Source organism: Pezoporus occidentalis, unplaced genomic scaffold, assembly GCF_034315485.1.
Source record: "Pezoporus occidentalis ecotype Australia unplaced genomic scaffold, CSIRO_AGI_Poc_V1 ctg47, whole genome shotgun sequence".
NCBI lineage: Eukaryota > Metazoa > Chordata > Aves > Psittaciformes > Psittacidae > Pezoporus > Pezoporus occidentalis.
In genome coordinates this window covers 3703853-4280568 of record NW_026915802.1, presented here as the reverse complement: position 1 = coordinate 4280568, position 576716 = coordinate 3703853, and the positions used below count along the sequence as shown (strand labels likewise).

The 576716-nt window shown below is 37.5% G+C and overlaps 1 long non-coding RNA gene across 1 annotated transcript; it reads right to left on the bottom strand.

Annotated features, from left to right (window-relative positions):
- Window positions 1–175347: 175347 nt before the first annotated feature.
- LOC134172727 (uncharacterized) lies at window positions 175348–545705 on the bottom strand. Its single transcript, XR_009967985.1, has 3 exons — window positions 545490–545705; window positions 258648–259083; window positions 175348–175449 (listed from the first exon to the last, which is right to left on the bottom strand). It is a non-coding gene; the product is annotated as an uncharacterized LOC134172727 (long non-coding RNA).
- Between the last annotated feature and the right edge of the window lie 31011 nt (window positions 545706–576716).

Below are 576716 nucleotides of genomic sequence, written 5' to 3'. Positions count from 1 at the left end.
AAGACTTATTTAACATAAAACCCAAACAAACAAAAATCAAACTTAAAATTATAAGCATAGTTTTGTTTAGGCAATTCTGTGTCAATTATTTCTAATTAAGAGGAATTACTCTTTCCCAAGTAAATAGCTTTTTGTTTACATGCCTATGAACTTAAACAGAATTAATTATCAACATGGGCACTTATACAGAAACAGAGGTTAGATGCCATCTCAAATTACTTGTTACATTTCATCTTTTTGTCATAGTCTAATTAGGAATGGGTCAGCTTCATAAAACAGGCTACATTCACAACCTAAACACTGGATACTTACCTACATTTTCTGCCCACCTCCACTTCTGAAAATGGACTTAATCATAAGGTATCTGCTGCTTTACCACTTCTAATGGCTTAAGGAGAAAACTGCTTTCCCTATAACTTTTCAGGAGCAAAGCAAAAGATAAATTGAGTTGAATAAAATATATCAAATCCACTTACATTAATCAGTTATGCTGGACTCCTTTTTTGTTTGCTTCCTGAGTTTCTGATAAAGGGATCAGTTTTAGAAAAAAAAAAACAAACAACAAAAACAAACAAAAAAAGTAAATAATTATTTTAAAAAGGAGTTAATCGCATTAAGTGTACATGCTTTATTACTACATTTTTCTAAATGTTATATATTTTATGGGAATATGTCTCATACTCTTATTTCTGTGTGGTCTGAGTCTGGAGTCATTGCATTCTTACATATCCGTAGAAAGTATATGTTGAGAATGAAGCTCAGTGTCACATTGTCACTCATGAGATAGGTGGTGGATAAATTTTCTCAAGAACACTTAGGGTTTTTTTCAGGTTATATCTGGAAATGACTGGTGAGTCGAGGATCACAGTGTCAGTGTGCTGCATGTACATATGTCATGCAGCTGATCTGCAGGTACACAGAAAGTCCAACACCTGAAAGCTATTCTGCACTTGTAGAGTGACTTTATGTTACATTCACTGTGAAATCAGATATACCAGAGCTGTTTTGCCCAAGTCTTTTTGCAGTCCCCAGGGGGCTTGTAAAGCTGCATTGTGCAAATGACACAGACATGTGGCGCATTGGAATTATCAGAAAATTCTTCAGAAAATCCAGTTGAACTTAAAACTTTAGAATAATTTTGCAGTCTATAATCATAGGATTGCCAAGGATAGAACTGAATTCTTTTTCTTAGGAATGGTGTGTATATATAGAAACTTTGGGCTTAAACATGTGTGTCTGGAAAATTATTTTTTTCTTCAAGTTTGCAAAAACACTGTGAAGCTTAACCTGTGAAATTTTCATACTTGCTGTTTTCCACCATGAATGTATACTGCTGCAATTCTACTGATGCACTTTAGTTCTGAAGTTCAGCACACTGTTATTTTACAGTATTCCCTCTATTTGAAGCAAGAATTGCCAATACGCTGTGGTATTTTTCTAATATGAACTAAGGATTAAATTGAGGTATTCAGTTATGAGATAAAATGGGCTTTAAATCTAGTTCTTTGGGCTACTTCACTAAGCCATTGTTCCATTTACCTCCCTTCAGTAGGAACAAATATTTCTCTAAAATAAACCCTTTCTGTTAAATGTCTATGACAGTCTGCTTGGCAGCTGTAGACACAATTTGGGTCACTGTGTTGGAATTTGAGCATATATGTATATATTCTGTGCCACCTCTGACACTATTATGTCATGAATTGAATGCACAAGTGAATAGATGATGACGGTGATTTATTCTAATAAAAGAGACAGAGTGACCTGAAGGTAATTCTTTACACTAAGGAGACTATATATAATTAAGAACATTTATGAGCTTAGGATCTTTTCTTACACTGCTTTCTGTATTTTCTCAAAACTCTACCCTTAATGACCTCTCTCCTGAGAAAATCAAAAGTCCCCATAGATACTGGTTAATCTAACTCCCCAGTGCAGAAGATATACAGACAGCATAAAACAGAAAGAGAATGGGATTACTGTGCAACAGTTTTGGTATAAATCGGTGTTACTATGATGATTTATACCATCAGAGAATTTGAACCAGCATTATTTATATAAACAGCATGGTTGTTAAAGCTGATAGAGCTTTATGTCTCAATACACTGTTTTCATAAATTCCATTAATTGTAACTCTTTTCAACTTTCTATGTAATAATGGTAAATATAATTTTACACAGCTAAAATTAGAAGGACTAAAGGAATAGTGTTACACTAGCAGCTAGATCTTGGATCATTTGAAGGACATTTTGTTATTTCAGAGTGGTTCTCGAGTATCTTGCTCCCTTCTGGCACCACCAGTGTGGCAAGGTGTTCTGAGTCCAAAACCAGTGCAATGAGCCTGCTGAAAGGAGATTAAGCTAAGTGGATGGCATGCTGGAATAAGGATGATCTGGAGATGGACCATGACATATTTCATTAAAGGCCCACGGCAACTTGGACTGTAAAGTGCAATATAGATAAACACTCATTTTTCTTTATTCTTCCCTTGTCCACAGAAATTCTATCTTTATAACTAGGACTACCTTGTCCATAACCAATTCATTTGATTTAGGTAGCATTGTCAAAACAATTGTTGAGCTTGCATAGACTTATGGGAAAATCACACACTAAGGGTCACATATACTCCTATAGTACTTGGATTCCTGCTACACCTTATTGTGTCTGTCCTTCACCTTTTTTTGACACTAGACTAACAGTGCTTACAGCTTCTCTGGGAAAAATCATAAAATGCAAATCTTTTTGCACAATGAAACCCCCAAGAGGAAATGTCCGTGTCAGAACTAAATTCTTTCTTAATTTCAGGCATAGACAATGTCTTGTTTAGCCATTGACATTACCTGATCCAGTGAAATGACAGGGCGGGATTGGACTAGATGATCTTTGAAAAATTCCTTCTTGACCAACTCAGGTTTGAGAGGCTTTTAATAACCAGATCTCTCATGTTTTGAGATTTTGATGGTCCTTTTTCAGATGTATATTTTGCTAGTACTATTCTAGGGTCTAATAAGAAAAAATTGTTCACAGGAAATTAAATTAAACTATTGTGTTCTTGAAAGTCAATTGCTAGTAGAAAATCTAAACACAGTATCAAGGGCTTCCATTTCTTTTCTGTTTCCAAAAGATATAGATTATAAATTCATGAACAGTTTTTAATTCATCAGGCTGGATGACTTTTTAACTCTGAGAAAGATAAAGATAAAATGCAGATTTCCTCCTCTGGCCTTTTACAACCTATCACTGAACTTGTGTAAACTGCTCTGGGGCAAAAGGACAGAACAGAGTTCATGTAGGGCCTCGTTTGATGAAAGGCAGAAGATTGCGATCAAGAGCATATGGTATTGGAGGAGAGGTTGACAGTTTTATGGAATAATGATGATTAGTAAAACTGGGCTTTTCAAAGTTGTCTACGAACAGCTCTGTAGCTAAGGCTTCTTGCTGTTCATGGATTTACAATCTATGGACAGAAAAAGAGCAGGAACTTTCATCACTAAGGTATCTCATTTCAAGAAAACTTTGCCAAGCAGTTGAGAAACCTGAACATCCTGAGAGCAGAAATGAAAGAGGCTTTACAGTCGATTTTAGTCTTATGCAGTTCCCTGAAGAACCTGAAGGCTCAGGTGGTCACATATTAGAAGAACAACTACAATAGCAAAATAATATCTATAATTTATTCAGACAATACAAGAAGAAACCCCAAAATTGACCAGATATTGGAGGAAACAAACGTCCGTACATTTTTATTTCATCATGATTCTTACAGTGCATTTCTATGACTTGCTGTTGCAGAATTAGAAATACTCAGAGAATTGCATCAAACTCTGAAGCTAAAAGCACTGACAATCCATTTAAAAAGGCTTTCCCAAAAGCTACACAAAGTAATTTATAGACTGAAGAAACTAGGTAAGACTCTATACTGGAACCTTTCTCTGAAATTTCTTTATCAAATGTACAATTTAAAGGAAAAAGAAAATAATCTCAGCCTTTGACTGAAGAAAATTACATGTCCACATTAACAATAAGAGGACAGTGTATGGAACCAGAGCTGAGAACCCCGTATGTCAGTGCCATAAACTGAGTATTTGTAGCTGGAATGAAATACATGCACCCCTAGTTCACGTCTTCTAGGAATCCAGTTCCCTGAGTCTGGGATCATTCCACTGTGTGAACCAAAGACAAGTAGTGGCAAGAACTGTGAGATTTACTTTGAAAGTGCACTTCTAAGGACATTAATGCACATACACTGTATGTACACTACATATTAATTGAAATTTGCCCATACAGATGGCTGCACCTACTGAAAAAGAGGAAAGCTGAAGAGAGGAAGAACATGAGTGATAACTGAACGGAAATGTGGCAGTAAAGCTGAAATGGCTAAACTGAAAGGAAAACAAATTACAGAGATATAGTCTGGAATCTAATGGGATCATTTTAGAGTGATTGTAGTCAGAGACTTTTTTATTGATTTTTTTTTTAATCAATTAAAAAGTGCAAATATACACAAACACACACATATATATGTACATATGTGACTCCTTTATGGTCAGACAAATGCTTTGTCTTGGATTCCTACACTGTATGGTCTAGGATGAATTTCCTTTTTGCATACCTCTTTCATGCATGTTCCTTTCTTCTACTCCTTTCTACACAGTACCCAATATACAGTTACTCTATCATGATCCAAGCTGTTTTTTTTTGATTCAAAGTGGCTCAGCAGCTGAATCTGAAATATTCTCCAATCCAGATTTGTTTATTAAACCCTGCTTTTAAACAAGCAAAATCCATACTGGGAGTATTGCAGGAGAGATGATGATTGTTCTGGGGGAGTGTCTATTAGTGACTTTTTAAGACAGTTGTTTGTAACACATTCCAAGAATATTTTTCATTAGTGATGTTTATCACTTTCCTACTCAGTTCTCAGGAAAATGTGCTGGCATTGGTTTTAACAAGCAGTGTCAACATTTCTGAGTTTATGACAAAATGCCATATAAGCCTCTCCCTTCCTTCTGCTTTATTCTTATCTCACTTCCAAAGAATAATCTTATAGGAGGACCTTAGAGACTAAATCATTGTTCAGCATCTAAAACACAAGGCAGAGCAATGAGGATAATGATATGCATTTGGACAGGACAGACCAGTTCAGAAGGTTTCAATTCTTTATGGAGGCTTCCCACACATCGTCATACAATGTTATGTAGTTATTTTACCGATTTGGTGACCTTGTTTATTATCACTGCAGTGACACCATTTCTATTTGAATCTCCTTCACTGTCTTAGCATACTAAATTCTTTCACCAACACTCTGTAATGCTGATATTGACACCTGGTAGGAAAAGAAAAACACTAAGGAACCTCCATATCTATGCTAATGATGTTAAAGAACCAAGGCATGATTTCATTTTGCATTATGACTTTTCTTTTGTAAACCCTTAAAAGTTACAGAGGATCACTGAAAAGATGGTCTTTTGAAAGCCTGAATTCTGGTGTAATGTTTACTGTCTGACTTTGGTACTTGAGAGTTCTTTTTTTACCACAGTCTAGCTGTATTAAATGTCTTTCCTTCCCATTGTACTCACTAAGTGGGAAAGTGCTGTTGTATGCACTTTACAAGCAAGAAGCAAAGGCACGAGAAGGGTATGACTACAGAGGATTTAGGTGCCCTAATTGTGAAATATCAGTGTTCAGTTTATTTACAGCTGTCTATAAATATAATCCACTGGCTGGGCTCCCTCTGCCTTGAATGGATTGACAAAATGGTGGAAAATGTAGAAATCAAGGTTCTAAAAGGCAACAAAGGAAAACCAGCAAATAGGAAACATAAGGAAACATAGGAGACAGCTTTGGATATGTATATGGTCCATTCCTGTCTGCCCAAAAGGTTTTCCTTTCAAGACAGCTCTAATGTATTTTGGTACTCGGAGAAAGTAGAGATAACAGAAGTATCCATTTCTAGACTGTTTCTACAGCAGTTAAGTCTAGGATATTAGTTTTCTTGAATTTGGATTTGTTAACTTTTCTCACAGACAAGAAGTTCATTTTCCTAAACCTACGCCTTTCAGTTCCTCTCCCAACATCAACTTCCAGAAAGTTTTATGACACAGATGTAGGGGACCCACGTCCCTTATGATCTACTTCTAGATGCCTAAAATAGTAACTGTCATTCCCAAATTCTATTGTCCTAACTGATAGACCTGAATTAATTAGAAATGGACTTGGATTTGTAATTTGATTTCCTAAGACCTAGCTCTACCTGCAGAACAATCCTTTCTTTCATTGTTTAAAAAAAAAAAAAAAAGGAAAAGTATATACTAATTCCTGATGAACAAAATTTCCTTGAAACCTGGTTTATTGCAAAGATTTCATAATATATGTTGCCCTATAAATTCCTCTTACACTTTTCTGATTGTTGCCTTTTCTATCTTCATTCTTATACTGAGTATTGACACTTGATGTTTTGTGCTTTAGACTGATCACGACTGCACTGGACAAACACACTCAATCTTCCTCTCCTTATCATTTCCAGAAGCTGAAATAAGTGAAAAGACAGAAAATATGGACAACTGAGCAGATTCACGTAAAAACAGAATAAAATTAGCTTTAGCACAAAGGCTATAATAACACACTGCTGATGCCCTCTCTTTTTCTCATGGCAGTCCATCCTTGTCACTGTCTTATTAGACAATAGCTACTGCCTATCACACACCCTGTATGAGTACAGTTTTAAGCCATCACCCCCCTCCCAATCTTTTATTTATCTGATATTATATAACTGTGGTCACTTTATCTTAATACTAAAAGTAATGTTCTGCTTGGGAGCCAACACTGCTGCATTTTTATATGTCAAAAGACTGAAGTTCAAAATTGATTCTGCCATTGAGTCAGCACTTGAGCGTGGCATTGTAATTTGCTCTCCTTTACCTTGAAGTGCTTATCTGGTCAGCAGGCAATGGGTGTAAAACTGTGACATGAGTGGAAAGCAGTATTATTTACTGTCTGTGACAAGGGGATAACAGATGTGTGTGTAAAGCATTTACATATCATGAGTCAGAAATTGCTATGTATGTATAAATAGTACTAGCAACTTCCTATCTAGTAGCATTTTAAGGACCCTGACTGTCAGGAGCACACATTCATTAAGACTTTCTGTAGGCATACTGGGTAAGTAAAAGAACACCAGTTAATTATAAATAGTAATCTCTTTTTTTAATTTTTTTTTTTTAATTTATTTTTTAAGATGACCTTTTGGATCACTCCTGCTATTTTAATACTTGTGACACATATATGTATTAATTCAAGTGAATAGTAACTTCCTTAAGATTGATATGTAAACCACAAATCTTCTTTCTTTGGTATCTCAATCTAGCCATTAAAGTTTAATCAAATCTTAAAAAGGAAGATGGACTAAGAAGTTTATCTTCTTAATAAAAGAGCATGAAAAATATAAGAAAATATATATACACATGGAAATAGTAAACTGAAAAAATATATCGAAATAAATGTTGTGGAATAGAATATACATGGGAAATTAATTTCAAATTTTCATTTACAATTTGTGCAAACAGATTGCATAAACATGCTTTGTGACATGTGCATGCATTTATAGACTTCTTTCTTGAAACTCTATTTTGGATGAAACATTTATGGAAGCATTTATAGCAAGTTTTTGGGAAGCGACGTGTTCTGAGACAATGTGTAGGCAGAAAAGAAAAGTATATAAATAGATTATTTGCTTCTATTAGTTTTTTGAAATCCAGTCTTAGATTATTGTAACTGTCATAATGACATTTAACAAGACAGGATGTATCTTCTCATGACATAAGAATAATAAATTGTTTGTTTCCCTTTCTTCCAATTAGCCTAAAAGAAAGTTTCTTGAATGCCAAAAAAAAAAAACAAACCCAAACCTTCTGTTTTTTTAAGTATGATTTTCCATCTGTTTTCAGATAGAGCTAAAAAAGAGTTATATTATTCCTATATATTTAACAGCCTGACCTTTTCAAATTTTGTCAGAGGTACTGCCATAATTTTTTTGACAGCATAGCGAAGAAAAGATACTGGTGCTCCAGAGGCAATGCTGTGTATACATGCTTTCCAGTACCATGTGCAATCAAACACGTGAGGAATGTGTAGAAGCAAATGGAATTTTCACCTATTTTTCTTAAGAAAAACAGTCAGTCTGGTTTTTACTTTTTAAACAGAATGCTTTTATGACCTTAAAAGACAAGAATGTAAGAAAAACTGCATCAAAGGGGAACAAATCTTATTTTTACTCTTTAAAAATGTGATGAAAAAATAATAGAATATTGCCTAACACTGTCAAGAGACAACAAAATCATTCTGTATTTAGTTTTCAAGCAATTCAGGTGTAAAATGAAGTATTTTTAAAAGGGGGAAAATACTGTTAATAACATATACTCTTAACTATCCATTGCATTGTAAAAAAAAGGAATGTTAATTTTTTTTCTTTCAATAGCAGGAAAGTCTTAATTTTATCTACCCTGAAAGTATGTCCAGACCACAAGTATCTGAAATCCAGGGAACACCTGCAAGTCAAGCAAGCATAAAACAGAGAATGTGAAAAGCTGTAATTTTTCTTATGTGGTTCTTTGCTGTGAAATACATCAGGGGTATTATCAGATCATTCACTGACACCAAAAAGGCGTACTCACAGATCTGTCTGTCACAAACATAGTTCATAATCCCAAATCTACTGTGGCCAAGAGAAAAAGCCTCATTTACTTGAGTAGCAAATTATTTGAGGGCTAAAAATGTTATTAAACTCACTATAGTTATATAAGTGTGTTCAAACAAAAAAAAAAAATTTTATTAACATAAAAAAGCACAATAATGTGAACTTTAATGTATTTACACCTGCCTATTTTATTTAATGGCAAGTTTTAAGCACTGCATTTTGTCAGCTTCAGAAGAAAACTCCATAACTGTGCTCTTTAGAACTATTATCAAAATTACTACTGTCAGGAAGTAATTTTTTTTTAAATACAGAAACCCAACTGGTTTGCAATTTAAGTTTCTGCTGCTTTATTTTTTCATTGCATCCATTCAGAAATGATTACATTCAGTGTGATAACATAAATTTCATACACTTTCTAATTGAAAAATTTAAGTGAAAACCAGGGGTTCAATGACTTCTGCTGATCTGGATGAAAGAATGGAGTTTGATCAATCTACCTCTGTTTCACTGATGCTGAAAATACTCTGTCCAGGTGTAATCATGTTGACTTGCCAGGGATGTAATTAAACTAATGCAAGTATGATGTTTCTATATCTCTCTATAGTTGGATAAATTAAACACAGGGAAAGTAAGTTTTTATGCTTGGTTTGTTGTTTGTTTTTTGTTTGTTTGGTTGGTTTGTTGTTTTTTTTTTGTATGGTCATGATTTATGCTACACAGGGCTCAATTTTCAATCTGCCTAACACTGCACAGGGGGCACAAGCATGTGATTTACTCATGCTGGAATTTTCAGCAGGACAGTCATGATTGGCAGTTAATTTTTCAGTAAATTCCATAAATTAGACACTTAAGGACCTTCATATTTTTCTCACTTTGTACTTGCAAGTTTGAAGGAACAGATATCTTTATCTTAGATTTCACAGAGTGCAATATCTCAGCAACATATTTTTTTGATCTTAATAAATATATCTGGAATGTGGGAAAACTGAAGTTATTTTCAAAACTAGGCTAAAAAGAGGAAATTATGTGGATACCCAGAAAGTCACTTTAGTCTGGAAAACCTGTTTTTATTAGATGTCTTCAGTTAATTGCTGAGGTGAGTAGCTCGAGAGAGGACGCCTTCAGCACCGGAGCGGGGTGGAGATCAGCGTCCAGAAGCCTCAACTCAGAGCGACGAGAGCCACCGAGGGAGCCTCAAGTCCTCGACAGGACCTGCCCAGGAGCCGGCAGCTCAGCTGACGAGAGCGAGCAGCTGACTCACAGGGGGCGGAGCCAGGAGCAACGGCGGCACCAGCCCTGAGTGGGTAAAAACCTGACCCAGGGAGGGCGAGCAATCGGATCGAGGCAGTTTGCGTGGGCAGGGGAGCGGGGTGGTGAGCACTCGCCGTATGAGCAGGGCCCGGTCCGGGAGCTCTGTTCTGGTTGCCCCGGCGGTGGCCAGCGTAGGCGCCCAGACAGAGCCGATGAGAGGGGAGGCTGCAGTGCAGAGCTCGGGGTGTAGAGAGTGCCTGCACTGGTCTGGTGAGGGGAGGGTGCTCAATGGGCAGGGCTGTACCCGGTGCTCCCTGGTGGAGGTCCTCCTGCAGCAGGGGCTGAGCTGCGGGATGCTGTTAATAGGCTGCGAGATGTCAGGGAAGCTGAGAGGAAGCAGGAATGCTTGCTCCCGGCCCAAACTGTGCAGGGGCCTCGAGCTTCACCTCTCCCTCATGAAGGAAAGAAGGAGGCCGTTAACCTGGGAAGCTGGGAATTAATGACAAAAAAAAAAAAAAAAACAACAAAAAAAAAAGAAGGAAAAGGACAACCAAAAGCAAGGGGCTTCCCCCTAAATCCCCTGTCCCACGCAGAACCACTTTGCTGTCCTGCAGGGGGCTAATGAGGAAGCACACTCGAGCCAGAAACAGCCGGCTGATGCACTGGTAAAGAAGATCTCTACTGGTGCTGCTAGGAAAAAGTGGCAGGTCGTAGTAGTAGGGGACTCTACACTGAAAGGGGCAGAAGCACTCGTCTGCCGGCCAGACCCCGTCTCAAGGGAGGTGTGTTGCCTACAGGGGGCACGGATCAGGGATGTGGCAGAGAGGCTGCCTGCTCTAGTAAGTCCCACGGGCTATTAGCCACTCCTGGTGATCCATGTGGGTGCTAGGGATATAGATAGTAGTAACCTGAGGAACATAAAGAAGGACTACAGAACCCTGGGGGAGGTGGTTAGGGGCTCTGGAGCTCAGGTGGTCTTTTCATCAATTCTCCAGGGTACAGGGGAGGACCTAAAAAAAGCTAGGAGGATTAGCCAGGTTAATAACTGGTTAAAAGGGTGGTGTCATAGTCAGGGGTTTGGGTGTCTTGAACACAGGACCCAAGCTTGTAGGCCAGGTCTAGTGGGGGCTGGTGGAGCTGGTCTGATAAAGAAGGGAAAGAGCAGTTTTGGTAGGGGCTTGCCAGACTGCTCAAGGAGGCTTTAAACTAGATGTGTTGGGGGAGGGGAGGATCATTCCATCCCAACACACCCAGTCAGTTGCCAGCACCTATAATAAATGCTTGGAGCAATGTAGAGATATCCCAGCCACTCCAGCCAATGAGCCGGCTTCAGTTGGAGCTCAGCTCAGATGCCTCTGTACAAATGCCTGTAGCATGGGGAACAAACAAGAGGAATTAGAGATGTGTGCACGTCTACAGGGATATGATACAATAGGCATTGCAGAAACATGGTGGGATGGCTCCTACGACTGGAGTGTTGGAATGGAAGGTTACAGGCTTTTTAAAAAAGACAGGCCTGGCAGGCAGGGAGGGGGAGTTGCCCTTTATGTTAAGGATAGGCTGGAGAGTATGGAATTCTGTCTGGGGACAGGTGAGCAGTCAACAGAGAGTTTGTGGGTCAGGGTTAGAGGGAATATAGTTATGGGAGACATTACTGTGGGGATCAGTAACAGACCGCCTGATCAAGGAGAACCTGTGGATGAAGCACTCCATAAACAGATAGGAAAAGCCTCACGCTCACAGGCCCTTGTTCTCATGGAGGACTTCAACCACCCTGACATCTGTTGGAAGGACGATACGGCCCGGCCCAAGCAATCCAGGAAGTTCCTCGATTGTGTAGAAGACAACTTCCTTCTGCATGTATAGAGGAGCTGACAAGGAAAAGTGCCGTGCTTGACCGCGTGCTCACTGACAGGGAAGGGCTCGTTGGAAATGTGACGCTCCAGGGCAGCCTTGGATGCAGCGATCACGAGATGGTCGAATTTGAGATCCTCAGGACAGTGAGAAGAGCGTGCAGCAAGCTCACTGCCCTGGACTTCAAGAGAGCAGACTTTGGCCTCTTCAGGAATCTGCTTAGTAAGGTTCCAGCCCTAGAGGGCAGAGGGGCCCAAGGCTGTTGGTTGATATTCAAGGATCACCTGCTGCAAGCTCAGGAGTGTTGCATCCTAACCAGAAGGAAGTGCAGCAGGAGGGCCAGGAGACCTCCTTGGATGGATAAGGAGCTCCTGAGGAAAATTCAAATGAAAAAAGAGGCTTATAATAAGTGGAAGCAAGGACAGGAGGCCTGGGAAGAGTACAGGGATGTTGTCCGAGAAGCTAGTGACCAGGTTAGGAAAGCCAAGGCCCAGTTAGAATTAAACTTAGCTAGAGGTATTAAAGATAACAGGAAGGGATTCTACAGGTACATAGCAAATAAAAAACAGACTAGGGAGAATGTAGGCCCCCTCAGGAAGCTCTCGGGAGAACTGGCTACATGGGATTTGGAGAAGGCTGAGGTTCTGAATGACTTCTTTGCCTCAGTCTTCACTGGCAAATGCTCTGACCAAACCACCCAAGTCTTGGAAGGCAGATGCAGGGACTGTGAGAATGAAGACCTTGGGCCCACTGTAGGAGAGGAACTGGTTTGAGACCATCTTAAAAATCTGAATGTGCACAAGTCCATGGGTCCTGATTAGATCCATTCGCGGGTCCTGAAGGAGCTGGCAAATGAAGTTGCTAAGCCCCTGGCCATCATATTTGATAAATCATGGCAGTCAGGTGAAGTTCCCGATGACTGGAAAAAGGGAAATATAACCCCCATTTTCAAGAAGGGGAAAATGGATGACCAGGGGAATTACAGACCAGTCATTCTCACCTCTGTGCCTGGCAAAATCTTGGAGCAGATTCTCCTGGATGGCATGCTAAGGCACATGAAAATCAACCAAGTGCTTGGTGACAGCCAGCATGACTTCACTAAGGGGAAATCCTGCCTGACCAATTTGGTGGCCTTCTATGATGGGGCTACAGAACTGATGGACAGGGTAGTGCAATTAATGTCATCTACCTGGACTTGTGTAAAGTGTTCGACACTGTCCCACACGACGTCCTTGTCTCTATATTGGAGAGACGTCAATTTGATGGATGGACCACTCGGTGGATAAAGAACTGGCTGGATGGCCGCACGGAAAGAGTTGTCATCAATGGCTAAATATCCGGCTGGAGACCAGTAACAAGTGGTGTCTGTCGGGATCGGTGTTGGGACCGGTCTTGTTTAACATCTTTGTTGCTGACATGGACAGTGGGATTGAGTGCGCCCTCAGCAAGTTTGCCAGTGACACCAAGCTGTGTGGTTTGATTGATATGCTGGAGGGAAGGAATGCCATCCAGAGGGACCTTGACACGCTTGTGACGTGGGCTGATATCAACCTCATGAAGTTTAACCATGCCAAGTACAAGGTCCTATACCTGGGTTGGAGCAATCCCAGGCACAGCTACAGGTTGGGCAGAGAAGAGATTCAGAGCAGCCCTGTGGAGAAGGACTTGGGGGTGTTGGTTGATGAGAAAATGAACATGAGCTGGCAGTGTGCGCTTGCAGCCCAGACAGCCAACCGCATCCTGGGCTGCATCAAAAGGAGCGTGACCAGCAGGTCGAAGGAGGTGATTCTGCCTCTCTACTTTGCTCTTGTGAGACCTCACCTGGAGTATTGTGTGCAGTTCTGGTGTCTTCAACATAAAAAGGACATGGAACTGTTGGAACAAGTCCAGAGGAGGGCCACGAGGATGATCAGGGGACTGGAGCACCTCCCGGTTGAAGACAGGCTGAGAAAGTTGGGGCTGTTGAGTCTGAAGAAGAGAAGGCTGTGTGGAGACCTCATAGCAGCCTTCCAGTATCTGAAGGGGGCCTATAGGGATGCTGGAGAGGGACTCTTCATTAGAGACTGTAATGATAGGACAAGGGGTAATGGGTTAAAACTTAAACAGGGGAAGTTTAGGTTGGATATAAGGAGGAAATTCTTTCCTGTTAGGGTGGTGAGGCACTGGAATAGGTTGTCCAGGGAAGTTGTGAATGCTCCATCCCTGGCAGTGTTCAAGACCAGGTTGGACAATTCCTTGGGTGATATGATTTAGCGTAAGGTGTCCCTGCCCAGAACAGGTGTGTTGGAACTAGATGATTTTAAGGTCCTTTCCAACCCTAACGATTCTGTGATTCTATGATTCTATGAATGGAGGAAAAAATGTTCTGTCAGGAATATTCAGAATATCCAAGTCTATATTGTGAAGCATCTTGTAGAGCTGCCTCTCTGTTTCTGTAGAAACAGCTAGAAATTAGCAATCCACAGTCGCAGCTGACCTTCCTAAATTATTACTTTCCTTACTGATTTGCCAGGATGTTACACTGAAAATCTGAAGCTAAAATCCAAATTGCATATGAGATATATTACATTATTTGTATGAGTAAAATATAATAACATGAATATGATACGATAACACAAGATAATATATGTCACACTGTATTATATATTATGTTATACATAAATTGTATATTATAGTATAGCAATAGAAAATTAAGTTATATTTACCTGTATGTCCTCATTTCATGACAATATATATATGCAACTGTCCTGGGTTCAGCAGTAGCTGTCATGTTTCTCCTTCTTGGTAGCTGGTGCAGTGCAGTGTTTTGACTTTCGGCCTGGGAACAGAGCTGATAGTGATGCTTTGGTTTGGCCCAGGACTTTGTGAGCCTCATGCTCTGCCAGGGAGGAAGGGAAGCCAGGAGGAAGCAGAGACAGGACACCTGACCCAAGTTAGCCAGAGAGGTATTCCATACCACAGCACGTCATGCCCAGGATGTAACTGGGAGTTAGCCGGAAGGGCTGGGTGACTGCAGGGTTGGAGGAGGTATCGGTCAGTGCTTGGTCGGGCTGGGGGGGGCGAGTTATCGGTTGGCTGGTGGTGAGGTGTTGTATTCTCTTCCCTTGTTATTTCCTTTATCATTGTTATTATTGGTGGTAGCAGTAGTGATCTGTGTTATACCTTAGTTACTAAACTGTTCTTATCTCAACCCGTGGGAGTTGCATTCTTTTCGATTCTCCTCTCCGTCCCTCCGGGAGTAGGGGGAGGGAAAGAAGGGGGGGGAGTGAGTGAATGAGTTGTCTGGCTTGGTTTAAACCACGACAGCAACAGATTTATATTAAATATTTTAATGTTTATATTTATATTTGAGTGCTTTATATTTGAGTGCTGCATATTTATTTTAATTATTTTAATATTTAAATATTAATAAATTTTAATATTTTAATTATTTTAATATTTATATTAAAATATTTTAGAATGCTGTTTATATATATGTGTGTGTATATATATATACTCTCACAACAAACATTTTATCCAGAATTTATGAGTTAGATATAGTGGCAATTAATAGAAGTCAGTAATCACATAGTCTAGCGTGCTGTGATATTTATTCACAACAAGCAAGGTCCAGTTTGTTAAGAAGGCCCATCTTGATAGCACTGAGAAGAGGCAATTAACTTGGAAGTATGCCTTAGGCAATTTCCAGCCTTTACAGTAATTTATTTTTTTTATTAGGTTCATCAGCCTAGAATGACAGAAAGCATCCAATAGGGATCAGGTATGCTTTACATACACGCACACACACACACACGAATATGTGTGCACACAATGTGTGGACATGTGCACAAATAGAGAATGGGATTCCTTCAAAGAGATAAGGCACAAACAAACAGGAACTAAGTTGAACTATTTTACTAACATGAAAACTCCAAAAGGGTGGAAACTTGAGAGAATTCTAGTGAGACACAGAAATAAATTTCAGCTGAAAGTTTACAAAGGTGCACATCAGTGGGAAAGAGTGATGTGATTTTCATAACGCAATGCAAGGAGAATTAGCTAAGGCAACCCATGACCAATAACAAGGGTGACAGCTTTTGCCAGGTATCTGTGATTTACTTTTGTCTGAAGTGTGATTAAGCCTGGCTCCTCCATTACCAAACCATGCTGATACATTCTGTTTCTTTGAAAATCTGGGAGAACTGACTACAGGTATTTTATGAGGTGCTTCATTTCTCAGAGTAATTAATGCTAAAGAAAAAACTAATCTTTGGTGAATCTCATATGGAGTGGTCTCTTTAAGCAAAAATAGTGACTTCAGTGATATTCTAGTAGCAAAAGAGATTTATGTATTTACTTATTTACTCTGGGCAAAATTCCACTTTTTTTGATGTTTACTTTCTTGGCCTACTGAAGACTTCTCTAATGGAGGGAAAATTCTGTCTGTCGGGGGATCTTTCTGCAGTGACAGTATTATCATTTTTCATCCATTAGGGTTGACAGTGATGATTTCTTCATTGTAGCATAGAATTTCTTTCCCCTTTTCTTTTCCTGAGTGTAGGCTAACATGGAAACAGACCTATATGAAAAATAGGCAGTGTTATATGTTCCTGTGTTTTTCAGTCATGATCATCTACTCCATGTGCTTTTCCACAGATCTGGATGACTGCATGCAGACTGCAGCAAGGGTCACATGCCATTCTGTGTGTTTCAGCAAGTCCTGCTCAGCAGAAGTTGCACCCTTGTGAGGGGGTTTCAGATACTTCTTGACTGCATTACAGGCATTTTCTTAAGCTACATAAGTGGCTTTTTTTATTCTGTTCCATGCTAAGTTTCTCATAACTGTTGAGTATAGTGCTCAGAAATAATATTCCTAACCGTTCAGCATTAACTACATTTTTATACTGAAAATGTTAAAATCAGCATTACAAAGGATGTTGAAACAGTACAAGTATAGCAAACACAATATAATCTCTTTGTTGAAGAACTTTGTGATTACTGTGCTAATAAAGGAGCACCTTAACCTCCTGCCATCCGCATACTCTATTTTGTAGAGTGTGCCTAGATCATATTGTACAGTTTCCTAATGCTCCTGCTGTGGGAGTTTTGACATGAGAAGCCATGCGTGGGAGATGTGCTTTTCAGAGAGACACCTTTTGAGATGCTCTTTATTTGAAACCAACTGTCTTGTCATTTGTATTTGGTGTAGACCTATGCTGTTTTGAAGAAGCAAGCAAGGAATCTTTGTTATCTGTCTAGTATTATGCTCCAGGGCTGTGATTCTTTAGATGAAGTTGCAGTTGTGCTGATTACATCTGTGCTGAATTCAGTTCTAGCCTCTGAGAATAGAGGAATGAGGGTGACAAATGTCTTAGATCTGGAAAGAGGTTTCTAAGGCTATCAGCTCTCCTCATAATCTGAATGATATGAAAATCATAAAAATCCTCCTCTCTTGTGATAACCCGATCTTGTAGCACTGCCTAAGGTACACATGTATCTAGATAAATCTATGATTTACAGACCACTGGAAGTTTTATGTTAGCTGTGCAGAACTGGTGCTTTCTGAAAAAGCAATCACTGAATTACCCAAACATGATTTACCTTAGCAATTAGTGATGTTTTCAGAATTGCCTTTTTTTTTTTTTTTTAATTGTCTGATCAGAATAGGTGCATGTGCTGATGTTGGCTGGGGTAGAGGGGGTAGAGTTAATTTTCTTCATAGTAGTTAGTTTGGGATTATTATTTGGAATTGTCCTGGAAACAGTGACGATAACACAGGGATGGTTTTGTAATTGCAGAGCCGTGCTTACACAGAGTCAAGGCCTTTTCTGCTCTTCAAACAACCCCAGCAGCATGCAGACTAGGGGTGCCCAAGAAGCTGAGAGGGAACACAGCTGGGACAGGTGACTCCAACTGACCAAAGGGGTATCCCACACTATATGGCTTCATGCTCAGCATCTCAAACTGGGGGAAGAAGAAGGACGGGGGGGTGTCGGGAGTGATGGCATTTTTATCCCCAGGTAACCATTATATGTGGTGTAGCTCTGCTGTCCTGGAGATGGCTGAACACCTGCCTGCCAAAGGGAAGTAGTGAATTAATTCCTTGTTTTGCTTTGCTTGTAAGTAGCTTTTGCTTTACCTATTAAACTGTCTTGATCTCAGCCTGTGAGTTTTCTCACCTTTACCTTTCCAGTTCTCTCCTCCATCCCACTAGCGGGGGAGCAAGTGAATGGCTGTGTGGGGCTTAGTTGCTGACTGGGGATAAACAACGACAGAGCATAAATGCTCTTCAGAAAGAGCTACCTACTATCTGTCGTTCAAGGGCATGCACAAGTTTGTCAAGGACTTACTGGTTTCCAAAGTTTTTTTTCCTAGCTTCAACAAAAGTATTTTAATGTATCCCTGGCTGGATTTGTGATATTCCTCAAAAGTTTACCAATCCAGAAATAAAGTGGATTCATCACTGGTTTAATATGTAAAGGACTCTTGCTGGCTTAAAGGATTGTTCTTTTTTCAAATATGCTAGTAGTGTTGTCATCAGAGATTTTTCACAGTATTTGTGTCTAGGTTTTAAGGTATATTATATGCACACATATGTATTTGAATACAATCACAGTTTTGCACACTAAGGCAGAACTAGCAGGATGTGGGGGCTTGGTGAAAAAGGTAATGTTTGAAGCATATTTTTCTTTTCTCTTCTCTAGGCACGTGTGAGTCATGACACAAACTGGCATTAGCTCTCTTCCCATGAGAATCAAATGCTGTGCCTTATATGCTCAGGTGGTATAAATAGCATAAGTCAATATAGCAGTGCCAGTTTACATAAATTTCTACATAGAATTTGGTTAAATGACAACTCATAAGGATATGATGACATTCTGCAGGTATTTGAAGGCCATAAACACTAAGCAGGGGGAGAAATGATTTAGGGTGGAGTAAGGAGACATAATTAGGAGCAATGGGAGGAAATTAAGGCAGTGAAAAAAATTAGGCTGAATATCAGAAACAGTTTTCTGACAGTGAGATGTATTAGACTGTGGAAAATAAGTCTCCCAAAGGACATTCCATCACTCAACATATTTAGACTGGACAAAGTACTAATACATGTACAAAGGGAACTAATTTTGCCATGTCTGTTGCATAGACTAGAAACCAGAGACATTTAACGGAGTAAAAAGAATTCTGCATTAAGAAAAACAAACAAATAAAATTCCTTTTTTTATCACTTTCACTAAATTCATGGTTACGTCTATATCTTTCATGTATGTGTAATTATATATGCATACATATGTATATAGACATTATTTTTCTTTTATTTCTGAAAATTCAAAAGTGGTTTCTTTGAAAAATCTAATTTTCTTTAAAAAGTATAATTTCAATTTGGCAATAGTGGCAAATTTATTTTCGTCATCTAGCCATTAAATGTGAAAGTGCTACATCTGTTAGGTTTTTGGTTTTTTTTCCAAACTCAGATTCACACTTTTTGTTAACTCAGGGAAAAAAAATCATGCAACTTTTTTTTTTTTTTTAATTATTGAAAGGTTTCATTTTCCTGTCTGCTACAGAGCTAGGTAGACTTTTGGAACTTTATGGATATTTACGTGGAAGCTGACTTAGGTATATTTCTGATTCTAAAAATAGATGAAAAAGGTTCTCAGTCATTAAAATGTCACATTAAAAAAAAAAAAAAAAAAAAAAAACAGAATGGTTGAGATAAGTTATTGTTCTTCCTGCATTTAACCAATGTTTAATCTCTGGAAGAAAATTTTTCAAGCTGAATGTTCACAAGAGTGCTTACTGAAAAGCATTTCAAAACCTACTTTTCCATGTGTATTTATTTTTTTAATACAAATCAGGAATGAAGACCGGGATATTTATTATATTACCTTAGACTGATGTCAGCTGAGTAAATAAAATGTGCTTTCAGAGCAGCTTCTTTCTTTTTTTTTTACTGGAAATGAACAGTACGCTCTGAAAGCTGAGACACTGTATTTGGTTGCTGAGTTTCTACAATGAAAACTACAAAAACAAAAATATGTAAACCAGCTACATGTAACAAAGAAATCTCTGAGATGTCATTAAGTAAAAAACTCAAGGACCACAGATATATACAGTTTGTTTTTCTGAGTCCTGTATCAATGCAAGTGACAGAAAAGAGGAATTTTCATGGATTGATCTCATAAAAGAGGAATGAAATTTCCTGAGTCAGAAAGGTGTAAAACTATAGAAAAGGTGTTGGTAATACTCTGGTAACAATTTCTTCATCTTTTTAATGAGGAGCACATATAACCATTAGTACCTTCAAAGATGTCAATCACCTGTTTTTTATTATATACGTGTTTCCAAATATATTTCCTTGGCAAATCCTGCTACACATATTCAGATTTTCAAACCATTTCAGTAGCTGAAATGAATTTATTTTTGATCATTTTTCAGCATTCTTCTAGACTGAACATAGACCTATATAGCTGACATGCCAATTCAACATATGGAGAACATATAGTCTTTTTAGCCACTTGCATTCTCTATGACTGCTGCAGTTTTTCTGCAAAAAAAAAAACTGTTAAAAAATATAGGTAATATTATTTACAGTATAAAAAGATCAGTCCACACATTGTAACAGTCCTAATTTCAACAAAATCCACCATCATTAAAGTTATAAGTACCTGAATAACTACAGGAAATTTGCAGTTGGGAATTGCTATAGTGATCAGTCTGAATTCTTGAGATGCAGATGCAACAACTAGCTAACTTCCAAAGGAAATGAAATTGATGTTTAATGCTTTTCAACAGCATTTTGATAACGCTGTGGAGAGTTTAGATCTTTGTGGATTTGCCTGAGTGACTTGAAATGGTCAAGCTGTCATTACTAGGCATTAGTAGAAACAAAAAATATTATGCCTCAAGTATTGTAACATGAATCTGATTTTACATCATTGGAATGATAGACATTCTTGGTTATGTTAGCACTAGTTCTCAAATGATGACAACTTCAAGTTTATATCTTGTAATCTTTATTTTGGTAAGTCAAATAACTATACTGAGAAAAGAGAGGATCATACCCATACTTTTGTTATTTTAACACTACTTAGGGTTGAAAGCTCTGTGTTTTTTTATAGTATAATTACTTTCCTAGGTAGAAATACTATTTATTTACATTTAGAGGACACTCAATATAGAGTGGATAAAAAATCCTGGGTTTAATTAGAATCCAGCTAGAGAAACATGACTTTTACTAGTGTGACACAACATAAATGATCAGGTCTCACACCTGTTAAAGTTTTCTCTAAATTTTGTCAATTTAAAACCAAATTTATTATTTTACTCTCTTTAGTGCTTACTATCCGCCAAAAAAAAAAAAGAGTAAAAAATTATAAATATATTTCTGGATAAGAGTGTGGTACAGATATCATTTCAACTGTGTGTTCCATTAAGAGATGGCCAAAACTAGTTTTTCACTGACCAGGTGAACTGTCTTCAACTTCCTGCTTCAAAAATCTTCTGTTAAAAAGACCGTTGGTCTTTGAAGATATCTCAATGTCTGTCATGCAGGATATATTTTACAGGTTGTTTACACAGATTCTTCTTAAAATTAGTCTCTTGAGTATTGCATTTTCCCTGATTTTTCTGGCATTACCTCAGGAAATTAACATAATTTAAAAAAATATTTTAAACCGGTAAAGAATGTTTAAAAATAAAATCAGATTTTTGTCTCTTCCCATGCTACCTTGTAACTTTCTATTTTTAAAAATTGATACTTATTATTTACTAATTAAAGCACTTTAAATAAAATTAAGACTTTTTTAGTTATCCTTTGATTTGATTTCTTGAAGTATATAATTTGAAACAAATGAAAAAGGTTTGGATGACAGCTAGTAAACAACAGACCTTCACTGTATTCAGAATCCACTGATGGGATATATGATATAAATCCATATTGTCATATTGTCATGGTTGATGTGACGCAACCTGATTAACCAAAACCAGCCTTTTTATATATTTTGTCTAGAGCAAATTGATGTACTTTCTCCAGTTTAATTTCTGACCTTGTTCAGACCTTAGTGATTAACTAAGGACACTTTCTGGTGACAACACATGACTTTAAGGATTGTAAGATTCCCTTACCCTTGATAACTGTAGGCTGACAAAATCATTGGTCTGGCATGGGCTTTCAGTCATCACAAGAAGAGTCTCAGTAGCCATTTGTGGCATTCCTACAGTAAGGACTGCTGTATGCTGTTGATTTCCATTTCCACAGATGAACCTCCTGGATCTATGGTCCTCCTCCAAAATGTGTTCAGTAGAGACAAAGTGGACAAAATTTCTTCACCCAGAAAAGGTACATTCTTGACTTAGATGTGCTTGCCTGAGATAATTTTAAGTTAACACAGCAGTAAACCTAGCAATTTTAATTGCTGCAGCTGAGCTATGGACTCTCTTTGAACCTAAACGGGTGGAGCAAGTAAGCTGCTTCACAGGCATCCATCACATTGAGTACTGTTCATTTTGTCATTGCAGGTGTTAGAGAGATTCAAGAGTTTAGCCCAATCAACAGCTGAGATAACTTGTTTGACTGCAACATCAGACTGAGTTTATTTATTTGGATTAACGAGGCTGATTTAGAAACACACTCTCTTTTTTCCCTACAGATGCCCTTTCTCCATTTTCCTAAGTGGAGCTATTTTCAAAGGTTTATGGAGTTCAGAAAAAAGTTTGACTGTGCAAACAACAAAGCCTTTTAAAAAAGACAGTGAAAAATAAAATCCTATAACTGCTGCAGTGCAGGATATTATAAATCTAATGAGCCTGAATGTTTTTTTTCTTGAAAAGATGTAGTCTATCATGCAGTTTTTCAGGCACACCTGGTGACTGACATTTTGGCAGAACTTTAGCTGTGGTTCAGTGAGAGCAAATGTTTTGTCTTAATAACCAAATGACAATGAAAATCTCTGGATTTTCCTTTCATTATTATTTTGACATGTCTCATAAGGAGTTTCTGAAGAATAAGTTCTATAATCAAGCTCAACTTCTCAGAGAACATTCAATTAACATCATATAATATCAATTTAGTACTGAAAATATCCTATATATATGCTACAAAGGATCAAGGGTTTGGAATCTTTTTATGTTGAGACAGTATTTGTAGAGAAGGTGCTGCATACAGGTACTGTGAATTTTATGGTTTCAAACATAATACAGCACACAATAACTAAAGAACTCATACATACTTTGCCATGGATAAAAGCAGTTATATTACCTAATCTCTTCTTTCACTTCTACTGTGAATTTTAGGATGCTGTGCATTCTTGAGCTGTTGTAGAATTTTCTGCAGAAGTTATACCTTCAAGTAAAATTGCTATACAGCACTTGTAATTTTGGGTTGTTTTTTTTTTTTTTTTTCTATGCACCTTTTTTTTTCTGATGATTTTTTTTTTTACTTTTTCACTTTTTCTTTCCTTTCTCCATTGACACTAAAACTCATGGACCCAGTGTGAGGGAGTGTAATCATTCTGAATTTCCAGACAGGCTGTAAGAATAGTTTTAAGAGACATGACTTTCCAAGATCATGTCACTCAAAATGCCACAAACTGTAATACCATGCTTACAGAATTTGGCATCTTTCCAATGTGTTATAGAATTCAACACTTTAAAGAGGGAAATAACTGTTCTGCAGCAGCAAAGTGTCTCACACTGTATGTTTTCCTTGTCTACTGAGAGATTCCTGTAGATGTTTTTCTCTTTACATATGCTTATATTATCGACAAGGAAGTGGCAGTTACAAATGTTGTAGTATCCCACTGGGGGAGACAAGAAATTTTTATCTTAACAGCACACACTACTGGAACAATCAAATGCCTCCCTGTGTGATTTGAAATAGTTGTACCTGCCAACTCATGGTGGGGTTGCTTCTCCCAAGGGCACACACAACCCTGGGATATACTGCTGTCATCTTAGTGGAGACTCTGAAAGAGGGGTAGCAGTCTGTCTTGTGCCTGACTGAATTTACTAAGCCTAGACTTTGTTATCATATCCAGCTTGCATTCCATAAATCTCAAAAATTACAGATGATGCTGACCTGTGTTTTTCTACAAGGTTTTCTCCTATTTGCTCTTTCAATATAACATCTTTACTGCAGAGACCTAGTTTTTAACTTTAATCTTTTAGATATTTCCTTCTTTATCTTTCTTCTGGAGATATCTAGGGCAACCTATGAATTATTAAACTTTATATGTTTTTTCCTCTTGAGCTCTTGATGAGCTCTGTACTTCCTACAAACCAACACAGAGTGAGAACTTGTAATATTTATTTTCCCCAGGATTCTTTTTCAAAGACAAAGGGGCAGACTTTAATACCTTTCTCTCTCTTTTCTGCTGAACTGAAATAAACTTGGTGGCAGAGGTGAGGAAGGCAAGTGAGTTAATGAAATTAACCTCTGTTTATTTCTGGGTTACTAGAAGTGTTAATTTATTAGTTATTAATTCTGTATGAATTTGGAAAAACTTCATATACCATAACTAATGGAGCTGAATTATTATTAAAAGAAGCCTTAAATGCTTTCACCCTGTCTAATTTGTACAATGAATAATCTCTTACTGTTCATAGATATTACAGGTCAGTTTCATTGCACCTTTCCTAACACACAAAAATTATGACAATGTCTTCCTTGTACTACTTCTTTAGTCAGAGGATAGACACCAGAGCTCATGATTGTACTTGAGTTCACTTAAGATCTTTACTGACACCCTGGAGCTGCCTGTCTTTTTCCATGTATGGTGCCAAAGTAACATGATTAATAATATCCCATTTTGTTGTATATGTATCCTTTTTATTCCTGTTGTTATCAAACTTTTATATGTGTGCACAGAGCAGCTGAGGGCTGTGACTCATATGTGAATGCACTTAGATTAGCCAAGGGTCTAGAGTTTCTTCTGCCCTTGCCATGAATGATGGTACATCTTTGCACCTCTACTCTGTCACTTTTCATGTTGCAGCCCATGGCATAGCTCTATAGCTACACATCTGAAACAGAGGATATTTTGCTTTCAGTGTTAGGTTGAAATCTTGAAACCTTATGATTTTTTTTAGGTGAGTTTAAGTTATTGAGGATTTGTCCAAATGTAGTCAAACTCAGATTCAGGGATATAAAATCGTGGGGGGGGGGGGGTGGAGGGTGGAGAGGAGGAAGGAGGGGAAACAAGGATGTGAACTACTGAATTCTATGTCTTCTATGTCTTAAAAGGAAAAAAAAAATGATAGCATAGTTTACTGTAGAAAGAAGGTCATTAGGAACTGGTAAAAACATCTTTGATATGTAAAATGATGTGGTTACCTGTGATATAAGAATACTAAATTCAGATCTCGGCATTCTTTACTTCGGTTCCACTCTTCATATATTTGCTGTAACTAGAAGAGTTAAACGTAGTAAAAGATACATTCTCCAGTATTAAAAGGTCTCCATTTTTTTTGGAAACTGAGAAACTTGAAAGGTGGGAAGGCCAAAAATCTGTAAATTTCCCTGCTCACAATGTTGCAAAACAATGCAGTAATACTTCATTCGGTTAATTTACTAGGCACATAGAAAATCTCCTTTTTATTTTTTTAATTTTTAGATTTTGAAAGGGCATATGATCTTTTCTTAGTTTCCTTATCTGCAGATCTAGGCTCTTTATGTTAATCAATTTGAATGAAATTGACCGGAAAGGGGTGAAAACAGGGCACTGAAACTTGAGAAGGCCTCAGCCACTGAAGTATATGACTCTTACTTCTATAAGAAAAAACAATTTTTATAATTCTACTGTACCCAATTATTCCATATCCAAGCAACAGAGGATGGTTATGGCCGCAATGAAAAAAAAGAGCCTTTTGATCTATTGACAGCTGGCAAGATAAGTAGCACTGAGACAAATAAACACAAGGAGCTAATATTTTACCTTCTAAGGAACTAATATTCTTCATTTATTATTAATTTAATTCAGCATAAATAAATAAATTATTTGCATTTCTCATTGTACTATGTAGTCTAATGTTTAAAAGGAGCGTACGCAGTGCTGAGGCACTTTTGGGTTTGTGAATGTTATATTCTTTTCTATAAAGCTAACAAAGTTTGATATTCAACGCATTCAAACTGATTTAGGCATGCATCCTTCATTTTTAATATAATATTTTATAATATAAAATAAATTATTTTTTTTTTAAGTTGGGTGCAACAAAAAACCTCCAGAAGACTAAGAAGTGATTTCAGATTCGAAATATATATGTGCATTTTCATACGTAGTACTGGGCTTGAAATATGAATAATTTTATTTTCCCTACAGGGCTTTGACCTGTGAGGCCTTGTCTACTTCTTATTTTGTAGCAGTCTTTGATGCTCTTTTCAAGGTTCATGGCTTTTTGAGTGAATAATTTGTAAAAGTATGATTCTGTTTGCTTCATCTACAGTGAAAAGATACCATAAAATCCCGGAACTTTCTGGGACATATCAGTTGCTTGCAAATGAAATATACAGTATATTAAAAATGCTGATTCAGCTTTCTGTTTCATTTGAATAGGATGTTACCTATCAATTTGCAGTGCAGTGTTTTTGAAAGCACTCAAACCAGAAAGAAACTGTGCAAGTTCCATATTCATTTAAAGGAGGAATATTTCCAATGTCTGAATTTTTCTCTAGGCGCCTGCTAGGCTTGTGTAAATTAAGGAATTATATATATTTACAGAAGTGGAATCAAATTTATGTACTTCCTTTTATAATAAAGGCAACACATATCAGGGCACTTAAAACTCATTAGATAAATGCAACTTTTAAAGGACTGTACTAGTCTCTTCATTCTATACAAAACATTTAATCTCTTCTAATTGGCCTCCCATTCTCAGTAAATATGAATTCATTAGCCTGAATTGTTTACTCAAATTTCTTCCCTAATCACTGAAAGTAGATGGTGACAGACATAGGAATACAGGATTTGCCAGCCCCAGGCTGTAATGGAATTCATCTTCATAACTGGTAATTCCAGCAAGACTACTTAACGCTATTAGAAATTGTGCTCCAGCACCACTGAGTTATGAAACAAGTGGAAAAGTTCTGGTGTATATGTGCACACAAACTTTTCTTACCAATACAGTGATATTTATTTCTTTATTTTTGTGCTACTGTCTGGCAGGTAGTGTTCCAGTGCAGCAGAGGTTTCCATTATGTTAAATTCTGCACAAAGGCAGAAGAATAATCTCCTCCCACATAAGGGAGATCAGAAGGAACAAATGGAATATTAGAAAGCAGAATGCCTTTGGTTAGCAGGAAATGTACTGCCCTCCATGAAGCAGCTCATTAATTTTGTTTAAAGCATCACAGCAGCAAAACTTCTAGAGATTTGAAGAAGTAGCCTTTTCAGAGTGTTTGTAGCATGAGAGATAGCGCAATACATGTTTTCTTGGTAAGTATCCTGCTTTGACCTAGAAGTAGCCTGGATAATCCAGTAAATCTTTTTTCTTCTAATGTTCTTTTGCATTTTTATTGTGCTAAATGACTTTCTAGCAGAATGCTGATGAGACATTTTGAACAATTTAATTAACAGTAATAAAGTAATGTTACCACAATTAATATATTTTTATAATTTAGTTCAGTCCTCCACATATTTTGAAATGTACAAAGATTTAATTTCTTGATTTTTTTCCAGAATGTTAGCAGAACCTAAGTAAAATCACACCCCACAAGATATGAAGGGGAAAACAAAAGCCTAAACATATAGTGAGCCCTGTAAGCCATGGAGAGATGTCATTATTGACACTCGTGTACTGAGTACACATATTGACATTCATATACTGAGATTTTATTTGCTAGCCTTAATTCATTTTTAAGAAAATAAAATGTGAAACTTCAGTAGTTTCTTGTAGACGAGGTCTGTTTGTTTGAGAACAGTACTGATGAACTATGCTTTTGCTTAATGAAGGATAAGAAATTTAAACCAGGCATACAACAACATTCTTCTGTTTTTTATCAAGGTGGGTGTTCGTGGCTCTTTGAACTTTGAGCTTTCAGAAATAACAATACCAGGAAGGCAGTTGTAATGTGCAGCTCTTTGTGAGATTTCATTTCTGATTTCTGTAAATTTATCAAGAAAAAAGCAGTAAAAAAGTTTAAAAACCAAACAAAGCTCTAATGTTAGAATACCTGCTATTTATTATCTCCCTTGTATACAAAGACATAGAACAGGCTTTCTTGCAGTGTAAAAACACAAATACTAGCCTGTTAGGTCTTGAAATTGCTGATGAAGCAGATGCTTCACTCACAGCAGTGTATCAAATCACATGAGCAGAATTTCATTAGCAGTTGATAACAATTTGACATTTTTGATCTGCTTTGGGTTCTGAGTCTCCATGAATGAAGTGGATACGGGTGATATATTAGTGACACAATTAGAAACATACAGCCTTTTCCTCAGCCTCAGCTCTTGTTTTAAACTGGAACCAAATGTGATTTGAACTCATCTTGGAAGCTGTTGGTTATTTTGAAATGATCTGTTTCATTTTTTTTAGGATAAGAGCTCAACCTGTGAATAGGAGTAGAAATTCCGTTAAAAATATAATTATCAGGGATGTGTGCTCCAAGTTTGAAGACACGGAAGAAATTAATGTGCATCTAAAACAGATTAGAATGCTTTCTCCCTTTAAACTTATTCACTGCTAATATGAATTAGGTTTTATTTCCCATGATTACTCCTGGGCAAAGATAACTGGGAAAGATGGATAAAAATACTTATCTCTTAAGTTCAAAAATCTATTTCTAATAAAGACTAATTTCAGCAGCCATAATCTGTGGTCCAAGAAACCTTGAAATAAAAGACAGTGAAATCACTAGCCCTTAAGAAAATCTTTCCTTCATGTAACTAATTAAAGATTAGCTTTTTATGATTTTTTCCAAACTTTTGCTGTTCAACATTTTGCCATAACTTCACTGTTGGATTGACAATAACTTTTTTAGATTAAAAAGGTAAAGAACACAGAACTTTGTATTGTAAGCCACTTTGCAATTTTTTGCTCCATGACCTGGTGTTCAAGGCCAGGTTGGACAGAGCCTTGGGGGGCATGGTTTAGTGGGAGGTGTCCCTGCCCATGGCAGGGGGGGTTGGAACTAGACGATCTTAAGGTCCTTTCCAACCCTAACTATTCTATGATTCTATGACATATTTCACATGTGAAGGTAGTGACAATAAGTTCATCTTTCTGATAGATAATGTTCGCATCTGAAAAAAACCCTGCAAAAATCTTCTGAGATGATACATTGTTTGGCAAAGTATTCCATTTCATGACAATTTTGCTAAACATCAGTAAATTTTGCAGGCAAAATCTTTTATTATTTGCCCAAATATAGATATTTACTGGGCAGTTATCCAACTGGCAGAGTCGTCACTGACTCCTTAATCAACTGTAGTTTAGTTTTAAGGAGATAATTCATAGAATTCAAATCGACTTTTTTTTTTTTTAGCATTAGTATAATAATTTTTTATCAGAAATAAAGGTTTACGAGGAAATACGGTATATAAGGTCTATCTTTTTTATCAAAACTTTATTACATTTTTTTCTTAGAGAAGTGTGTGGTAAATTCCCCTGTCTTAACAATTTTAACTTCTCATTTGTACATGCATATTTTTCTTCAACTTGTTTCTATTTCCCTCACAATGAACTCTTGAAATAAAGCTATTTTGTAAGACTGACCCTAGGCCTTGGGATCCCTGACCAATCTATATTTTCCATACTAATAAGACTTGGCTTTCTTGCTTTGGTTCTGACTATAAACAAGCATGTCAGTTAATCAAGGTTCCAGTCAAAAGTTCATTAAAAGTCTGCTGTAACTATATCAAGGAAAATAGTGATTTTGGGGAAAGTTTAGGCATGGATGTAAAATATTCCTAAACTAATACAGTGCAAGCCAAGAGTAAAACATGTCACAAATAGATCTGTAGTTTTGTGCATAGGAATAGGCTGAAGTTGAAAATTAAACAAAAGAAAATAAAATTCCAAATTTATTTTTCATTGATATCAGGACTTTGTATTGATAAGTTTTAGGACCAGATCTGCAAAAGTGAAAACCTATTGAATTAACCTTCTACACAATCTGTGCAAATCATTTGTGATGCCTGCATTTTTCCCTTCAAATGAGAAATGTCATAGGAGGCATTTCAGTCCACATCTTCTCTGCTGGTTCAAATTAGCTTTGAATCATCCAAGCAATGTTTTTTGTGTAAACTGAAGATCTGATATTAGCTTTTAGCTCCTGAACTGAACACAAATTTGACATGTGCAGATGAACATGAAAGATAAAAAAGGGAACATTTTCTTGCTTCCAGTCTTCCACTGTATTGCTATGGTGCACAAATGAAAATAGAATTTTCTTTCATTTAAAGTTCAACTTCAATAATTGAATTGCAAAGAAAAGTCACAAAAAAGCCCAAGCCTCTGAGATATCACTCTCATGAATGGCTTTAAAAAAAACACCAAAAACCCATGAAAGCTTCTTGCAGCGCTACAGACCTATCCTTTTTTTGTATATATATGACAATGTAATTATATGTTTTTTATGGTTTCCTGGTTGTTTTTTTTGTTGTTGTTGTTGTTTGTTTGGGTTTATGAGTTTTGGTTGGTTGGTTGGTTGGTTTGTTTTTTTTCGGTTTATTTGATTTTTTTGTTTGTTTGTTTTCCTCAGTCTGGACCAAGAGGACCAAATGACAGTTTATTTTCTTTAGCTGCAGAAGCTATTTTTTTTTAAATGCCACATATGAAACTATAGGGTAATCACATAGTCACCTTGGTGACAAGTACTCAGCAATGTACAATTAATTCCTTCTTGTTTTCCTTTTACTTTGGAGTTTGAAAAAAACCCAAAACTAGTTACAAGGATTCATTTAAAAAAGGAACTCTAATACTCCCTGTCACACATTTCTGATTCCTTCCAGGTAAAATGGAGTTATCAAAGACAAAGATCAGCCTCTACTTAATCTTTCTCAACCATTTCTATTCCTTGATATTTTCTAGGCAATTAGAATGACCAGAGTGTCTGCACAAAAGGATCTGCAGTTCAGATTGGCCAGAACCACATGATTCATGTTTGTTCATGTCAATGTCTTCTCTATTGTCATATCCTTCAGGTTCAAATGAATTACTGGATTTATGCCAAAAAAAATTGAGGTCCACATTAACTTATTGAACAATTTTTTACCCATCAAAGATTGGAGACATCCAGTAATCAAAAGAATGCAATCAAGCAAGCAAGCAAACACACTTATTACTGATCAGGCTTATATTAAAAAAAAAAAAAAAAAAAAAGGAATTATGTGTTACAGGAAAAACAGTAATTCACAGCAATTCACAATAATTCAGAGGTGTGCAACTGAGAGAAGAACATGGGCTACTCCAGGTCTTATAATTAATAATGCTTACTAGGAAAGCACATAAAGACAAAAGAAGAATGGAACTACATTATACTAGGCAAGAGAAAATAAGTTGTTTTCAAACAGTATTTATTGCAAATTAACAAGAAGATAATTTGGGACAGCATGCAGGACATTTTTAATAGCATTAAAATAAAAAAATGCCAGAAAGAAAGACGTATTCTCTGGTTTTGTTAGTTTGTTTGTGTTTGCTTATTTTGTTTTTTTAAGATGTACTTGTTAATGAAATCTAAAGTTCATCAAAAGAGGAGGGGAGGTGAAGAGTTTGAGAAGGCTGTGGGTATGAAAAAGATAAAAAGGAGGTCCAGTGGAGTAAAAGAGAAATTAAGAGACTGTAGATAGAGAATTCGTATGAATCAGCTCCAATGCCTTTCAGAACTGCAGAGTCAGGGAGTTCTCTGACTACCCAGCCAGCATTAAAGTTGCTCCTTATGCAGCAGCTCCTCACGCAGGCCTAAGATGAGCCCGTACCAACATCCACAGTAACAAAATAGTGCTGAAAAATGTCAGCTATGTGAAGTGATATCATAGGTGTATTCGTGGCTTTCAAAAGAACCAAGCTGTATCAGTAAATAACATGTCATTTATATCCTTTATGCTGGTTAGGCACTTTCAGGTTTGGGGTTGTTTTATTCTTTTAATTTGTTTTGGTTTTTGTTGTTTGTGGTGTTTTTTTTTGTTGTTGTTTGTTTTTTTTCCCTTGACATTTTAATGCACCAATGCTATTTTGCCACAGAACTATCCCATCTAAGGTGGTGTATGTATAGTTATGTATATGAATAAATGAAAGCAAGAAAAGTGTCACTATAGTTTTTCACTTTTCTTAGAAAAGCTCCTTGTCTCTTGCACATCTGAGTTTATGAGGAAAAAGTCTCCTCCTGTTTTGTATGTAAGAAGAACAAAAAAAAAAAAAAACAAACCCAAAACAGTACACTTCTATTCAGCTCCAAGAGATAATCATTTAATCTTTCTTCAAGAACATTCTCCTTTCTTTTTCTTTCTTATTACTATCTTAAAACTATGTCTTCATTTGTGTTTCTCTGCTACATAACACTAGAAATGAAATCAAATTGAGGATTCAATTAAAGTAATCCCACAAGTAAAATCTTTAAATCAGGCTTTAAGTTTATAAAGTCTGGTATAATTCAGGAAATCTTTGAGATAAGTTTTATGTAATAGAGACTGTTTTCAAGGTTCAGTTGTTTTCTCTTTTTAGAAAGAAAAAGAATGTTGGAATTACTGTATCATGGTACAGGATTTAAAACTGAGTATTATGTGCTGAATTCATACAATGTTTTCTCTAATAAATACAGATTAGAAGTAGACAGTAGCAAATCTAATAAAACACCTGAACAGCATCACCACTGACACAACTTAGCATTATTATGTGTAATTGGCTAATGGTGTATTTATTCTTGTGCTATTGGATCACCCTCTTGAATAATTCCAGCAAGTTTTGAATATCCAGAAGGATTTCTTTGCATTATATTTTAAAGAACACCAACTAATTGCTTTTATTTAAATTCATTTTTAACGCAGTCAGTCTGTGTCGAAGTTTCACTGCATTTTCAAGAAGTGATGAATTTGATGCTCTTTGATGCCTTGAATTTACCCCTTGAGCAAAGAAAGGTGATGAGAAAAGGAAACGAACCCCCAAAATACAGAGCTCATGAAACATGCAGTATTAAAAACATATGTGGCATATACAAAGAGGATCTCAGCCAGTGCCCTCTGGTTGTGCATGAGTTTATATGACTAAAATTCTTGTTCTTAGGGAAAAGAATTAACATACTCAAAGCACAGAAAACTTCTCTGTAAGTGTGGTAGATAGTAGATACTGGGATTCTATTGCCTGACATAGTGATTCTCAGAAAGAGTACGGAAGCAGAGTAAACATATAACCTCCTAGCACATCTTGTAACAAGCTAAACAGTTCAGTACATACTCCAAAGGGTATTTTCTTCTCACTCTCCAAACAGCTCTGTGTTTTACCTATGGATTTGCAAATGTGCCTTTAAATATATATTTTCCTCATTGCTTATCCAAAATTTCTGAATTTTCTAAAAGGATTTGATCTAATTGATCAACTTGGCAATTTATGAACTCATGTTTACTGGACAATAGACAAACAATCAACAAAAACAGCAACAACAAAAAAAAACAAAACAAACCTTTTTTTATTTTAAAGCAAAAAGAAAAGAAAATAGTTCAATACCTTTTGAAGACATTTCACAAAAGTAGTTGCTCCAGAATTAATCTGTGTTTAGTTTCAAAGCAATGATTAATAAGATAGAAGAAAAGATCTTTAGAAGCAATATTTAGGAAAAAAAATAAATCTTTAAGACCATGACATTAAGCTCCAGAATTACTGATTTCTTTTAATTAACCTCCTTCAGTTGCTGGCTTCAGAGTGTTGCATTGGAAATGTGTGATTTTTAATTAAGACATGATGCTTTTCTGTAGAATTTATTTGTAGGTAAACAGCAAAATTCTTAGTAAGTGGACCACATATTCTAAATTGATTTGAGAATCTCTTTACCATTGAAAGTTATTTTCCTTCTTCTTCATAAAGGTTAACAAATTCATCTTGGAATTAAATGAACATGAAAAGGAAATGTCATAAAATAAGCTGCTGTAATTTTGTTGCCATAAAAAATTTATTCAATAATGTATGGGGTTTATTCTAAAAAGCCTATTGCTTCCTGTTCAGTTCCACATGGACAAGATTCCACCTTCTCCATCTTGTCTCTGTCTTTTCAGGTAGTTTGAACAGTGTGATGTAAAAGCCTGGGTTATTGAAATGTCACTTATCTTCAGTGGAGTTGGCAGATCTTTTGTTTATGGGTTTTCGTGTGAGGGTTGGAATGTAACAATAAACTAGAGAAATATTAAATGGAAAAGCTAAAATAGCATGTTCCATTTTCTGGAATAAAAAGACAAGTAAGCAAGGTACAATTATGAACAAAAATCTTCCAGCTTAGGTTGCAAAGATGAAACAAAGCCCTTACCATTTGAAAGAAGAAAAGTTTCTATGTGACCTGGAAAATAAGGCTGATGAGAACAAGACTGGAATTAGTTTTTTTTAAAAGGTACTGCTCTTTGGACTTTATAAGGTGAACAGTGTGATTATTAGATACCATACAAAAGGGTCAAGGTGTTCAATGCAACAGAAAAAGTACTTACCATGAATTTCTCTGAATCCTCCTTGATAGTAAGTTCATGAAACAATATTTTATAACAATAGTTTTGGAATCTTTAAATTATTGGCATTTAGAGAATTAAGTTGGCAAAAATTAAACATATACACCAGCATGTAGTCCTCAAGTTCTAACCACCTTCCTCAGTAACAGTGCTTGATGACTGCAGGGCTAGATAAAGAAGAACTAATTATTGATAATAATGTTGAGCCCACATGTTGTCTTGAGAAAGTTATGCTAGTAGAGAGTTTGGCCCATCAATTTGGTTTTGCTGTTGTTGATGTGTGGAATTATCCTGTTTCTGAAATATCTCTTTGTGACTCCCACAGTGCTAGACTTTTGATACTCTGTTTTCAGCAGGCTGAAAATTTGATAATCTATGGTGGCAACTGGCTTTTTTAAAACTGAAAGGAGCTGGCTGCTTATTTAAAGCCAGTGGTACTTGGACAAATGCTTTTCTTAGGCTTCTATTGTCATGCAATGAAATGCTGTGTCAAGATTCCTTATGTCATCTGATTCAAGGACAGATTTATGTTAGATTAATATATCAACTGGACTGGGATGATGGCAATTAATGGAACTGCACTTTCACTGTTGTAGTCATCTTACATGCCACTTCATCAGATGCCGCTAGGACAAGTTTACAGAGCTGTTGATAACTTTGCCTTATGGCATTAAGCCTTCTCTGCTAATTGACATTTTGAATAATTCATCTATGTTTTTGAGTAATACTACATATTATAATATATGGATGGATTCAGAACTGTTTTGAAGATGATTCCAGAAATTAAAAGTACAGTGAGGAAGCAACTGATACACTGCAGTTTGGTTGGGATAGAAAACTTCAAATACCATGAAGTTCTTTTAGCCCAGCCTTAAGGGAAATCCCTATTCCTTGGAAAAATTTTGATTTTAAAAAAAAGGTCCAAAAGAAGTACATTTCAGTAGTTTGTTAGGGTTTTCTTTTTCTTTTTCTTTTTTTTTTTTTTCCCATCTTTGTTGATAGGAATTTCTGACTTTTTCCTATGTTGGATAGAACAGCCTTGTCTGTTGGAGGATCAGATAACTGCAGTGTATAAAGTATATTTCTACACAAACTAGTAAAGATATTTGAACCTTTATTAGTACATTAAGAGCAGCAAAAATATTCCAGGCTAATTACTGCTGTTCTACCCTATATATCTTTAGATTTTTGTTCACCTTAGTAATGCAGAACTGTAGAGGTGAATTCTTATTCTGCTATACCTTACAACTTGCCTCTGCAACTAGAGAAAAGTAACTGAAGACTGTCTAATGTAAAATCACTGTACATTTTAACTATCTAACTCTCATACCTAGGAACTAAGGAAATCATCACTGAAAGCAGCCTTCAACAAATGTGACATGATAGAGAAGATCTACATATTTGAAACACTTCTTTTATTCTTTCTTTATAGTCTTCCTTGAACACACTAGAACAAAATTAATGCAATATATCTTAAGTGTCTAAATAACTTTTTCTATTTCCAATGTATATCCCTGCAGTACCAACTACCAAACAAAAGATTAGAAGCATGATTCACTCATTTGTAGGTGATCTATAATGCAATTTATAAGTCTTTACAATTTTTTTTTTTAATAAACACTGTAAACAACTGAATTTTCTTAATAAACTTCACAAATAATATATTCAGGTTTGATTTATTCTATAAACATTTACAGAAGCAAAACATGCTTAGGGGTAGTAGTAACAGGAGGAACCAAAGAAGTTTAAGACTCTTGAGAGGGAAAAGAAAAGGAAAAGGGAAAGGTGAAGTGGAAGGTGAAGGGAAGACAGAAGGGGAAAGGGAAAGGGAAGGGAAAAGGAATGATGGTAAGTTCACAAAGTCATATCTGGAATGACTGAGAGATAATAAGCACTGAAAATATCAAGTGCATTTTTTTTTCAGTCCTAGTCTGATTTACACTGAATTCAGTGATATCAGATGCTAGACAGATGCACTTGTCTGTTTGGCTATAAAGTTGTAATCAATGTACAGACTGAGATTCTTCTTATTCTCTCTTTTAAACATTGTCTTCAAGTTTTCCAAGCCCAAATGTGCTGTGTAATTCTACTAAGCATAGAAAGAAGACATTTGTAAGAGGGCAGCTTGTAAATTCCCAAGGAATTGATAGGAATCATAATATTATCAGGGAATTAGTGTAAGTTCACTTTGGCAGCCAATCAGATGCTTTTTACTTTGAGAGCTGGCTTCATATGAGCCTTAGGGAATCACAAACATCGGGACTGTGCTACAGTATATCTTTCTGGCCTTCCCAAACATTGTCCTGTGTTAATCTGTCTCACATCTGGTAACTTTCAGAAGCAGAAGCTTTTGAAAACAGGAGTAAAAAGGCAATTCTATGTAGGAAAAAGTGTGAGAAAGAAATTCAGAAGCACCACCTTTCTTTTTATAGACAGAGAAAATTACTAGAGCACAGTTGGTATTTTTCATTATTGAGAACAGCAGCTTAGTTTCACTGAGGCTAATTGATTTCCACAGCTGGTGTATGAAAGGCTAGAGATGATATGGAACTTGAAAAGGACCCTTGTCTAGCCCCTGAAGCTTTTGTATCTGTGGACCCAACAGAAAATCATTGGATCTGGACATACTAATTCATCCAAGAATAACTTCAGGTCACTGGGATGATTAAAACACTTATTGATCTGCCCATGTTACAGGTAGTTAGAAGAAACCACAACCTTTCTCTTAAGAGAATTTGACATATATCCATCTCATACATTTACTTTCCTTGTGATACCAAACAGGTGAATAGGTTTGTGTCACATGCAGCATAATTGTCTACAAAATGCAATGTCTTAGGGAATATGCATGGTTTTTTTCTTCGTCACAGCAAAACCAGATCATATAGCTGAGACAAGTCTGCTATAGATGATCCATAATCAACAAGTCTTAAAAACAGAAGACCTTTCCACTGTGGAAGGGATTAATCAAGAGCTGCTATAAATTCATTCTTTCATGGCGCTTAATCCTGTTCAGTATATCAGATTTCTTCATGTGTGGTCAAACTTTCTTACCACTGATAAATCACTGGAATACACACATTAAGACTGTTGGGATTTAATCATATACCTCAATCTCCTAGTGAATACTAAAGAGGGCTTTTTATTTCCCTTACTTACTTAAAATCAATTCTCTCTGGATCCATGTGGTATTAACTTTCCATTTGATATACATATAATGGGAATAAAGATTTTTTACCTGTACATTTATAAAAAAGAAAGGGTACATCTCAAACTTGCGCTATGTCTCCAACTTGTAGCTATGCAATGGCTTTGCACGAAGAATACACATACTTCATGCAAATATCTAAGTTAAGTAAGGGCATATAGGTGTGACAAGCAGCTTACAGGAAACCAAGCATAATGGTAATCAGTGATTTTTTGGTGGCAATAGATTTTGAAAGACTGGTTAAGAAGACTTTTCTCTGAAATACACTGCTATACTAGTATGAAAAAAAAAAAAATGTACCAGCACCATATGTTTATTTTCAAAGGCCATGAGAGTGCTATATTTTGGATTTTTGCATTTTGAAATATCAGAGGTGCAAGCTATCCTGTGAGTCTAGGAGCAGCTTAGAATACAAAATGCTTAAAAACCCAAACTATAATGGATTAAGTAAATGAGATCTGAAAAAAAAAATCACATTTTGACACACAATGAATCCCTACCAAGAGATAAACTACAGGAAGGATGTCAACATTTAGACAGCAGTTTGTAAAGCATCCAGTAGTCAAAATGTACCAGTTATTTTGTCATAGAAATATAGTATGAATTTGCCATATGTGCTGATCATCTATCCAGATGTTTTCCTTAAGAGAGGCATAAATTCAGATGCTCCTTTACCAGCCACTGTTGTTTGTTGAGGTTTTTTTTTCACACTGTAGGCAAATATGTCTGAACCTCTACTGCAAGGCTCTCCATGGCTGGCTTCTTTTTCTCTCAGATAGAAAAATCAGGTGTAGTCTGATGGTGTCCGTGTCATGAATTTTGAGCAAAACATAAAAATTTAGCCTGGATTACACCTCCAGGGACACAGCCTGAGTGTGTGTGAGATTAGGAGCTCTGTGCCACTTGGGAAGCCAGTAAAGGGTGTTCCAGATGAAATCAAGAAGGCTAATGGTAATACCTAAGTTACAATTTACAATAAAAATGGCTTGAGGTAATTTGAGCTGATCTTTTAGTTGGCACCTTTGTAATAATGAATTGTGTATTCAGTTAGTGCTGCCCCAAGTTCACCTCACATAAAGTTTGATCTCTAGCAAAGACCAGTAACATACTGATTGTGTCATATCATGGATCACAAAAATTTTGTATCCTGTTGCTATGGGAGATGAGAGGAAAGTCTTAGTAACTCATGTAGATTAAAGGGAAGAGAATGGAGAGGGAGGAATCTCGTTACTAGGGATATAGTTTTTGTACTGGCAAATAACTGAAAGGGTTTCCTTTTTCTCTGAGGTAGTGTCAGGGAGAGAGGCTGGGAAAACATCAGTATGCAAAACAGCAGTGAAGTAACATTATTTTCAAAAAGGTTGAATTGGGTGGGAAAGGAGAATCTGAGACTGCAAACATTTTGAGACTGTAAGGCTTAAAATAATAAATGACTGACTTCCTCTTCTCAACGAAGCCATGCTTTTCTCTCATGCTCCATTTCCTTGCAACTAATAAACTCTAACGAAATACCAGTGCCTTTCTATTTCTCTGTTATACAGATGTCATTTCTCACTTTTATTCCTCTTGTGGCTAATTTGTCTCTCTGATTATATGATTACAGGAACCTTACACTTACAATTGTTTCATCACTTTCATTTCTCCATTCCTCTCTGTCTATGATGAGAACATGTTTTTTGACACCTAAGAAAAAATATCTCAGACAATATGAAAGAGGGTCAGAGGGTTTAGACTTTATCTCAATTAAAATGTCAGACAGACAAGTTAATTGCAAGTACACAAAATAACAGACTATTGACCCTATGAGGCCTAATAAATAGTTTCACAATTTTATTCTTTCCTTCCTCCCTCTTTCTCCTAAAATGTCTGCAGTTCAAGGCAGTTCCTTGAAAGCAGATGATGACTGTGTAATGAGACAATTTCTCCTGTTAGGCTAATATATGTATACCAAGTAGATACAGAAGGATAATAAAGCCTGCTAAAAGAAAAATCCATTCAGCATAATTTTAAAATATGGAGAAAATACCTTCCATCATTAGAGTCAATACTGCCAATACTGACAATCTTGCAGCTACTGTAGGGCAGCTGATTTTGGCTATACATAATCTCAAATGCATGTAAACATCTATGTAGAAATGTGGATGTTGATAACTCACTTCAAAGGTGTTTGGGTAGAAGACCACTGACCATCATCAGTACAACTGAGACCTCTTTGACACTATGAACCTGAAATGCACTGCTTTGTGAATGATCTTAGCACAAGTTGTACGTATTGAGCAACATGGCCTAGTGGAAGTTGTCCCTGCCCACGGCAGATGGGGTGGAACTAGATGACCTTTAAAGTCCCTTCCAACCCAAATCATTCTATGATTCCATGGTTCGATGATTCTCTACAGGAAGGCTAAAGGTTGGTCTGAGTGTATCATGAAACCTACACTGACAGACCCAAATGGAAAACAGTGTAAAGATATTTGGATGCAAATTTAATTCTGAATACATGTGGATAATTTTCATTTTAAGCCATTCTTACTTGACTTGGAATCATAATTCCATAATTAAGTCATTATGGAAGAGGTTTTCAAGTGAAAAAATAAAACAAACAAAAAAGGAATAGTCATTTTGTGGACCAAATATGGCAGATATGGCAAAGTAAGGAGTGAAGTAGCCAAGTTCCTATGACACATTTTCTAAACTGGGGATTAGTGCTTCTTGAATCTTTTACTGTGTTTAAGAACACAGAATATGCTGATAATGAAGATAAAAAAAAAACATTAGAAATAGGAAGCTTTACCTCACTTCCAAAGGGAGTGAAATTATTAAAACATGCCTTCTTCAACCTCACATATGCTAAATGATATGTAAGTACTTCTTTTCACCTAGTGATCTGGCTGGTCAGTGGAATGATGAATCTTCACTAAATCCAAGCCACCTATTTTTCATGAAAGGAAGTGAGGTGTTATTGATCTCATATACCTGTAACTCACATGTAGACATCCATATAGTAGATTTCCAGTCACCCTAATGCCTCTTTATAAGTGTAGAAAATCTGGAGACAAGGTGACGTCTTAGGGGATACCACCCATATGAATTACATACCAAAAGTGCAAAATCCTGCTATGGATTACAGGAGTGGTCTTGATGCTTCATTCAAATGTTAAAACTGTGTTTCTCTGCAGTTCATTTTCTTCTTTCACCAGTGACCTGGGCATACTAAACATCCTCAGTTGTTCTTTCACAGTTTAATCTACAGATCATTCAGTAACTCAGATGGACTAGGAAGTCAAAGAAAACAGCTTAATTCACAGTTTCAAAAGTATTCTATATCTCCCCTATATGCCATGTGTTTAAAACAGAGTTCAGGACAGTAAAGATTCTCAGGTTTACCATTTATTAGGGAAGGAAGAGAATCACCTCCATTCTGGTGTGCATTTATGCAAGAAATAAAAATTTAGACTTCCTTAAAAACTGTATCTGAATTTGGATTGATCTAACAGAATCTAATGTGATATAATTTATACACTGAAGGAGTAGGTAAGAAGACTACAGCAAGCAAAGCAAACAGCATAAGAGCAAAAAGAGAGCTAATCCCTGCTGCTATAATTAAGATAGTGATATATTATAATCATAAACATGTCTTTAAACGGTTATGTCAGGTAATTAAGAGAGCACCTGAGTTTGTTGCAACATGCCCTCAGAAAGCAGATGGGACTCTCTCATTTTGGCAATAGCCCAATGAAATCTGCTGGTAGGCATTATTGTAGCCTCTGTGTTACTACTCTTAGTTCACCTTCATCTACAAAGATAGCATGAGACAAATGGAAATTAATTTTGGACAGGTCAAAAGGAATTACTGTGAAAAGAAAGGAGAAGTGGTCTGAACATCAGAGCTGCTGGTTTAAGCTTCTCAGTGCCACTGAATTGTAGGAGGGAGAAGTCACTAAATACATATATGCCTTTGTTTAGCAATATATAACTCGATGTGATACAACCCACCTTGCAGCTCTGTACTCTCACAGTACCAATAACTGCAGATACACTAATAGTCCCCTTTGTTAAAGATAATGCTTTGAAATTTTTGAAATGTAAATATTTTTTTTCTTAGAAAATATACTACTTAATACTTGAGGGTTGTTTTTTTTTAAACCTTTTAGGGTTTGCTTTATCTCTAATTTAGTTTTAAAGCTTATCTAAACTTCTTCCTGAAGCCTACTGTTCTGCATATCTCCTTATGACAATATCTTTCACTATAGCTATCACTGGAACAATGGGAAATGGACCAGATATGTCAGCTATGAACCTTAAGTGTCAGCATCTTTTGATTATAAAACAAAGAAGTTTTCTTACCTTCTTGCTGACATCTAGCCAACCCACTTATTTGACCATCACTTTTAAATAGTAAGATAAGATTTTATATAACTACATGTGAGCTTACATTTAAGGAAAAAAAATACCAAAGTGCATCTTCCAGATGGTGCATCTAAAGTAATTTCCATTTTTTTTTTACTAATATGTGTCTATTGACCTAGTACAAATAATTACTCAAAGTGTCACCCTACTTCTCAGTTCTTCATTAAATAACCTCCTTTTTGCAATCAGATGCATTCTTGGATTGCAGCAGAAAATTAAGTAGGGATATATGAGGATAAAACCTTTTTAGTATGGTTTTATCCTCATAAATATGTTAGCTAATGCTTTTATTGGCAAATAAAATCACAGAAGGCTTAGAAAACAGAACCTAAGGAGAAGACCTAAAGTGAATTGAAAAACTCCTCTTACCTACCTTCTTGCTAAATAGATGTCTGACTTACACATGTCATTAGACAAGACAAAACATATTTGTGCAACTCTCTGATCTATAGATTACCAGGTTGTCACTCTCTTAGTCACTTGGAGCACCTCTGGAGCATGGTAGTGAATTGCTTCTTGAAGCTTTGTCTTTTTGAAAAAGAATCCTTTAGTCTGCATTCAAAACCTTACATCCTGATACCCTAAAATGACTCAGCAAGACACACAGGCAACTGTCTGTGCTTATGGTCCTTTTTTAGGCTTAAAACGTCAAGTTTTTATTAGCAGATTTTCTGTTCTGTTTTCTGTCAGGGCTTTGTTTGTTTGTTTGCTAATTTTCTGATTTCCCTCCAAATACACATCAAATTCTATTAGTGCAATGACTAACTAAAAAAATGCCTCAGAATGTATAAATACACCATTTTATGTCATACTGATTTTGCCACAGAGAAAATAAATTGAGAAGGGAAACCCTGCGGGGAAAAGAATAAAATTACAAAACAGGTACCAAGCACTAAGAAAAAATAAGTAAATAAATACAACATAAAGAAAGTAATAAAGAAAGTGAAATAATGGAAAATTTTGGGAAAGAAAAAATATTTAATTGTATTCATGCACAATACATTACTGGAGATCTGTGGATTCAAATTTCATTCTTCTGAATGAAAAAACAAACACCTCTGAAAAATCTCTTTAAAAATAAAACAAATCCCTACTCACATCAAAGTCTTACAGGTTTTAGAAGAAAAATTTACCTAATTGTCAAAAGAAAAAAGTTATCTGAAAACAGTTCCAGTGAAAATGAAAGGGTTTTTTTTAAGAATTTGGCAAATAATCTCCATCAAATCCATGAATCACCATATATAAAAAGCCAAATTACCGGTAAAAGAGAAGTCAATTCCATCATGTTCTGTCACAAATCATAAGCAAGTTTGTCCCAGTCTATATTGTCTCAACTGAAACTAGCTTCTTGACAAGTAAATTTAAAAATGTGCTGGTTCATTTTGAATAGAGCAGTAGAAAATAGTGCTATAAAAGGTGTAATCAGACCATTATCCATAAAAGCCAGCTGATGCTTTCTCTAACACATTTTTGATGGAGTATTAAGCATACATTTTTTGACAGCTATGAGGATGTCTATTTATCTGATCTTCTGAAACATTTCTGTCTAAAATCTGAGGTGAATATTTCAAGTAATTACATGCCAACATTTTTTTTTATTTTTTTTTTACTTGTGGACTCAGTTATGAAACAGACTAAGAGAGAGATCAAAACTGAAAAATTGTTTACAAATGTCAGAAAAAAAGCTCTGCACAAAATTTTGAAATTTAATTGCTATAAGAGACTGGCAGATTACAAACTTAGATGGTTGCTCAAGAAGGAATTTGATATACCCAAAGAACAAAAGTAATATTCATAAACCATTCCTGACAGTCTTAAGTATCAAGACTAAAAAAAATTCCACAGCATCCTTTAAACAATTTAATATCAGTTCTTTTCCATCCTCTTTGTTTTAAAAATCGGGTAGGTTTTTTTTTCTTTTTTATTTTTCTGATCTTGCTCCCTCTCAACAATGGACCTTGAAACATCTGACAACAAAATTATATGAAAAATATCCTACAGATTTATGTCCTTCATGTATTTTCAATAATTTCTAATGAAAGTTCATGGCACTGTGATTACAATTAAGCTTTTCCTGATGCCATGTAGAAGCAGAGTTCCCACAAGCATCTGCAAGAAAAGAAGGAAGAAAATAAAATTGATTAGTATTCTTGGGAAATGAGCAGATCAGAAGTAAAGAAAGTTTCTGTCTTCAAAATGGATCTGGAAAAATCAAGGACTTTTTCTTAGAACAAAATTTAATTTTGTTGTAATGTACAGATATGTTTTACGTAGACATATGTATGTATCTAGACATTTGTAGGGAGTCACATTTTCTTCTCGGATCAAGATTCATTCTGTTCAAAGCTCCTCTCTTTTCATTCTTACTCATCTTTCACAATAGAGGTCAGCAAAGCAGGTTTGACAGCTTCAGTTACTATTCTATTATCTTTATTTTTATAATTTTAACCTGAATATGAAACTTACCTTTATAAAAATGATTGAAGATTGCTACAGCTGTTAGAGATAAGAATATATTTTAGCCTTGTTCTCTCTAATCCTGAAAATAACTCTAAAACTGTCACAACCTTTGTTCTTTTACTACTAAACACAAACTCGACACCATAATTCAGTTCTTTGCTGATGTGGCAAGATCTGCTGTTCCAGCTTTTTAGCTCTTACAATCTTTGTCGACACTCCTTAATCCTGACCTCAGACATTCTATTCCACTTATTGCACTCTTTTGATCAGAAAACAGTAATCGCAGCAAATTGCCTGCTATCTTTACAGTACTAACAACTTTCCAAAAGATAAGAACAGGATCATCAAATTACTACAGTTTATAATTTTCACTAAGACTTGAACTTTGAAATGGAACATACATGGGTTTTTGCTTAATGTGGGAAGTTTATCTATCCAGTTGTGTTGTCTCTGTGGGACACAAAAAAGTTTATTCTCAACAGGAGTTATTCACAATGTCACATTTTACTGAAGGCTAGGCAAAATTCTTCCATGATTCATATGCTCAGTTAAAGACCACAGGGAAGTTTTCAATTGTTTTTTTACGTGTTCACATGTTTGCACTGAAGATTATAAACTGCTTTGGCTGCACTGGGATTTTATTTAAAGATAACTAACTCAAGAATATACATTTTTGTAAGCATTAGCAATGCTTTTGATGCTATGAAGTACAAGAAAGTAAGTGTTGCAAATGGTTCCAACAAGAAGGTAGTTTTCAGAGTATGGTCTTTGGCACACCAATAGTCCATAAAGCCACAATAAAAGTTCTGCAGGTAGATCACGGAGTTATATTCACATAGCAAAACATAGACCATTTTCAATTACAGTTATACACTCATTCATGAAATTATAAGATAAAACAATGGACTCATCTGGCATTGCAATTTCTAATAGAAGTCTTTATGGAGAACATATGCATATGATGGATAGGTGAAAGAAGAATCCTTGAAATTGTATTGTTCTATTAGTATGGGACTAGACTGATCAGGTCTAAAGATAATACTACTACTTATTTAGACAAATAAAAGCCTAATTTGAAGCTAGTTGGTAAAAAAGGAAAGCAAGTTAGAGAAGAAAAACTCAGATCAGAGTAGACAAGAATGTAATTTCAAAATTTAATTAATTAGAACATCATATTACTTGAAGTCACACAGGCTATATGACCAAATGCATGACTGTTAACAGCAGGCATGCAGACTAGCTTTGACACAGACTTGTGGGGTTAGCCAGACTACAAAACTTCAAATCCCAGCAAAGCTGTGCATTTAAGGCATAGAAAAAAGCCCTTCTTCCCTTGAGAGACCAACTTTTGGCCCTCTGGCAAGAATGGTGAAAGTTTGACGAGTTCATCTGTAACAACTGTGAGACAACAGTGATCATAATTGGCAGTTTGAAGGGGGAACATTTCAGTTATTTCAACTGTTAGCAGTATTTCAAGCAAATTACAACAGGCTGCTTTAGATAAACAGAGCAAACCGCTCAGGAAAAATAGGAGTCTCTTCCTACTCCCTCCACTGTTCCTGAAACAACTATATATCTTTCCTACCGCTTCACAAAGTCATATAATGAAAAATAAAACCAAAAACACTCTCAGTAATCCATATGTATCCTTTTCTGACAACAAGCTGAACCTTTTTATATTACCAAGGAATGCTACATAATAGCTGTTGGCTGTTCAATGGGAATTTAAATTGGTATCTATCAAATTATAATTTATCCTTCAAGGCTTGATCAGAGAAAAAAAAATGTGCTATTTCTGAGCACTATTAAGTTTCCCATTGCTTAAGTATGTTCAGCAACATATGTTCATGCTAGATGTATTAAGACATGATAAAGCCATCCAAAATTACACTGTAGTCCCAGTTTCTCATTCACTTTCTGAATATACTTGAGCGGTTGCATTTAAGAGGCTACATCTAAAAAAGTCATATTTAGACTTACACATGAAACCAATTTCTGTTACATTATTCAATACTGCACTAGCACATGGGAATTTCAGATAAATTTCACGTTATGGGATCTTACGAGGTCTCCATCCAGTGAACATTTTGCTCACAATGAGAATAAATAGAATTATTCTTCATCTGTGTGTGTAAGAATAGTGAGTTGCAGAGATATTAAAAGACCTGTCTGAGATCAATGTGCATGTGATACTCACCAGATGATTTAGTAATGTAATTTATCTTCCTTTTCACAAAGCAGAGAGAAAAAGCATATTTATCCAGTATAGAGATGAGATAAAGGGAAGATGTAGGACAGACTGTGTCTATGGACTAAACTGTAGCTCAGCTGAGTGGTCTTGCATATATGTATTTATACGTATTTCAATCATCAAACTTGGGTTTAGGAAGACATTTTCTCTAAGCTGAATGGTTTACATTATTGTTTCTTCTTTAGTTTTCATACTTAAGATCAAAATCATCTAGCAATTTCCCGAAATAAAATTAGGCAATTTTATTCATAAGCAATTTGATTCCTCAAATGAAATTACCTATGCTGGAATTTAGGAATGACATTATAATGTTAGTTAACAAATTATAAAAGACCTTTATTTCTTCATAATTTCATAACAACATAGTAATGGGATTTTATATTTTATGATCTATATGAAGTTCTTAAAAGGGTTCTGGATAATGTATTCTTTTGCATGTGATGCGTAGTGACATGAAATACATGTCATGTAGACTTCTGCATTAACTCATTATTACAGCTATGGGAAACAGGACAGACTGATGTTGGTTGTCCCATAGAGAATTGTATTCCTGATTTGATCTGTGTTTTATGTCAGTGAACTCATCTGTTCCGCACATTTATTTATTTATTTCAAGTCATAAAAGCTGTGCTTCTTCATTTCCATTTTGTACCATATTCTTCTATAAAAATAGCATAACATTAATGGCATATACATCTCAACATGTGTGAAGAGATCAAACTGTCATCAAGGTTTTCCTTGTAAGTACTGTCACTGCCTAGTACAACAGTGAGCCTGAATGTGGTGCTTCCAAGAGTGCCTGTGACATTTTTGGAAGAGAATTATGACGTCAGTATATGAGCGTGTTCAAACTAAGAAACCATGGAGGAATCAAAAGAGACAAGTCTTTATTGTTCTGGGGAATTAGAGCACTGTATGCAGCATTTTGCTGCAGCTTAGCATGAGCCAGCAGGTTTCTTTGCGTGCTGTCAGCAGTATTTTCCATTCAGATGTTTCTTTGTAGAAGCTACTGTGGAGAGGATAAAACTAGTTTCTTTTATTTCTGTAAGCTCTCTGTCTTCCTACTCTTTCTTGAATCCACTTTCCTTTCTTTCTTGCTTAACTGTTCTTGAAATAGCTTCCACAAAGTATTTGTCAAGACCCGTTTATTAAGAGCCATCAAGTCAGAAGTCCATTAAGGTGTATCTGAAACTTGTAGTACAATTATAGTGAGGCAGAGCTGGAATCATGGGTCAGCAGGAGAGGATGGTTCTGCTGATGAGATATTATGAGAGCCCAAGTGATAAAATTGATAGAAGAATTTTTGATATAAGCAAGACTGATCATATCCGATTAAAGTAGCAGAAAAAGAAAAAAAAAGATTGCACCTATCAATTTTTTCTGGTTTGTTTTTTTCTGCTTCTGAGTTTTACTTTTGCCCTGCAGAACACCTGAAACTGACTTCAACATGTTTGCTCTTAGAACTTACTTTTGCAAATGTACTTCTGAGTAGAAATGTGTATCTTTCAAGTGAGAATGTTCCTACAGTTAAACTTCAGACACTGAATGGAAGTTGTTTAGGCATTTGTGCACCATCAATTTGAAAAGCACATCTGAAGAACAAGATGGGGTAAAATTGGGGGCATTTTGGGTACTGCTCTTGAATCAATGCATTATTAGCTAGTCTGATATTTTACTGCTAAACTATCTATGCTCTTTAACAGGCATTATTCAGAGTTCCGGATTTATGCTCCCCATTTAAATACACTGAACTACAGTAAAATCCAGTTAATAGGTTAAGTCATGAAAATATTCAAATACACATAATTTTGCTTGTGCAGCAGGGATGGAAGAATAAAGTGAGTCAAATCACCTCAGCATTTCTCAGATGCAATGCTCCCACCAAAGCTATAGAGATTCTATGAGGGTTCCCTTCCCAAAGAGAAAAGGCAACAGCTTTCAAATAACAAAGGAAGCCATCAAAGTTCAAGACATTGCATCATATTTCACCAAAAAGAGATGCCATGATCTGTAGTCAGTTCTCCACTTTTTGAGCTGAACCTCTTTTACAATCTGAAAGCATGAAATAGTCATAGGATTAGTCCTCCCCTCCCCCAACCAACAATCAAATCTATGAATTTTCCAAACTGAAGAATACCTATTAAGTAAATGTGGCCTCAATTATATAAGAAAATTGCCTTATGGTGGAGTCTATTAGATTGTGGAATATTTTCTCAAGGGAAACTGTGGAATCCTAATAGCTGGAGATAGTTTAAGCTGTGGGGAAGGAAACTTTCACTGGTTAATAAGTCTAGAAAATGAGTTTAATCATTGTTTTTGGACTAATTTATATGTAGTAAGGAGGGGGAGATTCTCTGTACTGCAGCTGTGACAAATTGCCTTGTACACTTCAAAATTCATTGGGCAAAAAAAATGAGTAAACAGCAGTAAAGGCAGATCTGAATCTTTTATAGCGTGTATTTGTTTAATGCAAATATTTAATAGAAGATAGCTAGAAAAAGACACAAAAATGAGATTTTATTTTGGGTAAAACACTAAGGGTGCAAATCTTCTGAAGCAGAACAACAGTAATGATCTTTAGCTGACAAGCCTACTCCATTTAACAAAACAGTCAGTGTTCTTGTCTTTCTCCTTCTCCCCTTTTCCCCCTCCTTTATATTCCCTGGATATTTAACGTCTTACATAGTGGCCTGGTAAGCATATGTTCTTGGTTAGGGACCATTGTTTATGAAATTGTTACAGGTTTCAGATTTCTATGTGGCAAGCAGAACACCCAGGCCCCTGGCTGGTAGCAATTGGAGCCATTCAGAGGTATGTAAACATTAGAGTGAGGAATTTATGAGTCTACAGTTCAGCTGCATGGAACATTTCTCAACTTGAATTTTTTTCTTTTTTTTTTTTTTGTATGTGTGAATAGATTGTTTGACTTCAAACACAGCTGAGCAGTACCTGGGTGTAGACAGAAAGGAACAACATCTGGAAACAATAACTGCTTAGCCATTAGTCTAATGCCTGTAGTAAGGGCTAAAAGAATATTCAAGTTTAAATTGAGAAAGTTGTTCTGTCTGAATTATCCAGATGATCTCGGCCTAAATAAACAACTAGGATAAAAGGTGGAAGGAGATATCATTACGGGACTGCAGCAGGGCATTCCAGTTACTGACTGACTATGTAAAAAGGAAAGAAGATGAAGATTTCTGATCAGTGAAAAATTCACTGGAAATTAAGACTGGAAGTTGGAATTATTTTAAAATGAAAAAAAATGACACAGAAGAAATATCTTTTCTTTTTCATGCAGTGTATCCTCTAGTATTGCAAAAGAATGTGGGGAATTTTTTCCATGACACCAAGGTCTTTGTCATTAATTTCTGAAAAATATCTTACTCTTGATGATGGTGAAAAAATGCACATGTTCTAAGTTCCTTTCAGCCTCCCTTATCACTTTCCCCTTCCTGAATGTACTGTACATTTTAAAGTTTATTCAACTGGCTTAAGGAGACAGAAAAATAGGACTAGCTTTTGTGAGCATGCATAAGTATGGGCTAGCATCATCATCATCACTCAGTGAAAAATAATTCTCAAAGCTGCATAAACCAATGGTGACTCGAAAGGATGATTAAATCAGCTTCATCAGTGATGATAAGAAGAGGTAAATTATAAAAAAGGATCCATCACTAATTTCATGACTTTAGTCTCAATACTAAAAGTACACAGCAGTACTTTGAGTCATATGTGTTTGGATCCTTAGAATTTAGTTATAACATTTAGGCATAGCTCTGGGTTAAAGAAGGTATCCATTGCATTTAAAAGAGATCTCAGCAGAGTTTTCATCTGGAAAGCTCTTGTATGCTATTTTATTTAGTGTGCTTATTGCTGCCATTCTTTGCATCCTACTCTTTCCTGTAGGCCAAATACTTTTCTGTTCTTCAATTTGTTTCCTGGAATGTATACTGAGAAATGGAAAGAAAAAAAAAAATAAAAAGCACTGTCTGTACTTACTGCATATTCCTCAGTGTCACTGAGGAATATGTCCAAGGTGTTATCATATGTTGCATGTGTAATGCATGTGAAAAAGCCAAAATATCTGGTTATTTTCTTAATATCTCCCTGCTGACTGGGATATTAATAATGATAATAAATGATTTCAGTGACTTTATTCACTAACAATGTTAATAATAATGGAATAATGGAATTTCATAGTGGAAATAATTGTATTTGTGCATGAAAAAGACATAAGGCAAACATCTGCTTTAGTGCAAAAATTGATCCAAAGTTTTTAATTCTAAGGAATTAAAGGAAAGGAATTCTAAGGAATTAAAGGAATTTTTTTTTTTGTCAAAATGTAGATTTTTTTTCAGAGCAACATTTCAGGATAGTCTAAAATCAGTCCTAAATAATTTACAGTGCCCATCTACAATTCAAACAAATAGTGGGTTGCTTGTGAGGATTCATTCTAGCCATACTTCAAAGAAAGCATGAATAGAAAAAGAAAAAAACAAAACATACTTTCAAAGGAGATTTGCAGTTCTGAAAAAAAAAAAAGGATAAACATCCAGTTCCATATGTGATGGCACAATATGTATGAAATGTCTGTTTGCTAGTAGCAGGTCAGCTGTAAATTTGAACTGTGACAATATTCATCGATGCTGAATTTGCAAAATTGACTAAAGATCTCTGTTCATTTCTAAGGCAGGTTTTTGTGGAATTTTGTTGAGGTGTCTGCATTTCTGCTATAGCATTTTTTCAGCAGAAAAACTTACAAAATGTCACCCTCCATTAATTTAGAGCAAATTTAGACCCAACTACAGTAATGATATGGTGAAAAGTCTGTCTATGTGTTTCTATTCCATCTAAGATTGCAACATGTTAATTTGCTCTAGGCTAAAATTTGGCATGGGATTTAAGATGCAGTTTTCTTTTTTCTCAAGTTTTGAAAAGCCCTTTGTTTCTGTTGACATTTCTCTTTTTCCTTTCTATCCTCTAAGCAAAGAAACAAAAAAAAGCAAACAAAAAAACCCTCCAAACAGCTCTCTGCACGCCCCCAAGCTAAAAAGTAAATTGCTCCAGATGTTAGTGGGGGCAGTTTGCACCCACAAAACCCTTTCTGTCTTGTTTTTTGGTTTTGTTTGTTTTTTTTGTTTGTTTGGGTTTTTTGTTTGGTCTTTGAGTTTTGGTTTGTTTTTTTTTTGTCCTTGCAAAATGGTTGAAGAATATGAGATACATGGATAAAGTTCTGTTTATATTTATCTTCCATATTAACTAGAAATTTACTGAGAGAGAAGTCTATACAGGAGACCATGAAAAAGACACACCTTAGCTCAACGTACAGCAGAACCATATGTAGTATTCAGGCAATACTTCCCAACCTGTAGCCAGAGACTCATTTGAAATGTCTGTATTTTAGCCCCTGAATGTGGACAAGTTATATCTAAGTACTAATTAGTCCTCTGTTGTCTGGGCCATTCTCAAGAACTGATAACATACTCTTTAACATCTTGTGGTCATGCACAATTAAAGTATTTAAAGCCTCACTGACTGCATATTCTTTTGAAACTCTTTTGTGAGTGTATTTTGACAAAATATTGTATTTATTTACCTGTGTATAGTCTGAGAAGTGTGTAAAACACAACACACAGAAATAATCACTACTTTAGCTTCTATTCTGCAAAAAAGGCATACAAGCTCTTGGACTTTACATCTGGGAAAATATTCCTCATTCAGAAATGTATCATCCAAGCACAATGGAATTTTTACAACAAATGCAAGAATGCACAGTATCAGAAGCTTCAGTATCAATTCAACAGGGAAAAAACTTCATTCTACTTTGTTTCTTAGATGGCCTGTCTTACTGTAGTACACAGAAATACTCCATAAATTTACGGAAGAACATGAATAGTGATGTATGCCAAACATGTATGTATCAGGGAAGTACTACTAATATTTCTGAAACTGAGCTCTGTAAAAACATTTAGAAACAAATATAGAAGCCAATTCATTTGTGTTTATTTGGGGCTGGAGAAGGAGGAATTGCTATGCTACTCATAGGTGATGAAAAGAAGATAATCAAACTATGACAAAAGAATGGCCATGATTCAAAAATTCCTATTATTTCAAAAGCAGTATTATCAACCTTTCTGTTTTTTTCAGGAAAACTGAGGAAGCAATATATGCTATTTAATTCTAATGTTTCTTGTTGCCTCCAAACTAAGACTAACAGTACATTAAATACAAATATGATATTGACATCGCATATCCCTGAAAAGAGTAAATTATATTTGTCTCAATTAAATAAGGAGAAATTATTTAATTGTCCCGATTTGTAAATGGAAATGAGAACTGAAATGGCATTTCTTTGTAACTACAGACTGATGTCCACTTACGTGTGCCTTTATAGGTCCCCAAGGTATAATTATTGTAAGTTTATTGCCTGTCTTTATGAACAGCTAAGAGATCAAAGTACTAGTGACTTCCCTCTTCTCAAAACTTCAAACTAATGGACCAGAAAAGTACCTGACCTAAAGTGCTATCTATTGGGCATATCCTTTCTTTCTGAGGCTGCCCCTGAGCTCTTAAGGCCAAAGCAAAAGCTCCCTGTTGCATTTTCCTTTGCCCCTTATGCAGAGACAACTTTCGTTTACTTTAATGGGAGTTTTGCTTGATCTGATTCCCCAACACTTATGTGATGCAGAGGAGTACATTGCAGAGGAGGTGTTAGTAATGGCCTTTAAAGGTGTCAAGATCCCAAAAGACAGTGATGTTATAACAGGAAAAGCTTTTGTGCAGGAGTCATTTTAGCGTTCTGTGTCTGTGAGTGTGTGAGCTCTCTCCAGTACAAGAGAGAAACTCCTCAGTATGGTCTGTATTCCTCCCTTCTGCTGTGGTGTATTCATCTGTGTTCCCACTTTGTATTTCTGTTCATGACAGAAGACAAAGAGATGTTGTTGTCAAATGATTCAAAATGCCTCACTACAGCAGTATCCTTTGTGCTAGATTGTACAACTAGCCTGTCATCCTTAAGTGGGGATCTTTTCTCATGCAGTCCCATAACGCTGACCATGCACTCAGCTTACAATTCAGTGGAAAATAATGTTCAAAGCTATTCAATGATTACAATTATTCTTGCCCTCAAGCACTAATTATAAAGTCAAATCAAAGGACAAACACACTCCTATGACAAACCATGGCATAGAAAACATAGTGTCACTCCAGAAAATCACTGCAGCACAGTTAACAAACTGTTAGCAATTTATTCTGAAGACAGACAAATCTACAATGGCTAAATGACCAAATAACCTACTGAAGATCTAATATATTCTGTAAAGTCTTCAAAAGGAATGAATATTGTGTATGCTAGTGTACTATTCATGTTTCCAGGTACTTGCTCTGTATGATAACCATTTGAACCCTTCAGCAATTTACGTTTTTCACAGTCAACAACATACAGCCCAATCAGAGCCTCTGTCTAATGAAATGTACTGATTTTTAATGAAATCTTTCTTGAAAACACAACTTGCACCCCTAAATCTCCACCCAAAGCTGAACAAAAAAAGCCATCCTATAACAAAACATGACAAGAGAAACAAATTTAAATTCTTCTCCTCTTCACAAATTATCTGGCTTGTTGTTTTTTTTTTCCCTAATATTTAGCCTGAAAGAACTGAAATTCATTGGTGGGGACTTTTCCATCCAAATTTTGATACATGTGGTGTATGAGGCATGGACTCCAGACATGGTACAACTAGAGACATTTATTGAGTGAGCTTACAGGCTTTCATAGTATTTTGCCTAGTGGTTATTAGTGGTTAGTGCCTTAGGTACTTCTCCATCATGAAACATTCCTTCTTCACGCACACGCCATGCGCTTCCCCAGCCAAAGGTTTTACTGATCACTTGCCTTTTCAACCAATCATACTACTGTTCGTGAGGTTTTGCTTAAGTAATTGTTTTTCCAGATAAGGCAGGTGCCTGCATAAACATGCTCTACATAAGGCAAGAGTTTGAACAAACATGTTCTTTCTGCAGCTACAAACACTGTTACTTCTCATTTTCCTTGACCTACTAACCATTCTCCTTGGCCACACATTATTGTCCCCTCGGTCCACAGATATGATGGCAAAGAAAATAACTGAAATAGTGGAAAAAGTATAGCATTTTATTTCAGTGTTTAACATAACCTAATGGAAATTGGGAATGCTGAAGAATGCATGAAGGTAATTTCTGAAATCTCTATTGTTTTGTTCAATAGCAAACTAAATAAAGCCACAACATTTCTTCTGCTACAAAAGAGAAGCTGCATGATCTTTTCCCATATATATTATGTATGGTTCTGTGATGTTAGTCTGCATATAGTTCTTGGACATTAATGCACAATTACACCTTGCCAACCAGTTTTCCTGGACTACCAGGAATGTGGAAGACAAAGAAGCTGTAAGTTATGGATGAAATCTGATCCTTGCCTTCAAACTTCTCAGCTTTTTCAACTTGGTCCTAAACCTCAGAATCTTTTAAATTTACTGTTTTGATTGGTATGTCAAATCATAGATAGCCAATGTTGCACTTCTAAATGTGACTGTAATTTTATCATGGAGTTCTGGTGACAATGCCAAACCTTGCAGGCTTCACTTTTGAAGCTGATGGAGTCAGGAAAGCCTTGAGATAAGATTACTGCTTTCCAGTGTAAACTTCAGGTTTAAGTGTTGTCATAATACATGAAGGAAACATTTCAAAGGAGGGGAAACTCAGCAATCTTATTTCTTTTGGCTTCTGCCACACAACTTTTCAGAGACAGCACTCTATAATCAAACTCTACTGGAGACTAGAATAGCATTGCAAAGAGAATATATTTGGACAGAAATTTTATTGTGACATTAGATCAATGAATTTCAATATTTTTAGCATATGACATTACTGAATCAAAAATTTTGTGATTTTTCTTCATTGTTTTTAAATTAAATTATGTCTATAAACTCAAGGACTTGCTATATATGACAGAATTTACTGAAAACCTCAAAATTTTGTCCCAATTGCCTTCAGTAGTAATTGACATTATCGAAATGTGGTGCAATTGCAGAATGATGTCAAATGATGAAATCCACCATTTCACAGCAAATGCCAAACTTTAGAATATTTTGAACTAAGTAGAAATAGCAACACATACGGACAGGGATTTTTAAAGTTTCTAAGGTATTCTGCAGCTTTATGAACTGATTTACAAATTACATTGTTGGTAAAATTCAAAATGTATAGGTAATAAGTCATTAAAAGCTAAGTCAAAACCACAAGAAATTGTTTTTGTGTAGATATTTTTCAACCTTTCTATAGACACAGGCATATCTGGCATGATATATAAATGCCAAAAAATCTATGCATTTGGTTTTCAATTGTTATACCCAGGCCTCATCAAATCTACTTTCTCCTATAAAATTGGATCAGATGAAGTTGAAGGAGTTTGGAATTTTCTGTGATTCCTGGACTACTGTCATCCTAATTAAAGCTACTTTTCTACGTGTTTTAGCAGGCTTCAGAAAGCCTGGACAAGGGTGTATTGTTTCCTCAGTAAATGTACATTAAATTCATGCTTCCTGGAAACGTCAATCTCACTTGCAAATACAAGGCAAAACATAGCCATGTAGTATTTTGCAAGAAATCACAAAGAGAAAAATAGAAATCCTATCAGTAGTCAAGAGCTTCAAAATGTTTAGAGGTTTGATTTCTAGCAGCATTTGATTCCTGAAACTATTTTAGATACCTGGGATTATGAAATTAGGACATAGAAAAATGTATTCAGTCATTCAGTTTCCTTGTGTTGATGCAAGATTGCTATCTATGGCTTTTTTCTCTTTTTTTTTTTTTTTTTTTTTTGCTGGCGGAGGGTGGGTATGGGTTTAGCCACACTAGTTTGAACTTCTTGGTGCTGAAAAACTATGCTGTCTAGTGCTTCCATACCTCTTTGCATCTAGGCTTTCTGAGAGGATTTATTTGTTGATGGAAGTAAAAAGCAGATGTAGCAATGAGCACAGAAGAGATAAAGATAGAAGCCAGCAGGTGCACAAAAGAATCATTTGGAGATTTTGTTGAGTATACTAAAAGACCAACACCTTCTGTACTTTATAGACTCTCTGTGGTTTCTAAGACTTTTGTTCTAGAAATAAACCATTCATCATAGCAAAATAATATTCCATTTCATCCCATTCAAGTACTTATCCGATTTCTAGATAGGAAATCAGTATCTCTCACCCTTAGTACTTCTCCCAGATTTGGAACTTCTTTTGACTCATTATTTCCTGATCAGTACCATTGCTCTGATAACAGCGTTGTTCCATGCTAGTCCAACATTTTTATTAATAAAATGACCTTTCCATCCAAATGTAATAATGCTTTTCCTTTTTTATCATCACTTTAGTGTTAAGCTTCATATCACCCTTCATACGGAATGCTAGTCTAGCATTTCTATGAAGCTGGAAGCCTGACACCAGCATCCCATGACTTATCCTCCTTCTACCAAGTCTCTGAGGTACCTGAGATGTCATGGTTGTTGTTTTGATTCCAAACATTGTAATAATTTCACATCTCAGTTTCCACGCTCCCAGCATAGGTAAGGAAGCACTAATAAATTCTGTACCCATTTCACCTATTGATGTTGCATGTTCTATGTATAAAATATTATGCTTACATTGTTAATTTCTTTCCTCTGAGGGGCACAGTTAGCATAAGCTTTAATATCACTTTTGCAGATTGTGTCAGGGTATCTGTTCTTGTGCAAGGGCTCTCTTTAAGTTCTGATTTTAATAATATTTTAGGAGCTTTTTAGATTTGGTTTAGCTTTTTACCATTATGAGTAAGGTGCAACTTGTTTCTTTCCACTCCTTTCTGTACTAAAAGTTCTACAGTTCCTAACAAATCTAAAAACCTACTGTTTACTCAAGTCTCCTGTTGACTCCTCCACACATCAAAATTCTAGACCTTCATCTGTATGTAGAACTGAATAGAATTTCAGAGTTCAAGAAGACCTTTCCAGCTAAAAAAAAAGCATGGAAAAAGAATGAAAACAGTTGAGATTAAGAGTGGACAAAGCAAAAGATTGTCATCTTAGGAAAACTGGAATTTTCTTGAGGCATTGAACTCTCAGAGTGACCTTCGATGCAGTACACATCAGTCAGAGAAATACCCATGACAAGCTGATGTTATACCTAGCATGGCAGACCTAACTAGATTATTATAAACCCAGGAGTCTTAAGAATATTTAGCATGAGAACAGTGGTTATATATCTTTTCAATAGACAATTCTTTTTTCTTTTCTGTTTCTTTTTTTTCAGAAAGCATTCCTTTGAAGCCCATGTTTACAGTCTTTGTTTAGCAGTGCCCTCATTTCTCAAACTATGCAATGTAGAAAACATTCTTCTGAAAATGTCAAAAACTGTTCTTCAAAATTCCTGCCTTTTACAGTCATCAGTACATTTTCTTTTTTTTTTTTTTTCTCCCAGTTTGGTTGAACAAGTTTACTTCAAACCATTCACTGTTTCAAAACTGATTTTTAAGAGCCATATTAAGTAGTAGGTTAAAAAACAACAGATGAAAGCCATAAAGAGGACTCATTTGTTCTGTGGAAAGATGAAAAGGCAGCCAACTTCTCAATATTGCATGGGCGAAGGAAGGAAGGGGAGTAAAAATGTATTTTTAAACATGGGAATGATTTTATTTGATTGACATGCAAAATACGGTCTAAGTTCCAAAGAGCTTAATAGGCTACAAGTACAAGCAGAAATTCAATAAATTTCTGTGTTCTGTCACATATCTAGCAAAAAAATCATATGTTCCTTCTTATATAAGCAGGAAGCTGAAGAAAGCACTTGTCTAAGGAAGTTGGAAAAAATTGTTACAGCTTAGTTTATTGTTGTTATTAGTAGTAGTAAGTACAAAGAGAACTCATCATCACACTGTCCCCATATTAAAGTGCATGTAGCAGTTGCTCTTGACACAGTTAATATAAATATTACAGGTATTTATCAGCCCCCTCTGAAACTGGGTCAATGCACTTCTACTTTCTGAGTTACTACTAGTTGCAAATTTGCAGTTTATTTCTTCTCTTTCAAGAAAAAAAAAAATTAATGTACTACAAATTTTATAGGACCACACATTCTGCTAACTATTTTGTATGCCTAGATTAAGCATTGATCCTCTTTGTGCTTGTTTCTTTTGAGCCGTCTTTGTCCAGCTTACCTCAGGGGAAATACTAGGTTCCTAAGTAGTAAAATAGAACATGTTTTAATGCCATATGACTTCTTAAAATTGTCAGTATGTTATTTTTAATGAGACAGTCAATAGAGCTGCTCCCACAATCATTTCAGTCCTGTTCAGTAAAGCAATCATCACTGCAATATTTGCAATTTTCAGTGAAAGCAGTGAATTTTGCATACTTGGATACACCATTAAGTAAGTCATCATATCTATCCAAATTGCAGTGATAGAGGCCAAAATTTAAAACCTATTAATATGAAGATGATGGTATTTCTCTGGCTTTCTCTGACTTTAAATGGTTTCATACCGTGAACCAAACTGAACCTGAAATCTTATATGAAGATTGAACTGTTCAGGAAAGGTTTCCTTTGTTTTCAAGATAGCATCACAGTGGAAAGTATATCAGATTAAAAGCCAATATAGTCCTGTCTAAACACTCTGGTTTGCTGGCTGGATTTCAGAATGATAAACAGAGTAAGCTTAATAGGGTATAATTCTATGCTGGTGACTATGAATGGTGGCCCAGACAAGATCTTCTGTCACTGATATCAACTTTTTACTTTTGCAGGCATTTTGGACTGGCTGTTCTGATGCAGAAAACTGCCATGTTAACTATATTCACCTACTCTTGGACATTTTGAAACTATTGATTTTTTGACCAACTAAATCAGCGTGTATGCATCAAAAATTAATTGGCTCTCTTTAACATTATAAATACTGATTTAGTTTAGGGTAATGCTCATTACACTATGCTGTTGCCACCCTGGACTGTGAAAGATTCATGGCAGTTCTCACAGTAGCACTCAAAGGCCTTAGTAAGTCCTATCAGCCCAATTGAGATGAGCTACAAAAATATGTAGATGCATATTGAACCATGGCTGAGAAGTCTGAAGAGAAGCCACATTTCATTTATGAAATCTACATTTAGTGGAGTTACTTACTTGAAAAGTACTGAGATCAAAATTCAAGACAGTAACATTTAGGGAAAGAGATTTGGATTTCACTTAGTTTTTAAAGCTGAGTTTTACGGGGCAACACAAGATTACTCACAACCTTGCTCCAATGGTCTGTCCTCTTTAGAACTGCTGGGAGCTGGAAGCATTGAAGAAGATACTATCTCCTTCCAGGTCATCCAGGTGAGTGAGAAAGAACATGAATGAGACATGTACAGTGACCCACTGATGCAACTCCCATTGGATATTCTCAGTGCTTTCAATCTACTTCCTTGTCAGACAGCAGGGATGCTGAGAAGGTGTTAAGTGGTCTCCTGATAATGACTCCAGATTCTCCCACATGTGTTCAGGATAATCAGTATTTTATTATGAGTAATATGATTGTTAATTAACAGGGCAATTCGGAGACAACAATCCACTGATTTCATAGAATCATAGAATAGTTAGGGTTGGAAAGGACCTTAAGATCATCTAGTTCCAACCCCCCTGGTTTAACTCATATTCACATAACTTAATTTCCAGTTCTGACAGGTTGCAAGCTGGGACCAATGCATCTGCATGTCACTCAGGTGTAAAGAAAGCTAATCAAAGTGCCATTATTATTAATATTAATAATAATAATATTAGTCAAAAAAAAAGGCATTGCAGAGACTCAAACAAGCGCTGACTGAATGCTCCCATGATTCATTCTCCTTGAGGAATAAAGGTAAAAAAGATTTGATTTCATGGTGTCCTTATTTTGCAGGGTGGTGTGTCCAAATTCTTCAATTTGTTTATTCAGATGCTGTTTCCTTGGAAACAGCAGCCCACATACTTCACACATTTTAATGACTGATCTACCAATTGAAAAAAAAATTAACATGCATTATTTAATAATTCATTACCATTTAAATATATTGAGTAGTTTTTTCTTATTTCTGTCCCATAATCTTTATGTTGAGGAAATATTTAAAAGAAAAGTATCAAAGAAGTGATATAATCACAAATCAGGCCAGCTAGATTTGTTTGCAGAAAATGTACCCATGAAATCAGTATTACAAGATTCAAATTTACTGCTGAGATCCCCAAGATTGTTTAACATTGAGCAATTCTGTGGGAGTTCAGGGAACATGAGATGAAGAGAAGTTTCAGAGCTGTTATACATTACTTTGCTCCTAGAAGAGAATTTTTGTCCCAGATCGCTTGTATTTAATTTAACTCTTAAACCAACATCTAGGTCACTCTACATGTTGTCGATGTCACAAAATAGGTACAAGTAGTAAGAACACCAAAATATATTTTATCTTTTATTGTCAGGCAAACATCAACTATGCCGTTGGATATTTTAGTGTTTCTTTCTTTTTTTTTTTTTTTTTTCTGCACAAGAAATTTTAAAAAGTACATGAACATTAACAATAAATATTTATTCACTCTGATATTTCTACTGCATTGAGAAGATTCAACATTTTTTTTTCTTACTGGTCTGCTACACAACCATTTCAACCAGGTTTTATGTTTTATTAATTGATTGAACAAGGCCTTAGACTTAATCTGAAGCATTTTAATTTGCCTAGTCATATGAAACAAATGACAGATTTGGTAGCAGGGATAAAGACAGGTAATAGTTATGGAAGAAAGCACTGAGAATAAATGGAACCCTTGACAGTGGAAAGGTGAATAAAAGATACCTAGGGTCCTTACGATGAGAAGATGACAGTGGAAAGAGGAATTAAAATATAGTTCCATAAGGGGCACAGGTCTTTAGGTATGGGTTTATCTTCTCGTTCCTTAAGGTCATTCTCACATGTCTATTTGGTTTGGGTCATGTCAGTGTGTGTTGTTCCCCCCAGCTTTTTCTTGTCTTTCTTTCCCCCCAGATTTTATTATTTTCAAGAACAAAAAACATTTATGCTTTCTTTCCCAAAGCTGGTTCCCCAGACAACAAAGCCCAACTATAAAAACAACACCATAGCTTGTGATTAGAAGTCTGAATCCAGATGTGGAGGGGCAATTCTACATCACACACAAAACGTGTCTGGACTAAGCGAACAAAAGGTAGATTTGCTTTATATTTATAAAGGGTGTTTGATCAATACACAAGATTTCTTAGTATAATATCAAACTTTTTCCTATTATTTATAGAGCCCTTCTCTCATATGTCTTATTCTGCCTACCCTGAATACTTCTTATAGCTTTTGGAGTAGAACTGTATTACCACCTTACCAAAAGTAGCCTGGTAAAAAAAAACTGGTGACAATGAAAACATCCTCTCCCAAATCCTAAATTGAAACAAGGAAAGACAACACAAATCCCTTGAGTATTTACATAAATTCTATTTATTTCTTTTTTTTTTTTTTCAAAATTAAGGTTATCTTATCTTTCCTCTAACACTAGACAGTGTCAATCCAGCAGTAAAACAGACTCTCAGGAATCGTGCTGTAAATTTTAGAAATTTGGTGACAGCTAAAAAAGGAGGGTTGGAGTAAAGATAAAAGTAACTCGCCCTGGTAACAATAGAATATAGAGCTTTTTATTACTTATCACAGGTGACTGTCCCACTTTCAGTCCAGGGTAATAGTGACCTCAGACTGCTGCTTTCCTACAGCTGTTTAATGATCTGTGTTAAATGAGCTGCTAAGATCACTGCATTTTTCAGTTCCCAAGTATATGAATATACACTTTGATATAATCTGACATCATTCTGACAAGTCTTACCTTAGAAACCGAGAAATGAGCGTGACAATCTTGACCTAAGAATGTGTCTTCCAGATTAGGGCTGAGGTAAATAGGCGGAGAAGCTTGAATTAGGGGACCCCATATAGATTTTGTTCAGTGATGACTTTACTCTCTAGAACTCTGGATATCAAATTTTTGACCAACTTTAATTTAATTTAAAAGTCATTTTCAGAAACTGATTTTTTTCTTGGTAAGAGATTTAAATTTATTGGTTTTGAAGAGGGAAGGATGGAGTGGGAGATACTGTTAGTTGTCTTTTAAAACAGAGACTTCTGTCCAGGTGAGCGATCGGGCACCCAGATTATACCTATTTTTACAGGATGAAAATTAATTATTAGCCAGAAACAAAAAGCAGAATTTTTCTGCACCTTCAACTCTCAAAACTGAAAATCCCTTTTTAAGTAGAGATTTTGCCTTTCACACCTTTTTGCAAAGGTAGTCAAAAATCGAGCAAGTCAGCCAGAGAGGTTATGGAATCTCTGTCCACAGAAATATTAAAAATCCAAGGGAATATGGCTCTGAACAGTGTTTTATTTCTGACCCTTCTTTGAGTAGGTTGGGTTTGACTAGACAATCTCCAGGGAATCACAAACTTCAGTTTGTGGTTCTGTGAATTTTTGTGTGGGATTTCTAATCACTGCATTAATATACTAAAGCAATAAAAGAAGGAAAGGGAAAGTATTGTTTTTTTCCAGGAGTGGTAAATGCAATTATTCTGTAGAAATTGATGTTCTGTGAATTGGTTAGCCTTGCTTTAGCCTTGCCTCACATGTCAAAAAACCTAATTTGACCATATTGAGGTCTGAGTTTGGGAAGTACCCTGGTTCTGTTCCAAAGGAGGCACTTACTTACTCATAAAAACTAAAGTGCTTTAGACACCTGGGTAGATTCTGTCAAAAACTAGATATCCATAGGCTTAGAGTTAGTATGTGCATATGTGAAAGGGAGCTCAGAATCCTGCTAAATCCTGCTGTTATGTTGCTAATGTATAAGCATTAAAATTCTGCCTATTTTCTCAGTTCTTTTAGGAATCTGATCTTAAGTTACTTGAACCCACGCTACTTTCAATGCTTTGACCATTGGGTGTACCTCATCTACATGCTCACTGTTCTTGTGGATAGCTGTAAAGAAAGGCTTTGGCTAGTTGTGTGTCATACTAAATGGGTAGTTCCTATGCAGAAGACCAATCCCAGCTCCTATTATCCTGCTCAAACGCATAAGTAAAAGCTCATAATCTTGCCCTAACTATAGTACATACATGGTGTGACATCAAAACTGTGCTTGAATATATGCATATATACATGTGCACAGTGCAAATTTAGAATAGCTGTAGTAGTTGCAGGACAAAAAAAAAAAAAATCTTGTGTAGGTGTGTGCATGCAAATGTAATTTCTGTCACATTTGATAGCAGGTTTATATGCCCAGAAAAAAAAACAAACAAGGGGGGGAGGACAAGATTATATTATTTCCTCACAGTCCTTCCAAGGTTGACACTGCAGGAATGCTCTCACATTTTATGAACATCGGTTCTGCTATTGTTAGGTGTGACAAACCTTTAGATGGTGGCCTAACTTAAATGCAAATATTTTCATTTTTCCTTTTTTCATCCTCTGCCCTTTTTCAGCTCTGCTCTCATATCTGAAGTCTGAGCAGGTACACAAAGAGTAACCTGCTAATGGTCTGCCCAGAATTTTGGATTAGTTTTTTTATTTGGTTGCTTAGTTTTGAAAGACAAAAAACAACAACAAAAAGGGGGAAAAAAAAGTAAAAAAAGAAGCAAAATATCTTTTTAGAAACATTACTCAGAAAGAAAAAGAATGAATGATCAAAAGGATAGGGGAAGAAATCTCCCAATGGTGCCATTCGTGGCCTAATGGCAAATGTCTTTAAATTGCAGTATTTCTATATGAAATTGCCAGCTAGAATCTCCGAAGAGAAGTGAAAGCTGTGGCAAGCTGACAGACACATAGGAAGGGGACACACTGATTTGCCTTTTGGAAACAAAATATAAAAACCAAAACAACCAGGAGGGAGATCGTTTTGATATTTTGTCCTTAAAAAAAAAAAAAAAAAAGAGGATATGAACATTTCAAAAAAATGACATGGCTGCCACAAATATAATGTCATCAACCTCTTTCAGTTATAGGATAATGAAAAGTACTGGATCAGGGACAGGGGAGGAAAGAATAGCTGAAATCAACCATGCCTTTACAAGAAAATATTTTGATCTGTAATTAGTGGCAGTATATTCTCAAAAGTGTGGGGGTTTTTTCTTCTTTTTTGACTTTTCTGCTGCCTCTGAATACTCAGAAACTTGCATGCCACCCATATGGCAATCACAAACTGCTGAAGTATCTGAAGAAAGACCAGTGCTAAGCTTACAGGAATGATGCAGTTTCAGTTTGGTTTCAGATTCTATCAATCCATCTGTAAGAAGCTGGAGAAAATAATTAAAGCACCTCCCGTTGGACTATCTAAACAGTTCACAGAAAACCACTTGTCGATAATATGATAGTGTCCAGCCTAATTCAGGTGAAGAGCTGGTGACACTAACAAGTCCCTAATAGTCCTTTCTACCTCATCTCTTATTTCACTCTTCTTTTCACAATTGTTTGCTGGGGCAAACTCAGGAAATCACTTTGAATCCAGGCTTTGTTATTTGAAAGCTAATTTTCACCATATTTAGGGGTTTAAAGGTATGTTGTTCAAACATGCAGATTATACTAACAAGTGTGTTTTGCCAGTCTGTGTTTCCAGCAGAAGCGATGAACATTACTGCTGATATTCATTTATTTTGATGTAATTTGAAGTGTCTGCCACTGGCTCCAGCCATTTGCAAAGTAATTAAAATGTGCAATCATAAACATGGAAATGCACACAAAATGCAGAGACAGTCAAAGCTATCCAGTTAAAATAAACTGACTGTTTCTGCATATTGATACTTCCTATTTGAACATTTAAGACACTCACTGCCGCATAACCTGCCTAATTTTTATGGGAAATAAAAGTATCCAAGTGATTTCACAAGGCTTTGACTTGGATTCCACATTAGTGTGTAAAAATGACTTTTATGTGTCCTGCAATACAATATAAACATCCTGGGATGAATAAGACCAAGAGGAGAACTGAAAGCAGTAGTTACAATATGCACCATTAAAGCTGCTTAATTTTAACCTTGGTGGTTTTTATTCGAAACATTTCAAGGGATGATAGCTGCATTTGTGTTACACACAGATGCTGATTTACAGAACTTTGTCCCAAGATTTTAGAAGTTTATATATTGAAACAATGTTGTTCTTCAGAAGATGAATGATTATAGCTGTGTGATGAACCTCCCCTAATTTTTTTTCAAATTTTTCAAAAGCTGCTGTGTTGCAGGAACCTGTGTGTTGTGAGGGTGTTTGAACAGGTTGCTCTTGTAAGCACAATGGTCTTGATTTAATTGCACATTTGTTATCATTTAAGTGGTATCTCAGATGCCTCAGGATCTGTAAGATATATATATATATATATATTTATCAGTCACACTTAGTGTCCCAAGGTTTTCCCTGGTGGCAGCTGGGGTTTGGGCAGGATACTCCTCAAATTATGCCCAATAGAGCTCAGTAACTGGATGTCCAGGAAATTCATTTGGACTGAATTAAGCCCAAATTATGAATAGAGAGTTTATCTAGACTGTATTTACATAACTTAAGTGTGATTTGAACTTTCTCTGACCTGAGATTACAAAGTGACCATGCTGAGCTAGTATGAATTCTATTATCTACTCTCACACCTCAGAAAAGGGCAGAAATATGCAAACTGTCTGTTGGGAATGGCTAACATCCAGAGTATGTCTGGGACAGTGATAGCTGCCTTGGGCCAAAACTTTGAGCCAAAATGATTCACAGGTATAATCAGCTGACTTCCAGTGTCTGAGTTTACTGCCTTGGCCTCTTCAAAATTGCCAACCTCATGAAGTTAAGCCAGGCCAAGTGCAAGTCAGGGGAAATCCCAGGCACAGCTACAGGTTGGGCAGAGAAGAGATTCAGAGCAGCCCTGTGGAGAAGGACTTGGGGGTGTTGGTTGATGAGAAAATGAACATGAGCTGGCAGTGTACGCTTGCAGCCCAGAAAGCCAACTGTATCCTGGGCTGCATCAAAAGGAGTGTGACCAGCAGGTCGAAGGAGGTGATCCTGCCCTTCTACTCTGCCCTTGTGAGACCTCACCTGGAGTATTGTGTGCAGTTCTGGTGTCCTCAACATAAAAAGGACATGGAACTGTTGGAACAAGTCCAGAGGAGGGCCATGAGGATGCTCAGGGGAGTGGAGCACCTCCCATATGAAGACAGGCTGAGAAAGTTGGGGCTGTTCAGCCTGGAGAAGAGAAGGCTGCGTGGAGACCTCATAGCAGCCTTCCAGTATCTGAAGGGGGGCCTACAAGGATGCCAGAGGGGGACTTTCCATCAGGGAATGTAGCGATAGGACAAGGGGTAATGGGATTAAAACTTAAACAGGGGAAGTTTAGATCGGATATATACTGTGAAGGTGGTGAGTCAGTGAAATGGGCTCCCCAAGGAAGTTGTGAATGCTTCATCCCTCGCAGTGTTCAAGGCCAGGCTGGGCAAAGCCTCGGGCAACATGGTCAAGTGTGAGGCATTGCTTCCCATGGCAGGGAGGTTGGAACTAGATGATCTTAAGGTCCTTTCCAACCCAAACTGATTTATGATTCTGTGAATTCTCTCACAGATGTTGACCAAGTGTTCAGAACATTGCTAGGGCACTGCAAATGTCAGCTGCTTTCTCTGGGCCTCCATAGAGTTTCCCCCTGAAGTGGCAGGGCAGGGACTGGTAGCCAGGGTCCATCCCACTTCCCCAGCTAGGATCAGGGCAGCTGAAAACACTGAAGGCAGCCCCAGCCCTAAGCATCAGGCACCTCTCTGGGGACAGAAATGGCCCAGGGCCAGATGGGTTGTTAGCTTGTGGGTGGGCCTGGCTTGGTAGGGACCACAACAGGGCTGTTGGGAGGTGGAGACCAGCCCTCTACAGTGTTGCTGGAACAGGGACTGATGGCCCTGAGAAGCTGACATGTGCTGTGGGCTCGGGCTGTGGGCTGGGTGGCGAAGCCCTAGGAGAGCTCAGGCAGGGGCAGCCAGACCTACCAGGGCCCTGAAAGCAACCTCGTCATATTTACAGACTTTAATATGGAGTCCTCATACAGAGGATACTGACTTCACAGGAACAGTACCAGTTCTTAGCTGTGGGAGACTGCTGAACAGCTCCTAATAAAGAGGAATAGTAAGTTTATCTAGAGCAAATGGGAGTACATAAAGTCAAGTCTTTAAAATAAATGGGTCTGTTAGAGGGTCTCTACAAGGGTATTATATGAGCAGTTAAATGGTTGAGAATGAGAAAATTGAGAATTAAGGTGATCTGACTTCATGGCAGAGGCCAGAGCTCAGGACTCGACACTACTGGAGGTGAGTTCTGATGGCAATCAGCAGAGCCCTTTTAACATCCCCAAATTTGTACGCAACCTTGCCTTTATACAGTTAGCACTAATTTGCTACCATTGTCAAAGCCAAAAAGATCTGATATCCTAATATTAAAAAAAAACATTCCACCACACCAGAAAATCATTTGCTTTCAGGGCTAACACTGACAAATTTACTGTGAAATGTACACAGAGCATAGCGTAGTGCGCAGTACAGTATGTTGCCTGGTTTCCAAAGGCCTGGCTAACGGGGAAGGGTGCCCCATCTTGCTACACCCAGCTGCACAGAGGCAGAAATCTAAAATTAAAAATAACCTTTCATCTGATTCCTTGCATAATTGCTATCTTGTTTTGTTAATACTGCAGCTTAATTATAACTTGCTGAAGCCCTGGAGATTTGCATGCGGGTGTATCAGCCTGAATTTGCATTGACATGCTTTTCAGTCAAGTGAGTAACTAAACCCTGTGGCCTCGAGTAAGCCTGGCAGTATTTGAATAGGAAATCACAGGAAGATTAGGGAGAATGACTATATGTTGTCTCCATAAATAGATTTAATTATGAAAATTTTGTACTTCTCAAAATACTACTGTATTCCACAGACTGACTGTGGCTGACATACCAACAATGCTTTGAAAAACCAGTGCAATAAATATAAGTGCAAGGCAGCCACATCTCTACTAAAATACTAGGCAGCCTTTCATCCTGGTTCTCAGAAATGCCCATGTCTCACTTGACTAGCATACATGAAGAAACATGAATAGACTAAACCAGCCACTTCACCTGAAATGTTGCTCATCATTTCCCATTCACACCTCAATGAAATTATAACTTTACATTACTGTGAAGTAGATCTTTACATAAGAGTAAACTCCTCCATTTCCCCAAGCTGTGGAGTTCTCTACTTTATTGTTTTACCTTCAAGAGAACGGTTAAATTTGTAAAGGTTTCATCCTGTTTATCACAAAGTCTGATGCTGCCAAAATATCCTGCTAAGTTTTTTCTCCTGGCTATTATGAAAGATTGAGAAAAGCTTCAAGTTAAGAATGTATTTATTAATTTCATTGTTAACAATCTTCTGAATAAGGCTTGTCATCACTAGACAGAAAAGGACATGTTCCATACATTTCGGCCAGTATTAGAAGCCTTAAAAGAACCTGGAAGAAACCTCATAAAGAAGAACTACTGAATTAGTCACTGTTAAGGTAAGTATCTGGTGACAGTTTTAGTTTTTTTTTCCTTACTCTCCAATCCATCAGGTGTTATTGAATCCCTAATTTTGCTTAATGTAACTGAGGATATTTTGAAGTCTGAGCATCAGTTAAGTAAGTTATATCCATAAATCTGAAACTCCACAGTGAATAAGAATATTGTCCTCGGAGCCCCTTGAGTGCTTTTACAAGGATATTTCTGCTCTAGTATAAGCCCTGATTAAAACAACTTTTCATGCTCCTTGAGATTCTGAAAGCTTTTCTGACTTGACAGCAGAGTAGGAGCAGATGGGTTTCATTAGATGTCCCAAGACTTTATCTTTTAATCACCTGCCTCACCCAATCTGAATTGGAAAGGGGCAGACATATGAGAAATCTCCTCCTTTCTGTTTCTCTCTCTTGCCAGTTCTCTGCAAAGCATCTTCTAAGACCCCATTCATCACTGTGAAAGCTGCGAATGGATAGCTATGTAATACTCCAAGGTCTTGTCTGCTGTGGTGGTGTAGTGCCTAACCTCTCCCCTGTAAAAGGAAAGGCTACATGTACTTTTGTCAACCTGTCAGCAAGCACTTCTCTCTCTGTTTGCTCAACCTTCACCCCCCATCCCAACAATGTCAGCTTTCTGAAAATGTTTCATGCTGAAGGAAGCCCTAGATGTAGTTCTCATAAGCATGTAGTCTTTATTTTAGTCCTCAGTGCACAGTTATACGTGGAATATATATTTGTGTGCATGTGTGTTGGTGTGTACATATCTGTGTGTCTCAAAAGTGGGAAAAAGTAGTGGATCTTTTGTGTCCTTTGGGTATGAAAGATACCAGCAATGGACACTGAATTTATTTTTTGACCACAGGTTTAAGTGAGTCTGCAGTAAAACCTTCCTTCTCTGTTTTTGCTTCAATCAGAAGTAGTTCACAGAATTGTCCTTGTGCTGCTGAAGAGTGGCAAGTTAATTCTTTTCAGAAGAGTCTTCCCATATTCTATTACTGTTTCCTGCTGAATGTTACTTTAGGATTCTCATACTAACTCACATTTAACATTAATCATAGTTTTCTAGGCAAAAAAACACCAAGACCAATGGCTGATTAAAATAAATGTCTGGAAGTTTCTTTGGGTTCAGACCAAATATATTACAGCTCCCTTACTTTTTAGCCATTTTCTAACCAGAAGATTTTCTGTTTTTTTTTTAAAATTCTGCTGAAGCCAGCAGTATTCTCACCAGAATTCAGACCAACTGCGAGAGAATCAAATCATGCAAATTTTCAATACTTCCACGAAGAATATTATAAGTAAAAAACAATTTATATATACATATAATGTGGTCAACTTTTGTGAGATCAAACAGTAATTTGAATATAAATAGCATGTAAGAATAAATAACTGACCTAAACAGTGCTTAAGCTTTGCTCAGATGTCTAGTTGTATTGGCTGTAAAGATTATATTCAACTTCCACTGAAATTACATAAAGACATGTGTTCTGTCTTTTAAAAGATTTTACATAAAAAATAGCAAGGAGATATCTAAAATAAATCCCAAATGGTTCTTAATTTCATGGAAAAATGTGTACTGAAACTGTGAATCAAATTTTCTCTGTGTGTTGTACTGACTTGTTCCAGAATTAGTCAAAGGGTCAGTAAACTTGGGGAGAACACTTAAATACACTTTTTTTCCTCCCTGAAATACTTGGAATGTCTTTAAAGGGAAGAAAGTAGTGTGAATGCATGACAAAAAGATGTTTAATAGCAAAGGGGTACATGTAATAACTGATTCATACTATGAGAAAGGATACTTGCCTTCAAGATGCAGTTTACTCCTCAAGCTATTAATGAGCCATGATTTATGATATAGCTGCCAGACCAGCTCATCTTCACAATCTCTTTCTAGACATGATCACAAAATGACATGTTTGTATGCCACAGGTATTGCTGGTGATATATATTAATACACAGAAGAGATTCAAAGTTTTTTATTAAGAACTTCACTAAACTTTTCATAGCCCACAGTGGCTGTGATACCTTGACTGGCAGCCAAGAAGAAAAGAACCGTGAAGCCAAAGTGGAAAGTGCAGACATGTAAAAGAGAAGGCAATTTGATAGTTACATAAAATTAAATGGAACAGATTTTTTTTTTTTTTAAGATATAGTAATTAGTCATCTTATATAGCCTTTGAAAAGTGTGAAGAAATTTGATGTTAGCTAGGTGAAGCAAACTATCTCTAATAGACATTTAATTTCTGTTTAATAAGACAGTTGTTGCATATTAAATAAAACTGGAAGATTATATAAACCCCAGAAATAATAGTTATGTATGGGCTACCTGACAGATTTTCTACAAAGCAAAATTTCATTAAATATTTCTTTTTTTACTATTAGCTTAGCATCAACATCTAATTACAGGAACATAAGGCTATATATTTAGTCAGACAGGCTTGACAAATACGAGCCAATCTATTTGCTAGAATACCTAGTAATATTTTATTGGTACACAGTCATGCATAGTAAGCGAAGACTATTTGTCATTAATTTCAATATACTGAAAAGGGAATATGTATAGCCATATTGTACTCCTTGTGTTATCTGGACCACTCTACCTCATGGTCTCTTTATTGAGATTATTTCTGACAGTTCAGATGGTAGAATGCCTTCAAAACATCTTGGCAAAGATCTCCATTTCTTCTCTTTCCAGTCTTATAAAATTTTTGACAAAAGTGAATTCCTTTATTTTAAACTCAATCTAATTCTTTAGCTGTCCACGGTACATATTTTGCTGGTTTTGAGAAAGTTGTGACAAAAGCTCAAGACAGTTCTCCTCTGAACCAAAGAACTACCTGGTCAGAGTTCAATGAACTGAATGTAAATCCTTTATCTCTGTAGTTCAGCATGTTTGCTGCCCTTGTTGGCTGATTTAAAGTCTATTAAAAGACATATTATTCATTGACCTTATGGACCAAGTTTATCTGGTAGAAATTTAAGAAGTGAGAGCTCAGAGCTGTGGATGTAACTGTGTAAGGGTTGTCAGAATACAAAGTTAATCCTTACCTATTATGACCCTCTAAGGTGCTTGCATATTGTACTTCAGTTACTTTCCATATAGAAAATGCAAGGGTAATATCTCCCAGATGAAGGAGCAAACTAGCAAAATATTCTCTAGAATGCAGAGTCACTGCATATACTTTCCTCATTACCCTCCCTTTGAAGGTATTGAACTTTGATTTAAAACTCTTTTCTGCCTCTACTGAAAACAACCCCCACGTGCCCCCAGTTCTGTCCTCAGAACACTTGTGTTTCTGTAATGATTTTCCTTTTACAAGAATTGTATTTTCAAGATACGGTGCAAGATGAATACTTTGAAATAAACTCTGGGGTTTGCTTCTGAGTGTCCTGTGCACTCTGTTCAAACACCTATCAATGCTTAACACAATTGATGAAAAGGATGGTCAAATTGTTGAGAAGAAGTTGAACTACAAGGTTGAAGAGGTGATGAAAATATAATCAGTCAAATTTGGGGGTTTCAAATGATTTAGCAATATTTTGAAGGAAGAAGGGGAAAATAACATGCTTTTATTTTATTATAAAGTTAGTAACTATTTTTCATGGTTTTTTTTTAAAGATTTATACTTAATTATAGTATCTCCAAGAAAAAAAAATAAAGAATATACTTTGCCAAAACTTAGCTTTACACAATACCCATCTTCACTTGTTCTTCATTGAATTGATGAGAAATGTGATCTAAATTTACACAAGCATAAAATCCTTAAGAGGCTGTATAGATAAGGAATAGTGTTAGCTGTTTCAACTTCTGATGGGTAGTACCAATAAACAGACAAGAAGATGCACCAAAGATCATTATGCAGGGGAAAGTAAGCATATGTCAGACATTTTTTTTGCAATTTTGTATTCTAACTTACAAGTGGAAGTGTGACAGCATCCACCCTATATAGGATAGCTAGACAGCAGTCACTACTAAGGTAATAGTACTGCCATGCAGTTGCATCTTCCCAAACTTAGGCAGACAGATGGCCCTATGTTTACCTTTTGTATGAGACATCAGATCTCCACCTACTCAAAATTGTATTTCTGATAATGTACGGAATGACTGGGGTGTATCTAAACTCTGAGCTGCTTTCTGGAAAGCTAGATTTTTCCCACGAGCAAGTTTCTCAGCTTTCATTCAGCAGGATGGCTCACAAAGAATGCTGCATTCTGGATTTGAGCTGTAGTGACAGAATCCAACTTTTGCTCATACACATCTGCAGGGTTGTATGCAAACAGGACTTTTACCATTTACATACAGATCTCATCTTTGACAAATAGATTTTGTACTTTGCAGCTAACCTGACTTCTGTGCTTTTCCAGAGCACTGAGAAATATACAGTCTTGTAAATGCAAATGAATATTGCTGCCTATTTCACATCCTCCCTAATTCAAGACAAGAAAAGCAGTGTTGAAAATGACAATACAAATGCTGTGACTGCATGAATTTTCAACAGCCTGTGCTTAATTCTACATAATTGGTACCTGCTTAAGATAGAAGCTTGCAAGTATTCTTTATGAGACACAGAAGCAGATAAAGAGCTAGTGTAAGAAACAGAAAGCAGATAATGCTAGTAAGAGAAACCATGTTCACTCTAGGGGAAGCATTAAGTGTGTCCCACATGGATTAAGACAGATCTCTACTGCCTTTTATCCAGATAACTGATCTGGACAGCAGGATGAAGTTTAAGTGGTTACATTTGCTGATGCTGATTGGAGAGCAGCAAACGTAGATAGCTGCCAGACATACTCAGGAGGTAGAAAAGTGCTTTAGCTCTGGGCTACAGACAGACATGCTCTATTCACTTCTTTCAAACAACCTTATGCTGGAATCACTCTCATTTTACTTTGATAAAATGCCACATACTCATCAGAATCACTTCTAAATTAGCGACATCTTCTTCTAATATGGACAAGAAAGGCTTGCAAGTTTAGCATGAATTTTCATTTTTGTGGAAGAGAGGGAGAAAGACAAATAGACTTTCAAATCAAAAATTTACAATCTAGTTTATAGTTCAGCAAAGTTAAGAATGCCTTAACTGGGTCTCAAAGAAAGAGTAATACGTAAAACTGAAAAAATGTGCTGCCATGCTTTTATTTCCCTATTTCCGCCATATCTATCCAGTCACAGGATCACTAAGTCTCAAGAGAGCAATAGCTTAAGATATTATCAGGTGCCCCCTGATAAATTGTAACACCAAGTATGACCTCTGCATATATACGGTATCTTATACTTAGGCATGGAGATCAAAATAAAATAGAAAAAGTAGTAGAGCTGGCTATTTTGGTGACCCTTGACACTAAATTCCCCCAGTCTGTATGCTGTGGAGAGATTTCCAAACCTGTTATGCCACTGGAGCTCCAGAAACAAAATCAATTGCATCAGGACATTAAAAAAAAAAAAAAAAAAAAAAAGGAAAAAGATTCCCAAAGGAACCCCCCCCCAAAACCAAAAAAACACCCCAAACCAAACAGCTCAATTATAAATAGTTTTTTTGCAATGGTAGTTATACCAAAATTTAATTAATCTCAAAGTAGGCACAGTACTTACAAGAGTTAGTGTTTATAATACTGGAAGTTTCAGAACAGCAGTTAAATTGAGATTTTTGAGGTGTCATGGAACAGGAAAGTTTTCAAGAGATGTGAAAAAGAAATAACATTTAGGGTTTGAAAAGTACTTCTCCTCAGTAATGGATGTTGAGTAACTTCCCTAATCTTCCTAAAAAGAAAAAAAAAAAAGGAAATTAGCAGATTACTATTAATTCATTCTCTGATAAACCATATAATTATGTGCATTTCATCAGTACTCTATAGACTAGCAGAGAACAACAGTTATCATTATAAATCTAGGCTGACACTTCTTTGGCTTACTTAAAAATTGCAGTTGTGACAAAATATCAAGAAAGACTTTCACCAGAAAAAAAATAAAAACCAAAACCAAATTGAATATTAATATAGAAATTAAATAAATTAATATCAATAAATAATACGTATATTAATACCACTACTACTACTAATAATAATAATAATGAAGCAGCAGCACTTTACAGGAATAATTATGACACACCAAATGAAAAAAAAAAAGACAAACCTTAACAATCTACATTTTTATTCTGATGTGTGCAGGTTAGACAATCTAAAATAGCAATTTTGTTTTTCTACTGAGATGAGTAACTCTCTGTAAAGTATGTCTGTAACCATAATTAAGTTCATGAAGACTTTGAACTAAACAAGCTTTTTCTAGATAGCTAGTTATATTGAATGAGGACTTTTTCCACAATATTATTACCTGCTTTGTAAATTTTCTCTTAATTTTTCAATGAAGTGGTTATTTCATATTACATTAATACGGATTTTTTCCTGGTTTTTTTTGTTTGTTTGTTTTGTTGTTGTTGTTTGAAATTGTTAATTTAACTTTTTTTGAGTTTCTTTAAATTTTAAAGTATATATAAGAATATATGTCTCAGACCTGGATAGTGTATCATCTTGTCATGTGTGAGACTCAAAACAAATTAGTTAATATTCTTGCTTTGATCACTTGATTTATACGATACTGAGGTTTGTGTTTTTGCCCTTTTCCATATCACACGTCTGTGTCATTACCATGAAGCTATTACTTTATCTAATGGGCAATGCACAATATTGCTTTATTAAAATAGAATTTCTTGCTTCAATGGTCAAGGTTCAAGTTCTGAAACCCCCTCAATCTCTTTAAACATAACTACATACATTGCTTTGTTTTAACTCTTCCACATGGTTTTCTGGTAAAAATGTCTCCAAAGAATTTTACCAGTTGATTTCTTCAAGTTGTTTATTTCCAATGCTAAACCTATAGATAGAGTGTTCTTTCCTATTGCAAACCTTATGCCCTGATCCAAAATACCCCAAAGCCCCCCACCTGGGTCTAAACTGGTCTAAAAAATTCTAGATATGCCTTTAGATAAGATAGCAAATTCATCACTTTCACATAAAAATTTTACATTTCCTTAATTAGTTGCCTTTTCTTAGTAAATAAGCTTTGGGGAAGGAACTTTTTTTTTTTTTTCCTAAGACTTTATAAATCTACTTGGTTTTATAATCATAGTAGATCACTGTTGATTTTCTTGTCCCTGTTTGAGCAATTACATTCAGGTGGCTTACTAGCCTTTATGCACTTTGCCCTGCTCAGTTTCAAATTTGTGAGGACCTAAGGGAAATTTGCAGTGTTGATTGCTCTAGTAGTAAACTGGTTATATTTCAGTGAAATGTGTAGTGGATCTATATATAACTCTCCTAGGCTTGATTCCAGAGTCTCTGTAGGAAATGTGCTTATAAGTAGTCATGGATAACTTCCATGCAATAATGCTGCCACTACAGCCTTCTCAGACCTCTTAGACTACAGTAATAACTTTATGTTCATATAGAAAAAGTGTTTGCATACATAACTAATCACAACTGTGATTTTAAAGTTTTTTAAATAAACAGATTTTAAATTTGAAGCCAAATCATTTAGTCTTCTGTTCACTGTTGATGGGTGACTTTTAAAAACTTAAGGGGTTTTGGTTTTTTTTTTTGAGAAGATTTTGCATACTGGAAGTTGATCTAGAATTAGGTCATTCTGTGCTGCTAAAATTATTTATAATATAGAAATGCACTAAATATTTTGTTATTTGCTTGATTTGGAAGTAAAAATAATTGTGATCATTTCCACTGAGAGGAAAATTTCTTTTTCTTTTCTGAGACATGAATGTGCATCTTTCTTGGGAACATAATTCTCTCGAAGATTAATGCATTCTTTGGTTATCTGATTCACAGACACCAAAGACAAGACAAGGGGGGAAATTTCTCTGCTACCCTGAATAAAATAAATTGTGAGTTACATACATAACAGTTTCATAAGTATATGACAGAGAAGCAATTATTGGCTAAAAAAATAAAAACTTTTTTTTTATGGCCTCAGTGGAAAGGAAAACAGTAAACTTACATATATATATAACATAGCAAGTATGTCAAGGGGAGTTAGTTTACCACATTCTTATAGTCAATTTACAGCAAACCTAACAGTGAAAGTGAACTGTAAACAGATGAGAACTTTCCCACTGCCAGCTGCAGTGATCACACCACAGGAAAGGGGTGTCATGCCACATCTGTCACTCACTTGAACTGTAGCCTGATGCAGACAATGAATAATTTCTGTGTTTCCTTAGAAGGTTTCTTTATTCCCTGATTACTACTTTATCTACAGCAGAAGTGGAACACAGCTCTAGTTTTAGTGTTTGTACTTCTTTTCCTAACTGAAAGAAAAGTGAAAATCTTCTACTTCTTTTTAACCCTCTAAGCAGGGAAGAAATAAGTCTTTACGCAAACAGTTTAACGGTTTGGTGTCTAAAAAGGAATGAAGAACACCAGAGAACATGGTAGTCAGGGCATGCATTATGCCATATATACTCCATTGGAAAGTACCACTGCATTATGCACTTGAAAAGTCTGATTTATTTTCACAGTTGGTTATGAAAACTGTCACTCAGTATTATTACTAGTTTTGCATTTGTTGCCTTTGGGAGTACTATACCCTATTAAGAGCAGGAAAATATGACTTAGAAAATAAAAGTCTCCTGCTATTTATATCAGGAAAACATAAAATAATGGAATGAGTATGCTAAACAATTACAAGCCCATCAGAAACCAAGTTATTTGACTCAATTATCATAAAATGGTTAGGATTTGAAGAGAGATCACCTAATTCCATCCCCCAGCCACGGGCAGGGACACCTCCCACTAGACCAGGTTGCTCAAAGCCCCACCCAGCCTAGCCTTGAACACTTTCAGTGGTGGGGCAGTCACAGGTTCTCTGGGAAACCTGTGCCAATGTCTCACCACCCTCACAGCAAAGAATTTCTTCCTAATGTCTAACATAAATCCACCCTCTTTCAGTTTAAAACCATTTCCCCTTGTCCTTTCACTACATGCCCTTGTAAGAGGTCTCTCTCCAGATTTCTCATGGCCCCCTTTTATGTACTGGAAGGCTGCTATAGGGTCCTCTGAAGCCTTCTCTTCTCCAGGCTCAACAAGCACAACTCTCTCAGTATGTCTTCATAGAAGAGATGCTTCAGCCCTCTGGTCATCTTTCTGTCCCTCGAGACTCACTCAAGCAGGTAAATGTCCTTCTTGTGATGGGGGCTGCAGAGCTGAGCATTGTACTTCAGGTGGGGTCTCACCAAAGCAGAGTAGAGGGGAAGAATCACCTCAATCAACCAGCTGGTCATGCTTCTTTTGATGCAGCCCAGCATACAGTTGGCCTTCTGTGATGCAAGTGCTCAAATCACTGGGTCATGTTGAGCTTCTTGCCAACAAACACCCCTAAGTCCTGCTATCAATGCATTCTCCTCTCAGCCTGTATTTGTGCTTGGGATTGCCCCAACCCACGTGCAGGCCCTTGCACTTGGTCTTGCATTATTCTCCCCAAGAGAGAAGAAATTATCAAGTTTATATGATTTTCCACTATTTTACATTTTCCCTCATTAAATTTTCCATATTATATTTCCTTATTATATTTTTTTGTGTTATATTACCCAGGAGAAATGCCTCAATGTAGACTACAAGAAGACTTCCGTGTTGGAAGGCTGGCAGAGAATATATACACACATACATACCCGTATGACTCTGGAGGTTCAAACATCTTGTCATACCAGACTAATACACTCTGACCTGTCTCTGTGATTCTGTAGTCTGTCCAGCAATGTACCACAAAAAAAAAAACAATAACAAACAAACAAAAAATATTTGTTATCATCTAGTACGCTCAATTTTCAAAAATAAGTATTTTATTTTCATGAGGGCAGAAGGTATTTAGCTGTTCTGTTGGATTCTTTTGTTGGATTCTTTTCTTGCCATGTTGCAATTGCTAGTCAAACTGGTACATTGCATTTGGCCACAGAAGTGCTTTTTTGGTCACAGAGCCATGTTGAACAATGCACTTTAATGAAAGTATGTAATTATATGTGTTTGACCCACAGAGGGTAAGGACAAGATTCTGTTTTCATCTCAATAGCTCATTTGTACTGATTGGGCTTGCCTTTAGAGGAGGGGTAGGTATCACTGACCTTGTTTCTGAAGAAAATATATTTCTGGATTGGAATTAGGTCTTTCCGATTTTACTTAGCACTCTAACAGATTTTAAAGGGAGTTCTGAGCCACATATTCTAGTGTGCTCAAAAGCCACAGCTGGCTTCAAAAGATCAGTTTCCATTCATTTATATAATGGTAACTATAGTTTCAAAAGTATACAGTCCTCAGAGGCTGCTATCAGGAACAGGCTAGGTGAGACCATGTACCATGTAGAGTTCTTTTGAAAATCTGTTTACGGGCGAGATTAATTTTGAAAATAACCAAGCTCTATATGCTTTGGTTTTCTGCCACTTGTGACTACAAATAAACTGACATTGCTTACCTAAGTTGCAAAAGTTGTGTTTAGAAATATTTGTAAAGTGGTTTTCGATGTTATGATCAGATGATACTATAAATACCAAATGTTATTATTTTGCTGGCCAAGAAGAAGCAGACACGATCATGTAGAATCTATTAAACGAATATGAATTTCCTTTAAACTTCTTTAGAAAGTCGAGCATATTTAGACATACAAAACAATAGAATAGACCATCACATTACTGGAGAACAGAGAATCTATTTTTAAAACAAAATTCATAATCAAAGCATTTTCAACTTCGAAAACAAGCTGACACAACTCCTTTTTCAGATCTACTACTGAATTTGACTTGTTTGAAAATCTTTAGAATCTTGTATTGTGTTCACAGGAGGATCCTTGCTATAAGATATAGCTTTGCTTTTCCCTCATTTTAACTTGAAATTAAATGTAAAAATCTATTTCAAATGCTTGCCTTATGGAAAAGGATGGAAAATTTTAAAAATATATTTATAATTTGAGAACTATTACAGAGTTTTCAAGATTTTATTCAAATAAGTAACAGAATAAGTAAGAGAAGGAAAATATCAAAGTTTTGTAAGTTCTAAAAATGAGGGGGCAGAAGAGGTTATACATAAAGTTACATATAAAAAGGCCAGTGGTAAGGCAGGTTGCCCAAAGAAGTGGCAAATGCTCCATCCTTGGTGGTGTTCAAGGCTGGGTAGGACAGAGCTTTGGGTGACGTGGTTTAGTGGCAGGTGTCCCTGGCCATTGCAGGGGTTTGGAACTAGATGATCTTGAGGTCCTTTCCAGCCCTAACTACTCTATGTTTCTATGATTCTATGCTCCTTGAACTCTGACAGACTTGGTGCTGTGACTAATTCCCTAGGAAGCTGTTCCAGTAACTGACTGAGAAGGCTCAGCGAAGAGCCTTCTGAGCCAATCTGAATCTTCTGTCCAACCTGAACTTCTCCATCCCTGGCGGTGTTCAGGGCCAGGCCGGACAGAGCCTTGGGTAACATGACCTAGTGTGAGGTGTCCCTGCCCATGGTGGGAGGGCTGGAACTAGATGATCTTGGGGTCCTTTTCAACTCTAACTATTCTATGATTCTATGACACAGTTGGCCCTTTTGGCTGCCAGGGCACACTGTTAACTCATATTCAATTAATCATTAACCCAGTTTACTGTGAAGTAGTTCATTCTGTCACAGTTACACTGGGTATAGCCTCAAACAGGAAGAAAAAAAAATGTTAAGATGAAAGAAAGATATTTATGCATCCTATGAAGAAATAAGTGATGTGGCTAGGCTAATGGAAGAATAAGGGTTTACCTTACACCCCTCTTGTTCTGTAGAGAGACAAAAACAACATGTGACAATATTTCAAAGCAACTATGCTCCAATTTCCATTTTCTGTGGGGGTGTGTGATTTGCAGCCTAAAGCACATTTTAACTCTATACAGGAAAAACTGAGTAGTCTTTGTTTTACAGAAGGTCAAATCAGATGATCCATGTTGAATTTCTGATGGGACATTCATACATACATGTTGTTATGCATATGTTTGTTATTCACGAAAATCAGGGAAGCAAATATTACTGAAATATACTGAACTGGAACCTAGCAAGTCAACCTTAAATAAAATTAACTTTCCTAAATCCTCTATCAGCTGGGCTCTTCTACTTCCCTTCTGAAAATGTTCAAAACCCAGCTGCAGAATGTGATCTCTGAGCTTTGCATCTAACCAGTAGTCAGGGAGGTGGGTGGAAGAACGGTCAGTAAAAGTTCAGACAAAAATTGTGACAGATTTTGTTCCACCATTTGTTCAAAAAAGTCTATAAATGCTCCTTTCTGTTATATAATTATATAAATGATTCTCTCAGCTAATTCACAGTGTATTAGTTATTAATTTTTAAATTCAGATACACCATCCATAGAAAGGGAGAGGCAGGAAGAGAAAAGAAAAGAAGGGGAAAGGAGGAGATGAGAGGAGGAGAGGAGAGGAGAGGGTAGGAGAGGAGAGGAGAGGAGAGGAGAGGAGAGGAGAGGAGAGGAGAGGAGAGGAGAGGAGAGGAGAGGAGAGGAGAGGAGAGGAGAGGAGATGGAAGAGGGGAGGGAAGGGGAGGAGAGGAGAGGAGATGGAAGAGGGGAGGGAAGGGGAGGGGAAAGGAATCTACTTTAATGAAAACAATTTTTGGTTTTCTCTATTTGAGTCCACTCTTGAGAAAAGACCCCAAACTAACTTTTAAAGATAACCCTAGAAACAAGCTTACTTCTTTTTCTTATTATTGCTGTTAATGTTTACATTGCCCCATTTTGTATCCTTAAGAACATTGTTTTCCTCAATACAGTATGGTTCAAGTTAATTTTCTGATTTTTTTCATAGAAAAAAAGAACAGGGGAAAAAAATCAAAATTATAGAATCACAGAACATAGAATCACGGAATGGTTAGTGCCGGAAAGGACCTTGAGATCAGCTAGTTCCAATCCCCCTGCCATGGGCAGGAACACCTCACACTAGACCATGTCACCCAAGGCTCTGTCCAGCCTGGCCTTAAACACTGATTGGGATGGAGCATTTACCACTTCTTTGGGCAACTTGTTTGTCCTGGGTTCAGCAGTAGCAGTCATTTTTCCCCTTCTTGGTAGCTGGTGCAGTGCAATGTTTTGACTTTCAGCTCGGGAACAGAGCTGATAACAAGCGATGTTTTGGTTTGGCCAAGGACTTTGTGAGCCTCATGCTCTGCCAGGGAGGAGGGGAAGCCAGAGGAAGCAGAGACAGGACACCTGACCCAAACTGACCAAAGAAGTATTCCATACCACAGCACGTCATGCCCAGGATGTAACTGGGAGTTAGCCGGAAGGGCTGGGAGACTGCAGGGTTGGAGGAGGTATCGGTCAGAGCTTGGTCGGGCTGGGGGGGCGAGTTATCGGTCGGCTGGTGGTGAGATGATGTATTCTCTTCCCTTGTTATTTCCTGTAGCATTATTATCATTGGTGGTAGCAGTAGTGATCTGTGTTATACTTTAGTTACTAAACTGTTCTTATCTCAACCCGTGGGAGTTGCATTCTTTTCGATTCTCCTCTCCGTCTCTCCGAGAGCAGGGGGAGGGCAAGAAAGGGGGGGAAGTGAGCGAACGAATTACCTGACTGGGTTTAAACCACGACAGTTCTTTTTGAATTGTAGGAAATACTGTTTTCTTAGTCCAGCATTTTCAGAAAAGGCTTGTTGTTAGTATGCTTTACAGGTTTGCAAGAATTACATGACCTCCAACATTTTCCAGCACAGGACAGAAATGGGGAGCGTTCTCCCGAGAAAATTTGCCTTCTCAGTCACCGAAATCACAGTCCTGCTCCTTCAATGTGAAAGATCAAGAGAAACAAGAGAAACAACTCTGAGAGCCAATAAATCAGCATTGTGACGAGTGACTATTAATCCAGTCAGATCTGTCGTTATCTCAACCCTTCGTGCCCCACGTTGGGCGCCAAAAGAACTGTCGTGGTTTAAACCCAGTCAGGTAATTCGTTCGCTCACTTCCCCCCCTTTCTTGCCCTCCCCCTGCTCTCGGAGAGACGGAGAGGAGAATCGAAAAGAATGCAACTCCCACGGGTTGAGATAAGAACAGTTTAGTAACTAAAGTATAACACAGATCACTACTGCTACCACCAATGATAATAATGCTACAGGAAATAACAAGGGAAGAGAATACATCATCTCACCACCAGCCGACCGATAACTCGCCCCCCCAGCCCGACCAAGCTCTGACCGATACCTCCTCCAACCCTGCAGTCTCCCAGCCCTTCCGGCTAACTCCCAGTTACATCCTGGGCATGACGTGCTGTGGTATGGAATACCTCTTTGGTCAGTTTGGGTCAGGTGTCCTGTCTCTGCTTCCTCCTGGCTTCCCCTCCTCCCTGGCAGAGCATGAGGCTCACAAAGTCCTTGGCCAAACCAAAACATCGCTTGTTATCAGCTCTGTTCCCAAGCTGAAAGTCAAAACATTGCACTGCACCAGCTACCAAGAAGGGGAAAAATGACTGCTACTGCTGAACCCAGGACATTATTCCAGTGCCTTACCACCCTCACAGTAAAGAATTTCTTCCTTATATCTAATCTGAACTTCCCCTGTTTAAGTTTGAACCCATAACTCTTTGCCCTATCGCTACGGTTCCTGATGAAGAGTTCCTCTCTGGAACCCTTGCAAGGCCTCCTTCAGATACAGAAAGGCTGCTATGAGGTCTCCACGCAGCCTTCTCTTCTCTTTACTGAAGTGTCAAAGTGTTGACAGTACAAAATTTTGACTTCACTTGACTTCATTTTTAATATTTCTAAATGGATTTTTTTCCTGGAGTTTTATTTGTTTGTTTTGACTTATTTCCTTTTCTTCCAGAAAGACATTGGGTATCCCCATATATACAAAATGTAAAAATTTTCCAAATGATCAAATTCCATTTTCTAAACAGCTTAGTTTCAATTATGAACCACATGATTAAAAGGTCAACTTCAGTGTATTATGCTGGAAACGCAGAATACTCCCATGTTATAGAAACTATTTCCAGGATATCAAAATACAAACCTTTAAAGTGGTGCTGGTTTTATCCATTGAAAAGTCCTTATGCTGTTTTTTGCTTGTTTTAGTTTGTTTTGTTTTGTTGTGTTTTTTTTCTTGAACCACAATCTGATGTAATTTGGGCAATAATTCTATCCACATTAAAGGAGAATTTTGGTACAGAATCTCTAAATGTATCAGTCCCGGGTTGCAAAAATTTAGTGTATTAAAGAACACCTCACATAAGCTTTCTGTGAACAGATTAGCAAGAAAAGGGTATCATTACACACATATACAATATATGATTTGCCTGAATTTACTACAAATCAGGCTGCCCTAGGACCCTAAAGGAGTGAGTATAGGTATTCATATATAATGAGTATAGGTGCTCTTATCTGTGTTTGCAGACTGCCCTATGAAAAGTCTTGCATAATTCTGGCATTGTATACCATAAACAAGCAAACAGACTAAAAGAAGTTATTCCTTTTTAAACAAAGGTGAAAGACAAATCTTAGAGGGATCTCCAAGGAAAAAAGGAACCCTGAGTATTGAAATAATGTGAATCGTGTGAGCTCGAAGGCAAGGGAAGAAAAGCCACTATTGCCATTTAAGCAATGGCATATTGGGGCTCTAAAAGGAATATGAGAAGTCAGAATTAGTCTGGAGAGCCAGACAAATCTCAGTGGTGGGTGCTGTGCAGAGGTTCCAGACAAGAAGTCAAGAAACTGTGAGACTGAAAAACTGAATTCTGACCAAACTAAATGGCTAAAGTGCCTGGGGATATGGTGGCTGGAACATCTGACAGCACCCTGGTGAAAGGCCAAGGGGGCATTAGGCCAGATGCTAAGTTCACCACCTAAGGAGCCAGAAATTGTTCCCTGACTGTCATAAGAGAACTGCATCTCTTTCTCCAAATGTTATACAAAACCTTATGTGCATAGCAGGAACCTCTGCCTCAGAAGCTGGATGCAGCATGAGGGAATTGAGGAGAACAAGCTGTCCCCAAGGAGCAGACCTAGCCATATAGGCACAGAGACAGCACATATGATTGACAGGATCAGTTCCATCTGGAGAAAGGATTTAGCTGAGAGTGCTTTTCAGTTGTTGTTTTAATGTTCTTTATTCCTAAATATTTTTATGTTTGACTTCAGTCGCATCAGGATTTTCTTTCAATCTGATCTATGCCCTGGCCAGGGTGTGTCTAAGCAGAGTCAAGAAAGTGGATGAACAAGCATGGGTAAGTCCTTTCCTATCTCATTTAGAAAAAATGTATACTGGCTTTCAAAGACACTGTTTAACACAAACAAACCCCTCAAGAAAAGGTGAAAATAACCCAAACGAGCCAACAAACACACTCACAAAAATACCCCCAAATTTCCTAATTTCTTTGTGGGGCAGGACGTGAAATTAAGGTAAATTATGTACCCTTCATTCCAATGACAATGCCATCTGTGTTTCTCAACCACTGATGTAAGGCTGCCTTGCTTAAGTATAGGAATGATGAGTATAAATAGCTCTCCCTATCTTGGAGAATGACTAATCACTAGTCATTTTGCCCAGAATGAAGCTATGAAGCTGTTCCCAACTTTCTTGGGAATATCTACAGTGAAGATACTAATCAGCAGTCCATGCTGATGATGACTCATTTCCCCATCACTTCCGAACTGTTCCCTTCCTCTGAGAAAGCATTCACTCTTAAAACCCAGTGGTGTATAACTGAATTTGTCTGGATTATCAAATCAATGTCATGACTAATATATTCAATATAGCCAGGGAAAAGAGAAGCACATGACCTTGAACCTAGTTAACCTATAGATAGCCACACCTCACATTATATAACATTTTCACATTGCTCTGTGTTATTAAGTGTGCAGCCAAACCCTAGTGTGATTCACTAATCATTTATTTACATCAAATATTCTAAAATGGAAAAATTTAAATTAAAAGTTCCCACTATTTTAGATTGCTTTCTATGGCTGTAGATGCATTTCACATTGGAGGGACAGACAGGTCTTAAAAATGTCTGAAAGTAATTCAGTGTCTGTTATTTGAAACCCATGCAACCTTACCATACTTTGGGTGGTATGGGCTGATTATACACATGCCATTGATCCTCAGCATGTAAGCAGGCATACTGAGCCACAAAACCATGTTAGATCAAGTAAATAATTTAATTTTAACTACAGGACTTTTTTTTTTTCTTTCCTCATCTGTTAGAACATCTTATAGATGCTTCTGCAGTTTGCAGAATTTCAAGTTTTCTATGCATAAACATCCTACATTTAAAACAATCTTTGTGTACTTTAGATTTTTCCAGAATTCAACTATTTAATGAAGTGGGGTTTTTTGTCACTTTGAGCTTAAACAGTATTTATAGCCTTTTAGATTTTCTCAATACATATTTTAATGTAACATTATTATTTAATGTACTTGAACAAAATGCTCTCTATAGCCTCACTCCCTATCTCCAAAAAGCACATTGTTATATTCAAATCTTTATAAAGCATTTTGAAAGTCCTAAATGAAAAGAGGTATACATATGCATAGTTTTAGCAAGGTATTACATTAAAAAAATAATAATTAAAAAAACCTTTTCAAAATAACAACTAGTAACAATCTATCTTTGAGCATAGGATTGTATCTGGTTTCCTTTTTATCACTTTGTTACCCCATAAACAGAATCCTGTGTATCCTTTTGTCTCTCCTAATTGGCTTGACTAGATAATACCTTGAATAAGTGAAGAAAAGTCTGTCTTGGGACTGCAGAAAAAGTAATTTTCTTGTGCACAGATGAAACATTTCATTCTTGTAATGTGAGAAAACATTTTATTCTTACTAGGCACTGGGTATATGTTCATACTGTCTTTGCATATTTTTATTGCAGCTAAACAGCAGCAAAACAAACCTGACAATATTTATTAGATCATACCCTAGTACAAGATGTCAGAACCTTTCCCAGGCAGACCCCAGGTTTTTGTAATATGTAATAAATGTGCAATGTGGGAAAAAATAAAAAAGTCAGATCATGCCTGATTTTTGGCAGCATACTACCTGCACAACAAAAACTCCTAACACTCAACCAGTGCTTTGCTGGACATGAATCTGGTAAACATCAACACAACTCTTGTCTATGGGAAACATAAATGCTTTGATCATCATCAGGGATTTAAAAAGTTTTCAAAATACCTGTGTGCAAGAGCGAATACACAGTTCCACTGAAAAAGCTGCTTTCTTCAACACTGAGGTTTGCTGGATCCTGCACTGTTTAACTGTGTGTCATACCAGAACAACCAAATAATTCTGTCAATGTGTGGGGATCCACAGCTTGATAATACTCTTATTTCTCACAACAAGGATGCATCAGATTGCAGTGGTGATTATGGTACTTCCCACTTATAAACAGCAAGCAAACTCCACCACCCTAAATGGAATGAGTGGGTTGCCTTATTTGGGTACTTGAAATTTCATATGAAAGATACCTTTAGTCATGAACGAAACCAAGTGGGTGTTAATGGGAGAGGCTGGTAGCACAGAGAATATGCCTTGCAAGAAGCACAAGGACTAATTCCTTGTTTTAATTTATTTCATGGAAAAAAAATAAAAGAAATGTAACCAGTCAGAAATCAAATTAGATAGGAGTAAGTTTGACACCTAATGTCTAAAAACCGCTTATATCCCAAAAATATGATGTCTTTTATGTTCATGCAAGGTACTCTGTTTTAGTATGCTATATCCTCATGTAATATTGTGCAAGAACTTACAATTTTCCTGCAGTTTTAGTATGGAGCATTCAGTATTCAATATACATAAAGAAAATTGATTTGGAAGTTCTGAGTGTTTAAAGATTGTAGTAAAAATATTTTCCTCTAGGTTTCTAAATCATCTTAAATTGGGCTGATTTTATTTAACTATAGAGCATACAGATTACAGCAATAATATCAATGGACTGGAAATCAGGTGCAATTTACAATTGCATGTGAATAAATGCTAACTGAAATTCTAGGAACTTCAGCATTCAAAATTTTGAAAGGAAACTGGGTACTTTCACTTCTTTGAACTGCTGGCAGATGCATTTATGGACATTATTTTCACTTGATAATGTTACTGTACCTTGGTGTGTTAAAAGATTGTACTTAGAAAGGTAAATAATTAGCCTGAGCAGGCCACATTGTGTCATTGACTTTGAACATCCTTGTGAATTTCACAGAAAGTTATGCTTTCAGTAATGTTCACGGGGTTTGTGTCATTTAAAATAGCATATGGATGCACAAATACACAGACACACACAAGCATTCTTTTTGAATCTCCTGTTTTTTTCAGTCATTTATTTTTATTTATTATCTCTGTGATGCTAGAAAAACAAATAATATGAATGAATTATATAACAGTACTTTGGTAAAGACTACAGGAGCATAAAAGGAAGCTATAAAGAAAAATGAGATTAATTATACTTCATTGTCAAGGAAGACAGAACAAGGAATAATTGCCTCAAGCTTCAGTGGGAAAAACGTAGGACAAATATTAGGACAAAAGATTTACTGTTCAAAGAATAGTTAAACAATAGAATAAGCTGTCAGGGAAAGTTTTGTAACAGCCATAATTCAGTTTATTAATGGCTAGAACAGATGCCCAACTAGAAAAGATAACAATATCCAGTTCTGTCGTGATGTAGACAGATCTTAGTGTCTAGTGAATAGATTGTGCAGCTCATATATTTGCCGTCACTGAGTGAAGCAGTTCTCTTCTATCGAAGAGGTTTCTGAAATTGTTAAATTTCACCCAGAACAGCTCAATACCTGAATAAAAGAATGAATCAGCTGGTTAAAGGTCTGTTAGCCCAAGGTCCTGACAATCCTCTCTAAATAGCAAAAATTCCTTTATTAAGTGATGCATAGTTGTACCATTTTCCTGAGATATTCTTTATCTATATGGCAATAAATATATCTATCAAAATTTTATATCAAATATATCATGCTTGTTGTGAAAACTTATGAGAGTTAATGACGATTCTGTAGCCATTCAACATAACACAAAATGTCTCTATAAAGTGTACGGACTCAGCCCAAATAATTTTATTCCATTTGTACTGCAAATTTTTTTTTTTTTTTTGATTTATAGGAAAATCAAAGAATCATAGAATCAAATTGGTTGGAAAAGACCTTAAGATCATCAAGCTCAACCATTAAAAGAATGAGACAAGATGCTTAAAGCATTTTTCAAAATGTTTGTATTTTTGGGTCTTTTTACAAAATCTTTGGAAACAAAACCTAAGTCAAGAATTTGCTGGTTAAAGCTTCAGGAATTCATTTTACATTTTTTATGTCCTGCAGAATAGTATGAAGGAATATATTAATTGCACTGAATTTATTAGAAAATTGTTTACAGGCACAGAACACCAATTGTAATATCAAATCACCAATTACATGTTCAAAACATTGTCAGCAATGTCATTTAATTGCATGCTGGGGTATTAAATTTAATACAAATGGTAAAATGTGCATTTGATGTTGATTATTATATAAATGCATTAGCTGGTTACAGCTGGTCAGTTGCTGAGGCGAGCAGCTCGAGAGAGGACGCCTTCAACACCGGAGCGGGTGGAGATCAGCGTCCAGGAGCCTCGACTCGGAGGGAAGAGAGCCACCGAGGGAGCCTCAAGTCCTCGACAGGACCTGCCCAGGAGCCGGCAGCTCAGCTGACGAGAGCGAGCAGCTGACTCACAGGGGGCGGAGCCAGGAGCAACGGCGGCACCAGCCCTGGCTGGGTGAAAACCTGACCCGGGGCGGGCGAGCAATCGGATCGAGGCAGTTTGTGCCGGCAGGGGAGCGGGGTGGTGAGCACTCGCCGTATGAGCAGGGCCCGGTCTGGGAGCCCCAGCGGTGGCCAGCGTAGGCACCCAGACAGAGCCGATGAGAGGGGAGGCTGCAGTGCAGAGCTCAGGGTGTAGAGAGTGCCTGCACTGGTCTGGTGAGGGGAGGGTGCGCAATGGGCAGGGCTGCACTCGGTGCTCCCTGGTGAAGGTCCTCCTGCAGCCGGGGCTGAGCTGCGAGATGCTGTTAATAGGCTGCGAGATGTCAGGGAAGCTGAGAGGAAGCAGGAATGCTTGCTCCCGGCCCAAACTGTGCAGGGGCCTCAACCTTCCCCTCTCCCTCATGAAGGAAAGAAGGAGGCCGTTAACCCGGGAAGCTGGGAATTAATGACAAAAAAACACAACAACACAAAAAAAAAAAAAAACAAACAAAAAAGCCCAAAAACAATAAAAAGAAGGAAAAGGACAATTAAAAGCAAGGGGCTTCCTCCTAAATCTGTTGTCCCCACCCAGAACCGCTTTGCTGTCCTGCAGTGGACTAATGAGGAAGCACACTCGAGCCAGAAACAGCCGGCTGATACACTGGTAAAGATCTCTACTGGTGCTGCCAGGAAAAAGTGGCAGGTCGTAGTAGTAGGGGACTCTACACTGAAAGGGGCAGAAGCACTCGTATGTCGGCCTGACCCCGTCTCAAGGGAGATGTGCTGCCTAGCAGGGCCACGGATCAGGGATGTGGCAGAGAGGCTGCCTGCTCTAGTAAGTCCCACAGCCTATTACCCACTCCTGGTGATCCATGTGGGTGCTAGGGATATAGATAGTAGTAACCTGGGGAACATAAAGAAGGACTACAGAGCCCTGGGAGAGGTGGTTAGTGGCTCTGGAGCTCAGATAGTGTTTTTGTCAATTCTCCAGGGTACAGGGGAGGACCTAAAAAAAAGCTAGGAGGATTAGCCAGGTTAATAACTGGTTAAAAGGGTGGTGTCATAGTCAGGGGTTTGGATGTCTTGAACACGGGACCCAAGCTTGTAGGCCATGTCTAGTGAGGGCTGGTGGAGCTGGTCTGATAAAGAAAGGAAAGAGCAGTTTTGGTAGGAGGCTTGCCAGACTGGTCAAGGAGGCTTTAAACTAGATGTGTTGGGGGAGGGGGGCATCATTCCATCCCAACACACCCAGTCAGTTGCCAGCACCTATAATAAATGCTTGGAGCAATGTAGAGATATCCCAGCCACTCCAGCCAATGAGCCGGCTTCAGTTGGAGCTCAGCTCAGATGCCTCTATACAAATGCCCGTAGCATGGGGAACAAACAAGAGGAATTAGAGATGTGTGCACGTCTACAGGGATATGATATAATAGGCATTGCAGAAACATGGTGGGATGGCTCCTACGACTGGAGTGTTGGAATGGAAGGTTACAGGCTTTTTAGAAAAGACAGGCCTGGCAGGCAGGGAGGGGGAGTTGCCCTTTATGTTAGGGATAGGCTGGAGAGTATGGAACTCTGTCTGGGGACAAGTGAGCAGTTAACAGAGAGTTTGTGGATCAGCGTTAAAGGGAAAATAGCTATGGGAGACATTACTGTGGGGATCTGTTACAGACAGCCTGATCAAGGAGAACCTGTGCATGAAGCACTCTATAGACAGATAGGAAAAGCCTCATGCTCATAGGCCCTTTTTCTCATGGGTGACTTCAACCACCCTGACATCTCTTGGAAGGACGGTACGGCTCGGCACAAGCAATCCAGGAGGTTCCTCGATTGTATGGAAGACAACTTCCTTCTGCAAGTAATAGAAGAGCCGACAAGGAGAGGTGCCATGCTTGACCTCGTGCTCACCAACAGGGAAGGGCTCGTTGGAAATGTGACGCTCCAGGGCACCCTTGGATGCAGCGATCATGAGATGGTCGAATTTGAGATCCTCAGGACAGTGAGAAGAGCGTGCAGCAAGCTCACTGCCCTGGAGTTCAAGAGAGCAGACTTTGGCCGCTTCAGGAACCTGCTTAGTAAGGTTCCATGGGATATAGCCCTAGAGGGCAGGGGGGGCCAAGACTCTTGGTTGATATTCAAGGATCACCTCCTACAAGCACAGAAGTTGCTAAGCCACTGGCCATCACATTTGAGAAATCATGGCAGTCAGGTAAAGTCCCCAGTGACTGGAAAAAGGGAAATATAACCCCCATTTTCAAGAAGGGGAAAATGGATGACCCAGGGGAATTACAGACCAGTCAGTCTCACCTCTGTGCCTGGCAAAATCTTGGAGCAGATTCTCCTGGAAGGCATGCTAAGGCACAGGAAAATCAGCAAGGTGCTTGGTGACAGCCAGCATGGCTTCACTAAGGAGAAATCCTGCCTGACCAATTTGGTGGCCTTCTATGATGGGGCTACAGAACTGATGGACAGGAGTAGAGCAGTTGATGTCATCTACCTGGACTTGTGCAAAACATTTGACACTGTCCCATATGACATCCTTGTCTCTAAATTGAAGAGACATCAATTTGATAGGTAGACCACTCAATGGATAAAGAACTGCCTGGATGGCCACACGCAAAGAGTGGTGGTCAATGGTTCAATATCCATCTGGAGATCAGTAATGAGTGGTGTCCCTCAGGTATCTGTGTTGGGACTGGTCTTATTCAACATCTTCGTTGCTGACATGGACATGGGATTGAGTGCGCCCTCAGCAAGTTTGCCGATGACACCAAGCTGTGTGGTTTGGTTGATACGCTGGAGGGAAGGAATGCCATCCAGAGGGACCTTGACACGCTTGTGAGTTGGGCTGATGCCATCCTCATGAAGTTTAACCATGCCAAGTGCAAGGTCCTACACCTGGGTCGGAGCAATCCCAGGCACATCTATCAGTTGGGCAGAGAAGAGATTCAGAGCAGCCTAGCGGGGAAGGACCTGGGGGTGTTGGTCGATGAGAAAATGAACGTGAGCCAGCAGTGTGCGCTTTTAGCCCAGAAAGCCAACCTTATCCTGGGCTGCATCAAAAGGAGTGTGACCAGCAGGTCAAAGGAGGTGATCCTGCCCCTTTACTCTGCTCTTGTGAGACCTCACCTAGAGTATTGTGTGCAGTTCTGGACACAAGGCGTGGAACTGTTGGAACAAGTCCAGAGAAGGGCCACGAGAATAATCAGGGGATTGGAGCACCTCCCGTATGAAGAGAGGCTGAGAAAGTTGGGGCTGTTGAGTCTGGAGAAGAGAAGGCTGAGTGGAGACCTCATAGCAGCCTTCCAGTATCTGAAGGGGGCCTATAGGGATGCTGGGGAGTGACACTTCGTTAGGGACTGTAGTGATAGGACAAAGGGGTAACGGGTTCAAACTGAAGCAGGGGAAGTTTAGATTGGATATAAGGAGGAAATCCTTTCCTGTTAGGGTGGTGAGGCACTGGAATAGGTTGCCCTGGGAGGTTGTGAATGCTCCATCCCTGGCAGTGTTCAAGACCAGGTTGGATGAAGCCTTGGGTGATATGGTTTAGTGTGAGGTGTCCCTGCCCATGTCAGGGGGATTGGAACTTGATGATCTTAAGGTCCTTTCCAACCCTGACTATTCTATGATTTGCAAGGTTTCAGTTCAGTGCAGGAAATTGCTGTTAATCCCAGCACTTGTCTCTATTCCCAACTATTCTATGATTTTGTGATTCTATTCTACAGTTACATAAAATACACTGCATGCATTGCAACTGGAAAAAAATAATTAATTGATCTTCTTCTGAAATTCTACCCACAATTCTCCAGAGGAGAATTATATGATGTTTCATGAAGAAAAAATTTTGCCCTTTGTTTTAGAGCACAAAAGCATGCTGGGAACTCAGAAAGCTCATAATTTGTAGCCCTGCTTTTTTTCCTAAGAGAACTTAATTTTTTCCTGAAGAACTTAAGTAGAACTGTGAATTTTCGGTGCCCACCTTGAAAAATATCTTGATAAAAGCCCTGTTTGGTATACATTTCCTCTTGGAAAGTAGTTGAATGCTATAGGCTTTCTATTTTAAGTTTCCAAGGTGTTTGTTGCTGTGTATTTCAGCATATATGAAAGCACTTCTGATTTGACAGACTGAGCAAACTCTACTTAAATTATGGCTCAGACTGATCGAGATAGAGAAACCAGGCACAGTTTTAGTAGAGATTCTGTAATCTGGTGGATCTTAGCATATGTTCTTAGTGTCAGGCTCTCCATAAATTGACCATGCTATCTGGTATTTCTTCTTAAAACATGACTGAGCTAACTGCTGGTGCTTGTGCACACATTTTAATGAAATAGTTTAGGTGTTTGAAGAAATTCTCTGAAGTTCAGAAGTCTGTGATCTCCTCAGCCTGATTTGATCGAATTTCAGCCCAAGGAGACGTAAAAAAGGAAATAGGAGATGCTCTGCAAACTAGCAATCGTTTACCATGATGAAGACTTTCATTTTTCATGCCTATTCCTAGATCTCTGTTGTTGTTATTGTTGTATATTCAGCAATCACTTACAAGAAATATGCTCTGCTACCAATTAATTGTTTTTCTGGAATCGTATTTTAAGAAACAGGAATGAACTTCCGTTCGATCTTTAAAAATTGAGATAGATCTTTACCTTTTGGAGAGGATTCTGGAACTCAAATAGGATGGAAAATTAAGATTCACAATGTTTCAGGTGTACTTTTGTCTTCACTCTGTTATTATATTTTTAAATAGCTTCTTGCTCACCATCAAGTTTTAGATCCTATTTGAGGTGCCAAACACTCCCACATACTTTCTAGTGCATGTATTGTTCTCTGTTCCTCTTTGGATGTCAAATGCATTATATCAACTGATATTTGAACATCAAAATTCTTTTTAAATGCTTAACTAATTAATTTAACCCAGCACTTTGAACTGATTTTAGATCCCAAAACAGTTTTTCAGTGGAGGTAAGGATAGACTTCTTTGGCAATTTCACTTACGTACATTGATAGAGGAAATAGCTGAACTTCACTGTTTTAGGTGGTTTCCAAAATTCCTCTTAACATGTTAGAGCATGTTAGTGCTCTGCTCTAACAACAAATTCCTGTTGTCCATGGACTACAGGCATTCACTGACCACATTACAAATGTGTTGACATTAGTCACTCAAAATAAAATTATGGCATCCCCACTTCCTATTTGTTTCCTGATGTACACCTTGTCATTCTGCTAGATGTATGAACACTTACAATAGCAAGAAAAATTTCTGGAAATATCTTTGGCAAATAGGCAGCTACTAATAATCCTACAATTCTCCTGGCATTTATTTACCTTGTCATTCTCATATCAAACAGATAAAAACGCAGACTTAGTTTACCCATACCAGACTGAGTTTACCCTGACAATCTTCACCTTCCATGGTGAAAAATGGAGACAATATCCTATTAAAGAACAAAGGCATTAAGGACATTTTTACGGAAGAAAGAACAGACCTAAGAATACAGGCATCTCTGAAAACCTACCGCACATATACAAGCATAGTAGCTACTTCCCTGATGCTCAGCTGCTTGTGGAACATTACTATCAATCAGAAGTGCCTTGAATAAATGCTTGAAAATCCAAAGGAAGATACTGGATCAGTTGCCATTTGAGCTGGTTGGGATTTCTTTTTAAGATTTAAGAAGTCAGACAAAAAGACCTAGACAAGAGCTGTTTATTCATTTTGGAAGAAGAACTAATTTGAAAACTAACCCTAAGAAGAGACCTCACCTGGAGTATTGTGTACAGTTCTGGTGTCCTCAACATAAAAAGAACATGGAACTGTTGGAACAAGTCCAGAGGAGGGCCACGAGGATGATCAGGAGGCTGGAGCACCTCCCGTATGAAGATAGTCTGAGAAAGTTGGGGCTGTTCAGCCTGGAGAAGAGAAGGTTGCGTGGAGACCTCATAGCAGCCTTCCAGTATCTGAAGGGGGCCTATAGGGATGCTGGGGAGTGACACGTTATTAAGGACTGTAGTGATAGGACAAGGGGTAACGGGTTCAAACTTACACAGGGGAAGTTTAGATTTGATATAAGGAAAAATTCTTTCTTGTTACAGTGGTGAGGCACTGGAATGGGTTGCCCTGGGAGGTTGTGAATGCTCCCTTCCTGGTGGTGTTCAAGACCAAGTTGGATGGAGCCTTGGGTGATATGGTTTAGTGTGAGGTGTCCCTGCCCATGTCAGGGGGGTTGGAACTAGATGATCTTAAGGTCCTTTCCAACCCTAACGATTCTATGATTGTGTGATTCTAAGAAGTAATCATTTAAGATCTAAGCCAGCTGGTCTAATTTCCTTTACCTATGAATATTCCATAAAATGAATCCCTGGAATATTTTGGGAAATGTATTCTTGGAATGAATGCTGCAGAGTAATAAAAAAGAAATTTGGATTAATTTAGACCATTGTCAGTGCAAGTATTTGTCAACAACCTGTTCCAGCAGTCCTACTCATTTAAACAAAGGCCAAGAGATAATAACATATATCTTATTCTGCTACTATAGTAGTTTTAATATTAAATACCTGTATATCTCAAAGCAAAGATCTGGTTTAAAAGTATCTTTAGAAAGAAAGATATAAAAATAATGTAATTTTTGTTTTAATTCCTGGAAAGCCTTTCCAGTGCTTTACCTTCTTCAGTTTTGGGGAAAAAGACAGGGATCTAACAGCTCAATCTCAACTTTAGTATGGTGAAGACTGGGTTAACAGTCAATATATACAATTAAATATCTAAATATGCAATCTATAATTAAAATCTCTTTTTCCATCAAAATGCATTTCAGTTCTAAATCCCAGTAAAATTTCCTACTTTGCACAAACATCCGAATCTTCCAAAATTAACTGAAAATCACCATTAATGCCAAGTTCTTCTTGGGTGGAAGTTATAAAGACCTGCTGATTTAAGATCAGTACAGAAGTCAATGTAGACTTGCTCCATTTTTTACTGTAAAGCTATACAAGAATTAATACTCATCATAAGGATAGGAATACATCCTTCCAAACACAGAATAATAACTCAATAAATATTTAGTTCTTAGGACTGATAATAGTTGCATTATTTCCAACTGGTATGTGACTAAAATAATCATAGGAATCTTTGGTTTGTTTTGTGATTTTAAGCTGATTTTGAAATTACCTCAACTCTGCTGATCATGTATAGAATCACAGACAGGCTGAGGTTGGCAGGGGCTTCCTGGGACTATCCAGTTCAACTTTCTTGCTCAAAGCAGGGTCAGTTACAGCCAGTTGCTCACAGCTGCATCAAGTTTTAAATATCACACAGATAGATACCCCAAAAACATTCCAGGTAACTGGTTCAGTGTTTGACTGTGCTCACAGTAAAAAGAAAGAAAAGAAAATTTCTCACATTTCCTGCCTTTTGTCACTCAATGACATTGAGAAGAGTCTGGCTCTATAGTCTTACTTCTGTGGTCTTACTCTACCCCGCATCAGTTATTCACACATACCTTTGCTGATGTTTTATTACTTACCTTATCTACAGTCTCCAGCATTCAATCCGTGCATTTCTTTATTAACTGTTGTCAGGTCTCACTGCCTTCTGTTACTCTGTGTGTTTGTGTCTGTCTGTATCTGTGTTATGACTACATGTAAATGTGTCTAGTGCTCTGCTCTAACCTAGATGAGATTTTATCACTTCTTTTCTTCTTTTCTCTATTCATCCCTCCAAGTGCAACAAGGCAGTCTGTGTGTGTCTTTATGTGTGTTTTGCCAATAACGAGATAGTGGCTTCTTGATCACCTACATAAAACATGTTTGTGTTCCTCTTAGCCTTTCTATATTTAAAACATTTCTCCAATGATTTGTTTGTTTTTTCATATTGCTTTCAGCACCTGACTTTGGCTCTTCTAAAACATGTAACTAAAAACATTCCACACTTCATACTAGTGTCCTATGCGATAGTATTTTTTGCTGTTCATCAATCAATACCATTTGGTTAGCATTTGCAACTGATATGAACACACCTGGTTAGCCTTAAGAAAATCTGCTCTGACCTTGGACTTGTTAGGAATTTTAAACTCTCTTTGAATGATAAGGATCAAACAATTCGGAGATTAAAATATTCCCTAAATACTTTTGGTGAGGTCGATTTTTAAACATCCTTAAATCACCCTGATCTCTTGTGGCTTTTTTTGTGTGCCTTTTTTTGGTTTGGTTTGGTTTAGTTTGTTTTTTCTGTTTTAATGTTTTGTTGTTGTTGTTGGGCCTTTCACAATCACCATAGGTAGTTTAGAAGAGAAGAGGAGCAATTCTAGGAGATGATGAAAAGGATGACTAAGTTTATAACAGGATGCAAAAATTGAAAGCCAAGCCACAGTAGCATTAAATCAGTAAAAAAGGAGGTTAGAATAAAGAATCCTATAGAGTATATCAATTTTACAGCCTCAGTTTAGGTAAATAAATGAGAGACTTCTTTCTAAACTGTGGAAGCCGTGGATATTTTAAATAAACACATGAATTTAATGCTGTTAAGGAGAAGGAGAGGCAGTTTGCCAAGAAAATGAAAAGTTTAAACTACTCACTGTACAAAAGCAATGTGGGTTTTAATTTCTTCATTTTTGAATTAAGAAAGACATATGTTGTCCCTTGTAACTCACACTATACCTGTTGAAGGCATTCTTTATCTGGCTGCTTTTTCAAGTGCTATGTGGTCTTGGACAACCTCTAATTGTACTTTTACAGCACAAGAAAGCATTATAGATAGCCAAAAAAAACAAATCCCCAAGAGTTTATTTTAGTCTCTGTTGAAATTTGTTTGGTGCTATTCAAGCTGAATAGTTCGTTATGCTGAAATTAATCCCACTGGAATCCCAGGGTGAAATCTTGCCTTCTTTGAAATCAGTGATAAAACTCTGCTGAATTTTAATAGAAACTGAATTCCATGAGCATAAGCTATTTGGAGAAAAAAAAAAAAAAGGCTTAAATGATAATGAATAATGTTTGTTTCATGCGAAGTCAAGTGAACTTTTGATTGCTAGCTTTTCAGTCTGCCCAATCATTTTGCATTTTAAAATGTTATTTTTAAAATTTATACCCTTGCATTTTTAGACAGATAATATCTTAAGGATTCTCAGCTGCATGATTAAAAATGGCATCGGTAGAGGCAAAATATGATGCCTATTTCTGCTAATGTTTCCGTAACCTATTGCAACCTGTGCTGACTTCAACTTTGAACATTTACCAAGATACATCTCCAGTGTGACCCTAACATCTTTTCTTACTATTTTCTGCATAAAGCACAGAGGGATAAATAAGAGGAATTCTACATTTGTAGTGAAACAGCAATACTTTCTCTAAAGGAAGCATGCTCTCTAGACACTTCTTACAGCAGGGGAAATTATCTTCCAAAGACAGTAGAAGAAAGCTTGGTTTTTTTCTTTGTTGTTTTTTTTTTTTTCTTTGAGGTTTTTTTTTTTTTCTTTTTTGAATTAGAAAATGTTCCACACAACAGGTCTAAGATTGTGAATTGCATCCAGATGATTTCAGCTTCTTGCCAGGAAGGAAATTTCTTTTAGGGAAAACAGTGACAGTTGAACTCTGTTTTTATGTGGCTGTTCACACATGGTGAAATAGCGTGGCTCACCCTGTCCCCATTATGAAATTGAACGTGGTTTACCACAATAGTCAGGTTTAGCAAATTAAACCAATGAACTTTTGTCTGTATTCTTAGCAAATGCTGAGGTATCATTAGAACAAAGTAGATCTGGAATGTTGTTTACATAAACAGGTTTCTCCAAATTTGAACTGTTCTTGAAGGAAAACAGGCTGTGCCAAGACAGCTTCCTCAGAACAATGTATTTAACTATTATTTCAGAAACCCTCAACAGTAAGACACTGGAGCATGGTAAAGACAGAATTGGCTTATTTGAGATCTTAAGTATTGCAGAATGAGTAGTGTGTCTTTGCTTCTATAGTTTAGCTCTACAGAAGTATTTGAATTGAGGCATCTTTCACAAAAGCCTTCTGGACTCAAATATAGAAGTAAGACTGCAGATAATCAACATAAAGTATTCATACTTTCCAAATACAAAACCAATTGGAGAGAAAACATAAACAAAGAAAGAACAGTGTGAAGTGTGGAGAGAGTAATTATATATTTACTTTATCATTAGTTCTGGTTAAAGACTAGAATAACATCTTGTTTTCACATAAGAAATTAAACCATCAGTTTACAGTTCTGTAAACATCCAGCACATAATTTTCTAGTAAAAATTGAACTTAAACTAGAGTTGTACAGGACAGAGTATGTCACAGAACTCATTTAGCTCTAGTCCTCTTTGCTGAACCAGCAGGTAATTGTGTTATCAGAAGCAAGCAGTAAGTTTCTGTTCCCAGAGCCATAAAAGTAAAGCAGGGTATTTAATAAGAAACAAATATTATTACATCTACATTTGAGATCATGATAGTAAGGAAGAACTTGAGACACACGATGTAGAAAGGTGTCAGTTGTATCAGGGTTGCCCATAAAAAAATATTTTTAAAAAGTGTATTTCTTTGGTCTGTCTGGTCATGTTCCCATTAAGATAGCAGGAAGATCCTTCTTAATTCAAGTAAATTATGATGCAACAATAATATCTGTCTTCAGAAAACTAGTAGAATCCATGCAGCTGCAAAACAAAATCCCCAAGTGTCAGTGGAGTTAGTGGATTATAATTACCCCAAAGTATTCTTTTTTTTAATTGGGGTGTAAAAGACTTAAAATACAATCATCTTTGAAATACCATGTCTGAGCATCTAGTGTCATACAATCTATGTTCCATTAGCTTCCTTCTTCAGTCTCCTCCTACGTATGGAATCTTAAGTCATGGTGCAGTGATGTAACATATTAGTTGTAAAGTCAAGAATCACTAATTGTGATAATGTATGTATAGACACAATAGCATAGTATCTCAAGTTATATCATCAAAAGCTTGGCTTCTAATACTATATATGTGTATTACAGTAGATATGTTATATACTTAAGTACTTTAGTACTTAAATATGTTCAATAACTTCTAAATAACACTTCATGAGTTCACACTTCAATCTAGAGATAATAAATATGAATGAATGAATAAATAAATAAACCAGTATAAAATCATCATTCCAAACAGTGATCTGATGGTAAAGCCAACTAAGATTTGTATTCTTAATGGTAGAAATTTTCTGTAGCCTAAATCACATATCTATATGTTGCTTTCTATGGAGATAAGAAAGTGCTATAACACACAGCCCAAAGGATTTCTAAGTTTTACAGGATAGGCTTATGTACACTCAGGGTTCCTTTCACTTCAGAGATGGTTTAAAATATATGCTACTTTGTAATGTATCTCAACAATCCATTTAAAACAGACAGCAAAGTAATGATCATCAACACATCAACACCATAGCCTAATAGCTTAGTCATGACTAGCGATAGCTTAATTGTGACATTGCTATGACTATATATTGGAATTTTCTATGAGAAAACTTTGTTCATTAAAAAAAACCAAACCTATAACATCATAGAAAGATAAAAATGAAATACTTCCATACCAAAAACATGTATTTGCCAGGCTAGGTAAAATCTATTTACTATTTTTTATATTAGCAACTTAGATGCTATCTTAACCATGTTTACCATGCATTGACAGGAAGAGGGATTCAGATATTTGTTTCCAATTAGATAAACTCTGTGTTTTAGAAACATGGGCATCCTCATCTTAGCAAATTCTGTAATAACAGGAATATCCATTCTGAATGGATATAATCTGTACACACAAGCTTTTGCTGAGCTTTTCTTTGACTTTACTGGTGTTCTAGCATGTCAGTAACAGGACAAAAAATAGTCTCTAACTAAAGGAATTTCTGTTCCTTTCTGCTATAGCACCACTTCAGATCAGCTTTAGCCTTTCTTCATATCAGCCTCATTAGATAGAATCATTATCTGTTTTCAGAATCCTGGAAGCAGAACATTTAATGACCCAAATAAACCAAAAAAAAAAATTACATACATTTGCACTAGGGAACCAGGTGGTGCTAAAGAGCAGTCTGATGAGCTAGAGGAAATAATTTTTGAAATATAATACTGTTTTCCCAGGCTCCTGTTAAATGACTATCATCTTGCACCACACAGAATATGCTTTCCTGAGGTAAAGTCAATGAACTCAGTGGACCAGGATGGAGTCCACTTCTCACTGTCTGTCTACCTTTACCTTATTCCCCTTCACTTTAAAGGAAAGTCCCACCACAACACAAATAAAGATTAATGTAGTGTAATGCTATAGAAATGACTACACAAATCTATAAATTCTGAAATTAATAGGATGTCCTGGGTTCAGCAGTAGCAGACATTTTTCTCCTTAGTAGCTTGTGCAGCACTGTGTTTTTGACTTCCATCCTGGGAACAGCGCTGATAGCACTGTTTATAGTTGCTGCTCAGTAATGTTTACTCTGACCAAGGACTTTGTGAGCCTCATGCTCTGCCAGAGAGGAGGGGAAGCTGGGAGGAAGCAGAGACAGGACACCTGACCCAAACTAGCCAAAGAGGTATTCCATACCACAGCCCATCATGCCCAGTATATAAACTGGGGGCAGTTACCCGGGAGGGCTAGATCACTGCTCAGTCAGGCTGGGTACTGGTCAGCGGATGGTGAGCAGTTGTATTCTGTTCCCTTGTTATTTCCCTTATCATTATTATAATTGGTGGTAGCAGCAGTGGTTTGTGTTATACCTTAGTTACTGGACTGTTCTTATCTCAGCCCATGGGAGTTACATTCTTTCAATTCTCCTCCCCATCCCTCTGGGAGCCAGGGGAGGAAAAAGAGGGGCAGTGAACGAGCGGCTGTGTGTTTTCTGGTTTGCTGGCTGGGCCTAAACCACGACAGTTCTTTTTGGTGCCCAACATGGGGCACGAAAGCTTGAGATAACGGCAGATCTGACCAGAGCATGTCTAATTGTATTTGTGATAAGCATTCGTTGTTTCGGATTAATAGTCACTCGTCACAATGCTGATTTATTGGCTCTCAAAGTTGTTGCTCTTGATCTCACAGTTTCAGCATATCGTACCTTACTTACAGCCGGTATTTGCTGTCTTAACGTTTATTGGCTGGGGGCCTTGGGCTAAGGTTCTTGTTTCATTGTACTTTGTGGTAATGACTTGTAATGCAATAAACTCATTGATCATGAAACTGATCTGGCTTGCATTCCCAGTGTGGTCAGTGGGAAGCAAGATGAAGAAACAATGTACTCACTATCAACAGCATCTGACCAGGAGTTATTAATATGTGAAGCAGAGGAAGAAGAAGAGGTGACTTCTTGACTTCAGACCTCAACTGAGCTACGGAATATGCAAAAAGATTTTACCCATCAACCGGGAGCAAATCGTCACCCTTTGCTCTGATGCTGGGACAATGGTGCCGACAGTCAAGAACTAGAAGGTAGAGAAGCCAAACATCTGGGATCACTTGCTAGAGAAGGGGGAATTGACAAAGCAATTGCAAAACAGAAACAGTTCCTCAGCCTTTGGAGGCGGCTCTTGGCAGCTGTGAAAGAAAGGTTTCCATACAAGGATGATGTTATGAGTCGTTCGGCCAAGTGGACTACTATAGACAAAGGCATCCAGTCTCTGAGGGAATCAGCCATCGTGGAGATGATCTATCACATCAAGCCGAATAACGGGGATATATCCATAGATCCAGATGAAGTCGAATGTACACAACCCATGTGGCAGAAATTTACACAGAATACACCGTCATCATATGCTGTCATGGTTTATACCCTAGCCAGACAGCTTGTTCACTCACTCCCAGTGAGTGGTGCCGGGCTGAAAGCGATCGGGGCCCCCCACAGGGCTCTCCCCTTCCCCACTCCCGTGAGGGATGGGGAGAAGGATCAAATGAGTGCAACTCCCACGGGTTGAGACAAGAACAGTCCAGCAACTAATGTACAACACAAATCACCACTGCTGCCACCAACGACAACAATGATAAGAGAAAATAACAAGGGAAGAGAATACAATACCACTCACCAAGAAACAAGTCCGACCCTGAAGCCCCTGTCCTTCCGGGTAACTCCCAGTTACCCCGCACCCTGGGCATGACGTGCTGTGGTATGGAATACCTCTTTGGCTAGCCTCATCAGGCGCCCCGTCTCTGCTTCCTCCCGGCTTCTCCTCCTCCCTGGCAGAGCATGAGCCTCACAAAGTCCTTGGTCAGGGTAAACATCACTTAGCAACAACTGAAAACATCGGCTTCACCAACACTGTTCCCAGGCTGGAAGTGAAAACACAACACTGCACCAGCTACCAAGAAGGAGAAAAATGACTGATACTGCAAAACCCAGGACATATGCCCACTCTTTGGCAGCGATAACCTGGACTGGTATGGCACCACCAACAGTGGATGAAATGGTTCATCAGCTCCGAGAGTTCGAAGACAATCTTACCCCTTCCATCATCTCAGCTGTGGAAAAACTGTCCCAGGACCTCAAACAATTGAGAGATGATCTAGCTGATCTATTCAGTTCACCACATGTACCAACCCATGTCTCAGCTATTAACAAAAGGCGTCCTATTGTTCAGGAGAGAAGATATGGGAGGTATATGCCACAGGCTATCCTATGGTTTTACCTGTGGGATCATGGAGAAGACATGAGGAAATGGGATGGAAAACCTACCTCAGCTTTGGAGGAACAGGTGCATGAGTTGAAAAGGAGAGCAAAGGTCAAGGCTGATCATCCCATGAAAGCTTCAGCGTCAGTCTCTGGTGAGCAGTTTCCCAGATGGAGTGGAAGAGCTGGTTTTAGTCCAGCTCCTGTGATAATGAAGAATAATCCCTTTCACCATGACTTAAGTGTCCAATGCTGTGATGACCATTAGAGGGGCCCTGCCTCCAGCCAGGTGGAGGTAGGGGACAATCGGATTTACTGGACTGTGTGGATCAGATGGCCTGGCATATCAGTCCCACAGAAGTATAAGGCTCTAGTAGATACCAATGCAAAGTGTACCCTGATGCCATCAAGCTGTCAAGGGGTGGAACCCATCTATATTTCTGGAGTGACAGGAGGATCCCAAGAGTTGACTGTGCTGGAGCCTGAAACCAGCCTGACTGGGAGGAAGTGACGAAAGCATCCCATTGTGACTGGTCCAGAGGCTCCATGCATCCTTGGGATAGACTACCTCAAGAGAGGGTGCTTCAAAGTCCCAAAAGGGTACCTATGGGCTTTTGGTATTGCTGCTCTGGAGAGAGAGGAAATTGAGCAGCTGTCCACCTTGCCTGGTCTCTCAGAAGATCCCTCTGCTGTGGGGTTGCTGAAAGTTGAAGAACAACAAGTGCCAATTGCGACCACAACAGTGCATCGGCGGCAATATCGCACCAACCGAGACTCCCTGATTCCCATCCATCAGCTGATCCGTAGACTGGAGAGCCAAGGAGTGATCAGTGGGACCCACTCACCCTTTAATAGCCCCATATGGCCAGTGCGAAAGTCTAATGGAGAATGGAGACTAACAGTAGACTATTGCGGCCTGAATGAAGTCACACCACCATTGAGTGCTGCTGTACTGGACATGCTAGAACTTCAATATGAACTGGAGTCAAAGGCAGCCAAGTGGTATGCCACAACTGATATTGCCAATGCATTTTTCTCAGTTGCTTTGGCAGCAGAGTGCAGGCCACAGTTTGCTTTTCCTTGGAGGGGTGTCCAGTTCACTTGGAACTGACTGCCCCAGGGGTGGAAACACAGCCCTAGCATTTGCCATGGACTGATCCAGACTGCACTGGAACATGGGCAAGCTCCAGAACACCTGCAGTACATTAATGACATTATCGTGTGGCGTGATACAGCAGCAGAAGTCTTTGAGAAAGGGAGGAAAATAATCCAAATCCTGCTGAAAGCCGGTTTTGACATAAAATGGAGTAAGGTCAAGGGACATGCACAGGAGATTCAGTTTTGGGGAATAAAATGGCAAGATGGACATAGGCAGATCCCCACAGATGTGATCAACAAGATAACAGCAATGTCTCCACCAATTAATAAGAAAGAAACACAAGCTTTCTTGGGTGCTGTGGGGTTCTGGAGAATGCACATCCCAAATTACAGTTCGATTGTAAGCCCTCTCTATCATGTGACCTGGAAGAAGAATGATTTTAGATGGGGCCCTGAGTAACAACAAGCCTTTGAGCAAATTAAACGCGATATAGTTAATGCTGTAGCCCTTGGACCTGCCCGGACCAGGCCAGATGTAAAAAATGTACTGTACACTGCAGCTGGGGAGAACGGTCCTACCTGGAGCCTCTGACAGAAAGCTCCAGGGGAGACTCGAGGTCGACCCCTCGGCTTTTGGAGTCGGGGATATAAAGGATCTGAGGCCAGCTATACCCCAACTGAGAAAGAGATACTGGCAGCCTATGAAGGGGTTCGAGCTGCTTCGGAAGTGATTGGCACTGAAGCACAGCTCCTCCTGGCACCCTGGTTGCCCGTGCTGGGCTGGATGTTCAAAGGCAGGCTCTCCTCTACACATCATGCAACTGATGCTATATGGAGTAAATGGGCTGCACTAATTACACAACAAACTCGAACAGAAAATCCCAGTCATCCAGGGATTCTAGAAGTCATCATGGACTGGCCAGAGGGCAAAGATTTCGGAATGTCACCAGAGGAGGAGGTGATGCATGCTGAAGAGGCCCCACCATATAATAAACTGTCAGAAAGTGAAAAACAATATGCCTTGTTCACTGATGGGTGCTGCCGTATTGTGGGAAAGCATCGGAGATGGAAGGCAGCTGTATAGTCCCCCACAACAAGCTGCAGAAACTGCTGGAGGAGAGGCTGAATTGAGTCAGTTTGCAGAGGTGAAAGCCATCCAGCTGGCCTTGGACATTGCTGAATGAGAAAAGTGGCCAGTACTTTATATCTCTACTGACTCATGGCTGGTGGCAAATGCCCTGTGGGGGTGGTTGAAGCAATGGAAGCAGAGAAACTGGCAACACAGACGGAAACCCATCTGGGCTGCTGCACTGTGGAAAGATATTGCTGCTTGGGTGCAGAACCTGGTGGTGAAGGTACGCCACATAGATGCTCATGTGCCCAAGAGTCGGGCCACTGAGGATCACCAGAACAACCAACAAGTGGATAAAGCTGCTAAGATTGAAGTGGCTCAGATGGACTCAGATTGGCAACATAAAGGTGAATTATTTTTGGCCTGGTGGGCCCATGACACTTCAGGCCATCAGGGCAGAGATGCAATATACAGATGGGCTTGTGATTGAGAGGTGGATTTAACAATGGACACTATTGCCCAGGTTATTCGCTGTGAAACATGTGCTGCAATTAAGCAAGCTACACGGTTAAAGCCTCTTTGGTATGGAGGAGGATGGCTGAAGTACAAATATGGGGAGGCCTGGCAGATTGACTATATCATGCTCCCACCAACTCGCCAAGGCAAGCACCACGTGCTTACCATGGTGGAGGCAACCACTGGGTGGCTGGAAACATACGCTGTGCCCCACACCACTGCCCACTATTCTGGGCCTTGAAAAACAGATTTTGTGGCGACACGGTACCCCAGAGAGAATTGAGTCAGACAATAGGATTCATTTCTGGAACAGCCTTATGGACATTTGGGCCAAAGAGCATGGCATTGAGTGGGTATATCACATCCCCTACCATGCACCAGCCTCTGGGAAAATTGAACGGTACAATGGGCTGTTAAAAACTTCACTGAGAGCAATGGATGGTGGGACTTTCAAGCATTGGGATACACACTTACCAAAGGCCACCAGGTTGGTCAACACCAAAGGATCTGCCAACAGGGCTGGCCCAGCCCAGTCAGAACTTTTACATATTGTAGAGGGGGACAAGGTTCCTGTGGTGCACATAAAGAATTTGCTGGGGAAGACAGTCTGGGTTGTTCCTGCATCAGGGAAAGGCAAACCCAGTCTTGGCATTGCTTTTGTTCAGGACCCGGAAATACTTGGGTAATGCGGGAAGATGGGGAAGTCCAATGTGTACCTCAAGGGGATTTGATTTGGGGGAAACACCCAATGAACTCAATTGTATGCTATTGCCTGTTATGTAGCACTTTTATAGCCCACCAACTAGATGTCTTCAGGTCACCAGTGATTGGCCCTGACTTCCCTCCAACCATCACTCCAACAAAGAATGAACTTTGATTAAACCAGACAAGTTCTGCGATATCATCAGCAGGCAACAATTCAACACTGCACACAGCCTCTCCTGCTCTGAAAGACTATGACAAGAGACGGAGCCCAACATCATGGGCCAGATGGACTCAGCAGCTTTATAGCGATTGGTCCATGCACTAAGGAAGGATTTCTCTCTCTCTCTCTCTCTGTATGCATGTATATATATGTATATATATGAGATAATAGTGATGGTATATTGAAAATGTGGGATCTGAGCAGAATGTGAAAGGTATGGAATAAGGAGTGGATACTGTCCTGGGTTCAGCAGTAGCAGTCATTTTTCTCCTTAGTAGCTTGTGCAGCACTGTGTTTTTGACTTCCATCCTGGGAACAGCGCTGATAGCACTGATGTTTTTAGTTGCTGCTCAGTAATGTTTACTCTGACCAAGGACTTTGTGAGCCTCATGCTCTGCCAGAGAGGAGGGGAAGCTGGGAGGAAGCAGAGACAGGACACCTGACCCAAAGTAGCCAAAGAGGTATTCCATACCACAGCCCATCATGCCCAGTATATAAACTGGGGGCAGTTACCCAGAACGGCTAGATCACTGTTCGGTTGGGCTGGGTCTCAGTCGGCAGGTTGTGAGCAGTTGTATTCTGTTCCCTTGTTATTTCCCTTATTATTATTGGTGGTAGCAGTAGTGGTTTGTGTTATACCTTAGTTACTGGACTGTTCTTATCTCAACCCATGGGAGTTACGTTCTTTCGATTCTCCTCCCCATCCCTCCAGGAGTGGAGGGAGGAAGGGGAGGGAGGGAGCGAGTGTTTGCATGGTTTCTGGGTTGCTGGCTGGGCTTAAAACATGACCTAGGAAAACAGATTTTATTCTCTAAATTTTTACATTCCCAACATATTTTGTAACACTGTAAAGGGAGTATTGTTTGTTTGTTTATTTAAATGTTGTAAAATTATCTCCAGAGCTTCTGTGAAAGAGAGTATTGGTAAGGGTTGGAGGCAGGACAACAGATAGTACTACAAAAATTGGAAACCTTCCACTTGACATTAGTCTCTGCTATGCTTCCAGAGATAAATGGATATTGGACAGTGAGTGAGCTATCTTCAGTTCCTTTACTGTTACTACCACAAGGGACAGTGGAGTGGATGTTTCTTTTTTGCTTATCTAATGAAGCTTCCCTGGAAGAATTAAAAGGACAACAGTCTATCTGGGAGCTAAATGACCTCTGTGAGTTTTTGAGATAAGCCTTTGAGAAACAGATGAAAATATAACAAAACAAAAAAAACTCAAGCAAAAACATTTCCCAGATGATTAAAAAAATGAACATAGCTACCACATTGATGGTGTTATGAGAAAAAGCATCTAGATATAAAGAAGACAGATGGGCCTGAAACATGGAATAAGAAACAGATGGAGATAAAGATTTGCACATGTAAGTGAAGGAGACTTTTCTTTCTTTAATATTTAGTCAGAATAAAGGTCTCAGTTTCAGAAATCTTTTATGGGGTGAGAGAACAGAGATTAAAAAAAAAAAAAAAGTAGTGAGAAAGAGAATGTCCAGTTCTGTGTCTCTTACTGACATAAACCACAGTGTCTTAAGTTAATGTCTTTCTGATGTTTGTTTCCTATAATCAGTGAACTCAGAGATGGGAACTGATAGTCTCAGATATCTCAGATAATGAAACCTTTTATTCAGACTCTGAAGAAAGGGTGGGTGAAGACAGTGTGGGTATCCACTGACTTTTGCTGTGAGTTTTTACCAGTCCTGACAGGAAATGTAGTCCTAAAACAATGAGTGGGGATTTGTTTTTTCATGGTCCAGAGGCTCTCTTAGGAAATTTTTAGATGGTTCCCATTATGCAGGTAATCTTTAAGATCCAAGCACTGCCTTATACCTGTCTTCTAAACACTGGCATTGAGCTATATGACAGAATTACTATCACAGTAGCTATTGGCAGGGCTGAAGACTCAGATACATTTAAGTAAGTGATGTGTTTACAGAAGATACCTCAGATGACAGTTTGTTTCCTAACTCAAGCATGTCCTTCCACAGGCCTTCCTCTCACTGAACCTCCCTGCAGATCTTAATGGAGCTTTGCTGCTTGATTACTACCCCACACTGATTGTTAACTGTTTCTGATAGGCAAATCAGGATGGTTAACAGCTGATTTTTTTTTTTATTATTTTTTTCCCCTCTCCTTTTTTGCTTTTTTGGTTTAATCACATTATGAGGTCAAAATAGGCTGGAGATTTTCAGGGTCCTCACTTCTGAATGTTGGTTTGCTCTCCCTAAGGAGCCTTTCAGCGTGCCTTAATACAGGCGTGGACCCTGCCAGGTGACCCTAGCTGACAGTCATAGCCAGACACACTGTCCCACATCAAAGACAACTAACAAAATCTATCATTAAGTTGGAAATTTAAGCAGCTCTCTTAATATCTCGTGTATTTTACTGGATTCCATAATGCAAAGACAAAAATAGAGATGACTAAAATAGCACTTGTTCAGATTATTATCTGAGATGTTAATAAATGGAGGGCTAACACTAAGGGATACATTCTGCTTTTGGGTCCCTGGAATCCCGCAGTGGTATCTGAACTTTTATTCTGCACTTGCTTCCAACTCACTTCAAAAATTTTCTTCAAATAAGGGAATGTAGGCAATTTAACAAAGGAATAATGATAGCCCCTCAGATATTTGTCATCATTTCCAGGGGTAAATTTAAAGTTTAGGACATATTTTTCAATTGTGAGAAGTCAGTCCTGAGTGCAGTTTTTGGATGCTGTTGAATGCGAAAGCACATCGACATTCTCCAACACTTGACTGAAAATCAAGATAGTACTGTAAGTCTCGTTTTGCAAACAAAAGAAGATATAAAAACTTGTTTGTCAGCTTTATCCACGTGATAGTTGTGAACAGTAGCTATCTGAAATTGCAAATACCACACTGGCTCACCACTAGGAGGTAGAGGATAGCTACTGGTGACACCAAGCCTGCAACAGGCACTGATATGATGAAGCCATAGCACTTGATCCTTCCCGCTGGGCTCCCCTAGCAGGCAAGAAAAGCTCCCCAATCTTCAAGAGCATGGAAGAAGGCTTGATTTGTGTTGCATGATCAGAACAGAAGGTTTGTTTTATTGCCCTCATCCTGGATGCTTAACCTCAAACCAAGAGCAGCCTGGTTCATTTGTCTACAGTCCTAGAAGTTTCTAACGGTTTTATTCCTATTTCTTACATATCAAGAACATGGAGCATAGGATTAATAAAACACATCCCACCACCATGCACTAAAGACATGTTTTATTTGTGTGTCATGTCTTTACTTTTGCTCAATTTTCTTAGTTCTGCTACAGGGTTTGAACTTACCCAGCATGGCAAGGTGAAACTCCATTTAATGCAATCTTCAGCCGCAGGCATACCTTTTAATAAAATCTAAATGAATATAAAATAGATAGTAGAAATATAAATATAAATAATATAATATAAATATAAATAATACCTTTACCAATAGGGATTGACAATCCCACGGGTACAGATTAAGCAATAGAAAGGAATCACTGGACCTAGCCTTGCTATGGCTGCCACTTCTGGGAGAAGTTATAACTCATGTTTCAAATTAGAAACAGAGAACATAATTTCAATTGCTCATAAAAGAATTATGTTACTTATGATAAATTAGTAACACTGGAATTTTAGCAGGATCACTGTGACTGGCTCTTTATCTCACACACAAAAAAAAGGCTGTTATGATTAGCACAATGGAATGAATATAGTGGATTGCCTTGAATTGGAAATATTCTTCAAAAAAAGTCTATAAACAACTTCAGAAATCTTTGACAATCAACTTGTTAGGAACTCATGAAATCAATGACAAGGATAGGCCAGCTAAGAAAGACAAGTGCAAGAAGACCAGTCCAATAGATGTAACACAGACAGTGGTACATATCAAAACACTTATCCCAACATTGTTGAAATGCTGATGATCTGAATGCAACTGGCTCAGTGCAGGGTTCATAAGCTCTCAGAGACACTGGTATTGCTTATGCTGAATTTCATGTAGTAAAAGATTTTCTTATGCAAAAGAATGAACATATAACCATGTTCTACAACACATAGTAAAAGAATCCTGTTTTAAGCTTCTGAGGTTTCCAGATGGTTGATCACTTCTAAACAGGCTTTTGAAAATCTAAATTTCTTTGGAAATCATAAATATATTCCTATTTTTATAAAACAAAAATGATGATGTATGCTTGCAGTAGCAAGAATAAGTGTATTATCGTAGCTAAGAAAAGCTAGTAGATTAATATACTATTTACAGACACTTTTGAATGAGTTAACATACCTATTACTGGGGTAATCAAAGGAGATTTTTGTTGATGCCTCTAGGTACAATGGCCTTCTGGCTGCTATTTCAGAATGTGCAGGATTCCAGAGGCATATCTACCACTTCTAAAACTAAACCTTGGCATGCCATGCCAAATAAAACAGACATACATGCAAATGTTTAAGCAACAGAATAACCTCTCAACATCACAGGATTTCAGTGGCCCTAATCTGGAGTTTATGTTAAGTTTCAGAAAACATATGGGGATGCACACTACCCTCATTGTACCTTCTGCAGTGTATGATTTTCAAGTCATCATAGTAAAAAAATATGATCTTGTCATTTGTATCTTCATCTTATCAAGTGATGATAAACGAAAAAAACACCAGAACAACAGACACCGGTATGAAGATCAATATAATTCTTTTCAAAATTATTAGAATACACCCTTTCAAATTGCAGATACAATTCTTCATAAAGAATTTATGCCGACAAAAAAATTTGTGAGAACAAATTTCATTTTCTCATTAGTCTTGTACTAATCTGGCATGCAAAAATCTTTGATTTTAAAGTTAAGAATGTTGAGAAGGCAAACTTTTGTATTACATTTGCACGTAACGGGATTGGGGTATGTGATTATTTTACAATAATATTTACAGAATTTTAGTTGCCTGTATGCTCAGTTACATTTGAAGATAGCTAAATAACCTTTTGGTGCATGAAAGACAACCAGTGATGATGATGATGGTGATTAGCGTGTGTTACTGCTATGAAACATTTTCAATCCTAGACGTTAAAAAGGCCTTAGGTATTTTGTGTTGCAACTCTTAAGGATCAGGAGGAAAAACATAAACTGATATATATATTTGTATGTACAAAGAAGACTGTTCCTGACACAGAAGAAATGTCTGGTCTAAAGGATTAACGGTTTATTTCATCTTCAGTACAGCTTCTTTATTGCAACTTTTTCCATAGAAACTTTCTGAGTTCAAACCAAATCTTTGCATAGGAGATGGTATGCCTGCTAATCTTGATGCGAAGTATATTCAAAGGAGAGAATAGTGTTTCTATGTGGCATTTCACAACACAGACTCAAGTTAATGAAGACTCAAATCCTCGTTTATTGTTACAAAGCCTTTTTTATCCCCTTGTTTGGTGCTTTCCAACCTGCACATACATACCACGTTCAATCTCATTGGCCCCTGTGAAACCCTCCAGGTAAACAGACCAATCACAGTGTTGCAGACCCTCTCACAACCCCCACATCCTCTAGCCTCCCTCTGAGATTCCTGCCACAACTACATCCAGGCCCATCCTCCCAAGGCTTGCTCTCGACCTTTGCTGTCCTTCAGCAGCCCAGCTCATGGCCCCAGGGCTTGTTAAGCACTAAGGCCTCAGAGCTCACTCCCAAACTGTTCACCTTCACTCCCCACATTTCTGCATTCAAAATAAGTGCTTGCATTAAAAAATTCACATAGAAGAGGGTCTTCAGTGATAAGATCAAACTATCAAGAGATAAGATAAAAGAGAGGATCAATGAATAGGGACACAGATGCATACACACATTGAAGGAAACATGGATGAAGTTTTTATCTTCCCAAAGACATCACTCAAGGTAGGAAAAAAAAAACAACTTAGTTTCTAAAACTGGACTATATAAAAGAGTATGTTAGAATGTAGCATTTTCTTTTTCATTCTTTTTCATTACTTAGGAGCTTTTACAGAACCCAGGGAAAATTAAGTCTTCAGCTCCCACACGATACTGTGAAATCATACCAGTATACAATTAAACACTGCAGAGGATTTTACTGGACTTATTCCAGCAGATACTTCTTTAAGCACACCTCAGTATAGCCAACTGACTATTTGTATTCATTGTGATTTTTCTTTATATGGTAAGTTAGTGATCATAACATGCAAATAACAAGCAAAACCAAAGTTTGACTCCAGGAGTTAAAGTTACAAAATAAATGGAATCATCAGTTAATTTTCTTAGGAAGGCAGCAAAACAACTGGACATTTCTTTTGAAACAAACAAACAAAAAAAAAACAACAAAAAAATCTCACCATTTTGTCTTGCAGAGTGATAGACTTTCAAACAGTCTTCATGCCATTTTGAAGGGAAAAAAAAATCATATTTCTCGAAAAATAAAAAAAAAAACAACCAAACAAAAAAACCCCAACAACCTGGATTCCTTCTGTCAGAAAAAGACTGTTAATTTTCTAGCACATAATGATGTCATTTCAGTTCTCATACTGTTTTTTCAATTTCAACAAAAAAAGAAAGATACAGCATGATCATTTGAATATATGTTTATAGTCATGACAAGGGAAAAAGAATCAGTGTTGCCTCTAGTACCCGCACCTTCCTACCCTGACAAAAGACAATACATACCAAGGGCAAGCAATGACAGAATCAGGCAAACAGAATACGCTCAGAAGAAAAGGATACAGTTTTTGATGTAAACATTACGAAGCATAAATTCATAAATGAAATAGGCAATACTTAACATTTTTATACATGAAGATCATTTTTTATTTTCCAACTCTGAGAGAGGGTGGCTAAAGTGATCATCACACCTCAAAAAAAGACTATTAACTTTGTAACATACAGTAATTTAATTCCTTCCAATTATTTTCATACCTAGAAAATTAAGATTTATTTTGAGATCACCTTCAGATAACAAGCCTTATAAACTACCTTTCCCCATCTACATTGCTAATTGGTAGCCAAAATAAAAACCATAAATATGTGATACTAGAAGACCTGGTTCTCTAACATTTCGTGAAGTTGTAAATCCTTAGAAATCGGCTTAAGAATAGTGGGGCACTGTCAGTGAATTTATTTGTCTAAGGTACAGCATAAAAAAAAATTGCAGAAATAGTGTGTGAGTGTCAAAGAATATCTTCTAAGCCTAAAGTCAATTATTTCAAGAGGCTTGTATTTAGGACATTGTTACATACTTGAGTTTTATAATATTAAGGTCAATCTAATCATAGATAAAGTCAAAATGTTTCAGAATCAAACTGCTTTCAGCATTTGGAAGCATCAATTACAGTATTTCCTCATTCCCATCACATACTGAGAAGCTGAGAATCCTTCAGGAAGCTCTATTACTGGTATACATCATTACTTCTGCAAAGAAAAGGACCATCAGGTAAGCCACTGAGACATCAACCATAGAAGATGTTACAGATTTATTATTTACAGTTACTACATTTGCTCTGATTTCAGAAGTAGAGAGGACTCTTCTAATTACAGAGATTATTGGTTACTGGAGATTGATTGTTTTTTATATACATATGATAAATACATAGAATAAAGAGCAAATACAATGGAGGAAACCACCCATTCCTCTGAAAGTAATGCAGAAGGTTTTATTGTGTGAAAAAGCCACAGAAGTTGTGCTAGGGTGAGGGTCTGTATTTCTTTTTATTCTTTCTTTCAACAAAAATTCATTATTCTGTTGGATATGGACTTAGCCTCTAAGGAATTACTTCATAAACTTAATTAAACACATTAATCCTTTAAAAGACAAATGAATGTTCTAAGTGACTGGTACAGCCAAGAGAGTTGAACTATAAATTCTGCTAAGCAGGTGTATTCCATCTCTTTTCCTTCCCCCCCCCCCCCCCTTTCTTTTTTCTCCTTTTTTAATTATCTTGCTTTGATTCATGTTTTCTATATAATTTAAAATACCAGAAATGTTGATAAATTGGCAAAACTAGCTTTGATTATAGTTTCTTGGATTTAAAAAAAACACAAAACCAACCAACCTTGGGGGGGGGGGGGGGGGGGGGGGGGGGCAATTATCCAATTTGAAATATTAGTTGCTTAGTTTAGTCATCTTTTTATTACAAAATGGGATAAACAGTCAAAAGTTCAGAATATTTTCATTTTAAGAATGTGTCTCAAAAATATCAGATGGGATTCAGTTTTATTCTATCTTTAAAAAGAGTGAGAAAGAGAGAAGGGAAGAGAGAGGAGAAGGAGCAAAGGAAGGAAGAAAAAGAAAGAAAAGAAAGCAAGCAAGCTGAAGAAAGCAGGAAAGCAAGCAAGCAAACAAGAAAAAAAACAGAAAGTTCTGTAGAAAACTATATAACAGATCTATGTCAATCAGGAAGAATAATTTGGGAAAGCATTGATGCACAGTTTTATGGCATTACAAGAAATTAAGATGTCCAGAAGGATTGCATGTTTAGATGAGTATGTATCTTTTAGTTCTAAACATCCTTTACAGTTATGCCTACCTTAATCAAATTGATTTTATTTTTCAAGATCAAATTCAGCCAGTTAAGCACTAAAAATATTACATAAAAATCTACAGACTGAAAAGATTTTGAAGTATTGCCTTCCTCCTTTGGGAGACTAAATCAAAAGTTGCTGTTGGCTGCAACAGCATGCTCCATTATCTGTTTAGCCTGATGAGCCACCTGGGATTACTGAAATTCCATTACTATATGTGACATTCAATTTCAGCTATTTTTCTGTATGGATTTAAACATTTTTTCAGCTAATAAGGAGAGAATAATTTGAATATTTTTATCAACTACAGGTTTTTTTTTACATAACATGTAGCAGCAGATAATCTGCTTTTGTCCTAATCAAAATTGGCACAATTGTTGAGAAGTATGGTATTTTGGGGGGAACAGATGATTATCAAAGTATATGAATCTGTGTTAGTGCAGGCCACATAATAAAAGGTAATTATATTGCAATTTTTTTATAACCTTTTAACGTCAGCTGAAATTTCTAAAATATATTATTTAATATTATAGAAAATTTTAAAAATGTGAGGAGGAGGAGGAGGATTAAAAGAATTATTTTTCATTTGTAGTTAATTTCCAAATTCAAACACTAAAAAAAAAAACAAAAGGAAGCAGGCCTTGAAAATTTTGATAGTAAACAATAGCATATAGATTAAAAATTGTTACATTTTTCTCCTCAGGTAAATGCTTCAGGATATCCTTTTTCTTTTTTTTTTTTTTTTCATCTGAAACCATGGAGAATATAAACTAGCATTTAAAAGCAAAGAGTCTGAAAGTTTCTCAGATTCTTTGCATCTACCTGGAACATGCCACACTCATTTAGCAAACATTGGTAGAAAGAAAAATGGAAGATTATGTCACTCATTTTTTATATCCTGGACTAGTGGTCAGAGTACTGATTCAGATTTTGAGACTTCTGTCATCTTATATCTCCTTGGAGTAGCCTAAATGAAAGGCTGAGGGGAACCTCCCACTCCTTTTGAAAGGTTTACAGTAGTTGAGATTCATACAACTGAAGTGAGAATAAAAGGAAACACAATTCTGTAACTATCTAGTGAATCTGCTCCACAGAAAATAGCAGGTATGAAATTTTATCTTATTAACCACTTTTCATGCCTATTTCTGGCAATTTATATGCATAAAAATACACATGCCTATGTAATGTGGAAGTTCATACTTCTACAGCTTTAGATGGAGAAAGGCCAGTAAAAAAACTTAAAAAAATCCCCAAACTGTCTTTGAAAATATTATAGTGCTTGTAAGATACTTCCATTTTCTATGAAGGCATAGATTTAAGGAAGTTTGCCTTTGTCCCTTAGCCTCCATCAATAAACGTAGTACAAATGCTTTAACATCTTAATAATTGCCAGGCTAAATTAACAGGCTGATAGTGTTTTGATTTATGATTTGGAGGCCCCTTCTCTGTGCTGGCCTTCATGAAGATTGAGCTGTCTCCCATGTTCCCTGAAAGTGAGTCAATGACTGTTTATTCATTCCGTTGATTAGAAGTCTGCCCTGAAGCCAAACACAAGAGGCTGCTGTAATAAATGCAAGACTCATATGCTTTGTTTTGCTTTCTGGATTTAGTGCTAAACATTAAAAGGAATTGGAGATTGATTTTTGTGCAGGGAGCAGTGCCAGATAAAACAACAAGCAAATGAACGGCCTTCTTCATAGAAACAAGGTCTGTTAGTACGAGATGCCAGAGACATAGCTGAGGTTTAACATTGCTGCTATTGAGCAGCTTGGAGAGTTTTTTTTTAAATGTCTCATCAGCTGTTGGGTTGACACCTAAGATCTTTTTTTATTTTACTCATAGAGTAGTCATTTTGGTACAAAATAATGAGTGGTAAACCTTTCTGCAGATAATAATCACAGTCACTTTTTTAAACTCTGAGGGAAGAATACTTAACCATCCACTCGTATTTGGCTCCTCTGGCACTAGGGCTAAAAGGACACACAAGCACACATACACACACAAGTGGGTGGGAGAATGAAAGATAATTAACTTTTTAATGCATTAATTAATTAATATTCCTTTCTTCCTGTTCCTTTCTTCTTTCATAACCTAATGATGTAGAGGTACATCACTAACTATTTTTCACAGCTTACCTTCTTCCTTCACTCCTGTTGTGGGATGCTTTTTTCATCTGGCAGAGCAAGCAAGTGGTTTCAATAGGAACTGACAAATTGGCCAATAATGTGGGTAATAAATGCAGTCAGTAGTAATTTCTCTATGCTGCAATTTACATGTCAATCTTGAAAAGATCTTTCTCCTGTGTTCTGGGACTTAGAAGCACATCAAGTAACATTTGCTAATGGAGTCTTTGAAGCCAAAAATGGATAGATTGATAAGTGAAACTATTGTCGTCCAGATATTAGTTTGAAGTGGATGTTTATAGGTTTTGAACCTGGATAAACGAATTGTTTGTAATAATAAAGGACTGGACCTATACTCATGAGAGCTTATTCTGCTAATGTGACTAGGGTACCTGTAAGCTTAGTGACAGTGGCTTTGAGACTTAGAAGCCTCCAAAACTTGCAAAATAAGGACAGATACTAGCCACAGCTAAAAAGATTTAAAAATAATTAAAAAAGCCAAACAAGCAAACAAAAAAAAACATCAAAAAACAACAAACAAACCAACAAACAATTAATGAAAGACAATTTATGGAATGTCAGTGCTTTTGCTTTGAGGAAGAGAAAAGCAGTACTGACTTTCACTGAGCTTTAAAAAGTAAGCATGTGTCTTTTGTGAACTGCCAGTATATAGGTACAAATCAGGACTGTATTCCCTATATAGCTATATGCATGTAGAGATCCTAACCAGGCCTCGGCATCTACATGGTAAGCAGAGAGAAACTGGGTATAACTCATCTGTTTGATCAGTCCTCTAGCAAGACATAAAGCATTCTGAAGTCAGTTTTCCCCAACTGTATTTATTATTTTACTTATTGATAAGGCAGTGTTTGAAGGAGCTGTTGACTGCTTTCTTTGAACATTCCTCATTCAACAAGAAAGCTTTCCCAGACTCTTCCTTTCTCAGATTTTCCAGCTTGAACAGCCTTTTCATTTATTTATTTTTAAATGTATATACACTAGTTGTCATTGATGGAAAGATGGCATTTAGTACAAAATCTTAGAAGATTATTTCAAACATACTAAGGCTTGCTGTCCTTTTTTCTTTCTTCTTTGACTGTAAGCACAGCATTTCTTACAAAATAATGGATCTAAAAGGAACTCATCAGATCCATTGTATCATGTCTACAGAAATTCTAGAAATAAGGAATTTGAATTAATATTTTACAAAACTCATTCTAATGGAGGATTTGAGGAAATATATTTCCATATCTGACTATAAAAATATATCCCCTTTCAAAGAAACATTTATAAAATTAAAGATTTTCTATGCACCACGAAACCAACCAGTGCAAATTATGATTGTATGCAATGAAGGCTATTAGGTTTTTCATTGAAGCTAATTTCCTATGTTTAGACAGAGAGATCCACCAGTTTTGATCATGTTTTCTTTAACACTATGCTTGCTTTCTTTAACTCCAAAATTTCTTTAAAGTCCTTCCCTATTACAGAAAAACTGTGAACCATGTTGGAGGCAATGAAATTATCACCACTCTTTTTAAGAAAAGCAACTTCCAATTTCATGAGATATTGCTGATGAGTCTGCTGTTTCATTGAGCTCTTGGCCTCTAAGTGAAAAATAGCACTAACAATTAAAAAAAAATTATGATTTATTTTCAGCACTAATATCTTTCCCACAAGCACAAACACTGTATTGCAGCAAAGGAAAGGAATTTAATTGTTTTCCACTTAAACAAGAGTAACTTTAGAAAACACCAAACCCCAAAGAATATATCATACATGTATACTGGTGTTGTCAGAAAGACTTCAGAGATTCTTTTTTCCTGACTCCATAGTAAATTGATGATAAAATTAAGCTGCATAAATTGAGCAGTATCAGATGATTCTTTTTTTGCCTTTTTCCATTAATGAATGGAAGAGACTTTGTTCCCAAGGTTGATTTAACACCCTTCATGCTCATTAAATACAACTGTATATTCAGGAATTCATCATTATCTTCACCACTATTAAATGCAAGCTGATAATAAAACTGCACAAGACTTTTGCTATCTTTTCAAACCCATCTTCAAGAAGATACCATCTCATAATACTTCTTGTTGATTCTTTCAAAGGAAATAAACATGTTTTCGTGGCTTTGTTTAAACAGCTGCTGCTAACAAGATAAAATTCTGGTAAGTTGCTAAAGAGAGTGGAAAAGGAAATATGAGTCAAAGCCTTTGACCCTTAGGATGCTGCTTCAAATTCAGCCTCAGATAGTACTGACTGAAAGTCATTATCTCCTAAAGGCTGCTTGGCTTATGTAAACTTGGTTGTATACATCTCAGTTTAAGTTTCTGGTAAGTAAACACCCACAGCAGAATTAAGCCCCAATGTATCTTCTAGAAAGATCAAATGCATAACAAATCATGGAGATAAAAACCCAGTCTCAGCCATAAAAAACACTTTTTTTAGGCAATAATTTGGAGCAATGATGAAGAAAATAGGGTAAAACTGCACAGGAAGGATAAAACATGGCTTGTAGTAAAACAGGCTGTAGTAAAAGCAACACTGTAGTAATTCAGTGACCAGATTGCCAGTGCAGTTATCTTACATTAAGATAATTAAGTTTTATATATTTGAAAGCATTAATGAGTTATTTAACTCAGCTTCTTTTCTCTCTGTTTGCATGAGCATAATCACTCTGTATATATTATGTATGATGTGACTGTTTTTTCAAGCGTATTACTAAATAATGTCCAAAATACTCTCCCGGATCTCTGACAGAACTTTTTTTTAACCTATTTCTTTCCTGTTCAGGAAAAGACAGCTTTTCTCATTAAGTTAATGTGGGTCATCATTCCCACTAAAATCGGAGTAGCCCCCTCTTAGCAAACGCTTAATCATTGTATTCAAACCATGTGATGACAAATAAGAAATTTCAGATGGATATATCTTTTAAAAAAATCAAGCTGTTCACTCGAGAGGGACCAACTCCCTAGTAATATCCCTGTGTTTATGAACTGTACATCTGGACTTGAGAACCACAAACAACTATTTGGCTGTCTGAAGAAATTTCAAGGTAACCATTATACAGCCGAAAGGCTGATGTTCTGTTTTCTCCTGCAATTAAGTGTTTATTGTTCTATTTGTATCTAAAAAATATGCTGAACAGTGGGGAAGATATCCGTAAACTCATTCATGCTAAATCTCACAATTCTTCCCCAAACCCAAAGTGCAAATCCTAGTCCTGCACATTAAAAACTCTGCATAGTAAATATCTTTTCCATTTTTGATGATCACCAGTGAAAGCTACTGCACAATTTCCTGAATATTCTTTCCTTTCTTTTCTTTTTTACCTTAATGATTATTCGCAACTATTGTCAAGGTGCATCTTAACTTAGCTACTATGTTATTTTCTGGGAAGGAGATTATTTTTTAATTATTTTTGGGGTTTATTTTTTCCTTGCTTTTTTTTGGGGGGGAGGTTTTTTTTACTATATAGTGTTAGAGAATAATACCCTGAGAAATATCTCCCAGCCATAGGAAATTGAATTTTACAAGAAGCAAGGGAGATGAGGGGAGCAGTATATGGCTGTTGGCATTACAGTCTAGTCTGTTAAATGCAAAGTGATGTTCTGAAATTCAGAACTAAAATGACTTCATGCTCTTATAGCATCTTTCCTTCTGGAACTTTAGTTATTCAAGAAACCCACTAGCAGGGTGTATTAAGTCCATTGCACACAGGTAAATGGAAAGAAACAATAACTTTTTTTTTTTAAATTAATTGATGAATCAATGTGGACACAAGAACAGCTCTGAAACCCTGACTGAACACCTTGTTCTAGCTTTTAGATTGCACTATTTCCCACTTACAATCAAAGATCAAGTCGTTGTAAAGTACTGTCATTCATATAATGAATTCAGTTTAAGTTGCTGATGCTTACTACCCCTAGGACTTAGCTTATCTGTACAGACACATTTTAGAAAGGCATGTAGTGATAGGACAAGAGTAATGGCTTTAAACTGAAAGAGGGTAGATTTAGATTAGATATTTGGAATAAATTATTTACTGTGAAGGTGGTGAGACATTAGAATGGGTTGCCCAGAGAAGCTGTGGATGCCCTGTCCCTGGAAGCGTTCAAGGCCAAGTTCGATGGGGCTTTGAGGAAGCTGGTCTACGGGAACATGTACCACTCTGTGGCAGGGGCAGGTGGAACTAGATGATTTTTTCCAAACCAAACTATTTTATGATTCTATTCTATGACTGATCGTACTGCGGACATTTCAACTGTTTCATCAATATTCCACGATACTTCTCTCTCCCCTAAATACTCACATATTGCTTGCTCTTGGTTGTTCCCTACCTCCTTTCTGCATCCTTTGGAAATAACTGTTAATACATATGAAAGATTTTCTTTTTTTTTTCCATAGGGTATCACACTGTCTTCTTAAGCATCTGTGCTATGGATGACATAAGTTAAGAAAAATTATGAGATGAACTAACACTGTGTCATGGTTTAACCCCAGCCTGTAACTCAGAACCACATAGCCGCTTCCTCACTGCTGCCCTTTTTCCTCCCCCCGCTCCCAGAGGGATGGGGAGGAAAATCAAAAGAATGTAACTCCCACAGGTTGAGATAAGAACAGTACAGTAACTAAGGTATAACACAAAACCACTGCTGCTACGACCAATAATAATAATGATAAGGGAAATAACAAGGGAACAGAATACAACTGCTCACCACCCACCGATACCCAGCCCGACTCGAGAAGTGATCTAGCCCTTCCAGGTAACTCCCCACATTTTCTGCACTGGCCATGATGTGCTGTGGTATGAAATACCCCTTTGGCTAGTTTGGGTCAGGTGTCCTTTCTCTGCTTCCTCCTGGCTTCCCCTCCTCCCTGGCAGAGCATAAGACTCAGAAAGTCCTTGGTTAGACTAAACATTACTTAGCAACAACCAAAACCATTGGTGTTATCAGTGCTGTTCTGAGGCTGAAAGTCAAAACCACAGCACTGCACCAGCTACTAAGAAGGAGAAAAATGACTGCTACTGCTGAACCCAGGACACACTGCTGTCCCTAGATTTCCTTTTGATATTAATAAAAATGCTGGTGAGTTCAGGAATACAGGACTCAAGGATCTCTGCTGAATGTCAGGAAGGAAAACACAGGAGAGAGAGGTGCTGGCTAAGCAGTTAGACCTTCAGAAACAGAAAAAAAAAAAAGGTTTACGATTTGGAATCAGTTGGTCAAAGCCAGAAGGTGGTTGACACCAGAATTCATTTCAGGGATTAATACCAGGGATATCAGGGATAAATATCAAGGCTGTTTTTGTGTCCTTGCGCTATTTTTTTCCACAAAACATATATTTTACAAATAAAAATATGTTCAGAACTGTTACAAACAGTTCATGAGACAAGAAGCTGTTTGATGATGATCAGTAGGAAAATGAGATCTGACACATTGAAGAAAGGAGGCAAAAGCTGGATTTGGAAGAGTAAAAAGTTCTTTCTCTTGCAGAATTCTGTGTTTCTGGTTTCTATTACATTTTTATTATTACAATTTTTACGTGATTGTAGCTGGACCTCCCATAACCTTCACATTTTGAAAGCTGAAGGAAAAGTTGCTGGCTGCAGTGAGACAGGAAACCTTCTACTCCCAAGCTCAACAATGCCTCATAAAAATATCAGGTCACAGATTAAACCAGAATGACTTGAAAGCTCAAAAATAATAAGTCTTCCCTCAGTATGTCTGCAAGTAAAAACAGCTCTTAATCCATTAAAGATGTAATGGAGAGACACCAAGATAATATTATTCCTACTCTCAAGTTCTCCTTCTCTTTTTGATCTGAAGTGGAAAATTGACTTAAGTATTTATTAAAGACAATCACTCTGTGTCCAATGGACCTTTGTGGCTAGCCATACTAATTTGTAATAATTTCTACATGAATGACGAAAAGTCCACAGAGTAATTCACAATTTAGTTCTAATTGGTGACATATTCAATAGTTCTCATTTTGTCATCTGATGCTAGTCTACCTCCTCACAAATTCAAGATGCAATCTCGTATCTCCAACCAAGTCTCCAGCTAGGCTGCACTCGAAAAAGGTTTACAAGAATACTTTGGGGATGTGCATGTGGTTGAACACAGACTGCAACTTTTACAGAAACAAGAAACATAATTTTCATGGAAAAAGCCATCCTGAAACAAACCCAAGTTCAGATTTTTAACTGAAAATTTTTACCTAGTTGAGCAGGTGAAACACTGACACATTAAATATAGTTCCAATATATTTAATATCCCTTTTCAGACTGCCCATTTTCACAAATGTGTCCATGGATCAAGGATGTTTCCTATAATCCCCCTTTCAAGTTGCAACAGTTACAGCACAGAATCTGAGCACTGTAACTTGCCCTCACAGTCTTATGCTCTATTTTTGGATTCTTGATGCAAAAGAGATAGCCTTCCCACCTAAAACCAGATTTTATTCTATTACAAGAATATACTTCATGGAATCTTTATTTTCTGAGATAGATTTTTATTGTTGTTGTAGTGTATGAATACAAAGCAGATGTAGCTCCAGCGGAATCTGAGCACTGAGGCACCCACCCTTCTCTTTTTGTCTTCATTCCTGCACATGTCAAAGATGTAGGGTAGTCCCATAAACCCTAATATCTAAGTAACATGATAGTCACCTAAACTATTGCTAGTACTTTGTCCCTAAGTATAGGATATGACAAAGGTGTATTCTTGCTTTCATCTTCTCTTGTCTCAAAAAGTGGGGTCTTTTTTCTCCCACTATTAATTTTCAGTGCACCTACACTACTGCTAAAACTACTCAGTGCCCCAGTGCAACTCCATGATACTTCTAAAAAGATCAGAAAACGATTATGAGTCTGCAATAAGATCCTGAGAGTTGCTAGTGCTACAACACATTGTAGAGACCCTTTGAACTTCCATCATGCCCAATGTAAGAGTGTGGCTTTGTTCATCTGACCTATCAGTTCGATAGGACTGAAAACACATCTGGTTGAAAACTCATTTCAAAATCTCCCAAACAATGAGACCTTAACCCTGACTCTTCTTCCTGTTGCTGAATGCTATCAGCACAGATATATATTTCATGTACTGGAAAAATAAATATTTCAGATAACCAACAGAAATTCCAGTTCCCTCTTATGCTGAAGAACTGCTGGATATACTGCTTTCAAATGGTTGAGGGAGGGAGACAGAATTTCAGTTATTCATTCTAGGTAGTGCATGATATGTACAGTGACAAGGACACATTAAGTAGGAGACAATTCTTACAAATGTGTCACTCCAAAGAGGTGACTCAGAGACTCAAAGTTTGGCTCTGTAACTGCCTTGCTAAACCGCAGTCTAAAATCACAGCATGCACAGTTACAATCTTTTAACCTTTGCATAATGACATAATCCTGACAGCTTCCTTTTTGAAGAGTTTAACATCTTTTCCACCCCCCAGTACAAAAGTTATAATGGGAAAGAGACAAAAAGAATACAGAAATATGAGAAACTTCACTTGGGTAAGACTATCGGCTACATCAAATTTTCTCAATCGAAAAACATACATGTTTTTCACAGGAAATTGAATTTCTCATTTTGTTCAAATACTGATTACTCTATCTGCCTTGCTCCATAAATTAATTTTTTGTCAAAAAGAACTGCCTTCAGTAAGAACTAGTTTATTTTTATCTTAAAAAGGGAAAAGTATATTGACCCGGGGAGTTACAGACCAGTCACTCTCACCTCTGTGCCTGTCAAAATCTTGGAGCAGATTCTCCTGGAAGGCATGCTAAGGCACAAGAAAGACAACAAGGTGCTTGGTGACAGCCAGCATGGCTTCACTAAGGGGAAATCCTGCCTGACCAATTTGGTGGCCTTCTATGATGGGGCTACAGAACTGATGGACAGGAGTAGAGCAGTTGATGTCATCTACCTAGGCTTGTGTAAAGCATTTGACACTGTCCCATAGAACATCCTTGCCTCTAAATTGAAGAGACATCAATTTGGTAGGTAGACCACTCAATGGATAAAGAACTGGCTGGATGGCCGCACGCAAAGAGTGGTGGTCGATGGCTCAATATCCAGCTGGAGATCAGTAATGAGTGGCATCCCTCAGGGATCTTTGTTGGGACCGGTCTTGTTCAACATCTTCATCACTGACATCATTCAAATGTTGGTGCCCTGACAGCTTCCCTGGGGAGCCTCTTCCAGTGACTGACCACCCTCTCAGTGAAGAACCTTCTCCTAATGTCCCATCTAAACTTCCCCTGCCACGACTCCATTCCATTCCCTCTTGTCCTATTGCTGGACACCAGAGAGAGGAGACCAGCACTTCCCTCTCCGCTGCCCCTCTTAAGGAAGTTGTAGACTGCCATGAGGTCAATCCTCAGCCTGCTCTTCTCCACAAATAATTGACCTCAGCTGCTCCTTGTAAATCGTGCCCTCCATGCTTTTCACCATCTTGATTGCTCTCTTCTGGACACACTCTAACAGTTTGATATCCTTACACTGAGGCACTCGAAACTGAATACAGCATTTGAGGTGCCGCTGCACCAGTGCAGTGCAGGGTGGGACAATCAGCTCCCTCGACCTCGGCTAACAATGCTATGTTTGATGCACCACAAAACACAGCTGGCCCTTTTGGCTGCCAGGGCACACCACTGACTCATATTCAACTTGCCATCAATCCAAACCTCCAGATCTTTTTCTGCAGGGCCACACTCTCCAGCCTTTTGTTCCCAGTTTGCATGTATAAACCTGATTACCCCATCCCAGGTGCAGAATATGGCTAAATTACATATGTTTGGTGATGGCCCAGCTCTCTAGTCTTTCCATATCTCTCTGTAAGGGCTCTCTACCCTTATGGGAGTCCACAGCTTGTCCTAATTTAGTATCATCAATCAGTAAAGCTTACTTCTAAATCCCCTCAACTAAGCCCTCCCTACTCCTTGTTATTAGAAGATATTTTGCAGTTGCAGTCCACCTGTCCATAAAATGTTAAAAAAAAAAGAAAAAGGTATTGCAGTCCAACTGCTCCATCTCTTGCTATATTGATGAAATGGACAACTAATGAGTATTTAGTAAAATTGTATTTCCATTACTAACACTAATCTTCCTCACCCTTTCTAGTAGAATAGAAGGATTTAGTATAATATGCTGAATCACTCACTGCTGTAAAATTTTATTTCAGCAACAGAACTCAGAATGCTTGCTCTCCATTATTTATGAGCCTTAATAAACATGCTTGACAACATGTCATGAGGCAGGAACATAACCCTTACATCACAGGCTATGTTACCTTCTATTTTAGCTTGATCACAGCTTTCATTTCAGTACTGTAGGAGATGCAACACAGTTATGCATCCTACCACCACGCCCTGTCTTTGACCTGTAAATCAAGGTACATCTCTGAACAGAACTTAAAAACCTTAGCATAGCACAGGTTCTTCTGTAGCACAGAGAAATGTACAGGATCTGACCCTCAAAGCACTGTGCTTCCATTTCCCTTTCTTGTAAAATACACCCAAAGTAGATGGTTGCAGTGAATCTGAAGTTTTTAAGTATCTCTAGCATGCTTTAAATCTGGGAAAGTTTTTACACTGTTATTTATTTATTATCCTTGCCAGCCACCAGCGTGCTGTTTTCTGGTAGCCATGCCTATATGCTCTTTGTAGACACATGCAGAGGAAAGAGAAAAGAGCTGTGCTTCATCCACTTGGAAACACCTTGATGGAGAAATCGGCAGTAAGATCCCTGTAATGAACCTTCTTCTATTTCTCTGCCAGTGGGAATTCAAGGTTTACTTGGGAGAGGAATGACATTTGTCTTTCATGTATACAGAACATGCTTATTTATCTTCTGTAAATCAAATAACTCCCCTTTTAACCTTAAACATTCCCTGGTCCTGACCCAGATAGTCTTGCAAAATAGGCCAGTCAATCATGTTCTCCTTCTTATTGCATAGGGTGGTAGTGGAGGAATAGAAAAACCTTCTGTCATTAAATCCTTTCCACCCACAGGCAAAAAATCTTCACCCAATTAACTAACACCAGGTGCACCCTTGAATGCATCTGTGGTATGTGGTATACTTACTGGCTCTGCTCCTAACTTTGCAGACAGACATGAAACCTGCCCTTGATTAGCCTGTTTTGCTGGAGCTGCAGTGATGGGTGTCGCCCTTCTCAAGAAAAAATCCTAGGTGTTTCTGTGTAAATAATGAGTGCCGTGACCATGCAAGACCCAGGAGTCTGTGCATTAAAATACTATCCTTTTTATGAACCAATTTGTCAAGATGGACAAGGGGCAGCAGTTCACTGCAAAACAAAAAAATATTATCAATACCTGACCAGTGTTTTGTGCAAATCTAGAGCATCACATACTTTCTCCATAGTGGAGTTCATACTTTTAAGTGTAAGGATACTTAAGACCCTGTGGTTCCCTCCAAGTTTGCCTTCTCCCATTTATATTTTTGCTCTGCCACTTTAGATAGCAGAAAAAATATTTTTAAATGTCTGTGGCCAAAATCAGTCCAGATACATACAAATTTCAACCTCTGAATACAACAAAAGTGGCTTACAGGGAGACTGAACCTACATCCGTTCCATTTTTGAGAGGATTTCAAAGCACCAAGCATCCCTGAAAATAAGATGGTATCATTTGTAAACTTAGTTTGAGCACAAAAAAAAACTCAGACAGCCAGGATTAGCAAGAAAACGTCAAATATTTTTTCTCTGAATGGTCTTGTTCTGTGTTAATATTCCATAAATGAGGTGAAAACTGACAAAATTCATGAAGTTGTGGCCTCATCTGCGTGATGGGCAAATTCTTTTAAGCAAGTCTATTGGTTTATTTTCCTGTAGCAAAGCAACTTAACCTATTAGCGATCACGAGATGGTTGAATTCAAGATCCTCAGGACAGTAAGAAGAGCGTGTAGCAAGCTCACTGCCCTGGACTTTAAAAGAGCAGACTTCAGCCTCTTCAGGAACCTGCTTAGTAAGGTTCCATACGATACAGCCCTAGAGGGCAGGGGAGCCCAAGACTGTTGCTTGATATTCAAGGATCACCTGCTGCAAGCTCAGGAGTGTTGCATCCCTACTAAAAGGAAGTTCAGCAGGAGGGCCAGGAGACCTCCTTGGATGGATAAGGAGCTGCTGAGGAAAATTCAAATGAAAAAAGAGGCTTATAAAAAGTGGAAGCAAGAACATGCAGCCTGGGAAGAGTACAGGGATGTTGTCCGAGAAGCTAGGGACCAGGTTAGGAAAGCTAAGGCCCAGCTAGAATTAAACTTGGCTAGGGATATAAAGGATAACAGGAAGGGATTCTACAGGTACATAGCAAATAAAAGAGTAGGGACAATGTAGGCCCCCTCTGGGAGCTCTCGGGAGAACTGGCTACACAGGATTTGGAGAAGGCTGAGATTCTGACTGACTTCTTTGTCTCAGTCTTCATTGGAAAAGGCTCTGACTGCACCACCCAAGTCTTGGAAGGTAGAAGCAGGGACTGTGAGAATGAAGACCTTGTGCCCACTGTAGGAGAGGATCTGGTTCAAGACCATCTTAAGAACCTGAACATGCACAAGTCCATGGGACCTGATGAAATCCATCCGTGGATCCTGAAGGAACTGGCAAATGAAGTTGCTAAGCCACTGTCCATCACATTTGAGAAATCATGGCAGTCAGGTGAAGTTCCCGATGACTGGAAAAAGGGAAATATAACCCCCATTTTCAAGAAGGGGAAAATGGATGACCCAGGAGAATTACAGACCAGTCAGTCTCACCTCTGTGCCTGGCAAAATCTTGGAGCAGATTCTCCTGGAAGGCATGCTAAGGCACATGAAAATCAACAAGCTGTTTGGTGACAGCCAGCATGGCTTCACTAAGGGGAAATCCTGCCTGACCAATTTGGTGGCCTTCTATGATGTGGCTACAGAACTGATGGACAGGGGTAGAGCAGTTGATGTCATCTACCTGGACTTGTGTAAAGTGTTTGACACTGTCCCACATGACATCCTTGTCTCTAAATTGGAGAGATATCGATTTGATAGGTAGACCACTTGGTGGATAAAGAACTGGCTGGATGGCCGCACGCAAAGAGTGGTGGTCAATGGCTCAATGTCCAGCTCGAGATCAGTAATGAGTGGTGTCCCTCAGGGATCTTTGTTGGGACCGGTCTTGTTCAACATCTTCATCACTGACATGGACAGTGGCACTGAGTGCTCCTTCAGCAAGTTTGCCAATGACACCAAGCTGTGTGGTTTGTTTGATATGCTGGAGGGAAGGAATGCCATCCAGAGGGACCTTGACACGCTTGTGAGTTGAGCTGATGCCAACCTCATGAAGTTTAACCATGCCAAGTGCAAGGTCCTACACGTGGGTCGGAGCAATCCCAGGCACATCTACCAGTTGGGCAGAGCAGGGATCCAGAGCAGCCCTAAGGAGAAGGACTTGGGGGCATTGGTCAATGAGAAGAAGAACATGAGCCAGCAGTGTGCACTTGCAGCCCAGAAAGCCAACCATATCCTGGGCTGCATCAAAAGGAGTGTGACCAGCAGGTCGAAGGAGATGATCCTGCCCCTCTACTCTGCTCTCGTGAGACCTCACTTGGAGTATTGTGTGCAGTTCTGGTGTCCTCAACATAAAAAGGACATGGAACTGTTGGAACAAGTCCAGAGAAGGGCCACGAGGATGATCAGGGGACTGGAGCACCTCCTGTATGAAGACAGGCTGAGAAAGTTGGGGCTGTTCAGCCTGGAGAAGAGAAGGCTGCGTGGAGACCTCATAGCAGCCTTCCGGTATCTGAAGGGGGCCTATAGAGATGATGGGGAGGGACTCTTCATTAGGGACTGTAGTGATAGGCCAAGGGGTCATGGGTTCAAACTTAAACAGGGGAAGTTTAGATTGGATATAAGGAGGAAATCCTTTCCTGTTAGGGTGGTGAGGCACTGGAATAGGTTGCCCAGGGAGGTTGTGAATGCTCCATCCCTGGCAGTGTTCAGGACCAGGTTTGTTTAGTGTGAGGTGTCCCTGCCCATGGGAGGGGGGTTGGAACTAGATGATTTTAAGGTCCTTTCCAACCCGAAGTATTCTATGATTCTATCATTCTATGATTCTATAACTGCTGCAAGAAGCCGTATTCAAAACTTTACGGTTCCTAATTATGACTAACCCTCTTAAACAGCTAAAATTTTGTAATTCAGGATTTCTACCTAATATTGGTGACATGCACTTTCTCATTCTTTAAGGTACCTATTGAACATAGATGATCAATACATAGGCTAGACAATAGCTACTGAATATAGCTAACAGAATCAGATTATGTGATAAAATTGTAACAGCTGTGAAAGTTGCACTAAATTATGCCATTACATTTTAAAAAAGTTATTAAGTTAGTAAGTTATTCTTGGAACTGTTTTCTCTAGTACTTTATGATACCTCAGGATATCTAAGCCAAAACACAAGTTAAAATCCTTGTTCTTGGATTTGGCTACTTGAGAGGGATATGAATCTGTACTTGCAGATAACTTGAACTTGGCCTTCCTACATATCTATCACTTCCCTTAAATCATCAGCTTCTCCTTTTTTCTCTCTAACTAAGATATTGTGGAATGTGTTTTAAAATCTGAGATACTGAGATACTTAATTTTACATTTAACCACCTTTTAAAAAAAAAATGTGTTGTTTAGACAAATTGAGTCTGGTATAATCTAGTCTACTGTGACGTCTGAAATTAAAATAAAGAAAAACATTGCATGTATATACATCCCCCTGACGATTATCCTAAAGAGCAGGAATTCAAATTTTGGTCTGTAGAAGAACAGGAAAGCACAGGATCAGAGCAAAGATCCATTCCGCCTAAAACACCATTATCCACTGGAGCTAGGCAAGCAGCCATGAGAAAGATATAAGTAGGGTAAATATAGAGTAATCCTTCCTTGATGTTGTGGTTTGACAGGGTAAACGTGAGGTAAACTCCCACTCTGTAGAGATAATCATTTTAGAGTGTTGCTGTATAGAAAAGGTGCAACAGCCTCATTCTATTTGATATAACCAAAGCTGTGTCTCTTTATCATTAATTTACCCTTTCATTTTATTTTTTTTTCCTGGACTATAAGAAATCCACAATATTCTCATAATGAGTTCTACAGTTTAGTTATATATTTATGTGAAGAAAACCTCTTCGTTTTACCTTATACTTTCTGTCATACAATACCAGTTTGTGCACCCTGCTTTTCTTATTGTAAGAGTGAATAATTTCCCTTGATTATCTTATCTACACCTTCCTCTTTTTATGTGTCTCTATCACATCATTCTTCATCTTCTATTCCAGGGTAATAAAACTTAATGAGTTTAGTCTCCTTGTCTTTAGTGTTGCCCTTGGTGCTGTTCACTTGTTGCCTTGTTGCTTGTTGCCGTTCACTGTGTCTTTACTAAGTCTTCCATAACAATTTTAGCTGAATTTGGCTTATTTTCTTGAGAAATAAACAGGCAAATATATAATGTCATATGTACTAATCTTTTTGTTCATCAACTAGAATGTTTCCAGGCATTAAGAGAGTTGCAGGTATTGCCTGCCTAGGACAGACATAAGCACTCCTGCACAGCCACAGACTATGTAACTTTTAATGTCACCACAGTGTTCACCAAGACTGAGACATTTAAGTGACATATTCCCTGCTTCTTAGTATTTGGAAGTGTAACTGTTCCTTTTATCTATCTTCCCTACCCTAATCCTATATTAGGGTTTGTCCCAGTATTAATATGCAATTTTGGCCTACAATCAATATTTGAATCACCACTGGTCATTTCTAAAAATTTTCACTAATGTCAGACTTTCTAATATGTGTCTTCTTATTTTGCGTAAAAAAAAAAGGATTGTTATGGGTAACTAGTTGTAACCTATGAATAGAGGTTAGGAAAATCCAGAGAACACATTTTTCCTGAGGTACAGTTGTCATAATTTCTGTCTTAATATCAACATTCTGCAATTTTCTAGTTTTTTCTTTTCAGTGACAGGCTAAGAGCCATTAACACCACTAAGGGCAATAAGCAAGTGCAGAGAATGAATGCTCTGATTCAGTTTATGATCCAGGGCAGCAAGAACTATATTCCTCAGTAATGACTTAAGAACTTTACACGAGGATTAGTTATTCAGGAGCTGAAGAACACGTCACAAAATAAAAGCCACCCTACAGTTATTTTTGGTGGTGGATGAAACGATCACACAGATCAGACAAATACCAAGTGAATCACAGAATAGTTAGGGTTGTAAAGGACCTTAAGATCATTTAGTTCCAACCCCTCTGCCATGGACAGGGACACCTCACACTAAACCATGCCACCCAAGGCTCTGTCCAACCTGGCCTTGAAAACTGCCAGGGGTGGAGCATTCACAACCTCCTTGGGCAACCCATTCCAGTGCCTCATCAGCCTAACAGGAAAGAACTTCTTCCTTATATCCAGTCTAAACTTCCCTTGTTTAAGTTTTAACCCATTACCTCTTGTCCTGTCACTACAGTCCCTAATGAAGAGTCCATCAACAGTATCCCTATAGGCCCCCTTCAGATACTGGAAAGCTGCTATGAGGTCTCCATGCAGCCTTCTCTTTTCCAGGCTGAGCAGCCCCAACTTTCTCAGCCTGTCTTCATACGGGAGGTGCTCCAGTCCCCTGATCATCCTCGTGGCCCTCCTCTGGACTTGTTCCAACAGTTCCATGTCCTTTTTATGTTGAGGACACCAGAACTGCACACAATACTCCAAGTGAGGTCTAACAAGAGCAGAGTGAAAGGGCAGGATCACCTCCTTCTACCTGCTGGTCACTCTCCTTTTGATGCAGCCCAGGAGAACTGCCAGCTCATGTTCATTTTCTCATCGACCAGCAGCCCCAGGTTCTTCTCCGCAGGGCTGCTCTGAGTCTCTTCTTTGCCCAACCTGTAGCTGTGCCTGGATTGCTCCAACCCCCCCAAAAAAAATTAAAAAAGAAAGAGTAATTAAATTTTGGGCCACATAACTACTGGTACACATAGTCCAATTTCAGTAGATCCAGGCTAGTTTATACTGAGAGCTATTAGGAATTCAAATGGATACCAAATCCCTCCACCTCCCCTTACAATAACATCCATATAGCTTTCTACATACTGTTGCAAATTCAAATCACTGATGAATTCCATGGACTGCTTTTATCCTCTCACCTAACAAATCATTTATAAAGCTAAGTACCCTTCATATGGTGTTTGTATTAAGGGGTCATCTACTGTTTTCACAGACAGCTATTTGTTATTGGCATGTTTAGGTTCTGTGTATAAATAGCACAGATTTATAATCAAATATTTTTTTGCAAAGTCAAAACATTTAGAGGAACTGGATGAAAAAGTGACTGGAGGCAAGTTTTTGCCATCTACTTTCCCACTTCTCCCTGGCCTCTTCTTAATGGTAGCAGGTCATTTATAGATTTCTAGGAATTAAATACACATCTCTCCTGCCCACAGGGCAGTTAAATCAGAGTTTATGTAGTGTTGTTTGAGGATTTTTTTATATGCTTATTAGTAGAGGTAGAGGGAACAGAGTGGGAGGGAAGGGATAAATGCCTGCTGACTCTGATGGTTCCATTCCGTCAGTTCAAGCAGTTTGCATGACCTGCTACCCCATCTCCTCCACCACTACATGGCAAAGATGACATCTTTGCAGTAGTTAAGAATACTTTTTTTTTTCTGTGTCTTGTAAAAAAACAGGGCAGATGAATGAATGAACTGGTCAGGGAAAAGGTAATTCTAGATCTGTCTCTTAAAATGAACAATAGGAGACATTTTGTAAGACAAAGAGGACAAGCATATACTAGTATTTCCTACAGTGCTACACCAGATGCCAGCAATCTGTGATTCAAGGAAGGACTCTCAGAGCAAGATATTATTTCATTTTTGATCCAGTTGCTCTTCTTTGAATTCTATCACTTTAACCAATGATGTTTAAGACCCTTATAAACCTTTCCCCCAAAACCTCCTAAGGCATGATGCCCCACTTTTAACCATATGTTGTATGAAGGAATATCTCCTTTGGCTATTTTCTAAGTAGGAACCAGGAAACACATATGAACAGAGCAAAGAGCAGATTTATCACTTAAAGACCAAACCTCTTGAATATTCAAATGCTTATTTTCTTTGGAAAACTAGAGGAAGTAACTTCTGAAATGGCCTTCAGAGTCTGGGGGGTCATTGTATGCTGTTTATTTCAAATCAATGGCAGTGCTAACAATTATTTCAGTGAAAGATCAGTCAGCTTTTAATTTCACCCTATTACCTCTAACAGTTCTTTCTTTTCCACTATGCAAGCTGCATCAAAGCATTGAAGCAAAGATATTAAACTTGTTCAGCAGCTTTCTTTGATTTTATTTCCCTGGACAACATTATGACTTAAACCTCATCATTAAGGGTCACAGGAAATGAAGAGAGCTAGAAAGGCTTCACATACAGATTTGGAGCCATTTCATGTAATTGTAATCTGTTTGCAAGGCTGAGCTTTTCTTCTTTGCTTATGCAGCATACCAGCTTTCTTGTGAAAGCATTGAAGACAGCACATCAAAAGTGTGTTTTGCAAAGTGCTTCTCATTAAAAAAATTGTACTATTGCTTACATAACTCAACAGCTATAAGTAGTAAAAAGGGAGGAAGGTCTTGGCTGAAGAGGGAATTAATTCACCTTTTTCTGATGAGTGCAGAAGTTGGCAGAATAGATCTGCCCTGGGAATCTGGAGGTCAGCGAGGATGTTCTGCACTGTCAGTAATGTCTGAGTGCAGGGCTCTGACCAGACTCCTTTAGATATTCCACATATGGGAGGGCTAATGTGTAATACAGGATTTACTTATTTCAAGTTATTTTAAGTTACATAAGATTTTGATTTAGCAGAGAGATGCAGAAATGCGTTAGAATCACAGTGCAAGTACAAAGTCCCTTAGAAGGGCACAGCAATTGCACTATTCAGTTGAATCACAGTATAAACAAGAACTTCCTTACTGACCTTTATAATATCTTATATTATAGAAGCATATAAAGCATACATGGATTGAAACCAGTTCAAGTCCATTGTTCTGCTCAAAGGTCTTTTGTTTGTTGCGCAGTTTGGATTCTCTATGTGACACATTTTTTTTGCATTTTATTGGTTAACTAAGGGATGAACAGTTAGTTACCGACCAGCTTGTATAACTGTTCATACAAAGCAAAAGCTTCCCCTGGTCCCCTTTGCCATGAGTTCAGCATCCTTCACAACAGCCACATTCAGTCACTTGGCACGTTCTTCCCCAAGCTTCGTAATCACATCTTCCTTGGCCATCTCCTCTGAGCCTTCCATTGTAAGGGCTCACTGATCAGTTACAAGTGTCCATTTCAGAGAATGATAAAGAAAAAAGGCAGATATTTAGTTAGCAAGAAATACAGAAATGAAAACAAAAAGTGTTAAATTCTACCATGTAATTGCAATCAAAGTCTAGTTAACCACAATATAATATAAATGAGGATGAGAAGAAAAGGTCAGAGGAGATTCAGCAGTTTTTCATGCAATTATGTATGCATAGATGTATGAAATTTCCCAAAGGCTTTGGATGGTTTGGTTTATCTGTCAGCTCGATCTTCCTGTGAGAAAACATCCTTCTTTCTGTGAGTCCTACTTTTCTGTTAAACCCCAGTAAGTGAATAAGAAATCTCTGTTATTCTCATACAGCTCAATAATTTCAAAAATCATCAGAAGTTTTTGCTCAGTTTAAGTTAAATCTTTTTTTTTTAGAACTTTACCTAGTGTCTCAGACTTAGACAAATGTGCTCATATTTTTATGAGAGTAGAAGGAAATGAAAGAGAAGTGATTTTGTTTTCCACCCCCATCTCTAAAACGATTAATTTGATATCTGGACTACATAGTGGAGTTCATAGTGGAGCAAGGTGAACATGAGGGGCTATTGTTATATGCAGACTGATTTCCCCATTTCAGCTTAACAGCATTTTTAAATCTTTGCCATTTGCCCAACAGCTGTGTTATCTCATAAACGCAAAAATTTTCACTAACGGGTGTCAGCCTCAGTGAAACTATTGCAAACAATTTAAAGACAAAGTCTGATTAGCTGCATAAAAGAGGGATCTGCACAACTTACATACCTATCCTAAAAAGCCTTCGTCTTTTGTAAGCCTTAGACAGTTGTTCACACCCAGTGATTGCCTACTTCTTATTTACAGAAAGGAAGTATTATGATTGCCAGGTTTTTTTTTAATGTGAACTCCTACACTTAAGACACTTTAAATAATTAGGGAAAATGATGGTATAAAACTCATCACGATATACTGCTGATCCATTCACACACTATCATCACTGATTGGCCCAGGTGCACTACGGCCTCGAATTTGTTGTTTGCTCTTGTTTTGTTTTGCATTTCTCGCTTCTTCTTCCTCTCCTACCTGTGGTTAAGTTTTATATCATTTGAAAAACTAATCTGTAAATGACAGCATGTCAAAGCAGTTCTAAATAAACATGGTTTCAATTTAGGGTAAATGTTTTGTATGAGAGATAAGAGAGACAGCCTGGTTTAGTGGCCAAGACATTGTTAGGGTAATTACAAGAGGCTAATTCCATGTTTAGCTTTCTCATTTATCTTTCCAAAGTTCTATACTATGCTTCCTTATAATGCCTATTTGCACTATAAGACCAAAGAAATTGACTAGATGTTATTCATGTACAATGGCTAGTACAATGGTATCCTGAATTCAGAGCTTCGATGTGCTATCATAATGAAAATAAGCTTCCTATCGCTTATGCTGCCGAAAAGCAACTTGTGGATTGTATACCTAATTTGAATGCTTACTGTAATGGGAGGGAGGGAGGAAAGAAAGTAAAAGAAGGAAAGTGAAAGGAAGGAAAGCAAGGAAAGTGAAAGGAAGGAAAGGAAGAGGAAGGAAGGAGGGAGGGGAGGAAGGGAGGAAGGGAGGAAGGGAGGAAGGAATATGTTTATCACATCTTTTGTCTTATTATGAATAGAATCAAACTCTCCACTGTGCAAACAACTCTCAAAGTAACTTTTACCATCTTTGGAACTCTAATGTCACAGAACAGAGTTTTCTCAACCCAATATTGCATCATATACCCAGGCAGCTTCCCAGCGACTTTTATCCAACAATGAAAGCACTCAGAAACCCCCAAAACACCTTCACACCTCTACAAATTTCCAGTAACTCACAATCCAGGTGAGCTATAAGGGAAGAAATATTTTATGATCACCCTGAAGAGAAAGACAAATCCACCCAAAAGTGCACTAGTGAAAATTTAAAAAGATTTCAAGCAACATTACGATTATCAGTACTAGAAGCAAGACTTTTTTTTTTTTTTGGTATTTTAGTGCAACTAGTCTGTACTTAAGTATAATATCAATGAGACCAGCCTAAGCATTTAAATATTACTGTGTTGTAAAATATTTAGATAGCAACATTTTCATAGCTTGTTAAGATATATGCATTTTCCCTCTTCCCTAGGGGTAACACTTGATGACATCCGATGTAAGTAGTAAGCATGCAAAGTCTTTTCCAAGTAAGAAAAAAGTATACATTTAGAAGTTTCTAAACTAATCATTAAAGTATAGGAACACTTGTCAAAGAATCTCATCTAAACCTTCTCTCTTCATTAACCCAAAGAGCTCAAAAGCAACATATGATTCATAATTACCAAAGTCATTCAGTGAAGCACTGTTTCACTATTTCTTTCTTATTTAAGAACACGGCCCAAATTCTTTCCAATACATTTTATGAACAAAAATAATCTCAGACCTTTCCGAGAAAAAGCCACTGAAGAAAGATAAACAAAACTGAAAACACCATACTTTCAGAATGCAAATGAAGACTGTTTTCACAGCATTCAGTCAGCAAGATACTGATTTATGAAGTGTATCTAAATTTCTTCATCATTGTCGATTACCAATCTGTCAGTTTAACACTTTTTTTTTTTTTTTTGAGACATCTGAAGAGGCTATGCAGTCTCCAGAGGGAATCTGATCAAAACCTTTTACATGTACTAAAAATACTAAGGTGGGATGAAAATGAAACCTACCATCAGTCATCCAAAGGTGTTATATGGCATCTAGCAAAAGAACCCATCTATACAAAACCAAGTGCTTTCCTTTTTTTTTTTTTTGCAGCCATTTATAGCTATAGGATGAGAAATGAAAATCTGAACCATGTTTGGAAACAATATCCATAAAATCCAGTGGATAAAGGGGAGACACTCTTCTGGTGTTTTGGAACAGAAATCCAGTCCATCCACATGATACTTGGGTCAGCTATGACTGCTTAATTTCTCAATTTGTATAAAAACAGCCAGTAATTAGGATATTAAAGTGGCCATTCTAGGCTTCATGCTGTAATCCCACTTGTACTGTAACAGGTTAGATAAAGGTTATTCAGTGTCACTGTATAAACATATGCTATAAAGCGCTTCATTCTTTGAAGTACAAACTATTTACTCAACACTCACAGCAGAAGAAAGTTATATTATTCCAGAAAAATATCCTATTCCCCTAAATACAAAATATTAAGATGATCCTGAAGGAACTGAAATTTACTGGTTTCCTTTTCAGGATGTGGATACATTTTTAGTTTTTATTTATCTTACTCAGTTTTCTTAAGATATAATTCCCAAGTTGATAAAAGTCAATAGATTCTTTGAACTAACTTTTTTTTCTACACTGATTGAGGTCCTAAATCTTTTCCCCATAAATCATGTCTTCTAGCTTTAACTTGTATTATTTTTGGAATTCCGAAAGGAATTTTCTGCAACAAGCTTTTGCATATCTTCAGCAGAATATCTAACTGATAAAATTACTATGCAGTCTCTTTTTATTTTACATAAATTTCAGCTCCTTTTAAAGATACAGAAGATCATTTCTAATTCAGCTAACTCTGCCTAAGACTTTTCATGCAACTACGAAGGGGACTTTCAGAGACACAAACAGGAGCCAGGCACCTACATTCCACTGATAGCTAATAGGGACCAGGCACCTGTGCCTTTGAGAATCTCTCCCCAGTCAATTATGTTATTATTCATCAATTTTTTCCTAACGTTGCACTCAAAAAAATGCGAGCTGTCACTTTCAAGACTTCCTATACACAAGAGAAGCCAAACACATATCGATCAAAATGACATGTTTGTAGTGCAAAATAAACTGAAACATCTATATAATTTACGGCTTGTTATGTTTGGTGATAAACAGATGCTTTAATTAAGTCTGAGTTTCAGAGCCTTTTAAACCTACTGCCTGAATTTTATCACCTATAAATAAAGAAGCCTTTGAAAACAGGAATAGAGAAACATGAATATTGATTTTGGTTGCAGATGTGGACCTAAGTCCCAGCAGTTCCAGCAAGTAATGTATTGCTTGCCCCTTTAAACTACAGTTACCTGCAGAAAGCAGTCTGCCATGTTCAGCTCAAGAGAACAGAAGCACTGAAAGCTTAGAACAGGGTGTAAAGCAGGGGCGGAAGTTAAGTAACTGCAAAGATACAGGGTTTCCAGACAGCATCTGGATACAACAGTAACCTTTAACCTTGCCATCATGTATGTGTTTTGGTGGCCCTGTTTACTAAAGTTTTGGTAATTATATTCTGAAGAATAGAAATATAAAGTGCAGGTGATATCATTGGGCAGATTCTGAAATAGATGAGCACCTCAGTTCCTCTTTCACAAAGAAAGGCTAAAGGCTTTGGAATTGGTACTGCACTTTTATATTGGCGCTTCCAACTACTTCTGCAGTGAGTGCTGAGCTTGTTTGTGCTTATTTTTGTCTCATTTTAGATGGACGAGAATGGGGGCACTATATACTTATGGGTAGAATTAGTGTCAGACACATAACTTTTGTGTGGCTAATCAATATAAGCTCGCTTTATAGTCAAGGGAGAAATTCAGTCAACTAAACTGAGGATTTCATACTATATATGCGTAGATAAAATATCAGAAAAGTTTCATGAATTGCCTTTAGGGTGCAACCATGTATCTTTACTGACTACAAAGAAAGGCTACTGACTCACTCAGACTAGCAGCTTAATTCCTAAAATTTATTACCTAAAACTTGTTGAGGCAGACTGTAACCCAAAAACTCTTTTTCAGCTCTTACAGTGATTTACTGGCACAGCTGGACCAAGAACTGTACAGTCCCAACTAGGTTTTCTATAACTTTAGTTTACCTTACTGTTTTCCCTTAATAAAGTCTCTAGTGACGTTATTATTTTAAACAGTCTTGTAGGTTTCAGGGGATGAGAAATGTGCAGCATGTTTTTGCTATACTTTGAACAAATCTTAGATTAATATAATGGCTAAGATGAGAGAAAGCTATAAGGATAGAGGATTCGTGATAAATTATTCCAGGGACTTTAATTATTTGTCATAAAACTATCAGCTCTTGAACCATTTTAAGATAGAGGCTGACTTTATTTTTGGCTGTTGGAGATGTCTAGCTTTCAGATTTTGGTTCTTACTCAGGCCTGGAACTTAACATTAGATGGGAAGCTACTAAACTGTCTCCAAGTTTAAAAAGGTTTGTACCAAACAGCATCACCAATAGAAGAGATTTTACACTGTCTTTCTTTCAATTAAGAACTGTAGCTTATAAAATATGCCAAGCTAACTACCTCTGATACAAATAAAATTGGTACTAGACATTGCTGTGCACAGAGAACAAACATTATGAGAAACATTCCAGTAAAGAAAATAGAATTAACGCATCTGTTTGGAAACTGTATATTCACTTTCTACTTGCAAACTTTGCCATCAAGACATAATACCTCCAGCTCAGACACAGGTTATTCTGCCACCATCGAAAACCTGATGATACAGTGTTTTGAAAAAAAATCTCTCCCTCATTCTTTTAGATGATGGAAAAGAAATAACCCTCCCAGAGTTTCTTCAGATCTAACCCAGTGACAAAATTTGGAACTTCTGAAATGTCAATATTTGGAAATATTAATGCACCAAATTTTAACTAATTTATTTCAGTTTTCATGCAACATTTTTTTCTGAGACTAGGGCTGAGCAACTACTTTATCAACCAGCATGAACAGGTTTGTCAAAGCTGATAGCAGAAAGAACTTTAGTTTATTAACTCTAGCCTGTCACGCAAAACATTCAAACATTCATCTTGCTTTTAGGTAATTTTATTATTGCTTTCCAGGTATTGATTAAAAGGTGAACATCTCTCACCATTGTGACAGTCCAAGAAAAAAAAAAATATCAGGTTCATTTTGAGAGTTCAATAAAAATTCTGCTCAGCACATCACACTGGGTTGTAGAGGAAGAACAAAAAGAAGGGATATTAAGGAATAGGGAAAGATTGGAAAATCCTTGATTATTGCTGTTAATTCAGTTAACATGTGGGAGGGCCTTCAATCTAATTAGCATATATTTAATTTTTGTCATATATGGAAAAAAAAAAGGGAGTGGGTGGATTTTAGAGGGTATATTAGGAAAACAATGCAAAATGATCCATGGAAATGATAAATCTTGTTTATTCAAAAGAAGAATTTACTGAGACAGGAAGATGAAGAATCTGTGAAGAACGCAAAGAATATATATAATGCTTCTGGAATAGATGTTGGGTTTCTTTTTTAATGATATTTGCTATTCTTGAAATTACAAAAGCATGGAAATTTAAATTGAAAGCAAAAGGAAACACATTAAAAAAAAAACAACAAAAAAAAACACTAACCACAAATATCAGAAAAACCACAAACAGAAGTGACTTTCAAACAATCAATAACCTGTGACATTCACTTACACATGATACTACACTGACCATAGAACTGATAGCATTAAAAATACATCAGAACCCACAAGCATCCAGTTTACAAGGAATATTTTTTCTCATATCACACTGAAGACATTATGACAATATAAAGAACTGATTCTCAATTTGCAAAAATCAATCCTCTAAAATTTAGAGAAGTCAAACTAGATATAATTTGCCTGAAGATATGTTGCCTGGAAGAACCAAGCAATTATCTATACTAAGAATATGTCCGAAAACATTTTTATGCTGAAGTGGCTAACTCAGAGCTCAGTTGATAGAAGCTTTTCAGCAGCAGAATTCTGTGGGTCAGTTGTGAGATCTGAACTATTCAAGCACTTGCACTGCAGAGGTCAGTGTGAAGGGAAAAATGTTGTTAGTGTGAACAGTTTATTGTTAGCTTTATTCGTAAGTTGACATGTGTCACCTCTGAAACAGTGAGCAATATAGCAGAGTTGAGCCAAAGGTTTTACTATGGCACAAGTCACTGAGTGGTTGAAAATGTCTGTGGAAGTATTTTAGACCTCCCCTACACAACAGCCATTGTGTTTGTATAGATGTGTTCCTCTTTCAGTAATTAAATCCTCAATGTCACTGGGAGAGAGAGAAGAATCTTCATGTTACCTAAATCCACTTAACTACAGAGATAAAGTGAGGTAAAGCTTTGTTAGTTAGTAAGTTTGGTATTTTTGTTGTTGTTGTATTTTGTTTGTTTGTTTTTTTGTAAGGACTGTCATGTAACTAATTAGCACATGTAACACAGGATGCAAGAGGAAGTGATTTTAATAAATATGTGTCTTCTCCATGGGTTATTTAACTAATAACTTCTCAGTAGAAAAAAAGATGAACAATACAGTAAAAAAGCCACAGCAGTGCTCTTTTCTGGCTTTGCAGTACACGCCACATCCTTGTCTGAACTTCATGTAAATATTAACAGCCATGTCACATGTTTAGCTCAGTAACATCTTACCAGTAACATCTCAGTAACTTCCACCTATTTTGGGTGTAAATAATAAATATGGTGAAAAGCAGAAGAGCAATTCCTAGATCTAATTTGCTTGGTATATTAAGAAAAAATATAGACCTCTATTTGGTTTAATTATATATTTCACAGTGAGTTCCAGTTTACACTATTTCTTGCATAATACAACACGAATGTCCTTTGTGATTACTACACTGTCCTCTAAAAAGATACTATAGCTACTTGACTGAATCTTTGCAAAAAATTTAACTCTGTAAAGGAGACTAAGAGTCAAGTTTCAGCATCTACAAGGTTGTTTTCATGATCTATTATTTGATCCAAAAAGGTTAGCATGGTTAATAGTATAAAACCATTTCACAGATACTAAAGCTGTCAAAAGAAAGGGCAAATATTCATTCTTTAACATGTTTTACTTGGTTATCCTTGGATTTTTTGGATGATTAGGATTGCTGTTATTTGCTGATTTAAAAATTTGAGATGACGTATGACAAGGTAAGAAATATTTTCTACTGGATTTGGCAAAAAATGTCTAATATTTTCTCAAAGAAAAGTTATGCTGTATCTCATAGATTTTGTTTCATAGGCAAATGAAGAATTTAAAACAAAGATACCTCTTAAGAATGAGAACACTGGTGAAAGTTGAGCCTTCAATGACGTTCCACATATCCACTTGCGTGACAAATTTGTTCAAAGCCAAGAATAAGTATGTTATTAAAAGTTCATAATGCTTTGAGTTCCTCTTTTTCCCTTATCTTAATGGCATTCAGTTATTTAGAAGCAAAAGCTGCTCAATGATACCAAATTATGTTAAATTGTCCCATTTTTGTGCATATTACAGATACTTACCCCATTATGAATTAAAAAAAAGCAACAAACAAAACCAACCAACCAACCAAAAAAAAAAAACCAAAACCCTTAGGAACTGTATAGTCAAAGCTTGTGGTTAGACTGAATCTCTTAAATGTCAGACTTGGTGAGTCTTTCAAGTCATAAGAATTGTTACAAGGGTTTAAAACTGAAGTCAAGGAATTTATGTGCACTCTTTGCATTAACAATACCAGTTCAAATATGCACATCTATTCTGAACTTATATATACACTTTGGATATATAGTACAGCATAGTATTTTAGTGTGAGGTGTCCCTTCCCATGGCAGGGGGTGTGGAATTAGATAATCTTAAAATCCTTTCCAACCCTAACTATTCTACGATTCTATGATTACACATATCTATTTCAACATACAAAAGAACAGGGTGAGTAACTTAAATGTGATAGGCCTCAACTTTCTAACTGTTTGGAAATGACAGCCCATGCTGGATTAAACACCATCAAAAAATGTAGAAGACAAATGTTAAAATTTGTATTTTGTATTCTTACACAGAGTATTAATGATACATGTATTGATGAATAAAGAGTTTGACTATACTTCAGTTTAGTCTTGAGTGCATTTTAATTATTTAGAATTCATCTTTGGCGGTTGACTGGATATGTTAGTCACAGTTAAGGAAGAGTTCTTCCTTTAGAAAAACTATGCTATGGATTATAAATAAGAAGATAGAAATAACAATGAAAAAGCATTGGAAGAAAACAACAACAACAACAACAACAACAAAAAACAAACAAAACTAAAGCAAACAACAAAGCCATTATTGTGGCTTTGCAGACGCTTTGGGAATTTCACATTCCATAGCAATTAAAGTCCCAAAATGCTCTTGCAAAAGGGAAAGTACTTTAAAATACTGTTGAAACTGAATCATGATGCTCGTTTGTCACCAATTAGTGCAAATGAATCAAAGGAAATTCAACAAGAAGGCAGTCTATAGTAAAAAACTCTCACACACAAGTTTGTTAAAATATACAACAAGCACCAGCTACTTTGTGTTGTACTTCCTGTCTTCTGTCTATCCACACTGTGCAATGAGGAAATCCAGTCTTCAAAACCGAAATTGCAAAGTAGGATATCTGAAAGCAAGATCTAAATTTTAATTTTAAATGCCTTGGTAAATGACATTCCTTTTCCTGGGTGAGAGTGTTAAATTATAGAAAAAAAAAAAAAAAATTCTGTATCTTACAGGACAATAACCTTAGGCTTAAAAAATACAAAACTAAAGCAGTTTACCTTTTAATTACTGATTCTGAGTCAGAATATACAACCTGCTCTGAATTCTAACATGATCTCCATATCACAAAGCCCGGTCACTTATAAATAAAGCATGATCTTGTGGGAAAAGAGTAAAAAAAAAGTTATTCAGAATATTTACCCAGTGCAAATCTATCAACTTCTCTTCAGACAATAGTGTGAAAAATGCAGTTCTGCCTTCCAGAGCTTTCTGTATGCATCCAGGCATACTGATTTGAAGTAGACTTTTCCAGTCCTTTCCTTTTAGGGTTTTATTTTCACAGAAACCAAACTATTTGCTGTCTTAAATAGTAGTGGTCTACTCATCAACTATTACAATTTTCATGTGCAAGTTTGATGAAAAAAAATTTAGTAGTTTTTGTGAATGTAGTAGGAGCAGTCTCTTGTCACATGCAGATCATATGACATGATTTCAAAAGGAAAATAAATTTCCTGCACTGCACATGTGTCTCCGTAAAATCTCCAGTCAGCAATGTACTGTAAGTATTTGAGTGGCTGGATATAAGTGGATTGCTAAAGAAGGGGAGTGAGTGAGAGAAGAAAGAGTGTAAAAGCATCTTTATGAGGAGAGTCAAGCCAAATCAAATGAGGGTGTTTAAGCTTTAGATAATGGCTTTTTTTAACATAAAAGGCAAATAAAGGGATTTTTATGTTTGAGAAGGAAAGGTTCTGCTCTAAAGGGAGTGAAATATTTTAAGAATTGCAAATAGTCTGAATTTTCTTGAACTTTTATAAGCTAAAAACCTGAACAGTGAAATTAAAATTGAATTTAGCTATTTCTTCTAAAGAGACCAACATTTTTACCTTCTCATTTGGAGCTTTATTTTAAATCAAAGACATTCTAACTTCACTAAAAGGAAACTTGTGCCCATTTAAAAAGCACTAAATGCAGCCTGTGTTTTCATGCTGAAATTAAGTATGTTTAGCATGGGCTAGCTAATTCATTTGATAGAATGTATTGATTACAATGGAGTTTTCCTTTGAAGCTTAAAGCCAGTTATCCAGTGAAACTCAGGACATATTTATCAAACTAAGCAGAAAGGAGTCTAGAGCTGCTGAACTGAACATTTTACATTGTTTTATCCTACACTTAAATCAACAACATTTCATGTATTTCTCAGAGGGAAGTATTTTCAAAATAGGGAAAAAGGAAGCTGGAGATCCAGAGTGGGATAAGTACTGGTTTTTTCTCTTGGTCTAGCAGCTAGTATTAGTCAGCCCTGAATGTATTACTGCTCATAATGCCTAACTGCAGATGTGCCAGCTTGATCCTCTAGCATGCCAAAGTTTGATACCTTATTGTAAAGACAGCAAATAGCCTTCGGCACATGAACTGTGCTGTAAACTGGAAGAATGGAGTTCAGAGAAAACTATGCTTTCCCGCCTCCCCCCCCCCCCAAATGCCATGAGCCACTCTTTTGCATCATTAGATAGATTACAGTAGAAACTCAATTAAACTACACATGAATAAGCCTGAAACAGCCAAAAGGCATAAAAAGATTAAGTTTCTAGTCTTCCTGGTTTTGTATACCTCTGGTGTAAATGAAAGATGCATAAATTATTAGCTACACTGAATAATAATATAGCTATACATAAGCAAAGAGTTACAGGAACACTCTATAACATGGTGCTAAAATGAAAGAAAGCATTATATTGGATAAAAAAATCAAATTAAAATAATTTCAAAGCTTTTTGAGGGAATAAACTTGAGGCATCTGAAATAAGTAAGTGTACATCAAATTTAAATAGTTTTCTTTTTTATATCATAAATATTGTTTAGAATTCTATATTCATGATATATCAGTTTTACGTTCTTCCTTGTTTATGAATTGTGGAACAGCTGGTTCATTTAACATCAAAAATTTCTCACAAATTCATCTTCTTGCATGGTCTACCATCTAACTTTAGAAATCACATCTATGTCTACATCAGCATATTAAGCAAAGCTCAAGGGAAAAAATCAAGGTATTAAAAATGAAATCTCATGATCAATAAAGGGTTTAGATCTCTGAAATTAGCTTCCCACTTAACTAAGCAAGTTCAGGTTTGATTAGAATGTTGGTGTTAATTATACAGACTTTCTTCTGTGGGATTTTAGGGAGAAATGAGATTCCTAAAGATGTCTTATATGGGCCTATTTTCTTTATTTCAATATTTATTTAAAGAATGCATTCTAGATTGATGAATACATTACACAAACTACAACTGGACCTGTCAAAGGAGTGACTTGCTTTAAGTTGGATACAAAACTTTCTGTAGCTATCTGAATCATTTGGTCCCTCTATGAACACATGACAGAGCGTACTGAGCCTCCACTGTCCAGCAAGACAACACATAAAAGGAATATTTGCTCTTTCCTCTTGAATGGCTGTCTGCTCATGTCTCTAGTATGTTTTGATATTTTTTTTCTGTAAGTTAGTTACTAAATCTTTTGAAAGGCTTGCATTGTTCTTCCCCAGCGGAATGTGCTGAAGGAAGCAATGTGAGCACTGCACTCTCAACCCGCTCAGTTTCCTGCTGCCCCTAGCTGTCCTGCATATTGTCAGGCTGTGTAAATAACACAGACAAACCAGGCACTAGAAACCCATCTCTTCCCCACTGCCTGATGGATACACTTTGGAAATGGTACTTTTTGCATGGCTGAACAACCTGTTACTTGTATCCCCCTCTTAAACCTCAAGTTGCACAGAGGAAGAGAATAAGAATAATATGCTAGATCATGGCTGGATGCACTTTTAGGTTATTATGGGTGATGAAGCAGAAGGAGCTCACTTCTCTTACATGCAGGAAAAAGAAGAAACAATGGACTGTTCCCAATTCTCATTCCCATCCCCACGCCCTATCCTTGATGACTTTTTACTGTTCTGTAAAATATAACTACTTTGAAACTGTAAATGTGTACCCACTTTTCTCCAGTCCATTTACATATTCCTAATCCATCTGTCAGAACAATCACTAAAAAAATAAAGTCCTCTCTTGATAATATTACCTAGTTTAGTGAGTCTTCTGTGGTTTTTCTGAAAACAAGAATATAGATTTCTAGGACACCAGATCTATATTTGAAAAAGTCAGCCTAGATATAATGGATTTATAACGGTCTAATAAAGATCAGTATCTAATGCACATTTTCACAAACTTCTGATTCTCATTTAGCTGAAAGAAAGACTTTAACATAGGAAAGGCTAAACTGAATGCTACTCATGTGTACTATAAGGCTTACCATTCCTCCTCAGTCCATCAGAAAGCAGTGACAGCACTCTGCACTATGAATTGGCTGTCCATTTTAAAATGTTATCCTGCTTTTTTAAGAGCCATCAAAGAGCCAAGCAAAGTGTTTCTAACAAGGAGAAATGTTTATAATAGATTTAGTGAAACTGGAATCCAATGTAAATGACAAAACAGAGTACAGGATAGAGCCAAACAGAAGTCTTTTGATCATAAATGTATTAGTTCAGGTACAGCACAATAATTTTTAATGGGAATTTATTGAAGTAGCATAATGTGGAACATATTTATAAATTCTCCAATTATACAAATACACAGGATTGATCTAGGCTATTTTACTTTGCCAGCCTGCAATTCCTTGCCATTGTCAGCTTGTCTTTTGTTCTGTTTTTTCTTTCCCCCTCTCTCAAGAGCTGTATACACCAAGCAAGGCAGACAGTAATACAGAACATCACAAATATTGAGAACATATGTTGTCTGCTTTGGGTTGTTTAGCCCAGATTTACAAAACAGAATTTAAACCTCAGTCTCAGGTTCCCTGAGGAATTCTGAAGCCGCTGTTAAAAAATAAATAAATAAGTTTACCTGCAATCAGATGGGTTGACTGGAGAATGCTTCATCATTTTGGCTTAACTTGGTAGATACATAGGATTCGGGTGCTTACTACCTCAGAAAGAAACAGCAAAGCCACAGTGCTTTCCAGCACACTCCTAAACTAGTTGTTTTGTTTTTGTTGTCTGCTTTGTTTGGTTGTGTTTGGGTTTTGTTTCATTGTTTTTTTTAAGGAGGATCAGCAAGCATCTTTCCCTCTGTTGCACCGTGCAGTTCTTAGCACAAGATTTTATCATTTTAATTTATTTTCAAAAATTAAAAAGTTTTGACTACAGTTACATCTTGTTGTTGTTTATCATATAACCAAATAGATATGCAATACATACATACAAGTGCCATCTCAAAATTACACAAATCTCACAGATAATCAAATATTATCCACTTTGTTCTTTATGTATTCTTAAGAAATTATCCAAAGTGAATACAGAATCATGTTTATTACCAAGATGTCTAAACATCAAGCTTTCTGTTAGCACAGCTGTAGCATTGTTTATCAGACTTATGTCCACCGCCAACAAAATAAGTATGGTTTTTATATAGTAGTCTCTTCCTCTTACGGAAAATGAATGCATTTTAAAAACACATTCCTTATCTTGTCCTGTACACAAGGACATGAGATGTACACAAAGATCCATGTAACTGAATACTGTGTGGCAATTTAGGAATATTCAGAAAAAAAAGTGTACACAAGAAAGGATATATCTATGCCTTATATATTTATTCCCCAATATGCTGTTCTACTACCAACTTGCTTTATGGACTTCCTAAAACAGGACACTTAACACTGTATTTAAAAATGCTTCATAATTTTTTCTTCTATGAATTTGTCACCTATTTTTTCAAACTTTTGTTATCTTTCAGTTTAACTTCACATTGATTAGTGAAGTAATACTGTTTTTTTGTTTCAAGCTTGCTTCTTGATGTGTCTCGCACAGTCATTCTCTTTCCACCTCTCCTTTACCTTCATGCTATATAAACTAAACTTGAAGGATGAAACCACACACTATGTAACACAGAGCCTTGAAAATGTCATTCATAAAATACTGCTCATGGCCACATTGATGAAATCCAAATGAACAGATTGATTTAACTTGATTCTACAGTGTATTTTAACACAGTTTGGCCTCTCATTCAGAGAGCTTAACAACAACTTAGTATCTTTTTGTCTGTTGCCAAGGATCATATCCGTCTTGGCTCAGAGAAACTTGACAGAAAAAAAAAAAAAAAACAACCCAGGAAGTAATGAGCTATTACAGTTTTTAGGAGATTTAGGAAGATTTGAACACTTTCTATTGTGTCAAACTCCCATCATTAAAATGGCAAAAATAAATCCTACCTGCAAGGAAGGAGGTGTTTTGGGGAAAATACTGAAACCTGAAAACAACCTTATAACCACACAGTCTTGCTCATACCCATACAAAAGATTTGTTACTTAAATAAATCAGAATTACCTGACAGTTTTTAATTCTTGTTTGACAGGTTTAGTAGTGAAAGTAATTGTCTCTAACTATGGCATTCTTTGGAGCATTACCAATTTTGACCCAATTAGTTGCAACAATTACTCAACCTAAGAATGCCATAACAGAGGCAGTCAACAAGCACTGACAGGGATTAAAATATGGAATCAACATCACCCTGTTTCCTTAAGAAACTAATACTAACAACAACAACAAAAAAAACAAACAAACTGGGAAATGTGAAATATCTGTTTATTGTGGAAGTACAGACTCCATTTGAAGGCAAAGCATGTTCAAGTATAATGCAACAGTGTCTTCTAAGCAAACATTTAACTCATAGTTGATCTCAGATTTATAAAATCTTTATAAACTATATACTATATATAACCTATTTGAAGTCTTTCAGGTTTAACATCTATTAATAATGAATTAGGTTTTCTAAAAGTAAGAAGTAGAAACTAAATGCCACTTTAACAATTTGGTAGGGCAAATGAGGCTTAGGCTGACGAAGAGGGGAGCTTGAAGAGCAGAACAATATTAGAAGGCTTCATATGATCTGGAATAGTTGAAGTTAACTTTTTCTTTTTTTATCTGTTCTCACAGTGGTTATAAAATTACTTCCAGCTCTCTGCATTACTGCCTGTAAAATTTTGTGAAATAATCTTTTCATGCTGATTCTTATCATTTTCACTTATCTTTTGCAAAAAGAGGATGAATCACAGTGTTGAGATTTAATTCAAAAGCACTCTTAGACTCTCACCTTAACAAAAGAAAACTTGTTCCCTTGTCAATTGCTACTTTCACCTACTGGATATCTTTTCAGAAGTTGTATCTATTTTCAAAGAAAATATATTAATGTTCAATTCAATATAAAAGGTCAACACACCCCTATTCACTGACAGAAAACACTTCTGGAACCAGCAGTTAGCAAGATTAAAGTGCACGTTCAGCTGAAAGGCTTCATCAGGATAGTAATGGTCATCTGTGACAACTGTGTGACTTCAGTAGATCGCTGAAGACTTCTAACACAGCTTCTGAAAAGCAATATGACATGCAAGGTTGTTATATCACAAACATGTTTTCTTTCTCTAAGGGACTGTATTACTTTAAATTACCATGATGTTACTTTCCAAATTTAATTTCTAGTGCTAAACTTCAGCTTTAATTCAGATTGTAAAAGATTTTTTAATCTCTGCCAATCTCAACTCTGAAGATATTTCCGTTTCAAGTGTCTGGCAGCCTTTTATGAAGGTTGTGACACCTCTCAGCCTAATCAGGCAAACCACCTGCCAGTATCTCTGCAATCAATGTGCAGATTGCCTAAACCAGCCTGTGTAGTTAAGAAGTGAGCAGAGATGGAAGCATATCAGTGCTCAGCTGCTCCCGTGGCCATCCTTTTAAGAATGGCATAACAACAGCTACTAATTCTGTTATACCAGACATAATAGAATAAATTATCCATTTAGCAAGTGCTGTTGGGACAATATTCATTTACAGACAATATGTTTGTAATGGTATGATTTTCTAAAGGAATTAGTTATGATTTTCTGGAAAAGATCTTTTCAGGCTGCTCTGGGAAGATTATATTTATTATACCAGTCAATGTATCAATGTCTGAGTAAAGATTCGTAAAGCTGTTGTGACTAATGCATGCCTCAAATTATATTCTACACAGGGGTGCCATGACCCAACTTTCAAACAAGTTTGCTTTGATTTGGGGACAGGAAAGGGAGTAAGAGATTAACCGAAAAGTCAAGGTACTTGATCCTTTTTTTCACTGAGATAAAGTATAGGTGTCTATGCTCATTTTCTTTTGTCCTAGGCAATCTCATTAAATCTGGGGAGCTGAGTTCCGGAAAGTTGGAAAGATTTCATTGAAAACGTTAAGAGCAATTTGATATAGTAGGATTTACACCTCTTTAGAAATGCTTATTGTGAGCCTATTAAATCTGTGGAAGGTTGTCTATCCAAGCTGAACTGGGAACTTTTATCATTGTCCTTAATCTTTCAAAGTCTAGCTGAGTGACTATGATTTAAAGACACACAGCACTAGTTTGAACCCTTCATTTCTTTCTCACTAGATGATGAGGAATATAAATGGACACCAGTGTCAATTATAAGTGTTTTATTCTATCATTTTAGAATAAATAACCTGATTTTTAATAATTAGTTTTAATAATCCCGTGTTTCTTTAATAATTAGAATTTAATGAGAGCAATATTTGGAATTTTTTTTTTCCTAAGTTCCGCTCTGTTACTTTCCATTTCAGCAACTCGGTGGTTGCTGAAGGATTTGTTAATCTACCAATCTGAATTCACCTCTGTTAAATGGACATACACTCATATTCACAGACTGATAAAGGAGTTTATACACAGCTACTGTGAATTTTGCACAGAGGGAGGAGTTTGAGCAACGCGACTAGAGAAAGGGGAAAAAAAAAGCTAGATCATGAATCTTAGAGTAAAGCGCTGGTATTTAAAGCCTTCGGTACTCTAACAAGTATTTTTGTGAGTTTATTCCATTTTATTTGTATGGTTCATTCCGTGAAAGTGACAAGGATTTCATAGAATCATACAATAGTTAGGGTTGGAAGGGACCTTAAGATCATCTAGTTCCAACCCCCCTGACATGGGCAGGCACACCTCACACTAAACCATGTCACCCAAGGCTCTGTCCAGCCTGGCCTTGAACACTGCCAGGGGTGGAGCATTCACACCTTCCTTGGCAACCTATTCCAGTGCCTCACCAACCTATCAGGAAAGAATTTCCTCCTTATATCAAATCTCAACTTCCCCTGTTTAAGTTTTAACCCATTACCCCTTGGCCTATCACTACAGTCCCTAATGAAGAGTCCCTCCCCAGCATCCCTATATGCCCCCTTCAGATACTGGAAGGCTGCTATGAGGTCTCCACACAGCCTTCTCTTCTCCAGGCTGAACAGACCCAAATTCCTCAGCCTATCTTCATACAGGAAGTGCTCCAGTTCCCTGATCGTCCTTGTGGTCCTCCTCTGGACTTGTTCCAACAGTTCCATGTCCTTTTTATGTTGAGGACACCAGAACTGCACACAATACTCCAGGTGAGGTCTCACGAGAGCAGAGTAGAGGGGCAGGATCACCTCCTTCGACCTGCTGGTCACGCTCCTTTTGATGCAGCCCAGGATATGGTTGTCTTTCTGGGCTGCAAGCGCACACTGAAGCTGGCTCATGTTCATTTTCTCATTGACCAACACCCCCAAGTCCTTCTCCGCAGGGCTGCTCTGAATCTCTTCTCTGCCCAACCTGTAGCTATGCCTGGGATTGCTCCGACCCAGGCATAGGACCCTGTGCTTGGCGTGGTTAAACTTCATGAGGTTGGCATCAGCCCACCTCACAAGCATGTCAAGGTCCCTCTGGATGGCATTCCTTCCCTCCAGCGTTATCAACCGAACCACACAGCTTGGTGTCATCGGCAAACTTGCTGAGGGAGCACTCAATCCCACTGTTCATGTCAGCGACAAAGATGTTGAACAGAGAAAACTTTGAGAGGACCTACTTCTTACTCCATTGTAAAGAGTTGCTAAATCCAGAAATTTTAGCTGTAATTTTTACCGCTATCGTAACTATTTGTTACATATGTTTACATTTTACACAAAACTTTAATTTCTAGAATTCTAATAGAATTCTTATAAGTATTTCATCTTAATATTTGATTGTCACACATTCAAGCCAACAAAAAACACATTCTACTCTAGTTTTACCATGCTTTTGGCATTTCTTTATATTTTTAAACAAATCTTAACATAAACTATGGCATTTCACTTATATCGTGTAAGTGTTAGGTTCAGGGCTCCAAGTTTTTGACAACTATATAAAAGATACCTATTTATATAAAGTGGAAGAAAGGTAGTAGGGTAGAAGTGTGAAATGCAGAGTCATTCCAGATGACAGATCATTGTCATGTGAGGTTCCCTCTACACATCACTAGATAGAAGTCTCAGCTTCTATCATAATATTTCTTTTTTTTTTCATTTATTTTCTGTTTCTTCACATCTTCTTAATGAAGAACTGAGAAGAACTCAGTGAAGAACTCAGAAGAAGTAGACTGAAATGTTATATTTATCACCTTTTATGGTACAATGAGCACTGACTTTTCTGAAGTAAAGGATCACAGGCCTTTCAGCTAGTTTATGCAACATAGTACAGTATAGGCATAGCATTATGCTAAAGTGGCTATAATATTCAAACAGTGCACAAATATTTCTGTATAACATTATTGGTGCTATGCCTCTTCAGAGCTACTTCAAGGATATCTGCCCAGTGACAGTCACCTTAACTTCACAAAACTTATTAACAATTAAACGTCTTGTAACATCATATTTCACTCTTAGTGAAATAGACATGAATTGTGAAATTTGCACTTGAAATAATTTCATTCACCTTTGCTTCCCATTGCTAGGTATTGACCATATTTGTCATCCCATTGCTATTCCCACATCAGTTTACAGTGGTGTTATGATGACTCCAGTTTGTGCCAGTAATTTCCTAAAAGCCCTGTGTAGTACCATCAGGGGGAAATTAAACTAAAGGTTAATGTCATTTTTTTACAGTTGACTAGTTATTTAAAAACACCAAAGGGAAGGTAGCCTCTGAAGGCTGAAATATTTATTAGTCGGGACCATCAGGAAGTACCAAGTATACCTGTCAAAGCTAAGTTTATCATCTTGTGAGGAGGAATTACATTTGCCTGTTACAGAAGCAGCAAAATCACTGATACTGCTCTCAAGTTAATATTGATGTAACAAAGATGGCAGCAGAAAACTACATACAGAAGTGAGTAAAACATAGAATTGAACTGTAGTATAATTTCCAATCTCACAACTAACCTTTACAGGATTTTTTTTTTTCCTCTAAAAATGCATTACAGGAGAAGGAAAACACATACACTGTGTGTGTGTGCTCACGCACACATGTACCAGTATACGGAAAAAAAAAAAATCTGTGATTTGTATCACATATATCACAGCCATTCTTTGTAAGTCATGATGAATTAATTTACCTCAGTGAAAATTTTAAATTGATAGCTATACAAACTCAGCAATACCATGCTCATAGAGCAGGAAAGTATAATTTATGTAATAATGCCCAGTAATCACCATTCTTCATGTGGAAGGATTATTTTGTTTGTTGGTCATTAATTCATTTTGTATCAAGTGCTTAATCTTTGGTTTTTCCAAAATTAGTCAAATAAAGTGACAACTAGAGATCATGGGTTACAGTGATTGTGGTGTTTGTTTGGTTTTGTTTTAGATCAGGAGGGTGCACTCTAATTATATTACATAACTAAACTGATTAATAAGTTGAGCCAGTAACTACACCCTGATGTCAGGGTACAATTTTCTTCACGTCCCAAAGCACCTTCTGGCCTAAACAGCCTACAATATCTAGCAAGCAGTAACTAGAAGACGGAAAAGTTACCAATAAGAAAATGAGAACACATTATTAAAGCAACTCACCAAAGTTTAATGAGCTAGAACAGCACAGTGAATATACGTTTCCTATGTAGGTCCACAACCAAATTGTCATGAAAATTCATAGACTTTTGCCACTGCTGTATGATGACATGGACCAGATCTGAGCTAGCAGTCACTAAGCATGAAGGATGCCCTACAGGATTATCAACGTTCTGCATACTGCATCAATAGTACCCCAAAATAATTAGCATAAATCCTGGCAGTATTAGATTGCTAAACATGGTATTAAAAAAAAAGAAAGATATAAAAAAGAGTCTTGACAATATCTCTACTGAACTGTGCGTATGTATATACATATTCTATCAGTTATTGCATAAAGTTCATCGACTTGTTTGTGATTTGGATATTTGCTTCTGTAATAAACTGGTGTTTCATGAATTGACCTGATGTATGCAAGGAATATTGGTTGTTGTAGAGATCAGTACCTAGAGAAATGAAATATATTCTCTGTGGACATGTGAGCCATACTATTCTGACATTTAATAAACTACATAGAGCATATGCATATTCGGGTAGTATTTTCATTTGTCAGCCATATGTCTGAATACAGGTATATTTTACTAAATTTGTGTTGCTGATGATCTGTAAAATTCTTTGATGTATGTGGCATTACGAATTCTGTTTACTGGAAACCATAAAAATAACTACATAGTGACCATGTAGGTGGTCTGACTGTTTATCTGATAGATTACATCTATGGAAGCCTGTATCTGTTTTTCTTTGCATCCTTCTACTCTGATATGGAGCACGCTATGTGAAGTCTGTGTAGTAAGTACCACTTATATGTATTTCCTAACTGCTTTTAACATTTCCTATCCAATTTAAGTACTTGTCAAATCCATTGGCCTGAGAATTGCATTTAAGTTCAGGCTTTTTCAATTGCCAGAGCTATGCTGTAGGTGTGTTTTTATTTGCCTTACTGCTCTTGCCTTACTGCCTGGTGAGTGTGGATGTACCTGTGTCCTGGGCTCAGCAGTAGCAGTCATGTTTCTCCTTCGTGGTAGCTGGTGCAGTGCTGTGTTTTGACTTCCAACCTGGGAACAGTGTTGGTGAAACCGATGTTTTCGGTTGTTGTTAAGTGATGTTTACCCTGACCAAGGACTTTGTGAGCCTCATGCTCTGCCAGGGAGGAGGGGAAGCTGTGAGGAAGCAGGGACAGGGCGCCTGACCCGGGCTAGCCAGGGAGGTATTCCATACCACAGCACGTCATGCCCGGGGAGGGGGCGTAACTGGGAGTTACCCGGGTGGAACTCGTTTTCTTGGCCGGTGGTATCGTATTCTCTTCCCTTGTTATTTTCCCTTATCATTGTTGTAGTTGATAGTAGCGGTGGTGATTTGTGTTGTACATTGGTTGCTGGACTGTTCTTGTCTCAACCCGTAGGAGTTGCACTCTTTCGATCCTCCTCCCCGTTCCTCTGGGAGCGGGGAAGGGGAGAGCCCCAGTGGGGGGGGCGGGACGGCCCTCAATTGTTGTCAGCTCGGCACCAGTCACTGGGAGTGAGTGAACAAGTTACCTGACTGGGTTTAAACCACGACAACCTGCCACTTGATGACTAGTTAACTGAACCTGACTGTTATTGCTGGACCTGTTCTGCTCATCTTGCTCATGTACAATGGGCTTCCACCCTTTTTATCTGTTTCTCTGCTGCCTTGCTGTTATTAGTTCCTGGGCTGGCTATTCTTGTACAGCAGTCTGCTCTTGCCACTTCGGATACTTTTCTGTGTCAGGATTAAACCAGGCACTTTCCAGGGTAGCAATGTTGTAAAAATAAGGTATGCTTACAAACTCATTGTATGCGCAAGCACAAGTTTCTTCTGAATCTTTAAATACTTAAGCTTTGTAAGACAAGAAAAAGGTTCTTTTTTCCTCTGTGCAGCCTTTAACCTCACTTCAAAATGAGCCTTTCTGTATAAGTATGAAATTGAATTGTATTGAAGTAACCTGCAAGTGGTGCTTCTTATACTTTTTTTAACTTACTATGTGGGAGCACTTCTGGTTTGAATTACAATTAAAAAAAAAGAAAAAAAGAAAAAGCAGTACTTGCCTTAACCTGGGAGGGCTGCTTTCCTTTTAAGAGAAAGTGGAAGATTGTAAAGCAACCTCTAACTAAACCTAAACCGTATTATTGAGGAAATCAGGTACATACTGCACTGTTGCCCAGCAGAGATAAAGCCATGGTTGTAGCTCCCTTAATTTCATTATTATTAACTCATGCTTTCCAAATGAACATTGAAGTGCAACTGCCTTGCTCTAAGGTGCATTCACTGACTGAAACATGAACTGTGAAGTGGATCAGCAACTGAGTGACTCGGATGAGAAACAGGACAAACTTCAGGAAGCAAAAGCAGTACTGAATCTGTCAATGCACTGGGTGTGCCTGTCATTCTTGGTTTCTTCTTAAATGATGAATAGAGGTGCATTGACAGGTGTGCAGTACTCCAGACCAGTTATCTTACTAATGGGTCAGTGGCAAAAGGATGAGGTGTCAAGCTATATTTAAAATAAAAATACTGGAGTTTAAGAACAAGGTAGAGATAAGTTTCATAGCTAATTTAACACTTCAGAGTCATAGGGGTCAGCTTGTCATCTATGGGAACTAACAAGATATGGTTGAATATTGTTTGTACTTCTTTCTTCCTTTTGTTAAACTTTGTCTGGTGACTGTGTCTGCTTGTTTTTAGTTTGTAAATCATCTATGTCAGAGACCTAGGGCACATAAGGGTAATCTTGCCACATATCATTTTGTAAGCTTGTTCAGTGTCCATCACACTATAAATACAAGATATGGAAAATCCTTAACTTTCAAATCCAAGTTCTTAGCTAGTTTCCTATGTAGATGCTATCTATTTGACTTCATTTGTGCAGTTTAACAAGGCTTAGACATAAAGTTTCACTGCTTGGCCAAGATGTGCTTTTTTAAAAAACCCAACTCTTATAAAGGTTAGCTCTTGTGCAGATCTAAAGAGAAGGAAAAAAAGAACACCATAAATAGCCTCACTCTGCTCCATTATTGTAAGGTCTCAGAGTGCTGTGATTCAGGACACTCAATTACTTACCCTATTAACACTATTAAGCAAATGAATTTGTGTAAACTCAATCCTGTATGATAGACATTAGAGGAAGGTGTTTTTAAGATTTGGTTTTATTTCTTATTACTAATCAAATCAGATTAGGATAATAATTTAAACCAATCTTCCCAAGCCTGTGATGATAGCTGGTGAATGATCTCTCCCTGTCCTTACTTTGACCCATGAGCTTTTATTCTACTTTTTTCTCTCCTGTCCTCCTGAGGAGGGGGAGTGATAGAAGTGGCTTGGTGGGCACCTGCTGTCCAGCCATGGTCAACTAACCACAGTAGAACAGCGGGACACTTGAAGTACTAGGGACAGATACAGGCCTGATTTGAAGGAGAGCTGAGTGACTAGCCTGTGAAGCTCCTTGTCTACAAGAAAATTATGCATACAGCCATATGCAAGCATTAAGATCTGCATGCACGCCATATAGAGCTATTGGAAAGAAGGGTCTGAATCTTTGTCTTCTCTCCAATGATAAATTTCATGCACTTATAAAGCCATTTTTACTCCTTTACTTCTACTCATGCTAACTTAACTTAGTGCCTAAATCATTCTGGTTGGGTGCTTCTAGGTCAGTGCTTCCCATGCTATCTGTAGACTTCAACAAGCCTGTGAACTACCTGTCATCTGACAACTTTGCCTAAGCTTATTCTAACTGAAGAATAACATTCTTTATCCATAAATTTCTGTATGTTAGGGCAGATTCACAGGTTTAAAAATAATTCTCGTTCTTCTGTAAAAATGTTACGGCAGTTAATTGAAGAAGTGTCTGCCTAGGAGCAGTGAGTCAAGGGAAGAATGAATGGTAGATTGAAGGAAACAGATAGTGAGAAGGGAGATAATAGCTGCCATTCTTCTGCTAATTACCCACTCTGTATTCTATCCAGTTATACTAAAACTTCTTGTTTATTATTTGGCTTTTTCATTTATCTAACCGCTAGAGTAGTTTAGATAATTTATGTGTATAGTGAACTATAGTATGTGTCTATATGTGACCTTCATGAAGTTGTTGACATCCAGAAACAATTTCTAATGTATTATGCTATGATAAGAAGATATTCTGCAATTGAGTGTAGCTTTACTACACAGTGGAAGTAACTTCATCTTCTGTAGTAACTCTTATGGGTTAAATGTCTGAGAGTAGAAACTCTTAAGGCTGAGCAACAGCACTACAGTTTCAGTTTTTGGGAGTTTTCTATTGGACAGTTGGATCATTATACATTTTCTTTCTCCTAGTTTTCCTGCTGCAAAGTCTTGGTAAGGAATAAGCCCTTTGCATTGGCATTAGTTTTGCTCCTAAAGTCCGGTGGCTAGTTATGTCCTGGTCCATTCAGACTTCACTAAATTCTGCTAAAGAGGGGTTAAACATTTCATAGAAAGGCAGGAAACCAGCTGCTGAAATGTAGCCTTAAGATTAATTCAGAGCTGGTTCAGGATCTGATTGCTGTTTCCGCTGCACATGCTCCACAATAGCAACATCAAGTGGACAGAGACAGGCTGCCAGCATTGTACCTACCCAAGGCCAGAGGGAGCAATTTGGAGTGGTAAGCTGAGTAAACATACATATATTATAACTTTTGTCCACGCACATTATAAGGTAGGTCAGGCCTACAGAACTGCAGACTAATTAGTTCAATGTAGGACTTGCAGAAAAGTTGTTTTTCCTACGCAGTGTGCTTTCTGTTAGTAGAAGTACAGTCACAAAGACTAACAAACAAACACAGACTTTCTTCAGTTCTATGCAGTGTTTATGCTTAACTTTTTGATTATGAACAGAAAAGACAATTGTAAACAAGAATATTTTTACAAGACTAATGCATTCACCCCTGATGTACAGCAGAATTTTCCACTGAAATGTTGAATCTGTTTAATGTTTACTCCATTTTGGTTTTTTTGACAATTACCTGGATAATGTTTTGATTAATGTTTACTGATGAAATAACTGGCAAAGTTGATCAGTACAAAGACTTTCAAAAGTCTCAGTTTTTAGAAGTTCTGAAACATTTTTGCTACTAACTTTATAACTAAAATCAAAATACTAATAAAACATAAAACATAAAACAAGAGAAGCCAGTTATGAAACATAGTTCAGGAGAATTTCAAACTAACTGTGGATTCACTGCACTTTCCTTTCCACCTGTTGAGAAAAGTCAAAGATGGAGAGGAACTCATAGGCATTGTTAGATTTCTGTTTTTATACCTAAAGAAAATGCTCTAACATTCAGTTTGGGGTAGTGAAAGGAAATATCTTTATTCTTTCTGCAGCAACCTGATTAAATTACTGCAATCTTCAAACTGAATTTATTCTGTTTAAGACCATAATACTTGAAGCTACTATCTAAGAAACTAAGCAAGAACAAAAGAAAATCTCATTCAGTGCCTGCTGCTAAGCAATTCTGGTCTGCCATGGATGTACATTAAAACACATCAGTTATGTTCAGAAATTACCCACATAGCAACAATAGCTAACCACAACTTTCAGACACTGTTTTTATTTGCATGTGTTACATGGATGTAAAAATGTCATTGTCATTAGTATATTGAAAATAAAACTAAGCAGGGACAAAGTGTTTCAACACCATCACAGGATGGTCAGCTGCAAGTGAAAATTATCAGCTACTGAACAAAAACATCTGTCGCTATTGTCCTAAAGCTTCTAAAAAGCAACAGCCACTTTTCATGACACTGGCATGACACATTGTTTGCTGTAATTAGTGTAAAACCTTTGACTGGGTCATGAAACCAGACAATGTCAATTAGTGCTCCTCATGTAATTCAAGTGGATTAAGCCCCAAGGTGGAATGTTGAAGAGATTTAAGGGATGCTTTATTGCATTACAGAACAGCAAAGTATATAAACCAAATAGTGTATGAGGTGTCTCACCAGGCTAAGTTATTTCAAGGTCCTACAGTAAACTGCACCCAAATTTAAGTGCAGTAAAAATGGCAAACAAATGTAAATACCAGAAATGCAAGTGTATAGTTATAGGTGTGTCTGTGTATATAATTACATATTTATACACCATACAATTTCAGCAGCAGGAAATATAAATTTCCCTTTCAATTTAGGCAGCTGGAAATACTTTTGGTTATTCTGATGGGGTTAATTCTGATGGGGACAGAATACAAAGGCTTTGACAAACAAGGATAATACTGAAGTATTAAACAGGAGCATCGAAGCATCCATGTAAACAGATGTTATCACCTCTTCTCATAGTTAAAGCTGGTTGCTTTGCTCAGAATATTTGATTGCTACCAGCACTTAAGATTTTCTTTTCTGTTTCTAGAAAAGAGAAATTGAGCTTTTCCCTTCACAAAATTCATCCAAGTGTCAGATGAGTACTTCCAAGTGAAATCTAGATCTTTTGCTTGCTTTTTCTGTAGTTTCTCAAATGCTTTTGACATGGCTGCTTTTTAAGCACTGCGGAAGGAGTGGTCTGGGTACAGATGCAGCCTCTATGATGATTCAAAGTTGCTGCATAATAGATCAAGAAACATTTTAGCATCTGCATTGCTGCCACTATAAAGTTCTCAAGCACTTCACACCCTAATACTAAGCTTCACAACCATATCCATATTCTACCAGATCCTTTTCCGATAGATGCACTGAAGACAGTGTTGTTTTGTTTGGGTTTTTTTTTGAATCAGCCTGCACAGTGAGGCATAGACAAAGTCAGCAGTACATGGAAGCAGCAATGACTCAGGTAGTTCTTAGACACCTTCTGTAGCATTCAGCAGGAATTACGTTCTATCTCTGACTAATTGGAAGTTGAGCAGCAAATGATGTTTATTCTCCTGTATGCAACTTAATAAAGAATGGGTGGAGCAAGTTACATGTAAATCACTTATGATATTTAATTGCTGTAGTATAGCAGGGAAGATTCACAGGCATTGAATTTCTTTTAAAGAAAGAAATGGTTTGACAATATAATATCTTAAACTGAAAATACAGATGATTTTTTTTTTAGTTGTTTTGTTTTGTTGGGGTTTTTTTGTGGGTTTCAATTTTATGGTTTTTTTTTTCCAAAAATGAAGCATGAATTAGCATCTCTGCTTAAGCACCTGCAAAGACGCTGCCCCAATTCCACCAGTTTGTTTAGAAAAAGCCACTGCAACCACCTTACAGCTGTACGGAAATAGAAGTAAACATGTTCACATGAAAAGGTAAAATATATGAAGCACAAATATTTTTCAGAATGCCTTGGATTCTCTCCATCCCCACTTACATACTTCATCTCCCACAAACACTGCCTCAGAAGAATGTATTCTTCCTCCAACAGAGATGTTACACTTCGAGTTTTATATAAGAAAAAATATTTCTTTAAATTTAAAAAAAAAAACAAACCAAAAACAGCTGTTAAACCTACTATAATAATCCAGAGCTGTAAATAATAATTGATAACATATTACAAGTCATATTTCATACAAAGATCTTGTATGGCCTTGGGCAGATATTTCATATCTAAAACTAGATCAGAAAGCAATAGCGGAAGTATGGCCCCTATAGGAGGGCACACTGTATGTTTTCCTAACTAATTTAAGATGCTGCTTAACAGAACAGTTGCTGTCTTAAGATAGTCTGGAGAAAAATGTCTTTCAGGAAAAACTGAAGCATGTCTTTGTACAGCATAAATGTTTATAAGTGGTTCATTTCTGTGCTTTTTTTTTTTTTTTAATTATTTTCAGTGTGGCTAACTGGACAACCATGATGGGAAATTTGCTTACATGCAAAAGGTGTGTAAATGTGAAAACTGCAATACAACGGAAAACATGTGAAGCTATGATTTGTTTCTCTTGCATTCAGATATTTAGTACTTTGTTTTATGCTGACAGTATAACCAACGCATATATAAAGCTAAAAAGAAGTCCTTTATCTTTGACAAGTTTAAATAAGATGTAATTATCTAAAATATTAAATTACTTCTCAGCTTCATTTTAGACATGGAATAATGTTTCCCCTGAAGAAGACTTCACAAAATGTCCACAATTTCTAGAACACTTTTTCTGTTGTAAAGTACAGGCATACCTGCATAGTTCCCTTCTCTTCAGCAAAACAACTTTTGAGCAGGTCTTCTCAGATCTAAAATAAAAATTTCATTTCTACCCACTATTTTTAGCCACAATTACCTATTCTTTGCTCTGGATTCAGTAAGGACAGACCAGGTAGGTTTAAAATGGGTCAAAGTTGTTTTGAACCCCCTTAAATATGGAACTTGCCTTCTGACAATGGAAGAATTTGAAGTATTACTGCTACTGCAACTGGTTCCTGATAGCTGTTTTCCCCTTTCACAGCAATACTATTCTGTATTTTGAAAGTCATGGAGAATTGATACTTTCATCGTAAAATAATAATAATGTTCTCAAAATATTCAAACAAGTTTGACTTTCTTGCAACTTCTATATCCTGTGCCACTTTCAGACTGGATTGCTAGCTCACTAAATTCTCATGCAAAGTACAGTAACCTAAGAAACAGATCCTAGCCACATATTTTACTGTATTGAATTATTATGAATGCTGAATGTATAAAAACTTAACCAAGAACAACATTCCTTGTTATAGTGTCTCCCTTTATCCCTTTTCTCAATATATCTAAATCTATTTCTGGCAGCTCTAATGAGTTCTTAGATTCTTCATGAATTCAAGCCAAGGGTTTAAAATTTAATACATGCTGGACTTAGAGATATTTCTCTCTTTGGAAGACTAGAAAACCTTAAATGAGATTGAATATTTGAAACTGTTATAAGGAGGAAAAATGGCTAAAGTAAAGAAGCTGTGGTGAGAAAATGCCTAGAACAGGGAGCTAAGCTTTATAATGTGTTTAACTTGCACCAATGCAGGCAAGGTGGGAAGTAAATGCAAGTTACAGGATAGAAATACATATTTTCTGAAGTTACATCATTTAGAGTTTCCATAAGAATTATGTCTGGAAGAAGCTGAATCTTATGTAATGAAACAGCAGCTGGGAGGCTGGAGATTAATTTTATGAGTACCATCACAATTCTGAATTTCATGGGTACTTGTCACAGACATTTTGGCCCACTTGAGACTGAATTTAATTCCAAAGTGTAGAAAGCAACCACAACCTTCTCTGAGAACTGTAAAAATTGCCTGGGAATGAAAGACTTGAAGCACTTTATCTAAAAGAAGACCAAAAGAGGTGATTTGTATTGTGGCCTGTTACTATCTTAACAGTACTTATTTATTAAAATACCAGATACTAAAAGGATCTTTAATTTGAAAAACACGAAAAGAATAAATGGCTCAAAAATGAGTTGGATGAATGCAAGGCCTCGAATAATTGAAAAGGAAAGTAAGAGAGATTTTAGACAATTTGTGGTATCTGTGACTGAGTCTCCTTTTAATTTGGCCACTGGTTTCAATGCCCTTTTTTTTAAGAGAGGCGAGTAAACAAAATCCAGAATGGTGCATACAGCTTGCAGAGAATTATGTCCTCATGTCAGTAGTACTGAGTGAGACTAAAACCCTGCATAAGCAGTGATATATAAGTAAAGTAGTAAATTCTGGAAGTTGGCAAATAAGTAGTTATGAAATAAACTCAGTAAGAATAGTTTGGGGCTCAGGATTAAGTCTGCAATTGAAAAACTGTTTAAATAACCAGGAAGTCTATAAAAAGATGAATTGCATATCTGAGAACAAACATTTTGTGTGAGAAACTGGATAATAGGAGTCTAAATTTACACGGGTGAAGAGAATTGGAAAGACTCCCAGGACAGAAAGGGCCTCTTCTAAACTGTTCCAGAACAACTTTTTATTCTATGTATGAGTTACTAAACTTGCATGTCAGGAAATCTGACAAAAGTCAGGTTATCTTTTTGGTACGTACAATGTATTTTACTTTTTGGTGGCTTGAGGCCATGCAATTCAGTTGAAGTATCTAAACAGAGTTAAGATTTCAGGCTATTATTCATGTATATTTGTATCTTGTGTTTAGATTTTGTCACTGTTTTGGTTTGGGATTTTTTTAAGTACTTTTCTGGCAGGCACAATTCCATTACTCTCTAATCATGTCTGAACTTTTTTATTCCTGTTTTATAGATGGGTTAGATGTTAGTATGTGTGCATACTGAAGCAGCTATAGATGCAAACACATAATTAAACTCAAGTGAGTTTTGTGGTAAAACTTATTTTTAATTATAGGAAGATGTCCCATATGTATGACCAGCAAACTTCAGATATCCATATTAGTTAGCACTGAAGCATACATTCAAACCTGTATGTTTTGGAGGTGTCTGAAGTAAAAGTATAAGCTAATCTGAACTAATCTCCATGCTTTTGCATGCCTTTCTCCTTCTGATCTTGGTTCTTGATTACAGGCTCTCCTAATTTCTAATTTGCTGCTAATAGTTACAAACCAAATTCCTGTTTATTTTGGTAAGGTAACTGAATTGAAAAGTGAGGTTTTCAAAGGTCATATGATGTATGGTAAACACTAGCTCCAGGTTCCAGGTTCATACACTGTCCAGGTTCTTATTAAGTTGGGTACGTTTTGAACTGTGCATCCATATTGCTCCCAAAGAAATCGTCAGTGTATGCTCAGGAGAGATGTAGAACATTTCTCCAGTGTAAATATCTGCACCTCAGAATGCATGTCCCCCACAGTATAGATTTACCTGTTGTCTAATAGCATGTATAATGATCTTTAGATCTATATTAATTTAGATCTATATTAGTTCTATATTCAGAAAATTGAGAGAAAACAGAAGTATTTGTTTCAAGTGCTATTTTAGAATGCACTCAATTTAGGTTCTAAAATCCACTTGTAAGAGTCATTTAGATACCCAATGCTAAATGCTGTGAAGAAGCTAGAAGCCACCAAATACTGCAACGTTTATACTTTGAGATGTGGTATAACATGTAAACCAAAGCAGTTCTAAACAGGATTTAGATTGTAAGACTTTAGAAAGGAAGGAAGCGAAGGGCTGAGCCGCTGGTTCTGATCTGTGGTCCCAGAGCTGATTACACATTTTACAGTAAAGCTGACAGACAACTGGATCCAGTCCTTGGACCACCACAGCGCAGTACCAAACCTTATGTAAAAAACATGAAGCACCAAGCTGAGGAATCGCAGCTCTTCTGTGTTCTCTTCTAAATTATGCATTGCTGTCTGCATAATGGCCAAGGGTCTTGGAAAAGATGATTTTGAAAAATCTTCTGCAAATTCCAAGCCGTTTCCCCAGTGAAAAAGAAATTGTAATTGGAGTCACTGAGGTTATGTAAGGGGTTTCAGACTGTTCTCCCATAGATAAGCATTTTTGCACCTTGTATGACCTTGATTGTCTGACAGCTGAACAGATATTGGGGCAAATTTCTGTTCACTTGAAACAGTTCTGTACAGATGTTTTCATAGGATAAGAAAGCTGATCAGAAGGCACTTGAAATCCAGGAAAAGATAAATATTATATAGGAAATAAACAAAAGCAACTGACACTGCTTAGATCTTTAATTGATGTATTGTGCTGACAGCAATGCTGGACATTAACTTTTACTCAAGATTGTGGAAACTTTAACCCCTGGGAAGCTTGGTCATGGGAATTGCCGCACAGGTTTTCTCATGGTCATTTTTGTTTCAAAACAATATTAAAAATGAGCAGAGTAATTCCAAATAAAAAGTATACTGCCAAGAGCTTTGTCTAGATTTTGATCTGAACCTTCTTTAGGTTCAGACAAGCTGAAACAGTGTTTATAAAAGGTTTTGTCATTTCTGGTCTCTGAAGGAAATGAGATCAGAGTCTGTCTCCTCCTCTGTATCTGTCAACTCTCTCTATATGACACTTTATTGACCAACTGGACTACTTTGACAGAGATAGATGGGCTTCAAATATTTATTTCCCCCAAATTATTGTGAAATAGAAAAACATGGTAAAGACAGACTGCCTTTATTTGCTTTGTGATTAGATAAATATGAATAAAATAGCATAGAATTTAAACTGGGAGACATCACTTCAACTGTTCTAAGCATTGAATAAGCTTCAAATGGAGCTTTTGCTCTATCTATCTGACACAGGTAATGATGCAATCCAAATACAAGATACTAGACTTCAACAATTCTACTGCTTATAGCACTATTTACTGTATTTCTGGTTACTACAGAGATAAGAATTTCCTCGATGACTTCATTTTCATTTAAACTTCTTGCTCACCATTGGGAAAGTGAGATGAAATATTCTCTTCTGCTGTACAGTCTTACTTCTCTAGAAAGTTCTTTCTTCTGTACAAAATATTGTATCCTAGTCTTCAAAGCTTGCTTTGCGATTTTCTTAAGCAACCCCTTGCCATTCCTTTGAGTGTTTATTAAATGTTGCCCATGAAAAATTCTAGACACACAGAGTTTCAAATGTCTCTCATTATTTTGTGGTGTCAACAACTGGAACCATAATGTTTCAAAGAGTTTTGTCAGTCTCTGAAACTGAAAGCTTTCCAGGACATGGTTCCTCCTCAATAGTAGGAAATACTATGCTCTATATTTATACTTTATTCTCAAGCCCAAAAGGCTCTCAGCAAATAAAAAAAAACTAATATTGAACACAAATATATGAGAAGGGCTGTAAATTTGGTGCATGAAAGATATATATATATTTTTAATCTTAATGACATATATCTGGTTCTTTACAAGGCTATTTTTCTTCAAGCTGTAATATATGCAGTCATAAACACTATGGTTTCAAGAAAAAATAATAGCATGCATATATATAATACATATAAAAATATGCATTCTCTGGGAAAATAGAATTTAATTGTACAGAAATCCCACGTGCCAAGTTCAAAATCAACAGTACAAACAAACAGCTGCTTAGATGTTTCCTGAAGGGATACTCTTGATCTGAGGGTTCAGTTCTCTGTGAATAAAATGGCATTTTTATTTCTTCTCTAATTTGGCTTTAGGTCTAAATTTTTGATCTGAACACTCTCTACTTCTTTTATAGCTATGGATTTTAGGAATGGTGGTCACACAGAGTAAGGGAGAAAAACTGATAAAAGACCACTTATGCCCTTTTTTGTTCATACTGATTTCTGCCATTTCCTCCTCAATCAGATCTCTGAAAACTCCAAATAGGGCTAGTTGTGCAGCAGCAACACTCTTGAGTTTGAGCAGATTATACAAAAAGACCTCAGCATAGTTTGCTTAGAAGAAAATAATCCTCTAACCTCCCTTTGTCCCTTTGTAAAGACAACGCAGCTGTTCAAAAGGTACACTATTTTGCATTTCAACATGAACCATTCAACAAAAACACTTCAGAGTACTTTCCAAATAACAATTAAGCTCATTGTGTGCCACAAAAAACTTTCTTAGGGAAACTGAGGCAAGGGAGCCTAACCACATTTTCTCAATATGGAGCCTTTCATTCCATATAAGGGAAATAGAGTTTCTTTCTGTTTCTTCATTTCACTTGCAATTTTCTTTTCTTGTCTGTTCTCAGTTATAATTCATTCTTTAACTTCTGTGCAATTCAGACCTCAGTTTTACCAATTCTTCTTATATCTCTTCACAGAAGAAGCTTCTCTGAATTCCTCTTCCCATTCTAGTCAGCAGATATTCACTTGCTTATATAAGGTCAGGAGACCTCAGGTATTTATAAAGTTTTTCTCCTCTATTTGTCAATGTACACAACTCAGAAGTTTAAATAAAGCATGTTACACCACCAAGAAATGTACAAATGATTTAAAATTGCATTTAAAGCAAATACCAGTAAATTATGACTTGCGTATACAAAAATATTTTACAAATGTTTTAATAAATTTCTCTCGGGTCTATTCCCTCTCTTCTGTTAAGAACTGAAGCAGCTACAAGATCCTTTGAAGTTTAAGAGACATGGTCTGATATTCTGGCCCCCGCTGTCATCAAACCCACTGAAGCAAATGGATGCTTCCTTGCCTGTTAATCAACTTTCATTTTTCCAACCTGAAGTGAAGGAAGAAACAAATGTTTGTCTGCAAGAACAACAAAATAAACCCCAAAACACTTTTCTTGAAAATCTTCAATTATGAAAATTGGTTTTGTGGGATGTTGTTCTGGGTTCAGCAGTAGCAGTCATGTTTCTCCTTCGTGGTAGCTGGTGCAGTGCTGTGTTTTGACTTCCAGCCTGGGAACAGTGCTGGTGAAACCGATGTTTTCAGTTGCTGCTAAGTGATGTTTACCCTGACCAAGGACTTTGTGAGCCTCATGCTCTGCCAGGGAGGAGGGGAAGCTGTGAGGAAGCAGAGACGGGGCGCCTGACCCGGGCTAGCCAGGGAGGTATTCCATACCACAGCACGTCATGCCCGGGGTGGGGGGTAACTGGGAGTTACCCAGAAGGACACGGGCTTCTGGGTGGGACTCGTTTCTTGGCCAGTGGTATCATATTCTCTTCCCTTGTTATTTTCTCTTATCATTGTTGTCGTTGGCAGTAGCGGTGGTGATTTGTGTTGTACATTGGTTGCTGGACTGTTCTTGTCTCAACCCGTAGGAGTTGCACCCTTTCGATCCTCCTCCCCGTTCCTCTGGGAGCGGGGAAGGGGAGAGCCCCAGCTGGGGGGGGGGGGGGGTGCCTCGATTGTTGTCAGCCCGGCACCAGTCACTGGGAGTGAGTGGACAAGTTGCCTGACTGGGTTTAAACCACGACAGATGTATAAATGTTTACAGATACCACTGCGCATATGATTAGTGCAGTAAATTTTGTATGGCATTCAAACATATTAGTGTACTTTAAAGAAAAAAATGAATGTTTTGTGTAAGCAGGACTGATGAAAAATAGTTGACACCAGTCTGACATCAATATAAGAAAAGAAACTGACCTAAAAAGAGTACTTCAGAGATTTAACTGCTTGTCCATCACTAGTTACAGGCATTGCAGTCATGAACTGAAAGGTACTTTGTTGCATCTATTGTTTCAGGCTAGCGAGATGTAAGAAAATATCTATAAAAATCATTAGAGTTTCCTGGTCACGAGGCTTATTTCCTAATCTATTGTCTAAAACTAGCCAGGAAATCACTTGGCATTAGTCACTGAAAAGGCCATCGGTAATTGTGCCAGCTTTATCACTTCCTGAGCTAATGCCTGTAGGAAGCAGACATGAAAACAATAAAATTTTCAGTTAGGTTTCATTTGCTGTTTAAAAATAGAAAACTAACATGAGTTTAACACTTGACTGCTACCTCAGTCTTGAAATCAACCATAAGAAATGGCAATCTGCAACTAGAGCAAATTTTGTTTTGCTGTTTTGTTCAGTATGTTGTATACAACTGAATACCAACTTCAGTAGCTTCTTTAAAATAGAATCGTAGAATCGTTAGGGTTGGAAAGGACCTTAAGATCTAGTTCCAACCCCCCTGCCATGGGCAGGGACACCTTACACTAAATCACATCACACAAGGCCTCATCCAACCTGGCCATGAACACTGCCAGGGATGGAGCATTCACAACCTCCCTGGGCAATACATTCCAGTGCCTCACCACCCTAACAGGAATTTCCTTCTTATATCCAACCTAAACTTCCCCTGTATAAGTTTTAACCCGTTACCCCTTGTCCTGCCACTACAATCTCTAATGAAGAGTCCCTCTCCAGCATCCCTATAGGCCCCCTTCAGATACTGGAAGGCTGCTATGAGGTCTCCACGCAGCCCTCCCTTCTCCAGGCTGAACAGACGCAACTTCCTCAGCCTGTATTCATACGGGAAGTGCTCCAGTCCCCTGATCATCCTCGTGGCCCTCCTCTGGACTTGTTCCAACAGTTCCATGTCCTTTTGATGTTGAAGACACCAGAACTGCACACAATACTCCAAGTGAGGTCTCACAAGAGCAGAGTAGAGGGGCAGGATCACCTCCTTCGACCTGCTGGTCACGCTCCTTTTGATGCAGCCCAGAATGTGGTTGGCTTTCTGGGCTGCAAGCGCACACTGCCAGCTCATGTTCATTTTCTCATTGACCAGCACCCCCAAGTCCTTCTCCGCAGGGCTGCTCTGAATCTCTTCTCTGCCTGACCTGTAGCTGTGCCTGGGACTGCTCTGACCCAGGTGTAGGACCTTGCACTTGGCACGGCTAAACTTCATATGGTTGGCATCAGCCCACCTCACAAGCGTGTCAAGGCCCCTCCGGATGGCATTCCTTCCCTCCAGGGTATCAACCAAACCACACAGCTTGGTGTCATCGGCAAACTTGCTGAAGGAGCACTCAATGGCACTGTCCATGTCAGCGACAAAGATGTTGAACAAGACCGGTCCCAACAACAATCCCTGAGGGACACCACTCGTTACTGGTCTCCAGCCGGACATTGAGCCATTGACGACAACTCTTTGCGTGCAGCCATCCAGCCAGTGCTTTATCCACCGAGTGGTCCATCCATCAAATTGATGTCGCTCCAATTTAGAGACAAGGATGTCATGTGGGACGGTGTTGAATGCTTTGCACAAGTCCAGGTAGATGACATCAACTGCTCTACCCCTGTCCATCAGTTCTGTAGCGCCATCATAGAAGGCCATCAAATTGGTTAGGCAGGATTTCCCCTTAGTGAAGCCATGCTGGCTCTCACCAAGCACCTTGTTGATTTTCATGTACCTTAGCATGCCTTCCAGGAGAATCTGCTCCAAGATTTTGCCAGGCACAGAGGTGAGACTGACTGGTCTGTAATTCCCCAGGTCAGCCATTTTCCCCTTCTTGAAAATGGGGGTTATATTTCCCTTTTTCCAGTCATCGGGAACTTCACCTGACTGCCATGATTTATCAAATATGATGGCCAGTGGATTAGCAACTTCATTTGCCAGCTCCTTCAAGACCCGCGAATGGATCTCATCAGGACCCATGGACTTGTGCACATTCAGATTTTTAAGATGGTCTCGAACCAGTTCCTCTCCTACAGTGGGTGCAAGGTCTTCATTCTCACAGTCGCTGCATCTGCCTTTCAAGACTTGGGTGGTTTGGTCAGAGCATTTGCCAGTGAAGACTGAGGCAAAGAAGTCATTCAGAACCTCAGCCTTCTCCAAATCCCGTGTAGCCAGTTCTCCCGAGAGCTTCCAGAGGGGGTCTACATTCTCCCTAGTCTGTTTTTTATTTGCTATGTACCTGTAGAATCCCTTCCTGTTACCTTTAATATCTCTAGCTAAGTTTAATTCTAACTGAGCCTTAGCTTTCCTAAGCTGGTCCCTAGCTACTCGGACAACATCCCTGTACTCTTCCCAGGCCACCTGTCCTTGCTTCCACTTATTATAAGCCTCTTTTTTCATTTGAATTTTCCTCAGCAGCTCCTTATCCATCCAAGGAGGTCTTCTGGCCCTCCTGCTGCACTTCCTTCTGGATAGGATGCAATACTCCTGAGCTTGCAGCAGGTGATCCTTGAATATCAACCAAGAGTCTTGGGCCCCTCTGCCCTCTAGGGCTATATCCCATGGAACCTTACTAAGCAGGGTCCCGAAGAGGCCAAAGTCTGCTCTCTTGAACTCCAGGGCAGTGAGCTTGCTGCACGCTCTTCTCACTGTCCTGAGGATCTCAAATTCGACCATCTCGTGATCGCTGCATCCATGGCTGCCCTGGAGCGTCACATTTCCAACCAGCCCTTCCCTGTCGGTGAGCACGAGGTCAAGCACGGCACCTCTCCTTGTCAGCTCCTTTATCACTTGCAGAAGGAAGTTGTCTTCTACACAATCGAGGAACCTCCTGGATTGCTTGTGCCGAGCCGTACCGTCCTCCCAAGAGATGTCAGGGTGGTTGAAGTCCCCCATGAGAACAAGGGCCTGCGAGTGTGAGGCTTTTCCTATCTCTCTATGGAGTGCTTCATCCACAGGTTCTCCTTGTTCAGGCTGTCTGTAACAGATCCCCACAGTAACGTCTCCCATAGCTATATTCCCTTTAACCCTGACCCACAAACTCTCTGTGGACTGCTCACCTGTCCCCAGACAGAATTCCATACTCTCCAGCCTATCCCTAACATAAAGGGCAACTCCCCCTCCCTGCCTGCCAGGCCTGTCTTTTCTAAAAAGCCTGTAACCTTCCATTCCAACACTCCAGTCATAGGAGCCATCCCACCATGTTTCTGTGATGCCTATTATATCATACCCCCGTTGACGTGCACACATCTCTAATTCCTCTTGTTTGTTCCCCATGCTACGGGCATTTGTATAGAGGCATCTGAGCTGAGCTCCAACTCAAGCTGGCTCATTGGCTGGAGTGGCTGGGATATCTCTACATTGCTCCAAGCATTTATTATAGGTTCTGGCAACTGACTGGGTGTGTTGGAATGGAATGATGCTCCCCATCCCCCAACACACCTAGTTTAAAGCCTCCTTGACCAGTCTGGCAAGCCTCCTACCAAAACTGCTCTTTCCCTTCTTTATCAGACCAGCTCCACCAGCCCCCACTAGACCTGGCCTACAAGCTTAGGTCCCATGTTCAAGACACCCAAACCCCTGACTATGACACCACCCTTTTAACCAGTTATTAACCTGGCTAATCCTCCTAGCTTTTTTTAGGTCCTCCCCTGTACCCTGGAGAATTGATGAAAAGACCACCTGAGCTCCAGAGCCCCTAACCACCTCCCCCAGGGCTCTGTAGTCCTTTATGTTCCCCAGGCTACTACTATCTATATCCCTAGCACCCACATGGATCACCAGGAGTGGGTAATAGTCCGTGGGACTTACTAGAGCAGGCAGCCTCTCTGCCACATCCCTGACCCGTGCCCCTGCTAGGCAGCACACCTCCCTTGAGACCGGGTCAGGCCGACAGAGGAGTGCTTCTGCCCCTTTCAGTGTAGAGTCCCCTACTACTACGACCCGCCGCTTTTTTCTAGCAGCATCAGTAGAGATCTTCTTTACCAGTGTATCAGCCGGCTGTTTCTGGCTCGAGTGTGCTTCCTCATTAGCCCCCTGCAGGACAGCAAAGTGGTTCTGCGTGGGACAGGGGATTTAGGGGGAAGCCCCTTGCTTTTGGTTGTCCTTTTCCTTCTTTTTTTTTTTTGTTGTTTTTTTTTTTTTTTTGTTACTAGTTCCCAGGTTCCCTGGGTTAACGGCCTCCTTCTTTCCTTCATGAGCTAAAGGTGAAGCTCGAGGCCCCTGCACAGTTTGGGCCAGGAGCAAGCATTCCTGCTTCCTCTCAGCTTCCCTGACATCCTGCAGTCTATTGACAGCATCCCGCAGCTCAGCCCCTGCTGCAGGAGAACCTCCACCAGGGAGCACCGGGTGCAGCTCTGCCCATTGTGCACCATTCCCTCACCAGACCAGTGCAGGCACTCTCTACACTCCAAGCTCTGCACTGCAGCCTCCCCTCTCATCGGCTCTCTGTGGGTGCCTATGCTGGCCGCAGCCGGGGCAACCAGAGCAGAGCTCCCAGACCGGGCCCTGATCATACGACGGGTGCTCACCTGGCCGCTCAAACTAGCTCACCGCACACCTGATCACTCGCCCTCCCTGGGGCAGGTTTTTACCCAGCCAGGGCTGGTGCCGCCGTTGCTCCTGGCTCCGCCCCGTGTGAGTCAGCTGCTCTCTCTCGTCAGCTGAGCTGCCGGCTCCTGGGCAGGTCCTGTCGAGGACTTGAGGCTCCCTCGGTGGCTCTCGTCGCTCTGAGTTGAGGCTCCTGGGTGCTGATCTCCCCCCCCCGGTCCGGTGTTGCGAGGCGTCCTCTCTCGAGCTACTCACCTCAGCAATTGACCCAACTATGTATTCTAATATATTAGGAAAACTTTCATCACTGTTTTTTGTGACAAAGGAACAGATTTCCAGATTACAGCTTCAAATATAATCCAAATATATGTATATACCCATATTCGGAAATAATAATTGCCCATTATATGAAAAAAAAAAATTGAAAACCTATTCTGATCTTTTCCAGATTTCAATATAGCTGAACTATAAATTCAGACATTTTTTTTTTAGCAGCAGCATTTGAAAATTAACATAAGTGTTGAAGATATATGACTTAATATGTCATTTAGAATAACCAATAATCTTTTAGAAGCAAAACAGTTACTTCTTTTGCCTTTTCCAGCTGACATAGGTAAAACTGGATTAGAGCAAAGAATAAAGTTACTCAACAGGAAGCAGTCACTGAAAATTCTTCTGTTTTTTCCATGTTTTTTTTTTACACTCAAAATGTACATGTATGTTTATACTTTGAGGGATTTATGTTACTGACAGGAATCTAGAAACTTTCTGAAGCAGTTTCTTGACAGATTCAGAAGAAAGAACCAATCTCCTGTATGTATCAGGAAGTATGCACTGACAGTTCACTGACAGTGAAGTTAGGCATTTGAAATTCCTTAGGAAGTACAAGAATTGGGCTGCCTTGATGATTTGTTTTCTATTTAATGGTATACCTTCACTTGAGTGGAAAAACTTCCAACCATACAGAAAATGTATTTCTATTTACCATTGTCGAGAATTTCCTATTTTTTTGTTCCCACAGACTTCTGAATTTTTTTAGCATGCATTCTTTTACAAGATGGTCTTTTACTCCAGATATATGGACATGTTTCTGACATCCAAATTAAAGTTGTATCAGTTCTAGACACTAAAAACAGGAATTTACAACACAATTTTATGCAATGAATGACCAGATGCATTAATCAGCATGTAACAATTATATTTTAAAAGGCACAAAAGGATTTAAAAAACTTGTGCTTAGCATTTAATTTGGCATTGAGTGCTCCATGTTATTTATTTGTCTTATGCAAGTGTCTAGTATCTTTCACTGGTTAAAGAATGACCAAGCTACATAATTCTATTAATAGGGAAAACCTGCCCCAAATAGAGCCTGTCTGCTCCTGTTTGTGCCTTACAGAATTAGTACAGGCTTCCCACCAACTCTAAGGACTTGCAAATACCATAGATAAACTCAGTCTGAAAATATTCAACTTTATGAAAAACAGATCTTATACTTAGTCCTGAGTAAAAAGTCTTCTGTTCCTTCTTGTTACTTTCTTTGATGCAGACGAACAATTTTCACACTGATTAGCACAGAATGGGCAGAAAAAACATAATACCTTTGGTTCTGTTACTGAGTTTTTTAATTTTAATTCCTCCGAAAAGACTTTTCAGTTTATGTAATTCTATTCTAGAGGAACTGTGTAATAATGAGAACTGAAGTCTATAAATCAGTTCTAGGCCAAGGGATTAAAGTGAACCTAGGATTTTTTTCATTTAAATTCTGAAAAAGCCTTTTACCTGAACTTAAAACACACTGTTCATCAGATGCACTATGACTGTTGCTATATGCAAGTTTTCAATTTTTTTGAAGATTTTTGCTTTGAGAAACTATCTCTGTTCATGCCTGTGACTCAAAAGATTGGGGAATGTTTAGCAGATCTACTTGAAAATCAGATTAGAGATGCTGCTATGTTATTTGAAAGATATACAGCTGAGAGGGGTTTTATAGCTCTAATAACTACATTTCAATACAAAACATGTGTACAACTGATCTCTACTAATACCTAAATTCTTTCTGCTCTTGTTTTCTGTTTCACACTTGTGATAGCTATATCAACTAACTGATGAAAAAGAAAGACACTATGACTTGCTTCTGTTGTTAGTACAGTCTTAGGTTCCAGATAGAGGGGATTTACAAATAGTAAAGGTCTGTGAGCCAATTCTCCCATGTAATTAATAGAACTGGAGAAAATGCTCTAGTTTCCTTTTAAAAAATATCTAGAAGCAGCAAACTGGATTAAGGATGAAAGATGACAGAGTCAGTGTGGTGATAAAGCAAGTGCTGATACTGGGAAAATCATACAAATGGCCTTTCTTCTACTCTGAGAAGGAGAAGGAAGGACACAACAGAAAGAAGGATATCATGTCACCTTCTTGACCAAAACCACCTTCTTCTGTTCTCTCATTTCACACCAATGCCCCTAATTAGCTGCTAAGCATGCTATGTTATCTTTCCAAAGTTGGTTGGGAGGTTAAGAGTAAGAAGCTGGGAAATAAACAGAGAACTTCTCAATTTGGTCTAAGGTAAGAGTCTAATGCAGTAGGTCTTTACACCACAAGCTTCTTCAAATCCAGACCAAAGCAAATTATTTTTTACTGAAATTAAATCTCTTTCATCTCTAACTCAAAATGTAAGCATATACTAGTATACTTCATAAACAACATACTTTGAGAAGCAAATCTGAACCCTTGCTTTCAGTGAGTAGGAATTTAGCCCATGTAATTCCACAAAATACTGTGCAGAACTTCCTCTCTGTAGTGTTTTATAGACTGAGTAAAGGAGGAAGAGAATATTGTTTGTGATAATTATCACCATCCTTGGGATGCTCTTAAATGCTTACTTAAACATTTGTTTTGAGAATGCAGCAGTATAAAATAGTCTTCCAAATTCATTAAAGAAAATCAGAAAGGAAAACATCCTTGATAAGCCGACAAGAAATAATTTCATTTTACAATGAAGAACAAAAGCTGAAAGCAAATGTTGCAGCCATAGGGGTTCTGCTAAAGCAAAACTGCCATATATGTTAAAAGTAAGCTTCAATAGAAGAGAAAGTAAATTTTCATACTTGCGTGAAATTATGGCTAAGTCTTTTATTGTAAAGCATTTCTGAGTTGAAAGTGTAGAGAAAAATCTTCCAGGTTAATATTGCAGGCTGTCTATTGGTGCTCAGGCTACATTTTGCTGACCGTGTTTGTATAATGCAATTCACTCAAGCTAAAAGGCAGAATGTGGCTGAACTTTAAAATAATACAAAGAAAATGTATGACTTTGTCCATTTTATTTTTTTCCTGCAACACTTGAAATCATTGATAAACTGTAAAAGGGAGGGAAAAAATTCTTTTTGTAATATAAGTTAAAGCTTATTAAAATGCTGATGTGAGTATACTGGTTAGCAAGTTTTCTGAGCATGACCAGCTCATGGACCTGCATGTGTTTTCTTTGTAGTAATCTGCTCTTGTATCTTTGCCCTCAAAGTCCAGCACAAGCCCTACGAAGGACTTCAGAACTTGATCATCCAGGTCACCGCATTATGTTATGAACAGTGATACTATTCTTATCACTAGCCAACAGAATCTTGAAACCATAATCTTGAGCTGCTTTTGATATGTTACCACCACCTAACATTGGTATACTTGAACAGCTGAAAACACTCAGAACCTCAATCCTCTTACTTTCACTCAGGTAAGACTTCTAAGCTCCCAATTAATTGTTTTCCATTATTTTCCTTTCTGAACAAATAGTGTTCTTGTTTTTGTCACTGTCTAACCATCACCAGCCATATTTCTAATTGAAGCTGGTGTGTAAGTGTACACTATTCTTTCACAACTTCATCTGATGCATTTACAATTTGTAAGGAATTTACAACATTTATAGATGGACTTTGTCATAAATCCTGAACTATTAAAATGAATTAAGCCACTTGATAAGTCTGGATTTTTTTTTTCCTTAATAGCTATCTTGGGGATACTTACAATAAATTATAAAATAAACTTCTGTAAACTACTTTGAAATAATTGTTTATAAAAATCGGTCACCAAAGCTGCAGTCCTTGGAGAGGAGCTAAACCGCATTTGTTGTTCCGTTAAACTTCATTGCACTTAGATGAAATAAAAAGAAGGCATACCTGGGATTCAAGCATTTAACATATTTCAGCTAATCGTGTGCTGCTTCATTTGTTTCTCATATAGGTTCGTCAAGAACCAAATCCTTCCCTTCTCTTCCCCACCTCAATTCTCAGTTTTATCAGAAGCTAATTAGGATGATCACAAGAGGAAATTACATGAATTTAAAAAGTGACTTTTTTTTCCTTTTATGAGGGGCTTCAGCTTTCTGTCAGATCAATTAGTTAATTGTACATCAGCCCCCTAACACATCTCACTTACAAAAAAGCCCTCACCTTAAATAAACAGTCGCACGCCTTCTTTTTAGGTTGAGAGCTGGAAGCTCATTATAATTGGGGTCTGCTGCTGTTTCTTTGAGCATGCTTTTATCAGGGTATCAAGCTGCATGTAACACAATCTTATTCCATATGAACAAGAATGTTATCAAAATAAACCTTTTCTGGTGCCCCTCTTCTTCCCTGCTTTCGCTGCTGTAATGCTAACTGAAATAGACTATTAAAAAAAAAAAAAAAAAGGGATGCTAGGGAGTCCTCAATTAGGCTAAGCAAGATTGAAAGGGAATTTTATATTCATATGGTATTTTAACTTCAATGTTGTTATTGAATCCTGCATTCAATTACACTGCAATTGTACTATTAATGTCCCTTATATACAGTATTATACTAGCAGTGAAGTATACAGTGGCTTTTGAGAGGTCACACTGTTTAAAAAAACAGATATGATGTAGCTGAGTGTCTTTTAGAACTGTTCTGCTGTCTAGTTTTACATGCTTTTTCAAATACATTCTGACTTAATCCTTTCCTTTAGTGTCCTATTTCTTTCTGAGTCAAGACTCCCAGCTACAAAAGCCACCTAAAAAAAAACAAGGGCTGAATAATTAAATAACCTAAGGTTTTATGTTGGAGTATTAGTGCAGCTGTAACATGTATACTTCATTTATTTAGAGACAGTACGTATTTTCACATACACGTGTATATTCTTTTTCTGTGTGTATGCTTAGGTCTGTTATGCAAGACTACTTAGTAAGTTGTGAAAATAGCATTTCTCGAAACGTGAACAATGCAAATACATGATGTTATTATGAAACACAAACACTGTACAGGAGAGTGCAATTCCTTTCCGCAGCAATGTGGTTGCTACTAGATGTGTGTCCTAAGTCTGCAGTTGAAAAGATAATAGACACATTAACAGCTGTTCTCATGGAAAGAAACAGCTCATGTCAAAAGTACCTTAAAGCTACAACAAACATTACAGATCAACTGTTTATTATAGGCTTCTGTTTTAAAATTACTATCAAGTTTAACATCTTGGAGTCGGAGGCCTATGAAACACAAAATGAAGAGTTTCCAGTGCTTAGGCATTCATTTTCAAGCTCTTTGTTAATAGTAATGATTGAAAATAGACATTTAGGAATCTTTTCACTCATCACTGAAACAGAGATGTGTCCAAAATTGAATGTGGCAGCTGTTTAGCAGGACATGACAACACTAAACAAACGTTTAAACAAGGAGAAGGAAAAATACAAAAATTTATATTTCAGTAGGTTTTAATTACAGAAGGCAATGCAGGAATAATTGTTTGTAAATGTTTAACATCCTTTCCAGAAATAGGCTTTGGATCCTGAAATACACCAGCATTCCAGTGATTATTAATATGATAGACTTCAGTGTTCTGGTATATTAGTGTAAATAAAACTGCACCCCTAACTTATCAATGCCACACTGAGAAATTTTTCCAAACCAAATATAACCTATAGGTAAGGATGGTCTCCAAAGGTTTTACACCAGTGAGAAATGTTTTCCAGTGTGTTCAGTATATCACGTTTGTCACTGCAGTCAACTGCTGTTTTGCCATTAGTTTAAACAGTAAGCAAAAGTTGTTGTAGTGGTCTGCAGCTGTATCAGCAGTTAAGTTTGTGGGCATCACAGATGATACTTTCGGAAAGTCAAAAAGCATGGATTTAAGACGGAACTGGAACACAATATTTTTTGTTATTGTATTTGTGGTTGTAGATCCCAAGGAATGAAAAAAGAGTGTAAGTAAATGAATTTTGTGCTTTATTGCATAAAAAGATCTATATTAGGGATAAGAAAAGAACATTGCTGATGTTTTTGCACTGACAAGGTATTTTAGGAGTGTTTGTATGGGAAGGATGTCTGTTGTGGCCTAACAATATCTTTAACTGGATATAACTAGGTCTAGATTTGTTCAATAATTCATAATGTTTACTTAATTGCCAATAAAGTATACAGAGTGTTAAAGACATCAATACTATATTGCAAGAGAGACCACAGAAGAATGAAAATGCATTTAAGTCGAGAGCAGTGCATGAGGAAGGCTTTAGTATGATCAGAAAGTGAGAAGTAGAAACCCTAGGGAAGGAATCCGTATGAGCAAACCTCAGCTCACTGCCCTCTTCATGTTTAGTCATGTATGCTTTTCATTTACTTTTGAGAAAGTGAGAAGCTAAGAACAAAGTCAAGACACAGGTGTCAAGAGTCATTTTTTATGGAAGCAAACACAAACAAATGATGAATGAAAATGAAATCAGATGATAACAATTAATTTTAATTAAGATTTTAAGCATTTTAATTGTGTGACAATATGTGATATGATGTTCAAGCAGCCAGAGAAAACCATTAGGGAGGAGTTGGAACAGAAAGCAAGAAGATGGTTCTAGTTATCTGTATGACAAGTAATAGACAGTCTTGGCTAACCTTTTCCCTAAAACTCAAAGGACACTCCTGATGAATGCAAGTTATTTTAGTTTACTGATGTTCCTCATAGCAATTTTTTAAAAATGAAAGAAAGTTTCTAAATTCCTTTTTGAAAAAGATTAAGAAAGAGTCAGTTTCTGCAAGCATTAGTTCCACTGATGAGCACTTAACAGTTGTAAACTCTAGTGTCATGTTGGCCTTACCTGAGATTTCTTGCATGGGTTATGCATACTTTATTATACTATTCCCTAACAGAAACTTTTTTAAGTAATGAAGAATGACCTTTTCGGTCTCAAAGTAGCTGTTTCCTACAGTAAGAAGAAAGACAAATTGTAGTTTGGTTTGAAATAGTAAACAACGTGAAAATTTCCTCGGTGACCTGACTAGACTTTTTCATTACGGCACATTAGAAAAAGTTTGACTTACTTGAAATATGTTTATGTTTTGGTATGATGTTGAGCTGAATGTTAGTGTTGTAAGTTTTGAATCTGAACTGCTTCACAGCCTTTGGATATTTTGGGATGTGTCAGTTTGGCTGAAGTCCAAATATGCCCTACAAGGATTTTTATTTTGCCATACCAAATGCCAGAGCTGTTTCTTTTTTGTTGTTGAGTGCTTTAGGGCAGAAGCATGTGGGCAGGCTAGGGCTCAAGAGAAAGGAGTGACTGGCCACCCTACATACGTATTTTTCTCACAAACTGAATGCAGGTGGTACCATCTGCAGTCAACAGTAAAGGCTTTCAGAAAGGATGAAAAAGTGTCAGGAAGATCATTTTCACAGAGGTGAAAACAATTTTAAGAACAATTTTAACCATGGGTTCAAGAACTAGCTGTGATCTCAACAGCTGATAAGCTGAATAAAATTAACTTAAATTCTAACAAATATCTTGCAAACAGTAACAACTGAGTAACATTCTTAGTGGGTGCCCATTTGGAATACTTGTTTTTCAGCAACTGAAAAATTATTTTGTGGAGTGCTTACACTCTAAATACATTTGCATAGCTAGCTTATCATCCTGATGAAGTGCTGGATGATGACTTTATTGCTGATGAGGACATTTACTTTCCTTTGAAAAAATGGTCAATAACAGGAACACTAATGGGCCCTTGAAAACCCAAATATGGAATAAAAAATTGTCCATAGTGTACAATTAAAAAAAAAATATCTGAAGATGCAAACTGCTGCAAATAGATTTTCTAAGAACTTGAATGACTTGGTCTAACCATTCTAACTTCTGTAGGCTTGCCTAAATAAAGGAAGAGGAAAACTTAAAATCTCAGTTATCTTTAAAAAAAATACAATGGGATCTCCTTACACTTATAAATTCATGGAGAGTGAGATTGAGTGCAACCTCAGCAAGTTTGCCGATGACACCAAGCTGTGTGGTTTGGTTGATATGCCGGAGGGAAGGAATGCCATCCAAAGGGACCTTGACATGCTTGTGAGATGGGCTGATGCCAACCTCATGAAGTTTAACCATGCCAAGTGCAAGGTCCTACACCTGGGTCGGAGCAATCCCAGGCACATCTACCAGTTGGGCAGAGAAGAGATTCAGAGCAGCCCTGCGGAGAAGGACTTGGGGGTGTTGGTCAATGAGAAACTGAGCCTGAGCGAGCAGTGTGAGCTCGCAGCCCAGAAAGCCAACCGTATCCTGGGCTGCATCAAAAGGAACGTGACCAGCAGGTCAAAGGAGGTGATCCTGCCCCTCTACTCTGCTCTTGTGAGACCTCACTTGGAGTATTGTGTGCAGTTCTGGTGTCCTCAACATCAAAAGGACATGGAACTGTTGGAACAAGTCCAGAGGAGGACCAGGAGGATGATCAGGGGACTGGAGCACCTCCTGTATGAAGACAGGCTGCGAAAATTGGGTCTGTTTAGCCTGGAAAAGAGAAGGCTGCGTGGAGGCCTCTTAGCAGCCTTCCAGTATCTGAAGGGCACCTATAAGGATCCTGGGGTTGGACTCTTCATTAGGGACTGTAGTGATAGGACAAGGGGTAATGGGTTCAAACTTAAACAGGAAAAGTTTAGATTGGATATAAGGAAGAAGTTCTTTACTGTAAGGGTGGTGAGGGACTGGAATGGGTTGCCCAAGGAATCTGTGAATGCTCCATCCCTGGTGGTGTTCAAGGCCAGGTTGGACAGAGCCTTGGGTGGAACAGTTTAGTGTGAGGTGTCCCTGCCCATGGTAGGGGGGTTGGAACTAGATGATTTTAAGGTCCTTTCCAACCCAAACTGTTCTGTGATTCTATGTTTCTATTTGCAACTTAAAACACAGCCACTGACTTGTAGCTCCTGTGATGGATCCTTAGTGCTGTCTTGCTGCTCATTCCTGTCATATAACACTTGCCTTTGAACCCTGCTCCTACGCAGTTGAGTCCCTTGCTGGAATTTATGCTGAGTGTTTCTGGATGAGAAAAAGGATGAAATATTCTAAGTCAAGCATAATTTGAAGATTTAGGCTTGAAAGTGAGTTGGATTACTTATGTCATGGCAAAACCACCACATCTTCTGTTCCATTTTCTATAGCACTTGTGCATGTGTATTGACTTACACAAGTTTTAAAAGCATAGCTCTTTATTGGACCCAACTGATTTTCCGTCTCAACAGACTATACTGAACTGACACTTGATCAGTTTCTAAGTAAGAGAGTGAGGTGAAGTCTAGAAAGAACAGCACTGATCAACAAGACAAACACAATATTTTTAAGAATATGAAAACATAAAGACTTTCCATCAGTGACTGAACAAGTTATGAACCTTTTTTTTTGAATCCTCTTATTTATTTTTCTTGTAAATATTGTTTCAGCAAATTGAGTAATGTCACCAAATGATTTTCACAAGCTTAACGTTTTAATGCAATCCTCAATGTTCTTTATCATTTGCAATTTCAGTAAACAGTCTCCTGAGTTTCTAACAGACTACTTTCCAAACCTTTTTATTTGTAACTTACTTGCAAAGAACAGACCTGAGTGCCTATTTTATTTGAGGGATTGCTATAAATTAGTGCAGTCTCATCCAACTGCGGTATCTCAGCAAATTTGTATTTTAAGTCAGTAAAAGAGGCTAGATTGCAAACATGGAGGCTAATCTGCACTCTGCATTTCCAGAAGGCAGTTTTATCAATAACAAAGGTGATAATACATCCTTTATTCTGAGGCACAATGAGCTTAATTCACACCAGCCACCTCTCAGATGAAAAATCTGCTCTAGGATCCATGCTCTGTTCAGTTCTTAGTTTTTCAGAGTAGACTTGGTAAGTTACGTGAATAGTCCTGTGAAAACAGTGAAAGAGAGCTGTATTTTCAACTACTGCAGAAGCATCAGGTCTGCTCATGCCATAGGGAGTGGGATATATGTGTGCTGTATTTCAGAGAACCTGCTTGAAAATCACAAAAGCTAACAGCTCAAATGGGGCAATATGCAGGTTAGAGTTTTCCAGGACTATAAGGGTCTATATCTCTTAGTTTTGTACCTTTTGCTGGAACCAATAGTTTTTATCCTCTGACATCTTGCAGTTTGCCTCCACCTCTTCCTTAAATGAGCATGCTAAAAATGTCAGGATAATCTAAACCAGATTTTACTGTGATACAAAGATGAACAACTTTTAAAGAAGATATGCAGTAATAATGTGTCCAGCAGATATTAAAAAAAAAAAGGAAAAGAAACAGTAGCCAAACACATGACACCCCCCCCCCCAAAAAAAAAGAACAAAACCCAAAAAAATAAACCCTAACAAAACCAAAACCAATGGTTCCCCATGTTTGTTCTTTTCTACAGGGTCATACTCCATTTAGTACACATCACTAGTTTTCTTTACTGTCCACTGTTGTCGGTTGACACCAGCCATTGTCTGAACACCCGGACTTTCTTGCTTACTCCCCTGTCCCACAGGATAAGGGGTAAATACAAGGAAGCTAAAACTTGTAGGCTGAGATGAAGACAATTTAATAGATAAAGCAGAAACTGTGCTTGCAAGCAAAAAGAAAAGAAGGAATTTACTCATTACTTCCCATCAGCCAGCAGATGTTCAGCTATGTCCTGGAAAGTGGGATATCAGCATGTGTAACAGGAGCTTGGCAAAATAAACGCCGTGATCACAAAGGCAACTGCTGTTAAGAGCAATGCCAAGAAAGAGAAACCAGAAATCCTCCCAGCCAAGGGTCACTCTGGAGATCAGATTTCCAACCTAAACATCTCTTCTCCCAATGCAAAAAGTAGCTAACTTTAGCAAAATCAAGGACTACACCTTATTGTTGTTCTTTCTTACTTCTGGATTTCTGAGTAAGGGGATGGCTAGTTTGAGAGTCAACTAGGAAAGATAGCCTGTAGCTAGGCAGTTCTTCATTCAGACTTTTGAAGGACTTATGACTTTTGCCTGGTCTGTAATAAACGTTCAGCTTGAGTGGAGAAAGCAGTGTTGCAAATGTTTACTGATGTTGGCTCCAAGCAGAGGAAGTCTCTGCTGCAAAAGGTGCATTGCTAGGGGAGATTGCAAAGACCTTTATGCTTCTCGAAGAAATGTATTTTGCCTTATCTAGACTTTGCTAGAAGTTCATTCTTTGCACTGCATTGAACAAGGATTATACACAGTTTTAGAAGTATTATATACGGAACTATATCATTAATTCTACCTGTGCTAGACAACTGTATGAACTTGTATCAAAAGTTATGTTTTAAGTAACTATATCACATGTACATTTAGTGTAATTTGACAAGTATTAAAACTGAGGGTGGAAAAAAAGGAATAGGAAGAAGTAATGTAGACTAAGAGCTCTCTGCTATTAGTAGGGTAGCTGAAGTGTCTGCATGGGAGTAATAAAACAATTTCTTTTTGGAGAGATGATCCTGATGAGCACTAAATAATTGCAAATCCATTTATTTTAAAATCTTGGTCTTAGCAAAAGCCAATTTTTGTTATCCTACAAAAAGCAGTATTCCAGTTGTATTCAATATACAGCTGGGCCATAAATACATGTGGAAAGGAAGAAAGGAATTTTTGAAAAATTATGTGTATCATTTATCTCCATATTTCTTTTTCTATGCAAGAAATGTAAAAGAGGTTTCTTAATTTGCAATGGGTACAAGAGCATCTGAAAAAAATTTAACTATTTTGGCTGTCACACTTACAAAGATACTCTAATTTGCAGAATTTGACCTCTGGGGATTCCAGAGATGAGAAAGCAAGAATTGTAATTGATCCTGTTCTGCCATGCCACAACATCAACTGCTGTGGTGTTTTTAGTGAGGAAGCATAAGTATGGTATTTCTGACTTCTGTTTTGTCAATGCCACCTTTGGACCACATAAAAACAACTCATTCTAGCAACTCCCCTTCAAAATATTGCTGAAACCCTTACAAAGTGCATTTAAGCTGTCTTAAAATTTCTCTACCACTTCCAAAAGGTGTAGTATCTCCTCTTATTTTGGTTTTGTTTCCAAGATGAACACTGCTTCTGTGAATGTTCTGAACACCAAGGTATTCAATTACTCAAAGCTCCATGTATCTAGTAAATTCATGACAAATTATTCTGTGACCTGCTTCCAAAAAAGGGAAAACATTCCTACTGTAGAAGACAATTCAACTGCAAAGCTAGCTTGCATAAAAAAATTAGCGCAAAGGAAATTCACATACTATAAGTATTCATTTATTGAAACGATCTTTAAACAAAATTGTAATAGATGCACTATGATTAATTATTCTTACAGTGGACTACTCCTTAAATTTTTTGTAAGGTCATTATCAGTTTAATCAGTTTGCATTGCTAAAGACCACAAAAGATGTTACTTTGTAGAGTAAGTTTGGAAATTAACAATTAGAGCATATGAGCTATTCTAAAATAAGCCTATGTGTATACAGTAATTAGTTTTTTCATCTCATTAAAGATTACAAATATATCCCATATTACTGCAACACTTTAATAAGAATGTTACCATTTTCCATAGAAAAAATTCCAAAGATTTATGCTAACAACAGCAATTATGTATGAAATAAACATATGCCAACAGTATGTAGTCTTTGGGTTCACTGAGACACATGTGAGGAACGCAGTGGTTTTAGGATGAGTTTATAGTGATGTACTGCTCATCAGAAGTTTGACTTCTTTTTTCAAAACTGCTCAGCATATGTGCTTATTTTCCTAGTCGTCTTGAGAAAATTCTGTCCACTGCAAATTATGGTTAAGAATAATTCACTAGGCATGATATACGTACTAGATCTGATAAATGATTGATGCTACTGAATATATACAAATTGTAGTTTCTATCTGGGCCAATGCATGAGGGACCCTTAGAAGACTTTTTTTACTTGAGTGCCTAGACAGAGATAAAGCTATAACTTAACTACCTTGTAATCATAATAGGACATGCAAGTTGTATCTTCTCCATCAGTATAATTCTTGCAACCTTTGCCAGCTAGAAGTGTCATGGTAAGTATGGAGCAAACCACAGGGCAGATAAATTAGTCATTGCCCTTTGGTGTTTGGTTGTTTTTTCTTCAGTTGTCATTTTTCTGTAAGCCTGAATTCTCTCTCCCACCATACAGATATTATTACATGGGCAAAATACACACAGACACTCTAATGTTAGTGAAGTTCATTGTAGTAATTCAGTAGAAGAATGTATGATTGTTAGATTAAATATTCACATTTCCATATGACTGGAGGTGTAATAAAGAGGGAAAAATATGGTTGTAGAAAAGTTTCATGTGTTAAGAGATGGCAGGATTTGTTCTGGTCTCAAAAGTTGGGCAATACTGCTTGCAGTTCAGCCACACAGAGAAACTAAAGTATATATTTGACAGTAGCCTACAAATACAAAGATGCACTTCTTAAGCTAGTTAATAGGACAAATGTAGGCAGCAGATATTTCAGGTGAATCACGGCAGAACATGACTGGTTTACTATCAAAAGAATCATTTACTGCTGTAAGTACCTTGCTGCTTTAAGCAAGACATACCAAAATTGTTAGAGTGTAACAGTCAGTTTACAAATGTTGCTCCCCCACAGGCCATATAGGAAAAGCATGTCATCCAGATTCAAAACATGTGTATCATTAATGAAAATTAACATTAAATTCACTCTTTAATTAACAGGTTGCATTTTATTAATTTATCTTTTAGCTTGAAAAAAAAGATATCAAATCTTCAACAACTCAACAGTAAATACCTATTTCTTCCCTCATCTCCTGACTTTGGTTTTTAGCCGTAGTTGAAATGGCTAGTGTTCATATTTTTCTAACTCCACAGGGCTACTCTGAATCTCTTCTCTGCCCAACTGGTAGATGTGCCTGGGATTGCTCCAACCCAGGTGTAGGACCTTGCACTTGGCATGGTTAAACTTCATGAGGTTGGCATCAGCCCACCTCACAAGCGTGTCAAGGTCCCTCTGGATGGCATTCCTTCCCTCCAGCATATCAACCGAACCACACAGCTTGGTGTCATCGGCAAACTTGCTGAGGGCGCACTCAATCCCACTGTCCATGTCAGCGACAAAGATGTTGAACAAGACCAGTCCCAACACCGATCCCTGAGGGGCACCACTCAAAACTGGTCTCCAGCTGGACATTGCGCCATTGATCACAACTCTTTGCGTGCGGCCATCCAGCCAGTTCTTTATCCATTGAGTGGTCCACCTATCAAATTGATATCTCTCTAATTTAGAGACAAGGATGTCGTGTGGGACAGTGTCGAATGCTTTACAGGAGTCCAGGTAGATGACATCAACTGCTCTACCCCTGTCTATCAGTTCCGTAGCCCCATGATAGAAGGACCACCATAACACCACCATAAGGCAAAAAGCTTTCTACAAAGACTTTGTGATTCTGCAATTTGATTATACTTTCCTCCCCAGACATCGATTGCAGCATTTTTCATTTAAAAAATAGTTTATTAATACATTATGTATTTATACACCCTATGTGTTCTTATGTATGTGTATATAATACTGATCTGTTTGCATAGTTAATTGAAAAAGTGTTCTAATTTCCACCCTTATTGGATATATTTGGGAAATTGCAGTCAGTAATCTTAGAAGTTAGTTTTAATGCAACGATAACCTTACAGACACCTTCTCAGGAAGTCATACCTTCTAGAAAAAAGTTTTATCCAAGAGCGTCAATCCATTCAGCAGGAACTCCACAAACACAATGAAGGAATTATTTTCTTTCTTATCAGTGCTTTTGAAAGTGCTTTGAAATAATTGCTCAGACTTCCAGGAAAATTTCTTCACAAATAACATTTAACCTGGGAGAGCTGTACAGCTATGAGCTGGACAGTAGGTGAAAGAAAAAAGAAAATGTGTCCAGGCTGGACAATATCAAGCTGATAAATTCTGTATTAATCTGTATTAATCTGAAACATTTAAGTCAATATTTTTATATTAGCCTTCGACTACTCCCTGAGTTTGAAATCAGTACAATGAGGAATGTATATAGTGGTTCCCACTGGACCAAACTACATTTATAAACCTTACAATACTTTTCTGTGTAAAGACCTAGGCTATGTAGAATAATTTGGAATTCTGCAGTAATCAAGCTTGAAAGTATAGAGGACCAGACACAGAATATAAAGGGCTGTGACCTATAGATCAGAGTGGCATCACAATGTTTTTTATAACATAGATTTCATGAAAGAAATATGAAAAAAAAAGAATATGATGCTTTTAAAGTGCAGTTCCATTTCATTAAAAAAAAAACAAACAAAAAACAATCATAAAAAACCTATTGCCTTTTCTCTGAAAAAAAGGAAAAAGCTCAATTTAGCTATATAAAGATGAAAAACCCACAGTTATGTAAGAAAGGGACTTAAAGAAAGCACAAGCATAGCAAATAGCCACTACTTTCATGCTGCTCAATGACCAGAGCTCTGACAAGGCTAACAACAGAAGCAGTTTTAAACCTTCAAAGACACTTCTTCCTTCAATATGCTTGTGATGCTGTATCAAGAACCAAGCAACTCATCAGGGTAGCAGATAGTTATTATATCCATGAGTTCCCTTTAAATTTTAGAAATCAGATTTATTTTGGGATAAGGAAAACTCTCAGCTGGAATTGCAAATGATTAAATCACAGTTCTATACCTGGAGTTAAGTCACAACCTGACCACTGGGGGAGAAGGAATGACAAGAACATCCCAGGACATCCCAATGACACAAAACCTTGAATATAGATTTTTTTTTCTGCTACCTTTCCCACTGCCTGGTCTTGCACATTTGTTGCAAGTAATGGTGCACTACTAAATAAAGAGTTCTGTCTGAATTGGTTACTTCTTGAGACAAGAAATTAGTAAATCCTTTGCACAAACCTGCATACTTTATTTTTCCTTTCCCTACAGTCCATACCTTAATAATGTAGAGAATGCCAAATTAAAAAAATCCATATTTAAATTAGTCATGAATGCAAAATATAGCTGGAAAAGAAAATTCCTTGAGAAATTTTTGTGGGTTTATGATAGACACTTCATATTCCTTTTTCTCACACACAGCATTTTTTTACTACAGACCCAATAAGACAAGGTTAAACTGGATTCTACTAGGTTCTTTCATCAACAGAATAGTCATTTGCATTCTAACTGCAAGTACTTTATTATTCATGACCAATCAGAAAAACCACTGACAATTTTCAAAACCTCAATTAAATTTCAAGGCTTACAATGTGAAGGGGATGGGTGGTGTGTTGGGGGGGTAGAACCCCCCTGATTTGTCTCTAAAACCATGAGTAAATTTCATAGTAGAGACAGAAAGAACCCCTACAGGGCCACTTTATGAAACATTTTTCCCCGATTCTTTTGTGCTGCTACTGTCTGGATTAGAAACAGAAATAACCTGATTGCCCTCTACCAGAAATAAATAGAAGATCAAAGCTGAATTAAAACTAAACTTTTAATGACAACTTCAAGAAATGTAATTGCAATCTGTATAGTCTTAGTAGGCATGACTACTTATCAGATATTCCTCATAATTTGCAACACACATCACATATAGGTTGAAATATAGGCATGTGTAAACATTTCTTTGTCTTTGAAGGGAGAAATGTCTAACACATTTTCTCTCTGGGATTTCCATTGGCTGATGTGATACCTTTAGCAGGGGCAAAACTGGTCAATCTGAAAGATTCCTGCTGAACTCAGTCAACAGGCTGAACATGACCTTGGCAGCTGTTTCTGCTTTCAAGGTGACTACAAACGCTATAAACTGTTTTCCTTTCCATCCCTCATAGGATTAAACAGCAATAGATTCAAAAATAACTAACTTAAATATAAGTCTCAAGAGAAAGTAAAAAAAAAAAAAACACCAATAAATACATCCAGTGGGGAGCTATAATGTCCAGGAAAATGTCTGTTTGGGGTCATATTCAAGGACTATGGCTCCTATTTGGCTACAGTGTGCTACACCTCTTGCTTAAGGCAGACTGTTATGCTGCACATTTAGAATCTCTATGCTACCAACCCCTATTTTTCTTTTTGGCAGAACATGCTTCTTATAGAATCATAGAATGGTTAGGGTTGGAAAGGACCTTAAGATCATCAAGTTCCAACCCCCCTGCCATGGGCAGGGACACCTCACACTAAACCATGCCACTCAAGGCTCTGTCCAACACAGCCTTGAACACCACCAGGAATGGAGCATTCACAACTTCCCTGGGCAACCCATTCCAGTGCCTCACCACCCTTACAGTAAAGAACTTCCTCCTTATATCCAATCTAAACTTCCCCTGTTTACGTTTTAACCTGTTAGCCCTTGTCCTATCACTACAGTCCCCAGGATTAAATAAATCAGATAGGAAGAAGGCATTACACTTGAATGTTCTGAATTAGATATGTTCAGCCTGCAGCCTAGAAACTGTGAATTGAGACTGTAAGAAAGAAAGGATTTATTCTTTCCTTCCATTACAAGTTTAGAAACCCCAGTCTGAGCATTCTATAAAGAAATGGTTTTTTGCCCATCACTCATGGAGCACTAGAGGTTGAGTGTAAAAGTTAGAAACTGTAACACAAGTGTACATTTGTCCCTATTCAGAGTTAAAAATATTGGGACTTATTGTTATGAAGCAGCATTTGGCACAGAATCTCTGGGAAGAAGTGAAGCAAAATGTGCGATACCTCCACTTTGCCCACAGCCATTTAGTCTCCTGCACTTGCTGAAAAAGGAGTCACAGCAAGTAAACAGGCAGACATTCAGGACTACCACACAGCAGGGAATCCCTAGTAGCAATTTATGAGAGGTTTCTACTTACTTACGCCATGTGTACAGTTCAAGTAGAGTCAAGCTGCTGAGGGAACCTTTTCCAAGGACCTACTTCTACCCTTGGATTTCAAAACAACATGCTCATGTAAGTAAACATAGACATGCTGACGATTCAGTGTATAACATCATTTAAATATATCCAAGCATTTCTTGACAAACCCTTCCCTCATACTTTTCAAGCTGATAAGATACAGAATGTGTTCCAAGATGCATGGGCATTGGGGTACTGTTTGCATATTTTCTCTTCTTTCCTGGCCCAGTCTCCTCATGGAGAAATGAACAGAAGCATCAAAAAATCTTACAAAGGACCTTTTCTCTTCAAATTGCCAGATCAGTTTTGAAGGATCAATTTTTCCATCTTCCTAACAGAGTAGAAGTGGAAGTGTTGACTTTAGAGTTGCTTTGAACTGCCAGAATGGCCCTAAGCAGTTGTAGCAAGGCTAAGAATCTGGACCAGAAAGTTTGGAATGGTTTCAGAAAATCATCCCAAATTTCCTTTGCTATGCCAACTCATGTTGCCAAAGGAATAACATCCACTGCTTCAGTGCTATGCAGCACAGCTGTGTGACTACTCAAAGCTACATTTGAAAACTGCAAAATCAGCTGGCTTCATTTGCATGCAGTTCTGGATTCTCATATAGGTCTAATTTAGCCAGTATCCCAAAGGAATAGGAAACATGAGCATATCGAGAAAATTCAGGGAAAAAAATGCATGCAGTTATTATGCACACTTATCATTATTTCTCTCACTTATTCCAATTTGTTTCACTTCCTTTTGTCTAACTTCATTTTTCTTATATTTTTTCTTCTACTTCTTAACCTATGAAACAATGGCTTATAAGATACAATTAAAAAAGAACTTGTCAAATCTATTTTGATACAAGAATTATGTATTACTATTGTATTTTGGTGGCATTTAAAATTACACATTAGGATAAAGCCTGTAAGGATTATGAGTCTTCCTATTTAAAAATGATTGTCATCTACTGTTAGGAAGATTTTTTTTCCCTCTATAGAGGACACTGTGTAGCACATTTACGTGAATAAAAGGGATTTCATGCCTCTGTCTGAAACACTGGATAAGGTATTTATTTATTCATTTATTCATCAATTCATTCTATTTCGGTAATACTTCAGGAGCTCAATCAGGGGAGCTATTGTGCTAGGCACTGAACAAATGAAATCCAAAAAGTCCTTGATCCAGAATATTTACAAGAAATGATGCAACTGTAGAATTAAATATTCTATTTCTATTCAGTGTCTTTTTCTATTGAATCAAATCTGAGGGTAAAAAAAAAATAGCAATAGTGTTTTCTATTTTCATTTTTGCCAACAATTTTGTTTTTTCAATAAAAGTAAGAACAATGCAGTAGAATTAGGCTGGAACTCTCACAAACCCTGAGTCCCCTGATCCTCCTAAAGACTGGTAAGATACTCAAAGCAGCAAAGAATTAGAATTACTTTCCTAGTTCTCCCAAGCCACCAACACATCTTCAGCCTGACATGTCCTATTATGGAAACCCATTTCAGGGTATGTCCAAAACAGAAAAATAGACTATTTATATGCTAAACAAGAGTATATTTTTTTTTTTTGCCTAAGTAAGAATCCATCAGGAGCTAACAACATTCTTAAATAGTCTCAAAATGGTCATGTTGTCACCCAAGATCTCTCCAAACTCTGTTCAATCAGGTTCCATGAATGCTTATGTGGTTAAATAAACCCTAAAATATCCATTCACTGCTTAGAAACGTATGACATTTTCCTATGATATGTAGTCAGCATTCTATACATGTGTAATGCCATCCAGTTATTTGATTCATTGCCAACTTGCTTCAGAAAAAATTGCATCACCTAAAGGCTAAAAATCCTTTGTCCTTTTATCAATCACTAATATTAATCAGCAAAGTGTTGAAACCGTGAACATTTGTCATATATCCCACAAATTCAAAGCCAAGTGTTGGTGAGAGGGCAAAAAAGCTGGTTCTCAGTTTTCTGGAGATTTTAGCCACATTTATGCCAAATCCTTCCAAATGTAAAGTTAAGGCCTGGCTGCAATAGTGCAATTTTCAATAATTAGCAAGGTTCTTAAGGTTACTATATGTTCAAGGTAGAAAGACATGCTCAGAATGAAACTCAGAGCACTAAGGAAAGAAACATCTAATCCGCCAAAAATTTAAAAGAAAGTAGAAGTCTATCTGATATCTACCCTTTCTTTGAAATTCAGTTATCTAAAACTACAGTTTTCAGGAAGATTTAGATTTTCAGGTTTTCTCTTTCATGCTTTACTTAAAAAAGACGAAGGGAGGATTTCTGTAAATTGCTCTGCAAGTATGACATGAGTTCTACCAAATTGGTAGTTTATTTACCCCCTTCCCTGTTTTTATTTTGTTCAAACTGGGTCTTTTTCAGCACCAGCTCATAAGCAATTATCATAATACAAACAAATCTGAGAAATACAGTTCTTTTCATAGGAGAAAAATTAAATAAAGCATCAAATATGACATGAGTAAGCAAATGTTAGCTACAGGAAGAGAAAACTGAGATGGCTAATGGAACTACACTGATTTGTACCAGCTGAAATTATCTCAGCATATTCAGTCTAGTGATACCATGAGTCACCGCCATGAGGGTTACTCCTTTGAACTTTAGCATTTTTGAGGACGAACTCTTACTATTAGCAACATCTGTTCCTGAAAGTGTGTCACTTAGCTCTAAATGCCTGAGCCTAGTAACTGAGCCCCACAGGTCATTGAGCAATTTAACCCAAGGGCCCTTGTTTTATACAGATTCTTTCTAATAGTCCTTTGCTGTCTTCATCAGTAGTATCTGTAGATTTTCTCTACCTTTGGAAAACTATTTTAATTCCAATCTTCAATCCTAATTATCAAGCCTGTCTTATGTACCCTTAGTGATTACTATATACTCTTTTTCTAGTCACCCCCCATGTCACATCATTAGCACTTAGAACTATTAACCATTTTCTTCCCTCCCAAAATGTCTGTTTTGCATGAGAGAGAGAGAGACTACCTCAAGTTTAACATCATTAATATGTCTTCAGTTTTTCATTCCCATTATATTGTTCACATTATTTGAGCTAGTATTATTACTTGAAGTATGTTTCTGACTGGAAAATGGCCATATTTCAACCTAGTTGGAATATGTGTTGAGATGTTTTCCAACACATGGGATGTGTTGGATGTTTTAAGCTACATCTTCTTCTCAGTCACAGAAGCACATCTTATTTTTAATGTATTTCATGTATTTAATTTAAAAAGACCTCTCATGTAGCATTCTAGGCTGTTATCTGTTTCATCCTTCTGTAATCATAGTTGTATTAGGATTGTTTTATTAGTTTAGATTAACATAGCTTTTGATATTCAGACCATATGTGGTTTAAAATCAATCTTCGATTTTCCATTTTCATCCCTTTTAAAGTTACATAAATCTTTCTTACAGTAAACAGAATGCCACAGCTATTTAGAAACTCCTCATCTGATTCACTCCTCCCACAGAACATTCTTCTTGTGCTTTCCCTTATGCATTTTCCATCTTTACCAAAGGCATTTATCACACCGGTACTCACTCTAAACTCTAAACAAGTTGCCTCAGCTTTTGAAAATAAACTCACAAACATTTTTGAATTGCAACATACCTGGCTTTTTATTTAAAGTGATCCAAAACCTTTTGGTAAGGCACATCGAGTAATCACTGATACTTTGATCATACTTTGAAAAGGTAAGAAAAAAGTGATTAAAGACTAAAAATTATTTTCAGTACTTTCTATATAATAATAGAACATAATATACAAACTGAAGGAGAATTTGTAAACTGCTTGGTATTTTAAAAACACCACCTAAACCAAAGAAGGAAATATAGAATCATTTAACACTGTTATAGCAACTTCTTCAAGCCAGTGTTCCCAGTAATAGTCATGCGGAACCTTGAGCTTTCAAAGCCCAGAAAAGGAAAAGAAATAACCTTAGATCTAATAAGATTTTTGAAACTTATAAGCTGTTCATGTGTTGGATGTTATTGCAGTCAGAACTGGACATGTCTGAGAATAACCATGTTTATCTCAGCCTATTGGAGAAACTTGCTAAGTTCACTTGCTTCACTGATCTCCTAGAGCTGGTATATGCCTAAATAAGTCTGTCAAAAAAAAAAAAGGCTTTCCAAACTCTTCAGGAGAGCTGTGGGACTTTTAAGCCATTTATTAAAAATTTATCTTAAAGAGGTAATCACACTTTTCATTCTAGCTCATGTACCCATTAAAAGTTTTGAGGGAATATATATAAATAAAAATGTTTAAAATAAAAAAATCTTCCTAACCACATTTATATAACAGCACAAGATTAAAATATATTTTATATAGCAGAGACCGTTCAAATTGAGAAACAATTATTTTCACTGAAAAGAAAATTTTTTAAAAAGAAAGAAAAATCTGCCAAAGAACACATGGTTGATCTAATGTTTTATAGCATACTTAAAAAAGCTCACATCTCAACCCATGATAAACCTTGCAAAGATCTCGACTGCTGTGAAGTGGCTGCTTTTATGTAAAGATGCAGAAAGACTATAGAGACCAGGTATCACCTTCAATTTTATCAATCTCTGGACTACAAAGAACAAACTGCAGAGAAGTACCCTTAAGTTTATAAGGACTCAGGTTTCTGAGGAATGCAGCACTAGAAAAGCCATGTAATTTTAAACCAAAAGATCTCATTTCTTCAATGCAAAGAATCAGCTTCATGACGTTTCAGTGGGGATGCACTTATTTATCTCTATGACTTCAATAGTAACTTGTGAATCCAGAGGTAGATGTATCTGCCTTTTCTTTTTCTCTGTATTTTTTTCATTGAGCTAAGTTGAGAATAGTGGCTCAGGTCCCTGCAGATCAAGTTAAAAAGAAAATATAATACCTGCACTTTTTTAAAGAACTTTCATATCTTTGACAATTTAATGGAGACTCATCCTCCTCTCCCCTCTTCACCAAACAATGGTGTGATAATCACCTAATAGCTGTCTTCAGTCACAGAGTTGTAATTACAATAACCTAATAATACCCAGTAGCTTGCTATTTTTTCTCATCAGTATAAGGTATCTTTCCACATGACTATAGAATAGCTCTAGGTAGTAGTCTTTAAGTTTCAAAACTAGGTTGTGAAAAGAAACTAACATAAATAAAAAAGCATGGTTACCTTTTATTTCTGGGAAATAGCGAAACATTTAGAAGACTGGGGAAAATTTTCACAGAATCACAGAAGGGTTTACGTTGTAAGGGACCTCAAAGATCATCTAGTCCCAAGCCCCCTGTTACGGCCAGAGACACCTTCCACTAGACCAGGTTGCTCAAAGCCCCATCCAACCTGCCTTGAACACTGACAGGGATGGAGCAGACACAGCTTCTCTGAGCAGCTTGTGCCAGTGCCTCCCTGCCCTCTAAGACCAACAATTACATTTCAAGGATGAAACAAAGAGAATAGAATCGATTTTCATTTGGGAGATACTTAAATCGCTCCATCATGCTCCATCCAGAGCTGCTATTTCAAAACATATCTTAAATGACTTTGTCCTGGGTTCAGCAGTAGCAGTCATTTTTCTTCTTAGTAGCTGGTGCAGTGCTGTGGTTTTGACTTTCAGCCTGGGAACAGCACTGATAACACCGATGTTTTTGCTTGCTGCTCAGTAATGTTTACTCTGATCAAGGACTTTCCGATAGAGTCTCATGCTCTGCTAGAAGAGTCTCATGCTCTGCCAGGGAGGAGGGGAAGCCGGGAGGAAGCAGAGACAGGACACCTGACCAAAACTAAACAAAGAGGTATTCCATACACAGCACGTCATGCCCACTATAGAAACTGGGGGCAGTTACCTGGAAGGGTTAGATCACTGCTTGGGTCATGCTGGGTATCAGTCAGCAGGTGGTGAGCGGTTGTATTCTCTTCCCTTGTTATTTCCCTTATCATTATTATGATTGGTGGTAGCAGTAGTGATTTGTGTTATACCTTAGTTACTGGACTGTTCTTATCTCAACCCATGGGAGTTAGATTCTTTCAATTCTCCTCTCTATCCCTCCGGGAGCAGGGGGAAGAAGGGGGGTGAGTGAGCAAGTGACTTCATGATTTTCTGTGTTGCTGGCTGGGCTTAAACCACAACAGACTTATAATTTCATTTTCTTGCCATCTAGTATTCATCTACTTCCAAACTCAGTATGAAACTGATTATAATTCTAACAGGATTCCACCACCGAAAGCTAATATTTAGAAATTCCTAGTCAGCAAGGGTATCTGGCCGCATATTATCCATGTTCTTCAACCAGAGATTTGACTCTAGTCACTGTTTCCAAAAAGAAAGTCTAACTTTAGGCTTTTAGCACTGGCTATTTAAATCATATAGTCCAGGCTGGTTAGGAGCTATGTTTTAGAACTCTGTTCAGATGCTGCTCTCCTGCAAGCACAAGTCAAAGTTTCTTCTTGGCATCAAACATTCCCAGCTAGTGTTGTTTAAGAAAGAGAGAAATGGAATATTCACAGTCCCTCTCCTTGTAAAATAACTTGGAAGTTTTTACACATTTAGTGGGAACATCTGGATCTATGGATAAGAGAACACAGCTGTCTTATATGATTTATAATTCCATTTTCCTGTCAAAGAATGACAATTTCACTCTTTTTTTACTCTCAGCCCCTTACCCCCTGTAACTCATATAGCTTTGTCATTTTTAAAGTATTTTTACATGGTTTAACTTTTTGACTGTTTCAATAAATCCACCTTGAATTCCTTATGCTTATAACAGTATATGTTCAACTAACAGATATATTAGTCTTTGAGCTGAGACATTCCAAGCTGAGGTACTTTTTATTTAAAAAACAAAAACCACAAGAGAACAATGCTTGCAACTGAATACAAATTTCACTTTCTAATTTTATTTTGCTCTTTAATTTATTTAATATTTCTGTTAATTCAGCTGAGTAATGTCAAAAAAAAAAAAAGTTATTTTTTTTGCATCAAAAATATAATTCCTAATGATTCATAACTGCGGTTGGACTTGATGATCTTAAAGGTCTTTTCCAACCTAGAGATTTTATGACAATGTTTATGTAAAAATGATATTTAAGAAAAATAGATATTTAGGTAAAAATTACTTCTCATTTTTCCTTTTTTCTTTATAAAAACATAAACTTATTGTACTCAGATTGGAAATGCTTTACTATGGATTCTTCAACATGTTACTACAAGACTTGGGAAAAATAACTGAGCACAATTTTCTGACATTTTTTGTGTGAGCTCAGGTGCATTAAAAATTGCACTATTTTAATCCTATTTTAATTCTACCTGTGCAACTTTAACAATACAACTTCCCTGTTGTGGTAAATCACAGGCTAGCATACAGCTTTTCTATATGAGGACATTGCAAAGCACTTTAAAATCAATAGAATGCTGTTTACATTAGGAGCTACACCATGGTAACTATATAGGACCTATATATAATACTGAGACAAAAAAAAAGATGTCTGATCTCAAGATCAGACATTGATAATAGGGTAAAGATGGCTTGAATAGCTCCAAGTCTTTGAGCCCTGGGCTTAAATCTAAGCTGTTTTTTGAAAGGTATTATAGGTTATAGCAGCCTCATCTGAGCTCTTCACCATCAAGAGACCTGCACAGGAATCACTCCCTCTGAGGACAGCAGAGCTTTTAAATTCACCAAGACATTTCCATTATTTGCAACATGCATAAGGAGAAATACGTTATGCCCGAATTAATTTGTGCTCACATTATTTTTTAGAACTGTAATAACCGATTTAAGTAAATTAGACTGTTCTTGATCTGTACTGGGGAAAAATTGAATCCAGAAGTGTTTGTTCCAAAACCTGAAAAAGATTTGTTAACTTTTAAAGGCATGCAGTTCTGAGTATATTTATAGGCATTTCCTAGTTTTTACTATGAATATTTATAAATCATTATGTCAATACATCAAAATATCACATAACCTATAGAGTCATGATTTAAAGAAAACAGAAATTGCAAAAATCTTGTGCTAAACTTTTTGAAAAACTGGTTCAAATGCCATTAGTTTTGTTTAATATTGATCTATTAATATTTAAGCGACCAAATCTCAGTCTTTGGAAATAGGACAGCTGGATTTAAACTTCTCATCTTGTAGGACTGGTGAAACTTCTACAGGAAAAAAAGCTTTAAGAATTTGTTTTGTTCTTCCTCCCTATTTTTTTGAGAGAAAACTCAAAATATTTTTAAATTACTATATATATTTTAATAGAACAAGCGACTGTAATATTTTTATCAAATTACTGAAAAAAACCTCTCATGGCCAAAGTGGAGATAGATAAAGGAAGGCAGTGACATGAAGGTAGATTAGATCTCGTTTCACTTAGAAAGGAGAGATTCCTCAGAAAGGCCCCTGTCTGTCCAAATCTTTGAGCATATGAACATGTCATGATTTCCCCGGGTTGTTTGTACAGGACAGTGGTAAGCTTTATTGCAAAGCACAATTTTTTCTAAATCTGCAAGATAAGGTTAAATAAAGTCAATTTCACTGCACAACTAATTACTTTGATTAAGAAAGTCCCAGAAATTATGTACACTTATATTTATATGTAATGATGTCTATTATCAAACTATCACTAAAAGTCCCCTTTTTGGTAAAAATATGAGTCTGAATCAGTCTGACTGTGCTTTAATGTGATCTTAACAAAATTACTGGATGTAAATTGAAGTCAACTGTCTCCAGTAAGTCAATAATGCTGACCTACTTTGTACAAACTGTAAACATGACCTATGCTTGTGGTACTTAATTTTTGTCTTCTTAAAGGGATATATACTACATTAAAGCATCTTCAAATTACAGCTCTATGGTTCAAAACAGAGTGAATAGGTTTCCAAGTAATTAGGGATAGGAAAAGATCTAGCCCTAATGAAACTTGATATGCTTTTAGAAGGTGACATTTACCTTAACTAACCTTCTGCACCAATCAGTGGGAATAGCACTTTAAGGAACTGATTGCAGCTCAGAATATTACCCAGAGGAAGTGGTACAAGTACTCCAAAGCAGTTACTAGAAAAGTTGAAAAGCTGAAGAAGTAAGTCACTCCTTTGAAATCATATAATTTAGACTGTAATATAAGTAAATGCTTTTTTTTTTTTAGGATAAAATCTTTTCAAACTACTTCACATGTCTCCCCCCAACCCCACCCCCTCTTTTAAAATTGCAGAAAGGCCTTACTCTTTCTTTTCACACATTTTTAGTCAAATACTTTACTGATGTAAAGTGTAACAGCCACAGCATTAGAGGTTCTCTTAAAGGAAATTACCTATGTATATGGAGTCTTTTAACAAGAATGATCATTATATAAATAAAAATGTAACAGATCTGCACTAGTTGACTTTCAAAAATATATAATGTCACATATAATATTTTAGGAATGCAACTGAAAAAGATCTGCAAGGTAAGATTGAACTTTGCCTAGAATTCTGTGACACTAGTGTCATCTCAGGTAATCTCTTCACAATAAAGTGGTTTGTTCAAGTCCATCCTTAGTCCTGCTTAGTTCACTAGTAGAGAATATCACATAAGAATTAATGAGAAAATCATTACCTCTTTTGAGTAGCTTAGTTTGCACAGATTATTCAACAACCTATAACCAGTAAAATTCTTGAATTTATTGATTTAAATTTACACAGTAAATGGCATTAAAGTATGTTTTGTCTGAATAGATTCAGTGTATCAGACAGTGGTGCCAATGGTTCATATAGCTACTATACTGTATATAATTATTTAGTGCTTCCTCAATCTTTTTTTAATTTTATCAGCTGTTATTTTAACTTTACCTCCAAGGTAGCTATTAAAAATACTGAATAGAGTCAACCTTACTATTACAGCTTCTATTGCAGCCCTGTTAAAATACCTCTACTCAGTTCTTCTGTGATCTTTCTATGACATCTATGTTTTAAGATCCTTAGCTGAACAGCAGAAATTCTATGAAGTACGTTCTTTATCCTTGCAGATATAGCGGTTAATATGATATGATGTCAAATGCATGTTGAGGTCTATTTTTGCCATCAAAATATAAATATGAAACTTTTATTATCAAATGGTTTATGCTTATTCAGCAAGATGCATTTAAATATTGCACATTGACTAATGATAATTATTTCTCTTATTTCCTAATTATTTAGTGGTAGAATCCTGTGTGAGCTTGATGTCTGTAAAATCAGCTTATAGTTGCTTAGGTCATGTTGACTGCCCATTTGGAAAATTAAGCATTTGTTTAGATTTCCAGAATGTCCTTGGCATTTTAAAACACACTGATAATTATCATCAATGGACTAGACATTTAGGCAGCTATCTGTTCAAAACAAAAATATTTATTCAAAGCTATTTAATTTTTACAAAGAATGTTTTATCTTTTCCATTTGCTTCTGACCAACACTGCTACTACGTTTTATTTCACCTAATACACTTTTAGATGTCCTTCTTCTTTGGCCTTGAGCAATATATTTTATCCTAATAGCCTTGTTTACTTTTAGGAATTTTATTTGCATCATAATGTGTGCTGTGATACTGATTAGCTATTTTATCCATATAGAAACTATTGCTTCTTTAATAGCTGTTTTTGTTTTGCCTTTGAAATGTCACATCAATTTAGTCAAAACTGCCCAACTCCATGAAGAAGAGCTTACTAAGCAGAAAGATATCAGATCATTTCATACTGCACAAAGCGCAGAACAGAAAACTCACTCTACAGGGAAACATTTGTAAGTGTTTATGACAAAACAAAAAGCTTCTGAATTAAGCATGCAAAACACAAAACCTAAGGACACTATTATGCATTTAAGAAGAGATAAAAATAATCATATATTTTGTCACCAGTATGGCTTCAATAACCATGAAATGTCCAAAAATCAGGACTACTTTTTTTTAAGTGCTACTACAGGAAAATATTTTTTTCTTACTAGAGGTGAATCCTGGTTTTAATAACTTAGTGATGAAACTTCTAGGATTCCACCCAGACCATGAGTTTAATTTCTCAAGGGAATTTTGTACTTCATAAGAACTGGGGTGGGGTAGCAGGAAGGGAAATATCAGCTGTCTCATTTTTATCGTAGAGGAAAACTGTATTTGTCTGCTTTCACACCAAAAAAAAAAGGCTTATTTTTGCTTTTATTGTCCCTATATGGAATGACACTTCCTTTTTGAACTCTCCAAAACAGTAGGTACTCAATTCAGACAACATGGTTAATTTTTAATGCATTGCTTACATCCTTTGTCTAACTGCTATAATTTATCTCTCCACTTAAAGACTCTTAGCCTCTTGAAATGCCGAAACGAATTTAAATTATCTTAAAAGTCAGGAAGGCAGCAAATTGTTGTGTTTGTTTGTTTGTTTTTTTTTTTCAGCAAAGTGATTGGGTTGGCTTTATTCATTAACACCTTAAAGTGCACACTGCAATAACCTTTACAGAGCTCTTCCAGAGTTCAGACAGAAGAGTTTATTCTTAACCCTACACAATTTTTCACTTTGATAATTTTACCAAAAAATACTTTGCAAATGTTTTTCATCTGTGTAACAGAAAGGGATTATAAAACTCTCACCGGATTTTAGTTATTTGTAAGTAGGCTTCACCAGAAATGAATCATCCAAGCTGGAGATTCTTAAGGTACAAAAAGGTATATAGAAAGCATGCTCATCCATTGAGCATGCTTTCTCCTTACTTCTTGCATTGTCAAGTAGAATCGTATCTTTGTTTGCTGGCTTTAAATGGGAGGCTTGGAGTTAGCATGGTAATTCAAAACCTTTATTGACAAATAAAAGATCATCTTTTAAAAAACAGTAATTCTGCTTAACAAAGATTTTTCACTTCAACACTGAAAAAGAAATTGTCCCAGACAACTTGTCAATTTACCAGCTTGTTTTGAGCATATACAGCTCAAGAGTATAGTATAATTAATTGCTAAAACAGATCACAAAGGTTTAGGTTCCAGTACTGGTTAACATTATCAATGGCCTGCTATTTTTCATAATGTCAATCCATTCCTTTTTCTTTCTTGAATTGATTGGCAGAAAGACCCAACTGTTATAAACAGTGTTGAATTCAATGCCTTTACCATTTCTTAAAGGGAAGAAGTCAAAATACGGATGGAAAAATCAAGTGGGGTAATGGTGGTTTTGTCATAATTTAGTTTTATACGGAAAAGACTGTTTGTCCAGAAAAAGCAACAGCCTGTCTAGACATTTAGAAAATAACCAAATACGCTCTGTAAAATGTGATTTTTAAAAGTTTTGGGTTTTTTTTGCCTACAAAACTTGGAGAAAATAGATTTGAATTTCTTCTCAGTTTAGCAGGAGGAAAAGAACACATGGTTTTCTTTTCCATGAAATCAGTTGTATGCTACCTAGAAAGAGATAAAATAGAGAGGAGCATATATGGAAGCAATATGCAAATGAAAGAATTTCCTCTGCTTTTAAAGGTACAGAGGAATAATGTGGAAATTGGTTCAGATAAGTCTAAAATCTACTTCTCTCTCTGTACTACAAAGGTCTTCACCATTCACTACCTAAAAAGCTTCACCAAAGGGTAAATCAACATTTTATGAGGTTACAATACACTTACTAAATAAGAATTAAATTATTTTTAAAGTTTTCTTTTTCACAACTTCTCTACTTAGCTCTTATAGAAACAGGAAGCAATAAAATGCAAGCAGAATTATTACAAATATTGTGGAGGCTCTGTCAGATGGGGCCAGTAATCCCAGTAGCAAGTGCAGAGCAGCAGGGTGCTTGCCATATTCTAAAAGGCTCTATTTATACACAAGAGTTGTACTGATATGACTATATCAAAAGACTTATGTAGTGCAATCCCTTAAGTGTGGCTATGGTTGCTGGCATGATGGTATGTAATTGCTTTCACTACTCCAGTTTATTTATTCTTCTCTAGGAACAAGAACTGATATAACTAGCCACATAATTGCACATATCTCAGTTTAAAGGAAAAAAAAAAAAAAAATCTTGGCCAACTACATTCTACCAGTTTAAAAAACTATGTTTAGACCACATTTTCTAACTGCAACAATTTTCATGTGAATTTTCTGTTAAGAAAACAGTATTTTATTTCTGCTCAAACCAGGAACTATAGTAGACAGTATGATTATTTTCATTATTTTTGAAACTACTCAGACTGCTGTTTATATAGTTTAGCTGTGCTTGAGAGGGAGCATTGCTAATTCCCCCGCACTACCAAAACAGGATACAATTCTTACTGTATCAGGGAAGCCCTTTAGCAGTAAGCTCCTGGAAAGAACAAAGTCCTCAAAAACATTGTAGAACAGCTAAGTTGACCCACCCTCACTTCCATCACAATGGACAAATGCTGCTTGAATGGACAAATAAAAAAATGAAGTCTTTGCAGAGAATAATGCTTTATAAAGACATGATCTGGATTACAGGTTAATAACGAGGAGATGCTTTTCTTCCAAGTCTATCATTTATTCAAATAACAGACCTTGGCATGTATCGCTTAGATGATAAAGTCTTTGGATGTTGATCTGACTACTGAAGAAATATTAGGGCATATTTTGTTGTTCTTTACAGCAGAATTTGACTACCCTAGATGCTGCTATTTTAATTCTACCTTACATTATTTAGGTGATTCCTATTACCAGTGAGAAAAAGTGCAAAGAACGTGTTTGCCAGGAAGCTGACACACAAGCTGATGAATTCCTTTACACATTACATGTGTGTTAAATTTGTACATATACTAAAGTGTAAATGACTGTCTTGTGTTCACAAATATATTTATGTTTCTATGAATAGTTTAATATGTTTATACTGAAATAGATACTTGTATGTCTGTTGTGGGGAAAAAGTATGAGCATGTGTTACGAAGTGTTTATAGACATACAACATTAATATATTTTCATTTAATCATTCAATCTCAAAACTAAAATATTTTAGTAGAATTGATTTAACTATTTTGATTTAGCTATTCACACTCAATACTAGGATATTTTAGTAGAAGTGGTTTACTTTCAATGTACTTTTATGCAGCCAATCTTTCAGATACTTATTTCCCTTATTACTTTTGCAGACACTAAGACAGAAAGAGAAAAGCTAAAAACATTGTTGGATTCCTCCTCTTCCCCCTCTTAAAACATCTGTTTTGACACTTTTTTTTTTTTTTTTTAGGATTGTTTTGATTTAGTTCCCGTGCAGAATAAAAACAAATGTCATACACTGAGAGTTTTCATGCACTAAATCGTTATTCTCTAGACAATTACAGCTATAGTGTGTGTGTTAGATGTGTAAAGAAAGCACAAAGGGAATGAGATATTGCTTTAAATGCCTTTGCCTATGCAAAGACTAAAAAAAATAAAAATAAAAATGAACTAACACATCGTGAAAAAAAAAAAAAAAAGAAATAGGAAACTGGATGAGGACACCCACATTTGACATGAAAAGGAAAAAGATACAAACAGCCCCAAGCCTCTGGATTCAGGGAATCAAACCAATGTGGTCTTGCATTTCAGCCATATCTTTTATTGCATATAAAGCATAGAAAACTTACCTCTATAACACGTTGCAGTAAGTGGCTGGTCATTTAGTAATTCTTCTGCTATTCACTGCAGGGTAATAACAAACATGATGACCTAACTGTTTTACATGTGGGATTATTTCCTATTCTGAAAAGGCCTGGACATTGGATTCAGGACTACACAGTAGCATTAGCAGTGTTACATTCTGTGCTAAAACGGTTTTGTGGTAACTCAATCACACAACTGTGCTCTGACTGTTACTTTGCCTTTCAGAAGAACCTTCAGTGGGATACAAACAGGGTTTGGGGTTCAGGGTTTTGTTTCAGTCTGTATGTGATAGATTCAAAATAAAGATTCTAATTTTTTATCTTTAATTTGATGAGGTTTAGCTGCAACTGGGTTCTGTGTACTCTGAAGTGTAGAATCTCAGATCAAAACACTTTTAGTACAAATATTAATTAATTTTGGTGAGGCAGGTTTCTGGCTGAGGCTTTTCAGTAGTAATAAGACATCAAATCACTTCTGTGCCCTCACTGCTTTTTTCTTTTTTTTTTCTTTTTCTTCCCTTCAAGGCTCAAAAATGATAGAATATCACAAAACAGCTACAAACTCTGCTATGATGTGGTCACATAACCCTGAATCATTTTCTCTAGTTTAGACACTATATAGACTACTAAAGCCTGCACTTTCTCCTACTGTGATTGTTAAAAGAAAAATTACAAGCTGAAAGAGTACACAACGAAAGAAACAAAGTTTTAGGTGGAGAAGAATTTATTAATTTATTCTATTTATAACTCACGTCAGTGCTGTGGCAAGAGAGTAAATGAGTTTTAACAGAGGCGTAATTACAGATTACATATTCTCCCAGGATCTTTGGGGTATGGGTCCTGAAGGACCAATACAGATACACAAAAAACTTGAGGTCAGATCCTCACCAACAGCCTGGAAACTGTCATTCCAAATGCTTGATGTCATCATAAGGATTAGTGCTCAATCAACACTTGGGTTTCTTAGTGAAGACTCTCTGATTTACTGTTGTGAAGGGGATCATGTTTTTTTTCCATATACAGTACAATTTTTTTTTGACATACTCAAATTGAGATATTAACATATACATAGTAGCCTCAGTAAACATAGCTGGATCCTGCTGCACTGTGAATGAAAAGCCATAGAACCACATTTTAATAAAGTTTATTTATTTATGAAAGCATTCTGTGACCATGATACAGTCAAACCTCTAGTTACTGCCAAAGCAGTCCAGCAGAGATAAAGTACAAATTCCATAGACATAATCCATCATACTTTGTAGAATGGTTATACAGGTAATACCTTGTTTTACAGTATTGCCAAGACAATTGTATCACAAAATAATCTGCATAATTTAAATGAAAAAATTTAAGGAAATACAAGTTTTTGATCATGGAAACTCTACTGCTTATCTGCTTCAAGTAAGACATGGCACCGTCTACTTTATTCATTAAATACGTCTACAAAAGGCTTAAGAGGTATAAATACTTTGAATAGCTACCAACACTAATTATTGATTATAACTGGCACATAGGTAAATAAGGAAACATTTTCAATGAACACTGGCAGAAGCACTGCTTGTTTCAGCACTGTAACATGCAGTTCAGAAACCCTTACAGGCTTGTAGAGAGTTTTATTTTTAATTCTTTCTACTTTCTTTTTTCTTCTGTGCAAGCAGAGTGGCAATACTTCATTAATTCAAGCAAAAAATAAAGTTTGCCTTCTAGACTCACATAGATAATGATCTGCCTTTGCCTATCAAGAAGTCATTCCCAGGCAACTTTTTTCTCTCTGGTAACAGTAAGCGTACAGAGCAATTAAAGGTTGTTAAGAAGTTAGAGGGAATAATATTTCCCTCTAAACCACATATTTTTATATTAACATTGGCAGGGGTATAGTTGAGTGAATTGGGTAAAGATGAAATGGAAATATGGCAGTTCCACAGAACATCTGCTAGAAGTTTTGTGACAGAACTTTAAAAAAAATACAAATATAGCATAATGGAGAAGATTTCTGAAAATTAGTTCTAGTTAAGTCAAAGAACCTCTATAATTGGTGAAAAGAGATGGTGCAAAACTGGAGGATTTTACTGGGGAATGCGGTTGAGCTGATGACAGTCAATGGCCTCAGTTTCAGTAGCATATGACTTTAGTTTTAAGATCTGTCATAACAGACAAATAAGTGATGTCCCCCTTGTATCTTTTACACAGCAAGCTTTAAAGAAAAAAACTTGCAAGGTGAGGTTAAGTGGTTTCTGTAACATGAAAACAAGCAAAGGTATTGTATTAAATTTGAACCAAACTGAATTTCTAATTTTTTTGTTATCAACACCGAAGCAAATCTCTTATTTATAAATAGACTGACAATATATTAGCCATTAAATTTATATACCAGACAGACTTCCTTTCAATACCTTATCATCTGTTTCTATTACCCTATATTTTGTCAGAAGTGCCTTCTGTGTCTATTTTGCACACTTGTTTTTTAATGTTTCCAATTCAATTTAGACCATACAGGTGGATCTGTATTAAAGAACATGGGTACAGCACTGTTTTAGACAAAAAAAATTCAGGATTCTTTACCATAATCTGTTCAAAGCAAATGTCCATTATAAATACTATTTGATTCCAGTAATCCAGAGAACCCATATTAATAGGTGCTTTTTGTGCTGTTTTGCAGAAAGACTAGGGAGGAGACGAATGCTTACCCAAACTGGCAGACGACAGATGGCTGGAACATTCAGGTATCATGGGTTCTTTTGCCCATTTTATGCCTAACAGCACTGATGTCTAGCCACCACTTCCTAACAGTTACCATGCATTGCTGATGAGCAAATATTGGTAGTGAGCTATTTTCTAGGGTTCAGTGCTAAGGAGAAAAGCTGAACCAAGTGTATTATTAAAATATAACTTTCTAACTGTGCATTATGGATAGAAACGTGCATATGTATACTCCTAAGTCTACACTTTCAGCTTTCAAAAAATTGAGCAGAAGACATACACCGATAATGAGTGGAAATTAGAACATGCTACAAATATTTTACTGTATTATTGAATTATATTTGTACCAGAAAGGGCAGACTAATGGTCTGAAATTCTGGAAAACTTGTGTGGATTTTTAAGTTTTGTTCACACTAATTCTGTACAACATATACATATGTAAAACCTACATATGTTGCATAAAATCACAGAATAGGTCTGAGGAGTGTGCTTCCTTATTATGAAACTGGATCAAAGAACTTGGGACTCTTGAGAACCTTTGTTTATTTATACAATAAGAAAATACACAGATGATGAAGAATGTTCTAAAAACAATAAACAGTTTTATAACTTAATAGTTAACAAAATTACTAGTATTAATAGTCTCAACAGCTCACTAATAAATGGCAAGAGAGCATTTTGAATTACCAACACAAACTTACTGCCATTGTCATCCATTTACTATTAACAACTGACACTACTGGCAGGCTAGGAGGATTGGCCAGGTTAATAAATGATTAGAAGGCTGGTTCCATAGACAGGGGTTTGGGTGTCTTGAGCAAGGGACCCAAGTTAGTAGGCCAGGTCTACTGGGGGCTGGTGGAGCTGGTCTTTTGGTAGGAGGCTTAGTAGGCTGGTCAAGGATGCTTTAAACTAGATGTGTTGGGGAAGGGGGGCATCATTCCATCCCAGCACACCCAGTCAGTTGCCAACACCTATAATAAATGCTTGGAGCAATGTAGAGATATTCCAGCTGCTCCAGCCAATGAGCCGTCTTCATTTGGAGCTCAGCTCAGATGCCTCTATACAAAGGCCCATAGCATGGGGAGCAAACAAGAGGAATTAGAGATGTGTGCACATCAACGGGGGTATAATATAATAGGCATCACAGAAACATGGTGGGATGGCTCCTGTGACTGAAGTGTTGGAATGGAAGGTTACAGGCACTTTAGAAAAGACAGGCTCAGCAGACAGGGAGGGAGAGTTGCTATTAATGTTAGGGATAGGCTGGAGAGCATGGAACTCTGTCTGGGGACAGGTGAGCAGTTAACAGAGAGTTTGTGGGTCAGGGTTAAAGGGAATATAGCTATGGGAGACGTTACTGTGGGGATCTGTTACAGGCAGCCTGACCAAGAGGAATCTGTGGATGAAGAACTCTATAGACAGGTAGGAACAGCCTGAGGCAGGCCCCTGTTCTCATGAGGGACTTCAGCCACCGTGATATCTGTTGGAGTGACGGAATGGCCTGGCACAAGCAATCCAGGAGGTTCCTCGATTGTGTAGAAGACAACTTCCTTCTGCAAGTAATAGAGGAGCTGACAAGGAGAGGTGCCATGCTTGACCTCATGCTCATGAACAGGATAGGGCTCATTGGAAATGTAACGCTCCAGGGCAGCCTTGGATGCAGCGATCATGAGATGGCCGAATTCGAGTTCCTCAAGACAGTGAGAAGGGCATGCAACAAGCTCACTGCCCTGGAGTTCAAGACAGCAGACTTTGGCCTCTTCAGGAACTTGCTTAGGAAGGTTCTATGGGCTATAGCCCTAGAGGGCAGGGGGGCCGAAGACTTGATATTCAAGGATCACCTACTGCAAGATGAGGAGTGTTGCATCCCAACTAGAAGGAAGTGCAGCAGGAGGGCTAAGAGACCTCCTTGGAAGGATAAGGAGCTGCTGAGGAAACTTTGAAGGAAAAAAGAGGCTTATAAAAGGTGGAAGCAAAGACAGGCGGCCTGGAAAGAATACAGGGATGCTGTCTGGGAAGCTAGGGACCAGGTTAGGAAAGCTAAGGCCCAGTTAGAATTAAACGTGGCTAGGGATGTTAAGGATAACAGGAAGGGATTCTACAGGTATGTAGTGAATAAAAGGCAGAGTAGGGACAACATAGGCCCCCTCCAAAACCTATCAGGAGAGCTGGCTACCCTGGATTTGGAGAAGGCTGAGGTTCTTAATGACTTCTTTGCCTTAGTCTTCATTGACACATGCTCTGACCACACTACCCGAGTCTTGGAAGGCAGATGCAAGGACGGTGAGATTAAAAACCTTGGGCCCACTGTAGTACAGGATCTGGTTCGCGACCATCTTAAGAACCTGAACGTACACAAGTCCATGGGACCTGATAAAATTCATCCGCAGGTCCTGAAGGAGTTGGCAAATAAAGTTGCTAAGCCACTGGCCATCATATTTGAAAAATCTTGGCAGTCAGGTGAAGTTCCAATGACTCGATGTTGTGGTTTAAGTCCAGTCAGTAACTCAGAACCATGTAGTCGCTCGCTCACTCCTCTGCTTCCTCCTCCCTGTTCCCAGAGGGATGGGGAGGAGAAACAAAAGAGTGTAACTCCCATGGGATGAGATAAGAACAGTTTCGTAACTAAGGTATAACACAAAACCACTACTGCTACCAACAATAATAATAATGATAAGGGAAACAACAAAGGAAGAGAGCACAACCGCTCACCACCTGCTGACTAATACCCAGCATGACCCGAGTAGAGATCTAGCCCTTCTGAGTAACTGTCCCCAGTTTTTATAGTCGGCATGATGGGCTGTGGTATGGAATACCTCTTTGGTTAGTTTGGGTCATGTGTCCTGTCTTTGCTTCCTCCCAGCTTCCCCTCCTCCCTAACAGAGCATGAGACTCAGAAAGTCCTTGGTCAGAGTAAACATTACTGAGCAGCAAGTAAAAACATCGGTGTTATCAGTGCTGTTCCCAGGCTGAAAGTCAAAAACACAGCTCTGCACCAGCTACTAAGGAGAAAAATGACTGCTACTGCTGAACCCAGGACAATATCCACCTCTTATTCCATACCATTCACGTCATGCTCAGATACCACATTTTCAATATGCCATCACTCTTATATATATATATGTATACATACCTCCACAGAGAGAGAGAGATATCGTTTCTTAGTACGTGGACCAATCCCTATGAAGCTGCTGAGTCCATCCGGGCTCCATCTCTTGTAACGGTCTTTCAGAGCAGGAGAGTGTGATGTAGTCAATCTGCCAGGCCTCCCCATATTTGTACTTCAGCCATTGTCCTCCATACCAAAGAGGAATTAACTTCTTGGCTTGCTTAATTGCAGCACGTTTCACATTTGTGAGTAACCTGGGCAATAGTGTCCGTTGCTAAGTCCACCCCTCGATCATGAGTCCATCTATGTGTTGCTTCTCTGCCCTGATGGCCTGAGGTGTCATGGACCCACTATGTTCAACATAATTCACCCTCCCCTTCAGCAGTTTCTGCAACTAGTTGTTGGGGACTCCATACAGCTGCCTTCCATCTCTGATGCTTTCAAAGCACTGGAGGGGCCCAGTGGATTAGGTACTTGCCCATAGTGTTGCACACACCCTGCCACTCATGACTGTCCAGCCTCAGGGAAAATCTTTGGTTGTTTTATATCGTTGTCTAATCCTAGACAAAACCCAAACCCTACTCCACTTACCTTTCAAGATCAGATGAAATGGTCATGGATAAAACACACTCTGTGTGCCAGCATGCTGATCTCCATCACGATCAGCAGGGAAGTCTCAAGGGTACCCAAAGGCCATTCAAAACCTTCAGAACTCTCAAATGATGCTGCTGTACTTGTCATTGGGGCTGGTGTGGCCGGTGTAGCTGCTGTGCTCGGAGCTGGAATAGCTGCATTGTCTGCTGCAGTTGGAGTTTAAGTAGCTGCTGTACTTTTTGCTGGGGTTTGAGTAGCTGCTCTACTTGTTGCTGGGGTTTGAGTAGTTGCTGTGCTTGGAGTTAGGGTAGCTGCGTTATCTGTTGAGGTCAGAGTTGGAGTAGCTGCTGTACTTGTCAGTAGGGTGTGTGGGAATGTCTCCCTCATAGGCTGACCACCTGCGGAGGGGAAAAAAGATGTGTAATTGCTAAAAACTTCTATTATATACCAAAGTATAGAGGTGGTGGTGACCACACTGGGAATGCAAGCCAGATCACTTTCATGATCAATGATTCTATTGTATTAGATGTCATTACCATAAAGTACAGTGAAACAAGAACCTTAGACAAGGCCCCCGGCCAATAAACAATAAGACAGCAAATACCGGCTGTAAGTAAGGTACGATATGCTAAAACTGTGAGACCAAGAGCAACAATTTTGAGAGCCAAAAAATCAGCATTGTTATGAGTGACTATTAATCCAAAGCAATAAATGCTGATCACAAATACAATTAGACACACTCTTGTCATATATGTCGTTATCTCAACCCTTCGTGCCCCACGCTGAGCGCCAAAAAGAATTGTCGTGGTTTAAATCCAGTCAGCAACTCAGAACCATGTAGTCGCTCGCTCACTCCCCCCCCTTTCCTCCCCCCAGCTCCCAGAGGGATGGGGAGGAGAATTAAAAGAATGTAACTCCCACGGCTTCAGATAAGAACAGTCCAGTAACTAAGGTATAATGCAGACCACTACTCCTATCATCAACAATAATAATGATAAGGGAGATAAAAAGGGAACAGAATACAACAGCTCACCACCTGCTGACTGATACCTAGCCCGACCTGAGCAGTGATCTAGCCCTTCTGGGCAACTGCCCCCAGTTTATATAGTGGGCATGACATGCTGTGGAATGGAATACCTCTTTGTTTAGTTTGGGTCAGGTGTCCTGTCTTTGCTTCCTCCCGGCTTCCCCTCCTCCCTGGCTTAGCATGAGACTCAGAAAGTCCTTGGTCAGAAAAAACATTACTGAGTACCAACCAAAAACAGCAGGGTTATCAGCGCTGTTCCCAGGCTGAAAGTCAAAAACACAGCATGCACCAGCTACTAAGAAGGAGAAAAATGACTGCTACTGCTGAACCCAGGACACTGAAAGAAGGGTAATTGTCCTGGGTTCAGCAGTAGCAGTCATTTTTCTCCTTCTTGGTAGCTGGTGCAGTGCTGTGTTTTGACTTTCGGCCTGGGAACAGAGCTGATAGCGATGTTTTGGTTTGGCCAAGGACTTTGTGAGCCTCATGCTCTGCCAGGGAGGAGGGGAAGCCAGGAGGAAGCAGACAGGACACCTGACCCAAACTGACCAAAGAGGTATTCCATACCACAGCACGTCATGCCCAGGATGTAACTGGGAGTTAGCCGGAAGGGCTGGGAGACTGCAGGGTTGGAGGAGGTATTGGTCGGAGCTTGGTCGGGCTTGGGGTTCGAGTTATCGGTCAGCTGGTGCTGAGGTGTTGTATTCTCTTCCCTTGTTATTTCCTTTATCATTATTATCATTGGTGGTAGCAGTAGTGATCTGTGTTATACCTTAGTTACTAATCTGTTATCTCAACCCCTGGGAGTTGCATTCTTTTCAATTCTCCTCTCTGTCCCTCCAGGGGTAGGGGGAGGGAAAGAGGGGGGGGGGGGGATGATGAGTTAACGAGTTACCTGACTGGGTTTAAACCACAACAGTTCTTTTTGGCGCCCAATGTGGGACACGAAGGGTTGAGATAACGACAGATTTGACAGGATTAATAGTCACTCGTCACAATGCTGATTTATTGGCTCTCAGAGTTGTTCTTGTTGATCTCACAGCTTCAGAATGTTGTAACTTACTTAGAGCCGGTATTTGCTGTGTTAGTGTTTATCAAGTGTGGGGCTTGGGCTAAGGTTCTTGTCTCACTGTGCTTTATGGCAATGGCTTGTAATACGGGCGGGCTCCAGCAGCAGGGCGGGACGGACGTGGCCGTGGACTTGTACCTGGCCGTCCGGCTGCTCTTCACCGTCCTGGCCATCACCCTACTCTCCATCTTCGTGAGGCTGCGGGGAGCTGAGGGGGAGCGGCCCCGGGAGCCGGCGGCAGCCGAAGCGGCTCAGGAGAGCGGCCCCGGGGACCGAGCGGCGGCGGGAGCAGGGCCGGAGGCCGCGAGGGGACGGCTGCCGGTGGAGGAGGTCGGGGCGGTCGAGGAGCAGAAGGAAGGGGCTGCCGAGCAGCGGGAGAAGGCGGCGGAGGAGCCGAGCCCCGCGGAGGAGCCGAGCCCCGCGGTCGAGCCCAGCCCCGCGACGGCCGAGAGCATCCCCCGGAAGCCGCCTGCCGAGCCCCAGGAGGATGCAGGAGACCACGCAGCATTTCCCAGCAAGGCAGAGGAGGAAGAGGTGGACTCAGGAAAAGAGAAGCTGGCGGTGGGAGAGCCGGCAAGCACAGCAGCTACACCAGCCCCAGTGACAAGTACAGCAGCTACACCAGCCCCAGTGACAAGTACAGCAGCATCGTTTGAGAGTTCTGAAGGTTTTGAATGGCCTTTGGGTATCCTTGGGACCTGCCTGCTGATTGTGATGGGGATCAGCATGTTGGCACACACACAGACTGTGTGCTACCCACCACCGTTTTGTCTGATCTCAAAAGTTAAGCAGAGTCGGGTTTGGGTCTTGTCTGAGGTTAGACGACAATGCAGGGGGACCAAGAGATTTTCCCCAAGGCTGGACAGCCAGGAGTGGCAGGGTGTGTGGGACACTATGGGCAAGTATCTAGTCCACTGGGCCCCTCCAGTGCTTTGGAAGCATCGGAGATGGAAGGCAGCTGTATGGAGTCCCCAGCAGCAAGCTGCAGAAACTGCTGAAGGGGACAGTGAATTATTTTAAGCCTGGTGGGCCCATGGCACTTCAGGCCATCAGAGCAGAGATGCAACACAGAGATGGACTCATGATCGAGGGGTGGACTTAGAAATGGACACTATTGCCCAGGTTATTCACGAGTGTGAACACTGCACACAGTCTCTCCTGCTCTGGAAGATTGTTACAAGAGATGGAGCCTGACATCATGGACCAGATGGACGCAGCAGCTTTATAGCTACTGGTCCATGCACTTAGATAAGAGTGATGGTATATTGAAAATGTGGGATCTGAGCATGACGTGAATGGTATGGAATAAGGGGTGGATAATATCCTGGGTTCAGCAGTAGCAGTCATTTTTCTCCTTGGTAGCTGGTGCAGTGCTGTGTTTTGACTTTCGGCCTGGGAACAGAGCTGATAGCGATGTTTTGGTTTGGCCAAGGACTTTGTGAGCCTCATGCTCTGCCAGGGAGGAGGGGAAGCCAGGAGGAAGCAGAGACAGGACACCTGACCCAAACTGACCAAAGAGGTATTCCATACCACAGCATGTCATGCCCAGGATGTAACTGGGAGTTAGCCGGAAGGGCTGGGAGACTGCAGGGTTGGAGGAGGTATTGGTCGGAGCTTGGTCGGGCTTGGGGTTCGAGTTATCGGTCAGCTGGTGCTGAGGTGTTGTATTCTCTTCCCTTGTTATTTCCTTTATCATTATTATCATTGGTGGTAGCAGTAGTGATCTGTGTTATACCTTAGTTACTAAACTGTTCTTATCTCAACCCGTGGGAGTTGCATTCTTTTCGATTCTCCTCTCCGTCCCTCCGGGAGTAGGGGGAGGGAAAGAAGGGGGGGGGTTGAGTTAACGAGTTACCTGACTGGGTTTATACCAGGACAGTAATATAACCCCCATTTTCAAGAAGGGGAAAATAGATGATCCAGGGAATTACAGATCAGTCGGTCTCACCTCTGTGGCTGGCAAAATCTTGGAGCAGATTCTCCTGGAAGGCATGCTAAGGCACAAGAAAGACAAGGTGCTTGGTGACAGCCAGCATGGCTTCACTAAGGGGAAATCCTGCCTGACTAATTTGGTGGCCTTCTATGATGGGGTTGTGGAACTGATGGACAGGGGTAGAGCATGTCATCTACCTGGACACTGTCCCACATGACATCCTTGTCTCTAAATTGGAGAGACATCAATTTGATAGGTGGACCACTCAGTGGATAAAGAACTGGCTGGATGGCCACACACAAAGACTTGTGGTCAATAGCTCAATGTCCAGCTGGAGACAAGTAATGAGTGATGTCCCAGGAATCGGTGTTGGGACCGGTCTTGTTCAACATCTTCGTCACTGACATGAACAGTGGCATTTAGTGCTCCCTCAGCAAGTTTGCTGACGACACCAAGCTGTGTGGTTCAGTTGATATGCCGGAGGGAAGGAATGCCATCCAGAGGGACCTCAACATGCTTGCAAGGAAGGCTGTTGCCAACCGTATGAAATTTAACCATGCCAAGTGCAAGGTCCTACACCTGAGTTGGAGTAATCCCAGGCACAGCTCCAGGTCAGGCAAAGAAGAGATTCAGAACAGCCCTGTGGAGAAGTACATGGGGGCGTTGGTCAATGAGAAACTGAACATGAGTCAGCAGTATGTGCTCGCAGCCCAGAAAGCCAACTGTATACTGGACTGCATCAAAAGGAGTGTGACCAGCAGGTTGAAGGAGGTGATCCTGCCCCTCTACTCTGCTCTCATGAGACCTCACTTGGAGTACTGTGTGCAGTTCTGGTGTTCAAACACATAAAAAGGACATGGAACCGTTAGAACAAGTCCAGAGAAGGCCCACGAGGATGATCAGGGGACTGGAGTACCTCCCTTAGGAAGATAGTCTGAGCAAGTTGGGTCTGTTCAGCGTGGAGAAGAGAAGGATGCATGGAGACCTCATAGCAGCCTTCCAGTATCTGAAGGGGGCCTATAGGGATACTGGGGAGGGACTCTTCATTAGGGTCTATAGTGATAGGATAAGGCGTAACGGGAGAAAAGTTAAAAGGGGGAAGTTTAGATTGGATATAAAGAGGAAGTTCTTTACTGTAAGGGTGGTGAGGCACTGGAGAAGGTCACCCAGGGAGGTTGTGAATGCTCCGTCCCTGGTGGTGTTCAAGGCCAGGTTGGACAGAGCCTTGGGTGGCATGGTTTAGTGTGAGGTGTCCATGCCCATGGCAGGGGGTTTGGAACTAGATGATCTTAAGGTCCTTTCCAACCCTAACTATTCTATGATTCTATGTTGTCCAACAGAACTGGTGCCATTGTTTGGAAGTTAGCAATCTCTTTTACTCCGCAGTATTGCTTTACTCTTCACTAATCTAAACAAGCTGAGTCACAAAAACTATAAATATAATATCTCTAGGTGTGACCTTGAAGAAGTAACCCAATTGACTTGATTTTATATTTATTCAGCCTTGATGCACTTGTGGCATCATTTGTTACATGAGCCTTTCCGGTTTCTCAGCCAACTTAATCCATTTCATTTTAATGCTTTTCTCCTGTCTTTATTTCCATTTGTCTTCATTACCAGCACTCCAGTTCAAGCTGCTGCTGAAAGGTTAAGCAGGAGATATTTATTAAATATAAACCCAAACAAATGCTAGCACAGAGCAGCTACGGGAAGTACAGAGATAAAAGGCCATTTACTAGCCTAATTAAATTAATCAGAAATAACGGACTGTCTTGAGGAATGATATAAACACATATCTCTAATCCCTCAAGCCCAAATACAATAATTTGAGACTCCAAGATTTATTGATTTAATACAGTATTTAGTGATAGAGGAAGGTTTAGATGAGATCAGAATGAGTTCTCTTGCATGATAAAATTTCTAACTCTCTGATTCAAAGTCATACTGTAATGTTTTAAAACAATTCACAATTAGAGTTTCCTTCTGACATTTATATCAGTTAGAAAGGGTTTCGTAATGTGTTCTTAATTGGCTGTTAATAGCAGGACAAGATTAAGGGATTTGTCCTATAATTCAGAGGTGCAGGTAGCTGCTGTTAAGATGAACGAACAGATCTATTCATATTGATCATTGCAGGACATGTTCTTTCACATTCACGCCCATCTTTACATGTGACATTTAGGAAAAACTAACTGCATGGACTGACAGTTATTAACTGGTCAAATTCTCCTTCTAATCTTTCTCATATCTGGTTTTCATTATGTGACTGTACTGGAAATGTATGTCCCCTTTTCCCTTTATTTTGTACCTCAGTTTTCAAATATCTATATTAAAAATAATATAAAATTAAAAAAAAAGTAATTTTGGGTGCTTTTCCTGTTGTTGTGGTTGTGTGGTTTTTTTCTGGGGTTCTTTTTTGGGGGGGAGAGGAAAGCTGTTATGGGTTGGTTTGGGGTGGTGGTTGTTTGTTTTGCGGGGGGGGGGGGGTTGGCTTCTTTTAATTTTTTTTTTAAGAAAAAAAGCCCACCAAACCAAAAAAACAAAACAAAACAAAAATCAACCAAACAAACCAACCCTAAAACAACAACAAAACAAACCTCAAAACAAAGCATCATGCTCTGCTAAAATATTCCTGTCCTAGTCTATCCTTTGTTGAGATATTTGCTCCTATATGTTGAATACATTCTACATGCTTGCAGATATTGTTAGTAAGAAATTTTTAGTTGAACAAATCTTGCAAAACATACTCAGTTCTTAGACTTTATATCAGTATACTTGAAAAAAATAATGACAATTAACTAGATTACTTTTACCTTATTATATGGCTGTGTAAATCCCCTTGGTTCAGAATTAATTCAGTTTATCTTAATTTACCCAGGAAATAGATTATGTTAAATCAGATCTAGGTCACATTAATTTTTAGGGAAAGTATTCACATAATTGTTTATATGGTTGAACTAATGTAATTTAAATTTGCACTTTTAGAACATTTAAATTAATTTTTTCCCATGCCCTCATGCAGATGGACCTCTCTTCTTCAAAGTCTGTTCTTTCAAAACTTCCTGGTGCTTCTTTTATGGCTATAGGGCTGGGTGGAATTCGTCACATTTCTGCTAAGCTATTTTATAAGCCTATCTGTTCCTGTTTGTACCCAGCTGTTATGAAACAAATAATTGATGCAAGTACAGGATCTCTCTTCCTTATGGGTTATTTCTGTTCCTTTATGAAGACTCACTGTTACTAGGGCATTTGTAAGGAACAGTAACAACCTTTAGGATATTACAGGCTGTCAGGTATCATGTTTTGGTCATTTAAGACTCTGAGTCCGTTTAAGATTGTCCAGAAGAAAAATCATTACTGATACTGTAACTTTGTCCTTGATGCTCTTCATAAAATTCTAACAAAAACATTTGCTGATGTGGGTTTACTATGTTTTCTTCATAAATGCAGGTCAGTTCAATGGTATATTGGCTAAACCATGCCCTCTTTAACACAGAATATTGGCAGAAACCTCTCAGAACATCAAGTTCACCCATGGTATCACAGGCATTAAAGTTGGATGAGCTGTTTGTCCCCACTGTTCCTAGTAGGAGGCTCAGAAACTCAGTGCCCTGACAGAGAGATATTTTCTAATACCCTGCCTAAAGATATTGATGAACAGATAATGTGCCTTTTGTACAGTTCTTTGCGGACATCTCTTCATCCTAAGATAATTAATGAAGCATCACCCCTGATTAACCTACATTTTACTGCACTAAACTAGGATCATAAATTTTCCCTTAAGTGAGATTAGGACTGCAATAGCCAGCCTAAGCATATGTACCAGTTTTAATTAATCTTTTCCAATCATTCAAAAAAATGGTTTTCTATTACCTATTAAAAAAAATTGTTACTACCCTGTCTTTACTGATACATAGTATTTGCCTTAATCTAGGATCAAGGTGTCCCCTTTTCTTAGACATCTATGGGCACAAACCTCTTCACAAAAGAAACTAAAACTCATTTTATCTCTTATTCTATAGGCCTGTGGTGGCTTGGTGCTCAATCCAGGCAGAAGTACAAAAGAAATTATGAAACTTCTTTATACTGGTTACTACATAGTTACTGATTAGACACTGACCTTTAATATTTCCTAAATTCAGGTCAGGCATGAAACAATCTCCAAAAATTTGCATATTTCTGAGGTGCAAGATGTAATGCAAAAAGGTAGTCTAGCAATGAAGCAAAGAAATAGGACTAACTAGATCCCTTTTTCTCATGCATTTTTTCATAAAATTCTGGAAAAACAATATGGGGTTTTATCCAAAAAAGAGTTATGGAAAGAATTCACATTAGCTACTTTTGAAATAAGTATTTGTCCTATTAAAAACTTTCCAGGTAATAAAACAGCAGCTGAAAACCCATACTGAAGACAGGCACTTGCAATGTTTTCTATTTCTTAAAGAAACACTGAGAAAGCTAGGAGGTCTAAAATTTTATATAAATGTAGTTGAAAACTTCATTTAAACCACTTAAATACAAACAAAATAATATATGCTAAAGAATAATTCTGATGCTCTTTGAGAGAAAAATAAACAAAACAAATATATAAAATATGAAAGTAATTGCCTCATTCTGCTGTTTCCACCCATATTATTAAAGAAGTTTAGCTTAACCTCTACAAGAAAGACCATAAATAAAAAGCGCATAATGCACCTCTTGAGAATGAAAAAAGATTCATAAGGGACACAAGCTCAGCCCAACATAGGAAAGTCAAATTATGCCTCTGGAAGAGGAAATCCTTTTTATGGCAAACATTCCTATCATACCAGTTCAGGCCCCTGTAACAGCAGAATTCTACAGCAGAAGGTTTTGTTGGCACAAGTGTCAAATCCTTATGGATAACATGATATTATGGCTACTTTGGTTTATATTAGAAATGGGCTTCAGATGAGAAAAAAAACCCAAACCAAACCAAACAAAAAAAAAACAAACAAAAACACACCAACACCCAGAAGCACACACACACACACACACTCAACCCTGTGCTTTATTCATTTTTCTCCATTCAAGTTTAGCTACTCTGGTTTTACATTGAGTTATATAACTTGAAAAAGTGACCATTTTCTGATTCCTGAAATTAATTAATGAAATTAATCCCAGAAAATTATCTGATTTTAAATTACTTTTTGTTGATTAGTATCTACATTGAACTGACTAGCTGGCAATATTTCATTTTTCTTAGATTCATAGCTAAACCCAGAAAAGTCTAAAAATAGCCTATGTTTAACTGTAGCCTACATGACTTCCTTAACTCAAAGGATACATTATGCAAATTAATCATCTTTAAATTCTTGTTAACTGATAAAAATTATCTAAGAGAGGAAAAAAAGAATGGGATTTGATTAGTTTGTGGGTTTTGGTTTTGTGGGCTTTTTTCTTTGGGTAAGTCAAAGCAGCTGATAATATTATTCCTTTCACAGCGCCTTCACATCCTTTCATTTGGCATCTCCGTCTTTAGACCTCCCAAACCAGAGTGACCACAAAAACACTGTGGCTAATATGGAAACATTAGAGTACCCAAAATATGAACAAGACTCATTATTAGAATGTTAATTAAAAAAAAATTCCATGAGAAAGATGGTGATGCTGAAAAGGCTTCTGGAATGATGTTCTGAAACATTCAGTTACAATACACATTGAACTCCTTTCCTACAGAGCAGAAACAAATATATATCCACTCCTGAATATCCCAGGATGTAGTAGTCCAATATCCCTTGCATTGCCTAACAACGTTATGTAGCTCTGAGCAACTATGGGTACTCAATTTTAGCTTTGAACTGTTCTCCTGTCAACTAATAAAAAAGCTTTCCCTTCTTATCCTTTGAGACACAACACACACCTTTTTATTGTCTACACCTTCTTAATGTTCTTGCTCTTAATTAGGTATTATTAAACTCTGTACATTTGCTAAGATTTTTTACAAAATAAGCCTATTTATTGTTATTGCTATATGATATGTTACAAACTCTGTTTTCAGAAACGTTTCTTTTTTCTTCAGAGACCACTTAAATTTCGTAATTTATAATATACACTAGGTATGATGCCTCATTGTCTCTTCAGGAAAAGTCATTTTCCCTGTAAGGATGGCAATTTTATACTGGAACATCCATAATAAAAAAAATATTTCAGTGCTTCAGGAATGCAAGCTGTGTTTTCCTGTGTGTGGTTGGCATTCCTTCTAAAGTGGCAGATCCTTCCTTAGCCAGGTTTTCTTGGAAGATGCGAGTACAGAATAACATGATGTAGAGGATAATAAAGGGGTATAGAGTTTCAGCACCTTTGAGAGACAGAAACCTATAGCAATCTTGCGTCTGGAGAAGCTGTCTTGAGAGAGACATTTAGTGAAAATTCATTGTAATTGTGAGAACAGGAACTGTTCAGCAAAGCTTTATTGCACCTTTCCACTATTTTGGGCTGTCTTCAGTTTTAGCTAGAAGACTGCTCATGGGAATCCCTATGCATCTTGCAAAACGCAAACTGTAAAGTGAATAACCAGGAAAAACAGAAGAATGCTCACCAGTAACATAACTTACAAGTCCAGATAGAAACCGCTCAAACTGATGGGATTAATGCTTGAAACACTGTTGTGAAGAACAAGGGCACCCATTCATACACAAATAATGCAAGTATTACATAAAGGGAAAATATAACTAATGTTGTGTTTCACCCCTCCCATTACACTCCCATAGCTCCTGCCCCCATTTCTTATTATTTCTCAGTTTCAGATTCTCTTTTAAAGCTGAAATCTGTTTCCTATTTTTCACCATACTTTTTCTTTCTTGGGCCCTGCACATATCTGTAAACCCTCCTTTGTTAATGAAAAAAAAATATTATTACCTTCTTAGCATCTACATTATTTTAGAAAGTACCACTAGAATGGAAAGCAGAAAGCAGGACTCAATGTTGAACAGGCAACATTTCCCCTCACGTTGCATCTTCCTTTTTTTCTGTATGTTCCACACTTTAAGCTTAGCTGAAGTAAACCGAATACTGTTGCTAACTGGCTCTAAGAATAAGTAAGAAATAATGGAAAATGCAGCATAGTACTACAGAAACTTCAGGGAAGATGAGCACATACATGCAAAAACATACTATTCAAGTAGGTAACAGAGAGACAAAGCATACTTCCCCTGAGAATGGACATACTCTAGCTGTCTCCAGCTTAATGTAGCTAGAAATTTTACAGAAATTAACATCTGAGTTATTCTGTGTTGAAAGCAGCACTCTGCAAAACTAATTGAATTATTTTTATCCTTACCAGACCTCCAAATTGTACTTGGAGGGAAGAAAAGACCACTTTCAAAATTTCTCAGTTATAATGTTAAAATTTTTAGCTAATTAACCTGTGAGTCACTATGTCTACTCTTTACAAACTACTGGGAACTTGTGGAAAAGCAGTGGAAGTCTCAAGAAATTCACCTTTGCTATAAATCAGAAAAAGGAAGCAATATTTGCATTCAAAAGCTAATTTACAGCCCACTGAATTTGACATAACACTAAAAATTGTTAAAGGATTTGGGGTGTATTTTAACAAAAAGTAGAACTAAATTTGTTCCAGTAGTTTCAAACCACCTTTTACTGAAGATATACAAATGAAAAAGTTGGGTTTGGATCTTGAACATTAAAAAGCCCTCAAACCCTCACAGAAATTGCACATAAAATTGGCTTCATGAGAGTGAGTTTCTACTTTTTTTCTCTCTGACTTTCTTATTTCTTTTTTTTCCCTTCATCTAGTGAATCTATGTATTAACTTACAGGCTTTTTCTGTTTTGAAGCAGGAGAGCCTATCACCCAAGACGTTCAATTCCTTGAGGAAGGATAAAAAAATAACAATTTTTGTTGGATGTCTCCACTGTTCATGGAGATGTGGTCATATGGTAGACTATCCAAGCTCTTCATCAAAATATGGAATATCTCATGTTTCTATCCAAAACACAAATCAGACAGCCAGGCTCAGATTCTCTACTACATTAAGAATGAAACGATCAGTACAATTTAATTTTGTGTTTTGATTAAAGCATAGATGAGATTCTGTTCTACTGAATTCCCTCTTTTCCCCTTACTAAATGGTTTCAGACATAATCTATGCTCTCACCTTCCCTCTATCTTCTAAAACCGAAAAACAGTAACTTCTACCCATATTTGTTCTTCTGTTACTGCTATCTAGTTTATCCACTGATCATAACTGCTGTGATACAATTATGAGAATTCAGCTAATTCTTTACCACAAGAAATAAGCATATTCCCCTTCTCCACTTTCTTATTGTAAATTTTACCAAGCCAAAACAGACAAATCTCCTACTTATGGTGAACTTTCAACTTGTCTACAAGATTATTTGTGGACTGTAGAACTATTCAGTAGGGAATATTGCAAGCTAATATTTCATGTACTGAAGTGAATTCCAAATTTAAATAGAGCTTATAAATAGTTAAAGTGTGAAGTGATACACAAATTAATTTGTAAGACATTCAAATTACAAATGCTTATTAGACTACAATATTTCTGATTCACAGTATGCCAGCTGCTAACATTCATTTTGCAAATTCCTGCTATGCTTTTGAAGGTATTGTATTATCATTTTTGCCAAAGATACGCCTTCTCAGGTTAAGTAAAAGAAAATGAAAAAAACGTTTCTTATTTCAGCTATATCATGAAAAAAATTTGACAAATTTCTAGTTAACAACTCTATGCTCACAAAATTTAAGTTCGCTTATATTATAGCACATTATTTCTAAACAAAAGTGGGAAAGGTTGGAACAGGAAATGTTCCTGAAAACTCAGAAATAAAAATTCTCCCCAAAAGCAGAACAGATAACTTTCAGGGATTTACCCCTGGTTTTTTTTGTTGTTTGTTTTTTTTTTTTTTTTTCATTTATATATTCTCCCTCCACTTCATATTTGTTCAATTTAAGCATCAGAACACCACTGCCACAAAGGATGCATTACTGTTCTTATTAATAAATTGCCTGAGTTCATAACAGGACATTTATGGTGAACTGTAAGATTGAATTTAGAGTAGCATGTGGAGGGGGAGTGGCTAAGAGAGATGTAGCCCTCCCATTGCCCATAGAGCACACAATGAGATGTGCACTCCCTGCCATATGATAGTGGGAAGTCATGGTGCAGCCTCTGCTCTGTGAACATTGCAGATGCACCTCACCTTGGGTCTATGGCAAAATTCCCACTGATGTTAATTACAACATGATAAAGGTTACTGTGAGAGTACAAGATATTTTGTTATGTTTCTGAAGACTGGTAACACGCAATTCTGCATTCTGCTTGTGAGGTACACAGATGAAGTTAGGGCTGAGAATGTCCAGCCCACCCTTACAGCATTTTTATCCTTATGTTTTCTTTCACAGAGATGGTAAGCATGCTGACATTTCATGATCTGTACAAGATGAAAAGGGGAAGAGAGTGACATCATAATGACATAAATCAATAGACTCCTTAAGCACATGTCAAACTTCAAAGCATGAGGAATCTGAGTACTACTGAATCAGCATATATATTTCTTTATTGTGATAACACTCATTTTTTCCTCATGAATAAAGGGTCATGGTCACACATTTCTAAGAGCAGAGAGCTTCTAGTACTCCTTCAATTAAAATAATCAGTGCCTTGTCTGGCTCAGATTTATACAAGCTACTTGCCCAAAAGTCAGAACTATGTATCTGGAGGCAAGCCTAATTTTTGTCAGCCCAATATCTAATCTCAGTCACTACTGACTACAAGGTGCCCAAGAAATGAAAATAACAAAATCCACTACTGAAAGCATTAGTCTAGCAGCTCTTTATCTGAAATTCTTTCATGTATTTCAGCTAAGGCAAGGGAAGTTTAGACACAGAAAAATGATATTTTCTCAGGGAGGATGAGAAGAGATTTATGCTGTATCTGGGCTTGTATAGCAAGGTCTTTGAGAGGGTTGAAAAATTCAGTTTATGCACCAAAAAAAAAAAAAATTCAGTTTTCTAGATGCTTATCTGTAAATTCCAGAGTCACGTTATACTGACCCACATTACCTGCATGAGATGTGCTCACACTTCTTCTGCCTGTTCTGCCTGTATATGCTAGTTTCCTTCACTTGTGATTTTTTATTTATTTGTTTTTTTTAGCTTATAGGCAGAACACCTGTATATAACACTGCTCTTAGGGTGATAAATACCAAAAGACAATATTTATTTTCAGCAGACGCAGAAGTATATGCAAAGTAATACAGTGGGAACTGGACATGCAGAATATTTTTCCATGTCTTGTCAAAAAGGAGGAAATAAAAAGTATTCAAAAGTATTCAAAAGCCAACATCTAAAAACTGTTAGACATAACACTATAAAAAAGATGTGCAAGGGGCTACTATGACTGGAGTGTTGGAATGGAAGGTTACAGGCACTTTAGAAAAGACCGGCTCGGCAGATAGGGAGGGGGAGTTGCTATTTATGTTAGGGATAGGCTGGAGAGTATGGAACCCTGTCTGGGGACAGGTGAGCAGGCAACAGAGAGTTTGTAGGTCACGGTTAAATGGAGAACAGCTGTGGGGGGACATTACCATGGGGAACTTTTACAGACTGCCTGATCAAGAGGAATCCGTGGATGAAGAACTCTATAGACAGGTAGGAACAACCTCATGCTCACAGGCCCTTGTTCTCATGGGGGATTTCAAACACCCCAATATCCGTTGGAGAGACGGTACGGCCCGGCACAAGCAATCCAGGAGGTTCCTCAGTTGTGTGGAAGGCAATTTCTTTCTGCAATCAATAGAGGAGCCGACAAGGACAGGTGCCATGCTTGACCCTGTGCTCATGAACAGGATAAGGTTCATTGGAAATGTGATGCTCCAGGGCAGCCTGGGATGCAGCGATCATGAGATGGTCAAATTCGAGTTCCTCAAGACAGTGAGAAGAGCATGCAACAAGCTCCCTGCCCTGGAGTTCAAGAGAGCAGACTTTGACCTCTTCAGGAACCTGCTTAGGAAGGTTCTATGGGCTATAGCCCTAGAGGGCAGGGGGGCCGAAGACTCTTGGTTGATACTCAAGGATCACCTACTGCAAGCTCAGGAGTGTTGCATCCCAAGCAGAAGGAAGTGCAGCAGGAGGGGCATTAGACCTCCTTGGAAGGATAAGGAGCTGCTGAGGAAACTTTGAAGGAAAAAAGAGACTTATAAAAGGTGGAAGCAAGGCCAGGTGGCCTGGAAAGAGTACAGGGGTGTTGTCTGGGAAGCTAGGGACCAGGTTAGGAAAGCTAAGGCCCAGTTAGAATTAAACTTGGGATGTTAAGGATAACAGGAAGGGATTCTACAGGTACATAGTGAATAAAAGACAGACTAGGGGTAACATAGGCCCCCTCTGAAAGCTATCAGGAGAACTGGCTACCCTGGATTTGGAGAAGGCTGACGTTCTTAATGACTTCTTTGCCTCGGCCTTCACTGGAAAAGGCTCTGACCATACCACACAAGTCTTGGAAGGCAGACACAGGGACTGTGAGAATGATGGACCTAGGCCAGCTGTAGTACAGGGTCTGGTTTGAGACCATCTTAAAAGCCTGAACATACACAAGTCCATGGGAACTGACAAAATCCATCCGTGGTCCTGAAGGAGCTGGCAAATGAAGTTGCTAAGCCGCTGGCCATAATATTTGAAAAATCATGGCAGTCAGGTAAAGTTCCCAACGACTGGAAAAAGGGAAATATAACCCCCATTTTCAAGAAGGGAAAAATGGATGACCCAGGGAATTACAGACCAGTCACTCTCACCTCTGTGCCTGTCAAAATCTTGGAGCAGATTCTCCTGGAAGGCATGCTAAGGTACATGAAAACCAACAAGGTGCTTGGTGACAGCCAGCATGGCTTCACTAAGGGGAAATCCTGCCTAACCAATTTGATGGCCTTCTATGATGGGGCTACAGAACTGATGGACAGGGGTAGAGCAGTTGATATAATCTATGGACATTGTCCCACATGACATCCTTGTCTCTAAATTGGAGAGACATCAATTTGATAGGTGGACCACTCAGTAGATAAAGAACTGGCTGGATGGCCGCACACAAAGACTTGTGGTCAATAGCTCAATGTCCAGCTGGAGATCAGTAATGAGTGGTGTCCCTCAGGGATTGGTGATGAGACCGGTCTTGTTCAACATCTTTGTTACTGACATGGACAGTGGGATTGAGTGCACCCTCAGCAAGTTTGCCGATGACACCAAGCTGTGTGGTTTGGTTGATACGCTGGAGGGAAGGAATGCCATCCAGAGGGACCTTGACATGCTTGTGAGGTGGGCTGTTGCCAACCGTATGAAGTTTAACCATGCCAAGTGCAAGGTCCTATACATGGGTCGGAGCAATCCCAGGCACAGCTACAGGTTGGGCAGAGAGCAGCTCTGTGGAGAAGGACATGGGGGCGTTGGTCAATGAGAAAATGAACATGAGCCAGCAGTGTGCGCTTGCAGCCCAGAAAGCCAACCATATCCTGGGCTGCATCAAAAGGAGAGTGACCAGCAGGTCGAAGGAGGTAATCCTGCCCCTTTACTCTGCTTTAGTGAGACCTCAGCTGGAGTATTGTGTGCAGTTCTGGTGTCCTCAACATATAAAGGACATGGAACTGTTGGAACAAGTCCAGAGGAGGGCCACGAGGATGATCAGGGGACTGGAGTACCTCCTGTATGAAGACAGGGTGAGAAAGTTGTGTCTGTTCACCTTGGAGAAGAGAAAGCTGCATGAAGACCTCATAGCAGCCTTCCAGTATCTGAAGGGGGCCTATAGGGATGCTGGGGAGGGACTCTTCATTAGGGACTGTAGTCACAGGACAAGGGGTAAAGGGTTAAAATTTAAACAGGGGAAGTTTAGATTGGATATAAGGAAGCAATTCTTTACTTTTAGGTTGGTGAGACACTGGAATGGGTTGCCCAAGGAAATTGAATGCTCCATCCCTGGCAGTGTTCAAGGGCAGGTTGGACAAAACCTTGGGTGGCTTGGTTTAGTGGGAGGTATCCCTGCCCATGGCAGGGGTGTTGGAAGTATACGATTTTAAGGTCCTTTCCAACCCTAAGTATTCTATAATTCTATTCTATGATTCTAAGATTTCTCTAGGATTTATTAGCTGTTAAACAAAAGTAGTCTGATGGGATTTGAGGATAAGCAAGTGTGTCTGCAGTAGATATGTGTAGTACAGTGGGATCCTGTACACTGCTCTACTGAACCACTTGCACTAGTTTCTGTGGCAAGAAAAAGCTCCCACAAAATAGTGGTCTTAAATCTGTGGAGATTCGATTACATTTACTAGAAACAGACAGAGAAAAGTACAAACTCTTTTGCACTCCAGTACCCAGATTCACTCCTTAGACAGTGAAAGGAACCAGGTAATGAACTAATTTGCTAGTATAAAACAGCACCAAATGTCTATATTTTTTTTTTTTCCCCTTAGTCCAGAAAGTAATACTACCCAGGGAAGGACATAATTCTTGACTCCTGATGTCCTACAGCTTTTACTAAGATGACACTGCTGATTTACTTCTCTCTTAGACCCAGTCCTGAAGCCACAAAGCAACAATATATTTCCAATTGATCGCATACTGAGGCCTGCATCCTAGTGGAGAGTACACGTTTCTGATACTCCATTAACGCATTTACAGCAAAACAAGAAAGGACTCCAGCTTTTTAAATTATTAAAACATGCACTCCTTGACATTGGCCAACATTTAGACTTGGTATAATTCCTTGCAGTGCCAAATAGTGGTTTGATGCATGCTGACAAGCCTGAGAGCTCTTGATATGGGTGACAGAAAAATAATAAAGATAATCTAAAGTTACAAATAAAAAGGAAAAAAATGCATCAAAGTAAATCAGGTTTGGTAAAGACAGACTGTGTAGAAAGAACTAGGATGGCTAAATTTATACCTACAAGTGCATTTAGACAGGCTTGATGAGGTGACCTAAAGCTGCTGCCAGGAGGGTCTCCTACCTTCAGAACCCACTCCAGCTCCTGGCCACTGATTCCCACCAGCTCGAGAACTCCTCTGGCTTCTCACTGAGCAGACACTCGCTAATTTGGCAGAGAATTAAACCAGCATGAAAAGTTAGTATTTTCTGAGATCTGAATTGACCTGCCAGAGGTCAGATGTGAGGTCTGGGACTGCTCACCCAAGGTTGAGAAAGGATAGTGGGCAAAGCAAAGTGAAGAAAAAATGTATGAGACTGCCTTTCTCAGTGGGAATCCAACAAGCACATCAGCTTAGCTGGTTTATGCAGCCAAACCCCAGTTTGCCTACTGAATTTCCAGGTAGATATGCTTAGAGCAAAGTACTCTTCATTTGAAATCAGAGATCTAATTATGCAGTGGGATTTTGTTGTGTTTTGGTTAATAGGTTTTCCATCAGAGTAGGAAGGTTATTTGATACAGGTTCCTTTTTAGTATCACTAGGAACACTGGCATTAAGGATTCAATCAGTTCATTTAGAGATATTGTTAACACACACAAAAATCAGTGGTTACCTAATATTTCAGTAATGTAACAGTTTCAGTGTTCTTTTATGCTACAGCTTCACACTACACTACAGTTACATTCCCATGTTTGCTGTCACATTGTGCCCTAACATATACTGTTACATCATGGCTTAAACTGCACAACCAACCCCTCAAAAAAAGCAAACAAAAAGTCCCATTAACAACTTTACAAATATTTTAAAATCTTACTTTTCTGTTCCCTGCAAAAATTTAAATAAGGGATTAGACACAAAAAGAGACACATGGACTTCCAAGTCATCCAGAGTCCCAAAGATAAGCACCTACCTGATAGAGCTATCTTTTCTATACTTTATTGTACACAGGATCTGTAAGGTTAGCTGTAATTTAATCCTTTTGGCTTTTCCCACCAGCCTACATTAGAATCTGTATTTTTTCCTCTTACGGTTATCTGCTGGTTTTCTTTCAAACCTAGACACAAAGTCTGAAACAGAAGTAGCTACAGTTGCAATAATTCTCACTCTATAGCAGAGAAAAGGAATAGTGAGATTGAGAGAATTATGGATTATTTTAATGCAAGACTTCTATCTGAAGGTATATAATTGTCAGATGTAGCAGGAAGAGTCTCAGCAGCTACCACTGCTCTTGGTTCCTCAGGCAGTTTTCTCTCAGTTTGGGTATCATTGCACTGAACCTCATAGATCCACATACTGTGTGCACAGCCATTGACAGCTAATGAATTGTGGGGAAAAAAAAAAAAAAAAGAAATAAAGCTGCTTGAACTGATAAAATTTCCAGAACTTTCCAGTCCTTTCAGTTGAGTCTTACTATAAGCCTCAGTCCCCTGAGCCTTTTCAGCTTTGACTGTCACTGACACACATGCAGTGCATTTCATGGTGCTCTTGGAAATAACTTCCAGAAGTAGCTCCTCAAAGTACTAGTCATTATCGTAAATGAAGGAGTCTTGGTTAGTTTACTAGTTTGAAAAATTCTAACATTGACTGTTGCATAAAAAAAAAATTATTTTACTTAAAACTTCAACATAAAAACTAAATATGCACTTTTTTATCAAGATGTCAGAAAAAAGGATTCTTCACTCTATGGGTAATCTTGACACTGTTTAAAAATAAAAATTGTTAATTAAAATTGGAATTCAGAACTTACTGACATCATCTTTTGAGCAGTGAGATTTTATTTGTGACACTGACAGCTTATGGGTCTGAATATGAAAGATGGGAAATCCTGCTGTATGTTGACTTGGAGGGTAAGGTTTGTTAGAAATGTATATACATCCTAATTCATTAATAAAAGTATTAGCGGAAATAGGTGACATACAAAGATCCTTCTACAAATATTTCAGTGTATAAATTATTCATTTAAGAATTTGCCCTTTTTTTGCTTTATTTTTCCACAGCTATTTGTGCAGCCAAGTTCTACTAGCATGAAATATTAAATATTAAAAAGGAATAACTTTCAAATTATGCTGCTTGAGCATCCAAGCTGAAAACCCTAACGTAGTATTCTATAGGATTTATCGAAGAGAATCAGCAGGAGGTAGCTTACATGGCAAAGAGCATATCTGATACTAAAATTCTGATACTGTACTTTTAAACACAAACCTTTGTCAAAATGCCATTATCCCCTATTATCCTCATCCTAAAAATTGTCACAAATTGTTTTATAAAAATTTATACCCTATTAATATTCTCTATGAAACTGACACTGCCTCCTTGTGAGCAATATAAGACAAACTGACTCAGCAGGTCAGTACTTTACATGTGCATAAGCATTTTTTGCCAAGTAAAGGGAGGGCTGAGCAATTTTCTATCCTGCAAGATGGGGCCAGCACCTAAGAAACAAAGGCTGCTCCTTGACCTAATGCAAAGGAATAAATATTAATTATTTAGGTTTGGGCAAAAGAATGGTAGTTTTTACACTGCTCCTTTCTGTCCCTCATGAAGGCTGCACAAGGCACAGTACCTGTATATTTATTCTGCCTGAGGAATGAAAGCCAAGATGTAAACTAAAGTACACATTTCTTCTTACATTCCATACATTCATGTGCCTGGATGTGAACTTCTTTCAGTGCAATGTTGTGAAGCCACACATTTGAAAACAGACACCCAAGTCTTAGAAAGATAGAATTCATACTTGCCCTAGGGGGTATGTGAAGTCAGTGTTCTTTCTGAAAGGCCTGCAGCAACATCTTGTCTTTGAACTTTCCTACATCCTTGCAAGTTCTGGACAACACAGTATATTGGCCCACTCCACATGGGTCACACACTCTATGGTCTTGCCTATTTCTGCTAAAATACTGCTACTGCATGTCCAAATGCTAAACTTGAGGTTTTCTCAAGTGCACAGTCAAAATGCAGTGGTAGCCCATATATCCTGATCTGTAAGGAATAATGCCACAGTATCACTTTGAAACAACATTTTATAGGAATGGAGACTGAGGCACAAAATTACCAATGATTTTCTTAGGTGTGCTGATACCCTGGAGTTTGGTATCAGCATTGTAATGTCAGAATAGCACTTTAAAAAAGGTAAACATATTACCCTCTAATCTCTTTACAAAATTAGCTTTTCCTTCAACTACAAACAAAAGTAAATTGGTCCCTAAATATTTAGATTGTAGATAAATATTCAGTCGTGGCTGAAACGTGCAAACACTCATTAACATTTTGTAACTTAGGCCCCAGACTTTCAAAACACTTGACCTTCCAGTGGGCTCATCCTTCATGGTTAAAACAATGCTGCAGTTTAGTACACCTCTGCATCTTTGATAAGTTATCTGCTTATAAACCTCATCTGAGCTTAATACATACAGAAATTTTTTGGCTTGTATTGCTCATGAAAGCCTACAGAGACATGTTCATCAGAGCTTGCTCCCTGACCTACAGCTGACTACAGCTTTAGTTCCCATTACTTTTTCATGAAAGTTCATACTTAACATTATGTGGATTGAATTAAATGTTTCCTTTAATATTATTTGAAAATGTGTGTTTAACAGGACCCACTGCTCCTGCCTTATTGCATTATATCAGTCAAGAGCAAAGGTCTCAAAGAATCTTTATTGTGTATTTTTCAAGTAGTTAGTAAGGTGTTATTTTATTTTGTTGCCACAGGACACCTCCATCGATTGAAAGACCTCTGTCTCTCTGCCTCCAATCACATCTTGTGTTCTGAGATAAGGCTTTGAAAAACTAAAACTGTGCAACTGGAAAACAGGATCCGCGGAACAGCAGGATCTCTAATTGCTGCTTTCGTTGTGAAAAAAAAACATCTAGCCTTCCCTGTCTGATCAAGGGAAGATGTTCTAATTAACAAATACATTAATTAAGGAAATGCCTGATCTTTCCAGGACTGATGGTGGTTTTTCCTGTGCATCAGAGCAATTGCGTGAGGTTTCATGCAGTTTATAGCTGGGAGATAATATTAAGTCACCCAACTCTCACAAACAGTATTAGGTAAATTTTACAATATAAGTAGGACAAAATTAGACTAAAACATTTTTTTCCCTCAGCATCTGAAATTAGTTCCAGGCCAAAAATCAGGGAGCAAGAGAGACTGTATAACTGAGGAACTTGCAATACTGAGGAAGTGATTAAATGAGAGAGGCTTACATAGTTCAAGCAACTGAACCATAAAGTATTTTGAAGTAGTGGTTGAAAAGGCACCTGTCAATATGACTGGGAAAAGGGGGAAGCAGGTACTATGGAAAAATGCAGGGAACTGCTCTTGGATGATTCAAAACCTGCCTCTTGGCATGATCTCAAGTGAAGAGCATTCTCAGAATACCACTGCATGTTGGTTTCTTTCCAGCATCTGTCTGGGCTCTGCTACTGGACAGCAGACCCAGATAGGTAAGTCAGGTAGCCTTTAATTTTGATCTCAGGAACATTCCTAGAGCATTGAAAAGCAACCTTATAACTTACTACAGATTAATACCAAGTTTTAAGAACAATGCCATTCTTCAAGCATATCCTAACAAATAAAAGTAAACACTCAATAGCATTAGAAGTGAGGAAGTTTAACAGGAGACCACACTGAAAAAAAGGACCTAGTCCAGGTTCTTTTAGTCCTAGAACTAAAATAATTTAAAAATAAAAAATAATCATTCTAGTTAAATACATTATCCTGATGTATAACTGTAGAAGTCAAGCACAAAAATAGCTGTCTGAGTCACTTTTTAATTATTTTAACTTCAACAGACATTTTTGTATGTAGATATTTATAAATCTAAAACATAAACAAAAAATATGTTTTCCTTAAAGGGTATTTCTTTTAATTTACTTCTCAAGAGGAAACCTTTTCTAAGGAGATAGAAAACTGATATTTAAGAAACATGGGGACAGAATAAACACATGCAGGACAGGGTGGAGTAAACTTTTATATGTTTCACTGATATGTCCCTTTTGGTTTGTTTCTTTTTTTGTTTGGGTTTCTGGATTTTGGGGTTTGTTGTGTTTTTTTTTGGGTTGGTTTTGGCTTGGTTTTTGTTTTTTGTTTTTCAATAACATCTGCTAGGCAGGGAAAACTCCTGTTATCTCCATTAACATTAAACTAAGTAACTAAAAATAGGATTTCTGAATTGAGAAAGTGATATCATATTTGGAATTGCTGCTTTTGTTGACAATTGCTGGGAGAGGCAATATTCAGGGTGAGTGGTAGTGATTTGGAATTAGACCAAATGGGCAAGCTTTCTATTACAGCCTGTGAACACTCTTGCTCGGCTTTATCTTTTACTCTAGACTCAGCATGCAAGTAGCTCCTTAAAAACCAGTAAAGGGCTACCCTCTGTGTCCAGATCATCTCTGTGAGGTCACTGTCCCTTCCAGGTCTGGATACTGATTCACTGCTCTCAACGTAGCTCTCTTATATTAGTATGATTGAAGGTGAAACACAGGCAGCTTTGATGAGTAATTTTTTCATTTCAAAGTTCAGCATCTGGGTGCTGTTTCAGAAGCATACTTTTAAACAACTGGAAGTCAGGAATCCACAAGGAATCCTCAGACACTCAATTATTTCTTCATTTATTTTTATCAGAACTTAGAATCATAGAATGGTTAGGATTGGAAAGGACCTTAAGTTCATCTAGTCTCAAACCCCACACCATGGCCAGGGACACCTCACGCTAGACCATGTCACCCAAGGCTCTGTCCAGCTTGGTCTTGAACACTGTCAGGGATGAAGCATTCACAGCTTCTTTGGGCAATCTGTTCCAGTAAAGAACTTCTTCCTTTTATCTAACCTGAACTTACCCTATTGAAGTTTAACCCCTTACCCCTTCTCTTGTTGCTCCAGTCCCTGGTGAAGAGCCCCTCTTCGTCACCCTTGTAGGCCTCCTTCAGATATTGGACGGCTGCTATTAGATCCCCACGCATGATCAATAAGAAACCTTAAGCAAAACAAGATCCATTGGCAGTAAGTCAAAGTGTCATTAAAACTGCTAATTCCATTTGTTTAAATTCAGAAATGCAAGGCAACAAATTCACTCAGAAGTTTGATAATCTTTTTAACTTATTATAAACTTCCTTGCAGTTTTTCCCTCTGTCTCAGTTTTTCATTCCCACTGTCCCCTTCAAATAACATAGGGAATAGAGTGCCATGGCTAGATTCCAGCATCTGTTCAACAAGATGACCAAAGTTTTTCAAGTCTAGGAAGTGTCTGAAGCATTAAAATGTACTGCCACTATTGTTTTAAGATAATTTTACACAGTGCTATTTACTATATGAAGGCAGCCTTACCAGAATCATGTAACTCTAAAAAAAAAATTGTCAGGAGGTCTCTTTGTTCTAATGATTTTTTATTTATACATATAAATGTATATATGTATACACACACACCTTTAAAGGCATCATTTTTGTACTGTGAAGTCACCTAGAGCTGCAAGCATCCCTTTTAAGTACTTCTAGCCAAAGGTCCAGCATCTCATTAGTGGCCATACTGTTTCTGAGATCGCCTAATCCAGGTACCCAGCTGCCCACTGCTGTATTGAGCAATACATTCTAGGAACCAGGAGCACTTCAACAGTCTAGTTTATTTGGGGAAGTGACAATGCCCTTAATTCTAACGACCCATCTCAGTTGGGTGGGAGTCCAGCACTTCTCTAGATTAATTAACAATGCTGCTGAGACAGCCCTGTGACTTTCTTTGCAAATAATGAAAAGGTTTTCAGGTAGAGTCAGGGGAAGTGTATGTATGTGTATGTGCTGTCATTTGGCAGAAAAGTTGATTTCTGGCCTATTAATTTGCACTATTTTAAAGAGTAGAAGCACCTGGTCTTAATTACATACAAGGATGTTTTTCCACCAGGCTGACAGTATAGTTTGCACCAATGATTCTTGATAGCTCAAGTGATGTGAACAAAATCATCATAAATGATCATGAGTATCAAGATGAACTTTTCCACAGACACAACAAAAATAAAGAATAGTATTCTTCTGGTAATAAAAAAATTACCAGGAAACTGGAGACCATACTTGGACTTCATAGTCTCCCTTTGGCTTCAAATAAAACAAAAATTTATGAGCAAAATAAAGATGTGTTTTCGACTATAAAGCCCTGTATTTTAAAAGGAAACAAAAGACCTGAATTATGAAATATCTCAGCAGAATTATTCAGCTGAATTATCTTCATCCCCCCTCCTTCACTTTTAAAATTTTATGAATATTGATAAAAAGTAAAGTGAGTTCTCAAAAACAATATCACTATAAACCATTCTAAAAGTGACAGCTGCATTGTTCTCACACCTCTAGGTGAAAAAGACAGACAAGCTAATTGCCTTTGAATTTTAGACTTTTTCAGTACTGGATCTCATTACTATTTGCTTCCATGACTTAGCTTTTCATAGAAACAGAGATAATTAGGGTTGAAAAGGACCTTAAGATCATGAGGCTGTATGTCTCAGATTATAAACAAATTTACTCAAAATATAACTGTCTGCCAAGACTTTTTTTCTTAGGGCTCTCAACAGGTAACCATAAAGAGTGACCCTGTCTTTTTATTCATGACTCATACCACCAAGTTTCAGGTGGAATGAAGCATTTTGCTCAACTGAAAATTAAGTGTTTTGTTCAGTGCCAGGTTAGTGCATGCTTTTTTTAGCCTCCTTTTTAATTTTGGTCATGTCTGAAATGAAGAGTACAGGTGTGAAAAAAAAAAAGCTGAAATACTGAATTCTAAAACTGCCAAAACAATATTCCTACATCGCCATTTTTTTGCCTTTTTTCCCCTAACTGAAAATATTTGCTAAAAAGCACTCAAATAATGATTTTTCCCTATCAGTAATATTTTTAGTGAAGGTACAACACACCAATTAAGATAACTTTGCTCAATCTAGCAGGATCTTATCTGACAGCATGAGCAGTGGTCCTCCCTTAATTGTGAGGTCTCACGTGTTTGCTCAAAGCAACTTTAGTCCTTCAAAGTGTTACAATTTCTTGGTAGATTAGAAAAAAAAAATAGGAATAGCAGGTGTGTGATTTTTCTACACGTGCCACAGCCTGCCTATCAACCCAGAGTCATTACCTTTCTCAGTGTATTTGACCAAACTGCAAAGCTTTTTTTATCCCAGATGCTCTATCAAAGCAGAGTGGAGTACTTGCTTATCACAGAATCACAGAATCCCAAGGGTTGGAAGGGACCTCAAAAGATCATCTGGTCCAACCCCCCTGCAAGAGCAGGGTAACCTAAAGTACCTCACACAGGAACTTGTCCAGGCGGGCTTTGAATATCTCCAGTGTAGGAGACTCCACAACCCCCCTGGGCAACCTGTTCCAGTGATCTGTCACTCTCACAGTAAAGAAATTTTTCCTGATGTTCACATGGAACCTCCTGTGCTCCAGTTTACACCCATTGCCCCTTGTCCTATCACTGGACATCACTGAAAAAAACCTAGCTCCATCATCCTGACACTCACCCTTTACATATTTGTAAACATTCATGAGGTCACCCCTCAGTCTCCTCTTCTCCAATCTAAAGAGTCCCAGCTCCCTCAGCCTCTCCTCATAAGGGAGATGTTCCACGCCCCTAATCATCTTTGTAGCTCTGTGCTGGACTCTCTCCAGCAGGTCCCTGTCCTTGAACTGAGGGGCCCAGAACTGGACACAATATTCCAGATGCGGCCTCACCAAGGCAGAGTGGAGGGGGAGGAGGACCTCTCTTGACCTACTAACCACACCCTTTCTAATGCACCCTAGGATGCCATTGGCCTTCTTGGCCACAAGGGCACATTGCTGGCTCATGGTCATCCTCCTATCCACCAGGACCCCCACGTCCCTTTCCCCTTCACTACTGTCCAGCAGGTCAGCCCCCAAGCTGTACTAGTACATGGGGTTGTTTTTCCCCAGATGCAAGACTCTACACTTGCCCTTGTTGAATTTCATGAAGTTCCTCTCCACCCAACTCTCCAGCCTGTCCAGGTCTCGCTGAATGGCAACACAGCCCTCTGGTGTCTCAGCCACTCCTCCCAGTTTAGTATCATCAGCAAACTTGCTGAGGGTACATTCAGTTCCCTCATCCAGGTCGCTGATGAAAATATTAAACAGCACTGGTCCCAGCACTGACCCCTGAGGGACTCCACTAGTCACAGACCTCCAGCTAGATTCTCCCCCATTAACCACAACTCTCTGCCTTCTTCCTTTCAGCCAGTTCTTGATCCACCTTATGCTGTGGTCTGCAGCAATACTTGCAGCACTTTAAAGCTATATGAAGCTATACAGCATAATTGAAAAGTAGAAGTAGCAAGGTATCATAGATGAGGCATGGAGGAAAGACTTACAAATCAAAGCAAGCATTATAAAGGGTGAAACATTGACTACTGCTGGAATAGGGTCTTTTCCCCACAAGCCCCTGACAGCACTTTTATATTTAAATTCCTCAGGATGAAAAGTTCAATTTATTGATACATTATCATTTTATACTGTTTCACAAATACAGTAATTACATTCTAAGATACAGCTTTATAGCAAATGCATTTTAGTGGGTGGGAAGGGAGAAAATAGGTGGAGATATCTCTTTTTCCTCTTAAGAGAGAGCATCATGCTAACCATAATCTCATAATAGCCTTAAAAAACATAACACTATCATAAGCCTAATCAGCCACAGCGCACTCAGAAATTTGGTGGAAGAAGCATATGATTTCAAAGTACACCTAGGAGAGAATTGTTCTATATATGCCTTGTTCTCTGACAGCTAATTTTTAGAACAGGATATTGATCAATGGCAACATCTTACATTTTGAGCCTGCTCCTAGTAGGTCAGACTAAGCAGCTAGTGCCGAGGACCCAGTATCTGTACGATATATATTCCAAGTTTTACTATGTATTAATCTGGTCCCAAAGGAGTGAATGCACATTAGTGGCTGGCATGCAATAGGTGCCCTTTCAGTTTAGTTTCACTTTAAGGAATCCTGTGGAAGTTCTTTGAGATCACATTATGGTGTGAATCAAAGCACAGTCAGTAGATTGATTTAAAAATTAACTCCTGATCAGAACTAAAATCTTAACATAGACATGCTTAATTACAGGCAGGATGCTACACCAGACTATCCATCAGGTCCACTAAGGTGTTGCTTATGGCAGTCCTATTTTTTACCATTTCATTTTCAGAAGAATCTCTTGGTTTACATCAAGACGAGTTTATTTTACTTATACTGTAAAAGGACAGCTCATGTTTCTGCAAGATGAAGTTTCGGTTTGTTGATTTAAATACATAATGGAAAACACTGTCATTTGGGGAAGCATTTTTTTTATCTGAATGAGCTAGAAATGTATTTTATAGGATATTTGTTACTTTTGGGTGTTTTTTTTTTTTTGTTAAATGATGGTGGTGAAGAAAGAGTGTGAATATGCTCCCAAGCAAGCTATCAGATAACAACAAACATCTATAAGTTACAGATGTAGAAACCTACATTTATATACCCTTTTTCTGATGGAGTAAGTTTAAAAACAAACATACAGTTTACAAACTCTAGCCTAGCAGCAGAGGATTTTTCTTCTAATCATTTTATTTAATTTTTACAGCCAAAACTCCTGTTTGTCATCATGTACTCCTGGAAAAGGCAATATATCCTCCAGATTATTTTTTTTTAATTTTAAATAAAATAAAAGAACAAACAAATCCAAATGTGTTTGCAGTGCTTGACTCAGTAAACTGCTATTCTTTTCTCCTCATCTGTCTTAGCACCACAGTTCTACTACAACTATTTGTTTGGATAGAATTACAGGAATCTTGAACCACTGATACATCCTAAAAACTTTAGTGAAAGTGACTGAAGACTCTATGCATATTAATATTTTAACATTTTTCAGGATCTTTGAACTGTTTGAAAATATCACTATATTGATTTTTACAGAAGGAACTTTATTTTTCCAGATGAGTACACCAGGCAGCAAAGGAGTAAATATATCTGTTTTGGTTTAAGTAGACATATTCTCTGCACATTTTAGGTGAGATCCTGAGATCCTACTCAACCGAATTGGTTTTAATTTGCAGTTTAGACAGCTGCTACCCACCTTAGTGACAAATAACTATCCAACCCATCTACTAGACCATATTTCTAACTCCCTAGGCAGCTAAAGTCATTCAATATCTCTTTTATATACCATAATATTTCCTTAGACATTTAACCATACTTGTCTTTGTGCACTAAAAGGTGTGAAAGACTCAAATCCTAGAAATAAGGATCTAGATGATCGGTTCTTGTTCCTTGTTAGAAAGCATAAAACTCAGGAAGACAGATACAGATTCTTGTTTACCATCTCTCTGTCCTGTGACACCTACATTTCTAATGGGAGGAATCCATTTCAAGAAAATGGTCTAGAAAATGCCCTCACCTTGGCTTCTTCTTTGTTTCAGGGATATGAAGAATAATTCTAAAAATGAGTAAAATTTATTGCCCTACACTTCTCAGGCAAGTGTGCTAACCACCAGATTGTTGTGTAAACAATCTCTGACTAATTTGACTTATGGATGACTCTTATCCAGAATTTTGAGTGACTTGAGTAAATGAGGGGAGAGATGCAAAATTCAAGTATCTGGTTTCTCTAGTCAGATTGCTTTATCACTTCACGTAGAAACAGATGCTTCTTTGCTTCCAGGTCAGACTTTGCCTAGAAAGATTCAGAAGCAAGTATTTCTTCATTCTTTTGGTTCAGAATGCATTATACAGAATATTTGAAACTTATCTTGCTCTCCACTATACTGAAGAAATAGCAGTTAATGCTAGTTTTAATAATTCTTTTTTAGCAGCCACAGTCGGCACTTGTGATCAGTATAGTGTCATTTCATTTATTTCCTATAAAAGCAGCTAAATACTCATCATCTGAGCCATTTCAAATTGCATTGGCAATACAAAATACATTATAAGGAACAATCATACTCTGATGGGGATGGTTTACACAGTTTATTGGGTCTATTCCATCTATAATTTCCATGATGGCTTGACTTATGCTGCACTAATCTGCTACCCCATAGTAGAAATGGATTTAGAGCAAATCTTTCTCCACAGGTGGCGTTTCCCAGTAATGAATTCTGCCATTCAATTATATAATCAGAGTAATTTCTGCATGTTAAAAAAAAAAAAAAATCCTTCTTGAGTGGCACATAAATTACCGCTGGATTAAATTAGTGCTACTGCCAGGACTTTGAAATTTCTCCACTTGACAGACAGCACACTACTGGTAGCGAAGATGAGAAAACATGTCATCTCAGACGTTTTTCAACTTTATTCTTCCATCTCTTCATGCTACCTTTTTCTGCTTGCCTTTATAATAATGTGTGCCTCAGGTATCTTTCAAACTATTACACCACAGAACCACCACAGGAGACTTTCAGTGCTGTAAACTTCTGGGTAAAAGTGTTCATTTTTGCTGAGGAATGAGCACTTGAGTCAAATAGGAGGAAAAAATACAGAGTAAACGGGGAGAAGGGGGGAAATTTGACACAGATAAGATACTTGCTTTACAGATGATAATAAACTTCTGCTGGATATAACTGTCAGTTTGTTTTATCCTTCTACAAAGCTAGCAGAACATTTATGAATTAAAAAAAAAATAAGAGCTCTCTGATGAGTACAATGGAATATCATATTTTGAATACACAGGCAGCAGTCAGAATACTAACAAGTATTAATTTGTTAGCATCAGTCTTAGTCCCATGGCAAGACCTCAAATAAAATAAATACAAGATGTGTATGACTTGCAGAGTCATCATTGATGAAATCCAGTTAAAACAAAACAAACAAAAAAAAAACAACAACCAAAACAAAATGAAAGCCCCACAAAATAAAACCGGATTCCTTTACTTCCTTAAGTACAGGTGAAAGGAGGAAACATAAAATTCTACAAGTAAGAATAACTAGTTCCAAAGGAGACAAAGGCACAAGTATTAATGGACCCAGAAACCTATTTCATCATTTTCAAAAGCAATTGTGAAGCATGTCTGCTTTCAGACGTTATAGGTTACCAAAGATTTAACCATGCAGACTGGAAGGATGTAGGTCATCTGTAAAAAGTTAAGAAACTTTGTAGTTTTTCCTCCAGAAAGCACCCTAAGCTGTACTAGTCCTGTTGGTAATTGAGTTGCACTATGGTTCTACAGTTCATCCGTTATAAAGTGCCAAGCACACTTTATTGCGACCCAGCCACAGCATGGTGCACCTGTAAGATCCATGTTCTCTTGTCATCAGAAAAACACCACTCTTCTATGCAGTGTATTTCAGACATTCTGTTACCTATTCCACAGTACACACCCCTAAGCTCTGACCTGAATTAAAACACAGCAAGGAAATCTTTCTTTGAGGCATTTTCATCAGGGTTTTCACTTTTAAACAATTACTACAGAGTGGCAGCTGAGTCTTTTGCACATCTGTCCATACACAAAACTATTATAGAGATTCTGCTCCTCTAGTCTTCATTACAGCTACTTAAACCCATTATCTATGTACTTAACCACACAGTGTAGAAAATATCTAAAACGCTGCTCTTCTGCTCTTGGCCCCATAAGATTTTACCAAGATAATTTAGTAAGTCAGAATCTGTTAAGATCCCTTCGAGATTTCTGAGTTGAACAAAGGACAATTCTTTGAGCCGAAATGTTTCTTTTAAGAACATTTTGCACTTGACAGCCTTTTTCAGAATCTAAATGATGTTCCTTGTCCCTAGAGTTAACCCATCAGACAAGTTGTTTGGGGCACCTTTGACTCTAATTCTGGGACATATTCAACAAGAAACTGCCTAGAGACTGGGACATAATGCTTCACAGATCCTCTGTGACCCAAACTTTTACCCTTCAGCACACAACCCTACAAAATCTGCAGTGGCATTGTAGAAAAGCAGTCAGCTTTGAGTCATATCTTTTCTTTAGTAACACCAGATACTGCACAGAAAAACTTGACAACAAAAAGTTGAGAAATAGTTTAGTCAAACAGAAAATTGCTTTCTGCATTTAGGCAGACTGTCCAAGATCATAGGATAGTAAACACAGAGTTACTATGCAACTCTCTATTAAAATGTTAGAAGAGTTCTTTTTGTTGTTGAAAAGAAGAGAGTGATTCTGTGTGTACAATCTTTATTTCCTCACAGGCATTTGGTCCTATGTGGCATATTTTTCCCTTCTAATTTTCTTTTTCCCCAGCCAGCACCAGTCACTTGGGGATGAGCACACATTCAGTAAATTTCTCAAATAGTTCTGTTAGATTTTCTTATTTTACACCTTAGGTAAGAGTTTTCATTAGATTCAAGAAATCTGACATATTCACCCAGACCTCTGAAATATTGCCTTCCATTTGTTGAAATACACAGTGGACAGCAACATTAAAGCAGTTCTTCACTTCAAGTTCTCTTTTTTTTAGCTAACTGCATATATATCTTATTCTAAATAAACATCCAAATGTCAAAATCATGTGAGCACTTGCCAAATGACCTAATAAAACACATATAAACTATGTCAAATAACTGCATACCTCTTCTGCCTATCCACTAGCTGTGCCTTATTTGCTCTATTTATTTTCCTTATCATACTAGCAACTGAAGTTCACATCATATGCAGCGAGTCTGGTCCTTTGAACAGCCTGACTCAGAGAAGGAAAATAAAATTGACAGTTTGGTGTGGAAGTATCTTCATTTAAATAGGAAGCAAAGGGTATGGAGGGAAGGCTGTTGGTGTTTTATTTGTTGTTGTTGTTGTTGGGGCTTGGGGTGTTTTTCCTTGGTTTTGTTTGTTGTTTTCTTTTTAAATATTTTTTTTTTTTTGACACAATGTGTCAGGGAAGGGAACACGTAACAGTACTACAAGCCAGCTTTTCTTACAGCAAAAATGTTTTTAGTTAATTTTGAAGTATGTCGGCTGCATTAATTCAAGATTCTGTGTGACATACGATGCAAAGAAGTCTTGCACTAAATTCTGACACTGTTGGCAGAGTCTTCAAATACCTTTAATACGATAAAGGTAAAGACTGAATAAATCTATAAAAAAATTAGGGTGAAATTTATATGCCAGAACTAAACTAGTGATAAAATTACTAGGAAGAATTAATTTTTGCTCATGCCATCTCAAAATTGTCATGGAATGTTACCTTTATAGACTTCAATCTTCCTACAACATGAAATAGCAATTATTCGGTAGAGACAATAAATATGTAGATAAAGTACAGTAAATTTTAAGAGAGAGGGGGAAAGAATGAACAGCAAATAAAATACAGCACTAGCCGTTGAGGAAATAGCAAGGTAAGAAACCAAGAAAGAGCACTGCTTTTACTCTGAAGAGCAATGGCTTATGAAGCCCAATTCTAGTCAAAACCCTGCCCCCTTTTTCTAATGGAAGTATAATTCTGAACCTAGGCCAGGGTTTTGTTGTACCACTGGCTTGGCTCACAGTTTATACTTTGTTTTCTGTGGAGCCAGAAGAAATTATTTGGATAGATCTAGGGTTGCAATCAGAGTTGAGGATAGCTGGTGATTTAATGCTGGCTTCTACTAAAGTTTTATAGGGGAAAATTCTTATTGCACCTTGCTTGATTTATACTCCGTTATTTGGGGGGGGAAATAAGTGTGAGGATCACATGCTTACTGGCTTCCACATATTTTGTGTTTTTCTTATTGTGGTTCCAACTTCTTTTCAAATAATATTATTTTAAATTGACTTCATACTTCACGTCATGAATTACTACTGATAGGTTACTTTCCCACTAAAAGTATTTTATATTTTAGATTACCACTAAAGCTTCTAGAGAAAATAACAGTGGCAAAAAAAGAAAGTCCCAGAACTTTGGACCACAACTCCACATTCAAGTTTCAGCTACTGCATTTCCTTCATATCTGTCTTCAAAGTACTATTGCAACAGCTCCGATATCATGGTCTGTTTTATTCTCATTCCCACTCAGTGTAAACTAATTAACATAAATTATTAGTTTTATCATTTTTACACATTAACAGAATGATGTCTTACTCCCCTTCACATGAATGAAATACGTTGATCTCCATCATTAAACACTTGGACAAAGTCATCTTCCCTGAACTTCACTGAATACACATGATGTAGACATACTGGATACATTTGAAAACCCTTACTTGTTTTCAACAACACTTAGTCATGCCTCTAGTGACAAACATGTCATCTGACTTAAAAAGATTAACTGTTGCATGTGTGTATGCATACTGCATTTTGCTGATACAGTAGACTCAGGAATGTTTTTTACAGCTTTGCAGACACAACTGCATGTATTTTCCATAAGTATAGGGGGAAGAATGCGAAAAACTTCATGTTTCAAAGAAGCAGTGCATAAAACTATGAGCAGATAGAAGTTTTGGGGTGGCTTTTTTTTTTTTTCCTTCTTAAACTGAAGTAGGTGACATTTCAAATATTCTTGACACTGAATCTAATCCCTTTCTCTGTTAACTGTCATTGCTCTTAGTCTTTCATTTTGCTCGTTTAATAAAAATACCATTACATGGGGAATGTTCCTTGCTTTATATTTTGTTGTTCTTTGTAAGTTTATGAAAATTATTGACTGAAAGAAATCTCTATTCACCTATGTGTGTCTCTCTCACACACATTCCCTCCCATTCCCTCCATTTAAAAGCTTTATTTTGCTTCCACTGAAATCAAGGATGTTATATTCATCATGTTTCTTTCTGTTTACTGGCTTTTAAGATACTGGCCATAAATAACTTCACTAAAATATATATGAATTTTATCTTCAATAACATGACCAAAACAAAAGAATGGCCTATGCCTACCTTCAAACTATTTCTACTTTTTGAACTGAAGAGTCAAGCTTATGAACCACATGAATATGTTGTCCTATTATCTCTTTGCAAATAGGAACCAGCTCATTCCAGAAAATGTGTCTGTGATAGAGGCAGTGTTAATTATGGTTTGAGCTTTGGCTATTTCCCCTCTTTGGTTTTTACTCTTTCTGTAGAAACTAAGCTTTGAATAGACAATAAATTACACAACTTTGTGCACAAACCCAGCCATGTTAATTTCGTTGTCCTGAAGATGGGAAACTTCATGTGAAATTGACAGCACTCACACATAAGCAAATGTTGGAGAGGAAACATTCCTAACTCCCAAATTGCAAGTAAAGTTAGAATTGTTCGTAAATCAAATCACCTGTCCTGTTCCTTTCAGGCTATTGCATACCAAGGACAACTAATCAGCTCACTGATATCACAAAACAAAGTCATAATAAAAGGTTATTCTCTGAAAGCACATCTTTCTGCTTTGCCAAACTATTTTCTCTCTATCTTGGCAATGACTCTTATCTTAAGGAGAAAGAAGATCTCCAGTTCTCTGTGAACGCTGTAAACCCTTCCCATTAATTTCATGGCTTGCTAACTCATGTTCTGTTATCCTTTAGAACTGCATCACACACACACACACCCTCTATGAATCATCCAAGGAAGATCTTCAGGCCTTTCTCACAGAAAGACATGGAGAATCCTACCCAAAGTAGTAAATATAAGGACTACACTTGCAAAGTTTCACAGCCTTCAATTCCATCTTAGGCACAATACTTCAGACAGGTCACTCTAAATAGCTCAGATCTTCAGAGCCACTTGTGTTTTCACAGTCTCTCTTCGCTTTCAGTTATTACATAACTACATTAAACTATTCTTCCTCCTTCTGGATTCCATACAGAATACTTAAAATGCTACAGGAGCAAGTAATTAAGAAGTTTAGATCTTATTCATAGTCAGCTTCCAAACTAATAGGCAAGGAAGCAAATCTGGAATTCTTGCATATTTTAATCCAGACTGAGAAGAGTACATTGTTATATGCCCCTCTCCAGTGGAAACAATTGTCCACACCTAACTCTCTAATTAATGGTTTTAAGTGCATGAAAACGAAGTTTCTGTTGCATGGACTTGTAGACATCTGCACTTGTTTCATTTCTGTGTGACCCTCTATGGCTTAAATTTTAGCTATACATACGGTCCTTCTTTAATGTTTTTACTCTTGGTTTCAGAGACAAAAAGAGCCTCAGGCTTAAAGATGTATAACAATTAATTTGAAATTGGTTGTTCTGGTGGGGTTTTTTGTGAGCGTTTGTTGGTTCTGTTTTTTTTTCGTTGTTGTTCTTAGTTGTTTGTTTTTTAATGAAGAGTATAGAAAGGCAGCTATTCATAAAATTAGACAGCCACAATATGTAAATAGAGCCAACTCCCTTGCCCTCTGTTAATCCACATACTGAGATCTGGATAACACTTGTTTAATATATAAACAATGCTAATACACATATAAATTGCAGTCTATTCAAATAAGTATTATACTAATTATTCTGCTGACAAATGTGTTTTATATACTCTGATTCCGTTAGAGTGGCATTTCTGTATATTATGAATTAGACTCAAATCTGTGTTTCAAAAACAATACTGCTGCTAAGGAAAGCATTTTTTAAGAATTAAAGCAAGAAGTGGAATAAGAATGTGGTTCTTTTAAGGGGACATGAGGCAATGATACAGGGATGCTAAAGATGATAAACGCAAGATTTTGGCAAAAGTTGTATCATGATTTCTCTGCTTCACGTGGAAATACAAGGCTGCCTCTCCTCAATCAGCAGAAAAATTCCCCATTACCTCAGTAGCATAGTGTCAGGTCTGCCAAAACCCACAGTCCTCCTGCACTACATGGCTGTTCAAAGAATATTTCATGGCCTGTAAATCACCATCAGCATTTGTCTGAGAAACAGCTATGTTAACAGATCTCTTCATTATCTAAACAGCAGGAGACCCCTGCAAATTCTCTCAAAAACAGCCCAGGAGTACATCCACACTGTGGAATCAGAGAGCATTTGGAAGAGAAGCTGAGGTATGGATCACTTTAACACAACTGGTGAGGAAATAAGGAAAAATGGAAAATAAAAATTTAAAAAAATGAGGAAAAAAAAAAAAGTACTTTCTTAGAAATAAAATAGCACTCATTATTCCATAGCCTTGACACCCCAAAACTGTGGATAACCACAGCATTTAGCAAGAGGAAATACAGTGCATAGAAAGGAGATTTTTATTATTTTTTTTCTTTTTCATCAGAGGACTTTACTGACTTGGATAGGAAAAGAAATGGTCTACTGCAGTGTACATGTATTTCAACCTTTATAAATCTACAGCCACCCAAAAGACTTCACTGCAGAAGTTACTTCAGATGTGTGGTCATGAACAATCATCAGACCAGAAAACTAGCTTACAAGTAAGTAAAATGAAGTATACCAAGCAAAAGACAGCACAACATTGCACATTATATGGAAGTGAAAAAAAAATGGCCCTTGTATTTATCAGCACATTAAATGACAATCAGAAGATACAGTGAGTGCCTGTATCAGTAGACATTAGAGGTGACTTAGGCATACAAACAAGCCTTGTAAGTACACTATGAAAATCACTGAAAGTTGGCGTAGCCCTGGTGGCTTCCAACACATAGTAGGGAGCAATTCCCCTGGGTGTAACCACGTGACCGGCACACCACGACCCACCCCCGGCCCAGCCAGGGCCTGCTTGTTCCGTCACCACTTCCGGCCCTGCTGAAAACAGCACCACCCCACCTCCCCTGTGGCCTGCGTCAGTGGTAACATTTACTTGCTGTCTTGAAGACACGTACTTCACACACTCACCTTTCCCAGGCCTAAATTTGGGTGCCTGCTGCTAGTTCTCCTCTCAGAGCAGGGCCACCTGCTGCTCTAGACCCACCCGCCCCTTCCCATCCAGCACAGAGGCCTGAGCAAATGTATAAGGAATTAAATCTTTAAAAAAGGAGGAGCTCTCTAAAGGGAATTACAATGAGCAATAATTACTGGGGAAAACTTCAGGCTGAGTGATTGTTTTCTCAAGTAATGATATCTTAAAAGCTGAATCATCTCTTCTATCCACAGTTATACAGGACCCTTCATACTGAAGCCTTTTTCTAAAACATGTGGAAATAAATTTAAAAACAAACACAACAGGTTTCATTGAAAAAAAAAAAAAATCCCTGAGGGAAATGATTACAAAAATCCAGTCTAGTAAACAAATCATTTCAAGGAGAAATCCTTTTAGAGACAGTCATATCAAACGAAGAACTTCTTCTCTGACTCCTGACAAAGGTAATAGATTCTGAATTATTACTATTATTGTTCTTATTGAAGAAGATTGAGGCCTAAAGTGAAAATCGAGTGTCTTTTCATAAAGTGGGTGTCTGTTCAAAATATTTTCTAGTTTGAAAGGAAAAATAAGGTAAACAATGCACAGAAGAAAGGAGATTTTATTATACTCATTTTCAGAGAGAGGAGTAATGCACGAAGAAGTCAAACTTCTTTCTTTACTTGTAAAGGAAGTTTATACTAAGGAACAAATAAATAGAAGTCACCTGACTTAGAGTGGAAGGTCTTTTTCTCTTTACTATAAACAGCATGTTCAGAAAAAAAAGTAAAACTCCTTGTCACATACACCCCCTCAAAACTGTACTGCCTGTATAGCTTTCGCTAGCTGCTGCAACGAAGTAAAATATTCAGAAAATTCATATTTCAAGTCTTCTATTATTTCTTCACTTGTATTTATTTCATTCAGCTAAACTATGACTAAAAAAGTGTTTTCAGAGAACACTTCTCTAAAAAAAGAGGTATGCTTATCTAGCTGCACAGTTTACTCCTGAGGAAAATTTTTCCATTCCATTTCTCAGTATTTTTAAGGGAATCTTCAAAAAGATTCAGCGAAGATTTGCGGGCATAGTATAACTTGCAGACAACTGTATGTATTTCAGAGTCTTGAGTTTATCAGAAGGCCTTGAAAGGCAAATTAGAAGATTAATACCCATTTTGGTTATATGAACAAGCAAATTTATAGCAGTGTGTTCTCCTGCTCCCTGAGTTTCATTGTTAGCGGTGTATGGTGGATGTGCATCCAGTAACAGAAGCTCTGTATCGATAAACACCCCAGGTTTGGACTTATCGCTAATTTACTCAAAATTTTGGTTTGAAATCAGCTTGCACCCTCAAATTAAAGAAGGCTTTGCAACATTTCTCAGTTTTTATTACGGAAAAATAATGAGCGGTCTCATCCTATTTTTGATAATTTTAGTCACGATTCCAGACAAAGATACAAGCAAGGAAAAATGAAGAAATTAAAAATAAAAGGCAAAACAGTGTATTGAGGTTTTTGCGAAAAGCAAAAGAGTTATCTTCACTTTCAGAACATTTGAAAGACTAACCTTATCTTTATTAAACCCATGTTATTAAAGAATCTTTTGGGTTTTTTTGATGTTGTACAATGCTGCAATAGAGAGAATGTTCCATAACTCACTACAAGCAGTATATGATAGAGTTTTGTAATTGGAAATTATCCATAAATAAAATGATATGGTCAAATTAGCCATCTGCAGTATTCGTATTATTTAAAATTACCTGGGTTGTTTTTCAGCACTTTTTAGCAATTCTGAACAATATCAATCACATAAATAAAATAAAACCAGTATTACTATTTCTTGAGAGAAATACCTAATTCTTATTTCAGAAAACATGTTATTTCCCTGAGCTTTCACTATAATCAAGGTATTTACTAGCATGATTTGTTTTGCCTTTCAGCAGCTAAAAGAGCAAAGCTGACAAGCTGGTGACAAGATCATTACTTTATTGTTTCTTCAGCGAAAATACACTTTAAGTGGAGAAATTACACAAATCTGAGGACTTAGGTTTCTTCAGCCAACAGTTATAATTCCAAAATTATTTGGTATTGACATACCTGGACTTTTATAGCCATTCAGGGTCAAAAAGTTTATTTACCAGATGAGGCAAAATGGTTGAGTATCAGTATTCAAAAATTATCAAGCAGATTTGTTTCTGCAGCAGGTTGTTCACTAGTCAGCTCTTTGTCACTGTTACATCTTTATGACTTTAAATCTTTTCATTAGTTGCTGATAACATGGGTAGCTAAAAATGAAACAAAACCCGATATGTTACCATTTATTTATTCTGAGGTACTCATGTGGTATGGATACACAAGGTATCAAATAAAGACTATTTAGCACTCTTAGAACCAGAAATTTTAAGCTGTTGAGATCACAAGTATGAGCCAACTCTTGAGGAATTTGTTTCTTGGACTGACTGGATGACTGTGTTGTCTGGTCCAGCTACAGGATGAAGAGGACTATAGATAATGAGGATAGAGACAGATGGTTCATAAATCAGAATGAGTCAGGTTTCTTAGTAGCATTCATTTTGCCTTTGATTAACAGGATGTAGCTACCATATTTACTCATCATCTGTCTTCAATACAATCAAGTAATCCTAAGAAAAACCAAAAAACACCAACCTCCCCTCCCCTCCCCCCCCCCCTTCCCCCCCCCAACTATGTAAGGTGTCATTGTTTATATTTATTCAAAAAGTCAAAGATCTGTGCATCCTGGGCATTTGGCTGCTGAGGCTCAGGAGCAAGTCAGGTAATGGCACAAGTGTCCAGCTCCAGAGAGACTTGTTTGAGAAAGCTCTGCTAGGAAATCTTATCAGGGTCACCCCAGGTGGCACATACAGGAAATTCCCTCTGAGTGTGTGCTGAACAAAGGATGTGATTGGTTTTACACACAAGCTACAGAAATTAGCACAGTGTCCTGTCGTTATCAGTTTCTTGTCAAATGCCTGCATCATTTGCCTACTTATCCTGTGCCAAAGTAGAGCTTAAACCCAAAGTTTTGGTAATTTTAAATGTAATTTTAGGTGCACAAAGGTTTTCATGGACTTCAACAACAACTGTCATAGGCTTGAAATTGTAAATATGCACAAAGCAACTTGTAGCATTTTAAATCAAATTATTACACTCAAAGGTAATCCCAGGAAATTTTAAAAAATTAAAAACTGTAGGAAGAAAGTTAACCTTTCCTAATTATCAAGTCCAACATGGCAGCTTATCAGCCTTTGAGGAAATCCATCAACCTTCATAAACACTTTTTTTTTACTGGAAGAAATATGCCAAGCTCATGGAAAATTGTCTAAATAGAATTTTATAAACAGAGGGATAAAATATAATAATAACAAGGACTTCCTACCCCTCCTCTATATATTTAAGGTTTAGGGCATTAAAGATATTTAGAAACATCAACAGCAAAACGTTTAGGTAATGTATGCTTACCTATATGTTTATGTGACTGAAAGCATGTGTAATGTATGTTTGGAATTATAGAGTTCTAAAAATGCAGGAAGTAGCAGTCTAATAATAGAAAATATTTTCCTATACCAATATCATTGAACTGTGGCAAAACATAGATGTAGATAAATCCTAAAATTGCAGGCCTGATACAGGGTTCTGCTAAGCTGAGCTGCTGGTCTGGTGGAAGTAGGATAGATGTAATCAGATAACTTCCAGCTTTGCATGGGCTTTCTTTTTCCTTGGGGATATAAACAATCCTTTTGCTCATATGCTGTAGTAGAAACCTGAAGGACTGAAGCAATCTCACTGAGGGAGCAGGCAACTCAGATGAATTTAGCAAATTGAATTGGTTTATAGCAGGATAGTAGCACCTTTTTTAGAGGGTTTCTCCAAGGACAAACAAAGCAATTCATATTTGACTCAATAACAGTCGCTTACATAGCAGGAAAGAATAATTACCCTATTACAGGAATGAGAGGTGAAATTTAATAGCTTAAGTTATTTCGTGGGTCAGATGATCATGGTAGTTCTTTTTGACCTTAAAAATCTATGGATCTGTGCGTTAAGCTGTAGAAGCCCCTCTAGACTTTTTATGTATGGACTAAAAGTTGAACACTGTTTGGAAAGATTAGAAACTTTTTTTTTCCCTTTCCTGGTAAAGACATGGTAGGAGGCAGATGCTGATTTCACCCACCCTTTTTAAAATCTCCAATTTCGTTTCAGACACAGTGTCAACAATTTCTTTATCCCCTCAAAGGCTTCTGTCATCTCTGACTGAACTGTATTTTTAGTAGATTTAAAAGTCACATCTAAAGAATACAAGCATGTATCATTCCTTGATCTTTGCAGCACATAGAGTACGGCAAAAGTAATGAATACAAAGCACTAAACAGTATTTCATAGGTTCACATCAGATTAGTATGATAACAAAGAAATCCTGAATTATGCAATTTGATTGCCTACAAAACTGGGTGAAAGGAATGATTTTCATTTCCCTGACAATACTTCAAGAGCTAATCATAAGTGGTGAAAAGCTGACTGTTGTATTCTTTCACTCCTGTGAAAACACTTAACGTCTCCCAGTTTCTGTGAATAGCAAAGGAAAAAGTAGAGACAATGGCCAGATTGTGTTTATTTTTATGGATTAGTTTTCCAACTCAAACTGTCTGCTGTCTTCCAAAAGGGTGTAATTTGCTAGAAATATTTCCACAGAATAAAAGTATCAAATGCAAAAATAGTGTCACCCAGTGGTCTGGACATACCTTATTTTTATGCTTAAAACAATAAACTCTTTTCCTGGGAAATGTCATACCTCTTTCACCTGGAGTGTGATTCGGAGAAAACTCCAGGAACAAACTTGCCAACAAAGTTTTCAATCTGACAAGCAGGTATTCTTTATTGCGGCACTGGGAGACACGGGGGATAGCTCCTCTTAACCTGTGTCCCCCAGTTGCCACACAAGCCGTCCTTTTATAGCCACTGGGCATACATACATATTCATGAGGCTACATATGGATTGCATCATTTTCCAGAAAGTTCCCCGCATGTGTACAGAATTGTGGTGGTGGTCTCTGAGGGTCGTTTACTTCTTCCAACAATCTTCATCACTTCTGGCCACCTTTGGAACACGCGCAGTAGATGTTTATACCAGCTTAATTGGTTCGTTAGCACCAGAGACATAATAATCCTCCTGTCCTCCTACTTATCAGTTGGTTTAACTGTAGCCCATTGTGGACACCTGCCATTCCCAGATACTCCTTATCACTGTGTCCTGTTCTTCTAGACTGTTTTTTTTTAAAACTATGTCAATGATAATGATTTATCTTGTACAAGAATTCTCAGTATGTTCTCTAGCTGTAGTCTACCTTTTTTCTCTATGTATCATGCACCTCAGTAATTTTCCATTGCTATTGTTATAAAGCCATCAAACTTAACATTACTTAATACTAATTCTAAAGGTTTATATATTCCATTTTGTGATTTTGTGCCCCCTTGTCTCAAGTGTAGTATGTCCTGTTTCAATGAAAGGACTCATCTCTACTCCATCAGCATTTGTCACCATAGTCTTTGTTTTCTCATACACAATATTTTTGCCATTGATTTTAGGACACTGTTTCTGTGAACAAAGTGGTTTTGAGCAAGCAGTGCAAGTTCTTGATTGTCTGTAAGATAATTAATTCCATAGAGGACACATCTGAAGAAAAGTTTGTATATAAAATAAAAACAAAGATTTCCTCTGTTCAAATTCCATGTATTCTTATCCCTGGCTATAATATGATTTTGGAAATTTAGAGAAATCAAATGATTTAGTGGCTTACAATGCTAATGTGTCTTCAATTCAGCTCAGTTTCCTACACAGCTGTTGCCCCAAAATTCCTCTACCTTACCAATGCATATTAATCTATACATATGAAATCTTCACCAAAATCTTGTGATTCTTTTGGTGAAAATTGCTGATACAGCTTGCAGCATATTAGAATCCAAGCATATCCTTTGCCTTAAGTTGCTATCAGCTCTGGGAGAAGACTGACAGTTCTCCAGTGTCTTCCAATGAACTTTTATATAACCGAATAAGCTCTTCCACTATTCACAAAAGTATTATGGAGCAATTGAGCATAGAGGCTTATCAAACCATCCTCCAGTAGTAGCTGGTGAAAACAGCTCACCTGTAGGCGAAATACAGGAATCAAACCTGCTGAGTTTATCAAAAGGAGAGGATCAAACAACAAGAAAATAAAATTTAAAAAAAATAAAGAAAATAGCTTCCTTTTTTTTTTTCTTTTTTCTCTTATTTCACCTATACTAAATATGGTAACAATTATTACCTCCAGTACTATGGTAACAACTACTACTTCACAACATTATCATTATAAACAATCTTGCGTGTAAAAGCCATCAATCAGAATGTTCAGAGGAAGGCCTGGCTCCACAAAAACTGATGTCATGGGAAGATTTATACTTCTTTTTAAAAAAAACTCGGAATTATCCCAGTCAATATTAGCTACATGACATGTACATGACACATCTTTAAGTGAAAACACTATGGCAGTTGTAGATGTTGCGTTTCTCACTTCCTGTTAGTCTAAATATGTCAGATAAATAAATTAATATAATCACAGAACTCCAAATTCAATCAAAAATAATATGTGAAAGCTGAATATATTTCGTACACACTTATTTTCTTGTATAATTAAGAGACCTGCAAATAAAGTAGAAGGAAAGAGAATTATTTAAAGCTCTGTTCAGATTTGGCTTACAAAGCCACAGAAAAATGTGTTACAACAGCTGCATTTTCAACTTCATCAGATCTCAGCACCATTACAACAGTCTCATTCAGTATTTGTACAATACAAATGAAGGCAAATCCAGTATTTGTAGAATAGAAGGAAACTGTCTACAGCTAAAACCTTCTGTCCCATGGGATAACAAACTAACTTCTTACCCTGTTAGACATGATAAATGGCATAATTTTTCAACAATTATAAATGACTGCAAATGCCCTTTGAAGGTCCCTTGCAACCCAAACTGTTCATGGTTCTATGGTACTCTCTCCCCTTGTGTCCCAGAAAACTGAAAAAAAAAACACAATATATTCAGCCTATTTTGAATCAGTACAATAAAGCTTGTTCTATTTTACACTTCTGTAGAATTTAAAGTAGGCTCTGCTTCATTTCATCACCAGTTATGACAGAGGAATCCAAATTTGCTGCTGCAGCTTTAGGGAGAAGAATTAAAACTTATGTGAATCATAGAATAGAATAGAATCATAGAATAGTTAGGGTTGGAAAGAACCTGAAGATCGTCTAGTTCCAACCTCCCTTCCATGGGCAGCGACACCTCACACTAAGCCATATCACCCAAGGCTTCTTCCAACCTGGTCTTGAACACTGCCAGGGATGGAGCATTCACAACCTCCCTGGGCAACCTATTCCAGTGCCTCACCACCTTAACAGGAAAGAATTTACTCCTTATATCCAATCTAAACTTCCCCTGTTTAAGTTTTAACCCTTTACCCCTTGTCCTATGACTACAGGCCCTAAAGAAAAGTCCCTCCCCAGCACCCCTATAGGCCCTCTTCAGATACTGGAAGGCTGCTATGAGGTCTCCATGCAGCCTGCTCTTTTCCAGGCTGAACAGACCCAACTTTCTCAGCCTGTCTTCATATGGGATCTTCATATGGGAGGTGCTCCAGTCCCCTGATCATCCTCGTGGCCCTTCTCTGGACTTGTTCCAACAGTTCCATGTCCTTTTAATGTTGAGGACACCAGAACTGCACACAATACCCCAGGTGAGGTCTCACAAGAGCAGAGTAGAAGGGCAGGATCACCTCCTTCAACCTGCTGGTCACACTCCTTTTGATGCAGCCCAGGATACGGTTGGCTTTCTGGGCTGCAAGCGCACACTGCCGGCCCATGTTCATTTTCTCATCAACCAGCACCACCAAGCCCTTCTCCACAGGGCTGCTCTGAACCTCTTCTCTGCCCAACCTGTAGCTGTGCCTGGGATTGCTCCGAACCAGGTACAGGACCTTGCACTTGTCATGATTAAACTTCATGAGGTTGGCATCAACAAACCAATGATGTAGAATTTCCCTTCACTAAAGCAGGCAGTTGTCTTCTATGCTAATTAATGAACATTCCTCTCATCCAGGGCTACCAGAGGAATTTTATTTAGAGAAAAAAAAAACAAAACAAAACAACAATTTATTGCAGGGTTTTCATCCTCCCTTCTGGCTGCCAGTTCCTCTTCTCAAACATGCTCATCATGTCCCTGATTCACTTTCCTGTCATTGTTCCATGAATATGTTGATGATGGCTTCAAGTGAAGCTTCTTCAGTGTGTTAGAAAGGCTTCTCACAAGGTGAAGTCAGGCAGATAAGAAGTAGTAGGAAGAAACTGAATGGAATCTGTTGGTGCGAAAAATCAGTAAAAGAAGTGGGAATGACAGTTGACTGACGTGAGAAAGAAATCAGGAGCTCAAGGAACCAGGAAGGAAAAAGAGACTATGGTCTGATGCAGTAAAGTGAGTGGGAGAACTCTGAACTTTTATCCTGACTCCAATGACAAATATATTCTAGACAATATAAGAAAGGTTCAGACTTCCATGTAATGTAGACATAGTTATATAGCCATGAAAAATTATTCAATACGTATTTCTTAAACCATTTATCTCTCTTGTATGTGTGCTTATACCATATGAACATAAACATGTATTTAACACTTGAGACCTATTGTTACTCTTCTTAGTACAATTTTTCTTTAAAGGTGACACTTTATAGTGTTTTATGTGTAATGTTCTAGTGTTCTGATCATGTTAAGTCAGAGTAGATTCTGTCCAAATTATTAGAATATGTTAAATTCTTTGACAAAGAAGAAGAATGTGAGAGAAACATACCTCGATTTTTTCACCTGAAAGCTAATTTAAATTTTTGTTCTGAAATCTTGATTTTGTTTTGGAATCAATCTAATCTACAGAAAGATGAAAATCAGTGAAATTTTACCAAAAAAAGGTTTTATTTTTATTATATTTTTGTTTTGAAAAATGAAGAGCAAAGTGCACTATGAGCAGAGGAGAAAATGAAATCTTATTTTCTAAGAATCTGTGTCTTTCAACAAAATTTTCCCTAACTCCAGCAGTCTACTTGACATTTTCTTTGCCTAGAACTATTCCACGGTAATTTCGCTAATTCTTCCTATCACAGCTCCAATCTCCCTTCCAACACACCCAGAGGTATATTCTGCACCATCAAATCATCTGGGAAAGACGTAGGGCATACTGTTGTTGCTTTTCATGCTTTCCAAGCACTTCTGAACTGAGACTGTTATTTTTTTGTCAAAGTTTACCTTATCTACCCATCTAAAAACTTTCATATATAATGAAAAGGAAAGACTATTGATGAGACCGGAACCCTTCCTGTACCTTTTGTTAAGGATTTAATAAGTTTAAAAAGTTATTAATGTGGGACAGATAGATGGAAAAACAGACTCTGGAATTAGTAAAACTGTTTGTCCTGGTTTCAGCTGTAATAGTTATTTTTCTTTCCTTAGTGGAGAGAATAGCTGAGAGTATATGAAAAAAAAAAAACAACAAACAGGGGCCTTCAGTTTCAACTGGCTTATCTATTTTCTCTTGCAGGCAGTGTCAATATATTTATGCTTGAGGACTGTGTTCTGCTGTTTGGGGACAGGTCATTCTTTTTGTGGTAAAACCATCTGACCATCTATAGTTATGTCAGGCATTCACTTTACTCATCTGGTGACTGTTTTCTTGCCTTGTTCAGAGGAGTGAGTTGACCCATTCTGATATGGTTTCAAGGGAATCCATCAGCTTTTTTCTCTATTGTGTTATTAATGGGATTTATAAGTTTTTAACTGAAGAGCTGAGCCTTCACCTGCTAAATAGCTAGACATTCATTGACTTTGCTGTGTACAAGAATGACTACTTTTCACTCTTCTGTGATTAGCTGTATTTTTATGATCCATTCATAATCTTTGTGACATTGACGTAAAATGAGATCATAATGGAGGATTCTGTTACAAAGAAGAAGATTTTTTATTTCTTTAATAAATATCAGTGTGAGTTCTATTTATGACTTCAACTAAAGTAGACCATCTCTGTGTGCTAATTTACTATTTTTACTTGCTTTAAGTTAAAACAAAAAGATTTACAGAAGCTAACATTTGTTACTATTACAGAATTACCTCACATGGTACTGCTATAGGGAAATGTGTGAAAAATGTTTTTAACAAATTTAAATTTTTAAAAATTATTATTTGGATATGGATACTTCTACCTGTAAATACACTGGGCTGAGTCAGTATTTAGCACATTTATGCTGTCACCCATCTGTATCTTTCTACCTACTATCAGTTCATGGTATGAATGAAAAAATACTGATGCTTTGTAAATATGGCTCACCAAAAAGTTAACATTTTCAGTCTGGAGGAATGAAAATTCCGCTTCTTCTTTTTTTTTATTTTTTTTTTAATTATTTATATGGTATTTCCTATTTTGGAGTTTGGTTTCTAGCTTTCAACTTTAAGCAAACTCAGAAGTAGCATGTGAAATTCTGCTCAAATCATCAAGTTTTGCCTCTATAAAAATGAAAATATTAGGCTTACTCTTTTTCATTTAGGGAGAGGACTTATATTATTATGGCATAAACTGATCATGTTTCAGTTCACTGTTGATGCTGAAATGGAAATTTCTACCTAACTCGATCTCAAGCAAGAGAAGTAGATACAGGGTGGAAAACTAGCTTTAGACAAAATCTTGTGTCTGAATTTCACCAATGTGTCACATAATATCTCACACCACATGACTAAATTTAAACACCTAAAACTTGGAAGGAATGTAATTTCACCCCAGCCAAACATTTTGAAATTCTAACTTATTTTAAAACAAAAGTTTGCATCAGGTACTAACAAAATGAATATTGAAGCGTAGCATATATTGCGTGGTTTGTCATTTCTTTTACAAACACTTCTACACAGTCTTACTGGAAGTAAAATCAAATTTTTTCATATGAAGAAGAGAGTACATGAATTTTTCAGCAGTGAAAAGCTGGGAAAGCCACAGGAGAAAGTGTTCTGTCACTTAAAGTGGAGGGAAGCAAAGTGGCCTGCATTAGGTTATTATGTTGTGTGTATGTGGTGTCTAGATTCTCAGTACATATCAAACTCTGTTTTAATAAGAAAACATGAGCCTCTATTCATTGCTCCTTATCACTGTCATTTCACAGATGAATCTTTGGTTCTATGTGTCTACTGACATAATTGACAATTATTCTAGGGGCTGTTGCAAAGACAATTATGCTTGCTTCTTGTTTGAACTGTGTCACACTCTGTTTTCCCTCTCAGCCACTATGTTTTCCACCAGACCAAACACAGACTATTTGTCTTTACTTTTCAAAACACTTAATGATCAGCCCCTGTATCATTTCCCATTCAGTATTTGTTTGATACTGTGTGTTTCTGTTAGGATTCCAGGATCATTATTGAGTAGATTTTAATCCTATATTTTTGCACTTTTACTCCTGATGTTCCATTATATCAGTGTAGGAGTTCCATCATATGAAAAGGCTATTCGTCCAGATAAGAATATCAGCCTATGTGGAATCTCAGCAAAAAGAGGCTTGTGGCCCTCATCATAGCCCATCTAAAATACACTCAGATCTCTTTACAGTATCTGATGATTTTGGATCAGTCTTAGATATTTGCATGCAGGTTCAAATGTAATAATAGGAAACAAATGGCATACGGCTCTTTAGGGGAACCTATGATGTCAAGTAAAACATCAGATAAAGTTTTACAGAACTTGAAAATGAATATTCCAATTGCTTTCACTTACCAACTCTAATGGGAAAAAAAAGTAAGGATATCTCCACAGAATGTTGAAATCCAAATTAGGCAGTCTCAAGCCAGAACAACTTGATCTTAAGAGGAAAATGTGGACAAACTGGAAGTGGTCAAACACACAGAGGAGAAATATGTGGTGATGCTTATGAAAGACAGAAAAAAAACATATAAAAAAAACATTTTTTTGAAGCTTGTTCCTCTTTTTGACAAGCTTTAAGATTCAAGCTTTTTTTTTTTTTTAATTTAAACTGACTTACATAATTGTGAGATTTTTTCCAAAAGTATAATTTTGCAATTTTCTCTTCTATAAACATTATTAGAATGTATAAATTAGTTAAGACAAAGAAAAATCCAAAGAGTGATAATAAAGTAAAATAAAATAAAATCACGTGCCTTCCAAACAGTTTGCACAAGACTAAAAAGGCTGTGAATGTGTGTTTGGCTGATTGCCACAAAATGCTATGTGCATTCTGCCTGGCAACAGAAAGTTTGATGGTGCTTTTGTCTGTCTGGTCTCTTGATTTTTGTCACCAAAATTTTAGATTTGCGTGTACCATTTTGTTGCTAACGGTATCCAGGAACCACAAAGAAAATTATTTTAACTACATAGTCATATAATCATAGCTGTAAATGTCTACATAATTTTTATTCCCAGTGTTATACAAACACACTGCATTTTTAAAAAACACAGCTCTGTTATGCTTTCCATATCAATGAAAAAATAGGATTGTGTTACTTTTTTCCTTTCTCTGCAGCATGCCAAACAAAATGTTTGACAAGAATTTCCCTCCTCATTTTACCAGCATGGTAAATAGACTTCAGAATTGAGTGTACAGAGAGATCAGTAGATGGACATGTCCTTGATTTTTTCCTATACAAAGTGGGATCATCCTGTCATATGTTCTTTCTTCCTTAGCTATTGAGCTTTTGGATTTCAGGTAAACACCTGAGCTACTTAGAGAACTTTAATTTCCAAGACCTGGGCAGCCTGCCTACCTTTTCACACACTTAATAAAATCAGACAGAAAGAATAGAATTACAGATTTAAAAGGGGAAAAGGAAAAAAAAATGCTTATGGAAAAAGTAACAGAATGTTGTTATTCTAAAGAGGGTTCACATTTGTTTCCAATATGAACCTTGAATATAGAATGGAAAGTTGAAATAGTATTTTTCTTTGAGGGCTGCACCAATACAAAAATGACTAAAAAGTGTGATTCAGGACTGCAGAGAATATGCAACATACAGCATTTTCAATATACGTAATATACGTAATTTCTAAGTAATTACTTCTCCTGACTTGGTTTTCATTTTCTTGGGTTAAATAATTGCCTCAGCATTGTTTACCTTTTTTTTTTTCCTTTTTTTTAAAATGGTAGGCCTTTTTTTTCATCCCAGTGTAAAAGGTACTGCCATTTTTGTTTTGTAAACTGCCTGGTTTAAAATGTTACCCAAAGGGTTGGTGCAATAAGTATGTACAGGGGTTAAAGGAGAATATGATTTCTTTAGCTTGGGAACAAAGAGAATTCTCTGAAATGAGCTTTCCAGAGAACTTGTAATTGGCTTATTTGTATTTATTTGTATTCACTCAGATTTCAGGAAGGCACAATAGCATGCAGATTTAAGTATACACCAGATGCAAAGTAGCAACCAAACCCATCCCTGTCAGAAATTGAGATATGGCAGCTTTCTTTAGTTCAGTACTTAACATGCAATGACTTTTGCTTTCTCTTGCATTTCTCATCCTCCATGGGACACTGCAGATGAAAATAGTTCATCCTTTGTGCATTAGCTTGATGCTGCATCCCTTCAATTTGCAAACTCCCTCTAGGCCTCAAGTTTGGCATTTGCTTCTCAAGACTTCCTTGGAAATACTTCAATTATGTTTAATATCCATGATGAGTAATAACATTAGGTAACATCTAAGCCTCAAATGATGTAACTGACAAATTAGACATAAAGGTAAGGATTTCTTTAACAAGCAGTGTAGATAGACAGCAACCTGGATGCAATCATTGTATGCATTTTTAATTTATTTTATGACACTCAAAAGGGAGTTTCAAGGTGATTTTTTCTTTTCCTACTTAAATTCAGCTTCATGCTGTTTTCTAACAAAATAAATTTGGACATTTTGCATGTTCTTGATGGTGAGCACTAAGAAGCTACATCCAGTTCTACTGAAATGACAACACTTCAGCACAGAGGAAATGGCTCCTATCATTACTAGAAGTTCCTACAATGCTCAGTCCTTGTTCAGAGAACTGTTGTAACTGTTGTGTATGGTTCTATGGTAATAGGATATTATGATACACGTATATAACAACTTGTAATGAAATTTCTACAGGTATGTAGCGAATAAAAGACAGACTAGGGACAACATGGGCCCTCTCTGGAAGCTATCAGGAGAACTGGCTACCCCGGATTTGGAGAAGGCTGACGTTCTTAATGACTTCTTTGCCTCGGCCTTCACTGGAGAAGGCTCTGACACACACCACCCAAGTCTCGGAACGCAGACACAGGGACTGTGAGAATGATGGACCTAGGCCAGCTGTAATACAGGATCTGGTTCAAGACCATCTTAAAAACCTGAATGTGCACAAGTCCATGGGACTTGACGAAATCCATCTGCGGGTCCTGAAGGAGCTGGCGAATTAAGTTGCGAAGCCACTGGCCACCATAGTTGATAAATCATGACAGTCAGGTGAAGGTCCCAATGACTGGAAAAAGGGAAATATAACCCCCATTTTCAAGAAGGGAAAAATGGATGACCAGGGGAATTACAGACCAGTCAGTCTCACCTCTGTGCCTGGCAAAATCTTGGAGCAGATTCTCCTGGATGGCATGCTAAGGCACATGAAAGACAACAAGGTGGTTGGTGACAGCCAGCATGGCTTCACTAAGGGGAAATACTGCCTGACCAATTTGGTGGCCTTCTATGATGGGGCTACGGAACTGATGGACAGTGGTAGAGCAGTTGATGTCATCTACCTGGATGTCATCTACATCTTCATCACTGACATGGACAGTGGGATTGAGTATGCGTTCAGCAAGTTTGCCAATGACACCAAGCTGTGTGGTTCAGTTGATACGCTGGAGGGAAGGAATGCCATCCAGAGGGACCTTGACACGCTTGTGAGGTGGGCAGATGCCAACCTCATGAAGTTTAACCATGCCAAGTGAAAGGTCCTACACCTGGGTCGGAGCAATCCCAGGCACAGCTACAGGTTGGGCAGAGAAGAGATTCAGAGCAGCCCTGCGGAGAAGGGCTTGGTGGTGCTGGTTGATGAGAAAATGAACATGGGCCGGCAGTGTGCGCTTGCAGCCCAGAAAGCCAACCGTATCCTGGGCTGCATCAAAAGGAGCATGACCAGCAGGTTGAAGGAGGTGATCCTGCCCTTCTACTCTGCTCTGGAGTATTGTGTGCAGTTCTGGTGTCCTCAACATCAAAAGGACATGGAACTGTTGGAACAAGTCCAGAGGAGGGCCACGAGGATGATCAGGGGACTGGAGCACCTCCCGTATGAAGACAGGCTGAGAAAGTTGGGTCTGTTCAGCCTGGAAAAGAGCAGGCTGCATGGAGACCTCATAGCAGCCTTCCAGTATCTGAAGAGGGCCTATAGGGGTGCTGGGGAGGGACTTTTCTTTAGGGCCTGTAGTCACAGGACAAGGGGTAAAGGGTTAAAACTTAAACAGGGGAAGTTTAGATTGGATATAAGGAGGAAATTCTTTCCTGTTAGGGTGGTGAGGCACTGGAATAGGTTGCCCAGGGAGGTTGTGAATGCTCCATCCCTGGCAGTGTTCAAGACCAGGTTGGAGGAAGCCTTGGGTGATATGATTTAGTGTGAGGTGTCCCTGCCCATGTCAGGGAGGTTGGAACTAGATGATCTTCAGGTCCTTTCCAACCCTAACTATCCTACGATTCTATGATTCTGTCAAAGAGAAAGCACCAAAGACTGTCACTGAACTGCTGAACTGAAGATGACCATTTTAGAACTCTTACCAATCTGCAAAACAGTTTGTCTAGAAAGGTGAAGGACTACTCTTCCACATTAGTGGTAATTTGACTACTTAGAGAATCTAAAACCATAGTGTAAGTCTTACAGAAAAAGAAAATACCTTTAAAAATGTTGATACAGGTGGAAAAGTTGCAGTGTCTTTCTGCTGAAATGTCCTTCCAGCAAGACAGTGATCACTAAAGCTTTTCTACTTTTTCTAAGTGTATCAGTTTATCCACCCAAAAAAAAAAAAAGTCTTTTTCTGCAAATCTCAACTCCTTCCTCATTAAGCCATCACAACTATCATAACACCACAAAGCCAAAAATATGAATATGTGACTTTAAGTCCTCCTTAGTGGATAAAATTTCTTTTTAAATATCCATTCCCATTGCAATAATGAAGGACAGTCCAGGTCATTTCATATTTGAATAAGTCAGAACAAGATTTCTCTCTGTCATAAAACAAAACTGGAAATTTGCTTGCAACAGTATTAGTAATCATGACAGCTTAGTAAGCCATTTTTCTAAACGCTTTTAAATTTATACTTTTTTTATTAGCTAATAACATACAATGTCTTTTACAAATATATTTGTTATTTAAACTATATTGAAGATTACTTTATGAGAATAACTGTGTGTAATTTGTCTGCAAGCAGGTAATGGAACCACTTTTGAATTTCTGCCATGTTGTTTAAGTATTTTCCTTTTTATATATACTGCCTGAAGAGGTACCTCATTTTGCCTCAATTAATTATGTAAGAATCAGACCCCTGAATGGAACCAAAAGTTAGATGCTGAAAACTAAACAATATAAGCAGTACTCTCAGCAACTTTTCAACTTAAAAAGTATAACAATCTGTTCCATGCTAGAACATTATAAATGTTACATAATTATATAATTATATAACATTGTATAATTCTTTTTCTTTGCCAACAACAACAAAAAAGCAGAGAACTAATCACATGTTAACTAACTAAGATCAAGCACTATCCTGGAGAAGAGCTGATTGTATTTTTAACATGTTAGCAAGTTGAGAATAGCCTACTGAAAGCTTCTTTATATCAACCTACTAATTCATCTGTGAGTGGCTTTTGTAATTTTTCTATCTAATCTTTAGATAACATTTTTCTTTTTAGACATACTTTTTTCTTAGTTATAGAACAGTGTCAGGGAAATACTTGCTCATCGTAATGCAGGCTGAGTCATCATGCCCCTGGCAGACTAAAACAAAGTAATCACATTTGTCACAAGTATACAAATCCTGATGTGAGTTTGAATAAGAGATCTGTGTGCTGAATTTATGCTGCTTCTAGTGAAACATGTTCACTAGAATATTCATGGAAAATGAATGCAAAAGAGGAAATAATCTCAGTAAAAGTGAATTTATTTTAAACATGGAGTGTGGATTTTGCTTTGCTTAACCAGCAATACCTGAAGTTCCCTGACCTTCTCCAGGCTTTTCATGTTAATAAAGTTGGCAGAATTTATCCTTAAATTCGTGGTGGTGAATTATAAATAGTATTTAATCTTGTATCATTAAACTAAATTGTAATTTTGCCTCTATATGAAGTGGGTACAGGACAATGTTCATCATATTTTGCTTTCAAAAATATTTCACAGCAGTTTCACATTCACAGCAGTTTAGAAAGTATTTTCTTTAAAATGGCAATGCTTAAACCAAAAAATTATTGTTGTCATCTCTTTCAGACTGAATTTAAACTTCAAACTGGTATTTCCTCCCATTTTTCTCTTTCAAGAGGAAAGCTTATTGGAAACACAGGACCAATGACAGGCTTTTGAGAGTAAGCCAGAGAGTTAGGAGGAGAAGAACCATTCTGAAGTGCTTTAATTGGAGGTCATCCAAGGGGAAAAAAGATTAGGGCCTTATGTCTCTAGTGGGTACTTCAATTCACATCTGACCTACTGGATGCTGGTAAATGTAGGTTATCATTGTTTAGAATGTTGGCCAAGCCCTCTCTAAACAATTGAGGTACCATTAGTGGAATATGATGTTATGAACTGGAAATGATCTTATGAATACCTGCTCTTTGAAGAGGTAAAAGGTTTACCTTTTTTTGTGTTGCCTTTGTATCTTTTCCTTTAAAGCAGTGTTAAAGCTGGATGATATAATTATTGCACTAGTGATATTGCACTGAGAGAAGCCAGCTGACAAATCTTGTGAAAAGATTGCAGAACTGCAGTTTGAAACATAATCTCAAACATTTAAACACTTGAATAAAGTAGCCAGCTAAATGTCAGCAGCTTAAAGCCCTAGATCAGAATCATCCTCCACTTTTTCTAGTACACTACTATTTAGCATTGATTTTGGCCCCTGTGCACAAGGCCTGAAAGACCATTGCTCCAAGAGTGGTACCAGGCAAAAAGAAAGATTCCCTAGATCTCTTTATGACTCAGCTGTTGCAAGCAGTTTCCTAAACACCTTGAAGAAGGAAATACTAGTAGCATCTTCTGTTTTGCAGCCCTCTAGGCTATCTGATGGCATATTGACTATGTAAATTAGGTTTCTCCAGAGATGATACCTCTTTCTAAACATCAGTCCCACCAAATCTAGCTGACATTAATATTATACATTTAGATTACAATGTATTCAATTAGATAAATTTATCTCCAAAATGCTCACAAAACTGAGTTCACCCATGACTGCAGTGCAGCTATTGCATCTGCATTCACTTGGATTCAGAAATGCCCACTGCTACTAACTGAACAGCCAAAGAGCAGTTGGTAACAGTCTGTGATGACAGCCCATTATACTTGGTATAGGAACAATCACTACCCACAGCCTAGTCACAGCAGAGTTAAATACAATGGGTGGCTATACATGTAAATTATAAAATAAAATGTCAAAATAAATCAAAGCCCATTAAAGTTATCTGTGTCACAGTGAGGCCTGATTTGTTCAGTAGCTGCGACACAGCTCTCCACAAACAATTGAAGGAAACTCCAGGAAGCCTGTGCACTGATCCCTTAAGCAAAGCAGTTTCAGGAGTCAAAATCTAGCACAAAAACTTTTCCTATGACTCTCCATCGCTTGAAATGATGCCACCACAGAATGCATGCCAAGTAGTTAGTGAAAACGGTGTGTAAGAAACTTAGTGTACATTGGAAATGTGAATTATGTCCACCGATGTGGTTCTGGTTGGTCTTTTTTCCATGAGGGGTATCTCTTTTGACTCCCTATATCAGAACAAAGTGGACTGGAAAAGAGTTTACAGGAAGATGAAGTTAACAAGTGTCTGGATCTAAAATTCACAGCTGTCCAGGTTCATCTCCTAGACTGAAAAACAAAATAAAAATCCTAAGAGTGTGGAAAAAGTTTGGATTCAGAGTTGTCCATCAAGATCAGGAGTGTATTACCTTATAATTTCTTTAGTGGATGACAATATAGAATGTCTCTTAGGAGACAGAGGTGGTCAAGGTGGTGCTTTCCACATATGTTTTCCAGTTCAGCTAAAAACTTGAACTCTAAACACTTGTTCCCTCCACTCATCCAAATCAAGAAATTTCAGCTGGCATTGCTGTTTTAAGCTAAAAACTTTGAGGATTTTAAATATTTGACTCTAAAGATTCTTATTAAAAGGGGCTATAATGCATTCTGTAGAAAATGGAAACTTTTTTCAAAACAGTTAACAAAGTTGATCATAACCTTAGCTTTATACACTGAGATAGTTCTGGCAGATAATTTTAAATATACCAGAAGGACTGTAGACCTTTAATGAAGCTGTATCTGTTCTTGCAATGTATCTGTATCAGGTCATACAAACTGGACTGGGTAGGCAAGAATGCTGTTATGATGGGGAGTCATTTTTAAGTACTAGAGTCTTGAAGCTGTTGCAGAAATAAAAAAAATAAAAAAATCTTACCTATTAAAGCTATGTGTGTTATGAATTTAAAGAGTATACACAGTCAGAAAGCTGTTTGTTTGGTTGGTTTGGTTGGTTGTTTTCCCTGGGACAAAGATACTTCCAGACTTCCCTAGTCACTATCCTCCTAAACTTAAGATGAAGGTGACTTTCAAGATGTAAATTCTTTATGCAGCAGCTCTAAAACCACCCCTCTGACAGCTGAGAGACTGAACTTTAAGTGACTGCATTTAGAATTGTGCTCAGACAGTCTCCCTACATGTTGCTGTTCTGTAGATTAGTGAATCACTTTATTTTCCCATAGAGCTCCCTCTTTCTGTTAGCACCATTTACTCTGCCAGACTTGAGCTGCATCTGTACTTATTTAAATGCCACTCCTAAGCTTCCAGTGCACACAGCAAGCCTTTCCCTGGAAAAGGCTTAAAATGCCACAGCAATTCCATCTTTGTCTAGGCTAGTCTGAATCAAGCAGCCATGTGACTGGCAACACTCTACAGGAACCAAAGAAGTGCTGACCTATCTTAGGATAGGTCCCCCCCTGGGGTTCTCCCCTTCCCTGCTCCCAGAGGGATGGGGAGGAGGATCAAAAGACTGCAACTCCCATGGGTGGAGACAAGGACAGTCCAGCAACCAATGTACAACACAGATCACCACTGCTACCACCACCACCAACAATGATAAGAGAAAATAACAAGGGGAGAGAATACAATACCACCTGCCAAGAAAAGAGTCCGACCTAGAAGCCCATGTCCTTCTGGGTAACTCCCAGTTACCCCCCCCCCCCCCAGGCATGACATGCTGTGGTATGGAATACCTCTTTGGCTATCTTGGGTCAGGTGTCTGCTTCCTCCCGGCTTCCCCTCCTCCCTGGCAGAGCATGAGGCTCTCAAAGTCCTTGGTCAGGGTAAACATTACTTAGCAACAATTGAAAACATCGGTGTTATCAGCACTGTTCCCAGGCTGGAAGTCAAAACACAGTGCTGCATTAGCTACCAAGAAGGAGAAAAAATTGACTGCTACTGCTAAACCCAGGACAGTATGTTTGCGAGAATATGAGATAAGTCTATGGAAATACAATCCTGCTATTCCAGACTGCCATGGTATGGGAATTCAGTCCAAGCCGCTGTATCATAGGTGTGCATTAGAGGCATGTGCTGTGTACCCTGTACAGTAGCTATGAAATGCAGCTCCTGCTTTGAGCTTACTCAGACAAAAGCACCCTGGAGGACATTAATAATGTGCAGTACATGTTAGCTCCCACATCCGACACAGTCTTTTTGGACTGGAATATGGCATTATTAGCCTTCTCCCCTTCATGTCTCTTTCTGAACTGCCCTGTTGCAGCATTCATAGGAAATCAGTTACTGAGTGGGTATCACAAAAAAATTAATTACTGTATGAAATAATGTTCAAGCTAAATAACAGTTATATATTTGTAGATATGTACCATACTAAAATAAAGAGATCAATTAAAAATGTACCCTAAATTGAAAAGTAATATAGGAAGCATATTTTGTATGTTGCTCCTTTTGTGCAGTGAAATGTAAATACATTTCACACGTCTGTGTGTGTATAAACATATATATTTTTATATATCTGTCTATCAAAGTTCTCATATGCATTCCTTGCTGTGTACTAAATGCTATAAAATCCCACTTCTCCTTGGAGGGAGTGCTGACTGCAGAGAGAGTGTGCAGAGACTGGCAGTGTTTTATAAAACCTGGCAAATATAAGTGTAATAATGATAGATGTGTCAATATCCAAATGTCAACATCCAAAGTTTTCTGGCCAGATGTTTAATCTTTTATGATCTGGAGATACTTACTACCCTTTAAAAGATCCCCCAATGGCTATTAACAGATGCATTGTATTTATACATATTTATTTACCTAGTGTTACAAAAGTGAATTACACCATTTTTAAATAAATACAGTGCAAAGAAGTTCTATTAAATATTGAAAAGAGTGATAAAAGCCAGAGAAACTATCTCTTACATGAAATCTTCCAACAAAATAGAATACTTCTTACACTTGTATTCACTATATAGCTGCATTCCCTCTTCCACAATAGTCTGTAGTAGGACTGAGCCAGTGACATCATTGTCTTATTATGGGCGCTGATTCTGGGCTGAAGTTTATCATCCTGTCAACAGCAAGTGTGACCATTTGTAGGGCAAGGACATGTCAGGACACCTGGGACACATTTGTATATACAGCCTTTTCCTGCTGTCTGTCTGCCTGCCGCCTAAACTCAGTCCCACCCACATCCCATTTAAAGTCTACAGTAGGAGAAGGACAAGAGAAAGGAGGGGAAGGACATGGGGATAGGGAGAAGAGGGAACAGTGTTGATAAGAAAGGACAATGACTGGAATGTATATACTGGGGGGGGGGGGTGGGGAGGGGTGTTTAATGTTTGTTCTGTTGGAGGCTGCTTCTTAGAGGAACGGTCTCAGAGGAACAAAAAATAGCAAATGAAGGCAGGAGGAAGTTCTTAAGAGGAATTAAGAGAGGATTTATGCAGCAGTCCTGATTTTACCTATGATTCTTAGTTATTTCACATTTTAATAATTAAAATATTGCAAATTACATTTTTTCTGTTCTTTATACTGCTATCTCTTTGTATATACATACATATATGTATCTGTATGGACATAGACCAGAGAGCAGTTAGAATTGTTTTCCAGCATCAGCCATGTATCTTCTTTCTTTACCACAACTAAATAAATTCAGTTCAATTGCTCAGGCAAAGTAGGGATACTGACTGTCATTCCTTGTTTGGAATAATCTGTACATATGCACTGTACATTTCATTCCTTGTATGTAGGTGTAACATAGTATTTGACTTTCAGTTTTCATAAACTGTCAGAAGCTTAGATTGATCTCTCGTAAAAGTATATCCAGTGGCACCATCCCTTCAAAACCACACAGTGCAATACCATCTTCAGTATTCATAACACTAATTTGGCATTGCTAATACCAATTCAGCATTACTGACTCTTTCAGATTCAGGGTTTCCTTAAAGTTCCTCTGTCCAAAACTGACCCTGTAACATGCGAATTCTAGTACTTATAAGGTATTTAAAACTGTGCTGTGTGCCGTTAAATAGGAAATCACAAATCAGTCTATGTCAATCTACCCTGGTAGTAAAGAGGGCAGAAAAGAAAATAAAGACCCTGAGTGTGAGTGTGACAAGATTTGGAATATATAATGTAGTGATTCTTAGGAAGAGAGAACATTAGAGCAAAATTTGCAGTAATTCTTTTTATTTATGAATAAGCCACTCATGTAAAATCTACACCCTGTGGAGTAACTGTAGGTTCCTAATTGACTGCCTATAAGCAAACCATTACAACTCTATTACTCCATCAGCTGCAGGGAGGACACAGTGGGAAAAAACAACTTGTAAGTAAATTTTTAACACCCCTGCTTCATGGTGGTGGTGAACTCCTCAGCTGCATTTCACATTCTAAATTCAGAATGTGCTTCTTCTCACAAACTCTCTATCTCTGTGGTACTGGCATAAGCAGCATGCTCTGCTGTGGCAATTGTGCCATGTAATTAGAAACAAATTTAGTCCTGGTATAGGCATGCACACAGTTTTCCCAACAAAACCACTGCCTTTATTAAGAAAAATGTCACAGTAAGAAAGAAGCTCTGTGACACTTATGTAAGTGTGAATGTGTCATCATACAACATCAGCAGATCTCCAGCTCTTCTTGTTTATCTTCGCTTTGGCTCTCTCTAGATGTAGCCTGAGAGTGAAGACTACAACTGAAGGTGGAAAAAATTGGAAAGCAATGGGATGGGAGTGTTTAAATATATAATTTTATTGGTATATTTTTATTGGCAATGAATATTTTGTGAATAGGAAACCATTTCTATATTTTTTTAAAGAAAATATAAAAAAACCCTATAGATAAAATCCTTTTAGCAAAGTCACTGTATTCATTAACATAAAACTTTATACTGCTTCCTTCAGCTTTCCTCAACTTAGCTACTGACTTCTACTTTCAGGCTACAGAAATGGATAATACATAATACAAAAGGAGAACAAAAATTAGTTCATTCCCCTCTTCTAATCTGCTGGATATCTAGGAAGATCTCTAAATTAGAATCAATATAAAGACTGCTGATAATCTGTGCAGAGAGGAGTGCACTCTGAGGAATGTCCCCCTGTGACCCAAGCAGTACTCCACAGACCCAGAGGATCACAGTGGAGATGGTCGGGAAATACAGTGATGGGAGACATTTATGAAAACTTTTTGCAACTTCCTTCTTCTGTTTGGATAAGATATACCAAGAGGAAGGTCAGCTGGAATTCAGAAATGCAAAAATAAAGCGAATATGAATATGTATTTATACATATGCATTTAATTTTATCTGTCTATATAATTTCTTAGTTTAAAAACTCTGTCTTAAAAACTTCAGGAAAAATTGGAACTGGCTTCACTTCAATTTTGAGTAAATTTAAATAAATTCTTGTTTTGTAAGAAGTAATCAAGCTATCCCACCCATTTCTGTAGATTAGCTGATTATATTGCCTGTCATCCAAAAATGAGACCAGACATCAGTAAAGGTGCAAAGAAGAACCACACCTTAAGAAGGGTCAGGATTGATCCTTGTGCTTCTCATGTGCCATGTCACATTAAAAACAGTGAGCAAGGAGGACAGAGCTGCTACTCAGCAGCCTTTTATAACCTTCATGGTTTTGCATACTTAGTATTCTGCTCTCTTATGATGGAAGCAGAAAACTGTAAGTGATACTGCTTGTGCGAACTCATTAAACTGGTGTAACTCAATTGCTTACAATCACATATTCTTGCCCTTATTTGTCTCAGCATCTGCTATATTCTGTCTGCTCGTACCTGTGAGCCAAGGGATCAGCTGGAAGGATTGAGGTCTTTCAGATCTGAGCACGAGATTTCCACATGGTGAATAATTCAAGGTACTGTAACTGTGCTTAATGACATGGCATATCTTCAGTTTAGTCTTCAAATGTAGACAAAAGAAAACCAGGAAAAAAAAATTTAAAAATGGACTGAAACTTTTTATGTTGAATTAAGACGTCCAGCTTGAATCAGTAGCAATTATACTGAGGAAACCAGGCAGTGTAGAGAATTAGTCTTTTCCTGGGAATGAGGTTTACAGGTATGTCTGCCTCTTTTTTTACTAGCCAGGTATCCCTCTTGTTAACCTTTAAGGATTTTCCCTTTGTGCTTATAACCTTCTTAAAAGTTATAAAGATATTAATAAGACCCTCTGGCATTTGTTTCTATGTTTTTCCATACACTATTTTCTTTCTTACAAGCTTCTTTCTTGTCAATATGTTTTCATGATATACCTCAGAACAATACAATTGTACTGTTTGCCTGCTTAGACAGTGACAACCACTAGGAGAATATGTACAGAACCTGAAAGAAAAACAAATAACAAACTACAGACAAACTACAAACCACAAACAAAAAAAAAAAAAAAATACCCAACTAAGATGCGCAGAAACATCTCAAAATTATAGAGGCACAACCATGAGAACTCAAGGTCTAGAAAATGTATGAGGATGTTCCTTATTTTTACTGTATATCTTGTTATTTTGGGTAAAATCTAGGCTTATTTAAATTTTCTATCAGCTTCCAGAACACAAAGCAAAAATAGTTTTCTCAGATCAGGCTTTTTATTGCTTCTCTGTTACACCTGAATGCTAGTTAAAAGCTTGAAAACTAAAATTACCAAAACTCTTATGCAGATGCAATGTCCAGACCAACCCAAGGTGAGATCCAAAACAGCATTTAGGCACCATGCAATTATAGTGAAATTTAAATATATCCAGAAGGGTGATCTAAAAAAACTATGTACTCACATGTCTGGGAGTTCATAGTGTTCTACGTTTTCTAACTTAGTGAGTTACTGCACACATCCAAATATGTCACACTCTCAGCTGAATGAAATATCTAAATGTACATCCTCCCCACTCAGTCCATCTGGGATGCAAAACAGTGTGTCCCTGAGGTACGTCCGCCCGGTGGCCTGGTTCAGTAGGTGTGCTCTGAGCTCACTTCGTGCATAATGACAGCATCAACTTCAGCACATTGCACAGTCCCACAGTCACTTTCTTTCAAAAATGGGTCAGGAGAAGGCGGCAAGTACTTTCATAGCAAAACTGTTATGAAAAATGTGTTTAGTAATATCACCTCCTCCTCCTCCCCCTTCCCACTGGTTGTCTTCTGAAAGAAAAGCAGGAGACAGTTCTCTTTGCTGAAACTTCATATGACTTATATAGAGAAATGCAGGCAAAGCATTTTGGTTGCGAATTTTAGTTCCATATAAGCTAATTTGAACTACAAACGAGTGCCTAAATTCAGGAGAAAGACAAAATTTTAGATGCTTCCCTCTCTGACATTTTCAAATACTCAGCTTAGACACCTACCATCCAAACATATTGGCTGATATGAATCATATTTGAGGGCTGCACAGGAAAGTTTATATGTCCCACGCTGCACCATGAATTCCACTCCTCAGTCTTGTACCTAATTTTGAGGCACTGAGCCAGTGAGCAGTCCTCCAGTACTTTTTATTATTTTTTCTTTTTTAGGCCCTTAACCAGATTTTGAGTCTTATTGAACCTTGCCCCATGGATCTGTGAGCATCCAGTGCCTCTTCTGAGTATCAAAATAAAGAAACTTAGATCCTAGTGTTGTCAAATGAGCACCAAATAACTTGAAGACTGAAGAAACTGAATCCCCACGGTTATTCCAAAGAACTCCTGGTCAGTGTCAGAAATTAAAGGACATTAGTAGCCCCAGAAAAAAAAAAATATTTATAAGGTAAAATGTAAAAATTGAGGATAGGTCCTCTTCTACAGAGATGCAGTGACAAACCAAACCAATAATAGCAATTTTATTTGTACTGATAGTTCAGAAAAGAACAGTTGCATGTACTAAGACAAAATGAAATAGTAAAATTTTCCTTATAGTCAGTGTCTGCATTTTTTCACTTCTTTGTAATCCTACAAGCTTGCAATCAGGTTGCTATTACAGTCTATTGTGGACAGTCATGGTCATGCAGAGGTCTAAACCTGTGCTTTTTAGAATACTGCTTTTGAAATGTAAGGAACTGCAGTATTAGGAAAAGTTTGGAAAGGGACAGATGAATTTAATGTTATCTATGAAATTAATATTCTTCCATCTTTCTCTCTTAGATTTTCCTTGTGAAGTATCTGTCAGATAATTACCACAGCCAAAATTACTGGGCTATGAAGAGAGAGGTTCTAGACCACCCCAATCATCCTATACAGATCCCTTTCAAATATTATATGCTATTTATTTGCCCATTTTAAGAAATGAGATATGCAAGTTCTATGAAACAAAACCCTTATTAAAGATTGATTCACAGCATCTATACGTCAGTTTTGTTAATCTTGTGTTAAGGGTGCTGAAGCAGAGAGGTGGGATAAATAGCCTTATAGTCAGTGAATGAGTTAGCAATTAAATCCAGCATGAATTTTCCTGCTATGGCCATCAGACTATACTGTCTCCCTCCCAAAGCTGGCCCACTTTTCCGAGACCTGTACTTGTGACACTCAAGGGGACAGACTTAACTGCTTCATTTTTAATGAAAAGCTTATGATGTTGTCAGTGGGTATTAATGTTTATCAAGGTCCATGCTAAATGGCTCATTGACAGTGTCAAGGATACAACAAGCATGCTGATCTCCATTTTCATTTTATTTTTGGTTATGCATTTCTAGGTCTGTTCCTGCCCCCTCAAAACATTGTGCAGGGCTCCCTGGAGCTCTTTGTCTAGGTATCACTGTGTGGGTGTGCATATCGTATAAGTGCTGATAAATGGGCCAGGTATATTTTAAATATCTTCAATGTGGAAGGTATCCGTGCACCACTCTTACACACAGTCAGTCACTGTGATTCTTGGCAAAGCAAGATCCATTCCTGAGGAAAGAAAGCTATTTCCATCCAAGTTATTCCAAGTTTCCTGTGATGTTATAAATAATCAGGCAAGCAGCCGGCTTTATTCTCCCTAATTTGATATGGCAGACTTGGAGAGTAGAAAAGTTCAGTCTCCACACAAGCTCTATAGTTGGACTTTGACCAAGATTTCCCCCTTCCCTCTCCTAATGAGATAAAGTTTATCATAAACCATGCTTACCAAGGCAACTGAGACAGGACCCAGGCTTCACATCTATTTCCTAGGAACCCCCTGCTCAAGGCCAGTCCTGCATGCTGCATGCATGAAGTCACAGTGTGCTGGTTTTGCTTTAGGGAGCTGGCAGTTTGGCTGACAGTCTTAGCTAATGCACTTGTCATTTGGGAAAATAAAAAAATGCTTGCAAAACACAGCTTAAATTAATTTGTGAGTAATTGGAAAAGGAAATATAAAGTCACGCTGGTTTATATGCATGTTGGGAAGGCAGTGAGGTGGTGCACTGAGTACCTGGGTTACTGGCAGAGGTCAAGCACCCTCATGACAGGCTGAGATATTTTCAAAATTTTGGGGAAACACAAGAGTCTTCGCAGAACTTTCAAGATTTGCACAATGCAAAGACATGAGGAGGTTGTAGAGCTTACTTTTATGCATGAAAGAATTGAAAGGGCACAATTGAAAGGACACATTCTGTCATCATTTTAAGAGTGACAAAAGGAACTTGAGATTATATTACAACCTGGGAAAAGATTTAAGTCTGCCTTTGCAAATGATGCTTTGCAACGTTTTGAGAAAGTTGTTCAAGCTGTTTGTAATTGTCATTCAATTGTAAAGGAAGTTAAATAAATAACTACCTATGTCTTGGAAATCCAGGAAAAGTTAATTAGATAATGTTACTGAAATAGCTTATAAGCTCTCTATAATACTACTTCAGGCCAAAGCAGTGTGTTGATGCTCATTACTTTCAAATACAAGGGAAAGGGATTTTTTTATTTTTGTTGTCGAAATGCCTCAGGTCATATTTTCAGATCAGCTTCATTTCCAGAATGCAACCCAGATGTATTGTTATGGACTTTAAAATGAAATTGTTGCTTAAAGGTAAAGCATGGTAACAGGAAAATTAGCTTGTTCTGATGAGGCATGACATAAAGTAATTTCCCTTTAACAACAAAACTAAAACCTCACTTTGCTCTCGTAACCCAGTTATAACATATAGGTCTATCATGCTTCCTAAAACACCCTGCATTCCTAAAAAAAAAAAAAGTATTATATGTTAATTAAAGATATTTTCCTAAAGAGGTTTACTCCAATTTTAAATCCTGTATTAAGAAAATTAAGAAACTGTTAGCTGAGTTATACTTTCCTATATTTTTTATGACTTCTTGAGAGAGAGTACCCAAGTGCCTCTTCTGGTCTGCTCTCTCTTCTCTATCTCTCTCTTTCTATTAGTCAGCATCAAAAGAGCTCTCTCAAAGACTGAAAAAGTCTTCCTGGACAGTGACATAATGTTCTCAGGTGGAGTGGAGGTTGGAAAGACATAGAGGGACTGCACAGCTTGTTTGGTAAGTGATCCAACCCTGTTGCCTGGAGCAGAACAGTATTTTCTTCTGCAGCAGCAGGTCTGAGCAACACAACCTGGCTGCTTTCTGGAAACTGTAGACCTGAATCTGATTTCCACAAAAGTTGCTTCACACCACTCAGGTGGTGTGAGATGAGTATAAATCATACTTATACCTATTACAAGGCCTCTTTATATGGATGGCAGTGGAAAGCTGCTTTGGTGTAAGTGCACTCTAGTCCCTCATACTTCTAAGTTGGCATAAAAAAGGAAAAAAAAAATAGAAAGAAAACCCTTTCAATGTCCCAAGTTAAGGCTGGATAATAGCCATACTGTAACATTAGCTAGGATTTCAAAGTTGTCTCAGGAAACAGGTCTCCAGCTCCCATTCACTTTTCAAGGGGGCTGAGTGACTCACTTCCTTAGACCTGTTTGAAACCCTATCCAGAACAATTACTCTGTCTGCATAGGACTAGATTGTTTTCTAATGACTGACTGCAGTCTGACAGACCCATTATCACAAAGAATCTACTTTGGGCAATATTGATCTTTGGTTTCAGCATTGGAAGTCTTGCTTAGCAGTACACATGTTCAAGCTGTAGCTAGCAAAGGTATTGTTTTGTGTATGGTGTCACTATAGTCCCACCTCAGAGGAGCTAATGGGGTAAGGTTTGGCCTGTGCCTGACTGCTTATGTGGTAAGTTTCCAAGCAAAACACCAGGTGTTAGTCATTCTGTAGGTTTCACTACTCTCTTTGAGTCAATAGTGAACAATTGCCCCAGAATTTCAAAAGCAGACAGCAGCAGAATTACCCTGTGACCAGCTGGTGGCTGCAGGGTCAAGGGATTTTGATCCACCCCTACATACATAGTTTGTTTTCCTGAAGTGCCAGGGGCACTTGAAAAAGTTAGTTCCCATTCTGTTAGTAATACACAGATGTATGTGGAGAGACTGCCCATGTTTTCATCCTGAGTAAATAGGCTGAGGAGTTATAAAGTGGCAGCTCAAAACCAAGACTATGGCAAAGAGATTTAAAATTGGAAAAGTTTCTGTGGTAGTTAAGAATTTAGTACAACCTCAGCTAATCTAACTGCAGGTAGCTGTCTGGCTTCTCCTGACAGTCGGTGAAGAGAGAGAGGTGCCTGCAGAAGATAGTCCCTCCCTTCCCTGACATTATAGAAACAGTAAAGATTACTCATAACCTGAAGTTAATTTTTTCTGTCATTGACAAAAGAGGTGTCTGAAAGGATGAATTTATGTTAAACATCTCCTTGGCCTTAGAGTTTTAATTGAAATATAACCAAATATGTAAACTCTAAACAAAGAATAAACTGAATTGTTTACCAACTGAAATTGTGGCATATACCTTTAAGAATCTTAACGATTCGTGATACAGAGAATAAATGGTGAGATACATGTATAGAGAGATAAGAAACACACACACATGCGTATGCATATTGTGTATTCAATCAATATCTGAAACTGTCACCGGTGTCAAAAAGCCAAAGGTCCTTTGTGGAAAGCTGAATGCCAAAAGTACAAAGTGATTAATGATGGATTTTATTGATTTTTATTAGTAAACAAGTCTTCAAACAACTGTTCTATGTTCCATAGAGGCAAAATTCCCAGCACACTGAGCATCTAAGTATTTGCTAAATTATGATGCTTGAAACAAGGTCACTGAATGCATTGTATTTCTTACCCTCAATAAGTAATATTAGAAAATATCTCAAGTCTTAGCACCCGCAGGAGTTTTGGTATAATAAATGTCAAACTCTTGGCATGGCCAGATTGATTTGGAAGATTTAAACTGCAATTCAGCCACTTGATTTTTAATCATTAGTTTGAAACCAGCCCATGATGGTGCTAACTGTACCACACTGAGTGTATAATGTTAATTATCTGCATCTTTATTTAGCCAACATGGTGTTGATTTGGATTTAATGCAGCCTTTGCAAATTACAAACCTGTAATATGAAAGAGTGTTGTGGTTTAAGTCCAGCCGGTAACTCAGAGCCATGCAGCTGCTCTCTTACTCTCCCTCTTCTTCCACTCCCTGCCCGGGCCCCTTTCCCAGAGGGATGGGGAGGATAATTGAAAGAATGTAAACCCCATGGGTTGAGATAAGAACATTCCAGTAACGAAGGTATAACACAAAACCACTACAGCTACCACCAATAACAATAATGAAAAGGGAAATAATAAAGGGAGAGAATAGAGTTTCTCATCACCCGCCGACCAATACTCAGCCTGACCTGAACAGTGATTGTGGCCTTCTGGGTAACTCCCCTGAGTTTATGCACTGAGCATGATGTGCTTTGGTGTGGCATATCCCTTTGGCTAGTTTGGGTCAGGTGTCCTGTCTCTGCTCCCTTTTGGCTTCTTGTGCCCCTCCTCACTGTCAGAGCATGAGAGACTAAAAAAGTCCTTGATCAAAGTAAGCATTATCAAGGACTAAAACATCGGTGTGTTATCAGCATTGTTCTCAGACAAAAGCTGAAACACAGCACTGTACCAGCTACTAAGTAGGAGAAAAATAATTGTTATAGCTGAACTCAGGACAAAGAGACCCAATATAGATATCCAGGGAAGATCTTTTGAAATCTAAGATGCAAATTTTCTTACCTACCTGTAACCACTTACATCTTAAACATCTGGTCTTATCTACATGCTCTGGGTCTCTCTATACTGAAAAAGAGAGACAGCCTCCTGAGGGAAGTGATTAATTTCTGTTAGGTTAGTCAGGATGTTAAGAACAATCAGAATCCGGAGGTGTCTACCTTTATTCAGTGGCTATAGATAGAGTCTTGGTAAATAGCTCATACCTTTAGAGGGCTAAATTTAAGAAAGATTGATCACACTCCTAATGACAATTAATGACTCTTCAGTGAATACCAGTCAAAGAAAAAGTAAATATTTTGTACCTTAGGAGACAAATGCCTAAAGAAGTTGACTTTTCATATATAGAATCGCAGAATCATAGGATATTTTGGGCTGGAAGGAACCTTTAAAGGTCATCTAGTCCAATCTCCCTGCAATGAGACATCTTCAACTAGATCAGGTAGCTTGGAGTCCCATCCAACCTAACTTTTAATGTTTCCAGGGATGGAGTGTCTACCACTACCTCTCTGGGCAATCTATACATGCTTAAGGTATATGGACTCTATATGGTATATAGGTACTCTATTCTTTCTGTGTGAATGCCTTTTAAATCAAACAAACTTATTTTAGGGTAAGCAGTTCTTTCCTGGAAGTTCTCAATCAAAAACATTTTAATGTTCCCAACAGAAAATTCTATTACTTTGGGAATCCTCTCATTTTTTATATTACTGAAATGTAAACTACTGGCACCTCCAAGCACTAAACTTGGTTCTATTTCTGTGGTCATAAACTACCACAGCATTGATGATGCACTACAAAGGAAACCTGACCAGTAATTCCTACCATCCACTGCCTTTCCAGTTATATGCGGTAGCAAAATTGGCAACTAGAAACAGGACTTCATGTGCAAGACAGACTAGAATGGATCTCAATGGTTTGTATCTGCCAGATGAGTAATCTAAAATCCTGAACTCTCCTGATTTTTATCAGGAAATACAAATAAAGCCTGTAAATAAAACTCATGGATAAGTTGCAGCACCGCTTGGTCAGAGTTCTACTTTGTGGGACTCTGCCGTTCTGGCAACATTTGTTTTTTAAAGCTGTCACACCATTAATGAACGACTAAAAACCAAACAAAACAAAAAAAAAGAACAAGCAAAACCTAGCCTAAGGAGTGGACCTAATTACAATACTTGGAGCAGGAACCTTACCCATATTTTTTCAAAATTAGAGTCCTTGGCCTGTGATTTGTGATCAAGTTCCACCTCTGTTAAGAACACAAACCAGAAGATTCTTTTAAAAGTCCCCAGACATAACGTAGACAGCATAGCACTCCTAACAAACAGCCAGGCACGTGGCTCCAGCAGGCAGGTCTAATGAACAAGATTAGTACCTGTTTTATGAATTAAAATTTGAAGTAAAAAAATAGTGTTTCATTTTCTCAGCAACCTCAATCTAATTATTACCAGCAGGTTCAGTTGGCAAATTTCAGTGTTTTTCCTCCTTTCATTTGCAACTGAAAGACTTCAGCCTCTTATTTATTTTCTTTCTCCTCTAATGCTGCTGTAGCTATATGCCAGCTAGTTTTACTGTTTTCTTTTCTACCCTCTTTTATAAGGTTTCATTTTCCAGTAAAATAAATATATAATGTATGAATTGTTATCAGAAGCTCATGCTTTTCTATTTGTTTCTCCCCATTGTTAGCAATCCAAAGTAGCCACAAGTTCACAGCATGTCCTGTCTGGCAAGAACACTCGTTGCTTAATTTCCTACCGCCACCCTCACAATCCTGGCTGGCTTTGGCCAGTCAGATGCATTTGTTTTCCCTAATTGCTTGATGCCATTTTCAGAAAGCCCTTTCACTGAGAAATGAATGAACATGGGAGACTTCCCCAGACATAAGAAAGACTGATAGTCAGCAGGCTGAAAGAGGTCAAAGAGTGTTGCTGCAAGACTGTAATGTATTTGAAGATGTCTTCTTATTATCAACTGTCATTTAAACATCACATTAATTTGGTTTTTTTTCTCCATGAATTCTCAAAGATATTGTTGCTCTTAAAAGTAATACCTGAAGCTCAAAACATCCAATTTTTAGTAGCTTCTGGGATTATTGACTTAGTGAGGGAATAAAGACCAGAAGAGTAAGTCTGCACTCTCATTATTTGGAAGTTGTGATTGCTAGGAGATAGAAAATAGAACACATTTCTGAATTCCATAACTCCAATAATGTAATGAAGCATTACCTACTAAAAACTGATCAAAGAAAATGTCTCCAGGGAAATCCAAAGTATTTTGTAGAATCACAGAATCATTTAGGTTGGAAAAGACCCTTGAGATCATTGAGTCAAACCGTTAACCTAGTGTTATCAAGCCCACCACTACACCTTGTCCCTAAATGTCACATCTACACATCTTTTAAATACCTCCCGGGGATGGTGACTCCACCACTTCCCTCAGCAGCCTGTTCCAATTCTTGACAACCCTTTTTTTGGTGGAGAAATTTTTCCTAATATTCAGTCTAAACCTCCCTGGTGCTACTTGAGGCCTTTATCTCTTGTCTTGTATCTTGTTACAGGGGAGAAGAGACCTACACCCACCCACCTCACTACAGCCTCCTTTCATGAAGCTATAGAGAGCAATAAGCTCTCCCCTCAGCTTCCTTTACTCCAGGTTAAACAACCCCAGTTCCCTCAGCTGTTCCTCATAAGGTGTGTGCTCTAGACACTTAATCATCTTCAATGCCCTTCTTCAGACACACTCCAGAACCTCAATGTCTTACTTATAATGAGTGGCCCAAAACCAAACACAATATTCAAGATGCAGCTTCACCAGTGCCAAGTACAGGGGCACAATTTCCTCTCATTTCATATCATCCCTCCCCACTTTATATGGGAATCTTTATGGGAGAAGGGATTCAATTAATATTACTGTAATGACAGCTGAGAGTTCTTTTTCTAGGCATAGTCTCTCTATATTGTCACCATACAATTTAACATCTGAAGAGCTTAAAGTGAGAACATCCAAGTGCTGTTGATTCAGGGAAGGACACCAGATGCCTCTGTTTACTTCACCTTTAATTTTAACAGCTTAAATAGCTAGGTGGAAGTCTGGTAAAAACTTAGTTCTGTAGGTTCAGTTCTGTTTTGGTACACAGATGCTTTAATTTTGATGTAAGGTTTCATTTGTCTGTCACAGAGTTGTTACATAAGGGAAGATTTGTGCAGCGTAGAGAAGTTGTTGTTTTTTTTTAAGGTGGGCACAAGAAAAGAGAGAATTAAGCACATCCTTTCCAGTGTTGGAATTGTTAAACTGATTTTATCCTGACTTGAAAAAAGCTGTCGTACCCCCCTAGATAAAAACACTGTCCTAGGAATACCAAAAGAGTATAAATTGATATTCTAAGAGTCAGCATCTTGTTTTGCTTATTGCTCTATTTACTGATGGTTACCGAATCTGTGCATAAACTTTATCCTTTTTTTTTTCCCGGCAGCCTTTTTTACTGTGATGAACAGGACGGAGTCAGACCTGAACATATTGTTTTGCATTCCACACATTTTTTGCCCACATCTAAATCTTCTCCCATGAATACTAAAAATATTTCCAGTCAAGAAAAGAAGCAAGAAAACAGCTAATCACTCGTACTATCTCTGCTCAGTAATATTTTTCAAGCAGCATCTAACCTTCATTCTGTAGTTCTTTCTCATGATTTGTGAGTGTTCCTGTTATGCTTTCCTAGCTACGATTCTGTCAGTGGTATGTGAAGCAGGCAATGTACCCCCTGTCTATAATAGGAAAAATTGGGGATATCATGAATATAAAGCGTCCTAAGTGGTTTGATATGAATGAGCTTAGCCTGGAAGAGTGTAAGTACAAAAACCCAACCAAAGAAACAGAAAAAAACCAACACCACCATAAAATATCAAGTTAATTAGTCTAGAAATGCTGTTCCCTAACCATGTGCACTTTATGTTTTCCCTTCTGTTTCTTTTCTACTTGAAATGTTATGAAGTTTTTTTTTTCTCCTGGCGGGTTTCTTTTTAAAATGTGGCCTAAAACTTGGTAATCAAGGTTATTATTACATACTGTTTCTAAAAATAACATGGTTGAGAAATCAAGGATGTTTTATATTCTACTATATCAAGAATATCTACTCTTAATCTATTAAAGCTTTTTACTGCAAGGTGAAACCAAGAAGTATATAACAAAGAGTAAATAAACTTCTAGAGTAGCAATCAGTAAATTTTAAGAATTGTTAAGTGACTATACTTGTGAACACACAATTTAGCTGTTCTCAGACAATAATTATGGTCTTCAGTTCTTGTATGGGCCAAACTCACTATGACTTCAGGAGAAACTTGAAGATACAATGCTTAGAACATTTTGATTTGATGAAAACAACCAAACAGAAAACAGGCTTGAAAGTACTACATGAGATGGCATATAAAACAGGGCTACTAACTACAAAAATGTGAGAGTCAGATGGTACAAGTGTCAATTTCTACTAAAATATACAAGCATAGTATAAATCCAAAATTCAATTTTCAAAAAATTATGGAAAAATAGTGAATATGCAAGACACAGGCCTCCAGAGAGATTGCTATGTATTATGAGACAGAAATTAAGTGTCTGACCAATTCTATCTCTTGGGGTCATAGTATCACTGGCATTGATTCATCTGTGTTGATGTTTTCAGGAATTTAGACAATCCTTTTGAGGAAATCCTTTAAAGATAATGGTTTCAACTAACTAATAATTTTGGCTAAGTGAGAGGATAATCGTAAAGTGTTTGTCATAGAATCATTGAATGGCTAGGGTTGGATAGGACCTTAAGATCATCTAGTTCCAACCGCCTGCCATGGGCAGGAACGCCTCACACTAGACCATGTAGCCAAACCTAGCCTTGAACACTGCCAGGGATGGAGCATTCACCACTTCTTTGGGCAACCTGTTCCAGTACCTCACCACCCTCACAGTAAAGAGCTTCTTCCTTGTGTCTAACCTGAACTTCCCCTGTTTAAATTCAAATGCATTACCCCTTGTCCTATTGCTGCAGTCCCCGATGAAGAGTCCTTGGAATATTGCTATTAGCTCCCTGAGTTAATAAGTTATATAATATAAAGAATTAAAAAATATTTATAATTTTTGTAGTTACTTGTGATTATTTATAATATATATATTATAATATAAATAAAAACTTAAATAATCATAAGCATCCCATAGTTAATCCTTGAGATGTTTGGGTGACATGGTTTAGTGTCAGGTGTCCCTGCCCATGGCAGGGGGCTGGAACTAGATGATCTTTAGGTCCTTTCCAACCCTAACTATTCTGTGAGTCTATGATTCTATGACTCTATATGGAAGGCTTAGTGGCTGGTATTTAGTAAGGGTTCCTCTTGGCTTTCCATTGGTGTTGGATAATCCCTTGGTTAATTTAATGCAATCTCAGGAATTTTAGGTTTAAGATATGTTGAAGGCAAAATTCTCTTCTTCCCATGTGGTCAATCAACTGACAGAGAATATAAAAGCCAGTGCTTGGATTAAAGAGCACATGGTCTACATCCTAGGAGTGAGAATATGGTTTATTTCTGCAAAAAAGGCTCATTCTATATAGCACAGCACTGTGCCAGGAGGCATAGTGTATATAAAGCTTACTTTGGAGAGTAATATTCTTTTGAGTGATATTTTGTCATTTCTTAGTGTATGCCAGGGTTAACCTAAAGGATTAGTTGTTTAACTGCATGATTAATGGATTAACTAATGGATTAGCTGTCTGGAAACACTTCTACAGACTTAACAGACTGTCAGTCGAGGCTGAAAAGGGCATCTCAACCCTTCTTTTGATCTCCTCATCCTCATTCTTATCCCTTTTCTTTTGGTGACTCCAGTATGACTGTGGTACCCTCATATATCACAGGTTGAATCAGATTCAAAATCCAACTGTATATGCTTAAAGCTTTACTCAAATCTGCCTGAATTCAACAAGAATCTTTAATTGAATTTTGTAAGTTTTCCTGACATTTTTTCTTATATAAGGGCTTTTTTTTTTAACCCTAAATAGACACATAAACAATGGTTGCAGATTTTATCCTGAGGTTTTTTTACAGATAAGCAGTTTGCATTTTTTTTTTCTATTAATCATGAGGATGAAAGTGAAATTCATCAAGTTTGGATAGGAACTATGTGAAATCTTAGAGATCAGATGAACCTAACTGCTTCCAGTCACATTTCCTCTGATCAAGCAGCAGGTTCTATAGGAAACTGAGTTTAAAAAAAGGAGGCCTCTAAAAGAGAAATATCATTAGTTCTTCCATTTTGTAGTGACTTGATGTGCAGTCAGCACTAAATTATTTCATTTGTTTCTTAGTTTTACCATCTGTAAAGCTGAGAACAAGTCTCCCTAAATACCTCTTTGTGTTTGTGTAAAGATTTATTGGTTTATAAATAAATCACTCTTCAAAGCATAGATGCTGTGCATTACTTTTTGGTATTTTTTCTGCAGAGAACATGCTTGCCTTTGCAGCAATGTGCCATGAATTTCTGTGTCATGCAGAAACAGTATGTACTTTCCTTTTGACATCCTGTATCAGCACAGCAAATTGTTTCATTAAGTGCCACTTGCTCAATAAGTGTAACAAAATTAAAGCTGAAGAAGATGAATCATCTATGAGGGCAGAGATCAAGGAGCTGTTTATTTCACAAATGTCACTAATAGGCATATTTTTTCTTTAAATCAAGGAAATATTTGCCTCATATCAATGGAAGCATCAGTGTAATAAAAGGGCATCTGTACTTTTCAAGGGTTTGTGTATATAATTGATTTTCAAAGGAAATTTCATCAGTATTTCATTAGTTCTGTACTACAATATTTCTTATTTTCAGTAGTTTGCGACTGTAATTGTCAAGAGTAAGTCAGTAGTTTGCAACTGTAATTGTCAAGAGTAAGATGCATAAACGTGAGTTATTTTAAAGACAAAAAATACAGAAAGTGTCAAGGAACTGCTTTATCTGTGGTTCAAGAACACTTGGTAGGACTGTTTTAAATTACGCAACAAGGTTTATAATCTAAGAAAAGGCTTGCAAGTTAAACTTGAAAAGGCATCAAACAAACCACTAAGTGCTATCTCTTTTATATGGTTATTTGAATTCACAGAATGTTTAGTATAATCATTACTATGTGAATTCACATATACATCATGTGGAAATAAGAACTGCATTCGTAATAACTCTAAATTACCATTTTAATATATTTATGTTCATGTCTATCTTGGTTGATTTAGCAAGTGAGACCAAGTAATGGCTACTGAATCATCTGCTTTGAAAATCATTCTGGCCACTGCCACATACCTCATAGTGTATGGATATATTATATCATAATCTTACACTAGATAAATATTATGCCTGAGGAAGTTGGAAGAAAAAGGAATTTGTATTTTTCTTTAAGTTTTACTCATTGTTTATGCTTGTATCATCACTAGCCATTTATCTTGCAATTTATGTATGTATTTGGCTTCTTTTCCACTAAGCTTTTTCCATATTAGTGCAGGCAGGAATTAATTTCTTAATGTATCAAAAAGTTCTTTGACCATTTTAAAGAATCCTTATTATTTTGCTTTTTAATTAATAAAAGGGCATAGTAGGCACATCTTTACTGGTTTTATAGTAACAGAAAACTCCCTGGAATGTTCCACTTGTAGCAAGGTGCTTCTCCTGGGTGCATATTTTCTGGGTGCACACACTGATTGCGGCTCCACTACGGAGCAGGTGGTTTTCACAAAAAACCCACTCAGCTGGTTGATCACCCAGTTAGTTGCCCATTTGGTGGATCTCCTTGGATTACATTGGAGACTCAGAGCGATTTAGATAGTAAGGGACCTCTTGCTGTAACTGTGGTCCAATTTCTCAAAACAGGAACAACTTGGAAGTAGATTTGCCTTTACAGTTGTATCATGGTCCATCCACACTGCAGCATCTAGGTTCCCTTCCAAAGTAAATCATGATACACGGATGTACACTTAGGTCTCACGCAATATGCACAAATGAATTATGGCTACATGAGTTTACAGGTGTTAGGAGTACAGGGGATGAACTTATCAGTTTTTATCATACATTAATTTTTTGTGCTGCCACTGAACCTTAGTTATATATTACACATCAGAATATGATATATAATAAATGCAATGGCAGTTGCTCAGCAGAAGTGTGTGCTTGGAGATATGAGTGAGAAGAAATAAGGGAGACTTTGTTACTAATTTTAGAGAATTTATTGCACCAAATCTGAAATCCATATCCAATCCATTCCCTATTTATAACAATACAAATAGATGAGCGGAAAGAAAAAGCAAGAGCAATGTAATGGGAAAGGATGAGAAAATTCAAGAGGATGACTAGTCCAACCAATTCTAAGACATGACCTTCCTTCCATTTCACTGCCTCTGTACTACTGAGTAGTTAATATCTATGTGCGGCTCCAATGGACAAGTATTATTTGTTGGTAGCCACAAGAATAGCTGCATTCATAAATAAGAAAAGGGGCATGGATTCTTATTTATAAAAAAAAAAAACAACACCTTGAAATCTTTAAAGAATTATATATTAAACTAAAACACCAAGCACAATCTCTGAACTTTTATACTTACCACTTTGAGAAGGAAATGCTGTAATATATACTTTGCAGAAATAATTCTGTTAATTTTGTGAGATCTCTATGCATGAAAACCAGAACTGATATTGAAAATTCAGGGTATAATGGTTTGATAGTAACAAATGCCTGTCAACTTAAAACCAAGAAAAAAGATCCTTGGAGTTTATCTCTACTCAAGTCCTTCTGGCTTTAAGCAGAGTAGTAACTGACTAAAGTAATATAGATGCTTATAAAAAAACATAATTTCTTCCCTGACTGTTAATCTTCTCTTTCTGCTACCTCAGGATGAAAGCAGCCTTAAGCTTGTTTTTGTAAGGCATAATCTCAGAATGGTGTCAATGGAAAAACTGTAGTTTTGGGGAAGGAAGCAAATAATATCTGCAAAAGATCTTGTTTGCAAGCAGATGTCAGTTCTAAAATCTATGCTGCAAAGACAAGAAGGTCTTACCAAGTTCAAAGTCTTTTTCTAGTTTTTCAGTACAGCTGCATTTCAGGCAGCCATCAGAGCCTATCTGAAAGCCTGAGGTCTGTAGAAGTGATTCACCGCAACACTAACTTCTGCTGTTCAGTTTATTGAAGTTGAAAGTGAAGACCTCTGCTAAAACAAAAAGAACACACACAAAAAAAAAAAAAAAAAAAGAAAAAGAAAAAGAGCAGTAATGAGGAAAATCCAGCACCTCAGGAAAACAGAGTGAACAGGAAGTCAAACAAGAATCTGTTTTACTACTCAGACAGCTGAACAGGCTGCTGAACTCTGGCCCAAGGATGGTGCACATCAGAAACCTGCCGTGCATGTTTCCTGTTTTGTATTGTTTCATGAATACCAACGCAGCTGCTGTGCCACTGAAATCAGGAAAAACCTCACCCAGCTCATTGTTTTGGGACACTATGACAATAAATATTAATGATGTAAAATTAGAATTCCTCATGCCAGGGCCATCAGTCTGTCCCATGGACTTTACCATGGCTGGGAACTTATGCTGAACTTTGACTTCCACCTGACAGCTTTAACCTTTAAGATTCCAGATGGCATTTTGCAGTGTATTTATTTATTATGTTATTATGTTTTATTTTATTATGTAATACAACTTTTTGCAATGTAAAATGTTGCAATAAGAAAAAAAAATCAAGTATAGTCTGAGTTTATATCATCTAAAGGAATATCATGATAGAAATAGAATAATAGAATGGCAATTAATTTCTCAGACAGGAAGCTTTCAAAAAACACTAACCATAGTCCCTGAAAATCCAAAGTCATTAGACAGTTTTAAAAAAATGTAGTTCCTTTTTGTCTTAGTATGATTATGTAGAAATTTTCTTAAACTTTAAGGATCAATGTTTGTAGGCATTTTCCTGTAAAAGCAACTTCAGTCCTACTCAAGACCTGACCCTCTTCTGTCAAATAAGGTAAACATCCCAACTGATCTTAAAATAAGTTGCATTAAACTGGCTTTATTTGAATGAAGTGACTAAAGAGTTTACTGGGATCTTGCATTCATGCTAATTTTTGAGCAAAACCAAAATTCGGACATATGATCCTTTGTTTTCACAGAATCACATATTAGTTGAAATTGGAAGGGATAACTGGGGATCATCTAGCCCAGCTGCCCTGCTTAATGCCAGCTTATCAAAGCAGATTTTAAAGATCAATTACTTATCCCTCCATGTATAAAATGATGTCAGTAGAAAAAGTTCTTTTGAAACAAGATATCTAGAAGCACCCTTTAAAAACTGATGCCATTTAAAGATTTTACCAGTAATGTACAGTACATATCAATTTACAAAAGTGATGTTCTCAGGCATCATTTAGGACAAAATAACTATTTAAATTTGTGTATTTTTATAAATACATACAATCCCCTCTCCTTAAGGAAAATAAATTTATAGTTATTGCAAAAATTTGTCACACTTTGTAAAAATATTTCTTGGCTGGAAAAAAAATCCAAATATTTTCTTTCAATTATTCATCAATTTTGAGACTTCTGCCATTATGAAGTTTGTATTATTATTGTCCTATTGTCAGACTGTCAGGAAGGAGGCAATACTATTAACAAAAGCTAAAACAAAAGATCAAAAGGGAACTAATTCTTTGATAGACTGAGACTGCTATGTTTATAATTAGTTCAAAATCTTTCAGAAGAAGAATTCATACCACTGAAGTACTGGATATCAGATCTTTGAAGGGTGTATGGAAATCATTAAAGGAAGGAGGAAGTAATAAAAAGGGGTGCTGGAAACATAATGTTTCTTCTGAAATAGTGATCAGGTTATCAAAGTACACAGTGTCAAATTTTATAAACATGAACAGAACTGTCAAGGATTCAAGTATCTGTACCTGTTTACTGCTGTAAAGCATTAGAGTTTGCTTTGTAGGCAGTGAGGTACGTAAGGAAAACATCAGTCAGCAAAAGATGTACAAAAGAGAAAATGGAAAGGAGCAAATTTCCTTATTTTTCGGTAGCTAAAAGAAGGACCAAATCATGAGTAAAAGATATCTGCAGATCTTTTGAAGACTTCCTTCAGATATTAATTACAACAAGCAGTGAAAGTTATCCTGGTAATCCTGGTAGATTTTGTTATTCATCCAGCATATTTTTGCCCCTTCTAGAAACTGCCAGTCCACATAAAAATAATATAAACTACAGGACCATTCTTTTAAGTGGTCAGCTCTCTTTTAAGACTTTCAGCATTTCCCAGTGGACCAGGCACCAGATAATGTCTGACTTCTTTCCTGAATTTTCTCTGGATTTTGTATTTTGTATTTTTTATTTTTTTTTACAAATTTCTATTTAAAAAGAAGTGACTTGGATTTTTTTTTGAAGCTGGAAATTGCAAGACAGTCAGGCTGAAATAAAGTACAGAATGCTTAGAGCAGTTATCTTGCAGCTACAGTCCTATGGCTGAGTTAGATATCTTTATGACTTTATGCACAAGGTCAGCCAAAATAATTATTCTGGTCCTTTTATTATTAGGATCTACACTTCTGCTTCACCTATTTTGCTCTTTTATTGCTTTAAAATGAATTTTAAGCCTGATTTTAGAATCCCCATTTCCAAATGCTTCATGGTATCTGACCTGGGTTAGACTCAGACTGCCTTCTAAAGGTGAAAGGCTCTATCCTGAATGCTGGTTTTAAGAGTGGACCTCACTTGTACACCAAGGAAGTAATAGCTTGTTAGATCATTGAACAATATGCAGAAATAACTGAAAGTGCTACAAACCTTTAATTTCATGAGCTTCTGATTTCATGCTCTTCATTATACTTGCTTCCCAGAAGTGCTGTTGAGTCCTTTAAAATCCTAGTGGTTTCATAACATTTCAGTGTTTCCTCTTAGTTTTCTTCTAGCATCTCTTTGTGGCATGGAAAGCCTGCAGCATCATTCCACTCAGCCCCTCTGCATTAAATCTATTCTAATTTGAAGAAAGGGACTAAAATATTTTCTTCCTCAGCTATTGTGGGGAATTTCTCTAAAATTTAAATTCTGTGTAATAAGGCGCATAATTTAATCCTAGATCACACTCTTTAGACCGTTTCAGCAGAACTTGTGAACTGCAGAATAGCTGGGACCAGAGCAATTTCTTTATGTCACAACATTAGGGTACAGAGGTTTTTCAAATTAGCAAGAGGCAAGTCCACAATAAATGTAGCAACTTTACCTAGCAGTCACACTGGCAAAAGTAAGAGGAGAAACTTGCATTACGTACAACACAGTTTCAGTTAAACTCTGAGTTCATGTAAAGTTGAAAATTTGAAAATTTGTGCATTTTGAAAATGTCAAGATGCATCAGACAATGTTGTTATTTTTTTATGAAGGTTTGTGTTTTTGATATATGCAGCTGAACAATAGTCATTTAGAATTCACAGCTTTCCGGTGTAAAAACAACATAGCATTCCATTGCACACCAGGTATCACCGTATTTTAATTATTTTTTGAAAATCAGTGTGTGAGTTTGAGAGGCCCTTCGAAACATAAAAGCAATTGTGGATTGTCTCAAATTGATCCTTCCTTTTTAACTCTCTTCATTCTTTGCAAGTACCAGGAGCACTTCTGTTACCAGTCTGGACCTTTGACCTGTGTTTTAAAATAAAGTGTAAGGCTTTCCGCTAAGGTAGATAAGCAGCTACATGTAAATCAGCCTGCCACATGTTATGCCATTCTGGGAATACTTGAGCAGGCAGCTTTTCCTCCAAGGCAGATAGACATGCGCTTAGAAACGTGACTCAAGGACAAAAGGACAAGGCAAATACGATGAGTCCAAACGTAATCTACCAGCACTCTAAAACCTTTTAATAGTTGGAAGCTGCTACTTGTCCTCAGGCAGTTTTTTCTCTTTTTCTAGTTAGCAAAATCTGTCGATAAGGTAGACAGCTTTGCTGTCAGGATTTCAAACAAACCAAGAAACTTGTAATAAAAGGGAATGTTAAAATATTTTTGTTTTTTTTTTCGATTATGTTACTCTGGTTAATGCATCATGGTGTGTGTCCTTTTTTTCCATCCCCATAGCAAGAAGAAGTAAGTATTCCATTCAGATAGATCACTGATTAATGCTCACAGCTTTCAGCATTTGCTGGCTTCAGGAGTTGTTTATTGAAAATATGTAGCTGAGTCTCAAAGCCAACAACATTCCCCCAGGGTGTCCATTAGGCAGAAGGGCAGTGCAGTTGTAAACAATCTATTTTGTAAAGTCAAAGAATTTGATAGAAAAGACATTTAAGTAATATTTGGTAAATATTTTATATTTTTCAGTGTGTAGCTTGCAGGGACAGAGAAAAATTTGGAGACATAAAGTTTAAAAAAGAGTTACTCAGGAGAAAAAAAATATGTCTGTAATAATAATCTATTAGGAATTTTTTACAAAGTGGATGCTTTACCCTGATGTGGGTGGGTTCCATAGGTTTGGATGGAGAAATAGCTACCAGGATACAACAGGCCAAAAAGAGGAAAAGTGTGTACTGGGAAAGTAGTGTGCGAGACCTTCCTGACAACCGATAAAACTCTGGAAGTGGTTTCTGTGCTGAATACACAAGAATTGATAGCCAGGACATGAAGAACCTGATGCATCTCTATGAGGTCACAAGCACAGACAAGCACCTGCTCTGTCTCTGTACTGTGTGGCCAGTGCCTGCAGTAAACAAATGAAGACTACAGGACAGGACTGATTATGTGCCTGGTGAACAAATTGGCCCCGGAGGGCTGTCTTAACACTTCCCTAGATGCCTCTGGCATATAACAGTCAGCTTCACTGCTTTAGGGGAGTAACCCACTAGGGACAGCCCCACTGGGGCACCTCTTCCTGCTGCTCCTTCAGTCTGGTCGTTATGAATGAGCCTGTGAGGGTGCAAGTGAACTATGAGAGTACGTAAATGTACTTTGTTAAGAGTAACAGCTTAATTCTATTATTAATAACAGTTTAATGGATAAGAGGTGCTCTAAGAAATACTGGCTGTGATCTGTGCCTCCCTTCCCTCCCAGTCACCTATTAGACAGGGGACCAATATGTGCTCAAAAGATATACATCAAGAAGGAAAGAGCAAAATTTGGATATTTATAGATACTACAGGGTCCAAAATACAAATTGTGAGTCTGTAAAAATTAGGCAGACCAAGATGCTGTGAGAAGCAGACGCGGGTAGATGGCTGTGAATTAGTTTGAAGAACAACAGGCTTCCTAAAACTGGTATACTTCTTTCATAAAATGTGTAACTGAAGCCTGATACCTGATCATATCTTTTTCCATCCTTCATATGTCATTCTCTTTGAAAATTCAAAGAGCAGAGAGCTTGTCTTTGTAAGTGCTTGCACAGAATTTATCTCCACAATGTAAAAAAGCTGATTATTAAATTAATTCAACAATAATAGTTTCTGATGGATAAAGATCAAAATTAGAAGTTTTAAACAGGAATGCTTGGGCATCAAGCCTCAATTTTACATCACCTTAAAGGATTATATAAGATTCACGTTTCTTCAGTTAATCACTTTTTGTCATATATAGAGCTCATCAAAGTACACTAAATATTTGTTAAGGAGAATAATTTGTGGTAAACATCTGTAGTTTTAGAAACATCTCTAAGAATAATAAGTATATCTAGAGGTAGAACTTGGTTGTCTCCCTATTTGTTTTAAAAGCCTCAGTAACCAATTCTAATTGGCAAATATATTTTGCCATAATATATATATTTGCCATAATATATAATTTGTCTTAATATATTAGCAAACTTCCAGCTTTTACAGTACTAGTTGTTTCAATGATTAGAGCTAAGTAAAATTCACAAGAAAACACTTAATTTAACATTATTGTTTGCTAAAATGTTGCATGCACTTTCCTTTTACTTTCATGTTTATTTTCAAAGTGTAGAGTCTAAACAGATTCATTTCCTCTTCCTCAAATAGAAAATATCACAAAAAATAGAAACACTTCTGCCCCAATTGGAGCCCAAACTCTGAAAATGTTCTGCAAGTTAATTGTCAAATATATTAAACCCTCACATCATGAGTTTTATTTCAATTTTGGAATTAAAGGTCATTGTACTTTCTCATAGTTTCAAGATTCATTGTGAACTTCTGATTTCTCAAAATGTTAAGTATTGCATATGAAAAAGTGACGATTGTTTTTAGTATTCTATCACACAGTAATAGAATCGTAGAATCATAGAATAGTTAGGGTTGGAAAGGACCTTATGATCATCTAGTTCCAACCCCCCTGCCATGGGCAGGGACACCTCACACTAAACCATGCCACCCAAGGCTCTGCCCGATATGGCCTTGAACGCCACCAGGGATGGAGCATTCACAACCCGTTCCAGTGCCTCACCACCCTTATAGTAAAGAACTTCTTCCTTATATCCAATCTAAATTTCCCCTGTTTTAGTTTGAACCCATTACCCCTTGTCCTGTCACTACAGTCCCTAATGAAGAGTCCATCCCCAGCATCATTATAAGCCCCCTTCAGATACTGGAAGGCTGCTATGAAGTCTCCACACATCTTTCTCTCTTCCAGGCTGAGCAGCCCCAACTTTCTCAGCCTGTCTTCATATGGGAGGTGCTCCAGTCTCCTGATCATCGCTGTGGCCCTCCTCTGGAGTTGTTCCAACAGTTCCATGTCCTTTTCATGTTGAGGACACCAGAACTGCACAAAATAATGTTCTATTTGAAATTTAGATAGAGTTCTTATAGTGTTCATTTTTAATCCAACCTCAGATTTTCACTCCAAGAATATGAGCTAAAACAACAGCATGTAGAGAATTCCTGTGAGGTAAAGAATTATTAATCTCCAGCCAACCAGTACTGGTGGTAAAGTCACTCAAGAAGTACCACAAATTGAGTGAAGGAGCGACAGGAGACCTTTATGTCCCAGTTGTTTACCAAATATTGTCTGGAATTGGTCTCAGATCAGAATTTTCATCCTGTACATGAGACTATATTTTTGCAATCACGATGTGCAGATCTGAGTGTTACTGGATAATCCTAGGCTTCTCTACTCTACTAATCGAAACAAAGGGCCAAGGCCCAGGTTCAGACATTGGCACATATGTCTTGCTGTTTGTCACATGCTCTTTTGTATGTTTTTAGTTCTTGCCAACTATCACAATGCCAGGAAATGCCTGGGCACCAGAAACTGTTCTCACAGAAAGTACAGATGAGGCAAGTGAGTCCAGCAGGCTGCTATCTGTGATATACACTTTCTAGTAATGACAAAAAACAAGCCCTGGAGCATTTTATCTGCTACCAAAGGCACTAGTGATACAAATTGGTCCAGATAATCAGGGCATTTACAGTGAATTAGTAAGAACTCATTGAACAGAATTTAAGCCATATTTCTGATTTTATGCCAGTTTTCTAACAGCTGGGAAAAGACCTAATTCTGTACAAGCTGTAAGAGAAAAATGTCCTTAAAAAATGTTTGAAATGCAATCAATAGAGCCTCTTCACACAGTTAATATTCTGTCACATGGAAATATCACTTCTTATCCAGTACCAAATATCGTAGAACTAGGGGATTGTTTTATTTTGTTAACTCATAGCCTGAAAACTTTTTCTAAGTGTATATTTTTTGTATACATTCTGAGGTACTTTTGGTCTCTTCCAGTTCCATTTTCTAGTTTTATTACGACAATCATTTTAGCCAACTGCAAAAATGTACACAGTAGCAATGACACTGCTTTCTCCTGCAGTACAGAAAAGAGTTTTCAGGCAGGAAAGTTGGACCTGTGATAAATATAATGTCCTATACTTTGTACAGTTAAAACAAAAAAAAATTTAAAAAAATTGTGGCAAACAAGGGAACTAGAAGCATATCTTATAAACTGCATTAAAAAAAAAAAAAGTCTATTCTAAGTGCATCGGTACTCAGAAAACCACTCCATGTCTTATATTGAGAGATCTTTATTATATTTTTTTAATTTCAATTTATCCTTGAATAAATAACCATGCATGAAGGTAGAAGCCTTGAGGATAGACTCCCCACCACTTCAAACCACAATCACCACATCTCTTAGTCTCTAAATATATATTTTATTAGAATATTCAAATAACATCAAAATAAAATAATTCTTTCAGCTGAGAAAAGTCAGGACTTGTTAAGCAAGAGGCACTCAACTCAAGATCTAGTAGCAAAATTCTTTTCTGTTCATTGGCATCTACAAAATAAGTATCCTTTCAACAAACTTAGAAAGTTATCCAGGGTAAGGCAGAATGTTTCTTGAGGATGAAAGTACTGAGTAGGTGGGTTTTCATCTGATGACATATGCATGTTTTCAAGCAAATTCCTAAATAGACCACTTACAAACTACTTTAAAGGTAGCAATATGATAAACAGTTATGAGAAGCATCACATCTTTTGAGTCATTCTTGTTTTATGAATTCATCAGTCTCTATGGTATGACTAATACCCATATGCGAAAAGACCGTAGCTGATAATGTTATGTTTAGAATTTGGCAATACTTTTCCTCAACCTACCTATAAGCAAGTAGAAATATCAAAGAGAAAACACATACCAGATTTCTTACCATAATTATTATTTCAAACTAAGTAATTCAGCTTTCAGTCTATAGTATGGTCTAGGGTGAGGCATCCCACGGCAGGGGTTTGGAACTAGATGATCTTAAGGTCCTTTCTAACTCTAACTATTCTACGATTCTATGATTCTGTGTCTTCACCCAAGACAAAAGATTTTTTTTTGCAAAGACTAAAATCAACACTGTAACAAATAATAATAAATATAATATTTGTGACAGGAAATTAACTTGATCAAATATGACAAAAGACACGTGGGAGTTATTAGAAGACTTGTAGAGGAAGAAGTGTCTACAGAAACTTTATTGCAAGGTGCAGTACAGTTGAGAAACACTTGCCAATACTTTCCAACCTGTGAATGATAGTTGAATAAATCTATGTGCCAATTTGTATAAGACTCTGTTTACTATTTCTGCTGCTTCTGAATTAGTGCAATCAGCATCTTGGGCCTCATCTCCAGTGCTTGTTGACATACAGGTGTCAGTGTTCCGTGAAAAAGTACAGTTGATGTGAAATGTTTATCTTTTGCCTCTTTGTTTTGACGCTTCTACTGACCTGGTGTGTGCTTCATGATGCAATTAGAAATCTGAAATAGCTATCAGACATACATGAATGAGCGGCAATGACAACAAATTACTCTTCTTGCTTCATGTATTCTGAATATGCTTGTTTCCATCAGCAGGTAAAGAAAGCTATGGTTAATTTACCCATCATTTACATCTTGTTCCAATGCATACTCAGGTCAGGTGAAAGACAAAAAAGATGATGATTGCTATTCTACAGACACATTTAAGGTAACAGAATGCCAGATGTATTTGCTGTTTTTATTTTTTTCCATGATGTACAGGCTCCTAGAATCAGGTGATTATTTGGGAAATATCAGTTTTAGTTAAAAACAAAGCCACAAAAAACTCTTTCATGTACATAAAAGAAATTTAAAAAAAAATGACAAATATGTGAAGGAAACCCTAAGGACATTAATTTTAAGCCAATATTTGAAGTTGTTACAAAGAATATATTTAAGAAAACTGAGTCTAAGCTTTTGTCTCTCCTTGGTTTCAAATTTGTAGCATTTAAGTTATGTCAATGAAAGACCAATTTACTCAGTGACAACTGCCTCAGTATCTCCTTTTCAATTAGCTGATCAAAACAGTTTTCTGTCTTTAAAACTTTTAGCTTAATATAATTACCAATTTGTAAAGTGCAATGTTAATGTAAATCTCTACTTCTAAATAAACACTTAGTAAGCTAATTTAGTAACAAATCTAAGATTTCTGCAAGAAAGCAATTTTTTTCAGGATGGTAGTTTCAGGACATAGAGTTTGTTGGAATAAAGATGTATTGTAACGGTCTGTGAAAAATGCTGTTGGAGCCAAGTCCCAAGCATAATGAGATCTGCCAGGCATGTTGTTGGTGATTTCGCAAATCTGAAGGCAGATGTCCAGGACCCCTCAAATGGAAATTTAAGGGATGTGTTACCTCGGCATTTTTGTAAGCATAAATAATTTTTTTTATGCAATCTTGATTCATTCAAGCATATAAACAAAGAACCATTTACATTTTATGACTACTTTAGGACACCCAAATATCCTTTGAGAATAGAACTGAGAGTAACCGGCTGTCAGTAACAGCCAACTGACTGAGGAGCTACTGCCTACTGCATTCCTGCAGGAGCTTTCCTGAGACCTCACAACAGCAAATCACTCTGTTACAGTGCAACATGTTTTTTCTCTGTAGAAAAGGATATCAGGAAATAAATGCATTCATGAATGTTGAGCAATAATGCAAAAACAAATTCGTGTGGTATTTCCTTTCCTAAAAATCTATCAAAATATATAGATTTTTTAATCTGTTTTTAACCTGTGTCCACTTACCATGGTAAGATTTGCAGAGGCGCTAAATTATTAGAAACATTTCCACTGAACCATGCTGAGAATTCTTGAGAATTATTATCTTTAGCTAGGTCTAAATTAAGTCTGTTATCTCTGCTATCTACTTGATATGTTTTTAATAAAGAATAACTATCTCTCAGTGAATTATCCTGGGAAAACTACCTGTGACAAAACAGACTCTATCTTCATACTACTATTAAAGTGCTTTGATCAGGATTACTAGACAGGGGTTGTTTCATCATATCTGTTGAAATTTTTATTTTACTTTATCTTCATAAAGTAAAGGAAGAATATACTTTTTTAAATAAGAATTTGAATTTCTGTACTGCTGTAGGGGGTATTTTAGTGATGTTGTTCATCATATTCACTTTTTATTTGCAATAGAAGTTTACAAATTTACAATTATATATACAATGATTCATAAAATTATATTGAAGCTCGCTTCTAATTATTTTATGTTTACAGTTTATGTAAATTATTGTGAGGCTTAATCTGAAATAATCACCCATACTGCACATTTCTGAAATACATTAAAAAAATTAAAATGTCTAAGGGGAAATTAAAATATTTAGAAGTAAAATTCATATCAATTTTGAGATAATCCCACTTTTTAGAATAAAAGATATAAGTATTTTATTTAGAAACTTTTAAAATGAGAAATTTAAAGGGTTTTTTAATAGTTTATTTATTTGAAAATAAAAAGATAAGTAATTAAATGTAAATTCACAGTTGTGTTCCAACTACAAAATAACTTTCAGTGAAAACTATTTTTACTTGAAAAAAATGCCACTTCTGTCTGCTAGTGATTTATTTTGACATTTTCTGATCTATATAGATATGCTGTATTTTGTAACTAACATTATAAGTAGAATAGGACAATGAACCTAAATTATGTCGTGTACTTTCCATTGTACTTGGCCATATTGGACTGTTACTAGTTCATGTTTCCTGTGAACTTTGACCTTTTTGAAAAATGTTAGAGAGAAAAGAGATGCTGTTATCTCAGTGGGCAACGGAGGACTCAGACTCACTAACAACATAGAGATAATGGTTTTCCATTTTCATGTATCCAGGCAGTGTATGCTGACTGTGGCTTAGATGGTGACACACTGAAAAGTTTCTGAGAAGTAGTATAGCAGGTCAGAGTAAAGACAAAAAGTGCATAATTACTAGCATTTTGTTCAATGATAGAGAGCGGTTTGTGCTGTTACTTAAAGAGGAATGTATTTACTACATATATAGATATTTGCTGTTCTCATTAAACTCCACACTCAATGCAGTCAATGCAATATTAATGAAAGATTTGGCAGTTTGGATTACTTAGTTTCTTCTGGTTTAGTTTAATTTCATTCAAAGGTGTCTTGTTGCATACGTTTCCTTCTAGATTTATTAAGTATGTTAATCATTCATTCTCCCTCTGAAAAAATCCTGCAAAACTACACAGTTCTAAATATGACCAATACGTGCCTTACCTGTGGTTTTAAAGTTTGCAACATCTTAGTGATAAGAAACCATAGAAACATCACTACATACCATTCCCTTAAACGTACAGAGATGTGTTCTCAACATTAGAGGGAAAAAAGAAAAAATTGATTTAATGGGCTGAGAAACCATTAAAACTTGAGTACATTTTAACATTTTATCTCCTGGAAACTGTGGTCAGAGTTGTTAAGAAGTAATGGACTTGAACAGGGATAGACAAAACTAGCTTCTGTGATAAAATAAAGAGCCTCTGAAAACTAAAATGCAGCATAACAAGTCTGAGGAGTTACCTCAGATATTGCTGTTGTTCTGACTGATGCCTCATAGACATATTTCACATCTGGCATGCAACTGTATTTTAACATTGCTTGATTTTGAAATGTAAAAACAGCCACTGAATAATGATTAGGTTGGAGACGTGCTTGGCAAAGGTTTCTACAACTGAAATATCAGGCCCATACAGCACAGATCTGCTTTGTATAGATAAAGTAAATTTATTCCAATAATTTTTGGTTATTTATAATCAGGAGTAACATGCTTAAAAGTGTGTTTGCTTAATAGATGGCTGAATTTCTTTCTATTTTCCTTAAACAAAGTTGGAACAATACTTTTCTTATGAAATAAAACCATCCCTTCTACACTAAATATATTTTGCATAATTATTTTTAGTTGGTAGAAGACAGATTTATGTGTCCTGAGATTAAATTGATTCTCCAGACCTATCATCATATCCCAGATTAAACAATATATATATACACTTAGTTCTTTAAGTTCTAAAGGTACCACCTTAATCTATTTTTATACAAGGCAAAGTAGCACTGTTTATTTTTAAGAAGTTAAAGATACAGATGACGCATTCATATTTGGAAGATAGATTGTGTCTTCTTCTAGGTTTAAGGAAAAGACATGCTTGATGGAAATAAGAACCAACAAGGAAGTTCTGAAATTTCACAGTGTCAGGAGATACCACTCCAAATGGAGCATAATGAACCAGAGTAAGAAGCTGAGTAGACAAAATGATTTATTTTTTAATGGTGAGCTAGTCAACCTAACACCCTGAGGTAAAAATCTGTTGATATGGCAGCTACTATAAAGTATAAATGACCAGGGAATAAGATAAAACCCAAATATAACATCAGCCTGAAGCTTTAAACACAGAAGCTTCACTATGAATACTACGCAGTGAAGGGGAAAAAAGAAAGAGAAAATCCTTTGAGACTGAATATTCAAAACCTGAGAGAAAACAGAAAGAATAATTCTGTTGTCTCTTCTGTGTTTTTATTGACATTTTCTTTAATTTGTATGTAAAGAAAAGAAAATTCTGTAATTGTCATACCTTAAAAATAAGTGAGAGAGTGAAAATAGCTATTCTGTCTAGCATGTTTCCAAGTCCCTTCTTTTCTTCACTTTCTTCTTTACCTTTGCATCATTTAATTACTACCTTGTTCAATATGGCTCACTGGTTTTGTGATTCCACTGTGTTCTCAAAAATGTGTGAAATGACACAAAGGGAAAAAAAATAATGTCCATGAACATGTCATTACATTTCAATGGGAAGGCTGGGTGAGGGAGAAGTATTCTTTTTTTCATTTTTCCTCTGGATATTTGCACTAATAATTGACAGAATCACACTGATTTAATTTTTGATTGTAAAAGTCTGTAAACTGAGTAAGGATTCAAAGATCTAATAAAGTCTCAGCCCCTCAAACAAGCTGGAATAATTTGTTCAATGAGGAACAAATCTGACACTGCTGCTGTGTCAGACAAAAATTCAATCCGTACTGGAAAGCGGTTCGAGACAAAGCCCTTTTTATCTCTGAGGCAGAGGTTTGCCTGCCCCGTAATTTTGCCACCTTATTTTCCTGTATGCTTTGTCTGTGCTAATATTGACCTTAACTCTAACTTATATATCTTGATGCAGTACAGACAGAGCTCAGTCTTATTCTTCTGTTGCATAAACACTAACAAGTAGTTTCTCTCTGGATTTTTGTAGCTGCAACCAAGAATTGCATGAATAGCAGCAGCATGAAGGACACTGATGGTGAGCTGGGGAGAGTTACAAAGATATTTTCCAACTAGTTATATTAATTTCAGTTTAATATTTTGGTTTATTCATCCATAAGGCTGGATGTTTCTGAGTAGAATAGTCTGATCCCTTACAAAACTTTTCCAGATTTAACCCATAACTTCAAGCTTTAAAACACTAAACCTACATGGCTCTTCAGTTATTTTGATACTAAAATGGAAGTGCAGCATCATGCTGGAACTGCAAAGTAAAGATGATGTAGCAATGAGTATCAGCTGCATCATTAGAGAAGTACAACTCCACAGATCACAGGGCAAATGTCACTTCTTTCACTCTAGGCTGGGTTTCCCCATGCCTTTTGTTTTGCTTTTGTTTGTTTTTAGATTTTGGCTTTGCCTGTTGCAAGTGTTTCCCAACACCTGTTCCCCAGGGAACTTGTCATACCTTCATTGCCAGCAGGTGTCACATTGAAGGATGTGAAATACCTTTGCTACCAAGCTCAGGCTGCAGTCCCTGCTCTGGAGATTGCCCAGGAAAGCTCTGCTCCCCCTTCTCCCTGCCAGGGCAAAAGTCAGTGCCAGCACCTTGAGCAACCCCATGTTTGTAGTTTTCTATTTGCACCATCTCTTTCTAGCCAAGAGATGAAAAGCTTCCCCTGCCAGCTGCCCACAGTGCCAGGTTATCAGGCAGCTGGTCTTTTTATGAGCTGCTTCCTGTGTTCTAATCACAAAATTATTTATTGATTAATAGTTGCATACTTCTGTAAAAGAGCAAACATGCCCCTCTGAAAAAGTTTAAATATATAAAAAACACTTCATAAAAATATTTATTGGGTCAAAATGCCCAATGAGCCTGTAAATATTGCCTGTAAAATCTCTGTTAACTGGAATAATTTGAAATATAGTCACTCAGGCTTTTTTCTGCCCTGTCCAGTAAGATTTTAAGATAAGAAATAGAAATGCTACTTGTCTTGTAGCATGGCCTGATTCTCAGCCTTTCTTATGGAGTGAGCTTGAGGTCTGATTGGCAGCAAGAGCAACACCAAGATGATTAGAATGTGCATGTGAAAATACACAGACCTGGAAACAAAAGCAGAAAAAGAATATTAAATTTTTTTCAGGTCAGAACATGAACTGTGAAACCTCAGTAAGCCCATGAAGAATTTAGTGCTAAGAGATGTTTGCAGAAAGTATGAAACTGACGTAGAATGTACAAAAACACACTTGAATTTCACACAGCCTATGTATGCAATATCTGCTGGTATCAATGAAAATGTTGCCAGGGATGTTAATGAGGTAAAGAATCAATCAGCATACTGCAGAATCCAAAATCTGACAGCTCAGATTAAGCCATGTAATTCAACCCCAGAATTATTCAGCCCATATTTCTTTAAATGTTAAAGTATACAAGGCTACATTCTGAAGAAACAGCCTTCATGCTTGGGACATAAAACTTCTACAAATTAAAAAAAAAAAAAGTGTCAGAAAGAAAAAGCTTAACACCAGTTGTTGAGATTTGAAATAAATCAAAGCACTCAACTTTTAACTGGGGAATGTCAGGTAATGATGCTCACAGAAGGGCTGTGTTTCTGAAGGCAACTTCAGAAACAGATTTGTACTCAGAGATATCTTTATCTGGCATCTTGGGGCTGTTCAGCCTGGAGAAGAGAAGGCTGCGTGGAGACCTCATAGCAGCCTTCCAGTATCTGAAGGGGGCCGATAGGGATGTTGGAGAGGGACTCTTCAGTGACAGGACAAGGGGTAACGGGCTAAAACTTAAACAGGGGAAGTTTAGGTTGGATATAAGAAGGAAATTCTTTCCCATTAGGGTGGTGAGGCACTGGAATGCGTTGCCCAGGGAGGTTGTGAATGCTGCATCCGTGGCAGTGTTCAAGACCAGGTTGGACGAGGCCTTGGGTGATATGATTTAGCGTAAGGTGTCCCTGCCCACAGCAGGGGGGTTGGAACTAGATGATCTTAAGGTCCTTTCCAACCCTAACGATTCTATGATTCTATGATTCTATCTTATTAAATATCAGGATTTTTTATTTCAAATAATTTCATATACACAAGATGGAATACAAATTAAAAAAAATAATATTTCTATGAAAAACAGAAGCCAAAAACCTTTCTTCATTTCTTAAAGTAAATTTCAAAAAACACAGGAAAGTAGATATAAAAACCATTTTTTTTTTATTGCAAGCCTGAATGATATCAAGATTCTGAGATCTTAATTACTATAAGAAAATATGTGGCCTTAGGTCTCTAGTTCACAAAAAAATATCTAGTTTCAAAATGTAGATATGTCTGTCAGTAAGTGTGTGTGTGTGTGTGTGTGTGTGTGTGTGTGTGTGTGTGTGTGTGTCAGTACTCTTAGAACTCTCAGAAGTTTCTGGCCAGGAATTCTTTAGAAAAAGTTCAAAATTAATAAAACAAGATAGCACTAGTTCACTGAGGTCAGATAGCTGTCTCTTGGAAAGGACAGCACTGAGTTTTAAAAAGTAGAAGAACAGTTACTACATTAAAAGCCACTTAACTGATTATTCAGAGGTTTCAAATAGAAAAAGCTGTGTCTGCACCTAACCTATAACTGGAATGATAAGAGAACAACCCTACGGAAACCTAGAGACTTTGGCAATATACCGAAGCATGTCTGGATAGCACCAGAAGATTCTGCTGTCAGCTCTTTACCAAGTCTTTCATTGCCAAAGAAACAGTGAAAAAGCGGTAGAACTATGTTTCCATGATTAGTGGAACTCATTTCCGTATAAAGACATGCCTAAAATATCTTGATATTTTCCATGTGATGATCAATATTATGGTCTATAATACAGAATTTGGAGCATAAGGAAAATTTGATATCAAATTAAGAAATGTATGTAAAACAAAACACATGAAAACAGATACACAAACCTTTCCTCAGAAGATAAGCGGCAAAACCCAAATAGACCATAGCATTATTCAAGAGTAAGATAATGGAACACTTTCCAGGTGCTGTACAATCTGAAAGCTACTATCAATAATAAATGCTAACATTTCCTGGCAAGAATAGCTTGCCAGTTTCTAAGTATAGTAATGTGAAATGTGGATAAATGAAAATATATAGAACTGTGTTAAGAAAGCCAAAGCAAACATTGGCTCCCCAACAGCACCCCCAGAAAAAGAAGCAATAAATCTGTTTTAAAGAAAGACGGGAAAAAAAAGTAAAAAGCTGTATGACAAAAGGCAAGAGGGAATATGTGAGTAATAGCACCAAAGAGACAGAAACAGCTGCTGTGAGAAGTGATAGTAAAACACTTTATCAGCTCAACTAGATTCTATGCGGCAAATTTACATTAGCTAAGGGATGCATTAATAAAAACCAGAGAAGACCACAAAGATAGTTTACCATGTCATCCAAGTACCTAATTTTCTAAGCTTCCTCTTCCTTTTCATGTGAAGCCCGAGTTTCTTGTCGTCACTTTCAAAGCTGTGTTCACAGCCTAAATTCCTCTTGTTTCTGGCTTTTCATCTATAGAGTAAATGAGACTCTTCTCTGATATTTCCATGGTCCATCTCTTTTGCCTACGCATGAGGCAATTCACAAAAAAAAATGAAAAAGAACGACTTTGTGCTCAGACCCATTGTTTGCTCAAATAACGAGGAGCTCTGTGTAAGAGCTGTGAAAAAAAAAAATAAATAAAAAATACTCCCTTTCTTATTTTCTCGGATGGGATCAAACTGTATCGACAATATTCTTTAGACACTATGCTATTTTTTCTTAAAGACATTTGATGATGTGGTCTTAACAACAGATAAACGTAATCGGTTCAATGCTTCGTTTAATTTACTAATTTGTGGCACAGGTAGAGAATGCACTATTCATACACTTTTACGTGCTTGAAGATTTTTGTTATTAACTCTTCTTCTTGAAACCAGTGAAAATAATTTTCCAATCTTTCGACAACTTCCATGTTTGCCAGGCTTCTCCATTTCTGCAGTCTGCACCTGTATTAGCTCAAGTTGCTGTGAATCTCACTTGCAACACAGTGCCGGGAAGTGAACATGATAAAAATGTTGCACAAAGTGACTTGTTTCCTGTACATTCCTTGTTATGCAGGGGTTTGCCTTTTTTTTACATTCTAGTGTGCAGTTTACCTTTTTCACAAGAGGGACTTTCCTGTTTCTTCTTCAGTTCATAATCTAGTTCACAACTCAACAAACAGAAGAACTTCTTCCTTCATTTTATAGTTGGCTACTCCTCTCAAACCATTCTCTTGGAATTTTATAATTTTTTTCCAACCATTTCGTTATATATAGATTGAATTCTAATCCCACCCTTTGTTTCTCATACATTCCCTCATGGTTGCTTATCTGAAAAGGCAATAAACCTAGCCTCTATTTCATCATTTAATTCTTCATTGAAAATAGTGAATAAAACTGGACTCAAAACTGACCTTGTAGCACCCCTATGCCTTACCACATTGAAATTAATTTTTTACGCCTTCTGTTTCTTTCCTGTTGCTTTGGTTAATGAACAACAATATAGAGACCATATGGATTATCAACAGTAAACTAATGTATTTATATAATTTTTTCTAACAACAGAGGTCCAAAGAAGAGCTCAGAAAGATAAAGATAAAAACCCTATACAACAGTATGTTTAATAAGACAGAAGGCTGATAATAAAAGAGAAGTCTAACAAAATTTCACAGTTCCAAATTCAAATATTAAATTAGAAAAAAAAAATAAACGTACCACCAAACAGATTTATGAAGTGAGTGAATTCTCACACCAATAACAGACATGCCAGTAGGAATGTACAGAAAGTAGTAAAGTGCAAAAGGGGGAAAGTATACATTAATTAGCTTAAGTAAAATCTGTGTTTCAAAATCATAGAATCATAGAATAATTAGGGTTGGAAAGGACCTTAAGATCATCTAGTTCCAACCCCCCTGCCGTGGGCAGGGACACCTTCCGCTAAATCATATCACCCAAGGCTCCGTCCAACCTGGCCTTGAACACTGCCACGGATGGAGCATTCACAACCTCCCTGGACAACACATTCCAGTGCCTCACCACCCTAACAGGAAAGAATTTCCTTCTTATATCCAACCTAAACTTCCCCTGTTTAAGTTTTAGCCCGTTACCCCTTGTCCTGTCACTGCAGTCTCTAATGAAGAGTGCCTCTCCAACACCCCTATAGGCCCCCTTCAGATACTGGAAGGCTGCTATGAGGTCTCCACACAGCCTTCTCTTCTCCAGGCTCAACAGACCCAAATTCCTCAGCCTGTCTTCACACAGGAGGTGCTCCAGTCCGTCATCATCCCTGTGGCCCTTCTCTGGACTTGTTCCAACAGTTCCATCTCCTTTTTATGTTGAGGACACCAGAACTGCACACAATACTCCAAGTGAGGTCTCACGAGAGCAGAGTAGAGGGGCAGGATCACCTCCTTCGACCTGCTGGCCACGCTCCTTTTGATGCAGCCCAGGATATGGTTGGCTTTCTGGGCTGCAAACGCACACTGAAGCCTGCTCATGTTCATTTTCTCATCAACCAACACCTCCAAGTCCTTCTCTGCAGGGCTGCTTTGAATCTCTTCCCTGCCCAACCTGTAGCTGTACCTGGGATTGCTCCAACCCAGGTGTAGGACCTTTCACTTGGCATGGTTAAACTTCATGAGGTTGGCATCAGCCCACCTCACAAGCGTGTCAAGGTCCCTCTGGATGGCATTCCTTCCCTCCAGTGTATCAACCAAACCACACAGCTTGGTGTCATTGGCAAACTTGCTGGGGGCACACTCAATCCCACTGTCCATGTCAGCGACAAAGATGTTAAAGAAGACCGGTCCCAACACCAATCCCTGAGGGATGCCACTCATTACTGGTCTTCAGCAGGACATTGAGCCATTGACCACAACTCTTTGCGTGCGGCCATCCAGCCAGTTCTTTATCCACCGAGTGGTCCATTCACCAAATTGATGTCTCTCCAATTTAGAGACAAGGATGTCGTGTGGGACAGTGTCGAACACTTTACACAAGTCCAGGTAGATGACATCAACTGCTGTACCCCTGTCCATCAGTTCTGTAGCCACATCATAGAAGGCCACCAAACTGGTCAGGCAGGATTTCCCCTTAGTGAAGCCATGCTGGCTGTCACCAAGCACCTTGTTGATTTTCATGTACCTTAGCATGCCATCCAGGAGAATCTGTTCCAAGATTTTGCCAGCACAGAGGTGAGACTGAAAATAAGAATTTCAAGCTCTTTACCTTTTTTCCTCAAATATTAATTCCACCTTACTGTATATTTCTGAAATATGCAAGTTTACTGAATATAGGTAGACAGATGTCTAAATGACTGTGAAAAGAAATATTAAAGAAAATGAATAAATAGCAGCTGCTAAAATATGTCAAAAAGTTTTGCAATTCTCAACTGTCATCCAGAATAAGAGATGCACATATTTAGATTATGCATTAAGAATAAATTTATGGAATGTGTAATAACAAGTGTAACTTTAAGCAGTAAGTTTGGAACTTTTCACGGAAGAAGCAAAACTGCCATTTTAAAATCTTCTTTATTATAACTCTTTAGTGTGTGTCATAGTGTACAGATATGTTAGCTATACATAGATACAACATACACAGAGTAATTTTGTTGGGAGCAAACGAAACTTTGGAAAGGATGGAAAAAAAAAACAAAAAACCAACCAAGCCTGAAATCTTTACTTCCCAGCAGGATCTTGCTAAGGGGCTGCCTTTGCTCCTCCCATGAACTTTCAGCTCAAGAAGACAATACACTTTTTAGCTCTTTGTGTTTCATGAGGAAAGAAGATGTGAAATTCCTTGCTATGAACAGATGCCATCAGAGAAACACAGAACCTGAGACTAACAGTGAAAGATAAGAACTGTTCTACCTTCTCTTTCAATACTGTATAGCACCCCTCATATTGTGTTACAAGGTTGAACTGAACTAACCGTGACTGCTCTTCCCATTCTGTTGTGGAGTTCTGCTGAAATGAAGTCTGCGTTTTTGCTGAACATCTGTTGCCATGGTTCATCTCTGCTTTGCCCAATAAGATCTCTTTATCATAGCATTGTGTTTTTTCAAGGTTTCTTATCAACAATAGGTTTTCACTCACTGGCCTCAGAAATGTTTTGTCATACATCCTTAGCACCTGGTCAGATTACTTCAGGGAAGTTTTGTTTTTTGTAACCGTGTCTGGATTGCATTGCAAATAGATTCACCATCCAGCTGGGGTTAAATTAGGCATTGATGTAATAGCTGTAAATATGGTATTTATGACTGGCAGTTCACTCCTATAGCACAGCATTTTGAAAAGATTCAGCTTTACTAAAAAAGTATTTCTCTTCATAGAAGTTCTCACCATTGTTGCTGATATCCAATTTCTTAGTTAGAAGTCTCTGGGTCCAAAGACCATATGTATTGATGTTTGTTTTTATTTGTGACCTTCAAAGTAGGATTTGTTTCTATTCTCCATATAATTTATAAAACTGCCTATGAAGTAGGTGCACCTCATTTTTCCTTTCCCATGGTTTCCAGATGTTGTATACTATGTATGGAAACTGGCAAGTGTTCTTTTATTTTTAATTTCCTAAATCTGTTATCTGTTATGTCCTGTGGTCTGGACTTTCTTAATTTAATAATGTGTGCTTTCTCTGAACACTACTTTGACCACTTCTCTGCACATTTCAGCCATGTTTGCCGTTTAAAGATATTTCTGTGGAGCTAGACCTGTCTTGCAACAATCCTTCTTGAAGGTTTGAATCACATGTCCCACAAATGAGCCTGGCCCTAGTTAGCAAGTCTTCTATGATTCCAGTGCTGTGTGTGGATGCCAGGGTTCTCAGCTGTGTAATATTAGTATTGGTTTTGAATGTAAAAATGTGTTATTATATTACAGTTTCATTCATTTGTAGATCATAATCCTAAGGCACCGTCATCTGCTGTTCAATTTTATCATGAAGTATTCTTAGCTACAGTATTTCACTCAGCTACTCATTCTTTCCCTTCTCAATAAGCCATTTAAGGAATTTCTTTTCATTTTCCTTTATCTTTATTTGTTAATGGTCACCTTTCCATATAGGATCAGTTTCTGCTTTGCACTGACAGGTTTTTATTGAGAAGCATGGAAGTCATGGTTTGTGTTTGTGCTGACTGTATTTTTTTTCAGTCGTGCTTTGCATGTGAATTTGGCTCTCCCAACCATAAAACAAACATCCACGATTCCCCAGACCTATCCTGTTGTTTCAGGTGTATTATGGTTTCTCTATCTCTATTTGCATGTTGAGAACCTCCTACTGAGATATTGGACGTTCAGAAATCCTGCACTTACAGCTGTCTGGTAAAAGCCACAGTCTATGTATGCTGTATTGAATGTCTACACACAATAAATTCAATATTATTTTGGGATAAACAGAAGTACCATGCTGTGTGTATTTTCTATGTGCTTTCTGACACCGCTGAAGTAGCTGGTGTACTTCTCCTGCTCTCCTTCTTTCAAGAGCTGTGAAAATTTTCTCCTCAATTCTTCTATACATACAGAACAAATCCTATGTAAAATGGAAGTATTGGTACTGAATACCTGTATGAATGCACAATTACTTGTGTCTTGTAAAAAAAAAAAGTGTCCATTATTTGTAAACAAGTGTTTACAAAGGTATCACACTAAAACTGAATTCAAAGCACTTTGTTTTGCAGCCTTCTCCAAAGTCCTTCCTAGTGCAGACTGGATTTTCTGAAAGGTTTGATTTATATTATTACTTGGAAGGCAGGAGAAGCTGCTAGTTTTACTTCAGCATGTTTAAACTAGTTCTATGTCAAGCAGCTGTACTGTATAAGGATTGATTTATTAAAATTCTTTTTAATCAGCAAACTGCGTTTGGATATACATGTGTGCTAATGGTTCAGAAAGCTTTTCGGTAATCTTAAATCTCAGCAAAATCAGAGCAAAGGAAACTAAAAAGTAAAAACTTTCAGTTAGCTGAGATCTATAAAAGAAATTACTTTCAAGGAAGCATCAGTCAACTATTTAAAACTCAGTGACTCTTTAGACACATCATCTCATTAAGTCTATATGTAAGACAATGTTAGCTTTGAAATGGCCCTTGCTATTCTAGGTGTTGCTGGTGCCTCTGGCTGTTTTCTGCCAGGTTGTCATTTCACAGCCTTGGAACTCTAATACCAGTTAACCAATGAAAGCGAAGATGTCCTAGGAACAAATGCTTACATACGAAAGCCATCTCTTATTTTGGCTGCTTGTTACAAACTGTTGCATCCTACAACACAGCAAATCAGTCCCCCACTCTGTGCTAGAAGGTTTGTTAAAATAAATTTCCCTAAGATGTGAATGTTATTCCAAGCAGAACACACAGATAGATATACATGAAATTACTGACTTAGAGATAAGAAGCTCACTGGGAGGAAATACATGTCTCATCTTAGTCTGATTTCAAGACAGCAGCTCGGTCATTCAGGATTAGATTTGAAGAGGAATTGTGCTCCAAATCTGGGTCCTGATTAAATGATTAGGTGGGAGGTAGGTATAAAACAGTACTGTTCAAGGTCACTAGACTCAGTAGTTTTATTTTTTTCTTAAAACATCTGCAGCGAACACTGAGTTTCACTTTAATAGAAAGCATACAATTTCTCCAGAAGACAAAAAAGAAACAAACAAGAAAAGAAAATAAATACTTTTCTTGGAACAGATGTTGTAAATTTTTGTTTGTTTTCCATGAAGGAATTAATACAAATACAAACAAAATTATGAGCACTGAAATCATGCCAGGCCTTTTTTTTTCTTTTGACATATAGTTATATTCTGCATATGTTATGAAAGGATCTCACTACTTGATTTCAGATAAGAATTTGGACTCAGTCTATGGGTTGCTTATCTTTAAGTACAGTTGTGCCAGCAATGTGAACTCTGAGAAAAATATCAAGAAGAAAGAGAAAGATAGATTTGTTTTCTTCTTGGTAGGGTTACATTTTATTGCAATGAGAGATTACAGTTATATAAAACCTTTCGTTTCTAAGAAACTTTTTGTGCTTGACAAACTGTATGCACATATGAATCATTTCACAGAACTAGAACTATTTTCACTCAACACTGAAATGAAATCAACATGGTAGGTGCTTCAACAATAATTTTGGAAAGGAAGAAGAAAAGAGTGCTAAAATAAAGCTTTACAAAGAAAGAGTGTGATCAGCAGTTCAAATGAGAACATAGAGGCGGTTGACCTGTTTTTGGTTAAACCTTTCCTTGTGAAGAAAGTCATACACAAAGAAATCAAATAATTTTGCTGAAAAGCATCTGATCTATATATTTTAGATCTCCTATCTCCAGTCAGGCTGGTTCTTTTGGCACCTATGACTAAAAGAGGTAATACATATAAAGAGATAAAATTTATAAGCAAATGATAAAAGCAAATGATTGTGAAGCACCCTGTCAGCTATTTGAAATGAGAAACTTGCCAACAGCATTTTAAGCAGAAATACATCTCCTAAGGATTTCTGCATATAGTTCTCATGGTCAAATACTGTGGCATAAATTCTTGACAGCTTGATCAAAATAGATTGTACTTGGCATTTTCCATACCTGAAGCAAAAGAAATACCACAAACATACCTTTCAGTTTATACAGTTTTTCATCATGGTATTCAGTAAGGATGCAGAACATGTCCCTTTGAACTGTCCCGGGGACTCACTGACCCCCAGGGCCTGATCTGCTGCAATGTGGACAGCGGTGGCAAGGCTCCTGCTCTATCTGCACAGGATACCCTCAGGTGCTCAGCACTGCTCCACTTTTGTTAGCCTTGCGTTTGTTACTGAGTGGATAAACATATGATGATCAGCTTATGGAGAAAATATCTTTTGCAAACCTTCATTCTCATGATGCACTTGAGAGTTAAGCAAGCTTTTATTACACTGATTTCACACACAGGCAGCACCTGAGACATAAAGGTGAAATCAGGATGCGGAGTACTTGCCACTGAGAATGAAATCTAGAAATACTGTTGACTTACAATTCCTTGTTGGAGCTAGTAGGCAAATTTCTTTCTTAAAACTACTTAACAGTGAAGTAACTTGACTTTAAAGTTTTCAGGATAATTCTATACCATGAAATATGAAAGGTACTAAAAATGCTAGCTACTAAAAATGAAAGCTACTAAAATATTGCCTTAATTGCAGTCATAGGTCATAGCTTCTGCAAAGTAAGGAGTAAAGTCTGTTAAGAAAAATATGCTGAAATTAGGATCTTGATGTTATTTTGGTTGAAGAAAAAATATTATTTTTTTTTTCTGTTTTCGGTCCTGTAGATTCTTAGTCTTATTTTAGTAGCAGGAGACAATAAAAACAAAAGGTACCATTACCAGAATTTTCATTCTTACTGTTAAAAACTACCTGCCTGAAAATAGACCAGTAAGAGATTGTAACACTGGTCCAGTAACTGAAGATGTGAATTGTTAATATGCATGATCAAGGATCTGAGACACAGAATCATACAATGATTTGGGTTGGAAGGAACCTTCAAAGGTCATGTAGTTCCAGACTCCCTGCAATTAGCAGAGTCATCTTCAATTAGATCAGGTTGTCCAGAACCACGTCCAGCCTGACCTTGAATGTCTTCAGGGATGGCGCATCCACCACCTCCCTGGGCAACCTGTGCCAGTATTTTACCACCCTCACTGTAAAGAATTTTTTCCTCACATTCAGTCTGAATCTCCCCATTTTAGTTTAAAACCACTACCTCTCGTCCTATTGCAACAGGCCCTGCTAAAAAGAATCTTTCTTATAGGCCCCTTAGAAGTATTGAAAGGCTGCAATAAGGTCTCCCCGAAGACTTCTCTTCTCCAGGCTGAACAACCCCAGCCCTCTCACAGCCTTCTTCAGTGTCTGAGTTCAAGTAACAATTTCTGAATAAGCCACCAAGAACCATGAATTTATAAAACCAACTATGTTCTGTGTTATAATTTCTGCTTACATTCAAGAAGCTTAAGTAAAATTCTGGGGTTTACATAAGCCCATTAATTTTAAATGGTTGATCCACACTTTTGATTGTCTATCTTTAAAACTTTGCAAGCAACCAGAATGGCTATGACAGTGACAGAAAACACTGATTTGTTAGGTGTAATGCTCATAAATTGCAATGTCTAATGCCAGTGCACTTCACTTTATTGTTTCAGGTCCATGTCACTGAAGGCCTCAAAATGTCATGAAAAAAGCTGTGGTTTTAACTCTCTGCAAACAAAATGGATGGAATAAAATCATGTTTAAGCAGATACTGTGTTATAATAAGCAGTATTGGATTTTGTACCCTTTTCTTTAAAAAACTATATGTAAAAATATAACTCAGAATCTCATGTTTCTCTAAATATTTAAATGTATAATAAAATTGCACATAACAAGGAGTTCTGTTAGGACATGCCAAATCTGCCTGAAAGCAAACTCACTGTTATCCAGTCAGCCAGTGGACTGTACTCTGGGTTGAGACATTACCCCAGACTATTATCTGAGCCCAGAAAATGAAATGTCATATCAACAGTATCAGCACCTCCCAGGGATATGGGAAGAGCAGGGCCTTGCTGGTACTTCCAGAAAGCTTATGATTGGATTGTCTATTATAAAATGCAGATAGATATCATGCTGTGTGAAAACAAAGATACTTCTTCATTTGAAAGTGTCTTCATACCCAGACACTTCATAGTATGGGGTGATAAGAGCAACTGACAAACTACCGGAAACCAGGACTGTCCTGGTCACTTGCTGAAGATTATTCTTATTTCACAGTTACAGCCACTTCTGAAACAAACTGAAACAGTGATGGCACAGAATAACATGCATCGAGTTTAAGAATGACTTAAGTAAAATATCTAAACCAACTGGAACTTGGGGTCATTCTGGGCAATTAATCAATCTGCTTGCTAAGGAGAATTCTGGTAAGTATTTGTTCAACTCTCTTCACAGCCAGTCTGTCTTCATGACCCATACATTTGAGTTTTCACTCATCAAGATGCTCACAGGAACAGTGATCCACTGCCACTGAAGTCAATGGAAAAAGGCTTTTGCTGATTTCTGTTGGATAAGGCCCAAAACACACACTTCAAGTTTTACACTGTACTCTCACACATGAAGTGTTAAATACTTGCACATGGAAGCAGTTGCACTCAGACCGACTATATTAAATTGCATGGGACATTGCTCAAAACACAGGACTACAGGTGTTTCAGAGCTCCGTTAGAGAAGTCAGGAAACAGAAGGAACATGATGCAATTCATAATACATGGTCATAACTTAACACAGAAATATCAGAATGCCAAATACAGTATTTGCAGTCCCTGAAAACTTGTAACCACCTTGTACATTAAAATAGAAAATTATAATAAAAAATTACTTTTCTCAAACAAAAAAATATGCATCTGTTTTGGTTCACCATAAGAAGGAAAAGAAAATTAACCTGTCAAATAAATTATATGCTATGAATAACTTGCCTGTGTCTCCTTATTAAACCAAAACTTTTATAAAACACATTGTTCTATATGAAAAATGCTTTTTTTTCTTCCCAGATGCATGAAGGTCTCCCTTTCAAAATTTCACTTTATTCTGCTAATTAATTACACATGCCTTTATGGTTCTAACTTTAAAATGTTATTTGAAAGAGAACACGCTTTTGAATCAATATCAATCACATTGCTTTATTTTCTCAAGGGAAAAGATGATGCTCAAAGGAAATTAATCTTGTGTCTACACTAACTTGTTTCCATATAGAATGTGCTTCTAGCCTTTAGAAAGTCTTCAGCGTTGCTCACATAGAAGTATTTTTATAATGAAGTTCCAAAATAGTGTATCTGGGGTTTTATTTGACAGTTTGGTTTCAAGAAAGGTGGAGAGGAGACTGATGTCCTTACAATTACAGGACTGATACTGCGAGTTTACTGTTCATCATCCCTGGCGCATGATTCTTGGTTACCCAAATTGCTCTTAGTAGAACAAGGTGGTACATGTTGGAGTTCTCTAGCATGTGGTGCCAAGTGGTAAAGACTAGCCCTGATGTTTCTGCCTCATATTGTCCTCTCTATGTTGCTGGCAACAAGACAAAAAACTGTACTACAGAAAATTAGTTTTAAAAAGTGAGGTTTAAGTATGCCGCAGAAAGAGGTTTCAAAGTGTACTTGTTAAGGTTTTCTACTGTATAGATGCTGATATTGCTAATTCCCCAAATGTGTTGTTTCTTATCATATTAATTTTTCAAATACCGCAAAATTGCTCAAACATATAAAAATTGTCTTTTTATTTTTCACTCTTCACAAATGGTTCTTATTATTGGGACAGGGCAAAAGCAAGAAAAATAGGCTGATATTTATGCAGTATGTCCAGCTACAGGTAGTATTGATAAGCTGACACCATATTCTAGATTATCTACTACATCCTATTAAAACTATATAACAAACCCAGCATACTATGGTACTGCAGGTCTTATAATTAATTTCTTTTTTAAATACTACATTTAAAAATAAATATTGTTGCAGTTATAAAGAAATCATCAAGCTTAGAAATGTGAAATAATTTGGCCATATAAACAGTAAATCTTTGATAAGTAAAACGGCAAAGTCCAAGCCCAACCTCAGAGTTCTGCTGCTCAACCTAAGATTCCACAGGTAAAGATGCTGCTTCCAAATTTTTTTCTTTCTTATTTCCAATATTAAGCACTATTTTCTATAGACTAAAAATATTTGATGCCAATAAAAGCTATGTATTTCAAAATAAAGCTTCTTAAATAGTATAAAAATTCTATACATCATAGTGTAGGAGTATACTTTTGGTCTTTTGAACTCCAGATTCTTCAAAGCATTGGTCCCCTGAATTCATCAAAACAATGTGCACCACTGATGTGGAAAGGGTCTTATTCTTGATGCAGTTTATTTGGTATCTTTTTGAGCTTTTTGTCTTTTCTCACAGAAATCTTTTATGCTAATTCTAAAGAGAAGGACCTCTTCTATTATTTTTCTGGTTTTATTCACTCCAGACTTTTTTTATGGCTAAAACTATTTCAAGAAAAGAGTCTTAATAGTTGTTTCCTTAGCACTTCCTCTGTTTCTGTGGCTTATTCTTCTCTTGAAGTCACACTCCTGTGTCCCTGTAGCCATCAGTCCTTATGCAATACAGACATGCACCAGGCATCAACTGTAGTTAGACTGTAAATCAAACAAGCAGGGGGAATGCCATAAGTGGAAACATCATCTCTTCAGGCTCAACAACACAAGTCATAATAGGTTGTCAAAAACCAGCATGAAGAGTAAGATTTACACTTGCTTCTAAGATCTTATAGATACATCTATACTAATTATAATACCAATGCTAATGTTACTAATAGTAGCACCAGCAGCATAAAAAATCAGGTAAACTGACAATATACCTTGGAGATTCAGTCACTGCTGACAAGTAGACTTTTGTTTTTTCTTATTCCTTTAGGAGATTCTTGTGTTATTCAGAAACTACTCAAAGCCAGTGACACAGCAGCAGTCTGACTGACCCAGACCCTAAGCCTCAATATTGGCTGTTCAACACCAGTGACTTAGAGGCTATTACAGACAGCCTGTGGGATAACATGCTAAAAGTACAGCTCCGCACATTTCTTTCTCTTACAAATACACCAGCACTAAAAAGTAAATTTATACTAATATATACAATAAATTAGGGTTTAAAATTATTATAGCTAACCCACTATGGAAACAAATCAAGAACATTTAGTTTCTCTTAGACATTTTCTGTGCTGTCAAGGGGACCCACTTGTATCTTTAACACACTAAATTGTAGGTGTTTGACTTCAAAGTCCGTTCATTCTGCCCATATTAATATGATCATTGGAAGACTGCAGACACTAAGGTTTGTGCTTACTAAATTCTCATGGCTCTATTCTTCCCACTTGACAACTTCATTTCTTCAGATTCATTATTAACATTTAAACCATATCTGTGGATCATATTTGAAAGTGTGTATCACAGTTTTGGTGAAATTACTTAATTTTATTTTCTCTAAACCGTTACCAACTACAAAAAGCCTCTGCATTTGATGTTAAACAGATGGATTCATGGTGGTTGTCCTGACAACTGAACTATCTTGCTATATAAACATTTTTCTTAGATGCGCTTCTATTGTTGCTTCTATTGTTAAATTATTATTCACTTTGTGGTTGTTCCCATTCTTTGAGCTTCAGTCATGCTGCTTTGTTGGTTTCCCTTCACCTCTGATCAAATTGCAAATATGAATCCTAGAACTTTCTATGCTGACATAACTTGCTTGTATTTTCCTGAGATCTGGAAGTCAAGAACAACCAAATCTGGGTTAAAGGAAGAATATCTCTGAAAAAGATTTTGAATATGAACACTTATTTTATGTTAGTCACCAGAATCATCACTGATGTTTGAAACACCACCTTTGGTTCAGGAAATTCATTGCCTGCTGAAGGAATATTCAGAGGAAATATCACTATGTATGCTTTTTCCAGCATTTTCTCCAGATATCAACCAATAACTCACAAAAAAATAAAAAAAAGGAATACTAGTATAGAAAGACATTTGAGCTAAAACTTGAGCTAAACTGTATCCATGCCTCACTTGAGCCAGACCATTGATAATATTGACCAAAATATCTCTCCCACCACAGAAGATAAAGATTTCATCTCTCTTCCATTCTAAGAATATCCTAACTAACAAACTGGCTAATAAAGACTAATAGCTAGTCCTAATAAGGACTAGATAACTGTCCTTACTGTCATTATAAGTCAATGGACATTTCTCTAAGCCCATCCTGCTCCCTGTCTACTTCCAGCCTAAAAGATAAACTCTTTCTGGAGCATGATCTGTGAGACAGAGCATTCTTTTCAGCTTTATTCTATGTTCTTTTCACACTTTTAATCTGCTGAAGAGCTTTATCTAAGCCATGTCTGTTGTGCCTTGTGAATACAGTGGGGGCATGACACGGATAAAGTCAAGAACTTGAATTACAGAAATAAACCCTTTGTGTTTTCTTATGTGCTTGCATAGTTAGCTACCATGCTTTCTTTTGAACTTGATGTAGAGAATAAGATTGCCATTATCTGGACTGCAATAACAGATTTAGCTTTCAAAATTTCAAAGAGAGTTCTTCAACCTTAGATATGTCAGTTCCTGTCCTGGGTTCAACAGCAGAAGTCATTTTTTCTCCTTCTTAGTAGCTGGTGCAATGCTGTGGTTTTGACTTTCAGCCTGGGAACAGTGCTGATAACACCAATGTTTTTAGTTGCTGCTCAGTAATGTCTACTCTGACCAAGGACTTTCTGAGTCTCATGCTCTGCCAGGGAGGAGGGGAAACCGGGAGGAAGCAGAGACAGGACACCTGATCCAAACTAAACAAAGAGGTATTCCATACCACAGCACGTCATGCCCAGTATATAAACTGTAGGCAGTTACCCGGAAGGGTTAGATCACTGCTCGGGTCGGGATGAGTATCGGTTGGTGGGTGGTGAGCGGTTGTATTCTGTTCCCTTGTTATTTCCCTTATCATTATTATTATTTGTGGTAGCAGTAGTAGTCTGTGTTATGCCCTAGTTACTGGACTGCTCTTATCTCAGCCTGTGGGAGTTACATTCTATCGATTCTCCTTCCCATCCTTCTCAGAGCAAGGGGAGGAAAAGGGGGGAGTGAGAAAGAGACTGCATGGCTGACTGAGTTTAAACCACAACAGTTCCTTTCTGCATTTCATGCATCTTTTAAAAACAGTTTATTTGTATAGTTATGTTCAGTACAGTACTTTCAAACTTTTGTAATAAAAATTTTTAAACAACTTGTCATGATTGATTTAACAGGAACATTTCCTTGCAGTACTACATGCTGGTCAAAAAATCAGATATCTTACAGACATCTGCTTTGTTCAGTATCTGAGATATATTCAGTCTATGGTTCATAGAATATGCTTTTGTACAGTGCATAGCTAGTGGCTCACAACCACCATAGAAATTATGTGGTTGACCACAGCTCTATCTCAATTACACATACAAAAATCTGGACTAATTTTGCTTAAGTACTTTGATGAGCTGCAAGGTATTCATCTCAACAAAGCATGTTATAAACAAATTGTCTGTATTGAACTTACTTTCCATGCTTGAGACAGGTTTCTTATAAGAAATTCAAACTACTTCTGGCCTGAATCCAGAATATTTAAAAGATTGCTTGCATTAGTTGGAAGAAGACTGAGGCCAACATTTCTGCTATTTTGCCATAATGAAACTCTTCACCAGGAAGACATATTTCATCTGGACAGAAAACAATGTATTCTCTTAGATATATTGAAAACTACATATTGAATCTTCATTATTGTGCATATGCCATGAACTAAGATATTTCACGGAATGAATTGCATGCCAGATAAATGCAAGGCTGAGTTTTGGCTCTATAAATACACCATGAACACCCTACTTCTATACCCCTGCGTCATACACTGACAGGAACAACATGGTTCAGAAATAATTTTTGCCTTAATGATTAGTTTCTAGGATTAATTTGTCCATTACCATGAATTCTCTCAGATACTGAGATATGTTCACTCTTTATTCTCAATATATTCAGAATACCTATAGTTTTCAGGAAGATACAAAAGCTAACTGAACTAGAAAGAATGGGAAGAAATTCTTTGGCTCCACGCTGAGAAACAAACAGTTACTGTTATACAAATGGAAAATATATGTTAGAGACAAAAGGGGCACTGAAGCTAAACCACTAGTTTTATACAGTAGAAAAAAAAATAATAATGTGATTTATACATTTTCATCATGCTAACCATGATGTGCATTTAGGGAAAACTTAAGCTGTGCATCTTGCATCTTGATAGCCAAAATGAATTGGGAATAGCATGACATGCTAGAATGCCAGGCCAGTGATGACATTCACGTTTATAAGCAGACAAAATGAACATCTATAATTTGCATTGCAATGAATCGTGTCTCTGTGTGTCCAGTATTACCAAGTCTCCTTCTCAGAATGTGGTGGAGTTTATAGTCATCTTCTATGATTTTCTTTTCATGCTTAGCTCACTTGAATTTTATTTTTTTCACTTGAGGAAATTAGAACAAAGGCCGGGGTAGCAGAAATTTCTCACTATCTTGTGAGATAAAGGATGAAACTTAGTTCTAAATAATTAATGCAAAGTAAAAGTTGAGACTTGTAATACAAGGAAGGTGTTAACCTAAATATATCTTTGGCCTTGTCAAATATTAGATTTAAACAATTTAACAAGCATGCACTTGATTTGAGTGTATAATTACCATGATTACATATGCTGATAGGTAATTGAATTTACTAGTGACAATTAGCCATTTACACATACAACCATCTAACTAATATGAACAATTTCAAAGAAAAATGGTGTCCTTCACAGCATTTAAAAATAATTTTCTGTATTCTGGAAATTGGGATTAGTAATAGCAGTTTACTGCCCCATATCAGCATTTTTGTAATCAGTTTTTAATCAAATAATCATACTCTTCCACATAGCACATGTTCCTAGCTATAAATAAAATCAGTGTACACTATGTCTTTGCCTCATGAGCTAAAAAAGAGTGAATAGGAAAGTTTTCTGTAGTTTTGCTGGTCAGCTTCTAAGTAAGTGGAATGTTAATCAAACTCAAATAGTAGAATAGAAGAGACAACTGCTAACCACTCTTGCTGTGCTTACACTCATAGTGATCTCTTAAAATTCTCATGAATGCCTGCTTGATTTTGATCAGTGTAAGCTCTAGAAATTTGCTGGTACAATGCAGCTCAGGAGGCATTCTGCATTCAGCAACATCACAATGACTTGCAAGAAAGACAGAAGTAATGATGCACGCAAGCCATCCTCCAAAATAGCTCATCAGTCCCTTCTGGCTGGCATTTTTATTTCCATGCAGCTGATCATAAGATACTAGCCAGATATCTGGAAAATTCACTATTGCAAAGAGTTCCAAGGAGTACAGAAGTCAGCAGAACTGTGAATATGTCGGATAAAAACAGTAAGTGAGATTACTGCATTTCAGTATCACATTTTCTATTACAGTGTTAATCACTTCTTAGTTAAATACAGAGATCACAAGCCACTTTTTCAAAGTAGTAAAAATAAAATAATAGAATATAAACCAGGAGCTTTCACTGTGATCACATCTGGCCTCCCACATAATGCATTCCATTACATTTCACCAAGTCATTCTTATCAATTTCTAATGAAGTCGCAGAGGTGAAGTAGCAGAGGTAAAGTAGCAGAGTCAAAATTTACTTCTTCCATATTACACAGTTAAGTCAGTAGCACTCTTGCAAATATGTCTCAAACTCTCGACTTCCAGAGCTGTTCTTAGACCAAGAACAAATTCTTATGTGATAGAGTAAATGAGTAAGAGAAGGTATTGCACAAAAGATTTTGAGATCAAACTGCATATTAAGTCCAGTGATGAAAGTCTGGTGGTGGTGTGGAAAAATCCACATGTAAACAAAACCAAAAGGAGGGAGAAAGTGAAAGAAAAAGAATGTGCAGCTAGGAAAAACAGTGATGAGGTCTCCACACAAATTTCCTTCTCTGGGTAGAAAGATGACTGAACACTAGAACAAGATGCCTAATGAGGTCATGAAGTTTCCTCATCTGGAGATACTCAAAACCCAACAGGACATGACCCTGAGCAGTCTGCTGTAGCTGATACTGCTTTGGGCAGGAGGCTAAACTAGACAATCTCTAGAGGCCCCTTCTCATCTCAGCTACTCCCTGTTTCAGCTGCAAATACTAGGGCACTGAAGGTACTGCACAACAGATTTTATGTGTTTCAAAGTTATTAGAAAAAATAGCTGCCATTTCACTGTGAATGCAGGTCAGATTAGTCAGTTAAAGACATCTCCTAAAATGAGTTCCAAACCTCGTGTTCATAACACACAGTGGCATAAAAGACCACCACATTGCATGGTACATTGTAATAATAAGGATTCTTACACATGGATCTATGAAAACCCAACATTTTATTTCATTTTTACAAGTCCTGCTACTGCTCCTCTGCCTCTATATCCTGAACTTGAACATGCCACTTATTCATGTTCACGGCTGTTGAATAAGGCTCTGTTGCCACTACTTAATGAAAAATAGCAGCTTAGCTTATAAATAGCACTCATCCCTAATCATAGAAAAGCATCATATATAAGCAATATGACATAATTTATACCTAGGTTCTTAGCTCAGTGGTCAGTTTGAAACGTTTAATTTCTGTGCATGTTAGGGGAAGAAAAAATAGTCATATAGACATAGGACTGTCAATTTAGTAGTAGCTTTAGTTTCTTAACTTGTATCTGGCATAAAACTCCCTTGGGTTAATGTAAAAAAAATCTATGCTACATATAGATAAGTAGCAATCTAAGAATATTAACATTTCCTTATTTCAGAAAGATGCTGTAAAGCTTAAGTCTGTAATATGTGTATGAGTCTTTAAGGTAATAGGAGCACATCGTATTTGTTTTGAGTCACAGTATAAAAAGACATAAGGAAATTTTATTTTTAAGCTTGTTATTTTAGACTACTTGCAAATGTAGGTTGGATTCTGCCAACAGTTGTTCTTCCCCATGTTCTCAGAAAAGATATTGAGGAGACTCAGTTGAGAAAACTGATATATATTCTGCTATCACATGCTATACCAAGGATGACAGCATGCCCTCAGGTTTTAACATTGTATTGGTTTATTCCCCTGCTGGAGTAAATTTGTGCACACTTCTCACTTCTCTGGAGTATGTGCTGTTATCACATTGTGATAAAACATTTTCAAAAATACAACAGCTTATTCTATCCTGATGAGAATGTTTCATTTTAAATATGTAGTTGAACTTTCGCTGGATTCATTAGAAAGTGATTAAAAAGACAAAAGGAGTATTTTACACAAACAATATTGTCTGTAGGGGTTGAAAGTGACCTAAGTGTATTGCATCACCCCAGTAATTAGGATGTGTAATTCAGAAGGACTTTTTCAGATCCCTTACCAGAATCGTGCAGAGAATGGAAGTGAAGATGGATATCACATTTTGCGGGTGAACATCCTGAGCACTACTTGCTATTATGCATGCCTTTAATTCCAAAGCATTCTTTTGAAACTCTTCCACCTCCCATAGGCACTCTGTTCTACAATTTCCTCAGTTTTCATGAGGTGCTACTGTTTGTCTTGAAGCAACATATACGTTTTAAATTCATACCATATAGATGATTAGACTTACAGGCTGATTAAAGGCTATGAGTTCCTTTCAGTTCTTGTTCTCTGAGAATGTATTCTTACTAGGTAATTTTCTTTAGGAAGTTATAGCTCCCTAACACCAGAAACAATCTCATTTCACTGACAAAATACATTCTGAATTATTTTCTTTTGCAGTTATAATCTATGATTTGTGTTAAAAGATAATCGAGAATCATAATCTGGTTTTGTTATTAATCTTACATTATGGAACACACACTACACATAACAGGCCAAACTGAGATACTTCTGTTTCTACTATTCTTTCTTGGAAAATGTCTCAAACCCAACAAATTCAATACCAAGGGACTGAAAATAATTTCTTTATAAACAAAGCATCAGTTAGTTTGTCAATGGCTACCTGCAGCACTCCAATCCTCATAAAAAACAAATGCCCCAAACCTTAGAGGACATGACAGCCCCCCAGGTACAACTTCCTTTTCCTTTCTTTAGAAACACTGCAACATAGGAGAAGCTTGATTTAATTTAATCAGTGGCGCTTCAGTTGAAGTTAGAATGTATACTGTAATTATTCAAAGCACAAATGTTCTTCTCAGAAAACTTTCATTAGCGATCCAGTCATTGCAAAAACCTAGTCATATATGAGTTTTCTCACCACAGTCACTGCGAATATTAGGTGGAGGGCTTTTTTCTGTGAGAATTTTAACTAATTCTGTTTTGCTAATGATTAAGTCCAGCTATGTTGGAATTGTGTGACTGATAGAATAATCATATACTTTACTTATAGTTAATTATGCATTAAATTTACAAATTCATGTAATTATATCATTACAGTTTTTGCAGCTAGTTTTGGCCCAGATCATATTTTCTCTATTATTCCTTCCTGTCCCAATCACAGAATTTCACAGTAATATGTGACTCTTATCTGTGATACTGATTAAATCAGTTAATCACTTATGCTTACCACCCGAAAAAAAAGTCACATTGCATAAATGGTTTATGTAAAGCAATAAGAATAAAAGTACCCATGAAAAGATTTTGCTAAAAGCAAGATTTTTTTAAAGTTATTTCTAAAACCAGGCAAGATAAGTAGGCCAACAACAACATTAAATTAATAATCATTACAGTATTTCACATTTACATAACACTTCTAAATATTTCATAATATACACATGACTAAATTAAACCTCAAATGCTTCCAAGAGAAAAAGGAATAAATCACCTTGGAACAGTATATTCTAAGACAGTGAAATGCTAAATCACTAAGTGAAGCTAATGTTTAAAACAGTGCAGAGGGAATCCCAGATGTCACGCTCTTGAGCCTTGATGAAACTAGTAGTACTCTTAGAACAACACTAAAAAGGTGCAGATTAACAGCCAGGGTTTCTGGTTGATTTTTTTGTAACATCTCTTATTGGAATTGTCTTTAATTTTAGGTCATCCTCCACCTGGTTAAGAAACTCTCCTGGCTACGACTCCCCCTCCCGCCTCAATGTAAAATATACAAATATTGCAAAAACAACTAGGCATAAAGAAGATTTCTTGCTTCGAATCCAGTCAGTTGTGAATCTCATAGAATCACTTTACTGCTTTAGGGTTTCTTTGCTGTTGATTTTTAGTCAAGTAACTAAAAGTGGTTTTCATATTATAAATTACATTGCTATTATTGTTAGCAAGGACTGTAAGCTATGCTGTGCTACATGGAAACAGTCTTGAGTTCAGGTAAAATATATCAACTGAGAATATGATCTCTGTTGTTAATCTGTGTGTACACTTGCAGCTTACAATATGTGTACATCTGTCTCTTTCAGTAATAGACCATAGTTTCATATGCTTTAAGAAGAATTAAATCCTCTTCACATGCTGTTTCTCCTTTGTGCATAGATGCTATCTTAGTTGCAACTAGATTTTGCCCATGCTTTTCAGCCCCCAAAGGATTGCAAAAACTGTGATGGAGATAGCTTTGTAATGTGTGGGTGATCCTAAGGTTTTAGTTACAAATTTCCCATTAAAACCTGGAGTCTCAGTTGTGACCAGAATGTCTTTGACAAGATCTAATATAGCTCTAACAATTAAAGATATCCTGAAAAATTTAGCTTAGTGATCAATGCATGAATAGTGTCTTTGCTGCTTGCTTTTTGATCTCCTTTCTTCAGTCATCAAACATGACATTTCTTCCTCAAGGCAATCAGTAAGACAGTCACTATATTTCATATAGGCTGATTATACCTAGGGAAAGTCATACCTATTCAAAGAAGCAGTTGTGGTAAATACACTTAATCTGAATCACAGGCAAATTAGTGTCCTTGCATGATGTTAATCCCCAGTTGTGGAATGACACTGCCTTGTAAGGCTTATGAGGTAAGGACTAAGTTTCTAGCTACTGATTTTCTAGAAAAGCACACAGCATCTCCACCTGTAAAGCTATAATAGTGGGGGACTTAGATAGGTTAGCTCAGTTGTCCTAGGTTACTGTCATATTCTTCCTATTTTCAAAGCCTCCTATGGCTCACATATTTGAAGCACTCTGCTACACAGTGTTGCCACAAAAATAGTTCTCCAATCACAGATGATATAAGTGAAATAATACTTGTTTCTAAAAAGTGTGTCGGTCTTTGAATGAAAGAAAATTTGTAAGTACCCTCTTCAAATACATTTTGGAGTGCTGGATAAAGAAGGGACATTCTGATATTCCTCCAAACACTTTTGTGCAATCAAACCTTCCTGCACTGCCTAGAGTATCATCACCTTCTAATGACTAGAGATGTATAATCAGACCTCATAAATGATGCTGACTATCTATAATGAAATGTGTTCCTCCAAACTCACCTCATAAGGTTGATGACATGAGCACCTACCTATTACCAGTTTCAATCACTTCCAATGATTGTCAGAAAGAAACAACTCAGGTCTGTGTTACCTGTAGTGCAAGTGATCACCAGATGACATGCAATGCAAATGAAATTGGAATTAAATGCCTTGCCAGTATATATGACTTCAAAGTCCATCAGAGTAAAGACCTACCATATTTAAGACAAAGTTGGACAGAATCTGTAGGCCAGCTGAACTCCAGAACCAAGTTGGCATCCCCAGTCAAACCAAAGCATCACATGTCTTCATGAAGCATTATGTAGTGCTACCTCACAGAAAGCTGAAGTAAGACCAATCAGATGCAGATTTGCAGTATATTATCTCTTAGCTTTTCTGTTCCTTTAGAAGCATGTTGCTCAAATGCATATACTTTTGATGAACAAATACTATAATGTATCAGAAGACTGAGGTGACAAGCACCTGTAATTTTACCATCTTTTCCATAAAAAAAGCTTGTGATCGTCAATGCTGTCCCCTTGTCCCTAAGGTACTAAGTATTTATATAGTATGTTTATGGTTTTCTTCTTTGTAGGTTTCTTTTTTCCTACCTTTGCAGCTTAGTGTTTTATTCTCACGATTTCTATCCGGTCAGTATATTTCTGACTGATTCTTTAAAATTGTGTTTATTGTATTCATCCCCTCCCTCAGTTTCTCCTCTTTGTGCCTAAGAAATAGGTTTTCTGTGGTTATATTATAAAGTTCTTCAGATTTATAACCCCAAGTACAATGTAGTAATACAGAAGCTAAAGACTTTGAAATGACTGACAGATAAATGACCCTGTATGTTAAAAATTTCTGTATCTGTAATGACTTTAATGACTTGCCAGTCATATACTCTCTGTACAGGCAATGTGTGTAATGAATATAGAGCTGTAAAGCTTTTCACATAAGCCTGAAAGAAACATAAACTTGTTCTATGCACAGCTAAGACAATTTCAAACTCATCTTCTAGAAGATAGAAACAACTAAGAACGCACCCAGCAAAATTCAGAAAGTTGACTTCTTTAGCTGTGATGCATATCAAAAACTTTGACTTTGTGAAGAAATGATCTGGGGATCTATAGGTAGTCAACCCCTTCATCTTAATATACAGGATGCTAGCATCTGACAAGGCAACAGTGACTCCATAACCTGCTTAAACTCAATTATCAGATCATGTCCGTCTGTGCCCTAAGAATATGCAGGAGAAAAAAGTATTTAATGTGTTTAATTTGCAGGCAAAACAGAGGTTATAAAGACTGTGCAAAGTCAAAACAAACCTTAGCTGTTTAGAATATTATCAGATTTTATTTTAAAGTAAATAAATAATGTTTTTTATTTTATCTGCGAATTTTATATTTAGAATGATGACATCTGGTTGGTTTCAAGCTTGGTCTTAATATCCAAGTCCTGACTACTGTACATAATTTTAAGATATAACACAGGTAAAAATTAAAATGAGGATCTCTGAAAAGCATCTTTCTCAAAGGATCATAGAATCATAGAACAGTTAGGGTTGGAAAGGACCTTAAGGTCCTCTAGTTCCAAGCCCCCTGCCATGGGCAGGGACACCTCACACTAAACCACATCACCCAAGGCTCTGTCCAACCTGGCCTTGAACCCTGCCAGGGATGGAGCATCCACAACTTCCTGTGCAACCCATTCCAGGGCCCCACCACCTTAACAGGAAAGAATTTCTTCCTTTTATCCAATCTAAACTTCCCCTGTTTAAGTTTGAACCCATTACCCCTTGTCCTATCACTACAGTCCCTAATGAATAGACCATCCTCAGCATCCCTATGGCCCCCCTTCAGATACTGGAAGGCTGCTATGAGGTCTCCACGCAGCCTTCTCTTCTCCAGGCTGAACAGACCCAACTTTCTCAGCCTATCTTCATATAGGAGGTGCTCCAGTCCCCTGATCATCCTCGTGGCCCTCCTCTGGACCTGCTCCAACAGTTCCATGCTACTCTGTCAGGAGCTTATTATTGTATTACCTTTTCTAAGAAATTTTAATTAAAAAAATATACTTGAAACTCAGATTATGTATATTTTTTAGTTTATTCCTACATGGGTTTTTTTCACATTATAAAATTACTTGAAATCCTTTAATATGAAAACATTGGACCATTTAAAGAAAGGTTTAATTTTGCAAAAAATTAAGTAGAAATGACATTTCAACATCTTATCCACTTTTTCTCATGTTTCAAATCACTTTTAAAAATATCTTTTAAGTGTAGAATATTGAATATGAAGCATTGATTTTACGTCACATTTAAGCTTACAACTTACAGTCAAAAAAAAAGCTGTTATGTAGAATAACCTATTATTGCGAGCCTTTCTATTGCTCAAAGAAAATAGTCATTGCATTATGTTGGATATATTCAGGTTTATGTCACTGGAACTGGTCTGGGAATATCACCTGACAAACTGTCAACCATTTAAAAATTGTAAGAAAGAAAGTTTCAGAGCCTTATGAAAAATCCTCAGTAAATGCACCTCATTTCAGTGAGTTATTATGGGATTTACATTTTAAAAGGTCTCTTTCATCAGAGATTATTTATAAATATTTGAAAAGATGTAGGATCTATAAAAACCAAGAGATATCACCTTAACCTTCAGCTTGATAGAATATTTTTACTGGCTTTGATTTGCATCTCACTCTTACTTGATCCATCTGAACTGAAAGCATCTGACTTAAAATCCATGTTTCATCCTCTTCTACTTCACCATTATGGTTAAAAATAAGCAGAAGTGAGGTGCTCATTCTGCATCTTTCTGCTTTGTCTTTAGGGGAACTGTAATAAACAAATGTTGAATATTTCTGTTTCATTACTGAATTAAAAAAAAAAAAGTAAGAGTCTTTAGTTTTCAAGAATTCTTGAGGTTACATTCCAGTGCTGCCCAAATCAAATATCCTTTAATTTCATCTCATGATAGGGATTTTTGCAGAAGTAGCAAATATAAGGGCAGATAGTAGAATAACAGAGGAAAAAATCAATTATGAACAGAGAGGAACTATACAGGGAAAAACAATAATAGAGGTTATTTTTCACTCAGAATTAAAACAGCTTATAGAAATAACTGAATACTGAAATACATATTTTTCTGAGATCAATAAAAGCAGAAAGCATCCTTTCCTTCTCTGTAGTTCATATACTGAGAAATCCCTGGTTATTATTTTGTCAGGAAGCTGTTACATTTCTTATACACATAAGTAAAATGATTACTCATTTCTCCTCCCATCCACAGTTGATGGTTTATGCATTTGCTCCAGACCATTAGAATTGTCTTAAATAGTTAAGCTTCATTCGCTTTGATATCCAAACACAACTAACATATGAAGAATCAATAAAATATTTTAATAGAATTTGGATTAATGTTAATAAAATAGTGCCATTACAACAATGTCTGTGGCTTTACAATTTTTACCCTTTTGTGCTTCTAGTCATGTTTCTTTTATTTACTAATTTAAATTAACAGAAAAAAAATCTGCTGTGGTAAGCCTAAGGATTGTGATTTAATGGCTAGTGGACTATAGTTCAAGTACTAGTTTCCTTTTTTCTGTTTCTAAGTGCTATTTTTACACAATTTCTTATGTTTATAGCAGATTCTAGGACTATAGACTTATCATATGCTTATAGACTTCTTCTAGGGCTACAGGTTATCAAATGAGACAATTTCTGCATTTTTGCAGTTAGGTTTTTGAGTCAGAAAAACAGTGAGGAATGAAGGTCTGATGAATTGTCTTGTACTCTAAGGAAGTGCATATTTGTCCAGATAAAAAGACACAGCATGGTTATAACTGGAAATTTGGATATATCTTATGTCTGGCTTAGGAAAAACAAAACCAAAAAAAATCCCAATTTGCTTCTTAATATCACTGAAGTGAAATTGAAATATAATGAAAATTATGTTTGCAGTGTTGAGGAGGGCAGAGACAGTAGAGACTCCATTAGTCCAATAAAGACACAGAAGGTACAAGTACTCAGGGCAGACCCATAATTTAATACTGGTTCCATTGTACATATTATTTCTAAACTGAACAGTCAAAATAGTAACAAATTGGGAGAGAAAGCAAAAAGGTTTTATAAGAACAAAAGAACTCTAGAAAACAAACACTAAAGAAATTGACATCTTCTGTGGTCCTTTATTGAATTCTTTGTGAAAGTCAAGGTAAATATATGTTTTCCAAGTCAGTATTTTTATTCATGTCGTGTCAAATTCCTCTTTGGCATTCCTTAATTTTCTTCTGATATCGGAATAGACTCCACAACTTGTTAAAGTTGTAAAGTAGGTATGCGCTTATTCAGCTGAAGACGCATGGGGGATTATTCCTCCAAAGGCATGAGCGCCTCAGTGTCGTTTTCCTCTACATTTATCCTCCAAAGTACTACAAATGCATTAGGTTACACAATACGCCTATACATATTTATGTCCTATCCCCGCTTCATATTATAATGAGCTCAAAGGTCTTCTGCTCATGCGCAGTGCCTCCTGGTGGTTGTGGGCAGGGGTCTTTAGATGAATTAAACAAGTCTTCCTGGGGCCTGAACTTTTCACCCTTGGTCTTCACACATTCTCTTTAGGAGCCTGGATGAGTCTGGTCAATGTCCAAATGGTTTTTGCTGAAACTTAAGTAACTGTTTTCCTTATTAGGAGGTTATGTTCTGGTACTGCCTGGTAAAGCACGATAGGTATTTGCTAAGCGATATATCTGTTAAGCAAGCTATGTAACTTAAGCAATACCTCCTTGTACAACCCCCCTGTACAATTTACCTAACCCCCTTGTACAACCCCCTTGTACAATAGTCCACATCACTTCCATTTGTCTACAACAGTGCTAATTCACTGACTCAAATGTGAGAGAATTACAGACCTTCTCCAAACTTGATTAAATACTATATAAATTCTTCACCACACCACACTTGCTTAATGCACTTATGCAGTCAATTGTCTTCACTTGCAATGCAACATTATCACATTAAACTTAGCAAGGAACATATGCTATGCCCGCTCTTTGGAAAAAGCATGCAACAATGATTAGCACATTTTACACCATGCAATGTATCTAGCACATTGTAATTTACTGAGCACAGGGTAAGGAATAAAGAAAAAAATACAACAACTCAGTATTCTCTTTCTGATAGTTTTAGCTCTTGGATGAATTGTGTTTAGACTACGTGCTCTCACATAGCTATGGAACTCGAGCATTATTTCAAATAAATCCATAAAAACACAGTCAGATTCATAATACAGTGACTCCGAGAACTGACAAATATGGAGGATTTATGTCACCTGGCTCAAATTCCACTTAGGCTGGTTGAATGTCATTAGAATCAAGGAGTTGCATGGTCACAAAATGTATGCAATTATTTGTCAATTCATTAGCACAAACTAACACAGATGTGATTAATTCAACAAGCATAAACATTTCGCGCAGGCTTTGAAAATATGACCTGCAGTCAGTGAAAAATCAGACTGAGTGAACTATATATATAGGGTGTCCTGGGTTCAGCAGTAGCAGTCATTTTTCTCCTTCTTACTAGCTGGAGCAGTGCTGTGTTTTTGATTTTCAGCCTGGGAACAGCACTGATAACACCGATGTTTTTAGTTGTTGCTAAGTCATGTTTATGCTGACCAAGGACTTTCTGAGTCTCATGCTCTGCCAGGGAGGAGGGGAAGCTGGGAGGAAGCAGAGACAGGACACCTGACCCAAACTGACCAAAGAGGTATTCCATACCACAGCACATCATGCCCAGGGTGTAGAACCAGGGGCAGTTACTCAGAAGGGCTAGATCACTACTCGGTCAGGCTGGGTGTCTGTCGGCAAGTGGTGAGCAGTTGTATTCTCTTCCCCTGTTATTTTCCTTATCATTATTATTGTTGGTGGTAGCAGTAGTGGTTTTGTGTTATGCCTTAGTTACTGGACTGTTCTTATCTCAGCCTGTGGGAGTTACATTCTTTTGATTATCCTCCCCATCCATCCAGGAGTGGGTGAGGAGGGAAGGGATGGAGTGAGACAGAGACCGCGTGGTTCTGTTTTATGGCCTGGGCTTAAACCACGACAATTCTTTTTGGCTCTCAACGTGGGGCACGAAGAGTTGAGATAATGACAGATCTGACCAGAGTGTGTCTGATCGCATTTGTAATAAGCATTTATTGTTTTGGATTAATAGTCACTCATCACAATGCTGATTAATTTGCTCTCAAAGCTGTTGCTGTTGATCTCACAGTTTCAGCATATTGTACCTTACTTACAGCCAGTGTTTGCTGTTAGTGTTTATTGGCTGGGGTCCTTGGGCTAAGGTTTTTGTTTCATTGTATTTTATGGTAATGACTTGTAATACAATAGAATCATTGATCATGAAACTGATCTGGCTTGTTTTTTCAGTGTGGTCACCACCTCTATACTTTGGGAGGTATAAAATGGAAGTGTTTAACACACATCTTTTTTCTCCTCAGGTGGTCAACCCATGAAGGAGACATTCCCTCACTCTCCCAGGCCCCCCCCCACCAGACCATTTGCAGCATCATTTGAGAGTTCTGAAGGTTTTGAATGGCCCTTAGGTACCCTTGAGACCTGCCTGCTGATTGTGATGGGGATCACCATGCTGGCACGCATATAGAGCGTGTTTTATCCAAGACCATTTTGTCTGATATCAAGAGCTGAGCAGTGTCAGGTTTGGGCCTTGTCTAGGGTTAGACGATGATATAGGGGGACCAGGATATTTTCCCCAAGGCTGGACAGTTATGAGTGGCTTGGTGTGTGGGATAGCATGGGCAAGTATCTAGGCCAGTGGGCCCCTCCAGTGTTTTGGAATCTCATTACTGAACAAGTGCAAAATCCAGAAGAATTAGTAAAACACTTAAATGAGGTGTGTTGTCATCCTGGTCATACCAGAGAGGGAAAAATCACGGCAACGTGCTGGGGCTTGGCCCATGCTTACAAAGCCTTGTTCAACACTATCTAGCACCTTCAAAAGGAAAAAAATGTCCCTGGATCTGATGGCAGCACAGCTACTCCAGCTCCAAGTACAGCAGCTGCACCAACACCAGCAACAAGTACAGCAGCTACTCAAACTTCTACCACAACTGACAGCACAGCTACTCCAACTCCAAGTACAGCAGCTACACCAGCCCCAGCAACAAGTACAGCAGCTACTCAAAACCCAGCAACAAGTACACAAGCTACCCAAACCCTAACAGATACTGCAGCTAAACCAGAGGACCAATTCATGGCAACATCGTTGCTCCTTTAAGCAAGGTGAAAAGCAAAAAAAAAAAAAACAAAAAAACAAGATGAAGGAACAATGGCAATGCACTTTCTACCTGGGACAACATCTGATCAGGAGTCATCACCACATGATGAAGAAGAAGAAGAAGAAGACGTGACTTCTCGACCTTGGACCTCAACTGAGCTACGGAATATGCGAAAAGATTTTACCGGTCAACCAGGGGAGCACATCATCACCTGGTTACTCCGATGCTGGGACAATCAGGCCAATGGTCACGAACTAGAAGGTACAGAAGCCAAGCAGCTGGGATCACTTGCTAGAGAAGGGGGAATTGACAAAGCAATTGCAAGAAAGAAAAAGTCCCTCAGTCTTTGGAGGCGGCTCTTGGCAGCTGTGAAAGAAAGGTTTCCATACAAGGACGATGTTATGAGTCGTTCGGCCAAGTGGACTACTATAGACAAAGGCATCCAGTCTCTGTGGGAATCAGCCATCGTAGAGATGATCTATCACATCAAGATCCAGATGAAGTTGAATGTACACGACCCATGTGGCAGAAATATACACGAAATGCTCCGTCATCATAGGCTCATCGTTGGCAACAGATGAAGTTGAACAGTGAATGAAATTATTCCTATTCTCTCACCCCTTCCATCATCTCAGCTGTGGAAAAACTGTCCCAGGAGTTCAAACAATTGAGAGATGACCTATCTGATCTATCCAGCTCCTCACATGTACCAAACCATGTCTCAGCTATTAACAAAAGGTGTCCTACTGCTCAAGAGAGAAGATATAGAAGGTATACGCCATGGGCCACCCTATAGTTTTAACTGCAGGATCACAGAGAAGACATGATGAAGTGGGATGGAAAACCTACCTCAGCTTTGGAGGAATGGGTGCATGAATTGAAGAGGAAAACAAGGGTCAAGCCTGATCATCCCATGAAAGGTGCAACTTCAGTCTCTGGTGAGCAGTTTCCCAGATGGAGTGGAAGAGCTGATTTTACTTCAGCTCCTGCAATAAAGATTAATCCCTGTCAACAAGACAGTAAGTGACCAATGTGACGACCATTAGAGGGGCCTTGCCTCCAGCCAGGTGGAGGTGAGGGACAGTCTGATTTACTGGACTTTGTAGATCAGATGGCCTGGCACATCAGTCCCACAAAAGATACCCGTGCACTGTGTACCCTGACACCATCAAGCTGTAAAGGGGTGGGACCCATCTATATTTCTGGAGTGACAGGAGGATCCCAAGAGTTGACTGTACTGGAGGTTGAAGTCTATCCTGGGCATTGAGAAACAGATTTTGTGGTGACATGGCACCCCAGACAGAATTGAGTCAGACAATGGGACTCATTTCCGGAATAACCTTATAGATATTTGGGCCAAAGAGCATGGCATTGAGTGGGCATATCATATCCCCTACCATGCACTAGCCTCTGGGAAAATCTAACAGTACAATGGACTGTTAAAAACTACACTGAGAGCAATGGGTAGTGGGACTTTCAAAGATTGGGATACACACTTACCAAAGGCCACCTGGTTGGTCAACACCAGAGGATCTGCCAACAGGGCTGGCCCAGTCAAGTCAGAACTTTTACATATTGTAGAGGGGGACAAAGTTCCTGTGGTGCACATAAAGAATTTTCTGGGGAAGACAGTCTGGGTTATGCCTGTGTCAGGTGAAGGCAAACCCACTCGTGGGATTGCTTTTGCTCAGGGACCTGGATATACTTGGTGGGTAATGCGGGAAGATGGGGAAGTCCAATGTATACCTCAAGGGGATTTGACTTTAGAGGAAAACAGTCAATGAACTCAATTGTATGCTGTTGCTTGCTATGTAGCACTTCTATAGACCACCAACTAGATGTCTTCAGGTCACCAGAAATTGGCCCTGACTTCCCTCCGACCATCATCCCAACAAAGAATGAAATTTGATGAAACCAGACGAGTTCTGCGGTAAAGGAACAATAAGCATCAGCAGGCAATGATCCAACACTGCACACAGCATCTACTGATCTGAAAGACTTTTACAAGAGATGAAGCCCGACATCATGGGCTGAATGGACTCAGCAGATTAATAGGGATTGGTCCATGCACTAAGGAATAAACTCTCTCAATCTCTCTCTCTATGTGGATGAATAAACATATATGTACATATATGAGATAAGAGTGATGGTATATTGAAAATGTGTGATCTGAAGATGACGTGAATGGTATGGAATAAGGGGTGGATACTGTCCTGGGTTCAGCAGTAGAAGTCATTTTTGTCCTTCTTAGTAGTTGGTGCAGTGCTGTTTTGACTTTCAGCCTGGGAACAGCACTGATAACACCAATGTTTTCAGTTGTTGCTAAGTCATGTTTACACTGACCAAGGACTTTCTGAGTCTCATGCTCTGCCAGGGAGGAGGGGAAGCTGGGAGGAAGCAGAGACAGGACACCTGACCCAAACTAGCCAAAGAGGTATTCCATACCACAGCACAGCATGCCCAGGATGTAGAACTGGTGGCAGTTACCTGGAAGGGCTAGATCACTACTCGGTTGAGCTAGGTATCAGTCAGCAGGCGGTGAGCAGTTGTGTTCTCTTCCTTTGTTATTTCCCTTATCATTATTATTATTGGCAGTAGCAGTAGTGACTTGTGTTATACCTTGGTTACTGTACTGTTCTTATCTCAACCCGTGGGAGTTGCATTCTTTCAATTCTCCCCATCCATCCCTTCAGGAGAAAGGGGAGGAGGGAAGGTGGAGAGTGAGACAGAGACTGCGTGGTTCTGATTTACGGCTGGATTTAAACCACGACAAGGGGAAAGAAGACCACTCATGCAAATAGCCCAAGAGCATATGCCACACAATGTGATTAAAAATGTTGCCACAAAATAATCAATTTGATCATCTAAATCTCCTAAATTTCTGTAAGGCCAACACCTTACAAATGGAATATTCCTGGGTTTGCTTTTAAGTAAATGCCAAATGTAGATATAATTGCATATTAACTAGATTTAAAGGTGACTAAGGAAAAAGCAAGGCAAGGCAGAAGTTTCACCCAGCTACTCAAAACATGTTCCATTGTGTCATTGGGTGTCAATCCTAGCTGTGTGTTCAGATGAGTTTACCTACAGGGTGAATGCAAAGCAGTTAAAGTGGTGTCTTAAAAAAAAAAAAAAGTATGCATCATTAAGAATTGTGACAGAAATACCAGAAATTTCAACCAAGAAATAGCAGGAGTAACTGAGACAGTCAGGGAAAATACTGGGAATCTGTTCTGAAAAGAAGAGATAGTAAGCAAACCTTCCAGGTATGAAACACTTTGTGAGAAAAGTCGAGAAACAAATGCACTTTAAAGCCTTGTGCTATTTGATTTGTATTGCACTGAAATTTGACCCATTGTCACAAAACCGTTCCCATTGTGAGATGCTTCAGTCATAAATATAGTCATAAATATGATTTGTGTGTCCAAACAAGCTAAACTCAGTTGTGAACACAAATGTAAATATTTGCATCTGTCTTTTCCCGGAACTCTCTAATGAGCATGGCATTGCTAGAAATACTTTCTGTACAAAGTATTTCAGGATTCTTCAGCTTTCCGAAACAGGTAATGAATTCTATGCAAAGGAGACTACTTTATGATTTCTCATCAATGCTTCAGAACAGGAAAGCACAAAAACAATCCAAATCTAAAATTTGGACAATTTGGATTGTAAACAACTGTTACTAATTTATAATGGAAAATACAAAATACACTCCTTTATGCCAAACCCCCACCCCCCAGTTTTGAATGTTGAAAACTGTATTTCATAGAATCATAGAATAGATAGGGTTGGAAAGGACCTTAAAATCAACTAGCTCCAACCCCCTTGCCAAGGTCAGGGTCAGCTCACACTAAACCATGCCACCCAAGGCTCTGTCCAGCCTGGCCTTGAACACTGCCAGGGATGGAGCATTCACAACTTCCCTGGGCAACCCATTCCAGTGCCTCACCACCCTAACAGGAAAGAATTTGCTCCTTATATCCAACCTAAACTTCCCCCTTTTTAGTTTTAACAAATTACCTTTTGTCCTCTCGCTACAGTCCCTAATGAAGAGTCCCTCCCCAGCATCATTATAAGCCCCCTTCAGATACTGGAAGGCTGCTATGAGGTCTCCACGCAGCCTTCCCTTCTCCAGGCTGAACGGCCTCAGCTTTCTCAGCCTATCTTCATATGGGAGGTGCTCCAGTCCCCTCATCATCCTCATGGCCCTCCTCTGGACTTGTTCCAACAGTTCCATGTCCTTTTTTTGTTGAGGACACCAGAACTGCACACAATACTCCAGGTGAGGTCTCAGGAGAGCAGAGTAGAGGAGCAGGATCACCTCCTTCAGCCTGATGGTCACGCCTCTTTTGATGGAGCCCAGGATATGGTTGGCTTTCTGGGCTGCAAGTGCGCACTGCCGGTTCATGTTCAGTTTCTCATCAACCAACACCCCCAAGTCCTTCTCCACAGGGCTGCTCTGAATCTCTTCTCTGCCCAGAATGTAGCTCTGCTGGGATTGCTCTGACTCAGGTGTAGGACCTTGCACTTGGCATGGTTAAACTTCATGAGGTTGGCATCAGCCCACCTCACAAGCATGTCGAGGTCCCTCTGGATGGCATTCCTTCCCTCCAGCATTTCAACCAAACCACACAGCTTGGCGTTATCAGCAAACTTGCTGAGGGCACACTCAATCCCATTGTCCATGTCAGCAACGAAGATGTCGAACAAGACTGGTCCCAACCCCTACCCCTGAGGAACACCACTCATCACTGGTCTCCAGACAAACATTGAGCCATTGCCCACAACTCTTTACATGTGGCCATCTAGCCAGTTCTTTATCCACTGAGTGGTCCACCTATCAAATTGATGTCTCTCCAATTCAGACACAAGGATGTCATGGGGGACAGTGTCGAACGCTTTGCACAAATCTAGGTAGATGATATCAACTGCTCTACCCCTGTCCATCAGTTCCGTAGCCGCATCATAGAAGGCCACCAAATTGGTCAGGTAGGATTTCCCCTTAGTGAAGCCACGCTGGCTGTCACCAAGCACCTCGCTGCCTTTCATGTGCCTTAGCATGCCTTCCAGGAGAATCTGCTCCAAGATTTTGCCAGGCACAGAGGTGAGACTGACTGGTCTGTAGTTCCCTGGGTCATCCATTTCCCCCTTCTTGAAAATGGGGGTTATATTTCCCTTTTTCCAGTCATTGGGAACTTCACCTGACTGCCATGTTTTTTTCAAATATGATGTCCAGTGGCTTAGCAACTTCAGTATTTGCAGGTATAGATGTCTATTTGCAAAGTTAGTTGAAAATTAAAGAATAATCATTACAATTCAATAATAAGGTTTGAGTTTATTTGGGTTTTATGTTTTTATTACATGGAAGATTTAATTCAGTAAGTTTCATTGCATGAGAAATCAAAAAACAATTGGGAAAACAAATATATGAGGCTTCTAAATGGCAGAATTCAAATAATTTGCACCTGGGGATACTAATTTTTTGTAAAAATAACTTGAAAATATATTTGTGCCTCATTCCTGTCACTCTTTGAAGCATTTCATAATCTTAGTGGTTATTAATGTCTCTCCTTAATCTCAGATAAATTAGAGAGCTGGGATCTTTGAGGCTGAAATCCATTACATATAAAGAGTCTATTATTTACAGCTCCATTATGTTCTCTGGTCATCTCTTACGCAAATCTATTTCTATCATCTGGAAATTACCCATCCATATTGCTAACATTTCTGGGTAAATTAAATCACATCCCACTCATCAGAACCAAATATGAGTCTAGTTTATTTAATTTCTCCTGTTTTTTACTCTCTTTGAGGGGACATGATTTTCAATAGTGGTAGAGGCAAAACTTCTGCATGTGCATGGCAAAAGTAGATTTAAACATTTGCTTTCATCTTGCAAAAGAAGAAGTTATGTCCTCAACAGCCCTATGGGCCTATTCTGTGATGTTATTATGACTCTTAGTATCAATATTTTAAAGAAGAATAACCAATCTAAAATTATTTTGTAGAGGTTGGATAGTTATTCTTTTTATTTTTTGACCCTTCTTGAGCTCAACAGGACATTGAACAAAACATTATCAGAAAAGTCACAAAAGTTCCTTGGAAAAATTACCTTTATTTCAATTACCCAGGGCTATAAAGACACAAGTACTGAGCATCTCTCTTGACCAACCGTTCGACTTTCTTTCATTTTTTCTTCTAGTGGAATTTTATTTTCCAGTTCTTTGAACTTTAGTTTTATATCCTAGCAGCTGCAACTACAATTATCTGTTTTTATAACTATATGAACTTACAGTTTAGAAATATTGGAAAAAAAGTGGAAAGCAGATATGTGTATGTTTTAGACTGATCATCTTGGGAGTGGTGGGGAAAAACAAATTAGCAAATTCTCTTGGTAATTCTTAACCTTGAAATGGGTTTATCTAGCATCAGAAAAAAAACAGATCAAATGAGGAATCTCTTCTGCATAAAAAATGATCATGGGCCTCAAAATACTGGACAAATTTCACGTATACGTTAGCATACAGTATTCACTGCTGAACATAAAATATTATAACTTAATCTTTACATTGTGTCTGCTCTTTGCTTTCTGGCTTCTTCTCATCCTCTGGTTCTTGATCTAACCATCTCTTAAAACATTTATGAAATATATTTTGTCTTAATAATTTAATCTAGTTTCTTCTGAAAGCTCCCTGATCTTTGTAAATTCTGTAGATTTATAATTTATAATGGTACAGTGCCAGCATTGTCTAATATTTATTAAAAAACAAAAACAAACAGCAAAACCCCCAGTATTCATACATTGCCATTTTTGATGAGCGTCTCCTTGTGTGTAATGCCAGTTTTTGCTCTTTAAATAAAAAGAGTTAATTTCAGGGAACAAGCGGAATTATATTACAGGGTCTGAAACCTGTATTTAATTTATGTTGAATTGTTCATGCAGAGAAATGAATTTTACAATGAAATGAGAGATTCCAAACCTTTCAGCTGTTTAATAAACCATATAAATAGAAGAGATGGGTTGGGATTGAACTTCTCAGACCACCTGCCTGCTTGCACAGGTGGCTGAAATACTCTTGGGTAATAGAGAACAACTTCTTTCCCGCTCCTATAAACAAGGACACTCATGAATAGGAATGATAGAAAAGCCAGTCAATCAGGCAAATGAGCAGCGTTGGTGGTGAGATGTTTCAGGAGGCATGTTTTTGGTGAACTTGCCAATTCAAGTAAAAAATTTTCTGAGACTGAACACATGACCTAGAATTTCATATTTATGGATTTTTATTCCTGATTCTGACCATAGTTTTGTATAGACCTACTCCAGTATTTAACCTATATTTGGTCTTACATGAATGGAAAAAAGATACCACACACTGATAAATTTAGGAATTAAATATATATTAGCTACTCCACCATGTCAGTATGCCTTTCCTCTCCTCAACCTGAAAAGGATGGTAAAATGACAAAGCAGAGTTTGGCCCTAGCTATTACAGTTTTCAGCATTTGTATTGTATGGTGAATGCAGCAGCTTCAGCTATCAGATGATTATAATAAATCTTGTCCATTAGTATACAGCCTATTAAACTGCACATTCCTGAAACGAAAGTGTAAACTTAGGTCCCAAACCAGTCATTTGAAAGGATTTACTAATTTACTTTTATCCTTTTCTGGGCTGTTAAATTTTCTCCACAACCTTTTTAACTTTTGTTTTAGAATATTAAACTTACAACATCAGACTCAGTAAAGAGCAGTATTGAAATGTTTATTCTAAACTTTCTCAAGGTACCTGGGATTTTCAGCAATATAACACTGTTTGGAAGTACCCTAAGTGATTGCCTTCTGTGAACATTAAATATCAAAATTGTGAATTATAAAATGATAAATATTATGTTAAAAATATGCATGAAAACATGGGTGAAAATTATTACTATTAACACCCAGTATTCACATTGTTTGTTTGTTAGCAGCAGACTTGATGTTTTCTGATTTCTTCCATTCTCAAGCTAGGGATTTGATGTTGAGAAGAAACTTAAAAAGGGAATTTGCTTAAATTATAGAAACTGCTGATATGGTAGCCACTGGTCTGTCATTATTCTAGAGTTTCATTATAGTGAAGGAGAAAATACACAGTTTCCAAAAAGCAAAAATTACCTCAGTTTGTATGTTCAGAATGTGCTTATTTTTGTAACAGACAGCAAATTTTCAAGGAAAACAGCTTAACTATTTTATGAACTTTAAAGCCACTGAACTCTTCCCTTTTGCTATACTGCTGACTAATCTGAAGCTCACCAACTAGTTTTTCATCTGAAACAAAACCTCTCTTCATTATTTTCCATTATTTAAAATTAATTTTATAATTATAGGATGAACTTTAATTGTTTATACTTGTTTCTCTTGTTTCCAGTTAACAAATCCTACAATGTTGATTAATGCTGCTACAAACAGCAAACTCCAGTCATAATTTAATATTAAGGAAAATGAATTCTAATCGCATATTTTCAAAAAGTGTGATGGAATTTTAAGCTTTAAATTAAAATTATAAAATTTTAATATACATTTCACATATAGATAAAATCATGGCTTGGGAAGACTTTTTGATCTCCTTCATCCAACACTATTAGGGACTTTGGAGAAAAGATGTACAGATATGATTTGGTTTGAAGGTCACAACTTAAATAAGTTCTCGCTGCCTGTTGCCGGGAGCATATCCCTTTAAAAAGGAGGGACTTGCTATGTTAATCATTGGCATTAGCACTGTATTATAGTGATCAGCTGCAGTCAGCTGACCTGAGGAAAGTTACATTTAATGAGAATATTTACAGTTTCATTCTCTCTATCTCTTCATTTCTTACTGTTCATGCAAAACAGCATAAAAAAGTCAGTCCTCCCTGACACAGTTACTGGGCTCTTCTTATAATGTCTGCCTTTTACCACCAAGTAAAGAAAATTGCAGGACCTTAAAAAGATGTCAATAGTACATATCTGTCATTGGTTATTCTAATATTAGTGCTTAGGGTAATTTTTCATAAATAAGAAAACAGGCTAATCAAAAAAAAAAAAAAAAGAGAGAAAGGGGGACTCAGTAACTAAATTGCTTTTTAGTAATATTATACAATATTGTTGAACCTAAAAACTACACTAACCTGATGTTCTTACAAATCAATAGCTTATGTTAAACTTAGGTGAACTCATCATTGTCACTGTCTGGGATGTAATGCCACAAGAATGAGTTGGTGCCTCTCATCTCCCAAGGCTCAGCACAAAATATAGGAGCAAAGAGTTACTTCCTTCTTTAATAGCTGAAGAAGTATCTTGACACCATGAAACACACCCTTTATCTGATAATGACTTAGAATCATGGAATCATAGAATAATAGAATCATAGAATAGTTAGGGTTGGAAAGGTCCTTAAGATCATCTAGTTCCCAGCCCCTTGCCTCCCACTAAACCTTGCCACCCAAAGCTCTGTCCAACCTGGCCTTGAACACCACCCGGAAGGGAGCATTCACAGCCTCCCTGCGCAACCCATTCCAGTGCCTCACCACCCTAACAGGAAAGAATTTCCTCCTTATATTTAACCCAAACTTCCCCTGTTTAAGCTTGAACCCATTACCCCTTGTCCTGTCACTACAGTCCCTAATGAAGAGTCCCTCCCCAGCATCCCTATAGGCCCCCTTCAGATACTGGAAGGCTGCTAGGAGGCCTCCACGCAGCCTTCCCTTCTCCAGGCTGAACAGCCCCAACTTTCTCAGCCTATCTTCATAAGGGAGGTGCTTCAGTCCCCTCACCATCCTTGTGGCCCTCCTCTGGACTTGTTCCAACAGTTCCATGTCCTTTCTATGTTGAGGACACCAGAACTGCACACAATACTCCAAGTGAGGTCTCACAAGAGCAGAGTAGAGGAGCAGGATCACCTCCTTCAGCCTGATGGTCACGTTCCATTTTGATGCAGCCCAGGATACGGTTGGCTTTCTGGGCTGCAAGTGCACACTGCCGGCCCATCTTCATTTTCTCATGAACCAACACCCCCAAGTCCTTCTCTGAAGGGCTGCTCTGAATCTTCTCTGCCCAGCATGTACCTGTGCCTGGGATTGCTCTGACTCAGGTGTAGGACCTTGCACTTTGCATGGTTAAACTTCATAAGGTTGTCATCAGCCCACCTTACAAGCATGTCAAGGTCACTCTGGATAGCATTCCTTCCTTCCAGTCTTTCAACCAAATCACACAGATTGGTGTCATCAGCAAACTTGCTGTGGGCTCACTCAATCCCACACTGGTCCCAACACCGATCCCTGAGGGGCACCACTCGTCACTGGTCTCCAGACAAACATTGACCACAACCCTTTACGTGTAACCAGCCAGCCAGTTCTTTATCCACTGGGTGGTCCACCTATCAAATTGATGTCTCTTCAATTCAGACACAAGGATGTCATGGGGGACAGTGTCAAACGCTTTGCACAAGTCCAGGTAGATAATGTCAACTGCTCTGCCCCTGTCCATCAGTTCCGTAGCCGCATCATAGAAGGCCACCAAATTGGTCAGGCAGGATTTCCCCTTTGTGAAGCCATGCTGGCTGTCACCAAGCACCTTGCTGTCTTTCATGTGCCTTAGCATGCCTTCCAGGAGAATCTGCTCCAAGATTTTGCCAGACACAGAGGTGAGACTGACTGGTCTGTAGTTCCCTGGGTCATCCATTTTCCCCTTCTTGAAAATGGGGGTTATATTTCCCTTTTTCCAGTCATTGGGAACTTCACCTGACTGCCATGATTTATCAAATATGGTGGCCAGTGGCTTAGCAACTTCATTTGCCAGCTCCTTCAGGACCCACAGATGGATTTCTACAACTCCCATGGACTTGTGTATGTTCAGGTTCTTAAGATGGTCTCGAACCAGATCCTCTTCTACAGTGGACCCGAGGTCTTCATTTTCACAGTCCCTGTGTCTGCCTTCCAAGACTTGGGTTGTGTGGTCAGAACATTTTCTGGTGAAGACTGAGGCAAAGAAGTCATTCAGAACCTCAGCCTTCTCCAAATCCAGGGTAACCATTTCTCCTGATAGCTTCTGGAGGGGGCCTACATTGTGCCTAGTCTGTCTTTTATTTGCTACGTGCCTATAGAATCCCTTCCTGTTATCCTTAACATCCCTAGCCAAGTTTAATTCTAACTGGGCCTTAGCTTCCCTACCCGGTCCCTAGCTTCCTGGACAACACCCCTGTACTCTTCCTAGGCCACCTGTTCTTGCTTCCACCTTTTATAAGCCTTTTTTTTCCTTCAAAGTTTCCTCAGCAGCTCCTTATCCATCCAAGGAGGTCTCCTGGCCCTCCTGCTGCACTTCCTTCTGGTTGGGATGCAACACTCCTGAGCTTGTAGCAGGTGATCCTTGAATATCAACCAAGAGTCTTGGGCCCCCTGCCCTCTAGGGCTATATCCCATGGAACCTTACTAAGCAGGTTCCTGGAGAGGCCAAAGTCTGCTCTTTTGAAGTCCAGGGCAGTGAGTTCGCTGCACGCTCTTTTCACTGCCCTGAGGATCTCAAATTCGAGCATCTCATGATCGCTGCATTCAAGGCTGCCCTGGAGTGTCACATTTCCAACAAGCCCTTCCCTGTTGGTGAGCACAAGGTCAAGCATGGCACCTCTCCTTGTCAACTCCTCTATTACTTGCAGAAGGAAGTTGTCTTCCACACAAAGGAAGTTGTCTTCCAGACAAATCTTAAATCTAATGTGACTGATATTTATTATTTCTGTAAAGGACATGTTGAAATCTTATTTTACCATGGATAAAACAGTTTGTACATATAGAATATGTTATCATAATCACAAGTATCAGGTTACTCATTGTTGACGTGGGAGTCACGGACAATGCAGAGACGATCAATGTGATCAAGCAATTGCCAAATTTATTACAAAGCCTTAACTCCTTATATACTATTTCTTACATGCAGTTACAGTGATTTGGCATATTATGATTGGATACATGTCCTGAAGACCCTTACTGGCTAACATATAAGTGGTTAAGCACAGGTGTGAGAACTTGACCTCGAAAGCTTGCCAACAGTCCACAGTTCTCATTAACTCAGTGAATTCCAGCTTCTTCTTCTTATCTTGCTTGCTTAAGCTTCTTTGGGCCTCTCATGGCCTTGCTGTATCTTTCAGGATTATTCAGAGTTTATGTACCAATTATGCATTCTCCCGTGAGAACACTGTCTCCACACCCCATAGTAAAAATAACTTCAGTGTCTATCTTAGAACATCATATTCAGGTTCACCTCAGATTCATCATGTAAGAAACTGAAATACCCAGCAATTAACTAGTTCACCACAACCTTTACTGTAAATGCCCTATTTGAAACCAAAGACAATGAATGTACCTTAAAAGTGAAAACCAGCAGAATGTGTGATTCAGTAACATTGTCCATCCAGGGTACTGTACAAAAGACTCACTGCTAACTATAATAAGTATCATTATCCTCCAGTGAAACCAATACAGATTAGAAAATACCTTATAAAATACTACATAATAATTGATAATATTTGCATATTTGTCACATCACTTCCATGAGAAAGAAGCATCTGACCCTGACTCACTTTGAATAACTAGATAATGAGGAGTATAATAAGAATGTACTTGCTTGAAAAAATGGCTAATTTTGAAGTTGTTATTTCATCAGCCTGTGTTTTGGCATCAGAGAGCTGTTCAGAGATATGGTTTGTTGAGGTTCTTTTTTTTTCTCTTCTTCTTCTAATCCTCCTCTAAAGAGCAATAATTTTAATCTTTGGTATGTGACATTTTAAAAAATGTAGTTATCAGAAAATGTAGATGTTCTTAGTGCTAAAGTCTCTCAAAAATATCAGGCACAATTATTCATTTATTCCCTTTTCCAGGCTGAACAACCCCAGCTCTCCCAGCCTGTATTCACAGGGGAGGTGCTCCAGCCTCCTGAGCATCTTCGTGGCCGTCATCTGGACTTTCACCAAGTCCACGTCCCTCTTGTGCTGGGGGCCCCAAAGCTGAGCACAGTAGTCCACAAGAGGTCTCACAAGAGCAGAGCAGAGGGGCAGAATCACTTTTCGTGACCTGGTGGTCATGCTTCCTTTAATGCAGCAAAACCTGCGGTTGGCTTTCTGGGTTGCAAGTGCACATTGCAGTTATCCAACTGAGAATAAGTAGTAATCTCTGAATTACCAAAGTACAGTTCTAGTAGGATTTTGTCCCATTTCATCATATCTTAGATTTTTTTTTCTTAGGGGGACCTCCTTTTCACTGCATGTTATTCTAGTCTTGTGCTCTCCAAACTATTTCTCAGTAACATTTCATTCCTTTCTTGGGTTTGGCACAGCCACAGTTAATATGATTATACTTTGAAGAATGCTAATTCTAGGGAATAGGTACTTTCGCACCTATTGGAACTGTCCTGATGGTGAGAAGGAGTCCACTTCAAGGAGGGGTGGCACAGAATTAATTTAACACTTATTTTCAAAAGCTCATCTGGTATTTTTGCTACTGCTGCATTTAAATATACCATGTGGTTCAGAAAAAAACTCCCAACACAGGCCACATGTCTCAATGCAGAGGAAATTTTCAGGTACCAAGAACATGTACAGTGTAGCTAAAGAAAAGCTAAGTTCTTGAATATGAACCCAGCTCCTCACAGGTGAACAGGAAGCAAAGTGTTAAATAAAACCCCAACTTTTTTGACTAGAGTTAATATAATGTTCTAAGAAGTTTTTTCTCTTAAAACAATTCTTCATTCTTCAGCACTACATTTGTAGGCTTTTTGCCATTCATAATCAAATGAATGAAAACTGTTTCTCCCGCCAGGCTCCAGTCTTCCAACACTAAAGATGTTTTTAAAGAGGTTCCAAATTTGTTTGATAAGAACTTCCACTACGCAGTGCAAGAACATCCTTTCTATTCAAAGCTTTGATAACATACAAAACTAAGCACCACATGGGAGATATTGAGCACCTCCATCTCCTATAAACTTCAATCAGAAAGGAGGGTACTCATCAACTCAGTAGACCCAAGAAAACCTTTTTGCATAAAAGAGAAATGAATTTTCCAGCACATTTAGTTCCAAGAGTGTCACAATAGCTTTTCCTCCCATGGCATGAATCCTAGTCAAATTATGCAGTGATTATTCTATTTCAGTTCCTGCATTGAATATGAGGTTTAATTGCTCAAAAATAAACACTTTCCTATTGAATGTAAAAAAAAAGAAAGAAAGGAGGATAATTTTTGTCTCATTCTATACTGCTGCTGTGAAGATGTAGGCTACCATTTTAGATGTCCAGCTTAGAGCAAAAAAATTTTGGTTCCTGTCTTGGTTACAACCAGGAGAGATTAAATGCATTGAAGAAATTAAACTTTCCCTCCTATTCTTTTGAGTAAGTGCTTTCTGTCTGTAATATGTTAACTCTTTGGTAGTACCAGTGGTATATATAGAACAACACATTGTCATGGTTTAACCCCACTTGGCAACTAAGCCCAACACACTCACTTGCTCACTCCCCACTGATGAGAAGGAGAGAATAGGAAGGGTGGAAGTTAAAAAAAAAAAGTGGTTTGAGATAAAGACAGATTAATAGGGAAATCAAAACCTGTACATGCAAGCAAAGCAGAATAAGGAATTAATTCATTACAGCAGGTGTTCAGACATCTCCAGGAAAGCAGACCACCATCATGCGTGACGGTTACTTGGAAAGACAAGCACCATCACTCTGAACATCCCCCACTTCCTTCTTCTTCTCCTAGCTTTCTATTCTCAGTATGACTTTATACGGTGTAGAATATTCCTTTGGTCAGCTGGGGTCAGCTATCCTGGCTGTTTCTCCTCCCAGTATTTTGCACGCTTCAGCTTGCTCTCTGGTGCAGATGTATGAGGAGCAGAAAAGATCTTCACTCTGTATAACAACTGCTTAGCAATAACTAAAACATACCTGAATTATCAACACTTTTTTGGGCACAAATCCAAAACAGCCCATGACAGCTATTATGAAGAAAATTAACACTACCCCAGCCAAAACCAGCATACATTTGTAGCCAGAGTGACTCAATCTGGTTAGTATATTCTCTTGTGAATGGAAGGGTGGCAATGATCTGGGACTAAATGAACATCCATTATTCCTTTGCAGTGAACAGAAAAATTTCTATTAATATGTGTCTAAAATAATAAAACACAAGTAGAAACTTAAATCAAGAGCCCTTATTATTACCTAAAGTATGCTGCCAGGAAGGTCTCAGCTGAACACTTGAGATTTCTTTAAACTGGCTTCTACAATATTTTGTTTATTGTGTTCAGAAATGGAAGAAATTACGGCAATGAAAAAGCTTTCTCAACTGTGACCATGTAATTTTTATTATTATTATTGTTTGTAACTGAATAAAACAGAACCTACATGACTGAAACTCCCCAGACTTTTTCACTTGCAAATACCCATATTAATTAAAAAGTACCAACGTCCTCTTTGCATCCGTAGAGTAACTGTAAATAACACTAGTGCCTACAGTGGTGATGATGTTGTATTTCAAGCTATTACTTGGGAATAACCTAGTGTTTTTATATTTGAAATGTCTTCATTTTATTTTGCACTTTACTTGACATTCTCAAGTTGACTCCAGTTGAAATTTAGACACTCAGATCTTCAACTAGCAACTGATGTAGTTAATGGAAGTAAATAAGTATATAATATATACCAAAATGAGCTATTCATTTTTTCTTTAAAGTGCTCCACTTCCTTTGTTTGATCTTCATTGTATGTCAAGGCAAATTCAAAACTAATCCAATTTAACTTCCTCCTCAATTACAAAACTTGTCTCGGGACTAACACGAAGCTGCCCAAAGGACTGTCTGTTTTTCATCTGACTACCCTTTCTGTAAGAACTATATTATTTAGAACCTCAGAAATGCCAGGTTCTAGGCCAATGATTCTTAAAACCTTAGGGCAAAGTCTATTGTCAAACCTCAAACTATATAATTTACTTTCACTGACTATTAGGAAAATATAAATGGATGTTCTATAGCTATATACATTAGATGGTGAGTACAGTCTGGAAAACCTTTTTTGAGGGTTAGAATGGCATATAGAAAATTATTGTCTTTTCAGCTGTTCCATGATATCTTTTCCAAGAGAAACAAAAGTTTCATAGCAAAGCAAGAGAACCAGGAGATGAGACACATGTCAAGCTGAAGGTAAAGGAAGAATTGAGTTAATAAAAAGCAAAAATGATGAAGAAAGTGTCACAGAATATGTCAAACTAAATGCAAATTAGATTGTATATTAAAGACATTGGGAAGCATTCATGAATTTGTCCTTACACAAACTATTAAAACTACAGCCACCAATTTTACATTTATGAATTAAGTATTTCTTTAATTACACGAGTTGTTAATTTATGATGGAAACCTGTTTATTTTTAAAAAAATTCACACTTCTGGGTATATTTATTCTATCTTTTCATCCCTCCAAAAGAAGATAAGCAGTCATTCTGTAAATATTTTTAGGCATTTTTATTCTGTGATTGTAATCAACAACAAAAAAGAAGTTTTTTTTTTTTAAAAAAAGTGTTTGTTTTTTTTTTTTTTGTCCAGATTTACACTGGAGGAAACAAGTGCTGTGGTTCTTAATAAGCATCTTTTCCTTCATTTCATTAAAGGAAATGTAACTGAGATTAGGGTTTTACCATTTGCGCCTTAACTGGAATGAAAATTACACATACTGAGAAAGCTAAACTAACATGTCAGAAATGTAGTGTAAGAGCAGCTCTTAATGCACTGTTTTGAAAATTGTGGGGTCAGTACTGAATAAATAAAAGTTAAAAACAATGCAGTCACAGAATCATAGAATACCAGGTTGGAAGGGACTTGAATGATCATCTGGTCCAACCTTTTTAGACAAAGCATGACATAGACTAGATGCCCCAGCACCTTGTCCAGCTAAATTTTAAAAGTATTCGATGCTGAGGAGCCCACCACTTTGCGGGGGATATTATTCCAATTGTTGAGTGTTCTTACTGTGAAAATTTTTCCTCTTGTGCCTAGTTGGAATCTCCTCAGTACCCCTTGTCTTTTCTATGTGACTCCTTGCACAAAGGGAGCCTCCATCTTCTTTGTAGCCACCTTTTAAATACTAGAACATGATGAGCCTTGCCTTCTCTAGGCTGATCAAATGCAGTTCTCAGCCTTTTGTTATATGGCAGGCTTCCCAGTCCTTTTGTCATCTTTTTTGGCACTTCTCCGAACCATCTCCAGCCTAAGCATAACTTTTAAATATAGCAGGGACCAAAACTGAACCCAGCATTCCAGGCATGGCCTGATGAGCACTGAGTATGAGAATGACATTTTTATCTCTGCTGGTGATGTAACCCAGCATCCTGTTGGCTTTCTTTGCTGCAGTAGCATGCTGTTCACTCATATTGAGCTTGTGTCCACCAGGACCCCCAAGTCCCTTTCCAAAGAGCTGCTGCCCAGCCAAGTAGATCCCAGCCTGCACTGCACTCTTGCTTTGTGATTGTGTTTACTCAGGTGAAAGACCTTTCATTTGTCCTTGTTGAACTTTGTAATATTCTTGTTATCCCACTCTTCCAGCCTACCCAGATCTTCCTCGAGGTGGCTTTCCCTTTCAAAGTGTTCACTTCCCCAGCCAACCGTATCCTGGCTGCATCAAAAGGAGTGTGACCAGCAGGTCAAAGGGAGGTGATCCTGCCCCTCTACTCCGCTCTTGTGAGACCTCACTTGGAGTATTGCGCGCAGTTCTGGTGTCCTCAACATAAAAAGGACATGGAACTGTTGGAACAAGTCCAGAGGAGGGCCACAAGGATGATGAGGGGACTGAAGCACCTCCCTTATGAAGATAGGCTGAGAAAGTTGGGGCTGTTCAGCCTGGAGAAGGGAAGGCTGTATGGAGACCTCCTAGCAGCCTTCCAGTATCTGAAGGGGGCCTATAGGGATGCTGGGGTTGGACTCTTCATTAGGGGCTGTAGTGATAGGATAAGGGTAATGGGTTAAAACTTAAACAGGGGAAGTTTAGATTGGATATAAGGAGGAAATTCTTTCCTGTTAGGGTGGTGAGGCACTGGAAAGGGTTGCGCAGGGAGACTGTGAATGCTCCCTTCCGGGTGGTGTTCAAGGCCAGGTTGGACGGAGCCTTGGGTGATATGATTTAGTATGAGGTGTCCCTGCCCATGGCAGGGGTGTTGGAACTAGATGATCTTAAGGTCCTTTCCAACCCTAACTATTCTATGATTCTATGATTCTATTTGTATAATCGGCAAACTTCATCAGTGTACATTTGATCCCCTCATCCAGCTCACTTATGAAGATATTGAACAATGTTAAACCCAATATCAATCCCTGGGGTTCCCCACTAGTGACAGGTAGCCAGTTTACTAAGGAGCAATATAACCCCTACCACTGGGCACAGCTGGTCAGACAGTTTCCACCCCTTACCCAGGCCACTTCTTAAGACTGTGATGTGTAACAAGTCTGGCTAACTGTAGATGCAATAAAGGTAAATATTGTAAGTGCTACTAAAGTAGATAAATTGCCTTTCTTAATGGAGTAGTATTTGAGCAGTAGAGATTCTGAATGAATTTATTTATTACTGAGAACAATTGTATAAATATCTATTCAAGACAGATTAGTTATTGAATTTATGATTACAGTAAGTGACCTTCATTTTTGCTATCATTCTTTACTTGAAACAAAAGAAAACTTCAAGAGGCATCAGTGTTGGGAGAAAAACATTGATGAATTGTAGTACAAAATCAATTTTTTTTTTTTAAAACTCCTCTTCATTTTCAGAAGTCCTCTCTTTGAATAATAAAATGAGAAGATGGGACTGTGAAGATTGCATTGTATTGGTTCCTAAATTATGCATGATAAATAGCTATGTGTACCCAACACTGAAATCTATTCACAAATGACCAGTTCAAATTGGATGTTAAGTCAAGACTCTGCTGTATGAGTTGAATACAGACAGTGGCAACAAAACTTCTTTACAGACAATGAGGAGGAATGAGGGCTGTCTGGGATTTCATAGAAACTAAGATGATTGTACAGAGCTACTCATGTGCAACACATTCCCTGATGCCTCAAAGCACCAGATGTGCTGTACATGTGCATCACACCTGGTCTATGTCTACGCCTTAAAATTCACTCTCTTCACAGCACACTGAATTCATCACATATGTGATGTACCAGGGTGTTGCACATGTACAAAAATTTACCTGATACTTCCTCAGCTGTCAGGCATGCTGCACAGGCACAAAAAAAACTATGAAGCTTAGGTTTATTAACAACTGCTTCCCAGTTGTAGTATATTCTCGATAAGCAACATAGTGTTAATCCAGTCGTGTTATCAAAAATCGGTCAGGATTTCTGTATGATGTGTGTGGCAGACCTGCTACTCAATAGTCATGACTGGGTTCTTTTGTGATTTCCAAGCAATTGTCAGAAGTCTTTATGAATTTTGTGGATTTCCTTTTTAAATGGAAAAAAAAGGACATGACCAAAAAATAAGAGTTTGAGAATAGTCAGGGAATGACCTTCCCAAACTTCAAATGGAAGATCAGCTAAGTCTAATCAAATTTTCCTGTAATGATTTTTTGCTAATTCGTTATGGAATCAACATTGCAAAGCTGTATGCTGCGTGAACTAAATTGAAACACTTAAATGTTTAAGGAAAGTTTGGGTAGGGTTTTGAGCAAACATAGTTTAGTGGAACGTGCCCCTGCCCATGGCAGGGGAGTTGGAACTGGATCATCCTTAAGTTCCCTTCCAAACAAAACCATTTCATAATTCTACAATAAATTGTCACCCAGGTGTCTTATATTCACCCCAAGCAAATTTTATTCATTATGAATCTGGACTAAAAATTGGAGGGAATAAAATTAAATGCATCTTCGTTCAGTTCACTAATGTGATCGCTGCTTATTCTTAGCAGTATATAGTTAAACATTTTTAAATGTATTTGAATAAAAATCTACATAGATTTATATTTATTTGGGTAAACATATTTCTAGGACTTATTTATGAATTTCAATTAGATTTGCTATGTAGAAAGGGGCTTTTCAATATCTGTTATTAGGCTCCAAAATGCTGAAAACCAGATCCTATCAGAAGAAATAGGTATTTTAGGTTGTTGTGTTCAAACCTCAAAGTAAACAGATACTTCAGATTCCTGACCATGTCTGTCAAGGTCGCTATCCTTACAAGCCTGGTGAATTCCATTTGAGAAGACCAGTTCTCTCCAGTCTTGACCAATTCACCTATGATCTTTCCAATTAAAATAAAATACAATCTGTTTTATGGGTGGCCCATGGAAATTACATTATTTTGTACTTTATAAAGCAAAGATTTTGCTAGTCTTTCAATAAAAATATTTTATGTAAATTCTTCATAAAATACTGGCAAATCGACTCTGTGATATACTTATTAGGAATACTCATGCTGAAAATACTTATTTTGTCATATTTGCGGAATTGCCTATTTTCCTGTAAGTGATGAGACAGGGTGTGTTCTTTGGGTTTTGTTGCTTTTTTGGAGGCATGGGGATTAATATTTCTGTGAAGTCAAGATCATCATTAAACAATCTCATTATCTCTGAATGAAAAAGCAATGGTGCAGGAGCAAGAAATTTCTGTGTACAGGTGGCATGTTAGCTTGTATCCAGTATAATAGTAATCATTGGACTTACTTTTATATAAACTTTGACACTGAACTCACAAATACTGAATTATTTTTTCCTCTCCTGTACTCCATTTCCTTGAGTTTCCTGCCAAAATTCCTCAGAGTTGCCACAGAGATATCAGTGTCCTATAGCAATTCTATTAGGAATGAAGACAACTCATTCAGACCACTGTAACTGAAATAATATTTAATGCTTCCAATCTTCAGCATTCTTTGCTAACATTAACCTACAACATATCAGAAAGCCCCAGAATGATATTATCATTATTCCTGTTCTAAAAAAAATCATAAGCACAAAGGTTAAGGGAGGTACAGGACTTCAAATGGACTTTATCATGTAATGGGCATTGCATAGCAATAACAAAACTTCAAAAAAAATAATGAAAAACAGGGAAATTCTGAAGTTGGCTCCCATTCTCCTCCAAGATCTTAATTAGACACTGCCAGTGGGAATTCCAGTGTAAAAACAATCAGGTGAAGATTGTTTTGATTAATAGATCAACAGTCAAAAAGGCGTGTTAGCTCTGTGCTAATGTGTAAGTTAATAAGTAAGTTAATATTAATGTTGAAGTCACCAGTCATCTAATATAATTAGCAGTTAAAGCAATACCACATGAAAATTAAAATGAAATCATTTTTTCTTCTTAATCAATTTAATAAAAGGCACCATTTACCCCTGAGGAAGAAGATATCTGAGTTGTTGCTCCAAATTGAATTCTGAAAACTAGTCTTGAGCCACAGGTAGGATTACTTTTCTTTCTTATTTTCCTTTTTATAAATGAAGAAGATGCCAAGAACTTAACAGTGAGGAAAATTTTTCCCTCTACAAACAGAAAATTTTGAGGGGGAAGTCCTCCAACTGCTTTCTTCTTCCCTTGTTCTGGACTTCATAGATAAGTCTCTGTTTCAGTTTCAAGAGGGTATTTGAAGTAGAGAAAGCACAAGAAAAATTATGAGGTTTCCAAACCAACCTTTATCACCATCTTAACCCAAAATATAACAGAACAGTATATGCATCACCTAGAATCAAGCACTGGCACTTCTGAAGCATGAAATACTCTATTAGTTCATCAGCATGCCACTTGTACACTAAAGAAAAGTAATGGCAGCTAGGCTGAGTTGGAAATTCCTCTACAATAGTTACAAATAAATAGTTTTAAAAGAAGCATTAGGTAGCATGCTCAGCTTTAGCTGTAAACCCCCATGACACTTAAGATTAGGTGAAATACATCACAGACATAATATTTTTGATACAACTACATAGACATTAATTAATGCAGGAAAAAAATAAGAACAAATATATGCTAATACTTCTTTTATGAAAGCAAAGCTTCAGAACTAAAAGCATGTGCTCACTCAGAACAGTGTAAAAAGTCCCCAAAATCCTGAAAATTTTCAATAGCAAATAAATACTAACCAACTAACCATATCTTCTGCATACATAAGTAATAATGATGAGTCTTATAGTTGGAAAGGACTGCTGACTTAGGAAAAAACCTACTATATATTAATGTTGAAGTCATCAGTCATCTAATATAATTAGGAGTTAAAGCAGTACCACATGAAAACAAAAAAAAAATCATTTTTCCTTCTAAATCAATTTAATAAAAAACATCATTTACCCCTGAGGAAGTAAGTATCTGAGTTTTTGTTCCAAACTGAATTCTGAAAATTAGTCTTGAAGTACAGGTAGGATTACTTTTCTTTCTTATTTTCCTTTTTAATAAATGAGGAAGATGCCAATGACATAATCAGAGATTTCCCACAAGTGAAGTCAGGAACAACCTCACCCAACCCTAATTAGGTTTGTATTCTTTTGAGATTTCCAAACCTGTTTTGGCATTTTGTGAGATTCTCTAGCAAGAAAAATCATCATGACATATATGTAACTTCCACTGGATATGCTTGCAGTGAAAGACTGGTTTTATATGAGTAAACGCTAACATTTCTACCCTAAGAAGAAAATTTATAGTTCAGCATATAACCAGTATATATGTAAATGCCAGACTGTACACCTAAAGTGGAAATGGTTAGATTTTCTGTGTGAATTGAAGGCATTCAATTTACAATTGATAACAAATCTTCATTCTGCATGAATAATGGGCATTGCAGCCTCTTAGCAACAGGGGGCACTTTCAGCCTCATGCGAATGCTCATTAAATGCATTGCGGCAGCTAAAACAGATGGTGTAGGGATGGAAGGGAGTTAATGTATTAGGGAAAGCATTCGTTTTTTGTTGGTTTTTTGTTTGTTTTTTTTTTAATTGAGGAAATGCAGTATTCCTTTTATTTACTTTTTTTTCCAGCTTTTGGGGCCAAGTTGGATGAAATAGAAAGATAAGTCCATCATGTAAAAACCCAAAAAAAGCCTTTTACATTATCCCTGTTGCTATTTTCATGATTTACGGTTCTAAATATAAGCTGGCCAATATTTTCCTACTCAAATGGTAACTCCACAGCCTGTTTGGCGTGGGTACAATTATTCACAGCTGTATGCAAGATGTTAAACGCAGAACAGCATCTCTAGCTGCCTCCTGCATACTGTCGACAAAAAATATTCATCTGATTCCTCTCTTTAAACAATTCCTCTAAATGACAAAAACCTGCTCAGAGGTACTAAGATATAGCAGGAGAAGAAAAAACATATCAAAGGCAAACTAGTCCCATTTTTACTTTAGGATACCAGGAAAATGGTGAATCTATGCTCTAGGTTCATCTACTTCAAAATTCCGCAGTAATCTCATTCTTCACATAGATTCAGGTAAGTGTAATGTAGACAGATTATGCATACTGACATGGTTTTAATAATTGAATTGTTTAGATTAAAAATAATAGTTGGTTACCCAGTCAATTCCCTCCGCACTATCTCTATATCACCACTGGAAGATAATTTACAAAGGTCACTCTACATGCACTCCCCATATAAAAATGAACACCATCCTGAAGGTGTAAGAAGCTGTGTTTAAAAATCACATAAATAAAATGAGAAAGTAGTGTAAACTTAAATTGTCTTGTATACTTACTTTTTTTATTTAAGTATCATTCTAAGCTTGCATTTCAGCACCACTACTTCTTAATGTCTGCATCCAATTGAAATCTATTCCAGATTGAAGGATTCATTTACAGGAACATCAAAACTGTCAAATATTTTTCTAGCTCAGGACTCTGAATATTCTGAAATTTGTATCCCTAATTCATTTCAGAGTGATACACAGGAGTTACTTTTTCTTTAAGGATCTGATATGTTGATGAGGAAAATGAGGACAAGATGTTACATGTACTGTTATATAAAACAGTATGTCCATGAGTTACTGTACCAAAGGAATGCTCTTAATGGACATTTAACAAAGTAAATTTGAAATTGACTTTTATTCTTTTTTTCCCCAAAATGCAGGATATTAGAAAAAAAAAAAAAACAACAACAGACCAAAGACACACACACAAAAAACAAAACAAAACAAAACAAAAACCTACCCCTCTTGTTAGAAAACAATTCTCTTCAAAGGCGTGTGTGGAGTTCGTCGAGATTTTTTCTAAACACCTCTCTCACCTCTCAATGCAAACAACAAAGGCAATAACGTCTATTTCTTGTAGAAGCACATTAAAACTAATGTGTTTTAGTGGGTTTTGGGGAAATACTTTATCAAGCAGAGATCTAGATGGGAAAGATGGGTATTGGCAAACAACAGGGAAGTCTAAACACCATCTGTTAATTTGAGAGCTCAGAATAAAATGGATTAAAAATGTTAAAAAGCTTTCTTTTAAGACAGCACTTGAACTGAAATACTATGAGAATATTAATTTCAGTGACAAGATATGTAGCCTAGCTTTTTTGAAAGCATCTCTTTAAAGTCATACTTACTTAAAATTCTGTTCCTCACTTTCTCAATCCAACACAGATTGCGTCTTTGCAATTGGTAGACTTTTTTTTCCTTTATATGCCAAATATTTTCTTTTGGGGATTTGGCAATTTCAATATTGAAACTGTAGATTCTGCCTAGAAGTTGGGCAAACTTATAAAATGTGGTTAATATAAAATGAGGTATTTCATGTAAAAGTCACAAGGTTTAGCAGGATGCTTCTTTTCTTTATACTGGTTATAGCTATTCCTCAGTTAGCTGTTCATTTATAAGCAAGGAGAGGGTAACTTCTTCAAAAGTAATATCTTCTCCTAAAGAAAATGGTGAAATGGGTGCAGTTTATACCAAGGTAAGAATTTCTGGTAAACACTGAGATGTTTGGCTTCCAGTTTCCTCAAGTCAACTGTGAGTCCAAAAAAAAAATTTTCTTTCAGAAGTTCAAGTTGTCGTGTCAGCCTGAAGAAACTACATTGTATTCAGTGAAGTATTAAATAAAAGAGTTAATTTTCTAAGATAAAAGAAAAAAGGAGTATTCATTATATGTTATTATTTAATGGATCTGCTGTAACTGTACTGGCATTTCTTTAACTAACCCATTGACACCGACAAAGGTTTTTCTGAACATGGGAGCCATGCCCACCTTCACACGACTTTCAAAAAAGTTAAGAGTTTTAGCTGTGGATCTGGCAAATCATACTAACTTAAACCAGCTCTAATTTAAATGCTAACATACTGATTTTTATATTTGGAGCCAATTTTTCAAATGCCTACACCATCAGTTAATTTCAGAAGTACCCATCTTACAATTAGGTATCAGAATTAAAAACTACGTCAAAAATGGTCAGAGCTGAGAAAATGAGACTGGTATTTATATTTCAGAAATGTTTCACTAAAAGTATATTGCATATTCAGAAATCTTAACACAAAGAATGCCAGATGATTGTGCAAATTTATCTATTTCTTCACCACTTATTTTTGAGTGCAATGGTTCTCCATTTTATACCACAAAATATAATACAGTTAATTCATTCCTTGCTAATTCCTTTGTTCTTTTGCTGGTCAACCCCTGGTTGTTAAATTATTATTATCCCCATTGCTAGACCTTCAATAAAAAAAAAAAAAAAGCCTTCTTAATTCATAGGTTTTTGAGTGGGAGGGTTGTTTTGGCTTGTTTTTTTGTTTTGTTTTTGTTTTTTTGTTTTGGTGGTGGTGGTGGTGGTTTTTGGTTTTGTTTTCATTTTCCTCAAAGAAAAAAGAAATAAGACAGTATTTCACAGTGAAACACAATAATATAAACATACAAGTGAATCTTATTTCCATTGCCATAGAAAAGATTTTAAATATGAAGACCATTCTACAGATGGTAAAATTCAGAACACAAATTACCACAGCTCTGTGTAATGCTGTTCCCCACTTCTAAAGTAATTTAGAAGTCTCTAAAAAAAAAATTGGGCACTATATATGATCCCTTTTAGTACAGTTTCTTTACTGGATGCAGCTGGAGAGTAAATTATCGTTTACCAATGGGATGAATAGAACAAAAAATACATTACAACATTTTTTTCACTCAGTCTGTTACTGGAGAGACATAATGGAGCCTGAAGTACCTGGTACATCCTTGATAGAAAGTCAAGAGAAACAGAGCAAAACCATGGCCCTCCCAGACCCCCCCCCCCAAAAAAAAAGAAAATTTTAGTGAAATTCCCACTAAATCTGATAGACTGGATCCAGAAGCCATTGAATTTGAAAGTAACCATAGGGGATATTATTTTTATGCAATTTGTATGCAGAACAGAAAATCTGAAATAACATATTTTTTAATTTTCACAACTCAGAAGTGCCAAGATGTGTATAGCTCTCAGTATTGTGAGAATGTCGACTATGGTTTAATAATTTCTTTACATACTCAACAGAGTCACTCATTTAAGAAAGGGCTTCTAAAGTGACATCACGGAGACTGTGTTAGTAAACTCTTACTCACAATAGTTGTTGAATAGTTTTTAGAGAGATTATTCATCAGCCCCAAAACCAAGATTGTTGTTCTGGCCTGCAACACCTGCTATACTTTGTAGATAGCCATGGTAAGATTTATTTGTATTTATGGGTGGGTTCCATGTGTTTCCACTCATTCTGTACAAAGGAGTTCTATGACATAGATTTCAGATTTTCCCTGCAAGTGCAAATATGGTATACATCCAGTCTCGGTGGTTTTAGGTTAGGAAAGGTACCGATAGTTTGAGAACAAAAATGGAATCTTTATAGTACTGCATATAATAAAGTTTTCTCCTCTAACAATCTGCAGTGATCTCAAAACAATTCTCATCCAAGCAGGTGTATAAGAGATTTAAAATTATAATACTAAGAAAGTTAAGGCAGTTATAAAAGAAAGTGCACTCAAGTATGTATTCAAGGTATGTGAGTCCCATTGCAACTATGAGTTAATGTGTCATCTTTCATTTTTATGTACTCTGGCATCAGTAGAAAATATAACATGGTGTATGCCTTGTTGAACATAATGTAACATTACTTCTTTACACACTAAATCATGTAGAGCTTTTTACATAAAGAGACAGTCTAGCAGAGGCTATGCATACATTGTCATTTAATGCACTGTTAATGGAGGTATCACATTATTTCAATAACTCACCTGATACAAAATTTTCAAAATATGTTCAGTATTATAATAAAAACAATATTAGCAACAGGAAGGTAGTAGATTGACATAGAAATCATGATATAGAACTGGTCCTTAAGACCAGCAAAGACAGAAGTTAGGGTATATAAATAGGAATGATAAAACTATGATTTCCTGAAAGTATTACTTTAACAAAACTGAAACATGTGATGAGAATATATGGATTGCCAAAACATTTTTTCTTTCTTTTTTTTTTTTGTAGACAAGTTTCCAAGTGTTATAGTTTAAGCTCTTATAACTGAAACTCATTTTAGTCTTGACCATGGTGTTTTTTCAAGACATTTTCAAACTCAAAGAATTACTTCCACTCCTAAAATGTTTACCTTTTTCTCTCACTTTATATAAAGGGATTTTTAATTAGCAGATTTTTTCTACAAGCTAGACATTGAAGTTCTAGCTTTTGGTCAATGCTGTTGCTACCCACATCATAACCATTATTTATTCTGCAGTAAAATCTGAAACTTTATATAGTCTGAGATACCTAGCAAGCTCAACACTAAAAGACACAACTCCAAAATGCAAATTTGCTGACATTAAGTATGTAATACCTAAATATCATAAATATGATCTTTAAAATACAGATCAGTTACGGAACTTTTTACTGGGACACTTTGACCAGTACAACAAGTGTAACAGTTTTCCATTACTCTGGTTGGGATTTAATTCTTGAGACCACATTTTGAGTTCTACCATCAAAAGCTGAATCTCAGTGCAATGGCATGGAAGTTTTAATGAAGCAGAAGAGCTGCATTTAACTGAATGTCTGAAGCTGAAAAATAAAACAAAACCCTGGAGCTAGCACTTCACAGATTCACAGGGATATTTGTGCCTTCCCTCTCTCTCCATTCAGTGTTGAACAAAACACACGTGCACAGTCTTGGAAAAACTTGAGTCTCAAAGGAGCTCAGCAGCAGAACATTCAATGCTTGAACTACTGTAGAGCCCTAGTAGTCTCATGGGATTCAAAAGGTAACATTTTCTGAGACATTTAAGAGCCACTCGTGTGTTTTAAGACTATCATGCACTTCCCTAAAGATTCATAGAGCACACATAGTTAACGATCTGGTAAAACACTGAAGTGCTATGACTTCTGTAATTCCCTTCTGTTCCCGTGCCAAGTGCAGTGTAGAGTCCTGTGGAAGCAGCCTGCTCCCTTCAGCTTAGCCAGGCTGTCACTGCTCTCTGTATGCTGTATGTTGCGAGGTTTCCTTACGCAATATACCAAGGAAGTTAAAGCTGAATCCAAACTAACAGGACAGCTGAGGGAATAAATCTTCTAAATACAATTTAGCCAATATCTGATTTATACATATCCAGTCTGGATCTTTGAAGTCCTTTGGAATGAATGTCTGGTGGGAGACATGACAGATTTGTAAGTTTGTTTGGTTTTGGTTTGGAATTATACATATAATTATGCATCATATAGTTCAGGGAAAGGCACAGTTTGTAGACTAAGATGATGAAAAATATTATGAACATCTGTAGACCCAGACCTCCAAATGATAAAAATATAATCATTATGTAACCTGCACAGTAAGACTGATCTTCATATACCTGTCAAAAAACAGGTATACCTGCCATTGCCTGTTTATCTCAGTATCAGCTCGTAAGCACAAATTAATAGCTAATGAAAAAATGCATGACGTACTGAAAGAGGCTTAGTGTATAAGATGATTTTAAATACGAGTAGAGTTATTACATTGTCCATTTGGGATGACAAATTCACAGAAAGGACACAGCTTGTAAGTGGATAGATTAAAATTAATCTAAAATTATAAACATTAAAAAGTCTACACTGTGCTCTACTGGAGGCTTAGCCAAACCTAACTCTTAGCTACAAGGTTGAAGCCTTATTAAAATATATTTTTTGTGAGTTTTTTGAGTTCTCATTAGATTCCAGCTGAGCAGACATAGAAAAGAAATTTTCAATGTCATAGATTTTTCTGGGGGTGTTTGGGATGAGATTTGAAAAAATAAAATCTACCAAAAATTACTTTGTGATGTTTTTTATCCAAACGTCTTACTAATTTTTTCTTGTTACAGCTAATAATAGACCGTAATGAATAGATGAAATCCAGTAAGTGATAAAGAACTCTTGTAGCCCTTATTATATGTTTGTGAGTTAATGAACTATTTTGAAAAGGAGGAAAACATAATGCTGGTTAAATATTTAAAAGTCCCCTCTTAACTATCAGATGAAATGAATCATCTAAATACTCAGTGACTGAACATCTGCAGTATTACTTTTGTTACTGTAGCTCAAGTGCAGCTAAATGCTCTCATATTGTGGATTGGTTTTAATGGTTCTTTGCAAGATATCTGTAAGGTTCAGAACTGATGGTAGAGCCATCAAGGTTCTTGACAACTGAGGGAGAAGATTTCATTAAACATATAAGTATCCTCAATAAGCAACCAAACAATTTTACTGCTGTTTCAGAAAAGAATAAAGGCAAGATACTGAAAGAAAAACTTCTCACAAAACAGAATTTTCAACTTATTTGGGTATGCATCACCAGCTATACAGATTCTTCTAACAAATCTTTGTAATTATGAACTTGCCTCAACATCCCTTGTGCAACAAGTGTTTCACATGCCAGCTGCTAGAGTAGTACCATTACTATGAAAGGCATGTGGTCCAGTATCTGGAGGAATCCAAAGTCTGAGGAGTCAGCTACAGAAGACACCAATGTTGCTTATATGTGTATATTCTACTTATGACATTTATTCCTAATCCTGACCAGCCAAAGATGAAAAGCAGGATTGGGCAATCTGCGTTGACAATGTTTATGTGAGTGCTGTTTTTGCTCATGTGGGACAGGCATTGATCTTCATCTAGGTCGGTCTATGTGGCTGGGTGGCTGGTTGTGAGAACGCCGGGGGTGGGGGGGTGCGGGGTGGGGGGAGTGTGTGTGTGTGCATGCTAGTGTATATGCACAAGCATGTGTGTAGGTGTGTCTCTGTATGTGCACATGTACAGAGCACATTCTCAGTATTGCTGCTGGGCGGACCTGGGGACACAGAACTGAAACAGCTTCCAAGCTGTGTGACTGAAGAGGCATCACTGGGTCTTAGAGTCCACCAAAGTCAGTGAGAGCAGATTGGGAAGGAAAAAATTCTTGTATCCTGAAGTCCACTATCTCCAGCAACCTCTATTTATATTTGTTACAAAAATACTTGTCATCTCCATCATCCAGTCAAAATTTTCTTTACCTATAAAATCCATATTATGGAGCCTACACAAATTATTAAAACAACCTTCCTTGTCATAGGACCGATTAATAATATAATTGCAGCAGTAAATGTGCAAAAGACAACTGACTCAGAATTCTCCTGGCATTAAATGTATGATGGAAATGATTTTGCCATGATGCAGTAAGTTGATGAACTGGATATTCAGCTTCTAACCATGCATATCTAAATCAGTTTTTGGTCAATTTCAACTTTCTGTTGTCTCTCTTAATTTCAGCAAACAGGCAAGAATATTGTAAACATATGCTTTGTGTGCTTCCCAAGCCCATCATTTTTAATTTTTCTTCTGGGAAAGGCAGTCAACGTGAGTGGGTATTATTGGGAATTAGATAGCTAAGCAGGAACTAGGGAGACTCTAGTTTAGTTTGAAAGAGCAATTCAGAAGTGCTGAGCAGCCTCACAGGATTGGGCCCATGCAGGGTAAGCTGCATCGTGAAACAGTAAAATATTGATTGGGTATCATTCCTCAGTGTGTAGCTGTAATATTGTAATTGAATGAAAGCCTAATTGTAAGAAAGCCTATTTAAAGGTCACAAAGCAATGAAATTAACAGTAATTAAAAAAAAAAAAAAATCCTTTGAACAGCATTTTTTTCCCCCATCTGAAGCAACTTCACTATAAAGCATCATACAACCTGTCACATATTGCTACAGTTGAGAGTTCTGTGCTCCAGCAATAGGCCACATTTTTTGGAGAAGAAAGGCAAAGCTCTTTTGTTTTTAAATATGTGACAAGCAACAAGTTATACATTTTCCAATTTTCTAGTTAGCAGAAGGCTAATTATATTTTATAATTAAACATTATTATATCTGATAGTCAATATAACTCTGCTCCCAAAATAATCAAATGATAATGAATCAAATAAGAAAGCAGAAAGAACAAAACATTATGGTGTGTAGAACACTAGTTTCATATGTAATAATAACCATAAAAATCTCCCTCTGGCCATAGTTTTTACACGAGCTAAGCTACTTCCAGTCACCCTTTAAAAAGAAATTAGAAGATGGAACATTTTATAAGTGCTAGTCATAAATTGCTCAGAGCCTGGAAAATAAATCACAACTGGCAGGCTTCATTTATCTCAGTTTCTATGCCCCATATTTTCAAAGCCAAACTTCTTCCCAATGATCCTTTGCTCGTTGTCCCTGCTGTACACCAGACTTACACTGCTATGGGATGAACCTCAATTTAGTTTTAGGTAAAATGCTTGTGTTAATCTCCTGTCTGAAAGCTCATCATTCTTTCTTCTGAGATGTGTGTTGTTTCTTGATCCCTGACCAGGTAAGGATCAGTATCACTGGTATTTTGGCAATAAACAGCTGAAACAGGTAAAGTTGTTATTCAGAAAAAAAAGTGCTCTGACCCTTTTTTGAAGTCTCAAGAGATCTAGCTGGGACCAAAGCTTAGTTCTGTTGCTGCTTGAAAAGCTCCCTAGCATGGTGCAATCAAAAGGTGAGCCATCCATAACTGACACAATAGATGATGTCACGAACTAGTGAAAATTTTATAATGGCTATCTATAAGCTCTTTATAGCTAGAATCTTAGCATGGAATGATATAAATGTGGAAAAGTAGCTGTAGATGCATAGAAGTTGATCCTGTTTACAAATTCCAAAAAAAAGTTTCTTAATACAAACTGCATCCATCCATCAGAGTCTTCAGCTTAGAATAGGAAACTGAAGGAGTCTGCGTTGACATTACAGAATATTGGTCTTAGCTTTTGTGTTTCATTTTATGCAAAAGGAAAATTGATAATATTTTCTACATGCCTATTGAGTAGTTTAAACCTTTGCATTTTGAACAAGTTTTCAGATGAAACGTTAACTGCCAAACAGACTGCCACTACTGCCTTTAATTTTTGATTTCACTTTTTATTGTTCTGTCCAGTATTCTTTTGCTCCAGAAGTTTGGATGGTACTATTTTTCCTTTGTAACCTAGCAGGCTGGAAAAAGCAGGACAACATATAGAGTGATCTACACATGGGAAATTTAGCACTTGAATGTTGTATAAAAATGCTTAACACTTATGTATCCCTCCAGTATTTCAGAATGCTTTATTAATAATATTTAACTGCTTTTACACTCTCCTTAAAAAATATATCACAAGTACACAGTGTTTGGGTCATTTAAACAAAGAAATATTTTTTTTTCTTTTGTCTAAAGAAGTATATATGATGTTTTCAATATTATTTTAGGACCTCATGCTAGGCTTTTATGAAAAATGGGTTTAATAATAAAGTCTTAACAGAAAAATAAACAGTCCCTTGATCTCAGGTGAACTGAAGATTCTTAACTGTATAACTCTTCAAGCAAATGCTGAAGCTTCACAATTCCAAGACCTAAGACAGCTGTGAACACTTGTGGTAGTTTAAGCTCAGTCATAAATCAGCCACGTAGTCCTCACTCACTCCCCCCTCCTCCCCTTTCCACCCCCCTTCTCCTGGAGGGATGGGGAGGAGAATCAAAAGAATGTAACTCTCGTGGGTTGAGATAAGAACAGCCCAGTAACTAAGGTATAACATAAACCACTACTGCTACCACAAATAATAATAACTATAAGGGAAATAACAAGGGGAGAGAACACAATACCACCCACCGATACCCAGCCTGACTGAGCAGTGAACTAGCCCTTCCAGGTAACTCTCAGTTTACATCCTGGGCATGACGTGCTGTGGTATGGAATACCTCTTTGGTTAGTTTGGATCAGGCGTCCTGTCTTTGCTTCCTCCCAGCTTCCCCTCCTCCCTGGCAGAGCATGAGACTCAGAAAGTCCTTGGTCAGACTAAACATTTAAGCAGTAACTAAAAACATTGGTGTTATCAGCAATGTTCCCAGTCTGAAAGTCAGAAACACAGCACTGCACCAGCTACTACTAAGAAGAAAAAATGACTGCTACTGCTGAACCCAGGACAACACGTAGAATATATCAGAAAACTTCAGCATTTGTTATAAAGAGCTCTCTAAGAAATTGGTTTAAATTCTGAGCAGTAGAAGAGGACTTTACCCCTCTCTAAAGAAGAGGATCTTTACCCTAGATAAGGTAGGGTCACTATTGGAATGGATGCTTGAAAACAAAACTATCCCAGGAAAGATACGCTTGTTAGGATCTATTACACTATTACACTCTGGCTAGTAGTACTGTTTGTGTCCTAGGCTCATCCACATGTATTCAAGTAAGATTTGCTTGCTATGGAAACAATACATATAAACCACAACCCACCAGCATCTAGGAAATATCTTTGCTCTTCATTTCAAATTTAGATTGTAGGGAAGTTTCATGTCTTTTGGCAATTACCTCTACTAGATACTCACAGCATTCCTCTAGAGAGCTTTCTACATGTTGATAGGAATCAAAATATGAGGATAACTTGCAGATGGAGCAAAATAATTCCAGCATGTCAATGTTGGAGAGAGATACCATTAAAATTGCGGTTTGCGATTTTTTGATTTGTGATTGGTTATTTAGACCTGGAAACACCATATCTTCTTTTGCTGTTGTGTTCCGGTATTTCCTTGTTCCTGTTGATTTTAATTTCCTTCCACTGTCCCTCTTACTAGCTACTTTGCCTTCCATGAGAAAATCCCTCCCTTAAACTGTTTGAGAATAAAAAGAGTAAGATTTAGTTACAGAATAAAGAAAGAAAGAAAAATTGCATTTCCATCTCTCACTGACTGAAACACTTCTTTTAATAGGGGAAATGGTTTAAATAAAAAAAAAAAAAAGTAATTATTAGAGGGGAACACAATGATATTAAAATTCTCAGAGTGCCTCCTGAAATATTTCAATCAACTAGCTTTATAAAAACTCTGATTTCACATCTTTCTGTTTGAAGCAGTCACGTTCCCTGATTTTCCTCCCTTCTAGTATGACCAAAAAATAGAAGCCTAGTTATCAGCCAAAATAGAAAAAAAAAGTTAATCTAAAATATCAAAAAAATATTAGTAAGAGTCTATTTATATTATCAAGGCAAACAAACAAGGGGGAAAGAGATGTGACTATGCTATTTGTGACTCTGTTTAGATGAAATAAAAGGAAAATTGTTTCACAATCAAACTGTGCTGAAACTAATTGATACCAAAATAAGTCTACTAAAAAGGGACTTTTGCAATAAAAATATGAAAATTCAGGAAAATTTGACTGGATAAGGGAAAAGAGCACTAAGAATCTGTGCTGTTATTTCTTCCCATTAAAGGCAAACATAATATGGTAAAGTAAATAGAAATTAAAAAGATTTGACATAGCTGGAAGGAATTTTGCATTGTGCCTAAATCTGTTCTAGAAAAAAAGAACAATTTTTTAGGACAAAACCACTCTTTACAGTAGGGAGTGTGGAGTACTTTTGAATTTTAGAGAACCGGTAAGAGATAGTAAAATAAGCAGCATATGCTGGTCATGTTTAAATAATCCCAGTGAATTACCAGATTTTGCTCAAACATTTATAATCCTGATTCAGAAGCATATTTAATATCTAGTTACTACTGAAGAAAGTAGCAATTTTCTAGCTTTATTGTTCTTAGCAAACACTGCATTTTGTAAATACATTCTTTATTTACATACATTTATTACATAAAAATCCCATGTTGTAAATCAAGCACTTGAAAATTAGAAAATGTCAAATATGTACATGTATTTCTCCAGCTTCAACATCCACTTTACATATTGGACAAAGGAAGGGCCCAGGAAAAATGAAGTTATATGCTTCTGAAATTAACATGTGCCATGACGGTATGCAGGGAAATAAGAACCACATTAATCTATTTATTCCTATAATTTAATTTTTTGAGTTGTAGATATTATTAGCGTTTTGATGTAATGTTTGAATATAATATTAAGAACTATTTTCAGACGAGTGATGCATAAAATAATAGTTGATTAGGAAATAGGTTTGGTTTTTTTTCTTCTTATTAAACTTTCATGAAGCCCATGATTTTAATTTTAAACTTTCACTGTTTTCTGGTGGAAGGTGGAAGTCACCAAGTCTATAGGTAAGGGCAGAGCTTGCAGATGATAAGTTTTGTGCATTGCCACAATCCTCCCTTCTGCCCAAAGGACTCCCATAGAACACTTTGCTGTTGCTTTTATGATGGTGTAAACCAAATATTTTTATATTTATGCTGTTGTTAGTTTTGCCTCTTACTAAAATATTATCTATTTTATCTGTAGATGGAAAAAAAGTCTTCCACTTTTTTTGTTTGAGCTCCCATATGGTTGGTCATAATGATGAATGAGTGACTAGATTTGAAAGTCACAGAGTATTTGTGATTCATTTTGATGAAATATTTCAGTGCTCAGCACATATGAAAATCATGACATCTAAATGATAGGAAAGTCACTTTGAATATATGATTCTTACATTTTCCTTTTAGAAAGCTGCATGTACTAAAACCCACAGATTTTTTTGCTAACCAGATTAACAGGAAGATATATACATCTATGACAGAAAAAAACAAAAATCATGTAACAGTAGGTGCTTGAAATTTTTCAGGATTTTTTGTTTTCAATATATTTACCACTAGCTGAAGTGCTTTATGCAGTTTTATCTCATTTCTAACACATAGGCTTTACATTCTGAAATAAAGTCTAAATTCTAAAATACTATAATTCCTATTAAAGTACAATTCCAAGGATTTCTCAGTATATTTCCTCTTATGTAACCCTAGATCTCATGCTGCATCTGAATGGGGAGTTCTTTTCCCTTGGCTTCCTCAGTGAGGCTGCTAGGAAAGGTACCAATTAGCACCTTTCCAATGTTCATAAGAGTCACCACAGTTAAGCTGTTTACTGACAGCCTAACACACCCTCATGAGATGGGAATCTGATGTTACTGTTTATAGATCAGAAATCTGTGACTGCTTTAGTGAGCACAGGAATATCTTATCCATATTTCCCAAATTGTGAGATGTAAAATGTAATCTGAAGGAGCTCTAGAACAGGAGGACAGTGCTTGCTGGAAAGTAAATGCTTTCCACTCCTTACATGTTTTGCAGCAATGACTCTGTTGTAAGCAAGATGGATGATACATTGTGAGGAAGGACATGGTGGTATTTGTGGGTGTATCAAGCATTTTGCACATTGGCAGAATGAGCAAGAACACTATTACAGCTAACAGGAAATAGCTAGTGGCATTTTTTTTATGCAGGCATTGACAGTGATGGGTGGATTATTTTGGAACAATTTCACTACTGAGGCAGATATTCTGGCTGCTTCCAGCACTGTTGTATGCCTATCTTAAGCAGTGTTCTTGGATGAAATATGCCCAAACCAGAGCTTCCTTGGAAAAGTAAATACCTAAATCTGCTTGATTTGGAGGTTTAAATGAGCTTGCAATAAGATCTTAACACATTTGAATTTCACCATACAAGCAACCCCCAGACTAAAAGAAACAAAGCACAAACCCAAAATCATTGTTATATCTTTTTCTTTTCAGAATATGACTGTATAGCATCTCTATGTTGCATAAAATTTTACTGTTTCAAGAAAGTTTATCTTTTATCTTTATACAGCTGCCTCAGATTGCTGAAACTGAGACTGCATGTTGGAATTTGTTGCCCTGCTCTTTTAGATGATTGATAAGTACACATGGCCTACAGCCACACACCTAATGTGTGAATATTACAACAAAAATATCCTACCTGAATCTTTTTGTCATTTTTGTTATTGTCCTCCTTTCTGTACATCCAGGAGGTTATAATGTGATTCCCTCTGTGGGGGGGAGTTTCAACAGCAATGACACCTCTCTTACATGTGAGAGGGAAGCACTTGTAGAAGGTGTTACAGAGGTGTCTGCATTGCAGTGATTTATCTGCTGTCTTCACTGGAAAATAAAAACTAAAACTACAGCAGAAGCCATGATTTACCCCACAATATATTCTGGCAAAATAACTTTTGCTTAAAACCACTCCAGATTTTAATCACAAATATTCATGAATGATAAATGTTGGTAGGCTGGATTTCATTATTTCAGATACTAGGCATTGGTTAATTCTAAGAATAAAATATACCCTATAAAACCTAAAAAATACTCATGAAAATGAATTATCTGTGTGTGAGTGCATGCTCATGTATGCATATTATATTTCATGCAAGTAAAGAGTTTTAAAAATATCTTATTTAGGAAATTTTAGTATGGAAAATATTCCAGGACTGGTGCATGTTGTATATAAATGCTATAAAGCCTGAATTAGTGGGTTTGGAAATGTGGATGTATTGTGACAGCCAAATTCTCGACTGTGATGAAAAGTTCTAAATTCTTAGAACTCAATGTCTTGGAAAGATAAGAAAGAGATGTGTTTTATTATAAGCAATGTAGGAAAGTAATCCTCCTATTTTGATACTAGAGTATACAATAAATTAATACTTGCACATTGAATTGTGCATTGATAAAGGAAAATAAAGAGGAATGCCAAATAAGACTTCCATGTCCTTAATCTAAACTGCTGACTAGATCTGTCTCACACTTCCAAGAAAGTTATGTTCTGTCAGGATTGCTCTCTGTAAAGACATCTTCCAGGAATAAAAAGAAGGATTTAACTTTCGATCCTGGAACTAATATGCCTTGTTTCACTTCATTGTTGATAATTCATCTCTAAGATAGCAACAAGACAGCACAGCCTAGGTAGAAAGTTAAATGAGAACAAATATTTTACAGAAGAAATGGAGAAGAAAGAATATTTGAAAGGCATGAAACCTCAGAAATTATTCTAAATGAAGACATGAATGCATGAGGAAAACTATTCTGTAGATTTTATGCATACTTAAATCTTCTATACTATAGGTGCAGGTATAAATTGTCGAGAGTCAGCCAGAATGCCTGAACCAAACTCTCGTAGCTGCTTGACTACCAAGCCATTTCTGTTAACGACAAAGCACAGCCTAAAGAAAGAGTTACGGTAACATTTTGCATGTAAGTTACAACTAGCCTTTAAATCCATATTTCTTTGGCATCTGTCTTTGTTTAACCCCCTTGAGAATTACAGAGTGGGTTCAGAGAAAGTGGCAGATTTTAACGCACTGAAAAAAGAATAGCTGTGGTACTTGGTGTCATTTACAATCATGGTCACAGTTCACACCTGTGTTGCTCTGTAACAGGTTTGAATTCTTTATCACTAGGCAAATGGACCTTTAAGACCAGGTCAACAAAATACACAAAGCATTTCCCACCTAATGCATATAAGTAAGAACTTAGATCTTCAACTCACAGGCATTTTGAAAGTATTATTTCTTATGAAATGAGATGTAGCACTCGAGGTGGTTTTATTGCCGACAAGCCTTGCAAATATCTAAATCCTGGAAAACCTTGGGTAGTCGGCTGTGGGGAAATAAAATACTCCTTGTAAGTAGTTTTTTATTACTGGTCAGAGGTCAAAAAGAATGTCTGTTTAACATCTCAAGTTTTGATCAATTTTATGTTAAGGGAAATGTGGCAACAAGGTGTTGGGATATGGGAAGTAGTGTAACTACAGCTTGTAAGATGTAGGAAGCATCACTTGGCATCACAGTACTTGTGAATTAGGTCCAGATGTTAAGTGGTCTGCTGTACACTGCTTAAAAATCTTAAAGGCAATTAATAAAAGACCTTTATCTGGTTTCTCATTAAAACTGTGGCTTATTATTTCAGTTGAACTTTGAAATATCTGGTATAAGGTGTATATATCATATAATATCTGTGTCCTGGGTTCAGCAGTAGCAGTCATGTTTCTCCTTCATGGTAGCTGGTGCAGTGCTGTCTTTTGATTTCCAGCCTGATACCAATGTTTTCAGTTGTTGCTAAGTGATGTCTACCCTGGCACCATTCACTGGGAGTGAGTGAACAAGCTGTCTGGCTAGAGTTTAAACCACAACAATCTAGTATATGAAACCTGTTTAGATTATAAATTTTGTGTCTTGAATGTTAGAAGTTACACATGCAAAGAATTTCAGACATAGTTTGATTCAGGCTCCTAATTTTGCTGCTCAACTGGGAACAAAATGTTTTAAATTGCAAACATGACTTCTGATGCCTATAATTTGAGACTGTATAAAGACCACTGTCTGAAATTCTGTCCCATTATCAAGAACTCAATGTGCTTATTGAATGGAAGCAACAGGTCTTACTTTAAAGGCTTTAATATTGTATATTTTATTATTATTAATATTGCAAATCAAATTCTTACAAATAAAATGAGTGGTGTTTTAAGGCAGAAAAAATAATAAAACCAGAAAATGCACTTTATGTCCATATATTTCATTAAGCAGATAGGTATTCTGGAGATTCTTAAATTATGGAAAATCTGGAGGTTTTTGGAGATTAACTAAAAAATTGTTCCAAACATTGCCTGTGTCATGATAAAAGATGTAAAATCTGGACTGTGTGAAAGCTGTAAATGAAACAGCCATGAAGAGAAAAATAGAAGATGTAGAAAAGAGGTAGAATGAGGTGGTAGGTGAGCCATGTATATTCATCAGGATGGAACTCCAAAGTATGTTGACAGTATCGTCATTTATCAAGAGAGCTGCAATTCTCATTTGAAATAGAGGAAAGCTCCCTTTGGCAGAGCAGTGATAGCTGCCCCAGTGACTTGCTTAAGAATTGCTAAAATTTGAGGTGGCAGTTTTGGCAAGTACTCTGGGTTCTAGTCACTTCAGAAAGGGACAGCATTATGAAAAACATGTTAATAATGGATGCAGAAGTTAAATGTGAGTCTGTAAGAATATCACCTGTCCAAAGATGCAGCCAATTATAATTCAGTTTCTCATTGGATAATACTGTTGTTAGAGCTGGAATAATAGCATATATTGCTGCTAGTATGTGTCTCATCATATATCTTTAAGACGGTTGCCACAAATATTGAAAGCCCATCTGCATCCAGCTCTGGGGTCCCTCATACAGGAAGAACCTATTGGAGCAGGTCCACAGGAGGGACATGAAAATTATCATAGAGCTGAAATATTTCTCCTATGATGAAATGTTGAGTTGGGATTGTTCATCCTGGAGTAGAGAAAGCTCCAGGGAGATGTTATTGCTGTGTTTCCATATATAAAAGAGGTTTATAAAAATGATTTAGAACAGAGACTTTACCTTACGTTGACAGGAAAAGGAGTAATGGTTCATTCTATAAGGGGATACAAGGAAGAATTTTTTTTCCAGTAACAGTGGTGAAACAGTGGAACAGGTTGCCCATAGAGGTGACAGATGCCTTATTCCTGGAAACATTCGAGGTCAGGTTGCATGGAGCTCTGAGCAGGCTGATGTAGTTGATGTCCCTGCTCATTGCAGGGGAGTTGGAAAAGATTATCTTTAAATGTGCCTCCCAACCCTAACTATTCTATGATTCTACGATTTAGTTTTCAATTTAAGAGTTAATATTTAAAAAAAAAATGAATTAGAGGAATGAAGAAAACATGGTTGCACCCTGCACTGCCAATATAGGCCCAGGCTTCCTCTATCTTTACTTCTAAAAAAGAAGGAAGTTAAAGACAGACAGGTTTCTATGGGATTAATGGCATGCATGAGATGGATGGATATCTGTGACAGGCAGCAGGGCACTAGTTCAATAATCTTTATGATAGCAGGAAAAGTTTAACTGGAAATTTGAAATTTGCACTAACAAGTATAGCCCAAGTAATTTAAAAAAAAAAAAGAAAATGGAAAAAGAAAAAAGAAAGAAAAGGGAACTGGCAATCAGTTGATTGAAAAACTCATAAATATTACCATTACTGAACAGAACTTTAGCTGCAGGGTTGCAGTAATGGTCTGTGTATCCTGGTTAAAAAAAAAAAAAAATGAAGAGCATTATCAGTTCTTCATTTTATGGATAAATGTTGTTGGCATTTGCAGGGCAAATTTTTGAGACAGGAGCTTACAACTCCATTTCTTTGCTTGAGGGTAATAAGGACAGAATGACATTTTAGAATCAAAGGAAGTATCTTTGGCAGGAAAAAAAAAAAAGAGGAAAATTAATCTAGAAAATCTCCATGCTTCTTAACTATTAATGCAATTAATTAACTGAAAAATAACTTCTTTATGATCACAATTTTTGTGAAATAGTAATATTCACTTATGTGTTTATTTTAAGTTGCCATAATTTTCTATTTGAAAAAGTTAATGTTTGCAGTATTTTTGTATTTATAATGACTGTATTCTGTTAACAACAAGAGGTTTAAACAAAAGCAGGTGAAGAACTCTATGTTCATAGGACCCGGATACTCATAGGAATGCTTACTTCATGGTGTGTTGAACTCAGAGTCTAAACTTGAGGGACAGGAACGTGTAATATTCCTATATCAAAGATCATATCCTTAAATTGAATGTAAAAAGGTTTTTGAAGGTCATATAACAAGATATCACATAGCTGACAATTTACATTCAGATCTTCTGAGCCTGAATCCAGTGCCTTAAACTCAATAACATCGTCCTCTTCAGAGCTAGAACAGTTCGAAAATTGTTGATAGCATTATTAATGCACATTAAATAGCCACATTATTCCTGAGTATGGATAAGACCATACCACCTCAAAATTATTGTCTGACTGGATCACCCAAGAAGTTTAAATAGAAATATAAGCAAATGAAAAACAGAGGAAAAAGCACTTGAGTTATGCTAGCATTGGGAAGCAAGCCCACTACAGTCACCTAGGCTACTTTCTTTGTAGAGAGAAAACAGAAATGATTCTCAAAAGGGAAATTCATTCAAGCCTAAAGTATGGGTTGAAATTATCTCGAATCTACTCCAAGACAGACCAGAGTAATTGCCTCTTGGAGACCCACTCAGTTTACTAGAAAGGCACTTACTTGCTGTGGCTAGTTTAGAACAGAAATGTATTTTAAAATTTGCTTTATAAATCCACTTTTAGATTGTTCCTGATGAGAACCCACTGCTACACTGTCCAATTGTATTTCATATATCATTTTAAGTAATTGATTCAAATTACACAATTAAGGAGATCTTCCAGCTGTCGTTAGAATTGGCTTAGCAAGTCTTGCTTTGTTTTTCTCCCAAATTACTATTTATATATTTTTTCCCTCTTAATAAAAAATTGAAAAAGGATGTTTTTATATCTCTAAGGTTTCTACATTTAAATGAAAATAGAATTTTAATGATGATCTGTAGACAAAAAAAAACAGTATGGTTATTCAAATTTGTTTTCTGAAAGTTTCTAACAGTATCAGAACTGCATAGTTTTGCACATTAAAAGAACCAAGAAGCATTTTATTTTTAATCCACAGAATATGGGAACAGGCAGTTATAGTCAGTAATACTCTCAAATTCAATTTCATTCAATTCATTTTCCAATTTCTGTTTCTATAAGAGCCATTTCTATACATTCTTAACTCCAGAAATAATTATTGGACTCTTGAAATCTACAATGCAGATTATTTTTTTATTTTTTTAAGTGAAGCAAATGAAAGCATTCTGATTGGGTATTTTCAATTTCTTGTTATGACATTGAACCACAAAGCCAACAATGTGATAAACTAGTTAATGCATTTGAGACTATTTTCTAGCCTTTACTCAGAGGCTGCTGGAGCCATTGGATGTAGCAGTATAAAATATAAATGAAGTCCTTTATGAACTGCTGTAACTCAAGTCTTGTTCCAGGCCAGTGCTGAAAATGAGACCTAGTCTCGAGTTTTCCTCATATAGGGGGAAACAAATTAAATTGTTTTCTAGCACATGAGCAAAATATTATTAAATTCAATGAGGAAAAAAAAAAGAAAAAAAGAAAAAAAAAAATGAAGCTATTTGTAACAGTTATATTAAACTACAAAATCATCCTGAATGCTTTTCCTTTCAAACAGCCCTTGGCTATTTACAGTAACTGCCTACCACAAAAGTGCAAATTGTGCAATCTCAGAGAAAACAGCTTGAATTTACGTTAGATACCTCATGAATACTATAGAGTATAATGCTGACTTTTGCTCAGAAGGATTTCCACTGAGGTGCAGAACAAAAAGAAGTATATGGACCTTGTTTTTAACCATATGATAAAAAGTAGAAATTCAGAATCATGACATGACTTTTGATGCTATTGTTATGATACGTCCCAGAAAATTACTCATTTCAAGGTGAAACAGAATGGGTCTAAAATTCAGGAAAAGTCTTGCATTCAAAACTATATTTCAGAATAATATTTAACACAGAAGTTTCTGTTTTAGTTTCTATCGAAAATACCATCTTCTTGAACAATTCATATCACTGTAAGACCAAATAATCCTTTGCTTTGGATTTGGTTTGGTTTGGTTTCCTGCATTTTATTTATATTGACCTTAGAGGTGCAGTTATCCTCTGTTATTGCACAGTATATTTACTATTAGCTTGATAGCATAAAATGCTGCTTTTGATAAATTTATCATTATCATCAAAAATCAGTAGGAAAGGGGTATAATCATCTACTATGAACATCACCTTACAGGAAGAATGGGAATGGAAAAAAGTCCTTGAACAATGGAATTGTGGTCTAGTTTAGATCAGACTATTGGAAATCATCCAGTCCATTAGCTGTTCAGAGTAGGACTATCTGCTAAGTTGAATATCCATTTGATGTTAGATCAGGCTGCATGGGGCCTTTTCAAGTAAAGTTGTGAAGACCTCCAAGACCTTCACAGCCAGTCTGAGCAATCTGTTCCAGTGCTTTACCAAAGAAATGAGTCCTTTAATCTAATCTGAATTTCCTTTTTTGCATCATGTGATCATTGCTTCTTGTTATTTTGATGTACACTACCAAGGATAAGCTTTTCTTTATCCTCCAATTTTTCAGGTGAAAACAGACACTAGATCCCCACTTCATATTTTCTTAAGAATGAACAAACTCAGTTTATCAAGTTCTCTAGCCTCCTACCATCTTCATGGCCTTTCATTGACTTATTCCTGTGTCCTGGGTTCCGCAGTAGCAGTCATGTTTTTCCTTTGTGTTAACTGGTACAGTGCTGTGTTTTGACTTCCAGTTTGAGAACAGTGTTGGTGAAGCTGTTCAAGTATGTTTACCCTGACCAAGGACTCTGTGAGGCTCATGCTCTGCCAGGGAGGAGGGGAGGCTGTGAGGAACCTAAGGTAATTTTATACAATTCCGGGTGGAGCTCGTTTTTCTTGGCCGGTGGTATCGTATTCTCTTCCCTTGTTATTTTCCCTTATCATTGTTGTAGCTGATAGTAGCGGTGGTGGTTTGTTGCTGGACTGTTTTTGTCTAGGAGTTGCACTCTCTCATCCTCCTCCCCGTTCCTCCGGGAGCGGGGAAGGGGAGAGCCCCGGTGCGGGGAGGCAGGGGGGGGAGACGGACACGGACCTCGATTGTTGTCAGCTCGGCACCACTCACTGGGAGTGAGTGAACAAGCTACCTGACTGGGTTTAAACCACGACATCCTGTCTGTCGATATTACTCCTACTGACAAACCTAAAATTTTATACAATACTTCAAATTTGGTCTCTATGTTCCAAAGAAAGACAAATAATCACTCCTCTTGACCTGCTGGCTATGTACTCAAGGTTAGCCTTCACTGGCACAAGGATGCATTACTGATCTAAGCATGTTCGTTCACTTTCCTGCCAGTCTACCCCAAGCCTGCACTGTTGTGTAGTGTCCTGGGTTCAGCAGTAGCAGTCATTTTTCCCCTTCTTGGTAGCTGGTGCAGTGCAGTGTTTTGACTTTCAGCTTGGGAACAGAGCTGATAGTGATGTTTAGGTTTGGCCAAGGACTTTGTGAGCCTCATGCTCTGCCAGGGAGGAGGGGAAGCCAGGAGGAAGTAGAGACAGGACACCTGACCCAAACTGACCAAAGAGGTATTCCATACCACAGCACGTCATGCCCAGGATGTAACTGGGAGTGAGCTGGAAGGGCCGGGGGGACTGCAGGGTTGGAGGAGGTATCGGTCAGAGCTTGGTCGGGCTGGGGGGGCGAGTTATCGGTCGGCTGGTGGTGAGATGATGTATTCTCTTCCCTTGTTATTTCCTTTATCATTATTATTATTGGTGGTAGCAGTAGTGATTTGTGTTATACCTTAGTTACTAAACTGTTCTTATCTCAACCTGTGGGAGTTGCATTCTTTTCGATTTTCCTCTCCGTCCCTCCGAGAGCAGGGGGAGGGCAAGAAAAGGGGGGGAAGTGAGCGAACTAATTACCTGACTGCGTTTAAACCACAACATGTAGTTACTCTCTGTCTGGTGCAACAACACATTCATTTTTTCCTGGGCTCTGTGAGTTTTGTGTTAGCCCATTTCTCAAGACTGCCTCCTGAATGGCATTTTTATGTCACCCATGAACTTGCTGAAGATGCAGCCTATCCCACAGTCCAGGCTGCTACTGATGATTTTAAATAGTATTGGTACTACCATCTCCCCTGTGAGAAATGTCCTTGTAACTGGCTGCCTGTCCCAGTATGAACCCTTAGCCCCTGTACATTGAATCTGATGGCCCAAACATTTTCTCCCCAGCTATCCAGGCCACATCTCTTCAGTCTGGGTTCACCTGTGTCTCTTATCCTGTAAGGTCAAATTTGTTTTCTTACCTATGAGAACTCACAGAGGAGGTAGTCTGGGGTTTTATCTGAAAGGATAAGGAATATTTGGTCAGTTACTGAATAAATCTGAATACATCCTTTCTGTAATGCAATCTCCTGAGCACACAATACGAAAAAATGCAGAGCTGTTTAGCATGTGAAAGTAATAGCGTTTTATTTCTTTCTCTGTCCATCCATTTGGTTCTCAAAAGAAAATACATGAGGCATATTTAAAGCAAATGGGCATCATGATTAATAAGGACATCATACTGAGACACATAAAACTGCCCCGTCTCCTTCATCTGTTCTTTTGGTGCAGTGATTAACCTTTGAGTTTATGAGTATTTTTGCACTTGCCTCAGATAAAGTATTTTATGACTTTTTACCTCCCAGGCAACTTGGATTAAACTTATCAGGTCCAGGAAGATAGTGGCCCATAATGACTGTTCCCTCGGAAATCATATCTACCTCTTTACTACATTATTAGAACATTCTTTGCACAAAACAGATGGAAACATCAAGACAAGAGACAAGACAACTTGTTAAGGTCACTTTGCACCTTCCTATATATCATTCATGCTTAATTGATTCCTAACCCCTCCTAGAAACAGATTGCCATACATTATGAGAGCTGAGAATATTAAAAGATCATTTTCTTTTCCCCTTTAATTCCCATTTGGAAAGGCTTCTACTTTTGCTAAAGTTGCTTTGGCAGCCTGCTTACTAATGACTGATCACTGCATTTCAACACAGAAACAGGTCAGAAGCAAGTAGATTTGTCTTTTGGCAAAAGTATCCTTCTCTGACACAGCATTTCAGGTATTCTGCTGTCAGTGTCAAGAGAGTAAAAAAAAAAAAAAAGTAAATGAAAAAGAGAAATCAAAGAAATCCAAAAGAAGCTACAGAACAGATCCCTGGAGACTGAGCAGGTGAGCAGTTTAAAATGTATTTAGAAACTGGCTCATCAATGTTTTAGTAAAGCTGCCTAGCTTCCCCCTCACACCTAACATCTCCTACTACACTTTACAAAGAAGGAGTCAATGATTTTGCTGCATGTCTCCTGAGCAGGGTGGATGAATAATTGAGTATCAATTCTGAACTTGCTGTAGACCTCCTAATCATTTAGGGACACTGAAGTAAAAGAAAAAAAAAAAAAAAAGTAAAAAACAAGCTGTAAGCATTGTTACCAAAGATCTTTCTATCTTCTCTGAATAGGTTTTCCCTTGTTAACTTAAACAAATGCAGTGTACAGGAGTCGCAGTCTGTAAAACTGCTAACACAGTGATAAAGGAATAGCCATATCAGAATGAAATGCTATAATCAGTCTGAACAAAGGATAAAAAGTTATCTTCAAGGAACTTAAAGTGTAAGACTCCTCTGGCTGCAGCATTTCAAAAAATAAATAATAAGCCAAAAATAGCAGGTAGCAGTGTGAGCAGATAATATCTTATTTGGAACCCCTGCCATTATAATAAAACTGCTTGTGTACAATTCTTGGACCTTGAAAACTGGATTCTGGAAGAGAATTATTCACTCCAGTGCTCCTATGCTTAAGCTATGTGAAAAGAAGTAAGTAGAAATCTCTTCTGGTTTTATATTGCTTCAGTTTGCATAAAACACAGAAGAGAGATCTAAAAAGCACTGAAAGTGCTACTGACCTTTAAAATGTTGTTAGATTCTACCCAGTTGAAGTCATTAGTATCCTGAATAAATTAAATTAAAAAAAAAAAAAAAGGAAAGAAGTTCCCACTTGTAAATGCATCCCACTTTACCGTCAAATACACGTTGAATTGCTGGGCTATGAAAAATCATGTTGAACCATCCTCATGTTTTCAACTAGCAAGTTAAAAGTTTGCATCAATGCATAAGAATATGCCAAATATCTTCTTAGATCACACACAAGGATCACTCCCTGTGTTATGCATTTCCTCTTTTAGAATAGAAACCAGATGTTCCATGGTGGGGTAATCTGGAAGTAGAATGAAGTGGAGACAAGAATCTTTTTTTGTAAATGTTACTAACACCTGCTTCATTTCCTTCAGCACTCTCAACAACCTTTCATGTGCACAGAAAACAAGAGGAGAGAAAAAGGAGAAAAAACAGGCTTTATTTGCCCTCTCCATTTCAGAGAGTGGCTTCATGTTTCAGATCATAGAATCATAGAATAGTTAGGGTTGGAAAGGACCTTAGATAATCTAGTTTGAGCCCCCCTGCCATGGGCAGGGACACCTCCCATTAAACTATGTCACCCAAGGCTCTGTCCAACCTGGCCTTGAACACTGCCAGGGATGGAGCATTCACAGCTTCCTTGGGCAACCCATTCCAGTGCCTCACCACCCTAACAGGAAAGAATTTGCTCCTTATATCTAATCTAAACTTCCCCTGTTTAAGTTTTAACCTGTTACCCCTTGTCCTATCATTACAGTCCCTAGTGAAGAGTCCCTCCCCAGCATCCCTATAAGCCCCCTTCAAATACTGGAAGGCTGCTATGAGGTCTCCACTCAGCCTTCTCTTCTCCAGGCTGAACAGCCCCAACTTCCTCAGCCTGTCTTCATACGGAAGGTGCTCCAGCCTCCTGATCATCCTCGTGGCCCTCCTCTGGACTTGTTCCAACAGTTCCATGACCTTTTTATGTTGAGGGCATCAGAACTGCACACAATACTCCAGGTGAGGTCTCATGAGAGCAGAGTAGAGGGGCAGGATCACCTCCTTCGACCTGCTGGTCACGATCTTTTTGATGCAGCCCAGGATATGGTTGGCTTTCTGGGCTGTCAGCTCACACTGCCAGCTAATGTTCATTTTGTCATGAACTAACACCCCCAAGTCCTTCTCCACAGGGCTGCTCTGAATCTCTTCTCTGCCCAGAATGTAGCAGTGCCTGGGATTGCTCCGACCCAGGTGTAGGACCTTGCACTTGGCATGGTTAAACTTCATGAGGTTGGCATCAGCCCACCTCACAAGCATGTCGAGGTCCCTCTGGATGGCATTCCTTCCCTCCAGCATTTCAACCAAACCACACAGCTTGGTGTCATCAGCAAACTTGCTGAGGGCACACTCAATCCCATTGTCCATGTCAGCAACGAAGATGTCGAACAAGACTGGTCCCAACCCCTACCCCTGAGGAACACCACTCATCACTGGTCTCCAGCTGGACATTGAGCCATTGACCACAAGTCTTTGCTTGCGGCCATCCAGCCAGTTCTTTATCTACCGAGTGGTCCACCTATCAAATTGATGTCTCTCCGATTTAGAGACAAGGAAGTCATGTGGGACAGTGTCAAACGCTTTGTACAAATCCAGGTAGATGACATCAACTTCTCTACCCCTGTCCACCAGTTCCATAGCCCCATCATAGAAGGCCACCAAATTGGTCAGGCAGGATTTCCCCTTAGTGAAGCCATGCTGGCTGTCACCAAGCACCTTGTTGTTTTTCACGTGCCTTAGCATGCCTTCCAGGAGAACCTGCTCCAAGATTTTGCCAGGCACAGAGGTGAGACTGACTGGTCTGTAGTTCCCTGGGTCATCCATTTCCCCCTTCTTGAAAATGGGGGTTATATTTCCCTTTTTCCAGTCACTGGGAACTTCACCTGACTGCCATGTTTTTTCAATTTTTTCAGATGCTGAAAAGAGAAGTATCATCTTCGTACTGCTGTTTCTGGCAGAAACATAAAGTATAAGCTGTCAAAAGCCTTCTTTTACTTTCCCTAGAGCACAGCCATTTAGATGTAAACTCTTACAGCTTCATTGCAAGTCATGCTTCATGCAGAGGAACTGTCAGGTCAGAAGAGATAAAAAAAAATGAAAGAGATGAGTTTCCTTTGCAGTTTTCCAGTGGGACAGATCTGCTGAAATGCTAGTCCAGCTCTAGTGGTTTCTGCATCAACAGATGCCAGAAAACATTCCTTGTGTTTGCATTCCATTTGGTAAATCACAGGTCACATCTGGCCTGGCCTCTCTTCTTTCTGAACAGATGGGAGTACATGTTCATTATGGACACAGGGAATGATAGGGAGGAGTGTACATGACAGGAAGGAAGGGGAGAGGGAGTCAGAAAGGGAAAACCAAAGTCTTAAAAAAGAAGAGAACTTAAAATGGCCACTAACAACAAAATAATACCATTGGTGATAACTAAATATGGCTAACTATCAAGATATAAATTGTTATGTTATGAGTATTTGCTTAGAGAATATGATAAAAGTGCATAGGTTAAATGTTTATGTGATCTCCTACCCTAGCTGTTATATGGGAAAATAAATACCTTCTTTCAGTTCTAAATTTTTCTTCACAAAATAAGAATTAAAAATCAGAAAATGCACAGAGAAATGTTATCAGTCACTCTTAATCATAAGCTTTGTTTTAGATAGAGAAAACAAATAAAAAATCTCCTTCTGTAATTCAGTTGTCATCTCATAGAGTATATCAAACCTTTTTAGATATTTTCCAGTTTTCGTCTAGAAAATGTGATTATATTTCTGACTTACGTATATTATCTTTAAGTTGTTCTAAGAAAGTGTGTGAATTTTTCATCTTTTTATTGGTACTTTTAAACATCCATAAAGATGTACAAAATCAAACATTTCTGATGATTTTAAATGAATATTTTGAAGTATTCTTTTCAGTTATAATTTGAATTTTAAAATAAAAGAATAACAAACCCAATTTCAAAATTCTTTTACTTTCAAAAAGTGTAAATAGCATTAAGTTTGAATGTGAATTTTATGCCATAACCTCAAATGTGCACAGCACAAACCTCTAGATAGAGAAAACTCTTCTTGTTATCAGTAAGGAAATGCACACATGCAGCATAAACTTGTAAAGTTAAACACAGAACACAAGCACTCTTGATCTTTGGCCAAGTATAAACATATTTCACACTTGCCAAATACTAGCATACTATAGCACACGTGGTTTTTTTTTTTGCTGTTAGGAAGCAAGGTAGGCTTGAATGACTTAGCACAAAACAATGTCATTCAGAGCTCTCTAATTGAAACTACGCGTGAAGAGCTCTGTCTTCCTGGAATGTAACAAGTTTAATTTAGGTCCTTTCATTTGAACAGGCTGTTTTGACTCTGGCCTCTTTGTGGTTTACATATTTCTACAGTCTTAAGGTATATTTGGACAAGTTGTATTAATCAATCACCTTGTCTAATGCTACCATTATTGTTAATAATATAACCATTTTGAAAATAAATTGTTCAACAATTTTCCTATTTGGCTATTCAGATGGTTCTGTTTTTCTTCAGCTCAAATAAAGTATGGTTTAGGGTGGCTTTATGAAAGATAAGATAGTGTTGAAAAAGCTAGAAGCCATTCAAACTGGACTGGGCTAGAACAGAACAGATATACAAGCAGATTATTTCTCTCTTTTTGTTCCAAGTCAGTGTAAATGTCAGCATGGACATTTGTACCTAGCCATCATTTTAGCAGCAATTCCAAAGAAGGAAAATCTTCTTCTAAGGACAGGACACAGAGTGTTTAACACATACTAGCTCTTTCATCTTAGTATTTCCTGTTGTACAAATCCCAAGGAGAGACAGAAAGTTTATTTTTGTTGTCAGAGTATTCTTTTAAGATCAAACACATTTGTAGATGTGTTTATACAAAAATGTTTATACAAAATCAGAAACAAGCTTTATTATTTTTGGAGATAGCATCACAGTTCCTGACCAGATGATACAATGACTTCAGTGTACCTGTAAGGGTATAAGATTCAACTCAATTCTATCCCAAAGTCAAAGCACACATAAACAGCCCTGTCTTATTTGTGAGTATATCACATCCCCTATCATGCACCAGGTGATCTGCCAACTGGACTGACCTGGCCCAGTCAGAACTTTTACGTACTGAAGAAGGCAATAAAGTTTCTATAGTGTATATACAAAATATATATATATACTGAAAACAGTCTGGGTTACTTCTGCCTCCAGCAAAGGCAAACCCACTCATGGGATTGCTTTTGCTCAAGGACCTGCATGCACTTGGTGGGTAATGTGAGAGGGTGGGAAGTCTGGAAGAAAGTGTGTATACTGTCCTGGTTTTGGCTGGGATAGAGTTAGTTTTCCTCCTAGTGGCTTTTAGAGTGCTGTGTTTTGGATATATTATGAGAATAATGTTTGAAAACACACCAACATTTTAGTTGTTGCTCAGCACTGTTTACCCCAGTCAAGGACTTTTCAGTCTCTCATGCTCTGCCAGTGAGGAGGGGCACAAGAAGCCTAGAGACAGAGACAGGACACCTGACCCAAACTAGCCAAAGGGATATTCCATAATATACAACATCATGAACAATGATACATAATATATGGGAGTCAAGAGAGCTTTTTAAAAAGTGCTGTGATGTGCTGCAAGCAAACCAAAGGCAGAAAATATTATACCAGAGAGGTTATAATACAGTTCTTCTGTTTCCTTCAGCTTATGAACTGACTAGACACACCTCCTATATTAGTCTATGCAACTTGAGTAATAGTGGGGATAGCATGAGAACTAAATTTCAGACTTAAATATCTAATTCAGAGTGTAGAAGACTGGGCAACCTTAAATTGTATTATGAGCCAATAGCACAGTATGCTATTAAGGTTCCTTGGTACTTCCCATTATATATTCTTGAATCTTAAATGTTTGCTGGTACTGGAAGCCAGAGAACATTGTAAACTACCGTAAAGAGGAGATAACTGGAGGCAGAGATAAGACACAGAGAATCCAAAATGGGGATAAAGAAACTATCTATGTATTATCTGGTCTAGGATGTGCAGAAAGGATACAGTTGTATGTAGTGAAGAAGTTTGGAGTCATAACTTAAACTGTTTACTTGTAAACCACTCATATTAAATGAGACTTTATTAGCTATGGGTAACCTTCCAAATATTTGGTACCATTAGCTCAAATTTAGCTAAGCAAAACTCTCATGCTGAAAATAAAATGGGTTTCCACGGAAAACAAAGATTCATACCCACACATCCAAGAACAGGATGCTGTAGGAGCACTGTCCTGTAAGGCCTTCAATTAATTTCTCTGTAATGGTTTACTTGTCTTTTTTTCTGTTCCCTAGTCCACTGGTTGTCCATAACATTAAATAACCCCCAGCTCTCTTATGAATTAATTCAGAATTTTTTCTTCAAATGGCAATAGAGACTTGGGGAAAAAAGGGCAGAATTCAACAGAAAGCCAGAAAAGCCAGAAAACCCAGAAAGTCACAAAGGAGGAAGGACACAGACCTCACAGAGCCTGGCTTTGATTGCTAAATCCACCAGTATCATTCAAGTGGTCCTTGTTCTTTCCAAAATTGTGTACCTGCATTTCTTAGCATTAACATATATATCACGATGGCATCATGAACCGGCATTGCGATGAGACCTGAATACGCACCCAAATATGCACTTGACCCCTCTTATTGCACTCCCCTCAATAGAATCATGTGTTTCCACATGAAGGAAAACTGGGTTGCAAGGTACAGAAGAGTCACAAAGTGTTCACATCCACCACCATTATCAAAACTGAGGAGACCAGAAACAAACTGAGGTGCACACCTGATTCTTAACTTGGAAAGAGTCTGTGGAACAATTATTGATGTATATATAGCTAACTGGCCTTGATATATCCTTACGTAGGTGTTCTTGGAAAACACATGAAAGCTGTATAGGACCTACATTTTAGGCTGCTTATTGGATGAATATGTAGATTTTAACGAAGTAGCAGAGGTTAAGAAGATGAACAGGCATAATGAAAATTGTTTCAATATAAGTATAAACCGCATTTCTTTATGCATTTCAAAGTACTTCAGTCTCTGCTCTCTGCCTAGGCTGATTAATTCTGAGCTGTGCCCAAGCTGTCCTACAAGGCAGCCTTCTATTTAAGAAAGATAAAAGTTACAGAAGCAGGAAGTGTAAAGAGAAAAATAATACTCTTTCTGAGACATAAGACTTTTTTCTCCCTTTTTTTCTCCTACGTTTAAGAGAAGTCTACTAACCTTAAAATAAAAATATTACTTATATATTCCAACCCTTAGAGGGATTTGGCAAGCATTGTAAAAGGGTGTCATGGTTTAAACCCTATCCAGACAGCTTGTTCACTCACTCCCAGTGAGTGGTGCCAGGCTGAGAACAATGGAGCCCCCCCCCTCCCACCCCCCCGGGGCTCTCCCCTTCCCCGCTCCTGGAGGAACGGGGAGGAGGATCGAAAGAGTGCAACTCCCACAGGTGGAGACAAGAACAGTCCAGCAACCAATGTACAACACAAATCACCACTGGTACTACCAACGACAACAATGATAAGAGAAAATAACAAGGGAAGAGAATACGATACCACCGGCCAAGAAATGACTGCCCCCCGGAAGCCCGTGTCCTTCCGGGTAACTCCCAGTTACCCCCCACCCCGGGCATGATGTGCTGTGGTATGGAATACCTCTTTGGCTAGCCTGGGTCAGGTGCCCTGTCTCTGTTTCCTCACGGCTTCCCCTCCTCCCTGGCAGAGCATGAGCCTCACAAAGTCCTTGGTCAGGGTAAATCACTTAGCAACAACCGAAAACATCGGTATCACCAGCACTGTTCCCAGGCTGGAAGTCAAAACACAGCACTGTACCAGCTACCACGAAGGAGAAACATGACTGCTACTGCTGAACCCAGGACAAAAGGTAAACATACATCACCTGACAACCTTCAGAATGAGAATCAAGAATTCTTTGTTCTGCTAGTGATGCTCCTTAGAAATATTGTTATGTACTAGCTAGGACATAGGTATCTAGATGACCTTTTCTAAATTGAGTCATTGCTTTTCAATTGCTCCATAAATCTATATTATCAAGAGCCAGTGGAACATCTAATTTATCCAAGTTTAGAAGCTTTTGTTTTGAGTGCAAGAGAACCCTGGTTTTCTTTTTCTTGCTGTAACAAAGAAAAAAATAATGACAAATTTGGTCTCCACAGCTGCAGGTGTGTTACAGTGCATAGACCTGACGCATGGCAAGAAATAACCTTACATATCTCAATAGACTTGAGATGCAGTTAATCCAAATTCACATTATTTAATTCCTTGAAATGCCAATCTGCAAACATTTTAATTATGTTTTCTGTTTTCCTCATGAAAAACAATGGTAATCTGAATACTCTTTTGTTACTTCTACATTGTAGACAAATGGATAGCATTGTATTTCCCCTGTAACTCTACAAAGGTTTAAAAACTTTCCATAAACTATGCTGGCTCTTAATAAAAATCATTTGTCAAAACCTTCAAATAAAATGGACTATTTGCCAGTGCCCTAATTGGCTGTCACTTGTTTTCCCCATCCATATCATCTTAAATATGCTTTTTTTTCTTTCCTTTAGTTCAAAATTATTCCTGTTAATGCAGGGAATTGCATAAGGGATAAACCCTTCAATCTTCATTCTCTTGTGATTTATCATACCATGGCCTGTATAATGTGTGCTTCTTGGACGCTGATGACAGAAAACAAAATGATCCACACATACTGCAATCACATCTTACTCGCACATGACATTTATTCTATGACATTCTAATTTGAGAGTTACCGGAGGTCCCTGTTCTTGAGATGTGATGAATCTGGTATCCATTAGAAGCCAAAATGAATAAATTCTATTAAAATATGTATCTGTGGTTTCTAAAATAACTGAGAGAAAGCAGACTCAAAATGAAGGTCAACAGCTCTAGCACTGGTGGTTTAGATATTGTCACAGATTTTTGGAATTGGGAAAAACAGCTCATTGCTGATTGTTATGTAGTATGTATTATAGTTTAAATGTATCACACAAATGTGAATAGAAGCATTCAGAAGGAAGAGAACTCTGAGTACTTAAAAAAATCTAGTTTGATCTTTAGAAAAAAGCATAGCACAGATACCTAGGGACTATATACTGTACTTCCCAGGTGTCACATATATGTGTTATTTTATGCAAGTATTGACATGTTTATACTTAATAGCTTTGACTGCAAATCCATGGACATGATTTTCTGAATAAAGTTGTATTTTTTTCTTTTTTCTATCTGAATTAATACTTTGATGTATACTTAAGTTCTTGTTATTTGTAACAGGAATTGCAAACAGGGAATTGACACCTGTAGGTTACTCTTGAACTACAGCATAAGCAAGTCTGTGTGATAAAGAACAGAATATTTCAGACACCCCAGAACTGGAAAGTGAAACAATGAAGATTGATTATATCATCTTATTCTGCTCTTCTTGTAGAATCACAACAAAATTTCTCACTCAAATGCCTAACACTTCCTCTGTGCACAGTGTATACAATCTTTACCTAAATTAAAGCTATTTAGATTGTTGTTGTTGTTATCACCAATTTTTGGTATGAAACCTCATGTATCATTTACTGCACACTATTCAAGCCTTTGCCTATCACAGGCCTCTTAATTTCCTTATCATATTTTCAATGGGGCTATAGCTTCTTTTATAGAACCTTACATTTCCTCACTTTCACCTTATTTATTATTTACATGAAACAGTAGAGAAAAAATGTATATTTTTTTGAAAAATAATTTGATGCACAGAGAGATTGTAGTCAACAAGTGTTTGGGTATAGATATTTAGACATTCCTTGCCTGTGTACTTAACAATTAACAGCATACAAAATGTTCAGAGCACAGTGTTTTTCATCTATGGCACCAACAGCTTGTCACTGCAACAAACCAAACCACCAGTTGCTTTACTGCAGAAATAAGGAACCTGATTCGGGGAAAAAACACCAAGGAAAGGTTCCATTTCAGTGATCCATGCCAAACAAAGACATAGAATACATCTCTTCACGATCCTCTTCAATTTTTCAAATTAAAAATTTTAATTGGATGCTCCTAATTTCATTTTCCTGAAATAATTTCTTGCTTCACTTCCCTCAGTTTTTAACTTCTATAACGAAAGAGCTAGAAAACTGATAGACAAGTCTCTTTTACTGCACAAACTTTTTTGATCTCCAGAACAGGCTTATCTTTTACACTAAATGAGTCAAGGCACCTGTGGAAAATATTATATAACTAGGTAGTTATAGAAATGAAAGTTATATTACAATTAAAATATTTGTGTAAAAAGTGATCTAATTTAAAACAGTTTAGGAAAATATATGGTTAGAATTCTTGCAGGTTCCTTTTGGGACAGAATTTCAGACAACACAAAATTAAATTGATGACTAGATCTTATATTTTGAACTTAGTAGAGATGATGGCATCTGAGGTAGAAAATCTTGATACGTGATAAAACAAGAATTGCAGGTTGATGCATTTTCTGGCTGCAGGCTGGTTTAGGCAGTCTTGGTAAGCAAGAGTTTGACTGACAGCTAGAGTGTTTGAGCTCTACAGGTAGGGTGAGGATTTGCGTAATGGAGGGGTTATATGGAATGTTTGCTTCAGTGGGCATGGTGATTGGCTGGAAATAATTTAAGTGGAGAGTAAAGACAATTTTCCAGAAAAAAAAAAATAATAGAAAGTTTATGACTAGTCTATGTGAAAATGGTAGCAAGAAAACTGTGGAAGAATGGCTCATGATTACCCTATGAACAGTAGGACTTACTAGGCTATCATTAGTATTTAAGTTAGGTTTTGATTCCAGGTTATATATGCTAAAAACCTCTCAAATGATTCAAGTGACTGCTTATGTTTCATAATCAAAGGAAGAAAAATAGCTCTATTCCCCATTCCTGTTCCCATCCATTTGATTTTAGTTAATCTTTTCCTTTGACAAATTCAGTCTCAATTTGCACCCCCAGAAAACCTGCTCTTGTGCTGACTAGAATAACTGCTGGCTCATAATGTGAGATACAACCAAAATCATTATTCTCTTCACTGAGATCAGTGTTAACTGACAGTTTCTTCTCTGTTTCTTTTCTACCTATAATCATCTCCTTAATACCCTGATGGGTTCATACAATGTCTGTTTGTATATTAAATGCTTAAGACACTGAACAGTTTTTCTCTATATTTTTGTTGTTTATAAGAATAACAGCAATACTACTTGAATTTTAAATCATAATACATGTAACAGTCAGGATTTATTTAAACATAGAAATCAGTGTTTTACTTCTGACACTAAAGAATTAACTAGAACTCCTGTCTTGGAAAAAAACAGTTCATTAATGCAAAGGGATGGACAAAACAAATCTGCAAACAGATATACTAGCCACATATGCTAGTATATGATTTTGAAATAGGCAGCAGTCTTTCATTTACAGATGTGCTTCAAATCTGTACCAGTTTAGTATATGAGCTTAGTATCAGTTTATTTGTACCATTATCCGTTCATCACATTAGAGCGCAGTTTGTAGATCAGTGAAGATGACAGACAGCCATCCATGTCTCTTGATGACTTTATCAAACCTCAGACTTCATGGCTCCCATCTTTCACGAGACCATGAATTTTAAGTCATTTGACCTGAGAAGATGGATATGCACCTGCAGACTACTGTTTTAAGCAGAGATTACAGCTTTTAAGAAGACTATTTTATTACATTGCAAATCTCATATACAATTCAGTGATAGAAGGACATGCATTTCTGCATGTCAAAGTAACATGGGATATTAAAGAAAAACCTAGAAGAAGTACAATTAATCAGTCAATAAAACATAATTTTGCAACAACTCAGAATCACAGAATTGTTTGTGTTTAAAGGCCATCTAATGCAACCCCCCTGCAATGAGCAGGGACATCTTCAACTACATTAGGTTGCTCAGAGCCCTTTCCAATCTGTCCTTGAATGTTTCCGGGAATGGGGTGTCTACCACCTCTCTGGGCAACCTCTTCCAGGTCTCACTACCCTCACTGTAAAGACTTTTTCTTACATGTAGTCTGAATCTACACTCTTTGCAGGTAATATTAAATCAAAATCATTGCAGGTAACAGTTAATTATCAAATTTATTGAGCACGTTACCTACCTAGAATCCTGGAATAGCTAGTATCTAGCTATAAGGTAACATCTACCTAGCATAACTACTTGTAAAAGACTTTTTTGTTAATAGCTAAGTAAATAAACTGGGGAGAGAAAAAAATTATGTAACTCTTAAAGGTTTTGAGAAGGTCTAATACAGAACTCAACAGAGAAACATAAATGCAAAGAAATTTTATAGCATAAGTAAAAAGTTAGATACTAGCTCTTCCTTAGTTACTTCACCTATTCAAAAAAAACCCCAAACCTCTCTTTTATCTCAGGAAAATATGCAAACCCTAATCAATATTTGAAGATGGTATGCTATATATAGATAATAAATATTATCCTTCATTCCCTTTTTCCTTTCTGTCATCACTGCACAATTTTCTCCTTGATGGACAATTTATAATTTTCTGCCTGAAACATAAAGTTTGAGAAATATTATTTTGAAAAATATGGGTAAAATTGATAAATAAGCTTAAAGAGTAGATCCTTCTAAATTTGATGTTAAGGTTTTAACATTTCTGTCAGCATTCAGGTCATGCACTTCTTTGTTTACGGTCTCATTAAAAGATGCATCTTTCTCTCCTCCCACAGCTAATATATAATCTAATAAGACTGTGTCCATTTCTGTTCATTATCTTATATATTATCCTCAGGTCAGTAGTTTTGGCTTACTTAGATTCCATTTTCTGTTTGAGATGCCGCAGACTGCTGTAAGTGCTCCAGGTAATGATATACTTACCAGGTTTACATTCATGAATGTTTCCTGATGTAAATCATCCCTTAACTGTACCAAATGAAGCTGCAGTCCACACAAGCACACATCTTCAGAACACATATTAATACTGTTTAGCATGGTTCTTTTACAACAAGTCTACAGTCTGGCTTAGTTCAGAGATCTATTCAAACGGCTTTTAATGAATTTAAAGTCCCAAATCATATAAAGTTCATGTGCAAAATACCCTTTGACAACACTAATGTGTAGTGATCAAGTACACATGCAATTTCATAAGAAAACAAAAATCTACACATGTGTCGTACACGAAAATAGCTTAAATCAGTGTGTAAGAAAATGTGTAAAATATAAACATATAAAAAAGAAATCATGTTTCTTTGGATGGAAACTGCACACATGTGCAGATACATCATCTTATGTATGATGGAGCAGATAGACAATAGGTTAATAGTTTAGGAATAAAATTAGTGAATTAACTATAAAACTGTACTCATATTGCATTACCTTATCTTCCAAGGAAGAACCTGATTTCCTGTGAGTGTAATGTCTTCAGAAGTGTGTCAGTTTGGGTGAGATACAGTGCAGGTGTCCACATGTGAGCTAGGTATCTCGGGACTACTTACGGTGTGGGAATACCTACACAATACAGTCGACAGCACCTACGAAGTGCCTCAGCTCATTCTAAACCAAACATATAGTCTCATTGGTTAACCAAAGGCTCTCCAGGCTCCATTGAATATATTGACTGTAAAAGCAGCTTAGATACTTAAGTCTCCTCTAGACATCTACATTGGGATACCTTAGTCTAGAACTAATTTCCTTCCTTTGTGCAAACAAAAGTCTTACAGAATGTTTGTATCTGCCCAAGAGTTCATGACTGAATACATTCTGATCCTCTATCCAATCACTACTATAAAATAAACAAAAAAGTAATTCTTCTGGCCTCTTACCTAAAAAAAAAAAACAAAAAACAAAAAAATAGAAAACACCTAACAATACTATACTTATTATTTTGACTGCACATGTAGTAGGACTTCAGCTGGAAAATGAGAATAAATATTTTAATATTTGGTGAAACTCCAAAACTTGTATTAGTCTTGGAACAAGAACCAGGAAGGATATTTAAAAAAAAATAAAAAAATTAAAAAATCCAATAATTAAATGCAGGAAGAAAGAAAAGAAACAAACAATTAAGGAAGAAAGAAAAGGAGGAAAATTAATTTCTGGGAAGAGTTTATATAAAAGAAGATGAAAAATGAAGATTTTGAGAGTTGTTCAGAGAAAGCCACTCTGAAGAACAGATTTTCTATGCTCCAGATTTATTCTCACAATCAATTTCTGAAAATCTATGTAGTAAAGGATAATAGACTTCCTTTTTTTGAATATATGTCTGAGTAAGCCACAGAGACATCTGGAGACCTCTTAAAGAGAACTTTGAATCATCAGGTTAGAAGGGAGCTCAGGAGCTCTCTAGTCCTACCTACTGCTCAAAACAGGGTCAGCTAGGAGGCCAGACCAAGTTCTTGAGGGTTTGTCTAGTCAGGTCCTGAAAATCTCTAAGCATGGAGATTGCACAAGATCTTTGAGTAACCTGCTCCACTGCTTGACTATCCTTATAGTGGAAAATATTTTTTCTCCTATCAAGCCAGAACTTCTGTTTTCCTTCATTACTGCTGTTTTGCACCCTCCATCCATACACCACCTGGTGAAAAACCTGACTCATTCTTCCTGATAACATCCATATAAGTTTCAGGTTCCCCCTAGACCGTCTCTTCTCTAGGATGAATAAGCCTCGAGTCCCTCACAGGGTAGGTGCTCCAACCCTACAATCTTGATTTCTCAGCTTCTTTTTTCATACTGCAGGAGCCAAAACTGAACTCAGTGGTCTAATGAATGCTGAGTACAGTATGACAGTCACTTCCTTCAGTGTACTGACTGTGCTCCTGTTCATACAGGCCAGGATGCTGAAACCAGGACACCACCATGGGCACACAAGGCCCTTTCATCAGAGATGGTCACCAGCTGCACCACTCCCAGCCTGTAAGCTGAGGATTTCTCCCAGCAAGGATAGTTATTCTTTCCCATATGGAGGACTTGACATTTTCTCTTGTAGAATTACCCATGCTTTCTGTTAGCCCCGCCTCACACCCCTGCCTAGGTCCCTCTGGATGGCAGCCCTGCCCCTGAGTGTACAGAGTGATGCTTACTCGTTCCTCCACATCTCCCTCTACCACCTCCACCAGTTTGGTGTCATCTGCAAACCTGATGAGAGCACACTCTTTTACTTTGTCCAGGACCTTGATAAAGGTGTTAAAAATACACTATGATAAAGATACTACAAATGCACCAGTGGAAAATTAGGATTTGTAAGCGACCCCGTCCCATCTTCAGTTAAGTTCCCACTTTACAAAAGCATCTCTCTTTGCAAGGACAAGTAAAAGTCAAGCAGAGAGGACAATCTGAATTCTACAGGCTTTCTGAGTGAGAGGAACACTGTACTAGCTCTCTCTGCTTTTATAAGCTTTCCTTGTGATGCCAAGAATGGTTTTCTCTGAGCAGAGAATAAAACATACTGCTGCAAGTTTACATTCCCTTGCTCCTTACCCATCCTGCCTGTCTGTCCTAGTAGTTCCTGTCTCTCCCTGTCACATACTGTCCTGGCATTGTCCTTCAATTCTGGCATATCTGTTACCATACTTACAAGAAAATCCAGAATCTGCATTAGTTCTGATGTTTGCCCCTACCTCATATTCTGTCTGTGCTACCTTTTCCTTAACAGCATGTCATTAATATTCTCTTCTATAATTAATTTCTTACTTTCTTATATTCCACCACCTTATTCACCCTGACTTGCACTCTGAAATGCACTAAGACTTTTTAGGCGGGGTATTTACAGCAGTGAGCAAGCAGGTTTTTTTGAAAGAACTCCCCATGACTTATGAAACTGTGCTTGAGAAATAATTAAATAATTTATAAGCTTATTGCTTTTGAGAGGACCATACAAATAAGTCACAGCTGCTGAAGAAGTCACTCCAGCTTCTTTAAAATGCTTACACAACAGCCTGTTTGAGAAAAATCACTATCATGTCTCCCATAGAATCATAGAATAGTTAGGGTTGGAAAGGACCTTAAGATCATCTAGTTCCAACCCCCCTGCCATGGGCAGGGACACCTCACACTAAATCATATCACCCAAGGCCTCTTTCAACCTGGTCTTGAACGCTGCCAGGGATGGAGCATTCACAACTTCCCTGGGCAACCTATTGCAGTGCCTCACCACCCTAACAGGAAAGAATTTCCTCCTTATATCCAATCTAAACTTCCCCTGTTTAAGTTTTAACCCATTACCCCTTGTCCTATCACTACAGTCCCTAATGAAGGGTCCCTCCCCAGCATCCCTATAGGCCCCCTTCAGATACTGGAAGGCTGCTAAGGGGTCTCCACGCAGCCTTCTCTTCTCCAGGCTAAACAGCCCCAACTTCCTCAGCTTTCTCAGCTGTGTAATCTCTTTCAGAATTTCAGGTGTCTTTAAAACCAAGTGTTTCTTACACTTTAGGGATGGACTTTCCCTTTCTTTTTCTTTTCCATGGATAAAGCTTTCCAGGACAACAGCCTGGCCCTTCAGCCTGTCTCTATGTGGAAGGGAGCACACCGCACTATTGATCATGTTTTACCTACTAGGTGGCTTAATAGAGACTTTTGGTGTCCAAGAGTTCTAATCTAGCAGTTTTCACCAGTGGTGCAGTTTGCTGAGAAAATAACGTGTGTGAAAAACAGAAGTGTTAAAGTTTTCCATGAAGCACTGGTACCTCCTTTGAATACTTGAAAAGAAGCACCGTATGGGGAAATAATTTAAAAATTAGACTGAATTAAAAGCTTTCATGAGCTACATTTCAGAAAATAATTTCCTCCTGCACAGCAGAATTATTGGTTATCAGGTTTGGGGTTGTGCTGCTGCTGCTACTTGTCCAGTTTTCTTGTCAGAAAAGACTCATCAAAATCAAACCAACCCATTCCTTTTAATAAGCAAAATCTAACCTGGTCTGCAATTCATCTGTCTTTTTAAAATATGTTACTTTTATTCTAAACTGAAATAATTTTGCTTTTGTCCCTGTGAGCCTTTGTATTGCTTCTGTATTATCTTCCCACGCCATACCACATTCCATTGTAAGTCTGCCTACAGCACCACAGGCTTCGTCCTGATCATGCTGATAATATGCAAGCTTCCCTCTTGCTAATTCTGATTTCAATTAAGTGATACAGAAGGAGACTCCAGGGCCCCAGACAAAGGTCTCTTAAAAAGAGTTTTTAGAACACAGACTTTATTCCCCAAAGGTATTCTGGTATTTTTGTAACAGGCTCTTCTGGACCCAGTTGCTTTCCATCTTTGTCTTTTCCTTTACCCTCATGAAATTTCTAACAGTTCAATAAGAGGCCAGGGGGGAAAAAAACCTGGAAAAAATAAAAAAGAAAAGAAAAAAAAAAGCCAAGAAAAAAAAAGGGGGGTTATAAATTTGATCGGTTCATATAACAATCAAATTCTGTGAGTACAGATCAAAAGCAGAGTAATCCCATTAGTGTTATGGCTATTAATGATGTTCACATAAACTCAGTTACAAAAAATCACTCTTATATTAAGACATACAATATGATTAAATGAACAATTGGAATATAATGTTTTCTCAACCCAACTCATTGCATCAGACAAAGAGCCAGAGATGAAAAGCCCCAATTTAAAGTAACTTTGTTTCACTGAAATTACCACTGACAAGACCAATACAATTATAAGTAAGTTACACAATTATCCCTAAAGGATCATGAGTACTGATTGCTGATTTGGCATATGACATGATTGTGTCAAGTGCTGATATCCTTCAGCTTTTCAGAGGTTTAATGTTGATAAACTTCATTATCTCTTTTGTTCATATGAATAAACTGATACTTTAAGTATGCAGTAATCCAGAATAACATTCAGACTAAAATTTATGCCTTCTCAACTATTAATTGTAACTTTTGTTTATGGCCTTAGTCTGCCTTCCCTTTATGTTATCTACATTTCCTGCATAACTCAAATACTTAGGTATGCTATAGTGAAGGAACAATGTCTACCATTTTTGGAAGGTTTTTACTTGGAACTTCAAGTATGGTTGGTTTAATCTAAGAAGAATTTAACAGTCATTAAAGAAAATCCTGCTAAGTATCACGTATTTGAGTCAAACTTCCGTTTATGAATAAAGAGACTTGTCTGTACAGTAATTCTACAGTGCTGCTTTGTCATCTGATTACACATACACTCCCTAACACAAAGCTAGAACAGGAATAATTTTCTTACAATTTTCTTGTACATTTTTCTGAAAATACAATTTAATAAATATTTATTGATAGTTTTAACACTTCCCACTGGAGAATGTTAATCATGGCTAAATCAAGTCTTTCCTCCCGCCACCTGCTGAAAGTGAAAAATAAAGTCAAGAAAAACAGAATTCTAATTGCTAATGGAGGGTAGTTTTTTCACTACGATCAATAAGGGAGGTTTCATATAACACTTCCTTACAATGTAAAAACATTTCTTAGGTTTGTCTTTTTTATCCATATTTTTCTTTTACTCTTTTTCGTTTTTTACCTCACATTTGTCTCAATTCTTTGGACCTTAACTGTGTGGACTGATATGGCTCAAACAGATTGCAACAAGTTGATGAACTATGCATCTTTGCATTTATGTTTTAAAAGATGCAATATTAAGAGTTGTTTAAATTTGTCAGTTCTTTGGGTTTTCCTGAGTAGCTTAAAAATCAGCTTTCTGTATTGATAAACTTCCAGTTTGGTGCTTTATATGACTGTGTTTTGTTCCCTTCTTTTCATCAGATCAAGTTACTACTGTTGCAAAAAATGCTGTGGCATTCACTTGAGCTGAATGAGGTTAATTTATGCATATATAATTTTCAACCATAACTGCAGTTTTGAAAATCTGTTTCTTGTACTCGCTGATAATGGCAGTACTTTTAAAACAATTTTCTAACAACATGTCATCGTTTCTTTCCCACTCTCTCTTCTGAGTCCTTTTCTTGAATCATTTTAGAACGGAAGTCAAGAATTTTCAGGGTATTGAAAATATACGTAGAAATACAACTAGTTAAAAATTAAAAAAAAATAACCTCAGCCCACCCTCAGATACTTGGTGGATTAAAACTACCATTATGTATTGTCAGGAGAAGATCTAAACTGGATAAAGGGAAGGAGGAAATATCAAACTAGGTTTGATATTGTTTACACAGACTGGTACTGTAAGCAGGTAGATTAAATATGCTCCTACTTCTGTTTACATAAAAGACAAAACCATTTTTTGTTCTGCAGTTGTGCAGGATCAAGAGCAGAGAAAACAGAAAGGCAGGACTGTGATAAACTATGGAAGCAAATGATAAACTGCATTTAATGATAACTGTATTTACTCTGCACTTGTTGACTATATTCCCTTGCATTCTGCCCACTGATCCACCTCCCTTAAGGCTCTTTTTGACATTACAAGCCATAAGTAACTTCAAATATATTCCAATTTCCTTTTCTAAAGCAACATGTCATGTCTTTTTCCCCCCAGAATTATCCTAACCCAAAACTTAGGGAAAAATGTGATAGTTTCAAGAATCAATATTTTATCACTGGCTTTGGATGACAGCTGTGAATGAATATGTACAAAGCATGCAGTTCTGGAAGTTTAATAGGAATTAGATTAATCATGATTTAAATATTTAAAGGATTTGAAACATCCATTTTTTAGGAATTTAGAAATTTGCCAAAATGCTACTTAAGGTAAAAATAGTAAATACATCAAATAAAGTGTTTTGACAGAGCAAAATGAAAATTTTTTGTTATGTGCTGGAGTGATAAAACTGAAAATAATTCTATAATCAACACATTTTTCTTTTTCCTTGTTGTTACTGAAAAAAAAATATGCTTCAGTTTGTTTTCCTTGTGGAGCAGAAAAAAAAAAAAAGAAATTCTTAATTATGCTGCGATGTTCGTACTTCTATAAAAATGCTTAAAGGAGCTTTACATTAGTTGAAAACTGATATTTTCAACTTTCATATCAGCATATGCACTTGCATTTGGGATTGTGAACTTTTGGGGTAATTGTAGAGCTGGAAATAGCCCTCTGGAAAAAGAATCAGTGATGAGCTCTTGTTCCTTTGTGATATGGTTTGCTTATCTGTTAAAATGTCCAGATAAACAAGATTTTGGAAAGATTTTGTAAATTCCTGTCTGAATTTCATGGGATAATATATCAGCTAATCAAGAGTTCATGCAAAACATTGACAGGTGTGCATTTCAGAGCAACTGTGTGTAGACCTCATGAATGCTTATCAATAAAACTTAATAAAATAGCATGCTATTATTTATTGCTAACATTATGGCATTATAAAGCAATGTTAATGTGGAATTCTAATGCCTCTTCCTACTGGATAAAAGCTGTATGTTAGAAACCTGGTTTGCTCCACAGTGGGTTTAGGTGATTTTAGCTACATAAGCAGCTTTTTAGCTAAGAAATAGGAAGTGTGAATTTTACCTCTGCTGTTGGGATGAACTGAAGGACTTGACCAGCAAATCACAGCTGTGGATTTTCTCTCTTAGCAAAGATATACAACACTATATAACAAACTGCATTCTTTCTTCGTATGGGTGCTACAGTTTCAGGAATGCAGAATGTTTTACAAAGGTGAGTACAGTTTGATTTCATAGAAGTATTTCATTCCCAGTGGTGCTATTACAACAAGTTTATGTCTGTATATTATACTTGTATGTAACAGTGTGCTTCAAATATATCTGTTTTGAAATCTATGCTTTATTTGCTCCTTTTTTTCTCCATCCAGATAAACTGATCTATAAAAAATATCCTCCTTGTACTAAGGAGTTAATGACTCTCCAGAAATAGTAATTCCTAACAGTGGCTATTTCAAGATGACCTGAAAATAAAATTTTAGCCCTCTGATTTCAAACCCCATCAATTTAAGACTGGGATAGTATATCACTCTTCATCCATGACTTTGATGCTCAGATTTTTTCTTAAATTCCTTTCAGGAAGTCTCTGCACTTACACATACAAAAGTCTTTGTTAGCACACCAAAGTTCAACAGAAGCTCATTCTGTGCAATGTTAAAAAAGAATTTCAGTGGCCCAAATTCCTAACATACTAACTAAGCTGTAAGTGATAAACAACTGAACAGCATTTTCTGGAGTTTTATTCAGCTGTACATGAAAAACATGGGAGAAAAGAAAATTGTTCCAACTCTATAGTAATTACCTTATACTTAATTATGTTTAAATTAATGTTCATTTAATGAAACCTAGGTGCTCAGATCTTTTGAACCGGTTTTGCTCTTTTCCGAGTTCCAGCAGATGATAACTGAGAAATGGTTACTGTGTGTTTTCTGCTATAGTAACATTTTAGTGCTCTAGAAGGAGGTGCCATTAAGTCATTTTACATAAGAAAACAAACTCCTGCCAGATGAACTAGTAATCTAGCAAAAGGATGCTTTCCCACTTTGGTAGCTCACTGGTGAATGGGCTAGACTTCTCTTTCTTGACACTGTGCTGATATAAAAACAGTGAACCATGGTAATTGCTTAACAAGGCTTCGTTAAGGACCTAGCGAATTGTTGCTTCTAAAATATGGGTGCATATTTTACCAGCTGTGTCTGTCTGAGGTGATGGGAAAACACAGATTTCCAGTAGCAAGTTCATGCCACAAAACATCATTTGCAGAGCATAAGGCTCAGATATAAAATCAAAGGAGAATTATACATGTAATTAATGTATTTTGTCACTGAGACTACTACCAAATAGTTTTACAGTCTTGAAGGACAGATATACAGAAACTCAATAATTCCCCAATACAAAAAATACAGAGTATACAAACATTATATACAAAGTATACAAAGATACACACAAGCTGTGTTTTGGCTTTAGTTTGAGAATAATGCTGATACCACACCAATAATTTAATTGTTGCTAAGTAGTGCTTACCCTGATCAAGGACTTTTCAGTCTCATGATCTGCCAGTGAGGAAGGGCACAAGAATCCAGGAGGGAGCAGAGACAGGACACCTGACCCAAACTAGCCAAAGGGATATTCCATACCACAGCACATCATGCCTAGTATATACACCCTGGGAGTCACCTGGAAGAGACTGGGATGCTGCTCGGGTTGGTCTAGGTATCAGTAGCTGGTGGTGAGCCATTGCGTTGTTCGTCACTTGGATTTTCAGAACTTTCATTTCTCTGATTTTTCCTCCTATTATTATTATCAGTATTATCAGTATTGGTATTATTTCTATTATAATTATAGTTTATATAATTTCAATTATTAAACTTTTCTTATCTCAACCTGTGGATTTTACATTCTTCCAATTCTCCTTCCCATCTGCCCAGGGTGGAGCAGGGAAGAGGGGGGCTGAGTGAGCAGATGCATGGCACATCATTGCTGGCTGGGTTTAAACCATGACAAAGCATTAAAACAAGTTTGTTGATGTGTTTAATAACCCATATTTCATTTTCATCATGGTTTTTTTCACTATAAGAAATAATCCTCTCATGGTCATGAGTTATAATATGCAGAGTTACAGCATGTAGTGAAGACTTTATTGATCTTTCACAGAGAAATACAGTATTTTCTATATCTGCCTGAACAGTTATTCCTAGAAAGTCAGAATTGTGCATCAAAAGTCCTGAATATGTCCTGCATTGTTGTACAGAGGCAGTGGACAATTCCTGCAGCAAACCAGGGGTCCTGCTCCCAAAGGACAAAGCAAAGCCTAAACCAAGAAGCCATCTCACATATTATCTTCTTCTGCTATCATTCCTGTACCTTCCTCACAATGCTCCTTCCTCGGTGTTCTCTTTTATAGTATCTTTTCTCCAAAGAACAGTTCTTGCTGATCTGGTGCTGTCCGAACAATTAAAGAGTTTAGAAAAAACAAGCAGGACTTGTGAGAAATTAGTAAAATCTATCTTATTCCTAAATACATAAGATTAACTTTCTTTCTTACGCACTTTTTCCAATCCTCACCAGCACCACCAGAAATAAATTTTTGAATGACAGACTACGCCTTAAAATCCTCTAACTAAGCTTACAATCTTCGGCACAAACCATAAATTCAAAGTGTGAAATGGAATTATTTCATTCCCAGAGAATTAGTGTCTATGTTAATAGAGTTCTAAATATATAATCATATAAATGCCGGAAAGAAAAATCTTAAATGGGCTTTCACTGTGCCATTATTTCTAGTGTAGACCCAGAAAATCAGCTAGGTTTGTTCACCTTTGGGAGAAATACTTCAGATTTCTCCATGGTTGGACTTTCTGTCTAATATTCCATGCAGAAAAACAGGCAGGTCATGGGTTTTGTCAAGCTTTGTCAGATCTCTAAAGCATCATGACTTTCTCCTTTTCTGCTTCCCTCTTGGATTTTTATATAGTGTAATGCAGATGCCAAACAGAAGGTCTTCAAGGGGTGTTTAATTTGGAACACACCCAGCTTCAAAAACTTGTTAGGACAATATCTCATCTAGAGAGTAATACACTTCTCTACAGGTAGGGAAAATAAGCTTCAAGATTCTTGGTTTCTTGAACTTAAGCCAGATCTGTCTGTGAATCTCTTATTCAGCAGCAGAGTTTTACTTAGACAATACACTTCATAAAATCACAGACATTGATCTGGATGGGTTTTCTTGTTCTAAGAAGGGCTTGAAACTACTGTTGTCTCTTGAAAGGCGATCTGAGGCCAAAAGTTATCAGCCTATGTGAAGTAGTTAGTTGAGCTCTTTTGAGTTTATTGAATTGCTAATGTGCATTAAACTCTAAACTTGTGTGTTCCAGAATTGTTAAGCTTCTGGTTTCCTCCCTGAAGTGCACCACAGTTCAGACAAAGCTAATATTTTCTCTACTCTTTCTTCTTTTTTGTTATCCCTTATCTCATATGTATATTCATGCATACTCATCTATAGTTATGAATTAAAATCTACATTATGTCCACAGAAAGGAAATCCTAAATTAGTAACTACTAATTACTTGATTCAAATAGTGGGAGAGGAATCCAGACGACATATGTGTCTCAGAGAGAAAGAAAATAGATTTGTCAGCACCTATCATCTGACGTAATACCAGATTTTTTATTTTTATTTGAATTAGTGAATTATGTCTTTGAAATGCAAATATTTTATTGAACATTAAGCAAGTGAAGTGATTTAACTCTTAAGGGAAAAAAACCTTGTAAAATAAAAAGCAAAGTTACACAAACTTCTGATTCAAATTTAGAGCTGAAAAAATATTTCACAGAATTTTCTAGCTAAATTTTCTGAAAATGAGTTATAAGTGTGATTCAGCTTTGTGTCTATTTTATGGCCTTTTTCTGTGTGAATATTTTAACACATATATTGATGGCAGGAAAAACATCAATGAGAAAAACATAAACAAATACTATGTGTGCAAGAAGAAAACTACTAAGTACTTCATTACGAGTATTTGGGGACTACCAGATTTTATGCCTTTATTCCTCCAAAAACATACTGCTTACATTTTTACACAATAAAAATCAATTAACACACAATCTGGATGTAGAAATGTTTGCACATATTTCTAAATGACATCAGTTCAAATGGAATGTTAATTCATTCCTCAATGTATTGCTAAATTGGGTCCATGCTGACCTTTAGAGACTAAATATACATAAGCTTATGAACAAGATACATGTTAAGATTTACATTCAATATAGCCTATGAATACTTTCTCAAGAGCAAACATTTGAAAAAAGCAATTTGATCAGTTCATGAACAGAAAACCAGACCAAGCTAATTAAATAACTATAACCTTAAGAGCTACGGAGCTGAAATTATTTTGCAAGTGGAGAAAATGCAACTACCTGTGTGCAAATATATGTACATATTTACAGGGTTAGGTATTCAGATCATCATTACAATTTGTTCTCTTTATTTTCTATTCAAAACTGTCATAATGTATCTCTTAAAATTGTGCTTAATCTTTGCATTGTCAGACAGTAATGTGCAATAGAGATTTTTTTTTTTTCCACAGTTGGGATCGGTATGCTAGAAAGATTCCCATAGTCTGTTTCCGTGGCTGACTAAAAGTCTGTCACAGCCCCCTTTACACTTCTTCTTCTCACAAAAAAAAAAAAAAAAAAAAAAGGTCCCAGCACAATAATTTAAGTTTAAAGTCCCTATGTGAAGAAAGTTTGCTTGGTAGACTTACTGAAAATTTTACTGATGGAAAGTATTAAACGCCAAGTGTACTGATGGCCAAGACTGCTGGATGATTTGATTCTCATTACATAAATCTTTGGATAGATTCGTTCTTACTGGCTCTGGATCTAGTTCTGTATGCTGGTTTGTGAAAAATGGCTTGCTTTTTGTTTTTCTGTTGCTCTTAAATGGCAAATCTCCCAATTTTTCTGATGTCTTGCAGGTGACCACTCACTGCTATACACAGCAAAACCATCTGATTAACAATAAAATGATACATCTGAGGTTATTCCTTTATAGTAAAGTAAGAAAGCCTGGCAATACCTAAATGCAGTTCCTCTTATCGTAAAAAATATTCCTAAAATACTGCTGAGCAATTACACACTGGAAATGCCTATTTCTCTCCACTGACTAAAAACAAGACTCCAGTATGCACAATCCAGTACTAAAATTGATATGGTGTAATCTAAAGATAATTCTTTACTTGGTTTTAAAATCAAAGAAAGTTTTTTTCAGTTTAAGCACATTTTGGGTAAGTACTTTTTTTATCAGCACAGGCTTAGAATGTCTGGATTCCATTGTCCCATTTTTGATTTAAGATCTGAGATATACTGCTCCCAGCAAAACCAAAATCGGCCTGTAGAATAAATTTTCAGTGAGAAAATACTGAATGCCTTGTATCAAATGTTCTTTTATGTTATAGTCCTCCTATAAGGAAGGTATCATCATTATAGGTTTTCTTTTTCTTTTTTTTTTTTTATTTGACAAATTAAGAGAAAAATATTGCTTTCCAGTCATGGAGAGACTAGCAGTCTTCACCAGCGATTCTAACTCTAACAGACATGACCAAATAGAAGTTAAGAAGCAATCCTGACAAAGTAATTACATTTTTGCAGGTGAAAATCTGGGTCTTTGTCCTAGCAAGCATGTCATTTTGATGAAGATTTAATTTAGAACACATTTCTCAATGGGATCTTTAATTATTCTGAATTCTATTATTAATCAAAACATTAAATGTCAGCATTAAATTTTTTACACATTTTCTGATTCAATCTGCTCCAGAAAATGTCTGTAGTACTTTTCTGAATTCCCAGTTCTCATTAGCTGTTTCTACAACTCATATCTGATTTGTATACTCAACTGAATAAATAGCACTATTTCCCAAAGAATATGGAGCTTATTAAAGCTGTACCTTCTTTTCTTGTGTACAGTAGCACTATGTAGCTTCTTTAAACTATATAATATATTAAAAAAAATAAAATCAAAGAAGGTGGGAATTAGATGTGAAAGCTCATGAAAAGGGAAATCTGAGGTTTCCAAAGCAGTTTTCAGCTCCAAAGTTTTGAAATGCCCCAGTGCCTCTTTAATTCTGACCTCTGGCCTTTACCTATTTGCCGTGTATTAGTCAAACCCTATGTTTTATATTTAGTTAGAAAACGAGATTTTGAGACATATAATTAAAATATTAAGGTTTTATTGTATGCATGGAGTAAAAGGTCCTTTCTGCTCTGTATGTTCTGCAGGGATTATCCTTTTCACAGAGAAGTGTAAAAAGACTGCAAGATTTTAGTAAAAATTGCTTCTTATGGATTTTTCACAAAATAAATTGTGGGGTATTTCATTGACATGAAATCCTGGAAATGGCTATATTAAAGCTGATGGATAAGACAAACCTTATGAACAATAATTATGTCATAATGAGCCACGATAGTGGCAGGACCCTACTCCCAAAAAAGGCTCTCCCTCCCTCTCTCTGGAGACAAGACCTGGAGGTCTTCACTGGAGGAAAACAGTTGGTCTAATTTCATCTTTATGTGTACCCTGTTTTCCTGACCAGAAGCAGAAAGAAGTAACATTGGAAGGTTAACATCAGAATAAATGGTCAATAACAAAATTTCTCTTTGTGTTCCATAGTACCACTTCATTCAGGGACAAATTTCTAGGGTTCAGATCAAAATCTTTCCTGAGCTATTTCACTGTAGTGAGTTATCCCATACTATGCTGTAGAATTTTTAGAAGCAAAACCACAATATGCTATGTCCAAAACTAAACAGCCCTGATAAGAAAACTGAATAGCTGAATATAGTTCTTCATAACTGTCCTCACTAAAAATAAAAACATGTAAAATTTAATTACATAAAATTCACGTTTGTCATGGTTTAAACCCAGTCAGGCAACTTGTTCACTCACACACCCCCCCCCCCTTCTTTCCCTCCCCCTACTCCTGGAGGGATGGAGAGGAGAATCGAAAAGAATGCAACTCCCACGGGTTGAGATAAGAACAGTTTAGTAACTAAGGTATAACACAAATCACTACTGCTACCACCAATGATAATAATGATAAAGGAAATAACAGAGGAAGAGAATACAACACCTCAGCACTAGCTGACCAATAACTTGCCCCCCAAGCCCGACCAAGCTCCGACCTATACCTCCTCCAACCCTGCAGTCCCCCAGCCCTTCCGGCTAACTCTCAGTTACATCCTGGGCATGACGTGCTGTGGTATGGAATACCTCTTTGGTCAGTTTGGGTCAGGTGTCCTGTCTCTGCTTCCTCCTGGCTTCCCCTCCTCCCTGGCAGAGCATGAGGCTCACAAAGTCCTTGGACAAACCAAAACATCGCTATCAGTTCTGTTCCCAGGCCGAAAGTCAAAACACTGCACTGCACCAGCTACCAAGAAGGAGAAACATGACTGCTACTGCTGAAACCAGGACAACGTTCTATTTTGTTTTAGTGAGCTAGATTTGAATAGGATCCTGAAGAAAAAACTCACTCCATACTTGGCAAACTTTAATTTGGATAAAAGCCTCAATAATTTCTTACTCTGTTCATGTATTAGCTGACAATGTTGCAGACTGATACTTCTAAATTATTATCTCTTATTGAAATTTCAGAGCAGATCTGGATTGAGATTTCACAAACCAATTATACTAATGGAACATAGAATCATAGAACCATAGAATAGTTAGGGTTGGAAAGGACCTTAAGATCATCTAGTTCCAACCCCTGGCTATGGGAAGGGACACCTCACACAAAACCATGCCACCCAAGGCTCCGTCCAACCTGGCCTTGAACACTGCTAGGGATGGAGCCTTCACAACTTCCCCGGGCAATCTATTCCAGTGCCTCACCACTCTAACAGGAAAGAATTTCTTCCTTATATCCAATCTAACTTCTGTTTTTTAAGTTTGAACCCATTACCCCTTGTGCTGTGACTACAGTCCCTAATGAAGAGTCCATCCCCAACATCCTTTTAGGCCCCCTTCAGATACTGGAAGGCTGCTATGAGGTCTCCACGCAGCTTTCTCTTCTCCAGGCTGAACAGATCCAACTTTCTCAGCCTATCATCTTCATACAGGAGGTGCTCCAGTCCCCTGATCATCCTCGTGGCCCTCCTCTGGACTTGTTCCAACAGTTCCATGTCCTTTTTATGTTGAGGACACCAGAACTGCACACAATGCTTCAAGTGAGTTCTCACAAGAACAGTGTAGAGAGGCAGGATCACCTCCTTCAACCTGCTGATCATTCTCCTTTTGATGCAGCCCTGGATACGGTTGGCTTTCTGGGCTGCAAGCATACACTGACGGCTCATGTTCATTTTCTCATCAACCAACACCCCAGCATCCGAGTTCCATCACATTTCAGAGGCCAGATGAAGCTGAAGAAACTGAAAAACTGCTGGAGTGTGTAAAAATAGAAATGGAAAATAGATATGTAAATTCTGTATACCAGAATAACCATGCTAGATTAATTACTGCAATATTAAGACCACTTTCAGTGACTTCTCTGGTTCTGAATACCTGCCTTACCTGTGTAGCTACTTCCTAATTTATTTCAAGAAATACTTTAAAGAATTCCTTTAGAGATAAGGAAAGAAAAACAGGGGTATAATGACAACAAAATTATACTATATGGCCCAAGGGAAACCCATTACATTTCAAGCAAATCAATTCCATTTGTTTTCCTTTCTACTGATGTAATAGAGATGTCCTGCACCGTTACAGGTATTAAATGATGGAGAGTGTTCGATGTTACATTTAGCTATGAAAGAAGTCAGATTAAACCAGTCAGAGTGTTCGCAGGCTGAGTGGCAGAGAGCACAGACACAAGGCGTTGGAGCAGAAAGTAAAAAAGAAATCATAAATGCCTTTCCATATGTTTTCTCATTTGCTTTGATCACGGTCTCCTCCAGTGAGTTTAAGAGGTTTGAGAATGGTTGAGATAGCATATCATGCTGAAGGACTGCACTAACAACAAACTAAAAAATATAGATGTGGAAGTATAGAGAATACAAATAAGTGGAGAGGTGTGGAGGAAGGGAAGAAGTTGCAGTTTCAGAGAATAAAGGCTGAAGAAGGCACAAAATATCAGGAAAAAAAGGAAGAAAACATGAGGATGCTGAAAAAGCAACACTCAATATGTGGAGAATATCAAGGATTAGGAAAAGTAAGACTGAGTCAGAAATGGATTTTACACTTTGGTTGCTTTTCATACTAAAATCATGAAGGGACCAAAACCTTACCTGTAATAAATCGTTGATTTGATGGTTGATGGTTGATGGTTGATGGTTGACCTTGATGCAGTTATCGCCAGTCTCCACTAGCAAATATTGTGACCTCAAGGTTTTGGAAGAGAATTATAGATTTGAGGATGCAGCGAATTCGGTTTTTCTCACTGCAACCTTTATTTGCAAAACGTGACACCCATGTATTGTCCATGACTTTGTAGGTGAAAAATCACTCAATGGTTCCACTTTTTAAGAAGACAAAGAATTAATTCCTAACAGGAGAGAGCAAAAGGCATGCCCTTCAAGGACAGACTTCTTTAAAGGTAACTTCTGACTGAGATTTAAGCACAGGAATGAACACACACTTTGCCTCCTATGTCTCACTTTAATTTGTAATATGTTAGTTATCTGAAATGAAAATATAAAGGGCAGCACCCTCTCACTCCCAAAACCTGGTAGGGTTGCTGCACAGTGAAGGGGAAATTCTAATTGTAGCAGCTCTGTAACTTCTCGTACATCAAACCGGAGCAATATCACCATAAACAGCATTATTACACTTGTGCACCAAAGTCAGTCAGAAGAACACAGATGTAAAAAATATCAAGAGTGAACAACCAACCCATAAGGTGGATTTCCTAATGTTTTGTTCAGCCTAGTCTGTTTTGGTTTTGTTTTCTAGGCTTTTTTTTGTTTTTTTTTAAGTGGTGGTGGTTCCTGTCTATCTTGAAAATGATGTTCTTCAATCTCAAGACAATTTTTTGCGTAGAATGTTAGTATGGAAATGTTCAAGCTTAAGAGTGTGTTGCCTACTCATCACTGTAACTCCACATGTGCATACTTGTAGTCTTTCAGTGCTGCACTGCAGAGAAATTACTGGTCTAGTCTGGAGTACAAATAGCCACAGAGAAAGAAATTATTACACTGAAATTCAGTGTAATTCACTGTTTACCAGCTTTCCCACATACAAACCATAAAGCCAAAAGATTTTTCTGGTCAGCTATTGTGCAGCAAATTCGGTGGCATCGAAGATCTTCCCATTATTAAAGCATTGAAATATATTCTTATTAGAACTGCCTTTTTAAAATATGTTAATTCTGATTAACAGTAAGCCACTGGCTTTTTAATTAAAGATGGATGGAATCCATAAAATCTGCAAAGAGGTGACCAGCTATTTTATGGCAAGTTTACTTAAAATAAATACCCAAATAATAGCAACAATAATAATAATAAAGTCTTATATATCTGTAAAACCCTATTCTTTCATTTGAATAACAAGTTCATTTACAAAATCTACTTTTTTACTACATTTTACACCTTCTTACTGAGGTTTTTAAATATGTAGGGTGCCTTGGGGTTTATTTGTGCTTTTTGTTGTGCTTTTCAGACATCAATTTTAACTCATGAATAAAAAAAGAATGAAAAAGAGTTAAATTGTAGAAATTTCCTGTTGTAAAACATTGAATCACATTCTTGGTTCAAGGTTTTTTCATCAGCTGTTTTAAACTTTCATGTGTTTACCTCATTAATGGTGAATCTTCAGAATTTTTTTTTCTGGTCTATAATTTGAAAGTTATCGATGCACAGTGTAAAGCATTTGAATCTGTTCCAAAGCATTGTGTTCAAACTGACAAACCCAGGTGTTTTGATCACATGCTGGCAAAGATATAAGCAGCAATAAATGTATCTTCCATCTACTGCTACTGCCTGCCTACCCAAAAACCATACAAAATTGCAGTATTGTTTACCCTGGCTAATAATATAAGTTAAAGTTCTCATGGAGTAAAAAGTATCATAAATGCCAGACATGGATCCTTTCATCACTTAGATTTTTCAAGGCAGAGTCCTGGATGGAATAAATGAATGATAAAGAAACATGCCTTTTATGGGCTTATGTGACAATAAAAGTTACATAATATGATCTCATATAAAATCTAATCTGACCTCATATAAAATTAAATCTGACTTTATTCAGCTGTGGCTTGCTCTATCCCAAGTTGGATTTTATGCTTGTACACTGAGGAACTATTCAGAATACTTTCACTATGAGGACTTCCAATACAGAAGGATGCTCAAAAAGGTAGTGGAGTCTCAACCTTTGAGGTTTCCAAGACCTGACAGGAAAAAGTCCTGAGCAACCTGCTCTGATTTCATAGCTGACCCTGCTTTGAGTAGGAAGGTGAACTAGAGACCTCCTGTGGTCCCTTCCAACCTGAATTGTTCATCAACTCTGTGAACCTGCGAATTGTTCATAATACAATGCACATATTGGTTGTAACAGCTCTGGATTTAGTTCAAATCACTTGATCCTTGTTTAATCAAACAAGTCAGAATAAGCCAACATTCAGAATCCTGCATGATTGAAAGTATGGTCAAGATTCAGAACTACCTTTAGGATTCAATAAGTAGGCTTACCAGACAGCTACCCTTACTTTTTTTATTTGTTGTGTTATGTTGGTAACATGATACTTTGGATTCTTTCATGAGGTAGAAAGTTAGCAAGCAAACTTAAGACCTAGAGCAGCTAGAAATGGCCAGGTCAAAATTTCCTTTATGAAAGAGAAAATCACTATACACCCATTAAAAGGAAGACTTTGAGTGATTCATACTCAGAAAGCCACTTTTTTAAGCCAGTATAATGTTTACCTTTAGTCCACCTCCCATAGTCAGCTTTAAGTATGGGAAAGAGATTCTGGAAAGATAAATCCTACTTTATTTGTGTGCTTCAACCTTTACTGATTGTTCTGAAATATATGGACTGTATTAAAAAGTCAAACAAAACAGAAACAAACATAAAAAACTATGACTAGTCATACATTGCCTGCAAAATGTCTGGGTTTTCTAAATTTTCCCTTTCTTCAGCAATCATAAATTATAAGGGGAAGAGACCAAGAAAATCCTGAGTACCAATACCAAAACAGTATCTGAGGAAAGCCTTGAGTCACTGTTTATTTTTCTTAAATTTCACCCTCTGTTCATTAATTATTTCCACTTTATAATTAAGATCAGTCCCCAGAAGAGATTTTTCCAGAGAAGGGGAAGTATTTGTCAGTGTACTGGGAGCAATGAAAAGTTTTAAATATTAAGGGCTGACATGATAATATTTTAATTTGACCTAAATCACATAACAGAACAGCATAAAAAGTCCATTCCTTTCTTATATCCACCCTTTATCATAAGTGTGGGAAGAATAAAATCCAGTAGAAAAATCAGAAAATCTTCTCATACAGAGTAGGACTTTTTCCTAATATGTCCCAGAATGTCAATTGAAACAATTCACAGATACTTAATTACATGAACAACTTGCTGTCCTCCTTCTCTTCCATTTCATGGATATTAACTCTTTCAGTGCCTCACTTATCCTGAAATCATATACCATCCCACGGTCAAATGTCTAGTGCTCTGAAACAAGAAAGAAGCTAATAAAAAAGTTCAACAAACAAAACTTCCAAACACATGAAATAATTTGCCGAAAGTGGTAATTTTTCTTCAAGCTGAATGCAACATTCATTCTTATTAGTCTTAAATTAGTCTTAATAGGAACTAATTATTTTTGTTCCCAATTGCTCTTTTTCATTCAGTGGAAAAAATACAGTTGACAATAAAGACTTCCCCCCCACCTCTAGTTGGTAAATCATTTGTATATGCTGTGCATTTGGACGTATTTATTCCAAATAATGTGTCAACAATTCATAAAAAACTTGTACCTTGGACCAGCTAACAACGAAAGGAAAAGAAACTTTATCAAAAACATATTTCATGAGTAAGGCAGAACTTCCAACAAGTGTGAGCGTCTCCTCCACAGAATTTTTTCCTCCCATTTTATCCTTGCAATCCTGTATTTAATACAAAATATTTTAACAAAACACAGTTATTTAGTTGCTTAACCTTCATATGCTTCCTAAAGAAAAGGTTTTAAAAATCATCTTTGAGAATTAGGAATTAGATTAAATCTAAAAACTTTAGATTGGATATAAGGAAGAAATTCTTTACTGTAAGGGTGGTGAGGCACTGGAATAGGTTGCCCAGGGAAGTTGTGAATGCTCCACCCCTGGCAAAGTTCAAGGCCGGGTTGGACAGAGCCTTGGGTGACATGGTTTAGTGGGAGGTGTCCCTGCCCATGGCATGGGGTTGGAACTAGATGATCTTAAGGTCCTTTCTAACCCAAACTATTCTATGATTCTATGATTCTATAAAAAGACAAACATATTGCAGATTTTTGAAAACCAATGATTGAACTGTACAGTTGTTAATGTGCTTCATATTGCCACAGGTTCTTCGGTCATTAGCTACACTACAGAGTGCTGTCATTTATATGGCTTTATCTGAGTGTGGTAGAGTCAGTTAATAAGGGAGAGGAATGTTGGGGTAAACTGGTTTACATATTTCAAACCCTCTGATTCCCCTAGGGAGAGAGTAAAGATCTGTATAATAGTACAAAACTGGGAATAAATACTGAAGCATAGAAGACAATGACAGCTAACAGGAGCATAAGAGTGAAAGCAGTGATCTGAAGCACTTATGGACAGTGACAAAGTGACAATTTACTTAGGCAGAGCATGAAAACCTTATACCAGAATCTACCGCTATTTTACAATTGAGGAATTTTAAGCTTTGTTAGGAAGAACTTTGGAAATATATGTGGGTTTCTGTCTGTTTTCTTGCTACTTCATTTCTTTATATTTGCTGGATTCAGCAAATAGGGGCAAACATCAACCTTTTTTTTTTTTTTCTTTTTTTTTAACTGTTCAAAACAAGTTCAAAAAAAAAAAATCCAATATAATCCACAAAGAACATGCAAGTCATGGCTTAAGCCTAGCTGGTAACTCAGAACTACGCAACTTACTCCCCCCTTGCTGTCAAAATGTTAAGAGCACTGAGTGTTCTCCTAAGACAGAGAAAAATGACTGCTACAGCTGAACCCAGGACAACAAGCAGTTACATATGACTGTACAGGTTTAAGTAGATACATAAATTCTTTACCAACCCTTCCCATGACTCTAGCTTTGGTCTGTCTTTTCCTTCTCTTCACAACCCTCTTTAGTGTCAAGAACATACTTAAGCTATACGGTTTTAGCACCCCTCATCTTGTACACATAATTCAATAATATTCAAGTGATTAGCAGGTACTTACACTTTCAGTTCAACTACTGGACACATTTTATGGCTTTATTTTTTTCCCTAAAAGGTTGGGGAATTTTTGGCATTCAAAAGAGAATTGGAGACAGGATGTCAAGAAAGAAAAATAAATTGAGTAGGTCAGCCTACATCTTGATGTTGTAACTTTGCTTTCTAATTGTTGCAAAGTCCAAACGGCTGGTCCTGGTTCATTGTTAACTTTTATTTAAATGGCATACTCTAACAATCTTATAGTATATTTGTTCACTTGTTCCCTATCAAGAAGAAAATCAGTGGGCATCACACTGAAATATCCTGAAGTGCTTTGCCATGAAATATTCCTGTGGTGTGCAATCAGATGCTTCTATAAATAGGTAGAACTACGAAATCAAGAAATGACACCATACCAATTAAAATTCAGCACATGCTAAGTCTGTTCCCCCTCTGAAGTTTACTTGGTTCAGTGTTTCTACAGCAGACATAGTACTAGATGATTAATACACCAACCTCACAGTATGAAAGTTGGTTCAGTTATGAAATACATGAAAACTATACAAATGTTCCTGACTTAACCTCTTAATTTAACATTTCTCCATATGGCAGATGAGCTACAAAATCTGGTGCAAAGATTCTGAATTACTGATATATTCCATCCCACAAATGGAATTTGTAGCAGTTGTGCTCGAAAGTCAAGGAAATGTGTGGAAAGAAAGTTAAATCTATACTGTACATACTACATAACACCAGTTTCCAGCTCTTATTTTGGAGCAGAGTTCATAAACATCTAGTCAGTCAGTGATCAATAAAATCACAGAAAGAATCCCAAATTAACCTTTAAAAAGGAAAGCTTGTGGACAAAGTACATTATAAAAACATGGCAGTTAATGCATTTTTTCTGAAGAAATCCAAGTGGAGGGAAAACTGGCAGAAAGGCCCCAAGTAATACAGCTTCTGACAATTTTTAGAAAACATTGAAAGATCTCTTCTATACCAGAAAAAAATCTTACCAACTAGATGAGTCTAAAGCTCTCTTCTTTCTTTAATACTGTTCTCGAAATTATGCTGAGATAGGCCAAGTTGAATGGGGCTTTGACCAACCTGGTCTAGCAGAAGGTGTCCCTCCCCATGGCAGGGGGTTGGAACTAGGTGAAGGTACGTTCCAACCCAAACCATTCTGTGATTCTTTGATTCTGTGCTTCTGATAACTTTACCTTCACAGAACAAAATATATTTTAAAGTATTCAAAACACAAAACATATAGAAACAGCTATCATAAAGCTAATTTACAGCTCTCGTTGACATCACACACCAAGATTAACCTTAACAGCTTTTAGAGAAGGTGTTCACAGCACCCAAGTTATGTTCTTGCTCTGATTTGCCCTCTTCAGCAAACTTTTTTCTGATTATTCATGTGCTAGAGCTCCCAGCTGGATGTCTTAAGTGTGCAGCACTTATCATTGCAGCACCCAAAGATAGGCTTGGGTGAGAAAGTGAGTCAGCACTCGTAGCTTCATTATCACTCCAGAACAGTTTGCCACCTTCAAATCTGGTTTCACACAAAGAAAAGTAGTTATATGCATTAATCTTACATATGAATTGTGATTGCCAATATGTACTTTTAGAGTGAAATGTAAGATTCAACACGGTAAGGAGCTTCATGCTGAAGCAACTCTTTTTTATATATTGTAGCAGTCAGCTTTGCCTGAAAAGGCAAGCTGATTGTGTGACAGTCAGTCCTGAAAAAGTAGGCATCTGTGCCTGTCAATCTGCATACAAGAGTCAAAAAGCAGCATAGCAGAGTTGTGAAAACAGGTAATCAAGTTATGAGAAAGCATTGTTTTCATTATGTCTAACCTCCTGCTACCCACCAGTGTCCTAGCTGACCTCCAATAGCTACATTAATGTAGCTTTCACAGTCTCCCTCAGGAGTTTAGCCATTTGCCCCATACAGTTCAAAATCTTTTCTTAATGTCTAGCCCAAACACTTCCTTCCTCAGCCTCAGGTCAGTGATGCTTGTCCTACATCTTCTGAGACTGAATAATTCCCTGCTTTTACTCTCTACTGCTGTATTAAAAGCATGAGTTTGAACAAAAAAAAAAAAGACAAGAAAAAGGTCTCCCCAGTGTAAAAAACCCTTCAGCTCCCCCATAGACTGTAAGTAACAGCAGGATTATCAAGTCTTTCAACTTTCTAGTTTTATCAGAAAGTCATAAAGAAGCCTGACCTGTTGTATATTACTATTAAAGCAGCACTACCCTGGATTAAACAAAAATAATCAATAAACTGTGCTTGTCAAACACTGACAAGAAGCTTTTTCTTCTTTCTCTTTCTGCTTACTGGAGGGGAGCCAACCAGCCCAATATATGTAGCCTAAAAGAGGTTTTAATGAAAAATTCTTGCAATATAAGCTTGAATGCCACTGTTAAGACTAAAAAAAGAGGACAAAGTAGTCTGTTGTAAATTTATGTAAGGCAATTAAAATGCATTTCCACATTGTATTAACAGATGACACACTGTTTCTAAAAATAACAGGGATGAACTGAAGTGTTTAAAGAATTAATCATTTGCATTAAGATACTGAGGGCTATGGAAATCTGAGTCAGATCACAGAGGTAATGAACTGCTAGGCATACTTCATTATTCATAACACCGGACATGCAGTTTGGCAAATACTGCAAAACATAGAACTGTAGCACCTGACTTAGTGTTATCACCCCACCACCACAAAAAAAAAAAAAACCTTAACACAAAAAAATGACACACAACGGACTGCAGTTAATGAATATTGGTCCTTTCCAACCATAACTAGTCTATAATTCTCATGAATACTGGTTATTTACTCAGCATTTTATTTGAAAAGTTTAATCTATTGCAAAACTTTGCCAAATATTTGAAGTAACAAAGAAAATAACCATCCCCAATTTGAAAATAAAATCAAAAGCAACTGAGAAGTACAGAAGAAGAGATTCTATACATATTTTAGACACATCTCACTTATCAGATCGCTTCATAGAAAATTGTGCTTTTGGTGTTCATGAGATGTTTCCTTAGACCATCCCATGTAGCAGCAATGTATCAGTGTACAGTTGTTTTAATTAAAAAAAAGAGGTTTTGGTTTCTTATCTTCAGTGTTTTCTGGTGTCATGATACAAATATATTCTTGTGACACAAATATAGTTCTGTTGCTGTGGCTTATCATGTTAGGCAGCCAATACAGCTGAAAAAGGTATGACACATCAGAACCTGAATTTTAATGAAGTGCAGAGGCACACTTCATGACCAATGTTTACGTTGACATGACAGAGACATAATTTTCCTTCACAAGGATCCTTCGTGCAGGATCCGACTCAGAGACTTCATCTAGAGTTTTCTCACCCATCTGCGGCATAAATTTACTTCAGGCTATTGTTAATCTTGTCAAAGCATTGATAGAATCGTGTGTAGAGAGGTACTCCAGGAGAAAAAGCCCACAGAATTAATTTGGTTCTTCTGATTAGATAGTTGTTTAAAACTACAGTATACTGTATCCTAGATTAACACTTCGACAGCCTGTATTTTAGAGACTGTCTTTCCCCTAGGTATATAGATTATACTGAGCATATGGGAATGTATACTGAATCCAGCTTTCTTCATGCACCTCTGCCCCAAACCAGTATCAGTATAAGACACAGCTGTATGTAGTTTATTGTTGTCTCCAGTGAGAAAGGATGGAAGTAGCATTACTTGAAAATCAGCTTTCTTCTGATTCTTGCAAAAGAGGAAACTTTAAACTGCCATGTGATGTGAAAGCCTGATCACAAGTGAAGTGTTCTCAGAAGTTTCTTTCCCCTCCAGTTACAGCCAGCCTGTAATAGCTGACCACAATGACATCATCAGTAGTCGAAATTGATGAGGCAGCTAACATAACATTCCCTAAATCAGTGTAATCACTGATCGATGTTTCAAAGGATGCATTGCATTTGCTAGCTTAAGATCTGTTTTAATACACAGGCAAGGGTGACCTCTAAAATAACATATTTGCTATTAAAAAAAAAAAAAAGGAAGGAAACTCTTTATAACCTGAATTTATTACCTATAAAATTACTTCCCAGCAAGAACCCTGATTACAATCAAAATAACACAACAAAATAAAAGTTTGCTTGTGATCAGTTTGATGTGGCAGTAAAATCCTAATTACAGGCAAAAACACATTCAAGGTTTGTGGTATTGTTTATAAAAGCTGCATAGAAACTAAAACTCAGTGATGTGTATCACATATGGGTAAGCTAAAGATTATTTTTAAAATTAGGACTTCTACTGACAAAATATAATATTAATAAAAAATATAAAATCAGAAATCTGAGAAGAAGTTATTTATGGGACAGTGAGCGCATGTGCAGCAGTTGGATTCTTCATCGCTAAACAGAAGATAAAATAGACAATTATGCATAGAGTAGTATGCTACAATGATTTTAGCAACTGCACATTCCAATATGTTGACAAGTTCAATATGAGGATTATATTTGTTTTGTATTGGGTGGGTTTTGGCTGATTTAAAAAATAAAATATTTCCAGGTCAGGACATCTAAAAGCCTGAATTTACAAAACTTTGCTCTCTTGATACCTTTTAGGCTAAACTAAAAGCTAAAAGAAGTAAAGAGTCAGACAGCACTCTGTTTAAAGTAGAATTTTATGAATAAATATAATAATAGGATTTTTATAAATAAATTCATGTTAACTTTTATATTAGAGTTCTTTCAGACTTTGGGTTTTCAGCTATGTTTTCCTACTATCTTGCCTTCCTTTCAGATGGCTAGCTTTTTGGAGCATAGACTTAACTTCTGTAAGAAAGCTTCAATCTGAGATACAGCTAGTTGGTTTTTAGTCCAGATATCATGCAAGACCCTAGAGGCTTCTTAACAGTAGGAAGTAGGACACATTGTACAAATCCCGGAATAAAGTGCTAAGCTGCCTTCTAACTGGTCTTTAATTATATTTCTGAAAGATATCTCCTTTTCAGTATTTTAAATTTTATTCAAACATTTTCTCTCTTAAGTCTGTCCAAACCTTTATCAGCTCATTAACAACTGGGGAAGCTTCCAGTAACATTAATTTCATAACAATACAACACAAAAAAGTGAAACATAGCTCCAGTGGTGTTGTAAATTGAACTGGTTTACATTGCCTGTTTCATACTCTACTAGTGCTTGGAAAAGGGTCTCTCAGAATCTACTTGATGCCTGTCACTGAATGGTAGATCTTGAATTTCCTGCAGCAGTTCCATCCCTTTTACGTTACTTGGTGTCCCTATCTCTCTGTAACATAATTTTCTCCCCAGTGTGCTGCTATAGCTTGTAGAAAGGAAAACGAAATTTACTTTGTAAGGAGAGATAAATATGCTTTGGCTTACATCAGCCCACCTCTCAAGCGTGTCAAGGAATGCCACCCAGAGGGACCTTGACACATTTGTGAGATGGCCTGTTGCCAACCTCATGAAGTTTAACCATGCCAAGTGCAAGGTACTACACCTGGGTCAGAGCAATCCCAGGCACAGAAGAGATTCAAAAGCAGCCCTGCGGAGAAGGACTTGGGGGTGTTGGTGGATGAGAAAATGAACATGAGACGGCAGTGCGCACTTGCAGTCCCAGAAAGCCAACCGTATCCTGGGCTCCATCAAAAGGAGAGTGACCAGCAGGTCGAAGGAGATGACCCAGCCCATCTACTCTGTTCTCATGAGACCTCATCTGGAGTATTCTGTGCAGTTCTGGTGTCCTCAACATAAAAAGGACATGGAACTGTTGGAACAAGTCCAGAGGAGGGCCACGAGGATGATCAGAGGACTGGAGCACCTCCCGTATGAAGACAGGCTGAGAAAGTTGGATCAGTTCAGCCTGGAGAAGAGAAAGCTGCATGGAGACCTCATAGCAGCCTTCCAGTATCTGAAGGGGGGTTATAGGGATGCTGGGGAGGGACTCTTCATTAGGGACTGTAGTGATAGGACAAGGGGTAACAGGTTAAAATTCAAACAGGGGAATTTATATTAGATATAAGGAAGAAGTTTTTTACTGTGAGGGCGGTAAGGACCAGAATGGGTTGCCCAGTGTCGTGGTTTAAACCCAGTCAGGTAATTCGTTCGCTCACTTCCCCCCCTTTTCTTGCCCTCCCCCTGCTCTCGGAGGGATGGAGAGGAAAATCGAAAAGAATGCAACTCCCACTGGTTGAGATAAGAACAGTTTAGTAACTAAGGTATAACACAGATCACTACTGCTACCACCAATGATAATAATGATACAGGAAATAACAAGGGAAGAGAATACATCATCTCACCACCAGCCGACCGAGGTCGCCCCCCCAGCCTGACCAAGCTCTGACCGATACCTTCTCCAACCCTGCAGTCTCCCAGCCCTTCCGGCTAACTCCCAGTTACATCCTGGGCATGACGTGCTGTGGTATGGAATACCTCTTTGGTCAGTTTGGGTCAGGTGTCCTGTCTCTGCTTCCTCCTGGCTTCCCCTCCCCCCTGGCAGAGCATGAGGCTCACAAAGTCCTTGGCCAAACCAAAATATCCTTGTTATCAGCTCTGTTCCCGAGCTGAAAGTCAAAACACTGCACTGCACCAGCTACCAAGAAGGGGAAAAATGACTGCTACTGCTGAACCCAGGACATTATCCACCCCTTATTCCATACCATTCACGTCATGCTCAGATCCCACATTTTCAATATACCATCACTCTTATCTCGGTGCATGGACCAGTCCCTATAAAGCTGCTGAGTCCATCTGGTCCATGATGTCAGGCTCCATCTCTTGTAACAGTCTTCCAGAGCAGGAGAGACTGTGTGCAGTGTTCACACTCGTGAATAACCTGGGCAATAGTGTCCATTGCTAAGTCCACCCCTTGAGTCCATCTCTATGTTGCACCTCTGCTCTGATGGCCTGAAGTGCCATGGGCCCACCAGGCTCAAAATAATTCACTGTCCCCTTCAGCAGTTTCTGCAGCTTGTTGCTGGGGACTCCATACAGCTGCCTTCCATCTCCAATGCTTCCAAAGCACTGGAGGGGCCCAGTGGACTAGATACTTGCCCATAGTGTCCCACGCACCCTGCCACTCATGACTGCCCAGCCTTGGGGAAAACCTCTTGGTCCCCCTGTATTGTTGTCTAACCCCAGACAAGACCCAAACCTGACTCTGCTTAACTTTTGAGATCAGACAAAATGGTGGTGGGTAGCACACAGTCTGTGTGTGTGCCAACATGCTGATCCCCATCACAATCAGCAGGCAGGTCCCAAGGATACCCAAAGGCCATTCAAAACCTTCAGAACTCTCAAACGATGCTGCTGTACTTGTCACTGGGGCTGGTGTAGCTGCTGTACTTGTCACTGGGGCTGGTGTAGCTGCTGTACTTGTCACTGGGGCTGGTGTAGCCGCTGTGCTTGCCGGCTCTCCCACCACCAGCTTCTCTTTTCCTGAGTCCAGCTCTTCCTCCTCCGCCTTGCTGGGAAATGCTGCGTGGTCTCCTGCATCCTCCTGGGGCTCGGCGGGCGGCTTCCGGGAATGCTCTCGGCCGTCGCGGGGCTCGGCTCCGCCGCCGCCTTCTCCCGCTGCTCGGCAGCCGCTTCCTTCCTCTCCTCGACCGCCCCGACCTCCTCCACCGGCAGCCGTCCCCTCGCGGCCTCCGGCCCCGCTCCCGCCGCCGCTTGGTCCCCGGGGCCGCTCTCCCGGGCCGGTTCGGCTGCCGCCGGCTCCCGGGGCCGCTCCCCACTCGGCTCCCCGCAGCCTCACAAGATGGAGAGTAGGGTGAGGGCCAGGACGGTGAAGAGCAGCCGGACGGCCAGGTACAAGTGCACGGCCACGTCCGTCCCCCCCTGCTGCTGGAGCCCGCCCGTATTACAAGCCATTGCCATAAAGCACAGTGAGACAAGAACCTTAGCCCAGGCCCTACACTTGATAAACACTAACACAGCAAATACCGGCTCTATGTAAGTTACAACATTCTGAAGCTGTGAGATCAACAAGAACAACTCTGAGAGCCAATAAATCAGCATTGTGACGAATGACTATTAATTCAGTCAGATCTGTTGTTATCTCAACCCTTCGTGCCCCACATTGGGCGCCAAAAAGAACTGTCGTGGTTTAAACCCAGTCAGGTAATTCGTTCGCTCACTTCCCCCCCTTTTCTTGCCCAAAGATGGTGCTGTTTCAGGAGAAGAAGTGGTGTAATGGATCAGGAAGGATGCTGTTGTCAACTCAGGGAGCTGGGGTAACACTCAGATCAACAGTCTGGTTCTGAGACTGGCCACTTCTCTCTCTTTTATCCAGGCTGTGAGCAGTCACAGAAGGAAGCACTTGACCACTTCAATGGTATTTGCTGTGCAGATACGTATTTCTGCCCCAGAGAGGAGGCTGGCTGGAAGCAGCTCATAAAACAGGTCCATAGCCAGAAGTTGAACAAGGTTTTCCTAAATAGCTAGGTATTTATGATATCCAGGATATCCAATAAGGATAACAAAATGGGTGCTGAGTTTGTACAAAGGAAGAGAATTTGCAGATACAGTATGATGTACAGTTGTGTAATTGTCTCTTAAATCCCAAAGCTTCTATTCCCCTCTGCCTCGCTGAAAATCTTTCTTTCTTTCTTCTATTTGTTCTGTATCATGTAAGCTACAGTGCAAAACTGAACTTCTGGACAAACTACTGATAAATGGTGATTTTTCATTGAATGAACTGAGGACCAAGTGAATTTCCTAAAGGAAATAGGTTTGTGGTACATGTCCATATGTGGATTAGAGAAATGGAGAATTTACTTGCTTTGTTTGGTCAGATCAAACATTGCTTTAACAAGCAGCAGCTTAACATTAACAAAAAGACATTTTTCAGGTTTTATAAGGATTACATTCTGATAGTCAATTACTATATTGTACATCACTTGTGGGCAATATGCATAGGTTTTATTTCAGGTTCTAAACTACATTGGGGACTTTCGTAATTTATTAAGACATGAATGAAATGAATCACATTATGTACAGAGATCCCCAGCTGCATTGTTAAATTAATTTCCATTAAAACAAAAGGAATGAAGAAAAACTTAACTTCAACTAAGTAAAAATATATACCAAGTTATTTAGCATTGAAAAAAATTAGTGACAGATTTATATTTACTGTTCATTTCAAACAGTTTGTTTTCATTCTTCATGTTGCTTCCATTTGCTGAACACAATTGCCAAATGTTTCATAATTAATAAGTCTTAAATGAGAGTAATTTATCCCCAATTCTGACCAGATATTAAATTCCTGTGTTTTGTGCTTTTCATACCGCAAATACAACTCTATAGCTATTCAGTGCTCTCAGTGACCATACCCATACAAGAGGGACCTGGATAGCTGTCAGTCACTTCAGATCAGCTCAGGGCCCTTTTAAGTGCAACGTGACTTTGCAGCTAACTCACTAAACTACAGTGCACTTATACACACCTCAGATGTGTAGCTCCTGATAGAAAAAATAGCTTGAAAAACAAGAACCCAAGCTGGAAATGACATCAAACCATGCCCTGTCTGGGATATTGTCCTGGGTTCAGCCAAACAAACATGTTTCATTCCCTACTGTGTTGCTGTTGTATTTTCTAGTTTTCATATGTTGCCAGCCAATATCCTGAATTTCTGTGTGTGATATGGTAACCATATTCCAGATATCTGATATTTCCCAGATCGCCCTACACAGAATCTGCTTCTTTTCACACATACCATGGAAATGTCATTTTCCTTGTTTAGTTCCCATGTTTCCTGGTTTCCATCTCTTTCTGCTTCTAAAATGTAGGTTAGGCTTTTACCTAGACTCCCAGAACTCCTGTTGATGGATTCCATACTCATGTTGATTGATTTCAGGCAGCAGTAAAGACAGCAATAATGTGATCCCGTGGATAAAGGAAGGAGAAACAACTTCAGGCTGGTCTTAGCTATGCAAGGAGACAAAAAGGAAAATATGTTGAATTCCAAAGCAGATATATCTGTCATTCCTGAGGCCAGATTTCCAAAGAACAGGGAATTTAATACATTTCAAAGCAATTGTCAGCCAGTGTGGCTGCCCACTGTGCTTTGTACTCCTCCACACATTTCAAACACAAACTGGTCTTTAGGTTTTCTTGGTATTATGCTTATAGAATATTTTTATTATTAATTACAGTACTGTGTAGCAGCCCTGAGCAAGATCCTGGATTAGCTCTTTATAAGGCAAATTAATATGAATAATAATAATAACAGAAAGGAGATGAGTGAAATAGCAACATGTACCTAGGGGAAGATTGGCTTGACTTCATTTTGATCATGCAGTTCAAATTTATGAAATGAATGGGTATCATTCTGTGAAGTCAGCTATAAAACAGTTAATCTTTATTTCACTTTGAAGGTGCATTTAGGAAAAAAAAAGGGGAATGTTCTCACTTGAAGGAAACTCCTCTGCACTTGAGATTCAAAGGGAGAAAAGAGCTTAATCACCAAGAAAGTATGGTTTTAAAGAATTCGGTTATGCATGCATTATTCACAGAAACAGTCAGTGATTTCATAAGGAACTAGACAATTAAGGGAATTCAACAAAAACTCAATAGGGGCTCTTAACAGAAGCAAAGATTGGATTTCTAAAAAGCTTCTGAGTCACAACTTCCCCAGCTGGTTTCTTCATGGAAAAGAAAGGGAGAGGAAGAGGGAGCGGGAGAAGCTGTTAAGGGAAGAAATTAAGAAAGGGTGGAAGAGAGGGAAGAAGGAAGGATTAATAAAAAAAAAAATATAGCAAAATTTCCTTACTGCAAGTTTTATACTATGGAAACAAAAATATTTTTCTTAATATGAGACTAATTGTGATATTCTTCACCTGTGATTGTACAGGAGAGCAAACTAGAAATTAAATATTTCATAAATCTAAATGACTGACTATCTGCTTGGAAGCAATTCAAATGTTAAAACAAAAGACAAAAGAAAAAAGCACTCATCTTTTCACGTTTTGTGATTTTGTCCTCTTTCTGAAACAAGAAACATCAGAAAGAAATTAATTTGAGGGACATCATTCTTTTATTTCCTCTTGCTCTGACCATGAAAACAATAATAGCATGTGATTGAAGATAGCTTGAAGATTGCTAAATTATAACTGGGAATCAGGGTTGAGGGCTTGTCACAATCCCTTCTGGACTTTTCAGGTTATTGGTTACATGTGTACTTTGAATTTTAAGGACTGCAGTGTAATAGTCCTCTCCTCCTTTGACGTAACTCTAAAGTAACTGGAATTGCTGCGCATGACCTGATGTTGTTAACATCAGCTAGCAGGAATGGAGCCCTGCCTTAGAGATTAGATGACCAGATGTACCAATAAGATAGAAGAATTTAAATGACTGGGATGGGGAAGGGAAACAGATGATCAAAATCTGCAACAGGGAAAAAAAGACTGAGAAAAAAAAAAGATAAAAGGTGCAGTTTGGCAGGTATTGTGGAATATCCCTTTCCTTTCAGACCTTCTGCAGCCTATTATAGTCTATGTAATACCCAATACATGGGGTTTATTTTTCACTTTTAAAAGCCTAATGTCAATGATCTCCTATTATCATGACTGGGGTATCTTATTTTGATGGACAGACCTACATCTTCCACGAGGACTCCTGGACAGTGTTGGGTTTTTTTTAGGATATTCTGCCCACTGTTTAATTGTGCATGACTCCACTGTTCTTTTGCTGGAATGGGTATTCTTAACTCAGAAGCCTACTAGAAAAACTTTTACTTTAGGTGGCTAACACTGAAGGTAGAAACAACTTTAGGTCTGGCTGTGGAATAGAGATCAAGATTAATGGGTTACTAGCTGGATAATATTTCAACTTTTCAGTATTGACTGTCTGTCAGATCTGCTGTTGAAGGGTATTACTCTCCTACCAACATCATTTTGCCTAATGATATCTCTGTCAGGGGAAACTTTGAAACAGTTGTCACAGTAGCTAAAAAGGCACCTCTAAGTCCTCAGCTAGTGTAAATCATGAGAAGCACTACAACACTACAGTGTCACATGTTATAAATGAAAAATAATTATAATCACCATGTCATGATTCCATCTCACAGCTGTGGAAGCCCTTTCTTTTACAGAGAGACACCACCACTATCAAATTCCAGGGCCTCATAAACCAAGCATAAATGGTGGAAAGTCAGCAAGATGTACTCAGTGGTGGGGGGATATAAGAGGAAGAGAGAAGCATTACCATGCAGCCAAGGGAAATGTGCCTCCCTGTCCCTTTCTTTAGCCACAGCTTAATCTACCCTTACTCTGGGATCAACTGCATTGTGGGTATGCTCGTTATGACACCTCACATGCAGATGTCTATAATGTGTTATGATGCTAGGTGCCTTCACATACACAAAGAAGAGCACCGGGCACAGTAGCTCTTTCAAACTAAGGAATTATTTTGTGACTTTCTCTCTGAGTAGATGTGTTCCACAGCTTTTACAAAGTGGTCATTGTTAGTAATCACAACTGCTTGCTGCCATTCATGTAGGCTCAGAAAAATCATGCTACATCATGTTTTCTCCATCACTTCATGGCATCAGGCTGGCACGTGAAACTGCTTAGCTAGCTACCAGTTTTGGTGTCCAGGCTTTTGTCAGTGTTTCTTCACAAATTCATGGAGATGAGATAAACTGGTTAAGGACAATATTCTGGATGTGTTGGAACATTTAAATGTTATATCTCCCTATCGAAAAGCATACCTACCTAGCTCCCTCCTGGGAAACTTATATGTATTCTTTTATATTATATTTGTCACTAAAACCTGGGTAAGACCTGCATATGAAAATGAAATCAAGAAGTTGAAAGTTAAAAACACCTACACTTTGTACTAGGCTTTTAATGAAAGTATGAAAAGCATTGAAGAGCTTTTGTTCAGTGCTCCTTCACAATGACTTTAATGCAGGTTTGATATAACAACTCTTATTACTGTTATTCAGTGGCAAGTAAGGGCACCTTGCTAATGAAAAAAATGGTAAAGAAAAATACCTGCATTACTATGTCTCACAAGGACATATAAGCAAATTCAGGAGAAGCAACTGTCTCCCACAAGCAGGATTTGGTCTCCTTTTGAAGTGCTTACTTACATCTCCCTCCAGAGAAGGTAAATAGTTCACTTTCAGTAATTTTTAAGAGCTGTAGAGATGATAACAAAAAAAAATAAAACCAAGAAAAATCTGAGAATGTCATAAGAATCTGGAACAGTCATCAAAATGGACATCAGCACTCAGCTACAAAGAGCCAGCTTTAAGTGCCAAGCAGTAAAGACAGCTCAGCACACTGTTCATTTTCTCTTATTATATTGGTAGGGCAGGATCTGTCTGAACTATTGGATTATTACTGTATAATGTTACTCATCCATAACTTCTAGGCAACTAGCTACATGAAAGAACAAAAGCTGAATTTATAATGCTAATGGGGGAGGGAAGGACGTGCTCTAAAGCTATGAAGATAAAAATTCAAACATGTAATGCATATTAGATAAAGTAACAGGTATTGGCACATAGTATTGCTCAGAAAGTGTATCAATACACTCAAACACAGGCCAAGTTCACTTATATCAAATAACTGAACTCAGAAATGTATGGTTGCAATATGAAGAAAGCAAATGCCACTCCAATCCTCAAGAAGTGCAAGAAGGACAACCTGTGGAACTACAGGTTGGTCAGCCTAACCTCAGTCTGATGGAGCAACTATCACTGGAAACCATTTCGAGGTACATGAAGGACAAGAAGGTGAACAGGAGTAGTCAGCATGTTTTAACAAAGCGAAAGTCATGTTTAACCAACCAGATAGACTTCTACAATGAGATGAGGACAGTGGAAGATGGTGGGTGAGAGAAGAGCAGCAGATTTTATGAACATCGGTGTTAGTAATGCTTTTGATATTGTTTCCCATAATATGGGCAAGCTGACAAATAATGACATATATAAGAGGTCAACAAGGTTAAGTGAAAACTGGCTAAACAGCCAGGCCCAGACTATTATGGTCATACCAGTGATAAACCCTGGAGTTCAATACTGGGACAAGTACAGTTTAGTGTCTTCAGTAATGATCTGGACTAGAGGGCAAGTTTGCAGATGATAAAAAACTGGGAGGAGTAGCTAAGGGACATGAAGTCCAAGCTATATTTTTTATTAGTTATTATTATTATTATTATTTCTGAAGTAGAAATAAGGCTAAAGCCAAAGTGAATTATTACACTAGAAAGGGTATTTGCAGGTCAACATTTTACATAGGAACACACACACAAACACATACATCATAAATATCAGAATAAAAATATGTATGGTTTGACCAAGAACAGTAAAGAGAAGAACAAGGAATGCAGAACACAATCAAAAGTCTTAAAGCTCATTGATGAAGAATTTAAGACGCAGATGACAAGAAAAACATATTACAGAGCAGCCAAAGACCAGTTCCTGAATGTCCTGTCTCTTTTATCAGTTCTACATACAGAAGGTTAAGAGAAGAAAGTCCTGACTGAGCATCAACTTCAGTTTTTCTGGTATAACATGTAGGTTTTCTGAGAACAGATTTTTATGTTTTCTGTGAAACAAATAAGATTAGATAAATGGGCCAACACATTACTGCTGAGCAGTGCTTACACAGAGCCAAGGCCTTTTCTGCTTCTCACCCCACCAGTGAGCAGGCTAGGGGTGCACAAGAAGCTGGGAGGAAACACAGCTGGGACAGATGACCCCAACTGACCAAAGGGGTATCCCACACCATATGGCATCATGCTCAGCATCTCAAACTGGCAGAATAATGAAGGGGGGGATGTTTGGAGTGATGACATTTGTCTTCCCAAGTAACCATTATGTGTGATGAAGCCCTGTCTTCTTGGAGGTGGCTGCACTGCTGCCTACTGATGGGGAGTGCTGAACGAATTCCTTTTCTTTGCTTGTGTGTGTGCAGCTTTTGCTTTACCTATTAAACTGTCTTGATCTCAGCCCATGAGTTTTCTCACTTTTATCCTTCTGATTCTCCTCCTCATCCCACAGGGGGGCAGTGAGTGGCTGTGTGGGGCTCAGTTGATAGCTGGGGTTAAGTCATGACAGTCTTCAATATCTAAGTTTTTAATAGTTGGAAATTTTTATGAGTCATAAAATCTTTAAGACCCTGTTTTAGCAAGATACTTCCCCATACTCCTACTTCAAACATGTAAGAAGTCCTGTGACATTAACTTTTTAGGAAAATGCTTAAATTATTTCTCATTTAAAGCAATAGCAAGATGAGCGATAACCAAATTATCAGATTTACAAATGCAGATTTTCAACACAATTCCTGAACAATGAAAAAGTGGAATAAAATGTATTCTTCAGCGTAATAACTGTTTGTTGGAGTTTGGAGAAAACAGCTCTGCCTCCACCCTTTCAGAAAACCAGCACAAAATTAGCAGGAAGTCATGTATTTAAATTGTAGACTTCAGTCATAATTTCTGAAAATTAGCAGGGTGCAAAAAAGGTCTAAGTTCTGAAATTTATATGCACTTCAAAAAGATCTTAAAGTATTTTAATACCAAGACTTCCAATATAAAACTCTCATCGCACTTTTAGATAGCAGAGCTTAATACAATAGTTTTGAATCCATTACAGAATAAAATACATATTTGCAATTAATCATCTAGCAGAAATTATCACAGAAAAAGTCTTATTGTGGCAAACTGTTTGATATAAAATTTGTTTAACATTTCTAATGTCAGTATCGTGGGTATTATTCAATCAGGTACAGGCCAAGATGTTAAACTTTAATAAATTACTATTGGAAATTGTACATCTCACATAGCAGAGTTTTTGGAAGAGAAATTAGAATTGGGAAAAATGATGGGAAATAGCACTACATGGGTTCAATTGCTTTTTTCTTTCTTCTAGTCCTCCTGTAACTGTAGACAGCCTCTCAGTTGTTGTAAATTGTACAGTAATATCTGCATCTCTGTAATACTCATCATTAACATTTCCCAGTAAGCTTACAAAGTAAATACATCTTAAAAAAGTAAAATACCAAGTGTAATAGTCATGCTGTACCATAGAAAAACAGCAGAATTTCTCAAGTCCAACATTCAATAGCAGTTTGTTAAACAAGAACAAAAAATTCATCTTCACATGAGACCAACACAGGGCAAAGCAGTATGATCCAATCTCCTTTTATATCTTTAACATGAGCAACTAAAACAGCTGACATCACAATTAATGTCACATATTCAGTGATGAACTAAAGTGTAGTTATAAAATTTACTCCTGAAGCAATTGAACCTTAAAGCACCTTGCCTCTGCTGGCAAGTTTGGAAGACCTTTCAGTTCCAGCTGGTTACAAATCCTCTAATTTCCATTTCTAGATTTATTTGAGTCTCTCACAAACTTTTATTTGATCAGGTATCAGTCCTGTCTTTTAGGTTTAATTAGTTATTTTCACTGCTTCACATCTACCCCTGAAAACATCAGTCTGCATCAAATTTTCTTTTATTTTTTCCTTTTTTTCCTAGTTTAGGCTGAACAAGTCAAGTTCTAAATCTCTCTCACTCACATAAATATTGCATTTACCCCTAATCACCCAAACAGCTATTTTCCACACCTGCTCCTTTATTATGTTCATCTTTCTTGAAAATTTGTGACCAGAATTGTATGCACTATTCTGAACAAGATCTTAGTCAGTGCCTTGTGAAATGAAATTAGTTTTAACCTGGCTCTGATTAAAAAATATTGCTTAATCTTTTTCAGAATTTCATTTTTTTTTTTAGTACTTAAGCAAAGTAACCATTCAATCACTTGGTTGATCCTCAGTTTAAAAAAGTATTTCTTTTTGTCCTTCAATTTATATTGTATGTGAACTCATTGGATTTCTATTAATTCAGTTGCCAGTAGCAAAGAGAATATATTGCAATCTTTCTTCATGTTGATAATATTTCCCTGTGTGGATTTTTACAAATTCCATGAATGTATATCTAATCCTTTTCTCTACTGTGTTCATCCCAAAATGTATTCATGTATTTCTTAAGGATTTCTCTAAATTCTAATAATTGACTTCTCCATATGACTTGTCTTCCTATAGCCAAGTTCTTAACCACTTTGTAAGTCCTGAATTAATTGTCATCACTTCCACCTCACTGTAATTTTTAATGGGACAGAAAGTCTACAACATTTAAGTCTGACTAAACATTTCGTATTATCATTTTAAAAATAAAAATTAAAAAAAAGACATTACAACATTCTTCAGTAGAACTTATGAAGAGTTTGCACATATTCAATGCTTTCTATAATCTTAATTATTCTTTCTGGAAAACCTCAAGATTTTTTTATGTTGTTGAAACCAACAACTATACAGTTTAAGCTTAGTTTGGTAACCTTAATGAGCAGAAATATTGAATTTGCTATTTGCCCAGTCAAAAGGTAATAGTGTTAATGGATCAAGGTTTTACAGATTCATTAAAAATCATAAAACTCTCCTAAACTTCCATTTCTCTAAACAATATCCCAAGATCAGCAGAGCCATCTGTGATTATTATATAGTATATTGGATCATACGCTGAGTATATATATGTAAGCTTCTTCTGTCTCAGCATGAATAAAAATTCCATGAAAGCTACTGTGAGGATTCTTTCCAATTTTGTTATAAATATCCTTTTTTCTGTTCAGTTTTTTTACTTTTTTTTTTTTTTCTAGCAATAACTCAGTTACTATAGGCCTCCCTCAGTTGCTGTGCTTTTCTGATAATCCACCTTAACATGTTTATTTCTCACTAAGTGATCCTGATTTTTTTTCTCTTCCAAGTGATCTTTTGTTCTTGGGCTTTTGACCCAAGTATAGAAGAAATTAATTATTTATTTTATTATTTTTCAATTGCTCACTTTTTCTACATCTAGGTTGGCTTTACTAATGAATCCTATTCTTTTACACATCTTTAGTTCTGGATACAAAGTGCTTGCATCCTTCATGCTCTCTACGAGTACCCACAAATCATTAATTTAACCATCAGTATCAACTCTTCCTCTTTATCCCATCTCCCAAATCCCCTATGAAATGCATTATTGTCATTAATTAATTATTTATTTGGCCCTGAATCTTCACATCTAGGTACACAACTTTCTTTTTTTTTTCATTATATAAGTAACTTGACTCTGATCAACCTATTCCATAATGGCATCTATTCAGTGATTATTCTACACCATCACCTTCATTCCCTTAATCAAATTTGTCATCCCTCTTATTTATCGATTCTATAAAGGGGAGATTGGTATTGAACTATGTCTATAATTTGCCTTATAAACTGATTGCCAGGGCTCAAGTGATTTACTATCAAAACCCAGTAACTAAAGAAGTCTTTCCTTCTAATAATCCTCAGGTATGAACAGATGTGGTCACGGGAGTCGTGGACAACACAGAGACGATCAATGTGATCAAGCAATTGCCATTTATTGAGCATCAGACATGATCTTTTATACACAAATCCATACATTGATTACACGCTGATTGGTTAACATGCCTTGTCAACAAGCTTCTGATTGGGTTTTACACAAAGTTGTTTAATATAAATTACAACAGTTACCTATGTTTAACACTAACCTCAACATTCATACACTGCAGTTTTACATCCTGTTTTTTGTTCTTAACATCGTTAACGTTGCAATCTCATCTCTAGTGTTGCAATTTCATTTCCTCCGCTGCTATCTCTGGCTAACCTCCCCTCTGGACTAGTATTTTTCTACTTACAGAGAAGCTCTACTTATGCTAACTGAAGCTCTACTTATGCTAACTGAGAAGCCCGACTTATGCTATCTGAATTCATACAACAGACAGAGACTGAAATTGGTCCCATAACTTCAGTTGCAAGGACTTTCTCACCCTTCCAAACCACACCTTACAAAAAGTCGGCAGTTGCACTGATTGCACAGGACTATTACAGCCTTGCTTTAGCCAAGAGCTTGACATCAATACACGTGGAGGCTGACTGTAGTGAGCTGTGGCAAAGGTGACAATGTAGGTAACAACTGGGTGTAATTAGCAATGACACAAGAGTACTACCTGAAACTGCTGGAAAGATTTACCAAGATATCATTGTGTGTAGACCTGACTGACAGCTCATTCCAACATCGGGCTACTAACATGCTCAGCAGTAGAGATGAAAGGAACATCACTGTGCTGATGCCCAACCTGGTGTAAAAACATTACATGTTGGACGCAAGATACTGCTGAGAAGCATGACATTAGTAGAGGTCAATGGAAGTATTACTTTCCCCTGGCTCAACTGCACCCTTACTGGCTGGTAAAAAGAGCAGTCTCAGCAGACTGTGTATGCACTTGAGTACGTGGGTGAGTGAGAAGCTTTTCCAAACATAGCCCATTCCTTGCTTCCTCTGCTTAGTAAATTGAGCTTGGCAGTATCCATTCTGGGACATTTTTTTCTCTGTGGCAACTGCCAATGAAACAACAGTGATTCTTAATCACTTCAGTTTGTAGATTTTAAAACACTGATTGATGGCTTTTTGGTTTATTAAAGTTGGTACTGATGGGTTTACAAAAGGAATAAGTTATGCAGGATCTTACATAAGTTCCCTAATATTGATTTGCATAGTTGCCACACAAGCAAATAAAAAATAAAATTTAAGGAGATCATAAGACATTCTTTTCCCACAAGTGGCACATACTTATTCAAGCAAGTTCACCATGTCTGGTACTTGTTTTCATAGTTTATAAAATTATTTACTTCTTTAGAGATACTGCTCCCTTACTCCCCAGTTTCATGGTCATACAAATAGATGAATCTTCAAAATACTGCTATAAAATTGTCCATATTTATGTGATAAACTTCAGAGAACATTCAGCAAAGTGGCAATTTCATGAAGAATTGATTTTAAGTAAAATATTATTCATACTTTTCCCTAAGACTTTATTTTCCCTTAACCATACTATTCTTTCGAAAAGAACTTAAAAGCAAAATTGTCTTTCAAAAGCGAGGAGCTACCATTTGGCATATTTTGAGTCATAACTCAACAAAATTGAAAAAAAAAAAAAGAACCCTCAATCATGGAGCTACTTAGTGAAGATCAAATAGTAAATAGTTGGTTGCATAGATGATTTCTGGATTTAGAAAAATGAAGTTCTGTGTATGTCAGAAACAGCATGCTTCAAATTACATTATAAGAGTCAGGGTCAATGTCTGCTCAATTGCAGTCTTACACACAATCCTGCAGGATCCTGTAATCCTCACTTTCAGAAACTTGTTTCTCTCACCTTGTGGTATATAGAACTTATGCTTGAGTACTAGCAATTGTTTCTTTTCACAAACATTCATGTAGGTGTGTTGATTTTGGCTAGGGTGGAGTTAATTTTCTTTATACTAGATAGTACGGGGTTATGTTTGCATTTGAAATGGAGAAAAAAAAGACAGTAACTCAAGGATGTTTCACTTATTACTGAGCTGCTTACACAGAGTCATGTCCTTTTCTGCTCTTCGTACCACCCAACCAGTGTGCCGGCTGGGGGTGTACAAAACACTGGGAGGAGACACAGCTGGGACAGCTGACTCCACCTGACCAAAGGATACTTCATACCATATAGTGTCATGCTGAGAATATAAAGCTGGAGGAAGAAGAAGGAAGGCGGGGGATGTTCAGAGTTATGGTGCTCTGCCTTCCCAAGTAACTGTTATGCATGATGATTCTCTGCCTTCGTGGAGATGGCAGAACACCTGCCTGATGATGGGAAGTAGCTTATGTGTACAGCTTTTACTTTTCCCATTAATCTGTCTTTATCTCAACCTACAATTTTTTTCACTTTTACCCTTCCAATTTTCTCCCCCACCCCCCTCGCTGAGGTTAGCAAGAGGTTGTGTGAGGCTTAGTCTCTGGCTGGGGCTAAACTGTGGTAGGGGGACTGTTTTGCTCAAAGAATTGTTAATGTATAACACATAAAGAGTCATTTTTTAGTTCACTCATAAGTTACTTGCCTGTAAAATTAGGAAATAAAACCTGTTACTCTGAAAAGATACCAAGGAAATAATATTTTGAAGAGATTACAGTCAGCTTCCTGATGAGCATGTAACTACCACATCCACTCTCACAGAGCAAGATATTTTTCAGAAGAAACAGAGAGTAGGAAAAAAAATTAGTCATCCTCATACTAATAGTCAAATAATAGACTATTCAATATGCCATGCAACTCCTAACATATTCCAAGATTGTCCAGGGGAATTAATAGGAAATTGCTTTGGTAAAACACTTTCTTCAAAATTGTCATATACTATTCACGGAGTGAAAGTAACTCTAATGTATCACATCACTTGTATTAAGTGATCTGAAAGTATATGGACACTTTTCTAGAGATAGGATAACCTTCTTGCTCTGTGAAGTGTTTATGAGTATGAAACGGAACAGCTGCAGGAAGACTGACTATGAAAGGTACTCTGTCTTAAACTGAACACTGCACAGACGTGTCTATGCTTCCCTGAGATTGGAACAAACTGAGAAGTGAAGTGCCCCTTCAGAGATGTGCTCCAAATCCATCAGAGGGAGTTCTTGCAGAGTTTCACATGTTTCATCATGAAACATGTCCCACCTACCATGTCATAGTGCATACCAGACAGGTCTCTTTCTCTGATGCTCTTGTGAGTTACTAATAAACTTTCCATGAATCTGTCTTTAAAGTCATGCCATTCATTCCAGAAAATAAATAAAGAAATAATTTTAAGTTAAAAAATAATAAAACCACTTCTCTACTATTATTAGTACATTTTTCAATTGAATGTTATTATGCTTATGCAACCTTTTTCCCCCTAACAAATAGTTCGTTTTCTGGAATAGTATTTCTTATATTATTGAAAATATATTCACTTTTTAGGTCTAACAGAGTTGCCTTTTGAGACGATATAAGGCATCCAAACCACCAGTACGGAACTTCAAAAAACATCAGTGGCTGAGATCCAGTCCCTCCTAGTTGGGTAGGTGCAGAGAGGAAAGGCAGGGAAGCCTAAGTATGATAAAAGAGGTTGTCCGTATTAAAAGAACAGAACCAACTTTTAGTGCTCTCGACCTTGTTAATTTGTGCCAAATTTTAGCTCCAAATGCCACTCATAGGGGGAGAAAAACAATAAACTGGTTGCAGATTTGTCTAAGGTAAAAACCTGGCATAGTTCAGACTGACCTTAAAGTGACTGCAAATATTGTACTACTTTAGGTTACATATGGATGGCTTCATTGCCTAAGGGTTCTGAATGTTTGTCGAAAGCTGGTGACATCCCAGCAATGACCTTTTTGCCTTCCAGAAACCATGGAAGACAGATAACAGCTTGCACAGCAAGGAAGAGAAGTACAGAAAGGTTACTGTAACAACTTCTGAGCTAGAGTTTCTGTCGGCTTGCTGCTCCACTGAATTACAGGCATGATGCTAATGAGCCAAAGAAGCACACGATACATTAAAACATAGTGTACATTAAAACATGGCAAGATTTGACATCAGAAAACAAGCAGTTACAAAAAAAAAAAAAAAATCCAACTGGTCCAGAATGTTTTCCTTTTTCTTCTCTCAAGTTTCTTTTTCTTTCTCTTTAGACAGAAGGTTTGTTTGCTTGTGGTTGTTTTGTTCTGTGGTTTGTTTTTTTGGTGGGTTTGTGCTTTTTTTGTTTTGTTTTTTTTTTTCCCCTCCTTAAAACCAGATTGTATTGTACAGTCTAGGACCTATAAATCACATACACTTCTATCTTCTCTCACTACCTACTCTTCCTAAGTGATTTGGAAGATGCACATATGTACTGAAAATCTTTCTGTGATATACCAAGAGATCTACATAGGAGATCTACATGTTCTCCAGAAAAAGTGAAAAGCCACAGTGGCAGCTGCTGGATTAGTATTATAGGTGATAGTTCTGGCAATGGCTGTGCTTCGGAATCAGATGTTCTGAATTTCTCATCTCTCCTCTTTCCTCTTTATGCTTACTTTCTTCTATTCTTTTGTTCCATTTCCTTGTATTACTACCATGTTTATTGCTGTCAGTTGGTAAAATATGTCCTTCCCCCCCCCAAAAAAAAAAGAAAATCAGAATTGCTTTTACCATTTTAAAGGGATTTCTGTAAAACAGTCCTCTGAGGAAAAAAATCGCATGGCCTAGAAATGCTCACTAGAAAATTATTCACTTCTGAAAATGTTTTTGAAGCAATAATCTTCTACTTGAGTACCATTTTGCAGATTGAGTGATACATTGATGTCTTAAGTCGCTATTTATAATTAAATAAATGAATGCTTGCATCTATAAATTAAATATACAAACTTTTGATTTTTGGGGGTTTTGTTTGTTTGCTTGTTTGGTTTTGGGTTTGCTTGAGGTAAGAGGATCAGTACTAGAGTTTTAGCTGATTTAGAAATCGATAAAATTATAGGTAGAAGTCTCGTCCATGATTTAAGCCTTTGAAAATTAGGCCCCAGAACTAATTGAATTGTTCACCATCATTTTATATTCAAGGAAGGCTGCTAAGCCTCTCTGCAGTATGACTCCTGTATCCTCAGTCTGTTACTGGATAACACAAAATATCCATATGTGTCTGTGTTTTTTCACTGAATATAGAGAGGATTTAGAACAGATGTGTAAGTATAAACATTCCAAAATTTTGTCAGATTAATGCTTCTTTTTGCTGTTTTCTTTTAAACTTTCCCTGTATTATCAACTACATCTGCAATGATAATGACAAGAAAGGAAAACCCCATGATTTGCAATTGAGTGTTCCAACACTAGCTCTTCCTTGTTTCTGTACAGAGCCAGTAGCACCAGAGTGGTGGTTCTGTCATTGCCTAGCAAAGTTTCTTCTCATATCAGTGCTCCAGATATGGATTCAGTTTGCCTATGTCCTGGGTTCAGCAGTAGCAGTCATGTTTCTCCTTTGTGGTAGCTGGTGCAGTGCTGTGTTTTGACTTCCAGCCTGGGAACAGTGTTGGTGAAACCGATGTTTTCGGTTGTTGCTAAGTGATGTTTACCCTGACCAAGGACTTTGTGAGGCTCATGCTCTGCCAGGGAGGAGGCAAAGCTGTGAGGAAGCAGAGACAGGGTGCCTGACCCAGGCTAGCCAAGGAGGTATTCCATACCACAACACATCATGCCCGGGGTGGGGGGTAACTGGGAGTTACCCGAAAGGACACAGGCTTCCGGGTGGGACTCGTTTCTTGGCCGGTGGTATCGTATGCTCTTCCCTTGTTATTTTCTCTTATCATTGTTGTCGTTGGTAGTAGCAGTGGTGATTTGTGTTGTACATTGGTTGCTGGACTGTTCTTGTCTCAACCCGTAGGAGTTACACCCTTTCAATCCTCCTCCCCGTTCCACCAGGAGCGGGGAAGGGGAGAGCCCCAGTGGGGGTGGGGGGAGGCCCTCGACTGTTGTCAGCCTGACACCACTCACTGGGAGTGAGTGAACAAGTTGCCTGACTGGGTTTAAACCACGACAGTTCTTTTTGGCGCCCAGCGTGGGGCACGAGGGGTTGAGATAACGACAGATCTGACCGGATTAATAGTCACTTGTCACAATGCTGATTTATTGGCTCTCAAGGTTGTTCCTCTTGATCTCACAGTTTCAGTATATCGTATCTTACTTCCATTCAGTATTTGCTGCATTAGTGTTTTTCAAATGTGGGGCTTGGGATAAGGTTTTTATCCCATTGTACTTTATGGTAATGACTTGTAATACAATAGAATCATTGATCATGAAACTGATCTGGCTTATGTTCCCAGTGTGGTCACCACCTTTATACTTTGGGAGGTATATAATAGAAGTGCTTAGCAATTACACATCTTTTTTCTCCTTCTCAGGTGCTCAACCTGTGAAGGAGACATCCTTTTACCCTCCCAGTCATCCCCCCAGACCATTTACATTTGAGAGTTTTGAATTTTTTGAATGGCCTTTTAATGCTGTTGAGACTTGTTTGCTGATCGTGATGGGAATCACCATGCTAGCACGCATATGGAGCGTGCTTTGCCCACGACTGATTTCAAGAGTTAAGCAGAGTCAGGTTTGGGTCTTGTCTGGGGTCAAACGACGATGTAGGAGGACCAAGAGATTTTCCCTGAGGCTGGACAGTCATGAGTGGCAGGGTGTGTGGGATAGTATGGGCAAGTATCTAGGTCAGTGGGCCCCTCCAGTACTTTGGAATTTCACCACCGAACAACTGCAAAATCCAGATGAATTAATAAAACACTTAAATGAGGTGTGTGGTCATTCTGGCCATACTAGAGATGGACAAATCATGGCAATGTCCTGGGGCTTGGTGTATGCTTACAGGGCCTTGTTCAACACTCTCCAGCACCTTCAAAAGGAAAAGAATGTCGGCGGATCTGAGGGCAAAGCAACAGTCAGCACAGCTACTCCAGCTCCAGGCACAGCAGCTTCATCACCCCCAGCGACAAGTACAGTCGCTACTCAAACTTTGGCCTCAATGAACAGCGCAGCTACCCCAGTGGCAAGTACAGCAGCTGCTCAAACTTCGACTGCAACAGACAGCGCGGTTACCCCAGCTCCAAGCACAGCAGCCACACCACCCCCAGCAACAAGTACAGTTGCTATTCAAACCACAGTGATAATCACTGCAGCCAAACCAGAGGACCAATTCGTACCAATATCAGTTGCCTCTGTACGCAAAAGAACAAGCAAAAAGGAGGCAAGAAGGGTGAAGCGAGATGAAGAAACAATGAATTCACCACCCGGTCCAGAATCTGATCAGGAGTCATCATCACATGACGAAGAAGAAGAAGAAGAGGTAACTTCTCAACCTCGGACCTCAACCAAGCTGTGGAATATGTGAAAAGATTTTACCTGTCAACCAGAGGAGCACACCATCATCTGTTTTTTCCAATGCTGGAACAATGGGGCCGATGGTCACGAACTAGAAGGCATAGAAGCCAAGCAGCTGGGATCACTTGCTAGAGAAGGGGGAACTGACAAAGCAATTGCAAGAGAGAAAAAGTCCCTCAGCCTTTGGAGGTGGCTCTTGGCAGCTGTGAAAGAAAGGTTTCCATACAAGGACGATGTTATGAGTTGTTCGGCCAAGTGGACTACTATAGACAAAGGCATCCAGTCTCTGAGGGAATCAGCCATCGTAGAGATGATCTATCACATCAAGCCGAATAACGGGGATACACCCATAGATCCAGATGAAGTTGAATGTACACGACCCATGTGGCGAAAACTTACACGGAATGCACCGTCATCATATGCCCATTCATTGGCAACAGTAACCTGGAATGACATAGTACCACTAACAGTGGATGAAATGGTTCATAAACTCTAAGAGTTTGAAGACAATCTTACCCCTTCCATCATCTCAGCTGTGGAAAAATATTGCTGCCCGGGTGCAGAACCCGGTGGTGAAGGTATGTCATGTAGATGACCATGTACCCAAGAGTCGGGCCACTGAGGAACACCAGAACTACCAACAAGTGGATAAAGCTGCTAAGATTGAAGTGGCTCAGATGGATTTAGATTGGTAACATAAAGGTGAATTATTTTTGGCCTGGTGGGCCCATGACACTTCAGGCCATCAGGGCAGAAATGCAACATATAGACGGGCTCGTGATCGAGGGGTGGACTTAACAATGGACACTATTGCCCAGGTTATTCATGAGTGTGAAACATGTGCTGCAATTAAACAAGCCAAGAGGTTAAAGCATCTTTGGTATGGAGGACGATGGTTGAAGTATAAATATGGGGAGGCCTGGCAGATTGACTATATCACACTGCCACCAACCCACCAAGGCAAGCGCCCTGTGCTTACCATGGTGGAAGCAACCACTGGGTGGCTGGAAACATACGCTGTGCCCCATGCCACTAAGCCCGGAACGCTATCCTGGGCCTTGAGAAACAGATTTTGTGGCGACACGGCACCCCAGAGGGAATTGATTCAGACAATGGGACTAATTTCCGGAATAACCTTATAGATATTTGGGCCAAAGAGCGTGGCATTGAGTGGATATATCACATCCCCTACCATGCACCAGCCTCTGGGAAAATCAAACGGTACAATGGGCTGTTAAAAACTACACTGAGAGCAATGGGTGGGGGAACTTTCAAGCATCGGGATACACACTTACCAAAGGCCTCCTGGTTGGTCAACACCAGAGGATCTGCCAACAGGGTTGGCCCAGCCCAGTCAGAACTTTTACATATTGTAGAGGGGAACAAAGTTCCCGTGGTGCATATGAAGAATTTGCTGGGGAAGACAGTCTGGGTTATTCCTGCTTCAGGTAAAGGCAAACCCACTCGTGGGATTGCTTTTGCTCAGGGACCTGGATATACTTGGTGGGTAATGCAGGAAGATGGGGAAGTCCGATGGATACCTCAAGGGGATTTGATTTTAGGGGAAAACAGCCAGTGAACTCAATTGTATGCTGTTGCCTGCTGTGTAATACTTTTATAGCCCATCAGCTAGATATCTTCAGGTCACCAGCGGCTGGACCTGACTTCCCTCCAACCATCATCCCAACAGAGAATGAACTTTGAACATCATGGACCGAATGGATTCGGCAGGATTATAGGGATTGGTCCATGCACTAAGAAAATGATTTTTTCCTCTTGGTCTGTGTGTATATGGATGTATATATGTGGGAGAGCGATGGTGTATTGAAAGTGTGGGATCTGAGCATGACGTGAATGGTATGGAATAAGGGGTGGGTAATGTCCTGGGTTCAGCAGTAGCAGTCATGTTTCTCCTTCGTGGTAGCTGGTGCAGTGCTGTGTTTTGACTTCCAGCCTGGGAACAGTGCTGGTGAAACCGATGTTTTCGGTTGTTGCTAAGTGATGTTTACCCTGACCAAGGACTTTGTGAGGCTCATGCTCTGCCAGGGAGGAGGCAAAGCTGTGAGGAAGCAGAGACAGGGTGCCTGACCCAGGCTAGCCAAAGAGGTATTCCATACCACTGCACGTTATGCCCAGGGTGTGGGGTAACTGTGAGTTACCCGGAGAGACACGGGCTTCCGGGTAGGACTCGTTTCTTGGCCGGTGGTATCATATTCTCTTCCCTTGTTATTTTCTCTTATCATTGTTGTAGTTGGTAGTAGCAGTGGTGATTTGTGTTGTACATTGGTTGCTGGACTGTTCTTGTCTCCACCTGTGGGAGTTGCACCCTTTCGATCCTCCTCTCCGTTCCTCCAGGAGCGGGGAAGGGGAGAGCCCCAGTGGGGGCGGGGGGGGGCCCTCGATTGTTGTCAGCCCGGCACCACTCACTGGGAGTGAGTGAACAAGTTGCCTGACTGGGTTTAAACCACGACAGCCTAAGAATACTGGTGTTTCTATATATACAAAAATATATATATACAAAAATACATATATACAAAATTTGAGAGGGGGTGGCAGGAAGGTTCATGATTCACGTTTGAGTAGTTCTTTGTCAATAACATGCTGAATAAACACAAAGAGATTTTTCCCCTCTTGCCAGTTATTCCACTGTTGCAACTTTTTTTTTTATTTTTTTTTCGTGCAATGCAGTGTCTTAACAATGCAACAGTGCCAATATACAGGAGCTGGTAATCTGGCCTACTACAGGAATAGCTGCAAAATATTTTTGCATGGCTACAGAGCTGCCATTTTTCACTCCAGGTTTGGCTTCATTCCTACGATAAGAAAGTTTGGTGCTGTCCTTAAATGAAACCTGATATATATTAACTGAGCAAAACCACTAAGATTGACATAGGCTTTCTCCCAGAATATAAACTCCATCTTTAACTGCATTACAGCTTTATTAATTTCATGATGTTTCCAGCATGGCTTTACTAGCATATTTTTGCAAGTCATTAATTGTGCATTCTGCCACTCTAGCTTTAATGGCATTGTAATTTATTCCCAGACTTCTAGAGAAATGAACTGTAAGGTACAGTTTTCATTAAATGGCCTGAAAAAAAAGTAATAAACACACAAGTAAATGCCTACTAATAAATGGATTATTCACAACCATTTCAAGACACTGGAAATATCTCTTGAGAGAAACAAATGAAAAAGATACAAGTGTGAAGTCCAGAATGACATCAAGGGCAAAATAAACCACCATGAATCTTCCCGAAGACTTCCATTAAATTATTTTTATCTTTAGTTTAAAACTACCTTTCCACTAGAAAACTGAATTTCCTTTTATACAGAACTATTTCTTTATAGTACTCCCTGGGTTTACAGACACAAAAAAATATTGAAAATCTTTCATTAATGCTTCTAGGTTATTTTTTTTTCCTCATGACCTCTGCAATGTTAAATGACAGTAATAATAATTGCTACCTTTTCTCTGAGTGTGAAATGTGTCATTCAATAGCAACATTCATAGACAACAGAGGTCTTAAGAATACAAGAACAAATTTTCAATGGGCACGGAATAACCCGAGAAGATCAAACAAGGTACCTAGCAAGACCTACTAAGAATGAAAAAAATGTGCCAACATCACCATCCCCCCAAAAAAAGGAAAAAAAAAAAAAACACCCACCTTTTTGGCCACAATGAAGGCAAATTGAAAATTGGGAGAAATATATTTACATGTAACTAAATGAATCAACATAGTCAAGCATCTGCATGCCACCATTTAACAGAATGAAGAGCATAGGAAAAGAATACTAAAGGACTTCAAACCTTAAAAGGACTTACAATGGAAGTTTTACATCAGAATTTCAGCTGGAATAATGTTTAACTAATTTTCCTGCATGTCATCCTTGTCTCTAACTTGGAGAGACATCAATTTGATAGGTTGACTGCTCGGTGGATGAAGAACTGGATGGATGGCCACACACGAAGAGTTGTGCTCAATGGCTCAATGTCTTGCAGAAGACCAGTAATGAGTGGTGTCCCTCGGGGATCAGTCTTGGGACCGGTCTTGTTCAACACCTTTGTCGGTGACATGGACAGTGGGATTGAGTGCGCCCTCAGCAAGTTTGCTGATGACACCAAGCTGTGTGGTTTGGTTGATATCCTGGAGGGAAGGAATGCCATCCAGAGGGACCTTAACACACTTGTAAGGTGGGCTGATGCCAGCCTTATGAAGTTTAACCATGCCAAGTGCAAGGTCGTACACCTGGGTTGGAGCAATCCCAGGCACAGCTACAGGCTGGACAAAGAAGAGATTCAAAGCAGCCCCGTGGAGAAGGACTTGGGGGTGTTGGTGGATGAGAAAATGAACATGAGCCGGCTTCAGTGTGCTCGCAGCCCAGAAAGCCAACCATATCCTGGGTTGCATCAAAAGAAGAGTGACCAGCAGGTCGAAGGAGTTGATCCTGCCCCTCTACTCTGCTCTCCTGAGACCTCACCTGGAGTATTGTGTGCAGTTCTGGTGTCCTCAACATAAAAAGGACATGGAACTGTTGAAACAAGTCCAGAGGAGGGCCACAAGGATGATCAGGGGACTGGACCATCTCCTGTATGAAGATAGGCTGAGAAAGCTGAGGCTGTTCAGCCTGGAGAAGGGAAGGCTGCGTGGAGACCTCATAGCAGCCTTCCAGTATCTGAAGGGGGCTTATAATGATGCTGGAGAGGGACTCTTCATTCGGGACTGTAGTGACAGGACAAGGGGTAACGGGTTCAAACTTAAACAGGGGAATTTGAGATTGGATATAAGGAGGAAGTTTTTTACTGTAAGGGCGGTGAGGCACTGGAATGGGTTGCCCAGGGAGGTTGTGAATGCTCCATCCCTGGCAGTGTTCAAGGCTGGGTTGGACAGAGCCTTAGGTAACATGGTTTAGTGTGAGGTGTCCCTTCCCATGGCAGGGGTGTTGGAACTAGGTGATCTGAAGGTCCTTTCCAACCCTAACTATTCTATGATTCTATGATTAATTAAGTAACTAATTTATTTTCACTGCCTTCCTGTCATGTTTCCTTTCTTCTTTCCTTTGATAGAACAGTCATTCGGAAATAGCTCCTCTTGGTTTAAAATGTCTCTTTCCAACACTAACTTGTGTCTGAATGAAATCAAACTGGGCAACATTACCGTCATTTTGGTGTCTAAGAAAACTTCATGTAACCAAAGTAACTATACTTGTCAGCAAAGTGAATTTCCAGAGACATTACAAGGCAATTTTGTGGCTCTTTCTTTCTCTGGATACATGTAGTCCTCCACATAAAGGAGGACTCCAAACACCTTCAGAGACAACAAAATACAACTTCCAGGCTTTTAAAAGAGAGCTTTTTTCTCAGTGGAGAAACTGATGGAAAGACTTATGCAGTCCATAGTAGCTTTTTTTTCATGATGACAGGCAGTTCATTTACATCCTTTCCATATACATGGTGGTATTTTTAATGGTTTTCCCTGAAGTCTGCAATTTGCATATATCTCTAGCATTGTAGATTCTCCTAAAGGTCTGTATTTTGTCTGAATATATCATTGGGCTGTAGTGGGTCTGTAGGCTACCCATTATTACACACTTACAAGATTATGTTGATATTGCCTGTTCTGCTTCTGGCAACTACTTCTCAGTGGAAACTAACCCAGAAGAGTTTGCAAAAAGAATGTATTACAAATAAAATACTTACCCCTGCCTTGTTTTGTGAAGTCACCAGCTGCTGTTCTTTTGAATGGAGCTATAAGGAAGTTAGATGTGTCAGGAAAAAAAAAAAAAAAAATTATTAGAAGGATATTTTTAAATCATACTAAAAGCATAAAACACAAAATTAGATAGAAATCCCAAACTTAAATAGATTTCTAACTATTACAAATATGTCATTAATAAAATTGATTATTAAAACATTCAACACTTTGGATAATTTTTTAGAAATTTGTCGAAGAATGAATTACTGAAAGGAATTCTCTATTTGATGAATTGTCTAACAATATACTAACAGAGTTTTTAAAGGAGCTATTTTCTTACCTCTCCTCATTAATTCAGTTGCAGCTGGCTTCCTCCTTTGTACCATCCAAGCTCTAGTATTTTTCCTACAAATTCTGTTTATAGGGATGATTTTATTTTTGTTTTCAGAAACATTTTCTCATTTGTGAGAAGAAAATAGGACATATCTAAGAATTTTCTCATGATTCACAGCACATCATTCTTTCCTTGTTTTATAGTTATTACTTGTGCTTCCAGAAAGTAAGCCATTACCAGATATTTTAGAATTAAACGATCATTTATTTTTTAAGTCATTGCCAAAATGCCTTTCAGTCATCATGTTTTGTCTTCATAAAAGGCTTTCAGGTTTACTGAAAAATTAGGATTTCACAGCATTCACTGAAGTGCTTTTGAGAAGGACAATATCCTGAAGATATAAATCCAATTATTTCATTTCCTTGAAATTAGCATAGTTAAAGTTGTTTTGATTCCTGAGGAAAGCCTTTTCTAAGTTTCTGAAAAAGAAAGGAGAACATGATACAGTAAAACTTACAACAAAGTAAAGGGAAGGTGAATGTCAGACATTTGTGTTCTGGGAAAATTTGCAGCCATGGTCAAAATCTGTCATAGCATCAATTCCTAAAAGGGATCAGACACAAATTCTAGGCCTAAAATTTTGGAAGTTTTCTCATACAGATTGAAACATATGTGCTTTGTTTTTCATCTGGGTTTTGTTGTTTTGTTGTTTTCTGCGTTTTTTTTGAGGCTTTGATTTTTTTTTATTTTTTTTAATAAGACAGAATTTCTGATTGTTCCAAATTTGCAGTTATCTGGTTTTTCATGAGCAATTTTTACTTTCTTGCAACAGATTTATCAATACATAGGATACCAAGCAGACCTGATAAGATATTACTCCAATGGACAATTTTCTAGAAATTAGGGAAAACTAAACAGTAGGCCAGATTGGTCATAAGAGATCAGACAGACTTCTGCTCTAAATAAGTCCTCATTAAGCTCTCCAAGATTCAAACATATATCCAGACTAAACTAGTTCTCTTTCATAAATGTTTTCCTTTCAATTGTATCTGAAAGATCAGACACTGGGCTCCTGTTGAAAGGCATGTGATGCAGAAGACTTTGAAAGGAAAGATTACTAAAAAATCAATACCAAGCTAAATTAATCTCTGAGCCACTTTTAACAAACACCAAAATCCAAGACTTCTTCCAAACTTTAGAAAAGAGTACACAATGTGGGAAGTGAAGACACATCTGGGTTTCATCCTTATGAAGAATACATGAAATTTTTTACAGAAATGCAGACAAAAACCGCAATGATTTAGCTGTAAGGCAGCAACTTAATGTATTTTGAACAAAAATAATTAGATGCAAGATCTTAGAACAAGCAAAATGCTTAATTAATTACACAGAGAATGGGATTAATTTAAAATAATTTCAAATACCTGCAAAGCAAATTTCAACATCTAATCTGGTCATTCTTGTTTCCTGTTAAATTTAATGGAGTGAAATAGGTCTTTCTGGGATTCATTTGATCAGCCACATCTGAGAAATATTTATTGGTGGTTGATACCATACTCCCCACACAGCTGCAGAAATCACTGTAGTCTTTATTTTGAGCTGATATGCTTACCACATGTGCCTATACAAGACTTAACAGATTTTTTTTTTCTGAAGAATGGTGATATTCTTACATACAGATTACTATTGTAACAACCCATTCCTAAAGTTATTTGGACAATGGTCAGGTGTACTGTCTCATACAATAATCATAATCAGCTACCGCATGAACTATAATTGCTTGATCTTATATAATGCATTTAATCTTAAAAAAGATTTCTCAGTTGCCTTTTACAGGTATGCTTTTTATGGGATGATAGAGACTAATATCCATGCACTGAAACTGATCATTTTTGGTTACTTTTTTCTGGTCTGCAAAGGGAAAAACAAACAAGAAAAAAGTGTACTTGTGTGCCATCTCTGAACAACCCAAGAACAGCTTTAGATTAAAGGTGCTTCATTTTTTTTTTTACCTTTTTTTCAACTCAGAACTTAAAATTGTGGCAAAGTAGACAATGGATCTGTATTATCCTGGAAATCACTGACCTTTTTATTATTATGAACACATATTGACCGTTGAGATTATGAAGTTTTAATTTGTGCACTGAAGCTCAGCTTGTTCTTCCCTACAAGTTTATCAAGCTATTAGTCAGTTCTTCAACCACTGCTTTTGAGTTTAGTCCACCTCAGAAAAAAGTACCATATAATTTAAAAGAGTATGATGGATACAGCTGTGTAAATGAGCAGCCTGTACATTACACATTAAGACAGAAATTACTGCCTCCAAGAGGCAACTTTAAACAAAAATGTGTCATCAGAGGAAAGGAGGAAAACCTTCAACTGATCTAAAGGTGTTTAAATTCCAGATCTACAGGTAAAACCATTGAGCAAAGATCAGCACAGATACAAACTTCTCCAAACAGTACATCAATTTAAGTATATATACTGTTAAGTGTAATTTGCTTTTTTTTCTTTTTTTTAGCGATTGGCTTCTTTTTAAGGGGAAAATATTATGATTATGTTTGCACACTTACTGAATCATAGGGATAGATATAACTGCGAATGATGCAAAGGTTTTCAAACAAATTCAGTGCTCTACTTAGGTATAAGATTTAATGGCAATGTTTAAATCAGAATCTATCTTAAATGCCTGTAGAAGGAGCAAGAATTCTAATTCAGTGTTTTATAACAGATAGTATAGCCATATAGAAACTAATAATTTAGGAAGCCAGGAAAGAAATTCTTTTGCTATAGAGTCCATTGTCCTACTTCAAGCATACCATACCACATTCTCCTTTTTGCAGACTAATCAAGATCCATATTTAAACCAGCTTCCCTGGTAGAAGAATGTTTCAATTTCTCACTTTTCTCAGCTAAAAACTTGTAATCAGTTTTCACTAATGAAGTGATTCATGTTCAATCTATTCACCTTCAACCTACGTGCAGACAAAATAAGCAGGTATTTGACCAGTAGATTCTCAGGGGCAATAAAGCGTCAGACACCTCTGCCTATACCAAAACCTTAGAAAGTCTTTTTGCAGTAGTGTTTTTGCTGCTGAAGGAGATGCACACAGAATGAATTATCAAGTTACTTTACACATTTGTGACTCTATAGTAATTTCATAGTCATCTCATACCCTTTGTGTCATTTACAGCCAGACACCAAGACAGCAAGCTATTCCTGCTTCTGAGAAAATGTTAAGCGTAATATTCATGTGTTCTTTTTTGTAGCAATATGTGAATCTTGCTGTGGAAAATACTGCCAGCGTACAAGACAATGCATTTGAGTAGTGGCTATTGAGATTATTATTTATTTTACCATATGATTGTCATATTCAAAAAAAAAAAAAAGGTAACTTTTATTACCTTTCTGTAGTTCACTTCTATGAGTAGTCCACTAATCATGTATCACAAATTACTATTGGCTGTGTGACACCCAATTTTGCGAAGTCAATTGAGACTATTATATCTGCCTTTGTAGTGCTGTTCTGCTTCTTTCCTATATCTCAAAGAACACTTTTTCGAAACTGAGCTCTTGCAACTCCAAAACACCTTATTCCTAATGAAACCATTCTGCAAATTAATAATCTTTCAGAGATAATTGCTGTCTTCATAATTTTTTTCCTTCAAAATAGACAGTTGAAACATATTTCAAAATATTGAGTGTGAGTCTCAGAACATATTACCATATAAATTATTCTGAAAGTTCTGCATCTTAAACTTACTGAGGATAGAACTGGTTCATTACTACGTAACAAGTTAATCAGCTGATAACTTGATGTCAGGGTCTGATTGGAGAAAAACTCCAGTGCCAGACCCTCTTTCAGTTCGTGATCCCAAGGGTGAAATTACGACACAAACGAGGTCAAGTACCATAATTGGACAGTTTGTTTACTACAAATCACAAAGACAGTTACTATATAAAAGGAAAATTATTGTAATAAAGGGGATAGCGATAGGTCAGATTGGAAAAAAAGGTAGAAAATGAAGCAAGAATTCAGGGTGAGAGAGAGAGAGAGAGATAGTCACCACCATGGATCCAGCAGTGTCCCAGGGATCTGTTGTCATTGCCATTGGTGGTTGGAGTCCTTCAGGGTTTGTAGTTGGTATTGAAGCAGAGTGTCCTGCAAGAGTCAGTCAGTGGTGGGTATTGTCGTGGAAGTGTCCTTCTGGAGTCCCCTTGAATGTACCCCATGGAGTCTGTCTCGTGGAGTTGCCCTCACGGCAATGTCTTGTGGAGGGTATCCCCCAGGGTTTGTTGTAGTTGTCAGTGGAGAGTGTTATCATGAAGGTGTCCTTTTGGAGTCATCCTCATGGCAATGGCTCCCTGGCGATGTTCCTCTTGGTCATTACCCTTTCCCACTTTATAATGAGTTAGGGGAAGTACCTCTGTTCTTCATGTCATGTATTACATGTTCTTGGTGAACCAGTTTCCCTGGTCTTGCAGCCAGTTCTTCAATCGCATGTATGTATCTGCACACACAGGTGTCTGCAGCAGTTCTTGGGATAACAGGTAGCAATTCCTCACACCAATCCTCCAGGTAGTGGACGATGGAATTCCAATCCAGCTCCTCACTCCCTTCTCCCAGGCAATGGGTGGAAGGGTCTTATCTCAACTCCTCCCATCCATCTCTGAGACAATGGTTGGCAGAGTCCCGTTTCAATTCCTCAGACCAATCTTTGACACAATGGACAATGGAGTCTGATTTCAGATCAGTTTCTCATATTTGATCAGTTAAAATAATCTTCTTTAGAGAAAGAGTGTCTAAAAGTTCAACGAATTGAATGTATGTTTTGTAAGAGTGAAGGTTAACAACCTGAGGAACTTATGATGGGTTTTAAAACTTGCTATTTGCTTTGGTTTCCCTAATGACCAGGAACTCTGGGCAATAAGAGACAGTTACCCTCTGCTAGATACAGTTTTGTAACACCAGTGTCAGATTAACATCAGAGCTCTTCTGAACCAACTATTCTTAAGGTCAAATCTCAGTCAATATGTAATGAGTTATTTGGAAAAGGGACTTTTTAGAGTGTAAATATCATGCCCATCTGGAGGTTAGGCTGCAAATTATTAAACACAGTACTGATTAAAAGCAGATTTTTTTTTTTTATTTGTTTTGTTGCAACATTGCCTTTCATTTCACTACACAAAGAAATACGGATTCTTACCTTGTGGTGGTCTTTGTAAATTAAATCTACTCCAAAAGAATATTTTCATATTTCGGTCTGTTTTTTTTTCTGCTGTATAATGACCTTCTTACTGACCCTGAGTTTACAGATACATTCATGCCTGGTATGTGAGAACTATCTTGCAAGATTTCTTCCTTTATTTTTTTTTTCCTCTTTTTCCCACTGGCACATTTATTTAGCACTCAGTGTACTGGAGAGAAAATATATTTTCTAATGGAAAATAAATTCATTAAGGTCAGCATTCTTAGCAACTGTAACAATCAGCTGATTATTATCTGCAGTTCTTTTTATGTCCCATGGTGTTATCAGTACGAGCCCATATGGTCCATAATTTAGAACAACTTTTCTTCCATAAAAGATTCTTCGTAATCTTGCATGAAATTAAAGGCAAAACCATAACATATTAATAAGCCAATATTGCAAAACGTAGTACCTATTTCTTCATTAGCAACCTGGTTTCTTACAGAAATGATAGATATTCAACTCAAAGGATATTTTCATACCAAGAACCAGTATGAAAAAGTGCAATCAGAACACTACTTGTGTGCTTCTGTATATAATAATACTTTTCATAGGGGTGGGAAAACAATTTTGCAAAATACCCTCGGGATTTGATTTTTTTTTGCAAATAAAACACAAATGGTCTCAATGGTGCCTCTTAGTGTAGTTCTAGCTGAAAGGCCAATTAGCTAGTATTTTAGAGATGCTTTCAAGATGCTTTGATTTTTTGCTAACTTTGTCAAATGCTCTTTCTGCAAAGCAGCCTGATTTCACTTCCAGCTTAGGTTGATATAGAAGTTTCCTTCAAAATATTTTTGATAGCTAGGGTAAAGCAGAAAACTTTCATATTCATACATATTTCTTGCTGATTTATCACTATATCTAATCACTTATTAATCTGAGGATTAGCCACCTGCAGATGACCAAATTGATTTACCTGTGAGAGCTTTCATTCAGAAGCTTGTGTTCAGTTAACAGAATAGCATGTGTTTCGAAGCTAAAAAACCATAGTATGAATAGCAGCTCTGATAAACCTCATGATTCCTGGATACTAACACATTAGTTATTATCTACAGCCTCTGTCTCTCTGTGGTTTTGTATGCCTTGTACAACTCATACCTTTCTTTTTCTTCACCTAGAGTGCAGAACTTTAATCAGATTGTTGTGTTTTGAAATACAGGGTTTTATTTTGTACAAACAGTCTTGTCAGAAAAGCTAGGGCTGAAGACTCATAAATCTAGTTGTCGTTCCTGCATTTTTTTTGAATCTGGGGAGGGTTGCTTGCTTGTTTATTTATTTCACAGGTTCATGGAATAATTTAGGTTGGAAGTGACTTCAAAAAGTGATTCTCATTTAGCCTTCTCCACTTTGGCCTGAAGCCACCCAGCTGTCTCAGCCCCTCCAAATAAGTTATATACTCCAGGTACTAGTCATCTTGGTGGTCATCTACTGAACTCATTCCTGTCTGTAATGCCTGTTGTGTACTGTAGAATACAAAAATGGACACAGTATTCCAGATGTGGTCTCAAGTGCTGAACAGGGAGGAGTAGTAACTTCATCAACCTGCTTGCTGAACTCTTGCTACTATGCCCTAATATGCAGTTAGCTTTCACCTCTACAAGGGTACATTGCTGACTCATATACAACTTCTTGTCAACTGGGACACTGTGTCCATTATGCAAAGTTGCCTTCCTGCCAGTCTGCCCCCAGCTTCTAACATTGTGTTGAGTTCTTTGCATTTATTGAACTTCATGGGTTTTTTCAACCCATTTCTCCTGTCTGCTGAGCTCCCTTTAATTGGCAGGACTCCGTAGCATATTGACCATTACCACCCAAGTAGGTGTCACCTGTGAACTTGCTGAAATTGCACTCTACTTTGACCCAGTTTAATAACGAATATACGAAACAGCATTGACCTTTGAGGAATGTCATTCAGAACTGACTGCCAGGCACACTTTGAACTTTTGGTCACTACTATTTGACCTTGTATTCATTTTAATATCAAAAAGGGAAACTTTCTGCAATCTCAGAAAGACTGAAAACCTCTTCTGACTTTGCTTTTTTAAAATTCAGTTCTTCCAAAGAACCATTTGCAACAAAAGACATGCCAGATTTACCCCATTTATATATAACAAAAATGCTAGACAGGGAACTTCCACAAAGACTAGGCAAGGCCCACTGACTAATCCGGGTTTCTGCAGACCCTCCATCTTTGGGTGGATTCTACTTTGTGTAATAAAATTAAGCATTCTAGATAATATTACTGATACAAAGTAACAAGTAAGTTCTGAACAAAATCAACTTAGCTGCTGCCTTCCCTCCTTCCTTGAGAACATTCTCTCAGGATAAATTTTAGAGAAGCTCTGACATTAATTGTTTTTCTGAAGGAATAACTCATTTCACTGCTGAGCTTTTTCATGTAGTGTTTATTTTCTACTTAAAGAAAGTATGCCTCCCTAGAAGCCTTGATTAAAAGTGGTCCAACTGCTTGAATGGACAAATGGGACTGAGTAGGAAAAAAAGATTTCCAAACTGGACATCTTTATCTCAGTATGCAGTCTCTGACAACAGAAGACGGCAGGAAAATAACAGGTCTCTGCATAGGTAGATATAGGATAATCTAGCCTAACTACATTTTCTCTTAATATACGATACTCAGGAATGAGCTTACACTTTGTGGCATGAGGCTCAGTTCCTCATTACATGATACAAAACCCTTGGTGGTTGAATGCTCTGCAGTGCAGTCACATAGTACATGAAATATAATTTCTTTCTCTGTTAATATTTGAACTTTCTTATGTTAGCTGAATGCTCCTTTACATGTCTGAAGGTATGAAGTACATACTCCTATAGAACATGTTCTCTTGACCACTCCTTTATGTATTTTAATCAAAACCTTATTTCTAGATGAGGGCTCTAAACTTTTTGCCTTTTTCACTGAAAGTGGTTTTAAATCTTATTTTCTGAACTGTTCACACATTAGATTTCTGAGATGCAAAGGCCAGACTGCACAAATATTGCAGGTAACATTTTAGCTGTTAATTTATTTGAAATCACTATAAAACTTTTGGGATTATTCTTTATCATACTCCCTATGCAATCTAATATCCCTTTGAAGGAGCCTTTTCCTGTTACAGTTGTATTAAGCCTGGCCTCTCTGTGGTTTGTAGCAAACCCCCTTTATTTTTATAACTCTGCCACTTAATAATGGAGAAAATGGAAGTGACTAAAATATTCACCTGATGATAGATTGCTGAATCCTAATCTGGATAAGAAACCAAGTCACTCAAAAGCAATGCTGTTACTGACAAATCAAAACTGAGCACCAAAGTCAAGAAAACCATAAATGTAAATGAGGTGGTAAGCATTCAATAAAGATAGAACTTATTATATATTTTATTTTAGGAGCGTACAATCTCCTCACTTAGACTGTGTCCAGCAAGAGAGGATGTTTTTAACTCTAAGTTAGGAAAAATCCCTTTACTTTTCTCCTTTTTAAATTCAAGAAGAAGGAAAGTAAGCAAAACATATTGGAGTATCCATACTTCAGCTACATATTACAGGGGTTAGGAAAGGAATATGAGTCATTTAAGCAGATTTCTTGGAATGTGACTCTTTCAAGCACATACTCCCTCACATTTCCAGGATAATTTCCTTATGGAAGCTGGTTTTAGTTTTAGAGCAGTTTAACTGTTCTCTTTATTAATCACAAGAGGACATGTAGAACACTTTCTATCCTGTATTTTTTTCCTTACTGAGTATCTGTGCTGCCTTCATTGTGTCACAGTGCCTGTTCACTTGGATTATTGGAAAGGTAAGAATTACTGATAATCAAATGGTTTTATTTTATCCAGGCAAGAATTAAATTTAAGTATAATACTAGGCTATCATTGCATAATTTATCTTCCCTCCACCCTTGATTTAAAGATGGATCTAAATTACATATTTGAATTTAAACTCTTCAACCTCTAAAATGAAATAATATTTCAAGAAATAATAGAACAGTGTTGTAAAACACTCTTTTTGTTACCTGAAGCCTGAGTGAACAAAGTAGCCAGATGGGATGTTAAAGATAGATAAGAAAAAAAAAAATAGAGGAAAAAAAATATATGTGAAGACAGAAAAAGACAAGCAGCACAGCTTTAAGCAATTTTTTTATAATGACTAAAAAACCACAGAACTAAATAGGATGCAGCCAAAGTCAAAACAGTATATTTACTATAGAAAAAGGGTAAAAAACTAACATGGCAAACACACTGAAAGGAACTGTTGTGTTTGGGCAACGCTGAATGGGGTTAGAACTGCCTAATGAATAAAGACTTTCCTGTAAATTACTAGTAAAATCAGGATAAAAGTGTAATCCTGCTATCTTGTAAAGATACATAGCAAAGCCAGACCTTACATAGTGAAGTGACATGGGGTATAAAGTGATGGGACAGGTAAAACCAACTAACCTCTTCATAACACATCAGAACAAGTTAACAGTAGAATTAAGACACAATATGATTCATGAAATAACAAGGGCCTGAGACAAAAAATGCTGCAGCAGAATTCATAAAAATGTATTTCCATTGTTCAGTATATATTCTAATGTTATTTAGTATATATTCATTATATCATTAACGTGGTGATTTTGTAGCTTTATTTCTTTTGATAAAACTGTTCGAAGGGAAAAAAAATAACCAATACAAGCTTTTATAACACACAACATGATCTGTAAATTTCTCAAAGTTCGTTGGTTGATATTTTTTATAAAAGTGATCAAAAATTTGTGCTTTTAATGATTCTCAGTCAGACAGTTACTCAGACATAGGAAGAAAACCTTTCTATCATCTTGCTATTGGTCTTACCCACTCTGACAGCTTAGATCATGAGCTGAATAGGTCTTTGGTCTAACACGGTATGGTTATTCCTAGATGTGTGATGAAACGTTGAAGGCTTGTATGTAAAATATTTGTACAGTTTCTCAGTATATGTGTTTTTCTGACTTCAAATGTAGGAAATTAGGTTCCTTATTTCTTTATAATCTCTTTTTCCACTTTAATTGACCTGATTTTGTCTATAGCTTTTTCCTATTTTTTTTTTTTTAATCTAGCTTTTCCTCTGTTAATCCAATACAGCTAAAATATTGATGGCTATCTTTCTTATTCTTCCTCTGAAATGGAGTCTGACAGAGATCAGTAATGTTCAAGTGAATTACCTATGGTCAGATTAATTTCGAAAGGTTGCAGAACTCTTCTTCAACCCTATCTAAAGAATTAAGACAAAACTCTGATTTATATTAAATGACTGTTTAGTATTCAGACAAGGCCTGCATCAGGAATACCAGAAAGGGAAAACTGGAAAATATTGGTAAGTTTCACAGTCAGAGCTCAACTGAAAAGGATCATTCTCATACACAGCCTTCTTCTGAAATGGCTGCATATGTTTTATTAAATTATTAAATTGCTGCCTCACTTTTTTCAGATTTGTTGCAGCACAGAGTCAGATGCCTAATATATTTCACCTGCAGTAGTAATGGTTGTTCTTTACCAGACCTTTACTTTTCTCAAGGACATTTGTGTCCTACCAAAATGCAAAGAAAGCACTATGGTTACTTTGCTGCCTAAAGGCACTTACAGGATTTTGAGTCACAGCAGTTTGTTGCTCAGTAAATGGCCATAAATGAGCTGATGACACCAAGTTGTGTGGTTCGATTGATACGCCGGAGGGAAGGAATGCCATCCAGAGGGATCTTGACATGCTTGTAAAGTAGGCTGATCCCAGCTTTATGAAGTTTAACCATGCCAAGTGCAAGGTCCTACACCTGGGTCGGAGCAATCCCAGGCACAGCTGCAGGTTGGGCAAAAAAGAGATTCAGAGCAGCCCTGTGGAGAAGGACTTGGGGGTGTTGGTGGATGAGAAAATGAACATGAGCCGTCAGTGTGCGCTTGCAGCCCAGAAAGCCAACCACATCCTGGGCTGCATCAAAAGGAGAGTGACCAGCAGGTCGAAGGAGGTGATCCTGCACCTCTACTCTGCTCTTGTGAGAACTCACTTGAAGTATTGTGTGCAGTTCTGGTGTCTTCAACATAAAAAGGACATGGAACTGTTGGAACAAGTCCAGAGGAGGGCCACAAGGATGGGGTTAGGGCCACAAGGTTTAGGGTTAGAGTCAATCAGGGGGCTGGAGCACCTCCCATATGAAGACAGGCTGAGAAAGTTGGGGCTGTTCAGGCTAGAGAAGAGAAGGCTGCATGGAGACCTCATAGCAGCCTTCCAGTATCTGACGGGGGGCTATAGTGACACTGGGGATTGACATTAGGGACTGTAGTGATAGGACAAGGGGTAATGGGTTCAAACTTAAACAGGGGAAGTTGAGATTGGATATAAGGAAGAAATTCTTTTCTGTTAGGGTGGTGAGGCACTGGAATGGGTTGTTGTGAATGAAATTCTTTTCTGTTAGGGTGGTGAGGCACTGGAATGGGAAGTTGTGAATGCTCCATCCCTGGCAGTGTTCAAGGCTGGGTTGGACAGAGCCTTGGGTGGCATGGTTTAGTGTGAGGTGTCCCTTCCCATGGCAGGGGGGTTGGAACTAGATGATCTTAAGGTCCTTTCCAACCCTAACTATTCTATGATTCTGTGATTCTATGATTCTAATTAAAAGCATTCTGCAGATTTTTTCTGGGGTGTTGGTTGAGGTAGTTTTACATGCCATGATTGACCCCTGTGGAACTGAAAGCATTTTGTTTTCCCATATGCAAAGATTAGCATGAATAGTTATGACACCTGACAACAGTATAGAGTGATAGAAAGATTGGTTCTGAGACACAGGCAGTACCTCAGCTGCCTGTAAAATGCTTTTTCTGGAATTCTTCCCCGAAACTGTAAGCATATAGGCATTTTGATAGTATTGATTGCATTGGCCTGGTTTGAACCAACAGAAGCCTATAACCTAGAAATGAAAGGTGTGTGCCTTCTGTTTTAATCAGCCGCTTTCAGGGGAAGAACTTCCATTTTTTTTCTTCACGTTCCTTTGAACAACATTCCAGCTAAAATTACAATTGTGAAAATGCCAGTGGCCACAGCCTGCAGTCCCCCCTGGTTTCTCTTCTGAAGACTGTAGTAGCTCAAGATTTTTGCAGACAACTTGTAGGGTACCTTTGCCTTTATGACTCTGAACACCTAAAAAATTGGCCATACATTTATTTAATCTGGATGGCACCATTTTCTTCAGATATGTCACTTTTAGAAAGATTGGAAATATTTCCTGAAAACAGAGTATACCCAAGTCACTTAGTCCCTGGACACTTTTGAGGAAGAGAAGTGCTTGAGGATCTTCCATCCTGGACTTCTCAATCTGTGTCCATGGCAGCAAAATGAGGTAAATCCTTATAGGAATCTCACTCATTCAATGCTAAGCCTGTTAATAGCTACCTCTGAGTGGCAAAAGTCTTGTTATTTGAAATAGAACATGTTTTACTTTCAAGATGGTATGCTTTGAATCACTAAAAGAAAGGTGCATCAGTGTATAAAGGAATTAAGATACTCTCTAAAAAGTCACCTTCTCAATCATTATCCCAGGAAACAGGGCATATAGCTTCAAAGAAAAATTAAGAGTAGACAAAGGATAGGGTGTTCTTTCACTCTCTAGGAAGGCATGAGCTCAGAGGCAAGCTTCCATGATCCATATAAGAATGAAAGCTAAGCTAGTTCCATGGAAGTGATCCATTGCTGCCCTACCAAGTAGGATGTGTGACAGGAACTATTAATTCTTTTCCTGTGGTAAAACAGTTAGGTTTTTCTGTGCAAAACTTAACAACCCATTCAGATATAAAACATTGGTTTTGTATCATGAAGCCATAAAGTTTATCTCTGATGAATAATTATACGTGGTCCTTCCTTATGCATTATTTAACATTGATAAAGTCACTTTAAACGTCATACTCCCTTTACCATCACAGTTGTGCCTGTATATATGCTACTACATATATGTTAGAGTGGAAGATGCAATACTGGAAACAAATTAATGTCCACTGTCAAAACAAACAAGTTGGTTGAAATTCACTTAGCTAATAGAGAGAAACTGATAAGCTTCCATAAACCTGCAGGGAACATAAAACCCTTTTGGTTTACATACAAAACCAACAAAATGTGGGCAGATATGCATTAGCCTTTTTGTGATGATTTGGGCCATGGTAGATTATTACGTAATTATACCTAATGCAGGTAAATAGCCAAACATTGGCTGGGAAACAATGCAAAAACAAAGTAAGCAAATTATTAGGATTGGTCACAAATTTCTTTCCTATTCTTGAAGTAAATTGAAACACTTTACCTCTGGATCCATAAGAACAGTAGAAATAATAGGAGAAACAACAGTATAACTTCAGATAAAAAATATTTTTTTAAAAAAGAGTTGAGTTGGAGGTAAGGGGAACGTTTCTGCTACACCAGTTATCCCCATTATATTTATAGCATTCCTTGAAGGTTTAATTCCTAACTTTATTTTAAACTCTAATTTGGGCCCCTGTATCAATTAAAAATTGAACACTTGCATTGGCTGTCCAGAGATATGTCTATAGGGCTCCTTATCAGCAGATCATTGGCAAGTATTCACCACGCAGAGTGTGTGGCCCCAGCCCCAAACCACCGCTTCTTGGTTTTTAACCCTTTCAGATCCTCCTGCAAAGCTGCGAAAGGGTTAAAGGCCCCGTTGCTGGAGGGGAGGGGGATGGGTCGCCTCCCTGTCTTTCTGGGCTGACTGTGCCTCCTAGGAATTCCACCAGTTTCCGGATGTGACCGGTGGGCAGACCGTGCAGCCCCGCTCTGGGTACCCCTTCTAGCAATGTTTTTCACCAAAGATAATTTCTTTCAGAATCTTAAGCCTGTTCCGGCCTGTCTCGGTATGGTTCAGGATCCCGGCGGGGTGGCTGGGCCCGGGTTGTGACCAACCGGCAGGACCTTCCTGCGCCACCTTCCAGATAGGTGCCGCCTGAATATATTGTGTAATAACTCTGCCGAAGTCAAATCGTGCACGGGGGATTCTGAGGGGCTTGCTGGTTGCGCTCAATGGCTGCCTGGACGCTCTCCCTAAGAGACTGAATGAATATTTTCGGGGTGTTTGGTAATCCCCTGAAGGGTCTGAGGTGGCCGGGATCGACTGGAGCTGCCATTGGTACTCTGGACAGCCCTCTCTCATACATCACTTGGGCCCAAGCAGCCGCCGAAAGCTTGGGCAGCCCTTTCACAGTAACCCTGGTAGGCTCTCCTCTCCCTCCAGGCTCTTTCCCCACAGCCCAATAACCCACTCAGGAGGTTATTAACCAATCACCCGTTGGTCCATTGCTCAAGTACACTCCTGAAACCCCAAACCTACTTGCTTCTTCATCACTTAACGTCCCACTTACTATCCAATTGTTAGAAAAGGGTGAAGATTTTCAATAAAATAATCATATGAATTAGTAAAATGATTATATTTGAGAAATTCATAAATCAATAGTGAGGCTTTGCATATTAGAAGACGTTGTAACTTTGCTGTTTTGTATCATAGTTACTCTATAACTAAATGTTACAATGGTAGTCTTGTTAGCAAGAGCTAACATAACTACATATGGTGAGGGGAGTATGGGTGTATTTAGGGAAGTATGTATTGTAAAACTCTACCCAAGCAGAACCTAAGTTTAAGATAGCCAAAAAGGGCATACCAGAAGCATCTTGGTGAAGATAAGAGAATGCTAACGTCCACAAGACGACTGGGACCTAGCCAAGTAGAGAAAAGGTGAAGAGGACAACCTGAGGAAGACTTCTTACTTCATCTGAGGAAGACTCCTTACTCCATCAGGGCGACCACCAGAGGGGGCTGCGCAAGCACAAAAGAGGTTGATGTCATAATAGACTCATGTAGCAATCCTTGATGCATATGTATTAGTCAATGATGTAATCTGTGTTGAATATGTATTAGTTACGAAATTTTTAGTGTATAAATTGCAAACGCGATGTGACGGGAGTTGGAACCAGATTTGGGTGCGTACCCCTGGTTCCTGGAGCCTCAATAAAAGCACCTCATATAACCATCCAGGTGGTTATGTGTTTGTCTTGACGCTAACACAATCTCCCCGTTCAGAGACACTCCACAGATGCCTCAATTGAAGGTCTATGCTTGCAGTCAACTCCTGAATTTGAACAATACTGGAGGCTGTTTTTTGTTTTGTTTTTTTTTTTTACCTTGTACCAGCATAATTTCAATTCTTTGCCAGCATAATTTCAATAAATGTGTTCACTCTCTTTCTAATTCTTCTTTCAAACAGGTCATCTCCAACTGTTTTTCCAGATCATTTCTTGCGAAATAGTTCTGTGCCTGTACCAAGTATGTGCCCAGGATAGGGCACACATGCTAATAAATAACACAGAATAAAGAGAGGCTAAACAAAATTTATTGTTCAAACTCATTTAAGCTCCCCAGCATTACCATGAGATTAAAAATGTCACATGGATTCATCACTACACTGATGATTTTTGAAGTTTATACACAATAATCCAAAATGTTCAATCATTCACCTAGAAAAGGAGGGCTTTCAACCTCAAGGAGTTTCCTTGGACAGTGTCCTGGCCCAAGGGTACAGTCCTGACTGCAGGTCTGCAGCTCCAAGGTGGATGAACTCAAATGGCTCTCTAGCAGGGCTCCTTTTATACCTTAGTTAAATCTGCCTTGGGGTCAAATACAGTCACATAGCCACACTATGGGTTCAAGACCCAATTTCCTTGCCCCTCTTGCTGCTGACCACCACTGTGGATGGGACAAGAACTGGGCACTCAGTGAGATTTCCCTGGCTCTTGCCTATGGAGGAAAGCTTTCATGGGATTTTGTCAGGTCTTTGTTAGGGCTTTTATCAGGGTGGGTGTACCTGCCACAGCTCCAGAGAGGAAATTCTCAGTGGGAACCGCATGCAGCTCTATACTTATGTGGGATTTTCTGTGCACCATCTACAGATGTAGTTACTAAAATAGTACACAGTGTAAGGGAAGTTACTTTTTTAAAGTAATAATGAGTGGTACACACATGTTCAGCTCAGATCCAAACATTTTAAAACACATTATGAATATGAAGAGCAGTTGAAAATGCCTGTCACTGTCTGTTGGCTGCAAAGTAAGAATTCACCTTTTTCTGGGTCAGCTGGCAGTAGCATCATCCCACTGTTTGAAATACTGTTTAAATGGCTGCATGCAATAGTGGTGATTTTGTTCCTCCTTCATTCTGTAGTTTATCCACTAGAACCAAGTAGCAGAGGCAAGGTGCTCTCAAGGAGACAAATGGTTTATCTAAATGTTTTTAGAAAACCTTTTCAGCAGAAATTTCACAGGTGTCAGTTACTGCTTTAGTCAAAAGTGTGCCAAACAGCCCAGATATATCTCTCTAATGCCTTTTATTTATCAAAAGATGTACAAAGTTGTTTGGTTGGGGGGTTTTTAACTGTCATGAGGCTTGCAAAAAGAAAAAATAAGCTCTCTAAAGTGTTGAACTGAAACCCCAGAAATTAATATTACAGTATTTGATGGAAAATTTACGTATCAATCCAGAGCTGCATTTATCAGCAACACTATAGTGGTTTTTACATACTTATCTCAGATGATTTTCATTCTCTCAAGAAGAGTTGCTTAAATAAATTTTGTCTATTCACAAAAATGGGCTACTAGTGATCATTACAATCAAGTCTGTTCTAGTAACAAGCAGATAATTATGGCAAAGCTTGTATAAAAATGCAGAGTAAAAAACAGACTGAGATTAACATATTTCATTGCACAGGACTCTAAATACTAATGTGAATCCACCTCTTTCTCTGCCAGACAGCTACTAAAAGTCCTGGATGCTATTGTGACTTATCTGAAAGCTGTTCTAGTCGTTTCCAAATGTTTCTAATGTGCAGAATAATGAAGTCCAATTAGATTGCTACCTTTTAGAAATATCAAGTTTGAAATAATCCAAACACTCTTTGCTCAATGTGTTACACCCCCATTCCTATTTCTACAAGCAGTATGGCTATGTAATTGTAGTTTCCACTACACATTTGGTTGTTTGTTTTTGTTTTTTTTCCCCATGTAAAGACTCATTTAGCCTTGAAAAATATTGACGTCTTCATATTTTAACAGCTCAAATTACCATATCTTGGAGTTTTTCTTTCCAGTTCTCAGTTTTGTAGTTATTTTTCTATTCATTCTATGTAAACTTTTACAAAGCTTCAGTCACTGAATCAAGTCTACGTTATATGTGTGGCAAGTAGTTTTGACAGTCAGAAGAACAAAAGCAGTAAAAGTTAGGCAAAAAGAAATCTTCATTAAATTGTTGGACCTTTTTTATTTTGAAATTTATTTGAAATGGGTTTATACTCATGTCTCTACATTGCTTTTTCAACTCAAATTTAGAATGATTCTGAAATCTGAAAATAAACCTTTTTAAAAAACTTTCTGCTTTTGCATGGTGTTGCTTCCTGTATGAAGATGAAAAGCTCCTGTGAAACAGTTACAGGTTTTATGACTGGGAAGCTGGAATATGAAAATTCATGAAAGGTTGCTTTTCATCAAAAACATAACATTAGTACATTTTAAAGTTTATTCACAAATCTCTAGCCAAGTTCTGAATTTGTGAACCATGAAACTACCTGTGTTTTTTATAGTTTTGAGTTGCACTATGACCATTTTGATGGTGTTTATTAGTGAAACAAGGAGGCACAAAAGTACAAAATGTGGTGGGCACAGATAAACTAACTGATAAGTAAAAGGACAGGATGATTGCTATGCTTGAGGTGTTAATAAACCCATTAAGCTGGTGTAAGCATCTACTAGGGAGTATCCCGGACTAGCAGGTGTCCAGGATGAGAGCAGTTAAACTAACTGATAAGTAGAAGGCCAGGATGATTGCTATGTGTGTAATGTTAATTAAGCTTGTTGGGAAAAGTAAACGACCCTTAAAGACCACCACATTTTGTATGCATGCCGGAAACTTTTTGGAAATTATGTAATATGCTCAGTGACCATATAAGGATGACCTGTATAGCAATTCGGGGCCACACGTCAGGAGGAGCTATCCCCCGTGTCTCCCGGCGCCGCAATAAAGAATACCTGCTTGTCAACTTGAAACTTTGCTGGCAAGTTTGTTCCTGGAGTTTTCTCCGAATCACTAGGAACAATCACACAAATGCAAAAATGCATCAGGTGCTAAATCTAATTATAATGGTGTTTCCATAACAAATAATTTTCATCTGTCCAACTTTTTTCATTGCTATGTCAATTTAGCATAGTACTCATTATGAATAAGAATCCAGTTTTCTCAAATTTTTTGCTAAATTGGGCAAAAAAATCAATCTCTCTAGTCAATTTATTGTCTCAATATCTTCGGTATTAGCACAGTGGCCACCCAGGAAAGCACTGACCTAAGTCTATTTAACATTAGCAAATCAAGCAAAAAAGAAAACCGAATGAATAATCTTACTCTCATTTTTTTCAACTGTGGCATAGTACATAAATAAAACAACCTTTAGATGGTGATTATTAAATAAAATGTCTACCACCTATGAAAGCCTACTATAAGTATGTTATACTTTAAACATTGACATGTTATAGCCCACAAAAGAATTTCAATAGCAGATAAAAATCCAAGCAATACAACCAGAACTCTTAAGTAAGATAATGTGCTCAGGAAGATCATCTGCAGTCAGGGTTATTTTTTCTCTAAGGAATAAAAGACACATCACTGTCTTTCATGAGTACATGAAACTATTTCATCATCTCCACAGAACAATCGTAAAGAATGTGAAATTACTAAAAATACCATAAATCATTTGAATTTTCACCTAAAACTTAAACCAGACACAAGCCTATTAGTTCAGCCAATGAGGATAAAAAAAAACCTTATTTCAATATTTTCAGCCACTGAAATATAATTTACAATGTTCCAGATAAATCGGAATGTTCTTACCTTTTTCCAGTTTTAAAGACAATATTATCCTAATTAACAACAGACAATTTTCATTTTAATGTAATATTCAGGCAAGATGTTAACTCTTTTCTCCTGTACTCAGGATAAGTGTGGAGTTACTTTCTCTGTTCCCTTTATTTTAAACCACCCTATTTTTAGATTTCCCCCAAACTGGCCACAAACCTTCATCATATATTGAAAGTGCCACACCTAAAAAACAGTTAGTTACACTTAATCTAAAACACCTAACTTCAATTACCAGCCAGTTACCATTAAAATGTCAGCCAAAACAGTCAGCAGATGGAACCCATTACACACTAACATTAGGCATTTAAAAGTTAAGCATTTCCTTAAAGCAGATCCCTATTAATAGAGGTATGGACAGACAAGAAGTCATATTGCTACTGAAGTGGTTATGTATCTCTAGTGATTATGAAGGAAAGCAAATAAGTAAAATTGCTTAGATGAGATGTTTAGCTTTTAATAGGTAATGCTACATAAGAGAAATTATTTTTTCCATTATCATTTCTCCAGAAATTTCTTTCTAAGAAACTTATTGCACTGGATCTGACTTTGTACTTTGTACATGCAGAATTTGCACAAAGATTTTAAAAGGTAATTAGCATTTCTATATAGTCTTCTGCCTACCTACAGCAATCGAGAATGAGTAAAAAGATGCTGGAGCAGCTATTTCCAATGGAGTTACACCTGCTTCAAATATCAAGCTACAGTTTTGTTTTGGGGTTGCTTTGCTTTTTTTTTTTTTTTGCCTTTTTTTTTTTTTTTAACTCATTTGGAAAAATATTAGCCATTTCAGAATAAGCCAAGCAGGATGGTGAAAACTTCACAGAGCCAAACAGGCTAATGCCTAAATTAAGAGTTGTATCGGTCTCTCAGCATGGTACTAATTAGTGTTGCCTAAAGAATTGCCCATGTACACGTATTGTAATTTTGCCTGATGCTACACTGGCTGGCAAGCATTACAGTTCTTTCAGAACCAGTTGAATGAGGTCTGTCTTGCCCGCATTTTGCAGTATAGAAATTCCCACAGGCACATGTAGAATTAAAAAAAAATAAGGAATCTGGATTGAAGGTATGAGAGGGTTGAGTTCAGAAGTTTTCAAAAGAACTGAACAAATCCGTTCTTTGATCTCTGTTGTGAAAGACTGTGCAGTCTTGCTATGCTGTTCTGTCACTTAGGGATCTTTCTGTATGGAAAACACTGTTTACATTTAAGTCATTATTATCCCTTCCAGAGTCTTTCCCAGGCAAAGGTTCTGCAACATTTCAGATGCCCTCAGGGGTCTTCAACTCTTAATTATTTACAGGAGTGAGATTTTAAGACACTAAGAAAGATTTTACATGTCTAAAGGTCTTAAATACAGTACTGAGAGACTTCAAAAGAATTCCCACCAAGTGAGACTTGGTAATGTTAGCTCAGTCATACAAAACTGGAGAAATCTGGAATTCTCACTTTAACTCTGGGTGATCTTGCTTTTGTCTGTTTTGCTTCGATCTTTAATATTATTTGTGTCCTCTGATTTAGTATTTTATTTTTTTTCTAGACTCCAAGTAATGAAAACCATTTGGTCCCGAAATTTTATAAATATGTCCAATAAAATGCTATTAAATTCTGCATATTTTAAATATCTACTTGTTTAAGAGATTTACGTGCTTTGAAATGTTTAAATATGCTTTTGGAGCTTAACCAGATTGTTAGACTACGGAATTATTTTCCCACTGGTCCACCTGTTCTTTCTGTGCAAATCAATGCATTTTGGCTATTATCTATTTATAAAAATTTAATTCTGAAACTTGTCCAAAAAACTAATATTTATTAAGGGTTTTTTTTGGTGATATAGCCATGGTATAAACCATATGTAATTTGACTATACTGTATTTTTATTTCAAGAAATGAAAATCTAGAGGAAATCTGAACAAGCTGAATCCACTGTAAAATCATTTGTTACTAAGGTCAGAGGAATGATAACCACATGTATAAATTCATCTCAACTGAGTGCACTTGTTCTAACTCAGAGTTGGTTACAAAGCAAAATGGAGCTTATCAGTGAAAAAAGCAGTAGTCAAAAATTGACCTAAATATACAGGTAACAATGTATTCAGATTTGATGTATTTGTAAAATGTAAAAATCTTTAAATTAAAATTTTTCAGGGTTCAAACAGAAAACATTTATTTTCAAACTCTCTGTTTTCCAAACCCATCTACCCAGACCTTAACCTTTAATTCAGTTTACTATTCTGGAAAAAAAAAACAACAAAACAACAGTTTCAAAGCTCTGTGAGCCTATATTTGATGTCAACTGTTTTAAACAAATTGTTGATTCTAGCTGACAGCACACAAAATATGTGCATTCAAGTCATTGAGATAACTATCTAGAGATAGCAAAGGTAAAGAAGAGATGCTTGAGAACAGGAAATCACAAGTTATGTTGAACAAGTACATGAATGTAAAAACCTTTGTTAGGACTCTATTTAGAGTCCATGCAGAATTACAATGCTCCCCCTGTAATATCATTCTGGGAATTTTCTAGATAGATAAATGTAGGAGAACAATTTAATGATTAAATCACAGTACTGAGAGATCTAACATGATTTTCTCTAATATGCTGTGCAGGAAATAGAAGTGCTTCTGTTTATTCATCTTAAAATAATATGCATTATTAATTCTTATTCTCAGGGCAGTATTACAAAGGTGATTTAACAATCTTGTCATGCTATGCATCATAACTGTTACCTTACCAAATAATCATATTAAATATAATAGGGAAAAAACAATTAAGTTTCATTTGTGGTCTCATTGTCTCTGCCAAATACTGTTCCAGAAAGATTCTCTATACCTGAGCAGAACGAAATTCCCTGAAATGTGAGTCACAATGGATATTAAGTCAAAACTTTAAAGACCAGTGGTACCCACTAAGTCATTGTCTTTACCCTCATTTATTTAAAGACCCCGCAGATTCATGAAATTACAGGCAAGAGGAGAATCTGCCAGAAAAGAACAGGTTTTGTTGTCTTCTTTCCTCTCCATTGCCTATTGTAGAGGTTACTGTAATTTTTTCAATAAATTTTCCTCTCCTAGTTTGTTAAAGATGCTGTGTCAAATAAGTTGCATTCTGTTCCTTTACACTGGACATAATTTTCCACAATAAGACCTCCGTTCATTACTACATTTAAATATTTTTTGTTTAAGTTGCAAGAGAAAGGGAAGAGGATTCTGTTAATAGAGGGTAATATTGCTACCATATTTACTGGTGGCATTCCCAGGGACATTAAAGCTGGGGAAAGATAACAGAAGCTGAAAAGATTAATTCCTTTCCCATGACACTGATATATCATAGCCATTCACTGGTCAGGAATATTACATATAGGCTTCTATCACAGATCATAACATTTCAAGTTTTATTTAGTCCTGAAATCATGATGATTCATATTTTATTGTATATAATTTTTCTTAGTACTGTGGTATTGTAATTTCTTAAGTCACTTACATGTTCCTTAAAAGAGATCCTATACCTCCAGCATACTTACAATGCCTCTGAACCAGTATTTTCAGTAATTTTGCTCACTTTGTGATTTCTGCATAAAAATGTTTACTTCTATTCTCTTTGTATTTTTAGTAGACACTATATATATATAAGATCAGAGGAGAGAAGGCAGTTTTAATACTGCCCAGGATAATACACCTTTTTGAAAATAGGAGCTATGTAGAGCGTCTCAGTGAACACCATGGCTATATCCACTTCTAATTCTGGTCCTCATCCTCTTGAGTGAACCTTTCAAGTCCTATAGTGACAACAGTATAATGATGTTTTCTACTTCTATTCAGTACTGTTTAAGAAGCAAGCTGGCAAAATTTTAATGTAAGGATGACGTATTTATTTTTCATTGAAGAAAAATCATTCAACACTTTTAAATGTGATGCTAATTCTCTAGCTATGGCACAATGAAATGCCATTCCATAAAGATAAGAATACAGCTTAATCTGACAAAAAGGTTTAGATAACAGGCTTTCCAAGTTCTGTAATCTTACTGCTATGCAATCAAACCTAGCCTTTCAGTCCATAAACTACTTAGGGATTTGTAATGCAGATGAAGTTTTACAAACTTTCTGTAGAACAATTCTTAAGCAAGTGCAAACTGTTTCTCAGTTCTTGTTTTCTCTTCCCAGCAAGCTGAACTTTGAGCACCAATGGAGGAAATTCCAAATTTCTTATAGGCTTTTAGAACATGAGGTAGGTGAAATTGGGATTCACTTTATTAAGTTTTCGCTATCTAAAAGTGAGGTATCTATTCTGACTTTAGTAATATAACCTTCCTTTGCAATGAGTGGAATCCAGTAGACTTTTCCAGGGGCTTATCTATGCTATCCTAAGAAAGAAGTCTGTGAAAGCTCTTGAGTTTCCTGTTATGAAACCATGCCAAAATCTTAGCTCAGATTTGCTTGAAGAATAAATTTATACTTGTGTCCCATCTCTTTAGTTATAGTTAAGTAGCTTCTAGTGGTTATTTATGCTCCTGATTAAGAAATAGCACATTCTTTAGGCAGCTGTTTTTTTCTTAAATTTACATGGTGCATATAGATACACTGATAGTAGTTTCCCAATACGCTGCTGCAACCTGAACAGTAAATATGGATTACAATTCATGTACTTCATTAAAAGTGAACATGAAAATAACTTTATTCCTCTCTTCTGAAAACTGCATTAAATAAAATGTGAATTCTTTTACTTATAATCTATTTCAGAACAGGGTTTTTAGGCCATATTCAAGACACGTGATTCCAGAGGTGCAGATATCTCACTTGCACTAAACCTTCTTTGTGACAACACTGAATAATAGCTACAGGTTTTTGCTAGTGGGTCAAACAATATTAATGAGGTCACTGCCTTTTCTGCATTTAATACAGAAATAACAGCCCTGAGAAGAGAATTAATTTGACTAAGGCTAATCTATTCAGTAACAGAATAAGAACATGTTTTCCCTGAATCCCATTCCAGATCTCTAAGCTAGGCTGTTTCTAATCTAGTGGCTTAGAATCAGAAGAAACATGTAGGACATTCGCAAATGTCCTTAGATTGTATGTCATGTTAAATGTTTCTTTATAAAATAGAGCTCTTTTTTGTTGAAAAGCATCCATAATAGATAATTGTCCGTAATAGGTAATTAACAGTCCAAGATGAAAAAAGTGTGAGTAGCATTTAAAAAAATATGTTTATTTCAGAGTATCCTGTATTTTAAATATTACTAAATAATAATAGTAACTTTATGTGAATGAGGTTTTCCTCATTTGACTAGGTTGGTGAAAACTTTCAAGAGGGCAATAATGCTTGTGTTGACAATAATATAAGAGATTTCAGAATGTGGTGGTTTTTGTTGTTTTTTTTTTTATAGATCAAAATTAACCCTAAATATTTCACTATGTGAAATAGATATGCATAGGTATTCCTGAGTGTATAAGACATTTATGTTCAAAGACTAAAGAGATACAAATCACACCAGAAACTTTCCCTCCAGACCTCTCCACATCAGGTAGAGCTCAGATTTGAAATACCACTGTAGGATCATATATAGGTGGGTTTTCTGCCTCATTCACAAATACAATATTTTATCTAAAAACTCAGATGCAAATCAGATATATTAGATCTCTTAATCTTAAAACCTTGTGCAGTAAATGCATGACTACAAATCTCTTTGTCTAAGGTACATTTAATATTCCATTAAGCATAAACCAGTTCACCCTGTTGTCTGTCCATTTTTTTTCCTACATTTCTTGGAGTTTTCAATTTGTCAGTATCTTCACAATAAAAAGGTTGCAAGACTTGTATATAATGTTCTAGGTGCAAATTCACCAAATATGAATACAGTATTCACTTTGCAGAAAAAGATGGGAAAAGTTTCTCATTACAGCATTCTTCCAGGTTATGCTAGCATAACATATTTTCCATCATTAAAAAGTGACCGTGATTTTTCAATGCTTAAAGACAATCTGGTGTGAAATGTGCTTCTTTGAATAGATTTTTTCGCCACAAATGACAAAAAAGGTACTTCACCTCTTCATTCTAAAGCAAGTCTCTTTTACTCTCACAGTTTTTGTTCTGCTTTTCTTTATTGATTTTACAGCCTGTAGCTCAAGATTGTTTTCATAGATGGCATCTGGTGGAGCCTAAACTGATACTTTCCATGTGTCAGTTTTCTCCACAGTTCTCTCTTTGTTTCTCAAATCCATTCAGTTTGTCATTTATATTATTATATGCTCTTTCACAACCAGATCCTCATGTGTCCCCTATGAGTTTACTACCAAGAGGAGACAGATAGTGTAGCTTTGAGCATCTCATGAGAACGACCTGTTAACAGCAAGGTATACATATATGACTTTAATGATTCTGCTCCCACTGTGACTGTACTCCACCTCATGTTTGTTCACAGCCTTTCATTGTACTCTTTTACAGAAAATATTGCTCAGCCTCCAAGGAAAGGCAGTTGAAGATGGAAGCTAAACCATTCCCTGAGGTTTTGACCTTGATTAAGTCAGGCAGTATTACCGATGTTCATGATCTTTGCTACTGATGATCATGATCTGATTACCAATCCATGAATGAAACTTATACTAACTGAGCTGTCACAAGAAGCTAATTGCTGGAAAACATGAGAAGAAAGCCTGTTAAAACAGTAGTGTACTAGGACTAATATTGAAAACAAGGCATTTAAATAAGGTAATAAGTCCAAAAAGTCCTTCAATTAAAAAATAAAATACAGGCTAGAGCTGCTTGACATATTAATTTAGTAGAATGAAGCAGTTAGACATCTATATCTGTAAGCCATAACATTACATAAAATAGATGTAAAAAGTCCAGAGAAAAGAATTTAAAAAGAAATGAGGAATTCAAACTAATGAAGTAAATACCAGTTCTATAATAAATTATGTTTATTATTGATAAAGTCAATGTTCTTAAAATTGAGATCTAAGTTATGAACAGTCATGACATTTGTTGTGGTTTAACACCAGCTGGCAGATAAGTACAATGCAGCCACTAACTCGCTCTCTCCACCCACCTCCCCAGTGGGATGGGGAGGAGAATTGCTAAAACATACAGATCATTACAGGATCTAAATTGCTATAGAAGTTCACAAATGGACCTTAGTATCACAGTGCACAACTGAGTGAAGATTTCTTCAAATATGTTTGAAGGCAATAAATCAAGCAGGATGCGTAAAGGACAAAGTAAATTAGTGATGAAACTTCCCTAGATTCTATTATTCTATGATGTCATATATATTACCGATTCACCTATTATAAAAATTGCTGAGGTTCAGAGAAGAAAATGAGACTGAGTAGGATCTAAGGAAAATTCATGAATCTGTGTAGGAAGATGATGTTTTCTTATCTTAGAAACAGGAAGATAGTAAGTGATAAAATCATACAACAAAATGTGGGATAGGGGAATGAGGAACTTCTGTTCTTCCTGTTCTGTGATACAAGAAAAAAGTGCCATTAAGTTAAAATGAAAATTGCAAATCGAAAACTGATGAAAAACAAATATTTTTATGTTCATTATGTAATTAATATGTAGGTATCATTGCAACCAGAGTTTAAGCTCTTTCAGAATTTAAAGATTGGAGTTAAAATAGAAAATACTTAAAGAAGAGATTTGAAAGTGACCTGTAACAAAAGGTTTCAGATCTTGAACCTGTATTTTACTAGAAGCAGTCTGTCATGAAAGACAAATCTTTAACCAGTTTGGGCTATTTCACAACCTGAAGCATGTTTTATTTTATTGAGAGAGAGGGTATATGAAATCAAATGGACTGTATGTAAAATTCAGACATCAACTGATGTGTTCTATTTTATATATATATATTATATATATGTTACAAAAACACACTTCTGAGAATTTGAAGAATTGAAAGAAAATTCCTTCTTATACAAGACTACAATAAATATAGCCATAAATCAAACCTAATTTCTACACAGAAAATGTATCTATCAAAATTTCTAAGGAACTGAAAGAATGGTATTCAAAATCAGCTATAGTATGGTGCTGGCCTGAAGCATCAGGAGATGCTGATTCTCTTAACCTCTTAATGAACCTCTTTACCTTTCAGTCCTTGGCCTGTCAATGTGATAAATTGTGTGGGACTGCAACCACCTCTTATTGAGCCTGGTAAAGTGTGCCCCTAATCTTACTCACTTTCAGTTTGTACCGCAAAGAACTTTCTTCTCAACCTCAGGTACTTTTGTAATAGAGGATTCAGTAGTATGTATGACATTCTAGAACAATATAATGTGTTTGTAATATAAAGTATATGAAGTCAATAAATGAACCCACTAAGTTTGGTATCCTGTGTCTTTAATGTGCAGATTATTCTTGCAAACACCTATAATGCAACAAGACATCTAATCGGTACAGTTTATGAGAGGCAAATTAATCAGTATACGTGGTTAGCCTTCGTTTATGAGGATACATACTCATACAGTGAAAAAAAGCAGTCGTAAGAAGCCACTGGGTTACAGTACATTGATTGAAAGAAGAGATAGATAGCAAGAGACTTGGATACATGTAGTAAACTCCTCAATTAGCTTGTTGTAATCAGTCCTACTTCATTCCCAGCTGGCTGGCTAATGCTGCTTTTTTGCCTTCTTATCATATCAAAGTGTTGATAATATTAATAAAATCCTTTCTTGTGATTTCAACTTTCTCAATATATTGAACGTTTCTTTCTACAGTCACCACCTTGAAAACTGAGGTAAACCATTTAGCTCTCCAGACAGAGTTTCTTTGATTATAATATCTAGTGACTCTTAGCAAGAAACGAAATTTTTAGAACCAAAAGGTTGAGGTACGATCTGGATTTTTTTTATTGACCTGAGGGGTGGCTAAGGGAATGGATAACTCTGATGCACAACTCTACCTTTGCTTTAACATACCATCACGATACGACTTTTCTTAATACTGTTAAACTCTTATTAACATTTATATCTCCATCATGCACAATACCCTACTCTTTATCAAAAACAGTGGATATGAATTTTTGAAAATAGGAGTCCACCTCTATAAACCTTCTGCAGCTTGCTTTCAGTAGCAAAGACAGTTTTGTCAATCATATTATGCCTAACACTTTTGTTTCCATTTCTCTCATAACCACAGTCAGTCTACTTGCAGTTTGACATTGCAAATTTTACCTTAGCTTAGGAGGAGTCCAATAATAAGGAAAGAATTTCATTCCCTGTTATGGGAACATAAATAGAGGAAACGCAACATACGGAATATTACAAAATACTGCCAGCTAAAAAATACTGAAGGGCCCTTGCAACTGTACCTAGGAAATTAAGACAAAGATATTCACCTGCAGATAACTCATTTGCAGGAAAAATATCAATTTTTCTAGCACAAAAAAACAACTCCCAACCTAGCAGTATCCATTTATGTAAAAAATTCCCACAAAAAATTACATTTCAAGTACTGAACATGAATTGCAAAAATGACAGCAAAAAAAAAGAGTATTTATGTTCCTGTTCTAAAGGGCAGTTTTAATTATGAGTATAGAAAGACTGAAAAATTGAAAAATTTTAAACTTAACAAGACCAAGGCTCTATGTGGGACTTTTATTAATCACATGAAAACAAAGAGATATGAAGTCACTGAGCTGAGACAAATGTCTGCAACATATGCAAATATATTTCCTGAAACAGTTCCGTGAAGATCAATGGGGTTTATTTTGAAAGTGTCACCTCTTGCCTTAAGAACCGCTGGTACCTCATAGGAAATATTAAGGAAGGAAGGGAAGGAGTTGTGGGAAGAAGGATTCTAATATAATTCTGCTTACATATCTGGGCACTTTTTTTCTTTACTTCTAAGATCTTTTTGGTTTTTAGTATAAAGAACACTTTCCTAATGTTTTGGTTTGTGGGTTGGTTTTGGTTGGTTTTGTTGTGGGGATTTTTTTCATAATAAAGAGCGATCTTTAGAGATTTTTGGTTTGACTTTCAGATTCATTTAACACCTGAAGTTTTATAACCTCATTCTTTCTAGTCTATACTGGTATTATTCTTCTGTAGTTCTGTTCACTGGAATGGTCAGAGGCATAGAATGAGCACTTGGATGATATTCAAAAGGATGACCTTAAGGAGGCTTTCCAAAAGTTTTTCCCATGATTTGTGGCCATCAACATGCTTTACATACAACTGTGAAGAACAGGCTGGGTGTATGGAAACACCAGGCATAAACAAAAAATATAAATGATTATGTAGCCTATGATTGCAATATGATGGAAATGCTCCATAAGCTGACAGGAAATTTCCAAGTTTCCGTTAAACTCATGTGTCCTGATGTTGTGCATTTAAGCTCAAGAATTCTGCAGGTTTCAAGGATTTCCAGCTCCTTCAACTGCGAATGAGCAGAGAAAGCTAATCTTAAAGTTTTAGCTACCAAAGGGGGGATAATGTGCCAGAAAGGTTATACATCTACTCTAAACATACCCTGAAGTTGTTACATTAAGACGAAATAAATCGTAAACCTACCATTAAAGCTAAGCTTTCAGGATGGTATTTAACTGCACTGTAAAAGATCAGCAAGTAGCAAGTAAGCTGCTTAATGGGATATAAGAATGGGACTGAATCAACTTCTCACCCCCACACAGAGAACAGAATAAGGGATATACACCACCACCAATGAGGCTGGTGTTTTCTTGTACCTTTACTGACTAGCACATTGTCTTTAATGGCTGCTGTTGCTGTCACATTCCTCTTTGGGGAAGAAAGGAGAAAAATAAGTAAAGCCACTAGCAAGAGAGATTTTTATTTTTTTGCCATTCTTTCTATATTTTTTTAAATACTTTTTAAAAAATACTAACATGTTTATTATAATTAATAGCTCCAAGACTATCATGAAACTTTTAATGAACTTTAATGAAGCTGCATTTGGCAGGCCCTTGATCATGCCATGCTACTTGAAATAAAGAAAAAGAATAAAGTAAAGAATATGTCATTAAAAATATAACAGTTCTGAGATCAAAATAAGTGTTATCTACTCCTGATAACTTGTGGTTGTTTTGTGGTATAAAAAGAAATTCAGCTTCCTTAAGATGTCTCTCTATTCCTGTTTTCCATTCTTTAAAATGAGTAAATGTCTTTTAAATAAACTTTTGCTCCAAACTAGTTAGGTTTACAATATTTATTAGGGAGACAATTACATCCGTATTGCATAAGATTTACTGTAAAGATTGATATAGATTTTCATCCTAATAGCTTTTTTGTGTTGCCTCAGTTTCATATATAGAAACCTTTCTAGACAAATATCTAATATTATGAATTCTGGAAATAACCTGCTCTGTAAAACTGGCTTAGTGCTTAATCAGTTTAATCTAAGTGAAGTATTTAGTTCCTGACTAGAAAGGACTAGCTGGGCTTTATTATGTCAATTCCCCATATTTTGTACTTACAGAACAGAAAGTTCTGCCTTCATGTACCTCACTGCAGTTCCCATGGAAACTCTGCTGCATTTCTCTGTGTGTCTGGTTTGGCTTTTGATTTGATGCTGTAACAGCTGGTGGTCATCCTGAAAGCTAAATTAAATAAAGAGTTCATTGATTTTGCTGCCCTCGTAGTCTCCTTCTCTCTCAAACACTGACCTCTTTCTCATATATTGGTTAAGAAGCACATCATACTGAAAGACATCTGTGCATCCCATATTTATTCACTTAGGTCAGATGAACAAGATACATAAAAGTACATTAACCTATTGGTGGCACCAAGTAGAAATAAGCTGAGCGTTGCAAGTGGCATTATGTGAGGGACCAATTGGTACCTAAGCAAAATGAACTTCTCATATGTCCAAGCATAGGTAAATCAGTTTGGGTACAATATGAACTTCAACCAACACTCAGATAAAAATTATTTTGGTTTAGAAAATAAAATGAATTAGTTTCCATGGACAATACAGTCTGGATTCCAGGAATATTACCGTATTTAATTTATTGCCAACTAACGCAAATTCTTAGTTACAGTCTCAGATATTAAAAAAATAAAGACAACAGTCAGATAGGAAAAAAGCCACCCTTTTATCTTATTCCCCCAGGTTTTACTCCAGTTCAACACCTCACTTTCTTCTCTTCCTAGTCTCAACTTTCCTTGCTTTTGCAGCACATTCAGTTCTTCCCACACCCTTTTGAGAAGCAATGGGCAGTGCAAGAGGTTAAGGTCAATGCACAGCCATTTCTTCCTGCTGCATTTTGCTTCCTACTCTTTTCCTCTGCTGTTCCTTGTTTCTTAATTATTTCCTGTGCTCCAGCACCTTCATGGGCTGCTGTTCCCTTCTAGCTGTCCCTTCCCTGGCATGTGTCCCTTCATGGACTCTGTCCCTCTGGGGATGTCCCTATCCCAATTTTTCCTCAGGCTGCATTCCCTTAAGGTTGTCCCTGCCCTGTTGTGAGTTTCTCTATGGGCCCCAGTCCCTCAGGGATATCACTGCTCCAGTGTGTGTCATCCATGGGTCAGAGAACCTCCTCTGGCACAGAGCACCTACTTCCAAGTGTGCATTTCTGTCATGTCTCCAGCAATATCCCCTTCCACATGCCTCTTCCATTTCATTTCCCCAGACAGGCCTCTTCACATTTTTCCTCAGACATCCCCTCTTTGTGTCTTCCTGTGTCTTCTCTTCTATGTCTTCTGCTTCCTTCTTTGTGTGGTCTCAAAGTGTCTTCTGTTTCCTTTGTGTGGTCTCAAATGCCCCAGTGTATACCATCCTTTCTTAAACATGTCTGAGCCACAGCACCATGTGCTCATTTGATGGGTTGATATTTTGGCGTCTGGTGGGGCAACCTGTGTCACTGGATCTCACTTGGTTTTTAAATTAATTTTTGGTAATACTGTTGTCCATGTGCAGATGCTTTTTTAAAAATAAGAAACTCAACTGGCAAAGCAGCTGAAGACCTTGGGATCTGCACACCAACAGAAGTCTGGGCATCTCTAATTCATAATCATAACAGATAAAATTACACTCATGTAGTAAATCAACTTCATTTTTTAGACATATGGTCAATGTTGATTCCAGATACCTTCAATAATTACCTCTGGCATCTCTAAAATAATATCTTGCAGTACTCTTTACTCAATCCCTACCCTCATCTTCCCCACTCAAATCAGAGATAGAGCCATGGCACAGATAGAGCAGGCTGCAAAGATTGTGGATTCTTGTTTTGAAGACTTATGAGTCCATTTACTTATGAGCCAGACATTGTGTCTATGTTTTCTGACACGTATCTATGCACATGGATTGGCATGAAGTGTAATGTGACAAGAAATGCCTGCAATAACCTGGTAGAGCTGAAAAATAAATGCTGTGTAGTGCCATTTCAGCAACTGGGGATTTTGCACATCTTCTCCCACACTACAAGAAATGGAAATTTTTCTTTATGCAAAATTATATCAATTTTCACTTACTAATCCCCCACTGAGTTTCTTGCAATCACCCAAATAATGGTTACAGAAACTTTTTTCCTTTTTTTCTTGTTCTAATTATGCTATATTGAATCCCACTGTTAAACATTTCATGCATAATTCAGCACACATCTCTCTCTCTCTTCCCCATCCCCTTCTTTCCTAAGATCAGATCAGCACCTAAGCAGGAAATCTGTAGGAATAAGGAGAGCCAAGAAAGTTCATTAGGTATGTAATAACTTTTTTCTCTACAGGCATTATGATCTACAGGAGAAATGAACTCATGACCTTTTTCTCTGCTTATTAAAGGAACATCTTTATTACTGGCTGTAATATCAGATACTAAAGTGAGGATATAAATTCTTAACAAAGAGATAATATCAGGTCTTATATTCACAGAAGACTAGATAAAGTTGAGGGCGACATTAGTTACACACTGGAGTAAGTCTGAAGATCTTTTAAAGACAAAAAAGGGTACTTTTACTCCCTCACCACTTGCAGGTAACTGAGCCCTGCATGCACATATATTATGGCAGGTGGAAATTACTGATGGCTTTTAATTTGCATGCCTACACTTTATTAGCTAATATGTCTCCGACTTCTTTGAAAATCCAGGTAAATATATTACTAAAATTAGAACTTCACTATAATATTTATTTAATGGCGATGGAATAGCTTTTAGAAAAGGTATGTTTTTTATGTTTGAGAAACAATCAGAAAAAATGCTTTCCTCTTCTCCAAATTTTACTTGGTTTTTAAAGGATTACATGGATTCTGAATATTATGAAAAGGATATTTAATATTAGATATGTAAATTGAAACAAAGCCAAAGTTTCAGCTGTTGCTAAGGACAATTTATTCTTTAAAGCTAATCTTTCTCTTTGAAAAGGCAGTTTTCAAAGCAGTTTGACCCTGTTGGGAAAAATTATGACAACTTGACAAGAAAACAGGCCACACACATGCTAATTGCATAGACCATTGCTACCCTAAAAATCAATCTTTTGTATAAATATTATTTGCATTCCAAAAGTGACATAATTTTTAAATGAATGACTGATTCTCCTATAGACACCTTTGTGATATATTGGACTCGTTGGATTATAAGATCTTTGAAGTTTTAAGGGCAGAGAGCAATAACAAAGATAAAGTTCTGACTTCTCTACCTGAAAACTTTTACTTACTAAACCAGGGAGTTTGTATGCTTATGCCAGTATCAGTGGAGAAATGAAAGACAACATCCAGAGGTTTTTGAAATTTCTGACTGGATAACATTTAAATAAATATATGTGAAAGTAGGGGCACATTACTTGTGTGGAAATGCAGATGACTGCACGCGTTTATAAAATCAAGAATCAACCATGTCAGTATAAAAACCACTGTCCTGGGTTCAGCAGTAGCAGTCATTTTGCTCGTTCTTAGTAGCTGGTGTAGTGTTGTGGTTTTGATTTTCAGCCTGGGAACAATGCTGATAACACCAATGTTTTCAGTTGTTGCTAAGTAATGTTTACCGTGACCAAGGGCCAGCCAAAAAATGACTGCTACTGCTGAACCCAGGGTAGTATCTCATTATTTTCACTCAGCTTCCCTTAGTCTGAAGAAGTCCTTCTGACCCTTTTTGCTTATACTGTCCTGGGTTCAGCAGCAGCAGTCATTTTGCTCTTTCTTAGTAGCTGGTGCAGTGCTGTGGTTTTGACTTTCAGCCTGGGAACAACATCCTTCCTTGGCCTAACTCAGGAAGAGAACTGGCAAAGGAGGGTTAGTTAGCCTGAAGTCTGCATCCCTAGAAGACCCCCTTTGCCTCCTTAGTCAACCTGGTGTGCCCGGCCTTAGCAGGGACGCCTGCTCAACATAGCACACTGCAGCCCAGAACTCCTGGGCTCAAGCAATCCAGCAGGCTCAGCCTCCCAAGTAGCTGGGACTACAGGTGTGCACCACCACGCCCGGCCCTTGATCAGAGTAAACATTACTTAGCAACAACTAAAACCATCAGCAGTGTTATCAGCATTGTTCCCAGGCTGAAAGTCAAAACCACAGCACTGCACCAGCTACTAAGAAGGAGAAAAGTGACTGCTACTGCTGAACCCAGGACAACCACAAAAGCCTTAAACCTATTATTGTCATGGCTTCTTTCCTTGGTATCTAAAGCTATAGGAACCAAACATACTTTTCATTCTGTCGCAATTTTTTCAAGATTATTTTTTCTTCTCTTTCAGTGTTTTATATTTTATCCCCCCCAAAAAAAAATTAATTGAAAAGTACTATAAAAGGAAAATTTCCAACTTATTGTTGGATGTAGTGAAAAGACTATGCCACTCACAAAATATTTAGGATACTGTACTACAGTTCTCTGTGAGGATGTATTGTTGCACTATGGAAAAACTGCTTTATTTCATCGTTTCTCTCCATAATGGTAGATTTCTTCATCAAGATGATTAAAAGACAACTACTGAAGTTACAGATCCAGCAGTCTACTCATGCAAATCATAAAAAATACCAAAGGACTGGGGCTCCAAGTCACTTCAGTTTTCAAACATAGCACTGTGTTTTAGACATCCTCGGTATGGTTTCAGAACTCTTCTTTTTATGGTAACCTAGATAATGTGGTTAGATCAATCGCATGTCCTCTTTGAAACAGGTTGGCATGCTAATTTTCATAGTTACCAGATACTCTTCTAGATGCACAGAAATCCAAGCTGCTAGGTGTCTGTTAAGTAGTTACTAGACACCCACAGATAAACTGGAGATGAACACTTGATTTGTTTGAAATATTTGACTTCCTGCACCTGTGCAGAGAAATTCTACATCACAGCCACTCTGAGCCTGACATTAAAGGCTTGGTATATGCAAGGTGTTGGATATTTTTTAATCTGTTTGACACTGTCCTGGTTCTTCATATTTTAAATATAACAAACTTAGTTGAGTGAAAGGCCCTGTCAGAAAGGAGAGAATTTTCCATGGAGTGTTTTTCTAGCTGTTTTACTCAAAACTCATCCATAAAGTGTTACATATATAAACATACTCTGTCATTTTCAAGTGTGATAAGCTCAAATTCCATATCTGCTTCCATATTTGGCCCTTTTCTTACTACACATTTTTTTCTGGCCTAATTTGGCTTTAAATTCCTTGTCTCCTGAAAGAATCCGTATTTCAAAACATAATTTCTTACTCTGTAAACATTAGTGACGTTAGTGCTTTCGCAGTTCCTCACCCATTCATGAGTACAGCTCAAAAGCATGCCTTGGGTCACCAGCTATTGTATTGCTCTCGCAATGGTGTCAGTGTGGGATTCAGCTGTGTCACCGTGATTCTGTTCACTCTGAGTCTGACAGGGGCTTTTTGTTTCTCTTTAATAGCTGCATCTTTATATCTTGCTCTCACCTTGGTCTATGTGAATATTTTTTCAGATATCTATAACCTGCAGCTGTATAAACTACACGTGGGATGAGCAGCAAGCTTTACAAACACTATGCTATACTCTTCCATGAATACTGCCACTGTGCTCTGAAAATGCCTCAGCCTAAGAGTGATAGATACTGTATATTTATCTTTCTCATTAAAAAAAAAACAACAGTCTAATATTGTAATAGCTGGTTTTGCATCATTTAAAAAGCATGGAGAAGGAAAAAAAGGATTTATCACTGTACCACGGAAAGGTTAAAAAAAAACAAACCAACAAACAAAAGACAAGAAAGAACCCTTTAATAATAAACACAATTATTGTAAATGTCTTATCAGCAATCTAGGTGCTTGTGAATCTCTCTCTTCAAGCACTGGATAAATGAAGTATCTCTTGAGTAGGTATAAGATGATTTGTTCTATCTTTTAATCAAGACAATTATCCATTAATAATAGACAGTTGAAAAAATCTGACTGGGATCAGCCAGTCACATTTTATAGTAAATTTTAAATCGGATTATAAATTGCAAAGGCAGATCATTGCCTAGACATATGAAATTACATACATAGGATGGAAAGACACAATGTTCTTTTTTTTCTCTCTGAAAAAGCTTTTAACTCCATTAAAAAAATTTAAAAAATCTTTATTATACTCTACTTAGAATTTAGTATAAGTATTTTATGAGGCTGTAATGTAATCCACAGATATGAACTTTCAAACACTTCTAGAACTATTAACATCAAGTGATGCCACAAAGATTTGCGGGTTGCAAACCAAGATTGGAGCAATACTTCCCTTTGTAAGATCTATTCCTTTCTGTAAATAAGTTTAACTCAACAAACCCAGGCTATTGTAGATACACAATGCCCACTGCCTGAACTGGCATAAATCTCTGTGGTTCAACTGAAATCAATACATCCACAACAGTACAATCAGTGTTTTACAATGCATTAATTGAAATCCCTACTTCAAACTCTAGAGACTAGGTAACAGTGCTAGAGAAAGTAGTTACTTGGGAGCTAATGATATGGTAAATGAAGTAAGAGAGGAAGCCTGAAAAACTTCAGACAGGATGTGAAAGAAAAGCACAGATTATATGTATATGTATGATTGTTATACGTGGATCGCAAATTTATTTTACAGTTAAAGACAGCAGACTAGAACCTTACAGCCCACGATAAAAGAAAGAGACAGTGGGAATAAACAGACTGCAGGGGGCACACGAATGAATGGAGGAGCATTAGGAAATTAGATAAAATACAGTAAATAACTGTATGTTTTTCATCAGTCACAATCACAAAGTGCTTAATGTGTTTGTCTTTTTTTGTTTTTGCTGTTTTGGGGGATGTTTTTAGATATTATGTGGAACTACCCTTGGGCTATCCAATAAATATTTATTAAGACAGGTTTTGACTTAGATATTGTCTTTTGAATTTATACAGAAAGGACAGGGATTTTTTTTTTTTTTTGCTTGAATTACACTCCTTATTTATGCTGATATGTCTATCCCTTTTATTTCCAAGGTTTTCTGTGTACCCAGGTTAAATAAAACTCGATATAGAAATCTGTCCAGAAGCTAACTCCCTTTTATATATTGGAGCTTTACGTCTTGACCAAACTTTCCCTTTAAATCACTTAATAAGCTTTAATTCCAGATATGAAACTTTTTGTATCCCTAAATCTAGTTATGTTCTTTGAATAATTAGACAGTCATTTACATAATTCACCCAATTACCTAATAAATTCTGTCAAGTGATGTCCTTGCAGTAGTTTTTCTGGTGCTAAACTGTAGACTAAATCTAGCTAGAATAATCTTGCCATGGCTTTTACTGTAGGCATTTGAATCTATATAATATGTTATACCTCAGTTTGTTCTCACAGCTTTTCTGGCAAGATTCCAACTATACCCCATGTAGGGAACCCTTGCTAAACAAACATAATGACACTTTTTTCCCCATATCTAATTAACACGTCATCTATTGCCTAGAAAGAAAATTTCATAATAACTTTAAAAAAATAATACAATGAGCAATAGCATATTAATATCTGGTATTTCAGTGGCATTCAACCCTTGACAGACCTCCTTGGTACTGTACAAATGCAATCTAAAATATGATCCCTCCACTAAAACAATAGAAACCCTTCTAAACAGCTTCCCTCAAAAGCATTTTGAGTAATTTGTGACAGCAGCTTCTGTGGCAAAAAAGTGAATTTATATGTTTAATTTGAGGGTGAAAAAGAAAAATAAAATAAATATTACATATCTAGAAGAATAATAAAACTTGAAACAATACTCTCGGCAGAACACTTAACTACTATTGATTAAGCATTTCTTACGAATGTCAGATCATCTGAATTCCTAGTCAGACAAGCAAAATTTCACCCCACATTTTCAATTTTTTTGTAACCTGCTGTTTGTACAGCAGATGCTGGAATTCATAATTTTGCAGAGACATGTAGGATATACATATTACTAAATAATACTTTCTTCTGACAGTTTACTATATTAAGCCCTACTCACTGCTTGTAAATAGTCGGAAGCACTTTACATGCTATTAATCTTTTTCAGAAATCTTAGCCATGACTGTATTTCTTCAGTACTGCAAAGGTATATAGCAAAAGCAAGAGCATTGGGCTTCTTGATAGACAGCAGTCATCATTCATGTTATAAATGTAGCTGAAATACAGAACCAGGTCTCTTGTAAGACATCTGTATTTTAAGGAAACCGTGTCAGTTAGTCAGAAGATCACACACTTTCCATACTATTTACAAACTTGAGAACAGCACCTTTTCTTTATTTCTTCAGATTGTGTGCACAAGCTCTCTACCTACCTTAGATTTTACAGAAACATCCCACAGAAAATGAAAGAGTGGGAATGGAAATAGAAATGTCGTGGAAGTTGAAGTGCAAGCAGACCAGGTCATTACAGTGAAGTGGAGAAAAGGAAAAGAGCAGGGATGTTTCTGTCATAACCTAGGTGTCTAAAGCTCTTCTAGGGTTAAATGTCTCCATAGCATTCATCATACATACATCTTGTCTACTGTCACTACCCACTCATGCCTTCAAACTGTAGGTGTCTTCATTTAGCTAACAATTGCAGAATGCGTGCAGCACAATCACACAATCCTGGCACTTCAGGCTGCTAAAATACATCTATGTCTCATCATGAAACAGCTCCCACTCCCCAGATGTCTAACTCCCCCTTTCATCAAAGACCTTACTTGTCGTTTGTATCCAGACTCATACTAAGTTTTTTTCTTATTTTGAAAGTAGGGCTCATAAATCAGCAAAGCTACTCTTAGTGACTAACCTCCACTTAGAAATACCTTAAGCAAAATATTCAATCCCTTTATCTTTGTGGACTACATGAATACAGAAAACCAGGAGGTACTGTGAAAGCAGGTTTTTTTGTGATGGGAGATTTCTACCTGGTTTCCTGGGTCTGTTGCATCCCTGTTGCACTGCGTTTGTTTTCTCCTTTCCCTCCTTCCATGCTCCTTTTTTATTCTAGACCGAATTCCATTTAGTTTGATGCTCAGGAAAATCTACCTAGTAGCATAAATATGTATACACATCTTTAGGAAAATAACATTAAGATTTGAAGCTAATTATATATCCTGAGAATAATGAACTCTTTCACTACACAGGAACATGTAAGGAAGCAACTGATTTCTTTCTTCTTACATGTCTTCTAGAACAATAGTGTCTGTGGAAGAAATGAGTCCAAGACTTTGGCTGCATTTTTCATAATAAATAATACTGGGCCTTAATGCTGGCATGAGATTTTGTCTTTGTATACTTTTCTCTCTTCCAGAAAAGTAATAACAGATTCTCATTAATGATTAGTGACAATATCTAGCTCAGCACTGTGAAAAGCCAGGCATATTCAGTCCTTTGTTCTTTTTACCCTAGTTACAAGTCTGTGTGCTCTGATTCACTGAAGAATTTTAATTCCAATGGGGTTATTCCTGTTTGATATTTTCTTCCTGCCTTTCTTGATCTATGAAGTTTTCTCTGGATTCATTTCATTATTCATCATCTCTTCCACAATTTTAGGAAGTTAATTACAAATGAAAGCAAAAAGCTGAGAAACAGCAGTAGAAAGGAGTTCCAGCCAGCAACACACCTCACAAACCCCTTTTATCTCTTCATGTTCTCTTTGTACTTCTGTAATGTGTCATTCTTATGATTTTTTCATTGCAGGCACTGCTTCTTGCAGGTCATTCAGCTGTCCTGTAGCTTATTTCTAAGTTCAGTAATGAAAATATCTACAGGATACTAATTTTTGCTATAGAGGGGTTCCAATGTGTACGCATAGCGCATCATTGCCTTGATTGGTGCACAGCTATGTAGATGGCTTGCTGCCATTTGGAGTCCAACTAGCCTACAGGGTTGGTAACTACAGGTAAGAAACCAGATTGATAGATTTCATTTTCTTTACTGGGGAGATTTTATTTATTATTTTCAGACTTGTCAGAACTGTCTAATTTCCAATAATAAAACTTTCTGTGTTTTCCCTTTTAAAAAATAGCTTAATTGTAAATAGAAGCAGAATGTGGATGAAACAGGCAGATATATCAGAATTTAATTAAAATTAAAGAAGGTAAGGGTTAATGGCTTAAGAACAAAAGTCCAAATTGATATGCTGCTTAGGTTTTTGGGATTGATCCAAGATTTACTGAAAGGTAATACCAGTCCCTAGAACCTCTAGCTGTATATACACCCACAGATATTATTTATATTTAACCCCTAAATCATAATAATAATCAGGACAATTGGGAATCTGCCCAATGGCTCTGCAGTGCATGATGAAACTTTATCAGTTGCAGCAACTTGATCTGAACTGTATCTTAAATATATAAAGTTATTAATTGATATCAGTGAGAACAGACATAATTTCATTGGGCAAATTGTGAAGGACACACTTGGAACTTGTTGGATCCTTTCAGGAATGCTTTGGAGGTAGAAAGCAAGTAATTAAACCTCATTATTTCTTGTTTAATATAGTCTTTTACAAAGCAAAACTTTTCCCTCCCTTCTTGTTCAATAGTTTTCATGTCAACACTAGTTACTTGTCCAAAACTTTCACACAAAATCTTTGGTCATCATACATTCTAGATGATAAATTAGGATGGGCTTTTTATCCTTCCATAGCTGCAATAAAAATGTTGCAGAAAATGACAAATATATACGGAATACAGTTTTTAAAATAGTAGTGGATATTTCTTTAAAAATCAGTCCCTCCAATGAAAAGGATTGCTTGGGTGAAAGCCTGCATATTTCTAAATACTTCAACAGGATTTTTCTCACACTTAAGCTCTGTTACAGCAATTTACTCATATAGTTCTTAGAAAGAGAAAGCAATAAAGGCTTTGAAAGGTGTTTACTCAATATTCCTTTGCAACAGGAATGATTTATGGCTTGTTCACACATCATTGTGAGAAGGCAGATGTGTCAGCTGAACAGGTTATAATCTCACCCACTACCAGCTGCTTGTTACTACCTCCTGCCAGAGGTTACCATGCCCTCAGATCTGCCTGGGCTCTGCTGCTCTTGTTCTTCCCTACTCCACTGCAGTCAGAATAAGACAGCTGCAGTTCACCCTTTAAGCTGCCTATTGTAGCCCATATGGCAGGCTTTTAGTCTGGAAAACGCTGTGCAGTGCGACCTGAATGAAATCACTACTGGGCTTAGACTGTGAGGAGGTGCTTCAGAGTACTAATCAGTTGGGATGAGCAAATGAAACCTGTTCACATAATACCCTAGGGGTCCTTTAGAGCTTGATTTTCTACAATCACGTCATTCTAAGATGCAATGAAACAGAAAAGACTTTGAGAGTTAGGTTGACAAATACAGTGCGTAAAGAAATACTGCTGATGACTTTAAGGAAATAATTATTAACATTGTACTAAATGAATTCTGTCAAATTTTCTATCTGAGAATAACCTGAAAATAAAGTAGGATTTTCTACAATGATTGAAAATTTCTGTAAATAATCATGTATATTTTTCAAACTTTACTGTTGCAGGTAGTACGCAAGTGGGTAGGTTCATGAATATGTACTGTGTTTGCATGTAGGTTGCCACAGTTCTGTGCAATAATGTTACTCTTTATCTGTACTTTGAAAAAATGTAAAAGCACTATGACATAAAAATGTGCTCAACTTCTCAATATATATCTGAAAATAATGAAGCATCCTAACTGCTAGAAAAGCAGACTTTTTCATAAGAAAGGAATGTGGGGTTTTTCTCCTTTTCATTTATATGTAGCATTCTGAACTGCCGCAGAAAATATATGGACTCAGTCAGAGATCAATATGATCAGACAAAAAGCTGTTTATTCCAAAGCCTTAACCCCTTAAATACTATTTCTTACATGCACTTACAGTGATTTGGCATATTATAATTGGATACATGTCTTGAAGACCCTTTGCAACTAGCATATAATTGGTTAAGCACAGGTGTGAGAACTTGACCTCAAAAGCTTGTCAACAGTCCGCAGTTCTCATTACCTCAGTGAAATCCAGCTTCTTCTTATCTTGCTTGCTTAAGCTTCTTCGGCCCTCTCATGGCCTTCCTGTATCTTTCAGGATTTTCAGAGTTTATGCACCAATTATCCATTCTCCTGTGAGAACACTGCACACTGAACTATCCATATTGTGTATTTAAAATTCATATACAATTTTTTTTTTAAGACATAAAAGTGAACAAACTAAGCTAGGAAACATTAAAGCTTGATTAACTGGAATTAATTAATTCATATTAACTGAGATATTCAATTAATTTAGAAGTGAAACTGAAAATTAATCTACATAATTTTCAGATGACAGCAGAAACTTTTGCAAGCACTCTGAGTAATGATATTAGAATTCAAACTGATTCTGATAAATGGAGAAATGATCCAAAATCAACCAAAAGAACTTCAATTAAGAGCAGTACAAAGAACTGCAGCCAGGAAAATCAGATGCATAAATACCAAGCAAAGAACAACTAGAGAGTCAGAGTGCTGCAGACAAAGACGTGGATATTAGAATGAAGAAAGATAAAGCACAGAAAACCAGTGTAGATGGGACAAGCATCTACCTGGAATGCATTAGGAGGATAAAGGACATGAAAAAAAGCATCCTCCTCTGCTCATTAGTGTGGAGACCTCAGTCAGAGCATTGCAGCCCTGTATGACAGAGGCTATTCTGAAATATTTCATTCTGAGCACACAGAAACTCATGCAGGATTTGTAAAATAAGCTGTTGTTCAGTTATCTTTTATGAGAGATTATCCCTTTGGAATTCTACTGTACAGGAAGGGTAGGCAAATTAACACCTTTGTTTATTTATCTTGAATTTGCGATTAAGAAGACTTGAAAACAAATATAAAAAGCTAAAATAATAGCTTAATCTGTAGAATAAAAGACTGAAGGAAAACATAAAAATGTTATTTAAATACTTAAGAAGCTATTATAAAAAAAAATACTGTACTCTCTGCCCAATAAACCAAGAAAAGAATTATCGGGGATTTCTTACAAAAAAAAATAAAATAAAATTAGGATATAGAAAAATTTTACCTAAAAGGGCAAAGAAGTATGGAAATAGACTAACTAGAGAGGTTGAAGAATTTCATTTATGATTTTGATTGCATATTGAAAAGTAACTACCTTAGGCAATCCTAAACCACTTTTGAACAGAAATTAGGCTAGATGATCTTTTGAGTTTCTTCTTCGACTTCTATTTATTTCTTTATGTCTCTATTTATTTATTAAATACAGTAATCTGATGCAGAATAGTGAGATTTAAATAAAGATTCCTGTAGGGACACAAAGATTACCAAAATTTTAATGAGTTTACATGGCTAATACTACAGAATTGCCCTGGGTGTACTTTAGACAGAACTACTTTAGCCTCAGAAACAAAAATTATCAGCGAGGCTCTCAAGTGAAACTTTTAGTGATTTTTGGCTTGAGTAGTGTCCAGAAGAGTAAAGAAAATTAAATAAAAAGAAAAGGTAGGCAAATTCTTTAGGAATTAAACACAAAGGTAACAGGTAGAATCCTAACATAGTTAAAGTCTATGTGTGTTATACAAATGCTTATAAAATAGATGCATTAGTTATAATGTAAGTGTCTGTTAAATAAATCCAGCAGAAAGTCCAAAGGAATGCCAAAATAATGTACGTATTTCATGAAAGCCATGATATATGTATTATGCGTTATAATATAATGCTCTGGAATGATAACACAAACCATACAGTGTCAGAGCAACAAAACCCCTAGACCTTCCATGCTTGCTGTAAACAAGTCCTTGACTCAAACATAAAGGTAATTCAGATGCTGCTGCAAAATGCATGCTGTTAAATTAATTTCTTGCAGATTTTATGCTTTGCGCATACATCCGTCGGCAACAGGGTGTGAGTAGTACGGGAAGTATTTTTCATTCAGTATGTTTAAAAACCTGAATTCAAGTGTTACAGCAAAAGAGTCAATACAGTGGGTTTATCAGGAAGTAAGAGTAAAATAAAAACTAAAGGGGAATCTTTCCAAATTTTTTTTTTCCCAGTTACTTTTTTTTCCCTTACTACCACACAGTATTCAATGGGCACAGAATTTCTAAAGGCTATATTTATTCTTGAAGTTCTTAGGTTCCAATTACTGTTTGCTTGGTTGTATGTATGGCTTCATACAACTGCCTCAGAAAATGCTGATTTTTCTTTCCTCTTGCAGAATTGCTTTTTTGTTGTTTGGCATCAAAAGTTAATATTGGCGTATCTAAATGAAGTGCAAAATTTTCTGAAACGAAAAGCATACAAAGCCAGAGGAGGACAGAATACAAAACTTCTAAAAAGAAGACTGGTGGAGAAAATGCTGTGCAAGGTTTCAAAACTGAGGGTTTTGTCTTTCAACAAAATCCCCATCCCATTCTGCCGTTCAGCTGCAGGTATATACCACATGAGCTGGTAGAAAACGTAGCTGTGAAGGGCTTGGTGATGACACATATATAATTCAGTCATCCTATTTTTTTCAAAGGCCTTTTACCACTTAAAGTACATTAGCTCCCATGTTTTCCCTTAACAGGTAGCAAGCAGATTGGTTAATAAGTCTGGGTGTCTCTAGTCGTTGAATCAAGTTTGCTAGGTGTAATGTTACCTTTTTAAAGACACCTTTTTAACAGCTGTTAGATTTCAAAATCTAGGATTTTATCTCTTCCTAAGATAATGGTACCTAGGTAAGAAATTATTTTTACATTTGCCTTTCTCTTAGTCCCTGTAATTAATAAGATTAAGATCATATATTTTTCTGAGGAAAAAGAATAATAGAGTCAGAGACTGGTTTTAGTTTTTCAAAGAAAAAAGAGAAATGCATTTTTCTTTTGTTCTGAAATACATAGCTTAACAGACCAGAAACACAGCAGTAACTCTAGTAAACAAAACACCTGTCATCTGCTTATACTCATAAGAATTAGCTGTATTTAGATAGAACTCTGTCTTTTGTGTCTTTTAGAACTTTATAGTCAGATTACTAAACTGAACTGGTCACTCTGTGAAAGAACTTTTTCTTTTTTTTCTCAATGAGGACCTAATTTGAGCCAATGCAACATTGAAGACTTATACTATCTGAGAAGTTAACTCATTATCCTTTGATGACTAAAAATCCCAAATGAGATTTTTAGGGGGCTGGGGGAAGCCTAAAAATGATAATTAGTTAATCTATTAATGAAAACTATCCAACTCCAGGATAGACTGTGGTAGCATATAGCAGATCTAGCACTGAAATACAGCTTCTAGATGAAAAATTGGAAAATTAACATAAGCAGGGCAACTTATTGCAAGCTGTAAATGAGGGAGAAGTCCTACAAGGATTCCACACTTTCACAAATCGACTTGCATTATTTATTGATCCATAAATACTGTTACATTTAAATCAAAAAACATCATCTGGCTTGCCTTGTATGCTTGCCTGTGATAGCAGAACTTATTGCATACTTCTGTGTTGTTTCTTTATCCTTTCCTTCATCTCTACCCTGTAGCCAAATGTTTTTCATGATGGGATCTCAGAAACTCAGAATCTTTCCAGAAACAGGTTTATCACTATCTGCAATTTGAATGAAATCACGGTACCTTACTTCTTAAAACTGATACCTTTTATAATTGGAAAAGTTATGAATAGATACAGTGGTAGCTGGTATCTGTATCAGCAGAGTGATGTGGATCAGATGACTAGGTATATATAAACAAAGACGTATGATTTTGTATCCATTAACAAAACAATAATATTAATTACAATAAAGAATATAAATATAAATAGTATTGAAAATCATTATTCACAGAGTTCTGTGGAATGAGTTTGCACTGGTATCTATTTAGTTCCACAGTATCAGAAGTCTGAAATCTATATAGAAGTATGAAAAAATCAAGACCAAAATGTTCATTAACTTTCAATCATAACAAAACCTACAGATGTTATTGAGTAAGCCAATGAAAACTAGACATATTTAATAATTGCAGAGTCCACATTTCTCAACTGAAGCTTTCTAACAGTGGGTGAAAAAGCTGCACAGCATAAAGGATTTTCACTATGTTATTCTGATAAAATTTCATGTACCATGCTTTCGATGGTGTACCATGCTACCAACAAACTCCATGTTGTCTTTGTGATGCTCTTCAAGCATTTGTAACCAGCACAAACAAAATCTTTGCCACTCCATTTGTTACAGAAGTTGTCCTACTAAGGAAAAAAAATGACCCTAAAGGGAAGTCAATACAGCAAGTGTGAAGCACCTGTGTACAGTATGTTTGGTTTATTCTTCATCTTAGAATCCAATTAGATACATAGACAGCATCTTGAAAACATCCGTTTCAGTTCCTTAAAGGAAAAGTGTAAGCAATGAATCAGTAGTATTCTGAACCAGAGAAAGGCTATATTTTGTAACACATTGGAGCATTTCAAAGCATGGAAGATGATTAACAGCATGTTAGGTAATGATGTAAGTACCATAAATTAGTTTACATTCTGCAATGTAAATACTCAGCAGAATTGATGTCTGAACAAAGAAACCAAGATTGCAAATGAGTATTTGGCCCAAATCCAGTGTTCCAATTACTTGTTTTGGTTTGGTTTGTTTTGATGAGTTATCCCAGAATAAATCTTTGCATACATATATATATGTAATATGTAATGAAAAATGTTTGAGTTGTTTTTTTTTCTAATCCAGGTCACTCACTGTCCCTGTAAATTTCTTTTTCTTTTCTGCAGATGAATAAAATTTATAATTATTTTTACCGTTTTCAAAGTGCACGCCTTGAAATCTAAGTCTGTTTAAATTTTACTAGTTTTTTTTACTAGGACTTTTCATTAGGGACTGTAGTGATAGGACAGGGGGTAATGGGTTCAAACTTAAACAGGAGAAGTTCAGATTAGATATAAGGAAGAAGTTCTTCACTGTGAGGGTGGTGAGGCACTGGAACAGGTTGTCCAAAGAAGTGGTAAATGCTGTATCCTTGTTAGGATAGGGCTCTGTCAGGCTGGGCAGAGTCTTGGGAGACAAGGTCTAGTATGAGGCATCCCTGCCCATGGCTTGGAACTAGATGTTCTTAAGGTCCTTTGCAAGCCTAACTATTCTGATTCTATGATGCTTTATGGTTTGGGTAATTAGAAAAGAAAAATCTAAGATATATAAATGTTTTCTGTTAACATATGTTAATAAGTAGTGAATGAAGTCAAAAGGTCAGAAAAAAGATTCTTTAAATATTGCATGGTTAAGCTACTGACCATATTGAAATCAAGGATTTTAGTAAGGATTAGATATTGCAAGGTATAATGAGAACATTCTCAAAAAAATAGCATATAATAAAAAAATGAAAAATTTATGCTCAAAGTTCTATTCATAATTCAAATATTATTTAACAGGTATTAGGAGGAAAATTTCATAACTGTTTACTTTGAGGTTTCTGGAATGGTTTTTTTTTCAGAAGAGTAAGAGTAGAGAACTGTTTGATATTCCATTCATGGCTAGAGGCATTTCTGGTGTGAAACACTGGTGTTATTTCCTCTTCAGATTTAATCTCTTAAATCTGTGCCTCAAAGGGTGACATGTTTTATGTAATGACAGTGTACATAAAGAAAACTCTAGCAGACTTACTAACATGGTACCAGCGTTCAACTGGGGAAATTTCCTAGTTGTGACACTGGCCGATGACACTGGCCGAGAAGGCATTGCATGTCTTCTCAGTTTGTTAGCCTGCAGATTCTTGTCTTGAGCATGTTTTTCAGGAGTAGGAATGAGGGCCACAAGCCTTTTTCAGTCTTATTCATGAGAACTACTGGAAAGGAATAGCTTTTATCTGAGCAGTTCTCAGAGACATCTGTATGAAAGGTCTCCAAACTAATCTGTGTCACTATGTCCCAGAATTTAATGCTAAAAACCTAATTTCGAGATTTGAACAAGGTAACATTCATGAAGGAAGGTTATTCTGCTCTGTCAAAGTTTATATAAACTTATCATTTGCCCCACACTAATGATCCAATATTCTAATCTCTAAATGATCTGCCCCCAGAAATACATAAACTAATTCCACTTCTTTCAAATCCTGATCCTAACCCTGGAACTGTGAATTCTCTTACAAGTAGCAAGATCATAAAATAATGATAATAAGCTACATAAATAATTTCAGTGACTCAGACATTAAAAAATAAAGGTTAGAACTATCTGCAAAACCAAAAGATAGTCTCAGGTATAGGTATTTTCAGTTTCATAATGACACTGGCATTTTTTTTTCTGAACTTGCTGGAATATTTATTTTATTTAAATATACATGTCTTCATTGAAATATGTTGTTTTAGCAAAAACGATCTCTGGTGTTATTTCATATCTTTTATTCTGTCCTCTACATATAGAACAACTTTATTCGTGAAGTTGTTTAAGAAAAAAGTATAAAAATAATTGAGGCAATTCTCCTCAGCATACATTTCCACTCTTTCTTTCAAACACACAAAATATTCACAGATTGTGTTTAATTTCACCAGAAATGTAAGAATAGATTAAGTAAAGGTCATTCAACAAAAATATGACATTCATACTAATAGAAAAAGAGAACTATGACAGCAGAATAAAAAGCATTACAATGCGAAAAACTCAAATGCACAATAAAAAAACATATGTGATAGAAGCCCATCTGGCACATGAGCACAGCAGTTGAATAGATCAGCAATGACCAAAATTACTTAGAAAAATAGAAGCCTGTCCATATATACAAACATGAAAACCGTCAACATAGTAAAAGCACTTCTGCCCAAGTTGAGCTATCAAGAAACTCCACTTGCAAACTGGGTAAGAAAACAGTTATTCCCTCTTTCAGCTTTAATCACCTTCCTGGAGGTTGTTCAGAAGTATATTCAGGCCCCTTTGCTGAGAATCCCTCACCAGGTTAATCGAGAGATTTGATTTCATCAGCTGCTCTGCAGTTCCACATAGGAAAAAGAGGAGCTTTTCAGGAAAATAAAGGTCCCAGGAATGGTTATGTAAACACATTAAAATAATCCTAAAAATCATGTAGATGCAAATAGGAAACCACTTATTCAGAGTAACTGGAGAAATCCAATAGTGTGTTGTTAATAAACTCAAGAAGTGACTTACTGTACACTTCTTGGCGTTTCCAATTGTTATTTTTTCTATTTTTTGGTGTACAAATTAGGGTTGGATTTCTTTTGCTTGTTTGCTTTTTTGTGGAGTTTTTTTTTTTTTTTTGGTCAGAGGACTCTGTAACAGAAATTGATTTTGTTAACACTTACTGAATCAAACTCTCTGTTCTTGTCCTTCTGATAGAATATAAAGATGTCATCCTTAAAAAAATAGAAGAAATTAATAAAGCTTAATATTCAGACTATTTTTTCCTAACAGCCTGTTGCACTGTCATAAGTGGAAAGCTCTGGCTATGACAGTGAAAGAAAGAGAAGATATTAATAAAACATAATAATAAAAACAAAGACTTAGTGTCCTGCCTGGCATATATTTTTTCAGCAATCATAGAATTATAGAATATTTAGGGTTGGAAAGGACCTTTAACATCATCTAGTTCCAAGCCCCCTGACATGGGCAGGGACACCCCACACTAAACCATGTCACCCAAGGCTCTGTCCAACCTGGCCTTGAACACTGCAGGGGTGGAGCATTCACAACTTCCCTGAGCAACCCATTCCAGTGCCTCACCACCCTTACAGTAAAGAACTTCTTCCTTATATCCAATCTCAACTTCCCCTGTTTAAGTTTGAACCCGTTACCCCTTGTCCTATCACTACAGTCCCTAATGAAGAGTCCAACCCCAGCATCCCTATGGCCCTTCTTTCTTGACACGAGAGTCACGGACAACGCAGAGACGATCAATGTGATCCAGCAATTGCCAAATTTATTACAAAGCCTTAACTCCTTATATACTATTTCTTACATGCAGTTACAGTGATTTGGCATATTATGACATGTCTTGAAGACCCTTAGTGACTAATATATAATTGGTTAAGCACAGGTGTGAGAACTTGACCTCGAAAGCTTGCCAACAGTCCACAGTTCTCATTAACTCGGTGAATTCCAGCTTCTTCTTATCTTGCTTGCTTAAGCTTCTTTGGGCCTCTCATGGCCTTGCTGTATCTTTCAGGATTATTCAGAGTTTATGTACCAATTATGCATTCTCCTGTGAGAACACTGTCTCCACACCCCTTCAGATACTGGAAGGCTGCTATGAGGTCTCCATGCAGCCTTCTCTTCTCCAGGCTGAACAGCCCCAACTTCCTCAGCCTGTCTTCATGTGGGAGGTGCTCCAGTCCCCTGATCATCCTCGTGGCCCTCCTCTGGACTTGTTCCAACAGTTCCATGTCCTTTTTTATGTTGAGGACACCAGAACTGCACACAATGCTCCAGGTGAGGTCTCACGAGAGCAGAGTAGAGGGGCAGGATCACCTCCCTTTGACCTGCTGGTCACGTTCCTTTTGATGCAGCCCAGGATAAGGTTGTCTTTCTGGGCTGTGAGCACACACTGCCGGCTCATGTTCATTTTCTCATTGACCAACACCCCCAAGTCCTTAAACAGCATAAAGCTTAAACCTGGGAAAAAGAATAACTGATAAGTAGAATTTTTTTTCAAAGATTCGCTTTTTTACATTTATGGAAGGCTTTATTTATATCCACTTATATCTACTTATAACAAAAGTGTTCTTCTAAGAAGGAATATAGCTGGTAAAATCATCCCTTCTAATTGAGCTTTCATAGCCTCCATCAAAAATTAGCTCTTCTAATTTTGATTTTTCTCTTCCCCATAGTTAGGAAATGTCATGACATGAAATTTCCTTTTACATAGCTTTTACTTACTTTTTATTTTGATATCATAAATACATGATAATAAAGTATTACAAAGACTGCAAATTTTAATGCCATCACATCTGGGGGATAATTCATGTTTGTGCCATTAGCTGCCATGGAAAGTCTGTTTTTTTCCTGGCTTTAGGAGACTTTCGAGTGTTTTATGATGTTTCTGTTTATACAGTACTTTTACAACTGTTGCAAATAGACACAAATGCCATAAATTACAGCAAAACATCATCCCCAGTTCCCTCCAGGCTTAATATGAAACAGTTACAGAAAGGGAAAATGTGCAAGTGTCACTAAAGTCTATTTAATGAATTTCTCATGTAGATTCAAGTTCAGATCTCAATTCATTAGAAAAATATGAAACCTCATGCCCCTCCTTTGTATTTTATTAAATAAACAGAAGACAACTACACTTACGAAAATAACCTCATTATTTAATTTCAATCATAATTTTCTTGGGACACGTTGATACTACCAAAATTCCATGATACATGGGGTAAAAAAAAATCTGATTATTTTGGTCAACATCATTACCTGAAAATTCTTACTTTGGAGTATCACAGTCTGTGACGGAAAAATGAACAGTACTCTTGAGGAACCAAGAGGCCTAGATCATATGCAGGAAGAAACACCTTTTGTATTCACTAAATGTACTTAATACGTTTATGTCCAGGTAAGTGTTTAAACATATAAACACTGGTTTATATATAGTTGAAGAAATAACTAGAGAATAATCAGTGAATGTTGTTGAATTACATTATACTGAGGGGAATAGAGGGCAATGCATCAAAGGACATTAAAATACTGATCTCAGATGAGCACTGCCCAAAAACTACTCAGAAAACAAGAAGAGATGCCTTTGCAGAAGGATTCCATATTTCAAGTAATTCAATTACAGTTTCTTTAAAACTAATAATCACTCAATGTTCATACAAATGGCCTAACAAAGCATATTTTTACAATATGTTTGTAGCATGAATATTTTTCCAAAGTTCCTATATTAGCACAATTTTCCTCCTTATGTTCTTCAATTACTTTTACAGTGTGATTGACAAAAGAGCTCTTGCAAAATGCAAGTTTTTATTTCTAAGATAAAACACCTTGTTGCTATCAAGCTGAGCTGAGCAGCACAGCTGTGATCCATAGGGCAATTCCGAACCAGAAAGTGTTTCCTATTTCAGTTTTTCCTGTTTGATGAAGACAAAAATCTTTAAAATACATTTTTCTGTGGCATGCTTTCTGCCCAGATTTAGTATCTATTAGCACTAAGGTAGTAATACCTTATGCTAGGTATTTGTCCAAAATTATTTAGTCTCAATTCCTATTTCCAGAAATAGATTTTTACCACTTAAATCTGAGAGCTTCATATGCACTTTCATCCTATATTTTTACTAGACATTTGATCACTGCAGCTGTGGGAAGGGAATTAGACATGAAATTATATTCATCTTGTCTCCTTAGTAATCTTACAAGTTTCCATATAATGAGCTCTACTACTCTCCCAAGAGATGCATGTGATCAAACAGATGAGATTGTCCACAGTAGAAATCTGAGTTTAAAGAGTGTTATATAACAGGATATGAATTTAATAGTCATTGACTAAAATAGCCACAAATATATTGAAGAACACTCATCATGAATTCTCATTCATCTCAGAGCAGTCAGCTTTAATGTATTTATGAGTACATCCTTTCTTCCCACTGAAAGAAAACCTTCTTTTCTTTGATCTCTAACCATGGAAGATTTAATTTTACAAAACAGATGCCCAGGTTCAATTCATCAGTTTATTAAAAAAATCATCCATAAAACTATAGATAAAATAAAAAGTTGACTAACACCAAGCTTATCAATAAATTATGTGTATGTATACTTGCTCATCAATCCAAGATGTCTGTAAGTGAAGCCAGTTGGAAAGTGTCATTTTCTGCTTGCTGAGGATGTATTTTATTAGTTTTGGAGCATTCCTGGGCTTTCATATTTTTTGTTTATTGGTCTTCTATAGACATCTCTAATTCCTGTTACACTGTGATAACATAATGCAGAAGACAACTGATTGCAAATTCTCCATCGCTGTTCTAAGATTAAAGAACCTGTCTTAGGTATTTTTATGGTTTGTGCATAGAGGGCACCTTCAGAGAAAACATGCTCAGTCCTTGCAGAAATGTACTGGGGAGACAGTGTTCTCACGGGAGAATGCATAATTGGTACATAAACTCTGAATAATCCTGAAAGATACAGCAAGGCCATGAGAGGCCCAAAGAAGCTTAAGCAAGCAAGATAAGAAGAAGCTGGATTTCACCAAGTTAATGAGAACTGTGGACTGTTGGCAAGCTTTCGAGGTCAAGTTCTCACACCTGTGCTTAACCAATTATATGTTAGTCACTAAGGGTCTTCAAGACAGGTATCCAATCATAATATGCCAAATCACTGTAACTGCATGTAAGAAATAGTATATAAGGAGTTAAGGCTTTGTAATAAATTTGGCAATTGCTGGATCACATTGATCGTCTCTGCGTTGTCCGTGACTCCCACGTCAACAGTGTACCCTAGCACTCACAATTTTAAAGTTTTGACCAGAAAAATACACTAGTAACACAGGAGAGATGCAATGATCTCTTCATTCAAAAGAGACAGTGTTTCCTGAATGTAAAAAAAAAATTAATAATGCTTAAGATTTAATAACAAAAAGTAATGTGTTTTTTTAAAGACAGGTATATATTGGGCCAAGTATATTTCTAGAATAAAAGTAATTAAATTTCACAATACATTAAATATGAGTAAGAAGATGGATGGATTAACTACGAATACAGACTTTTTCACACAGCTTCTAAAGGCCCTAAAACCTCATGCTTTATAACTGAATAATTTGAAGGGCTATTATATTATTGAAGCTTTCACATCATGACTGTCAAGCTCAAGTTTCCACAGAGTGGTAGCTGTTGTAGTGTAGCTATTTGGTGGTTCACTGGCCTAGCATTCCTTGATTCAAGCAAGTTTAGTTTGCTTCTACTTGACAATTACATGTCAGTTTGAAATTTCACTGAACGGGTCTCAAATTTAAATGGCAGCAGAGTGAAAGTTTTCTCTTTCAAGCTATTTATTTATGTCTGAGGATCCTTTACAAGGCACTGTATGAGAGGCTTGTGTTTTTAAAGTCTATGCCAAATATTGGCATTACAGATAGTGGACTGGGAAATACAGGATAAGATTTGGATGCCCGTATTTTAGAAATCTAAAAATCATTCAACTGATTGAAGCCAATGACAACTTCAGCATAGATTAAGGTCTATTATTCACATTCTTGACTATACATACCAGATAAACCAGTATCTGATTCCTGCATCAGTTAGAAAAGTCAAGGAACAAAGAAAATAAATTTGTAACAAATTCTCCATACATCAATGAAGTAAAGTCTGCACGTTACTATGTTTATAGAAACCAAAGTTTTGCCTATAGGTGAATTTCAGTTGTGTCTTTTTTCATTGTATAGTTATGGTTTTTGCTATATCACTGTATGAATTACCGTTATAAACTACTGTCTATTTCATGCTTGCCTTTGGCTATATAGAGGTCTCTACTAATGGAAGGCTGAACAGCATTAGGACCACATTAAAAGTAGCATATTTTATTTAAGGATTATTTTATTTAAGGACTTAACTGGTAACTTACTACCACGCTTCCCTTTGCAATTTGCTTACCTTAACTGTCAAAACATTTCTTTCCCTTCCAAAAATGCAGCTGTTAAAAAAGCCTACAGATGAGGCAGAATGTGCCCTAATAGTAATACAACATGTTAAATATCAACTTATTGATAGTTATTGCAACTTTCTGTTACATGGTCCAATATATTTCTTTGGTCTAAAAAGTTTAGAAATGTCAACTGTATGACAGTATGAGTGGTTAATAAGGCAAGTATTCTGAAACAAACAGAATTCCTTGGATATCTTCATTTCAATATCTGGTGAAGTTCACATGAAAAAGTTACAAGTAAGTAGTTTGAAAACTTAATTTCCTATGTGTTCTACTTCAGACTGAGTTACACAACTGAAGGAAATAATATATTTTCTGAAATTAAAAATATCTTCCTTTTTTAAGACCTGAATATATTTATTTGAGCTCAGAGCCACTATATGTACTACTATCTGACACAATTACTAGGATTAAACATTTATCTTCAGCATACACTGTAATTTAAGTGTATATAGGCCTGAATGCTCTAACTTGCAGTCATAGGAGTGGACTTTATCCATTTTGACAAAATAGTTGACTTAGGTTCTAGTGATCTTTAATCTGACAACCTATAAAAGATAGTTATGACAAGCCTTTAAATTTGAATGCTTGTTGGCAAAAGGTTGGGTATCTACCCGTTGTTAAAAACTTTACTGATGAGTTAATACTACTCTTTATGCAGAATGACTTCTTAAGGGAAAAAAAAAATGCTGGGCTGAACAGCAAGAATATAGTAAGTCTATGAACTCACTGGGGAGGTATATACGCTTTAACACAGCTTGAGATCAATAGCATGATGCAGAAGGATCTCGGGAAGAATTCCTTAAGTAGGGACTATTGACTACTTGAAAATTGCTGAAACTTCCTCTTGGTTAGATGCTTTTAAAATGGATTATACAAATCTTGAGAAACTATATTGTTTGAAACAATGTAGTACACACTAAATGGAAAAAGAAGTCCTTGGTCAAAAAATTTAATAGTCATATGATATTAAAACATCACATAATTTTGCAAGAAATAAAGAAAATCCAAAACCAATCCAAACCAAACAAAAAAAAAACAACAAAAAAACAAAGCACCAAAACCAACCAACTAATCAAACAAACTAACAAAAAAAAACAATCACTCAACAACAACAACAACAAAATTATATGAAGACATATGATCTTCTTTGAAGATTATTGTGTATTTCTCATGGGAAGAAGCAATTGATAAAATTCAAACCCAAAATGCTGTCACCATCATTAAGTCTAGAGGAAGAGTCACAGAATGCCCAGCCATGAGATTTAAATATGATTAAGAAATAGAAAAGATCAAGCATTGTACCATTTTTTTTTTCTCAGAAATTAGTACTTGTCTAAATCCCAACTACTAGTGATGCATATATTGATGTAAAGATAATGCATATCTTCATTTCCTCTCTTGCTTTTAAATTGTACATGAATCTCCCTCCCTGGCCCACATATTACAGTTTGTCAAGAAATAATGCAGAGATATTAATTATACATTCAAAGAATCCTGATTTTTTCACTTACGTTAAATAAAAAAAAAATGGAAATATAAATAAACATTGATTATTTGGGGTATTTTTGTTAAAATATATCATCTTCATTTTTGCCACAACAAATGTAAAACTTTAGTATGCAGTGAAAGTCCAGCACTCTCAGATTATCAGACTGAAATGATCTTGTGCTGGAATATGCTGCTGTGGTACACCTTTAAAATCAATAGCTGCCAGCAAGAGTTTGCTGTGTATTAAGCTAACGATCTACTGGTGTAAACTGCACACTATATACCAGGATCTTCTATCAAAGACAAAATTGAACTCTTACTACAAATACAAGAGTCACTCACTTCTGTAAGGCAAGGACACTTATTCAATTGGCAGTAGGTATAGATTTCTTCCCTCATCTGAAACTTTGTAATAATGATAATATATTGTCTTTTACAACTGTGCCATTTTTAATTCACCACAAAAATGATAATATACCATCTGAATGGAGATATTAGTGTACAACCTGAGGCCACAAAGAAGATGGAGTATTTCCACCAGTTATCTGCTTTGTATTCAAATGCTGGCATATAAATCAGAGAAATAATAAGCTAGGTGATGCTGGTGCTGGGATTTTACAGTAAAGAATATTCTAGGCGCAACTAAGGGTCCTTTCTTCCAGTTTGAGACAAGAACAAAGCCAATGTGGAATCTCATCAGCATAAAGATATGTATTCATATACCTTTCTAAATTAATAAAATGCGTGCTTACAACACTGTTATATGGATATGGGAATTGATTTGCAGCAGAGACACTCTTAAACCTGACATCTTTAAACAGAAATCCCTTGCTGTAAGTGATACGGTAGTCAACTTTGCTGACTGCAGTTCTGTGGAGCTAATGCCCTAGTTAAATATGTCCTGTGCCAATATACAAGTACCTACACAGCTCCTATTCAGCTAACTTGATATTAAAAAAAACAGGAAACCATTTTATCAAAAAAGAAGCTCAAGAACACAGCACCAAGTTGCCTTTATGCCTAGGCTGTCTCAAAGACAAACAGTATGGCCTCAAGCAACAGAACTTGCAAAAAAGGAATCAGAAGCATCAGCAACCCAGGAACAGGTCACCCGCTAAGTGATACCAAGGATTTTGAAAGGGTGCAAGCACAGATTCAACCTCACCTGAAGGGCAGAGATTTGGTTTACATATTCTTGCCTCTGTGCTATCATCTCTGATTACAATGGACTCAGAGTAAATAGGGCCAATACGTCAAAAGTGATTAAAATTTAAAACACTCTTGGAATGGGCAAAAGTTGAGGGAACTAAAACAAGCAAATCTGAAAATTCAGTAGAAATGCTCAAAAATTTTCTACTTTTCTTTCTTGTTAGAAAATACAGATTTGTCAAACAATTCTTTTAAGATGCATCATTTTCAGCTACTGTTTGTCAGATAGAAATAAAAATTAAATATCTATTTAAGGCTGAAAAAAAAAAAATCTGTGATTTTCCTGTGTTTTACTTTCACCATTTCATGGCTTTACAAGAGATTTTGATTTTAAATTTAGTATTTTCTTACTATTTGGAAGAAAATAAATGTAAAGCATTTCCAAAATGAAGAATAAAAAAGATCTGATATAGTGCTATTATCCAAATTTTATTCTTTAAAGGATGTACAGAATAATTTCTTCAATTTCAATTTTAAAGATTTTATCAAGTATCTTATGAAAGTATTTAAAATTCAACTTGTGCTGCTTACAGTTACACAGTGTACTCTTAATAGAATGCAAAATATTTAAACTCCATTTTTAAATTTAAGCTACTTCACATTTATTTACAAATTGCTTCCAGCAGTTTTTCTCCAATAGCTACTATTGCTGGATGTTTTCTTTACTCTTTGGTGTGTAATTTTGATTAGCAAAAATATTGACAATTGTGAAAACAGGAAAGATGTCACTTAAAAAGACTAAGAAATTAAATGAGTCAATGTGATTACTGAGTAACAGGTAGGATTATTTTCCTCATTTAGATGTCTCTTTCTTATTTTGGTTTGTGCTTTACTCAGTAGAAAGTACCTTTGCAGGATTACTTGAAGAATAGCTTACTTCAAAAATATGCTTGTGTAGAAATATATTAATTTATATGCATATAAGAATAAAATAATGGCAATACAGTGTAAGTTTCATGAACAGTCTTGCTTTGAAACTGCAAGTCAAGCCATAAATACACAGATGTTTTGAGTTTTGCATCTCAGAGTCTTGAAAGATAAATGATTTATATATTTTCATTTTATAACCCTCTTTATGATTGCAACAGAGTGAGGTGAAATGTTCTGTAAGTTAATAAGTTATGAGATGTTGAAACATATGTTGAAAAGCTCAGTGTCTTGAATTCCAAACTCAGTTGTTCTGGCTTATTCTTTACAGCTGGGCAGACATAACTTCTGTTTAATATATTTTGCATTACCAAATATTATATTAATCCCTTAAGAAGATGTTCAGAAACAAAAGCTTATACAATTTCTCTGAAAAGACAGAAACAAAGCTGCATGATCATTCTTAGCTGTATTTCACAGAAACCTCATGACATAAGGAAATTAAGTGTTAGTAGTAAGCAAGAACTGGTAGATAAGTTATTTCACAAAAGTATATAGAAGTCCAGACACATCCAAAATCTTCAGAACTTCAGAATCTTCACATGAATTGATTTTACATTAGATATGGTGCCAAGCCAGGTGGTTACAGTGACAAAAAAGTTTCCAGTAGCATTAGATTATTTTCATTTATATATATATAAAACAGTATTTTCATTTACTGTTAGACCAACAAGTTGGCTTAAGATAACAAAATTAACAAATTTGTGTCATTAGTTTGATGTAAAAACCAAGAATAAATTATATAACCTGTTTCATTAGAAAAGCCACCTGTTTCTGTTTTCTGTTAGTGAACATAAACCCTGTATTTTTTTCTTTCTCTGGTAATTTCTCCCTTTTTCTTAGACCTATCAAAACCCAAACTCCCACACTGCACTCTGGTAAAAATATAACACAGTAGCCAGTAGGAAAATCTTAAACACAGTCATGTCTGTTTAAGGCTTGAAAATCTGTATGGAACAAACTGTCAGCTAACTGTAGTAAGGAGAATTCCAAGATGGATGTGATCCCTGTCAAAACAGAGGAAAAGTACCATAAAAACACAGTAGTTTCACCTGACTTAGAAGCATCTTTTACCTCCTCTTTGGAAACTATAGTGTATTTTGTAAAGTTTGCTAAGAAACAACATAGTCCTTGACCATTTGAAATCAACCATGTCAATTCTTCACAGGTATAGGTCCTTATAGTCTAAATACATGGAGTCAGTTGTTGCATTTGTGTTCCACGGAAACTATGATATAGTTTTGTTAGAGAGGGTGAAGTTTTTACAATAAAATAATCATATAAAATAGTAAAGTGATTATATTTGAGAAATTTATAAATCAATAGTGAGGCTTTGTATAGTAGAAGACGTTGTAACTTTGACGTTTTGTATCATAGTTACTCTGGAACTACATGATACAATGGTAGTCTTGGTAGCAAGAGCTAACTTAACTGCATATTGCGAGGGGAGTATAGGTGTATATATTGTAAAACTCTACCCAAGCAGAACCTAAATTTAAGATAGCCAAAAAGGGCATACCAGAAGCATCCTGGTGAAGATAAGAGAATGCTAACGTCCACAAGATGACTGGGACCTAGCCAAGTAGAGAAAAGCTGAAGAGGACAACCTGAGGAAGACTTCTTACTTCATCTGAGTAAGACTCCTTACTCCATCAGGGCGACCACCAGAGGAGGCTGCGCAAGCACAAAAGAGGCTGATGTCATAATAGACTCATGTAGCAATCCTTGATGCATATGTATTAGTCAACGATGTAATCTGTGTTGAATATGTATTAGTTACGAAATTTTTAGTGTATAAATTGCGAACGCGATGTGACGGGAGTTGGAACCAGATTTGGGTGCGTACCCCTGGTTCCCGGAGCCTCAATAAAAGCACCTCATATAACCATCCAGGTGGTTATGTGTTTGTCTCAACGCTAACAGTTTCAGAAACAGAACAAGCAAAGTGTGACTGTGCTGTTTTCTGTTTTGACATAGTGCAATATTGATTCATAGGTTTCACTCCATCACTGGCACAGATGTGGTCCTTTAGAAGAACTACACCGTTTTAAAGAAAAAGGAAATCAATGAAAGGTCCCAGGATTATAAGATACTGTTGGTTCACAGAGATGTTTCTCTAAATGGATGATAAACCAAGCATTGCATATTAATTATTTGGGGAAAGTACAGAAATGCAACAAAGGGAGGAACAAAGTATGGTAAGTAATGCTGGCAGAACAGAGGATTTAGAGCTTCAATCTGACTTTGAATGGGGAATAGGGATTCACTGAAAAAAAATCATGGTAAGGGTGACGTGATAAAAGCAATGAACATGGAAGATAATCTGCATCATCTCTTAAGATTCTTGAAGAAAACTGAATATAAGATAAGTAGCTCTAGGGGAAGAAACAGAATATTTTCGAGATAATTCTGGAGGAAGAATAAACAACAGACATAATATGGCTTTGACAAACTGGTCAAGAAAAATATGAAAGGTGGGCAAAAAAAAAAACCCTATGCTATAGACAGAAACAATAAGAAAATTGCTATTAACTGTTTCCCACATGTAAAAGTGTTTTTGGAATCTGATTCTATGTGACAGTTATAAATATGCTAAGCTAAAAATAAATAAGAAGCTTTACAAAAGAAGAAGGAATTAAGTGATACATTTGAACAGCAAGTCTCAAGATTATGGGTTATTATATTCTTCTTAGTGACAAAAAAGCATAGTTGGATGCACAGTAATTTCTAATGCTAATTTCTTAGCTAGTCATAACATTTAAACAAATGGGGGGAAAAAAGCACTAATAGATTCAATGTCAAAAAATGTAAAAGAAAACTGATTTCTTTTCCTTGAGCAAAATTCTTGCAACAATTTATCTGTGTCTATGTTTAGATTGCATACCCTTTGTGGGAGAGAGACTTTTTTATTTTGCATCAAGTGCTGAACTGACATACATATTGACAGTGTTTTATAACTAAATTAATGTTCATAAAGCCATCCTTTACAATCCAAAATGCATTTTCAAGTTGCTATAGATACAGTGACTTGCTATCTCTCCTCATTGTCAATTTAGATTAATTATGCTTTTCGCCTAGTGAAAAGCTAACAAAGTTATATGGTGCATACTGCCTTTATATTACAGTTGGGAAACCAAAAAGGAGACAGTGAAAAAACTGCTGAATATACATGATTCAAGGCCCTGTACAAAATGTGTTTTAAGAAATACATCTTAAACCTAGTTGATACATTGGACTTTTCTAATGTTTCTTTTGTTTATAGAAAAACAGATTAAGTATTTTTCTAAGTACTATATTGCATGTTAAACAGCAATAAATTAACAGCAATCAATTCTTTGCTCTTTTGCTCTCTGTCTTCTTAAGGGTGAAAGGAGAGGACCAGACTGGACAGGAGATTTTTGGACACATCCATCCTTTATATCTCTTCTAAGCCATAATATCATCCTAAAGAAACAATTTCCTTACAGGGAGTATTTGTTTATTTTCAAGTACCCCATCACCTTTGATCAGCAAGGCACTAATGGACCCCAGAGCATTCTCTGTTCACTGATACTGTCATTTTTGCATTAAGGCTCATCTTATGATTGATGAGTTTGACATAAGCAGAACAGCTTCTGGTCCAGAGAGAATGTCTTAATAAGACAACAGCAGTGGTGGGCATGGCTGATCAAATGCTCTCCTGCTGAAACAGATATGTTGGGAAGGATTTCAGGGTCTTGTTTGCTCAGGAGTATGGATGACATGTGTGAGGACTTGTGATTAGGGGAACTGGGGAAACACAGCAGCTCCTGTTAAGGTTATTGGCAGAGTTTCTCATTCTGTCCTTTGCCTTTCCTCACCTTCTGGCAGTCTAGTTGCAGGGCAAAAGAACATCACCAGAATACCCCCTGCTGTTCTCTTAAATCTGGTTTTATTTGACTGGCTGGCCAACCGCAGTGAAACAAATATTTGTCTGAAGTAAATATGTCCTACTTATCTCTTATCCAGAAGGGCCTATCTTAGTCACATTGTCATGGAAACCCATATTTAACCCATTCACTATGATGTCAGTGGACCCACAGAATTATTTTAGCCTATATGATATTTGCTGACTTTTTTTTTTTTTTTCTAGTTAGTGATCATGGTGATTGGCTCAGGGGAGAATGTATGTCCTGAGGCAGCTGTGATGGATAGGAGCCAGGGGGAAAGAACTAAACATGCATTATATAAAAAGAGGGAGACTTGGCAAGTAGACCACAAAGGTAACCAATATACCAAATAGTATACGTGTTTAGAGAGAAGTGACCTCCACTCTGTACTTCCATAACAGGTGGGGGTGCTTAAAGAGCATGAGAACATATCACAGGATCCAAAGAGAATCAGGATGAACACCCATAAACAGGACTTAATAAAACAACCTGTGCTTACTAAATAAAAATGGTAAATGAAGAACAACTGTAACATCCATAACAGCATATTATTTTGGCTAAGTTTCACAATCACTGTTTATGGTCTGTAAGTGCCTTGGCTGGAGGCAAACCTTTCAGAAATGTCCAGCAGTGAGACCCATGGCTCTAGTTTCTTCTCTTAGCTCAATGACTAGTATTGATCTACATAGGTACCAATGAGCATGCTCTTGGTTGAGACTGAAATTCTCCAGAAGTTTAGATTGGAGGAAACCACTTGACTCTTTCTCCATATTAGAACCTGCTGCAAAATTTAGATTCAGACATATGCAGATTTCTAGTCATCCAACAGAATACAGCTATATTATACTTAGGAAATTTGTATACAGAGATATTTTTCAAGTTCATCTCAGAGCAAAATCATGTTTCAAAACTGCTTTCATCGGCAGGAGTCTTTGAGATCTTCTCTTATGTAGTTAATCTGGTCTGGCCATAATCTTCTCTAATGAAAAGCATTTCTGAAACTAGTATTTTTTCCCCATCTGGTATAGCCTGGAGGAAGAATTACTTTCCTTCATGGAACAGCATTTATTGTTTGGGCATTTATTTCCTTAATCCTTGATTGGATTGAGTCCAGAGGCCTTTGGTTGTGGAAATTTAGTTTTAGTTTTGCATGCAAAAATCATTTTGGCTAGCATTTTATTATCATTAATATTTACTTCTATGGCAGTAAAGCCACAGGCTGAAACTGTGCTTCTTTCTACTTGGAACAAAGTATATAGATATAAACACACATTTAATCATAATCCCACCAACAGTTTACAGACTTCTTCCATGTGAACAGATGTCTTTCATAAAACATTTCTCTCTAAATCATTTGGGCAAGTAATGATGACCTCACTGTCTTTAACTGAGTCTCCAGAAGGTTTATTCAAGTAAATATGTTACTTTTTAGTGCTTACCAAGAATATTTTCAATTAAATTAATTCCTAAAAGTATTGTTATATACATTAGCAATCAGAACAGAACATTCCGATTGGTAACATGTATTTAGAAGTTAAGCTGTACAGTTAAACAGTATTAATACATATTAATAAATAATATGCATGTATAGTGTGTGTTTCCAAAGCTCTTCCTATCTCACAGTATACCCATATTATTCATACTACTTTTTTTTTTTCTTTTTCTTTTATTTATATGAGAAGGACAAGGAACTCTGGAAAAGAAAAAAAGATATTTTGTTGCTTAAGTAAGAAGGGAGCAAGGTGCCTATTATTAGAATATTCTGTTGACTCAAAATACTAATAAAGAAAATGTTTTCAAAATTTATTACAAACGGCTCAGCTTTCATGATGTTATTGTTCTAAAAAAGATTAAAACTGTTGTTAAGCACAAAACCAAAATAAAATAGGAAGTACTCCTCCACTCTTTCATGCACAGGTGCATGTGGATAACTGTGCTCACACTGTTTATCAGTGGCTGATTTTTCAGGGGTGGTCAAAGTGTTTTGCATAGAACAAAAAACAATCCAAGCAATCAATGGAAACAGGTATGTACTGTTGAACAGTTATTCACCCCAACCACATGAGTGTCAGACAAACTGCACAGTGAATCTGTCTCTCTCTTATTGATTATAAACTGGATTCAACATGAAATATGTACCTGCTTTTCAGTCTTATAAAAAGAAGTGAAAGTAGTACCAGCTTTTGTATTCCAGATATCATGAGAAAATATCTCATTGTAATAGCGAGATTTATCATGTATAATATATTTCAAATTTGGGTTAAAATCAATGCTATATAATTAGGCAACAAAAAAAGGGGATGGAATAGGAAGAGACAGAATTTCAGAAGCCTTCATTTGGAAAAGATGCATGCTGTGAGTAAACTGTGGCACAACCAATCATTGGAAGTGAAAAAAAAACCAAACCTGCAAAAAAGCTCACAGTCTGATCTGATAGAAATGTTATCCTTGATTATAGAGCCAACTGAAAAAAAAAAACTTGAGAAAATGTATTGTTCTGTAAATGTCTAGTTTACAAGCTCTTTTGCTTGTTCTAACTTAAAAAATAAAAAAAGTTATCGACTACCTGATGAAATTTTTTAACTTAAAATATGAAAGTGACAGAATTGTAACACTTTTTGTAAGTGTTCATAAACTCATCATAAAAAAGGGGGGCACAAAAGTTCTTCAGCTTTATTTAAAAGGGTTTTTCTTCAGCAACAATAAAAATATGACTACTGTAATTGATACTTTTCAGTTTGTGTTGAAACACGACATAAAGTTAACTGCCCAAGTGTGGGTAAAGCTTTTATCCAAATGTGGATTTGAATATAAAGAGGTAAGGTAGATCCTTTGCCTCAAAGAACATCTTAAACATGTGGGGTAGCATGAGGGAGTAAGAAATGCTTTTATGTGGACTGCTGAGAGGAAGACTTAAAGGTCAGCATTTGAAGAGAGAAGAGAGCATATGGGGTGAAACAGGTGAATATAAGCTCAGTTTACTAACCCACATGAGCAGAGTAAGACATAGGGAGAAGTCAGTCATCTCCAGATGGCATGGGACTTCACTAAAACTTCTGTGCTTTTCACAGTTTTTCCAAAAAAGTGAGGAATAAAATGTGCCACAGAAGTAAAATATAATCATTATGAACAGTAATCAAGCACAAATGTAGATTTTGGGACAATTCTGTCAGTGTGAGAAGACATTTTTATAATTTAAGTGGCTCAAGAAAGACTACTTCTTCAGGTAAGAATAACGCCATTTGACTTTAAAATAGACAATTAAATTAAATTAAATATGAACTCCATTGCAAAAGTAAATGTAAAAAAAAGTGAAATTTTACTCTCATAGAAGACTGAAAACAGTCATGGGCTGCTCAGAAAACTAGTAATTTATATTCTGAAATGTCCTAATGGCTAATGAAATGATTTCCATCTCATACCTCTGTTAGCAACAAGTTAATTTTCCATGCAAAACTCTATCTCATTTCCCCAGAATTTCTATATTATTGGCAGGAGTCATCCATCCCAGGTGATTAAGTGTCTATCTTTGCAAATGCATAATCTGTTTTCACTAGGATTGAAGAAATCTGATTGTTTCTCAACCATCAAATTTTGGTCCAATATGTACTTATATTCTTAAGTTACATTTCAAAATGAGTGCAGCTTTTTAAATTTTTCAACAGAGAGATTAAAAGGAGAGATGAACATTAGCATTAGCTTTACTTGCTACTTTCTCAATGCAAACAGATTTGAGGAAAAAATCTTTCAGTGCAAGATAAGCACTGAAAGATGAAGCGAAAGTTTAGACACATGCAACATATGCACAGAGCTAGAGAAGTGGCAGAAGAAAATCAAACAGCTGCAAAGTTATACAAATGAATGGATGGAGTAAGAGAATTAACAAACTGCCCCAATAAAGAGTGGAAACCATTCAAGCTTCTTGCTGAGTCTTACATAAATCCTTCCAGTCTGACCAGGCTGAGTAATTTCCTGCTGCCATAGAAACTTGATTAAAGACACTGAAACAGAAATAATTAGCAATGCCTGGTGGCCCATGCCTCAGGGGAGACCCCAAAGGAAGGGAGCTGGGAAAGTGTAGAGTAGATCAGTGCTAAGCAGTCTCACTTCATTCTGGAGTTTGCCAAGAGTGTGTAGATGACTCTACTGCAGTGTTTCATAACCACAGTGTCTCTCTTTAATCTAGATGATTGAATTTCAAGTCAAGTTTTACTTTCATACAAAACTAAAAAGAAAGGCTATTTTCTAACTTAGGAGCTTCAAATGTATGCCAGCTAAGAATGTTCTTATCATGCATTGCAGAGCATCTTGAATCTTAAATGCAAAATATGAAATTCAAATTCTGATTCCATCTGTTGCCTGGAATGGTCCTATTATCATCTGAAACTCTACTGCTTGAGCAGAAAAGAGGAATATGATTTTTTAAATGGAAGAATTATTGAATCATTCACCAAAATGGTTCCTTTTTGATTGGAATCAAAATGAAAAAAAAAAAAAATCACTTTGCCCTGCAGAAATGTCTCCCTCTACATAACAACCCCATGGTATTTTATGAACATTATGAACATTAACATTTACAACAGCAACTTCATTTTTTCAACCTAATTACATCATTTTTCAGATGATAAATCTTAAAAACTAGACATTCCAAACCACAAGAATATCTACCAGTGTGTTTCTGGTGACTGGAATTTAAGAAAGGTAGCACCAGAGTAAATTTAAGAGAGAGGAGGGGAAGATCTGTCCCAGGGAAAGTCAGGCAGAACAGCTTTCTATTAAGAAACTTATTCTTCTAGGTCAATCCTATCAAGGCCTGCCAGAACTGGCGTGGTTTGGCCTGCATACAAACTTCATGATACATATATATTAGGTTGGGGAGTATTTACGTAAAAACATAAATATGTACAATGTACACACAATCTAAATTTATCAATCTTATAGCTTACAAAATATATTTAGAATATAGAATATGCTGTTATATAATAAAATTATCTTACATAACCAAATGGCATCTTGCAATTAAGCTTTGTAAAATAAACTTCACTGGTAAAGAAACCTAAAATATAAAATGAAGGTATTTATAATTTAAAGTAGCTTTTAATCTATTCTTCTGGTATGTAGAAGCAAGAAGATACAGGCACTTCCCATATTTTTTTTCCTAAGTCCAAACTTAACTTCGTAGAAGGCTAACACTTGTCTGTCCTAGGTACACTGGAGAATCCAAACCATTGTAAGCAAATTGACCTGAGCAGAGTATTACTACAGACTAGTCCCAGACCCTCTATGTCAGGACTATAATGATTTTATTGTGGATGTAATGTTTGCTAAAAATTGGCAGTCAATGCATCTGTTAGAGATTTTACTATTAAATGCTCTGAAAAACCACCCCCACAAATTCCAGGGACTCAAGAATGGAGAAAGAATATCTCCAGATGCTCATGTAACTCTTATTTACATTAAAAGATGTCATGTATGCTTCTAAGTAGCTTAGACCCTATGGCAGACATAACATGCTAATCTTATTAGGTGCAGTAACATGTACATTTAAAACCCAGATGCCTAAGGTGAAGAATTGACCAAAGATGCAATATCACTTTGACAATACATTAGTGCTAGAAAGGGATGGACAACCAGCACAGTTAAACACAGTGTAGTTGATTTGCAAAATAAAACTTTTGATAAGCATCTTAGAATGGGTTTAGATAACATTATACAACACACTTCTACTCCATTAATTTTGTTATCTACCACAACAGATAAAATTTAGAAATTGTGGCATTACCTTTATTAAGGAATCAAGAAAAACAGCTTTCCAAAAATTGATCTTATAAAAACGCTTGGCAAAAAATAAACAAACAATCCCCCCCCCCCATATTTTTATGACTTATTTTAGAAGAAAACATCTTCCTTCAGAATCTCCTTGATATTTACTGGAGAGTAATTTCTGTGGATCTCTGCAATACCAAATTAACACCAAAAATGCTGCAGTGGATTATTATCCCTTGACAAATTATTTCTGATTTATGGTGTGATTGTCAATGAGAAGAAAAGTTGCTTTTTTTGTTGGTGTTGGTTTTTCTTGAGAGTAATAAACAGTGAGGTGAAAGTGAATATACTGATTTTTACCACATGTATCAAGAAACAGACCTAACAGAAAGGTTTGTTAGGACAGGCATTACCTTTTTGAAGGACAGGAACCTCAGTCATATGAAATCAGATATAAAATCAGAAGATGTATAGAATAGCTTTCATTTTGGTGAAAACGACAAACTCTGCCAATATATCTTTGCTATCACTTCACACAATCAAATTGTTCCAAATGAAACATTGGTAAAAATGGTGAGGAAGAAAAAAATACATTAAAAGTAGTTTGGTTTTCTTTTCCCTACCTTATTTAATCATCTTTAGATATGTATGGAGCAGCAATAACCTTGTTAGGTGATGAAACAAGGAGGCACAAAAGTACAAAATGTAATCAGTTCTAAGTATTGTTAAGTTTGATGGCTTTGTAATGGAAAATAACTGCGGTGCTTGAAGGTAGTTGACATAGTTTCAGGACCTCAGTACAAAAGGTGTGAGAAAAGCAGAATAGAAGGACAGGACCTGGGGATGGGGAGTATATGGGACTAGCAGATGTCTAGGGTGGGCACAGATAAACTAACTGATAAGTAAAAGGACAGGATGATTGCTATGCTTGAGGTGTTAATAAACCCATTAAGCTGGTGTAAGCCATTAAGCTGGTGTAAGCATCTACTATAACACAAATCACTACTGCTACCACCAATGATAATAATGATAAAGGAAATAACAAGGGAAGAGAATACATCATCTCACCACCAGCCAACCGACTAGCAGGTGTCCAGGATGAGAGCAGTTAAACTAACTAAGTAGAAGGCCAGGATGTTTGTTATGTGTGTAATGTTAATTAAGCTTGTTGGGAAAAGTAAACGACCCTTAAAGACCACCACATTTTTGTATGCCGGAAACTTTTTGGAAAATGATGTAATATGCTCAGTAACCATATAAGGATGACCTGTATAGCAATTCGGGGACACACGTCAGGAGGAGCTATCCCCCGTGTCTCCCGGCGCCGCAATAAAGAATACCTGCTTGTCAACTTGAAACTCTGCTGGCAAGTTTGTTCCTGGAGTTTTCTCCGACTTTTACACATATTTCTCTTTTTTCTTTTTTTTTTTTTTTTTTGAAAACATTCCACAGATGAGCTCTTTGTATTTTGCTAAATATTTGCTGAAAATTTTGTTTACGAATCTGATTGCATAATTCTCAAATAAATTTTGATTCACTGAATTTTCCCTAATAGTCTTCTGGATAAGTGGTATGGCTTACCTGGGTAATGAATGTTAAAAGGACAGCTTTTCAATAAAATGTACAATGTGAAATGTAATGTAAAGAACTATTGTAGATAAACCTTTACGCTTAAGAATTTTCAGACATAAAAGTGATCAAGTATTTAATTTTTTTACAGAAAAAAGAAAAAAATACATATTAATATTTGCTTCTGAATGTAAATGAATATAATTTCTTTTTTGATGCTTCATGTAGTTCTGCTCTAAATATACAGGATTGTTTTGTAACACTTTAGAGACTACATAATAAAATTTTAGTAGGGTTGTATATAAATTATGGGAAAATAAATATTTGGAGAAATAAACAGCCAACATGCCTGGCTTGGTTGTAAATGGATGAAACCCTCCTTCAACACACAAGCCTGAAGGAACTCGGTTTTAAGATGTCCCATTATATAGTGGAAACTGGCCAATACTTAGAAATATCACAGTAATTTTAAAAAATCAAATGATTTTGCATTGTCATTTTAAAATATTGAGTTTAAAATTAATTGCTGGCATCCCCTATCTTGTGTTCCAACTTGAATACGTTTTGTACCAATGCTTACAAAAATCAATAAGGTCTTTTTTAATACAGGTAACACCCTTTTTCTCTATATTTTGCCCTAAGGGCTTTAACCTGGAAATAATAGAATGGTTGGCAGTCCAGGGACAAAGTATGTGCTAAGTGGATGCAATCAAGTCTTTGTCATGATTGCCCTAAATGATTGTTACAAGAGATGGGGATCACAGACTTCACATGTTACAGTCTGTACTGAAGAACAGGTTGTTAGATCTGTTCTGTGTTATCTGCAGAGCTTCCTAAACCATAAGTAAGGCTTTTGCTCAGAGTTTGGGAAGATCAAAACTGCCTTAGCAGCTATTCCAATAAAGTGTAGATGATTAAAACCAGGAAACTAAAGTAAAAAATTTATGAGGCAATTAAATAGGTCAGTTGCTCAAAAAAATGGGTGGATCAGATGCAAAGTTGGGGAAGTTATCCAATGCTTTAAATACAGGTTCATGAACACAATTTTCTTTTCAGGCTGTGAGTTTTCTCACATCAACGGAGAGGAGTTACATGGGCATCTGAAGCTGATCTTTCTCTACTCACAAATCCCAGAAGTCAGTGTTTGGGGAGAAACAGTAGTAAGTAGGAACTTACATAACATGTTCAAGTAGCATTTTGGCCAAAGCCATCCTGGAATTAAGAAAGATCAACTGAGCAAACTTGTGTTCAGCCTAGGCATGGTACCCAGTCCTGAAGTTTTAAAGTTTGAGGGGTTCATAATAGAAATAGCATGCTGGGTTGAACATATTATGCCATACCACTGAGTCTGACTAAATAGGACTTAAAAACTGCAGTGAGTGTAATGAACTAAAGCAGGCCTAGAACAAAGGACCTGCAAATTTCCATTTAGACACATCGATGCAGTTGTACTTCAGGACAAGAAAAATGTAAGCACAGGACTGAGCATGTTTGTGAGTGGAGTGAATTTGACATATAACAGGAATCACGTCTGGGAAGTGGAAAGCTTGTTTGCTAAAGTAATTATCACCTGTTATCCTTGACTTTAAGCTTTCTACTATTCTTCATCTTAAACCTGGAACACATGCCTTAACCCAACATGTTCTTTTCTCTTTCAGATCCCTTTTATTAGATGTAATTAAATAGATTGTACATATTTTAGGGATAAAAAAATGCAAAGTTAAAATCCCAGACATGTGAAAATCACGTATTAACTTTCTGCACTGATCCCTTCAATAAGTCTTTTTAATACTATGAAGCAATACCCACAGTACCAACAATAGAGCCTTCATCACAGATTTTGAGACCAAAAGCAGCAATGAGTTGAAAACAAAACAAAAAATGCAAACCCATATTTTCTCCAGGTGCCTCTGTACTTCAGGGTAGATGTATTTTATATGGTTAAAAAAAATTTTTTATTTTCTAACCTGGATAATTTTAAGAGACAGTTTCTGTGGCCCTTTTTTATACTGTCTTTCAACCAAAAGCCCATTTTTGTTACAGAAGTTTAATTAAAAAAAATAAATAAATTGTTGATACTGCAGAAAATATTGCTTAAGAAATGAACCACATTCAGGCAGCTTGTTGGAAAGGAAACCCCCTTGCGTAGGTTTTTGTGACACCAGCAGACACCTGTAAATTGCTCTTCTAGTGCCATACCTCAGTACGAGTGAGAATCAGCCAGAGCACTACACACTCAGCTTCCTTCATTATGCACTGTGAAGTTTTTAAAACTGGTTGAAATCTCCTATTGGGAGAAAGTTTTTTAGAAAACTTCCACTTAAGTCCCACCTTGTAGATTGGCAAATGGCAAGTACCTGACTGAGAGTAGTAACATCTTGCTCCATAACAGGCCATTTGTTCCTATGAGCCATTTCTGTTGTAGAATTAAGTTAACAGGCAATTCATTTTCCTGAAAAAAAGGTCTAATCAGCTTTCATATTGAAGGATATGCAAATAGACTTCTTCACAAACCTTGGCTGCAAATAGCTTCTGCCTTATTAGTTACAATAATGTGATTGTATCTTTTGTCTGTATCACTGTGTTTTTAGAAGATGAATATCCTCTATGTTAGAATAAAAATGTCCCCCATGAATTATGTTGTTTGGATAAAAAGAGGGGAAAATCCATGACCAAATCTAAAGCAAGTAATAAGCTAAAACTGACATGTTCAGGAGTTTTTAGGAACATTGCTAACAGAATGATGCACTGTAAAATATTACTCAGTGTTACTTCCTTTCTACAAAGAAATAAATATTACATAGCTGAGCTACTGTTCTCTGATGTTCCCTCTGCAAATGGCCTTTGAGCCCTAAGAGAAAGAAAGAAAATATAAATAATTTAATACCTTGTCTTGATTTGCCAATTGATGTTATCAATGACAAGAAGCTGAACAAACACTTTTCAGTCAAATGAATAATCTAGGACCACTGTACCTCCATTTTTTGAAAAATTCTGATGATGTCTCTCTTAGGCCTTTATTTTGTTCTGTTAAGGGTGTAAGTTGCTGAATCTTAAATGGAAACCTGGGTTTATTATAAGTAGAAGAAAATACTGGCATTTAGATCCTTGAAGATAAAAAGATTGCAAATATCAGCTAAAATCAATGAGCCTGAAGAGTTAAATATTCCTTGTCTGGAGTATAGATTTCCACATGACTTTGTTACCTAACTTACTACCAAGTATTTAAACAGATTTATATATACCAACATTGTTATAATGAAAGTAAAGAAACATTTTTAATAAAAATACCAAAATTTGTTTTCATAAAAAAAAGGGGGATTAGAATGGTCTTTTATATATTCTGAAGCAACATTAGAAGTTGAGCAGTGTGATAAGTACAATTTAATGTGTAAATACCAATGTAGTGTTTTGTTCAAGAAGATAAAATCTGAATGATATGACAAGCTGTCACTGAAAAAAAGAGTGGTAGCAGCTTTCTCTTCTTCAAAACCTTTAAATGGAAACAAATCCCCATTTCTTACAGTATTTCAGCTAAACCTCATAGAATTTATTTTCAGTTTTTATATCCATATTGTATTGACCTGTTCATAGTTTTAATTTGCTGAAGAATTGTCTCTAATTTTGGGTTTTTATTTAACTGTCAATGAATAAAAGGCTTATGGCCAAAGATGCTGGCTAGTCTATTGCCCCGTTTCCCCTCAGAGCTACCTGGCTGCAGGGTGAGTCATCTCAACAGCTGTCAATTCCCAACAACTAAAAAGACTAGCTTGCAATCTGAGTGGAAAGATCAGTCGATTCATCCAGCCTGAACAATGCTGCTAGATCCAAAACAGGAGAGGCAACTGCAGCAGAAAAGCAAAAGAGTGAAAAGTATAAGATGCTGCTTTGGAAAGTAGATTCAAACTTCTGTCTAGGAAGCGAGGAAGAATCTGGTCAAAATGAGGAAAAAAAAGCATTAGGAGAACAAAATGAAACTTGAAAGGCTAATCAGCACACTCAAAATATTCAGCTGTTGCTGATTCTAGAGAACAAAGTTTTCTCCTAATTTATTTTTTTTTTCCCCCCTCCTATTTCCACATGTCAAGGATATCAATAAAACTAGCCCTAGCCAGCAAATATTTTGACCAAAACCAGTTCCATTCCTATCAACACCACATCAAGTTATCAGAACCTCACTTTCGATAATGTGAGTGGCAAAGCTTAAAACAGCCCTTTATCCTACTAACTTTATGTAATCAGATGATATTTTATTAGGAATTCAATTTAATCTGTGTCTTTGCCATCTTGTTTAAATCACTCTGAAATACATCATTCTTATCCTTTATATGGATTTGAAGAGTTTCAAATCATTTAATTGCAGCTCATTATGATGGTGTGAGAAGTAGAGGAGGTCTTGACACTGTGTAAGCACTGCTCAGAAATAAAGAAAACATCTCTGCATTATTAAATCTGTTTTCAGAACAAATCCAAAACATAGCTCCAGCTACTATGAAGAAAATAAATTTTATCCCAGGCAAAATCAGCACACAACTGAAAGTGTGGAAAGAAAACTACATATCTACTCTAACCACCAGAGTGTTTACAGTGGCTTTTTAGAAAGGGATTTTTCTTTTCAACTGTAGAAAGACACTTAGCAGCAGAAGCACTGAAGCCTTAGTGAATCTGTTGAGTGCCACAGAATATACTTTCTATGCCTGATTATGGCATGTTTTAGAAGTTGCTCTAATGGGTAGTGGGGTTACTTTGGGCACTGCTGTCAGTTTATATCTCAGAGTGCATCTACCACAGGCAGCACAGTTAAAACTGGATAAACAGAGCAGGGCCTGTCTCAGTAACACATTGCATGCTCACTTCCGTGGCATATTGCAGGCATATTAAGGAGGGTATTTAGTCTTTTGGAGCAATAGGAGGAAGATTAGACATTTTAAATGCAGCAAATTCTGCTTGGCTTAAAATATGGAATGAACTGTGTCATGATGCATATACTCATGTATTCTGGTTTACTGATTTGAAGAAAAAAATAAACTCGTTAAACCCTGATCTTTAACAGTTTTCTGATGTTGCAGAAAGAGAGGACCATAGCAAGAGTACTCTTACAATTTTGTTGCTGAATTTTTTATCAGATGTAGATTGACTAGGGGATTTGAATCCAGCTCATGAGCTAAAGGTCTACAGAAAGATACCAGTGATACTTATCATATTTAGATTAGGTTGTAAACAGGATTGTATATTGGAAAATATATAAAAACAGAGATAGAGGTCAGGTTTAAGCTGGGCCTGACTTTTCTAGAGCTCTTTTGAGATTTCAGCATAAGACAATTTAGGAGTATATCATCTTAGTCTCTCTCTCAAGAGTCTCTCTAGTCTTGGACATTATTTTTTTATTTTTTTTTTTTAGGTCGAAAGCACTTTTGACACAGGTTGTGCATTCCTGAACACCACTGTTTCCCAGACTGTTCCTCAGGTAATCAGACCCAAATGAGGCTAATGATGACCAAATTCAGAAAGAGTAATAGAAGTGCTTGCAATCAGTCATGTCACTGGTTTTAAGCCAACTACCAGAGCAATGTTCTGCAGCCCTTGGTGTTCAACCAAGTGTCCTGCCCTCCTCTGTAGTCTCAGCACAGGAGTGAGGACCTCATGCAAGACTGGGGACAAAGGGCAGCAGAGGGAAGCAGCTACCTCAGAACTTCCTCCTGGTTCCTCAGCTTCTCCTGCCTGCTTAGGCTTAACCCCAGGAGTCCCCAGGTGGAGAGTCAGTGTCTGAGGTATTAGAACTACTAATGGCTGCTCCATGGGTTCTGGTCCCAAACTGATCGTCACACAATCAGCATAAGCCTGCCTTTAGGGTATACCTGTGGGCAACAGTACTATAGTAAATTCTCACAAATTTATCCATTGTGTGATCTCTTTGAAGAAACGTGGTCAGAATATTTACAGCCAGTCTTGGCATTTGCATCAAAAGCTGAAAAACTAGTCAGTAAGTAGCTTGTTAATTTTCTACCACATTTTATTTATTTATTGTTTGCTTTGTTTTATTTTTAGAAGTGGAATAAAGCAAGTTCATGGAATACAAGCTGAGAGGTAACTTCATCTAAACTCAGTCATGGCTTCTCCCAGGAACTGAAACAGTGCCAGTACTGACTTATATATGTCATACTACAAGCTACCTTTTAACTGTTCCTGGTCAGATTGACTGTGGCTGTGTGAAGTATTTATACTCTTCTCATTCATTACATATTTAGAATCACAAAATCACATACATTTTTCAAATTGCTCTGAAAATGTGTTTTATATATAATAAATTATTATTAATTAACTGTATCTGAATTTTAAATAACAATGGAGAAAGAACATAACAACGGAGAAAGAATATAGTGATCAGAAATATTTGTAATATGGACAGAAAAATTACTGATTCATTCATATTCAGCTTGTCCATTAATCTAGTTTGACAATGAGATCTCCCAATGGCATTCAGCATAGCACCCCTCACTTTGCAGTGAAATTAAGTATTCACTCAACACTAAATTGCTTGGCTGTTATTCGACCGTGTTCACTCTTAATGCTTTTAAAATCCATTAGCTTTCATGCATCTTATCTGATTGACAATGTTGTTGTACAGAATGAACAGTTACCATTAAGACAGCTGGAAAACAAAACAAACCAAAAAAGTTATCTGTGAAAACCTGAGAGTTTATATGTATTGATCAGTAAATGCCTGCTGCAAATGCTCAGTGTAAAACCACATAAAAATGTACGAACATCAATACATCTCCTGGGCTTAAATAATGAACATTTGTATCAGGGTGCTCTGAGTCCCTCAGAATTACTTTTTCTGTTTTCAGAGAGAATTGAAGGAAAAGGTTCATGTCTGGTATAACTGATTAGGTATTAACATTAGCTGAAGATGACATGAGGGGATAATGATAATATGTATGATTTATTATAGCTGCACACACTGCATAATGTTACACCAACTAAACAATCATTACTGGCTGTATTAGCTCTCTGCATTGAAGCTGACCACATGCTTGATGTACGGGAATGTATTCATTTCACAACCAAACAGACTAACCTATTCCATGCATTTTAAACAAAATCATAGTAGAGAAGGAACTTGTGAATCACCTGTACAATATTAGGGTTTTTTTGTTCCTGGGAAACAGGCAGAGAATTTTCTCAATCTTAAAGTCAGTAGAAATGTGTTTTGACTTTACAAAAATAAGTAACTATTTCTTCACAGAAGTCTTTTATATTCAACAGAATTCTAAAGATGCTACAACAAAACCCCCTCCAAATCTTTAAATATACTTTAAGCATGTGCTTTTATGTTATTTGCATTTCAAATAGACGTGGCCCCACTGCTATGTAGGCTCACCTCATGTAAAGTCAAACCCAGCCCAGGCTCTTTGGCTTACCAGAAACTCTGAAACAAGTTCAACCAAAGGTATACTCTGAATTTTGAAACCTTTGGGGAAGTTCATGTTTGAATTATAGCTCCATTATCTTGGACAGATCTTTAATTTTTAAGGGCTATCCTAAGGAAAATTATCAGGACCATATATTCTAAGAAAAACTATATAACTCATTATCTCTATGACATGATGCAACAAAATCTATTACATTTTCCGTGTTGTAGAACCTGTGCTCATGGTCTACTGTTGCTGCGGCATACCTAATGGCTGCCATATTGCAACCTTGTTTCTTGATGATAATTGTTAGCAATTCAGAATCTCCAATAGTATAAAGTGGCTGAAATTGTTTTATAGCTTTTGATCCAAAATTCTCATTTAGTAATATTAGTATAGATTTTTTTATACCATCCTCTGTGAAAACATGAAGAGCCCCTAAAAAAAAGGATGTATTGTATAGGAAGAAACTGCTAGGCAGGATAGAGATCTGGGCAATGGGGTTGAAGTCCTGATTGTGGGATCATGGTGGTGACTGAAAAGGTGCGGAAGTAATGACCTGGTGTCCTGCTACAGGTTTACATCACAGGAGATTAAAACAAGAGAGAAATATTGTGAAATTCATATACAAAGCAGTGCACATCATCAGCATGCATTCTGGGTCCTAGACTTGATAGAGGCAATGTGCACATATAAAACTCAGATATTTTTCACTGCTTTTGCTGTTAGTTGGAGAACAGTTGTCCCTACTGCTCCTGACAGTGCCTTGCTGCTGCCATCGCTGTATAACAAACTAGGAAATGTACAGGCAGTACTGAGCTTGTATTCATCAGTTAAATTTAGAAGTATTCACATTTATCTGCTCTATGATTAGGTAAAAAGGGAATTTCCCTCGTGGGCATGGTTAATGCTATACATATTAATGTTACACATTAAAGTGGCAAGATGGCAATACCTAAAGTGTGAAAAAAAAAAAATTGGACTAAAAATGCTACGGAAGAATGAGCAAGAAATGATCAAGAAAGGTGAAAGGTTTGGTTTTACTTGGTTTAGGGTTTGGGCTGTTTGTGTTTTTTATTTCTTCTCCTTTGTTTATTTTATTAAGAAAAAAAAACCTGTCTATAACAGATTTAAGTCTTCTAAATAGACAGCGTTACTTTTGTTATAAAACCTGGCCTTAAAAGCACATTCCAACAAACACAGAGTTTTCTGTCAGGAGAAATCAACAGCTTTTGCAACACTACTATATTCTATACTGTTTACCAACAATGCCCTTGCTGAAGAAATTGTGTTAGTAAGTTTTAAGGTTTGTTGCTTTCTTTACATATACACACTTTATCAAATAACACTGATAGGGAAAAAAATACACAGGTAAAAACTCACAAATTGCATGCAAAACCCCCACAGGTCCAGAAAAATCCTAACTGAAATTATTTCAATGTTTCTACCAATGAAATATCATTAATGTTAGTGGCAACACAACCAATCAGATTAATAAATCGGATTAATAATAATTTTATACATCTCAGCCATCAAAATTAATCTTCTTTTTACTCTTATTCATCACTTCTGCTCCTCATAATCCCTGTTGTAATTGTCCATGTGGAAGTGAGGAATTGCTGACTGACTGAGCAGTTTATTTACATTAACACACTGAGCTGTAGTCAGACAACAGGTTGATAAAATGTAATAGGAAGAGACCACTGAGGTCCCAGAGACCAAGTTCAAATTGAGTCAAGGGGTGGCTAACAGAAGCTGGCACTTTATAACATTTTTCCTAGTGTTGAAATTATTTATTTATTTTTAAAATATTAATATCAAGAATTTAAATATTGTCTTGTCCTGGGTTCAGCAGTAGCAGTCATGTTTCTCCTTCGTGGTAGCTGGTGCAGTGCTGTGTTTTGACTTCCAACCTGGGAACAGTGCTGGTGATACCGATGTTTTCGGTTGTTGCTAAGTGATGTTTACCCTGACCAAGGACTTTGTGAGGCTCATGCTCTGCCAGGGAGGAGGGGAAGCTGTGAGGAAGCAGAGACGGGGCGCCTGACCCAGGCTAGCCAAAGAGGTATTCCATACCACAGCACATCATGCCCGGGGAGGGGGGGTAACTGGGAGTTACCCAGAAGGACACAGGCTTCTTGTATTCTCTTCCCTTGTTATTTTCTCTTATCATTGTTGTCGTTGGCAGTAGCGGTGGTGATTTGTGTTGTACATTGGTTGCTGGACTGTTCTTGTCTCAACCCGTAGGAGTTGCACCCTTTTGATCCTCCTCCCCGTTCCTCTGGGAGCGGGGAAGCGGAGAGCCCGGGGCGGGGGGGGGGGGCCTCGATTGTTGTCAGCCCGGCACCACTCACTGGGAGTGAGTGAACAAGCTGTCTGGATAGGGTTTAAACCATGACAGTCTAAATAATGAATTCCTTCTAGGAACAAAAATATTCCCCTGACACTAACTCTGGATCTGCTGAATCATCAAGATAAGACAGTCAGCACATACACCAACAGTCATACTACATAATATGAGTTTGAGTAACAAAGTTATAGAGTAATTAGAGCAAAAGACAGGTGACTTACCTGTGCCTCTGAATAATTCAGATCATAGATCATAGAGTAGTTAGGGTTGGAAAGGACCTTAAGATTATCTAGTTCCAACCCCCCTGCCATAGGCAGGGACACCTCACACTAAACCATGTCATCCAAGGCTCTGTCCAACATGGCTTTAAACACTGCCAGGGATGAAGCATTCACAACTTCCTTGGGCAACCCATTCCAGTGCCTCACCACCCTTACAGTAAAGAACTTCCTCCTTATATCCAATATAAATGTCCTTGTTTAAGTTTTAACCCAAAAGAGATTTTGTTTATATGTAAGAGATTTAAATTTAAGAGACTTTGTTTATAGATTAAGGCAAACAGATAAAACACTTTCGTTAGCGTAGGCTACACTTGCCTAGATCTCCTTCTAATGAAACTGATAAACATTTTCTAGTAAAATTCTTCCTTAAACATCTTCTAGTAAAATAGTCATCCTCAGTATGCAGGTTTCAAAGAAGACAATATTACTGTTGAAAGGAAGCAGACATGAACGCTCACTTCACCATTCTTTGAACATACACTTCTTAAGGTAAATTTGTCAGTGTGACCTAAATTTATGATTTGTGAAAATATCCTTAGTGCTTCCAGTGTAGCTAAGCATAAGCAAAGTTTCATGAGAAGCTGCATACTCAGGGAGAGTTTTGGAAAATTCCAGAAAAGCCCCAAAGTCATATTATCCCAAACTTCAGCTTTCTCCATCCACCACAAGATATTTGAATTGATGTAACTATACTGCTAACTGACTCATTCTTGCAATAACTGGAACAAATATCCTGCAGATAAAATTGTTGTATATATGAAGCTGTTTTCATAGCATTTTTTTTGACTGATAAGCTTTCTTGAGTCACCTTTTTTACCTTAAATTTCAGCCTTTTCACTGAGCATCTGTTAGCTAAAATGAAGCCTATAATAAACATTTATGTCCCTCTTTATGCTGACTGTTGTTTACACCCATGTGGCAAAGCTGTAGGAATATAGCGAGTATTTATGTAGCAAGAAATTACACCTCCAGCCTATTAAACACTGAGTAGAGCAGCTGGGATTCTCTAAAAGCATTCAGGCCACTAGCTGCATCCATTATTTATCTACATTACTAGCTGCATTTGCAAAGATTGTTCACTCTTTCTCCTCTAACACCTGAGGACAGCTGAATGGAAGCACTTCCTTTTTACCCCCCTCAATATCCCACCCCTTTTTAATTACATTCTGCTTTGCATTATCATTATGATGAAGTAGCAATTTAGAAAGTCAAAACCACTACATGCTTTTTAAGGGAAAGATGCTATTTTAGAGCTTACTGGCTACACTTAAGAATTTTCTACATTACAAAAATACCAGTCAGAGACACTTTTGTTAAGTAATCTTTTTTTTTTTTTTGTACCTTAGCAATTCTAACCATTGTATGAGCTAGGTTTTGTCTGAATACAGTCACACACTAATTTGAGACAGAAATTAGAAGTATAGCATCAGAGAAAAGGAGAGAAAGGGAAAAAATCTAAAATCTGTTGGTTACATAGATTTACTTCAGAAACTACTTATGAATCCATTGCCTGGGAGTTGTATTGAAATGACTGAAATCAAAAAGATTATCATTACTCCCTTTAGAAATTCCTTCTGTGCAAAGGTATTTAAACTAGTTTTTGTTGTTTTTTTTCCTTGCCCGTAAATTTGATTCTGTCAGGACTATTAACAGTACTGAGTGAAAGTACTCAGCACTGGAAAGGTAAGAAGAAGCAAAAGAGTATTTCAAGTCCGTAAGTATAGCTGTGAGATTAAGAATAGGCTTCAAAGTCAGCTACAGCACCTTGATTCTGGCATTTTCCAGCTACATTGCTGGTAACAAAAAATCTAAAAATACCGCTTATGATTCCTAGGGATAAATAAGATCAGGAAACCTGATTACAAACTCATATGGCCCTTAGTGATGTGAACTTATATGCCTGTATAAATTCTAGGTTAAAAAAGCATTCATTCCCCATTTTCAGTTACTTCTTGAGATTCAATTCAGGGAGTTTCAAGCCTTTAACTAATATGTTTAAGCACATTTCCAAAGGAGCTCCAGCCTGTTATCCATTTGTAAATATACTTGATGCTCTTTAAAGCAATCATTTGGTGAAAATTTATTAATTCCATTATACAAAAAATCTTATTGAACATAGTGGTATAGAAGTAATATGTTTGCTGCCTTGAACTTGTGTAGCTCATAAAATGTTTTTTTCAATATTAATAAAGACTGAGGCCTTGTACTCACCTAGCAGTGCAAGGTTTCAGGATTTGCTGGAGCTTGCTTTACCTTGATATGGCTAGCTTTTTAGCTTTTTCATATATCCATACCCACAGCGTAACAAACAATAGCCCTTGAAGGTAACTCAGGATACTGACAACTCACTGTTGCACCCCACCAACTCTATGCTCTGGAAACACAGCTATTGTCAGCCTAAGAACCAGGAGAGATTTTAGAAAATATATAGGTATTGGTAAGTTCTCTTTCATAACAATTTTTAAAATAGTATTATTAAAGAGATTTTTCAGTATTAATTTGAACTACTAGCGTTATTGCAACTAGAGTAGTAATAGCTGCTTATTGTGTTCTGATTATTAGGATTTTAATTAGAATAAGAAATTACTGTCACTATATATAAGGTGCACTATATTTTTGCTTATAACAATATTTTGGGTGTTGCATTGGATGCATATATACTAAACAGGCTTGCAAACTTAATTATTTACATGCATTTGAATATATGTGCACCAATACAACCCTGAAGTACATGGTAGTCTTCTGAGAAATTATGTGCTCTAAGATGTATGCAGGCTGAAATGTTCTGGTTAGGAATTTTTTGACATAGTAACGTTCTTCATTAGAACTCTGCAGTTCATGTGAAACAAACAAATTAATAGAAGTGAGTTTCAGAATATTTTTAGTGGAACAAAGTAGAGAGAGGTCACAATTATTCGATGAGTTAATTAAGATACTTTCAGCATCTTTTTTACCACATCAAGATGTAATTTCTTGTATTGTAAAGCATACTATCTTATTCTCTACCTGCTTGCCTTAGATTTCAGAGCAACCATGAGAATCACAACATTACCATTTTCAGGCTTTTTTCTACCTACATGGGATTTAAAAAATGCTTAGGGAGAAAACTAAGAATGTTTTATGTTCATAAGCTTGTGCACAGAGATCTGCAATCATATGAGTGTTGCAAGCATGACTGTTTCAATCAAAGCCTAGCCTCATGTTTGCTGAAGCATCTGAATCCAGTTTTGACAGCAACTTTAGTCAGTTGCCCTGAAACCACATAGACAAATTGTCCATCTATCTTACAAATATCTATCCATTTACCCTTAATGTCCTTAACAAGTAGAGAAATTATCTCCCAAATTTTAAACACCGAAAAGTAGATACCAGAAATAAATGATTTTGACCATGATAATACAGTGCCTGTTGCAGTGGTCTGATTTAAGAGGTACTCTATGAGACTTTCTTTCTATGAGTATTCAGAAAGAAAATTAGGATAGAAGCCATATTATTATTTTCATTCTTTCTTCATGTTTTGATATTGCCCAGAACTCAATTAAAATCAGACCCCATTATATTGAGCACAATCAAACCCATGTATCAGAGGAAATTTTGTTCCACATAAATGAAAAAGTCTTTAATTATGCTTTTCAGTACTGCATATACAGTCTTGCAATCATTTCTACTGAGATTATTTTTATTCATAAGTGGTCAGCCCAGTAATATATTTAAAATGGAAGGGTTTTTATGGAAGAATAAATGTCATTCTCCTGCTTATAAAAAAGCAGCACAGAAAACCAGGTCAGGCAACACCAGTTCTGAGAATTATTATTCTAACAGGATTACTTTGATTATCTGTAATCAAAAAAACAGCTTCAATTATCTGTAATCAGAGCTGTTCAAAATGTTTGTAATAAAGTTGTAAGCTCCACTGGACTTGAAACATTTTAGTACTTTAGAAAGATCAGGTTTGCCCCGTGTTGGTGACTTTGGGAATATGATGACGCTAATGACGCAGTTTCCTAACCAGCATTATGCAGAATATGCATTACCTCATTAACAATTTATTTTTATTCAGTGTCTGGCAAATGCTCCTCCTTCTTGATAAATCTGCTCAGTCTCCCTGCTGAAACTCTTTCTTTTCTTCCTCATTTTCCCTCCAACACCTTTATGACATTCTTTCTTAATCTTCCATCATCTTCTAAATTCTGTCTCCGTATCTCACATGAATAGCGGAATAAATTCAAATAAACCTTCTACTTCACCTGATCCAATTTCCCTTTTCTTCTTAGTTTGGCTGTCCCTGTATTTGTGGTTACTGAAGATGTGATAAAATCCAGACTGAAGATCTCATTTGGTAAATATATTTCAAACCAAGGGTCACCACACTCTTCAATTTTTTTCAAGAAATCAGACAAACTTTTTGAATGTTAAAACATACAAATGTGCAATAGCTAAAAAGGAACTGCTATAATCAGATAAGTCTTTCACACAGTGCTCATATGTTTGGATGTGTTTGGAGGACTTCTATCCCTTGGGATTGTTTTATGAGTGAAAGTTGGGGATTGCAAAGGGTCAAAATGAAATGTGATGGAGTACACATTTTGTGTTGTATGACCGAGGAAACACTGAATACCTCTCACCTCTTCTATCGCTCGTATATCTGCACCCAGATCCACCTTGCATTATATTCTAGTTGGTTATTACTGGAGATGAAACACAATACTCATGTCAGCCCAATGAAAAGCAAAATTTAGGAGTATCCTGGAACATTTTTCTTTTTAAGATTGTGGTTGCAATGAATCAGAGAACCTTCTTTGGAAAAAGAAGGAATAAGAAAACTAAATTAAAAAATCTTTCTTTCTCTTAAGGAAAGAAAACCATATTCATCAAATCGTAGATCCATTGTATATAACTAATTATGTTTCTTTTCAGCTTTCAGCATAGACTCATGACATAGGAACAAATCAATTACAAACATACTGATCAGGGAGCTCTTTGTGTAGTTATCTTAAAAATCATGAGTTGGAAACCCATACCCTTTTTGCACTGGAAGGATCAGAAACTCCACCCACGTTCCCAGAAACTGAAATATTTCCAATGCAGTTAATTCTCATTTTCATTCTTCTGATCCCCAGTTTGCTCTATCTAAAATTAGTTATGGGCAGCATGATTTCTACATCAGCCATTAACAATGTTCATTATTTAATCCATCTCTCAATTTGCATTTAATAGAGACTTAAAACAATGGTTACAACTGTCACCAGGGTGCCCATTCATTATATACTTCACATGCAGAGAGAATTTTGTTTAATCACCACAACTTTTCTCTACCAATTCAAATTGTATAAGGGCTGGGGAAGTGAGCAAGATGAAAAAGTGAATCCAGCTAATGTTATTGATTAGGAAGATCTGACCCCCAAACTGAGTTTCATTAATTATCCTGGCTAACAATTTAGAAAGCATAAATTTGAATTTTTTAATTACATTGCTTTATTGCACGAACCATCAGTATCATTTATGATGTCTATATCATTACAGACTCGTTAGTTGCATGCAGTCTTTAATGTGACAAGTACTGTGTCATCAGCTTGTTCATGATGATGCAATTTGGGAATAAATAAAATCCTGGAAGTGTCTAAGTTTTAGGATTGCTAATACTGCCTGCAATACTAATCCAAAGAAAGAATAAAACTGATTTAAGGACTCTGCTTTAGCATTTAGGTCTCCTGCAAACCAATTTTCAAAATAGCCCACAAATCCTACTGATTTGGTCTATAAAATGAAGGCACCTAGATTATCAAACACTATATTCCAGGGGATTTTTCACCCCAGACAAATGTGCTAGATTGCTAAAAAATGTTTCTTGTATCTTTTAAAATAAAATATATTTTAGTTTTTTACTTGACACAAAAAGATCAAGTACGTGACTCAAGTGCAGACTAACAATGGAAAATTGAAGGGGAAAAAAAAAAGGCCAAAACACATAATATGTCTTAATTCTGCAATATTAAATATAGGGTGTAAGGGATACTGCCAAATGACTTGGGAGGTAACAATACAGCCAAATCCTGGATTCCATATAAAGTTTTATTTTCTACCATCTCAAAGTATTCAGTTATTCTGCTTATGACATTTAGGATATAACTGACTCTTAACGAACCTTACATCCATTTGCTGAAATGTCAAATGGTCCCAAACATGCTTTTGGCTTTGAACACTGACTTTTATGTAGTTATTTCTGGTGTATGCTGACTTCAGCACTTTCACTGCCATTAGCATTATGTGGGATGATTATATGTTCATTCCTCTCAGAAAGATATGCAATTGTCTACGCAATGCATGGTTGTGTGGAATATTTTATATCAAACAAGAACAGAGATGCGTGGCAGATCATGTAACTCTAAGAAGCAAACATAAAATATTAGAAATATAGAATCATAGAATAGTTAGGGTTGGAAAGGACCTTAAGATCATCAGGTTCCAAGCCCCCCTGCCAAGGCTCTATCCAACCTGGCCTTGAACACTGCCAGGGATGCAGCATTCACAACTTCCCTAAGCAACCCATTCCAGTGCCTCACCACCCTAACAGGAAAGAACTTCTTCCTTATATCCAATCTCAACTTCCCCTGTTTAAGTTTGAACCTGTTACCCTTTGTCCTATCACTACAGTCTCTAATGAAGAGTCCAACCCCAGCATCCTTATAAGCCTCCCTTCAGATACTGGAAGGCTGCTGTGAGGTCTCCATGCAGCCTTCTCTTCTCCAGGCTGAACAGCCCCAACTTTCTCAGCCTATCTTCATGCAGGAGGTACTTCAGCCCCCTGATCATCCTTGTGGCCCTCCTCTGGACTTGTTCCAACAGTTCCATGTCCTTTTTGTGTTGAGGACACCAGAACTGCACACAATGCTCCAGGTGACGTCTCACGAGAGCAGAGTAGAGGGGCAGGATCACCTCCCTTTGACCTGCTGGTCACGCTCCTTTTGATGTAGCTCAGGATACGGTTGGCTTTCTGGGCTGTGAGCACACACTGCCGGCTCATGTTCATTTTCTCATCCACCAACACCCCCAAATCCTTCTCCACAGGGCTGCTCTGAATCTCTTCTCTGCCCAACCTGGAGCTGTGCCTGGGATTGCTCCAACCCAGGTGTACGACCTTGCACTTGGCATGGATAAACTTCATAAGGCTGGCATCAGCCCACCTTACAAGTGTGTTAAGGTCCCTCTGGATGGCATTCCTTCCCTCCAGCATTTCAACCAAACCACAAAGCTTGGTGTCATTGACAAACTTGCTGAGGGCGCACTCAATCTCACTGTCCATGTCACTGACAAAGATGTTGAACAAGACCGGTCTCAACATCAATCCGTGAGGGACACCACTCATTACTGGTCTTCTGCCAGACATTGAGCCATTGACCACAACTCTTTGCGTGCGGCCATCCAGCCAGTTCTTTATCCATTGAGTGGTCCACCTATCAAATTGATGTCTCTCCAATTTAGAGATAGGGATGTCGTATGGGACAGCGTCAAAAGTTTTGCACAAGTCCAGGTAGATGACATCAGCTACCCTACCCCTGTCCATCAGTTCTGCAGCCCCATCATAGAAGGCCACCAAATTGGTCAGGCAGGATTTCCCCTTAGTGAAGCCATGCTGGTTGTCACCAAGTACCTTGTTGATTTTCATGTGCCTTAGCATGCCTTCCAGGAGAATCTGCTCCAGGCACAGAGGTGAGACTGACTGGTCTGTAGTTCCCTGTGTCATGCATTTTCCCTTTCTTGAAAATGGGGGTTATATTTCCCTTTTTCCAGTCATCGGGAACTTCACCTGACTGCCATGTTTTTTCAAATATAATGGACAGTGGCTTAGCGACTTCATTTGCCAGCTCCTTCAGGACCTGCGGATGAATTTCATAAGCTCCCATGGACTTGTGTACGTTCAGGTTCTTAAGATGGTTAAGATGGCCTTGAGCCAGATCCTCTCCTACAGTGGGCGCAAGGTCTTCATTCTCACAGTCCCTGTGTCTGCCTTCCAAGACTTGGATAGTGTGGTCAGAGCCTTTGCCAGTGAAGATCGAGGCAAAGAAGTCATTCAGAACCTCAACCTTCTCCAAATCAAGGGTAGCCAGTTCTCCTGATAGCTTCTGGAGAAGGCCTATGTTGTCCCTAGTCTGTCTTTTATTCACTACATACCTACAGAATCCCTTGCTGTTATCCTTAACATCCCTATCCAAGTTTAATTCCAACTGGGCCATAGCTTTCCTAACCAGATCCCTAGCTTCCCGGACAACATCCCTGTATTCTTACCAGGCCACCTGACCTTACTTCCACCTTTTATAAGCCTCTTTTTTCATTTGATTTTTCCTCAGCAGCTCCTTATCCATCCAAGGAGGTCTCCTGGCCCTCCTGCTGCACTTCCTTCTAGTTGGGATGCAACACTACTGTGCTTGTAGCAGGTGACCCCTGAATATCAACCAACAGACTTGGGGCCCCCTGCCCTCTAGGGCTATATCCCATTGAACCTTACTAAGCAGGTTCCTGAAGAGGCCAAAGTCTGCTTTCTTGAAGTCCAGGGCAGTGAGCTTGCTGCACGCTCTTCTCACTGTCCTGAGGATCTCAAATTCAACCATCTCATGATCGTTGCATCCAAGGCTGCCCTGGAGTGTCACATTTCCAATGAGCTCTTCCCTGCTGGTGAGCACGAGGTCAAGCATGGCACCTCTTCTTGTCGGCTCCTCTATTACTTGCAGAAGTAAGTTGTCTTCCACACAATCAAGGAACCTCCTGGATTGCTTGTGCTGGGCTGTACCGTCCCTCCAACAGATATCAGGGTGATTGAAGTCCCCCATGAGAACAAGGGCCTGCGAGCGTGAGGCTGTTCCTATCTGCAGAGTGCTTCATCCAAAGATTCCTCTTGATCAGGCGGTCTGTAACAGATCCCCACAGTAATGTCTCCCATTGCTGTTCTCCCTTTAACCCTGATCCACAAACTCTCTGTTGACTGCTCACCTGTCCCGACAGAATTCCATACTCCCCATCCTATCCCTAACATAAATATCAACTCCCCCTCCCCGTCGGCTGCACCTGTCTTTTCTAAAGAGCCTGTAACCTTCCATTCCAACACTCCAGTCACAGGAGCCATCCCACCATGTTTCTGTGATGCCTATTATATCATACCCCCATAGATGTGCACACATCTCTATTTCCTCTTGTTTGTTCCCCATGCTACGGGCGTTTGTATAGAGGCATCTCAGCCAAGCTCCAAATGAAGCCGGCTCATTGGCTGAAGCAGCTGGAATACCTCTACATTGCTCCAAGCATTTATTATAGGTGTTGGCAACTGACTGGGTGTGTTGGGATGGAATGATGCTCCCCTCCCCCAACACACTTAAAGCCTCCTTGACCAGTCTGGTAAGCATCGTACCAAAACCGCTCAGCCAGCTCCATCAGCCCCCAGTAGACCTGGCCTACTAACTTGGGCCCCATGTTCAAGACACCCAAACCCCTGACTATGTGTCCTGGGTTCAGCAGTAGCAGTCATGCTGTAGCAGCATGTAGCAGCAGTAGCAGTCATGACTGCAGTCATGACTGCTACTGCTGAACCCAGGACACTATGACACCACCCTTTTAAGCATTTATTAACCTGGCCAATCCTCCTAGCCTTTTTAGGGTCCTCCCCTGTATTATGGGGAATTGATGAAAACACTATCTGAGCTCCAGAGCCACTAACCAACTCTCCCAAGGCTCTGTAGTCCTTATGTTCTCCAGGCTACTGCTATGTAAATCACTAGCACCCACATAGATCACTAGAAATGGGTAACAGTCTGTGGGACTTACTAGAGCAGGCAGCCTCTCTGCAACATCCCTGATCCATGCCCCTGCTAGGCAGCACACCTCCCCTGAGACTGGGTCAGGCTGTCAGATGGGTGCCTCTGTTCCTTTCAGTGTAGAGTCCCCTACTCCTATGACCCACCGCTTTCTCTTGGCAGCACCACTAGAGATCTTCTTTACCAGTGCATCAGCTGGTTGTTCATGGTGCAAGTGCTTTTCCTCATCAGGCCCCTGCAGGACAGCAAAGCGGTTCTGGGCGGGGAAAACAGATTTAGGAGAAAGGCCCTTGCTTATTTTTTTTTTCCTGTTACTAGTTCCCAGCTTCCCGGGTTAACAGCCTCCTTCTTTCCTCCATAAACTACAGGGAAGCTTGAGGCCCGTGCAGTTTGGGCCTGGAGCAAGCATTCCTGCTTCCTCTCAGCTTCCCTGACATCTGTCAGCCTATCACCAGCGTCCCACAGCTCAATCCCGGCTGCAGGAGGACCTCCACCAGGGAGCACCTGGTGCAGCCCTGCCCATTGTGCACCCTCCCCTTACCAGACCAGTGCAGGCACTCTCTACACCCCGAACTCTGCACTGCAGCCTCCCCTCTCATCGGCTCTGTCTGGGTGCCTACGCTGGCCACCGCCGGGGCAGCCAGAGCAGAGCTCCCGGACCGGACCCTGCTCATACGGCGAGTGCTCATCATCCCCCTCTCCTGCCCGCACAAACTGCCTCGATCCGATTGCTCGCCCTCCCCGGGTCAGGTTTTTACCCAGCCAGGGCTGGTGCCGCCCCCCTGGCTCCGCCCCCTGTGAGTCAGCTGCTCGCTCTCGTCAGCTGAGCTGCCGGCTCCTGGGCAGGTCCTGTCGAGGACTTGAGGCTCCCTCGGTGGCTCTCGTCCCTCCGAGTTGAGGCTCCTGGACGCTGAGCTTCCCCCACACAGGTGTTGAAGGCGTCCTCCCTCGAGTTGCTCGCCTCAGCAATTCAGCTATTGATAGTCTTTAAGGGAAATGCATGTGATTTTGCCAACAGAGAAGAGACAGAAAAAGGCATAGATTATGCTCCAGCAATCCATGGACACATAAGTGCAGTCTAAAATCCATCATCCTATTTCTACCTCAAACCTTGTTTTTTTAGTGTGTGTTATCCCAGTGGATTTCACTGTTTGCTATCTATCACTCAAGAAAGCAGGACTGTTACATAGAAAGCTCAGGAGGTAAGTATCTTTACAACCTTGTGATTCAAACATGTAAGCAGGTAAATATGCTTAAATAGTATTGAGCTACTCTCCAAATTAACTCAACAGGCAACTCATATTTCAGACTATCTAAAAACATATCAAGGTCACAGAATCACAGATTCACAGAATCACAGAATCCTAAGGGTTGGAAGGTACCTCAAAAGATCATCTAGTCCAACCTCCCTGCAAGAGCAGGGTAACCTAGAGTACATCACACAGGAACTTGTCCAGGCGGGCCTTGAATATCTCCGATGTAGGAGACTCCACAACCCCCCTGGGCAACCTGTTCCAGCGATCTGTCACTCTCACAGTAAAGAAATTTTTCCTGATGTTCACATGGAACCTCCTGTGCTCCAGTTTACACCCATTGCCCCTTGTCCTATCACTGGACATCACTGAAAAAAACCTAGCTCCATCATCCTGACACTCACCCTTTACATATTTGTAAACATTGATGAGGTCACCCCTCAGTCTCCTCTCCTCCAATCTAAAGAGTCCCAGCTCCCTCAGCCTCTCCTCATAAGAGAGATGTTCCACCCCCTTAATCATCTTTGTAGCTCTGCGCTGGACTCTTTCAAGCAATTCCCTGTACTTCTTGAACTGTGGGGCCCAGAACTGGACACAATAATCCAGATGTGGCCTCACCAAGGCAGAGTGGAGGGGGAGGAGAACCTCTCTTGACCTACTAACCACACCCTTTCTAATGCACCCTAGGATGCCATTGGCCTTCTTAGCCACAAGGGCACATTGCTGGCTCATGGTCATCCTCCTATCCACCAGGACCCCCACGACCCTTTCCCCTTCGCTACTGTCCAGCAGGTCAGCCCCCAAGCTGTACTAGTACATGGGGTTGTTTTTCCCCAGATGCAAGACTCTACACTTGCCCTTGTTGAATTTCATCAAGTTCCTCTCCACCCAACTCTCCAGCCTGTCCAGGTCTCGCTGAATGGCAACACAGCCCTCTGGTGTCTCAGCCACTCCTCCCAGTTTAGTATCATCAGCAAACTTGTTGAGGGTACATTCAGTTCCCTCATCCAGGTCACTGATGAAAATATTAAACAGCACTGGTCCCAGCACCAGCCCCTGAGGGACTCCACTAGTCACAGACCTCCAGCTAGATTCTGCCCCATTGACCACAACTCTCTGCCTTCTTCCTTCCAACCAGTTCTTGATCCACCTCACTATCTGATCATCAAGCCCACACTTCCTTAGCTTATCTATGAGGATGCTGTGGGAGACAGTATCAAATGCCTTACTGAAATCAAGAAAAACCACATCTACCGCTCTACCATCATCCATCCACCTAGTTACTTGCTCATAGAAGGCTGTAAGGTTGGTCAAACATGACTTCCCCTTGGTAAAGCCATGTTGGCTGCTCTTAATGACCCCCTCATCCTTGATATGTCTAGAGATGGTGTCAAGAATAAGTTGTTCCATCACCTTTCCAGGGACGGAGGTAAGGCTGACCGGTCTATAATTACTGGGGTCCGCCTTCTTTCCCTTCTTATAGACCGGTGTGACATTTGCCATCCTCCAATCCTCAGGCACCTCACCTGTTTCCCACGACTTACCAAAGATGATAGAGAGTGGCTCAGCAATGACCTCCGCCAGCTCCCTCAGCACCCGTGGGTGTATTCCATCTGGACCCATTGATTTATAGATGTCCAGATTACTTAACTGATCCCTAACCCAACCCTCATCTACCAAAGCAAACTCCTCCTTTATCCTGACTCCTTCCGGGGCTATAGGAATCTGGGTCCCCCGGGGAGAGTCTGCAGGAGTAAAGACAGAGGCAAAGAAGGCATTCAACACCTCTGCCTTCTTTATATCCTCTGTCTCCAGGGCACCCACCTCATTCAGCAGTGGGCCTGTACAGCTTCTTGTGTTAGTTTTATTCGCTATGTATTTGAAGAAGCCCTTTCTATTGTCCTTGACCCAACAGGTCTCTGTTCTTGAAGTAGCTGAGCAGTCCTTTGAACTACCATTTTATTGACCATCCTAATTGTAATGCATATAAATACATGTATTTATATATAAATGCATAGTAATGTATATAAAATAACAAATGTTTGGTTAATATATTTTTTGAACTCGAGTACTGTTCTTGGAAAAGGAATTTCAGTGCTGACATCCTGTGAAGATGTGAAGAAAAACCTAATCCATTTGTTTCCCTCCTAGCTTCCTTCCAGTGACTAGTGCTGCCACTTTAAGGCAAAAAATAACAAAAAAAATGTAGTTGCTTAATATTGTGAGAGATTTTGATTCAGATAAATCTAGGGCTAAAATCTATAATTTTAAGAAGGCTTGTTAAATTATTTTCTTTTTTTTTCCTGAATGAATTTCAGCAAATTCTTAGATGGCCTTAGAAAACAGTCTTGATATTCCAATGGCAATTCCTTCAGAAGAAGCATACTCCAATAGGAATTAATAATAGAAAATACAAAATGTAACTAAGTCTATGAATGCTCAAATGTTAGAAGACTTAAAGGGAATGAAGTTCCCTTCTACCTTCAGGGGAGAGGGGCGAGCTCTACCCTTGTTTATGAGACTTACCATGCCTGTAATTTCACACCCTGCAATCTTCTTCAGTAGGAATTTGTGCGTGTCCTTCATATGTCTATGCTAGATGGTTACTGATGATATAAACAGGAAAACCTTGAAACATATGCTGTAAAGGTATCTCTCTGACCAGATATGAATTCCTGTTTGACTGTGAAAGCTGGATTCAATGAGATGGGTTGAAAAGTAAAGGTATCTCTCTGACCAGATATGAATTCCTGTTTGACTGTGAAAGCTGGATTCAATGAGATGGGTTGGAAAGATCTGTGACTAAGAGCAACAGCTCTGTCCTCAGGATGAGGAGTACTGGCTAATGGCATGTTTTGCTCTGGCTTTCTCCCTGGGAGATCCAGAATTTTGCATAGGCTAAGCCCAAGGGAGAGGGTTCAATATCGAGCCCAGCTGAATTTTTCGCATCACCAGAAAGATGTTTCCAGGTTTAGCTGCAAAGTCACTCCTAGTATAACACGCTTGACTGGACACTAGTCCAAACAAGCACAAACCTAATTTCACAGACAGAACCAGGTAGACTGCAGGTAGACTGATATCTCTCTTGATCACAGAAAAGACAACTTCACATTGAAACAGAGTTTTAGATTTATCCAGGTTGGAGCACACGTGGTCCAACTTCCCTGAACATTACAACATGATCTGATCAAGCCAGCTACTTAGTGATTGGTCTTCAGAGATAAACAGCATCCTCAAGCTCTGACTCCATTTTGCTTTATTTACAGAGTGCAAATACACAATTAGTTATGCCACTCCTTCTGATTGTATACCACTCTTTCCTCCTTTCTTTACCTTCTTCTCCTGAATATCAGGGATCTATATGGACAAGAGTTTCTTAATGTCTTTGAGGAAAAAACACATACAGAAGTAACTTAAAGAGGTTGTATTTTAAGCACCAAAATGCAATGCAGGAGTACAGCCCAAAGTGAGGGTTTGAACCACAGATTTTGTTTAGTTCTTTGAAAAGCAGGTCTGAAGAGAGTTTTGCTGTACCCATATTGTCACCTGGCAGGAAAGTTGTGTGTTTTGTCAAGTCCTGTGTGGAAACCCAATGAAATAACTATATTTACATTGCAGAACTTTGCTTCTCCTTCCAGATGAAAATTTAGTAATCTTAGATTACTTTTTAACTCATGGAATATTTTAATTTTAGGAAAACTACATTATAGAATAAGAAGCAAAATTTCTAGGAAAACGGGAAGATATATGTGTGAACATGTATGTGTGTTTCTAACTTCAAGCCCATAAATTACATGAATTTAAAAATAAACAGCTACTGATTCTTTTTGCAAAACAGGACAGTTAAAGATCATAATATACTGATGTTCAACTTCAACTTAACTGTGGAATATAGGAGCTATTAATTCTCTTCTGGAAAAATTATTGGACTTAAATGGTTACTGGCTGGAGACCCACTATACTGGATTTCTCTCTCCTTACCTGATAGATATAACTTCTCATTATACCCTCCAAAATACTATCTATAGACATAACAAGAAATAACCAAATCTTCACAGGAGACATGGCTGGGAATTTAGCTGGAGAGTGTGGAGGGAGATGGATTTGCCAGAGCTGTCACTGCAGACTTGTGCTGGCAGAGTTCTGCAGGGATAGGTGGAACAGCCAGAGGTATTATATCCAGCACTGACAGATATCTGTGGGGCCTCAAACACAGGGAAAGAAGACTGTACTGGAACTGGAAAGTGAGGTGAATTCAGAGACAGTTGCTCATTAACATCCTCAATTACTTCAGAAAAATCAGATTAACATATTTTATAAAACAGAGAGAAATGCTTAAAGCACATCTGTTGAACTCAGGTAAGGCTTGCTCACAGGTTGAGCCCCAGGAGAAGTCAGAGCTCTTTGAAAGCTGAGACAACATCTTTGTTTTCTTTATGTTTCCTCTGCCAAGAGTCAACAAAAGCTCAGCTAAAAAGAATGAGCCAAAATGTCATTCTCTGTGTGACCAAGAGAAGTAAGGAGATTTGCACTTTGAATAGCAATAAGCCACAGACTCCATTCCTAATTCAGGGCTTCATTTCCCCCCCAAAATTTGATTTTTTTTTTTCCTTATTAAGCACCAAAGGATCCTGCACTGTTAAATAAGGGGACGGAGAGGAGAGTCAAAAAGAATGCAACTCCCATGGGCTGAGATAAGAACAGTTTAGTAACTAAGGTATAACACAAATCACTACTGCTACTACCAGTAATAACAATGATAAAGGAAATAACAAGGGAAGAGAATACAACACCTCACCACCAGCTGACCGATAACTCGCCCCCCAAGCCCAACCAAGCACTGACCCATACCTCCTCCAACCCCGCAGACTCCCAGCCCTTCCGGCTAACTCCCAGTTACCCCCCCAGGCATACCTCTTTGGCTAGCTTGGGTCAGGTATCCTGTCTCTGCTTCCTCCTGGCTTCCCCTCCTCCCTGGCAGAGCATGAGCCTCACAAAGTCCTTGGCCAAACCAAAACATCATTGTTATCAGCTCTGTTCCCAGGCCGAAAGTCAAATCACTGCACTGCACCAGCTACCAAGAAGAAGCAAAATGACTGCTACTGCTGAACCCAGGACAATGTTATATGCAGTTCTGTTCAAAAGTTTACAGAAGGGTTATTACCTCTGCTATGAAATCCAACAATGATTAAAATTAGTGATTATAAAAAATGGCATTACACTTAAAGAGACAGTCAAGAGAAATGATAGGTCAGATCCCTTAAGTATATCTTTAATTCATAATCTCTCTATTAGGCTCCTCTGTGCAAGATATCAAGACATCTTTATTTCTTGGTCTTAAAATTTATCTGTAAAATCAATTATCCCACCATCCCATGGGAGCCAGCAGAAGGTCTCTCATTCATTGTCCTTAATATACTGTAGGGACCTGATAAAATAACTGAGGATTGACATGTCAGGTGAGGTTTGTCAGATGAAGTTGTCTTTAAAATCATCCTGCCATGTCAATAGAAAGGGATAGTCAACTTCGATACTTCCACAGGCTGGATAGTTTACATCTGCTGTGGTTTAGTCCTCTGTGGTTGTATGAACTTTGAGACTAAAACATAATTTTAAATGTCTAATTGCAAATTCTCCCACATGTTGTAGGTATCTTGGGTCACATTATTGTCAATGGATATTTACTCAGTATAGTCAATAGAGCCTAAATAGCAATGGGATTGCCCTGAAAATAGTTACTGAATTACTGACTAAATTATCCTTATAGGTGCACATGCACTTCTCCTTTGGATCTGTTGGTTTGTTCAGTGCTTCTGTGTGCAATGTGAATACATACAAGCAAACAAACTAAAGGCCTAATTCTGTGAGTACATACAGTATCCACCACTGGGTCTCTGTGGGGAATTGGAGAAGGAAATCAAAGTCAAAAGTAAATATTGTTAAAAGGAATGAAATATCAACCTTGTACAGGCAGTGCTATAACCTGATTTTCATTCTTGATCACAGCCAAAATGCTGTCCATACTGAGTATAGGATTGTGTATTCCAGCCTAACCATTGCTTTCATTAAAGCAAAGTTGCCAGTGATCCTCCTACACATTTATTTAAAGAGTCAGTTTGTGCTAGCCTTTAGCTTCATTTATTTTACACCCTTTTCCATCTACATAGTACAGCTACTTATAGCTGCACTGATTGCATGTTTTATCATTCAAATGCTTCTATTTGACTTTCTGCTATTTTTAGGAGTTTCTTCCAAAGGTTAGGTACAGCCATAAAGTTGGGTTTCTCTAAGCTAATTTAAAAATGTATTTCCACAGATTCTTCCTTCTCCCGTCTTCCTTTTGTAACTTTTACTTCTTAGGTTATAAGGCTGGTTGTACTGGGACTTTTATGAAAAAGTTCAAATGGATAGAATCAGAACAGAAATCCAACTGCTGCCATTGATTTAATTTCTGTTCCAATCCAATTTTGACAGAGTACATCAGAATACAGGCACTACTGCATTCCAGCTGCATTAAATACATAGAAAATTGAACTGGAGTTCTCTGATAGTTTGTAATACTCAGGCACATAGTTTAAGTATTTCAATCCCTCTTAGACACCCTAATGAAAGCCCAAAGGGATACACTGTTGGAAGCTGAAAATAAAAGAAAGCGTTTGCTAAATAACAAGCAAGCCTTTCTTACAGTTGGGTGCAGTGAAATGTCACTGGAATTACTTCACTCATTAATGGGTAGCTTTTGTTTCCTTCTTAAAGAGAGACTGATCCATGTGAAAATTTTTAAAAGGGTTTCAGACTTGCCTCTAAATGTTATGCTCACGTTAGTTGTTTTCTTATTTAACTATTCACTTTGTGAATGTGACTGAATATGGTGACACAATGGCAAGAGTGCATTTATACTAGTGCTGAATAAAGATAAATTAAAGGGAAAACCAACTCAAATAATCTCTAGGGTTTTTGTTTGTTTGTTGTTTTTTTTTGGTTAGGTTTTGTTTGGGTTTTTTTAGAAATATCATTATTGTAAGAAAACCAATACATTTGAGAAAATTTATAGATCAGTTTGTGCGGAATTTTTTTGCCTTAGTGTGGATTTTCTTGGAGTATCAACTCAATCATTGCACCTGAAAATACATAAATCTGCTAAGATTTGCTGACACTGCGAACTGCTGAAATGGATGCTCCAGTACAGGAGTCTTGTTTATGAAGTCGTCTTTCAAAGCTTTGGGAAGTGCACCTGGGTTTTGCCATGCATGACCATCAGCACAAGCCAAGAACCCACACATTCCTAATGTTCACTAAACAAAACTCCTTCAGAGCTGTATGGGGGACTGTGCACAAGAATCTCTCTCTAATTCAGAACACTAATGGTCCTGTGTTCAAATTTAACTTCAGCTTTCCTATAAAAGGGACAAATAAAATAATTCTCTTCCATACTTGGATATAAAATGTTTCCAAACTAACCAAATTCCAATAAACTATATCAGTAGAGCACAATTTTGCAAGTGTATATACTGCACTATAAATCAGAAACTATCATTCCCATCACTGACTCTATACCAAGTTAGTCCATTCAGAACTATGGGGACAGATCTATGAACTGTTCTTGGTTATAGATATTTTCCCATTTTGATCTGTTACCTGAGACTCCTAGATCCTACACTGTGGATAACAAAACTGCTAACACAAGCTTCTGAGCACACATCTAAAAGTGCATTTCAGGTGATGTCAGGCTAGGATGAGGCAGAAACATCAAACCATAACATCAGCAGTCTAACAAATGTCTAGTGAACCTCTGATTCTTTAAGTCATTTAATTGCGTGCTTATGGGAATACAGAAGATGCAAACATGCTCTTCTCATTCCTGCCCTTTTCATATACTTTTGAACATAGCATTGTTACTGTGAAGGCACGAAACATTCTCATAACTACTGAACTTCCCTCCCAACCCCAGAGTGGGGAAGGGAATAGAGATTTAAACACTGTAGGTATTTAAAGCTTAAAGCTGAATGAAGTTCTCTGGAGACACAGGTTTCAAACAGAAACAAGATTAATGTTGCAGTGAAAAAATCTAAGTCCCTGATGTGGAGACTGCTGAACCAGTGCAGAGTTTGGCATGATTAATGTGCTGGTACTATGTGCTTTCACAGTGTCCAGGCTCCTTGCAGTGACCCAGCCCATCAGAATTAAAATAATATCTACTTGAGGCTGCTACAAACATTTATTTAGACATTCCTAGACAGAATCAGTGAGATGTAAATGCCATATGAGATAGTAAGCTAGATCACATATCCTGTTCTTCAGATTAAACTGCTGTCAGAGGTACTGCTGATTGAAACTTTCAGTCTTACTTCATAGAAGGGAAATGATATTTTCTATGGTACAGGGAAGCCTCTTTGGGCTTGTGGTAGTTCTTGCTATGCCTTAAAAAGAATGTCATTCTGCATTATCCTCATTAGGCTTCAAAGCCACACAGTTACTCATGGTTTCTCTGTGGTCTTAGCATGGTCCCTGAAAAATAATCCTTTATCCTCTTCCCAGCCAGAATAGTTGACTAGTAGTATTATCAAAAACACCACCTGTCATGTTAGGATTCATGTCTCATGTGAAATGCTACTGAGAGATTGGCTGGCTATTATTTTTTGCCCATGAAGACTTACTGTTTGTTATTTACATGAAGTATTTATTATTTTCCTTAATCTGAAATAAACATCATCCAGTTGAACATATATTTGATGTTTTGGGGTAGAGTAAGCTTCAATTCTCTGTGAGGAAACCAACAATCAGTACAGAAAGAATAAGACAGGTCTAGTACTGTGCTGTCAAAAGTAAGTGATATTAGGTAATTCTGTGTAAATCAAGACTATACAAATGCTGTAGAAGGAACTGTGCAAAGAAGTTCTGATAAATTATGTTTTCACCTCTGTGTAATTCATTTTTTCCTGAAATACATATGGATGGATTGTGATTTACTTAAATTTAATTTGAAACAAGGTCTTCTATAATTTCGATAGGTTATTATTGTTACTTAATTTATGACTGCCTTGCAAGTATCCAAAAATTATAGAAACAAGACCGCTTACTTTGCATTGGCTCAACTGTGCACATCTGTCTCTGGACTATGTGGAAACCAACTCACTGGTTTAGCAATTCTGTTCTAATGTATGTGATATGTATTATTTAAATTAATTTGAATACTAGTGACCTTTTAGAAGATACACCAAGATGTGCATTCATTTCAAAGGAAAATTGTTCTCAGTTTTGAAAAACATTTGGTCTTATTTTTAAGAGGATCAGCATTATTTCTACACACTTTTTCCAGTACTACTGAAGACTTATATGATGAGTTGCCACTGAAATTGAAGGTACTCTCTTTTTCTGTCTGTGTGTCTAAGGGTCTGTGGGTTGTCTTTATGTCCTAATCAAATTGCAGTTTGAGAGATTATGCATCCCTGACTTTTCCACTGTTGTTACAAATTATTTTTTTCTGCCACTCCAGTTCATACTTGCTAAAGACCTTCACTGTTGAAAAAAATAATTTCTGAACTGCTTTGAAAAGTTTCACAAGTAAATAGTTAAACACAATGTGTCATTAAACCTGAGAAAATGTCTTCTTTGCCAGATGATGGATAAAAATATTCAGTCAAAACCCCACAATAAGCAGATGATTTTAAAATCAGTTATTTCTAAACTATTTTTTAGGTTAAAATATAATAAAAATACCCCCAAATATTTCATGTCAGTTATTATTTTGCCATGAGTCTCTTCATATTAATAAAACTCACAGCAGACAGATCTATGACTATTGGGTAGTAACTGTAGCACAATAAGTGTATCAGTGAATGAAGTGGCAAACCAGCAGCTAACATTTACTAAATTCAAGCTCAATTCCGCAACCATCTGTATCTCATTTAAAGCAGATCAAACTGTTGTCTAGAATTTTAAGAACAGTAAATTAGAACAGGTTCCCAGCTAATAGAATGCCTATTTTGCAAAGGAGACATCAAAGACTTCTCTGCTTGCAGAATAAATAAATCCCACCCTTTTCAAATCAGTTTGCAGTAACTCTGGATTTACAAGGATCATTTCTTAGACTATGGTTCACTATGGTTCCCTCAGTTGTACATCCTAATCAGCTTTGCATTATTTAATGAGTTAATATTTACTCTCTTTTCTTTCAAAGTACAGAAGGAGAAGTGATTTTGGGATACCTCACAGGGAGCTAGACATAAAATATACCCATTGTTTTGAAAATAGAAGTACAGAAATACAATATATATGTTGCATACATTTGGACAACACTGTATTATATCTTTTTATCTTTTAAGTACAGCTCTTGAGAGTGACCCAGCATTGCTGCTGCTTAGGAGTGCAGCTGGGATTAGTATAATATGATTCATGAAGAATGCAGAGGGGAAAAACATTTGCTCTGATATCAAATGCTAGCTTTCTGTGGTATTATTGCAGGAGGTCTGCTGTTCTGGACTCCTCTTTCAGGCAACTTATCTTCTGGTAATATCCCGAAAGGGCTGTTACATTACATACCAATTGCACATACAGATTGTATAGGTTTGTAGACTGACAATCTGTCCATCAGGGCTACAAGGCAGAAGACCCAGGGTCCAAAAGCAGCCCATGTTCAGAGCCGCTCGTTGGAACAGGTTTTATGAAAACAAACGGTCTGTTCTAGTTGTTCTTATGGAGATCAGAATCACAACTCCCATCCAAAAAGGGAAAATTAATTTCTTGGCATGAGCAAAGTCAGTTTTGACTGTTTTTTGTGAGATACAAATTTGCTCATGAAAGACTTCTACTCGACATTTCTTAAAAAATAAAGTGACAAACATTCCCCATTAAAATATCATGTGAAAAAAGGCTTAAATTTAGGCTGTAATAGAATATTTGAGAATGAGCTTGAAGAGCTTTTAAACCAGACTGTGAAAGAATGTAATTTCTTACCTATGTGTTGATTTAAACACATATTTTCTCTCATAGGGTTTACAGTAAGGATATTTTTTGACAAACTGTATTATTTTCCAGAAATCATCCTATATGTCTGGTAAACTCTGGCCAAGTTAAGTCACATGTTGCTTGTTCCTCCTGTAATCACAGTGTGCTACTTACATACTGTGCAGATTAATACTATTCCCTTTCTTAAAGATGCATCACTGACTGTGTCTTGCTCTAGTCTTACATTGCAAGGAGTCTGGAGTAGGGTCTGAAGAACTGCACAGCACAATGGTTCTTTTTTTCTTAACAAGCCTTAAATTGGTCTAAGATTATGTTAAAATGCATACTTTCTTTGGGGAATGGAGAGAAAAAAACAAAACAAAACAAAACACAAAACCCAACCAAAACCAAACTAATTAAAATTGTAAAAGAAGAACAAGAAAACTCATTCTTATCCTGACTATTTTCTGTGTCAGAAAATTCAGGACATGTGCTGCTTGCTATGTCTGTGTGTTTGCAAACATGTGTGTATGAATCCAGCTGTCCTGCTCTTCTGAGTTCCTTCGGCCCAGATAAGTATGCTTTCCTGTAACATTCCTGTGCTTAGATGCATCCCAGCCGTTACTCATATTCTGGCCAGCTGCAGGGATCACCTGTGTGATTGACATACAGGCTGTTGAAACCTACAGAAACTAAAGGTGAAGTACCAAAGCAACAGCTCTAACCACAGCTGCACTGAGCTGCCACCCCCTCATGCGCTGAGGGACTGTGAAGAAGTCAATGGTGATTTAGCAAGATAGAAGGGAGCCATGTAAAAGAAGAGAAATACTGAAGGAGCTTACCGTGTTTAGCTCAAGCTTGGAGGTAGCTGAGCTTACTGCAAAAGATTAAAGATTGCAAATGGTGAATGCATATTTTTCCACTGGTGATGGACTGATGTAAGACCATATGGCAGTTATTCTCTCCCTATCCCTCTGAAGGATGGTATTTCAATGTTACAGTCTCCTTATCAGTGCGTGGGAGGTCAGTGGTGTTTTAACACTTCACACAACTTTCAACTGGAAAAGATCATGCATTTTTTCTGTAACTATCCATGCTAACTGAAATGTTGTCCAACATAAAAGATATAACTCTCTTCTGAAGGGAAATTTTATCACAAGAGCTCTGCACCTCTCATGCCCTGACTAGCTAGTGAAACTTCCTTAATGTTGAAGGGGAAAGTAAGGACTCCTACTTCAGCACCCCACCAGAAAAATTTCAGATTATTTGGGTTCCAGAAGCTCCAGAAATTCATATTGAGAAGTTTACATACCTACAGTATAAAGTTATTCAAGACCAAAGAATACAGTTTTCTTATTCCCTCTACACATTACAAAGCTATCTCTAGCACTAATCTTTTGCAGTGGATTATATTCTGCTTTATAGGTTAGTATGATAGGAAGCCCATCCTCCTTTCAGGCAGGTGATGAAATGAAGTCAGAAATACAAAAATGGCTTTGTAAAGCAGTACACAGAAAGGGAGAAAAAAAAGGAACTCTTTTTTTTTTGGCCATGTGCTGTGGTACAATAACATCTTTCACTTCAGGATCTCAAAGCACTTCAAAAACTCTGTAATTAAGTTTCCCATCTCTCCATGTAGTATAAAAGATTTTTAATGACTTAACAGGAGAAGAGAGAGAAAAATTGTGAGCAGGAGATAAACCGGTCTTTGCTCATTTAATGTATAATGAGAAGAAAAATATGCAGAATTTAATAACTGGTTTTATTTTAATTGTTCAGAAAGAGCAATCTTTCTCTTTTCCACCATAATTACGGGGTAGACACACACCAAAGTGTGAAAAGCTGTGGAGCTTGGGATCACCCATAGTATGGCAGGTTAATTCCACAAAAGTTTCCTTCTCCACATCTTCCAGCATTCTATTGAAGGTCTGAATTTCTTTTACCATCCACTATTGTCTCCTGATTTAGTACTTCAATTTACCTTCCTTCACATATTTTCACTCTCTCAAGTGTGTGTTGATTACTTTTTTGTTATGACTCTGTGAACCAATCTCAATAGAGAGAGAAAAAAGAGAGAGACAAGATGTGTTGTATCAATTGAAAAGTAAGGATTTTCATGTGAGATAGTCTTCATACAAGAAAAAATGTAATCAGTAAACTAGGGATTTGAGAAATAACAGCATTTCATATTGCTATAAAATTACTGGGAATTAAAGCATGAACTGAAATGATTTTGTTGTTTTAAATAATTTTCATTGCCCCTCCTCTAGTCTCGATAGTCTGCTATGAAATCTGCTCAGCAGGGAACATTTTTATGTCACAAAGCTGTATTTTTAGTTGATTGATTGGTTCTTTACCAGGTCAGAGGGCTAGCTACATTTCAAACTGGAAGAGACATCTGCAGCCAGAAGAAGAGTCTCTCCATTATACTAGGGAAGACAGAAATGACAATGTCTGTCTTTGTGCTCCATAAGTTCAGTGACTGTCAGCAGGGGCCAGGAAGTATTATCACCCACCAAACAGTGCACACAGAAATTCAGATGAAAACTATCCTACAGTCTTTTAAGAAGAGCTTGTGGATGCCATTCATTTTTCTGCTTCTGTTCCTAAAACATCCTAAGTCCTATTTAACTGGGTTTGGGGTTTGTGTTCTTTCATATGTGAGTGTGTGTGTGTTGACCATTTAAGCCGCAAGACCCAAGGACAGGAATTGTACCTGTGCTATGACTTCGTGCAACACTGGGCACACTAGAAACTCAATGGTGTTCTCTTAATCCTATAGTGCAAACAAACATTATTTTTAAATAAGAACAGCAACAGTACAAAATTATCTTAATTCACTTCAACACCTTAGTTCTACCTCAGAAATCAGACTCATCTGCAGCTGTTTTACGCTGGCCTTTCTTTGATACGATAATAATCTTTTCCCTCATCAGTAACAGTTTTCTCAACACCTTAAAAAGAAACATCTCTCTTGAGTATATCACTCTTCTTAGGCAATAATGCAACTGTCTGTTCCGTGAAATGACCCAGAAAATCTAAAGATGCCAGCATGTTGTATATTCTATAGCTGCCTCGTTAGATCTTCAGAAAATTTGAGACAGCAAGTGTGTTAAGTGTTTGGGAGGGTTGTTGAGGTTTTTTTTTTTTGCTTGTCTGTTTGTTTTCATTTTGACTGGCATTAATATGTTTTGTATTTGATGACTACACAAAAAATGAGTTCATTCAGATAACATCAGCAGTGATGGATCATCAGCAGCAGTAGCTATGACTACATAGGGATGAGCAGTGGTCTGGAACCACCTCCCAGCTCTGTTGCAATGAAGGAGCTGGTCCAGTGGTGTTTCAGACCACTTCCATGATGTCCACACAACACTGCTGACACATGCCAACAGTTTCTGAATGCTTTTTTTTTATTTGTTCCCCTTGGTTAGCCAACATTTCATCTGAAATTTGATACCCTGAGAATCTATCAAGAGGAATTGCTACATGAAGGGACATTTAGATGGCATCAGGGAGCAAGGACAAGTATACCCTTAAATTCAGCAGAATTCCATTTTTAGTACATGACAGTTATGTGATTAAGGATTGCGTTTAATTTATGTAAAGATAAGCATTGTTTAGTATTTTTTATGTTCTGTCTGTAAGTGGTTTTGTGACAAAAATTTTAAGAGTGAGTTAAAATTGTATTAAGTATATTTTACATTTTAATTATAACGTAAAATAGATGGACTTGCAATGATCACTGGAAGACTGAGTGCCTTAATCAACTTCACAATTTAGCCCCTGCAAGCCTCAGTGCATCTGGACACAGACTTGTTGATTACAGTATCCTCTGCACTGAAGTCAATATCAGTAATTCCCCATGCTTACCTAAAAAGGCTGAGAGACAGTGCATTTACGCAGTAAGCAAAAGAAAAGGATCAGCTTTGTAAATGTCTGTTTCTCCTCAGAAAATTTATCCTCGCAAATCTGTAGAATAAACCCAGAACCTGCTCCTCCTCTCACTGATGTCACTGTAAGCCAAGAGTCACCAGTGAAGTATGTAGTGCTACAGCAGAATCAGAATGGTTCCCTAGTCCCACCTTCTATTCTCATTTTGACAGATTTTACACTGGTGTTTACAACTATCACATTCAATTAATTTGCTCACTATTTCCATTCATGTAACTGAGATCTGCGTCTTGCCTTTGGGGTGACATGTCAAAAGATAACTAAAATACCACCCCAGCTAACAAAGATGTCCTTGTGGATATATATATGTTGCTATAATGCCAAACTATTTCTTCTCTATGTCTCTTTTTGCCTTTTAGCTATTTTTTTGTTTGATTTTCTGGGGGGGGTGGGAGGGAAATAGGAAGGGCAGTGTGGACTCCTCATTTATAGCCAAGTCATCTCTTCAACACCCTAGCATTTTCTCTGCAAATATAGATGAAAACTAGCATGACAGTAATAGAGAAACACTCATTTGCATGACAAATGACAACCTTATCAAGTTCTTAAAAGCCCTATCTGATGTGTTCAAGTGCAGGCTCTGCATTTGAAGTAGCATCCAGGTACCTGAAGAAAGGAAGGTCTGAAAATGCCAAATCACTGAATGCAGTAAAAATAGGTGAAGAAGAAAACGAAATACAGTTGCCCTCTAAATTTAGCTGACTTCAAATGGATCTCGGATGTGGATGAAGGCCAGAAGTGTGTAAAGGAATGGGAGCATCTCTATCACCTCCCATTGAAAATGCAATTAACAGAGGGTTGCAGCACAAAACCTAAAAACCCACAGATGGATTTAACTTGCCTCTGATGTGACATAATCTGAAAAATATCCCTTCTGTCTGGGTTCTACATTACTTTTTTTTTTGTTCTTTAAATAGACTGATCTCCATGCTGCACACAACTACATATAGAAACCGTAATTAAAATGATGCTGAAAGCTCAAGGTTATTTTATTTAGTGGGTGTCGTGGTTTAACCCCAGCCAGTAACTCAACACCACACAGCCATTCGCTCACCCGTCCCCTTCACCTCCCTCCCAAGGGTGGGATGGGGCAGAGAACTGGAAGAATGTAAACTCCATGGGCTGAGATATGAACAGTTTAATTACTAAAGTACAATGTAGTAATAATAATAATAATGGAAATAACAAGGGGAGAGAATATGAAACTAAAAGGGAAAGGAAAAAAGCAACCAATAAACACAAGTGATGCACAATACTCAGCTCACCAGCTGCCAACTGATACCCAGCCCTACCCGAGCAGTGTGATCCGGTCCCTTCCACGTAACTCCCCCCAGTTTACACACTGGGTGTGATGCGATGTAGTATGGAATACCCCTTTGGCTAGTTTGGGTCAGGTGTCCTGTCTCTGCTTCCTCCTGCCTTCCTGTGCCCCTCTTCACTGTCAGAGCATGAGAGACCGAAAAGTCCTTGATCAGAGTAAGCATTACTTAGCAACAACTAAAACCACCAGTGTGTTATCAGCATTGTTTTCAGACTAAAGTCGAAAACACAGCACTGCACCAGCTAGTAGGAAGGATCAAAAAAATAACTGTTAAAGCTGAACCCAGGAGAGTGGGGAAGTTTCACTCTAAGCTGGACAGCAGCAGACAGCTTTACATCTTTCTGTCCCTCACCTTCCTTCGAGACGCAAATACTGAGACACACACACACACATATTCTGTCTCTGCTATATTCAGAAATTACCCTAATGCAGAGATTATCGGTCTGACAGAGGTCAATAAATAATATCACTTTGGTTAATATTAAATTTGCACCATTATATAGAGAGTGTTGTAAAAAATATGTGCATGTTTTGTAACATACAGAAAATGTACAGGCAGGATCTTTACAAATGAGCTGTTGTCTTCTCCCCCAGTTTGCTGTCAGCAGCAGTGAATACATGACTGCTTAAATTCTAAATCAGTCTCTGCAGACAGATTAATTTCAGAAAAAATATCTAAGCTGTGTTATTTTATACTCACTAAAATATAAACAAAGCAAAATCATATGACATAAAAATCGCACTTTTTAAAATGTTATTTACCTAAATTACTTCAAAAAAAGGAAATTAAAAAACAAAAAAAAAAACCAAAACCATGCTGCTTGATACATAGAACACTTGTTATTTTAGGAAGCAGTAGTTTTTATAGGTCCATATTCTGCTGCATTCTTTTTGCCTCCCATAATATATTAAGAGTCAGGATAAAGAATAAGTATTTTCTTAAAGCTAAGTGAAACGAGATGCAGTAAATTTAACTCTCTCACAGAGTACAAGACAAAATGTGGAACTAGCATATTACAGAATCAGCAATAACAGAAGTGCAGGTGACTAATTTAATTGTGTAAATTCAGTGAAATAGATAATAGGGAACCAAAGGCATAAAAGCAAAGAGATAAAGCATCTCTATCTGTCACAGTTACTTTTAAAATAGTCATATAAAAGAGGTAATTTAAATTATTTAATTAAATAAATACACACAAGGGATATATATGTGTATACACATCTTTGTGTGTGTGGAAAGAAACATGTCAACATGCACAAGTGTGTATGTATGTCTGTGTATTCATAAATAAAAAGCAAGAGAAATGGAAGGAAACATGCAGTTCTGTGCTGTTGTCCCTTGGTATATGAAAGCCTAATTGTTTGGCTGTGAGTCATAAACCCAGCGCTGACACCAGAGATGCTCCCACTGGCCAGGTAGACTCCTGTAGCAGAAAGATGTTGATTCTACCTTCTCTGCTGGATGTAGTTCCGAAGAACTGCGGCATACTGGGCAGCAGCAAGCAGAGACTTTGAACCACCCACTGGAATTGCATGCAGGTGCCCTTACAGTATCACACAGTATCACAGTATGCTAGAGATTGGAAGGGACCTCGAAAGATCATCTAGTCCAATCCCCCTGCCGGAGCAGGAACACCTAGATAATGTTACACAGGAATGCGTCCAGGTGGGTTTTGAATGTCTCCAAGGAAGGAGACTCCACAACCTCCCTGGGCAGCCTGTTCCAGTGTTCCGTCACCCTCACTGAGAAGAAGTTTCTTCTCAAGTTTAAGTGGAACCTCTTGTGTTCCAGTTTGTACCCATTACCCCTTGTCCTATCATTGTTTGCCACTGAGTAGAGCCTGGCTCCATCCTTGTGACACTCCCCCTTTATATATTTATAGACACTTATAAGGTCACCCCTCAGTCTGCTCTTCTCTAAACTATAGAGACCCAGCTCCCTCAGTCTTTCCTCATAAGAGAGATGCTCCACTCCCTTAATCATCTTCGTTGCCCTGCGCTGGACTCTCTCCAGCAGCAACCTGTCCTTCTTGAACTGAGGGGCCCAGAACTGGACACAATATTCCAGATGGGGTCTCACCAGGGCAGAGTAGAGGGGAAGGAGGACCTCTCTCGACCTACTAACCACCCCCCTTCTAATACACCCCAGGATGACATTGGCCTTCTTAGCCACAAGGGCACAGTGTTGGCTCATGGTCATCCTGTCATCCACTAGGACCCCCAGGTCCCTCTCCCCTACACTGCTCTCTAACAGGTCGTTTCCCAACCTATATTGGAACCTGGGGTTGTTCCTGCCCAGATGCAGGACTCTACACTTTCCCTTGTTATATTTCATCAAGTTATTCCCTGCCCAACTCTCCAGCCTGTCCAGGTCTCGCTGGATGGCAGCACAGCCTTCTGGCGTGTCAGCCACTCCTCCCAGCTTAGTGTCATCAGCAAACTTGCTGATAATACACTCAATTCCCTCATCTAAATCGTTGATGAATATATTAAATAATACCGGTCCCAGTACTGACCCTTGAGGCACTCCACTAGTTACAGGCCTCCAACTAGACTCAGCCCCATAGACTACAACTCTCTGGCTTCTCTCCTTCAGCCAGTTCGCAGTCCACCTCACTACCTGATCATCCAGTCCACACTTCCTCAATTTAGCTGTGAGGATGCTGTGGGAGACTGTGTCAAATGCTTTGCTGAAGTCAAGGTAGACCACATCCACCGCTCTGCCATCATCCATCCACCGTGTTATTTCCTCATAAAAGGCTAAGAGATTGGTCAAACATGATTTCCCCCTGGTGAAGCCATGTTGACTGCCCCTCATAACCCTCTTATCCTTGATATGCCTTAAGATGGCACCAAGGATAAGGTGTTCCATCACTTTCCCAGGGATGGAGGTGAGGCTGACCTGTCTATAGTTACCCGGGTCCTCCTTCTTGCCCTTTTTGAAGACTGGAGTGACATTTGCTTTCCTCCAGTCCTCAGACACCTCTCACGTTTCCCAAGACTTGGTAAAGATGATGGAGAGTGGTCTAGCAATGACTTCCGCCAGTTCCCTCAGCACCCGCGGGTGCATCCCATCTGGACCCATGGATTTATGGATGTCCAGATTGCTCAACCGGTCTCTAACCCATTCCTCATCGACTAAGGCAAACCGCTCCGTCGACCTGACTTCATCTAAAGTCTCAGGGGTACAGGGCTCTTCAGGACTGCCTGCAGCAGAGTAGACAGAGACACAGAAGGCATTCAGTAACTCTGCCATCTCTGTATCTTCTGTCACCAGGGCACCCATCCCGTTCATCAGTGGGCCTACATTGCCTCTGGTGTTAGTTTTGTCTGCCATGTATTACCCGGTCTTCTTGCTAAGCATTGTAGGTCATACCAGAAAGATAGGAAAAACATGAGACTAGAAAGCAGCAAAAGCTAGTGATTTTCCATGTTTCAGGTTTGTTTATCACATAGGTATGAATACTTTAAATGAGAGAGAAAGTGACCTTTGTAGTCTATCAAAAGTAATGCAGTATGTGGTGCTATTGATGCAGACCATGTGTCATCTCTTGGGGGAGTTATCCATAACATTATTTGTGGATTTTGTTCGATCAATAAATACATGAATAGTTGCAGTCTTGTTAGTCATATTATGCTGCTTCACAGTCTTCTCCAGAAAGTCCTTCTACCTTTGCAGGTCATGATAAATTAGTCTGTCACCTTTTCTAGTCCGCATTGAAGTGATCTTGCCTCCTACCTTCATCTTTCCTTTTCCACAGCCCACCCCCTCCCTGAAACCATTTCCATTTGGCTCACATGGAAGTCATTCATTGTATCAGCAGCCCCCCTTTAATCAGAACACTGCTTCCATCTGAACTAGCTGGTTAAGTGACTGAAGGTCCATTAAGTGAATTATTTCAAGCTCTTGCCCCTTTCACAAATCTGCCCCTAGAGCAACACAGCAAGTAATAATTTTGAAGCACCTCTCAGTATGGTGAGGGAAGCAGACTACACTTTATAACTAGCAATTAGCCTTAGGGCTTCAGGTATTTTTCTTTTCCCACCACAAATTAGCTTGTTTTTTGTTTGTTTTTTTTTTTTTTTTAAAGGAAAATACAGGCTTTGTCCAAGGTTCGGTGCCTGACACTGCTAGCTTGTCTTCATATACTATCCCCTGGTTTATAGCATCTTAATACATGGTGACATTCTGTAACATTTTCTATTGACTCAGTAATGGGACATTCTGGAAAATTATGATCTAGCAAGACCAAATACTAGGTAGATTCAGTGGCATCTTCCCAAGCCTGTTATCTCCTTCTACCCTTTGAGGTTCAGATAGCTTTGGGAAATGCAAGGGAGCATAGGACAAGGATGTACAAGCTGCATTTTGAGAACTAGGTTATCCTGTAATCTTGATAAATACCAGGATTTCTCTGTTGTGGTTATGCAGCATTGTGTAAGCAGTCCTATCAACACCCATAGTATGTAAAAGAAAATAATTTTTAGCTGTATCCTGTCATACAGTTAAGCAGTTTGGTCTCAAAAAATAGGATGAAGAAAGAATCATATACCAACTTTTTGTCTATTCAGTATAGCAACAGCATTCTATGTGGAAAATTTAGGATACTTCACTGTCTTTTTTCTCAGCATTCTAATTTGTCACTTTTTTTCCCCTTTTTTTCTAATTTTTACTATCCAGCTCACCAATCTCCTGTCAGCTTCTTCCTTCCCCTTCTCCAGTTTTTGGTTTCATTTTTCTCCCCTGGGACCATGCAGGGGAGAAGAATTCTTTCATGTCTCTTTCAGATACATCTTGTAGTGCTTGTTCTTCTTTGTCTCTTTTTCCAGCTCAATTCATATGCTTTGTGATGCAGCTTTTATCAGCCTCACACACACTGTTGATATTGCTTGTTCCTGATCATCTGTATGTTATCAAGTACACCATGTGCTCTTGACAGAATATCTGCAATTACTAGATAGTTCCTCATCTGAAAATGCAGGATGTTACCATCACTGATATAATTGAACTGAGATATGGCTATGGACTGTGATTAGGTCTTTTTTCCTGTGACAGAGACTATAAGGAAAACAGGAAACATGGCCCTGTACAGTTTTCGGAAAGGACAGGTGAGGGTTTCTTAGCAAGCATCAGACCAGTGTAGACCAGGCATAATATGTTACAGCCTTTTAATTTTGTTGTCATCAGAGGAGAAGTTGACCATAGAAGTAAGAAAGGAGTTTGATTTGTCATCATGATTAGTATTTTGTTGTGCAAGAAAGGTGAGTAGAAAAGTGACTCTTAATTTAGCAGTTGTTCTTCCCAGTTGCCAGCAATTTACTTCAAGAAATATTGTTCAATCTCAAATAAAAATGTTGTTAAGGCAATATACAATGCTTCTCTCTGCTCACACTGGCGGTCAGGAGTCATGACCACTTCCATTTATAAATGGGAATGCTATTCATAAATGGGAACACCAAGTGGGCAGTGGGATTCAGTAACTGGTAAATGCCTCTTAGCTGAGAGCTGTAGATACCAAATTGTTTTAAACACAAGAAAGATATAAGTACATAGCAGGTATGCAAAGACCAATCTAGAATTACTCAGCACCAAAGCAATTTCAGGTTTCAGAGGCAGTGTTCTCCCCTTGAAAGAATTTTCACCTTGGTACAACAGAAGGAGATGAGCAAACCAAAATGCATGCAGAAATATTAGGAGGTTTGAGTTGCTGTTGACCAGTAACTCAGGTGAATTCGAGGTCAGTGCTGCTCTTATGTGTGCATGCAGTAGGTCCTGCTTAATTGTATGTATATGTATATACCTAATATATATGAATCACTGCTTTGACTAAAGCAAGTAACTGTGCACACTGATGAAGTTTTGCCTTTTATTTGACAGTGAAGGCCATATACATCATGGCATTTTATCTCTGAAAATTTGCTTTATGAAAAGAATCATAAGAAAGTAGTAACAGTGGGATAACTTTTCAGAAAAAGTGGTGTATTCCTTTCCATGAGCTGTCACTTAAAATATTGCTGAGCCATCTTCCCCGTCCTCTGCCATACTAGGGGTTGATTTGAACTGGGGAAATTCTCCATATATACCTGCTGCATCTGTCACAACAACCATTTTTTTTTATCCTAGACAACATCTTCCAGAAATACCAGATAAGGCTGAACTATAAGAGAGCCTTCATCTGCGTGACAGAGGAATTATACTGGGAGGAAAGAGGCAGCAGAGGGCTCACAGAGTTGCACTAAAGAAATGATTCATTTTGGTTTTGAATTGTGTTTTGTCGTCCCTCTTTGAGTCTGGCAGTGGCAGCTGGGAACACAAGTGGTTGGTTGGCACAGCCAAGGTAGTATGTTAAGGTATGCTGATCTGCAGGACATCTGATCCGCAGCAGTTTTTTCGTTGCTATCTGGATGGAAGTTCTCCTTTGCTAATGCTTTCATCCCTGAGAGAGCTCCCAACTGGCTTTAAAGCTTTTGTATCTCCCCGTCATTAATTGTAATTGATTAGCTTTCCCCTTCTGACACATTCCTGATCAGCTCTAGCACATCTTTTTTTTCTCTCATGAAAGGACTTTTTTCCCTTATCTCTGTTAGAAATCACATGTGGCAGGTGTGGGAGCAAAGAGTTTCCTCAATGAACTCCCAGTCTTTCCTATTACTACCTAATGCTCCTAGCCTTTTAGAAATCTTGGGTTTTATGCATATTTTTCCCTCTCCTTTTTTTCACCAATCTGCTCCTTAGGACCTCAGTATTATTTATTTATTTATTATAGAATTGATAATTGATAAATAAATAAATAATTGATATTATTTATTTATTATTTATTCTAGAATTGATAAACACACTTGTAGTATTTATCATCATCTCCTCACATTACTCTTCAGTAGCTCCTTTTGAGTTCTGCAATGACAGTGTTTGTGAGTCTGTCCTGTTTCAGGGAATGGTTTGGTAACATACCAGTAACCCAAGGTATCTTCAGAAAGCTAGCCTTAGTTTTCACTTAATTGTGAAGAGGACATTTGTTGCAGAACGACTCTAAGAGCAGAACCATAGAGTTCTGGAGGACTGTGCAAGCAAGGCAGAGGGTGGCCCCCACAGGTGGCCGGAGACCGGACCTGGGAGGAGAATGTGGAGGAAGCTGTGGGGGGCTAACCAATACTGTTGTGCCAAGAAGGAGTGGCTGAATACCACTCCTATATATGTGTGAACTGCGTCACAAATAAATTAGAAGTTGCTTATCACCCATATTGGGTTGGCCTGTCTGCTTCTCCTCGCCGCTTACAGACATTTTGGTGTTCTACTACTGAAAATCACAATTTGTAGATATCAGAATGACAGAGGACCTAATTTCTATTCAAAATCACTTTTTGCCTATGTAAAATTACTCATTCAAATTCTCAGTGAAGAAAATAAACCCCTATCCCCTGTTCTGAACACTGGGTTTAACAATTAATCTATATAAAAGAGCTACTCAGAGCACTACTGAAAATTTGGAACATTTTTCTGCTGCTGTATTTGCCCAGTAATAGCTAATTTCAGACCCAGCAAAGACTATAATTGATATGGAAATGAACTGTTGCTTATAGACCCTACATTATAAACCAGTTACGTTTCAATTTGTCTCCCCTCTGCTGCTTTTATTCAGGAAAAACTCCCAGTGGGCCTGCTCACAAAAGATGTGTTCCTCAGAAGTAGAAGGTACAGCAGTCAGACCTTTCATTAGACAATAGGCTAGATGTACCTAGTTTAATTTTTCAAGATAAGAAGTACTAGACAGAGTCAACAGTAAAAATAATAATGTTGACATTCTAAATGCTTATGCTAGCGATATGCTCAAGTAGTGAATGTCAATTATTGCTACCACTTGAATTAACAATTACAATCACAAAGGAGACTTCCTTGTTCTCTGCTTCTTATAATTTTAAATGCCATTCAAGTGTTGCAGAAAGGGCTTTGTTAGTGGAGAAAAAAGTTTAAAGTACAGAAAGCTGTGGTCCTGCTAGGATTTTTTGTTTCTTAGCTTTATACTTACTCAAGCAAAACACTAGAGTTAAAGAAAATTTTGCCTTATGACTTTGCACTTTGACACTTCAGGGTCCCAAGTCTGCTTAGATCCCGAGCACATTACATACAATAGGATGTTCACTCTCTGAGAGCTCTCATTGAGGGTGCCTTGCTCTACAGCAAGCCTTTTATCATTCACAGAGATCTCCTGATCAAGCATCTTATCTGAGTTAGAATAACAAATTCTGGATTTTTAACCCTAGAAAACCATACGAGCAGTGTCAATCTGAGGAAGCCAGAATATCAAACAACCTGAAAGCCCAGAATTTCCCCCTTTGCTCTTACCAGGGAAGGCTGCTAGACCAATTATATTCAGGAAACACTAATGTATACACAGTAAATCATATTCATGTAGAATATTACTCATTATGAGCATTAAAACCAAGTAAGCTTACCTACAGGAAAATTATTTCTATGTTGATTGAGAATTAAAGGACAGCAAAGGTTGACACAATCCACAAAGAAGACTGTCATATTGGGAAAAGCCCCTAACCATGAATTGCTCACTTGAGAGCATTTCTGATCCATGCCAGATCCTAGCTCTCAAAACTGTAATGGAAATTAAGGTCTTAATTTCGACTGCCACTCTACATATGCTTTCTTTCATCTGGTGTACTTTGTAATAAATAGATTTCCTTGGTCTTGTCTCTTGACAGAAAGAAGGAAACAAAAAGGTCCTTTGTCCTACCCCAAGGATCTTCATCTTTGTTAGCACAACCTTACATTTTCCCCCTGAATAACACAAAGTTTGTTTTGCTGTGCCTTACAGGGCTTTTGTGTCCCCAGAATCCTAGGGCAGTGCCAAGCTGGCACATTGTAGCAGAAATGTCATTTTTTAATTATGTGGTTCTGAGGGGAATCTATTATCTACTGCTGAGATGCTGAAATCAGATCATTTATCTCCAAGGCAGCTCTGTCTACAGTCTAAAATATATATATTTTGTCACTGCAGGAAACAGAAAGAAAGGATGTTTTTATTTCTGGTACCTTATGTTTATAAATTTATTCTTTTAAGCTGTGCGAGCAGACTTCAGGGACTATAATGCTGAGGCAGATTAGAGAAAAGTCAAGTTCTGAGGTTTCTCCAGGTTCTCTTGATCTTTCTAGTAGATTGCCCAAGCTCAGAAGGGATCTAGCAGCCAACCCTTCAGTAATACACATCTTTAAGAGCTCATGTGCCAACAGTAGCTAAGTATTAGTTACTGCTTTGAGGACTCCAGGCATCTGAGTGCTGAGAGCACAGTGTAAGTGAACAGCATCAACTAATTGGTTGGACAACTTGTTAACTTAATTAACATGAATACCAACCTCTGCTTGACATTTCAGGCGAGATGCCTACAATAGTTGGAAAGCATCTTTATTTATCATTAGGTATTTTCATTTAAATGTAAGCTAATATACTACCAGCTTATTCACAATGATTCTGAATTATTTGTGTTTCCTCCCTAAGGTATTAAATTAAATGAGTTTGCTACATGTTCATTTTTTATCTGCAAAATTCATTACACAAGCCACTCCATGAGGCAGAATCAGAGCTGCCAGCAATTCATATCTATTAACAAACAGATCGTTCCAAGTGCTTTTAAAACAATCCTGCTCAGGCATGTTTTAAATTAATGTGTTTTCTGTATCTTATAGAAGTTTGCAAAAAAGTTGCAGGGGAGGACAGATGGAAAGAAATATTGGAACATCCCATCAAAACCTCAATTCTTGCATTGCCCTCTTGTGCATACAGGAGGACATGACACCTAAAAAACCAAAACAAACTGAAAAAAAAAAAAAACACCCAAAAAAAACACCAAAGAAAACCTGTTCACACTATAAATTACTAGAATGAAACCTTTAATGTCATTTGATGGTTTGCTGCATTTCATTTTGACAGAAACATTACAGAGAGTTTGTTTGAAATACATGACTAAGTTCTTGCCTTTTCCAATCCCTTCTGGCAAATCTGAGAAAAATCAGTTTGCTTTGCATGCCATGTCTTTTCAAGACAAAGTAAATATCATTCAGAACAATCCAGACCCAAAACCATCAGTCCTTCAAAGCCACCTAAAGTATATCATATATATTTTAGAGGGTGCTGAAATTCCTTACCATATCAGGGCAAAGAAAAGTCATCAGGAATATGTCATTCATTGGCATTCACTTTAAAAAGCCAGGTGCTTCCCCCATATACAGAAAGATCAGCACACAGAAAAACACAGGAACATGCAGAATAATTAAAGTGGGCATGAGATTTACATACTGAGATGAATGTTATTGTAAATCATTGTAGAGACAAACATTCGAGAGGACATGGATTCAAGCAAAGCCCTTGTTATTTAAATGCTCTAGCTGTAAGAATGCCTAAGTTTCTGGCCAGCCACTTGTGATTTTATAAATAAACTTAGGGACATACTCATTGCATTTAGTAGAAGTAAATTAAGTACCAATTTCCTCTGGTATCACATAAATTATCTCAGAAAAAAAAGCACTTCTGTTTGTACTATGGGTTCTAGTAAAAGAAATAATTTTAAAAACTATTTAAAGAAAAAAAAACAAACAACTAACCAAATCATGAAGTTACAATGAGGAATATTTTAGATATGTGTTTGTACATTTGTACCTGTAAAACATGTTACTCTTACATTTCATGTATATAGTATACCCAATATTTTTCTGTTTGAGAGGTTTAATGATCTTATATTACTGCCTGTTCTCCATATAGTCCTTAAGAGTATAATATTTGTTGAAATTTTTATGTTCTCTTCCACCAGATACCATCACGTAATTTGTCAGCCCTGCATAAAGAACATGGGGCGAAATCACAGCATTTGCCCTTGTCAGGATTTCATGCCTTTTGCTTCCAAAGCCAAAGCTACACAGTAAACGTTGTAAGATCTGTCATAATTGTTCAGATGAACAATTGCAGCTTACACTCTTGGATAAGCAAGACAGCTTGAGCAGTTTTGGATAAGCATAACAGCAAGAGCACTTATGCTATTCTCCCATGGAGAATACGTACATGAGTACGTATAGGAAATGTTGCATCTGTACAAGCAAGAACACTTGCAGGACAAGAAGAGCCTGGATAGAATCAAGATTTGAATAGCAGAAGGAAAGAAGTGGTATGCTATGAAGATACATGACTGTAACTTCATTGTGTAAGTAAGTGGGAAAGCATCTACCATAATTATAGCATTAGTGAAAGCACAGTTGCTAAAGGAGCTCCTCAAGTAAATCTATGCTCGGCCTGTGTCCAGCATGATATGTAGTTTTGCCACTTCCAAAGTCAAGAAAAATTTATTAGCTATTTTAATAATCCCCAACTATATTCTTGGAGTATTGTGTGACACTGTAAAATGCTGAAAATCTTAATTCTATATTTGTGCAATAAAATTTATTAAAGACAGTTTCTGAACAAATTTTGACAAATAATACTGTTCTTACATTTCCATGTGAACCAGTCATCCAGATGTCCCTGGGCTTACCTCATTCTCTCATGTGAAGCCGGCCCTGGAGTAACTGTTCCTATCTCACCAGTTTTATCAGCATTCTGACACACTTGTTCCTAATGCTTCAAGAGCCTTTTCTGGACCCCATATCCCAATAATTCCAAAATGACAGCAAGAGTAGAGTAGTTCATAATAATCATAGAATACTAACAGTTCATTTTTAACTTAATACTTGAAAATATGCTGGCATAGTTTTAGTGGATCATGGAAAATAATAGAGGGTTTGATCAGTTTTCCTGCTTACAATTCTGGAACAACCCTCACAAGGAACCAGAACAAAAAATGTTTTGGTGTTGTCCTGCCTGCGAGTCACAGCCCTTGAAACATTGCTGCCTAGGCTATGGATTTCACTCTACAAACCTTTTCACAATCACCTGAAAGGACCAAAATTGTCATCAAGCCAACATAGAATCATAGAATACTTAGGGCTGGAAAGGACCTTAAGATCATCTAGTTCCAACCCCCCTGCAGGGACACCTCACACTAAACCATGCCACCCAAGGCTCTGTCCAACCCAGCCTTGAACACTGCCAGGGATGAAGCATTCACAACTTCCCATTCCAGTGCCTCACCACCCTAACAGAAAAGAATTTCTTCCTTATATCCAAGCTAAACTTCCCCTCTTTAAGTTTGAACCCATTACCCCTTGTCCTATCACTACAGTCCCTAATGTCACTCCCCAGCATCACTATAGCCCCCCGTCAGATACTGGAAGGCTGCTATGAGGTCTCCATGCAGCCTTCTCTTCTCCAGGCTGAACAGCTCCAACTTTCTCAGCCTGTCTTCATACTCCACAACCTCCCTGGGCAACCCATTCCAGTGCCTCACCACACTAACAGTAAAGAATTTTCTCCTTATATCCAAGCTAAACTTCCCTGTTTAAGTTTTAACATGGGACAGTCAAGGCCTTTTCTTTTTGTATAAAAAAAAACAAATGACTTGTGAACAATCTTTCTATTTGGCTATCACAGAATGACTTCCTCAGGTTGACAGATAAGTAACTACCTGTTTTAAAATTTCACATTCTTTGTACCTGCAATCTCATGCTTACACAACCAGATTAATCACACCAGATTGACACTCCAAATTTCTTGATGTTATACTTAAGCCTGACTCTCTCATTTCAGTGAAGTGGGGTAAAAATAGAGAGGCACCATTGCTGGAAAATGGGCATAGCCATAGAGGTGATCTTTGTGTGAAGTGGATGCTTAGTTTCATATACCATTTTTGTGGTTTGCACCTTCTGTTTCTGTGTAACATACCAGTAGAAGAAAAGATGTCAGTGCTTCAAGATCTAACTACTGTTATTATCTTGTGCAGTAATTTTTCCTTTCTGCTTGAAAGGCCAGTAAATTGCACCATCACTGGTGAAAATCTGGTCTTGATCTCTTTTGGGGATAATTAGTCTTAACTTCATGCATAACTTCAGTGTTCCAGAATCAGACCATCCACACCTTGTAGCTCTACTAAATTCCTTTAAAGCAGAGAAAGGTTATATCATTAAAGTGGAAACAGCACAGCTGGGAAACCTGATGAAAAGTTCACTAAGAAGCTGATTAAAACATAAAATGTCAGAGTTTAATAATCTGAAATCAAGATGTTTTCTTCAGAACATCCTGAATGTTTTGAGGTCTTATGTAACTCGTTATAAATGCATTCACAGCTGAGGTCTCACAAAATGTTTGCATTTTTTGTATACTTTGGTACATTTTTCTCTTTTTTTTTTTATTCCTGTGTTTACTGCTTTTTGTTTTTTTGTTTTTTGTTTGTCTACTACTCTTCAAAATGTTAGTGCTTCTTTTCCGTCCGCCACAAGCTGGGATAGAGTTGAAATACTGCTTTTTTTTTTTTTTTTTTTTTTTTTTCTGTGAAACAAAAAGCCAGCAATAAACATTCAGCCAGATTAATGGAAACTTTTGGTGACTACTTCAAGCACACAACTTTAACTCAAGTAGACTGCTAGCCACCCCATCTAGAAAAGAAGACAAGCACTTTGTTTTATATCATATCATGCTGGACACAAGATATGCTTATAACACATCATGGTGGACACAAGACAAGTACGGAGGCCAGACCTTCCATATGCTGAAGTGATTTTAAGGGTAGCCAAAAGTTCTCTTTTCTGCTCCTTGATTTCTTTCTCCACTGATGTTTTCTTTCCCTGTTTAATTTCAGCTTGGGATATTCATGGACCATAACCTGGATTTGCAAAATTTATCTCTGAGAAGTTCAGAGGCCTTAACTTTATGATCTGTTGTGTTTTTTTTCTGAAACCCTTGCACTCTATTTGTCCTCCCATGAAAGTGAAATGTTGGCACAACAATGCTGATAATGAAAATAACACAGGATGGTTTTTTTAATCATTATGTTTCCCTCTAAAAAATCAGTTTCACTCCATCAGTATTCCCACTGATGCATTTTTTTTCCCCAAAAATAAACTCTTGGCAAACTGATTTTGCTAATGCATCCCTCATCAGTCTAAAAATGCACTTTTTTATAGCACATTCTGGGAAAGTAGCTTCAGAATATTTCTCATTATTCTTTTCTTTTACACAATCGACTTTAGCTTGGAAACTAATGAGTCTGTACAAAAGATTGGTAGCTAAAGGACTAAAAATATTCCACTTATAATATAACACTTATACCATTCTGTCATCAGAAATAAACATGCTTACCTTAAGCTAAGGACATTAAATAGGAACTTTTTGGTCTTCATCAGTTTAGAATATATAACGAAGAGTCAGCTCTAAGTGGTTTCCTACAAGGACCCAGCAACAAAGAATTCCTTTCAGCTCTGGGAAGACTCTCAAATTAAATGTCACTGTTTCACCTGATGATGCCGGTAAGCAGTCATGATACATGGATCATGCTAAGGTCATCAGATTTTTCAGAAATATTATTTAAAAAGAAGTAAAAAAAAAAAGGCAAGCAAGACAGGGTGTTTTTCACTGATATCAACATCAGTGTGCATGATCATAAAAGGATGCACTGTTAAAGTGATTTCATTTATTTGCCTATTCCTAGAACATATGAGATGATTCTCATGCAAAGCAGAACCATGCACTGTAAAACTGAAGTTAGTCCTTGAACTATGCAATGTGCTATTGCATGTAATGCTGATGGGGAGCTTTGTTAACCCTCTCAGTAAATCAAGTCATACCAATCATCCCCATCTTGATAAATTTCACCCTAAAATCTGCCTATTTGGCTCTTTTTTTCTACTTAGAAATTATTTAAAGACTGTGTATCTCTAGGTCCTAAGATATATGTAAGAGAGAATCAAAAGTTTTAAAGGTTTACATCACTAATTCAACTTGAGCTACTAGGGAAAAAAAGAGAAAAAAAAAAAAGAAAGAAAAAAACCCAAAACAGATACGATTGATATACTTTGCCCATGACCCAGTGCTCTGCCTCTTCTTCACTAAATGCTGCTCTGTACCAAATGTGTAGTCAAGTCAGTAGTAAGTGGAACAGCAGAGGGAAGTAAAATGTAAACTGAAAGCTTTACTGAACTGACTGATTCTAGCTTT